The sequence below is a fragment of the Heptranchias perlo genome, chromosome 21 (assembly GCF_035084215.1).
Source record: "Heptranchias perlo isolate sHepPer1 chromosome 21, sHepPer1.hap1, whole genome shotgun sequence".
In the NCBI taxonomy this organism is placed as follows: domain Eukaryota; kingdom Metazoa; phylum Chordata; class Chondrichthyes; order Hexanchiformes; family Hexanchidae; genus Heptranchias; species Heptranchias perlo.
The window spans coordinates 30,314,469-30,744,912 of NC_090345.1; the positions used below are offsets into that span (position 1 = coordinate 30,314,469).

The 430,444-nt window shown below is 41.7% G+C and overlaps 3 protein-coding genes and 1 long non-coding RNA gene across 19 annotated transcripts; 2 read left to right on the forward strand and 2 right to left on the reverse strand.

The window, feature by feature from the left end:
• Nucleotides 1-12,134: 12,134 nt before the first annotated feature.
• bnip3 (BCL2 interacting protein 3) lies at nt 12,135-43,940 on the reverse strand. Its single transcript, XM_068002399.1, has 6 exons — nt 43,675-43,940; nt 28,024-28,204; nt 18,873-18,957; nt 16,184-16,290; nt 15,510-15,659; nt 12,135-14,236 (listed from the first exon to the last, which is right to left on the reverse strand). The coding sequence occupies exons 1-6, from the start codon at nt 43,712-43,714 to the stop codon at nt 14,191-14,193; spliced, it is 609 nt and encodes a 202-aa protein (XP_067858500.1). The 5' UTR covers nt 43,715-43,940; the 3' UTR covers nt 12,135-14,190.
• Nucleotides 43,941-67,299: 23,359 nt separating this feature from the next.
• On the forward strand, nt 67,300-366,253 carry jakmip3 (Janus kinase and microtubule interacting protein 3). 9 transcript variants are annotated; one of them, XM_068002403.1, is made up of 27 exons: nt 67,300-67,568; nt 123,932-124,175; nt 141,697-142,194; nt 204,920-205,147; nt 206,749-206,868; nt 210,887-211,033; nt 226,894-227,025; nt 230,430-230,465; nt 233,183-233,242; nt 236,531-236,659; nt 251,781-251,909; nt 254,490-254,573; nt 256,160-256,222; nt 256,373-256,471; nt 257,122-257,220; nt 257,351-257,410; nt 259,344-259,409; nt 261,352-261,420; nt 261,512-261,589; nt 265,127-265,330; nt 271,525-271,590; nt 272,063-272,107; nt 277,637-279,288; nt 303,588-303,726; nt 304,538-304,563; nt 332,560-332,635; nt 364,219-366,253. In XM_068002403.1, exons 2-23 carry the CDS (start codon nt 124,041-124,043, stop codon nt 277,976-277,978), a joined length of 2,889 nt encoding a protein of 962 aa, XP_067858504.1. In that variant the 5' UTR covers nt 67,300-67,568; nt 123,932-124,040; the 3' UTR covers nt 277,979-279,288; nt 303,588-303,726; nt 304,538-304,563; nt 332,560-332,635; nt 364,219-366,253. The 9 variants fall into 9 exon arrangements, with proteins under 9 accessions (XP_067858504.1, XP_067858503.1, XP_067858502.1 ...); XM_068002402.1 differs by lacking the exon at nt 304,538-304,563 and adding an exon at nt 335,318-335,526 and having other exon boundaries at nt 364,216-366,253; XM_068002401.1 differs by lacking the exon at nt 304,538-304,563 and having other exon boundaries at nt 364,216-366,253.
• LOC137340105 (uncharacterized) lies at nt 206,218-405,540 on the reverse strand. 2 transcript variants are annotated; one of them, XR_010966706.1, is made up of 4 exons: nt 405,467-405,540; nt 394,024-394,250; nt 236,529-236,650; nt 206,218-206,848 (listed from the first exon to the last, which is right to left on the reverse strand). It is a non-coding gene; the product is annotated as an uncharacterized lncRNA (long non-coding RNA). The 2 variants fall into 2 exon arrangements; XR_010966707.1 differs by having other exon boundaries at nt 394,024-394,253; nt 405,467-405,531.
• On the forward strand, nt 375,675-402,676 carry LOC137340104 (dihydropyrimidinase-related protein 2-like). 7 transcript variants are annotated; one of them, XM_068002412.1, is made up of 18 exons: nt 375,675-375,858; nt 377,754-377,818; nt 381,090-381,112; nt 382,791-382,818; nt 384,434-384,448; nt 386,396-386,484; nt 389,432-389,616; nt 390,343-390,513; nt 391,674-391,735; nt 391,843-391,923; nt 392,444-392,512; nt 393,868-393,988; nt 395,454-395,610; nt 396,001-396,142; nt 396,978-397,148; nt 399,708-399,887; nt 400,943-401,108; nt 402,389-402,676. In XM_068002412.1, the coding sequence occupies exons 1-18, from the start codon at nt 375,675-375,677 to the stop codon at nt 402,478-402,480; spliced, it is 2,001 nt and encodes a 666-aa protein (XP_067858513.1). In that variant the 3' UTR covers nt 402,481-402,676. The 7 variants fall into 7 exon arrangements, with proteins under 7 accessions (XP_067858513.1, XP_067858512.1, XP_067858511.1 ...); XM_068002411.1 differs by lacking the exons at nt 377,754-377,818; nt 381,090-381,112; nt 382,791-382,818 and adding an exon at nt 380,909-380,959 and having other exon boundaries at nt 375,675-375,935; XM_068002410.1 differs by lacking the exons at nt 377,754-377,818; nt 381,090-381,112; nt 382,791-382,818; nt 384,434-384,448 and adding an exon at nt 381,002-381,010 and having other exon boundaries at nt 375,675-376,018; nt 386,398-386,484.
• Nucleotides 405,541-430,444: the final 24,904 nt, after the last annotated feature.

Genomic DNA, 430,444 nt, shown 5'->3' on the forward strand with positions numbered 1-430,444 from the left:
TTGAGAGTGAGACATAGGGTCACAGGTTTAAACTAGTAAAAGTCAAATTTAGGAGTGATATATCAGGAAGATTTTCTTGACAAAGAGTGATCAAAGCATAGAATCTATAACTGATTACCATCTGTTGTATAAACCAATACACACCACCAGTGGGTAAATGTGGTGTCTATTAAGCCATACAGGACAGAACAGTCCCAATTTTAATCTCTGGCCAGGGCTGTTGTCAGGCCATTTAGTAGTCTTGGACTAAGGAAGGGAAAAATTATAAAAGTTTCTTTCCGCTCCTGGCATGGTGCCTTGTTAGCATGGTTTGGAGAAAGGGATAAAATGCCATAGGGCAGATTCTGAAATCTCTGGAGCCTTGCAAAATCACCCCATCAATGTCTGGGCTAACTCATGAAGAATAGGGCGAGCTGGGTTAGCTACTGGAGGACTACTGGTACCTGTGAAACTACACCATAGTGTGTCAATGCCATCAGGGAAGGAGAGGATGAACCTGGAAAAATAAAAAAAATAATTGCAGGGAACCATTATTTTGAAAAGATGCACATCAACATTGGATGTTTATAAAAGAACTTCAGAACTTAATGACTAATAACTTGTTTCAAAAATCACTGCTGTACATATTAATTTAAGTCTATTTGTACCCTGGGGTTCATCTCCCCCTCATCTTTTCAGATTAATTGCAGAGGTTGTGTCAGACAGCAAAAAACCCTCCCAATTTAAATCTATTGATTGGGCTCTATCGAATTAATTTTTTTTTATAAAGATGCATTTCACATCCTTAAAAAGAACCTTCCCATCTCATTATGCCCTTTCTCCATTCTTTATAAAGTGTGTGATGAGGAGGATTGGTAGAATCCTTAACAAAAATAAAAAATGTGTTCAGCCAATTCCAACACAATAAACATGAGGTGCCACCTGCTGGACATCTGCAGTATAGCACTCCTTTGAGTTAGGATTTATTCCATACTCAAAAGGTCTGATAAAATACATTTTAAATTTGCCTCTACCACCTTGCTCGCTAGATTATTCCACACATTTATCACTGAGGAAGATTTCCTCTGTGCGCTATATTTGGTAAAATCTTTAACCTTATTCTTTTTAAATAGATTTATCGCTTTGTTCCTACAAACGCACAGGTGAATTCTCTGTCCGCTGCTCCCTCCACTAAAGGTTTTCCTGATAAGTTCTAAATTCACTTTTCACTAACTCCAATTTTCATGGATTACCTTTAAAGTAATAATCTGTGTAAATCTTTTAGTTTGCTAACACATAAAAGTGGCATATCAAGCGACTACCAGCATGTAGAGGAATCTTTGATTACCTCATGATCTTCCTCATTCTTTGAAAGTTCAACCTCCACATACAAATTAAAGTTTGAATGAAACACAGCTTTTAATTAAAACCACTAAAGATGTAAAATCTTCCACTAAATCACATATCTACCATATTAAAGAAATAAACTGTCATTTTGATCTGCAGTACCTAAACAGAATTCTGATGGACTTCCACTGATGTTTCAGTGTGTGTCTCTGAATGATTAAGGCCTTTCACATATTTACAGTTTTCAAAGCAATTTCACAGATGTTCTAGAAGCTTAAAAATGTTGGCAATATACATTGATTTATTTTTACCCCTATTTTAGTTCCCTCTGCACCCATAAAATTGTAAATTCAGACTTGTTTGCAAAGAAAAGAACTGTGTAATGCAGAGGGAATGAGATTTTAGTGTTGGTACACGAAAAGACTGCTTGATTCCAGCAGGGATGCATGAGGTGGAGAGTAGTAGTCAGGTTAGGCTTTGTAAAGATCAGAAGCCAAAGGATAAATGGCAGGTACCAAATGGCTTCAAGTATAACAACTTACTTGTGCTACAAATAGAAGTGAGTTTCAGGCTCGCCATTGTGGCTGATGTATTTTACTTACAGCATCCACTATATTATATGTTTCTTTATAATGCCTTGTAAGAATCTATAGCGCCTTTTTAAAATGTAATTTAATTAAAAAAAACACTTACACCATCTGGTGGCCATTATGTACAATGGATGGATTACTCTTCGTGCATTTTGACATTACGTTTGAAGTAATTTTAAATTTACAGGGTTCAATTTTGATTGATGCATTGATGTATAACTTACTTAAATAATACATAACTCTATCCTTTAACACAGGAGCGTGGAAAGCAAATTTAGAATTGTACAAACTTACTCCAAATGTTACGGCCTCTTCCTGCCCAGCACAGATGTTTAAATTCCTTTTGGAATGCCCAGGAAAAGTTTGCATTTTATTTATACCAAAAAATGGAAAAATGAATGACATTTCGGTTTATCCAGATTGAACAAACCACTCTGACCATCTCTTCCCTAAAAGTCACCTGAAGAGTCAACAGCTGGGAGTGAGAAAGTTGTTTTTTACAAGTCATTGTCCACTTAGACTTTTGATAAGGTACCGTACAAGAGGCTTCTCTACAACATCGAAGCCTCTGGTATTAGTGGTAATATATTGCGCTGGATTGAGAACTGGCTGGAAGGCCTTTTGCAGAAAGTAGTTAGAGATGGATTTAGATCTGTTTGGAGACCGGCCACCAGTGGTGTCCCACAGGAATTGGTGTTGGGACCGTTGTTCTTTACTATTTTTATTAATGATCTAGATGTAGGTGTTGGGGGCATGACCTTCAAATTTGCAAATGATACCAAGATCTGTGCGAGTGTTAGGACTGTAGATGATGCTCGACTGCTTCAGGCGGATCTCGATGTGTTGGGGGATTGGGCTCGTAACTGGCAAATGTTTAATTTGGAAAAGTGCAGTCTTATGCATGTGGGCAGGGTAAATGCTCAACATACATACACCCTTCAGGGAACAGCATTAAAGTAGGTGGAGAAAGAGATCTGGCCATTTAAGTGCATTCTAAAGGTTCATAAGCAATGCCATGAAGCAATAGCTGGAGCGAATAGGGTGTTGGGGTGCATTTATAGGACAATTGACTATAAAATTAAGCGTACTATTTTGTACTTGTACAAAATCTTGGTCAGGCGTCTGTTGGAATACTGTGTCCAGTTTTGGTCATCTCATAAGGTGGGTAATATTGAGGCTTTGGAAAGGGTGCAGAGGTGCTCCACTAGACTAATTCCCAGCTTAAAGCATCTTAGTTATCAAGATAAGCTAAAAGAGCTGGAGCTTTGCACTTTAGAGAAGCGTAGACTTAGGAGTGAGTGGATCAAGGTTTATAAGATGACGAAGGGAATAGATTATGTTTGAGTTGACAGTTTGTTCTAATAAGTTAGGGAGGACCAGGGGTTACAATTTTAAGTTATATAAGGCCAGATCCAGGTTAGATATCAGGAGGTGGTACTTTTCCCAGAGAATAATGGACTGTTGGAACAGGCTGCCAGCTCGTGTTGTGGACGCCAATTCGCTGAATTCCTTCAAATGAGAGCTGGACCTGTTTTTGGCTGGGGCGGAGATCACCTTTTACAAAAGGTAGTTTTTTTTAATCTGGTTTTTTGCCTCTCCCAGGAGATCATATGGCTTTAGGTGGGATGGGGAGTGTATATTTTGTGATACACAAGGTATCACAATTGTGTGGGACAGGCTGGATGGACCAGAGGTTCCTTTCCTGTCGGTCATTGTTCGTATGTTCGTAACAGACAGGCTTTCAAATCTTAAGCATTTTACCCAGGTTTCCTGTTAGATCCCTCAGTTTTTCCCCTCCCTCACTGTTACACTTTCTCCTTTTGACTGGAAGGACAGGAGTACCTGGATTGGGATCTGTTATAGAGCCAACATAGAATCATAGGAATTACAGCATAAGAGGCCATTCGGTCCATCACACTTCCACTGGAGTTATGTAAACTGGTAATCACTTCTTTATCCTTTCACCATATCCTTTGAAGAAAGAGAGAAAGAACTTACATTTATTTCGTGCCTTTCACAATCTCATGCTGTCCCAAAACACTTCACAGTCAATGAAGAACTTTTAAGTGTAATCTGTTTTATTGCTGATGGATGAGAGAGAAATGTTGGACAGGATACCAGGAGAACTTCCCTGCTCTTCTTCGAAAAGTACAATGGAATCTTTTATGTCCACCAGAGGGGGCATTGGACATGTCCAACCAAATTAGTTCAATGTGTAACTTTTTACCTCCAACTGGATCAACTTCATTTACCTTCCAGTTGTTCCTGATATATAGGGCTACATCACTCCTTTTTTGTCCTCCATCCTATTTTTTCTGAATACCCTATACGCTAAATTTATTACCATCCTCTGGAGTTATCCAAGCTTCTAATATTCCTACTGCAGTGTACTCTCCAACTGCTACAACAGCCTTCAGTTTTGGCATCTTTTACAAATTTGGGTCTGCCATTGATACCTTCTCGGACTCAGTGGTGTCAGTCGCTCCTGTAGGAGGTCTGAACATCTTATTTTTATGGGAGTTGACTCACCACCCTATGACTGCTTATTCGATGGTGTAACCCAGGGATGTAACCATAGCATCCCCTTGTGTTTGGACACAAAAGTGTCTTTTTCATGTCTAGTTCTTCAATCTCCCCAAAAGGCAAACACTTGGTAAGATGAGGCTCGATATGATGAATTAAGCTGCTTTATCTGACATCAGGTGAACATACAGAGTAACAGTTCTTAATCAATACAACGGGGGTTAAATTGGATAATCCCAAAAACCAGGTGCGGGTAGCGCGATCCGCTATTAACCCGCGCCCGGTGTTTCCTGCGCAGGCAGGATGAGACTTTGGTCAGGCCTGTGGACTTACCTTCAAGCTGTGTTCAAAATCAGTGTTGACGTGAGGATTCAATGCAATTTGCACTTTCCACCAGCAGGGGGAACCCCAATCTCTTAAAGGCAGGCTGTCTCTTAAAGGTAGCCGGTACCTGTTGTTTGTTGAAAATAATAAGTCTGCTGTCGGCATGGAGTCTGAACAGAGAGCAGACATCGCATACATAAAACACAGTTGCAGGTCCCTTCCCTTTGTTTACAAACTGATGAGTTATGTTAAAACATTGAATGACGGTTGCGCACTACTAAATCTCACATCCTCCAATCTACATGCCAGACCCCTCCAATCTGCCAGGCCTGCGAGAGTGCGTGCACCAAAGTTCTCAGATGATACACTAGAGGCCTTGGTGCAAGAGGTGGAGAGAAGGAGGGACATCCTATATCCACAGTGGGGCAAGAGGCCCTCCAGACATATGTCCAAAAGGCAGTGGGAAGCAGTGGGGGACAAAGTCATTGGCCAGATGCACAGCACCATGAACATGGATGCAGTGCAGGAAGAAGTTCAATGCTTTGACACGAGTGGTCAAGGTGAGTGAGGTCAACTATCAAGTGGCATCTCCTACCAACTGCACCACTAGCCACATCCACTGCTCCACACACTACACCCCATCACCCACATACCAACAATTTTTTTCCGTCAGTACTCAACTCTTCTAATCAGATGCTTCCTTTCACCCGTACACATTACCACTGTTGCAAGTTGCCCACCCACAACTCACAGGCCACACACACTGGCAGCTATTCAACCATGACAGGCACATCACCCAGACGTACGTCCTGCTTGCTTGCAGGAGAAGGTGGCGCATAACAGGAGGCAATATGTGGCAGTGGCATTTAGCCCCTCGTGCCTATTCTGCCATTCATTAAGATCATGGTGGACCTGTGACCTAACTCCTTATGCCCGCCTTAGCCCCATTATCCCTTAATACCCTTGATTCACAGAAATCTATCAATCTGCAATTTGCAGAAGAGCGTTCCAAACTTCTACCACCCTTTGCATGTAGAAGCATTTCCTAACTTCACTCCTGCATGCCCTGGCTCTAAATGTTAGGCTATGTCCCCGCGTCCTAGTATTGAAGTGTAGGAGACCTCCAAAAACAGTTACAAATGTATCGGCAGCCAGAAACAATAATCCAGCAACTAACCTGTAAATCCAGCATGGTCCCTTTAAATAGCGCTGGTGGGGTTCCTCCAGGCACTTTAAGACATGTTCAGATGGTCGTGGTTAAGACTGTACGTTGAGTTGAGTGTTAGACACCATTTTGGAACTTAACACTTTATATCAGCGTTGCACACTAATTGTATCCATTTTCTCCTTACTTTACATGCTTTCAGCATTGGGTATTTGCACGTACGCTAATACCTATACCAAGGTGGCGCCAGGCGCACGTCACGCTGGAAACGTGCGTACGCAGTCAAGACGCCATTTTGGCACATCGGGAGGCTGTGTAGCGTTGAAACAACGGACGCTAGGCAGCCGAATTTCTAGCCCAACTTGTAATGAACACGCTGCACTTCCAAACACTGTTAGGTCATCAGATTTCATTTGAACAGAATACATTTTATGCATTTTGGCCGACAGCTCAAAACAGAACCACCTCTGCCTGCAATCTGCTGCCTTTTTCTGAGCCTGCCTTTTGTGGGGCACCTCTCTCCCATCTGCTTCCCTCATGCAATAGTTTTCCTACCCTCCCTGCCTTTTAATCTCTCTTCACAGAGGTCAAATTGTTTTCCAATACAATGAGTGTGAGGTGTTTGTTTTCAATTGCCCAGACAAGCTAACACATTTCTTTATTTATTCACTGTCGAAAACAACTTCCATTTAGCATTTTAATCACCTTATTGTATTAGCAATTCACCAAATATATTGACTGCTGATATTTGGACATCCAAGAGAGAGACCCATCCTTGGATGAATTGTCATAACTAGAAAATAAGATATAAATCCTGCAGAACCGCATCAAATGGATTATTCAAAATTCCCAGAGTATCAATGCCAAGTTAGTGGTGACAATTTTGCATAACATATAATGGGAAATCAGAGATGCTAAATTACTATCTTTGAGAAAGAAGATATTAGAACCCAGCTTGCTGGCCCACAAAACAGCAGCCATGGTTCTGCAGAAAAGTTAAAAAGGAACTGTGGAAAAATTGTGGACAGAATGTGTGCATCTGAGCTGGATTCCATCAATCGGCCATGAATGATCAGCCATATTCAGATCGCCCATGACTAGTTGAACTGTGCGGAAATAAATGAACTAAATCTTTGAATTGGATTGCACTTGGGTTTATAATATAACAGAAAACTTAGCAAATTGCCAAGCAGAAGCAAAAGAAAATATACAACCAGATTAAAGCAGTTCCAGGTAAGATAACATTTTTAATTGATGAATCTATATCTGTGAAAATATATATCTTTGATGTGACACTGATAAAACTACTAACCCTCACGTCACTGACAATATAAATGACCCTCGTTACATTTTCATGGATCTAATGAAAATCTTAGTTTCTGATTTCTGATCAATCAAAGGAAGGTTGCTTCAGTGTCTTGATGATGGATTCAATAGTATATTTGCAGAACAATTTAATTACATTTTGCCAGTGACTTTGGTAGTACGATGTTAGTCAGAAAAGCAGGAGTTTATTGGCGTCTTTTGAGATAAATATTCAGATATTTTAATGAGCCATTGTCTCAATCAGAGGAATTAGCAATTGAAGATGCTATAGATGAAGTGAATGGTTTTAACCATTTTCATACACTTATGACAATCAACCAAAAGGAATTTTGATAATGTGCTGAACTCTAGACTTACAATGAAATAAAATTGGATGTGTATTAAGAAGCAGGTGAGTCACAAGTGCGTACAAGACAGTGCACTGAAGGAATAACTCGAACATTTCTTATTCTTTTCTTTGCTGCTTCAGAAGACAAAGGTACATACAATGGATTGTTGACAAGACTGCAATCTCCTGAATTCATTGAGGATTTAGGCATCTTGTATAATGTCCTTTATAAATTATCTTTGCATTCAAAATTATTACAGAAGCATGATACCACACGTATGCATGTGCTGCTTGAATGTATAAGACAAAACATGAGAGTAAATGCAGCGATCCCACACTCCCAGCGAGGACGCCGTGCTCAAAGCGGGTGTGGATCAAAGGCAGTTACAACGTTGTAGCCTCTGCACTCCAACCCATGCTTCCTTCAAGCAAGTCATCTGCACCGGAAGCACAGGATTGCTGAATTTGTCCTTTAGAGATTATGATGAAGTAACCAGACTCAAGAACACTAGAAGTGAAAGTTGCAGCCTACAAAGTTGGCTGAAAAGTGTCCAATAGTAAACATGTTGGCTTCAACCACTAGCAGTTTCTATTCAATGTGATAAACCATATGAGAGCTTGATTATTTGCCACTGTTGCAACACATGACAGGAAAACCACAGGGGACAGTAAAGATCAAACAGTACAATTCTCCTATTGCTGAGATAACTGTCATATGTCCAGGTTACTGATCATGGTAAGGAACAAGTAGAATTCCTGTGTAAGAGGTTTAGACTTGCTCACAGGATACGTCATTATTATGGTACAGAAATTCCAGGAAATTATGGCATGAGCGACAATTGCAATTACTTACGGCGTGCCTTAATTTCCTGGGACTTCTGCGCTGCTCCACAGAGATCCTCGCTGAAAAAGTTGAACAGCTAATTATCATAGCTCCGCCCCCCCCTTAAAACCCATAGCGAGATGCAGTTTGTTGAATTAACACCACTGTGATCGCCAGAGACACTTAGACCATTACAGAATGGCACCGAAGGGCTCAGAATCAGTAATGTATTCAATCACTAAGCAGGTTGCCTGAGGTTAACAGTTTTACTGACTTGTTCTAGGAACTTCATTGAAATCTTAAACCTCAATAAAGTTATAAAATAAGTGTTTTGACAGCCAGGTATGTTCTGATTTTCTGACTCATATTATTGTTATATTAATATTTACTGAGCTCATGCGCTAAGCATGAATTGCAATCGGTAATGAAACATGGCGAGGGATTGCATGCAGTTCGGGAGATAACCCTATACAAATGGCCCCTTCTTAAGGTCAATTTATATATTTATGTTTTAGGGGCCTCAACTATTCACTGTATTTACTAATTACTTAGATGACCGGATAGAGAGCCACATATTCAAGTTTGCCGATGACACAAGAATAGGCAGCATTGTAAGCAGTGTGGATGGAAGCATAAAATTACAGAGAGATATTAATAGATTAAGTGAATGGGCAAAACTGTGGCAAATGGATTTCAATGTAGGCAAGTGTGAGGTCATCCACTTTGGACTTAAAAAGGATAGATGAGTACTTTCTAAATGATGAAAAGCTCGAAACAGTGGAGGTCCAAAGATACTTAAGGGTCCATGTACTTGGATCATTAAAATGTCATGGATAGGTGCAGAAAATCGAAACAGCTAATGGAATGCTGGCCTTTATATCTGGAGGACTAGAATACAAGGGGGTAGAAGTTACGCTGCAGCTATACAAAACCCTGGTTAGACCATACCTGGAGTACTGTGTTCAGTTCTGGGCATCGCACCTTAGGAAGGATATATTGGCCTTGGAGGGAGTGCAGCGTAGATTTACTAGAATGATACCTGGACTCCAAGGGTTAAATTATGAGGAGAGATTACACAAACTAGGGTTGTAGTCCCTGGAATTTAGATGGAGTGATTTGATCGAAGTTTTCAATATGTTAAGGGGAACTGATAGGGTAGATAGAGAGAAACTATTTCCACTGGTTGGGGAGTCTAGGACTAGGATATAGCCTAAAAATTAGAGCCAGGACTTTCAGGAGTGAAGTTAGGAAACACTTCTACATGCAAAGGGTAGTAGAAGTTTGGAACTCTCTTCCACAAACAGCAGTTGATGCTAGCTCAATTGTTAATTTTAAACCTGAGACTGATAGATTTTTGTTAACCAAAGGTATTAAGGGATATGGGGCAAAGGTGGGTGTATGGAGTTAGGTCACAGATCAGCCATGATCTCATTGAATGGCAGAACAGGCTCAAGGGGGTAAATGGCCTATTCCTGTTCCTAGGTTCCAAGTACAAACTCATCAATCAAATTAAACCTGACCTGGACATTCTGTCCATCGATACTGTAACCCATCCCCACATTATCAGATTGGAGCCATTGCTCCTAAACAAGTCCCTGTTACATAAGCTGTTGTTCTGTTATGTGTTGGGCCCCCGGTACCTTGGATGTGTATCAGACATACGAACAGAAGAAATAGGAGCAGGAGTAGGCCATACCTTCCCTTAAAATTGCCGGATCCTGGTTTTCCAATGCTAACAGACCATCTCCACTCAATGTTTCAGGGTCCCTCTTCCGAAGTCTTTGTGTCCTGGAGTATCTCCGTCCAAGTCCTCGGTACTCCCACACCTACACCGGACTACACCCACCACTTTCAGGACGTTACTGCCCTGTTTCCATTGGGTAACACGCCTGAAAATTCACCCCTCAGTGTGAGATTCACAAACTTTGATTTACATCAGTTAAGTGGCTCATCAGCTGTTTAAAAGTGTTAAGTCATCACTGTACCAGCTATATTTTTGAGAATTGAAAGCGAAATGGTCGTCTTCAGGTATTTTCAGAGGAAGGTGCAGCTTTATTCCCAGCCAAATGTTATTGTGCTTTATTGTGAAGTAAAATGTTTACAACTGAGTCTGTTACATAAATATTTTGTTACTGATGTGTTAGTGCACTTATGTGCACATATTATAGGTTATAGGATGCACTCTACTTGCCAAAAGATTTTATATGACGCTGACATGGTTCTTTGCAACCTGTTTTAATTTGTAATGAAAGTGCATTGGATCCTGGGTACTCGTGGGTAGTTTAGAGGAATTTGTTTTTGCGAGTAAGTTCATTCTCAAACATCAATTTGAACTTGCTTTAATTTTCCCTTGCTCTTTTTCCAATAGAATCCAAATTGCATTTCTGTACAGTCCAATGATTAGTTGAATATGCTGATATAAAGGCAGAGCCTACAATAGATGACAGTGTGTGGGAGACAGTGCCATATGCAGGAGATGCAGTGTGTTAAGCTTTGCTGTTGCTGTTCTGTACAGACTCTTTGGCGGTGCTTCAGTCTGGGACTGACAACCTGGTTGAATCTAATGTGTTAGAGGGTGGGCTTTGGCATCTCTCCAATTCCGCATAGCTTTGGACTCCAGTGAATCCCAGGAAAAGAGCTCTGCTCTTTCAGTGGCTTTCTTCTATTCTCTGTCATTGGGTGGATATCAGCTTTCGAGAGCATTAAAGCTGCAACAGTCAGAAGTAGTACCTGGGGTCATTCAGAATTCCTATTTTTCCAACCATCTTTGTCCATATATTTGTTGCAGAATAGATCAGGCCCTAAATTTTAACATGGAGCCGGGAAGACGGCAAGGTGGGGGGAATTCATAACGGGAAACCCGGATGTACGGGTTTCCCGGATGTCCGTACGATTTTGACGCAAGGACATCTTTTATTATTTTTGCCAGTTTCCCAGCCGACAGGCCAGCCAGATTGACAGGCTGGCCATCAGTCGGACGGGAGAAGAGGGAGGGAGCGGATGCGAAAAGGTAAGTCTTAGATTGTTGGGGGGGGGGGGTGGGGTCATCAGGGGGTCGGGGTCGGAATCATCGGGGATGGGTCGGAAGTGATGGGGGGAGGTGGTCGAGAGTCATTGTGGGTGTTGGAGATCGTGGGTTGCTGCAGGTAGGCTTGATGGGCCTGAAGGAAGCACTCCTGCTCCTCTAGCCCCACAAGTAGTGCGATAAAGGTACTTACCTGCTGTTTCGGGCCTTCTCGCCTCCTCTCATGTGGCATAATGTAGAAGGTCCGGGAATCCCAGCCCCCAGGGGTTAAAAATAAAAAAGCTGTAAAAATGGAGGTTCGCAGCCTCCTTGAGAGCTTTTAGTGACCGACCTGCCTTCTAAGAGTGGGTTGGTTGCCTGCCCCTCGTCCCGCTTCCATTAAAACCGGAAATAGGCGGGTTGGGGTCAGGTTTTAGATTTTTTAAAACTTATGCTGACCTCCCCCTCACCACCTCCTGCCCCCACCCTACCTGTTCTTCCGGGTTAAAATTTAGGCACAGATGTTGTGACCTACTTATAGAAATGAACATTTACAACAGCAGAGTTTGCAGCCCTAAGGAGGCTCAGTGACAGTGCTTTGATTTTTTTCACTGGATAGATCTCATTGTGTACTAATTCTGACATTTCTGACATATACACTGAATCATGTTAAACTGTTAGAAAGTTATCAAAAGATCATGAACAAAAAACTCCACCTAGTGAAATATAATTAGACAATGCTTTTATTTTTCTATTGCAAACATTTAAAACAAATCATTAAACACTACCTGCATATTGATTATAAGCATGAAACATACAACACAGCATTCTGCAAAATGTGACACATTTACTTAACAGATCAGCTCAATACGACAAATCTGAGTTCAGTGAAAGCTCCATTAATCACACTTCAATTATCTATCTTTCCAATTACAAACCCCACCACTTAAAACATTTATGTTTAAAACATGGCCAAAATGCAATAACCTATACCCATTTCAATTAACATCAATTTTAAAATTGCCAGTTATAGTGTCTTAAGTGCTCCATTTATTACGGGCAAAAACAGCTGTTTGCTAGTTTGCACCCTGTTAAGGTGCACTGAATGTAATAGAAGAGCCTTATTGAGGCAGACATCACTTCCCTTCGGCTTCCATTTCTTCTACAATTTAAAATGCAGGTTTAGTATCCCCGAACACTGCCTCCAGATTTCTCTCATGTTCTCTCCTATTATTTTCAACCTTTGCAGCGTACTGCACTGAGGGCCTTGGTCCTTCACTGAGTTTTCTCAAGTAGGGAAAAACAAGAGATGGTAAAGACTGAGGAAGGCCTACTGTTGAAAAACAGCGTTGATATTTTAACTGTCCTCCCTCTGGCTGTCTTTAAAACTGTAAAATACAAATTCTGCTCAGCAGCCACTCAAGGCCAACTAACTGGAATTGAAATGATTTTTAATTTTATTAACGCTATACCGGCCATCACGTAGAGCAGACAAATCGCGTTTGCACGAACACAACTGCTATAAGCGGTGGGGATTGTATTCTAACTTAACTTTTTACACGACAATGCTTTTTATGAAACATCACCTCGTTGCATAAACTGTTAATGTTTCCTTTGTTATTTACATTGTACGTATCTTCATTCCTGTACCTAAAGGATTACTGCACCAGAAATGTATGTCCAGATTTTGGGGCTTTCAATTATCCACCAGCCAGGTAGGTCACCTCTATTGTGATGATCATGGATGTTCCACTGTAGTTTCATTTCTTAAATACATTCTAAACAAGCCTATAATCTTACCAATATAAAGCACACAAGTATTAAGCTGAAATGTTTTAAAATTCATATGATCCAGCATATTAATATTGATGTCATGTCTTGGATATTATTTTTACTGTACTTCATCACTAAGACAAACCCAAGTGCAGTCAATGAAAAATGTATTAACTACTTTATGCTGAACTTTAACTCAAGTAGAGATACTACACCTGATACGTTTGATATAATGTAATTGGTTTAAACATCTCTTTAAAAAATAAACTTCCTAAACAATAGAATATTTTCAATTGTAATTGATCTTATTCTGTTTAATAATTCCAAATGCAATGCAAGACATCAACTCATTAAACACTCTGGTGTTCAATTACAAGATTGTCACCCACATCACCCTTTGGTTGCATGTATTTCAGTATTTTCATAGCTGTAACTAGATACTGCAAATCTGGCCTTTCACAGTCTCTTCATCGCTAGTAGTAAGTAGGAATCACACACAATCTCTCTTTATTTATCAGTTACAATTGTCGATAATATAGTTAGGAATCCTCCCTGGGGGGTGAAACACTGAAGAGTACAGATAGAAGCATGAACAGCCCTCCCATCCCCCTTAAATGAAGATTAATCTGCAAATTGTCATGTGTTCCATCTTATCTGAGATCAGTTAAAATGTGCTGTTCTGTTTCATCAAACAAAAATGTTATTTTATACATTCTGACTACCAGATAATATTTCACAGCTTTTTCTTTTATGAATTGGTTTCTTCGAAAATTAAATCCCAGTGTGCCTGATGGTTGTCGTTTTGTTTTGAATAGGTAACAATTTAATTGGGAGAGGGAGGGGACTAATAAACAATGAACATAGTCCTTAGTATTGTAATTATCATTTGGATAACAAAACCCAGCAGCTACGGGAAAAGTGATCACACCATAGTCAATGGCTGCTTCTCGGAAAATTCTTCACAGGATCTGCTACATATCACACGCATGCACGTTCAATGGAACATCCTTAAACAGCACTGGATGGGGGGCTTAAGCGTCTGCCTATATAGATTCTAGAAAGAAAAAAGAATTTGGTAAAATAATTGGATTTATCACATGGGTAATTTCAGCATAAGTCTTGATCAGAGATGACTGCAATCTAGTACCCCATGACTATTATAGATTACTGCAATCACCTGTATCTTAAGAATAATTCTAATCTGGTATGTTGTAGTTTGATGTCAATGATTAAATATTAGATGCTCATATTTCCCAGTTACTGAGATGCAATACTTCCTTTAGCAGTAAAAAGGACTTGGGATTCCTCTATGGTTTAGGCCTTTTATGTACAAGGGTAACTTATACACTTGTAGGTCAAACAACTCTGCACCCTGACCCCTCATCCATCATTTGTTGGGGCAAGATTTCCTCTGTTTGTCTCAAGAATGTGAATTTTCGCAGGGTTCTCCAGATCTCCGGTTGTAACTGTAGCAGAAACTAAGTAAATGGCTGTTTTTAGCCATTTTCCTGGGCTTCTGCCAAAGAACCTCTGTGGAAAGTCCAGGTGTATAAGTCTACTGGTAAGTGAATCTAAAGTTTTTAAAAAGAGGTTTAAAAAAAAAATGCTTGACTTTATTTGCCAATTATTTTTTATTCTCAGGTTCTCACATAAGCTTAATTAAATAAAAAAAAGTGGATGTGGACAAATTACCTTCTAGAAGGTTAAGGACAAGTTCAGTTTATTTTTATTTTAGCATTTTATATATCTTTCAACATTACTCTTTGGTGCATAAAGAGATGAAGGGGTAGAATTTCTGCAGTGGTTCTCCAATCTCCCACGTAAGATCCAAGACGGAAACCTTGGAGAGTTGGTTCCCATCAATCTGCCAAAGTTAGGGAGGGAAATGCCAGGTGGAAATGTATAGAGTTCTGAATGCAGGAACAAAGAGCAAGATCCCACAGATTAGCTTGGTGTGATGTTGTATAAGCATCGACAAGTCTGTATTTAGGGATGCACATGGAATACACAAACCACTCCCAAAAGGCCCATAGTTCAAAAGAAAGCAAGAAACTGATCGCAGGATGACACTTCTTAGCTTAGCCGAGAAATCCGTCTTTTTCAATTATTGAGGTAACAAGTTAATGTTTGTGGCTGAGTGCCAAAGCAAATTTTGAATCTGAAGCAGTACGAATGTGTTCATTTAGGTTAATTTACCAAATATCTAAATTTGGCCCAATTGGGCTAGCTAAAAGGAACAACTTCTTTAAACATTTAGTATCAGTGCAGTAAATAGATCCTGATGTAACTCTACACTCTAAGAAGCAATCGATTGGATGACTACTTACCCCAGACCAACAGCCAATATGTGGGAGATGAGCAGTGATGGCAGGAAGACTTTCAGAAATTCAGCTGAGAAAATACCACCTTTTTTCATGACTCCAGTATTCCTCATACTCAGAGTGGCAGACCGTTTTGGGTGTTTGAACTGGAATTCCCTATTTCAGAACACACATTTTAGCTTGTGCTGTGGTGTTGAAGAGATGGCAAAGTGACCAAAATCATAGAATGTTACAAGACAAAAACAAGACATTCAACTCATCTAGTGTGTGCTTGTCTTCATATGAACCACCTAGTCTAATCCACTTTCCTGCTTGCGCCCCTATAATACTCCCATTTTTCAAGCAACTATCTAATGCCACATTAAAATAATTTATGCACTCTGATTCAATATTCCATATTCTGACCACTCTCTGTGTAAAGAAATTTTTCTAACCTTTCCTTCAATTCTTTTTGTGATTATCTTAAATTTGTGCCCCATCATCTTGCTGACCAACAGAAAGAATTACCACTATTTACCCCATCAGAACCCTTCATAATTTTGAACATCTCCATCAGATAAGGTTGCCAACCCTCCAGATTGTCCCCCTTTTGCTTATCCCATAATCTGTAGAAGATGTTGCTGAGATGCAACAATTAGATGAGGAACAGGAGAAGGCTAATAAGCCAAGTTTGTACTTACTTTGGGGGGATATTTTCTGGCCTGCTTGACCAATCCCATATCCAGTCAGCATTTTTCTTCATTATATTTTCTACTTCTCTCCTTCTCTCAAGATAATCTTCTTCAGACTGAACAGAGAGATCATGAAAATATTATCATTACATATGTACAATAGTCTAGAGCCTTGCACATATCCATCACACGTCACATCACAGCTTGTTATAGAAGCAAAACTATAATTTTTTTTAAAAAGACACTCATTTCATGCTGGGTTCTTCGAATGTGGAGCCAAAACTCTACAAGCAGCTTCAATTATCTTCTAATTGACCCAAGAAGTTTACAAGCACCTACAATTGTCTGGATTTGCCTATTTTGACCCCACAGGAAGTACTTCAACTGTAGCTTTAAAGGGATAGGCTAGGTTAAACACACTTAAACATCTTAATAGTTAAACATTATAAGTGTGCTCCACAGACTACTTGTTAGCAGTGCCCTAGATGATATAGTCTAATCAACATTCAGAAATCAATGCAAATTTGGTTTAGTCAGGCTATTATAATCTATATATTAATAATTCAAATAAATGATTATGATCAATCCATGTAGTGTATAGCAAATGTATCTCAGTGTTGGTTTTAGTAAGTCAGACCAAATTTACATACAACCCAATATTTTAAAGTTCTTTGCCAGGAGTCATTTGTTATCGGTTATTATTATCCGCTAATCTCAGCCGAAGCAGACATTGGTGGGGTACAACTGCTCACTGTCCCCAACGCTGGGGATGAGCAGAAAACTAGCCAAGTGAGGATAGTATTAGGCACTGGTGTAGTAATGTTCTCTAAAGTCAAATAGTCTGCTAGGCAGACTTAAATTTGAGCCTGGAGCGGGAAGACGGGGGGAATTCCTGATGGGAAACCCGGAAGTACGGGTTTCCCGGGCGTCCTTACAATTTTGACTTAAGGACATCTTTTATATTTTTTTGTCGGTTTCCTGCCCTTCAGGCCAGCCTGATTGACAGGATTGGGGGGGGGAGGGGGGGGGGCGCTGCAGGTAGGCTTGTTGGGCCTGGGGGAAGCACTCCTGCTCCTCCGGGTGCACAAGCTATGCTATAAAGGCACTTAACTGCAGTTTCGGGCCTTCTCGCTCTTACATGGTGTGAAGCAGAAGGCCCAGGATTCCCGACCCCCTGGGGTTAAAAACAAAAAAGCTGTAAAAATGGAGACCCTTAGCCTCCTTGAAAACTTTTAGTGCCCAACCCGTCTGCCCCTCATCCCGCCTCCGTTAAATCCGGAAATGGGCGGGTTGGAGGCGGGTTTTAGATTTTTATAATTTTTACTGCCCCCACCCGTTTTTCCGAGTTAAAATTTAGGCCATAATGTCAGTCTCTCACACACACAATATCTATCAGAGTGCGATACTGGAGAGCTGTGGAACCATGCCCCACCATCATAGAGGTAAAGGGAAAAAAATACATAAAAATAGTAATGCATTGCATTGCAAGAAGATTAGCATCCAAACATCCAATATGTTTGTATTAAAATCCTTTGTCTGATATTTTAACAGGAATTATCCTAGCAATTTTGATATCTACACCATGTAAATGGAAGGCTCCACTCCGATTTTGAAACCTTATCCAGAAATAGGTACTTCACATGCAAGCACATTCCTTGTACTAATATTCCCTTTCAGATACTTCTCAACAATAATGGGTGATTATTTCAACTTGATTTTACTGTTCTCCTGGGTTCTTGACAAATTTATTTCATGCATCTAATTTAACTCTTACTGATTCTATATTTTTGAAGAGAAAAGAAGTGTGCATCAATTTTCTCAACAGTGTCCTGGGCAAGTGCTGCCATCAAATTTTTGCATGGTTAGGTTGTTAGATCACCATTTTCTAAATAATTTTTAAAAAGTTTTATGAAGAGAGATCCCCTTTAACTTCAACCTTTGTTTTCTGCTGTGGCTACAATTAAGAACGCATCTGGATATTTATTACACATCTGCAATAACTAGCAATATGTTAAATATCTTGCACACCTCCTGTCAACATTTTCCATTAAAAGTTCCTATGCCCACATTTATAATGGAAACTGCCTATGTAAATTTGCCACACTGTAATTACACCCTCCCTTTAACATACTCTTTGCCATCTCCTAGTCTTCATAATGCATCTATGATTTTGCAGATTGAATACCTTCTATTAGTACAGTCAATTTACTTTCATTGTAATTATGGTTGACTAGTTTTGTCATGAAGTTTTGCATTGTGACTGGTAGGTTGGTTTTCTAAGCGTGCAACGTCAGAACTGAGTTATTATTGTGCCAACTGAGGCTGAAAAATTCTTTTAATGGGTTAAAAGATAAGTTTAAAAAAAAATCAAGTATTGTTTAGAACTTTGTCACTGGAAATAACACAAGAAAGGCGATGTTCTTCATCAGTCATTAAAGAAAAAACAGCCAAAGCATATTCAACATAATTGTGTAATGATGAATGTTATCAGTGTCACTGGTGCCATGGTTACGCCTGCTGTCCTTCCAACTTTTACTTTCTGAACTGTGATACCTATTTACATCCATTTATGAGCACTCTGCAAGTACACAAATAGATTGAAAGTAATTTCCATCAGATTTTAATGAAAATGTTAACAATTCAGTTGTGGGAGCATGTGGTCTGTGACTGATGGGATATCTCCCTCAATTTCTCATACCTGTGAGCTGTTTTTCTCTCCACTGCTGTGTGTATCCATCTCTGAACCACAGCGAGGTTGCTGAGGTGTCAAGGAACGTGGAGGGCTACATCAGAGAATCAAGGGAAATAATTAGGAAATTGCAACATTTTAGATGTCAGTTATACAAGAAATGTAAAATACTGGCTTTAGAAAGAAACAACGCTGCTGAAAAATACATTTTTATGTATAGCATCTGAACAAAAAACCTTACTGGCGTTTCCTGTTTTAAAACTTTTCAAGCAGATATTGTATTTATTATACCAATTGCCAGTTTTAAACATTGCGAATGCTGAAACCCCATATAACTGTCTATGTAGCTCAATAATAATAGCTGCTATTCACTGTCACTACCTTGAGTTGGATCACATACCCTTTATAGAACCAACCTGATTTTTGTTCCATTAATTTCAGTGAAATGAATAATTTAAATGGAATGAAAAATGAGGCAAGTTCTATAAAAGGGCATGCATCTCACCTGCCAGATTGCCATCCAGGTGGTGAAGATGAAATCCTACCCTATCCTCTGTTTGATCTAACAGCCATCACAGAGACGTGGCTGCAAGGTGACCAAGGTTGGGAACAAAATATTCCAGGGTACCTGATGTTTTGAAAAGATGGACAAAATGGAAAAGGTGGGGTGGGGTTGCCCTGATAATAAAGGATGACATAAGGACAATAGTGAGGAAGGATCTTGGTTTGGAAGATCAGGAAGTAGAATTAGTATGGGTGGAGATAAGAAATAACAAGGGGCAGAAAACACTAGTGAGAGTAGTCTATAGGCCCCCTAACAGTAGCTATACTGTTGGACAGACTATAGATCAAGAATGGCAAACGTTTAAAGAAATATTTCATAATTCTCAACAAGCATACATTCCATTGAGAAATAAAAACTCCAGGGGAAAAGCGATTCAATGGTGGCTAACTAAATAAGTTATGGATAGTATTAGATTAAAGAGGCTTATAATGTTGCCAAGAAGAGTAGTAAGCCTGAGGACTGGGAGAGTTTTAGAAATCAGCAAAGGATGACCAAAAAATTGATAAAGAGGAAAAAAATAGAATAAGAGAGTAAACTAGCAAGAAATATAAAAACAAACTGTAAGAGCTTCTACAAGTATATAAAAAGGAAGAGATTAGCAAAAGTAAACATGGGTCCCTTAGAGGCTGAGACAGGATAATGGGGAATAAGGAAATGGCAGAGACATTAAACAAGTATTTTGTATCTGTCTTCATAGTAGAAGACACAAAAAGTATACTAGCAATAGTGGGGAAACAAGGGTCTAATGAGAGTGATGAGCTTAAAGTAATTAACATTAGTGAAGAAAAAATATTGGAGAAATTAAGGGGACTAAAAGCCGACAAATCCCCTGGACCTAATGGCCTACATCCTAGGGTTCTATTCCTAGATTCTAGAACAGTCCCAGTGGATTGGGAGGTAGCAAATATAACCCTGCTATTCAAGAAAGGAGGGACAGAGAAAACAGGGAACTACAGGCCAGTTAGCCTGACATCAGTCGTCGGGAAAATGTTGGTACCCATTATTAAGAAAGTGGTAACAGGGCACTTAGAAAATCATAATACGATTAGGCAGAGTCAACATAGTTTTATGAAAGTGAAATTGTGTTTGACAAATTTATTAGAGTTTTTTGAGGATGTAACTAGCAGGGTAGATAAAGGAGAACCAGTGGATGTAGTATATTTGGATTTTCAAAAGGCATTCGATAAGGTGCCACACAAAAGGTTGTTACATAAGGTAAGGGCTCATGGCGTTGAGGTTGATATATTAGCATGGCTAGAGGATTGGTTAACGGGCAGAAAACCGAGAATAAACGGGTCATTTTCAGGTTGGCAGGTTGTTACTAGTGGGGTGCTGCAAGGATCAGTGCTGGGGCCTCAGCTATTTACAATCTATATTAATGACTTAGGTGAAGGGATCGAGTACAATGTATTCAAGTTTGCTGACTATACAAAGCTAGGTGGGAAAGTAAGCTGTGAGGAGGACACGAAGGCGGGAGGTTTAGAGGGGATTTGAGAAAGAACTTTTTCACCTAGAGAGTCTGGAACTCACTGCCTGAAAGGGTTTTGGAGGCAGGAACCCCCACAACATTCAAGAAGCATTTGGATGAGCACTTGAAATGCCATAGCATACAAGGCTACGGACCAAATGCTGGAATATGGGATTGGAGTAGACAGGGCTTGATGGCCGGCGCGGACACGATGGGCCGAAGGGCCTCTATCCGTGCTGTATAACTCTATGAAGAATCTGCAAAGTAATATAGACAGTGGGCAAGAAGGTGGGGGCAGATGGAGTATAATGTGGGGAAATGTGAGGTTATTCACTTTGGAAGAAAGAATAGAAAAACAGAATATTTTTTAAAATGGTGAGAAACTATTAAATGTTGTTGTTCAGAGAGATTTGTGTGTCCATGTCCATGAAACATAGAAAGTTAACATGCAGGTGCAGCAAGCAATTAGGAAGGCAAATGGCATGTTGGCCTTTATTGCAAAGGGGTTGGAGTACAAGAGTAAGGAAGTCTTGCTACAATTGTACAGGGCTTTGGTAAGACCACACCTGGAGTACTGTGTACAGTTTTGGTCTCCTTACCTAAGGAAGGATATACTTGCCTTTGAGGCAGTGCAATGAAGGTTCACTGGATTGATTCCTGGGATGACAGGGTTGATCTATGGGCAGAGATTGAGTGGAATGGGCCTATATTCTCTGGAGTTTAGAAGAATGAGTGGTGATCTCATTGAAACGTATAAAATTCTTAGATGGCTTGACAGGGTAGATGCGGAAAGGCTATTTCCCCTGGCTGGAGAGTCTAGAACTAGAGGGCATAGTCTCAGGATAAGGGGTGGGCCATTTAGGACTGAGATGAGGAGGAATTTCTTTACTCAGAGGGTGGTGAATCTTTGGCATTCTCTCCCCCAGAGGGCTGTGGATGCACAGTCATTGAGTATATTCAAGACTGAGATCGATAGATTTTTGGACTCTAAGGGAATCAAGGGATCAGGCGGTAAATTGGAGTTGAGGTCGAAGATCAGCCATGATCTTATTAAATGGCGGAGCAGGCTTGAGGGGCCTTATGGCCTACTCCTGCTTCTATTTCTTACGGTCGTATGTTCTTAAAGGTGAACTGAAGTGTTCACTGGTACTTTATGTTGCAAAAACCTATACATTGGGAGAATAAATAATGGGGCAAGAGAGGCAGATCTTTGTTTCCTGAATTCAATTCAAAATGACAGTACAGCCTAGGCTCTTTATTCTCTTTCAACACATAGTGAAAATATCTCATCAATCACGCACGCACATTCTGCAGTGATATCAACACAAAATATCTCTCTTGTAATTTAAGCACCACCGTTATTAGCATGGGTTCATTTTACTGAAAATATAACTAAACTAGAGAGAGGACACTGAATACAAGATGTTAACGATGGGAGTATTGATAACAGCCGTAGACCACTCAAGCTTTACTCTATAGATTTATGATGTTATCTGAATCTCTCTCATTATTTGAAAGCCTTATTTACTTTTAAATCAGCCATAATGGTTTAAATCACTCAAAAAATAAAACACTTACCAAAATAATTATTTTATACTGAGCTCTTATTATTTTAAACACTACTTCTCATTGTATATTTTCGAAGCTCTGTGTTTCCTCTTTCACCATACAAATTGGCACAAATGTCATGCTTCCTGATTATTATTGGCCTCCACTTCATGCTGGGTCAAGCCAGCTTCCTGCTGCATGACTAATGCAGATCATATTTTATCAGCACTTGAAGTACAAATGAAACTAACACACTTTAAAAGAACCTCAGTATAAATCCATTAATTCTTGCCACACAGCAAGCTGAAAGAAAATCAGCTGTCCACAAAATGTGAAGTAAAACACTTTCCCACCTCAGTTATTACGTAAGCAGCAAGATCATTTTTGTATTGCCACACAGTAAGATCATTTATGGTATGTACTAAAGCATGCACTTTCATTTCAGCTGGATAGTCTACTTCCTATTGATTTTTAAACTTAAATTTTGAACCACTTTTGTCCCCTTCCTCTTTCCAAAAGGGGAGGCAACAACCAAATCTCAGGGACTGTCTCTGCGCTGCTCAGTAAATGGTGGCAGAGAGGAGCATGAGAGCAGCATGAACTGACTAAGCCCTTGAAATAGTTTTCCTTCAGCCTTTAGGGATAATGCATCCTCTCTGATTTGAAGGTCAGCAGGAGCTCACCACATGGGGACTCATATGGCTAGAACTTGCGTCTTTCAAACTAGAAGCTTAATGTTGGGTATATTTTCCTCTGTTTGCGATTAGGGAAAATATCAGTATGGATGTGAGAGGAATCTCCCTTCTTCATACCTGTGCCAACTTTTTTTTGCTACCATTAGCAAATTGAGTAAATATATCTCTGTGAAGACTCACAGAGTTACACTTCAAGTACTAGCACAGTTTGGTATTGCACATCAATAATATACTGCGCTGCGAAACAATGACATTGTGAGAAAGTAGATATGCACAAAGCAAAGAACAAAATAAGAGCAAGGGGGTGAAACCAGATGGGTACATACAATTTTCCATTTTCACAGATCAGTTAAGCACTTCAATATCAAGTCCAACACGCTTGATGCAAAGCAATTCTGTCCAACAATCTGTCAACTCTAACTTCAGTCCACACTTGTATATCAGTATGACTGACCTACTCCACATATCCTTGTGACTGCTCTGAGGAATACTGCCAGTTTATGAGCAGTTCTGTGATCCGGATTAGGCATTAGGTTGAAAATAAAAGAACGTTACAGTCAGTAAAAAGAGGAGTTTCATCCCATCACAGAATTAAACCCAGCTCTCAAAAGCAAAAGAATACTGTGTTACCCCAATGTACCATCCAGTTCCCAAAGTTTCTCACTTTCAACTCCGAGGTTTGCAGCTTTATGTAAAACACTGCGTAGTCACTCTTTTGCTGCGTTTTCCCATTCTTGCTGTGAGTTTCATTGTAAGGAATACCAGCTTCTACTTGGTTGCAGTTTTCTTATATTGTTGCTTACCGTTAGTGGATGAAAAAAACACACAGAGTTGGACAGTGAGACATGGGGCTCGAATTTAGCAGGCCTGCGGGTTCCCAGCGGGTGGTCCTCCGGGAGCGTGGTCAACACGCTCGGCGAAATTAGTGGGTTGCCCACGCGATCGTAGCAGGCAACCCACTAATAGGAATCAATTACCTGCTCCTCCGGGGTCCACGGCGCTGGCCTGCGCGTCGGTCGGGCTGCGCATGCGCAGTATGATCTGTCAGCTGGAGGCTCTCTAGTTAAAGGGGCAGTCCTCCACTGACAGATGCTGCAACCAATGGGACAAATTGCAGCATGGAGCAGCCCAGGGGGAAGGCTGCTCCCAGTTTAATGATGCCTCACCCCAGGTATCATCAGATGGGGTGAGGAGGAGGGGGAGGACACAGATCTTCCCCCCGGCGGGCGGGAGGAAGCGGCCTGCCTCTGCCACCAAGAAGGCCTGGCTCGAGGTGGCAGAGGGGGTCACCTGCGCCACCAACATATCGCCCACCTGCATACAGTGCAGGAGGCGCTGCAATGACCGCAGTAGGTCAGCCGCAGTGAGAACACAAAGTCTTTCCCCTACACTCCGTCTGCCACAACACTGCCCCCACCCCACATCTCCTTCGGCACCGCCAACACTATTCTGTCACATCACCCTTCATACCCACTCACACCCCATCCTCATCTTACCTCCACCTACTCACCTCGCCAGTACTCACCCTGCCACTAACACGCAACCCACTCCTCATACAATCTCATTGCTGCATCCCATACTCACCCTCTCGTGCATCTCCCTCACGGCCAGCCTCACTCAACCTGCCACCACCTGTGCTGCAGCCACAGGGCATGCATCACATATGTGCAGTAGGCAGCGTAAGGCAAACGTCTCGTCAGCATGAAGGGGGTGCACAAGGGTGTCTGAGGGTTTGTCATGGGTGTTACCCATATTGAATTTCAGAGCAACAAACAGCACACATTATATTGACACCACCACTGCCATGTCTCCGCAAATCCTGTCCGTTGTGTCCAATAATGCCCGCTGCTGGGTATCACTATGAGGACCCACCACTGATGCCACCCATCGTGTTACTGCAGAGTAGGTGCAGGTGTATTTGCAGGGCTCGTCCGCGCAGACGACTGAGAGACATCGGCGGTGTAGCCGGCTGCACCCTGGAAGGATGCGGAGAAGGTGTGGAGGGCAGTGGTGACTTTGCCAGCGACAGGTAAGCAGTTGGTGCTGGGGCCAGCCAGGAGCAGCTCGGCATGAAAGAGGCTGCAGATCTCCACGACTACATGTCGAGCGAATCTGCGCGTCCCTGTGCACTGCTGCTCGGAGAGGTCCGGGGAGCTGCGCCTCGGTCTGTGGACCCTGTGGCGAGGGTAGTGCCCTCTGCGACGCGTCTCTCTCTGCGGTAGCCCTCCCTCCTGCTGTGCAGGTGGGCGTGCAACAACACCGTGTTGGGGGGATCCACGTCTCTGCGGCGGACGGCGTGGACTGCGAGGCTGCTGGTGCTGGTCATGCTCTTCGTCCTCCGAGGGTCTCCACACACCACCCAACTGGCAGGTGTTGGTCTGAGGGGTTGTGCAGGGTAGGTGTGTGGTTCCTCAGACTGGGGCTGCAGTTTCGTGTCGGTCTGTCCTCTGGCTTGGCGGGGGGTGGTGGAGGGCAGGGGTTGCCCTATGTGACGCGGTGGCCTCCTGCGTGGGTGAGGGCTCTCCCCCGTGGAGCGCACCTTGGCACCTGCCACAGGCTGCTGGCTGCAACACGCCTGGTTGGAGGGAGACTGTTTCCCCCAGTGTGGGAAACTCACTGCCTTGAACCGAAAATCCCACACTTCCTCTTTTGACAGCTGCTTCAGCTCATTAACTGACCACAACGAGCAAGGTAAGTACTCTCAAGTGGAACCCCGCTGGCTTTAATTGCCTGCGGGATTCCCACCAGCGGGGCTTGCGCGCGCAGCCCCGCACGTCAGCGCGGTACCCGGAAGTGGCCGGGATTTCGTCGCGATCCGATCACGTGACCGGAGATCGGGATTTTCGGGGCCCCCCCGCTGGGAACCCGCCGGAAACACGATCCTAAAATCGAGCCCATGGTTACAGCCTTTTCCATTGATTGGCAGCACTTGGATCTTCAACATTAGCTATGTTCCATTTTAAACGAATGTTTCCTCACTCATACACTGAACACAAGAACTATCAGAATCAACAGTAAGCAGACAATAAGTGGACTATTACCAAATCTTATGTGTGGAACAATTTTAACACTATATCAAATAGATAAAATATCAGGTTCTTGGGTACAATTTTAGGTTTAAAAATCTCCAAATCCAACAATTTACAAGTACACAATGGTAAATGGGCAGCAGATGGGTATTGGATATAAAAATTAAATAGTGTGCATAAAAGGCAGAAATGTAACAGCAAAGAATCAGGGGGCCCACACTGTGGGCTCCGTGTAGTGGTACTGGCGCTGACACTCTTCAGATTATCAGTTTACCTGTGCATGAAAGAGCTGACTTCGTTTACATAGATTGTGGTTACTGATATCTTTAACAGCAAGGCACATGTACAATATTTATGGGTTCCCACAGTTTGTTGTTCAAAGTGTCACTCACAGACACCATTCAGTGTTGCTAATTAAAAAGAGGATTTGCTAACATACACTGCACAGTGAACATCTCTCTGCTCTGCACACATGGAAACAAAAACAATTATACAGACCTGTAATTATACTGTTTAAAGTACTGTGGTGTGCCTGTATCCTCTGTCATATTGAAAGGGGACATTAAGTACTCTTGATGTGTGAAATACAGAAAATCAAAACACTGTCTATTTATTTGCTAACAGCAAAGACCTCATAAAATATATCAACATTATATTGCCCCACTTTTTAAAGTACTTTGCTCACCCCCTTTTCATTTACTTTGTAATTTCCCTTATCCTAAGCTCTCATTACCCAGCTATAAACTGTCAGCATTTTGCAATCAGTGGAGAATAGAATGAACAATTCAAACTGAAGTTTCTATTCAATCTCTTCTTGCTTTTTATCCCATTCTTTTGAAATCTGGGTATTGTGTGTGCCATCTGTTCATTGATGTCATTTTTTTGCTTTTTAATGTGAGTGCTCTGTCATGCAGGTTTTCCTTAAGGCACTGTTTCCATTTCTCCTTTGGTCTGCCACACAGAGGCCTTCTGTCTGTCTTTTTAAAGCCAAAGCTTCCTTAGCTAAGCTATGTTTAGAAGAAATCGTATTGAATGGCGCAGCAGACTCGAGGGGTCATATGGCCTACTCCTGCTCCTATTTCTTACGTTCTTGTGTATATGTTACTTTTACTGGTATATTTTCAGAGGATAAAGAATTCAAAATAATGGCTCAAACCAATTTCACAAAATTATCTGAGCAACTTGTAGCAGGAAGCGAGCAGTTCATGTGCTACATTTAGTATTCCTACCACTTGACAGATCAAGATTGGTAGCTTTAAAAAAAATCCACTTTGGTACTTACTGATTTAAATCAAACTGCTCTGATTTGTTCACATTTAGTTGATTGGATATTAGATCAGCTGAAATAAGGACATATCTGTTAAGTTACTAATCACTATTTTTTGCCATACAGAGGACATGCACTAGATCCAAGACTTTGGTCCCAGTATCATTGATCATGTGGTCAGCAGAGACCAAACAGATACGACATTCAGAGCACGAAAGCTGTCACTAGGATGTTCCTAAAGGCTGGTCTGGCATTGTGTTCCGCTGCGTCTCCTCGGTGTCCTGCCTTGCTTCTGGACGTTCCCAGCTCCTCTGTGCTCCTTTGATCCCTCAGGCCTGAGCCTGAGTGGCGAGCCTCTGGCTCTCAAAGTACACTTGCAAAATTGTTGACATGTTGTACACAAGAAGACGTTTAAAGTTACATTTTGCGAAAAGACTGATCAGAAGCTGGGAGTTCTGTTTCAGGCAGTGTGCTTTAGCACCAATCGTGCCTCTGTATAGTTTATAACATATTCAATCTGGAATCGGAACTGTTTAATAACACAAATTAAACCTATTTATTGTTTATTTTTATAACAAAACTACATACCTGTCACAGTGAGAACTTCCTCTGGAGCTGGTTCGGCCTGATTCATGTTGAGCGTCTAGAAGTATTTTTTCCATCTCCCCATTGAGGATGGAAGTAGGTACTGAAACCTGCTCCTGTCCTCCACTTTGTGTGCTGCTCCCATTGTTGCCATTGTTACTGTAGTGTAATTCTACCCAAGAACCTAAATGGATTAAAAGTAAAATATTGGCAAATCCTCATAAGTAATCTGGGTTAATCGATATATGCCTGCAGTTGTTGGCAAGTTCCACTTTTACATACATTTTTATTGTACTGTACAGGCATCTGTTTGATGAATGTCTCCATCCCCAGATAATAAGCCACGGCTCTCTCTAAACCCCTGCTTACTTTTACTTGCAAACTGTGATCATTTGCTGTAAACAATGCTGTAAACATCCCTCAGATAATGAAGCAGTCCGAGCCCACATTCGCGCCAGGCAACGACCATCTCCAACAAGAGAGAGTCTAACCACCTCCCCATGACATTCAACAGCATTACCATCGCCGAATCCCCCACCATCAACATCCTGGGGGTCACCATTGACCAGAAACTTAACTGGACCAGCCATAGAAAGAGGCTGGGTATTCTGCAGTGAGTGACTCACCTCCTGACTCCCCAAAGCCTTTCCACCATCTACAAGGCACAAGTCAGGAACGTGATGGAATACTCTCCACTTGCCTGGATGAGTGCAGCTCCAACAACACTCAAGAAGCTCGACACCATCCAGGACAAAGCAGCCCACTTGATTGGCACCCCATCCACCACCCTAAACATTCACTCCCTTCGCTACCGGCGTACAGTGGCTGCAGTGTGTACCATTCACAGGATGCACTGCAGCAACTCGCCAAGGCTTCTTCGACAGCACCTCCCAAACCCACGACCTCTACCACCTAGAAAGACAAGAGCAGCAGGTACATGGGAACAACACCACCTGCACGTTCCCCTCCAAGTCACACACCATCCCGACTTCGAAATATATCGCCGTTCCTTCATCGTCGCTGGGTCAAAATCCTGGAACTTCCTTCCTAACAGCACTGTGGGAGAACCGTCACCACACGGACTGCAGCGGTTCAAGAAGGCGGCTCACCACCACCTTCTCAAGGGCAATTAGGGATGGGCAATAAATGCCGGCCTCGCCAGCGATGCCCACATCCCATGAACAAATAATAAAAAAAATGTACAACCAAGCTGCAGCAGCAGACTGTTATCTATATTGTATTTTCCCAGCTAAAATATACATCATCAGTTTGTTCCTTGGTAACAATTTTGGTTATACAAAGAATACAACAGGCTCAACTTATTAAGTTGTACATTGAAATAAAAGCGTCTGAATCAATAATAAAACCTGTACTCTACTTTCCGTTGTTAAAAGAGCCTTGCACTATATTTATTATGTAACCATCAGGCAAAAATATGCAGTGCATAAACTGGTGAGGAAATCTATATTTAGAAATTCCCTTAAAACAGTGTTATTGCCTGTAGGTGAATCCTTCCTGTTCAGAAAGTGCAACGCAATTTTTTTTTAAATGAGAGCGTGGGGTGGCGGTAAAAAACTTATTAATGTTACAAATGGGCTGGCTGAAGTTTCTCATTTAGAAACTTGGTGATTTCTTTAACACGGAAACAATCTGAAGAGCGTGATATTCTCATCTAGTCAGAAATTATGTTCAATTACTCCGAGATGTGATGCTGTTCAAGGGATCTATTTTCTATGGCGTGCCAAGTAAAAGAAAGAAGCTAAAACTGCCACGGACCCTATAAAGGCGGCAGAAGTACAGTGGGGCAGGACCTCCACTGCTTTGCCCTGCTGGCGGTCCCATCTCAAATTCTGTACACAGGAACGTTTCGATATGTGGGGCGGATCACCCAGGCTTGTCGATGGTGCCAGAAATTTGGAGCGACAAGTTGACATTATGAAAGTATCAGCTCGAGGCCCAAATCAGGCTGAGCAAAAAAACTGATTTTTTTTTTAAATATAAAAAAGTATTCTGCGACTCCTCTTCCAATGGCAATGTCAGGAACACTGACACACGCATGCACACGGAATGTGGGGATCTCTGAACTGATCTTCGCACACACATGGCCCCCGATGTCAGCCATGGCCCTCTGTGCTTAATCTACGGAACTGCAGCTCGAAATGGAGTAGATGAGATGCTAATCTATTTTCTTTGCTGGACAAACATACATGCTCAGCACAGGAAGGAATATATATGTCAAATTTCTGCTGGGAGCTCACATACCATAAATCATCCTGTCAGACAATCAATCATCATTGTTTTCTTCCTTAACATACCACGCAAAAGCACTGAATCGCAAAGTTTTGCATTTTAATAAGCAATGTTATTTAACTGATTGTGCCTCAACTATGCACTTGCTATATATTCATGCATTTTGCTGATCCTTTAATTTGATGGCTATGAGAAGTGCACCAAGACATGTACCAAATGTGGCTTTGTTGTCCAAATGATGAGCAAAGCAGGTATTTGAACTATGAAGGATCAAATCTGTGAATGAAGAACCTACACAATCAAATGAATGAAGCTTTAGTGTGTGAGTATTTGTTTCACACACAAGATCCTTCGGAGTCTTAATCACCCTCTCTCACTTCGGGCAGCATTGTTGTGTTTGGCACATGGATCAGCTTGAGGCACGTTTCATCGTACGGAATAGTATTTACCAATTTCACTGAGGATTGCAAACCAGCACTGCTGTTTGCTGCACATACTCGCTATCAGCAGAGGGTGCATAGGACCAATTGTAGGTTAAGATAGTAGAGCAATTGGTGGAGACTATAGAAAGGGAGCTTTGACAGCACAAAAAGCTCAGCATTGTGCCTATCACCTACACAAGCTCAAGTTGATTCATGCAAGGCACATCTATCCAGAGCTTACTGAAGAGACTCAGGTTCAGCCAAGTTGTCGTCAGAGTTGTGGCACTATATGATCTGCAAGCAAGAACAACGAGGGTGACAGCACTGTCGGTGGTGAGTCACGGTAACCACTGCGTTGGGTTTCTATGCCACTTCAGCCTTCCAGCCACCCAAGAGACTTGATAGGAATCGTGAACGTCTGCATTCGTGATATAACTGACACCTTCTAACAGAAAGTACACCAGTTCATTGAGTTCAGAGTGTATGGTGCACTACGTGACCCCACTGGAGGGGGGTGGGGGGCTATGCAACCCTCAGGGTGGGGGGGAGGGGGGCTACGTGATACTGGTCCTGCTCCAGCTCGGATTAGGTGAGCTCCATTAATGAGACCATTCCGGGTGAAGGTGTTCCCAAACTGGTCACATGTCACCACCAGGTGCGCCACATTCCCTGTCACCAGGACACGATTTCAGCTGTTCATCACCAAAACTTCCAGCAGCCCACTTCTCTCCACCCTGCTGCTAATGCCATCTTTGTCACACTATTACAATATCACGGGGTCATTTTAACCTGACCCGTCCGGCAAGAAATTGGCTGCCTGTTTTACACCCCACCCGATTTTACTCTCCACTGAAGTCGATTTGATCCCGTCAACTTTCCTGCGGATGGGTCAGGTTAAAATTACCCCCATGAGATAGCCCAGGACTTAGAGGGAGAGACTGAGCCCTTTGGGCTAAGATTACTTTTTTTCTCTCTCCGAGTACCAACAAATCTTTCTGCTCAGATCGTGTTTGGGGTGCAGCGAAAAGGAAAGCGACAAGTTAGGCAAAAATTTCCGCCCAGTGCTGCTTTGAGCAACGGAGCGGTTGGACAATGGAGCAGTGGTGCTTGGAGCCAAACTTAAAATTTTAGGAGAAAAACATTTTGGTTAGCATGTGAGCTGGGGTTCTTTCAATAGAGTAAGAGTCTGTGAAAGGGTTGAAAGTTATGTCCCCTAGAAAGTAAAAAAAATCAATCAGAGCTCGCATCGGATCCTCAACTCCATGACAGTGTGTATGTGTGTCAGAGGAGGTGCCTTATAGGGCAATCTCGGCACAGAGTGGGAAGTTAGATTTCCTTATCAAAACGTAAGCGTGTGAACAGCCCGTTTAAAACACTGGCTGTTTGCGCAAAACGCCTTTGGTTGACATCGATGGCTATATAAGCCTCTGGTACTTCTACACTTGAGAGCATTGTATCCAGTTTGGGTCCTGCACATGAAAGTAAGATAAACAGGAACATTGCAGATGGCAGAAATCTGAAAAGCAGAAAATGCAGGAAATGCTTCAGTTCTAATAAATGGTACACCACCAATTCCCCAGAGCTTGCTGAGAGTGTCCCTGGTATCCTGACAAACATTTATTCCTTAGCCACCAGAACAGATTATCTGGTCATTTATCTAATTGCTCTATGTGGGACCTTGCTGTGTGTAAATTGGCTGCCACATTTCCCTACATTACAATGGTGACTACATTTCAAATTGGTTATGAAGCACATTGGAATATCCTAAGGACATGAAAGTTGCTGTATAAATGCAAGATCTTTCTTTCCTGTTAGGAATCGAAGATCAATTTCTTAGTGTTTTTCCTGAACTGTCCACAGGTTTCTTCTCCGACTTTTTAAGTTTCCCAGGAGGCAGCATCGTTAGGGAATAGATAAACAGTGTGCGGAATGGATGGGGCAGGTTTGCTCAGCCTGGTAGTCTTTACTCATCTTTTTGTATGCTCGTATAAGTTCATATTTTGGGTGTAACCCTTATCAGACCAATAGAAACTCTGTGCCTGTGATGCACTTTGGGCTAATTGATCATAAAAACACTTTCCTACTAAAGGAGTGGAAATGTTTTGTTGCCATTATCTTGTTGCAATGTCTATCTATTGATTCAAAATTAAAACCATAACCTTAACAAAACAAATTTTCCACATTAAAATACCTGTTTACAATCACTGAACTAATGGGATAGTAATTGCCATGAGCTCTTTTACGATCTTAATGAAAAAGACATAACTCAGTTATGATATTTTCTTCTGTATAACAAGTGTGCCACCTACTGTTAAAAAGAGGTAGTTACTAAAAAAATGTCAATTGAAAACAGGAAAGAAGCCCTGTGCAAGGTTTTCAGCTCAAGTTTCGCTCACTTTCCAGAACAACTCAAGCAGAATGTGGCGGAAAATTCTTTAGATCCCAACACTTCCAGACATTTTCCATCAGAAGTGACGTAACAGGACCCCAACTGACATAAATTCCTGAGGCACTCGCCTGCTTTAGGCGAGCATATAATCCACCTATGGAATCCTGCAGGTCAATACTGGTGACGGCGGGAAAAGGTCGAGTTCCAAGCAAGTAATTAACTTGCTTACTTTTTTAAACTGCGCACCCACCTTGTTTCCACCGGATAGTTAGGGTTAAAATGATCCCATTGAATTACATAGAAATTGCACCATGGAAACAGGTTTTTCAGTCCAGCCGGAGGTGTTGGTGTTTATCCTCCACACAAGCAGCAGTCATAATCTCATGTACAACAACAGCAACAACTTGCATTTAACGTAGTAAAACGTCCCAAGGCGGTTCGCAGGAGCGTTATCAGACAAAATTTGACACTGAGCCACATAAAGAGATATTAGGACAGGAGATCAAAAACTTGGTCAAAGAGGTAGGTTTTAAGGACTGACTTAAAGGAGGAGAGGTAGAGGTACCTGCCATCTGCCATATCCCTTTGTTCCCTTTTCATTCAACCACCTATCTAATCTATTCTTAAATATTGATATGGTCTCAGCTTCAATCATTAACTTCACAGCCTCACAACCTTCATCTAAAAAGGTTTCTCTTGTTCTCTGTCCTAAATCTCTTACATTTAATCTTATATCAACGTTCTCTCGTTCCACACCGAGGTGCTTTTTGAAAGAAAGAAATGCTGTCACTTTGATCATCTTCCAAGGCCCATGGTCATGCTACACAGTAGCAGCAGATGCCCTAGAACTGCCACAGCTATTCTCCAGACACTCCCAGGTGGGCTCTTGGGCAGATATTACTTAAATAGCATCACGAATATACAGTGTTTTAGGGATTCTGCTGTTCCAACAATCTGCTAAATGGCTTCAAATTAAAGTACTACCAGTAAGAAAACATTCTTGAAAAATTCCTCGCTAATTAGAAATACATGAAAAAATTGCTGAACAAAAAAAACATTGTGCTCAGCATTCCTGATAAATTTATACTATTTTTCAGAAAACTGGTTCTTCCCTTAACTGAATTCAATGGAAAAGCAGCCTTTACCAGCTGACACACAACCACCTCTTGTTTTGTAAGCACTTTGTGCTTCCTGGTACGTACCCTGGTCAAACCCATCTGACAGTCACATGGGAACCAGAGTTCGGTGCTTATTTACTACAAACCTCCCAATCACAGCTTAGCCAGCTGATGTCAGTGTCATTTTTATGATATTTATAAACATCAAAGTGTGGAAATAAAGACTGATGCTACATTTGTTCCTCTTCAGAATGCCATTACATGCCTAATACGCTCACTGGGCAGAAGAGCCTGTGATTGCACTGTGCATCCGAACAACAGCCCAAGGTCAAAACGCACAGTCCTGGCTGCAATAGCAGGCTCCTTCAGAATTGTCTAATGCACATAAACTACTAGCCACTCTCCTCTGACCAGAAATCACAATTTATTCATCTGATATTATTTTATGTCACAATTATTTTTAACTGATGTTACAACTGCAATGTTTTAGTGATAGTGATACCAGGTGAATGTTATGTAAAAATCAAATCATGAGATTTAACGACCACTCTTAATGTAACAACATTGCTTTTTTGATGGCCAATCACTCCTACCCCTCACCCTATCACAGACCTTTCCCTTTTGTTCTTTCAATGTCCCCCTTTTCCCTGTCTCTATTTGCTTAAAAGCTGCTCATTGCCAGCTTCTTCCAGTTCTGATGAAAGGTAATCGACCTGAAATGTTAACCCTATTTCTCTCTCCACACATGTTACCTGACCTGCTGAGTGTTTCTAGCACTTTTTGTTTTTATTTCAGATTTCCAGCATCCACAGTATTTTGCTTTTGTTACTAGTTATAAACACTTGTGAATACGTGGGTAATGTTACCATCCATTTACTGATTAATGTCGTCTGTTATCACTGGTCAACAACAACTTGCATTTGTAGTAAAATGTCCCAAGGCGCTTCGCAGGAGCGTTGTCAAACAAAATTTGATACCGAGCCACAAAAGGAGATAGTGGGAAAGGTGACCAAAAGTTTGGTCAAAGAGGTAGGTTTTAAGGAGTGGCTTAAAGGAGGAGAGAGGACTGGAGAGGTTTTGGGAGAGAATTTCAAAGCTTAGGGCCTCCAATGGTGGAGTGATGAAAATCGGGGATGCGCAAGAGGCTAGAACTGGAGGAGCACAGAGATCTCGGAGGATTGTAGGGCTGGAGGAGGTTATAGAGATAGGGAGGGGCGAGACCATGGAGGGGTTTGAAAACAATGATGAAACCACGTAACATTAGCTTATTAAATCAGTTATTGGAGGACAAGCTTGGAAAAGAGTTTCCTGTTCCTGTGCCTGGGCATATATTGAATCACCTGGGTGTAGTGCATAGAGGAAAATTGGGCTGAAGGATCACACCCCCAATAGGGAGTCTGCCCAATTTTTCAGTCTTAGTTTAAAAGGATAGAAATTTGAGAAGGCTTCCTTTTGCAGATGAGATTCTCCCTGCCTATTTATTCTCTGTGTGCTGCACCCAGGTGATCCAACATGCCCGGCGCAGGAAAAGGAAAATCTGCTCCCTTTATTTAAACAAACCAGAATGGTACCTCCTTGCACAGGCTGAAGCAGTTTGCATCATGTACGCTATCGGGTACAGTTCTAGTTAGATAAATTTAGATTCAATTAGAAGTTTTAAGTGCTTAAACAAACATTTTAGTGGTCAGATTAAATAAAACATACTGTTGACAAAAAAAAAGTTTGCATGCTGGCTAAGATAAATTAGAAATCTAATCAACTAACTGCTGGAGTTGTAAAATGTGTATAAAATATTGAAGAAAACGACACAAAACCCATTCAAACATCCATATTCCCCCCGGAAAACACGAGAATGTTGCATAACACCACCTCCACTATGGCACCTCTGAGATGGAGTTATATGGGGCACCCATGGTGACACTCTGGCACTATTAAGCTACTAAATAACACTTCAGTTCTCTGGTGGTTTTTCTCCTGGGAAGTTGGATAATATATTAGTTCATAACAGCAATATTATGCCGTGTAACACACAATGTATTACAGGTAGTCTGTTTAACCTGCTCTATTCCTTTAAGGCAACAAATTAGAGATCAATTGGTCAATCAGAGGTTAATTTTTGGTGATGGACATTGCAGATAGGCAGAAGCTTGTAAATTTTGGGGCCAGGTCAGAAGAAACCAGCATGAAATAACTGCTTCTCTCTTTTTTATATACATTTTGACACTTTGATATGTGATGACTGAAGTCTGATGGCTGAATGCACAATTTTTATTTATCTGTCACAGTTCAGACATCACGACAGTTTCCCATTAGACTTTATGGCTCCGCTATGTTTTGTTGCTTTAAAGTCTGTTTGTACGTTCCAAATGACTGTCTTTATTACTTTAGACTGTTATTGTAGACTCATGGTTAAGGTGGAGTCAGGGGACAGGTAGCAGACTGGAAAGCAACTTGGCTACAAAACGGAAAACAGAGAGTAGGGGTTAAGAGTAGCTACTCAGAGTGGCAAAAGATGGGAAGTGGTGTTCCACAGAGATCGGTGCTGGGACCATTGTTGTTCACAATTTACATTACCAATTTAGATTCGGGAATCAGAAGTACAATTTCAAAATTTGCAGATGGCACCAAATTTGGGGGTGTAGTTGGTACAAAGGAAGAATGCATCAAAATGCAAGAGGACACTAATAAACTTGCAGAATGGGCATGTACTAGGCAAATGAATTTCAATATAGATAAGTGTGAGGTGGTGCATTTTGATAGGAAGAATAAGGAGGACACATACTGCTAGATAATAAGTCTAAACAGAATAGAGGAGCAAAGGGATCCAGGGGTACAGATACACAAATCACTAAAAGTAGCAACACAGGTTAATAAGACCATGAAAAAGCCAAATCAAGCACTAGAGTTCATTTCTAGAGAGCTAGAAATGAAAAGCAAAGAAGTTATGTCAAACTTGTATAGAACCTTGGTTAGACCACACTTGGAGTGTTGTGCACAGTTCTGGTCTCCATATTATAGAAAGGATATAGAGGCATTGAAGAGGGTGCAAAAAAGATGCACAAGGATGATACCAGAAACAAGAGGATATCCTTATCAGGCTGGGAATCTTTTCTCTAGAAAAGAGAAGGCTGAGGGGTGATGACCTGAGGTCTTTAAGATAATGAAAGGGTTTGATAGGGTAGACGTAGAGAAAATGTTTCCACTTGTGGGGGAAGTTCAAAATAGAGGTCATAAATGTATAATAGTTGCTAATAAATCCAATAGGGAATTCAGGAGAAACTTCTTTACCCAGAGAGTGGTAAGAATGTGGAATGTGCTACCACAAGGAATAGTTGAGGCAAATAACATAGATGCATTTTAGGGGAAGCTAGATAAGCACATGAGGGAGAAAGGAATAGAAGGGTATCCTGATAGGGCTAGATGAAAGAGGGAGGGAGGAGGCTCGTGTGCAGCATAAATGCCGGCACAGACCAGTTGGGCTGAAAGGCCTGTTTCTGTGCTGCAGTTTCGATGTAATTTTAGACTTGAAACAGAAATTTGCATCAGACAGTGTATGATGTCTGAGATGTGATGGATAAGAAGTGCATGCATGGATAAAGTTTTTATGATATTAAATTTAATATAACTTTTATATATAACACATATATTTAGCTGATCTCCTGTGGCATTGCTTAGAGATAGTCAGAGGAGATATGTCTGATGTATGCAGAAGTAAGTGTGACACTTATAGGAAGTATTATACAAAAGACCTTTTATATATAATTCGTCCAAGGCGTTGCTGAGGTGAGCAAAAGGATACAATGATTTGCAACAACGTAATTAGTTAATTAAGTAAATAATATCAAGAGTTAAGCAGGCGGGTCAGTAGATATATCAAAGAATCTGTGATTCGAATAATATTGGAGTCAATGAATAAAATAAATAATATCAAGTCATAAATGAAATAAATAATAGCAGAGGATAAGAATAATATAAATAGTATTGGGGGCAAGGAATTAAATAAAAAAATATCGGAACAAAGGAATTAAATAATATTGGGGCAAGGAATTAAATAAATACTATCGTGACCAGGAATTAAATAAATATTACTGTGGCCAGAAATTAAATAATATCGCAGAGAGAAATTAAATAAAATCAGGGACATGAATTAAATAGATAATATCAAAACTGCAGGATTAAAAATAATATCGGAGCTGGGAATTAAACAAATAATATCAGAGCCACAGAATTAAATAAATAATATGGCGGGCAGACCGGAGCATCACAGCAGTACCTACTGAAGAGGCCTGCAACTAAATACTGTGTGACAGGAGATAGGCTTATCCCATTATAAAAATGTCAACTTTTATAACTAGTGAGGCACATTTCACTGCTTCTTTTGTGCTAAGGAATAGAAAACTAGTAGTCAGATTTTCTGTAAGGTAGCAATTTCATAATAACAGCTGGGTAACTTGATTCAGTGATGGAGCTTTTCATTATAAATGTAGCTTGGTTATCTTTGAAGGATTTCTAAGGTTAACCACTGGAGCTATAAAAGGATTTTGTATTTATTTTCACTTTCATCAAACATATTTGTAATGTAAAACACTCCAATGGTTATGGTGCAAGTTACAAGACAATAAACTGCTAGGTCTCCTCACAGCACTGGGATGCAGTGCAGCTGAAATAAAAGTATTTCTAAATGTAAGAAATAGAAGCAGGAATAGGCCACATGGCCCCTCGAGCCTGCTCCGCCATTCGATAAGATCATGACCAATCTTCGACCTCAACTCCACTTTCCCGCTCGATCCCCATATCCCTTCCTTCCCCTGGAGTCCAAAAATCTATCTATCTCAGTCTTGAATGTACTCAATGACTCAGCATCCACATCCCTCCGGGGTAGAAAATTCCAAGGATTCACAACCCTCTGAGTGAAGAAATTCCTCCTCATTACAATCCTAGATGGTCGACCCCTTACCCCGAGACTATTCCCCCTAGTTCCAGACTCTCCAGCCAGGGGAAGCAACCTCTCAGCATCTACCCTGTCAAGCCCCCTCAGAATCTTATATGTTTCAATGAGATCACTTCTCATTCTTCTAAACTCCAGAGAGTATAGGCCCATTGTACTCAATAATGTTATACAGAACACCTTGCATTTACAGGGCCGGTATCGTAACTTTACCACCCCCAAACTTCTAAAACAAAATCTCTGCTACACAATTAGCTTCAGCATTTTGAATCTGGGTAGGCTGAGCAAACTACATTCTGACCCAGGTCACCAGCCAGTGCCCAGGACAATAACAGATACGGCAGATTCATTATCACCTACATCTTTGCAGCTGTTCTGAAATGAGGAGGTCTAGGGAAATGGGTTAGGTGCACATCAGGGTAAATATATATAAAAAAATATATGTACATATATATACATAGACGTAGGTGATAATGCAGAAGAGGGTGTAATGTCCTTTCTTTTGAGCAATAGAGATGAAAGACACCTGCTCTTTTCTGGACTTTAAAAAAAAACTGCTCTACAAATACAGTGTAATCATTAACTTTATATGTACACAGGCCCCTCATCTAAAATAAAGCAGCCGTCACACTGCTTTGCCTATCTGCACTCCTTGATACAGGAACCATATATTTTCTAGATTATAGTTTGAAATTTTTCCACTTAACGCGCCCAGACATGTTGATGTCAGTAATTTAACAGGCTATATGGGTTGTGTAAGATGTATTCTCTCTAATCAGGCTCTCCCTTCCCCTGCCCTCACCCCAATGCGAACTATAATTATGTTAAGCCTGTCACACACAATTACTAAAGGGCTATTTCAATTCCTTATATGGACCCAGTGCACCTCACTGAATATGTCACTCTAACAGTTGTTTCCTTTTCTTGTGCACTCTATAAAAAAATCCGAAGCAATAAAAGTTCTCCTAGAAACCAAGCTGCCATCAATGAACAGATGTCTTAAAATAATCCATTAAAATAGTTGGTAAAGCCAATGACAATTTTGTTTCACCTTTTAAAAAAAAATCAGGCCGATTTTCCAAAAGTGCGCTCCCGGTGCAGAGCCTCAACTACCAGTAGCACATATGGGAAAGTGTGGCCACACTCCCCTCAATTTTCTGTCTATTAGAAAATTGTGGGAATTCCTCATGTGCGCAACTGGGGGCGAGGTATGGTAGGCCTGCCTCACTTTTATTCTATTTAATGCCCTAATCTAAACTTCAAGGTGAATTGTTTATATTTGTTTCTGATTATACCCATTGTATGGTATAAGCGGCAGGATATATGTATCTTCTACATCATTATCCTTCATCCCAACAACCATCTTTCCCTAGCCGAGACTGTGTGACAGTCCAGCCCAAAGAGCTCATCATTCTGGCGCTGAAAGATCAGTGGGCAAGGCATGGTTGAAGTGAAATCAGATGGACATTATTCACCCCTCCATTTGCAAGCACCCAACTGTTTAAATTAAGGAACTGCTCAGCCTACTAGGCAAGATAACAGAAAGCAGATTCAAGTTAAGAAAAGGAAGGCAGAATGACCACACCAGGACAGACAATCTTGCTTGATTGCAATTCCAATTTTATGGAGGTTTTAGAGGGAAAAGTCAGAATTGTATACAGGAGGACTCAAGTGTACACTCTTCCCTTCTGGCAGTCGCACAAGCAAATACATCCAAACTGTACTGCATACCCACTTATCAACAAATATACATCAATCTACAGCACTGGCCGTTTTGCACATGCAGAAAAACAGAGCACATCCCTTAGAACAATATTATAAATAAAAAGTGAGTTCCATACTACATGCATATCAATGTCAAACAAAACAAATCTTTTTATTTAACTAAACAAAACTATACAAATCAAATATACCCATAGGTGGCTAAACTAGCCAGTGTTTAGCAGATGAAGGAATAAACATGCTGCTTCACGTGTTAATGTTGCAGTGTAAGGCCATAAACATGATCTTAAACTGGGGCAGATAGCAGGGAAAAGTACAAAAGTAAAAGTAAACAGCTTATTTCTGAAACCTCACAAGAAAATGATAGTTTTAGGAATTTAATCCTATTAAAATAATAGATGAGTGCACACGTAGACACACCAGTTTGATCCTCAGGCGATGATCTCAGACTGTAGGTATTGTGTCATTTTCATGTCAATTTGATACAAAGTAGTTTCAAGTGTGTATCAATGCGAAAGTAACAGTTTGACTGAGTGCTTAAAAGCCAAGTGGTATGCAATCTTCCCTAAGAACCTCTCAAATTAGTCTGAGTTTGCACTAGAGGTGATTTTACAAAATTGGGCTCCTGGTGTTGAGCCTCACCCAACGGGACTGCATTTACGCATTAAAATTAATGATGGAAAATCTTGAGAGAGGAGGAAGGACAAAATCCCCAATAAGTGCTCCTGGTAGGTGAGCCTCCATACAGGGTGTGTAATTTTCTAAAATTACTCTTTAGGTGTAATATAACTCCAGCAGTACTACCAGTATTATCGATCATCTGATACAAAATCAGAAATAGATACCAAACATCACTATGCAAGGAATCATATTCTATTTGCTTTGTTTCTATTGTCATCTGCAAGGCTTGCATGCCTGCTTCAAATCACTGCCCACATAAGGTCACACGGCAATCACAAATGCATATATTTAACATATCAAGAATGAATCACGGTGCAAGAAACAAGCACAACTGGGCAGCAAGGTTGGTACACACCAAGGTTGACGTCACCTCCTACCAGGTGGCTGCAGGCTGGATCAAGGTGCAGTGGCCACTGAGTGCAAGCAGCAAAGATACAGCTTGATGTTTGTAGTGATGTTTGGATGATGCTGGGAAGCTGGTGCCTCTTTCCTTACTGTCCAAGAAGCATGGGGTGGAGGAGGGTGCAACGTAAAGCCTGAGGAAATTGCTGAGTAGAGCGAGACCACAAAAGGGAACAAACTCCATGTGTTGCTCATTCAGATTGGCATTTCTTTGGCAGCCACAGTCTATACAAGAACTCACAGAGCGTGATCTTGAACAGGACAAAGACCAGAAATAAATTCTTTTTTAAAAGTTTTTTTTTCAGGCAGCATGAAGGCTGCCTGCATTCTCATGCTGCAGCAGGCTTTAGAAGCCTGTCAGAGCAAGATTTTGTCCCCAGTCTGGAACAACTCGGTCAGAGATTGGGAAGCCTACCTCCAAAGCACTAATAATCGTGAAGCTGGCAGATAATCTGGGATCAGGAGTGCATATCCTTGGTAAGCAGAATTAGGTAGTGCTTTGCCCTAATCATGGGAGAGTAGGGCAGCAAATCTAGGCCACTGTACCTGGAAGAGGCATGGAAAGCAGAGGAATACTTTGATCTTTGCTGTTCTTGTTTTATCCAGCAGTGAGACAGGCAGGCTGTCATATTTAAATGCACTGTAATGCACATCAACTAACAATGGAACAGTCATCCCAATAAAGGGGGAAAATCATAACAGCTGTGCATAAAAATAAATAAGCACCATATCTCGTTGAACAGTTAAAGTCTATTTGTGACAGAAAAGAGATCCACAATAAAGGTTCACAAGGAATATGCATACTTAACCTATTCCATTATCAGGATTCATCACAGCCAGTAATTGGCTAATATGTTTGCAGCACACAGTGTACACGTGAAAAGGGAAAAAAAAGTGTAACTGTAGCTGGGGTCTGCCCTGGTGATGGCTGTTTACATTCAGCAGCACTGTTGTCATCCGTCAAAAACTCACCATGGCAATGATAATATAAAGAGCAGGGGAGAGGTTTACTGATATTAAACCCAGGGATCAACAACCCAGGATTCGATAAACCCGCAGATTAACGACCCCACAAATCAATAGACTCACAGATTATCAAACCGAGGGATCGATAAACCCGCAGAGAAATAAAGACCTGACAGCACCAGGGGCAATCAACAAGGGTCAGCAACGAAAACAATTTCTCGGGCGGAGGGAGAGATCAGCCCGGGTACAGGGGAGAGGGAGAGAACTGATCGACCGCCCAACACCCCTCCATCACCATACCCCCGCCTCCACCATCACCCCCACCCCTCCGTCACCCCACCATCACCCCCGCCTCCACCATCACCCCCACCCCTCCGTCACCCCACCATCACCCCCGCCTCCACCATCACCCCCACCCCTCCGTCACCCCACCATCACCCCCGCCTCCACCATCACCCCCACCCCTCCGTCACCCCACCATCACCCCCGCCTCCACCATCACCCCCACCCCTCCGTCACCCCACCATCACCCCCGCCTCCACCATCACCCCCACCCCTCCGTCACCCCACCATCACCCCCGCCTCCACCATCACCCCCGCCTCCACCATCACCCCCGCCTCCACCATCACCCCCACCCCTCCGTCGTCACCATCACCGTCACCCCCACCGCCTCCATCACCATCACCCCCATCCCCACCCCCGCCCCCGCCGTCACCATTACCATCGCCCCGGCCCACCGTCTCGGTCGCACCTACCCTGCAGGCTCTCGTCCTGATTGCTCTGCCGTTCGCTCATGGTGCCGGCTGCGAATCGCTCGACCCCGCTCTGGTCTGACTCAGGTTCCCGCTCCGGGTCCGGGTCCGGGTCCGACTCCGCTCCGAATCCGGCTCCGGCTCCGACTCTCCGGCCCGCGAGCTTCAACCTGCGGACGTAAACAAAAGTTACATCAGTGCTCCGTGGAGCGGCGGCCAATCGGGAGCAAGTGGAGGCAATCGGCCGAACTGGGCCGAGCGCTCCCGGGGGAGGGGGAGGGCTGCAGATCAAGGGGCGGGGCTACAGATCAGGGGCGGGGCTGCAGATCAGGGGGCGGGGCTACAGATCAGGGGGGCTGCAGATCAGGGGGCGGGGCTACAGATCAGGGGGCTGCAGATCAGGGGGCGGGGCTACAGATCAGGGGCGGGGCTGCAGATCAGGGGGCGGGGCTACAGATCAGGGGGGGCTGCAGATCGGGGGGGGGGCTGCAGATCAGGGGGCGCGGCTACAGATCAGGGGGCTGCAGATCAGGGGGCGGGGCTACAGATCGGGGGCGGGGCTACAGATCAATAACGACTGACACTTTCAAATTTCCAACTGTCTAACCTTTGGCTCTCCATTCACCACAACATTTCTACATCTACCAATCTGCTCAATCACCTCTACCTTTGATGCCCTTGCCTCCATTAAAACCATTATTCTCTCTCTCTCTGGCCATTCCCCCAATAGGGCCCTCATATCCCCTCCCTTAAGTCCAAGAGATGCAGACGAATGGTGGACAACTGGTTTAGCCATTCATCGCCAGATCTGGCTGCACCACACAAAGCACTATCGGGTCCTGCTCTCCTCTGCCAAACCTGCTCACTATTCCAGGATCATCCTGGAACACAAAGATAACTCCCGGCTTCTCTTCACTACAAACCATCTTCTTAAACCCCCTCTCCCCTCACCAACAACAAGTGTGAGGAGCTCATGGACTTCTTTGTCACTAAGATTGAGACCATCCATTCAGCTGCCTTGGCCGCTTGCCTCCCTTCCCCAAGCCGACCAAACTAAACTTATGCTAAGGTTCCTCCTGCCCTAGCCCTGAACTTGCATCTTTCTCTAGATTATCTCCTATCTCCCCTCAAGCCCTCACTGAGCTCATTTTGTTCCTGAGACCCACCTCCTCCTCCCTCGACCCTATTCTCATCAAACTGCTGACCGCCTAACTTCCCTTCCTGGGCCCTATTTTTAGCATATTGTTAACAATTCGCTCTCCTCAGGTACTGTCCCTCTCCCCTTCAAATTAGCCATCATCATCCCCTCAAAAAAAGCATTCTTGACCCCTCTGCCTTGCTAACTACCACCTCATCTCCAACCCCCCTGTCCTCTCCAAAGACCTTGAACGTGCTGTCGCCTCCCAAATCCGTGCCCATCTTCCCTGCAACTCCATGTTTGAATTCCTCCAAACAGGTTTCTGCATCTGCCACAGCATTGAAACAGCCCGTATGAAAGTCACAAATCACATCCTATGTGACTGTGACCATGTAAACTATCCCTCCTCATCCTTCTCGACCTGTCTGTAGCCTTTGACATGGTTGACCACACCATCCTCCTCCAATGCCTCTCCTCCGTCGTCCAGCTGGGTGACACTGTCCTCGCCTGGTTCCATTCCTACCTAGCCAGTTGTAGCTAGAGAATCACTTGCAATGGCTTCTCCTCCCATTCCCGCACTGTTACCTCTGGATTCCCGAAAGGATCTACCCTTGGCCCCCTGATATTTCTCATCTGCATGCTGCTCTCAGGTGACATCATCCGCAAACACACCAGGTTCCACATGTACACTGACGACACCCAACTCTACCTTATCACCACCTCTCTTGGCCCCTCCACTGCCTTTGATTTGTCACGCTGCTTGTCCGACATCCAACTAAATATTGGGAAGTCGGTCCCGGCCCCAAACTCCGTTCCCTAGCCACTGACTCCATCCCTCTCCCTGGCCACTGCCCGAGGCTGAACCAGACCATTCGCAACCTTGGCATTCTATTTAACCCTGAGATGAGCTTCCGACCACATATACTCTCCATCACCAAGACCACCTACTTCTACCTCTGTAACATCGCCCATCTCTGTCCCTGCCTCAGCTCATATGCTGCTGAAATTCTCATCCATGCCTTTGTTACCTCTAGACTTGACTATTCCAATGCTCTCCTGGACGGCCTCCCACCCTCCATAAACTTGAGCTCATCTGCTGCCTGTATCCTAACTTGCACCAAGTCCCGTTCGCCTATCACCCCTGTGCTCCCAGTCTGGCAACAACTCAATTTTAAAATTTTCATCCTTGTTTTCAAATCCCTCCACGGCCTCACCCCTCCCTCTCTCCATAACCTCCTCCAGCCCTACAACCCTCCAAGATCTCTGTGCTCCTCTAATTCTGGCCTTTTGTGCACCTCTGATTTTAATCGCTGTACCATTGGCGGCTGTAACTTCAGCTGCTTAGGCCCTCAGCCCTGGAATTCCACCCTCTAAACCTCTCTACTTCTCTCTCCTCCTTTAAGATGCTCCTTAAAACCTACCTCGCGCCTGTCCTAATATCTCCTTATGTGGCTCGGTGTCAAATTTTGTTTAATAATGGTCCTGTGAAGTGCCTTGGGATGTTTTACAACGGTAAAGGAGCTATCTAAATGCAAGTTGTTGTTGATGCTACAGATCGTGGCAAGAGAGCTACTAATCAGGGCGAGAGGGCTAAGATCAGGAGGAGGGGGCTATAGATCAGGAAAGAAGGGGCTACAAACCAGGAGGTGGGCGGGGGGGGGGGCTGCTGCTACAGAGTTTAGAAGAATGAGGTGGTCTCATTGAAACATATAAAATTCTTAGAGGGCTTGACAGGGTAGATGCTGAGAGGCTGTTTCCCCTGGCTGGAGAGTCTAGAACTAGGGGTCACTGTCTCAAGATAGGGGGTCAGCCATTTAGGACCGAGAGGAGGAAAAATTTCCACTCAAAGGGTTGTGAATCTTTGGAATTCTCCATTCCAGGGGACTGTGGATGCTCAGTCGTTGAGTATATTCAAGATTAAGATTGATAGATTTTTGGATACTAAGGGAATCAAGGGATATGGGGATAGGGCAGGAAAGTGGAGTTAAGGTAGAAGATCAGCCATGATCTTATTGAATGGTGGAGCAGGCTTGAGGGACCGTATGGCCTACTCCTGCTCCTGTTTCTTATGTTCTTATGTAAATAATCAGATTGCGGGATTGGGAAGAAGGGGGCGTACCGATCATCTGATTCCGGGATCGGGAGGGAGGGGGACTACAGATCGGCAGATTGCGGGATTGGAAGGAAGGGCTACAAATCGTCAGGTTGCAGGATTAGGGGGAGCGAGGAGAGCTACAGATCGGTAGATTGCGTGATCTGGAGGAGGGGGGTTACAGATCAGCAGATTGCAGGATTGGGGGAGGGAGGGGGGGCTACAGATTGGCAGATTTCGGGTTATAGGGGAGGCTACAGATCGGCCTCAGTCCATTTATGCTGAAACTCTCATGCTTTAGTCATTTTCCAGCTGGACTATTCCAATGCTATCCTGGCTGGCCTCCACCCTCCATTAACTTCAGCTCATCTAAAACTCTGCTGCCCGTATCCTATGCTGCCCCCAAGTCCCATTCTCCTATTACCCCTATCCTTGCTGACCTACATTGACTCCCAGTTCCAAAACGCCTCCATTTAAAAATCTTTTCATGACATGACCTCATCCTTAAGAAGAAATAATGAACATAAATTCACTGCTCCACATCAAATTAAACAGAATCAGATAAATTTTAGAGACTATGACGAAGAAACAAAAAAAATGCGAAAACTGGAGGAAAAGACAATCTCTGAGCGAATGCAGAACAAAGGTCCAAGGTGCGCGCCTTTAACTGTTTCCAGTGGCTCTGCCCTAGCAAACCTGCTCTCTGCTCCAAGTTTTTATGGCACACCGCGAGAAAGGATCACTGCCAAATTCATATATTTGTGAGCTTACACAACGGAGCAGTGCAAGCCTCTGCTTCCCTCAGCACAGGCCCCGCAGAAATCCCAGAGCTAGTGCAATAATAAAAAGCACAAAACCACTGCTATTGGTTTTCATGCCCTTCTACGCTTGGCCTGCACTTTGCACTGGAGCGTGGCAGCGGATTATTAGCCCATAATGCCAATGTCAAATTACAAGCAGTTTTATGCTGTGGATTCCTGACAAATAGGAATTGGATTAAATTTAGGACTCTTAGAGGTAGATATTCGTCTTCACTACTTGGGCGATAATCTGGCGGAATGGATTGCCTGCTCCATATAGAAGCGGCCTGATTTTCACGCCATTGATTTCAATGGGATAAAAATCAGAAGGGTTTTACAACAGGCGGGTGAACCAATTCGCCAAATTTCCAGCCAATAGGTGAAGATGAAAATCTATCCCTTATGTCAACAGAGGAATCAAGAATAGAGTTCAGTTTCTAGTAGACTTAAATCTAGTTCAAGATTAAAAATAGTGGGTTAAATATTATCTTTGTTGCTCCCATCGCAGCGCTTCACACACTGTCAGGAATTCTGGCACACTCCCAATATGTTCTGGCACACAATGCCCTGCACCAGGAGCGCTAAAGAATTTGGTTTAGTGTTCCACGACATCCAGCTCTTATGGCAGAGATGATAGTTTTAAAAGCTGAGCTGTATACAGCAGTGCTGTCAACAGCAGGTGAACTGTACTCAGTGGTACTCCATCAAAGTAAAAGGGATATCAGAATCTTTCCCGATGTTAAGGCACTGGAAGATGAAGCTTCATCCATTGAAAAGCAAGCCAAGTTGATGTTAAATATCGGAATCCTAATCTGATCCTCATTGCAGAGGAAGTATTATTGAGTCCCTGAGGTTCAGGGATTACCTCAATCTTGGGAACTGAAACACCAAAATACCATAGAGGACAAGAGGAGAGTCAGTTGTTGTTTCTGCTGCCTTACTCAGATAAAGTTTTGTAAGACTTGCAAGTCTTTCTTTTCTGGAGGATGTATTAAAAGTCAATATTTAGTGGAAATAGTGAGGTAATTCTGCCACTTTATAAGTTATTGGTGCGACTGCAATTAGAATACTGTGTACAGTTCTGGTCACCACAGTTCAAAAAGGATATTGCAGCTATTGAAAAGATACCGGAGAGCAACCTGAATGATTGAGGGGATGGGGAGATTGGATTATGAGAAGTGATTAAGTAAATTGAGCACCTTCTCACTGGAAAAGAGAAGCTTGAGAGATGATATGATTTCTGTTTTTAGGATTCTAAAGGGACTAGATAATGTAGCCCATGACAAGCTATTTCATCTTCTCCAGAAAAATAGCAGAGGACATGGCCTGTGCTTGCTGGGGGGGCGGGGTACATTCAAAACTAATCTGCAGAAACAGTGGGGTGAATTTTAACCCGCCAGGATGGACGGAACAATCGTGGGGTGGGGGGGGGATTAAATAGTTAAAAATGGAAAACCTGACTGCAACCCATCACGGATATGCCTACTTCTGGTTTAACTGGGGCAGGTTGGGGGGCGGGCGAGTAACCCGCTCTCGAGAGGAGGGTCGGTAATTATAATATGCTAATGAGGCTGTGCGCCTCAGATTTTGTCAACCATTCGGATTTCCCAGAGTTCGGGAAACCCAGCAGCTAAAGGGAGGCAGAACTGCCGAATCCAGCAGGTAAGTTCTTTTCCAGCACTGCTGGTGGGCCAGGAGGAGCAGGAGTGCTTCCCCCCAGGTCCCCAAGCTAACCTGCCATGATCTGCCTCTCTCCCCACGATCGACCAACCCCCCGCCGCCCATTATCTCTACCGCCAACGCGATCCAATCTCTCTCCACTGCAATCTTCAGACCCCCTCACAATCTCTTCCTCCCCCATCGCAATCTCTCCCTCCCTCCCTCCTTCCTCTCCAGTCCCCGGCTGTGGCCTTGTACAGCAGGCTTTCGCGCCCGGCAGCCGGCCACCTCTCAATCTGGCTGGCTGCCGGGCAGGAAACTGAGTAAAAAAATTCTAGTGAGGTCCTGCCGTTAAATTCAGCAGGACCTCCATCTTTGCTGTATTTCCGGGTTTCCCGGCTGCTGACAGGCGCCCTCGCTCCCTCCCCACCGCTACATAAATATCGGGGCCAGTATTGCAGTGAGTGAGTGGTCAATCTATAGAGGAGACTCCCTAGTGAGAGGGTGGAAGCAGTTAGTATTGATTTATTCAAATGCAAATTAAATTTCTTTCACAAAATAACATTTTGGGATATAGTATATGAGTAATCTGAGACATGACATATAGTAAATGCAGCATACTTGGGAAGAACAGGTAACTTTGAACCTATGGTTCCCAAAGCTCTCCACCACTGGGGTTTCCCTCGCATTATGCATGGGTCTGTTGTAGATTAATTGATATCGATTGATTGCTATGATTAGTCAACAACTCCATTATCATCGTATCATGTGACTACCAGGATGGTAGAAGGCGAACTAGATGTACCTTGGTCTTCCTTCGTCTATCAATTCCTATGTTCCTATGAAAGTTTTGACAAGTGGATTGAGATTTCCTGGTTGGAAGTGGCCTATACCCAGGGGAGTAGACAAATTATACAGAGGTCTTGGTAATCCAGGCAGATGGCTCTTTGAAAAACCTATCTTACCTATAGCTAATTTTTCAACTTTGTGCTGTTGACAATGCAGTTTCCCATATTCATTCTAAGGGGCAAGGGTCCTTGCTGGGAGCATGATGTCAGAAAAATACCCAAGCGTCAAAACATTTAAGGGATAAATTTTATGAGTTAGCAGTCCTGGCACAGAGTTTCATGCAATAGGATCTCGATGGACCAAATGCTCGGCTATAATTTCTATGTTCCTTCACCAGGAATTTAGGTGTGGAGGTCAGCGTATCTGATTTGCAGCCTGCACAATTTTTCATCCACTTTATGATGGGCACTCCTCTGCACCAGGAGCTTTAATCGTAAAATTTACTTAAACTTAATTGGACACTGACACTATCTAGAAGTCGTTATGAGGGTCTCACTAAATACACTTTGAATGACCAAGATATGCCACTAGATGGGGCAGCTGCAATAACTTTTCATATTCTGCCAGCACCAGCCAGAATAGGAGCTACTTAGAGAAATAGTTTAGAAATTGTGCTTACAATCAATTAGTACAGCTCTAATCCTTGGCTGTTAAGTTGTCCCTACAGAAAAATGTTTCAAATACCTAAAAAGAAATCACAGCCAACCATTCTTAAAATTATACTGGAGTGCAGATGTTTAATGGTTAATTATTACTTAGAGACACTAAGGATTTGGCACAACACACTATATACTGCAAACAAGACATTTTATTTAATCACATACACAGTATATTACGGCAGTAATATGAATTATCAACTTAATAATAAGTATAACAATAAAAGATTTACAGGATTATTAGGGAAGCTCCAGGTGCCAGTCGCTTAAAATAAAACGGATTTACAGGATTATACTGGCAAAGCTCTAGATGTCATCATCTTAACACAGTATGGCAGAATTTAACTTCTCCAGTCAAAGCAGTGCGATAGCTTAGCATACAAGAATACAAATCAAAGTGTATAACCACAAAGCATTCAACATTCCTAATCTGATAATAGATTCAACATTGGATAGAGTAATTCAGTAGAATTTTGGATCCGCCTCTGATTTGGTGCTGATCGAAATTTTTTCTTCTGCCTATCTTTGCTACAGTATCAAAAAAAATGAAATGATAGTTTATCTATTCGTTCTAAATTGCAACTTTTCTTACTATGTTTTGAAAAAATCTGTTTTACTTATACCAGGAGAAATTAATTTCTTCCTCTTGTGTCATCTGAAATTTATTCTTAGGAGTGAGAGCAGCTTTAGTGCCAAAACATCCGTAACTCCATCTGTACAGTTTGGGCACTAGGTCTTCTTAATTAATGAAGCATTGTATCAGAGCAATTGCCACTTTGACTATATTTGTCTTTAGTTTTAACATCAACAGCAACAGTTTTCTTGACAGTTAAAACCCTTCATTGTGGATTGTGGCCTTGTGAAGTGCCCTCTTTGTCTCCAATATGCTTCTGGTATGTTTTTAGGATTTCTGATGGTGTGTAAGTACTCACCAGAAGTTAGTTGTTTTTCTTCTGATTACTTGTTTGGTAAGTTATTTTATATTTCCTCTCTGTTTTTCAGGTGTTTATAAGTAGTTTCAGTAGACCTATAATCATTCACAAGTGACAAATATTCCGACCAGCAACCCCAGACCAATTTAGTGAAAAGGCTTAGTTATGCAAATTAGTTACAGATGGGAACAAGGGACTCACCTGCAAAAGTGATATCTGAAACTAATATATCAGAAAAATTGAAATTTAAATTGATCACTATCTATTTCCTATCTGCAGTAATGTTATTACCTATTTTTTGGTTACAACTGTATGGTTATTCACAGCATTACTTACGTAATAATGTTAATACACCAAATTAAGTAATGTTAAATGAACAGAACCTGCCTCAAATAATCCAAATTGCTCCTACCAACACACCCTAGCGGTTTACATTATTCCTAAAAGATAGGGAGGATGGTCCTCCTAGCCATGTGATATAAAGTGATTACCTTTTATTTTATATATATGTAACGCACATTATGTAAATTTTCACCTTCACAGCTTGGGCGGTAAAGTGGTGGTGCAAATGCCAGCCCATTGTAGAACTCTCCTGATTTTAGTTTAATCGATTTCAATGTAAATGAAAATTGGGCAGGTTGTACAATGGGTGGTCAATTGGCTCCAGAACTTTACCATTCAAGCAGTGAAGGTAAAAATTACCCTTGGTGTCTGTGCTAATTCCCAATAATCAGCTGTTGATTTCTACTGAATAAATTTGCAATAGTAATTCTGCGATGTAGACATTGCTTATCCCCAACATGGAATGCACTGGGCATCATTGACTTTGATACCAACTAGTAGGGGAGTGGAAGCAATTGTACCTGAAATAAAGAGAAAGAAATAAAGAATGTGCATTTGTATAGCGCCTTTCACGACCTCGAGGCGTCCCAAAGTGTTTTATGGCAAATGAAATACTTTTGAAGTGTAGTCACTGTTGTAATGTAAGAAATATGGCTGCCAATTTGCACACAGCAATGTCCCACAAACAGCAATGTGATTATGATCAGATAATCTGTTTTTTTCAAAGTAGTACCATGAGATCTTTTACATCCACCTGAGAGGGCAGGTTTAATGTTTCATCCGAAAAATGGAATAAATAAAACAATCAGTCGTGAATTCCTCAATGGCTCAATTGATAAGTATACTGGCTAAAGTGGAACCAAGCCAAACAAATCAAGTCTGCGTTAAGCTGGCTAATCTTAGCTGGAGAGGTGGTCAGAGCACTACAGTTCGTCTCACTACTACTGGGCCAGGAATCGAGGAAAAAAATCAATCAGCGACTGCACTTCTGATCGTTATCCAGTGACTCCTGATAGAAAGTATGGTCATTGGATAAGGACAGGATTGACTGAGCTGTAACGCATACAATGTATTCACCCCTAAGGCGCCAACAACTAGAGGCACTGTGGTCCACTCTTGTAAATCACTTAGTTGCCAATACTAAGAGTGAAATAGCAGTACTGGGCACTGAGAAAGGCTTCAGAGGAGAAAAGTGAGCCAGGGTGAAAATCATTGTTCCATAGAATGTAAAGTCATCTACTGTAGGCTCCATACAGTTCTGCTCAAGAAAGAAGGAAGAGCTAAAAGAAGGGACCAGCAAGGATCAGCTGTTGTTCTGTGAACTTCCATTGCAACTGCTGATTTGCTGCCCCAAAGGGAATTTTTTAAATACATCTGAGCACAGTGTTTACTCGTGCCTACGGCTAGTATTCTCTCTCTCTAATTATTAGCAACAGCTAAATTTATCTGGAACGTCCTTTCTTTCGGGTCTTTTTTTTCTCTACTGTCGAATGTCTCCTCCCTTAATGATTCACTCTACAAATTCTGCAGCTCCAATGGACACTTTCATATTTCATTGCAAACACAGGGAGTGATGCTAAAAATGTCACCACTAGCTGAAATCTCATAACTTTCAAACAATAAATGAAAAATGAGGTTAGAAAATGTTGACCAGGTTGCAATAAAATCTGACAAACCAAGTGGATGCTCTTTTGATCCAAAAAAGGTGTTCATAAAAGGTCACAGGGCATGGATATGCTATTGCCAGCCCACCTCTGACAAAAGTGAGTTATCAGGACTGCAGCACTCTTATTAAGTCATGTTTGATATTTGTACAAGTTTATGACCATGCATATAAAACACTACATGAAATTACTGACCCTGTATGACCCAGTAGCTTAGGTGGTTATGCAATTAACTACAGGCCCAAAGGCTTTTTGTTCAAGTCCTTGCTTGTCTGTGACTCTTATTTCCTGGCCTCAGTTGAGCGATTTTTATTAGTTCTTGGCCTGGCCTCAAGAATAGAATGTCATGCACGGGCAAAGTAAATCTACTACAAACCAGCCTGCCACTCACATTTGTTGATGGGAAAGTAGCATTCACAGCGTCTGCTGAGTTGTCTTGTCTTTCCTGTCATATCCTTCCAGTTAGAGAAGAATGCACATTGATGAGTGGTACTTTTTTTTTATTCGTTCACGGGATGTGGGCGTCGCTGGCAAGGCCGGCATTTATTGCCCATCCCTAATTGCCCTCGAGAAGGTGGTGGTGTGGCTTGCTAGGCCATTTCAGAGGGCAATTAAGAATCAACCACATTGCTGTGGGTCTGGAGTCACATATAGGCCAGACCGGGTAAGGGCGGCAGGCTTCCTTCCCTAAAGGACATGAGTGAACCAGATGGGTTTTTACGACAATCCGGTAGTTTCATGGCCATCATTACTGATACTAGTATTTAATTCCAGATTTTTATTTAATTAATTGAATTTAATTAATTAATTGAATTTAAATTCGCCAGCTGCCGTGGCGGGATTTGAACTCATGACTCTGGATTTTAGTCCAGGCCTCTGGATTACTAGCCCAGTAACATAACCACTATGACTGATAACAGTCATACTGAATAATAAACCAAACACTGGAAATGTACCAATTTGAGATAAGTTGTGTACCTAAATGTTCTTCAATTATTATAATTTCAGATTCCAATTAGCCTGTATTTTCAAAAAGCATGTTACCACTTGTGCAGATAATGGAACAAAACAAGTACAAAATTTATAGTAACAGATTTCAGAAGTGTGCAGGAGCTGTTTTGTATAAACAGGAACCTGCACACATCTAGTTAAAAGGCAGCAAAGATTTAGTTGTTTGCTAGACATTTTATTTCCCTTTAACATGCATGCAAATTATATATAATTTACAAAGTGATCTCTTGCCAAAGCTGCCAGATCTGCTCTGCATGGATGTTCGTAGAAGGATTTTAAGTTATGAGATGAGATCACTTCTACAAACATTCTCGTCTTTGGTTGTTTTGCAGCTTCTTTCCTTTTTATCTGATTTTCTCTCTTTTTAGATCTCTTCAGACGTGCATCATTTCCTGGGTGAAAGGACTTGCTAGAACCCTGCACCGAAGCCTTTGCTGCTACCTCTTATGGGAATGGTGGGAGATGCACTTAACCACTGCAGGGACATTAGGCTGACAGTAAAGGTGAGAGCTCAACCACCAAGATGGTTCGGGACTCTCCCTGCTGCGATCGGGCGGAGGGCATAATCAGAATTGCTGCCCGATTACCACAGCAAACCCAAAACACCCTCAATATTTCAAGATTCTGTTAAGAGTGGATGTGTTCCAGAAGACTGGGGAGTGGCCAATGCAAAGCCCATTTTCAAAAAAGGAGACAGAGCTAACCTCAATAATTAGTTCTATGGTAGGGAAGATTTTGGAATCTTTAATTAAAAATGAAATTATTAAGTATCTAGAGGAAGAGAAAATAATTAGAAGTAGCCAACATGGATTTCAGAAAGAAAGATGGTGCTTGACAAACCTAATAGAGTTCTTTGAGGAGGTGGATGGGGGATGGGGGAATGTTTTTGACAAGGTTCCACACAGTAGACTACTGGAGAAAATCAAGGGGCATGGAAATAGGGGGAGAGTAGAAAATTGGATTAAAAACTGATTAAAAGGGAGGAAACAGGGAGTAGGAGTTAAGGGCAGTTTCTCAGAGTGGATGGAACCAGTTAGTGGTGTCTCACAGAGTACTGTTCTGGGATTGCTTCTGTTCACTGTGTACATCAGTGATTTGGATATAAGCCTAGAGGGAGTGGTGTCCTAATTTGTAGATGATACTAAAATAGGAAGCATAGTAAATAATTTTGAGGACCAAAGGAAACTGTAAGGGGCTATTGATAAGATGGTGGTATTGGCAAAATAGTGGCAGAGGAATTCAATGTCAGTAAATATGAGGTAGTACATTTTTGTAAAAAAATTAAAAATTATAGTTTGAATGGAAGAAAACTGGGTGATGTGGAAGAGCAGAGGGATTTGGGGGTTCAGATTACAGAAAAGATGGTGAAATGGGAAAAAAGGTAGAATCAAATGTCAGTAATTGGGAGGTGATACATTTTGTTAAAAACATGTAATAATTATACTTTCAATTGGGCGTACCTGGGTGATGTGGATGAGCAGAGGGATTTAGGGGTTCAGGATCACAAGACATTAAAAGCAGTACCTCAAGTGGATAAGGCCATAAAAAAAAAGTTAATGAAATACTGGTCTAGAATGAGGGGACATAGATATAAGATTAAATGTAGTTTAGGACAGAGAGTTAGAGAATTTATTTTACACAGGAGGTTGCGAGACTGTGGAATGCACTACTTTCCTACATTACAACAGTGGCTAGCATTTAAAGAGTTGATACATAATTTGCAACAAATATATATTCCTTTAAGGCACAAAAACCCAACAGGAAAAGTGGCTCAACTGTGGCTAACAAGAGAAATTAAAGATAGTATTAATCAAAGGAAGAGGCATATAAAGTTGCCAGAAAAAGTAGTAAGCCTGAGGATTGGGAGCATTATAGAATTCAGCAAAGGAGGACCAAGAAATTGATAAAGAAAGGGAAAAAAGAATATGACAGTAAACTAGCGAGAAACATAAAAACGGACTGTAGAAGCTTCTTTAGGTATGTAAAAAGGAAAAGATTAGCAAAGGCAAATGTGGGTCCCTTACATACAAATTTATAATGGGTAGCACGCCCAGTGAAATCGGGGTGCTCCGCACACGATCGCAGCTTAATTGAAGGTACTTACCTTGGCTTTCGGGTTTCGCGCTGGAAAGCTGTGCAGCCGCATCATTGGCTGTCAGCTGGAGGCGCCCTATTTAAAGGGGCAGTCCTCCACTGACTGATGCTGCAGAAAATATGAAAAATTACAGCATGGAGCAGCCCAGCGGAAAGGCTGCTCCCAGGTTTAATGATGCCTCACTCCAGGTCTTACTGGATGGGGTGAGGAGGAGGGGGAGGACAGAGATCTTCTCCCCGGTGGACGGGAGGAAGTGGCCTGCCTCTGCCACCACGGAGGCCTGGCTCGAGGTGGCAGAGGAGGTCACCTGCACCACCAACATATCGCCCACCTGCATACAGTGCAGGAGGCGCTTCAATGACCTAAGTAGGTCAGCCGAAGTGAGTACACTTACTCATTCCCCTACACTCCGTCTGCCACATCATTGCCCTTACCCCACATCTCCTTCTGCACTGCCAACACTACTCTATCACATCACTCCTCACACCCACTCAAAGCTCATCCTCATCTTACCTGCACTTACTCACCTCGCCAGTACTCATCCCACCACTACCTCTCAACCCAATCCTCATACAATCTCATGGCTCTATCTCATACTCACCCTCTCATGCATCTCTTTCACGGTCAGCCTCACTCAACCTGCCACTACCTGTGCTGCAGCCACAGGGCATGCATCACATATATGCAGTAGGAAGCGTAAGGCAAACGTGTTGTGAGCATGAAGGGGATGCACAAGGGTGTTTGAGGGTTTGTCATGGTTTTTACTTATATTTGATTTCTGATCAACTCACATTACATATTATATTGTCACCACTACTGCCACATCTTTGCAAATCTTGTCTGGTTTGTGCAATAATCCCCTTTCCTATGGATCACCATGAAGACCCACACCTGATGCCATCCATTGTGTCACTGCAGAGTGAGTGTAGATGTATTTGCAGGGCTCTTTTGTGCAGATGACTGAGAGATGTCGGCGATGTCCCCGGTGGCACCCTGGAAGGATCCGGAGGAGAAGTTGTTGAGGGCAGTGGTGACTTTGACAGCGACAGGTAAGAAGATGGTACTCGGGCCAGTCGGGAGCAGCTCGGCATGAAGGAGGCTGCAGATGTCCACGACTACATGTCGAGTGACTCTGAGCCTCCGTGTGCACTGCTGCTCAGAGAGGTCCACGAAGCTGAGCCTCGGTCTGTAGACCCTGTGGCGAGGGTAGTGCCCTCTGCGACGCATCTCTCTCTGCAGTTGTCCTCCCTCCTGCTGTGCAGGTGGATGTGTCACAGCACTGTGTTGTGGGGCTCCACATGTCAGAGGTGGACGGAGTGGCCGGCGAAGCTGGTGATGCTGTTCGTCCTCCGAGGAGGTCATGACTGCAGCTACAGCGGCCCCCATCCGGAAGATGTTATTTTGAGGGGGTCCGCAAGGTAGCTAAATGTGTCTGCACACCGGGGTTGAGGTTGCAAGTTGGTGAATTTTATTGTTAGGAGGAGGGTGGTGGAGGCCAAACTTTGTCCAAAGTGACAGAGTGGCCTCCTGCAATGAGTGAGGGTCTCCCCCCACCCCCCACCTGTCAAATGGACCTTTGTAGCTGCCACAGGCTGTTTCAACTGGGAGTGTTTCCCCCAGTACGGGAGACAGTCTCAGTTGAGTTAAAAATCCCACCCCTCCTAAAATATCATGTCAATCAGGTCTGCTAACGACCTGAAGTATCTACTTAATTAGTTTAAGTGGCATCCCGCTGTCACTGGGGAACCCAGAATTGGGGGGGTTGGAGCCGGGCTCCGGACCCGCCCTGGGAATCCCCGGTTTTCGGAGCCCCCCCCCGCCACGAACCTGCCGGCTCGGAGGTCCGAAAATCGAGCCCTTTGTGTCTTCATGGAAGAAGACACAAAAAATCTCCCAGAAATACTAGAGAACCAAGGGTCTGGCGAGAATGAGGAACTGAAAGAAATTAATATTAGCAAAAAAAATAGTACTCGAGAAATTAATGGGACTGCAAGTCGATAAATCCCAAGGACCTGATGATCTGCATCTCAGGGTTTGAAAGAGGTGGCTATAGAGATAGTGGATGCATTGGGTGTCAGCTTCCAAAATTCTATAAATTCTGGAATGGTTCCTGCAGATTGGAGGGTAGCAAATGTAACCCCACTATTTAAGAAAGGAGGGTGAGAGGAAACAGGGAACTGCAGATCTGACACAGCAGTAGGGAAAATGCTAGAATCTATTATAAAGGGTGTGATAAAGGACACTTAGAAAATAATAATAGGATTTGGCAGAGTCAACATGGATTTATGAAAGGGAAATCATGTTTGACAAACCTATTGGAGTTCTTTGAGGATGTAACTAGTAGAATAGATAAGGGGGAACCAGGAGGTTGGTGAACAAAGTTGGAGCACATGGAATTGGGGGTAATATACTGGCATGGATTGAGAATTGGTTAATAGACAGAAAACAGAGACCCCAGTATTAGTGGGGAGGTGCAATGGCAGCGGGGAGACGATTGGGCGCGTGGAAAACCCGCATGAGCCGTGATCGCACGTTGATTTATAGTGGTTAACATCCTCTCTGGGTTTCGCGCCCGGCAGCTAGCCTGATTGACAGGCTGCCAGCCATCAGGAGCTGCAACCTGAGGGGGGGCAGGAAAGGGAGAGAGCCAGATATCATCCGGCGCTGGACTGGAAGACCGGGGTGGGGGGGAGGGGAAGACCGGGGTGGGGGGGGGTAGAGGGGAAGATCGGGAGGGAGAGGGGAGCATCGGGGGAAGATCGGAAGGGTGAGATCGGGTGGACATTGGGAGGGTGAAGAGAGGGACATCGGAACGGGAGACATCGGACATCGGAGCAGATTTCAAAGGTAGGTGCATTTAGTGTTTTCACTTCATTGCATAGTCTTTTATTTAATTTATTTTGTTTCTTTCTCCCTGATCTAGCCCTTACCAGGCATGAATCAGAAGCGGTGGACAAGCCGCCCAGGTAAGTTAAAAATCTTTCTAATCCCTTCATCTGTCACAGGTGAAGTGCCTTAAGTACCTCAATGAGGTACACTTGGCTCTTTAACTGTCATGGCGGGACTTCTGTTTTCGGGTCGCCCGCGTGCACACAGGTGGGTCCCTGGGAAACTCAGAAGCCAGAGGGTTGGAGCCGGGATTTGCACGATTTTCGGAGCCCCCCCCCCAGCCCCCAACGCACCCGCATTTGCCTCCTAAAATCACCCCCAGAGAGTACGAATAAACGGGTCTTTTTCTGGTTGGCAGACTGTGACTAGTGGGGTACCGCAGGGATCGGTGCTTGGGCCCCAGCTATTCACAATCTATATTAATGATTTGGATGAGGGGACCAAATGTAATATTTCCAAGTTTGCTGATGACACAAAACTAGGTGGGAATGTGAGTTGTGAGGAGGGTGCAAAGAGGCTTCAAGGGGATATAGACAGGCTAAGTGACTGGGCAAGAACATGGCAGATGGAATATAATGTGGAAAAATGTGAAGTTATCCACTTTGGTAGGAAAAACAGAAATGCGGAGTATTTTTTAAATGGTGAGAGATTGGGAAATGTTGATGTTCAAAGGGACCTGGGTGTCCTTGTATATGAGTCACTGAAAGCTAACATGCAGGTGCAGCAAGCAATTAGGAAGGCAAATGGTCTTTATTACAAGAGGATTTGAGTACAGGAGTAAAGATGTCTTACTGCAATTATATAGGGCCTTGGTGAGACCGCACCTGGAGTATTGTGTACAATTTTGGTCTCCTTACCCAAGAAAGGATATACTTGCCATAGAGGGAGTGCAACGAAGGTTCACCAGACTGATTCCTGGCATGGTGGGATTGTCGTATGAGGAGAGATTGAGTAGATTAGGCCTGTATTCTCTAGAGTTTAGAAGAATGAGAGGTGATCTCATTGAAACATACAAAATTCTTACAGGGCTCGACAGGGTTGATGCAAGGAAGATGTTTCCCCTGGCTGGGAAGTCTAGAATCAGGGGTCACAGTTTCAGAATAAGGGGTAGGCCATTTAGGACTGAGATGAGGAAAAATTTCTTCACTCAGAGGGTGGTGAATCTTTGGAATTCTCTACCCCAGAGGGCTGTGGAGGTTTAGTCATTGAGTACATTCAAAATAGAGATCGATAGATTTCTGGATATTAAAGGCATCAAGGAATATGGGGATTGTGCAGGAAAATGGCATTGAGGTAGAAGATCAGTCATGATCTTGTTGAATGGCGGAGCAGGCTCGAGGGGTCAGATGGCCTACTCCTGCTCCTATTTCTTATGTTCTTATGTAAGCGCAGATCCAATAGTTTTAGATGCTTGAAGATTGTAGCAATAAGGAAAGACTGAGCTGAGTAAAACTTTCAGATGGGGGAGAAATTGATAAGCGCCCGACTACGGGCACGAAATGGAGGCGGCACGACTGCAATGCACGCCCAAAAAGGTCAGCCTGAGATCTCCTGAAATTGGTCCTCAGGCCTCATTACCATGAAACCAGCTGTGGGTGTTCAGTCGCAGCTCGCTAATGGGCTCAGAGCAAGATTGGTGGCCCTTCGGTAGGTCTTGGGAGGCGGGGAAGGCGAACAAGATAGGGCGAACATGGTCCGGCAGTACTACTGCTCCTCTTGGCCCTACATTAAGGTAAGTGAAAAAAAGTTTACTTACCTTGTTTTTGGCAGCCTCCAGTGGTCCCATTAACGATCGCTGATTAGGCCGCTATAGGGCCTGATAAACTAGTCGGAGCTTGCGCAGCACAAGCTCTGCCTAGCTTTTGACCAATTTCAGAACGGGTCCTTAAACAGGCATTAGGCCCCTCATTAACATATGCAAGCAGTCTACTGCCTATGTAAGTCAGCCTCCAAGGACGCCTGAATATCGCCCGAGGCAATATGGACATATTTCGGGCATTGTTTGGGCGCTGCCAAATTGGTCATTTTTACCCCCGTTTTACGCTCGATAAACGGATAAAACAGAGTCCAATTTCTCTCCTGCAGTTTTTTTCTTTGCCAACTGTTACAATCAATCTTTTTCCCCTTATCTCATCTCTTGAAGATATTGTCCCTAAAATTCTGGGTTCCTGCTCTGCCAGGAGTGCAGCAGACTGGGACTCCCGCCTGCCTCCAGGCAAAGATGTAAACACCCTCGCAAATTGCAGGGATGAGATGATTTCCATAGTTGGGGCTGCGGCCTGCACCTGTATGAGTGCAACAGACCTGACAGCTGTCCAGAAAATCAGAGCAACGCCCGGCTGCTCTGATGGGGCAGGAAGAGCCCACGACTTGTCGCTGGGATTTAACTCCACGGGCACTGGTTACTCTCCAACACAACACCCAAAGGGATATTACTCATTTGTAAGTTTTAACCATGAATGTTGGCAGGCTATTTTCCTGGGGAATATCACTGCTGAGGCTGATCCTCTCCTCAACCAATATCCACATATGTGCTGCATAAACTCACTGAGGCATGCGACAGGTCTCACTGATTTGAGATCTTTTAAAATAATATGTTAGAGTAGGAAGCAGCGCGATAAATCTTGAATTTAAAACAATGAGGATGTGAAAAGGAGGAAAAGCACGTAAAACAGTGTATTAACATGTTAGGAACAACAATATGATGAGTAAACTGGCAGGAATACAATTTCCTAACTGTTTCTTTCTCTTGCCATAAATTTTCAAGGAAACATTGGCCCGTAAATTGCTCTGAACGGTGCACAAACGGCACTCGCCACTCCACAGATCTATACTCACCCACTAACTTACTGCAGGAACTACCTCCAACAGGAAGCTGAGAAGAGCCCAGTGTTAACTCCAACGAAGCTAGGACCCATGGGAGAAGCGAGGGGCTCGATCTCTCCCTTCGACTAATCAGATTGCTGCAATCCTTGAAAAGCCGTGAAGAGTCAAAACCTTGAAGTACAAACTGCAACGTAAAAACCAGGAAGTGAAAGCTACAGCAATAAAATCGTTTGTAAAAACAGTTATAGACAGCGAAAGAGAGAGGGTAAGAAGTATCGAATTAAATAAAAGATAGAAAGATAAAGAAAAAAATGTTTTAAATTTTAATGACCAAAAACTGTTAAAATAAGGAGTAATATGAGACTCCGCATTTTTAAAGTTAATTTTTAGTTGTACGGCAGTCATTAAGACTTACCGTGCTTTTAAAACTTAGTTTGGACGTGGTATATTTAAACATACCTGTTTTGTGGCGATATTTGTTAGTTTCCAGCTGGCAGAAGAGCAAGTTGGCACTGGTCCATTGATTCTGTTGATTGCAGCCGGAGATATCTCTTTAAGGCAAACCTGTCAGCTTGCCGGCGAAGCAGGAAGAGCAAGTTGTGGATTTCTGCATTTGACGCGCATCAGCGAACGCTGGAACTTGCTCTTTCATTTGGCCACTAACAACGTTGAGCGCTGTTGAGCTCACCGTTCTTTTTAAAGCAATTTCCAGCCCAAGATAAATGTTTATTTGTAATAACCATTGATTTCTTCTAGCAGAAAACAATGAGTACAGGTACATAGGGGTCAATTTTATCTCCCAGGCAGGAACGCGGCCTAGCGAGAGACAGTCCGTTCGGGAGCGGCAGTAGGGAAGCTCGACCAATTTTAATCTAAAGGGCCAGTAAGTTGGCTGCTGGCCATTAAAATTGGCCAGTTTGTAGACCACTGCCAGGAATCCACGGGAACGGTCCATGACACATGGCTGTGAGGGCTCGGGCAGGGGAGGCCTAAGGTTTCCTTGTGGGGCCTAGAGGAGCACTCGTGCTCTTCCTGGCCCACAAAGAACTTTACAAATTTTTTTTAAAACTTGCCTTAGTGAGCCTCTTTTGTTCCTGGCAGGTTTGGTCTTTGCAGGGAAACCACCACTGCACCCCACTCAGGCCTCAGGTAAAAATAGCATTTGGGTCCGGATGATATTATCGGCATATTTAAAAAAGACCCTGCCGGCTTAGGGCAGATGTCCTTGCGACGGTAACTGGGGTTAAAATTCCCCCCATGGTGTTAGTTTTTTTTGTTGAGAGGACTTTCTTGGGACACGATCCAATTTCTCGCATGACTTGGACTAATCAGGACTGGGCTGGAATGTGGAATCACTTGTTTGCATTTCCAGGAATGAGACAATATGTTCTAAAGATACTTTTTTTTTAAAACCATGCACCACAAGGTTATGTACTGATAAGAAACGTGCAGTAGGCTAAGCATACTGGAGTTTAAGCACTCATGCAATGGCTATTAGGTTTTCAGTGATTCTCAAGTGAAAGTGTGCAGCTTAAGGTTGATAGAGCGTGCTAAGTATTGAGGTCTATATCGCTTCATCTTTCATGTGAATGAAGGAGTTTTTCTTTCTTTTCTATAGGTTTCTACCCTACAGCACTGTTTATAAATGCTAATAGGTTATTGCTGGCAGTTCATTGAGGGGTTTAGTGTGTTAATGCTGTCATTGAAAGAAGGAATAGGGTTATATGGACATAAAAGGAACTGAACTAAAATTGTATAGATTTTTCTTCGAGTAAATTGCATCATATTTATAAATTCTGGTTGTCCAATGTCCAGCAATAGTTCTGCCATCTAACATTGGATTTGTTTGAATAAAAAAACATAATTTATTCCACCCTTAAAAAAAATATGCCCACCCACCTCTGGGATTGGTTTCCCTCCTCCCAGGCCTGACCTGCAAGGCCAGCTCAGCGTAGGAAACAGCTGATTTTCCACCCTCCTATAACCATCGGCTACATTCAAATGAAGCCCAAACCTGAAAATGATTTGGGCCTGCTGAAACTGGCTTCGGGCAGGTTGCGTGGCTGCTCTGCCGACTTCATGCCCATTTTGAGCAAAAGTCAAAAATCCCCTCCAAAGCCAATCCAAAAATTCTCAGAAAGCTGGTTGTAGTAAGATTTTGCTGAAGTACATTGAGACTGAAATCATAGTGCAGATTACACAAAAGCTGACATTGATATATCTCATGCTCCATGTTTTATGATGGTGAGAACAGGTTTAACTATGAAACCCATACATGTGTGACTGTTTTTCCAATGGTAGCATTTTTTGCTGTGACACAGCTTTGACAGTAAGGAGAATAAGCATAGAGTTTTGACAGATATTATATGAAGTCAAACTGAAGACAATTACATTGAGAGATTGGAGTTTTCAGTGATAGATGTGCCAAAGTTGGGTCTGAGCTATTATTATGTCAACAAGTGCAACAGTCGTAACCAATTCAAAGGGTCAGCCTACATGAAATAATTTAGCAGGTTTGCTCTATGATACAATTTTCTTAGTAATAGCAAATAAATGGGATGAGCAACTTTAACCATTCAGGGATTATATATTAACCCTAGAATAGCTTGTTAATTCTTTATTTTTCAATACTTATTGTGTTCATAAAGCATTCTGTGCAAATGCCAAGAAATGACCACTAGCCCAAATTTAGTGCTAGATGTTCATAGCAACCCATAGTAACTGGGTCACTGTTTTTGACCGAACTGTTAATTGAAACAGGCAAGAAGGACCTACAAATTACTGTTAAACAGGAGAATAGCAGCGAAGAGCTGATCAACAGTTTCATCACTGTTGTTAAATCTGTGATACAAACCTTGGGCGAGACTGAAGGTTAGACCTTGAATACACTTCAGTAGCCACAGAAGTAGAACGCCCTCTTCGCTGTTTGAGATGAAAGCAAGTTCTGCTTTTATCCATTTGGATTTTATTTGCAAATGCCCGAATTTGGCTCAGTTTGGGCTGCTTTAGATTGAGATGTACTTGTCACTTAATAAAAAAGTGGTAGTATGTTAATAAGGAGGAACAAAAGAATAAGTTCGGAGTTCTAATGATGCTACATAAAGGGATATTTATTATACTTGGAACTATCCTGTATTGGCACCAGTGACTGAAGCTACAGCAATAAAGTTATATATCTGCCAGTCAAATGGGATGGCAATCCAAGTTACTCTAATGTAGGGATGGGGAGACAATCCCTGGAAGTTCTTGAGGAAAAAAAAAATTGTCTATGTTATAGATAGTGCTTCCGCTTAACATGCATGAAGGCATAGCAATTTGGTACATTACCATTAAAGGAGCACTTGCTAACTTTTGCCAGTCCTCCTAAAATTGTTTCTAAAAGCCATGAGGTATAATGCATGTTGACCTGAACCTTCATTAACAAAGTTTTTACTTATTGAGAACAATTAAATTCAATACAGACCAGTGGCCTGGTTGAGTGCAATTGCTGGCAGACGACTCAGTCTAAGTGTGACCCCAGACAATGTAAAAGCAGGTAAGAAAGAATAGGGTCCAATTTCTGAGGGCTGGCAGGAGTATATGTTCAATTCCTTCACCATTGGTGATCTGAATGTAATTATTTTGGCCTGTAACGGCTGTTTAATTATGAGAGTGAGTCCAATCAGTAGCAGCCAAGGTATATATTTGGGTTCAATTCCTGGTTGTCTAAAGGAATGTTTACATTCAATCTTTAGCAACTCGTGTGTGTGTGTGTGTGTGTGTGTATGCGTCTTAATACCTCATGGCTTAGAAGGAGAAATGTTTTGACGTTCTCTGGTAGTCTGCACACTGATCTGAATTATCAGGATCAGTTTTTGGCTTTGGACTTTGGAGTTTTGTAAGTTGAAAACCAAACAATCCTCCTTAGCCCAAACCTCTAACTGCCTAGGTTTTGAATTGTGGTTTTGCAGTTTGACATAAACATGACATCATCGAGGTGCTCTCAGTTAATGTCTGTTGTGCGCAGTCAGACACTTGACTCAGGTGTGGATTCATGCTGTTTAATACCTTACAATCTAAGTGTACAAATATAAACAATTTTTTTTGTAAAATTATATATTCTATATACAAGCAATAGTTTTATTTTGCTATGATAGATTCTTAAGATTTATTTTAGAAATCATTTTAGAGCAACGGTAAGCTTTGGATCAGTGCTTCCCTAATCCCATTACGATTTATATCACTTTGGAAGTAATTTGGATAATTTTTACTTAATTAACTAATTACATAGTGAACACTTGTAATTACACTCTTATCACTGATGACCTGTCAGCACCCCAATTCCACGATTATACGTGGAAGCATCTGGAAGTTATGTTAAACATGATGAATTTGCTGTAGCTTTTCTAAAAGGAAGCCAGTGAATGCAGTCAGTCTCTGCTGCACACTGCAACAGTCTGCTATTGTGCATTTATATAATCCTGTCTCTGAAAAGATAATATTGTATGAATGAAAAGCCGGTTGGAATGCCATGGTAACCCTCTAATCTGTTTCACTGTGTTCTCAAGTAGATAAAATGTCTTAGTATAAAGGATCTCAGGATGATTTTTCGCTGCAAATTGTAACTTTAAAGTCTCTTTTTCAATCTATTACAGGTGTTCTCTTAGATTTTTTTGGCTGATGACAGACTAATAAGATATATGCCATTCAGATCATAAATTAGGGAAGGGATGGTCTGGGTTGGCTTTATAACTGATCTTCTTTGATGACGTGCCTGCACTCAGTATACGATCTGCAGTGACACTGCAATGGCTGAGGAGCGGCTGTTGGCGGCTTGGAATGAGCTCATTCTCCCAGGAGGGAGCAAGGCTCAGAGTGAATCACTGAGAAGCTGCAGCCCGTGTGTGAAATACATCCTCAGTCTCTCTCTGCTGGCCTGATTCTTCACTTGGGGGTGTGCACATGGTAAGCAGATATCTTGTTTGATTCATTTAAAATTATGCACAGAAGGGTTTTTGATGAATCATTAATACTCTCCAGCATTTTTTTTACTGGGAGAGGCTGAGGGCCTGAATTAAATTCCTAGAGCATCAGGACGAATCATTCTGTTTGGATAATGCTGTCTTGTGTGCCTGGCAAAATACCTTTAAATGTGTTTGCAAAAAAACAACCTACAGTTTGCGAGGATAAATAGCAATGCATACAGCAAAGGGCACCTCCTCAAACGTTAGAACACTACCATGTCGGTGCACTGTACTTTGGAACATGCATTTAAGGTTAGTGATTTCATTCTGTAATGAAGATGTTTCACCTTGCATGCCACAGGCTACATTATTTATCTGATGGACTGTGTGGTTTAGTTGTATCAGTTAGAATAAACTGCAGTACCTTGAAGGAAAGCCAAGGAGGAAGTATGCCTTCTTGAAATTAATATTAAAATAGCAAAAAAAAAACTGGAAGAATTATTTTAAAAACATTTGATTTAACAGACATTGTATTTGACAGATGCTCTTAAATCTTATCACTTAAGCTGCCTCAACGTCTGTTAAATTTACATATTTACAATGTACATAGCTGTCTATGGGCTCTTGGTAAAATTTTAAACCTGATTGAAATGGAAGCTTCTCTTTCAATGCAGCTGTAAATTTTATTTAATCTCACTAAACTCACTGAATCCTAATTGATGTAAAGGCCTTATGTCTGGTCACTGTTTAATATGCAGACTGCAGCCTTTAGAGGTGGGACATTAGAAATCTGGTAGATCATTTAAATCTGTCACGGTTCATCAGAATATAGTCATGCATCTATTTTCAATGGGGACATTACTAGTGCTTTATCTGATAATTGTAATTTCATGAAATATTTATTGCTGCTATTTCATTTTACAATTCATTTGGTTCTAGGGCACAGTGCATATGTGACGTGATGCTTCTCACTCTGTTGCTTGTTAATTCTGCTGGGATCAATGTATTTATTTATTTATTGACACTAACAGAAAAGTCATTTTGTTTTATGATTGAGTGGTGCAGATGCATAGAGTCGTGCATAAAAAATGTGATCGGACTTGCTGTGGTGGTGTTTTGCATGTGCTGTTAAATCCAGCTGGATGCTCTTTAAATGTTAACTTTTGTCAAAGAAGATGGTAGCTGCCTGGCTCGGATGAGGGGGTGGGGGAGGAGTTAAAGATTCTATGGATATTCTCACGATCTGGCTGGCATCTGTGCTATATAACAGCATAGAGTCAAGTGATGAAGAATAGGATTACTGTACCACCATTATAATGCTCTTTTGTAACAAGGCCTTCATAGAGGTGTAATTGTGAGCCTTAAGTTCTTCTTAATGTTTATTGAAGAGTGTCAAACAAAACAAATCAAAGCTAACATTTGGTTGGCAGTAGCATAATTTCAGTTGACACATGACTACACAAAATGCTAAATAAGAATTGATATCTCTGGAGACTAGTGTGTTACTAAAAATGCTGAACTCCAGGAAAGCTAAGTAGCAGCACTGTGATTGCCTGCACTGTCAGCACAATATGGCACCTACTCTAGTATAAGGCCTAAGAAGAAACTAACAGGGCATAGAAAATGCTACAGGTTATATTTGTTGCTTCTACATTTTCCACGTTACTTCCTCAGGGCATATTTTAATTGTTTCAGAAGTTTTGTGTAACCGTGGTAACAACATTGGAATTAATTTAACTTGAAATAATAAAAGGCAGCACAAATAATGAGAGGGAAATTGCTGCAAATAAAACAATGCTTGTATAAAACTTGTATTGGTAAATATCATCCTGGGGTTGCACATTGAATTAAATACTGCTACACGAAAAGCCAATCAGTTTCCTTCTAACACTGCAGCCGAAGCATTGCTGGATATCCGTATGCCACGTGAATGATACATTAAGTAATGCACTGGGCTTCCCTCTTGCTGTGCTGGAGTATGGAATTATAAAATGAGATTACACTTAAATCTTCCAAAAAATGGATTTTTGAGGGTTATATCCTTTGTTTCTGATCGGCTACACAATGTTGCATTTGAATGTCTAGTATCAATACAAGTCTTACAATAATAAAAATGATACAAATTATGAATTAATAGCACATCTCTGCTTTAATATAACGTTAAAAAGCATCATTGTGTCAGTTTGCTGTTTCAGACCGAGTTATTAATGTTTGTCCGAAAAAAAAGTGACTTCTGCAATGGTCAGATTGAGACTCTAGCCAAATAAATCTTCAATGTATTTATTTTATGTACTCCATTCATCATTAACACACACACACACAGGCCTGTTAGTAACTCTGACTTTCAGAATGTAAAGTCTACAGAATGGGTAGGGTAGCCTCAAGAAATTTCAAAAGTTATAAAATGTTACTAAAAGTGAATAGCCAACTTACTTGGAGAAGAGGCCCCTGAGGTCTTGACAGCTACAGCATAATGTAACCAAAAACAGCTCATGCTTCTATCACAACTAATGCAGTAAAACGTACCAAGGCACAGTAGGAACTCAGACCCAAACAGGAGGGAAATTAGGAGAGGTGGAAGACACAGTAAAGAGGTCAATTTTAAGGAGTATTTGCAAGGTGGTGAAGAAATGTAAAAAGATGGAGGGGTTTGGAAAGAGAGTGCCCGACTGGGAGACAAGATGGCTGAAGGCTCTACCACCATTGGTAGAGAGAGGGAGGGGTGAATGCACAGTAGACCAGAATTTGAAGAACTGAGTGTGCAAGCAGGGACAGAGTTGGAGGACGTTGCAGAAGCATGGAGGGTTTATACTTGAGGACAATGATGTTCAAGTCAATGTGCTGAGGCATGGGGAACCAAAGAAGGAGAGCAAGATGAGTGGGACTTGTGCAGGACAGGATACAGATGACAGAGTTCTAAATGAGTTGGAGTTTATTTTGGTTGGAGCTCAGAAGACTGTTGAGGAGGGTACTGGAAAAGTTAATATTGGAGGTGAGGGATTTCAAGCTCAGCTCAGGGCCAGACATGCTACCGAGGTTATGCACCATCAGGTTGAGTTTGAGCTGGCATCCAGGAGGGAGATGGGATCAAGGGCAAAGGCATGGCATTTTTTGGCACAGCCAAACAGGATGGTTTTGGTTTTGCCAATGTTGAGCTGCAAAAAGTTCTGGCTCATCCATGACTTGATATTGGTCAGGTAATTGGACAGCAGAGGGACAGTTGTTGGATCAAGATATGGGCGAGGAATAGGAAAGGGCCAAGAACGGAAACATGGAGCATACTGGAGGTGATTGTGCGGGCACAGGAGGAGAAACTACTGTGGAAGAGTTGGCTGTGTTGGGACAGTAAGAATGGAATGAATTGAGCATATTGCCATAGAGTTGGATTATAGAAGAGATGTGGTGGAGGAAGTGGTGTGGTCAATGGTGTCAAAAGCCTAAGCTTGAGGAGGATAAGAACAGATAATGTACTGCAGTCACAGTCATACAGCATGTTTTGGTGACTTTGAGCAGGAAGATGTGCAGTGATTAAGCCAGTTCTGAAAGTGGGAGGGAACCATGCCTGAGGGAATGGAGCAGTTGACAATGTTAGCAAACATTGAGCCAAGGAAGTGTAGTTGTGTGGTCAGGAGTTGAATTGGGAGAGGGTATATCAAGGGAATGGGTGGTGGGTCACATAGAGAAGTTGAATCTGATGAGCACTGGGGTGGAGATAAAGAGAAGCTGTATCGTGTAATGCAGTCGTAACTAGCATAGGGGTGAGCTCGGGATGGTCCAGGAGGTCTGAGGGAGGCTGCGAGAGATGATATGAGGGTGGTGGGGGCAGCGGAGAGAGCTAGGAGGAAGCAGTTATCAGCAACATAGAGGAGTTTGGGATTTCTAGGATTATCCTGGAGTACAAGAGGATATGGCCAGAGAGATGGACTGCCAGCAGTAAATTAATGTAACAACGTTTTCACTGTGGTATTCTCTGTAGTTTAAATGTAGGACATTAGTTACAAGGCAGTAACACATCAAGTGGTTGAGATGCTGTCATAGGAGTGAAGCTCAAATTATTTATCAACATCATCTAAAAACGAGGGGGTAAATTTCATCATCACCGCATGGGCAGTAATCTTGTGCAGTGGATCGCCCACCCTTTATAAAATCCAACCAATTTTCATTCCATTGAAGGTGAAAATTTACCCTGACATATTTTATAGCCTCATGTCACCATCATAAGCATGTTGTTCTTTACAATATATACAAACATAGCATTTATTCACCATGCTCCATTTTCAGTTCACTGTTTCCTTTTTTCCCAATGAGATCTCATGCAAACAGTGAAGGACAGTCTGCTCCTGCTTCTATATCATGTGATGATGCCTGAAGATACATCAGGGCTCAATTTAATGACTGATACAGGGAAATGCCACAGCTTCTATGTATTTTATATATAATATATATATTTTGGACACTAGGAATAGCTAGCTATAAGACAGTAATCTAACAAAGCAGTTCAAATGTCAATAGATTTCAGGAACAAAGAATGTCATGTAAACCATGAGATTAGATTGTAATGTTAAAATCACTCTTTGGTATCTCTTACATACTCTGATATATATCATACACCCAATCTCAAATTTATTGTTCCTTTCTAAAGTTCCAGAATGCATACTGCTTTATGGCTTCATGTCAGCCTCTCCTGTCACCTCTGGTTTCTGCTTCACCCAGAGTATAGAAACTGCTCTCATCAAAGTCAGAAATGATATACTGTGTAACTGTGAACGTGGTTTGTTGTTGCTCCTCATCCTCCTTAGCCTTTCCATTGCCTTCGACACTGTTGGTCACTTTATCCTCCTCCTCCAATACCTCTTCTCAAAAATCCATTTTTGTGCTATTGCTCTGCTGGTTCTCTTCTTGGCTATCTGAATATCATTAGAAATCCCTAAATAGTGGCTCCTCTCTTCGCTGAATGGCCATTGCTGAATGGCCACCGCTGGTTGCGTTTGGGGTCTAGCCTCAACCCCCTTCTCTTCCTCGGCTATTGTTTCCTCTTGATGGCATAATCTGAATAGATGAATTAAGATGGGTGGCATGAATTTTCTGATCTGTTATTATCTTATGACTTTGTGATCAAGTTCCATAGATATGCTGATTACACTCAACTGTGTTTCCAATTCCTCACATGACAATTGTCTGCCTCTTCAACCACCTGTTTGATATTGGGGTCAATTTACATCTTCTGTGTTCATTGGGAGCAATGCCCATCCGATGTCACCAGAGAGAGGCCCACACCATTTTGATGGTCATCCCATATTTGCATTCAACTGGCAAGCTGCCAGCATGTTCCAAGCCTGATGAGCAGCTCAACATTTTGAGGGATATGGGAAATCTGGTGGGCCATCCAGGCCTACAGCAAGGGGCTAAAGGGGAGGGTTGGGCTCATGGCGGGGGTGATGGAAAGCATTATTGAAGGGGGGTGGGTGGAGATTAACAACGAGTTGCAGGGAGAGTAATTATGCTCATCCTGCTACCAAAACGTGCCAAAATATTTTTTTTATTATTCCCAGGGCTGCCTCCAGCAATCCCTTTAAGGGATGCTGGTTCTGGCCATTTCCTGCACTGTGTTTTGGCCGTGCTTGACTGCACAAAAATGGCATCAGGGTCCTAACAACGTAATAGGACCACCATTTTCATTGAACAATGAACTCATGCCTGTTTCTGGCAAGAGTGCTGGCCACCTAAATTAAGGCCTTCTTGAAAATGGTAGCAGACTGATCTCAGATGGGAAGTCAGCAGTAAGTTTATTTTTGCCATTTTGGTCTCACTATTGCCCTGTTCCCGCTGAAAAACTGAGCAGTAGAGAGGCCAAAATCATAGGGACCATTGTGTCTTCAATGAGCCAAAATTTTGTCCAGCTTAATGTTGGTAAAACCAAAAGGTATACTCTCTAGCCCCATAAACCCCTTTATGCCTCTGCCCCTAACTTCACCTCAGCTTAAATCTGGTCCCGAAGCTCAGTATACTGCTTGATCCAGAGCAAAGTTTCTTTTCCCACATCCATTCTATCACCAAGACTGAATTGGTCCATCTTCATAATATTGCCAGTCTTCACCCTGATGTTGAAACATTTGCACATCACCGCTACATAATTATCCAGAGTAATTTACAGTCAAATACAGAGCAGTTCTACGCATAGTATAAGTTACATATAACTAGTAAGTTGACTCCGCTGCCAAGGACTCTGCTGATGGTTCAGTTAGTTAAGGCCTCTGCATTAAGGAGGAGAATTTCACCCAGGGTTCCCGCTCCTGATTGTTATCCAGTGACCCCTGCTGGAAGTGCACCTGTCTGAACATCATTTGAGAACAAGGATTGGACTCAGATGTGATGCCCTCCACAGTCAAATATTCTGCCAACATTCAGCTTAGTTGAAGTTCTGAAGTGAAATCAGTACCATAGCCAAGCAAGTATCAATGCCTTCAGGAGAGGAGGAGGGGGAAAATTGGTGGATTCTACCTACCATCTGGACATCACTTTAATATTAATAATCTGGGCTATTTCCTTTGTGTTTTTCCTTAATTTTAAGCTATAACAGTTGGTTTTCTACTTATTGTTAGGAAGTCTCAACAATGCCATCATTTGGCTTGTTAAACATTTTGTAATGGTTGAGATTTCCCTTTCTGGCAGAGTCACCCCAGAAAGTATGATTGAACCAGCGATGAGCCCAGTGAATTTTCCAGGATCAACTTCATTTAAATATTCTAGGTAGGTTTAGCACACATTACCACCTATGACTGGGAATTCACCCACTTGGTGTGGAAAGTGACATGCTACTGTAGGATTTGAATGCCTCCTACTACTTAAAGTGCCAGGTGTGATGAAAACCAGCTTGGGAGCAGGGTTTGAAGATTTGAAGCAGAAATATATCCTAGTTCTGCAGGAGAGCACAGAGCTCCCAGGTTCACAAAGGCAGCAGTGGAAGTGCTGCCGGACCAAATAAAGCAGAGGAAGGAGGCTCTGTTTGGAACAAACTGACAAAGGCCCCCAAAAGAGGTCTGTTTAGGCCCATTGGAAGAGGTAACCAGGAGAGTAAGTGTCAATTCCATGATTCTATGAATGGAAGCCCAGTGCCACAAGAAGTTTAATGACCTTAGCAGGGCAGGAAAGGTAAGAGGGGCCAGGTGCACATTAAGAATGCACTGCACTAAGCACATTTGCCACTTGCAGCCACCTCCCCCTCACTGTATTAAAGTGCTTGAAGAGCTTACAATCAATGACCAGGAAGTAATCGTGGTTCCTTCACAGCCCACAGTGTTCACCTGCAGGTGTTCCTTCATTCACTTATATGCATGCATCCCATTAAAAGTCTCACATGGTATATAATTGTTTGATTTCTAACATGCCTGTTGTTACCCATGTTATGGTCTGCTGGCTAGCACTTGGGTTTGACTGCATCTTTGGCATCTGAGGTCACTCTCACTTTTTACATTCTTTTTATAGTCGAAGACCATCCATAACAGCAAAGAGTTTTACCCTAGGGGAAAAATGTCAGACTGCAGTAGTACAACAGCTCAGTGACTAGACACTTATATATGTCTGCAAAACAACTCAGCTGTTAAAATGATAATTTTAGATCATAGAATCTTATAGCACAGAAGGAGTCCATTTGGCCTGTCGTGCCTGTGCCGGCTCTTTGAAAGAACTGTCCAATTTAGTCCCACAGCCCAGCTTTTTCCCCATAACCCTGCAAATTAGTCCTCTTCAAGTTCATGTCCAATTGCCTTTTGAAAGTTCCTTTGGAATCTGCTTCGACCACCCTTTCAGGTAGTGCGTTCCAGATCTTAACAACCCTCTGGGTGAAAAGATTTCTCCTCATTTCCCCTCTAGTTCTTTTGCCAATTATTTTAAGTCTATGAACTCTGGTTACTGACCTACTTGCCGGAGGAAACAGTTTCTCCTTACTTGCTCTATCAAAACCCCTCATAATTTTGAATACCTCTATTATGTCTCCCCTTAACCTTCACTTCTCTAAGGAGAACAATCCCAGCTTCTCCAATCTCTCCACATCCCTCATTCCAGTATCATCCTGGTAAACCTCCTCTGTACCCTCTCCAAGGCCTTGACATCCTTCCTAAAGTGTGATGCCCAGAATTGTACACAATACTCCAGCTGAGGCCTAACCAGTGATTTGCAAGCATGACTGCCTTGTTTTTGTATTCAATGCCCTATTTTCAAAGCCAAGTATCCCATACTCTTTCTTAACCACCTTATCAACTTGCCCTGCCACCTTCAAAGATTTGTGGATGTGCACCCCCAGGTCCCTCTGCTCTCCCCCCCCCTCAAAATAGTACCATTTAGATTATACTGGCTCTCCGTGTTGTTCCACCCAAAATTCGTCACTTCACATATATCCGTATTGAATTGCATCTGCCATGTGTCTATCCATTTCACCTTTCTGCCTATGTCTTCCTGAAGTCTGCTGCTATCCTCCTCACTATTACATTGCTAAGTATTGTATCATCCGCAAACTTCAAAATTGTTCTCCCTAAACCCAAGTCCAGATCATATATACATACATCTATATATATATACATACACACATGTACATATACATATATATTACACATACATACAGAACAAGAAAAGCAGTGGTCCCAATAACAACCCTCAGGGGACCCCACTGCATACTTCTCTCCAGTCAGGAAAACATTTGTTCACCACTACTCTCTGCCTCCTATTCCTTAGCCAATTACATACCCGAGTTACCACTATCCCTTTAATCCTATGTGCTTCTATTTTCCGAATAAGTCTGTTATGTAGTACTTCATCAAATGCCTTTTGCAAGTTCATATATACATCTGTTGCACTGCCTTCATCAACCCTCTCTGTTACTTCATCAAAAAACTCAATCAGGTTAGTCAGACATGATTTGCCTTTAACCAATCCATGCTGGCTGTCCCTTATTAGCTAATGCTTCTCCAAGTGAAAATTAATTTTGTCCTTGACAATGGTCTCTAGTAGTTTTCCCATCACTAACGTTAGGCTGACTGGCCTGCAGTTGCTAGATTTATCCTTCTCCTCTTTTTTGAATAGGGGTGTAACATTTGCAATCCTCCATCCTCTAGCACTACTCCCATATCCAAGACAGAATATTAAATATTAAAATATTTAAAAATTGTGGATTTTCAATGAAATATTAATTTCCAATAGATGCACAACAGAATTTATTACAGGAGTCTACAATATTGAGCACTGAGTGGGTTTAACTCTTGGTGGGAGAGATACAAGTCCGCAGCTGGTGAATGGTCGCCAGAAATAGAGCAACATTTAGAGACATTTTTTTAAGCAGCGAGTTATGATGATCTGGAATGCACTGCCAGAAAGCGTGGAGGAAGCAGATTCAATAATAACTTTCAAAAGGGAATTGGATAAATACTTTGAAGGGGAAAACTATGGGGAAAAGGCAGGGGAGTGGGACTAATTGGATAGCTCTTTCAAAGAGCCGCATGACCTCCATCTGTGCTGTATCATTCTATCATGCTATGATTCATGGTCTATCCTCTGGCAGGCAGGAAACATGCGCACATTTCTGGCCGGATTTGCGCGCCCGCCATATTGGGAAAGGAACAAAAATAGACATCCATGGCCTGTGCCTGAAACAGGTGTTATCCCTTTGCATATGCAAATATGAGGCCTAACACCTGACTGAGGCCCCCACTTCAAGACTGGTTTGTCCTGAGGCAATCTGCGCCAATGTTGACTGCACTCAGTAAAACCAGACCTTGGGACCACCTGCAACCAACAAGGTAAGTTTTTCACTTTTACTTACTTGAATGTGGAGTCTGGAGGAGCAGAGGTGCTTCTCCCAGGCTCACATTTAAAGAACGTGGGTCGTCAGTCCACCTCCCCCCGCCCCCGTCCCCCAATTGCACTCTCCCGACCACTTTTAAAGGGGAATTTGCTGGGCTATGCAAGGTTGCCAGTGTAAGTGTGCTCACACTTTTCATAATCTTACAGTGTTGTCTCACAATGCATCTTAATAATATTTCAATGCAAACATGATGCAGTACCTCAGGAGGACAATGCCCAGCTCTCTATCAACAGTTCATCTACTTTCCAAGTCTGTGGGCATACCCATGTTTAGCACAGCACTCTGGAATTGCCTCCATCACAATCCATTTGCTTTATTGCCCATGAAAAGTGACAAACAGAAAAAACCATCCTATCCACATGCTACATATTGACATCGTCGCTGGGTCAAAATCCTGGAACTCCCTATCTAACAGCACTGTGGGAGAACCTTCACCACACGGACTGCAGCGGTTCAAGAAGGCGGCTCACCACACCTTCTCAAGGGCAATTAGGGATGGGCAATAAATGCTGGCCTTGCCAGCGACACCCACATCCCATGAACGAATAAAAAAAATACACGTATACGGTGTTGGGTCACGCATGTCCTCCTTCATATTTCTTATTCCAAAATATGCTCTTATTCTAATTACTTGCACAGTCACTAGTGCCAACAAATACAGGCAGGAGGAGGGTAATCTAAGCTGCCAACACTGATTCTTTAAGAGGAGAGGTCCCTGGAAATTTTGAGGTAATAAGTGGTGCATTATGTTAGTGTATCAAAGCAATGTCCCATGGTGTGGCCACATTTGGATTGTACATAACTGCCTGCGTGATAAGGTCCTGATGTCGAGTGGAGAGGTGGTAAGTGAAACCAACATGCTTGTCCAACTGCTTGTTTGACCAAATCATAAATGAGTCAGAGAATTCTACAGCTTAACATTGGAAAAGGCCAAAGTCATGCTGTTTCGTTTCTGCCACAAACTTCATGCCTTAACCCTGATTCATCTCCCTTTCTGTCGGCTCACTCATGCTTAACTCAAAAGGTGTGTAACCTCAGTGTCCTAATTGAACCTGAACTGAGCTTCACCAAGTCCACCACCAAGACTGCCTATTTCTATCTCTGAAATATTTCCAGTCTCTGTCCCTAACTCACCACCGTCACTGCTGAAACTCTCATCCAAACCTTCATAATCTCGACATATCTCTTCATGGCCCCGCTCAATGCTAATTCTGCAACCTCCTCCAGCCCAGCATCCCTGCTTCACTCTCCTAATTCTGGTCATTTGTTCACGTACCCCTCTCTTTGCTCAACCATTGATGGCACAGCCTTTAGCCATTTTACTCCCACACTCTGGAACTCTTCTCCTAAATCCCTCTACTTGCTACGTCTCATCTCACCTTCCAAGCCTCATTAAAACCTATCGCTTTGACTGTGCCTTTAGCTATCTCCCCAAACCCCTTCTTCGGTCTGACTCCCATTTGTGAAGCATCTTGGGACATTTCACTACATTACAGATGCTACATAAATGCGAGTTGTTGCTTCTCCACAGCAGGATGCTGCTCTACAGCCCATAATCTTGATTTGATTAGTGCATAGCAATTGTGAGGGACCCAGAAGTGAATAAAATATTTAATGTTTGCATTAGAGATGGAAGAGGGAAATATAATTTTTTAAAATTTTACTTTCAAAAGATTCCATAAATTTTTTATTGCGTCATCAGAAATGGGCTTCCTTATTATAGGAAGTGTAATTTAAAATATTTTTTTATCCTTTTTCATTTCTGATTCTCAGGGAACATTGTGTACTCGACCAAAAAAAATCAATGCTTTACAGAACACTTTGTGCTTAGATAGACATTTAATGCTGGTTATCGCAGAAAAGTTTTTTATGTTAAAAGGAATCAGAGTGATTCCGTTCTTCAGTGTGATATATACTTAAGGGTATAAGCCAACTGATATGTTGTCAGGGAAGTATAAATGGTTGTTGGACAAATGTTTATTAATGAGTACAGACAATCAATCTATAATTTTCAAATTGATTGTATGCATAATAAACCAAAACCTTCATGGATTTGGACTGGCAATAAATGTAAACATACATAGGCTAAGTTACTTGGAAGCCTGGGAGAACTCCTGCAGATATTAATGGTGAACAACTTTCGGGATTCAAATGCAATGATTTGGCCCAAAGAAATTCCTTCTTAGAGCTTGCTTTTATATAGTACCTTATCATACCTCAGAAACTTCCCAAAGCACTTCATTTATTTTTGAAGTACAATCACTGTTATGTAGACGCAAGTGATAATTACATAGTGCAATCCCACAAACAATAATGAGATAAATGGTCAGTTAATCTATATTTTTTCATAGTGTTAATTGAGGGAGAAATATTGGCTAGGTCACCAGGAGAGCGCTGTGCTCTTCTTTGAAAAATACCATTGGGGCTTTAATGCTGACCTCAGCAACTGGAGCAGGCACAAAGAACATCTCATCTGAAGGACAGCAACTCTGAAAATGCAGCATTCCCTCAGTATTGCACTAGAGTGTCAGCTTAGATGACAAAAATTGATTTTTTGTGTGTGTGTTGAATTTTTAAATTTAGATACCCTTATTACGGTATCAGCATTTGATGGATTAAATCTCATGCAGGGAATTTCTCAAAGGAAAAGCTATTAGTTCAGAGACCAGACAGGTTAGCTACAATGGGCTTCACAAGGTGCGAGTTGCACAATGTGATGTCTAAGGTGGTAATATTTTAAATGGCCAGAGCAATCACATTCAATTATAAACATCTTGACCACTGTTAAAGGTTGGCCATCTGTTCAATATTGATAAGAGAATGAAGCTTTTTGTGGATTTAATGTATTACAAAATATTCTATTAACTAGTGTCAGCCTTGGCTCAGTGGTAGCATTCTTACTTCTCACTCAGATCATCATAGGTTCAAGTCCCACTCCAGAGACTTGAGCATGTAATCTAGGCACTCGCTTCAGTGCAGTACTGAGGAAATGCTCCACTGTCATAAGTGCTATCTCTTGAATGAGATATTAAAGTGAGACTACATTTGCCCTCTCATGTGGACGTAAAAAATCCAATGCTCTATTTGAAGAAGAACAGGGGAGTTCTCCCAGTGCCTTGGTCAACGTTTATCCCTCAACCAGCATCAATAAAACAGATTTGTCTCATTTTTGTTTGTGGGACTTTCTGCACAAATCACTACTGCATTTCCCTACACTACAACAGTGACTAGAATCCAAAAGTACTTCATTGGCTGTGAAGCACTTTGGAACATCCTGAGGTTGTGAAAGGTACTAGATAAATGTAAGTTCTTCCTTTTGTTTCAGCATAACTTCAAAGGGGTTGGAATTGTTTTCTGTGGAAAGCCTGATTTACCAGAGAAATGAGTTTGATCTTTCTAGGCTATAGCAAATGTTTTGTGTTTTAAGATTGTGCAAGCCAGCAGGAGACCTGGGCTAGTTTTCAAACTACAGCCTGATTCACGGTGCAAGAAGAGAGCTTTAGGCCAATTTTAACTGCCTCTGCCTGCCATAAACAGGTTGGTAGAGGCTTGAGAATGGCATTGGATCACTTACCCTTGTTTACCCTGGCGCTCCGGCCTCTGCCATCTTGGGTAGGGTCCTGAGAAGGGCGGTAGGGCACCTACCTGTTTCAGGCAGGAGGCACTTTTAATATGAAAATTGGAGTTCTATGATGTACATAAGACCCTGATTGCAATTTCTGAGGTATAATTCATAGAATCATAGAATCATAGAAGTTACAACATGGAAACAGGCCCTTCGGCCCAACATGTCCATGTCGCCCAGTTTATACCACTAAGCTAGTCCCAATTGCCTGCACTTGGCCCATATCCCTCGATACCCATCTTACCCATGTAACTGTCCAAATGCTTTTTAAAAGACAAAATTGTACCCGCCTCTACTACTGCCTCTGGCAGCTCATTCCAGAGTGAAAAAATTGCCCCTCTGGACCCTTTTGTATCTCTCCCCTCTCACCTTAAATCTGTGCCCCCTCGTTATAGACTCCCCTACCTTTGGGAAAAGATTTTGACTATCGACCTTATCTATGCCCCTCATTATTTTATAGACTTCTATAAGATCACCCCTTAACCTCCTACTCTCCAGGGAAAAAAGTCCCAGTCTGTCTAACCTCTCCCTGTAAGTCAAACCATCAAGTCCCGGTAGCATCCTAGTAAATCTTTTCTGCACTCTTTCTAGTTTAATAATATCCTTTCTATAATAGGGTGACCAGAACTGTACACAGTACTCCAAGTGTGGCCTCACCAATGCCCTGTACAACTTCAACAAGACATCCCAACTCCTGCATTCAATGTTCTGACCAATGAAACCAAGCATGCTGAATGCCTTCTTCACCACCCTATCCACCTGTGACTCCACTTTCAAGGAGCTATGAATCTGTACTCCCAGATCTCTTTGTTCTATAACTGGGCAGAGAGTGAGCCACAAAAAACAGTCTGAAGAAATTTTTTAACTTTTATGTTTGAGGTCAGGAGGAACAGAAATGCTCTTCAGGGTTGTGCAAAAACACTGTGACTAACTGCCGGCCTGTGCCGCCCCTCACCACCACCCCCTCCCCCCCCATCACCCCCGGAATCGCCTCGCCCTCCATTCCTCCCTCTCCTGGATCCGACTGTCAGCTGGCAAATAGGACCTGGTTGAATTCCTGCCCTCCCAAACTGGTGAGCTGCCTCAGAGCAAGGCGGCTGCAAGCAATGAAGCTTGGCCTCAAAATGGAGCGGGCATCATGGAGGTTACAATGGGCAGGCGGCCGTTATGCTCCACCCAGTGACTGCCTGTTTTCCGCCTAAACTGATAATCGGCCCTTTATGTTAAAAGAGTGAGTCAGTGGTATCTTTATGGTCATATGCGTCGAGAAGAGTCGAGAAGTGTATGATTCACTGTTTTAAAATGTAAACTGTTCCTTTACCTATTTTATGTAAATAGACTACCTGTTTGGTTCACTAAATCAAGCTTTACTCAGTTTTTATTGAGCCAATATGCACAAACTTTGCAGACTCCATGGGCTTGATTTTAAAAGGGCGGCAGGATGGCAGCAGTATGGGGGGGGCGGGGGGTCAATGGGCGCGCGACAAACCCGAATAATAAAAACTTACCATTCCCCACGCGATCGCGCCATAATTGGTGGCCGTTAATCTTGATTCCGGGTTTGCCGTCCGAAAGCTGCGCAGTGGGCGGACTGTGCACCTGCATGACAGGCTGTCAGCTGGAACGTCTGGATTTAAAGGACACTTGCTCCGACGCATTTTGCTGGAGCAAAGAGCAAGAAGACCCAATGGAGCAGCACAAGGGCAAGGCTGCTCCAAGATTCAGCGATGCCTCACTTCAGCTACTGCTGGACAGGGTGAGGAGGAGGAGGGAACTATTTTACGCGGCCGACAGGAGGAAGCGCCCTGCCTCTGCCATCAAGAAGGCCTGGCTCGATGAGGCAGAGGAGGTCACCAGCAGCTGCAACATCGGGTCCAGTGCAGGAAGCGTTTCAATGACCTAACTAGGTCAGCAAAAGTGAGTACACTTACTGATTCTGCTGCATTCTGTGTCGCACATCAACCCCCTCCCCCCCAACTCATTCTGCACTGTCAAGACTACTCCATCTCATCACTCCTCACACCCACTTAAGGCTCATCCTCAACTTAACTGCATTTCCTCATCTCCCCATTTGTGACCCCACCACTACCACTCACCCCAATCCTGAACCAATGTGATGTCTCTGTCTTATACTCACGGTCAGCCTCACCCAAACCAGTGCATTCATCGGTTGGCCACTTCACCATTACTCACTCACACGTCTGTACTTTCTTCTCTTCTAGGAGAAGAGAGCACAAAATGCACGCAAGGGGGCGAGGACTGGAGGGGGGGCCACAACAAATAGTGGTCTTCACAAAGGTGGAGGAGGAGGCCCTGCAGATCAGCTGCACCCTCAAATGCCTGTCCGTCAGGAACGCCGAGACTGGCACCCCACAAATGTCTGGTGACACAACTTTAACATTCATCACACACAACAGGAATTGATGTTAATAATGATTGGCATGTTGACCACCTCAGTATGCTCATCGCAACATGACACATCTGTGATGAAGCTTAATATTGCCTTCTGTTCTTTTACAGGGCCTTCAACGACCGCAGTGACGGCAGAGGGCAATTCCTCAGAGGAGCTCCTGGCCTCTGAGGACGCACCGTCACATCTTAGTGAGCCATCCACCAGTGCAGATACTCACACCTCGGTGGGTCCTAGTCCTCAGTTATTTGGGTTGGCACCTGATGAGTCACCACACACAAGTGAGCACGAGCAGACACTGGTGACTGGGGCAGCTGTGGAGAGTCTGCATCAGTGGGCACACTCCTCTCCAGGCTCTGCTCAGCTGGACGCAGATGCTGAACCCCGTGGGCCATCCTTTAAAAGGAGAATGATCGAGAGACAGCAGCACATTTGCGAGTTACTGGAACAGGTGCCACGCACACTCTCCACAATAGGGCAGAGGATGGAAGAGTCTAACTCCTGCATTAGTGGAGTGGTGGCACAGGTACGGGCGGGAATCTCAGATATTGTCACAGGGACGTGACAGAATTTCTATGATAGTGTCACAGGGATGTGAGCAACTGTCTGAGATAGCGTCTCATGTAAATGCTGAAATTTCTTAGATAGTGTCACAGGTAACTGCGGGAATGTCTGCGATGGAGAGAAGGCTAGCCTCCGTTGAGCTTCAAGCACGACTCACAAATGAGTCCATTCAGGCCCTGACAACGGCTGTTCGGACTCATGGTGAACAACATTCTGCCGCCTTAAACAGGCAGACAGAAACTTTGCAACTGGGATCCAAGGCATCGCACATGTTCTCCAAACTGTTATCCAGGTGAATGGTAGGAGTGATGTGGGCCTGGCCCAGGGGAGGGATGATGGTGAAAGGGGACATGGAAGTGGCGCCACTCAAAGCGCTCCCACATCTCACCCATGGCCCCCCCCTCTCAACCAGTATCCGCAATGCTGCCTCCTCTCCAGGTGGCTGAGTCTGCCCCTGCACGGGTGCAGATGAAGCAGTCTTTGGAGGGGCCTTCACGGGCTCCAAAACCCAGAGGGCATAGGCCGAAAGCATCTAAGCAGTCCGGCCATGGACATGAGCAACCTGCCACTACCTCTGCTGCAACCACAGGGGATGCACCACGTAGAAGCGGTAGGAAGAGAAAGGCTAAGGATTTGTGATCACGAAGGGTATGGACAAGGGTGTCTGACAGATGGTCATGTTTTTCATTTATATTTGCTTTTTGTTAAAGTCACAGTAAATGTTATCATTCTCACCGCTACTGCCATGTCTTGCCCATTCTTGACTGGCTTTTGTGATAGCGCCCTTTCATGTGCTTCATCATGAACGACGACACTTGATGCCACTGAGTGGGTCACTTTACAGTGGGCGTATGTGTAGTTGCAGGACTGTTTTGTGCGGGGGGAGCGGCGGTGGGGGGGCACTGATGTAGGCGTTGGTCTTTCCAGGTGGTGTGAGGACTGGACTCTTTTCACTTTCTGATCTTAGGAGAACCGTTCACTTATGAGTGACTCGCTGGCCTCACGAGCAGCCAGGTGAGCTGCTGCTTTGCCCATGGGTTCCCTCCTCCTCCTTCTCAATGTGGATGGTGGGTGAGGGCATGGGGCCTCCTCAACTGGTACCCCTCTCCGTTGCATCACGTTGTGCAGGACACAACTCACTGCTATAATGCGACCCACTCTAGCTGGTGCATATTGAAGCGCTCCCCCAGAACAATCGAGGCACCGAAATCGCATCTTCAGCAGCCCTATCGCATGTTCAATTAGAGAACCGGTGACGATGTGGCTGTAGTTGTATCAATGCTGTTGCTCGCTGATGGGGTTCCTCAGAGGTGTCATGAGCCATGTGTGTAAGGGGTATCCCTTGTTGCTGAGGAGCCAGCCCCTAGGGGTGTTCGGTGCGTGGAAGAGGGCCGGGACGTTGTATTCCCTCAGAATGAACGAATCATGGCAGCTGCCAGGGAATCTGGCGCACACATGAAGAAATCTTTTGCGGTGGTCACAAACGAGCTGAGGTTGATGGAGTGATACCCCTTTCTGTTGAACAATCCTGGCTCGTGTGGAGGTGCTCATATTGCTATATGCGTGCAATCGATTGCACCCTGTACATGCAGGAAGCCAGCCACAGAGTGGAATCCCACTCCCCTCTCCATTTGGCTGAGGTCATCCATGGGGAAGTTGACATAATGCGAGGTTGTGTGAAACAAGCAGTTGGTGACCTGCCTTACGCACTTATGTGCAGGCAACAGAGACCCCGGCAATGTCACCGGTGGCACCCTAGAATGATCCAGAGGCGAAGAAGTTGAGGGCAGTGGTCACTTTAGCTGCAACAGGTAATGAGATGCCACCAGGCCCAGCCGGAAGCAGCTCAGCATGAAGGAGGCTGCAGATGTCTGCGACCACCTGGTCTCAGCCTCCGTATGCACTGCTCCTCAGAGTAGTCCGGAAGCTGAGCCTCGGTCTGTAGACCCTTTGACGAGGGTAGTGCCTCCTGCGACGTCTCTCCCTCTGTTGTTCCCCTCTGTGCTCTTGTGCAGGTGCCTGTGGCGCAGCACTGTGTTGTGGAGCTGCAAGTGGTGGAAGTACATGCCGTGCCTGGTGAGGATGGTGATGTTCCTTGTCCTCGGATGTACTGGTGAACGCAGCCATCGCGCCCCCCCACCACCCCATCTTGATGGTGTCAGTTTGAGGGGGTCTGGAAAGTTGGTAAATATGTGTAAACAGAACAATTCTGAGTGGAAACCAAGAATTTTCAATCTATACACAAAGATCTCCCAGCCAAAAGTTTGTCTGAGAGAACTGAGTGCCCTGCTGCAATAACTCACCTTTTAATTTAAATGTCCAAATGGTTGCCGGCTGAAACACGACTCCTTCACCATGGCATGTTTCACACAGCAGGGGAAACATGTTGAGGCAGCGTTGAATTCGCTTGCCTTCATTGTAAATTGCATTTATTCATTTTTAAACTACTTCGACTAGGTGATTTACTGCTTTAAATATCGTCCCGCCAGCTTTAATTGCCGGCGTCACTTCCGGGTTCTGGAACAGTGCGCGCACCCAGATGGCTCTGGGTTGTGCATGTTCTTAGGCGTGTTGGAGCCAGGATTTCTGCCCAGTCCTCAAATACCCGATTTTCTTTGCCCCTCCGCCCCTCCGCCCCCGCACTTTTCTTTTTAAATCGTGCCCATAGAAACAATACATTTGTGGTGATGACCATGCTGGAGGAGGCAGAGGTGGAAAATTGGATGTTTGACACAGAACAACAGATAAACAGCCAGATTACTATTTTCTTTTAAAAAGCAGAATCACTGGGTGATTCAATTGGTGAAGACAGTGTGGAACTGAGCCATACAGATCAGAAAGTCTTGGATAGGAACCTGTTCTTGGTTAGCTGATCTAGTGCTGAGTGCTAGTAGGGGTGCTATATTGGCTAATAACCCTGGTCATGCAAGACACCAGTTAAGGCCTACGCCTTAACAGAACCCACACAACTTGGCAGAAAATATAAACAATGTCAAATAGATATAATAAGACCTGAGGTGCAGAACACAGCCATCAAGAAGGATCCTAACAACTAATGACCGGAGACAGAAGCAACAAAAAGGGCAATTTGTGTCTGTGACTTTAATTTGCAAAAGGATTAACTATTAATCAATTAGTCCTTTGTATTGGTTTGGGGTAGACTTGCTATTTGTATCAGCAATGAAAAGCTATAGTTGGGTAAATTTTTTTTTAAAGTGCCAGACGCTGGAAAAATGAAACAAAAACAGAAAATGCTAGAAACATTCAGCAGGTCAGGCAGCATCTTTGGAGAGAACAGAGGAGTTAATGTTTCAAGTGCAGACACTTTCTCAAAGTAAAAATTATTTAAAATATGCAAAGAGGATATTTTCAACCTCTACAGCTCACATGCACAATGTTTTTAAAGCAACAGGCTAATGTAAATATGAAAGTATTTGTGTTGGGTAAAATACAGGTATTTTCAAATCACTCTTACATTTGGGTTCAAAGTTTGGTTCAGTTTTCATTTTCATTTCTATTTAAGTTAAATGTATAAATGGCCTTGATTTTAAGCATGTGGGATTAAACCATTAAACCAGGTTTAGTGGCCTAATCTCACACATTTAATAGCTATTCCATCCAAAGAGGTATGTAGGATTTGTTCGCCATTTCTTAGATTTAATTAAAGTGTATTGTATAATTATTCCCTTTGAATCCCATGCCATTTGAAAATATTTTTTGGAGGATCCTTTATATTTGATTGCTTATTCTCAAGGTTCTTTATAAAATCCATTTAAGAACATAAGAAATAGGAGCAGGAGTAGGCCAATCGGCCCTTTGAGCCTGCTCCGCCATTTAATAAGATCATGGCTGATCTGATCCTAACCTCAAATCTAAATTCATGTCTAATTTCCTGCCCGCTCTCCGTAACCCTTAATTCCCTTTACTTCTAGGAAACTGTCTATTTCTGTTTTAAATTTATTCAATGATGTAGCTTCCACAGCTTCCTGGGGCAGCAAATTCCACAGACCCACCACCCTCTGAGTGAAAAAGTTTCCCCTCATCTCAGTTTTGAAGGAGCAGCCCCCTATTCTAAGATTATGCCCCCTCGTTCTAGTTTCACCCATCCTTGGGAACATCCTCACCGCATCCACCCGATCAAGCCCCTTCACAATCTTATACGTTTCAATAAGATCGCCTCTCATTCTTCTGAACTCCAATGAGTAGAGTCCCAATCTACTCAACCTCTCCTCATATGTCCGCCCCCTCATCCCCAGGATTAACCGAGTGAACCTTCTTTGTACTGCCTCGAGAGCAAGTATGTCTTTTCTTAAGTATGGAGACCAAAACTGTATGCAGTATTCCAGGTGCGGTCTCACCAATACCTTATATATCTGCAGCAATACCTCCCTGTTTTTATATACTATCCCCCTAGCAATAAACGCCAACATTCCGTTGGCCTTCTTGATCACCTGCTGCACCTGCATACTAACTTTTTGATTTTCTTGCACTAGGACCCCCAGATCCCTTTGTACTGCAGTACTTTCCAGTCTCTTGCCATCAAGATAATAACTTGCTCTCTGATTTTTCCTGCCAAAGTGCATAACCTCACATTTTCCAATATTGTATTGCATCTGCCAAATCTCCTTCTTGATGGCTGTGTTCTGCACCTCAGGTCTTATTATATCTATTTGACATTGTTTAGTGATTCAATACTTGCTAATTTGGGTTGGTTCAATTCTGAAGTTCACACAACTGAAAGCATCATAATAGTGGTCATGATGAATTAGCTGCGTTTGATGATAGAGAATTGGAAAATAGAAGCCATCAACTAGGAAGTGCTCTACTTGTAATTTTGAAATGCGAATAATGGTGTTGAAGGAACTGAGCTGTATCAGCCATGTGGGCAATACCTGAATGGCCTACTCTTTATATAATTGCACAAGTTCAGATAGTCAATATTCTGACGTTTTATCTAGGGACTTTAAGGAAATGCAAAAATATACAGTGATATATATTCAGACAGCAGCTGCTGGTAATGTTCTGCTGTTGCCATTTACAGCTCCTCTAGACCCATCTTTTGTTTCTTTACTTGTCTCATTACCACCCTCCTTGCCTCGCACCATCATCCCTTTTGTCATTTAATCATTCCTGCTCTCCACCCTATTTGTTCTTTCTTTTTATTCTTTCCTCCCCTCCCCCCCTCACTTTGCCTGGCTCTGTACTTGCTTAAAAACTATTAAATCTTTCATTTCTTCCAGCTCTGATGTAAGGTCATCGACCTGAAACGTTAAGTCTGTTTCTTTCTCCACAGATGCTGCCTGACTTGATGAGTATTTCCAGCATTTTCTGTTTTTATTTCAGATTCCTAGTACCCGCAGTATTTTGCTTTTGATATATTATACTATATATTTAGAGTGTTATAAGACCATAAGAGATAGGAGCAGAAATAGGTCATTCGGCCCCTCAAGCCTGTTCCGCCATTCAATGAGATCATGGCTGATCTGATTTTTACCTCAACTCCACTTTCCCGCCCTTTCCCCATATCCTTTGACTCCCTTGCTGATCAAAAATTTGTCTAACTCAGCTTTGAATGTATTCAATGACTCAGCCTCCACAGCTTTTTGGGGTAAAGAATTCCAAAGATTCACGACCCTCTGGGAGAAGAAATTCCTCCTCATTTCCGTTTTAAACGGACGACCCCTTATTCTGAGACTATGGCCCCTAGTTTTAGATTCCCCCATGAGGGGTAACATCCTCTCAGCATCTACCCTATCGAGTCCCCTCAGAATCTTGTATGTTTCAATAAGATCTCCTCTCATTCTTCTAAACTCCAATGAGTATAGACCCAACCTGTTCAATCTTTCCTCATAAGACAACCCTTCCATACCCGGAATCAACCTAGTGAACCTTCTCTGAACTGCCCCCAATGCAAGTATGTCTTTCCTTAAATAAGGGCACCAGAACTGTACACAGTACTCCAGGTGTGGTCTCACCAGCACCCTGTACAGTTGTAGCATGACTTCCCTGCTTTTATACTCCATCCCCCTAGAAATAAAGGCCAATATCCCGTTTGCCTTCCAGATTACCTGCTGCACCTTTATGTTGACTTTTTGTGTTTCATGTACGAGGACACCCAGATCCCTCAGCATTGTTAATTTTATTACCCAATTACCGCCAAACAGAAAAGTAGAACTCTAGGTGATCAGGGTACTATCAGCAAGTTACTGACGCTTTGTATGTTCTAATACAGGTTACACTGCAGTGAATATTTACCACTAGTGAACTAAATCAAATTAATAGTACTGGGGATTGGGGTAAGAGCTAATTAAGTTAAGTAACTCAGATCATTTTGTTATTGGAAACCCCTTATACTGCCAATGCAGTAACTCACAGTTCAACTAGATTTTACAACTGCCAACAGATTTAAAGCAATACATTTAATATATATTTTCAGCACATAGCAGAATTTCTGATATGAAATGCGTCTGTAAACCATACTGATGCATAATCAATAAATTTTATAGAGTTTTACACTGATTTTAGGGGACATTGATCATTTATTGGGTTCTTCTTGCTTCATGGGCTCCATAAAATTTATACAGCCTTGCAAAACACACAGTTCTAATCATAAAACAACACAACACAAATCATTTTTGCCAGCACTTCTGATTGGACCACTGTGTGTTACAAACTTATTAGCATTACATTGTACTACTTTGGTGATCAGACTAAACAATTTAGAAAACAATGCAACTGCAATAATTTGTTTTTCAATTGGCATGGGCTTAATCGTCTTCAACGTGAAAATATTAATACAAGCAGGACATTGAAGATAAAAGATGTCTATATGTACTCGAAAATTCCAGAAATTGTAAGAGTACATGAAAAGGGTGAGCAGATATTAAATTCTAGGTTAGTATAGGCTGTATACATGAAATGGGAATGAAAACTGGTTAAGTGGCAAAAAGCCATAGAATGGAAACGTGCTTTAAAAAAATTATTCTTCAAATAATCCTGCAAAATTTCACAGGTAAATTAAGATCTTACATTTCAAAACATATGAGCCTAGAAATTAATGTTTGTGAAATTAACACATCAACCAATTTTAAACAGGTTAACGTCACTAATAGATTTACTGCACAGGTGGTGATGACAAAAACTATCCCAGTGTCTCAGAGTCATATATTCAAAGACAGAAAGAACTGAAGATAAACTAAAAGGCACAGTGCCATAAACACAAAGAATTAGAGGGGAAGAGCAAAAAGACTAAGACGCAAATTTTATTTTTCTATTTCCTATGAGTAACATTACAGGAGATCAACTAATATATACTAATTAACAAAGAAATAAAAGATGAACTAAAAGAATGATGGTTGAAAAATCCACAAAATTTGAACATGTAAAAAAAAATGCATTTTCTACTTACAGAATTTGCATCAAATTGACTGTCAAATTTGGAAGAATCCATTACAATGATTCTCAGCAAGGTTATACTTTGGAATTAATGGTATATTAGTGGCTGCACAACAAATTACTGTCTCCATGGTCACCCCAAATTTTCCTTCAGAAGACTCAAAGAAACTCTGACTGGCAACATCCCATGTTTGCAAGAGGAGAGTTGTTGGTTTCTGACTACTGTAATGAACAGATTAACTACAGAGCTAATGTACCCCATCAACTATGCCTCCCAAATTTCACAACATTAAACAATAATTTTATGTCACTATGCCACTGGGTGATACAAGATGGCAGTGTCATGGGAATTTTGAATGGCCCACTGTCCCTGAGCAGTATTATCCTCTTCCTGCATGGTCAAGGTGATTGAGGCAATGAAGGACCCAGTACCTGCCCACAGTAACTGATGTGTCCCTACGTATTTTTGGTAAACTTTTTAACCTACATATGCTATCTAGTGCAGGCACTGTGAAGAATCATTTCACAAGTGTTAAGTCTGCCCATAGCTACACAGCAGAGTGAAAATCCTATACCTTGGTTTCCTGTCTTCAGGGGCTACAATCTGGTGCCTTCTCCAGATGTCTCATTGTCATCTTCATCATCTTTGTTCTTCACTGATACATTCATAGGTTCTGAGAATTAGATGTGGAAGAATCAGTTGTGGCAACACAAAAGAATATTTTCATTAATTGATATGGACTCTGCATAAATTATATGTTTTTAATAAGAAGGGAAGCAATGATTAATTTACTTTGATCAAAGAAAATGATTATGGAAAAAAGACATACCATATGATACTTATAAGCCTTGAGTATTAATGGCAAGTCTATTATACTTGACATTATGATAATATTATATCAAATTTATGAGTACATTTAAAATTACATGACATAATTTGAATGTACTGGCTCCCTAGTCCAGAAAATGAAACATATTGGGAAACATTTTCCTGTCCATGTAATAGTCCTTCTGGGGCCGTCAAGCAGTGATTGTCCAACACTAATCACTTTGTTCTCTGCTTTCATCAAGATACATGTCTTCAATCACTACTGAATTTTCTGTAGTACTCTACATTTCTAAAAAAAAACTTTGATGTCTCTTTTAAACTATTACCTTTCCACACTCCTTTTGTAGGCACTTCTGTGTGGCCTCCAAGAAATGCATCATTTAATTTTATATAAAACAAATACGCATCATTTTTATGGTCTCCTTTGTGCCATTTTTCAATGTTTATTGCCAGAGTGCTATAAGCCACATTCACTTGCACAGGTCAACTGCCTCATTTCCACTTGTTAGAGCAATAAATTTAAATAATTTCAAATGACACTACCTTAGTTGGTTAGTTTCCTGCCAGCAGTATGTTGAGAGACAGGGATCAGAATATTTGATGCTAGTACCTTGGTGGTAAATGTATAAAGTTATTACAAATTTTGAGTCTGCACAGATATTCTCTTGGGTTCAGCATCACCAATCTTGTAAGTGGATCTCATGTCCCTTACGATTAGGAGTTCACCTCTACTGCCCAATATATAGTCATTTGATAGCATGAATCATGGGTCGGGGAGGGGGGCATAACAATGAAACCCTTGTCATACGAAATGAATACTTTAATGTGCCATCACGTGCACTGTTTCAATCTTCCAAAAGTGGTCTGACAAACACTTCAGTGAAACAAGGTCAATTATAAATCAATAGACTGATTTATTTTAGAAACAATAAGTGAATGAACGGAGTAACATTTATAGTAAATCTCACCTTACTCCAACTTATTTTTACTCCTTGTAATATGGAATGTAAGAAAGTACACCATACTGTCCCTGTTAGCAGGTAAAATGCACGCTCCTGACCAGAAAAATCTCTGACACTAGTTGGCCCGAATCTTAAAGTGAGTACCTTCATTCTCTAAGTCTGGCTTCCCCGCTAGCTCAAACCAGGTTGTCTCAGACCAGATGCTTCTTTTTTCCTTTTGTTGAACAGGAAGACCAAGACGTGACCTCTGACTTGTCCATAGCTCTCTGTGTCTGAGGATTGGCCAGCTGAGCTGTCAATCAAACTGGCTAACAAACTCTTAGGAGTAGGTTACAGCCAGAAAACCCCATGCTAAGTATGTATGAAACATGCCAAGTATGAATAATCACTGGACGTGTTGGGATATGATAACGATACACTTTTTGTCCCAGACTGATAGGGATAACATATTTGACAGCTAACACATTACCTTTCAGGAGAACTCATTAAGACACTTAGCCCTCTATTGTTTCAGCAGCTCTAGCTTTTTTCCTTTAAAGTAAAGGAAAAGGTGATGGATCTTTGGCCACTGAATCTCTCAATCTTGAATCTGATGATGTTATGGTTTAAACCAAAACACCTTTCTAGGCCAAATACTTGAAAATCCTGAAACATGATAGTAGTTAATGCTGCATAACTGCCTAATGGTTCACAGGACTGTTAATATTTGCAGTGGAAGATTTCAATATAAAAATCTCCATTTGTAAAAAATAATAACAAAAGTATGATTAATAGTCAGCAATTTATAATAAGTGCCAGCACTAGTGCCTCTGTCTTTGCTAAATTATTTCCCACTTCAGGACAATAGCCTGGATGAAAGTAAAGTGTAAATGCAAAAAGCCATTTTCATTTTCATGGATTTGAAGGTCAAGAGTGAGCTGGCTTAATTGTAAATGATTGCTGTATGATTAATGCAGAATGTACAATGCAGGGAGAAATGAGAGGCTGCTACCATTAGACACCCAAGCAACCTGCAGACAGTGCCATTCCCACAGGGGAGTAAAAGCTCTTGACTGCATTCTAATCCCTGTCCTGAAAAGACTGTGTTGACATAATCGTAAATCATTTTATGCAAGTCTGTGTGAAAATGATTATCATGCTATGGGATTTAGTTTGTATATAGGCATTTTGAAAAAGATTTGCTACAGGGTATGTTGTTAAATGAAGCCTTTCATGCTATATATTTAAAATGGGAATTTATCTCTTCTTGTGATTATGAAGAAGCTCTAGGAAGGCAACAAGCTTTGCTTGTTTAACCCTCTTTGAATATAAAAGTATTATGATTGATTAGTGGGATGTTCTATTGTATTCGAAATGAATGCACCGAGTGTACCATTGCATTGTAACACAAGACTTGCCAAATAGAACAATCATACTGCACACTCAGAGCACTTATTTTGAACATGAAATGGTTCTTCACTAACCGATTATAATAGGCTATTTCCAAACTGAGAGGAGATGATGCAATTGCTGCATGCCTTCATTTTGTTTTATTTATTCCCAAAATGAGAGCAATCTTTTTAATAACGCGATTTCCAGATTTAATGTCATCAAATGTTACTGTGACTCGACTGTCAGTAATCTGCCAATTAAAACTATGACATTTTTAAAAATTAATTTACTCACTAAGTCAGCAAGAGGGTTACTAAATCAATTTTTCATAACTCTCTACCATTCTGTGCAGTTATCATATTGAATTGATTTTATTCTGTGCAGTTGTCATATTGAATTGATTTTACTCAAGCTTTGTTCAAATTATACCCTTTTGTGTTTTTTTCCCTCGAAAATGTCTCTAAACATTTCAGCTTTCACCTTTGCTTTACTTCTATGATGTATATGTGAGAAGTATTACTTTTAAAATAAATACCAATACTCCAAGGCCCAACTTGAGTAACAGCAGTAAAAATTAACCACTTCAGGTAGAAAAATAAATGGCACACCGGCTGTGATGAAGTAATCATACCAACAAATAAAATATAATAGGAATTTGAGTAATGCTTTAATTTTATGAATAAAATAACTGGTATAAGCATTCTCTCAGAGTCACATTTACACTTCCCAGAGTTCTGTGATAAACTGGCAATAATTTTTGTGTTTATAAGCACAGAACGATCTGCATGCATTTGTTTTATAACAAATGTGGTTCCTTTTCTACAAATGTTCCATGCCAAAACAATGTTCCCGTCTATAATCTACATTTGCGTTTATATAACTATAAATTTTGAAAAGATTTATCCTTTAACTAAACAAAAAAACAAAAGGGTATATTTTATGAATTTGTGCTCACCATTAATGGACAGAGAATCCTGAAGGATCCACTGACCTCTGCACCCAAACTCCCAATAGGTGCTCCTGGTGGCTGAAGCTCCATGCCAGGAGTGTGAATCCCTGCAATATATCCTCATAGGTTCATACTCTGAAAATAGAGTTAAAGTAAGTTGACCTGCAGAAATACCACCAAGTTTTGATTCCTGGTCTGTGTTGCGTTGCTAGTCTCAGCCTGGATAAATCCTGGGGCAATATAATTGACCCTATTGAACCCAGGTAGCCTGGGAAAAAATTTAGCAAAGTTCCTAACCGCTATCCGGTGACTCCTGCTTCAAAGTTTACATGTGGACACAGATCAGGACAGGATTGGGTTTGTTTGCGAAGCCCTGATTGAATAACATGTTGCCATTTCAAAATGTGCACTTGTAATGGGGAGCCTCGTCCACTGGTAGCACATATTGGGAAATCACAGGTATGCTCCCTTTTGTTTTCATTAATAAATAGAAAATCATGGGGAGTGCACTCTCAACATTATGCTCAGCACTCCTGGCAGGCGAGGCTCCTCTCCAGGAGCATGCATTCAGAAAACTCTCTATTGTGTCAGTCATACATAAATAATGGCCACTTGGGTGAATACTGGAGAGCTGCCGGCAACCATAAAGCCGCACTGTTGGAAAAAGAATCATAACTTTAAAGGCAATAGGAGAGGAAACTGGGAAAAAATGCATCAAATGGCCCAAAACAGGAAGATTGAAGGGCCAAGTGAATTATAGGTTAATACTATCCAAGAGACAATTTGTTTAAACCAAAATATAGGTCTTAAGCCTTAATTAGTCTCCAGCTTTTTAAGTTATTACTTGAATACTTTCATTATTTGAAAGAGCTGGCTAACACTATTTATATGATCAAAAGCATCTGGGAATTTGCATGCGTTTGTAGAAAATTTGAGGCAGTATCTCTATAGGCAGCTTACTCGAACTCTATTTTCAGAGAATGAACTTATGTCCTTTTCAATTATTCTCTTTTTCAATACTTTAAGCAGTGATGCATTCATTTGGAATCTTTTCTCAAAGGAAAACAAGTTCAGCACTGTAAGTCTGATCCTAACTCGGAGTCCCTAGTTCCAGAATTATCGTTCCACTCTCTGTTGAACACTTTTCAGTTCATAAATGTCCTTTTTTATAGGAAAGATGCCTGAAACTGCTTGCAATGTTCCAGATGTGGCCTCATTAATGATCTATTTAAGGCGAAAAACTTGTTGCACCTTAGTCAAAAATCGCAGAAATGCATCCTGGTACATGATTAGTTTCATTGGTAACAACTGTGCATTGACCAGATACTTTCAGTGAGTGGATAATAATCATGCCCAAATATTTCTTTTATTTTTCGCTTTTGCCAATAGACATCACTTCATTTTGTACCTGTCCTATTTTCTGCTAATGTTCCTAACCTTGTGTTTACCTACAGTCTGTCATTCCTTAGATTATCCATTTAATTGGTCTATATCCCTTTGAATGTTATCGATCCCTTGTAGTCATCATGTAAGTACATGGGTTGGTGTCATCAGCAAATCGATAATGGCCCAGATATTGCTCGGAGTGGCGAACCAACAGTGCTCACCGCTCCATAGATTTATACTAACCCACTAACTTACCGAGGTCTTTACTGGGGGCATTTCCTCTAATAGGAAGTGGAGAAGAGCCCAGCGTTAGCTCCAGTGAAGCTAGGACCCATAGGAGAAGCAAGAGGATCACTCTCTCCTCTCGACCAATCAAATTGCAGCATTTTTGATAAGCTACGAACAGTTTCTGCAGATTGCAACGTAAAATCCAGGAAGTGAAATGTACAACACGAAAACCATTTGTAGAAACAGTTATAGACAGTGCAAAAAAGAGAGGGTAAGAAATAATTGAATTAAATAAAATAGACAGAAGAGAAAAGTAAAAATCAAGATTTAAATTTTTTTTTTAATGATCAAGAACTATTAAACTAAGGAATGAGACTCCACTTTTTAAAAGTGCATTTTTAGTTGTTTGGCAGTCATTAAGACTTACACTGCTGTTATAACTTAGTTTAGACCTTTTATTTTTAAGCCTACCTGTTTGTGGTGATATTAATTACTTTCCAGCTGGGGCAGAAGAGTACGTTGGCGCTGGTCTGTTGTTTCCACTGATTCTAGCTGCCGATATCCCTTTAATTCGAACCCGTCATATCACTAGCGATCCAGGAGGAGCAAGTTCCGGATTTCCGCGTTTCACTGCGCATGTGCGAACGCCGGAACTTGTTCCTCGATTTCACCACTGACAACAGTGAGCGCTGTCGAGCTCACCGTTCTTTATTAAGCAATTTCTGGGCCATTGTATCTGATGTCTGATTCAACTTTCATGAGCTATTCTTTCCTAATCCAGCAAGAGAAAAGCTAAAGGCCATTTCTCTATGCCATGGGAGACTAACCATCTTTGCTCAAATATGTTGGCCATGGAGGTAAATTTGCATTCTGCTACACTGCAAATTAGTGCAAAGGGAGAAGGCCTCCATTTGTTATCTGTAATAAAATTATAAACACAATATAAAGAACATGCTTTTGGTTTCACTACAAATAGCAAGTAGAGGAAAGCTTCTCCTAGGATATTTTTTGGTACAGTACTTGTGTTCATTTTACTTAATTTTTTAAAAAAAGTTATAGCATCAAGTTAGCCAGACAGTAATCTCTCTTTAAAATACTGTATTTCAAAGAAACTATATAGAAATAAAAAGAACTGCTATTAAAATCAAAAATGCAACACAACAGAAAATGCTGGGAATACACAACAGATCTACCATCACCCGAAAGGCAGGAGACAGGTTAATATTTCAGGTAGAGAACCTTTATCGGAAATGATATCCCAAGTGCGCTGTGGGAAGCCCTACGATGTAATAAACCTCGATTTCTAAAAGGCATTTGACAAAATTCCACAAAAAAGGCTCTTAGTTAAACTCAAAAGTTACAGAGTCTCGGGGTAAATCCTTGGAATGGTTTTAAAACTGTCTGAAGGGTAGAAATCAATGAGTATTCGTTAGAAGAGTTATTTTGAGGTGGGGGTGGGGGGGATGGAGGGGAGTACTGTGTGGAGCACCTTAGGGCTCAGTTGGGACCATTATTGTCTAATTTACATAAATAACCTGGATTCAGAAACTCATGTAAAGTGCTCAAATTTGCAGATGATACCAAACTAGGTGGAGCAGTGGAATCGGAGGAAGTAGGTCAGAAAATATAGCAGGAGATGGACAAAATATGTCTGTGGGCAGAACAATGGCAGATGATATTTAATGCAAACAAGTGCAAAGTACTGCATATAGGAAGGAAAAGTATGCAACACATGTACTCCATGAATGGTGTTAAAGTAGCTAAGGATGAAGCTGAAAGAGACCTAGGAGTCTTAATAGACTCAATGCTATAAATATCCAACTAACGCAGAGCAGCAATCAATAAAGCCAATATACAAAACAATGGAATACAACTCAGAGGAGGTAGAGATCAAACTGTACAGTGTTCTAGTCAGACCACATCTCGAGTACTGTGTCCAGTTCTGGTTACCGAGAAACAAAGGAGACATTCAAGCACTGGAGGCAGTGCAGAGAAGAAACACAAGACCGATCCCTAGTGTCAGGAGTCTGTATTATGAGGAAAGGCTAGAGAAACTTGATTTTGTAGCCTGGAAAGGAGATGACTAAGAGATCTTAAAGATATACATAAGCTAGTTAATGGAATGGAAAAGTTAAGCTCAGAATATTTCTTTAAATTATATGCAAAAGCAGGACAAGGGGACACAAGTTCAAACTGATAAAAGGCAAATTTAAGGCTATCATCAAGAAATTCTTCACAGAGAGTGATCATTGTATGGAATTGACTTCCAGAAAGAGAAACCTAGAAGCATTTATGAAACAATTGGTTGCTGCAATGGGGGTGGGGGAAGACTCTAGGATGTTAAATTTTTTTTAAAAAGTAAAATACTGCAGATGGAGAAGTTGCTTAGGCCCTCCTCTCCCAAACCTGGTACTGCTCTGATTGGCCTCACCTCACTGGGCATGCCAGTCACCACTTTCAGGTCCAAGAATGGGAACTCCCAGCTTAGAGTGTCCCACCCCAGCCCATCATCTATCTTGTAAGGGGTGATGGAAGTTCCACTCCTTACAAACCACCAAAGAAACTCCGGGAAGTGACAGAGACTGGCAGAATCTTTGGGGAATTTCAGGGCTTATATCTTAATTGTTGCATTAAAACTAATTAAAAGAACAGATTTGAAATCCAGTATAGATTATTCTACCTTTTTACTGGACCAGTTGTACACTATTCTTTATAAAGTGACACAAATGCAGACACTCCTCTGGCTCATTCATCTAATGTACATTCTACTCAAAGTCAAATCCCTTGAGAAGTATAATATTGCATTTTTTTATTCTCACTCGATCATGAGGCTGATGAACAGACACAAGAAATAATCTCATTATGCCAGATGTGCTTTTACATTCTATAAAAACATTATTATCTAAAGAAATGTAATGAGTAATTCAAGGATTTCAGTTTACTATATTTATAATCAGTTTGAAATATAGCAGTAATCTCATTTAAAATAAAGTGTAGACGTAGAAATAATCTAAAATGAAATCTACACCATATATCTTTTAAAACTGGCATGTCAAACAAGTAATAATGCTTCTTGCAGTATGTGAGGAAAATATTTCAGACACTATAAATAAAACCAACCAGCCATTGGTCTGGTATCAACTTATCAGATGTCAACCTATACCTCAGACACTAATTGCACGATTGCATGCCTTTTGACCGAAAATTGATTCCAGTTTAGTGTGACCACCTTTCTCTCTGTCATGTGACAGCAGGTAGCATTTTAGTATGTGACCAGTAATCTCACCATACAAAACTAATGCTGCTTAAATATAAAACTTATAAATTTTACCAGTGTATTGCAATATGTTTAACCCATAATAGTCAGATGTTTGAAATTCTCCCTAATTATGATAGTTCTAAACTTTGTTCGTGGTATCACGAAAGGTCGATTATCTAGCTGAGTACACCAAACCAATACAGGAGCACATCTCTTGCTAAATTCTGAGACTTTATAAACGGAAGAACAAATGAAAAAGGTAGTTTGGGACAGGCATTATCACTCACCGTGAAAACACTTACCAATGTTAAGGTACATCTTTAAAAGATCATTATAATTACACTTGAGGACAATTATTTGTACCATGATGAATTATATATTTACACATGGTATAATTAATTCATTACCCATTTATTTGAAGATATCCAGATGCTGTCCTTTGCATGCATTAAAAAAAAGCACAAAGAAATTTTCTATTAATGTGTTAACCGGTGTGTTACCAGAAGAAATTAAACACCCAAGATGTCATATAGCAAGAGCATGAACCTCATAGCTACAGTCACAAAGTTCCCTGAAAGATTTTTCTTTTCTGAAAAGTTATTGTTGGGAATGAGGAAACTGAGACCATACTGGCTGTAAACAGTTTTAAAATGGATGTAAAACACAACCTACCAGAGCTAGCAGAGATTTGATACATACTCAAGAAACCAGAAGAGAGCACAGGTGCATCCTGCACCGCAGACTACCCTCTTCCCCTCATTCCAAAGATCAGACTAACATTCACTAAAAAAGATAATGGGGCTGAAATTGCTGGGTTGGGGGGGTCGGCGGGGCAACTCAGACAACTGCCCGCTGAGTGCTAAGGAATTTAGGGTGGAACACAAATCTGCCGGGTTTCTACCCTGTGTAATTTGTGTCCCAAATTGTGATGAGGGAGGGAAGTCTTCTGCCAGCTTTGGGGAATGCCTGATGGCAATCCTGGGAGTTGGGATTGATTATCTTAGAAGTTTCGAGGAACCATTAAAACATTTTCAGTCACCTCTTCAGCCCATTAAGTCTCCATCTGAGCAGCACTTGGGTTGGGCAGTTCTGCTATGCTATTTAAATAGTTGGGGTGGGCAGTCCTTGTCTGTTTAAGTATAGAAGGGTCAGTTCTAGAGCATAGTGGTGGCCTGAAGTCTCAGCCCGCTGCACTTGTGGCAGATTCAGAATTTCAGACCCAACATTTTTACAAATAAATTAAAAAACTTCACTTTGGCATTGTGTCTCCAGCCACAATGCTGGATCCTTAATGAAAAGGAACTAATGGTAAAATATGAAAAATGATGGCAAACATAAATAAAGGAATATTATATTCACATATGCATCACAATTTTTTCAAAGGACAAGCTTAGCCAACCTTGGGCCTTGAAAGTATGCTGCACGAATATTAACGTACAAACATTCAATGCATTTGTTCAAAATACCTTTGTCTGCTATTTTAACAGATTTTAAGCATTTGTATGCTAGGATTTGCAAAACATATCAAGGGGGTAATTTTAACACCCAAGAACGGGTGGGTTGGGGGTGGGTGGGAGGTTAAAGTAGCAGCTTTTTGGAGCAGGACCACATTCCAGTTCCAATGTGCCCATTTCCGGGTTTAACCCAGGCGTGTTAGGATGTGAGTGCACAACAGAAACTCGGAAGTCCCGTCCCCACTTAAAGCCGGCGGGACGATATTTAAAGGGCCAATTGAGGTATTGAAACACTTTGGGTACTTGACTCTTTGTGGATTCTGCAACAGAAACAGATTTAACTACTCCTGAACGTGTCTCCTGTGGCTTCTGTAACATGCCATTGAAACGGAGGCGAGTTACAGCCGAAGCTCATTTGGCCCTTTAAACCAGTGATTGACACATCTCAATAAAAGGTGAGGTAGTGCAGCTGGGCACTCATTCTCTCAGACAAACGTTTGACTGGGAGTTCTTTGTGTTTAGACTGAGATTTCTTTGTTGAGACCGAGAATTCTTGTGTTCAGACAAATTTACCTACATTTTGGAGCCCCTCAAACTGACAGGATCAGGATAGGAGGCGCAATGGATCTATTCCACAGTACATCTGAGGAGGAGGAAAATGAAGATGGGGAATCCATCACCAGAGCACCCACGCACATTGCTGCCTGTGATGCCGGGATACCCTCATCTCTAACAGGTTCTCATAATGAGATGAGCAAATTGAAGACTTTGAAATACTCAGGCCGCCTGGAACAACCACCACCGCTACCCACCCCCGCTCCCTTTGCTCAAAGCAGTCCTTGAATCACGCATACACCTATTGTACATGTGCCCAATGGGTGGCATCATGTCTTGGCATTCATGATGAAACACATGAAAGGGCGAATTCACAAAAGGGACTCAATAATGGCCAAGACCGTGGCAGTAGTGGTGATAATGATTAAATTTGATGTGCCATAACAAAAAAATATATAAATTAACAACATGACAGCTCGTCAAGCACCCTTGTGCATACTCTTGGTAAATTACAATTGCTTAGCCTTTCTCTTTCTACCACTTCTACGGGGTGCATTCCCTGTGGCTTTAGCAGAGACATTGGCAGGTTGTTTAGATCCCTGTCCTGACTGCTGAGGCGCTCTCGGCCTATGACCTCCGGATTTTGGAGCCTGTGAGGGCCCCGCCAAAGATTGCTCCACTCGCACCTGTGCAGGGGCAGATTCGGCCATCGGGAGGAGGCAGCATTGTGGGTACTGATTGAGGAGAGGGCAACAGGTGAGACGTGGGAGTGCTTTAAGTGGAGTCCTCACTTCCATGTCACCTTTCACCATCATCCCTCTCCCAGCCAGTGCAACACCATTCCCACCACTCCGTTGGCCAGCAGGTTGGTGAGCAGATGTGCCACGTTGTAAGGCCACGGCTAAAGTATCTGTCTGCCTTTAAGGTGGCAGACACGTTGGCATCCAGAGTCTGCAATGCCATTGTTATGGCCTACCTGGACCCATTTGAGAGCCATGCTTGAAGCTCAATGGAGGCTACCATTGTCTCTTTCGCAGACATTCCCGTACTTTCCTGCGCCACCAATCCACTAGCCATCCAGCCTCTCCGCTATTTTGGAGAGTGTGCGTGGCACTTTTTCCATTACCTTGCAAAGTTGCTGCTGAACCTCAATCATTCTCCTTCTCAACGATGGCCTCCAGGGTTCAACATCTACGTCCAGCTGAGCAGAGCTTGGACAGGGGTGTGCTCCCTGATGCGCACTCTTCACAACTGCCCCTGCCACGAGTATCTGCTCATGCTCACTTGTGAGTGGTGAATCATCAAGTGACAACCCAACTAGCTGTCTAACAGGACCCACCGAAGTGCGAGTATCAGCGCTGGTGCCTGACTCTATGTCCTGTGATGGTGCACCCTCAGAAGGAATGAGCTCCTCTGAGGAATCGCTTTCTTCCATTTCTGCTGATTCCTCGTGAAGGCCCTGGAAGACACAGAAAGCCATATTAATGATTCATCACAAAAGTGACATTCTTTCTGATAACTATACTGAGGTCTGGCACAGTTACAACACTAATAAAATCAATTCATCACGTGTGTGAAAGATGTTGAAGTTCTGCCACCAGCCATCTGCGGGTTGCCAGTCTCTCCATCTCCGATGGATAGGCATGCGACGGTCCGACTTATTTCCATGGCCTCCTCCTCCACATCTGTCACCTCCACTATGTGGTGGGCCACCTCCAGTTCTGCTCCTCTCCCTTGCGTTTTGCACTCTCTTCTACAAGGGGAGAAAGAACAGACCTGTGAGTGACTGAAGGTGAGGTATTCACCCTATGAATGTATTGTTTTGGGTGAGGCTGAACATAAAAGAGATGCATTAGAGGGTGACCTTCAGACAGAAACATCACACTGCATCAGGACTGGGGTGAGTGGAAGCGGTGGGTGAATAAATGGGCAGTTAAGGAAGTGCATAGAAAGTGAAGGATAGTTGCTGCTGCTGACACTTAAGTGGGTGCGAGGAGTGATGGGGTAGGCGTGTCAACACAGGATGTGGGTGAATCAGCAACTGTGCTCACTTTTCCTTACCTGGGTAGGTCATTAAAACACTTCCTGCACTGAACCCAACACCTGGGCACCGCGCTCCTGCTGCTCACCTCTTCTACCATCTCCAGTCAAGCATTTTTGGTTACAGAGCCAGGTTCCTTCCTGCCATTCATTGGAAACATTACCTCCCTCCTGGCTCTCACTGCAGCCAGTAGTTTATCCAGGGAGGCATCATTAAATCTGGAGGCAGCCTTTGCTTTCTCGGACTCCATTTCTCTTTTCTCCTTCAAAATCCATTCTTGGACCAGCCCTTTAAATCCCGTCATTCGGGTGCGCAGTAGGCCCCGCTGCGCAGCTTGGAGACACGAAACCTAGAAGCGAAGATAATTGCCTGCAATCAAGTTGCGATTGCAGATTTAAACATGCACACTTGACTTCAGGGTTCTCCACCTGCAAATCCACCCACCCACTGAGTTCCCGGCTCTGGGTTAAAATCCAGGCCCAAGTCCTTGAAGTAGTCCAGGATAGACTAAAATAGAATCTTTGCAAATTGGTTCCTAATGTTCAATTCACATTGCTTTCAGTTTAAGATTTGATTTAGTCAGTGTTCACTTGAACACTGTACAAACACTTCTGATTCCAGTTATTTTTACATTAACCCTTTGTCTACCCACAGGTCTTTTCTCCCTTGAAACAGGTACATCCTTACTTAATTTGACAACTGCAAAATAGATTCTCTGCTCATCTGTAACATTTGTAAACAATTTTACAACACCAAGTTATAGTCCAGCAATTTTATTTTAAATTCACAAGCTTTCGGAGGCTACCTCCTTCCTCAGGTGAACGATGTGGAAATGAAGTCCTCGAAATGAAGTCGCATTTATAATTCACAGAACAATGCTTGGTGATAACAGACAGTTTTTTCAACTGCTCGTTGCCAAGGCAATCAGTGTGCAGACAGACAGGTGTTACCTGCCAGGTCTCAGAATATACAAATCACCAAAAAAAACAACAAACAAAAAAAAACCAAAAAACAGAGATAGAAACATAGAAAAGACAGCAACTGACCCGTTATATTAAAAACAGATAACATTTGTTCGCTGGTGGGGTAACGTGTAGCGTGACATGAACCCAAGATCCCGGTTGAGGCCGTCCTCATGGGTGCGGAACTTGGCTATCAATTTCTGCTCGACTTGATAGCCAAGTTCCGCACCCATGAGGACGGCCTCAACCGGGATCTTGGGTTCATGTCACGCTACACGTTACCCCACCAGCGAACAAATGTTATCTGTTTTTAATATAACGGGTCAGTTGCTGTCTTTTCTATGTTTCTATCTCTGTTTTTTGGTTTTTTGTTTGTTTGTTGTTTTTTTTGGTGATTTGTATATTCTGAGACCTGGCAGGTAACACCTGTCTGTCTGCACACTGATTGCCTTGGCAACGGGCAGTTGAAAAAACTGTCTGTTATCACCAAGCATTGTTCTGTGAATTATAAATGCGACTTCATTTCGAGGACTTCATTTCCACATCGTTCACCTGAGGAAGGAGGTAGCCTCTGAAAGCTTGTGAATTTAAAATAAAATTGCTGGACTATAACTTGGTGTTGTAAAATTGTTTACAATTGTCAACCCCAGTCCATCACCGGCATCTCCACATCATCTGTAACATTGGCTGTGAAGCAGCAAAATGTCTTAACCCATAATATTCTTGGAATAAATTAAACCAAATATTGTTCTATTTTGGCGACATATACTACAGCAATCCTCCAAGGGTGAAGAGAAAAAAAACTATAAGATGCCCTTTCTGCACACCTTTTGCTTTAATACTTCTGTAAGGTTCTCAAGGGCAGCACTGTACAAGGTCTACTGTGTCTGATCGTAAATTTTACAACCAATTATTTGCATAGTAAAATATTACAATATTTGTATTAATAAAAAGCACCATAAATACATTACATTGCAATTGCATTCTGTTTAATATATTTTCATTATAACAGAGAGGAACATTAGATGGAATTTTAAACAGATGATCTAATTGCCTTTCACTCCCACTGAAACAGTAAGGGAGATTTTCCTGGGTCTGTGTCCGAGTGCACTGGATTGCCTGAATGCAGCGAATATCGGACAAGTCTGAGTGCACAGCTATAAAATAATCTGCCTGATTTTCTTTCACTAACGTGCACTCTGACCCTGCCCAGTTTTTTGATATTGTCTGCGCCCAGGCAATTCTCCCCTTGTATGTCATCAAAGCACCCACTTATTTGCATGTTGCTAAAATGCCTTGTTGGCAGAGAACGATTGCCAGACTGTTAAGGCTGATGCAGGATAACTGAACAAGTATTGATTTCTTTAGGTTTGCCCACATAAACTAATCTTGATTCAAGCAATCAAAAATGCACTGAGGTCAGAGGGCAGACTGCAAAGGGCTGTTTTTCTGTTAGTCTTATAATCAGAAGGTGCAAAATGGCAATATCCTATTGGACAGCTATTTAAAGAAACCACTCAGTTAAAGTGACGCTAGGCATCTGGTAACATTTTAATCATGTTTTTAAGAGACATGAAGGATAGAAATGGGAATTCTGTCACAAGGGATACTAAATACCAACAAGACTGATAATTTTTCCATTATTAAATAGTACTATGTGCCAGCAGAAAACAAAAAAATATTTTGTATATTAAACTTTTTGAAGATTAAAAATGTAAACAAAATGTATTTAAAGAACAGTTTTTCATTTGTTTTAAATACTGAAATTTACATTCAGTCATGCTTTTGTTCCCAGTCATCTCCTTATCTAGAGCCATTTTTTCCACAATTGCCAGCAACACTCCTTCTTGATTGTCTGACAGAAGGTGACATTATAATGGGGCAAGTATGTTATTTTCTTCACCCTCTTCTAAGCTGGAGTGTTCCATCACACCAGTGGGGGCTGCACTGAGCCGGTCACCTTAAAACTGATGCTGTTCTAAACAGAGGCAGGCACATTCAAGAAGCTGACAGCCAAGAAATTCAAAGCCAGAACAGACAAGGTTGGGGTACAGGGGGAAGCAGCTGTTTCCTGATACATTGTTGCCATTCAATAAATTGTTCAATATTGAGAAACACGATTCTACTGATATTCTATAACATTGCAGTGGGGAAGGTGAACTACAGTTCCACACATAAAGGAATGTATAAGGGTACAGCCTCTCCAGCACAGATCAATCCATCACTCGTGACACTGATAAAAATACTACTACTATCCATCATATGAATTTTCTCCTTGAGAGTGATGTATAAAATTAAATGTTTAAGAATGAGCTTTATCTTGTTCAGTTATTCTGCCCATGGAGTTGGTGACTTTTTTTATATAATGGCTTTTTTTTAATACATTGTGTAGCTGCATTCCTATCCTGCTGATGCCAGAACTCCCGGCAGGATACAATCATGATTCCAGCAGCTGAAAGTATTCATTATGGCAGAGAAAACACCAGCTTTTGCTTACCCTATGCTGCTGTACACAGTGTACAATAGAGAGTGATTGTCAGTTGGCAGGTTGGTATTACCACCAACCCAGTCTCCTTCACTTAACCCTGTTGATACCACTAGCGCTAAAGAATTAGTGATTATTATTTTCCTGATAGTATTACTGATTTTCTGCAAAGTGTGTTTGCCCAGTCCCGTGCTTTCAGCTAATGGGGTGAATTTTCCCACTTCTATCGGGGCCACCGCCCACCCAGTGGAAGCGGTCCAAGGCCTACCAATTTTTATGGTCGGGCCTTATTACCATTCTTTCAGTGAGCTGTATGCACATTTAGAGCAGCTCACTGATCAGATGGGAAGGGAAATCTGGCAGCTTTACTGCAGAGCCCAGCAGGCAAGTTAAATGGCGGCAGGGGGGCGGAGGCAATCTCGAGAGAGGGCTGTGAAGGGTGGGAAATGTGGGAGTCGATTTCTGTGGGTTCTCCTAACCCCACAAAAATTCATTTACAAACCTCTTTTTTTAAAACTTCAACGGCAACTACCAATGGGTACGGCACACGCTTCACCTGTTGGTACTTCAGAATTGCATCTGGGTGCTATTGACGTCATCGATTTTCATGGGCTAATGATAATTTTTCTGGCAAGCGCCTGGACTGCCTATTTCAAAGACCCACCAAAATAGTGGCAACCTGGACATTGGCAGAAATGGGATGGTAAGTGTCGCATTGCTATTTACTGCCCCTTTCGCGCCAATCAATTGGGTTGAAAATCAGCCCCAATGTTTGATAAGCAAGCATAATTTTTAAGCTAACAAATATTGTAAAACAGTGGCTGAAATTCGGTTCGAAAAAAATCCATGTAAGGCAGACATACTGTTGTGTCAGTGGGATCTTTTTTCGAATTTGCAGTGCAAATCTAAGCCCGCTGAGAGCTTATGTGAAATTCTCACTTGGACGGCAGTGGGTCCCAAAAGATTTTCTGAATTCTGCACGGCCTACTGACCTTTGCACCAGAATTCCCGATATCCTTTTCCAATGGGCATAGTTCTGCTTGTGATTGTAAAATTTATCCTAGAGTGTCTGCAGTCCAGAACAGGCGTTTCCTTCCTTTGTTATCGAGTTCAGATAAAGTCCAGCCAAAGTGCTAATACAAACTAAAGCAAGAAAGGCCGATTTTGTTCACTTAAAGCTTAAGCCGCTGCTGATTTTACGTTAATGTGAATCTGGTCTTCTGAGGCCAGATGACTCCGCACTGATTGCATTGCACATATTGCAGCCTGTAAGCGGCCTGATTTTAAATTGTATTTAATCTGCTTTAAAAGGAAACTCATTTGACCTGTCATGTTTTGACCATTTTTCCACAGAAAGGATTTAGAAGTGAGTTGCCTTTAACTGGTGTGTTTTAAATTAAATTGGGTTTACACAGGTTTAAAATTCTCATTACAGCCATATGCTGCAGCTTTTGAGACAGAGGAGTCTATACATTAAGGAGCCAGGCATTGAAGATGTGTATTATCTTCAGTGCCTTATGCATTAATATATAAACTTCCTCATCTACATGCTGTCCTTTGGTGACCTCATCCAAATAAATTGGGTCAGTTTCCACATGTACACTGATGACACCCAGCTCCACCTCTCCTCCACCTCTGTTGTTAGACTGCTTTTCTGACATCCAGCCCCAGACGAGTTGCAATTTCCTCTGGGTAAACATTGGGAAGTCTGAAGCCATCATTTCGGCTCTCACCACAAACACCGAACCCTTCTCTATCTCCCTCCCCAGCCACTGTCTCAGGTTGAACTAAACTGATCACAAGGTTGTACAATTGTTATGCTCCTGGGTTACTCTGTCGTACGGTTAGATATTGGATAAGTAGCTAGGACTGTGTATGGGAGTGACCAATGCCCCTGAACCCGAGAAGATATCGAAGGCAGACCCGAAATTTGTAACAATGCTTGTATTGCACATAGGGCAGAATTTCATTTTAGACTTTATGTATTCACGTTTAAACAAACTCAGGTGCCTACTGAGCTGTCATACAGTTTCTAATGAAAGGATAGTCACCTGTCACAGATATATTTCAAACTGAAGAGAACACATCAGTTGAAATTGCATCATGCAATATTAGTAATGGACGTTAACTTTAAATTTCATTGTTTGCTATTTAGTGAAGGCGATAATCAAGGATAATGCCTTTTTCAAAATGGCTGACTGAGAAATTTCAAATCTGCTAATGTGAAGGATTTCTTCTAGGCCCTTTAGGTCGGACAATGTTGTGCACTGCTACTGTAGATATTAAAGAACATTAGAGAGCTGATATACAAAATTAAGCTTCTGGTGGAAACCACACCTGGCAGAAGGGCATACCAGGAAATTGTGGGCATGTTCCCATGAGTTTCCATGCATTCTAGATGGAAGATCATGGGGATCAAAATTGTAGTTTGCTGATGTGTCCTCCCAGTGCGCAAGGCTCTCCAGTGGGAGTGCACATTCATAAAATGGTCCCTTGCATCTATATCTTCTATGTGCAAATCTCCCTGGATTAACTAAAATACTAACTGGATGGACTGGAGACAATGAAATAAATTTTCACCTTCACCGCTTGACAGTAATCTGGCGAAGCGGATTGCCTGCCGATTGTAGAACCCTCCCCATTTTTATCCCACTGAAAACAATGGGATGAAAATTGTGAGGGTTCTACAATGGGCAAGCAATCCACTTCACCAGATTGCCACCCAGATGATGAAGGTGAAAATTACCCCCAATAGATCAACAAATAAAATGCAAGTAAGTTTCATCTTGCTTTGACAAAACTCCGATGGAGGTTTGTGTTACAACTGCATTGTTTTGAATTTAAAACACAAACATACATATATTTTTGCGAATCAAGATGAGCAATATCAGTTAGATTTTTAAAAATCCCACCTTCTGCACTCAATCTCTGTATCAAACAGTCCCAGAACAAGAAAAAGCATAGGTTAGATATAGGACAAAGCTTCCTCTACATAGTATGCTTTAACCCCAGCCTCAGGAGAGCAGTCTGTGCAATATCAGTGTGACATTTCCATTTTTCACATCAAACATCTAATGGCCTCTCTGAGTGGGACTGACAATTTAGTGCCATTTAATACTGAATTATGAGCAATTCTGTGCTGTTGATTCATGCCCACTAGGGATAAAGAGAAGACATTACTCCCTTGAGTCTCAGCTCAATTTGAACCCAGGTTTTCAGTGTTCTAACCCACTCTGCCACATTAACCTTACCTTATTGGTTTTACTAGTACTGCACAGTGAAAATGTGCATCCCACTGGAATAGATGCCCAATATAAATCTTTTTCTAATTAAAATTGATAATCCTCAACATATACCTTGGTAAAATAGTTAGTTACCTCCTGCTGCATGAAGCAATAGGAAGCAACCCGACTATAAATCACAGGGTATCATATTCCGTTTGGTGGGAAACTCGTGTTGGAAGTGTAGCAGAGTGTAAGATTTTATACTGCAAGAGAGGACAGGTGATCGGTGGGATATCCAACACCCCAACACCACCAAAACAGATTAACTAATCATTTTGTTAATTGCGGGATCTTGCTGTGCACAGTTAGCTGCTGTGTTTCCCTACATAATAATAGTAACAACTCAAAAATAATTAATTTGCTGTGAAGCACTTTGGAATGCCCTGAGGATATGAAAGATGCTCTATAAATGCAAATGCTTTCTTTTCTTGTTTTTGTATTCAATTCCTCTTTATATAAATCCCTAAATCCCATTTACCGTATTACTTACCCACTCACTGTTAAGGAATGAAGCATCCATACACCAAGATTGCTTTGCTCCTCATAGCGTTGACAAATTTATCATTTACTATTCTTATTCTTGTTACTCAAATCTCTGACCTCGCATTTTTCTGTATTAAATTGCAACTGCTGCTTACTTTTTTCTTTAAATAAAGCTGTGAATCACAAATAGGTTCCTAAGGTGCAGAGACCACCTGACAGATACCAGCCAAACATTGCAGCCCCCATCAGGAAATAGCCAAACTGCGAGAGCCTTGCTCGCAGGAACCCTGATGGAACAGTGGCAAAGGTCGTGGACAGATTGTCCAGTGAAAAATCCTGTTTGGTTCTATCCCCTCGATTGACTTGGTAACTGTTTACTACTAGACATATGCATCTGAGTAATCACCCACATTAACCTGAAAGATTTTGTTTTGTATTCTCGCCTTTCCCATGCATGACACATGGAGTATATTTTCATCTTCACCGCATAGGTAAGAATCTGGCGAAGCAGATCACCAGTCCGTTATAGAACCTGCCCGATTTTCATTCCATTGATTCCAAGGAAAATCGGGTGGGCTCTATAACAGGCTGGCGATCCGCTCTGCCAGATTACTGCCCATGTGAAGACCAATAACAGCAGAAATCCTTCTGCAATGCAGTTGCAGCAGCCATTTTAAAGTGGCTACAATGCAAGCTGAAAATTCCATTAAAATATTAAAACATGAAGGGGCTGATAATACATTATTCAATAACTCTAGCACAGCTGCGTGTTATGTGCAGGTGATTCACATTATCTGGTGGCAGAGCTTTCAAATGTCTCGGTCTAACCCTCTGGAATTCTGCAGGAGGATATAGATGGGTTGGTCAGATGGGCAGAACAGTGGCAAATGGAATTTAACCCGGAAAAGTGTGAGGTGATGCACTTTGGAGGGACTAACAAGGCAAGGGACTACACAATGAATGAGAGGACCCTAGGCAAGACAGAGGGTCAGAGGGATCTTGGTGTGCAAGTTCACAGATCCCTGAAGGCGGCGGAACAGGTAGATAAGGTGGTAAAGAAGGCATATGGGATACTTGCCTTTATTAGCCGAGGCATAGAATATAAGAGCAAGGAGGTTATGATGGAGCTGTATAAAACACTGGTTAGGCCACAGCTGGAGTACTGTGTGCAGTTCTGGTCGCCGCACTACAGGAAGGATGTGATCGCTTTGGAGAGGGTGCAGAGGAGATTCACCAGGATGTTACCAGGGCTGGAGCGCTTCAGCTATGAAGAGAGACTGGGAAGATTGCGTTTGTTTTCCTTGGAGCAGAGGAGGCTGAGGGGGAACATGATTGAGGTGTACAAAATTATGAGGGGCATAGATAGGATGGATACTAAGGAGCTTTTTCCCTTCGTTGAGGGTTCTATAACAAGGGGGCATAGATTCAAGGTAAAAGGCGGGAGGTTTAGAGGGGATTTGAGAAAGAACTTTTTCACCCAGAGGGTGGTTGGAGTCTGGAACTCACTGACTGAGAGGGTTGTGGAGGCAGGAACCCTCACAACATTCAAGAAGCATTTGGATGAGCACTTGAAATGCCATAGCATACAAGGCTACGGACCAAATGCTGGAATATGGGATTAGATTAGACTGGGCTTGATGGCCTGCGCGGACACGATGGGCCGAAGGGCCTCTATCCGTGCTGTATAACTCGATGACTCTAATTCCCTCTTTAAATCTCTTGCCACTTTTCTCCTTGCCTTTCAAAACCTCCTCAAAACCTAGCTTTTCGACTGTGCTTTCTCCTACTTCTGCTTGGTCTGTTCACTCATATGGAACATTTCATTACTTTAAGGGCACGAGACAGATGAAAGCTGTTGTTGTTGTGACTTACACTACAGTTTTGCTCAATGTGCTGTTCATAATATGGACTGTTGTTCTGGGTACAAATATGGCCCACACATGACAGGCCTCACCTGTGTACAAGTTTTTTTGTAAAGTTTTATACTCAAAATAGAAAGAAATCTACAATGGATTCTTGTAATAATCAGCATCATCATGAGAGTCACTTGTCAGCTTTTGGAAAGATACTTATCAAACTACAAATAGTTGGGTTTAAACAGCTGTTCATTCCACCAGATCTCAGTGATTAGAATCACTCTCACCACTGGGCTATTGAGCCAAGATGCACTTTTAACACTTTTACAATACTAAGTGTGTTGTGTGCTTTGCCATCACCATTGACTTTCCACAGGACACAAGAAGGAGGAAACCAAAGACTGGACTTTGGCTTATATTTCAAAAAATCTGGTTTGTGCTATGTGATTAAAAAGCTGTAAACAATTTTACAACACCAAGTTATAGTCCAGCAATTTTATTTTAAATTCACAAGCTTTCGGAGGCTTCCCCCTTCGTCAGGTGAACGATGTGAAATCATTTCACATCGTTCACCTGACGAAGGGGGAAGCCTCCGAAAGCTTGTGAATTTAAAATAAAATTGCTGGACTATAACTTGGTGTTGTAAAATTGTTTACAATTGTCAACCCCAGTCCATCACCGGCATCTCCACATCATTAAAAAGCTGCTGCTTGGTAACTCCATTGTAATGAAGCCCATTATATGAAGGAATGAGATGCAAGAGATAATCTTACCATAATAATAAGGTGCAGTGGCAGCTAATTAGTATTAAATTACTGATAAGATGTGCCATTTACCAGAGATTTCTTGTTTAGTAATGTTATTACTGTGACAGCACCATTGTTTCTAGATTAGGAACATGGAAAGTAGTCCGTGTCAATTAAGCTGCTCATTAAGGTAGCAAATGTAACCCCGCTATTCAAGAAAGAAGGGAGAGAGAAAATGGAACCATAGGCCATTTAACCTGATATCAGTAGTCGGGAAAATGTTAGAATCTATTATTAAGGAAGTAGTAAAAGGGCACTTAGAAAATCATAGTATGATTAGGCAGAGTCGACACAGTTTTATGAAAGGGAAATCATGTTTGACAAATCTATTAGAGTTTTTTGAGGGTGTAACTAGCAGGGTAGATAAGTGAGAACCAGTGGGTGTAGTATATTTGGATTTTCAAATGGCATTCAATAAGGTGCCACACAAGAGGTTGTTACACAAGGTAAGGGCTCATGGGATTGGGATCAATATATTAACATGGATTGAGGATTGGTTAACGGACAGAAAACAGAGAGTAGGAATGAATGGGTCGTTTTTGGGTTGGCAGGTTGTAACTAGTGGGGTGCCGCAAGGATCAGTGCTTGGGCCTCAGCTGTTTACAATATATATCAATGGCTTCGATGAGGGGATCGAGTGTAGTGTATCCAAATTTGCAGACGATACAAAGTTAGGTGGGAAAGTAAGCTGTGAGGAGGACGCAAAGAGGCTGCAAAGGGATATAGACAGGTTAAGTGAGTGGGCGAAGGTGGCAGATGGAGTATAATGTGGGGAAATGTGAGGTTATCCACTTTGGTAGGAAGAATAGAAAAGCAGAATATTTTTTAAAAAGGTCAGAGAGTAAGAAATGTTGGTAGTCAGAGGGATTTGGGTCAGCCATTTAGAGATGAGGAAAAGTTTCTTCACTCAGAGGGTCGTGAATCTTTGGAATTCTCTACCCCAGAGGGCTGTGGATGCTCAGTCGTTGAGTATATTCAAGACTGAGATCGATAGATTTTTGGAATCACAAAAAGTTAACACGCAGGTACAGCAAGAAATTAGGAAGGCAAATGGTATGTTATACTCCAACCCCTTGCAATAAAGGCTAAGAGTAAGGAGGTCTTGCTGCAATTATATAGGGCTCTGGTGAGACCACACCTGGAGTACTGTGTACAGTTTTGGTCTCCTTATCTAAGGAAGGATATACCTGCCTTAGAGGGGGTGTAATGAAGGTCCACCAGATTGATACCTGGGATAAGAAGATTGTCCTATGAGGAGAGATTGTGTAGAATGGGCCAATATTCTCTGGAGTTTAGAAGAATGAGAGGTGATCTCATTGAAACTTATAACATTCTTAGAGGGCTTGGTATTGGGATTAATACATTGGCATGGATTAAGGATTGGTTAACAGACAAAAAAGAGATGGTAGTTGCTGAGAGGTTATTTCCCCTGGCTGGAGAGTCTAGAAATAGGGCTCATAGTCTCAAGATAAGGGGTCGGCCATTTAGGACCGAGAGGAGGAAAAATTTCTTCACTTAGAGGATCGTGAATCTTTGGAATTCTCTACACCAGAGGGCTGTGGATGCTCAGTCATTGAGTATACTGAAGACTGAGATCGATAGATTTTTGGACACTAAGGGAATCAAAGGCTATGGGGATGGTGTGGGAAAGTGGAATTGAGGTCGAAGATCAGCCATGATCTTATTGAATGGCAGAGCAGGTTCGAGGGGCCGTATGGCATACTCCTGCTCCTATTTCTTATGTTCTTATGAGAATGATCCCGTACAAGAGCCATGATGTAAAATGTGTATGATTTACTGTGGTGTACTCTTTCTGGAGCCAGCCAAGGAGAAGTTTCACCTAATGCTTTCAAATACATTTAAGTGTCCAAACGCACAAAATATGTTTTCTTTAGACAGGAATTGCTTCCAGCTATTATTACCCAAAAGAATTGTTATCTGTTCCATTACTTAGAATCTAAGAGTAATGGAAACATCACGACTGTGATATATAGTATATACACACTGTGAATCTAAAAATACTCTATCTAACAAGAAACAAATACTAGGAAATAGAATAGTCTTGGATAACTGTTTGATGTACATTGTAACTTCTGAAATACATATTGCACTTGAATTGCATAGAAGTCGCATCTTTATGTGGGTGTTCATCCGAGGCGGTGCTCCTTTTCGCTGTGGTGGAGGGCGAAAAATTGGTTGGGGAGCTGATCCGCGAGGTCCCTACTGATTCCAGTCAATTGTGGGATTTTCTGCTGGAAGTGACAGCAAGCAATGAATGCATCTGCCCAAGTATGGGTATGGGTGAGTGATAACGCTATTACCACCACAACGCTGAATGTAAGGAATGCCAGCATGTTCCTACATCCAGTACTGTTATGGCGAGTGAGAGGGGATTTAAACTGGAAGACAGCCCCAAAAGAAGTGAAATTAATTGCAGGAAAATTGGCCATAATCCTGCACTCTGCAAATTTTTAAAATGTGTTAAATTTGTCCTCTTCTGCTGCTCCACTGGCAGCCAGGCCCCCTCTGCACATGCAGGTGGTCAAAGGCCTGTAGCAGCCATTTTGTCCCCCCCGCAACAGACAGGTTCCTCAGCACAGGAGGAAGTCTCGCCAGGAGCCAAACAAAGTTATGGTAAATTTGAATAACCTCAGAAAACTCGCTGGAGTCAGTGACAGGAAACCTAGGTGGACACAAAGAAGTCTGACAGCAGAGATGGTTGCAGGGTTGAAACAAGTGGTGGAGAGATATTGCTGGGTGTCATCAGCATACATATGGAAGCCAGACCAGTGCCTGCAGATGATGTCACTGAGGGGCAGCATGTAGATGAGGAAGAGGAGGGGGCTGACGATATATTCTTGGTGGATTCTGAAGATGACTATGTTGCAGTGGGAAGCAAAGCCATTGCTAGAAATGCACTGGCTGTTTTCGGACAGGTATGACTAGTACTATGTGAGGGAAGTTCCATGGAGCTGGACCATGGAGAAGTGGTGATGAAGAAGAATGGTGTTAATTGATGTGTCAAATGCTAGAGAGGTGGAGGAGCACAGAAGGATAATACTGCTCACTCACATTCGCAGAGGATGTCATGCACAATCAGAGTGGTCTTGGTGTTGAAGCCGGACTGAAGGGATTTGACCAGGAGTTTTGGGAGAGATGGGCACAGAGCTGGGAGATGACAACACGTGAGGACCTTAGAGAAGAAAGGGCAGTTGGAGCTGAGGTGGTAGTTGGATAGGACAGATGGGTCAAGGGTGGGCTTTTTGAGGAGGTAGATGATGACAGCTGTTAAAATAATGGTGCTGCATACTGTAGTGCATTGTAGTGTAAAATGTCATTTTTACACTGCTGTAAAAAAAATTGTTGGTATCAAATCATTGTTGATTTAAATAGAAATAATAACATTCTGTTCATCGTGCTTTCCAACAAATAGGGAATACTTCAATTTCAGTCTTGTTGGGGGTTTGTGGGATCATAACACGAATATTGTGGAATCTTTCATATAAATTCTTCAGGTGAAAATGAACTTTGTTATTTCCTTGTTTTCTTTTGTTATAATGTCATAATGATATGATTTTTAATATTTAATGTCTGATTCTAAATTATCTACCATTGCCCATTTGTGCTGCTTTGCTTTTTTTTAAGCCCAAAGCTGATGTACAGAACCCACAGGATTCCCAGGAACAAATCAATACTGAGTGTGTGTTGGAAGACAGAGGCTTAACCTGGTTCATTCTCTGCGTGATCTGAATTTTGTGGCCAAATATATAAAACCATATTTTTAATGTATCCATTTTCTAGCAGAAAAATTGGAAATATGCACACCATAAGACAGATTTAAGAGCACTTTGTTATAATTCTTTCCAGCAAATGGATTTTCTGGAAAGTTTGAGTCCAATTAGAGTAGAACGATAAAATCCCTATAGAATGTTAGGTATTAACAATTGCGGTATATTGATTTTCTGGTTGTGGAGGAAAAGCAGGCCTCCAGCTGATAGCAGCTGATTCTTCTGCATCCCACACTCATTGTATTCAGAGCACTGAATGAATGAAGTATAAACTGCTGTTCTAACAGTTACACTTCAGTCTCAATTTCTGGGGCTAATTTTTGTCTCACTATCACTCTGCTTACGCATAAAAACAGGGCGGTAGCAGACTTAAATCGCAGAAATGAGCCGCCAACTTACTGCTGGAAGTCCGCCCATTCCGATTTTCAGGCAGACCTCGATTTAAGTGGCTAGAGTTCCCACTGGCTAATGCATGCAACTCAGGGCCAAATGATACAATTAAGACCCCACTGCCATTTTCGTCTCTACCAGTATTGTTACTGCCAGTTCCTTAACCTGTCTGCAAACTGTGATCGGTATACCATTTCCAGTAGTATTTAAAGGTATCCTTACTTGCTCTCAGCTAAAATGCAGCAAAGGTTTGGATTTTGCTTGTATTTGCTTGTATTAGTGTTGCTTTGCCACTTTGATGATTTTAAAGGGTTTGTAGTGCCTGTACAATGTCCTGAACTCTTATGAAGCTTCTGGCAATGCACTTTTTCTTCATGGGAGTCCTTGTGGCTATTGCTCTTTGGCGTGAGGATGAGAAGGCACAGCAACAGTAGGAAGGAGCAAACAGAGCTGCCATAAAACCAAATTTCCACATCGTTCACCTGAGGAAGGAGGTAGCCTCCGAAAGCTTGTGAATTTAAAATAAAATTGCTGGACTATAACTTGGTGTTGTAAAATTGTTTACAATAAAACCAAATAGGAGACATGCTGGCAGGAATCCTCACCCTCCCGACAGAGTGTATAGGCCCAGGATAATATACCTGCAGTTCTCTGAAGAGCAGTGCACAAGGAGGCTCTACTACTCTAGAGAGGCTGTCACTGAGTTCCGTTATCTTCTACAACAAGGCCTGCAAATAACTGCCACAGCTAACACAGCATTGCCTGTTGCAGTCACAATTACTGCAGCCCTCAGCTTCCTTACCTCTGGCTCCTTCCAGATTGCTAGAGAGGAATCAGCAAAATATCAGTCTGCAGTTGACTGATGCTATTTTTGCTGGAACAAACAGTTTCATCACATTTCCCATGGAGCAGCAGAATAGAACTCTAGGGTTTGCATAGATTACAGGATTCCCCTATATCTAGGGCTTCACTGACTGCAGCCACATCGCCCTGCAGTTCCTTAACACAACCCCACCGCCTCCATGAATCACAAGGGCTTCCTACATAAGAACATAAGAAATAGGAGCGGGAGTAGGCCAATCGGCCCCTCGAGCCTGCTCCGCCATTCAATAAGATCATGGCTGATCCGATCCTAACCTCAAATCTAAATTCATGTCCAATTTCCTGCCCGCTCCCCGTAACCCCTAATTCCCTTTACTTCTAGGAAACTGTCTATTTCTGTTTTAAATTTATTTAATGATGTAGCTTCCACAGCTTCCTGGGGCAGCAAATTCCACAGACCTACTACCCTCTGAGTGAAGAAGTTTCTCCTCATCTCAGTTTTGAAAGAGCAGCCTCTTATTCTAAGATTATGCCCCCTAGTTCTAGTTTCACCCATCCTTGGGAACATCCTTACCGCATCCACCCGATCAAGCCCCTTCACAATCTTATATGTTTCAATAAGATCGCCTCTCATTCTTCTGAACTCCAATGAGTAGAGTCCCAATCTACTCAACCTCTCCTCATATGTCCACCCCCTCATCCCCGGGATTAACCGAGTGAACCTTCTTTGTACTGCCTCGAGAGCAAGTATGTCTTTTCTTAAGTATGGAGACCAAAACTGTATGCAGTATTCCAGGTGCGGTCTCACCAATACCTTATATAACTGCAGCAATACCTCCCTGTTTTTATATTCTATCCCCCTAGCAATAAAAGCCAACATTCCATTGGCCTTCTTGATCACCTACTGCACCTGCAAACTAACTTTTTGATTTTCTTGCACTTGGACCCCCAGATCCCTTTGTACTGCAGTACTTTCCAGTTTCTCGCCATTAAGATAATAACTTGCTCTCCGATTTTTCCTGCCAAAGTGCATAACCTCACATTTTCCAATATTGTATTGCATCTGCCAAATCTCTGCCCACTCACCCAGCCTGTCTATATCCCCTTGTAGGTTTTTTATGTCCTCCTCACTCTCTACTTTCCCTCCCATCTTTGTATCATCTGCAAACTTTGATATGTTACACTCGGTCCCCTCCTCCAAATCGTTAATATAGATTGTAAAGAGTTGGGGACCCAGCACCGACCCCTGCGGAACACCACTGGCTACAGGTTGCCAGTCCGAGAATGTACCATTTATCCCAACTCTCTGCTTCCTGTTAGATAACCAATCCTCCACCCATGCCAGAATATTACCCCCAATCCAGTGATTCTTTATCTTGAGCAATAATCTTTTATGTGGCACCTTGTCGAATGCCTTCTGGAAGTCCAAATACACTACGTCCACTGGTTCCCCTTTATCCACCCTGTACGTTATATCCTCAAAGAACTCAAGCAAATTTGTCAGACATGACTTCCCCTTCGTAAAGCCATGCTGACTTTGTCCTATTAAATTATGTTTATCCAAATGTTCCGCGACTGTCTCCTTAATAATAGACTCCAAAATTTTACCCACCACAGATGTTAGGCTAACTGGTCTATAATTTCCATTATAGACCAGAAACAAGCCAGCCTAATGCCATTAGAGGTAGTGCAAACTACAGCACCAGTAGCAGCATCTCTCAGGGATGCTCATTAACATGCAACTGATGTGTGATCACCAGCACCGCAGCATACAGGTTTGTGCCTGCTTACCTGGAATCTGCCGTGACGCTCTTGTACTATGCCAATCTTCCATCTCCCCACTCTTTGCCCCTGCACAGCAAGTGTGAGGCTGGCTGCTGGGGACAAAGGCCATCCCCTGCACACCTGACACTATTATGTGGATTCCTCTCAGGAACCCACATAACAGCCAAACTCCAATGCAATCAGATCCATGGCTCCACTGGAGCTCTCATCGTGCAGACCTTTGGAGTCCTTAAGCAATTGAAACATGTATCCATTCGATCTCCCAGCCTGTCCAAGGGGGAAGGAAATGGTCGAGCCCACAGCCTGCATCCCCAGTATGAGCATCCCTGAGAGATGCTGCTACTGGTGCTGTAGTTTGCACTACCTCTAATGGCATTAGGCTGGCTTGTTTCTGTTCACAGTTTGCTGCCGATTCTTTCATTCCATGCTCCTTTTTATTACATGATGATTGAAAAATTGTACACAATGTGCACCCGCAATCTGAAAATTACCCCTGTTTTTTTTAGTGGTGGAAGATTTTGTCAGTCAGTATACTTTGTGGCCTACAGACACATTCAAAAATTTCCCATGCCCTAAAATATTTTGCCACATCCTATGGACAGGGCAAAAACTTGTTACAATGTACTGTGGCCACGTGCCAGAAAAAAGACTCTTAATTATATGGATAGGTTGTGACATCACTGTGGAACTTATAAATTATCACTTGATCCCATGAATAACTATTGCTACTAATGATGTGGAGATGCCGGTGATGGACTGGGGTTAACAATTGTAAACAATTTTACAACACCAAGTTATAGTCCAACGATTTTATTAATAAAATCGTTGGACTATAACTTGGTGTTGTAAAATTGTTTACTATTGCTACTAACTTATCCATGACAGGTTACAGGCGTTACAGGTGAAATCATTGGAACAAAGACACCAGCAGAAGGATTTATTTTTGATCAACGGCAACAAGTTGTTTTTTATGTTAGCTAAATGTACACTAAAAACAGATGTTATTGATCTGTTCAGTGCCATTAAATTTTATACCAAGCCCTGTAACTACACAGTGTTTGTATGGTTGTATCACATGGCTTAATTGCAGGTGCCTGAGTATATTTACTGTCACTGTGGAAAAAAAAAATCAAGAAAACTGTTGCTTTTTCATTTATATTTTTGGACTCTAAGGGAATCAAGGGATTATGGGGATCGGGTGGGAAAGTGAAGTTGAGGTCGAAGATCAGCCATGATCTTATTGATTGGCAGGGCAGGGCCGAGGGGCTTAATGACCTACTCCTGCTCCTATTTATTATGTTCTTATATTTCTTTGACCTTCCTGGCCCTATTACTCCTCCTCTCCTCAATAACTGTTGTCTCATGCAATGCTTCCTCCTCCAGGCAAAGTGTAAGATGACTTAGGCTAGTCATGGACTTCTCTAGCACAGTGACCAAACATTAAGAGAAATGTGTTGTGTACGTGTGTGTGAGGCAGGGGAGATAGATGTGAGCAGAAGAAACTTGTTCTCCCATTTCTTTCTAGGCTTTGAGATGGAGTCCTTTAATAATGCCTAGTACTCTATCTAATAGTGTATAATAGTTATGTATGTCATGCACTGCATTGTAGATATATGGATTACTTCTGTACAATGTATGCTATAAACTGTCAAAGCTAACAGTAAAAAGGTATAAAAAGGCCACTACTCAGCTCACAAAATTCAAATATTAATGATATCAATTATATATTGAGAATTCTATGCAATGTCAGTCTGTCAATCTGTTCAGGATGCTAGCTTCATGTCACTTACAAATGATATGCAAGCAATTGGGTTCTATATTGTCCTCTGCACAACAATGGCAACCCTTGTTCAAATGTCTAATTTTTAATCAGTTAATAAAGTTGCTGAATTTAATGTTCCGACTATAATAATTGAAATCAGATGAGATGAACAGGTTGATTCAAAGTCCTCCTGATTTTCTACTGCAGCCTATAACACAGTGAATGCCAACTGGTTTGAATTTGATACCACCGAATGAATGCGCTGCTTCTGCCTAAACATTGAGGGAGTCAAATTCAATTTGGATCAGTAGAGAAAAGTGTGACTTTAATATTATTTACACTCCCCATTTGAAAAGTTACACCAGAGTCAGTACAAAACCTGTCAACATTTGTTTCAGAAAAAAGAATCTAAATGATAAGCCCATAAGACTGGATCACTGGTATCATTATTTTATTAAAATTACACTTGTGATTGAATTGGAAAGGTCGTCGAATTCAAATGAGTATAACTCTCTTCCGCAGTGTTTCTCCTGCTCATCTGCTGTAACTTTGATGGAAGAGCTGCAGAAACCCTGAAAAAGTGGCGTAAACTCTGTTTTTCTGGCCTTTCTGTGACTCTTCCGCTGATGTTACAATGGATGAGTGGGGTCCGCTGCAGAAATTCACCCCCTGTGAACGTTACCATGTTGACAAGGGTGCATTGTATGTGCATAATACAAAGTTTTTATGTGCTGCCATGTTTTAATGTTACCAAAACAAAGACTAAGGTAACTAGAACTGAATTCTAAATTGAACATACATACATGATTTGAAGCTGTACTTTCTAATTGCTGGGAAGGTACAGGTAATAGATTTGAAGACATTCACTTATGGTGTTCAGAGAATTTTCATTATTAGGAAAGATCTTGTATTTTATCGTGCCTCAGCATGACTGTCTGCAATAATTATGTTGTGCCTACATTTACCAGTATGAACTGCTGATCCATCGAAATTCTCTTTTGAAGCTGAAGTCTCCATTAAATGGAAAAAAAATAATGTACCATTTTTTTTTATATAGGTGGAAATGAAAATGTAGATGAAAGGAGAAGGAAAAGAGAAGTCTCCAGCTTTGGAACGGAGAGTTCTCTCTGTCTGGGTTTTTACCCTTTGGAACACAGCAGCCCACAATGTCAAAGAAGGGTGCTGGCGGTCGAGCTAAGGGAGACAAGCCTGATGCCTTAGCTGCTTTGCAAGCTGCCAATGAAGAGCTCAGGGCAAAACTGACTGACATTCAAATCGAGCTTCAGCAAGAAAAGAGTAAGGTGTGCACTGTCCTTTTCCTAATCATATTTTTTAAGAAAAATGTCGCTAAATAAATCAACAGCATAGAAAATGGTTGTATTTTCTCTGAATGAGAACTTGCTACAAATAGAGTGCGTACATTGGTATGAATAAAAAAAATCTGTAATTTGTGCTGGAAATAATAATGTACAGACTTGAAAATATAGTGGAGATTTGTTCTGAGATGTTCTATATAAATACAATGTGCTTGTTACCCAAAATACCTCTAATATATGGGACGTACTATTGCTCTTAATTCATTACCATCACTGGATTACTGCTTTTTCACAACAGTGCATTAAATAAAAATAGTGTTGAGAGCTGTAGTAGCACTTAGGTAGTAGGTTATAATTCTGGGAAATTTCAGATGCCCAAGGTCTATATATAATTCACATTCAAAAAAATGAGTCTCTCAGGTTTGTAACTCACTCAGTCAAAATAAAGTACAATATTTATTAAATATAGAATTTTTGGAGGGAAATTGTAGCTTTTACTATTTTCCCCAAATTTCCCTCCATATGTCTTGAAGGCACTGACTCCTGCAGGGACAGAGTTCCTTGGGAACCAGCAGCCCTCTAGTAACTCATCCATTCACCATCCTACATGTTCTAGCCTAGGCTGTGAGTGTGAAAAACCTATTTCATCAAGACAGCGTATTCCAGTCAAGTCTGAACCTGCCCTTACCTGACATCTATACATGTGGCCCCCGAAAATCCCTGGCCATTCTATTGTACTCCCACCACAATGGCTTGAAACTTGGCCGAGGTCTAGTTATGCTGGGTCCTGATCTCACGGCAAACTTTCCAGATGGCCTTGTGTGGGGTGGTGGGGGGGGAGGTGGGGGAAGAGCTTTTGCTTGCCCCTTATAAGTTCACTGATATAAGGGGAGGTTGGGGTCTCCCTACGTGTGGAGTTCCCATGGTCAGACTTTCAGAGGGATCAGCAAAGGTGTGCCTGTTCAGACCAGGATTACCTTCTGGACCAGCAGCGAGCGTGCTGACCAGCTGGGGTCCAACCTGGGATTAAGGCCTGGATTCCCAAAGATTTGGCCAAGGAATTTTTCTTTAAAGTGGCCCGCTTTGTAAGTAGGTCACAGAAGCATCCAAACATTTCTTTGTGGGGGGGGGGGGGGGGGGAGGAGGATGAGACCAGGTAGTCCCCCAACCAAGCCTCTTTGGCGGAGGGGGACATGGGCACCAGTGATGCTCCCCTTGGCTGCCAAAAACTATTAAGAGGGATTTGGGTGTCCTTGTACATGAAACACTGAACGTTAACATGCAGGTACAGCAAGTAATTAGGAAGGCAAATGGTATGTTGGCCTTTATTGCAAGGGGGTTGAAGTACAAGAGTAAGGAAGTCTTGCTGCAATTGTACAGGGCTTGGATGAGACCACATCTGGAGTACTGTGTATAGTTTTGGTCTCCTTACCTAAGGAAGGATATACTTGCCTTAGAGGCAGTGCAACGAAGGTTCACTAGATTGATTCTTGGGATGAGAGGGTTGTCCTGTGAGGAGAGATTGAGTAGAATGGGCCTATACTCTCTGGAGTTCAGAAGAATGAGAGGTGATCTCATTGAAACATATAAGATTCTGAGCAGGCTTGACAGGATAGATGCTGAGAGGCTGTTTCTCCTGGCTGGAGAGTCTAGAACTAGGGGACATAGTCTCAGGATAAGGGGTCAGCCATTTAGAACTGAGATGAGGAGAAATTTCTTCACTCAGAGGGTTGTGAATCTTTGGAATTCCCTACCCCAGAGGGCTATGTATGCTCATTTGTTGAGTATATTCAAGACTGAGATCGATAGATTTTTGGACTCTAAGGGAATCAAGGGATATGGGGGATAAGGCGGGAAAGTGGAGTTGAGGTCGAAGGTCAGCCATGATCTTATTGAATGGCGGAACAGGCTCGAGAGGCTGTATGGCCTACTCCTACTCCTGTTTCTTATGTTCTTACAGAATTTAAATCATGACCTGTGGTGGGGTCAGCAACAGAGGTCTGAGACAGGCGCACCTTGCCGAGAAAGCACCATCCCGGGGCGATGCAGTTTCCAAGAGGGGTTACTGGATTCTAGTCAGGAACAGGTGCCTTGGCTCATTTTTTCGCTCTCATTAGTCAGGGAGCATGGAGGTCAACTGTAGTTCTATGATTAGCTAACTCAGCATAAACCAGGAACTGAATCCGAGACTTCCCCAGTTAGTACAGTTCAGTACCACACTACACAGTGCATTTCCCTACCGAGTTATCAGAACGCCGCTAACCTGAAGCCTGTTGGATTTCTGGAACTTTACCAATGAAGCAGATTCATTCGAGAAGTGTCACATTAGCTTCTTATGCTTTTATTAAATTTATGCAGCCAAATTTAAATCTTGTCACAATGTTCATCTGCCATAGCAGAGGTGAAATTAAAAAATGAGAGTCTGCAATGCTATAAATGTTCTAAGCTCGGAGTTAGACTTGTCTTGATTGAATGTGTTTCCAGGGAGTAATAGAGTCCAATAAGTATTAAACACAAAGTGATAGCATAGTGAGATCCTGCTAGCAGGATGATGACAAAATTTTATGTTTCAATTATTAAGAAGATACTTTGTAGAGTGTGATGCCAGCTTTTATCTGAATATTAACTCCTTTTCCCATTATTTTTAATTGGCAGTAATTTTTTTTCTTAAGTGGATCATATGATTCTCATTTTCTTGAACTACATCCGTTAGATTTTCTAACAAACAGCCAGAGGCACCTTGTGCCATAATGTGATAGTGTCTGGGTTCTAACCACATTCTGAGGTTGTGATCTCTATCAGTACCATGAAAGCTGCCAAATTGTTATAAAAACCCAACTGGTTCACTGATATGAATGGAATCTACCACCCCTATCTGGTCTGACCTATACATGACTCCAGTCCTACATGGTTGACTCTTAATGCCCTCGTGGCAACTAGGGATGGGCAATAAATACTGCCTTACCAATGTCACTCACATCCGAAGAACAAATAAAAATCCCAGTGCTTACTCCTTGAACTGTGAGCAGTATCCTCCTTTAATTGACCATTCATTCAACAGAGCAAGAAGTAAACAAGGTTGCAATTAAAACATTAGCTTAATAATGCCTTCTTGGCTCGTGTAACAGTCAGTTTGCTTCTGTGAGTTCCCTGGTGCTGTGTATTCAGTCTGGTGCTGCCTATTGCAGTGAACAAAATATAAAGTGACTGCCCATTTTCCTATCTATAAATATTAAAGTATATAGAATTGTGACTGAAACTCCCTATTCAATTACAGTGCTTTCTTCTGCATCTGTTCTTGCAGGTAGTACACACAGCATCGAGCCTGGCCACCACCTCCTTCCTGACAAGCTACACTACCTTCCTCTGGGCAGGGTCAAAGCAACCCTTCTTACACTCACCTCATACAGCAGTAGCTCCGTTTATCCAAAAATCAAGCAGGGCGTTAAGTGCTGTGCTGCTCCAACACTAGACCACAGACTCTGTTTCCTGCCATTATATTTAGTTTGCCTCCCGCTTTTTTTTAACCCTATACAGCCTTTATAATGTGGAGATGCCGGTGATGGACTGGGGTTGACAATTGTAAACAATTTTACAACACCAAGTTATAGTCCAGCAATTTTATTTTAAATTCACAAGCTTTCGGAGGCTTCCTCCTTCGTCAGGTGAACGATGTGAAACGTCGTTCACCTGACGAAGGAGGAAGCCTCCGAAAGCTTGTGAATTTAAAATAAAATTGCTGGACTCTCACTTGGTGTTGTAAAGCCTTTATAATGGCAGAAAAATAAACAATTTTCATTTATAAAGACTAAAAATCTTTGCCCTTACACGTGGCCTTTAAGAGATCACGGGGAAAAATTCGATAAGGGTCCGTTTTGGGCAAAGCGCTACCACCCCGCGCCCGACGGACCCTGCGCAGGCAGGACTCAAGTTTGGTCCCAAGGGAGCGCTTACCTGCAATCGGTGTTCCTTTCCAGGCCTTGCACATGGAATCAATGCAATTCACACTTTCCACCACCAGAGGGAGCTCAATCTCTTAAAGGGAGGATGTTTCTTAGAAATCTCTTAAAGGTAGCTGGTACCTATTATTTGCTGAAAATAACAGTCTATTCTCTGCAAGGAGTCGGAACAGAGATCAGACATCGCACACGTAAAACACAGATGCAGACCCCATCCCTATGTTTACACATTGATGAGTTATGTTAAAACATTGAATAAAGGTTGCGCACTACTAAATCCCACATCCACCAAACTGCACAACAGACCTCACCAATCTGCCGATCTGAGTTGGTACCAGGACTGCGAGAGGGCGTGCACCAAGGTTCTCTGTGAAAGAGGTGGACAGAAGGAGGGACATCCTATATCCGCAGTGGGGGGAGGGGGCAAGAGGCCCTCCAGTCATATACTCAAAAGGCAGTGGGAGGCAGCGGGGGATGAAGTCAATGCCAGGTGCACAGCATAATGAACATGGATGCAGTGCAGGAAGAAGTTCAGTGCTTTGACATGAGTAGGCAAGGTGAGTGAGGTCAACTGTCAAGTGGCGTCTCCTACCAACCGCACCACGCACTACACCCCCATATACCAATAAACTCTTTCCATCAGTACTCAAATCTTCCAATCAGATGCTTCCTCTCACCCTTACACATTACCACTGTTTCAAGTTGCGCACCCACAACTCACAGGCCACACACACTGGCAGCTATTCAACCATGACAGGCACATCACCCAGGCACATGTCCCGCTTTCTTGCAGGAGAAGGTGGCGCATATCAAGAGGCAGCGAGTGGCCGTGGCATTTAGCCCCTCGAGCCTTTTTCCACCATTCAATGAGATCATGGTGGATCAGTGACCTAACTCCATATACCCGCCTTAGCCCCATTTGCCTTAATACCCTTGGTTCACAGAAATCTATCAATCTCAGGTTTAACATTCACAAGTGAGCCAGCATCAACTGCCGTCTGCAGAAGAGCATTCCAAACGTTTCCCACCCTTTGCGTGTAGAAGCATTTCCTAACTTCACTTCTGCACGTCCTGGCTCTAAATGTAAGGCTATGTCCCTCCATAAACAATTACAAATGTCTCGGCAGCCAGAGGCAATAATCCAGTCACTAACCTGTAAATCCTGCATGGTCCCTTTAAATAGCGCCGGTGGGGGGTCCTCCAGGCACTCTAAGACACGTTCAGATGGTCGGGGTTAAGACTGTGCGTTGAGTTGAGCCAAAATGGTGTCTATCACTTCAAATCAGCGTTGCACACTGATTGAAGCCATTTTCTCCCTACTTTACATGATTCCAGCATTCGTTATCTGCGCCTGCGCAAACTCCTATACCAAGATGGCGTCTGTCACACGTCATGTAGGAAACGTGCATGCGCAATCCAAGACGCCATCTTGGATGTTGGAGAGGCCGTGTAGCGCCGAAACAACGGGCGCTACACAGCCCAATTTAGCGCCCCACATCCTTTTAAATGTTATACCTCAAGGGCCGCTGACACATTAGTTCCCACCTCCTTTGGCACAAGAGCAAGGAGCTTGCTATAAATATTTAAATAGGCCCAATCCTGGTACTTTGGTGGTCAGGTATCCTCCTTTCTGTGGGGATGGAAGGCTAATACCACTCTGCTCCACCCCTGCCTGTTTCACAACCACTGTGGAAAATATACCCCAATATGACAAAGTCAGAGAGCGCAGTCTAGGACTAAATTTGCTTGCGTGAATGGAAATTTATGGAAAATAAAATGCCATGAGCACATCATGTGGAAAATTGATCAGAATTGTATCGTGCAGAATTGTCTGAGCCTGGGATTACACGGCAATGACAAATGTGCAGAGATGGTGAATATGTAAAATGATAACACAGGTAATAGCTAAAACACAAAGGTACCAAAATTCAGATTGTTCCGTTATGTCGGTGGAACTGTGGCAGAGTCCGCCAACTTCTGGGGATGGGTAATTAGTATGGTTGGGATGGGTGCATCATGTCTGTAAGGGCTCATCAGCAGCACCTGCCCAATGTCGGAGTGGTGCCGTGCCACTAAGACACAGCCCAGAAGGCCCAGGAAGGGCCCCTACAGAAATAGAGCAGCAGAAGTCTTTGGCTCTCAGAGGATCTATTGGAGCACTCCTGCAAGATAATTCATAGATTCATAGAGCACATAAGGATGCCATTGAGCCCATCGTACCTGTGCCAGCTCCTTGAAAGAGCTATCGAATTAGTCTCATTCTCCTGCTTTTTCCTCATAGCCCTGTAAATTTTTCCTTTTCAAGTATTTATCCAATTCCCTTTTGAAAGTTACTATTGAATTTACCTCCACCAACCTTTCAGGCAGTGCATTCCAGATCATAACAACTCGTTGCATAAAAAAATTCTCATCTTCTTGCTGGTTCTTTTGGCAATTATCTTAAATCTATGCCCTCTAGTTACAGACCCTCTGGCCAGTGGAAACAGTTTCTCCTTATTTACTCTGTCAAAACCCTTCATAATTTTGGACATCGCTATTAATTCTCTTCTTAACCTTCTCTGCTCTAAGGAGAACAATCCCTGCCTCTCTATTCTCTCCACTTGATCCTCTTTGTGTGTGGTGTGGGTTCCGCTGAGTCTATTAGGGGACATGCTGGGCGGAATTTCCTGGGGAAGCCCAGTTACTCCTCCAAACATGCCATTTGATATGGTTGGGCAGGAACAAGGTCTGCCTTCTTCCCCCCTCCGCCACAGGACAGATTGCCAGCAGAACAGGGTTCCACCTCATTTTGCAACCCCCCTCTGGCAGTTGCGCCAGAGATGCTCAGATCCAGAGTGGAATTTTAGGCCTGTGGCATTTAAGCATAAATGAAAATATTGCTCATACTGTATTTCATAATCTCACTGTACCTAAATGGAATAAGCATATATGTGAAATATATTTCCATACATGTAAAAGTTGATTCCACAAAATACATAACCAAATATTTGAAATATGCATGTTTGTGTATGATTGTTTTTACCTTTTAGTACTGATTTCAAAGTCAGCCTCCCCATCACCATTATTTTCCATTAGTTAATTTTAAAAGGTAATCTGCAATATAATCATCAATATTATCATAGTGGTTCTCCTATAAAATGTCTATAACTTTTATGTAGTATACTATCCCATCGCCAACAGCCTGATGTATGACAAATTTTGTGTCTCTATGAATTATTTTTCTTATTTCTTTACATTAAATTGAAGATGTCACTTTAGGCCATTAGTTTATCTTCTTTATCTAAATTATACTTCAGATAGAAATTGTTTGCTTAATTACTTCATTGTGCTTTTCTCTATATATAAATGTTAATCCATACCCTGTGTTCACAAGTCATCATGTCAAGTCAAGGTTACAATTGTACAAGATTGCTTAAGGAAGAAATGTTTTGAGACAAGATAAGGAATATGTGTTGCTGCAGTGGAACTGAATAATAAATTCCCCTCCAATGACAAAATGTATACCTCTTCTGTAGGAGAAATATATAGTCAGATAAGAAGTTTATTTAGCACCTGAAGCAAAAATGCTACCACAGTTCTCAAAAGTGTAGCACTCAGGGTGGCATCTATGTTTATATGTGTGAAAGACTTTGAGACAGCCAATAACAATGATGCTTATTTAATATGATTTGAATAAAATATTTAGTTGTGATCATTTTTTCTTCTTGTGTCTAAAAAGCACATTGATAGATTTCGAGTTAGATGCAGCCCAATTTTACAGGTGGCAAATTTAATTCTCACCACTTACTGTTCTTATTATATACAGTTACTTGAACTGGTGGGCACCACATAATACACCATGCACTGCCCACCCAACATTCACAATCATCTTCATAGAAGGTTAATTTTTTGAATGCATTCAGAAAATCAGCCCTATAATAGTCTTGTTTTCGTTTTGCCAGTTTACCTTGGTCAAAATGTTATTGTATTGCTTCCTGCTTGGTATGGAGGAGCAGTAAATGTGGACCAGGCTGGCAGACCTTTGTTGCATGCAATCTTGGGCCATCTACATGGTACATGATATGGTTGGGTAATCTTATCGTTCCAAATTCCTGAAGGTGTGTTGCTTTTCATCACATCTGTTCTGCAGGTGCTACACATAGTCTGGCCGGAAATGGTACAATACGTGTTCTGAGGAGGATGCCCTGGAGTGCCAAACAGGGCAATCCTTTTCCCACCTGCCTCCTGCAGCACCACTTGCACTTTGCCAGTGAACCGGTGCTGCCCCAGTCTGTCACTTTGGTGTTAAAAAAAAAGCCATAGTCAGTAACAAGTGTGATATTTCATAGAAATTCACTTTTCATTTCATGACCATGTTTATTTTGCCGCTACTAGGTTTTGAAACCCATGTTTTACTCCTACCTTTGGAAATATAATTTAAAAAAAACATTTACAGCCTTTTTGAAGGCTAAATAAATATTTGACCCTGAAATAAAAACAGAAAATGCTGGAAAAGCTCAGCAAGTGAGGCAGCATCTGTGGAGAAAGAAACAGAGTTAACGTTTCAGGTCGAAGACCTTTCGTCAGAACTGGAAGATGTTAAAGAGTTAAAGTTTTTAAGCAAATACAGAGCCAGGGAAAGGGGGGAGGGAGGAAAGAACAAAAGGGAAGGTCTGTGCTAGGGTAGAGGGCAAGAGTGATTAAATGACAAAAGGGATGATGGTGTAAGGCAAGGATGGTGGTAATAGGACAGGTTAAGAAACAAAAGATCGGTCTAGAGTAGCTGTAAAAAGCAACATCAGAACCATTACCAGCGGAGTGTGTGCACGTGTAATTATATAAAATATTTATAGATAGAGAGAGAGAGAGAAAAATGGGAGTAGTGGTTATGATCTGAAGTTATTGAAATCAATGTTGAGCCCGAAGGTTGTAAAGTGTCTAAACAAAAGATGAGGTGCTGTTCCTCAAGCTTACGTTGAGCTTCATTGGAACAGTGTAAGAGCCCGAGGACAGAGAGGTCAGAGTGGGAGTGGGATGGGGAATTAAAATGGCAAGCGACCAGCAGGTCAGAGTCACGCTTGCGGACAGAGCGGAGGTATGCAGAAAAGCGATCACCCAATCTGCGTTTGGTCTCCCCAATGTAGAGGAGACCGCATTGTGAGCAGCGAATACAGTATACTAAATTGAAAGAAGTAAAAGCAAACTGCTGTTTCACCTGGATTCGCCTTCACATGGTCCATCTCCGACTCTTCCCTTCCCTTCCTCGACTTCTCTATCTCCATTTTTGGGGATAGGCTATCAACCAATATCTATTATAAGTCCACCGACTCCCACAGTTACCTTTATTACACTTCCTCCCACCCTGCGTCCTGTAAGGACTCTATTCCCTTCTCCCAGTTTTTCTGTCTCTGTCGCATCTGTTCTGACGATGCCACCTTCCACACCAATGCTTCCGATATGTCTTCCTTTTTCCTCAACCAAGAATTCCCCTCCACTGTAGTTGACAGGGCCCTCAACCGTGTCCATCCTATTTCCCGCACTTCTGCCCTCACCCCTTCTCTTCTCTCCCAGAACCATGACAGGGTCCCCAGCACGATCCCACTACCAAACACATCTTCCCCACTCCCTCCTTCAGCATTCCAAAGGGACCACTCCCTCTGCGACACCCTGGTCCACTCTTCCATTACCCCCAACACCCGCTCTCCTTCCCACGGTACCTTTCCGTGTGACTGCAGGAGATGCAACACCTGCCCTTTTACCTCCTCCCTTCCTACCATCCAGGGCCCCAAACATTCTTTCCAGGTGAAACAGTGATTTACTTGTACTTCTTTCAATTTAGTATACTGTATTCACTGTTCACAATGTGGTCTCCTCTACACTGGGGAGACCAGATGTAGATTGGGTGATTGCTTTGCTGAACACCTCTGCTCTATCCTGACCTGCCGGTCACTTGCTATTTTAATTCCCCGTCTCACTCCCACTCTGACCTCTCTGTCCTCGGTCTCTTACACTGTTCCAATTAAGCTCAATGGAAGCTCGAGGCACAGCACCTCATCTTTCGATTAGGCACTTTACAACCTTCCGGACTCAACACTAATTTCAATAACTTCAGATTATATATATATATTTGTTAAATTTATCGGACTGCAGCTGCTGGTAATGGTTCTGCTGTTGCTATTTACAGCTACTCTAGAACGATCTTTTGTTTCTTTACTTGTCCCATTACCACCCTCCTTGCCTCGCACCATCATACCTGTTGTCATTTAATTATTCTTGCCCTCTGCTCTATCACAGACCTTCCCTTTTGTTCTTTCCTTCCCTCCCCGCCCTTTCCCTGGTTCTGTACTTGCTTAAAACCTTTAACATTTTCCAGTTCTGATGAAAGGTCTTCGACCTGAAACGTTGGGCAGCATTTTAGCACCCGCTATCGGGTGCGTTCCTGGCAGGGGGGCCCCGAAAATCGTGAAATTCCAGAGCGGGACCGGAGCCCGCCTCGAACCCGCGCACTTCCGGGTTCCCCGCTGACGCGCCGGCGTGCGCGCGCAGCCCCCGCTGGTGGGAATCCCGCAGGCAATTAAAGCCAGCGGGATGCCACTTGAAAGTATTTTATTTAGATATTTCAGGTCATTAACTGACCTGATTAAGGGATTATGTGCGGAGGGGTGGGATTTTAGAGGAACCTGGGACTGTTTCCCACACTGGGGGAAACACTCCCAGTTCAAATGGACCTGTTGCAGCCATCAGCCTGTGGCAGCTGCAAAGGTCCATTTGACAGGTGGGGGGGTGGGGGGAGACCCTCACTCATTGCAGGAGGCCACTCTGTCACTTGGGACAAAGTTTGGCCTCCACCACCCTCCTCCTGACAATCAAAGTCACCAACTTGCACAATTACCCCGGTGTCCAGATACATGTACCTACCTTGCGGACCCCCTCAGATGTACATCTTCCGGATGGGGGCCGCCGTAGCTGCAGTCATGACCTCCTCGGAGGGCGAACAGCATCACCAGCCTCACCATCCACGCCGTCCACCTCTGACACGTGGAGCTCCACAACAGAGTGCTGTGACACATCCACCTGCACAGCAGCAGGGAGGGCTACCGCAGAGAGAGATGTGTCGCAGAGGGCACTACCCTTGCCACAGGGTCCACAGACCGAGGCTCAGCTTCCTGGACCTCTCTGAGCAGCAGTGCACACGGAGGCTCAGAGTCACTCGACATGTAGTCGTGGACATCTGCAGCCTCCTTCATGCCAAGCTGCTCCCGGCTGGCCCGAGCACCATCTTCTTACCTGTCGCTTTCAAAGTCACCACTGCCCTCAACAACTTCTCCTCTGCATCCTTCCAGGGTGCAACCGGGGACATCGCCGACGTCTCTCAGCCGTCTGCACAAAAGAGCCCTGCAGATACACCTACACCCACTCTGCAGTGACACAATGGGTGGCATCAGTTGTGGGTCTTCATGGTGATCCTCAGGAAAGGGCATTATTGCACAGACCAGACAAGATTCGCGAAGACATGGCAGTAGTGTTGCCAATATAATATGTGATGTGAGTTGGTCAGAAATTCAATATAAGTAACAACCATGACAAACCCTCAAACACCCTTGTGCATCCCCTTCATGCTCACGACACGTGTGCCTTACGCTGCCTACTGCACATATGTGATGCATGTCCCCTACACTCCATCTGCCACATCACCGCCCCCAACCCACATCTCCTTCTGCACTGCCAACACTACTCTGTCACATCACCCCTCATACCCACTCAAACCTCATCCTCATCGTACCTGCACCTACTCACCTCGCCAGTACTCATCCCGCCACTACCACTCAACCCAATCCTCATACAATCTCATGGCTCTATCTCGTACTCACCCTCTCATGCATCTCTTTCACGGCCAGCCTCACTCAACCTGCCCGATAGCCCCCCCGCCGAGAACCCGCAGCCCTGCTAACATCGGGCCCGTTATCTCTGTTTCTTTCTCCACTGATGCTGCCTGACTTGCTGAGCTTCTCCAGCATTTTCTGTTTTTATTTCATATTTCCAGCATCCGCAGTATTTTTGCTTTTGAAATATTTGACCCTGTTTGTGATCTGTTCCTTTTAAGTGGCCATTTCCCTATAATTTTCCCAGCAGCTTTTCAGTGGCTACAGTCTTGCATAATAATCTAGGCATTCACTTTGGTGAGCTGCATGCACAAACACAGCTGGGAGCTTGTGGCTTTTAGAAATGCTAATTGTGATGCATGGTAGCTGGTCAATATTCTTACTGCTTCTTTGGATGAACATAAATAATTATGCTTCCAAAGGATTGTTTCATGCTGACTCACTACTCCCAGAATCCTGGGTATGCACTTTTACTTTGTGACATTTAAACTAATGGTGGGAAATATCACCAGCAAAAATAATTCCTATCTATAATGGGGCAAGACCCTGATAATAATGAGGCATAAAATATATTGCATTTCAAATAATAAACAGGAATGCTCTATATTTACCAGGGCCATACAAAAGCTATTCCCACTCTGCACCAGGCTGTAATTGAAGCAGACTTCTTCAATTACAATCACAATGGACTACCACAGCATTAGGAATGAACACTGTTTACAGTACCTAGTTAATGTCGAGGTGAATCTGGCAAATCATGAGTCCACTTCAGAGTGGTACGAAATTCATCTATGTCAGCACAATACGCTCCAACCACACCCTTGACCTACACTGTTTGTCTTCAAGCAACAGGGATGTCAACATGCAAAAGAAAAATTTAAGCACTGAAGTGTCTCCTGCGTACCTGCATGATCAAGTTCTAAGATTAAGTGTATTTAAATGCTACAGACCAGAGGAGCTATATCAGAGCCCTTCTAAGAAACAAGTGTAATTGAAGACTAAAAACAAGAATAACTGACTTATTTTGCTTTTTATTTCTTTTCAAGATTATAAAAGTCGATTTATGTTACTACTAGAGATTCTCTCAGTCTTCCATTTTTCTTACAAATTTTTAAAACCCAACCTCATTATCACCTAATTCTCGATTTATGTTGTCTTTTTTGTTTTGCTTATGAGTCTTGATGTTGCTATCCACAGTGGAACTTGGCCCTTCACCTAGGTTTATCACTAATAAAAAGTGGCTCTGCATTACTACATGATTTCAGATAATTAAAAAATCCATGGTTTACATAAACATGATTTATGAAGATGTAACATGTACTGACTATATAATCATTCGTTCATCCATTCTTTCAAAATAGTCCTCTGAATGCGATACTTTCAAACTCAATAAAGTTCAGTCAGGGCTTCTGGATTACACCTTCATGAGATATTCCAATTTGATGCACAATGTGATGTAACGTGAACAATACAATGTTATGTCAGGTGAGCTAATCAGATCTACGGTGTCTTATCTAAGCCAATGGAATATTCACACTGCTGTCCAGCAACTTTGAAAATTAATCGAAATCCACTTCTTCTCTCAGAGGCAAAGAGTCCAAACTACAACAAGGCAGAAAATTGTAAACCTAAAAGTAGCCTCCTCATGTTTAAATCTATGAAGAATTTAACATAGACATTTGTCACAAGAAGAGGAATAAACATCGATGACATTTCTGGATAGGGTAATAGAGGCAAAAACCCTGGAATCATTCAATTGAATATTGTGTTGACGGAACTGTAGGTTTCCACAGAAGGATGAGTTAGATAGGCCAAATATCCTCCTTCATTTGTATTTATCTTTGTGAAAACATATAAATGCTGGAAATCTGAAATAGAATCAGAAGATGCTGCCAATACACTCCAAGTCTGCCAATATATATGTGAAAAACCAAGTGAACATTTTAGGTGGAGGCTCTGTCAGAATGGTTTTGACTATTCTCAATTCTAATTAAAGGTCTCCATCCAAAATGTTAACCTGTTTTTTTCTCTTTTCAGATGCTGACACCCCTCCTGTGTATAATCAGAATTTTCTCTTCTGATTGAGGATTAAACACATGCAATTATGGAGCAGTGAACTTATTTCTTACCATTTTTGTTCCACTTCTGAAGCACTTTTAATCTGTGATCCTAACACAATTCTAGATAACAGCTTATGTTTTTCCCACAAACAGATGGATTGCTCGTGTGAGGAGCAAAGGGAGGAAATTGACTTTCAGGACAGTAAATTCAATGACCATGAAACCACAATCTCTTCCACACAGCTTTGTAGCTAGCTTTCTAGTGCTGGTTGATTGCCCGAGTGCTTGAATGTCCACTAACTTGTGTTCTTGCTATAAGGAATGGTTGGAAAAACTACATTTGTATCAGCATCTTACACAAATCAAATTTTCACCAGCATAAAAGTTGTTAATGCAGCCACACACAGTAGAAAATTATACCCCAACCATTTCTTTCATCAATGTACATATTTTAAAAATAAATTAATAAGAATTTCTCCAGTTTCTGCGAGAGATAACATGGCTTGCTGTATAAGTATTTGGTTAAACGGCATAATGTGCTATTGGCTTAAAAACGCAAGTGCAATTGTATATCATAAATTATACTGTTTTTCATTCTGCATGCCAATAACTCCAGCATTGACTTAAATGGCCCCCTAATTCTCTGCTGCCTACTGCCACTACTATGGCATTATTCATAAAAATGCAATTAGATATTACAAATACAATTTTCAGACAGACAAGTAAACATTTCATATCTTTTGAGTGCAAAAACCACACAGGAAATAATCAAACCTCAAGAGGAAACACCCCTTTCAATTCATGCAGTGGCAGAAGTTTAGACTTAACAAAATAGTACATATAAATAAATACAGGTGATAAAACTGACCAAATTGTAAGACAAGCAGAACACTTTTGTGGTCAACTCTACGTAGAACAAAATACTGAATATATATTTTGGCTGAAATCTTCGTGCTACTTGATTTTAAAGCCAAGCTCTTGACTCAAATAGCAAAACAAATGAACTAGCCTCCAGCATTGCAGTGAAACTTGATGGCAATCTACATTTTTTTGTAACTTCTAACCTTATAAATGTGAGAAAAATCAAGCGGCAAAAATACAAATCACGATATCACTGTGAGTGATTATTATGGAGGCATTAAATATGTAGATATCATGAATTGGATACTAAATGTGTTTAGACTTGATTGATCCCTGGGAATGGATTTCTAACCGATGAGGACGCACATTTGGATAGTATGACAATCAGTACCTTTGGGGGACCTTTACAGAGTTGTGCTTCTGATCTGGTGGACATTGGACACAAAGAAGGACAATCTTTAAAATGAGAAAGTTTCATAAATTCCAGGTGGCTACAATTGTTTATTGTAAGAAAACCTGAAATCCCAGTAGTTACATGCTCACTCCAAGATGAAAGGTGATAGGCTTGAAACCCCGGGCTGCCATCACTGGATTCTGGCAGCAGTAGTCCTTCATCATGACAAGACTTTATTTAGCACAGCATTCTACCTTTTGGGTTGGGAGAAGGGGCGAAGAACTGACCAAATATCTTGCCCAGTAATAACTAACCTCCTGATGGCGAATCATAGAGGAACATTGGTAATGGTTGTGGAGCAGTTTGCAGCTTGGACCACCCCAATATTCCTGATTGAAGGCATGAAGGCAAACAATATGTGGGAGCAAATGAGGAGAACATGGATTGACTGTATTACAGAGCAAATTATCTATACACTTGATTCTTTGTATAACGTTTTTATATAAAATTATTGGCCATGTTTTCAAGCAGCTGGTTTTCTAGTGCAGAATAGTGCCTGTGCTTTCAGAGATTTAAAGGATTGTATGAGGCATGGGAACATGAATCCCCAAATAGATGAACGTGATCTAGGGCTATAAAACAATGAAGGGCCTGGATAATTTAGATATTAGTAGGTTATACGGTTTAGGGGGTAATTTTAACCTAACCTGCCTGGCGGGAACCTGATGGGATCAGATCAAACATTGGTTTTACTCCCTGTCCAATTTTACTCTCCACTGACTTCGATGGAGGGTAAAAATCAGGTGAGGTATAAAGGCCGGCGTTCCAGCTGATCGCATCAGTTTTCCGTCGGGAGGATTAGGTTAAAATTATCCCCAAATTGTAGAACTAGTGAGCATGAGTATGAAACTTACATGCCTCAAGGAAGACCAGAGATGAAAAGACTCTTTCTCTGACACCACTCCACCCCACAGGGTAGTAGATGTGTGAAATAGACTTCAATCAAACCCAATGCTATTAATCACTTTTTATATAAAAAGACCATTATAAATAGCTGGTTAACAATAGGATTGAAGGCTATAAGGGAAGTCAAATTATGAAGATGATCAAATACTGTGTGGAACATTATAGCTCCAGTAGATTAAAGAAATATTGGGCCAGAATTTGCTGTCAAAATAACAGTGAGGCTATCGGCACTCACCGTTATTTATCCGCAAATGCTACAACAACTTCAGGCGAGGGGCAGATTCGCGGTTAAACGTAGATATCCAAAAGTTGCTATCTGAGTTGCACCACTCCGCCATTAGCTTCGCAAAAATGGCATCTCACTGTCTGCCTCACTATTGAAATGCATTGAATGGCAATGAGGTTGCTGTATTTGCGCAGTAGATACGAACTAAACTCGCCACAGAAAGTTAAGCCTTGTCCATTTCAGTCTTTTAACGACGTGATAAGTGTTAATTACTGCCAATCAACCTCTCTGGCACTGAAAATTAACTATTACAAGTGTGGGGTCTCATTCCTTCAGGTTTTAATTTTTGGAGATTTTAAAAATGTAAAATTTAAAATTATTTTTTTCTTTCTGTCTCTTTTTTCTCTCTCTCTTAATCCAATCTTTCTTTCCCTTTATTTCTCTTTCTGTACCTGATTCCACTCTAATTTACACTTCCTTCTCCTGTCCTGTTTCCCTCGCTGCATCGTTATCAGCTCGCACTTTCAGCAACTTGTTGTGCAATAAATTTAAAAATCTAAAAAGGTGCAAGGGCAAGTCTAACTAACGGCAGATGTGGTTAGGTGCCCGGCCACAGCAAATTATGGCCCAATGTTTCTAGAATGCATCTGATCAGGGTTGAATGATATTATGTTGGTATCTGGGAGTTTTGTAAAGGTGACATTAAGAGAGTTGGGGAGAAATGTAACAATGCTTTATTTTCTTAAAAATTAAATAAATTGGGTAGATTCCATGATTGGAGAAACAGTGGGCCGAATAGTGACATTCCATATCTTATATTCTTACCTGGGACCACTCCAAATTCCAGGAGAATTTCAACATGAATATTATTGTTAAATGGAAAATGTTGAGTTAAATTCTGGCCATATTTTTTTGAAAAAACTAATTGAAGGAAAATTTCTTTTTATGCTATCAGTTGTGAAATTATAAGCATGTTTATGAGGCATTTCCTTTGTTATGTTTAATTTGCCTTATTTTCCTTCTATATGCAATGGATACTGCAAGCAAACAAACACCACAGCTAGATCTTTCTGAGGCAATGAACGTTACTAAAGAATACAGAATCACCTAATTTTGTGTTTAAAACACGATGAATCAATCTAAAAATACATGTGGGTTTGTTGTGTTATATTTCTCAGGTTGGCAAGTTGGAACGAGAAAAAAATCAAGAAGTAAAGCTGATCAGAGAGCAAGAGCAGCACAAGCACATTGTGCTGGTGACCGAACTCAAGGCCAAGCAACACGAAGAAAAAATGAAGGAACTGCAGACTGTGCGAGAGACTCTGTTAAGGCAACATGAAGCTGAGCTTCTCCGAGTCATCAAAATTAAAGACAATGAAAATCAGAGACTTCAGGCACTTGTTAACGCCTTGCGTGATGGAGCGGCCGACAAAGTTAAAACAATGCTTTATAATGAAGCTAAAGAAGAGGCCAAAAAGGTGTTTGAGTTTGAGAAAATCAAACTGCAACAAGAGATCTCTGAACTGAAGGGAGCTAAGAAACAAGTGGAAGAAGCTTTAAGTCAGGCTGTTCATGCTGACAAGATGAAGGCTGCAGAAATAAGAAGTGTGTACCACCTGCACCAAGAGGAGATCTCCAGGATAAAGAGAGACTGTGAAAGAGAGATCCGTAGGCTGGTACGTATTGATTTCTTAACCTAGCGAAATTGCTGGTAAATGCATGTTTGATCAGAAAGTTAGATATAAAAATTGTTTTGGATGATGGGAACATTCAGATTTGTTGCAATAAACCCTCGGAACTAATTTAACTATTTGAGGGTTGCAGTAGCACTTAACTCCACAACAAGATACAACATATGATCACAGCTTTATTATAATCAGTCCCTAACAAAAAATCTTGTGATTTCCTGAAATATGCAACCTTTTAATATCCTTCTGTGAAGTGCATGGTGTCGTAGTCTTTAGAAATAATACCATAAAGTACATTTCTGAGAGTCACATGATCCTACTAACAATGCTATGAGTGCACTATGGCACGTTGCTTCGCAACAGCTGACAGCATAATGAAAAAAAAGACTAACTGTGAAATATAAGCCTAGAAATGACTTGGTGATTTCAGCAAATTAATGCTTACTGCATTCTCATGACGTTCGTCCGTCTAGTATTTTAATGCAGGTGTTAGCCTTTTGATTTTAAAAGGGTTAACGCCTCTACAAAAATAGCAGAGCTGTTAAGTATTTGTATGCTAATACTGCCAACAGTGACTGCCAAGCAATAATCTCGGATAACAGATAACTGGGTGTGAGGTAAAATCTGTAATCCAATAAATCACTTGAACTCTGCTTTCACAGTTCAAGTTTCAACTCTCTCCCAGGTACCTAGCACTGTAAGTTGTGTTTATTCAAATAAATGTTATGTGGTTCAGTACATTTCTTTAATTCTAACTTTCAACTTTCTAAATATATGAATAATTTTCTTTCAGACATTGTATACTAAAAACATGAGAACTGAGTACTCAAATGGATAATAATAATTTAAACTTTAAATAATGTAATTGGTTCTTGCTAGTAACCTTTGATCCATTTAATCATCTCTATTTGACACTACAACTATTTTCTTTTGTAGATCATCACCACAGTTTAAAAACTATAATTTATTTAGTACACCTCTAGTGCAGACCTCGTTGATAGTGTCCTGCAATTGTATTTATCATAAAATAGTTCACATTTTACCCCACCATTCAAACCAATCTGTTGCAAACCAGATCACCCAATGTATTCTATTTATTTTATTCTTTTCTTGGTATCAGGAGATAAGTTATTGGGAAAGATTGAGGAATGCTGAGTTTTTTAGAGCTTTCAAGTTTATGAAGGGATTTTGATAAGTTGATCTGGGAAAATTGGCCACGATGGTAAACGGCCCAAATACGAGGGACACAAGCTGAAACCGAAGAAGTTAGGACTAAGCAGGGAACTCTGGCAGAACTTTTATTTTTACAGATGTGAATATTTACCAGGGAACATTCCAGAGCAAAGCTTCAGCTGGAACATCATCAATAAGTAAAGTGTCACTGTGAATCAGATGGCAGTGAGGTTGAAGGGGAAAGAGGATGGAGAGGAGAGAGCTCCATCAATGGGGAGAGTGTTGTGTGAAGGGAGAGCAAGGACTTGGTTAGTCCATTGAATATGGCTAAACCCAAATGTTGCTTAATGTTCCTTTTTTTAGGCTTAAAACTCTATCGATTGTGGAATAATAAAATGTTTAAAATTAACCAAGATTTTTAAGGTAAAAATTCAAAACTGTTCAGAGACACCCTTAGAAATTCATATACCAGTGGCTACAGGGTGGTGGAGGTAGACTTTTGAAGGGGGAGTACAAATTTGCTGCTACAGGCCTATCAAGAAGGGTTTAGCATACTAGGCCTGATAACCTTTTCCTGTTACTAAAAATTCACATGTTAATAACTGCTTTATATAATTAAATAGAAAATGTAAAGTAACAAGTTGAGAAGGCTGTTAAAAAGGCACACAGAATCCTTGGCTTTATAAATAGAGGCATAGAGTACAAAAGCAAGGAAGTTATGCAAAACCTTCATAAATCTGGAGCATTGTGGCCAATTCTGGGCACCACACTTTAGGAAGGTTAAGGCCTTAGAGAGGGTGCAGAGATGATTTACAAGAATGGTACCAGGAATGAAAGACTTCAGTTACGTGGAGAGACTAGAGAAACTGGGGTTGTTCTCCTTAGAGCAGAGAAGGTTAAGGGGAGATTTGATAGAGGTGCTCAAAATCATGAGGGGTTTTGACAGACTAAATAAGGAGAAACTGTTTCCAGTGGCAGAAGGGTCAGTAACCAGAGGACACAGATTTAAGGTAATTGGCAAAAGAACCAGAGGTGACATGAAGTGAAATTTTGTTATGCAGCAAGTTATGATCTGGAATGCACTGCCTGAAAGGGTGGTGGAAGCAGATTCAAAAATAACTTTCAAAATGGAGTTGGATAAATACTTGAAGGGAGTAATTTTGCAGGGCTATGAAGAATGAGCAGTGGAGTGGGACTAATTGGATAGCTCTTTCAAAGAGCCGGCACAGGCGTGATGGGCCGAATGGCCTCCTTCTGTGCTTTATCATTCTATGAAAAAAAAATCCTGCTCCCTTGACGACTTAAGCAGCAGTTTCTCACTTATAATCAAAAGTGAGCAACTGAGTTAAAAGTAAACTCCCCACCAGGAGTTAAAAAAATTATACATAACTGGTGAGGAAAGTAAGAAAGGTCAAAAGGGCAGGTTAGGGAAGAATGAGTTGTGAAATGGAAATAGCATTACTATAGCTCAAAAATTGACTCATAACATTCATTCAAACATCAAGAAACTATACAAAATCCATAAACGAATGAAGTCGTTTGTGTTTAAATCCTTGAGCTCACAGCTAGCAAAAGGCCTGGATTCTGTATAAACCTACATATGTGCTCAACCCTGCTTGAGGAAGAGGACGTTCAACACACAGATTAATTAAACATTAAAGTTGTAAATTTAGAATGCCGAGTCTCATTTTAAACAACACAAGAAAATTCTTATCCTTGGTACACGTGACTTTTCTCCTGAAATGTTAAGCAGGGAGAATTTGTTGCTTTCCCCCTTTTTCTAATTGATTCACCAACCTTACTTCAAGCTGGTGTAGCTCCATTCTCCTGTGTACTTTTAAAGCTATATGTAATCCAATTAGATGCTGCTGCTGCAGGCATTTACAGGGAGTAATGATTAGATATGTGGATTAGGCAAAGATCAAGAGCGATGCACCATTAAATTGAAGCACTTTTAATAATTAAGGAGAGACTGCAGCTTCGACAAAAACAGCAATGATCACCTTAATGGAACAAATTAGGTTTGATGGTGAAATAGCATATTTGGAGTAAAATGATGTAAACATGTTGAAATACTTTTTCTTTACATGGGCCTTATCCTGAAGTTATTGGTGCTGGAATCAAAGTGTGAAAATGTTCCACTCTGCACTTCAATAATTTGCATAAAAACAAGAGAATAGACATTTTTAAAATGTGTATGCATGTACTTCTGCACTTACAAATATGTGTACTAGCAGGTTTCCAATGACACTATTTTATAATAACAGGGTGTTGATGGCATGTAGGGAAAACATAGTTATGGCAGTACAGCGAGAGTGGTGGGTTTCTATGAGTCCCAGTATGTAGCAGTACAGCATTACAGGATAGGGGTAATGGGGTTTAGTTGCACTGATTGTTAGCATTGGGATTTTAGAATTGGGTGGAGACCTTGTATTTGGCAGGATGGAGTGGGATTCTTTGGTCTGACATCACTGTGGAGGGGCAACTCGGGGTTGGGCAGAATTGGGAGAGTGAAATGTGAGATTTGGCTCACTGATGATTTCCTTATCTGTAGGGAATGAGGACAGTAGGAGGGCGTTGGCCTGATGGTGGGGTGGGGAGGAGAAGGGAAAAGAGGGGAGGGAGGAGAAGGGAAAAGAGGGGGAAGGAGAAGGGAAAAGAGGGGGGAGAAAGAGGAGGGAAGGTGGGGAGAGAAAGAGGGGGCAGGAGAAAGAAAGAGAGGGTGCAAGAGAAAGAAAGGGGGAAAGAGACGGTCACAGGTCTGGTAGCACTGGTATATAATCTTCGGAAGGATCTCTAAGAAAGTTTGGTGCTTTGTAACTGTTTCCTGGAAGTATCTCTCTGTGTTGGTCTCTCTCAGTCTGTTTTCTCTGTCTATTTGTGGATCACAGATGTCTGTAAGTGGAATGTTCACATTTTCTCAGTAATCAGGTGATAATTAGGGGTCTTGTGTTTACTTTCAAAACTCGATTTGTGTGTTTTTTTGAAAAATGGGTTCAAATTGATATAAGAAAGGACACTGTGTATCTCAGCTTATCATGCTTTCTGAAGTTATAAAGTATTTATAATTCAAACACCATCCAAAACCAAAACAGGTGCAATCAATATAAACTTTCATTTTTCCTCTTTCTCACTTACACACACAGAAGACTGAGGAGTGACCTGATAGAGGCCTTTAAGATTATGAAAAGGTTTGATAGGGGAGAAGTATAGAAGATGTTTCCACTTGTGGGGGAGACAAGAACTAGGGGCCATAAATATAAGATAGTCACTAATAAATCCAATAGGGAATTCAGGAGAAATTCCTTTACCCAGAGAGTGGTTAGAATGTGGAACTCGCCACCACAAGGAGTAGTTGAGGCAACTAGCATAGATGCATTTAAGGGGAAGCTAGATAAACACACGAGGGAGAAAGGAATAGAAGGATATGTTGATGGGGTTAGATGAAGAAGGTTGGAAGGAGGCTCGTGTGGAGCATAAACACTGGCATGGATAGGTTGGGCCGAATGGCCTGTTTCTGTGCTGTACATTCTATGTAATTCTATGAAACGTGCTTTGCGAAGTACAGTAGCTAAAATAGGCTAAATACCAAAAGAATTGATAATGATCGCCTTCCCCCTTTCCTCTAACTTAAATCATTAGACTATCAAAGAATTCTGCTACATGCTGCTACTAGATTGCCTAGGACCTCAGACGCATAAATAATTGCAAAGCCTGTACATCAAAGGGATAAAAACACACATATGCCATTACGGGCAACTATTAATTGTTGTCCTGCCTTCCAGTCTGGACCAGCTGCAGATTTCACTCTGCCAAATTCATAGATACAATTTACAAGATACTGCTATTTGCAGGGAAGGCAAACAAATTTGTAAATTGTCCCTCTGTGCATGTGGTGCGGCCTTTTCTTACAATGACAATCAAACTCCTGAATGATCAAAATGTAATGTTCTTTCCCCGGTTCAAATCACTTTCAGTTACCATACACATTTGGTCCTCAACCCTGGTAATTACAATTTGAAATGTCATGCTCTAACATACGAATTAAGAGCACGAGTAGGACATTTGGCCCCTCGAGCCTGCTCTGCCATTTGATAAGATGATGGCTGATCTGATTGTGACCTCAACCCTACTTTCCCGTCTACCTACTATAACCTTTGACTCCCTTGTTAATCAGGAATCTATCTAACTCAGCCTTAAAAATATTCAATGACCCTGCCTCCACCGCTCTCTGGGGAAGGGAGTTCTACAGACTCATGACCTCTCAGAGAAAAAAATTCTCCTCATCTTCATCTTAAATGGGAGACCCCTTATTTTTAAACTGTGGCCCCAAGTTCTAGTCTCTCCCACAAGGGGAAATATCCCCTCAGCATCGACCCCTTCAAATCCCCTCAGGATCTTATATGTTTCAAAAAGATCACCTCTCATTCTTCTAAACTCCAATGTATACAGGCCCAACTTGACCAATCTTTCCTCATAAGATAACCCCCTCATCCCAGGAATCAGTCGAGTGAACCTTCCCTGAACCACCTCTAAAGCAATTATGTCCTTTCTTAAATAAGGAGACCAAAACTACACTCAGTATTCTAGATGTGGTCTCACCAATGCTCTGTACAACTGTAGTAAAACATCTCTACTTTTATATTCCATTCCCCTTGCAATAAATGACAACATTCCATTTGTTTTCCTAATCACTTGCTGTACCTGCATACTAACTTTTTGTGAATCATGTACTAGGACACCCAGATCCCTCTGTACCTCAGAGTTCTGCAATCTCTCTCCATTTAAATAATATACTGCTTTTCTATTCCTCCTGCCAAAGTGGACAAGTTCACATTTTCCCACATTATACTCCATCTGGCAAATTTTTGCCAACTCACTTAACCTATCTATATCCTTTTGCAGACTCCTTATGCCCTCTTCAAAACTTACTTTCCTACCTACCTTTGTGTCATCAGCAAATTTAGCAACCATACATTCAGTCCCTTCATCCAAGTCATTGATATAGATTGTAAATAGTTGAGGCCCAAGCACTGATCCCTGTGGCACTCCACTCGTTACATCATGCCAATCTGAAAATGACCCATTTATGATTACTCTCTATTTCCTTTTAGCTAACCAATCCTTTATCCATGCTAATATGTTACCCCCTACACCTTGAGCTCTTATTTTGTGTAATAACCTTTGATGTGGCACCTTGTCAAATGCCTTCTGGAAATCCAAGTACACCACCTCCACAGGATCCCCTTTATCCACGTTGCTTGTTACTTCCTCAAAGAACTCTAATAAATTAGTCAAACACGATTTCCCTTTCACAAAGCCGTGTTGACTCTGCCTGTTTGCATTGAGATTTTCTAAGTGCCCTGCTATAACCTCCTTAATAATAGATTCTAAAATTTTCCCTATGATAGATGTTAAGCTAACTGGCCTGTAGTTTCCTGCTTTCTGTCTCCCTCCTTTCTTGAATAGAGGAGGTACATTTGCTATTTTCCAATCTGATGGGATTCTTCCGGAATCTAGGGAATTTGGGAAAATTAATACCAATGCATCTACTATATCTGTAGACACTTCTTTTAAGACCCTAGGATGAAGTCCATCAGGATCTGGGGACTTATCAGCTTTTAGTTCTAATAATTTTTTCGGAGCCCTTTCCCTGGTGATTGTAAATGTTTGAAGTTCCTCCCTCCCTTTCACCTCTTGATTCACAATTATTTCTGGCATGTTATTTGTATCCTCTACAGTGAAGACAGATGCAAAATATCTGTCAATTCATCCGCCATTTCCTTGTTCTCCATTATTAATTCCCCAGACTCACTCTCTAGAGGACCAATGCTCACTTCACTTACTCTTCCTTTTTAAATACCTGTAGAAACTCTTACTCTCTGTTTTTATATTTCTAGCTAGCTTTCTCTTGTACTCTAAGTTCTCCCTCCTTATTATTCCTTTAGTTATTCTTTGCTGTTTTTTTTATATTCTGCCAAACCTTCTGACCTGCCACTAATCTTTGCAGAATTGTATGCTTTTTCTTTCAATTTGATACTATCTTTAATTTCCTTAGTTAGCCACGGATGGTATGTCCTTCCCCTAGAGTCTTTCTTTCTCACTGGAATGTATCTTTGCTGAGTGTTATGAAATATCTCATTAAATGTCTGCCACTGCATCACTACTGACCTATCCCTTAACCTAACTTCCCAGTTCACTTTAGCCAGCTCTGTCTTCATGCCCTCATAATTGTCCTTATTTGAGTTTAAAACACTTGTCTTGGACCTACTCTTCTCTCCCTCAAACTGAATGCAAAATTCACTCATTTTGTGATCACTGCTACCTAGAGGCTCTTTTACAATGAGGTCATTAATTAATCCTGTCTCATTACACATTACCAGATCTAGAATAGCCTGCTCTCTGGTTAGCTCTAGAACGTGTTGCTCTAAGAAATTGTCCCGAAAGCACTCTATGAACTCATCTTCCAAGCTACCTTTGCCAATCAGATTCTTCCAATCTATATGTAGATTAAAATCACCCATGATTTTCGCTGTTCCTTTCTCACAAGACCCCATTATTTCTTCCTGTATACCCTGTCCTACAATGTGGTTACTGTTAGGGGCCCAAAAACTACCCCCACAAGTGACTTCTTGCCTTTACTATTTCTTATCCCTACCCAAACTGATTCTACATCTTGGTGTGACATCTTGGTCACACTCTACTCTGATTATATTCTCCAAGCAAAGACCATTTGAGTATTCTACAATGTTTAAATACGAATCAAAAATAATTTTAAAATCAGAATTTCTTAAATATGATCGCCCAGAAATTGCTCAAGAAATAACAGCGAGGCTAACTGGGCTCACTGTTATTTCAGGGCCAATGGAAGAGCAAGTTCTGGTGAGCGCACATGTGCAGTCAAACGCAGAAATCCAGAACTTGCTCTTCCTGATTCCCTGCTGATCTGACAGCTTCACGGTAATGAGATATCACTGGCTGGAATCAATGGACCAGCACGAACTTGCCCTCCTGCCCAGCTGGAAACTAACTAATCTCACCAGAAAAAAGGTACGCTGAGTTATATCAGGTCTAAATAAACTTTTAACAGCGTGGTAAATATTAATGACTGGCAAATAACCTCTCTGCACTGAAAATTAACTTTTAAAATTGTGGAGTCTCACTACGCCCAATTTTAATGGTTTTTGGACATTTAAAAAAAAATTAATTTAGAAATTTAACATTTTTATTTTTTTACTTTTTCTTTCTGTCTCTTTTATCTCAGTCTTTTAAGTTTACCCCATCTTTATTTTGCTTTCTCTATCTGATGTTATAGTACATTTACTAATCTTATCTGGCATTTCCTGGTTCTCAGTCTGCTCAGTTTGTGAATGAGATTCACTTCCCGGTTCTCACAGCGTGGCTTGCTTCAAGTGATTGGTGGAGGGGACAGAGAGATCCTTTCCTCCTCTCACAGCTCAGAGAAGCTAAGAAGCATTTCTTGAAGTTCTCAATTAAAGCAAGTTGGTGCCCAGAAACCTGTGAAAAGTTTGTGGGTGAGTTAGTTACTTACCAGTGGTGGGCGACATGTGTTCTCCGCTCAGTGCAATTTCCGGCCCATTACCTCATTTAGTAATTTAGCTGGAATTCCCAAGCCCAACTTTACACCAATTCTATTATGTGCTACATCATTCTTTTTGGATTGATCACCTCTATAATCATTTTCTTGAGAACTTCATGATCTTGTTTATGTAATAAAAATAGAAAATAATCCTTTTTTTTAAAAAAAAGATCTATTATCTATTTATAATACTAGCCAATATCCCATGGCATTGCATATGGGGAGTCAAGATCAAGTGCAGTCTTCAGGTGAAGCAGGGTTAAAGGACCAGAATAATTGGACCAGTGTATGTAGGCATAATTCAGTCACTATTTTAAACTCTTAAATTGTGTCCTTATTTCCATATGATACTTTGATTCTGTATTGTATATAGTTAAATAAAAAAAACTTGTGGCAATTATAAAGCTGATTTAGAGTTGGTTGAAGCAAAGGAGTTTCTTTGAAGTACAGGCTGAGGAGCTGGGAGACACAAAACAGAGATCTACAATGTCACCTCAGGTGGGAGGGTGTAATTACAGTGTGACAAGTTTACACCAGCAGTTTACATTATAAATGTGGGCACAGGAATTTATAATGGGAAAGGTTGACAGAATGGAGTGACAACAGGAAGTAACATTTCATAGACAGGAAGTTTAATTTTAATAAATTATAGACATGCCTGTGCATTCTTCCCGTCCATCACATTCTGATGTCACATTTGTCATAGGAAAATTATTTCCAGCTACTCAGCTCAAATTTCATATTCCTTAAAGAACAACTAACCAGAATTCCGTAACTATGAGCATCAAAGAAAAACACCAACATAAAAGCAGAAATTGTACTAATTAAAAATACTCAAAACAGCATTCTCTAGGTCCTTTATCCATTTACTCTTAAGTGAATGAAATATCTAAAGTTCAAAAAAAAGTTTGTGGCACAATGAAAACATTTAAGAACTACATATTTTGCAATAACATGATTAAACTTATCAGATTTTAGGATTCCTGTCCTTTTCACCTGGGATGGATTCTTGGTTGAAGCTACAATATGGTTTTGATATGAGGTTATATCCAAGATTCTAAGGTTTAATTTCTAAACCTTTTTTTGCTATATTTATCAGATTGAGACAAATAGATAAATCACCAAAACATTCAGATAATTCCGACATGTGTTCACGGATGGTATGTTGAATTGGCTGCTCTGCATGTGAGCTCAACGGAGGTTGTTTAGCAGAAATCCACTCTTGGGAGGTTACCAGCAGGTTTGATTGACTGCCCTCCGACCCAACTCCCGGTCGGGGAAGAAGTCAGAGGTCATGGTTTAACGTTTCAGAATATATTTGCTTTAGGTTTTCTGAACGGCACTGCTGGTTTTACCAGCGTAGATTGGGCAGCCCAGATTGGAAAATGGGCTGAAGTTCTATTCCACTGGATCTCTGCCTATTTTTGCACTCGCCCAGCTTTACCACCATTGAAGGAAATTCCTGTCCATTTTGGGCCGGTGCATACACAGTGACGTGGCGATGGCATATGTCACATTTCCCATAATTTCTGTCTCATTCACACTATTTCCTGTCCTCACGCTGATGCAGTGGGTTCAGGGTTGCTAGGCACTGTAGAAAAGATGGAAACAAATTTCAAGAGCTGGCAGCTTCATTTGTAGGATTTCCCAAAATCTTAGGGCTGATTTTAACTCCTGGCATGAAGCCGGCAAGAATGGGCGGCAATCCCATGTGGGAGCTTGAGTTGGATTTTAATTACCTGGTCTCATTTGAATCTCGCTGTTCAGCTGCTTGGCTGGCGGGGAGGATGAAAATTGGATGGCCCGTAGGCTTCCCGCTGGCCTCCGAAGAAGGCTGCCAGAAGCGAGGTAAGTCCGAGAGGGGAGATGTTCCATGGGCCTCACTCCTGTTCCTCCGGATCCCAACTAAGGAAAGATTTTTTCAACTTACCTTAGTGGGCCTTACGGGCTTCTCAACAGGTTCACTTGGTGAGTGGCCATCCTGCTCAGGAACAAGTTAAAATACCATCGGGGTCCCATGTACATCATGGAACCCGATTCGCATTTATAAATGAGGTGTCCACCGGACTCGGGCTGGGGCCTCGCTGCCACCAAAAGCAGCGGCATTAAAATTGCGAATCAGCAGGAACAGAGCCGCTACCTTTGAACTGCTCTCCCACTCTGTTCCTGCCGAGCGGGGAAGGTTACATTTGCTTTGCTTATTTGTAATTCAGTACTAGAATTTTTTTTTAATTTTGCTGTTGCCATCAACTTTCCCATCTGCCTTTGTCCAATTTGCTGTGGAGCTACCATTTTTCCCTCTGCCATTCTTTCCTCACCAGATTTCCGTTTGGAAATTTCCCTGTAACTTTGTTTCTGGAGAGAGGAGGAGGAGGAGGAGCAATGGAGGGATGCCAGGCTGATCAGGCAGCAATGGAAGCACATGACATCCACCAACTGGTACCCCTACACCAAAATATACAGACAGAGGCATCTCCTTCTCCAGTTGTCCTAGCAGCAGTGCCTGCACAGGTGTCACCTGACATTAATGAGTTATGTTATATGCTGCAGCCCAATCTCCACCAAAGTCACCAGACTGCCAGTGGCTGTAAAAGTCACAACCTCCCTTTATTTTATGCTAAAGGGTTATTCCAGGCTGTCTGTGGAGATATCACTAACATTAGCTAATCATCTGTGCATAGATGCATCAAGCAAATCAAGCATGCACTGTTTGCTCAAACAAGATATTTTGTCTCCTCCCCCATGGACAATTGGCAGCAGCATAACTGGGCACTGCAATTTTACAGATTGGCAAGATTCCTCAAGATCCAAGGATCCATAGATTGCACCAACGTGCCCCTGTGTGCTCCTTTGCTCAATGCCACCACCAACATGGACAGGAAATTGTTCCACTCTCTCCATGTGCAGCTGGTTTGGGACCAGCAGCACAGCACTATGCAAGTGAATGCTTGCTTCCCTGGCAGCTGCCCTGATGCCTTCATTCATTGTTGTCCAGCAAGCTTGCATTGCTTGACCCAGAAAGGCAAATTTCTGGTTGGTTTCTGGAAAATCAATGCTATCCTCCGTGGCCAAGGATGCTGATACCTGTGCAGTTTCCCAGAAAACAAGCCAAGCACCACTGTAATGAGGTCCATTCATGGAATAAGGAAGATCAAAGAGCCAAGCAGCAGCAGTTTCCCAGCCGATACCTTCAGGCAGCAAAGCAGGTGTTATATCCCAAGCTTGCCAAAGCACCACATCAGGTTATAAAAAGTGTACAGATTTATATACAGTGAAAATGCTTGGCTAAGCCCTTGAGTGACTTTACTATTGCTGGAGAAGATAGCACTAGAAATACTGCTTAATATAGAAACTAATCTGTGCTTTAATTCAAATACTTTCATCACATTTAATTAAAAAAACTGCCTTCATTCTACTATTTGTCAAATAGAAATGATTTGTACGTGTGCTAGGTTGGTTATTATCTTCAAAGGCCCCAGGTGTCCCTGAATTACCTGCAGTCTCTGACTACTGTTCCAGAAATGACCTTTCATAATTCATAGCACAAAATGTAGGAATCAGAGACTTAAAATCTCCTGGAATATTGGGACACTTAAAGTGACGACTGGTGAATATTTATAACATTGTCTAATCAAACTGATGTGTGTACTGAGCAGCCACTGATCTGAACCAATTTAAGGGAGTTATTAACACGTTAGCATAAAGTAACTAGTGGATTTGTAAAACATGAGCTATCTCTAGCCTATGCATATTTCCCACCCTCAGCAGTATCAGATTCCTATTCTGCAGTCATATTTGCCAATACATGTTATGTATTTGGAGCCCAGTGCTCATTTGACCATCAAACAGTTCACATTCCAGGTAGCTCTCCCATCAATCATTGCGCAGTCTTACTGCCAGCAGATTCTCGTGCGTTCTCAAACATGGGAGCACACGATTGGAATGATGCAGAGAGAAACAGAAATTGGTTATTTGGTTCCGTGGCTCAAAGCTTCTGGCTCATATGTTTTATTGTCATTTCTTTTGGTGGAAGGTGCAGACATGTTTGCTACCTAATCTTGCCGTTACCTTTTGTGAGGCTGAGACTAATTTTGTCTTACATCTTTTTGGAGGTTGCTTTTATAGGGCTGATGTGTTGCATTTAGAGCAGGTGGCTGAGGTGGAGGTTTAGCCTGAGGGAATTATTGGGAAATTTATAATATAGCATATAAATAAAGCTAAAACGTGAAGAAATTTCACATGGATCCGTTATGTGGCACAAAGAGGACTGCACTGACCAGCTGTTCAATGAAGCAGAGGAGCCTCTTATACTTAGCTCTCCATATGTTCAGTCTCTTTTTAAATCTTTTATTCAGCTGTTTTGGACTGCCAGAAAAGTTTGAAAAAGCAGCAACTAGAAGAGATCACTCGAGGAAAAAAGGTGCAAAGACCAGGAGCAGTTGAAGAGAGAAACAGGAACTAAGGAGAGAGTAATAGAAACACAGGAAGAGAGAGAAATGTGGAAAACAGAGTGAAGGGAAGAGAGAAACAGGGACTAGCATAAATAAAATATATTGCGGCGTACAGTGGAACAGACAGATTGACCTGTAAATCAGGGAATGGCACAAAAAGACTCAAGGATCCAACACCTTACCTGGCATGGACCTCACCGATGAGGTCCACATGCACTCTTGTGGAGACTGGTAATGATTCCACCCACTCAGCATACAAGCCGCCATTACAACACTGGTGGGTGGAAGTTCTGCCCCTTACAAGTCAATGAGGAAACTCCTGGAAATGGCAGAGATTTGTTATAACCGGGTCTCCATCATTTCCCTAAGGGATCCATTGGTCTCCCAACAGAGCTACAGTCACGGAATTTCAACCCCCTTAAGTTATTACAGTTCAATACCACATCATGTAATTGGACAAAATCATAAATAAACCCATTGTTAGAGATCATTAAGCCAGAAAAGACACATCCACAACACTGTGGATGCCAATTTAATTAGTACAATAGCATAGGTTTACTGTTATTTTGTTTCATTTCAAAGATTTTACTGCATCATGTTTTCGGTCACAATACCAGGAAGAATAAGTCCCTTTTGTTTGTCTTTCGTTGAGCTAGACAATTGCACCAGAAATTGTATCAATCAAATTAATTTTCTAAACTTTAAAATTACTGGCCATGAATAAAGGTCTTTCATTGTCTTTCATTGAACTAGGCAGACACATCCTGGAAAACTCCACTTCATCTACATATTCACTCATACAATTTTAGGTCATCAATCACCCTCTTGCTTTGTTTTTTTAGTTTGTCCATCGCTTTTGATAGTACAACTCAGTGTTATCTGACCTACGGCACTAATAACAGTTTATAGTAATTTGAAATGATTAACCTACAATTCAACCTATAATCTGAGCTTCTCTTAGAATCTTGGAATCATAGAATCATAGAAAGGTTACAGCACGGAAGGAGGCCATTTGGCCCATCGAGTCCGCGCCGGCTCTATGCAAGAGCAATCCAGCTAGTCCGACTCCCGCACCCTATCCCTGTAGCCCTGCAAATTTTTTCCTTTCAAGTACTTATCCAGTTCCCTTTTGAAGGCCGTGATTGAATCTGCCTCTACCACCCCCTTGGGCAGTGCATTCCAGATCCTAACCACTCGCTGTGTAAAAACGTTTTTCCTAATGTCACCTTTGGTTCTTTTGCCAATCACCTTAAATCTATGTCCTCTGGTTCTTGACCCTTCTGCCAATGGGAACAGTTTCTCTCTATCTACTCAGTCTAGACCCTTCATGGATTTGAATACCTCTATCAAATCTCACAACCGTCTCTGTTCCAAGGAGAACAACCCCAGCTTTTCCAGTCTATCCATGTAACTAAAGTCCTTCATCCCTGGAATCATTCTGGTAAATCTCTTCTGCACCCTCTCTAAGGCCTTCACATCTTTCCTAAAGTGCAGTGCCCAGAACTGGACACAATACTCCAGTTGTGGTCAAACCAATGTTTTATAAAGGTTCATCATGACTTCCATACTTTTGTACTCTATGCCTCTATTTATCAAGCCCAGGATCCTGTATGCTTTTTTAACCGCTTTCTCAACCTGCCCTGCCATCTTCAATGATTTGTGTACATTTACCCCCAGATCTCTCTGTTCTTGTACCCCTTTTAGAATTGTGCCCTCTAGTTTATATTGCCTCTCCTTGTTCTTCCTACCAAAATGTATCACTTTGCATTTTTCTGCGTTAAATTTCATCTGCCACGTGTCCGCCCATGCCACCAGCCTGTCTATATCCTCTTGATGTCTATCACTACCCTCCTCACTGTTTACTACCCTTCCAAGTTTTGTGTCATCTGCAAATTTTTAATATATTTAATATATATCAAGAAAAGCAGTGGTCCCAGCACCGGCCCCTGGGGAACACCATTGTACTCCTCCCTCCAGTCCGAAAAACAACAGTTCTCTGTTTCCTGTCCCTTAGCCAATTCTGTATCCGTGTTGCAACTGCCCCCTTTATTCCATGGGCCGCAATCTTGATGATAAGCCTACCATGCGGCACGTTATCAAATGCCTTTTGGAAGTCTATATACACCTCATCAATTGAATTGCCCTCATCTCCCTTTCTGTTACCTCATCAAAAAAACTCTATCAGGTTAGTTAAACACAATTTGCCTTTAACAAATCCGTGCTGGCTTTCCCTAATCAATCCGCACTCGTCCAAGTGACTGTTAACTCTGTCCCGGATTATCGTTTCTAAAAGTTTCCCCACCACTGTGGTTAAACTGACTGGCCTATAGTTGCTGGGTTTATCCTTACACCCTTTTTTGAACAAGGGTGTAACATTTGTAATTCTCCAGTCCTCTGGCACCACCCCTGTATCTACGGATGTTTGGAAGATTATGGCCAGTACCTCCGCAATTTCCACCCTTATTTCCCTCAGCAACCTAGGATGCATCCCATCTGGACTGGGTGACTTACCTACTTTAAGTACAACTAGCCTTTCAAGAACCTAAAAGAACAATGTTTCACATCTATTGACCATTACTTCTATACAAACACTGAAAGCCAAAAGCAGCTGTTCACCAAACGTGGTTCCAATAATGATGTATACATGATTGTTCAACATTAATTTTCAGAATTTCTCTTAGCAGATAACATTCACTGTAAGTATATTTGAAACATAGCAATCAATTTTGGAAAAGTTAGAAGTATACCTTTAAGAAATGTAATTGTTTTATATTAATCTGTTTTATGAAGACAGTAAAATCATCAGCTCTTCCAATCTATCGGCACATTATCGGTGGAATAGTTCCTCTGTGAGCCATGTGTAATGAAACTATAAACCTATTAAACAGGACAGATTTACAGTTTCATTACACATAACACAAGAGGAAACTTTTACCCGATATATTTATATATAAGGATAGTGTACTAGAATAAATCATCCCTGCAGATCAGTTAGTTATTTTATAGCAAAATTATAATTGTGTTCTTTCCATTTGTGTTTCCAATTTCACAACATATAGAGGAAATCTTACCCTGGATCTGGGGGTCATGGTGCAAGAAAATCAAAAAGTTAGTATGCAGGTGCAGCAGGTGACCAAGAAGGCCAACGGAATGTTGGCGTTTATTGCTAGGGGGATAGAGTATAAAAACAGGGAGGTATTGCTGCAGTTATATAAGGTATTGGTGAGACCGCACCTGGAATACTGCATACAGTTTTGGTCTCCATACTTAAGAAAAGACATACTTGCTCTCGAGGCAGTACAAAGAAGGTTCACTCGGTTAATCCCGGGGATGAGGGGGCGGACATATGAGGAGAGGTTGAGTAGATTGGGACTCTACTCATTGGAGTTCAGAAGAATGAGAGGCGATCTTATTGAAACATATAAGATTGTGAAGGGGCTTGATCGGGTGGATGCGGTGAGGATGTTCCCAAGGATGGGTGAAACTAGAACGAGGGGGCATAATCTTAGAATAAGGGGCTGCTCCTTCAAAACGGAGATGAGGGGAAACTTCTTCACTCAGAGGGTGGTGGGTCTGTGGAATTTGCTGCCCCAGGAAGCTGTGGAAGCTACATCATTGAATAAATTTAAAACAGAAATAGACAGTTTCCTAGAAGTAAAGGGAATTAGGGGTTACGGGGAGCAGGCAGGAAATTGGACATGAATTTAGATCTGAGGTTAGGATCAGATCAGCCATGATCTTATTAAATGGCGGAGCAGGCTCCAAGGGCCGATTGGCCTACTCCTGCTCCTATTTCTTATGTTCTTATGGATGTTTAGGCCTAAAATGGTCCAGTAAATGTCAGTGATAGTTGCATTTCAATTTCATGTTAAGAAAGAGTTGACATTTTACATCAATGTTGAATGTGAAATGTCAGTGCAAACATTCAGATATAAAAACATGGGAACCTGACAAATTGTCTGCTTCCCTTGAGCTGTTTGGTAAAACAACATCTACAAAAGCCAGATAAATACCTCAACTCAGACAACCGCTCATATGTACAGAATGAGGCACATTGATGTAGTTGCCTTATTGGCTCCATATTTATGCAGGTTGTGTGTCTGACAGCAGTACTGGATATACATATAATAGAAGCCAATACTTCTATGCTGAATCATTCTTATTGAACAACAAAATATAAGCCAAGTCAACATATAAAAGTTACTAACTGACATAATCTCAAACAACTTTATTTTTTTTTGTGTTTTGTTTTGCCTGTTGCTAAATATACAAATTTGCTAGATACAAAAACTGTGAGGCTAAAGTAAATTTTAAAAATCAGAACGAGGCGAAGTTTAGATTACACTGCAAATACCTGAATTTTAGCTAATTCAAAACATTTCAAGGTTTTTGTTAGCTGTGTCTCTATTTTATAAAAAAACAAGCTTGTGCTCACAACACTACATACTGAGTTCTACTTCTCCTAATGGAGGCTTTTCACTTTCCAACAAGAAAGGAAAATTGAAGAAAACATCACCTGAGGCAATTTGTATAGACTTGTTAATACAATGGGAATGGTGGAGCCTTAGTGCAAGTTACCTGCTTACCCTCTTGGCTTAGGGTGTAGTGTAGAAACAAGTATGCATCCATTTTCCTTATGGGTGCATCTACGTTACAAGGTAGTCTAAAGACACCAGCCAGTCGCTGAGATTAGATTTTTGGTAAACGGTAAATGCTCATATTTTACGACTATTGAAGCTATATGTCAAAAGAAATCCAAATTCTATCCTCAACAATGGCTCCAATGTCAAGTACAATCTTAGTAATATGGGATAAAATAAACATGATGGAAATGGGTACAGTAGTGCAGTGGTTGTGTTACTGGACTAGTAATCCATATACTTGGACTAATAATCCAGAGAATGTGAATTCAAATCCCACCATGGCAGTTTGAGAACTTGAATTCAGTGCCTTTGCTACTCAAGTACTGTGTATGGAGGCAGAAGACGTGGGGGTATGGTTCTTAAACGAATACTTTGCATTTGTCTTCACAAAAGAGAGGGACGATGCAGACATTGTAGTTAAAGAGGAGGAGTGTGAAATATTGGATGGGATAAACATTGTGAAAGAGGAAATATTAAGGGGTTTAGCATCTTTGAAAGTAGATAAATCACCATGCCCGGATAAAATGTATCCCAGGCTGTTAAGAGAAGCAAGGGAGGCTCTAACCATCATTTTCCAATCCTCTCTGGCTACAGGCGTGGTGCCGGAGGACTGGAAAAAAAAATATAGGAACTATTTCACTTGGGGCCCCTACTCCTAGGAGATCGTTATTTACCAGCATCACAGCTGATATAATTTTGGATTAGCAGATATATATATAGGACATTCAACAAAACCAATCGTCAGAATTTCATTTAGATGTAGTTAACTAAGTATTGAAACCATTTGTAATAAATGCTGATTGGAATTTTCATAACAATATGACCACTAGCATGATTATTTAATTAGTTTTTGCATATTTGTATTGTTGCATGATATGCCAAGTCTTAAGAAAATGGATAAGTAGTTTTGTACCCTCAGCACCAGATTGAAACCTACTTTTAGTGATAGCTTAGTAACTATAGTTTTGACAATGTGTTCGGTAAGTTTTGCTCAGGATCAGTGCTCACATATAATTGTTACCTGTTAGGAATGGTTGGATCAAGTGACCATTGCATTATGTGTTTTAAGTTTGCTGCTTATCAAACTAGTGATGACAATGCTGTAGAAAGGCGCCAATTTGAAATAAACGTGTCCCTTTGAAGCAAACTTCATTGGAAAGTGTTTCTGTGATATTCTTTCTGCTAATTGTCAACATGAGATGCTACATGACTTCTTACTGGGTCAGTAATAGTGACCCAGTAACTCTGCTGCTAATTCTGTGAGCATCTATTCAAATTTAACTTCTCCTAGTTAAACAGAGTGCACAGAAATCAAATGCTCCCTCTTAGGGATGGGGAGAAGAATTCATCAGGACCAGCTGTGTCTCAAAAAAAACTGCAGCTATTGTTGGCCGTGGCCATGAAGAAGTTTGGGGCTCAGACCATATCACCCACATGAATGAAAAAAAAAGATAGCCGTAGGAGGTAAACGGCAGCCCATCAGCAAATTGCCCAAAGAGAGATGGTAAAGCAGGAGGCAACAGCAAAAAAACAAAATAAAAGCAAGAAAAATGAAACAATAATACGGTATTAATAGAACCTGTAAATGTAGAATTTGGACCCTTTAAACTCACTTGGACATATATCATATTTCCTTCATTGTCACTGGGTCATAATCCTGGAATTCCCTAATACCATCATCACAAAGACTATAGTGGTTCAAGAAAAGGCCCATCAGCACTTTATCAGGGCAGTAATTGTGGCCTTGCCAGCATCACCTACATCCTGTGAACAAATAATTTTTAAAACTTTGCCTTCAAGTTAGTACCTAGCACCCCTGAGTGTCAGTTTTATACCTGAGTGATTATGAGTCAAGGTAAATGAGCAGATAATGGGATACTTGATGTCGCCATGTAATTACTGCCTCACGGGTGGGCCCCTGCCCTGGACCGCTGGAAATGACAGCGAAAAATAGGGCCAGTGCAAAAGTGAGGAGAGATCCAACATAACTGATTGCCCCCACATTCCACTCTGTCACCCACTTCATTAGCTCAATAAAATCAAGCAGATGGTGCAAACTCCAGGCTTAAGTTTCATAGGAATACCAGTAAAGTTTTCCTGAAGGTGATTCTCAAGTAGGCAAAGAAAATGGTTTCCACAAAGGGCAGGGAACCGTCTGTTTTCAACGACGATGTGAGTGAGGGTGAGAATCTCAGTACAAGATCTATCTATACCAGGCAATGACCATGAAGAGACTTTAGATAAAGTGCAGCATCATCAAATTATTGACATGCTACAATCTATTGGCCATGATGGAAAGATATCCAAAATCTATACTGGGAACAAAAAGCTGGCACACAAACCAATAACTTGACCATGCAATGGATTGGAGTCAAACAAGGAGAGACAAAGATTTGTACTTGCTCTATTTCTGTACAAACCTCTATTTGGAAATGATTATGTTTAAGGTGCTGATAGATACTAAAAAACGACTGGCTAGTGAACAGCAGCTGATATGCTGAACACGTGTTGATTACTGAGACAGCAGAAAGCTTTGAATGGATGGTACAATCAATAAGAAATAAAAGATAGAACTTTCGGCTTTAAATCAACACCAGGAGACACATTAGACACAAAGCACAGATGCTCTCCTGTCCACATTACTGTCCAAGAGCCTGCTGAAAAGGGACCAGCTTTGATATCCAAGTCTGTGCAGAGTTAACATTACAACAGCGATTACACTTCAAAAAGTACTTAATTGGCTCAAAAGTGATTTGGGACATCCTGAGGTTGTGAAAAGCCCTACATAAATGCAAGTCTTTCTTTTTTTCATCTCACATCAGTTAACTCTGGTAAACAATTTTACAACACCAAGTTATAGTCCAGCAATTTTATTTTAAATTCACAAGCTTTCGGAGGCTTCCTCCTTCCTCAGGTAAATGTTCAGGAGCTCCTCGAAGCCTATGCCATTAGAGGCATCAAAGGAGAGAATGCTCTGATCCTCACAACTTCCACATGCAAACACCTTTCAGCAGAGTCATTGACTGGTTGGAACTCTGACTGATTTTTTTCCATCATTAACCCCAGGACACTGAGGTCTATTATAGCGTCCTGTTGTAATCCCATCAATGTAATCCCATAAATGCGTAGGCTTCGAGGAGCTCCTGAACATTTACCTGACGATGGAGGAAGCCTCCGAAAGCTTGTGAATTTAAAATAAAATTGCTGGACTATAACTTGGTGTTGTAAAATTGTTTACCAGAGTTAACTGATGTGAGATGAAAAAAAGAAAGACTTGCATTTATGTAGGGCTTTTCACAACCTCAGGATGTCCCAAATCACTTTTGAGCCAATTAAGTACTTTTTGAAGTGTAATCGCTGTTGTAATGTAGGAAACTACATTGATGGGATTACAACAGGACCCTATAATAGACCTCAGTGTCCTGGGGTTAATGATGGAAAAAAATCAGTCAGAGTTCCAACCAGTCAATGACTCTGCTGAAAGGTGTTTGCATGTGGAAGTTGTGAGGATCAGAGCATTCTCTCCTTTGATGCCTCTAATGGTTGAGACACTCACCGATGTGAAGAATGTGTGAAGAATGGCCAATTTGGTGAGGTACTAGAGGGCTGCCAGTCCCTGTGGAACTGTACCCCGGTGTAAATCAGCTCCTTCGGAAAGGAGGAGTCAGTGGGATAAATTGGAGGGAACACAATACATTCTCCTGAGTAATGTGCCTCACATTCATTTGTCCAGGTGGTGGATTTGAACAGTTTCAACTTCTGTTTGGGTGTCAAAGAGTACATTTAGATTACAGTCACTTCGCACTGCTGCTATAGTTGTAGTGTAAATGCAGTCTGAATCTGGAGTCAGGGCCCAACCAAACAACAGAGGAGTGTCTCTCAATCTGCTTTGCTTTAATACTGGATTTATACTACACAGAAAGAGTAGACAAGGATAATGCAGAAAGATGTAATATATTTGGATTTTCAAAAGGCCTTCGATAAGGTACCGCATTGTAGACTCATGACTAAGGTCAGAGCATGTGGAGTCAGGGTACCCATAGCAGAATGGATAGCAAGTTGGCTACAAATCAGAAAACAGAGAGTAGGGGTTAAGGGTACATACTCAAACTGGCAAAAGGTAGGAAGTGGTGTTCCACAGAGATCGGTGCTGGGACCACTGTTATTCACAATTTACATTAACGTTTTGGATTCGGGAATTGGAAGTACAATTTCAAAATTTGCAGATGACTCCAAATTTGGCGGTGTAGTTAATACAGAGGAAGAATGCATCAAAATGCAAAAGGACATTAATAAACTTGCAGAATGGGCGTGTAATTGGCAAATGAATTTCAATATAGATAAGTGTGAGGTACTGCATTTTGGTAGGAAGAATAAGGAGCCCATATACAACTTGGATAATAAGAGTCTAAATGGGATAGAGGAGCAAAGGGATCTAGGGGTACAGATACACAAATCACTAAAAGTAGTGTCGCAGTTTATTAAGGCTGTAAAAAAGGCAAATCAAGCACTGGGATTCATTTCTAGAGGGATAGAATTGAAAAGCAGAGAAGTTATGTTAAACTGTATAGAACCTTGGTTATACCACACTTGGAGTACTGTGCACAGTTCTGGTCTCAGTATTATAGAAAAGATATAGATGCATTGGAGAGGGTGCAAAAAAGATTCACAGGGTTAATACCAGTACTGAGAGGATATACTTATCAGGAAAGGCTGAACATGCTGGGACTTTTCTCTCTAGAAAAGAGAAGACTAAGGGGCGAAATGATTGAGGTCTTTAAGATAATGAAAGGGTTTGAAAGGGTAGATGCAGAAAAAATGTTTCCACTTGTGGGGGAGTCAAAAACTAGAGGTCATAAATATAAAATAGTCGCTAATAAATCCAATAGTGAATTCAGGAGAAACTTCTTTACCCAAAGACTGGTAAGAATGTGGAACGCGCTACCACAAAGAGTCGTTGAGGCAAATAACATAGATGCATTTAAGGAGAAACTACATAAGCACACGAGGGAAAAAGGAGTTGAAGGATATGCTGATAGGGTTAGATGAAGTAGGAAGGGAGGAAGCTTGTGTGGAGCATAAACGCTAGCATAGAACAGTTGAGTCAAATGGCCTGTTTCTGTGCTGTAGTTTCGAGGTAACTCGATTTATGCAAGTTTAGCGTCGGGGTGAAGCATAATCTGCTTTGCACTAACTCTAATCTTGTGGGCTGGAGGTTTCTGTTTCTGCGTTCATCCACCAGTGATCTTTGCCTATAAAAGTGAATGCGAGAAGCGAAAACCACGGCCGTAGTGTAAATGCTCCATTGCTGTGTACTGGAATTTACAGTGCAACCAAACAAAAGTTAAGTTAAGGCACCTACTCTTACATAACTGTCTAAAGTGTCTTAAAGTTTGCAAGTAGGGAAATCAGCATAGATTACACAAGAAGAGTATTTAAACTAGAAGTTAATAGCTGTAGGAAATGTTATTGTTAATATAATGGCTTCCCAAAGAGTCATCTACAGTTAAGTATAATTTTTATACAATTTCATGATTTAAATAAAACAGCTAGAAGAAATAATCCTTTCGGTTGGAAAGTGCTTCCTCAATAACGTGATGTTAAGTTTCAAGTACAATTAGCTTGCAACCAAATTTGAACTGTGTCTGACCTCAGATCATGGCAATATGCCTGATTTCACCTATTATCCTACATATGTTTACAAAAAGAAAGGACACAGTTAACTAGGGCAAGTCAAGCTTTCAATTTCTTAACAAAAAATAATGTGAAAACTCTGCACAACTACTGGCTTAAACGAAGTGTGGGTTAATGTTAACTCCAAGCATTCCCAGCATTGTTATCGAGGAAAGAGAACAAGTATTGGTCTTCATTTCAATTTGCCCGCTCTCCACATTCCCCAACCACCAGAATTTAATATCATATGTATTTGGCATTTGAAGGATTTTCTTACTGAAATTTGACCTATTAGACAATGCAGATTACAACAAATTTCTATTTAATATAGAAACACAATTTGCCCTGTTTATTTGAATATGACAACGAATAAACACAGGCAGGGTTCCAAAATGGCATAATGGAAAAAACAAACTCAAACATTGAGAATGGGCAATGCAGTGTGTTTGAACACTGTCCCTGTGACTGGACTTTGATCTGAATCCATCTCAGACTAGTGAGGTGTTGGCCTCTTCTCTTTCCTGGTTGTAAGGGTCTTAAGCATAATGAGCATTCGCAATGCTGTTCATAGTGTGTGCGACACCACAGGCTCATAAGTTGGCATTAATTACAGTAAATTGACATGTTTAATTGCAGAGGGCTTAACAGTGGCTGGTGTTCAAAATCAAAAACACAAACCAGGACAGTAAGTAGTGCTCTTCTGAAGTTGGGTTTAATCGATTTTGGGGGAAGCTTTCATCTGTGCACTTTGTATGACAAAATGAAGTTAGATTTTGTTATGTATAGCACACAGAAGAAATTTTCCCTCGTGTTGGGGCAGTTTACTGTACATCTGACCTTTGCTATACATAAAAGGTATTTCCATTCCCAGCATGGATCTTACCGCTTTGATAAGGACAAAAGTTAGAAAGGGGACAATTTTAACCTAACCCGGCAGAAAACTGGCAGGATCAGTTCAGTCATTTTACACTCCGTCTGATTTTACTTTCCATTGAGTTCAGGCGGGTGAGGTGTAAAATAGGCAGCCGTTCAGATCATGCCAGGTGAGTTAGGTTAAAATTATCCCATGTTTTGAAAACAAAGGTAATCTCCATTTTTGAACCTACCCATTGTTTGTCTTTAACAGTGCATTTAGAATCTTTTGGTATGGTCTGTGCATACGTAGGGAATTCCTTATTTCCTGTGATTCTTGGACACTGGACGAATAGTCAAGCAAAGAAAGTCACCCTCACTCATGGTAGTTTCGTTAATCAAAAGTAATTACTTAATGATGTTATCATTCATACGAGCATTCATGAAGCAAAATCAAACCATACATATGACTTTCCTCTATAAAATCCCGTTATACACTTAATAATTCACAACGTTATTATGTAATAACTTGGCAATTCATACACACATCAGGCAAATCATTAATACATATACAACCTTTAAACCAAGGCTTTTGTTCATCGGGCCTGAAGGTTGATCAGCTCTTCAGTACTCGAGGTCCTCTTCTTCTTGCATGATGTTCAACTACAGTGTGCGTTCCTTGTGACTGCTGGGTGGTAAAGAGGCTGTTCGTCTCTCAAAGTCTTTTTATATTGTTTTTTTTACCAACAGGACGTAGGATTGGGGAGGGTCATTCTTTTTGTCCAATCGTTCACTGTTGCTATACCTCAATCATTCACACACTTCAATGATTGTTTAGGCTTTGATCATGTGACTGGAGACCCTTTGATATTACCAGGGAGGCGGGTTGACAGCAGGGGTCGACTGGGAGCGTGGGTAATCCACCCAATAAAATCGGTGGGTTCCCCACGTGATCGCGAGTAAATTGAAGCCACTTACCTTGGCTTCCGGGCCTGCGCAGTGGGTGGACTGCGCACCCACATCACAGGCTGTCAGCTGGAGGAGACCTATTTAAAGGGGTAGTCCTCCAATGCTGCTCCTGCAGCAAACAGCCAAAATTACAGCATGGAGCAGCTCAGGGGAAAGGCTGCTCCCAGATTTAATGATGCCTCACTCCAGGTCTTACTGGATGGGGTGAAGAGGAGGAGAGAGATCTTCTACCCAGCAGACGGGAGCAAGTGGCCTGCCTCTGCCACCAAGAAGGTGTGGCTCGAGGTGGCAGAGGAGGTCAACAGCACCAGCAACATATCCCGCACCTGGATGCAGTGCAGGAAGTGCTTCAATGACCTAACTAGATCAGCCAGAGTGAGTACACTTAATCAGTCTCCTACACTCTGATTTCCACATCACTGCCCCCACCCCACAACTCATTCTGCACTGCCAACGCTACTCTATCACATCACTCCTCACACCCACTCAAACCTCATCCTCAACTTACCTGCACTTACTCACCTCCCCAGTACTCATCCCACCACTACCACTCAAACCAATCCTCATACAATCTCATGGCTCTGTCTCATACTCATGCTCTGATGCATCTCTTTCACGGTCACCCTCACCCAACCTGCCACTACCTGTGCTGCAGCCACAGGGGATGATTCACGTATGAGTAGTAGGAAGCATAAGGCAAAGGTTTCGTGAGCACAAAGCGGATGCACAAGGGTGTTTGACGGTTTGTCATGTTTTTTATTTATATTTGACTTTGGTTCAACTCACATTAAATATTATATTGTCACCACTACTGCCACGTCTTGGCCATTCTTGACTGGCTTGTGCAATAAGTCCCTTTCATGAGGTTCATCATGAACACCCACACTTGATGCCATCCATTGGGTCACCCTACAGTGGGTGTATGTGTAGTTGCATGACTATTTTGTGCAGGTGCCCGTGGCGTAGCACTGTGTTGTGGAGCTCCACGTGGCGGAGGTGGACGGCGTGCCTGGCGAGGCTGGTGATGGTGCTCGTCCTCGGATAAAGTGATGAATGCAGCCATGGCACCCCCCCATCCTGACGGTGTAAGTTTGCGGGGGTCCGCAAAGTAGGTAAATGTGTTTGCACAGCAGAGTTTAGGGTATAAAGTAATAATTTTGAGTGAAAAGACAAAGGTGTTGCAGCCAAAACTTTGTCTGAAGTGACAGAGTGCCCTGCTGCAATAAATGAGGTATTCCCCCCAACTGTCAAAAAATCCTTTGCATCTCCCACTGGCTGCTGACTGAAACACGTCTGCTCCAACAGGGAGTGTTTCCCACAGCACGGGAAACACGCTGAGGATCCTTCAAAATTGCACCCCTGCCAAAATCTCCAGTCAATGAGGTCTGTCAAGTATCTCAAATAGGTAAGTAAGTATTTAAATTGTCATCCTGCCGGCTTTAATTGCCGGTGGGAGTCCCACATGCGGGAGCTGCGTGCGCACCCGAACACGTCACTGGGGAACCCGGAAGTGGGCGGGTTGGAGCCAGGCTCTGGACCCGCTCCGGGATTCCCCCATTTTAGGAGCCCCCCCCCCGCCCCGAACACACCCACTCGGCCATCCTAAAATCGGCCGCCATGTGCTCGAATGATGGGTTGTAAAAGGCCCCTTTATTGTCTCTGTTCATGGCCTTTCATGTAGAGATAGCCCCTTATATTTCTATGACCAGAGATTCTTAATGGTCCTTATGTCTCCAATTTTGATTGCTTCAATGGCTTCAAATCCATTCCTTATATCATTTGACCATATGCTGGGTGCAATACTATTTGATGTTTTACAAATCCCAGTTCTTTTGAACAGATTACCAGATAGGAATGAGAGGCCTATGCTTTTTTCACACCTATCATTGCTTTCCTGATCTGAAGCCTTTGATGTTTATCCTTGTTGTCTTTTCTTACATTACCCCCTGCTGTGTTGAAAAGCTTGTGCTTCCAAAAGCCTATGTGTTTTGAAAGCCTGACAACGCTTTAAGCTCAACATTATCCATCCAGCTTATTTATTTAATAATCTAGATAACTATTCGCAGTACAATGTCTTTGATCCCGAAACTCATACTTCTCCAATGCCATGAGCATCAGTGAGGGAAAAACAGGATTTGTGAGAACACAGCTTACCATATTACTTTGTTTGCAGGTTTGATTACAATTATCAAGATTAAGCTTTAGAGTCTGATGCAGCTTCGGAAATGACCAATTCCTGCAGTTCTGGCCATTGCTCTGGTTGAAGCTATCTTTAGCATTGATGTGCTACATTTCACATATCCCAGTAACGGTCCTACAAGACAAATGGACACATTGATAGCAGAAAATTTATTCTTGAGGGTAAAATAAATCAGTACAAGTTACCAGTTAATTGCAATATTTAAATTATTTGAGAATCAGGGACAGCAGCTCTTACACAATGACAGAGACTGATTACTGCTACAGCCTAGGTAACTGCACCATAATTTTATAATTGTACAAGTAGTTTTAACTTTAATCGGTTGTCAGGAACTGTAACCAGAGTGTACAGTCACTTCCTAACCAATTGCATATGAAAAGTATGATCTCATAACCTTAAGATCTGTCTTTAACTTGCTGTCATGAGGGTCCCAGCTCAAGCTCCTATCACCAGCTTTGTGAGCTGCCTCCTAAGCCACATGCACAGGAACACAGCCTCCTGCCTCATTACCATGGAGAAGCTCCAGGAATGCCATGGGAATGTAAAGGAGTGAACATGTGGCATGACGGGTCTCCATATTGTTTTCCCTGAACTTCTGTGGCCAAGAAATAAATATTCCCTGGAGGCGCCTAGCCTCTCATACTTCAATGAGATGAAGATGGCTCTTATAGTGAGACAAGAAGTGAGTTTGATTGGTGGAGATGTAGCATCCAGTAAGTATTTATTTCTCATGATAACATTGATGAGTTCATTGTCTATTCTAATCAGTGGTGGTGTAGAGGTGAGTATTCATCCAACTTACCTATGCTACAGAAGGGATGAATCCGTTTTCTGTAGTAATTTAAGGATACTTGCACACCAGCTACTACCATTGGGATTGCACCTTTGGCTTCACACATTCCAAAATTTATGGACTTGGAGATTGAAGTAACAGAACAAATATACTTGCTCCAACTGCAAATACTTTACACATGTGCTATTCTCAGTATAGGTTTTCCTGAACTGTTTTCCATCTGAGCACAAAACCTATCAAAATTGCAAAGTTTGCTCTATATTTAACTATTTATTTAAGGAAATACAAATTTTCTCTCAATATGAAGGTTTTTTGATTTATTAGCTCAATGGTTTGGAGAAGGTGTAATGCTCCTGTTTGATGCAAAAGTGAAATGTCTGTACTTTATCAATACATCTAGATAATTTGCACAAGCAGAATTAAAACACCAAGTCATGATTCTGCTTGTGATTGTTATCTGTTTTTAGTTATAAAATTCTACAATTTTAACTTTCTTCAGCCTCTGTGGTTCAGCTTGCCATAGAAGCAATACAAAAGCCATTTTGATGTGAATGATTCCTTGGTTTTGGTCGTATACTTTGTATTATTATAGCTTTGTATGTTCAATTGAGAAAGCAAAATTTCAACTCATCATAACTTCCAACTGAAGCTTTTGGAATAAAGTTGCCACTGTACTCTACTTGACAAGCCCAATTCTTTCCATTGCAGTTTTTGCAATTAATTTATTTAGGCAATATGCCATCATATTATGAAAGGAAGGAGGTTGATGTTTGTGTAATTTCTGTGACAGCAACAATCCCTACAGCCATATTAATATATGAACCATTCAAGCAGAATACAGTAATCTACTTTTAAATCAAGTTATTTGCCAAATACATGTGCTTTACCACTTAAAGGGCAAAATAGATCTTAAAAGGGCAAAAGGTTCTGCCTCTTAAATGGTATAATTTACAAACATCTTCAAATTTAACTTTTCACTGACTTAATTAATTAATGCTTTTTCATTTGAACCATAATAATTCAATTCAGTTCACAAAACATCCCTGATTTGTATTTTTAAAGCATTTAGCTTTTCAAATGTGGGCAACGCGCACCCATAGAGGCCCAACACCGTAGTGGCACCACTGATGAACTAGCAGAAATTGGAATGGTACCCTGGTGCTCCGACAGGGAACTTGAGACCTATAAGTGGCTGAAGAAAGAAGGCCAACAATTTTTTAGGTCAACTGCTTTGGAGCAACAGGACAAGTTGATTCATCTGAGATCAATCTTGGGGCCTTCTTAAAGCACAGTATGGGACCTATGCTTTCAGCCGATGTCATTCCTGCTGGGCGTATTAGGTATTGTACTGGGCAGAATTCCCAGGTTAGCTGGGGAACAAATTACTCAATGCATGTTAAGGGTGAAGCCCTATGAAATACTTGCCTCATTTCCCCCTTCTCCCTCCCGGAAAAATTTAGGATGGAAGTTGCGAGGGTCAGTAACCTGGGAGATCCAGGTTCTGCTCCAAATTACACCCCTTCCATTCCGTCAAGCAATCTGCCATTTTGGGCCTTCACACATCCCAGTAATTTTGGGCCCATAGACTTTACTTCTTAATTTTGAATTGCAGTTACTGTTGTTATTTAGGTGAATGGAAATTGGATTCTGGGCTTTATACATAGGGCCATTAAATACAAGCAACAAAGTGGTGTTGAATTTGTATAAGACATTGGCTAGGCTGTAGTTGGAGTACTGCAAGCAGTTCTGGGCATCTCATTATAGCAAGGATATTCAACCCATAGAATGATACCAGGAATAGTGATAAAAGGCTTGAAAAATTGGGGCGTTTTACACTGGAACAGAGAAGGTTAATGGGAAATCCAACAGAAGTTTTCAAAATCATTAAATATTTTGAGAATAAATGGTGAAAGAATATTTTCACTGGTTGGTAAATCAGTAACAAGGGTACATAGAGCAGAATTACCATTTGAAAAATGAAGGGGGAAGTTAGAAATTCTTTTCCTACAGGAGGTTATTAGAACATAAAATGATTTACCACAAGTTTCTCTTGAGGCAGAGACCATAACACATAATTTAAATGGGAATTGGGTAGGTATTTGGAAAGGAAATCAAATAGATGAGGGAAATGCAGGGAAAAGGGGGTTAGAGTGGACAGCTCCAATTGAAAAGCTAGCACAAACAAGGTGTAATGGACTGAAGAGCCTCCTCCTGTGCTGTACTTTTTGTGATTCCCTAAGTGTCAGGAAGCTAGGTAATCTTGGGGACTATCAAACCTGTCCTTAACCTGTCCTCAATTCTGTCCTTAACTGACATCCACATGCATACACTCTCCAGCAGGGGTTACTGGATAGTGATAAAAAGTGGGAATCTGGGCTGACTTCCCCTCCATTTCCTTATATGGAGACAGTGAGATCAATTGTACCATTCCCACAGGCACTCATTTGAAGACCAGCTAGCTCAACCCAGATCACAGATTCATGTGGGACTTCCCTTATTTGTATGAATCAATACTACGCCATGTTAAGTATTACCACTGAAGGCAAATACCACTTATAATTAGTATATTTGCATGTGGGCTCAGTTGAAGTGAAGCTAAAACTTCACTGGTTTTAACGTTGACACTTCCATTTCAGCTTTTTCAAATAAATTAGAATAAAGCCCATGTAAAAATACCCAACATTAACACATAATCAAAATCAGGAGAAGAATTTCACCTAAACTCCTCGCTGTTCCTTTCATCTACAACTGATATCACACCATTTATATTATGCAGAACTTTATTCATCTCCACGTTTTGAATTTCTTCATAATTAAAATTCACCATAATATATAAAGGTACAGAATTCAATATTTTGGTCCAGTCTCTTTAAACCATCCAAGTTTAGTTAGGGCTGAATATTGAATTGATTTTTTACAATCATCCCATTGCTAAATAGAGTGCCAGAATATAGGCCAGCAATTCACCCACATCTAGTGCTGTATGACTCACAGTTGACTCCTTTACATGAATGCCCAATATAGCAGAGGAGTCCATGTAAGGGTAGCACAAGCTGTGTTGGGGGTGGAGAAGAGTATTCATCCAGCATATCTGGCAGGTATAGCAGCCAGATAAATAGTACACACCTCTCATCTTACAATCAGTTTATACTGATTCCCAGCAATAAATTTGCCGGATTTTCTTTCAGGTGCAATATCAGTAAAAAAACGATTTCCTCCCAAATTTGAGATAATGGGAAATTTCTCATAATTTTCATACCAATTATCAGAAATGGAGATACACATATATTGCATCTTGTATGCTGCATGTGCTGTGCTGATGTCATGAATATGGTGCGTGTACAACTCTGGACCAGATTTTCAGCAGGAAAACAACCAAAGGTTGTGATACTTAGATTATTTTTAAGGGGACTGGGATCATCTTTAGGTATTGCTTTGAGGACTATATTCTTTACACTGCAGCAAACATTAGTCTTTGCTTTCTAGTTAGGTATAAAGCAAGGGCAGCAATCCGCTCACAGAGTTACTACTGGAGGCTGAGGTCATCAAAAACACTTATTATTCAACAACAGAAACAACAACTTCCATTTATATAGCACCTTTAACTTAGTAAACCATCCCAAGGCGCTTCACAGGAGCATTATCAAACAATATTTGACACCGAGCAACATAAGGAGATATTAGGACAGGTGACCAAACAGAGCTTGGTCTTAAGGAGCGTCTTAAAGGAAGAGGGAGAGGTAGAGAGGCGGAGAAATTTAGGGATGGAATTCTAGAGCTTAGGGCCTAGGCAGCTGAAGGGGCAGGGCCGCCAATGATAGAGTGATGAAAATCGGGGATGCGCAAGAGGCCAGAATTGGAGGAGCGCAGAGATCTCGGAGGGTTGTAGGGCTGGAGGAGATTACAGAGGTAGGGAGGGGTTAGGCCATGGAAGGATTTGACAACAAGGATGAGAATTTTAAAACCAAGGCATTGCCGGACTGGGAGCCAATGTAGCTGAGCGAGCACAGAGGTGATAGGTGAATGGGACTTGGTGCAGGTTAAGCAGCTTGAGCCACAACAATAAACATAAGCTTTTCAACTTTACTTTTATTTTTATAATAAACTATGTAGGAATTAAGTGAGGTGCCATTAAATTGCCGTTAAAAACTAACTTTAATGATCCTTATACATGTGTTACATGTGCAATATGAGTAGCAATAACCAATTTTATGTGAACCTATATATGGATATTTAAACTTTAAGCTCCACACCCCAGTAGATATATGTATACAGGACTTTCCATGAACACCATCCATAACAGTAGGGATTTAACACGTTTTGCAGGATGTGGGTTTCTCCAGGACATTTTATGCTGTCTGGGACGAATACCTTAAACATAATGATATCCCTGACATTACATGTAATTTGTATGTAATTTTAACACAGAAACAGCCCATTCGGTCAACCAGTCCGTGTTCGTGTTTATCCTCCACATCAGCAGTAGTCCTAATCCAATCTGTCCACTCAGTTCCCATATCCTTTTATTACCCTTTCCTTCAACCACCTATCTAACCTATTCTTAAATGTAAATGTTGACATATCTTCAATCACTAACTACACTCATGTATTCCACAGCCTCACAAAGTTTTGTGTAAAAAATGTTTCTCCTGCTCTCTGTCCTAAATCTCTTACATTTAATCTTATATCTATGTCCCCTTGTATTAGACCCCTCAACCACTGGAACCAATCTGTTTCCATCTACTCCATCCCATCCCTTCGTAAGTTTAAACACATCAAATCACCCCACAATTTTCTCTGTTGTAATGAAAACAGCCCAATTTTTAAAATCTTTCTTCACATTTGTAATTCCTCATACCAGGCACTATGCTAGTGAATCTGTGCTGTACCCTCTCTATTGCTTCAAAATTCCTCCTATAGTGTGGAGTCTAAAACTGCACACTATACTCCAACTGTGGTCTTATTAAGGTTTCATATGGATTCACCATTACATCTTGACTTTTATATTCTCTACCTCTTGCCATAAATCTCAGTATTTCATTAGTTTCTTTATGTCCTTATCCACTTGAGGCCCTGCTTTTGCTGTTTTGTGAAGCCCCCCCTAATCCCTCTGCTCTTCCACATTACCCAGCTTTGTCCCATTCAAAGTATAAATTATTACTTTATTTACTTTGCAAAAAGGTACCACCTTGTATAAATTGACATTGCATTCCATCTGCTGGCATTTTGTCCATTCCACCATTTTATCAATATTCTCTTGCAGGTCCTTTGGTCCTCAAAATGATTTACTATGTCTCCTGTTGTAGTGTCATCTACAAAATTCCTCTAGCCCTATATCCAAATTATTGATGAACTCAGTGAACAGAAGCGGTCCCAGAACAGAACTGTGTGGGACATTGCTACCCACTTCCATCTGCCCTTAACTTCTGTTCTCCGTTTGCCCTTGTTCTTATTTTCTGAAATTTTGATAATCTTTAACAAAGTGCAAATTAAACAAAAATAATTCCAGTCAAACCATAAACTAAATGATTAGCTGAATGATTACTCCAATGCATGGGAGAAGGTACATGCTGCATCAAGATGTACATTTTTTTTTAGATGGTGTAAGATAAAGATGGGAGAAGTGAACGAAGAGCTTCAACAAGACATTTTATTTATTGGATAAGAAGGAAAGAAAGAAAGAAGGAAAGAAGGAATGAATGAATACATATATTTATATAGTGTCTTTCACTAGCTTAGAACGTCCCAAAGCACTTCACAGCCAATGCAGTACTTTTAAACAGTAGTTACCATTATATAGGCAAACGCAGCAGCCAATTTGCCTGCAGCAAGGTCCCATAAACAACAATGAAATAAATGACCAGATAATCTGTTTTTGGTGGTGTTGGTTAAGGGATAAGTGTTGGCCAGCACACTGGGGGAACTCCCCTGCTTTTCTTCAAAAAATGCCTGTTTTACCTTCACCTGAGAGAGCAGACAACGCCTCAGTACAACATCTCATCTCAAAGGCAGAACCTCCAACAATGCATCACTCAGTGAGTACTGCACTGAAGTGTCAGCCTTCATTCTGTGCTCACTTTTCTGGAGTGGGACTTGATCTCACAACCTTCTGACACAGAGACAAAAGTGCTACCACTGAGACCATAAGAGATATTTTTAATCGTGATTTCATCCATTTAAAAAAGCTATTAAACAATTACTGTTTCTAAATTGCTCACTTATAATGAATAATGCCATTTGTAAAAAAAAGCACGTTCCATTCAGTATCATATTGATTCCATGGGCATGATTTTGATTTGGAGCCGGGAATGGAGTGGGTAGGTAGATTTTTGCATGGGAAACCCGGATATAAAGTGAGTGTGTCGGAATCTCCGATCACAACTCAATTGAAGGCAATTATTGTTGCTTCCGGGTTTCCCACACCTCAGCCAGCCAGATGGACTGCCTGTCAGGAGGGAAAGCAGCCGGGGACCAGATGCCAGGTAAGTCTGAGATCAGGGTGGGGGGTGAGGGTGTCGGAGACATTGCAGGGCATGGGGGAAATCGGCGTCAATGTTGGTTTAAATCCTAACCAACAATTTCTGGGATGGGGGTGGTTGGGGGTGAATGAGAGTTTGTGATCCTATGCCAGAATTTCTGCTCAGTGATGGGGAGGAGAAGGTTTGTTGTCCTGTCCTGGAATTTCTGCTATGTGTTTGTGGTCCTATGCTGTGGGGATGCATTTGGCCTTATGGACATGTTTTGGGGGGTTGTTCTTGGATATATCTTCATTGGCTTGGTTCCCAATCTTTGCTCAGTGGGGCTTTTGATTTTTATTTTTTTGCTCAGTTGAGTGGGGGCAATGTTTGTTATTCTAGCGGGAGATGTAATAAGTGATATAATGGTGGTGTTGCGGGGAAGAGATTTCTTTTCATTGGTTGCAGTTTTTGCTAGTTGATCTCCCATGGCATTGCACATGGGGAGTCAAAACCAATGCAACTTATCACATCAACCAAGGGAGATATTTGAACCAAGACAAGAACAGGAGGGGTAAGAGAAAGGGAGGTTCAGAGCAGTGAAAGTAAACTGAATGAGGGAGAGAGGAAGAGTAGGGAAGGGAGATGCAGTGAGGGGGAGGAATGGGGAGGGGAGAGAGGACAGATAGAGGGTGAAGGCAAGGGAGGGTGGGGTTAGGGTGAGATAAAGGGAGAGGAGGATGGTAAGGGAGAGGAGAGAGGGAAAATGAAAGAGGAGGAGAGGAATATAGATGGAGCAGGAGGAGGGGAGAAGGGGAGAGGGAGGTGAGGTGGAAGAGGAGAGAAGCAGGTGAGGAGAGGAATGGCTGGGGGAAGGGGCAACAAGGCAGGAGCTTGGGATTTATCTGATTTCTGGATGGAGTGTCTTGGTGCTTCCCAAGAACTCAGCAACAAGTCCAATTGGTAGTTTCCTTGGCAAGTTGGAAGTTTGTCGAGCTATTTGCAGGACACGTACAGCCGCCGCCAACCACAAGTGTAATTCAAGTAGATTTGTTAAGAAACTTCCTGGTTTCAGCTGCACTCATGCATCCAAATACACCCACATTAAACCCAGAAGTGGGCGCTTTGGAGCCGGGTTGCGGTCGCGCTGCAAAAACCAGTGATTTTCACCATGTGCCCTCCCCCAACCCACCCATTCTTAGGGGTTAAAATTACCGCCCATATTGCCATTACAGTCCAATATCGAATGGCTTTCTTTAATTTATTTTTAATAGGAAAATATTGATTCACTTGACTTTCAATCCACCTGCAAATGTGACACAGTACTGTTGAAATGCTATTTGTGTAGGTTGCATTGAGTCAAAATAATATGAATTGTCAGCTTAGTACGGTTTAAACACATTCACATAAAACATTTAAACACACTTCATTAAACATGCTTTATGGACATTCTGAGCTCGGACTCAATCATACAGCGGAGAAGTTGTATTGTATTCACTGGCTTATGCAATATTTTACACTGGCAATTCGAAGTCTGATGAGATGCAATTTAATAGAGGAAAATGGACAACAGAATTCCAAATATACCATTAAAACACTACACTGACCAGAACATGTTGATGTGGTTACCCAATATCTCATATAATTTGCCTGGTTGAGGAATGGTTGAAAGTCTGTATTAGGTGGCATTACTGCCTTCAGATATACATGGAAGCAGAGTGTAAATTTAATGTAGAACATTCAACAAGCTATTTAGTGTAGACTCAGACAAGGAGTAAGACAATAACCAGCTCCTTCAAATCCTCTAGCCCTCAATTTGACAGAACAATAATTGATCATTCTTTTTTAAAGTAGTATGGGAAACAAGTGGCAGTAAAACCTCAATTTTGGCAAATGGAACATTCATCCAGACAGATTCTGATGGCGATGATATAGTGATGCCCGACAGACATATTGCCGACCTTTTACTAGAGTAAGATGATTGTAATAGTGACTGAATTGAGAAGGGCCTGTATTTTTCCTGACATACCCCTGTTCACATTACATATTCTGGAGGTGAAATTACTCGGTGCACAGAGAATGCGTTTTAATGAGAGTCAATTTTTTGTCCCTCATTTTTAAAACATGCAAATTTACTTTCAGCGAGATTGAGTGCATCACAAGTAACATTCAATTGTAGAGCCAATCAAAACACACCTGTAATAATCCCACTGAGACATTCAGTAACTAGCTTGACAGCGACTGAACTGGTATAAATGGCACACAGTGCACCAATCCAGCTGTGGAGTATGCTGTTTTGTGCAAAAATAGAAGAATACAGATGAGTAAACTCCTAAAATGAACAGGTTATCCTCCATTAGTTAGAGAAATGCCATATGAACATATTAAGCATTCATATGCTAATATTGCAAAGATTAAGTTTTGGATTCTACACTTGACAGAATCAGTTCCTGGCAAAATGCTCTCTTTGGGTTGGAGGGCAAATCTAAGATACAGACAGCACTGAGGCACAGGAGGCAATTGGGCAGTAAATGTTGTATTAACCATCCTCCACACATGGAAATCTATCAGGAAGATGGTGTCTGACCTGAATAAAGGTGAGGAATGAAGACTAATGCGAATAAATATATAGATAGCAAAGTAGAGTTTTGGTGTCAGATATGTTTGCTTGACCAGCTTTGCAAATAATATGGCTAACTAAAATTTATCCAAGAATCTGCTGAGATTTCAACACTAAAGTAAATAATGCAGATTCTCGAGTCATATTAGAGCAGGCTAAAAAAGGAAACCTAGATAGGTGCAGGTGAAAAAGATTGAGTTGTACATATGCAACTTACAATGCTAATGCTACTAGAAATTCAGCTACCAAGGTCATTTTAGCCATATTAAATCATGTATAAGGCTACACACAATGTGCTGCACCCTGAACTGACTACTACACACTATAATGGTTTACTCAATGAATCTGGTTATTTTCTTTGCAGGAGAAAGCAGCCTTACACAAGAAACAGTGCCTCAGAACCAGTGCTGTCGCACAATAGCAGAAATTAACTGTTTTGTGGCGATGATAATGGAGGTCACAGGCTGGGAGTCTGTAAACGGCCTGCACCATCCACAAGCTGAAGGAGATAAGTGAACTCCTATTGGTTTGTACAATTATACTTGCCTATCTTAATTATCCAATGAATAGGAGTTTCAGGAGGTGCTAAGCAGTGATTACACTGCATCATGGAAACAGCATATACTGTCTCTGCAGCTACAACCTCTAACTGTGCATGTACTCATCATGTGCCACCTCCTCTTTCTACTGAGCCCTAGAACAGCAAGCTGCTCATTTGGGAACTGAAACCTGCTACCTGAGTCACCCACAAAACTTGAAGCAGGCCCCCCTTTAGATATAAACCCTTGAGATGGTTGTGGTGATCTAGAGAAGGATACACAGGTTGAGTCACTTCTCAATGATGTGGAAGTCAGGGGTGGTAACTGGAGAGCAGGCTGCTACTGAGTGGAGGGCTAATATGGCCACGAATCCTGCTGAGTTGCTTGATTATTCTGGCCTTACAGGGTCAGCAATGAAGCAGAAGGTACTACATCGGCACGAGTGGGTAAATTCCTTGCGGATCACGATGCAAAGTGGACTGGATAGTATGGCAAATTTTAATTCCAGGTTTTGCATTATTGTAGAGCAATGGTTGTCTGCTCTATAGGCTCCTGCTGTGCAGCTACTGGTGTCAGTGGCATCTGCAGGAGAGACCTCAGCATACAGATAGCTAGCATAGTTGGAGCATCTCTCAGGAATACTCCAACTGATGACTGAGGTGTTGAGGACAAGATGCAATAAAGAGAGATTGGATATGCTTGGAAACACAATCGGATCAATCATTAGAAAGGATTTAGAGACAGTGAGGAATTGCACAGGTCTCTGCTCACAGAGATAACTGGCCACCTTTAGGAATCAGCCAACATGCATGCAGAAGCTTAGGAACAGGTAGAAAGGTAGGTCGTGCCTGACAAACCTGATTAATTTTTTGAAGAGGTGACTAAAGTAGTGGACAGGGAAATGTCAATGGATGTTATTTATATGGACTTCCAGAAGGCATTTGATAAGGTCCCACATAAGAGACTGTTAGCTAAGATAGAAGCCCATGGAATTGAGGGAAAAGTACGGACTTGGTTAGGAAGTTGGCTGAGCGAAAGGCGACAGGGAGTAGGGATAATGGGTAGGTACTCACATTGGCAGGATGTGACTAGTGAAGTCCCGCAGGGATCTGTCTTAGGGCCTCAATTATTCACAATATATATTAACGACTTAGATGAAGGCATAGAAAGTCTCATATCTAAGTTTGCCAATGACACAAAGATTGGTGGCATTGTAATCAGTGTAGATGAGAACATAAAATTACAAAGCGATATTGATAGATTAGGTGAATGGAATTCAATGTAGACAAATGTGAGGTCATCCACTTTGGATCAAAAAAGGATAGAACAGGGTACTTTCTAAATGATAAAAAGTTAAAAGCAGTGGAAGACCAAAGGGACCTAGGGGTTCAAGTACATAGATCATTGAAGTGTCATGAACAGGTGCAGAAAATAATCAAGAAGGCTAATGGAATGCTGGCCTTTATATCTAGAGGACTGGAGTACAAGGGGGCAGAAGTTATGCTGCAGCTATACAAAACCCTGGTTAGACCACACCTGGAGTACTGTGAGCAGTTCTGGGCACCGCACCTTCGGAAGGACATATTGGCCTTGGAGGGAGTGTAGCGTAGGTTTACTAAAATGATACCCGGACTTCAAGGGTTAAGTTACGAGGAGAGATTACACAAATTGGGGTTCTCTGGAGTTTCGAAGGTTAAGGGGTGATCTGATCGAAGTTTATAAGATATTAAGGGGAATGGATAGGGTGGATAGAGAGAAACTATTTCCGCTGGTTGGGGATTCTAGGAGTAGGGGGCATAGTCTAAAAATTAGAGCCAGACCTTTCAGAAGCGAGATTAGAAAACATTTCTACACACAAAAGGTGGTAGAAGTTTGGAATTCTCTTCCACAAACGGCAATTGATACTAGCTCAATTGCTAAATTTAAATCTGAGATAGATAGCTTTTTGGCAACCAAAGGTATTAAGGGATATGGGCCAAAGGCAGGTATATGGAGTTAGATCACAGATCAGCCATGATCTTATCAAATGGCGGAGCAGGCACGAGGGGCTAAATGGCCTACTCCTGTTCCTATGTTCCTATGTTCCTAGGTAGGTGGCTGTCAAGGAGCCAGCCAGCACATGCCTCAAGGCAAGTGACAAGAGAAGCCCCATAAAGCATGCAGGCTTCCACTGCTGGGATAGGACAAGCCATTCCTGGCACACAAGCAGGGCAGTTAAAGGCGAGCAGCATGCAGAGTTATTTGGCTCCAAGAATCACAAGAAGGTTCTCAGGAAGAATCCACACCTATCTCTTCCAATAGGCCATCACTTAAAAGTAGAAAATAGGAAAGATTATGGTGTGCATTTGCGAGGGGAAAACACAGTGGCACATTATTTTGAACAGGCACTATACAATCACTGTTACTTAAATAAAAACACAACATATAAATTGATGCTTTGCAATCACTTTTATTTGTGAAATTATATTTAGAATATAAACAGTAGCAATGGGAAATAGCTAAAAAACAAATTACTTGAAGAAGAAAGAATGGCAATTCCATACTGCTTCCTATAATAGCTCCTCTGCTTCTTGTGGCACGTCACCATCGCTGTCCTTTTATCCCTATGGCATGGCTTGTGGCTGCTTCTCAATCACAACTTGATGTAACTTCTCTCTATGGCTTTATTCTGCAGTATGCAGCACTCCACTACCATTCTGCCTACTCTCTCTCACCATAACCCAGATGTCCTCTCAGTCACTTCTTATGTGACTTGTTGTATGATCAATGGTGAGGGGTATTGATATCATGCGTTACATTTCCTGTGCGCAGCCCATATATCAAAGGAGCCAGCCATTCGATCTGTTGTCATGCAGAAGCATTGGACAACACGCAATTCCATTAAGGTATTGGAACTCCCTTCAAAACCTGCAGCTGTATGCAAAATTCTTTGCTGGTGGCTGCATGCCATTTGGACTTCCCTTGAGTTTGAGTTCCTTCTGTTTGTTGATGAATGCCAAAAGATGCTGTACCAGTGCTTGCATAGCCACATTAGTGCAATTGAAGTACCCTTGAAATGCTGTAGTTTTTATAGAGACTCCTTCAACCTTCCCAGCAGAGACTCTGCTTCTCCAGCTGTTGCTGATGCATCCCAGCACTAAATGTGATGTAGTCACGAACATGTCAAAACAGGGCATCTGTGACCATTGCAATGTCGAAGTGAGTTACAACCTGGCTAAGTCGGTGACGTTTCCTGCCGTTATCTGAAAAAACTCTGTGGCACAAAAGTTTAGTGCTGTCGTAACTTTTACTAGGTCTGGCAGTGCAATACTGATGTTGCTCCTTGGCTCCAAGTCCACGAGATGGCACAATCTCTTGGTCGAGCATAACCTCTCCACATTGTACTCCTTAGTAAGATTGAGGTAGTTGTGTTTTGTTTGCAGTAGAACTGCTGCCTGGGGTAATAGCGAGTCCCGATAGCCCAGCTCCTATGACTGTGGACGCCCCGTCCCTTTTGTTCTGCTCCTCTTCATCCAGCACATCCAGTATACTAATAATTGCTGCTGCACTAATGCGGAAATAGTTGAGTGGCTCCTTTCAAAGCAGGGCCTCTGTTGGTTTCGTCCGCTGCTTGAATGATAGCTTGTATTTGAGCGTCATTAGGATAAAGTGCAATTAAAGCCAGATCTGAGTAATTTTGTGCAAATTCAGTTAACTGCCACTTGATAAGCCATTACCATACAAAAAAAACCATATCATCACTGGGTTTGCAAGTTACTGTGCGCAGCACTCTCTACTCCCAGGATCAATCTTAGGAACATGGGCTGCTCAGTTAACACTAAAGCAACATATCATTTCTGTCCATTTAAAATAAATGGTTTTATACATAGGAATATCATATGGATGTGCCAACCATTCATCTACTAATATTACCAATAGTAATTTCTAGCCTTATATGTTTTATTGTGATAACATGTTTTTTAGTGTGCCATTGAGCTCAGATTCAAATATTAATTTGTCAGATTTGTCTTCACGCTAGAAATTGTTTCCTTGACATTCTGGAATAAAATTGCCTGAAGACATTGATAAAATATAAATAATATATGTAGACTGGGAGGAAGTGCACATTAGAAATTTGGAACAATTGACTGTTCATAAGCAGAAGGTTCTTCTTCATCCCAGCTCATAATTAACAGTTCTGACAGATGCACTGTACATGAACAAATCCTTGTACTTGGAGTAATCGGTCTTAGTATTCTGATCAATAACACTGATGGCATTGCATTAAAATGAATGGGCTACTATCAGAGTTACAGTCGGAAAACCTCGGTCATAGTCTCTCAGTAGGTGAAACTTGATGCAAAACAAAATAATGAAACATGAGCTATGTGCTTTATCTGAATGTTGTGATTCTTTAAAAAAGGGCAATAGTGAATATTAAAAGAAAGGCTTGCATTTTTATAGCACTTTAATCACACTTCTCAGGACGCTTCACACACAATGACTTATTTTGAAGTGCAGTTAATGTTGTTATGTAGGTAAATGTGGCAGCTATTTTGTACGCAGATAAATCCCACAAACAGCAATGAGATACATGGCCAGTGAATCTATTTTTGGCAGTGTTGATTGAGGGAAGGAAGTTGGCCAGAACACTGAACAAATTCCTTTCTCTTCTTTGAACAATGACATGGGATCTTTAATGCCCACCTGAACGGGCCATCAGTTTAATATCCTATACGAAAGATGTCACTTCCAACAATCCAGCACTCCCTCGGTATTACACTGAAGTGTTACCCCAGATTATATGCTGAAGTCCATATAAACCAGCTGTGAAGTAAATTAGTTCCATTTAAAATGCAGTTAAATGATTTCAAACTACAAATAACTAAAATCCATCCATCCATACATTAATTGAGCCAAGCAGTCAATTAAAAGGTTAGATTAAACCTCCACAGTATACATGTGATCATTATTTGTCAACCAGCTAAAAAAAAGAATATTCAAAACAGTTTGTTTATTTAATCAGCCTTGAAATCAATAGGAGTAAAACAATGATAAATAATTACGGTCACCTCTCACTGATTGTCTGAAATAAGATCAATTTTCACTGTGCAGAAAATCATTTGATGATTGGAATCAGGTTGTATTTATATTTAAAAGCTTGGAGGCTCAATCATATTTGAAGTCTTATCAGTGCTTTTAAAGTTAAATGACCTTCCTGAAAATCTTCTGTGGGAATTGATATCCATGGAAAGTGAGCACATGAGGGTACAGTAGCATAAGAACATAAAAAATAGGAGCAGGAGTAGGCCATACAGCCCCACGAGCCTGCTCCACCATTCAATAAAATCATGGCTGATCTTCGACCTCAACTCCACTTTCCTACCCAATCCCCATATCACTTGATTCCCCTCGAGTCCAAAAATCTATCTATCTCAGCCTTGAATATATTCAACGACTCAGCATCCACAGCCATCTGGAGTAGAGAATTCCAAAGATTCACAATCTTTGTGTGAAGAAATTCCTCCTCATCTCAGTCTTAAATGGCCGACCCCTTATCCTGAGACTATGCTCCCTAGTTCTAGACTCTCTAGCGTGGTGGTTATGTAACTGGACTAGTAGTCTAGAGCTCTTAGTCTAATAAGTGTGGTGAACATGAGTTCAAATCCCATGTTAAGAATTTGCATTCAGTATAATAAAATCTGGAATTTTTACCAGCAAAAGTGACCACAAAGCTGTTGAAATGTTGTAAAAACCCAACTAGTTCACTAATGTCCTTTTGGAAGGAAACCTGCATCTTTACCCAGTCTGGCAAAGATGTGATTCCAGTGCCATCACTGTGGTTGACTCTTAACTGCTACTCTGAAGTGGCCTACCAAGCCACTCAGTTATATCAAATCACAACAAAGAATTCCTAATGGCACTGTAGGAGCACCTTCACACAGATTTTTAAAAAATTCATTCATGGGATGTGAGCATTGCTGGAAAATCCAGCATTTATTGCCCATCCCTAATTGCCCTTGAGAAGGTGGTGGTGAGCCACCTACTTGAACTGAGTGGCTTACGAGGCCATTTCAGAGGCCAGTTAAGAATCAACTGCATTGGTATGGGTCTGGAGTCACATATAGACCAGAACAGCAGGTTTCCTTCCCTAAAGGACATTAGTGAACCAGATGGGTTTTTATACAATCTGGTCATTTCATAGTCACCATTACAGATACTAGCTTTCTTTCCAGATTTTATTTAATTAACTAACGGCAGGATTTGAACTCATGTTTCTAGATTATTAGTCCAGGACTCTGGATTACTAGTCCAATAACATAACCACTATGTAACATACCCATTTGGACTGTAGTGGTTCAAGAAGGAGGCCCACCACCATCTTCTCAAGGGCAAATAGGAACAAGCAATAAATCCCAGCCTTGCCAGTGACACCCACATTCCAAAAATGAACAAAAAAAATGATTGCCTAATTTGCAATTTTGCTATTTTCTGACTAGTACTTTAGGTTTTTAGTGGGTTTAAATAAAAACCAATCACAATAAACTGTAGATAATTCAGGAGGCAAATCTTGGGTTTCATTATAACACATACTTTACTCTTTTCTGACAATTAACTGTGGATGATCACCTGATAAATTTTCAGTGACTGTGTATATCGTTAACACTTCAGATGGGGCACCATCATATATGGGACGCCCTGGCCAGCAACATTCGATAGTATAGCCACTACCATCACAAATTAAAATTACCTGCACACATTCCACAAGATTCTATGTATGTAAAAATTTTGAGAGCATCTGCCACAATTCAATGCATCAAAAGTATGAGAAGGAATGGTTGTCATTTCAAGCTGTTTTTTCTGATCTGTAGCCAGAAATTTACAAGCACCTGCTCATCTGCAATCTTAACATCACACAACAGCAGTTAAAATCTGATTGAACTTAGTTTGTGTTTACTTACAACAATTAGGCTATAGCTTGAAAGGGACAACCAAACTTAAACGAAGCTCCACTTTGGCAGCAGAATAAGTAATAATGGTATAATATTATTGTCATTAGAAAACAAGTGCATCATCCCATGGGAGATCTGACAGTATTATTTAAAAAATCGATAACTATGTGGGAGCAATTTCAAAGCAGTCGTCTCATCTCAGAGTTTTAACCACTCAAATCATAGCTTGTGGTAACAATTGAGATTTCTGCCTTGTAATCACTCCAATGGATCCATGGTTCTCAGGGGTGTGGCAGCCCTTTCAGAGAGCTGGCAAAGGCACAGTGGCCGAATGGCTTCCTTCTGTGGTGTAAAATTCTATGATCCAAACATAAATTGGCATTTGACCTGGACACATGTGCAAAATTCCAAATAATTCTGCCTAACACCCACACACAAAGATTGCACTTTTATCTTATATGTTACATGAAATCTCCACCTAAATGAGAAATAAATAAGGATATGTTGCACGATGGTATATCAGCATAATTTTGTTGGCTACACTTGAGAGGAACTGACTGTGGCTCAGCTTAAAAGAGAATGATTTCGGCTTTCCACACCCGTACGCCCCCAACCCTTGGAGCGCATCTCCGTGATTTGAATCCTCCTCCTGCCCCCATCATCACATATGGGCGGGCACATTTTATGCCACAGGGTCCACCCTCTGGTAAAGGTGGGAGGTAGGAACATGGCAGTGATGACCTGAACACATTTCCAACCTCGTCTGCCCCAAATCTGCCGGAAAACTGACAGGACTGGGCTAGAAAACAAAGGCCAATGCGATTGTTCTACTTGTTGAATAAGTGAGCGCATGACTGCTGACAAAAGCAAGAGATCAATTTAACAACAGACACACGGAAAGTGATGCAGTTGTAGCTTGTTTGATCGCACATATTTAAAACAGAAGTTTTCCTAATTACCTGATTGTGATAGCGTACCTTTTCCTTCTGATTAAGGAATTTTTGATAATGATGTCTATGTAGACAGCAAAGCAAGTGTAAAAAATGTCTTGTGATAACTATGCTGTTTAATGGGAATTTCAGTATAAACAGAAGAGAAATTAGGATAGTCCATGTGAAAAGGATTTTAAAACTTCATTCAGCATAAATACAAGTGGCGGTGAGTTCTTGAACACTGGAAGTAGTCAACAAGAAACCTAGCTTCACAAGTCATGAGCAATTAAAACTACGACCAGTTTATGTGCTCAGGTCACTTATTCATCCTTTAGTGTTCAATGGCCAGCTGCCATATAGCACTCACTTCGAAAGAGATGGAGCTGTGCCTGATACACTCTAATATACTTGGAGTTGCTTGATGGTCTAGAACATTATTGGGATTAAAGTTGTCTCAGGTTTCTCTGAAGTAGTTCTCAGTAGTAAAGTAAGTGTGCAAGTGAGACACACAGACTAGAAGATTCAAGTTGGTTCCTGCCTCTGCTGAGTTAGCTGATCTCAACCAGGCCAACAGTAAGGGCCCTGAAATTGGCCTCCATGATTCTGAGCTAGGGAGGGCATCAAAAATCAGCAAAGGTTCTAGTTTCAGATTCTTATCCAGTGACCCCTGCTGGAAAATGCATGCGTGTGAACGTCAGGTGAGGAAAGGATCGGGAGTGTCTGTGATGCCCTAATGATGAGCAGCCTGCTGAGATTCACTGTCCAGGTTCACACATGACTACTCAACTAAAGAGTGTCTGTTCCCTTGGAATCATACCCTAGAATGAATCAGCATCTACAAGAAAAGAGAAGGGGAGAGAATCGAGAAAAGAAAAATCTAAATACTATTTTTTATTTTAGAAAGCTGCTCCAGACTATACCATCTTCAGCAACTGTTAGGGACACTTTTATGATGTTACTGCTTTCAAAGAAAAGAAAGAAAGACTTGCATTTATATAGCGCCTTTCATGACTTCAGGACATTCCAAAGCGCTGTACAGCCAACGAAATACTTTTGAATTGTAGTCACTGCTGTAATGTAGGAAACGCAGCAGCCAATTTGTGCAAAGCAAGGTCCCACAAATAGCAGTGTGATAATGACCAGATAATCTGTTTTAGAGATGTTGGTTGAGGGATAAATATTGGCCAGGACACCAGGGAGAATTCTCCTGCTCTTCTTCGAAATAGTGCCATGGGATCTTTTACATCCACCTGAGAGGACAGACAGGGGAGCCTCAGTTTAACACCTTATCCAAAGGACGGCACCTCCGACAGTGCAGCACTCCCTCAGTACTACACTGGAGCGTCAGCCTCGATTTTGTGCTCAAGTCTCTGAATTGGGACATGAACCCACAATACTTTAACTCAGAGGCAAGAGTGCTACCAAGGCTGACATTTCAGTAATTGGAGTAGAGTAATGATCAGCTTTAGAAACTGTCTGATGAAAATGCAACATACACACACTTTAACAAAGCCAAATTCTTTGATTCCCATTATTTTCTATAATGAATACGTAGAACATTAGACAGAAATTCTACTATTGAAGATGAACCTCTTTAGTAGTGAATACTGTTTGTAGCCTCAAAAATTATTTCTATTTTCATCAATTTTCCTGTGAATATTTTGTACTCAATATTATGATGTAGTTTACAATGGGAATAGGTTATAGTTCTTTTCTTTCTGAATGGTTATTGGAAGATGTTACTGAATTCTTCAATTTATTTTAATTGAGAAAATTGAGAAAAAGCACTCAGAATCCTGAGCTTTATAAATAGAGGCATTGGGCATAATTTTTACTCGGGAGCCAGGTACCCCATGTGTCCACAAATATCCGTGTGGGGAACCTGGAAGCAAATAGAGTTTGTCGCAATCTGCGATCGCAACTCAATTGAAGGTGAGTATTTGAGCTTCCAGGTTTCTAACGCGCCAGGCAGCCAAATTAACAGGCTGGCTGCCTGCCGGCAGTGAAAGGAACTGCTAATCAGAGCGGAGGATGGGAGGGAGAGAGAGGTCTTTGGGCTTGGAAAAAATCGGAGGTGGGGGGGAGGTGTGGGGACATGGACGACATCGGTGTGGGGGGGGGCAGCCAGCATCGGACATCGGGGGGGTCAGCAAGCGACGACATCGGGGAGTCCAGCCAGCAATAGAGATTGGGGGGGGGGGAGGGTCGAGCATTGGAGTGGTGGGGGGGGGGGGGGGGTCGGCCAATCTAGGAGTTCCTGTCAGTCATGTGAGCTTGTTGGGCCTGGATGAAGCACTCCTGCTCCTCCGGGCCCACAAGCAGTGCAATAAAGGCACTCATCTCATGGATCCGGCCCTTCCCACCTGCTTTCACCTGACATGAATGGGAAGCGATGGGAAACCCGAACAGGTAAGGTTAATTTCATTTTAAGTGTCAAATACACAAAATATTAAGTACCTCAAGTATCTCAATGGGGTACACTGCCCTTTTAAACATTGGCCCGCCGGCTTTAAGTGGGGATGGGATTTCTTGGTGTCTGCTGTGCAGAGACACACAAATCTGCCTGGGTTAAACCGAGTTGGAGCCGGGATGTGGTCCTGCTCCAAAAAGCTGTTATTTCAACCTCCCACCCTTCCCCAAACCACCCATTATCATAGAAGTTACAACATGGAAACAGGCCCTTCGGCCCAACATGTCCATGTCGCCCAGTTTATACCACTAAGCTAGTCCCAATTGCCTGCACTTGGCCCATATATAGAATCATTCTTGGGGGTTAAAATTTACCCCATACAGTACAAAAGCAAATAAGTTATGCTGAACCTTTATAAATTACTTGTTAGGCCCCAGCTGGAGTATTGTGTCCAATTCTGGGCACCACACTATAGGAAGGATGTCAAGGCCTTCGAGAGTGTGCAGAGGAGATTTACTAGAATGGTATCAGGGATGAGGGACTTCAGTTATGTGCAGAGACAAGAGAATCTGGGATTGTTCTCCTTAGAGCAGAGAAGATTACCAGAGGACAGATTTAAAATAATTGGCAAAAGAAGCAGGGAGAGATGAGGAGAAATTTCTTTACACAGCGAGTTGTTATGATCTTGAATGCACTGCAGATTAAATAATAACTTTCAAAAAGGGATTGGATACATCCTTGAAAAGGAAAAACTTGCAGAGCTATGGGGAAAGAGTAGGGGAATTAATTGGATAGCTCTTTCAAAGAGCCAGCACAGACACGATGGGTCAAATGGCCTCCTTCTGTGCTGTAAGATTCTGTGATTCTATGAAATGAAAATGCTTGGCCAAGGCCCAAACGGGAAAATGCTGGCACTGTTGAAAAGAAAATGGAAAAGGCAGTGGTTCATTGGCACCGTGCTCAAGTTTTGAAAGCCTGTTGATTCCATAACAGCAAGAGCATTTTCAAAAGCAAATATGAAAAGAGGCAGAATTCTAAATCTTTAAAAAAAATCTTTGAAACTTGTATAACCATATCCACCGTGTTGCTCAAGACATGACCTTGAAGCTACTGATTGATGAGGATTTTTCAGACAGCTCTGTCAAAACAATGGTATAAATTTTCTATCCTGGGCCAGGCAGTGAAAGATGTCAAATATTTCCTACAGATAATTTGAAAGCTTTTATAAAATGCTTGGCTTTATGCTTGACCTTCAAGAGCGAATGTACTTAAGCATCACAAATATCCTGATCTTTGATTGTAAGGATAGGCACTATTTTGACAATATGTCAACTGAATGCAAAATTATGTAGAGTTCATGCTGAGGTGCACTGTCCATACATATAAATGTAGAGGAGCGTGCTGTTTTCCTGAATAGAAACCAGCAGGTGGGATAACCTTCAAGCAGCATATACTTGTGAGGTGGGAATCTATGCATTAGATCCACAGTTATGATTAAATGGTAGAATAGGCATATTAGGAGTTTTGGAATCATAGAATGGTTACAGCACAGAAGGAGGCCATTCTGCCTGTTGAGCCTGTGCTAGCTCTCTGCAAGAGCAATCCAGCTAGTCCCACTCCCTCGCCCTTTCCCCGTAGCCCTGCAAATTCTTTTCTTTCAAGCACTTATCCAGTTCCCTTTTGAAAGCCATGATTGAATCTGCCTCCACTATCCTTTCAGGCAGTGCATTCCAGATCATAACCACTCACTGCGTAAAAAAGCTTTTCCTCATGTCGCCTTTGGTTCTTTTGCCAATTACCTTAAATCTGTGTCCTCTGGTTCTTGACCCTTCTGTCAATGGGAACAGTTTCTTTCTATCTACTCTGTCTAGATTACTGTTTACATTTTATTTTATTCTATTTGGAAATGCAAGATCTTTGTGATTTGATTGCGCCTTATGATGAGTTGTACATGTAGTTTTTTTTAAAAGGAGGTTAAGGAACTCCCAAGTATTGAACGAAATGTTCCACAAGCTAGAGAGCATAATAGTGTTTATATACTGGTAAACATTAGGTATGAGGCCACAGTTTTAGTAATTTGCTTGCATGTAGAGAAATCAATGGCCTGTACATTGTACTGATCAGCGAATGTACCTCACCCACCACTCATTAATTATAAACTTACCTACTAACTATTCATGGGCTTCTGGGTGCCAACTTGCTTCAATGGTGAGCTGCAAAAAATGCAGTGGTTTTTCCCAGGCTTCTGTGAGCTGTGAGAGCGGGGAAAGGATCTCTCTCTCCCCTCAACCAATCAACTTGAAGCATCCTTGACAAGCCACACAGAGTCAGAAGCAGGAAGTGAAAGCTACAACAGTAAATTCAAATGTAAAATCAGTTAGAGAAAGCGAAATAAAAAGAGGGTCAGATTAAAAGACAGAGATAAAAGAGACAGAAAGAAAAGAGAAAAATATTAAAATTTTAGTATTGGCCGGAATGAGACGCCACATTTTTAAAAGTTAATTTTCAGTGCCAGAGGTTGTTTGGCAGTCATTAATACTTACCACGCCATTAAAAGTTAGTTTAGACCTGATATAACTCAGTGTACCTTTTTTCTGGAGAGATTAATTAGTTCCCAGCTGGACAGGAGAACAAGTTCACGCTGATCCATTTATTCCAGCCAGCTAGATCTCTTTACCAGGAAGTTTTTGGAGAAACAGGGAATCAGGTACAGTAATTTCCAGATTTCCATGTTTGACTGTGCATGCACGCTCTCCGAAACTTGCTCTTCCATTTTCCCTAAAATAATGATTAGCGCTGTTCGACTCTCTGTTATTTTACGAGCAATTTCCGGGCCATTGCATCCTGGGCACAGAAAATTTCACCAGTGACATTTCCAGCTTTTTCAAGTTTGCGTGCTGCTTGGCACACCACCCTGCAAAATACCCCAATACCCCAAGAATTACCAGTTGTTATACAGTTTAACAACCAATGCCAGGGAGGAATTTTAAGGCACTTTGCAACACACTTCAGTGCTATTTGATATAGTATGTACAGTCTTTGATGAACTATAAGCCAAACAGTTTTATATTTATAAAACAGTTAACAATGGATAATTCCAAGCTTTGCATCATTACTACTGTCACCGAAAATGAAATAATTTTCATTTTCACAAGGACTTCCCAAAGTCTCACCTTTGTTATTGTGTGTATGGATGAAATAAGGAGGAAATTTCCACATTTGTCCCAACATCGTCTCAGAATATTGAAGGATAGAATTTCCATGGTGGGTGTGTGGGTGGGTGGGGGTGTGTGTGCATGTGTGTGTGTGTGTGTGGGGGGGGCAGGGTGGTGATTCCCTGATCTCCTTCTATAACTTCAGCAGTGGGTTGCTGGAAATGGCATACACAGCATGATGAGCATACTCCTTAATGTGTTTAATGCAATTCCTTTGTCCACTATTTTAGTGTTAACCCATTTAAAATAACAAAAGAATGAACATACAAATCTTGGACATGGTATCTAAGCAGTATCAAATTTTATCCATAGTAATAAGATACATTTCAAAATTTCATGTAAGGTCTTACCCAACAAAGAGATATATTAGTTCATTCGTGGTTTTGAAGAGTGCTGAATAAAGAAACATTCGCTCAATTGAAGAGAATAGTTAATTCAGTTTTCATTTCTGTACTTTCCAGCTCTTAGATTTAGACCAGTGCAATCTCTCAGGCCCTTCAGTCCCAGCTATTCTTAAGGCAAAGCTATATAACACATTAAAGCCTTCCAACTGGTAGATTAGAACCAGTTCACTTGATTATTGTGGCATTTTAGCTTAAATAGGTCTTTCAAACAGAGAACACACTTCATTCTATGAACTGATCTGGTCTATGATCGTGAAAGTTAAGAAATCTGTTTCAGAGTAAGACGATAGTGAGAATTTCTCTGGCGGAGTATCATTGAAATCAATAAACTAAACTGGTAACACATTGAATATAGCAATCTGCAGTACAGAAGGTCTGAAAGAGATCATGGTGGCAAAGTACTTATCTGTTTAAACTTACATGATGTGTTGATGTGGTTCTTGCTTCAGTGGATCTTTGCTGCTTGTTTGTTTATATATTAGGATTTGATGGCCTTTTTCTGTCAGACAAAATAGTGGTGGCTTAAAGGAGGACCTCGTATGTTCAGTTGATCCACAGGAAAGTATAGTGACTTCAGACTGACATTAATATATCCTGTATATAGAAATTATGTCAGTGAGGTGAGAGAATTTCCTGACTAGAGGAAATATCAGCATATTTTGTCAACTTTTTCCTAGCCATAGAATATGAGTTATATTTTCACATTTATTGAAATTCTCACGTCTCAGATATCCTTCTTTGTCCTTTATCCAGGAGCTATAACATTCAAAAAATAAAACTGAGAGAAATATTCATATTCCACATATCACTTCAGAGTCATTTGTTCACCTTTATAGCTTTATCCATTCTGAACTTTTAAACATGTAATATATTAATTTGCTAAAATAGTGCAATTTCATAGGCTCATTGCTTAAATCTCTTCCTATGCTCTGAAGGGAGTTAACCTCAAATGAGATAAATCAATTTTTAAATGTGTGGCACAAATAGCATAGCGGAGCTTCACATTGAAAGCACCACACTTTATTGTGGCAGACAAAAATTAAGGACTTACCAATAAAATATTTAATTGATTAAATGTGAGCAAGTCAAAAGCAGTTTGACTCATTCAGGAAGTACCAATTAGGAAAGAGGAAACAACAGAAACCAACCAATCAATTATTTCAAAACATCTAGAATTCTTCACATACCTGAAAATTTACCAGTTAATGTAACATTGATAACAAAAGAAACCCATAAAAGTGAAACAATTCAAATAAAATGAAGTGTGAAGTGATGCATTTTCTATACTCATAGAATTGTGTGTAGTGTAGGCCTCTTCCAAGGAAAGATTTCCTTGGAAGAGGCCTACTCCTGTATTGGGAACCTGGAGCTCTATTTGGAATATTTGGCTGCACTTAAATTGTCTTTTTTGGGCTTTGTTGCCCATTTTTTTCTCTGCAAATGCCTGGGTTCTCTCTGATTGGCTGAAATCCGTGTCAATTGTGATGACCCTCTCCCCTTCATTTTAGAACCACTAAGCACTCCTACAGAAGTTCCAATGACCTAACCCATTCTCTGCAATCCCTTCATCGGCCTGACCCAATCCCATCTCAAAGCCATTTGGGCTTGTTTTCAGGCAATATTTGAGTAAAGAAAAATTCTGGAGTGATTTGCCCTAGGGCCACCGATGAGATCGTGATCAGTTTCGACAAGAAGGAAATACTGATCCCAATTTAAATATAAAAATGTTGCCACAAAATACTGTAGTATTGTAACATCTGAAATCAAGGGCGATTTTAACCCTACCTGCCCAGTGGAAACCGGACAGGTGAGCAATTACAATTGCCCATGTTATTTACTTGCTCAGGAGCTGCTGGGAGCTGACAGTTTGGGATTTTATCCTGCTCAACTGAGCAGGTGGCAAGAACACCCACCCAAAGTCGGTGAGGTCCTTCTTTACATATGCATGTAAAGAATCTTGGGATAAATGACTAAAAGAACACTTTGCTCTGATAGTTGTTATAAAGTCACGAGAAAGAGTGGCAATTGAAAATTAGCTTCAACTGAATACCAGACTCAAAATTGCCTTAAATACTTACGTATCACCATCTATGTGAATTTATTTGTGGCCCAGTTAATCAAACTCATATGTCTTGTACAGTGGAAACTGCGTAAAGAAAAAGTGCTGTAACAGTGATGATATTGCTACAGAGAAATTACTGCCCATTCATTGGAAGGTTTTGAGTGTTAATCTCCCATCCACCTCTGTTCAGCTCATCAGGAGAATGGGTTAGGTCATTGGAACTTCTGTCGGAGTGCTAAGTGGTTCTAAAATGAAGGGGAGAGGGTCATCACAATTGACACGGATTTCAGCCAATCAGAGAGAACGCAGGCATTTGCAGAGAAAAAAATGGGCAACTAAGCCCAAAAAAGACAATTTAAGTGCAGCCAAATATTCCAAATAGAGCTCCAGGTTCCCAATACAGGAGTAGGCCTCTTCCAAGGAAATCTTTCCTTGGAAGAGGCCTACACTACACACAATTCTATGACGTCATCGAGACCCAAGTGCAATTTAGGAAAGCGCAGTGAGTTTCCAGCCAGGCCAACCTAGTGGGGAAGAGAATAGGGACCAAAAGAGGCCCCAAAAAGTAAGTTTTTAAAACTTTTTTGTTGTGCAGCCAATCCACAACCCCCTTCCCCAATTGCGAGACCCCCTTGGTACGGCCCTGGCAGCCGGTCCCGCCACTTACCTGGCCTCGGTGGGCAGTCTCCAGGTCGTGCGATTTTCTATCACTTCCTGACAACTTCCTGCGCAGAATAAATGAGAAGTTAGCCAATGGGATTAAATGAGGCTCGGGAGTAAAAATACCTTGTGCCTCATTTCTGGAGCATTGGGTGAGTTTACTGCTACTCACCCGCCAAAAACTGGCGCAGTTAAAATCGGGTATTTATGACTGGAGGCCTCAGTTACACAAACAAGTTGCTTCCACTTCCCCTGATGAGCTGAACAGAGGTGGATGGGAGATTAACACTCAAAACCTTCCAATGAATGGGCAGTAATTTCTCTGTAGCAATATCATCACTGTTACAGCACTTTTTCTTTGCGCAGTTTCCACTGTACAAGACATATGAGTTTGATTAACTGGGCCACAAATAAATTCACATAGATGGTGATACGTAAGTATTTAAGGCAATTTTGAGTCTGGTATTCAGTTGAAGCTAATTTTCAATTGCCACTCTTTCTCGTGACTTTATAACAACTATCAGAGCAAAGTGTTCTTTTAGTCATTTATCCCAAGATTTCAAGCAGGATTTTCTACTAGGGCTCATAGTAATTCAGCATTTGAGAACATTACGACAGTGAAGTGTGAATAACTTCTTGACATTAACAGGACAGCAAATGCTCTAGTTCAGTGTTACATAAATGGCACAACATCCCATTTGAAAATCGCCTGAATTAAAATGACAATTAATAAGCACTTTGCAAGTTCATAATTTTTACTAACTGACTGCTGATGTTGATTTAAGATGACTAATTGATCATGACACTTCTAATAAATAGACTAAAAAAAATAAAATTGGGTCCTAATAATAATATGCATGGCAGGATGCAAGTTGTGAGATTCACTACTGAATGCAAACTTAATCTGAAAAGCCTGTTAGAAAGCACATTAAAACAAATTCTACATGGTTCAATATCCAACTGCTTCGATAAACATAACTCTCAAAAGTAATAGAAAAGAAGATTCACCTATAAAATAATAACTCTGAATAGCACTACAGAATGCATGGTAAACTAAATAAACTGAGTTCCATAATTCATTGGGAGTCCAGAACAAGGGGGCATAACCTTAAAATTAGAGCTAGGCCATTCAGGGGTGATGTCAGGAAGCACTTCTTCACACAAAGGGTAGTGCAAATCTGGAACTATCTGCTCCAAAAAGCTGTTGAGGTTAGGTCAATTGAAAATTTCAAAACTGAGATTGATAGATTTTTGTTAGGCAAGGGTATTAAGGATTACAGAACCAAGGCGAGTAGATGGAGTTAAGATACAGATCAGTCATCATTTAATTGAATGGTGTAACAGGCTCAAGGGGCTGAATTGCCTACTCTTGTTCCTATGTTCCTAATAGAACATTTTCTTTACCTTTTCATCCATCTACTTACATTTTGTCTGTTTATTAATTAATATCAAAAACAAATACAATTCACAATGAATGAAAGGTGCTTAAAAGTGAAGGTAGAAATATATATGTCGCATAGCAAATGATCTGACTGATGTTGATTGGTGCCTTTTTATTAGAATGATCATTGCCATTTTATTCAAGATGTTTCCTTTGTGTGTTTTGTAGAACAGACATTTTGTATGAAGTGCAGGGCTGCTATAGAATCTAGGTCATCTGGCTGTACTTGCCTCATTGGGTAATACATGTATGATAGAAATCTGTGAGCATTGTCAGCTCTTTAAGTGAGTGATTTTACAGTTACTGTCCAGACATGGAAACCATTAAATATTATTTACATGAATATAGCTTTTTAAAAATTGATTGCAGCATAAAAATGTTTAAAATCTAAAAGGTATAATATTAGTATCATATTGATATTATGTAATTTCTAGGTGTTATTCTTATATCTTATCTTGCACCCAACTACAAAGAGAAAGGTTAAAAGAAGGACCTCATGTTCAACTAATCTATATTATATCATTATTATATTAAAGGGACGTGAAGATTGCACAATATTTGGAAGTACTTCAATTTTATTGTAACACGCTATTATTTAGTATAAATGTAACGGTTGCAAATCACATTTAGTTCCTACATAAAGTAAAATATTGTAGCAATAATTGCAGTTGTAAACTCTGTTCTTATTATTCTAAAACATTATCTAATTCCCCTTAAGGAGTATCCAAAATGGCTGTCGTGTGTACAGGAATATATCCAATGAATCATAGTGGGATTCAAATGCTGGTTTTGCACCAGAAATAACAAATGGTTCAGTTTGTAAGGTGCTTTATTCCATTGTAGGTAAAACATACAGAACACTAAGTACGATGAGAGTCACTTGGCACAATCAGTTGAACTCCTATTGATGTACTGTTATAAAAGTAAAGAACTCACAAATGCTGACCCATTTCGGTGGGTCCTTAACACAAAAACATAAACTCTCCTTAACCAGGGCAGAGGTTCTCCTTGTGCATCCTGCTGCTGCCTGACTGATCTGTCGTGTCTGTGTTGCCTCTCTTCAAAGACTAGCAGACGTCAAATTTGTCAACATCAAAGTGCTAAACATCTTCTGAATGACCGGATGTTGCTAACAAATGGGCTGTTGTTTGGGATCTGTGCAAAACAGCAGCCCATCCACATTTAATTCACCTGTCATTTATCTATGGGGCAGCCTGGGGAAATTCCTTTTAAGGCAAGCTTCTATAGAATACATAGTAAAATCAATTTTATCAAAATGTTTTATCATGGAAAAACATCCACAGAATCCCAAACCATTCAGTGGAAAAAGCAGAAGTAGCATGCAGTGCAAGACTTGCCTTGTAGTAGACAGTAGAGGCATGAAACGGCATTTGGAAGCGTTATTTAAAGGGGTACACACCTCAGATCATACGAATCTGTTTCCAATTCACCTGATTGAATTTCCTCATAAGTTTTTGCCTTGGAAATCATTGTATTTCTGCTTTATTCTGCTTCAAAATCTGCAAGCTCAGGGAGGACCTGAGCAGTGTTCAAAATGGGAGTCATCCTGGCCATTCTACACTGGTTGGAGGAAGAGGAGGAAGAAGAGCAGCAGCACCAGGTCGGGAAATCTCAGGGAGCTGCAGTTGGGGTTCTGAGGAGAGCACAAGGGAGGAGCATTACTTACAGGTGTCCATACCCTGCCCATAGAGTCTTTAGGCTCAAAGTCACTTACCTCCAGTTTTACAAGGAGTAATGCATCAGTTGGCTGCACTTCTCCAGAGAGGCTGTCCGAGAACTGTGCCGCCTCACAGAAAAACCTACAACCCATCTTCCCAGCCAGTCATGCATAGCCTGTGGCAGTGAAAGTAACCATGGTCCTTAATTTTTTCACCTCAGGCTCTTTACGGGCTGCAGCAGCTGATCTCAGTCATATTAGTTAGTCTGCAGTCCATACCTGTAGCGAGCAGGTCACTTTGCTGAGGCCAACCAATTTATAACAATCCCCGTGGATGCCTGCAGCCACAGGAAAGTGCAGTAGTGTTTTCTGCCACAGCAGGTTTCCCCCAAGTTCAGACTGTGATTGACTGCACCCATGTAAGCCATCAGAGCACCTCTCTCTCAATGAGCCAGAAGCCTTCAAGAACAAAAAAGGCTTTCACTCCCTTAATGTTCAGCTGATGAGTGTAGCACCAGTAGCATATCATGCAGGTCTGTGCCCAATTTCCTCCCACACAGTCCACCATGCCCCCACTCTTTGACACAGGTCAGCAAGTCAGAGGCTGGCTGCTTCGGGACAAGAGCTATCCTCTTTACACCTGATTCATTCCCCTCTATAAAACCCATGCTCACCAGCTGAGATACAACCTGAGCCATGGGGCCTCTAGACCCTTCATTGATCAGACCATTGGACTGCTCAAACAATGCTTTCGCTGCTTTAACAGGTCTGTAGGCATTCTGCAGCCCAGGCCAAGGAGAGTGTCTCAGATTGTGGTCATCTCCTGCATTCTGCACATCTTTGCTGTGCAACGGGGACAGCAACTGGAGCCTGCACAGCAAGAGGACCTTCCATCATCTGATGAGGAAGACCTTGATGACAGCGAAGATGGAGCAGAAGCGGGAAGATGATAGCAGCAGCCTGCGGCCAGAGCTCCTCAGCAACAGCTGGTTAATCAATGCTTCAGCTGATTTATTCCTTTCGCTCCCACCCCACTCCTGCATTAACTATCCTCAACACCATCTCTACCAGTCTTTTCACTCTGCAATAAAGAACTTCAAACCTCTGACCAACATTGATATACGTGACACCTGACATTGCAGGATCAGTAGCTACTTTAGAAGTACACCGCAAACAAAGACACAAATTCCAAAGCTGTAATTTTTTAATGGCTGACTGAAGTGCCATTAAATAATATTTTCACCCATGTGTGAAATCGTAATGCTTTTCCGTAGTGATTTCTTGCCTATTCTGGTGTTCCTACTAGGAACTCCCCACTAGCTTCAGCATGGGTGGTAGAAAGCTGCTAATGCTCAGATGAAGGCCCTTGAGATGCTCACGGTCGTCAGCCTCTAAGAGCTTAGGCCTGAGAAGGCCCGCCTGCAGACTGCAGCATTTTGGGTGCTGCCAGGACAGTCAGGCCCAGGTGACTTTCTGCACCATGTTCTTGCCTGCAACATGTTGTTCTCCAAAATCCCCACAGTAGTAACACAGATTTACACAGAGTTGAATGACACCTTGCTTTAAGAGTTGCATTCACTCTTTGAATGGGAACCAGACCTGCCGGAAATGCCGCTCTACCATAAGACCATAAGAGACAGGAGCAGGAGTAGGCCATTCGGCCCCTCGAGCCTGCTCCGCCATTTAATGAGATCATGGCTGATCTGATTTTTACCTCAACTTCACTATCCCACTCTTTCCCCATATCCTTTGACTTCCTTGCTGATCAAAAATTTGTCTAACTCAGCTTTGAATGTATTCAATGACTCAGCCTCCACAGCTTTTTGGGATAAAGAATTCCAAAGATTAACGACCCTCTAGGAGAAGAAATTCCTCCTCATTTCCGTTTTAAACGGGCGACCCCTTATTCTGAGACTATGCCCCCTAGTTTTAGATTCCCCCATGAGGGGTAACATCCTCTCAGCATCTACCCTTTTGAGTCCCCTCAGAATCTTGTATGTTTCAATAAGATTTCCTCTCATTCTTCTAAACTCCAATGAGTATAGACCCAACCTGTTCAATCTTTCCTCATGAGACAACCCTTCCATACCTGGAATCAACCTAGTGAACCTTCTCTGAACTGCCTCCAATGAACTGCAGTGAAAACCTACCCCATTTACTCAGTGTTTAAAAGGAAAGTATGACAATCCCTCTATTTCCCATGAGATGCTGAGGAATATTTATATGATAGACCCAAGGACTAGCCTCGCTCCAGAATATGTACCTCCAATTGTTGCAACATTGTTGCTTAAAAAGTGAGACATAATTTTATTAACTAAATTGTTTGATTCTCATAACTGTGTCTTGCACTCCATCTGAACTTGAGAAAAGGATTATGTTGAACAGAAGAGGTGTTTGGAGGATAAACACCAACATGAACTGGTTGGTCTGAACAGCCTGTTTCCCTGTTGTAATCTCTATGTATTCCTAAAGGCAGATGTCCACTCTGTAGCTGATGAGGAAACTCTAAGGGTAAGCATGACAGCTGCTGGAAGTTATTACCTGGAGGTTGAGTAAGAAGCACTAAACATATAACATTCCCACAGACTTCCACTACACTTGGATATGATATGCCTTTATCTGAAATCAACTATAGTGGTTACTGTGTGATAAACAATTGTCAGGATGATCTGAGAATAATGGAACTGAAACATTTCTCCGAACTAAGCCAACGTCGATAATACTGGTGAAAATATACCTCAGCTCCAGGTCTTCCGTTAGGTGTAGGTTCATATTTTTCACAAGTAGAACGACCTCTGTTTTAGTTATAAATACTGACAAATAATTAAAGCATGGGTGTGGTCAATTTATTTGAGTTTAACAATTTGGGCTGATAAAGACACCTTCCCCTAAAATCAGCTGTAGTAAACTAAACTGCTCCAAAAGGGAGTGCAGGAGCTATTTAACTCATGTTCATAGGTATTATACAAAATAATAATTATTGCTCAATCATACACTGATAATTTTCACTTGAAATGTCAAAAAATCACATGACTATACATATGGTTGATGAGAAAGTGTTAAGTTGGTTAAACAAACAGGATTTAAATGGTAAGTGATCCCATGGGAACAACTTCTTGCGACATTGCTGAAGAAATGATTTGGTGGTTTGTTCAATTTTGATTTACTTCAATACCTCACTAGCAGCAATATGCTGTGCTCTCATTATGTAGATTAGTGCTTATTACATTTACATTCAACCTTGCACATCACGTTTAATGCAACTCAGCAAAGAGATAATGAACTCATTGAATTGCTAGCCACCCATATCTTACAGGATAAGAAAAGAACGACTTGCATGTATATAGGGCCTTGTCATTACTTTGAAATGGAGTGATTGTTATTTAGGCAAATATGGCCTATATATTCAGGTTCAGTGGTGAGCTCATCTCTTTCCTAATGCCCTTCATATGAAGATGTAGATTAAGCACTTGATTAGTAACCCTGATACGCAGCTCGGGACTTTGCATTCATACTGGCTGGCATACCTTGAACTGTTCTGCGTAGGACCTCTCGCCGCACTGAAAGCAACAACAACAACAACTCACATTTATATAGCGCCTTTAACGTAGGCCCAAGGCGCTTCACAGGAGCGTTATCAAACAAAAGCAAATATCCATTCTATAGCTAATGAGGAAACGCTAAGGCCTAACGTGACAGCTTCTGGAAGTAAGTACCAGGAGAATGAGTAAGCAACCAATTACTCAATTATTCAGGGTTTTACGCTTACCACGAGACAAGCAGTTGTTCTGAAGCTCCGCATCTGCAATTGGTAGAACGACTGTTCAAAGGGGTATGGTGTGTGTCCATACTGTAATGGGGATGCTGATGGCAATGCACTCACATATTTATGTTGGGCTGCTTACCATGCCACTTGTGAGGAGTTCCTCGTATCTGCAGTATGCCTAGCAAGGGCTAAAATCTGCCCTCATCAGTTGTCTCATGACCAATTAGTGAGGATCTTCCTTGGTCAAGTGATTAGCAGGATCTTCTTGGTATCAATTAGCCTCGCAATGGAAAACTGGAAGCAAATCAATCCTTCACGGCAGACTTGGCGATCTGATACCTGAGCCAGGTAGGTCTAGAGTACTCCAGGGCACTGTTGATGATTGACCTGCCAGCCTACATCGTTAATGGGATCTGGAGCGGTAGACCCCTCAATGAGGCTTGGGATTCTTCCCAGTTGGCTAATGATAACCTGCAACTCGATGACCTAATGGTAGGATGGTACTCATTGAACAATACCATAACGAGTAGGGTGATACTAGCTGGACAAGGAGTGGGAAGCTGCATTGTTTCTATTCATTAGACTCCAGCAATATCCCTGTGCACACTTGGGAATTCCTAAGCCTTGGCTCTTGCCAACCTTACCCAAGCTATCTGGCCTTAGATTAAGTGGAGTGTGACACTGCCAGAGAATATGCATTCTATATCAGGCAAACAGAAATTTTACCTGTGTAGATTTCTCAGTAGCTTGGTTTGGAGATTCTTAATCACAATGATGGCTCTTCACATGAATCTGACACCTGAAGTGGAATGACTGTTGTCATGTAGGCAAATATGACCTGAATGTTCAGCTTTGCTGTGAGCACATCGCTTTGCTAAAGATGCTCACATGAAGACCTGGATTAAGCAGTTGGTGATGAATAATCCTGATTCACAGCACTGGACTTGGATATCAAAATGATTGGCACATCTCAAACTATTCTACAAAGGTCTGTCCACTGTGCTTAAAGGTGATGTTCACTGAGGAAAATTATCATGACAGCGGCTAGAAGGTTTTATCTGGAGGGTGGGTAAAGGACCAACCACTCATATATCCAGGGTTCCATACCGTGACTGACCAAAACAATTGCTGCTTTTGAAAAAAAAATCAAGTGTAATTATTTCATTTTTAAAATAATGCAATATAACGAAACCCTTCAGTTCATAAAATGCATGCATGTGTGATTGTGTTTTGTTCTCATTGTAGATGGATGAGTTAAAATTAAAAGACAGAGCAGTCTACGTGCTGGAAAAAGAGCTGGGGGCTCAGGCTGGGCATGCTCAGAGACTCCAGCTCCAAAAAGAGGCTTTAGATGAACAACTTACCCAGGTCAAAGAGGCTGAAGCATGGGAAAAACGACATCTGAGTAGCCCGAAAAGGGAACTTCCTTGCGCAAGTGGTGCAGGAGACGCCTCAGATCATTCAGGAAGTCCTGTAAGCACTTTCACATACGTGGTCTATAACTGCCCTATTCAACAAATTCTGTAACAAAATCTTGATGAGGGGCATATTAATACCTTCTGCTTAATTTTTAATACTTATGCAATACGATCACATTACATCATTATTCTAATACCTTTTTAAATCTTTACATTGTAGCCAAATATTTGTTATTGTTGAAATACAGTGAATGGTAGATTTAAGTTTACTCTAATACTTTTCATTTTTGCTTTTTTTAAGGACACTGGGATTTCATTGTGTAGCAGCCTGCTTGTTCTTCTGATCATCTAATATTAGCAGTGTTTTGAAATGTTACCGCATAAGTAGTTTTAAAAAAATCAAAACAAGACCAGCAATTATTTTCTGGGATAAATTTGCATTTGGACATTTTCAGAAGGCAGGCGTTGATTGTAATGCACTGAATTTAACACTAGTCAGACATCTTCCAGGTCTGGTCTTGCTTGAAATTCTCTCACTTTCTAATATCTTATAATGATCAAGAGAATCTAATCCTATATAGACCTGCTTCATTTTCTGGGTTCTGTAGTTAGTAATATTATAATGATAAATTAATGGCAGTGCTTTCATAGTGGTTTTCAACTACCATCCAATGTAACTATGCCACTCTTATGCTTCTACCTTAATTTGCTAATGATACAAACTGCTGCTTAATTTTAAGACAAATGTTCATGTCTGTAAATATATTTTAACTTTTTCCCATTGTTGACTCTCATCAAGATTCTTTTTTCACTGGTTCTTGGTTTTCTTAGCACATGGAATGGAAAAGTTTCTAAACACAGTGTATGGTTATATGATGCAAAGCCTCTCCTGCACCTGTTGAATGAGGAATCACTGCACCTGTTAAATAGGATTCTAGGATCACTAGTTCGGAACGTCATCCATCAGCATGCTTTCAATGCCTTTTTCTTTTATAGTGTGCTGCAGTGTATAACCAATAATGATGTGGGAAATAATTGTCAAAAGATGCACCTATTCAAACCGTCACCCATTAGACTGTGAATTTTAATTCTTCTAAACAAACAGAAAAAGCACTAATTGGTGCTTCCAATGTAAATAATTTATTCCAACATTTCCTTAAATGCTCTCATACATGAAGTATTAAAATACTATTTTGCATCATCAATTGTAACATTTTCTCAGTCTTCCTGTTGTTGCCTGCAGCTACCAGCCACCACATTGTTCCTTTTTGTAATAGCACAATTAGATTTTTCAACCATCAAAATACCATGTGTAAAACATCGTGTTTTTGCATTTCACTTAAATAAATGATAGTCTTGAGGTAGGGTTATGCCTTTGGAAATCACTCAAAACATGGTGTGCCAATCTCAAGAGTTTTTCTCACTGTACTTTCTGCATTGTTTTTCTGTATCACATTTTTATTTCCTTCATATAATCTAAGCTGATTTGCTTGATTGATCACCCTAAAGGCATAGTTTACATTTTAATATATAGGCAAAAAAATCCTGCCTCTAATCTAATACTTGTAACAAATTCTTCAGTCTCTTTGGTTATGGTCTACCAGAGATGCATGGTTACATTGATGTCCAGTTATTTGCAGTTGATCTCTGTTTCAGGAACAGCAGCTGGATGAAAAGGATACTCGGCGATTCCAACTTAAAATTGCTGAATTAAGTTCAATCATCAGGAAACTAGAAGACCGGAATGCCCTGCTGTCTGAAGAAAGAAATGAACTTGTAAGTCCTACTGATTATGTTGGCAATTCAACTGTTTGTCCAGGTGTTTGCATTTTCTTTATTGAATTATTGCCATCACTCCACCTAGAAATCACATGATTACATCAGTAACATTTTTTTCTCCCTGTCAGATGAATTTTCTATACATAAATAACATAATCTAAGGCCAAATCAGGTATTGTTTGCAAGGTAAGTATTAGCCAATCAATACGAGATAGATCTTTTCATGAGATTCCACATCAAGCAAGCTAGGAGTGCTGAAATTCTTCACGTTATTAATTTTACCAAAAATGTTGGTGAATACTAAATGGAAAATTTTGTTTTGTACTCACATCAACTTTTTCATTAAAATTAGAAGGAATTTCACTCCTTAGATCAGAACAAGTGAAACCCATTGCATATGTGGATATTTGAATTGAGTGTCTGCCAGCGTTACGCTTTTGAACAATTAACAATGTAAGAAAGCATGGATTAAGAAAGACCATTCAGGCTATCAAGTCCACTAACATGGCCAGATTCAGAGGGATGGAGATACAGTACACAAACTGTCCCTTTACCACTTGACCATTACAGTTTTCAGCCAGAGGGTGTAAATACAGTTTGTAACTTATATCCTCTAGTCTTGGAGTCATAGTTTTGGTTACAAATAAGGAGTATATTTTATTCTCTGTTGTCAAGTTAAAGAGAACCCATGGGTTGAGAACTGTACTGGTAGAGAGAAGCTTGTCCGTTTATCATTCACATTTGCTCCTGTTAACGAAACAATTTTATAATAGTGGAATCAAGAAAAGGCCAATCAATATATTCAGCATCGAATGCTGATTCACAACCCAATCTGACCATTTTTCATTTTTTTCCTACCCAAATATAAATCTTTATGAACTGAGTTAATATTTAATGTAATGGTAACAGTCTATCCATAAATCAATAATTCAATGAATGTAGTTATTCCTTAATTTAAGTTAGCTTGTGGATTCTCCAGCTTTTCCACATAATACCTCTATAAATCCGTATTAACAATTCATAATATTTTTCTTCCAGAGTAGGTTTCCCTCTTTCCTCCCCATTCCTTAGTCTTCTTGGGTCTTGTAGCAATTGCAACTAAGGGAGTGGGCAGGAAGGCAGGCAACCTACTCAGACCTCTAACAATAGGTGCATGACAGTAATTTTAATGGTGATAAGTATACCTTTCATTCCATGGGGAACAATATGGTCTTACTTGACAGCTGCCAAAAAGTAAATGAGGTCTCCCAGTGCAAATCCCCTCCCATCATCGCATGTCACTACATCAAGAGAGGCATGTACTGAGTCTATGGGCATGATTTTATCGGGGGTGTGGTGGGGGGAATTCCTGTCAGAAAACCCAGCAGTGTGGGTTTCCCGGACATCCTTACGATTTTGACGTAAGGACATTTTTTTTAATGGTTTCCTGCCTGACAGGCCAGCCTGATTGAAAGGCTAGTCCCAGTCAGATAGGAGAAGAGGAAGGAAGAGGATGTGAACAGCTAAGTGTTAGATTGGGGGGGGGCCTCAGTATTCGGGGGTCACTGGAAGGGGGGGAGGTCGGGGGTCAGTCATCGGGCGGTGGGTCAGTCACCGGGGGGGTCATCGGGGGCGGTAAGTCATCAGAGGGGGGAGTCAGTCATTGGAGGTTCATTGGGGGGAGTCAGTCACCAAAATGGGGGGGGGGGTCAGCCATCGGTGGGGGTTCAGTCACGGTAGGGGGGGGAGGGTGTCAGTCATCGGGGAGGGGGGTCAGTCAGCGGAGCAGGGGGTCAGTCATCGGGGGGGTTCAGACATCTGTGGGGGTCAGTCATTGGGGATCATCGGGGGGGGGTGTCAGTAATCCGGAGTCGGGTGTCAGAGATCGTGGGGGAGGGCAGTCGGAGATCACGGTGGGGGTGGGGGTCGATCGCGTTTGCAGGGTCACTGCAGGTAGGCTTGTTGGGCCTGGGGGAAGCATTCCTGCTCCTCCGGACCCACAAGCTGCCCCATAAAGGCACTTACCTGCAGTTTTGGGCCTTCTCGCTTCCTCTCACGTGGTGTGAATCAAAAGTCCGGGAATCCCGGCCCCCAGGAGTTAAAAATAAAAAATCTGTCAAAATGGTGGCCTGCAGCCCCTTGTCCCGCCTCCGTCAAAATCAGAAGTGGGTGGGTTAGAGGCGGGTTGGGGGCGGGTATTAGATTTGTAAAATTTTTACTGCCCCCCGCCCCCAACCCGCCCGTTTTTCCAATTTAAAATTATAAACTTACTTGAGGTTCACAAAGTAGTACTATTTGCAAGCTTCGTGCAAAGGTGAGAAATAAATTAAATCCACTCTCATTGTAAGCCTCTACTACAGTGTCATCTAATGGACCTTAGCTGATGACTTTGTTATGTTTAATGCTGTGTTACACTGCACTCGACTTGTTATAGAACTGTAGTATAATGTGGCTGGGGACCACGAACCAAAACAAATGCTCTATAGGGAATCGACAGTGCATTAGGAAGTTAATTCTTACTCACATACAGCTTCACCTATAAGATGTTTTTGTGTTAGATATTCATGGCTTTACACTACAGCAAATCACAGTATCTGTGATACACAATATTTAATCACATTCATTTTCTAATGTTAATCCACAAAGCTTCTGTTTCGCTTTTCATATTTGCATTTGTCCTTTAAACCATTATCATATCTCTAAGTCCATCTTGAAGATCATTTGGATAATCTAATCCTAATAATAAAAAAGAGCAATCAAAATGAAATATAAATTTGTCCAAAGATTTACATCACATTGCTCCAGTAGAACCACTATAACAATGAACTTTGCAACACAGGATAACTAGACTTCGTTACATAAGATCATGGAAATGTATGGCTATTACATGGGTGCTTTTAATTATATTGATTTAATTATTCTTAAAATGACCAGAAACTCAACTAGACTAGCCACATAAATGTGGCCATTAGCGCTAGTTGGAGGGTGGGTATTCTGCAGTGAGTAGTTCACTTCCTGACTCCCCAAAACCTCTTCACTACCTGCAAGCACAATTCAGGAGTGTGATGGAGATGGAATACTGTCCACTTGCCTGGATGGGTGCAGCTGCAACAACACTCAAGAAGCTCGACACCACCTCGGAAAAAGTAGTCCGCTTGATCGGTTTTGGTATGTGGAGTGCTGCAAAGCCAGGGAGGAATTGGGATCTAATTTCTTGAGAGGGAGACACAGGGACCTTTTGGTGTGGGGCTAGAGAAAGCTCTGAGGGATGGATTTGTGTCCAAAGGTGAGACTTGTTTGTCATTTAGAATGTGTGGAGGCTTCAAGAGGCTGCATTTAAAATTGAAGAGAGTGAGAAGTTTCATTTAAACAAAAACTGGTGTCTTTGTTATGGAATGGCTTGGTTACACAAATCCTGATTCTAAAGGTGCAAATACTCTTCCAGTGCTGGGTTTGGAACTAACATTGCATATCAGGCCTTTTTACATTGTAAATTCCAATTGCACCACCACCTACAGGCATAACAGGTACTGCAGGTAAATGTTGACCCGTTTGCAAAATGTGTTTTTCCATTGACTGATATGAGTTTTTAAATGTATTTTGAGGGAATGTAGCAACCTACTCAGTAATTTTAATAAATAATAGATGTGTTGATTTGTAATATTATTTCTTATGCATCATGTGCAAGACTGACGCTATAAATTTTAATACAAATGACTATATTAATGATTTAAATAAATAAAGGTTTAGAACTTGAAGAAAATAATAATTGTAGTGGCAGAAGATACCAGCCATGTGTTCATGTTGTGCTGCAATTTGTAAATAACATTTCTAATTAGAGATTTCAGCTTTTAAATAAAGTTGGGAATCATCAATGGTTCTATTTATTTAGATGTCAGTTGTATGGGAAATGTTAGCCTGGCCTTTAGAAATAAATTTGTTAATGCCAGTATTTCCATTGCAAAAGCTCAAGTTCTCGTCTTGCAATCCTATGACTGTCCGATTCAATCTGTTTCATTGTATATTTTTACTTTAGCTCAAGCGTTTACGTGAAGCTGAAAGTCAGTACAAACCCCTCCTGGACAAAAAGAAACGCCTCAGTAGGAAAAATGAAGAAATGAGCCATGCCCTAAGACGAATGGAAAATAAACTCAAATTTCTCACACAAGAAAACATAAGAATGGTAGGTTGTCCCCTCGTAATCATATGGGAACTGTGCTGTGATTTTTTTGTTGTTGCTTGAAGGAATTATAAACATCTAGAGAATTTCAAATGTTACACCCTTGTTCAAAAAAGGGTGTATGGATAAACCCGGCAACTACAAGCCAGGCAGTTTAACCTTGGTGGTGGGGAAGCTTTTAGAAATGATAATCAGGACAAAATTAATAATCACTTGGACAAGGGTGGATTAATGAAGGAAAGCCAGCACGAATTTGTTAAAGGCAAATAGTGTTTAACTAACTTGAATGAGTTTTTTGATGAGATAGCAGAAAGGGTTGATGAGGGCAATGCAGTAGATGTTGTGTCCATGGACTTTCAAAAGGCGTTTGATAAAGTGTCATATGATAAGCTTGTCAGCAAAATTGAAGCACATAGAATAAAAGGGGCAGTGCCAGCATGGATACAAAAGTGGCTAAGTGACAGGAAACAGAGAGTAGTGGTGAAGGGTTGTTTTTAAGACTGGAGGAAGGTATACAGTGGTGTTCCCCAGGGGTCGGTACTAGGACCACTGCTTTTTTATATATATATTAATTACTTGGACTTGGGTGTACAGGGCACAATTTCAAAATTTGCAGATAAAGCAAAACTTGGAAGTGTAGTAAACAGTGAGGAGGATAGTAATAGACTTCAGGAGGACATAGACAGGCTGGTGGAATGGGTGGACACATGGCAGATGAAATTTAACGCAGAGAAGTGCAAAGTGATACATTTTGGCAGGAAGAACAAGGAGAGGCAATATAAACTAAATGGTACAATTCTAAAGCAGGTATAGGAACAGAGAGACCTGGGGGTAGATGTGTGCAAATCTTTAAAGGTGACAGGGCAGGTTGAGAAAGTGGTTAAAAAACCATATGGGATCCTGGGCTTTACAAATAGAGGCATAGTGTACAAAAGCAAGGAGGTTATGTTGAACCTTTATAAAACACTGGTTTGGCCACAACTAGAGAATTATATCCAATTCTGGACACCGCACTTTAGGAAGGATGTGAAGGCCTTATGGTGCAGAAAAGATTTACTGGAATGGTTCCAGGGATGAGGGATTTCAGTTACGTGGATAGACTGGAGAGGCTGGGGTTGTTCTCCTTAGAGCAGAGAAGGTTGAGAGGAGATTTGATAGAAGTGTTCAAAATCATGAAGGGTTTAGATAAAGTAAATAAAGAGAAACTGTTCCCATTGGCGGCAGGGTCGAGTGTCAGAGGGTACAGATTTGAGATGATTGGCAAAAGAACCAAAGGACATGAGGAAAAACTTTTTTACGCAGCGAGTAGTTATGATCTAGAATGCACTGCCTGAAAGAGTGGTGGAAGCAGATTCAATTGTGGCTTTCAAAAAGGAATTGGATAAATACTTGAAGAGAAAACATTTGCAGGGCTACGGGGAAAGAATGGGGGAATGGGACTAACTGGACTGTTCTTACAAAGAGCCCGCATGGGGTCAATGGGCTGAATGGCCTCCTTCTGTGCTGTAACCTTTCTATGATTCTATGATAAACCTCAATGCCAGGATTCTCCAATGCATGGTACTTTTATCCTGTGTTTAATTTGTTTTACCCCTGTCGATAATGCTAATTTCCAGGTAAAACCATCAATGGTACCCAACACAAACAACAATGGCAGAATCAAGTAATGAGAGGTACGTCAGGAGAATTACTGCACCACACCTCAGTACTCTTTTTCTATTAATAAATAGTGATTAAAGCAAATAGAACCTATTTTATAGAACCTATATTATATAGCCAATGTTGATTTTTGCTTTCAGAGAGTGAATTGACACTAACATTTGTTTTCTTGCCAATTGAGATTTTCATTTTTATAAAAATATTAAAATGCCTCCAACCATCCAGGCTGAATTTTAGCACTGCTCCCGGCCTCCTTTGTCTTCTTTCTGCCAGCAGCATTATTTGCTACGAGTGTTAAAATGATTGCCAGCGCTTTCAGTGAATTTGAAATTCTCTCGACCAGCTGTATTTTTAAGTTTTCAGTTCAGGCACCATGGAATAGATTTTGATTTTTGGGCGACCGGTCGGTGGAGCACGTTGATCGGCCGCCCATTCCGACGACGAAGAGGCACCCGCCATTTTGAGGCTCCGACTTCGTTTAAATTCGGCAGGCGAGCTGCAGAATGCCAAACAGGCGTCCCAAACCAGCTCGCCAGATTGAAGCCTGAAAATCAGGCTATAGCTGCCACCAGCATGGGAGGGAGGGTGGAGGGGGGTGGGCGTGTCGCAATCGTGGATGGTAGGGGTCCTGGGGTGGCAGTGGCCTAAGTTATTTTTCTGGGCCCCGGAGTTGCACTCCTGCTCCTCCGGGGCCCACAAAAGTAATTGAACACTTACCTTTAGAGGGCCTCTTCTCTTCCATTGCACACGGAATTGAGCAGAGTCTGCAGAGCTCAGGCTCCGACCAGCTCCTACCTAGACTGGCAATCGGGGTCCTATTTACACCATAGGACTCCGATTTCCATATTAAAAGGGGCCTATTGCCAGAACCAGGAGGGCGCTTTGGACACCCAGTGGTAGGCCCCTTTTAAAATGGAGTCGGCAGAATAATCGCCGACGTTAAGGGGGCGGTAAAACTAACGACCCCATTTTGAGACTGTTAACGTCAAGCGGGGGCACTCAAAATCCACCCCCATGATGCTGAAACAAATTCTAATACAGTGTAAGCTGCATGTAATTAACTGTTTTGTGCGTTGTTTTTGTCCTTCATAAGCAGTTATCCTTTATATCTCAAGAGCGCTGTGATTAGCTGGTGTATCAGCTGTAGCTGTAGTTGCAGCACGCTGGCAAAAAGTTAGCATTTGCAGCGCTGATTTCCTGAGGTTCCACTGGTGACGCGGAGCCTCACTGATAATGGGCGTAGGTTGGAAAATCAGACCCGCCGACCTGACGCTCGATCCGCAGCACAACTAATTTTCTGATGTGCATATCTGAGAATAATAAAGCGACTGGGCTATAAGCAGGTATGAGTTTTATTTAAAGGGTATTTAAGTGGTACATTTAGGCACATGTGATCCCACACTGAATTTCACAAGTTTGTGTGAGGCCCCGCATCCAGTTTGCTACTTGCCCATATAAAATGGGAAATGGGCCTGTCCCTTAAAGCAAGGTTGATGGTTTTATTAAATTGAGTATTTTGAAGTCTAGGAGCCCAAAGTTCTGCAATTTTTGGTGGGCAACTGTGGTGGACTATGAGGACGGAAATTGGGGTGCAAGCTAAATATGTCAAAGTTACACCTGCTCTAAAATACACACTGACAGAAAATGTGCTCACTCCCCCAAGATGTTCTCTCTTTGGCCTTACCTTAGTTATCTCTTCCTGCCGTATGTCCCTGCATATATCCATGATGAAAAATGACCTGCAACCAAACTTATCCACAGACATGGCACTGCCAATAGCTGTGAACAGGCTTTTAATCTCAATGCTTCTGAATCATTCCAAAGTGACACTGGCGACATCAATGCCATTAGTCAATCTGCAGGAATTAGATGTGTGAAGCAAGTGATAGATACCTTGCTTGCTCAAGGAAGTAATTTAATCTCTTTCCCCATGAACAACCAGCAGCAGCATGAGAGGACTGTGGAATTTTACCGAGTGACAGGATTGCTGAAGATCCAAGGATTATAGATTTCACCTATGTTGCCCTATATTCTGCACTGCACAACACAATGACCTACATGAATTGCAAAGGATTCCACTCTAAACATCTAGCTTGTTTGCAGTCCTTAACTTTATGCTTACTAATTACTGACTCCCTGACCCGTGCAAATGGTTTTTCCTATATGCCTTGCCAAAACTCTTTATAATTTTGAATATCTTGACAGATCTCCTGATAACTTTCTCTGTTCTAACGAAAAGGACCCTAGTTTCTCTAGTCTCTGCTCATAACTAAGGCCTCCTATCCTTGGTATTATCTTAGTGAATTTCTTCTGCAGCCCTTCCATGGCCTTGGTATCATCCCAAAGTAGGGTTCCCAAAACTGGACACAATGTTCTAACTGCACTGTAACCAATTACGTGTATCGGCTTATCATTACCTTTTTGGTTTTGTACTCAATGCCCCTAATGATAAAACCTAGGATCCCATAGGAAAACAGCTTTATCAACTTGTCCTCCTACTTTTAAAGACATGATTCAAAGGCTGCTTCCCCTATCCCTTCCAGTTTGGTTTGGTTCCAAATCATTTTGGGACAGAATTTGGCAAATTTTTAGTTGTGACTTTCGAGTGCCTGAGGCGACTGCCTAAAACAGGTGTTAGGTCCCTTGAATGTGCTAATCAGGACCCTGGTGCCAAATTCGGCTAAAACTGGGTGGAGCATTCACCGCTCAATTTTTACGGTGCTACAGCGACCTAACCAGTAGTCCTTAAAGGGACCACTGATGACCACAATGCCGTGAATGAAATTAATAGCTGGTCCTTGGTTTATTCATTTTCAAAATAGACATTATTGCACCAATGATATTTAGTGGCATTGTAAATGGAATAAAATCTTATCTATGGTAAGTTAAGAGGATAGTTACTAGTCAATTTAATCTACTTGTGAAAATTATATAAAATGGGGATGAATTTCCATAATGGATATCATACTTCTCCACCGTAACTTTGGAAACCCTGGACAATTGGTGTAAATGCCAAAGTTATGGCAGATGAGCAAGAGAACCTCCATAAAAAATGTACCTCCAATATATTAATGTGTTATATAAATGAACATAATGAATATGCCCTTTAAGTTTAGTTAAGAAAGGAATAAAGTTTATTTTTAAGTTATTGATGAAAATTTGCTACCAACCCATAAAACACTAGAAGCCCTTTCTTCCCCTCTCCTGTTCCTACACTTCATCTTATTACACAGGCAAAGCAAAAGTTAGTGAATGGCACATAAATCTTGTGCCTTGGTATCCAAAGGCAAATATTTATAGCCTACCTGTGCTGATGATGAATTTTTCTTTTAAGTAATGACCAGGCTGCAGCTCCAAAATGGGTCGGGAGTCTGCTCGGTGTGGATGATATGTGCTGTAAATAATTTCACAGTGACGGGGAAAATGTTTTTAAACCAACATCATTAAATCAGAAAAAAAAAATTAATCTTCAGCATTACCATAACGATTCAGCTTTGCAGAGTTTTATTTTGTGTGCAGAAAGCAAAGCTTGACAGTAATGGATATGTGAGGGTGTGGTTCACATGTTCTCTTTAGCACAAGAATGAAGTCAAAGTTTCTAATTGGCATCTCAATCACAGGTTAGGTACAGCACTGAAATTACATCTCACATGTTTGTTATTTACTTTGCCCAGAAAAATGTGAACGGTACATTTAAGGAGATATAACTTCATTTAATGGTTGCATGTGTAAAAATATAGCTATATTTTGAACTAAAAGACCATCATGGTACTATGTGTAACATGCATTTAAACAAGCACTCTTCCTGTTGGACAGATTGATGTGCAAAAAAGATATTTAATTGAAAAAAGTTACAGTTTATGAAGAACTAAAAACGTGTTTACATTAATGGAGGCCATAATACCTACATCCCTTTAGTTTTACATTAGTTGATGCATATATGTGTTTTTATATACAGGCTGGTGACAGAGTTCAGAGAGACTTCAGAAACTTGCTCCACAGAGTCATCTTGTGGCCAGAGACTACAAATACATTATGGCAGTTGATATAGCAAAATTGAATGAGAAACATTAACACAGCAATTAACAATGGCAAATGTTGACCATAAATTGTGACAAGAAGTAAAATTTGTGGCAAGAAAGTGCATGACCTATGCAAGATTATTAAAAATCTGTATATATGAACAGAATACACCCTGCTTAAAACTGATACCTTGCGTTCATGATATACATACATCACACATGAATAGCATGTATATCATATGGGAACTGCATGAAATATGTACTATTTAACTATACTGTATGTATTATATAGCTACTGAACCTCTCTCAGATGCTGTAAAAATTAATGATGGTCCCTTCATCAATAACATAGTTTTTTATTATAAATTATGTTTCTTTACAATGGTTGGCAATTTTACAGAAGCTAGTAGTGAGTCACACAGGAGCCTTACAATATCATTTTTACTCGCTGCATGCTGCAGGACTTAACAGATTTTGAGGAGAAATCCATTTTATAATTAATCTAATTTACATCCATAAATTTCTCAACATGTTACCCTCCATGATATAATTATATTCTCCAAACGTGGAAAAAATGAGAATTATAGTTTGAGTTGAATGGGAAGGTTTATTTTGTAATTGAATCTCATTTACATATATACATTAAATCTATTTAACATAATTCATTAAATGTCCCTAAGGCCTAACAATTATATTCTCCAACTTTCATAATGATCAAATTTATCATTTTTGATTTTTTAATGGACATATGCAGAACAGTGTATGTTGTTGCCCCTCTCTTCCTGCTTTCTGTTATACAAGTCAAGTAATAATCTATGGGCCAATTGTTAGTAATGCTATGATGCTCGTACAATTTAGCAATGTGCAAAACATACACTATTTTCAGATCTCCTGAAAAATGGGAATGTAGGATTATAGCAGTGTTCCAGTATCAAGGGAACGAGGACAGTTTGATATGATGCTGCAAATGCAGTGACATTCATTTATTTATTTTGCAGCAGTGCACCAGTCTGGGCTCTGCATCAACAATACCGCTAACTTGGTGCTAATTGACTGGTTTCCATTGCCATTCTCAATAAGAACAACTGAACAAGAGGAAAAGCTAACTGGAAATAGTCCAAACTAAACTATGAATATTCAATCAGCGACCCTCCCATACTCTAAGTATTGCCATATAGTTTTATTTTCATGCAATGTACACAGGAATGCCCTTTGTGCATTCACAACATGGCATGGGAAGGATTTTGCCCAGCAACTGTCAAACCTTTTTCAGTCTCAAGTGGTCACGGGGGAATTTACTAACCCTTAGACTGCTGGCAGGTTCAGGGGAACTCCAGTCTCCCTTAACTTTATTTTAACCTTTCATTTGACTGTTTTCTATCTAATCTACCCCCCTATGTGGCTCTCTCAGTATTAAAAACACAGCATTTTTTTTACTTTCAGCTTGGAAAGTCAGGCTGTGAATTGCAGCTGTTACATTTAAGGTTTTTAAAATATTTATTAGATGGCATAACAACAGGGTTTAGTTGAAGACAACGACAACAAGGACAGACGTCTAATGAATTTGACCATGGTGATTATTGAGGGCACAGAGAATCTTGGTAAAATTGCCTGGGGTATCAATTCGTAACAGGCAAGTCAACAATCTCCCATAGTCTATTGCATGCGCCAGTGACTATTTGACCAAATGATGAATAAGTCTGTATTCGAACTATTGAACACTGTTCTTAATACCGTTAAGGATATATTTACTAACTAGCGCATCTGATACAGAGGTTTATATAATTGGAGTACATCTCAAGAATTCAAATGATTTTCCATCCATTAATTCCAGAGGAAGGATAAGCAGTGTATGAACCTTTGCCCTCTGATATTCTTTGTAATCTTTTCAGATTGATATGGGATGCCTGAGGTGTAGCTGCAGCAGCTCTTGTGTTTCTAGACGTCTGGCTTCAACAGTAGCAAATCTTATGATGCTTCTCTAATTGGTAACCTTGTGAAAGATTGACATCCTTGCCACATCTCTCTGATGTTGTAGAGAGTGCACTCTTACAATGGACAAGGTCATCATCATGAAGCTCACTGGTCTTCATGCCTTTGAATTATACTGAATCTATCAGCAAGAGATTGATTTATTCTGCAGCCTGCTAAACAAAACCACTCTATTCCATAATTACTTAGATATAGAACTTGTAAGACATTAACGTTTCCACCAAGTATAAGCGGGGCTGAGCTTTCTCTGAATTCTGTTCCATGATGATATTGGTGATGTACTATGTCTCAGTCTCCTCAAGAGGTCCAAATTATTCTAATTGTATCATATACTGAGGAATGAGAGCTTTAAAATGAACTCCTAACAAATTTTCCTATTGGCGGCACACTAGTACTCTAAAGCGGCATTAGGGAGGGAATAGTTTTGTGTGATACCGCATAAATGCTAAATTCATTTTAGAATCATAGAATCATAGAATCATAGAAGTTTACAACATGGAAACAGGCCCTTCGGCCCAACATGTCCATGTCGCCCAGTTTATACCACTAAGCTAGTCCCAATTGCCTGCACTTGGCCCATATCCCTCTATACCCATCTTACCCATGTAACTGTCCAAATGCTTTTTAAAAGACAAATTTGTACCCGCCTCTACTACTGCCTCTGGCAGCTCGTTCCAGACACTCACCACCCTTTGAGTGAAAAAATTGCCCCTCTGGACCCTTTTGTATCTCTCCACTCTCACCTTAAATCTATGCCCCCTCGTTATAGACTCCCCTACCTTTGGGAAAAGATTTTGACTATTTACCTTATCTATGCCCCTCATTATTTTATAGACTTCTATAAGATCACCCCTAAACCTCCTACTCTCCAGGGAAAAAAGTCTCAGTCTATCCAACCTCTCCCTATAAGTCAAACCATCAAGTCCCGGTAGCATCCCAGTAAATCTTTTCTGCACTCTTTCTAGTTTAATAATATCCTTTCTATTTATTTTATTTTATTTTTAAAGTAAAGAATTTCCTTTTCTTTTTAACCATTGGTTTCCTTTAGGTAAGCTAATTGTAACTTTTTTTTTCGATATACTTTTTACTTTCTGCACTTCAGTGCTCCAGAGGAGTGAAGCATTGGACAGAGCAGCACAGTCACAGCGGTTACGTTGTCTTATCTATTATATATTAAATCAGTACATGGGTTGTGCGTTCCATTGAAAAATCTTATGTGGACATTCCTATGGAAATTGTCATGTTAAAATTACCACATTAGCGATGATACTCCCTGTGACATTTGCCCATAACACCAGTAGGTGGTGGTCTAATTTGGATTTTCAGTGTTAAATTGATCACTGACTTGCAGCACTGCCTGCACCACAAACTATTAAACACGTTTTCGATCTTCAACAGGCATTTGCAGGCCTCCTACCTCTGGTGGCACTGTGTAGCCCCTGTTTCTATCATCTGCCAGCTCCACCACTAGCAGTGACTTGTAGGGCTCGATGAAAGGCTGCTCAATCTGTCTTCCTTCAGATTCTTGGACACTTTAGACCACTCCTGAGTTATTGGATCTCTCAGAGAACCTCCCTAGCCCTTTCTCCTGCATCCCAGCCTTCCCCTGACTTGTTCTTGATGTTTCCCCCTTGGAAACTCCACCCACCTTGAGCCTGTTGTCACCATCCTGGTCCCAGTAGTGTGACCTCCGCATTTTTCGCCATCTGCTGTACATCTCCAAGGCCTTGGCTCACATCCATCTGACAGCTCCACTTTTGTCGTAGCCTTGTGCCACCATCATCCTCCCAGCCATTTTGGGCCGTTGCCCAGCTCCCAACCATTTTGCCTAGCCCACTCCCAGCCCTTGTGGCCTCCAGGCACCAAGCTCTTTCTTCACCCATATGTGGGCTTTCGGCCACCACCCTGGCCACAACCCATATTGTCACCTTTTGTCCCGCTCCAATGGTTTTTGTCTTGCTTCTGCTCCCAGCACGTGTGGTCTTCCAATTGTTCATCTCAGGCTACAATTTGTTGTTTAATGTGCTTTTAAATACAATAAATCTCAATAAGAGCTTTAAACAACAAAAGGATCACACATGCTGCACAAGGAGCCTGTTAGGAAATGAGGAAGAGGAAAACAGGAGCAAAGAGGATTATCAATAGAGGACAGGAAGAGAGACTGGGACTGAGGGGAGCAGAGGGAAATTATGAAAGTGGGGAAGAGGGATTACGGGAGAGAGAATGGGATAGAGGTGAAGTAGATGGGGAAGGGATGATGTCGCAGAGGAAGGGCAATTCGCAGGAGGATAAGTCTCAGAGGAAACATAGAAACATAGAAAATAGGAGCAGGAGTAGGCCATTCGGCCCTTCGAGCCTGCTCCACCATTCAATATTATCATGGCTGATCCTCTATCTCAATACCATATTCCTGCTTTCTCCCCATACCCCTAGATGCCTTCTGTGTCTAGAAATCTGTCTAGCTCCTTCTTAAATATATTCAGCGACTTGGCCTCCATAGCCTTCTTTAGTCGATAATTCCACAGGTTCACCACACACTGAGTGAAGAAATTTCTCCTCATCTCAGTCCTAAATGTCCTATCCCGTATCCTGAGACTGTGACCCCTAGTTCTGGACCCCCCAACCAGGGGAAACAACCTCCCTGCATCCAGTCTGTCTAGCCCTGTCAGAATTTTATATGTTTCAATGAGATCCCCTCTCATTCTTCTAAACTCGAGTGAATACAGGCCGAGTCGACCCAATCTCTCCTCGTATGACAGTCCTGCCATCCCAGGAATCAGTCTGGTGAACCTTCACTGCATTCCCTCTATGGCAAGTATATCCTTTCTTAGATAAGGAGACCAAAACTGCACACAATACTCCAGGTGTGGTCTCACCAAGGCCCTTTATAACTGCAGTAAGACATCCTTGCTCCTGTACTCAAATCCTTTTGCAATGAAGGCCAACATACCATTCGCCTTCCTAACTGCTTGCTGCACCTGTATGTTTGCTTTCAGTGACTGGTGTACAAGGACACCCAGGTCCCTTTGTACATCAACATTTCCCAATCTATCACCATTTAAATAATACTCTGCCTTTCTGTTTTTCCTTCCAAAGTGGATAACTTCACATTTATCCACATTATACTGCATCTGACATGTATTTGCCCACTCACTCAATTTGCCTAAATCGCCTTGAAGCCTCTTTGCATCCTCCTCACAACTCACGATCCCACCTAGTTTTGTGTCATCAGCAAACTTGGAAATATTTCATTTGGTTCCCTTATCCAAATCATTGATATATATTGTGAATAGTTGGGAACCAAGCACTGATCCCTGCGGTACCCCACTAGTCACCGCCTGCCACCCTGAAAAAGACCCATTTATTCCTATTTTCTGTTTCCTGTCTGTTAACGAATTTTCAATCCATGCCAGTATATTACCCCCAATCCCACGTGCTTTAATTTTGCACGCTAATCTCTTATGTGGGACCTTATCAAAGGCCTTCTGAAAATCCATATAAACCACATCCACTGGTTCTCCCTTATCTATTCTACCAGTTACATCCTCAAAAAACTCCAGTAGGTTTGTCAAACATGACTTCCCTTTCATAAATCCATGTTGACTTTGTCTAATCCCGTTGATATTTTCAAAGTGTCCTGTTATCACATCCTTTATAATAGACTCTAGCATTTTCCCTACTACTGATGTTAGGCTAACCGGTCCATAGTTCCCTGTTTTCTCTCTCCTTCCTTTTTTAAATAGTGGGGTTACATTTGCCACCCTCCAATCTGCAGGAACTGTTCCATAATTTATAGAATTTTGGAAGATGACAATTAATGCATCTACTATTTCCATGGCTACCTCTTTTATTACTCTGGGATGCAGATAATGGCTTTCAGTCCCATTAATTTCTCCAGTACTATTTTTTTACTAATACTAATATCCTTTAATTCCTCCTTCTCACTAGTCCCTTGATTCCCTAGCATTTCTGGGAAGTTATTTGTTTCCTCTTCCGTGAAGACAGAACCAAAATATTTGTTTAATTGCTCTGCCATTTCCTTTTTGCCCATTATAAATTCTCTCGCTTCTGACTGTTAGGGACCCACATTTGTCTTCACTATTCTTTTTCTTTTTACATTGTAGAAGCTTTTACAGTCCACTTTTATGTTCCTTGCAAGTTTACTCTCGTACACTCTTTTTCCCCTCTTAATCAATCTGTTGGTCGTTTTTTGCTGAATTCTAAACTGCTCCCAATCCTCAGGCTTGCTACTTTTTCTGGCAACTTTATATGACTCCTCTTTGGATCTAATATTATTTTTAATTTCTTTTGTTAGCCATGGTTGGCCACTTTTCCTTTTGTGTTTTTGCACCAGAAAGGAATGTATAATTGTTGCAACTCATGCATTCGTTCCTTAAATGTTAGCCATTGCCTATCCACTGTCATGCCTTTTAATGAAGCTTCCCAATCTATCATAGCCAACTCACTCCTCATACCTTCATAGTTTCCTTTGTTTAGACTTAGGACCCTAATTTCAGATTGGACTACTTCACTTTCCATCTTAATGAAGAATTCTATTATGTTACGATCACTCTTCCCTAAAGGACCCCGCACAACCAGATTGTCAATTAACCCCTTCTCATTGCACAGTACCCAATCTCGGATAGCCTGTTCCCTGGTTGGCTCCTCAATGTACTGGTCTAAAAAACTATCTCGTACACACTCCAGGAATGCATCCTCCACAGTATTATTGCTAATTTGGTTTGGCCAGTCTATATGTAGATTAATGTCACCCATGATTACTGTAGTACCCTTGTTACATGCATCTCTAATTTCCTGTTTGATGCCGTCCCCTACATTACCACTACTGTTTGGAGACCTATAGACAACTCCCACCAGTGTTTTCTGTCCCTTGGTGCTTCTTAACTCCACCCAGACTGATTCTACATCTTGATTTTCTGAGCCAAGATCATTTTTCACTATTGCTCTGATTTCATCCTTTACTAACAACGCCACTCCACGTCCTTTTCCTTTTTGCCTATCCTTCCTAAATATCGAATACCCTTGGATATTCAGCTCCCAGCCTTGGTCACCCTGCAGCCATGTCTCCGTAATCGCAATTGTATCATATCCGTTTACATCTATTTGCGCTGTTAATTCGTCTACCTTATTACGAATGCTTCATGCATTCAGATACAGTGCTTTTAGATTTGTCTTTTTAATATTTTTAGACATCTTAACATTTTTTTGTATTATGGCCCTCTTTGTCTTATTATCATTTTTTCTTACCCGGACCCTATTTGTTAGTGCACTCTTTTGTTTGAACGCTCTGTCCCTTCCTGACACAATCTGGTTGTCCTTACCCCAATCACTTTCCTGCACTGCTTCTTTGTCTTTTCTCTTTAGCATTCTAGATTTCTCTCCACCGGTAACCTCCCCCCCCCCACCTTTTTTAGTTTAAAGCCCTATCTACCTCCCTAGTTATTCGATTCGCTAGAACTCTGGTCCCAGCATGGTTCAGGTGTAGTCCGTCCCATCGGAACAACTCTCTCTTTCCCCAGTACTGGTGCCAGTGCCCCATGAATCAAAACCCACTTTTCCCACACCAATCTTTGAGCCACGCATTCATCTCCCTGATCCTATTGACCCTATGCCAATTTGCTCGTGGCTCAGGTAATAATCCAGAGATTATTACCTTTGTGGTTCTGCTTTTTAATTTAGTCCCTAGCTGCTCAAATTTTCTCAGCAGAACCTTTTTCTTAGTCCTACGTATGTTGTTGGTACCTATGTGGACCACGAGAACTAGATCCTCCCCCTCCCACTCCAAGTTCTTCTCCAGCCCGGAGGAGACGTCCTTAACCCTGTCACCAGTAGGCAACAAAGCCTTCGGGACTCATGTTCCTGGCTGCAGAGAACAGTGTCTATCCCCCTAACTATACTGTCGCCTACTACAACCACCTTCCTTTTTACTCCCCCCACGTGAAGACATCAAGCTGCACAAGTGGTGAGAGGATACAGGTGAAAGTGAGGCGATGCAACAATGAAGAGAACCATACAAGCATGAGGCAATGGAGCATAGCAGAAGGGATGGAACGGGCAGTGGGAAGGACAAGGGATAGTGGAGGCAATAGGACTAAGGGACAGTCAAACAGTTGTGACGAGATGGGGTGTACAGTTATGCCAACAAAGATGAAAAAAAAGAGAAACAAAAGACGACACACAGACAACCAGATAAAACAGAAAGACACAGAACCAGAAAAGGAAAGACAAAAATCAACCAACGATATGAAGCCATTGGAGACATGTAAGAGACGTATCATATTCTGCGATTTAACCTGAACAATATTCAAAAAAGTGTTCCCCTACTTCAAAACTATTCTTTCTGTCACAAAACCTCAAATCCTGCCTCTACCAAGCCACCCCTATATACCAAAGTTATACTTAGGTGGATTTGACCGTAGTCAAATTTTACTAGATAATTGCCCATGTTCCATGACTCAGCCCTTATAAATGCTAACTATGCATAATATGCTTGTCATATTTATCCATTAAATCATATTTACAAATTTACATACATTTTGCACAAGAAGAATTTATCCCATTAATTTTGTCAGTAAATGTTACAAAGACATTTTGGATTTATTTCAACCAAAAAATTAATATCCAAATGTGAAACAAATTGGAATAACAGCCAAGTAAAATCCCCGAGGAAATCACATTGAAAATATTCAAGCCATTCTTCAAAAAAGCCTTTATGCAAAATCAAATTCTGACCAAAACCAATAAAAATTTTTGGAAAAGCTCAAAGCAAGAAATAACCTAGCAAAAGAATAACACTTGGCTGTTGCTTTAAGCAATGTAGATCAGGCTGTGAGTACTACACAACTACCAAGTAGCTCTAAAAATTAAAGGGATGATCCCACAATTCTATGCTCCCAATGGGAAAAAAAGCTCACAAACCCCAGTCCCACAGCCCTGGATATTTTTGTCCAGTAAAATTAATGGACAGAAAATCACAGGCTTCGATTCTGTAATTTACCGACATACTCTTCTTAAGAGCACTGATCCCTGCATATAGTGCCGTATCATGAAGTGACTTTCAGTACTCTGAACCCCCTATGAAGTGGCCACAGATCTTCAGTAAAAACGGTCCATGATTCAGCACAGATTGGCACTAGAATCTTAATTTCACTCAAACAGGCCATGAAGATGTAGGAAAAGCAAAGTTACACCAGTACAGTTGGGGGTGAAGCTGGGAGTTGAGATACAATGAAGAAGAATTCCTATGATTGTTGTGTGTAGCAACATTGTAAATGCATTCAGGAAAGTTTATGATTTCACTGCAGATTGCAACCTGAGCGATTATTTACCTATTGTTGAGGCAGAGGAAAGGGAACTGACAAGGGAGTGCTTGATGCTGATATTGTACAGAAGAGTATTCCAGTCCTCAGAGTGACATCCTGCCCCTGTACGTTGATCAACACACAATTCATTCTTTGCCTCCTCCAAGATAAGCTTGCAAAAAGGAATCGTCACCAATCCTGCAATTAATTACTTTCCTAAGAATCCAATAAACTGTCACTTTCTTATCCATTATGAGATGCAATTAAAATCCTTTTGAATTCCATTTGTGATTAGTATTTGGCGTAGAAAGCATTACTTATTGGTATAGTGGTAACAAAAGACAGTACTTATTGTCATTATTAAAATTGTATTCTGTTATTTTCAATGTGAGGTTGTGGCTCTGCTGATGCCATCAACATACACACACATCCACAGCTCATTTAGTGCTGCAGAAAAGAGTCAAAATGAGGAAATCTCAACCTTCTCAGGGAGAGGACCAGTACAAGAAAAAAAACATAAACATGCTCCACTTGTTTCTGAAACTGGGGACTTGTAATAATCTACTTATCCAGACATTTCTGTGCTGTGGAGATTCCAGCTTAGAAAGGTGCTCAGTTTTAAGGGTGACTCCATCCTCTGAGGCACCCTGAGTTGAATGACATAATCGTGGACTGACTGGTGGCATTCTCAGCTTGTTCTGTAACGTTTTCAACAGGATCTTGGCTTCTGAATGATCAAAGTGTTTATTATTATTCTTAAAAAGGCAAATGTCATAACAAAATTTATGCAGAATGGTTTACTGCACAATTTTTTGGACTTTTAAAAATGTGTTTTAATTTTAGTCTACATTTTTCATTCTCTGTGTAGAAGGAAAGAGTGGGGACTATACGTCGACCAAGCTCCTTAAATGACCTAGACCAGAGTCATGAAGAAAAAGAAATTGAATTTCTTCGAATGCAAGTTATTGAACAGCAAAACATCATTGATAATCTCAGCAAGGTAATATATTAATTATTTAAAACACAGAGACCATGCTGTCTGCAGCATTATTCATTGCATTCAAATTGTTTTCTTTGCATAGATTCAGCTTCAAATATTTTTCAAAAATTAGTAAATTGGCAATGATCAGCTTCTAAATTCCCACAGAGAAATCACCCATGATCAAAACATTTCTGGTTAAATAAAACTGTCCCCTTTGATGGCTGGTATGGTACTGAGCCGTACAGGGCAGAAGATCCCAGGTTTGAACCCTGGTCTGTGCCGAGTTTTCTGATCTCAGCCAAGGCAGTATTGGAGGCACTACAATTGTCCGCTGTCTCTGAGCTAGAGAGGGGAAAAATCCTTTGCTATCCAGAAATCTACAGTAGAAGGTTTGCATGTTTGGATGTTAGGACAGGACACAATCGGGCTTAGCTGTGATGCTACTCCCACACTTCCCATCACCAAACAGCAGGTCTTTTTGCTGCTTTACAACTACAATACTCAAATTATTAGGCCTACCAAAGCTGCAATCCCAAAAGACCTGACCCCTTGTCACTAATACACAGTGAGGAACAATACATTATTTCATCTACTCCAGTCAAACGTAAAACCCTTGACAGCCCATTTGTGACTTTGTCACACATGGGTTAAGATAGAGAACGTCCTTATTTTGGGAATACTAGTTATTCCCATTTGTGCACATAAAGCGTGGTTTTTCTCTATGGGTAGCCCAACAGACACACCTCAGGAGGCAGCTGCCCCCGCTTTTTCTTCTTGGCCCATTTGTATGACCCAAGAGTAGTCCAGGCACAAACCTTGTCCCATGACCAAGAAATGTGACAGCAAATCTGAGTGCTGCTGCAAGTCTTCCAGGCATGAAGCAGTGTTATGGGCTGCTGAGATTGTGGCCTTCTTTCTACAGCCTAATGGTCCCAATTGGTGTAAAATTGTCCTGAGGAGTGTTCTTAAAATTAATTCTGCCATTGCCTGCATGTTGTTCTGGCTTCCCCTTCGACCCCACACAGACCATCCAGTCAGCAAGGGTCTTCACGGGTGCCCCTGGGCTGGGGTACCCACCAAACAGAATCGCTGGAAAATGAAATTAGAAACCGGGAACATCCCCTTCTGTCCCTTTAAATTAGCTACATTGGGCCCGTGCCTATTGCACACGTATGCTCAGTTCTGCCTTGTGGAGAAGACGTAGAAAATCGCAGGATAGACATAACATAACAGATCTCAGTTCTCTTTCCGTCCTGGAGAATGCTGAGTTCCCTGGCACAGAGCAGAGGAAAATCCCTCCTAGATGGTGAAACTAGTCAGTACACATATAATAGCTTTAGATAGACAGTCTACCTGTTGCGGTAGGAACAATGAATAATTATGTATATTAATTCATAATCTGCTTTTTCTTGAAATGGAATTACATTTTTGAAAGAATTAAGCGGTGAAGTGAAATTCAGTGGTGCTGTAGATCCAAACATCAACGCTTTGCCTCTAGGATATGGATTTGAATCCAGCCAAGAATTATGGTGAGGCAAATCTGCCATCTCTGCCAGCTGGGTGTCAATCCAGGTCCTGATGGATTGCAACCATTGTATAAAACTGCCCACTGGTCAGCATAATTTGGCTATAAGTTAGCAACCTTACTCATCGATGCATGCAGATGTGGAAAATGAACATGATATACTGATGCAGTAGAAGGTGTTCTTCTGAATTTGAAGTTAAGGACATCCAAACGGTAACCTAATATAATATTTTAGTAATTATGTTTTGTTCAAATATTTAAGGAAAACTCCAGTTTCCTTTGGATAAATATTCACTGATTTTTACTTTATATTATTTCTAAAGGAACACTCCAAGTTTGCACTGATTACTGTGGCATATTATAAAATTTATTTTATTATTTTCTTCCCTTCTTCATTATACCATTATTGTCACTCCATGCCACATACCTTCCACTGCCAAGAAGCTGCAGCACTGCTTCCTCACTTCCAGCAATGTGCCTCTTTAATTGGCTACTAGGAGATATGCATGAGCAGCCTAGGATGAATGGTCCTTCCATTTTCGCCCCTCATGAACTCTGGAACGTTTTGCTTAGTATCTCTCATGATGACAAAATTGAGATCAGAAATTGACCAATTTTTGGTGCAACGTTTTGGAGACTCATCTACACCTTCCTCATCGCTAGGCTCAACTTTTGCAATGCTCCCCTTACTAACCTTCTGAACTCTGTACTACACTAACTCTAACTCATGCAGAACTTTTTTTGCCTATATCCTGTCCCACATTAAGTCCTACACGTCCGTCATCTCTATCTTAGCTGATCTCCACTGGCTCCCTTTCCACCAGAGCATTGATTTCAAAATCCTTGTTCTCATTTACAAACCCCTCCAATGCTTCACCCTACCCCTGCAAACTCCTCCAGCTCTATGTCCCAGCTGGTGCCCTGTGCTCTTCTAACTTTTGTCTACCGTGCATCCTTCCCTCTGTCACCATCGGTGACAAAGCCATCATGCACTCTAGAATTCTCTTCCTAAACCCGTGTGTCTTGCTACATCGTCCCCATCTGCAAACTCTCCTTAAAACCTACCTCTTCTGCCCTAACTCATCTCCTATCTCATGCTCAATGTCCGATGCCTCCTTTGTGAAGTGCCTGGGATGTTTTGTTCCATTAAAGCTGCTATATAACTGCAAGTTGTTGCCATTGTTGTTACACTAATGTGCTAATCCTGTGATTGCTTTTTGTTTAAATGCCAGCAGTATTAGTTTATCTGATTATCAATTTAATATGCCCAACAGTAGTAAAAGCAACACAAAAACAGACAACCAAACAGGGACATAAAATTACAGTGATACGTTATTTACATTTTAAAAATTAACTCGGGAGTGTTAAGAACATTTGTTCTGATACAATAATTTTACAGTGAAACATTACTTTTCTCAGCAAAGTGAAATGGCTCCTCACTCCACAAATGGACATTGATATCATCCAAGGTGAAACATTCCTAACGGCAGATTCTTTATCTGTTTGCTCCAAAAGACTCAATATAATGTAATTTGCTTGCAGCAATTGGCTAAACATAATTGTCTGCCATGGTTCAGGTCAGCACCCCTCCAAAATGGAAGTTTGGTACAAACACGTTCAGCAAAAGAGATGCTGACATGACACAAACACACAAAGCAAGGTGAAATGAAGCTCATAATTTATCAATTCTTGCCACATGGATTAAACCTTTTAAATATTGGCATTTATCATGTGCAGTTTCAGTTGTATAATGAGGAAAAGGTTAAGCATACAAGAAAGAAGTCTGTAAAAGTATGATATTGACCTAAATTTCCAGTTATAGTACATTTAACCAGTCTTTGGCTTAACTGTCACAGCCATCTTGCTGATTCTTACCTGCAATCTTTACTTTCGTCAGGCACTGGAGACAGCTGGCTATGTCAAGAGCATCATAGTAAGTAACACAATCCAACATTTTTAGCTCAAAAAAATTAGAAGTACACATAATCGTATTGATGTTGCAATTTCTGACAATCCTGGCATCTCAGGTATCTGAGAAACATTCTTAAACGAGTAGATAGCACACAAGGTTCTATCTATCCCTGGCTATTTTCTTTCAGCAGGGCCAAGGCGCCAAAGCTGCTGGAGTTTCTTTATATTCCCATAAGTAAAATGTGGAATCATGTACTTCTGAATCTCTACAGATGAAAGATGTGTCACAGGACTTCCAAAAAAGCAGAAATGTTTCATGTAGATGGGGAAGATCAGACAACAAAAAGGGCAGGAAATCCTATCAAAGTACCAGGCCCACTAACCAAATGTATAAGTCTAAGGTCAGCCCAAAACTGCATGATTCTCATACAGGCTCCAAAGACTGATAGAGAATAGTTATATCTATCCAATATTTCACCCAAATCCCCACTGTCCTTACTTTTGAGAAGGACGGCGTCACATGCAAGGTATCTGTGGATAAGACAAATTTGTTCAGTATCGTATTTGTTGAAAATTCATCTGAAATCCTAGGTCAGGTATCAAAGCTCCATCAAATTACAGCAAACTAGAGATTTGAATCACTATCAGGCACAAGAAGATTCAGCATATCCTCCGAAAAATTGATCCCAGAGAAGCTACTGGCCTTAAAGCCCTTACCACGAACCAGCTACCATTTATTTTAACTGCCTTAGGGTGTATTTATACTGCAACTTTAGTTTTGCAAAGATGCTAAAGTGACAGTATAATTCCCAAGTCCTTGGCTTAATAATCATATCTGATCTACAGTACAACAAACAAGTGATGATAATGGCCAAAGAAACTTGGCAATGAAGTGGAAGTCCATAAGAAAGGTCTACCCTACTTGTCACAACAGAGTTTTATAAAGCTGCAAAATGCTAGTTATGGAAATTACAAAGGAATCCAATGAGTTACTATTGGACTCAGTTGACTCTAAAGGTATACATCATAGTGGACTTGATGAGGACAGTTTGCTTCAAACCCAGAATTCATCATCTGAAACAATGGGGAGTAATGGGTTGACAATCTATTCTCTAGAAGGTTATAGCCAAAGCATTAAAGCGTTATAATACTTACTGTGGTTAAGCCAGATTTCCATGTTTAAGTCAAGAACATAACTGCAAACAATATTTTATATCAATCCAAAAAGTCTACACAGAAAAAATAGCAATGAAGCTTCATGCACTATTTCTCCTGCCTATGAAACTCTCTTGCTGATTGTATTATTGCCTTATCTGTAGAAGTTACTTCTCCTTGTTGAACTAAGTTGCACTTGCCTATCAAAAATCTTTGACTTTTCCATTGGTACTCCAATATATCGTCTCAAAGTCCTTTGTGCTTTTAGGAACTACCGTAGCCAAATTAGCAAGACATCTGTGCTCATTACAGCAGCCTTCAGCTGCACTCTGTATTCCCAGTCAGCTTTTAAGAGGTTGTTGAAAGCTAATGATAGACAAGCCATGTCCACAACAGTTTGTCAATTAATGTTTGCTCTCATACAGACTCTGAGGAAAACAATCTCATCAGGTGAAAAATTGGCAGGATTCTAGTCCATCTATAATTGCTCTCAATAAGACATTTTATACCACAGTTCTGGCTTTTGGATCCATTGGGTATAATCTTTCATGACACCGCTTTCATTAAAATATGGAAATTGCTTATGTGAGCTTCACTAAAAATACATGAGATGCTTGCTAGCTATCAATCAGACATGCTCAATACTGGCATACCCACTCTACATCTTCAGAAAATTACATCTACTTTTCTAAAAAGACTCCCACAATATCTCTTTACTGCCTTGAAAAACTTCTTCAGTACTTTCCCCCACAACCCACCCCATCACCACCATAGCCAGAACCATCACTTTTCTATTCAACACCATCTTACTCAATGACCTTCTTTCAGGCCTAGCGTAGCTTCCAGGATCCCAACAGCACAGCCTGCCCAGTATATCCTATAGAGTCTAACTAATGCAAATCCTACACAACCTAACTCCATTATCTAATGACACCAAAACCAATGGTCCCTCAATACATGAATATATTTATCACAGCAATCAGACAATATCAATGGAAGGTTTTCATTAAATATATTTGGATTCAACATCATAACATATTTTGAAACTTTGATATTTATTTGATTGAGTCTAGTTATACAAATATATCCACAAGGTTCCCCACTTTCTATTCTCCATTATTACAATGGATCATCAGTTAAATAACCCAAATACTGGAGATGTGGCGTGATCTATATTTCCTTCTGCTGTCCCAGCTATAGAAATTAGAAAAAACAAGGCATTTAAAATGAGGAAACATTACAGGGAAAATGAGAAGGATGGGGTGAAAATCTAAACAAATTTAAGTGAAGTGATTGTGCAGTAATATTCGTCTGACATTTAATGGAATATAATTTGAAATGTTATCCGACAGAAAATATTGAATGATATTTTTATTGATTTTTTAAAACATTATCAGCATTAATAATATATGAATAAATGAATCACCACGATTGAAATTCAAGGTGCCTGAATAAATCTTTTATAATGTTGTGATTTTAATGTTCTATATTTTATAGTGACTAAAATTTAATGTACTTTACACTACAGAATGCACATTTTGCGATACTTTAATTCTGAATGAACTTCATCTGTTTTTGTAACAGGATCGGGATAAGATTCTGCATTACAGAAAACAAACGAAGAAAGTTACAAAGTCGAGCAAGGTAAAAGCAAGGGCAATGTTTTTGTCTACCCCACCTTGTAAATATTATTTAAATGAGGAAAAGAACCTTGAACAATACAATTATAAATTAACATGGCAAGGGGTGGGATATTTTAAGATTTCTTAGAGAAATGGAGGACGATTTTCCTGCCCTGCACTTGCCTCAGCACAATTTGGGCACTATGCTTTAAGCAGATGCCTGTCTTCATCTTGGCTGAATCTGACTGTGTTCCTGGGTTCAGCTGTTTTAAACATTTTGGGAAAGTGCCAGACAGGTCTAGAGTCTGGGATTCGGCACTTGCTCCAAATTCAGGCAGGAGAGTTGTGTGCTGTTGTCGGCTTTAAAGGCCTGTGTCGGTGAAATGGAGACTTGACGGCTGCTGTTGGAAGCAGAAGCCATATAGCCAGCTCCACAGCACAATCCTCCTATTCTGAAAAATGTACCTCCTTGCCTTTATGGACTTTTCAGGGGATAACTGTCTGTCTCTTTACACATCCTCTGATCTGAAGGGACAGGTCCACAATCTCTAATGTCCACTTTCCTTGGATGGTCTTCTCTTCTGGCAGAATTTCTTGAAAATGGCATCAGGAAGACATCAGTCCCACACCATTTATATAAAATTTTAATACTTCCACCAGTATCAGGCAGGAACTTCCTGCCCATGCCAGGGATGCCCCAGGAAATGCGTGTCAAGTGCAAAGGGGTTGGAGACAAGATGTTCCAGGTCTCCGCCTCTTTCTCCCCATTTTAATGCCCCAGAAACTGATATACACAGAGTGTCAGGATAAGGAAAATCAGCCTCACAATGTCAAAATATACTGATTAGATCAAAATACCGGTAATAAATTGATGGGTTTCCTTTCACAGAATAAATAAGCCTGGATTTTTTTCCCCTAAACATTAGATCAGATTGCAGGTGCTTCAAATATTGTTTTTGAATGGGATATATTTGACCTTAGTCTTTGACCCTGACACTCACAGACAAACAACAGAACTAACTAGAGATAAAAAAAAGAAACTCCAAGAGTGCACAAATTCTGAAAAAAAAATGCATGGTTTGCTGCATAAAATCCACATGAACTGACAGAATGACCTACAGACATTTTCTTAAGTGCCCTTATGAAGTTGAACCCTGGCTCCAGCGTACCAACATCCTCATTTTATTGGATTACTTCTACCAAAAGAGCTTTATATAATCTATATCCTGGAAATTTCATATAGGTTAGAGGCAATTAGGCAGATAAGGAAATGTGCCACTGCCATTGTAAATACAAGCCTTAAGTGCAACAAACCAGTATATTTTTCTATGTCAAATTAAGATCGACCACAAAATATTTTTAAAACTGCAGTGTCCCAGAACTATTCACGTAAAGTTAATTTAAAAGATTCTATTTTGATTGATGTATCACTCATCCTACAGAACTGTTTGACCTCTGTCTCAAAGGGTGTGGTTGAGCAGGTCTCTCTTTCTACCTGGTACATAGAAGATTAGAAAATGTCTCAATAGTCTATAATATCTGTGTTATACACTAAAATGCCAATCACATTTCTACCACCTTGTGTAATATTTTTATAAAAATACATTGGTCATATTTATGATTGGATTGCTCGAAATATGTTTTTTAAAATAACTTTGGAACGGCGAATATTTGAAGATGTAAAAAAATGAAAATGACCAGTTCTCAAAATGTGCAAAGCACAAAATAAATTAGTATTAGATTGTTTTTTCAATGGAAGAAGAAAACTGTATACTCACACTACAGTGAAGAAAATATCGAGCATTGCTTCTTTAAATGTTTCTTTTTCACTGTGACCAAAAAATCTATAATATTCAAATTTTCTACATTAGACCTCATTACTTGTAAAAAATAAAACAAGAATTGGATTGATTAATAAATGATTGCTAATTTAATAGAAAATTAGTCAAACTCCATGGTCATAGATGAACTATTAGGAATGCTCAGTGCTGCCTCCCGATGGAAAAATGGAAAAATGCAAAACATAAACATAATTCTAAAACTGTTACATTCCTAATATTCTTGAATGATGGGTCATGAGAACAACTGGTATCAATTCCTTGCTCCAAGACCCTGTAAGCAGCAGGCATTCAGTAGGGTCCTAAGAGGCAGACAAAAATCCCTCTAAGTCTAAGAAAAATAGCTGAGGGCAAATGTCCATATCAATATTATTTTAAGCAGAGATCAATAGAAATTTCAGGGTCATGAGATGCAGATTGTTCTTGTTTCGTGATACTTGTTGAAAAAGATGCTAATTAAAGTTGTTTCATTTGCTTTTGCAAATCCCTTACAGATGCTCCGCACGTTGGCCCTGATTTTCAAAGGAAATTGCGTTGGGGACGGGTAGGCTGCGAAAATGGGGAAAATCCCAAGCGGGTGAGGAAGCCGGCCCCAACCCGCCGAAATTCGGGTTTCCCACAGATGTGCTGTGTGCGCGTGCTTCACGAATGCAGAAGTCCTGCTGGCAATTAAAGCCGGCCGGATGATAGTTAAAGAACCAAATGTACCTCATTGAGGTACTTAAGGTACTTTATTTCTGACATAGTAGATAGTTAAGACGATTTTAAACTTACGTGGGTGGCTTTCCCACGGCTTCCAGTTCACGCCTAGTGAAACCAGGTGTGAAGGGCCGGATCAGGCAAAAATGAACTAAATAAATTAAATAAAAAACCATTGCACAAAGTTAAAAAAAAATAAACCTACCTTTCCATCGATGTCACCTGCATCCCCTGTTCCGATATCCAATGTCCCCCTCTCTGATGTCCCCCTCTGCCCCTCTGTCTCCCTCTCCGATGGCCCTCTCAGCCTCCGATGTCTCCCTCTCTGAGTTCCCTCTCAGCATCCGATGTCTCCCTCTCCGATCTTCCTCTCCTCCCCCCCCCCCCGATCTTCCTCTCCCCCCACCCCCTGATCTCCCTCTCCCCCACCCACCCCGATCTTCAGTGCCCTCCACCCTCTCTTCCAGCACTGGATGTCGCCTCTCTCTCTCTCTCTCTCTCTCCCTCTTTCTCTCTCTTTCTCTCCACCGCGCCCCCCCCAACCCTCCCAGGCATTGCAGCTCCTGTCGGCAGCCAGCCTGTCAATCAGGCTGGCTGCCGGGCACAAAACCCGGCAACAACTTTAATCACCATCAATTACATTGCGATCGTGTCGGAAGAGGTAAGTTTTTTAAAATTCGGGTTAGCCACGGCCACCTTCACCCCCCCCACCGCTGCCAACCTGCCACCATTTCAAAATTGAGCCCATTATGTCTTAATTTTGTTACTTACAGAAGCCAGTTGTGGAGACCTTTTTTGGATATGATGAGGAAGCCTCGCTTGATTCTGATGGTTCGTCCATTTCATACCAAACTGACAAGACGGATCGAACCCCTTGTACTCCTGAAGATGATCTGGATGAGGTGACAGAAATCAGATTAATCCCTTCTTTGAAAAAAAAAGACTTTTATAGAGATTACAACCGCCCATTTACCTCGGGTAGTTTACTCAAGTGACTCAAATGAACATTCTTATTTTCAATTAATTGTAGTCTATATGTATAATTTATTTTTTTCAAATCAGATTTGTTTGAAAATTGCTAATTCAATCGATTAATAATACAAAACACAGTACACATTATTTTCTCTTGACCAACAGTGATTTATTTCCTGTCATATATTTTTCTTATCATATTCTTTTTGGACCGATTTAAAAAGATCAGCAAAGCCCAGTACGCATGAATATCCAAAACTTTGCAGTTACTAAATTTAAATGTTAAAATTTTTGAAAGAATTTGCCTAGTACAGGATATTTTAAAAGTACTTTCAAACAGTTTACAAATTACCTCCTCCTTCCTGATCACTTCCCCCTCTCCCAGGACCTACCCGAGGGCCTCTGTCAGCGACGCACTGGCCCAAAATTAAAAATCCTCTTCACCTGGGGATGCCCAGTGGGTGTCTGCAACTCGCCAGTCTCATGTAAATGAGGCCTGAGGCCCAATATCAGGTGTGCCTCGGACCTGCACATTCCGGCGCAGGGATCGTTCCTAGTTTGCACTGGCAGATTGGCGCAAACCAATTTCTAGGTCAAGCTCTTTACGTCAATGATCTACATCCCAGGGTTTTGAAAGAGGTGACTATAGAGATAGTGGATGCATTGGTTGTCATCTTCCAAAATTTTATAGATTCTGGAACGGTACCTGCAGATTGGAGAGTAGCAAATGTAACCCCACTATTTAAGAAAGGAGGGAGAGAGAAAACAGGGAACTATAGACCTGTTTGCCTGACATCAGTAGTAGGGAATATGTTAGAATCTATTATAAAGGATGTCATAACAGGACACTTAGAAAATAATAATAGGATTTGGCAGTGTCAACATGGATTTATGAAAGGGAAATCATGTTTGAAACCTATTGGAGTTCTTTGAGGATGTAACCAGTAGAATAGATAAGGGGCAACCAGTGGATGTGGTGTATTTGGATTTTCAGAAGGCTCTCGATAAGGTCCCACACAAGAGGTTGGTGAACAAAGTTAGAGCACAATGGAATTGGGGGTAATATACTGGCATGGACTGAGAATTGGTTAACAGACAGAAAACAGAGAGTAGGAATAAATGGGTCTTTTTCAGGTTGGCAGACTGTGACTAGTGGGGTACCGCAGGGATTGGTGCTTGGGCCCCAGCTATTCACAATCTATATCAATGATTTGGATGAGGGGACCAAATGTAATATTTCCAAGTTTGCTGATGACACAAAACTAGGTGGGAATGTGAGTTGTGAGGAGGATGTAAAGAGGCTTCAAGGGGATATAGACAGGCAAAGTGAGTGGGCAAGAACTAAGCAGATGGAATATAATGTGGAAAAATGTGAAGTTATCCACTTTGGCAGGAAAAACAGAAATGCAGAGTATTTTTTAAATGTGAGAGATTGGGAAATGTTGATGTTCAAAGGGACCTGGGTGTTCTTGTACATGAGTCACTGAAAGCTGACATGCAGGTGCAGCAAGCAATTAGGAAGGCAAATGGTACATAAGAACATAAGAACATAAGAAATTGGAGCAGGAGTAGGCCAATCGGCCCCTCGAGCCTGCTCCGCCATTCAATAAGATCATGGCTGATCTGATCCCAACCACAAATCTAAAGAACACAAGAAGTCGGAGCAGGACCCGGCCACATAGCCCCTGGGCCCTCTCCGCCACCCACAGGGCATTGACCGATCCGAACTCAGCTTCATGTCCAATTTCCTGCCCGCTCCCCATAACCCCTAATTCCCTTTACTTCTAGGAAACTGTCTATTTCTGTTTTAAATTTATCTAATGATGTAGCTTCCACAGCTTCCTGGGGCAGCAAATTCCACAGACCTACCACCCTCTGAGTGAAGAAGTTTCTCCTCATCTCAGTTTTGAAAGAGCAGCCCCTTATTCTAAGATTATGCCCCCTAGTTCTAGTTTCACCCATCTTTGGGAACATCCTTACTGCATCCACCCGATCAAGACCCTTCACAATCTTATATGTTTCAATAAGATCGCCTCTCATTCTTCTGAACTCCAATGAGTAGAGTCCCAATCTACTCAACCTCTCCTCATATGTCCGCCCCCTCATCCCCGGGATTAACCGAGTGAACCTTCTTTGTACTGCCTCGAGAGCAAGTATGTCTTTTCTTAAGTATGGAGACCAAAACTGTATGCAGTATTCCAGGTGCGGTCTCACCAATACCTTATATAACTGCAGCAATACCTCCTTGTTTTTATATTCTATCCCCCTAGCAATAAAAGCCAACATTCCATTGGCCTTCTTGATCACCTGCTGCACCTGCATACCAACTTTTTGATTTTCTTGCACTAGGACCCCCAGATCCCTTTGTACTGCAGTACTTTCCAGTCTCTCGCCATTAAGAAAATAACTTGCTCTCTGATTTTTCCTGCCAAAGTGCATAACCTCACATTTTCCAATATTATATTGCATCTGCCAAATCTCCGCCCACTCACCCAGCCTGTCTATATCCCCTTGCAGGTTTTTTATGTCCTCCTCACTCTCTACTTTCCCTCCCATCTTTGTATCATCTGCAAATTTTGATATGTTGCACTCGGTCCCCTCCTCCAAATCGTTAATATAGATTGTAAAGAGTTGGGGACCCAGCACCGACCCCTGTGGAACACCACTGGTTACTGGTTGCCAGTCCGAAAATGAACCATTTATCCCAACTCTCTGCTTCCTGTTCGATAACCAATCCTCCACCCATGCCAGAATATTACCCCCAATCCCGTGATTTTTTATCTTAAGTAATAATCTTTTATGTGGCACCTTGTCGAATGCCTTCTGGAAGTCTAAATACACTATGTCCACTGGTTCCCCTTTATCCACCCTATACGTTATATCCTCGAAGAACTCAAGCAAATTTGTCAGACATGACTTCCCCTTCATAAAGCCATGCTGACTTTGTCCTATTAAATTATGCTTATCTAAATGTTCCGTTACTGTCTCCTTAATAATAGACTCCAAAATTTTACCCACCACAGATGTTAAGCTAACTGGCCTATAATTTCCAGCCTTCTGCCTACTACCCTTTTTAAATAACGGTGTTACATTAGCAGTTTTCCAATCTGCCGGGACCTCTCCTGAGTCCAGGGAATTTTGGAAAACTATCACCAAAGCATCCACAATCCCTACTGCCACTTCCCTCAAGACCCTAGGATGGAAGCCATCAGGTCCAGGGGATTTATCCGCCTTGAGTCCCATTATTTTACTGAGTACCATCTCCTGAGTGATTTTAATCGTATTTAGCTCCTCCCCCCCGAGAGTCCCCTGTTTGTCCAGTGTTGGGATATTCTTAGTGTCCTCTACTGTAAAGACTGAAACAAAATATTTGTTCAGCATTTTTGCCATCTCCATGTTTCCCACCATTAATTTCCCGGTCTCATCCTCTAAGGGACCTATGTTTGCCTTAGCCACCCTTTTTCTTTTTATATAACTATAGAAACTCTTGCTATCTGTTTTTATATTTTTTGCTAATTTCTTTTCATAATCTAACTTCCCTTTCTTAATCAATCCTTTAGTTACTTTTTGCTGTCTTTTGAAGAATTCCCAATCTTCTATCCTCCCACTAAGTTTGGCTACCTTATATGTCCTTGTTTTTAGTCGGATACTATCCTTGATTTCTTTACTTAGCCACGGATGGCTGTCATTTCTTTTACACCCTTTTTTCCTCAGTGGAATATATTTATTTTGAAAGTTGTAAAATAACTCCCTAAATGAACACCACTGCTCATGTACCGTCTTACCCTTTAATCTATTTTCCCAGTCCACTTTAATCAATTCCGCTCTCATACCATCATAGTCTCCTTTATTCAAGCTCAGTACGCTTGTTTGAGAATCAACCTTCTCACCCTCTAATTGGATATGGAATTCAACCATGTTGTGGTCGCTCGTTCCAAGGGGATCCTTAACTAGGACATTATTAATTAATCCTGACTCATTACACAGGACCAGGTCCAAGGTTGCCTGCCCCCTTGTAGGATCAGTTACATACTGCTCAAGAAATCCATCCCTGATGCACTCAATGAACTCGTCCTCAAGGCTGCTCTGCCCAATTTGATTTGTCCAGTTAATATGATATTTAAAATCCCCCATAATTATGGCTGTTCCCTTATTACATGCCCCGACTATCTCCTGATTAATACTTCTTCCAGCAGAGTTGCAACTATTAGGAGGCCTATATACTACGCCCACTAATGTTTTTTTTCCCTTATTATTCCTTATCTCCACCCAAACTGTTTCATTATCTTGATGCTTTGTCCCAATATCATTTCTCTGTATTACAGTGATTCCTTCCTTTATTAACATAGCCACCCCACCTCCCCTTCCTTCCTGCCTGTCCTTCCTGATTGTTAAATACCCTGGCATATTTAATTCCCAGTCGTTGTCACCCTGCAGCCATGTTTCTGTAATGGCCACAAGATCATACCCATACGTAGTTATTTGTGCCGTTAACTCGTCCATTTTATTACGAATGCTACGTGCATTCAGATAAAGAACTTTCAAATCTGTTTTGTGACGCTTAGTTCCTGCTTTTTCCTTTTTTAACACTTTACCTATTACTCCATACCTTCTGTCCCTTCCTGTTACGCTTTCCTCTCTCTCCCTGCTCAGGTTCCCAACCCCCTGCCACTTTAGTTTAAACCCTCCCCAACAGCACTAGCAAACACTCCTCCTAGGACAGCGGTCCCGGCCCTGCCCAGGTGCAGACCATCCGGTTTGTACTGGTCCCACCTCCCCCAGAACCGTTTCCAGTGTCCCAGGAATTTGAATCCCTCCCCCTTGCACCATTCCTCTAGCCACGTATTCATTTGAAATATCCTCCTATTTCTACTCTGACTAGCACGTGGCACTGGCAGCAATCCTGAGATTACTACCTTTGAGGTCCTATTTTTTAATTTACCTCCTAACTCCCTATATTCTGCTTTTAGGACCTCATCCCCTTTTTTACCTATATCGTTGGTGCCTATGTGCACCACGACAGCTGGCTGTTCGCCCTCCCCCTCCAAAATGTTCTGTAGCCGCTCCGAGACATCCTTGATCCTTGCACCAGGGAGGCAACACACCATCCTGGAGTCTCGGTTGCGGCCGCAGAAACGCCTGTCTATTCCCCTTACAATTGAGTCCCCTATCACTATAGCTCTGCCACTCTTTTTCCTCCCAGCCTGTGCAGCAGAGCTACCCGTGGTGCCAGGAAGTTGGCTGCTGCTGCCTTCCCCTGATAAGTCATCCCCCCCAACAGCATCCAAAGTGGCATATCTGTTTGAGAGGGGGATGGCCACAGGGGACCCCTGCACTACCTGCCTGCATCTCTTACTCTTCCTGGTGGTCACCCATTCACTTCCTGCCTGTATACCCTTTACCTGCGGTGTGACCAACTCGCTAAACGTGCTATCCACGAGTTTCTCTGCATCGCGGATGCTCCACAGTGAATCCACCCGCAGCTCCAGCTCCGAGATACGATCGGTCAGTAGCTACAGGTGGACACACTTCCCGCACACATGGTCGGCAGGGACACTGGTAGTGTCCATTACTTCCCACATCTTGCAGGAGGAGCATATCACGGGTGCGAGGTCTGCTGCCATGACTTGCCTTAGCTTAGTTACCCCTTTTAAATTACGTTGAAATTAGAAAATGTTAACTATACTAGGGACCTAGGTTCACTAAAAAAAAACACTACCTGCTATAAAACCTGCAGATCTTCCCTTTCTTATTACTTTACTTACAGTAAAATGGTAGAAATACTCACCTGAACCTACTCACCAATCAGCTGGTACATTGGCCTTTAATATAAGAGGATTTTAGTATAGGAGTAAAGATGTCTTAACTGCAATTATATAGGGCCTTGGTGAGACCGCACCTGGAGTATTGTGTACAATTTTGGTCTCCTTACCTAAGAAAGGATATACTTGCCAAAGAGGGAGTGCAACGAAGGTTCACCAGACTGATTCCTGGGATGACGGGATTGTCATATGAGGAGAGATTGAGTAGACTAGGCCTGTATTCTCTAGAGTTTAGAAGAATGAGAGGTGATCTCATTGAAACGTATAAAATTCTGACAGGGCTAGACAGACTGGATGCAGGGAGGATGTTTCCCCTGGCTGGGGAATCTGGAACTAGGGGTCACAGACTCAGGATAAAGGGTAGGCCATAAAGGGTGAGGAGAAATTTCTTCACTCAGAGGGTGGTGAATCTTTGGAATTCTCTACCCCAGAGGGCTGTGAAGGCTCAGTCATTGAGTACATTCAAAACAGAGATCGATAGATTTCTAGATATTAAAAGCATCAAGGGATATGGGCATGGTGCAGGAAAATGACGTTGAGGTAGAAGATCAGCCATGATCTTGTTGATTGGCGGAGCAGGCTCGAGGGGTCGGATGGTCTGCTGCTGTTCCGATTTCTTATGTTCTTTTGTTCTTAATTCTAACTGTAAGTACTTATAATTTGCCATAGGGTGGCACTGTAACAGTGCATTTCTGAAAGAATGGCCGATATCTTGGTAAAGGTAAGTTGTACTCACCCTGGGGCTCACAGAAACCCATGTTCTACCCCCCTCCCTCCTATTTTCGCCAAATAGCATGGATTGGGCACCTGAGGCCCACTTGACCTGCCAGCCGCTTTCGTTTAGCAGCAGTATTGCTGCTGCTGTGGCTCTCTTTCCCCCAGTATTTGTTAAATGGTTACCCTAGCTGTTGGCCATTCTGTCTACTACTGCTGACTGCTTAGCTGCCCTCACTCAATCACTGACTGGTCCATTGTTCTTCCTGCCACCCCATCTGCCTGTCCACCTCCAATCCCATTGCTTTCTGACCATCAATCTTGTAGGTCACAATAATTTGTGTTCTCTTTACCCACTGCAGCTGTATACATTAATGCATTTGTAAAGAAAGTTTATTTCTGAGTACAGATAGTGGGGTAGCTATTGACTTTGTGCGATAGCGTCAAACAGGTGATAGTGAGTCGGCAGGTTTGGAAATAAAAAATCGGGAGAGATGTAGTGGCTCGCTATCACCCATTTTACACCATCGCACAAAGTCAAGATTTACCCCAGTGTGTGACATCTGAAGTGTGATGGACAGCAAGTGTGTGCACATGAGATGTTTTTACGGGGGGCTAAACTGGGCCGCGTAGCGCCCGTTGTGTGGGGGCTACACAGACTCCTAAGCCCCGAAAATGGCGACCGAGGTGTGCGCATACACATCCGGCGTGACGTGCGCAGGATGCCATCCTGGTGAAGGCATTTGCACACGTGGACCTAACAAATGTCGCCAACATGTAAAGTATGGAGATTACGACATTACTCAGTGTGCAACACTGATCTGAAGAAGCTGGTGCCATTTTCAAACTCCCTGCTCCAGCCAACACACTGTCCTATCCTCGCACAACTGAACAGGAGTTAAAGGGCATGATGGACCCCCCCACCAGTGCTATTTAAAGGGATCATGCTGGAGTAACAGGTTAGTTGCTGGATTAGTTATTCTGGCTGCTGGTACAATTGTGCGTGTTTGTGGAAGTTTCCTATACTTGGAGAAGGTTGCAATATTGTATGGAGAGTGGGCTGGCTGGTCGGGTAGTACTGTTAGTGACATTTAAAATAGTGTGCTGAACAAGGTTGCTGCCAGACATAGGTGGCTCTGGGAATTGAACATGACTGGGAGCATGCAGAGAGGCCACGCAGAGCAGGACAAGCTGCCAGAAGAGGGGGGAGGAGGAGGAATCGCAGGGCACTCAGCAGGAGGCCATATCCATCGAGGGTCTTCAGGGACCAATTCTCTTACCTCAACCTGAGCGAAGATCAGTGCATCCAATGGCTACGGTTCACGAAAGAGGTCGTGACTGAGATTTGTCAACTGCTGCAGCCACAACTGCAGCCTCAGAGCAGGGCAAGGACAGCATTGCCCGTGGCTGTCAAAGTAACTATGGCACTTAATTTTCATGGCTCTGGCTTCTTTCAGGCTGCCGCTGGAGATATATGCAACATCTCACAGTTTGCAGTGCACTGCTGTATAAGGGAGGTCACTGAGGCTGTGTACAACCAAACATTTAGTTGTGTACACCCATCAGCCTTCGTCTGTAGCCTGGCCCATCGAAGTCATCACCTGACTCCTTGGCAACAGAACCAGTGTGCGACCTCGCCCTCCGGCGAGCTGGCACCTGCGGTGTCTGTTCCCCCCACCCTGGCTCCTTCACACTTGTGCCCGGTGTCTCACCAAGTGCAGACCCCTCATCTAACCTAACCTCTGAAGTACACACAGTGTCCGTCTCTGAGCTTGTGGCTGCGAGTGTTAGATCGTGCCTGCATCATCACTGTCATCGTCCTCTGCCTCTTCTAACTGTGCAGGTTCCAGTTCTTGGGTAGCTGCAATGACAAAGGGACATGGGTTGAGTTTTGGTGAGGGGAGAGGAGAAAGTAAGAAATGCATGCTCACACCATCTGAGTCAGAAAAGAGTGTGGGATGAGGGAGAAGTGGGAAGAGAGAAGGAGGATTAGGTATGCAGAGACTCTCATCATCGATACCTCTAGCACCACCAGTGGTCATGGCCGCAGCGATGGCCCTCCCAATAATGGCCAGTGCTGTCTCCTCCATGGGGGTGAGGGCGTGCCTGTCCTCCCCCAGGTCTTTCCTGCTGCCTGTTGTTATGTGCCACCTTCTCCTGCATGAAAGAGGGAAGTGTGTCAGTGAGTGTCCTGCAAGATGTTTGGGTGACGTGACTGTTATGGTTGAATAGCTGTCAATGTGTGTGACCTGTGAGTTGTGGGCGTGCGGCTTGCAAGAGTGGTAATGTGTGAGGGTGAGGTGCAGCATCTGATTTGAAGAGTTGCGTGCTGATGGAAAGAGTTTGTTGGTAGGTGGGTGAAGGAGGGTGTAGTGTGTGGAGCAGTTGGTAGGTGGGTGAGGCTAGTGGTGCAGTTGGTAGGTGATGCCACTTGACAGTTGAAGTCACTCACCTTGACCACTCGTGTCAAATCATTGAACTTCTTCCTGCACTGCATCCATGTGCATGGTGCGATGCTCATGGCATTTATCTCGTCCACCACCGCCTCCCACTGCCTTTTCAGCACATATCTGGAGGGTCTCCTGCCCCCCTGCAGGTAAAGGATGCCCCTCTGTGTGTCCACTTCTTGCACCAAGACCTCTAGTGCATTGTCAGAGAACCTTGGTGCACGCTCCCTCGCAGGCCCAGCCATTCTTCAGTATATTCCAGGACAGAGTTAGTTGCATTACCAGGTCACCCTGCAGCCATGATGCACCTCCCCTTTAAGAGGTGCAGGCTGCCTTTAAGTAGTACTAGCCACTCCTGATATCAGGGCTCCCTGCTGGTGTGTGCCGCCAAACAGCGCCGGTTGTGCTGGCTGTACACAGCAATCACTGAAATAATCAGGCAGCATGAATGCGATACCAGTGCCTGTTTTCAGGGCCCTGATATTAGCGGGGAGGCGGGTTGGCAGCGGGGGCGGGGGGGGTGCGATTGGGCGCGTGGGTAACCTGCCCAATAGAATTTGTCCATTTCCCACACGATCGCAAGTCAATTGGAGCCACTTAACGTGGCTTCCGGGTTTGCCGTCCGAAAGCTGCGCAGTGGGCGGACTGCGCACCCGCATCACAGGCTGTCAGCTGGAGGAGCTCTATTTAAAGGGGCCGCCCTCCAATGGCTGCTCTTGGAGCAAAAACCCACACACCACAATGGAGCAGCACAGGGTAGAGGCTGCTCCTAGATTCAGCGATGCCTCATTCCAGGTGCTACTGGATGGGGTGAGGAGGAGTAGGGATGTCTTCTGCCTAGCAGACGGGAGGAAGTGGTCTGCCTCTGCCACCAAGAAGGTCTGGCTCGAGGAGGCAGAGGAGGTCAGCAGCAGCAGCAATATATCCCGCACCTGGATCCAGTGCAGGAAGCGCTTCAATGATCTAACTAGGTCAGCCAAAGTGAGTACACTTACTCATTCTCCTACATTCCGTCATCCATATCACCGCCCCCACCCCCCAACTCATTCTGCACTGCCAACACTACTCTATCACATCACTCCTCACACCCTTCACCACATGGACTGCAGCGGTTCAAGAAGGCGGCTCACCACCACCTTCTCAAGGGCAATTAGGGATGGGCAATAAATGCCGGCCTCGCCAGTGACACCCACATCCCATGAACGAATAAAAAAAAACCACTTAAGGCTCATCCTCAACTTACCTGCACTTCCTCACCTCCCCATTAGTCACTCCACCACTACCACTCAACTCATGGTTCTGTCTCATACTCACCCTCTGATGTGTCTCTTTCACGGTCAGCCGCACCCAAACCAATGCATTCATCGTTTGGCCACGGCACTATCACTTATTCACGCATCTGTACTTTCTCCCCTTATAGGAGAGAGCCCAGAATGCACAGGAGAGGGCGAGGACTGGAGGGGGGCCGCAACAGATCATCGTCCTCACAGACACGGAGCAGGAGGTGCTGGAGCTCAGCTGAACCCTCGAGTGCCTGTCCGTCGGGGACGCCAAGACTGGCACCCAAGAAACGGCTGGTGACAGAACTTTAACATGCAGCACACACAATATGAATTGATGTTAACATGCCTTGCCATCTTCAGCACCTCAGTATGCTCATCACGACATGACACATCTGTGATCATGCTTAATATTGCCTTCTGTTCTCTTACAGGGCCCTCAGAAACCGCTGTGACGGCAGAGGGAGATTCCTCAGAGGACCTGCCGGCCTCTGAGGGTGCACCGTCACATGTGAGTGAGCCATCCACCAGCGCAGACTTACAAACCTCGGTGGGTCCTAGTCCGCAGTTAGTTGGGGTCGCACATGGTGAGTTACCACACACATGTGAGCACAAGCAGAGACTGGTGGTAGGGGCAGCTGTGGAGAGTCCGCGTCAGTGGGAGCACTCCTCTCCAGGCTCTGCTCAGCTGGACACAAATGCTGAAACCTGGGGGCCATCCTTTAAAAGGAGAATGATCGAGGGGCAGCAACACATTTGCGAGGTGCTGGAACAGGTGCTACACGCACTCTCCACAATCGCGCAGAGGATGGAGGAGTCCAACTCCTGCATGAGTGGATGGTGGCACAGGTATGGGAGGGAATCTCTGAGATACTGTCACAGGGACGTGAGGGCATCTCTGACATACTGTCGTGGGTAAGTGCGGGAATGTCTGCGATGGAGGGTAGGCTAGCCTCCATTGAGCTTGAAGCACGGCTCACATATGAGTCCATTCAGGCCCTGACAACGGCTGTTCGGACTCAGGGTGAACAACATTTTGCCGCCTTAAACAGGCAGGCAGATGGACTAGCACTGGCCTTAAAAAGCTTCACACATGTCTTCCTTACTGTCGTCCAGCAGAGTGGTAGGAGTGATGTGGGCCTGGCCCAGGGGAGGGATGATGGCGAAAGGAGACATGGAAGTGGGGATGCCACTCAAAGCGCTCCCATGTCTCACCCGTTGTCCCCCTTTCAACAAGTACCCGCAATGCTGCCTCCTCTCCAGGCGGCCGAGTCTGCACCTACACAGGTGCAAATGGAGCAATCTTTGGAGGGGCCCTCATGGGCATGGAAACCCAGAGGGCATCAGCCCAAAGCATCTAATCGGTCAGGGCATGAACAAGAACAACCTGCCCCCATCTCTGCTGCAGCCACAGGGGAAGCACCACGTAGAAGTAGTTGGAAGCGAGAGGCGAAGGTTTTGTAATCACGTAGGGGATGCACAAGTGTGCTTGACGGTTGGCCATGTTTTTTTATTTATATTAGCTTTTTGTTAAACTCACGTTAAATATTATTATTGTCACCACTACTGCCACGTCTTGGCCATTCTTAACTGGCTTCTGTAATAAGGCCCTTTCATGAGTTCACCACGATTGCCGACACTTGATGCCACCCATTGGGTCACTCTACGGTGGGTGTATATGTGTAGTTCCAGGACTGTTTTGTGCAGGGAGCGGGGGTGGGGGGCGGGTGGTGCTGGTGTGGGCGTGCTCTGTCCAGGTGGTGAGGGCTGGACTCTTCACACTGTCTGACGTTAGCAGAACTATTCACTATTCACATATCAGTGACTCCCTGGCCTATTGAGCAGCCAGGTGAGCCGTTGTTCTGCCCATGGCTTCCTCCTCCTCCTCCACCTCCTCCACTTGCCCCTCAATGTGGGTGGCAGATGTGGATGGGGCCTCCTCCAGCGGCACCCCTCTCTGTTGTGGCATGTTGTGCAGGGCACAATACATGACTATAATGCGTCCTACTCTGTCTGGTGCGTATTGAAGTGCTCCCCCAGAATGATCAAGGCACCTGAAGCGTATCTTGAGCAGCCCTATAGCATGCTCAATTGTAGACCTGATAGCAATGTGGCTGTCGTTTTATCGACGCTGTTGCTCGGTGATGGGGTTCCTCAGAGGTGTCATGAGCCACGTGTGCAGGGGGTATCCCTTGTCCCCGTGGAGCCAGCCCTTATGGGTGTTCGGTGCGTGGAAGAGGGGCAGGATGTTGGATTCCTGGAGAATGAAGGAATCGTGGCAGCTGCCAGGGTATCTGGTGCACACGTGAAGGAATCTCTTGCGGTGGTCACAAACGAGCTGAGTGTTGATGGAGTGATACCCCTTCCTGTTGATGAACAGTCCTGGCTCATGTGGAGGTGCTCGTATTGCTATATGGGTGCAATTGATTACACCCTGCACCCGTGGGAAACCAGCCACAGCGTGGAATCCCACTGCCCTCTCCGTCTGGCTGAGGTTATCCACGGGGAAGTTGACGTAGTGCGAGGCCCTGCGAAACAAGCCGTTGGTGACCTGCCTTATGCACTGGTATGCAGACAACTGAGAGACCCCGGCGATATCCCCGGTGGCAGCCTGGAACGATCCAGAGGTGAAGAAGTTGAGGGCAGTGGTGATTTTGACAGCGACAGGTAAGGAGATGCTGCTCGGCCCAGCCGGGAGCAGCTCGGCATGAAGGAGGTTTCAGCTGTCTGCGACTACATGGCGACTGACTCTGAGCCTCCGTATGCATTGCTCCTCAGAGAAGTCCAGGAAGCTGAGCCTCGGTCTGTAGACCCTGTTGCGAGGGTAGTGCCTCCTGCGACGCGCGCTCTCTATTGTTGCCCTCCGTGCTCTTGTGCAGTTGCCTGTGGCGCAGCACTGTGTTGTGGAGCTCCAAGTAGCGGAGATGGACGCCGTGCCTGGCGAGGCTGGTGATGTTGCTCGGCCTCGGATGAAGTGATGAATGCAGCCATGGCGCCCCCGATCCTGACGGTGTGAGTTTGATGGGTTAGCAAAGTAGTTTTGGGTGGAAAGTGAGAATTTTGAGTGAAAACACAAAGGTCTTGCAGCCAAAACTTTGTCTGAAGTGACAGAGTGCCCTGCTGCAATAAATGAGGTTTTCTCCTCACCTGTCAAATAAGCATTTACATCTCGCACTGGCTGCTGGCTGAAACATGTCTGTTGCAACAGGGAGTGTTTCCCACAGCACGGGAAACACACTGAGGATGCTTCAAAATCGCACCCCTGTCAAAATGTCGAGTCAATCAAGTAGTTCAAGTACTTCAACTGACAGACTATGTAAATTATCATCCTGCCGTCTTTAATTGCCAGTGGAACTTCCTCATTCGGGAGGCGCGCGTGCACCCGGATGCGTCACTGGGGAACCTGGAAGTCAGCGGGTTGGAGCCGGGCTCCGAACCCACTCGGGATTTCAGCAATTTTCGGAGCTCCCCCGCCCCCAACGCACCCGCTCCTTCACCTGAAAATCAAGCCCCAGGTGTTAACCAGTTTAACCCCCGTGGTGTTTTAGATTATACATCAATATAGAGATATACTAGATTTTTTCTCCTTCTGTTTTACTTCCTTTCTTCTCGTGTTATTTTGCGAAGAGGTTGGGCAGTCCACCTATAATCAGACCTTTGCTGATGCCCTACTTAAACTGGTGCCTTTGAATTATGTGACAGTGCTGCATCTCTCAATTTTCATTCTCTCTCGGTTGAAAACACCTTAACTCAGTTTAGTAGCTCCCCTAATGGCATAATTAAAATCATAAATTTGGCAGCATTGCTGGTGCAAACCTGCTTCCTGCCCTTGACAGAACAATTAACACTTCACCAGTGCTCTACGCCAACACACTGCCCCTGAAATCAGTCTCATTAACTAAAACAGAAAACTTTTTAAATGAGACTAAAAATTTATACTGGAAAAAAATAAATCAAATTACCAAAGTAGATCACTTTTGGAATGTTAAACGATTTACAGTAAACTGACAATAATGAATTATACAGGGCACTCCTGTTTTAACCCTGTCCTGGATATTATTACTTAAAACACTAGTGTACCATTCACTGATATTTTGGTCAAAAGGTACAAACATGTTTGAGGTGCTACGAGAGCAGGTCAGAGGCTGGGTATTCTGCGGCGAGTGACTCACCTCCTGACTCCAAAAAGCCTTTCCACCATCTACAAGGCACAAGTCAGGAGTGTGATGGAATACTCTCCACTTGCTTGGATGAGTGCAGCTCCAACAACACTCAAGAAGCTCAAAACCATCCAAGATAAAGCAGCCCGCTTGATTGGCACCCCATCCACCACCCTAAACATTCACTCCCTCCACCACCGGCGCACTGTGGCTGCAGTGTGTACCGTCCACAGGATGCACTGCAGCAACTCGCCAAGGCTTCTTCGACAGCACCTCCCAAACCCGCGACCTCTACCATCTAGAAGGACAAGAGCAGCAGGCACATGGGAACAGCACCACCTGCACGTTCCCCTCCAAGTCACACACCATCCCGACTTGGAAATATATCGCCGTTCCTTCATTGTCGCTGGGTCAAAATCCTGGAACTCCCTTCCTAACAGCACTGTGGGAGAACCGTCACCACACGGACTGCAGCGGTTCAAGAAGGCGGCTCACCACCACCTTCTCGAGGGCAGTTAGGGATGGGCAATAAATGCTGGCCTTGCCAGCGACGCCCACATCCCGTGAACGAATAAAAAAAAAAGATAACTGTAAATTCAAAATGTGTTCATTATTTTTTTGTATTTAGGGAGTGGCAAAAGAAGAGACTGAACTTCGCTTTCGTCAGCTGACCATGGAGTATCAGGCTTTACAGAGGGCATACGCTTTGCTACAGGAACAAGTTGGTGGGACCTTGGACGCTGAACGAGAAGTTAAGGTATCAATGGAAATAATTAATATTTCCATTAATATTAGCGGAAACAAGAAATTTTGTTTCACCGCAGGGGGGATATTTTCCTCTGTGTATTAATTATAACAAGAAAGTAGATGTGAGTAAATAGGTGAGCAAGTCTATACATATGTAGGTTTAGTTACAATTAGATTACAGTAAAATGGCAGCACATGAAACAACTGAATGGAAAAATAACTTTTCTGAAGATATAACCTTTTGTATTTGGATTACTGAAAGCACGACACAAGTTAAAGAACATTGCTAATGAAACGGAACTTTTTATAAAAAATCATTCCAAGTTCATAATAAGCAACAAATAAAATCTTTCAATGAAACTGTGTCAAAAAGCGAGAGTTTGCTGAAAAAAGTTTTGAAAGAAGCTCAAAAGCTCCTTTGAGTATTCTTTAATTTTTATGTTGTTTTATACCATAGGCATATTTATCTTTAGACAACATAATATTGGGCTACTTCTCGGTTTGTATTTGGTTGACTTTGGGCTACAAAGGTATTTTAATTTTTGGTGACCCTGGGTGTGAGCAATGTGCGCAAATAATGTCTTTTTCTCATCCCTGATTTTTAAAATGCTTTTCTATCTAAGAGTGCAGACATTTTATACGTTTAATGGATGGGGGGGGAATGTGAGAGAGGTGTGGATGGGGAGGAAGGAGGGATGTGAGGGGGGCGTGTAGATGGGGAGGGGTGGTATATGTGGGGGGTGTAGATGGGGAGGGGGTGGTATATGTGGGGGGTGTAGATGGGGAGGGGAGGGATATGTTGGGGGGGGGTAGATGGGGAGGGTGAGGGATGTGTGGAGGGTGAGGGATGTGTGAGGGGTGTAGATGGGGAGGGGGTGGAATATGTGGGGGGTGTAGATGGGGAGGGGGTGGGATGTGTGCAGGGTGTAGATGGGGAGGGGGAGGGATGTGTGCAGGGTGTAGATGGGGAGGGGGAGGGATGTGTGGCGGGTGTAGACGGGGCGGGGGTGGAATATGTGGGGGGGGTAGATGGGGAGGGGGAAGGATGTGTGGGGGGAGTAGATGGGGAGGGGTTGGAATATGTGGGGGGTGTAGATGGGGCGGGGGAGGGATGTGTGGCGGGTGTAGATGGGGAGGGGGAAGGATGTGTGGGGGCATGAGATGGGGAGGGGGATGGATGTGTGGCGGGTGTAGATGGGGAGGGGGAGGGATGTGTGGGGGCTGTAGATGGGGAGGGGGAGGGATGTGTGGGGGGTGTAGATGGGGAGGGGGAAGGATGTGTGGGGGGAGTAGATGGGGAGGGGTTGGAATATGTGGGGGGTGTAGATGGGGCGGGGGAGGGATGTGTGGCGGGTGTAGATGGGGAGGGGGAGGGATGTGTGGGGGCATGAGATGGGGAGGGGGATGGATGTGTGGCGGGTGTAGATGGGGAGGGGGAGGGATGTGTGGCGGGTGTAGATGGGGAGGGGGAGGGATGTGTGGGGGCTGTAGATGGGGAGGGGGAGGGATGTGTGGGGGGTGTAGATGGGGAGGGGGAGGGATGGGTGGGGGGAGTAGATGGGGAGGGGGAAGGATATGTGGGGGGTGTAGATGGGGAGGGGGAAGGATATGTGGGGGGTGTAGGTGGGGAGGGGGAAGGATATGTGGGGGGTGTAGATGGAGAGGGGGAGGGATGTGTGGGGGTTGTAGATGGGGAGTGGGAGGGATGTGTGTGGGGAGTAGATGGGGAAGGGGGAGGGATAGGTGGGAGGGGGTCCTCGATGTCTTGGTGTTCAGTGCGCCAATTCTTAATGCGGCTATGATGACATCACACCTTTTATTTATATTACCTGTAGCAAACGTGGCTCTTCACCATCGTATGTGTACAGATTTGACACTAGACTATTTAGTATTATCATCTAATGAAACGTAGGGGCCCAAAACATGAACCTTTGCATGGGGCCCCTGCAAGGCAAAAAGCCACCTCTGTTTCCGAGTTACTACAGTGTTTGGTGCAAAATTTATGTACGTGATTTGACAGCAATTTATTTCAAAATAATGAACTGATTTTTTTCATTCGCTGAGATTTCTACATTCAATCTCATCTAAAGATTTTTTTTAAACCAAAAACCAAATCAGGAACAATTTTTAAAAGCAGCTTGGATTTCCTGTAATCTGCATTTCTCAATTTGTAATGCGATATACTTTTTCAAATCTGTAATTCATTTTGTTTCTTACTTACTTTTCCTTTCATTACCCACTGGAGCTGGCTGTACAAACGAGTTATGTGGTCAGCAACACTGCTTAATTTACATCAACCATTAGCCTCTGCTACCATTGATTTTTCTGCTACTTCCAATATTCTTTATTTTAAAACATCAAGGCAAAATAGATGGCTGGTATGAGAAATGGAAGAATTCAGAGGACCATAGTATTGGGTATTTGTGTGCAATTGGCAGTGAGGCACATTGGTGGAGCAATGTGGAGGAGGTTTTACTTTACAATAGATGTATTGAACCTGAGCAGAGAGTGTTTAATATTGACATTCTGTGAAATATGACTGTAGTAAATAATATTTTTCACCTTCTCCCCTCTTTTGTTCTCCTTTTAGACTCGTGAGCAACTACAAGCAGAAAACCAGAGATATCAAACCAAAATTGAAGATTTGGAGAAGGCTCTTGCACAACAGGGGCAGGTAATAATTAACAGTATGACATATAACAGGCTCTTAACCCCTGCTGGGCTATAATGAGTTATCGTGTCTCAGTGCAATAGTGCTGCCTATTGATAAATTGTCCGGTGGCAATGACTTCTTTTTAATGTTGAAATATCAACTCGGTGATTCACTGGATCACATCTGTGGTATGACCAGGCCAACTTTCAGAGTTCTAGGTTTTGTTTGTCTTAAAAACTAGCGTTTGATTATTTGAAAGAAGTAGATCCAGAGGCTAATATTTTGTCCCACCTCCATAATGAATGCTGACAAGCAGGAAGCAGAGGAAAACAGGCAAGTAAAGCATTTAAAGTTTATTTTTAATCAATATCAAGAAATTATAGAACAGATGGATAAGGTTGTTAGATAGAAATAAAGTAAAACTAGTAAAAGAAGAGGATGGGAAAAAGTGCAAATGGAAGTAACTTTTTTGTTGTTATTTAAGTCATATTTAGTCATATATTTCGACTAAGAACATTTCAGTAGCTTAATTACTGTAACATTACGTTCTGTTTCATAGCGTTAGGCTGGAAACTTTTTTTTTAAATGGCTCGCCCAAAGAAATTAGAATTTCCCAAGCCTATTTGCAGTGTTAGAGTTAATTTCTTACAATCCCACTTTACAATGACAAAATAATTTCTTTATTGTGCCCTGTGAGTCAGACAGTATTTATTTTGAATTAATACTGTATAATTTCAAAACAACTTAATTGTTCTTAACATTGTTTCCATGGCATTCAGACTACTTTCTATACAATAAAAAATCATGCATTTAGTGCATCTGTCACATCGGACCTTTCAAAGGTATCACACATCTAAATGTGTAGCCTCAGAGCATTGCACCTTTGAAGCATCACAAATCCGTAGGGCAAAACAATTGTGTTTGGCTAATATAACTACTTATCTGTTAAGTTACGAATTAAATAGCCGATTAACAAAATGTGAACAAATCAAAAACAGCAAAATGAGGACAAGCAGACTGATAACACAGAGGCAGTTTCAGGGCCAAGATTTGGTGGTAGAAAGTTTGAGCTGACTGTCATCGGCATATATGTGAGAGCTGACTTTGTGTCTGCAGATGATGTCATTGTACAAATGTAAGGAATCTTACAACACCAGGTTATAGTCCAACAGTTTTATTTGAAAATCACAAGCTTTCGGAGGCTTTCTCCTTCGTCAGGTGTGTGTGACACCTGACGAAGGAGAAAGCCTCAGAAAGCTTGTGATTTTCAAATAAAACTGTTGGACTATAACCTGGTGTTGTAAGATTCCTTACATTTGTACACCCCAGTCCATCACCGGCATCTCCACATCATGGATGTCATTGTATGTAGATGAGGAGGAGGGGAGGGACATGGATGGATCAAGGAAGGAGAAGCATCAGAAAACCCAAACTAGAATTAGTTGTGAAACAAGCCATTTGTTTTGTATTTTGATATTTAAAAATAGCATACAAACCACATTCATTGTAGACGGGGATGATGGTCAGCATGCATATTAAATGCTATTTTTTTGGAATCAGAATGAGAACTTCAAAATACATGATCATTATTCCTTTATATTTCTAAGGACATGAAGTGGATCGAGGAGAAACAAGCAATTTATCGTTGGAACCAAGAACTGCTAGAAAAGGTATGTTTTCTCAGAATGCAAGTAGAACTAGAAAACATGGCTTCATTATCTAGATTTCCTATTTTTCTTGCCGCATGATTCAGAGTCACAGTATCCATATTACAATAACAGCGAGTAAGAGTTAAAATGAAGGTGTTTTTTTTCCCACAGATTCGGCAAATGGAGAATGAAGAAAATCGCCTTAGACACGATGTACAGGACGTGAAAGACCAAAACGAGCTTTTAGAGTTCCGTATCCTAGAACTTGAAGTAAGACAATCCAGAGGATTTTTCATCTATTTCCTTTACATTGATCAGAATTATCCTCCTGATGTAGAGATATTGGGGACGAATTGCTCGGGTTACGAGATGTAGCGACACTAAATTAATTCATGAAGATTTCCTCTGGTCAGTACCACTAGTAAAATTATAAGCACATTCTTCTTGAACATCTTTATAATTTCACTAGAAATACTGAACAGAGGCAATGTTGACAAACTCATTTACATCACCACACATAGGGAGCTGGAGAATTCTTCTATGTAAATGTGCACATTACTGCATTATGCATCATGACTGGCTGATACATTTCCGTTGCTGCAAATGAAATTACAATGTCACAATTTGGATGCTTAAACATTCTTTATAAACGTCAGGAAACATGCTTTTCTCATCATGTGTTCAAAGGAGCACTGCCGACCCATCCCTTGTTTTACTTGGTGGTTATGTGTCGGGAATGATGACACGGCAATTGGAAAATTATTGCTCAAATCAAACTCATCAACTGTACTTAATCTGGACATATATTTATTGATTTTGCTTATTAAAAACTATTAAACTTCCTTTCACTGACAGGGTTTTTTTTAATGTTTAATAAAAAAAATAGCAATTTTTTTCTCAAAAGAAACGTTTTCTTTCAGGAGCGTGAGCGACGATCACCTGCCATCAACTTCCATCACATTCCATTTCCAGAGGAGATGAGTCCTCTCCAAGTCTACTGTGAGGCAGAAGGAGTAACAGTAGGTGCACCTCTATTATTGTATTTTCCCAATAGACACAGTGTAAAACCCATTTTAATAATAACACAGACTGATGTGCCTATTGCATCCGTTAAACGTTTCTTTTTAAACCTTTTTCCTGTTTTGTCAGGACATTACAATAGCAGACCTCATGAAAAAGCTGGATATTTTAGGAGATAACGCCGTAAGTGTATGTTGCTTTTCTGATCATGCATGTTTATCTTTTGTTTTTACTTATATTTTATAAGCCTATCAGTAGAGGATGCCAGGGTGAATCCTAGAACAGCATCAAACATCTTTGTGCTGTGTATGTTCTGTTGCAGCAAAGTCTTTCAATCTATCTATATAAATAAAAGTCTTCCATCCATCAAATTTGGACATCGAACTCCAGAATGCCAAAAGTTTTTGTTTTTCTGACTTCAATAGCCTGAGCTCTCTCCAAAGGCAAGAGCTGGGTATTTACAGAGAGCTGTCAATCTACGGAAACTTCCTTCAACAATTGGCCTCTAATTCAACTTCACAATACAAATATTTAGACCTGAGCATTGGCCTTAACCGAACAGGCCATGCTAAATATAGCTCCCTCTCAGCACCTAAACATCAGACTCATATTGCAGATCTGTATTTATATGTAAAGGCTGGTATACTCAGTTTGCGCTGCTGGCAGGTGTGTATATTGGGAACTTACGGGTAGTTGTCCACATTTTTATATCCATTTATTTTAATGGATGGAAAATTCTTGGTAGCACTCCAACAGTTTCCAGATATGTGCAGCTGGTGGGCAAGGCTCCTCGCCAGCAATGTGAACTCAGAAAATTACCCCACGATGAGTGGGAGAGGGTAGGGTGGTGGCGGGGTTGAAAATTTTAAAACGTGGAACGCGCCCGTTGCTGTTTTTATGGCTCCGGGTTTCGTGTTGTGTGAGTGTCCTGCCCTCGAGAGGGCCTTGCCAGTTTTCCCCACGCTACCGCGCTCCCCCGCACCCTCCCCACCTCCCTATAAATATCAGGGCTATTATCTCTACTGCTGTGAATCTATAGTGTGCCGTTGCTACTGTTCACTTATCCATTTACTGTTTAATAAATCTGGTTGATAGTTTATGGCCTGAGCCACTGACTAATAGAGTTTTATTCTACTGCCTTCTGAGGTTGAGGAAGATGGAATGAAAGATTCCCTTACCAATCTGACTTCTTCAATATAAGAAGCTCCCTTTTCTGAATTGATTGAAAACTGTCAAAATTTCTATCTTAAACCTCTTTGAGATATAAGGAATTGGTCTCTGTCCGAACTATGACTAAAAACGCCAGTGCAGCACAATTGAGGTGGAGGCCTGGCGTAATGGGCTTCTGCCCATTTTTCCACAGCTTTGCACTCTGAAAGTATGCATACTGAAGGGACTAAGCAGAGGAAAATTGGCCCCTACAAGTAGTCGAATTCTATGATAAGAGAATTAGGGTGCTATCTTGCTGTCAGGAGCGGGATATAGGTGCAAGTGATAGGGATTCCCTGATCACTGCCACTCCTGCCCTCCATCAGCAGATTTCTGGAGATACCAGTACAGCTATACAAAGGGGGCTGTCTCTTAAATTGCCAAGTCCACCTGACTTTAATCACATGCAGACAATAACTTTTTTCCCACTCCAACAAATAAAGCATCAAGAAGAATCAAAACAAAAACTTATCCTCTGACCACAGTTGATTTAAATGTAATTATAAATGGCAACTAGTCATAGAGCCAGAAGTTCAATTTTTGTTCCCAATGCAAGTGGCAAGAATTTTTGCTACATTTGCATCGATTAAAACCAGACATATCAATCATCTGCATTTTACACAGATAGTCAGAACTGTGGCCCCACCTCATCCAATTCTGCAGGGGTTCTCATGCCATCCGCAGTAACTTCAGTGGATGCTGGAATGCAACTGCTGAGTATAATGGTGCTGTGCATGTATTTGTCCCAGATCAAGCTGGGTTTATGGACTATTTGGCTGCATAACTCACTGCCTTTAGTAGATACAGAGATCACTGGCATGGAGTGAGGAAAGAAACATGCACTGTTTAAGATGATGAAATTCAGAATTGTTTTATTTTTAATTTGTTATTTATTTACTTATTTATTAATTAGAATTTAACCAATGAGGAACAAGTGGTTGTGATTCAGGCCCGAACAGTTTTGACCTTGGCAGAAAAGGTAACATTTTTATTTCTTTATTGTACATGTTAATCTGAAACATACTGGTAGCAATCCTTCTGGACATCAAAGGGTAAAAACTTTGACTTGGACAAGGATTCATTAATAATGGACATTTGTAGTGAGCATATACTTCTTAAAAATGTAAAAGAAATCAGGCTAACATTTAGAAATATGCTTTAAAATGAGTTTGAAACATAGATTATTTTGTTGAAAAATGGCATTCAAGCTGGTAAAATGAGTCCCCTCTAGCTAAATTTTGACACGCTGAAAACAATAGCCATAAGGGCAGCTGGACATGGGAGGGTATGTTTTCTGATGGGCTTCTCATGGATGTTAGTTGGAAGGTGTGCAATTAACATTTGCCCAGTCATTATTGTACAGACTGTGCCTGATATTGCAGGATTAGCTTTATTCGCATAGTGTGGGTGAGCTCCCAGCCCACGCTAGGCCCGGTGTTGGGAGTTCAGCGGGTAGGTGAGGGTGAGGCAGGAGCATTTCTGGAAGGAGGCTGAGGAAGGTATCTAGAGGGTGCTGTTGACTGTTTCAGCACTGGCAATGCGGACGGGCCCCATGGTACATGGTAGCTGGTGTTCTTGCAGCAGATGGCACAGCTCTGTAAATGTCTGTCTGCTGATCAAAGAGCCACTGCTATTGATGGGCAGATGGGGCTCTGACTGTAAACGAGGATGGGCGATACAGTAGGTGAATACAGTTTGCCTCGGGTGAAGCCTAAGTTACTTGACATTCACCCCACTGCTCCTCCTCTTTTTCTTCTAGAAAACCTCAAGTAGATTCCCATTGGGAAACGCATTGTTCCAATATTGTGCGCATGCCAACAAAATGGCAGTGCCAGAGCACCTGGCACAAAATTTCCTGACTAGCTAAATGTAAACAGGAAAGAAACATAAAGAATCAAGAAAAAAGTTCAGAAATAGCCCAAAATGCTGTTATAAATCGGAATATAGAATCATACGATCATATAGTACAGAGGAGGCCATTCAGCCCAACGTGCCTGTGCTGGCTCTTTGAAGGAGCTATCCACTTAGTCTCACTCCCCTTGCTCTTTCCCTGTGGCCCTGCAAATTTTTCCATTTCAAGTATATATCCCAGTATAATATGGGGCTCTATAAATGGACTACCATATCAGCACACCCTTTTATATGGGCAAGTAGATAACTGAATGCTGCCTTGATGAAAACATCAGGAAATTGCAAGGCTACCTAAATAACGTCATCAATTTTAATTTGATTAACTGCAAACTGACAGACACTTCTGGTATCAATACAAAACTCGACTGGAAAGTTGATTGGCTGCTAAATGGGCAGAAATTTAATGTAATGGATCTTTGTCTATTTTTCCAGTTGGTTACATTAATTTTAAGCCAGTTCATCTGGCAAAACCAATTGGATAATTTACCTTGGGACATCAGACGTAAGTGAGAAAGATATGGGGAGAATTAGAAACATAGGAGAGGAGGATCAGAGGAAAAAAGTGACCTGAAGAAGAAAATTATATTTTAAAGTAATTTTCTCTATTTTCCCCCAATTAATTCCAAGTTTCAAATGTGCCCTCCTGGTACAGTGCCACCTAAGGGTACATACACCACACTTCTGAAAAGCATAACCACTTGGATTTGAATCTGGCATTTATGCTTACTAGGGGGAAAAATAGTAAACATAATCATAGCAGTCAGATTGAAACATAGGTTGCCATGCTTTGTGTTGAATGTACATTTAGATCAGAGATCAAGCTGGAGACATAGTTTGGAATTCATTAATTAAAATCAAAGACAATAATATTGGCCATCATTAAGGCAGATAAGAACCAAAGTTCTAGCTCAAAGAAGTCCCACATCGATATACTTAAAGATATTTAGAAACAAATCTCACTTCTTGTTAAATTCTGTTTGAGTCTCTTTGATTTTTCATTCAACCTCCAGTGGCTGCAGCAAATTGAGGTGACAGAATCTGCTCTACAGCAAAAGATGAATGACATTGAAAATGAAAAGGTATGCAGTAAGCACAAACAATATCAACAATATTAAAGTCTCCGTGCAAGAGACTTCACAGTTCCTTAATTATTTCTCCTTCTGTTCACAGGAGCTTTTCAGTAAACAGAAGGGCTACTTGGATGAAGAACTGGACTACAGGAAACAGGCCATGGATCAAGCTCATAAGGTAAGAATCCTTGTTTTCTGTAAATGTTCAGTCTTTAAAATAAAATCCAATCCCACTGAAGACTTTGCAAACTGTTAACTAGACAAGAAGTGTGCCTTCAAATAAACAATGAGACTGATTCTACAATGAGGCGCCAATCAGGTGAGTGGGGTGAGCGTATTATGTCCTTTGGCCTGTTTCTCACTCTATGAGTACTGACCACCATTCTACAACCGGGATGTGATTTAAGAGCAGAAGGCAATTGCGCTTTTTGATACAATTCTGTTATTAGGCTTTTAAAAATTATGCAAATAGATTTAAAGTAGCTATCATTGCAATTTCACATCATTCAGCACCCATTTGAAGGTCCTTTCAACTACTGTCCCCATCACTTGAAACATCCACGTTTAAAACAGGCAGTAGCTTATGTTAGCCAAAAAGCGATAACCATTGGCCATTTCCATTAACATCAATTTCAAAGTTGCTGGTTATAGAGTCTTAGGTGCTCCATTTATTTCGGGCAGAAACAGCTGTGCTTCCTCACTAGTTTGCACCTTATTAAGTTGCACTGACTGCAAGAACAAACATAAGTGAATAATACCTTGTTAATGTTCAGTGACCTTTTGTGTACTTAGGCCTTTCTAATCCCCTCTAAATGGTGTGTGGTTACAGTTTGTACTAAACACTAACTGCAGTTTAATAAAACTAGTTGCGTGGATTGCATGCAATCTTGTTTAGTTTATTCAATAGTGATCTACAACATTCTTGTTATATAACCGAGTCCTGTGATAGCTCTACCACGTTATACCAGCCATTGCGTATAGCGGGCAAATCTCATTCGCATGAACATGCCCTCTATAAGTGGTGTGGCCTGTATCTTGGAGATGACACTCTTTAAGGAAGCTGCCATTGTTTTGCTGCAGTACTCACTTTTTTGTTGCATTTGTTGCTGGTTTCAGTTGTGGCCTAGTTTCTTTTTTGCATTTTTTAAATGTTTCAGCAGCTCCCTATTTTCCATCTGTGGTGTTAAGTGCTACAACCACAGTTCTGAGGTGGTGTGTCCTGCTTTCGAGGAGGATTTGAGGGGGGATGAGAGGGAGGTGAGTTTACAACTGAGGCAATCTTGCTACACATTCCCTTTACCAACTACCCTTATCTACAGACCAAAGTACACCAACCTCGACATGACTGCGGTGAACTGCCTTCGCCACTTATACTTCACTAGGAAGTCAGTTATGAAATTTGCTATCTCCTCCAGGTAAATCTTCAGAAAAGTTCCGTGAGAGGGACAGCTATGCTGGTGTCTGTGAAGGTGGCCACAGCCTTGAATTTCTACATTACTGGATCGAGTTCTATGCTACAGCAGTCCAAATCTAATTCCATTGCCCCATTTCACCCCATAGGCCTGTTAAGTCCTCTGCTTCAAATATTTATCCAATTTACCCTTAAAAGATGCAGTGGTCTCTGCCTCAACCACTCCCTATGGCAAAACATTCCATAGTCCAACAATTCTCTGTGTAAAAATTTTTCCTAACCTCTCTCCACACCCTCTTCGTGTCAATTTTGAATTGATGGTCCCTTGTCACTGACTCCTTAACTAGAGGAAATAGTTTTTCCCCAATTGTTATCAAAACCCGTTATCATTTTCAAAACCTCTATCAAATCTTTCCTAGCCTTCTCTGCTCTAGTGAAAATAGTCCTGGTATCTCAAATCTTTCCTCATATTGTTTCCCATCAAGAACCTCAAACAGGAAGGGGGGATTAGAGATGACAATAGTTGAAGAGGACAAGGATCAAGGATGGGACTTTTGAGGAAGGGGCTGATAATGACAGTTTTGAAAGGGAAAGGGATGTTGCCTGAGAAATGGGAGCCAATAATTCATGTTGAGGAGCTCTCTGGTATTTGAATCTTCTTTTCTAGTTTCCCATCTCTCTCAGACTGGAGCTTCTCTTTCTAGCATCTATCCTTTTTCCCAAGCTGGAGCCACTCCTTTTGGATTCTGACTTCTCTCACAGGCTGGAATCTCTCTTTACGGTTTCTCATTTCTCTAACAGAAGAGTATCTTTCCTTCCACCTCCCAGATAAATAAATCAAGAGGGCAGCTATAATAGATTTACGATATTACTACTACCACTACAACAAGAATCATTTGTATAGCACCTTGAAGTGTTACCATTTCTTAGTACTTTATCCAGGTACAATTTCCCAGATATTGCACTGAGCGGTGAACGGTCATCGCCCGCTACTCGTAAGTAACTAACTCACCCACAAACTTTTCACGGGCTTCTGGGCGCCAACTTGCTTCAGTGGAAACCTGCAAGAAGTGCAGCAGTCTTTCCCAGACTTCTCTGAGCTGTGCAGTCAGAACCAGGAAGTGAAAGCCTCCTTCACAAGACTAAGAACCAGGAAGTGTCAGGTAGATTAGTAAATTCTCTATAAAATTTGTTAGAGAAAGCGAAATACAGAGAGGGTAACATTAAAAGCCAGAGGTAAAAAAGACAGGAAGAATAAGTAAAAAAATAACAATTTTAAATTTAATTTTTTTTTAAATGTCCCAATTTAATATTGAGAGGAATGAGACTCCATATTTTTAAAAGTTAATTTTCAGTGCCAGAGAGTTTGTTTGGCAGTCTTTAAGGCTTACATTGCCATTAAAAGTTAGTTTAGAACTAAAAAACACAGCGTACCTTTTTTCCAGAGAGATTAGTTAGTTTCCAGTTGGGCAGTGCCGCAAGTTCACGCTGGTTCACTTGTTCAACTGGCTATATCTTGTTAACGCAAAGCTTTCAAACGAGCAGGGCAAATGGTAGAGCAATTTCTGGGTTTCCATATGTGACTGCAAAGTGCGCTCGCCAGAACTTGCTTTTCCATTTGCCCTGAAATAACGGTGAGCCCTGTTAGCCTCGCTGTTATTTCATGAGCAATTTCCAGGCCATTGTGATATGTTGAGCTCGTGGTAACGGTAATATCTCTAATTTTCATGATAACTATAAACTTGAATCATCTTGACAGTTGTAACAGACAAGTAAAAAGGGGCTATTAAGATAATTAAGCTCTTTTATAGGACAAAATTGCAGGGACAGTGACAAAATGAATCGAATTAACCAATGTCAGATTTATTGTACTTTATAAAACACAATATTACTGAATGATCGAATAATTCTACCATGCCAGACCCATTTTGAAATATCTAGAATACATGAAGCGACGTACTGTATAATCTACAATGTTTTGTTTTGATTAGATTTATTAAACCACTAGAATTTGCTTTTAGCTATACAGATCCAAAGTAATTAATACAGTAAACTATTTAAAGGCGATTAATTGAAACATCCATTCAATACACTACAATTGGAGGCATTGTATTTATACCATACATCAATCTCAAAAACAGATCACCCTTCATGTTCTGGAACTAGGTTTTATAAAAATAATATTTCATTTTGAAGAATGTTAGATATACCAACATCAATATACAATATACCAATATACAAGCTACAGCTTTGTAACTGTGGGCTGTATACTCATGAGCTATTTGCATGTTCATTTTACAACAGCGCATTCTGGAGCTGGAAGCCATGTTATACAATGCTCTGCAGCAAGAAGCTGGTGCAAAGATGACTGAGCTTTTGTCTGAAGAGGAACAGGAGAAGCTGAAAGGGGCAGTGGAACAGTGGAAACGGCAGGTCATGAGTGAGCTCCGAGAACGTGACGCACAAATACTAAGGGAGAGAATGGAACTCGTTCACCACGCGCAACAGGTGAGTCATTACTTAGCTGTTCACCATCAGAAGAAAGCGAACTTGCACAGAAATGACTTGACAAAAATGATTTTTAAAATATCTGTGTGCTGTGACTTTGGAACTATAAAATACTGATCTCATAACCTGAACCAATCCCTGAAAAGAAAAACATGTAAGGTTGTCATCGTGAGCAATTGAGATTGAAATAATAGTTGCCTTCAAACTGTAATCAAGCATAATCATTTTCATGTTGCCTTCAGAGAAAGCCACAGAAATATTCTATGAACTGTGCTGGCAGGAAAAGGCGACAAATTTAATGTATTAGACTTCAGTCTATCATCTGCATTGAATCTTTAGAAGAATTCCTCTCAGATCTATAGAGCTGCATGTATAAGTCTTGGTTTAGGCTTATTGCCTGAAGATATACGAAGAGGCATTTTCATCTATAGTACTAAAATTTGGCCTCCTGCGATCCTCAGCACAGTCCCTAACAGCCATATCAAAGCTTGTTTTTGATAGGAACCAGATTCCAGTCCCAGGTAACAATGGGCTCCATTTCAGCACCCGCTATCGGGTGCGTTCCTGGCGGGGGAGCTCCGAAAATCGGAGAATCCCGGAGCAGGTTGGGAGCCCGGCTCCAACCCGCCCACTTCCGGGTTCCCCACAGATGCGCCGACATGCGCGCACAGCCCCCGCATGTGGGACTCCCGCAGGCAATTAAAGCCGGCGGGGTGCCACTTAACAATATTTAACTAGCTATTTCACGTCGTTAACAGACCTGATTAAGAGAATATTTCACGAGGGGTGGGGTTTTAGAAACAACTGGGACTGTTTCCCATACTGGGGGAAACAGTCCCAGTTGAAATGGACGTGTTCAAGCTGTCAGCCTGTGGCAGCTGCAAAGGTCCATTTGACAGGTGTGGGGGGAGACCCTCACTCATTGCAGGAGGCCACTCTGTCACTTTGGACAAAGTTTGGCCTCCACCACCCTCCTCCTGACAATCAAAGTCACAAACTTGCACACTTACCCCGGGGTCCAGACACATGTACCTACCTTGCGGACCCCCTCAGATGTTCATCTTCCGGATGGGGGCCGCCGTAGCTGCAGTCATGACCTCCTCGGAGGGCGAACAGCATCACCAGCCTCGCCGTCCACCTCTGACATGTGGAGCTCCACAACACAGTGCTGTGACACATCCACCTGCACAGCAGGAGGGAGGGCAACCGCAGAGAGAGATGCGTCGCAGAGGGCACTAACCTCGCCACAGGGTCCACAGACCGAGGCTCAGCTTCGTGGACCTCTCTGAGCAGCAGTGCACACGGAGGCTCAGAGTCACTTGACATGTAGTCGTGGACATCTGCAGCCTCCTTCGTGCCGAGCTGCTCCCGGCTGGCCTGAGCACCATCTTCTTACCTGTCGCTGTCAAAGTCACCACTGCCCTCAACAACTTCTCCTCCGCATCCTTCCAGGGTGCCACCGGGGACATCGCCGACATCTCTCAGTCGTCTGCACAAAAGAGCCCTGCAAATACACCTACACCCACTCTGCAGTGACACAATGTGTGGCATCAGTTGTGGGTCTTCATTGTGATCCTCAGGAAAGGGCATTATTGCACAAACCAGACAAGATTCGCAAAGACGTGGCAGTAGTGGTGCCAATATGATATGTGATGTGAGTTGGTCAGAAATTAAATATAAGTAAAAACCATGACAAACCCTCAAACACCCTTGTGCATCCCCTTCATGCTCATGACACGTTTGCCTTACACTTCCTACTGCACATATATGATGCATGCCCTGTGGCTGCAGCACAGGTAGTGGCAGGTTGAGTGAGGCTGACTGTGAAAGAGATGCATGAGAGGGTGAGTATGAGATAGAGTCATGAGATTGTATGAGGATTGGGTTGAGTGGTAGTGGTGGGATGAGTACTGGTGAGGTGAGTAAGTGCAGGTAAGATGAGGATGAGGTTTGAGTGGGTGTGAGGAGTGATGTGACAGAGTAGCGTTGGCAGTGCAGAAGGAGATGTGGGGTGGGGGCGGTGATGTGGCAGACGGAGTGTAGGGGAATGAATAAGTGTACTCACTTTGGCTGACCTACTCAGGTCAGAGATCTTCCCCCCGTCCGCCGGGGGGAAGATCTCTGTCCTCCCCCTCCTCCTCCTCACCCCATCCAATGATACCTGGAGTGAGGCATCATTAACCTGGGAGCAGCCCTCCCACTGGGCTGCTCCATGCTGTAATTTTTCCTATTTGTTGCAGCATCAGTCAGTGGAGGACTGCCCCTTTAAATAGAGCTCCTCCAGCTGACAGACCTTACTGCGCATGCACAGTCCGCCTGACGCGCAGATCAGCAGTGGGGAACCCGGAAGACCAGGTAAGTTGATCCAATTAGGCTGCGATCGCGCGCGGGGCAGACTGATTTCACCGGGCGCGTTACCCACGCGCCCAATAGCCCCCCCCCCGCCATGAACCCGCAGCCCTGGTAATATCGAGCCCATTAATATTTCTGCCAAAGAATCAATTCAGAAGCATTGGGCCGGAACTTGCTGGAAAAATAACGGCGTGTCAATGAAACACGCTGTTATTAATGCGCAAATTGGCCAGCAAGTTCAGGGGATTAAGGGATACGCTGTGAGTTGCGGATCTCCGGAACTGGCTGGTCGATTTATGCCGCTCTGCCGTTTGCTTCGCACAAACAGCATCTCGCCCTGAGCTTCCCCGTTAATTTTAAGAACTTGCTGGATTTGCCCATTAATTGCCCAATAAACTCACCGCAGAAGGTTTGGAACTTAACAGTGTAAGTACCTTTTTAACAACATGATAATTGTTAATGCAGTGCCTCTCTGGCCCAGAAAGGGAACAATTTAAACTGTTCAATCTCATTCCTGCAAATAGCAAATTCTTGTTGGAGATTTTAAAAATGTCAAATTTTAAATTTAAATTTCTTTTCCTTTCTGTCTCTTTTTTCTCTCTCTCTGAATCCAATCTTTCTTTCCCTCTTTGGGTTCGATTTTGCAATGGTGGGCGGGTTGGCAGCGGGGGGGTGAAGGTGCGCGTGGCAAACTCGCGTGAACAAAACTTACCGTTTCCAACGCGATCGCATGGTGATTGCTGATGATTAACATCCTCTCTGGGCTTCACGCCTGGCAGCCAGCCTGATTGACAGGGGGCGAGAAAGAGAGATAGTGAGACATCATCTGGCGCTGGACTAGAAGACAAGATCCGGGGGGGGGGTGAGAGGGGAAGACCGGTGGGGGGGGAGAGGGGGACACCAGGAGGGTGAAGAGTGGGACGTCGGAGAGGGAGACATCAGAGCAGGGCGCAAAGGTAGGTTCATTTTGTGTTTTCACTTCCGTCTATGGTTTTTTATTTAATTTATTTAGTTTCTTGTCCCCTGATCCGGCCCTTTACGTCTGGTCACCAGGAGTGAATCAGAAGCGGTGGGCAAGCCGCCCAGGTAAGTTAAAAATCAGTCTAATCACTTACTCTGCCACAGGTACAATGAGGTACATTTGGCTCTGGACTTCCGTTTTCAGGTCGCCCGCGCACACACAAGTGGGTCCCTGAGAAACTCAGAAGTCGGCGGGTTGGAGCTGGCTTCCGATCCCGAACAGGATTTCCGCAATTTTCGGAGCCGCCCCCCCACCCCCCCACCTCCATTGCACCTGCAATTGCCTCCCAAAATTGAGCCCTTTATTTCTCTTTCTGTACCTGATTTGACTCTAATTCACCCTCCTTCTCCGCATTCCTCTGTTTCTTTCTCAATCCTTAAATCTCATTGGTTGAGAGATGCATTGTTGGTCCTGGCATTCACTAAAGTCCAGATGCCCTATTGCCTTTGTCACTCCATTATCAGCTCACAGTTATGGTGCAAAAACATTTCAAGCTGAAGGGTGCAAGAAAAAGACTAACTAGTGGGGCAAGCCATCGGATGCCCCACTCCAGCAAGATCGGGCCTTTAGAAATCCATCTCTCAAAAATCCACTGTCAAAGAAGCAATCATGGATCAAACACAACTGCTCTCCCTTTAAGCAGTCACTTCCTATAATTTGCCCTTTAAATCATTTTAATTCAGTTGAGAGATACTGGTTTTATGGTATCTCTCAAATTGTCAAATTTCAAATGTTGGTGTTACAAATGGGCAGGAAATTACAGGGTAAATTCAGTGATCCAATAATCCCAGCAGGGAACTGCACTTGACTGGACTGTGGGTACACTGGGGAGAAATTTAACACTCCTCGCTGGGCGTAAATTGACCAGCCATTTCCAGCTCCGTTCCTGCCAATTTCCGATTTTAACGTGGATGGTTTTGGCAGCTGATGAGGCGCCTGCCGGATTCAGGGTCCTTATGCATAAATGCTGAAGCGGGGTCTTATTATGTCAATAGGACCCTGATGACATTACATCCAGGGCCAGAGCAGGGAAGTCACTGTGGCTTTCCCTCCAGGCTGAGGCAGGTTGGCAGCTGGTGGGAAGGATGAAGGCACCCTCCGAGTAAGTCAAGTATTTCCTTTGTGGGAGTACTCCTCTAGGCTCCGCAAGGAAAGTCATGGCCTTCCCTAACTCAGACTTACCCATTTTCCCTCCTGCGAGACCCTCCCTCCATTTAATTACAAGTTGGTTGGTGGCCAAGGGCCACTCAATTTTTTTTTATTCGTTCATGTGATGTGGGCATTGTTGGCAAGGTCAGCATTTATTGCCCATCCCTAATCTTCCCCTGCTATCAGCTGCTCTGCACTCTCTGGACCGGTGGCATCTAAATGAGATCTGGGAGTTAAAATACCCCATACCTGAAATTTAGTCCAGCAAATGCGTTTTGCAGTTATCCCCATACACCCTGAAATCTGCTCTGGATTAAAATCGACCCCCGTGTTAGCGTTATAGCCCTAGTTTCAACTCATGTTCTCTTCAAGAACAGCTCCCTGTTGGGATCTTGGGATTGCTGAATCTACCCTAAAATTTCCTAGATAAAAAACAATGTGTTTTCATGTTTGTTAGTTCCAATGATAATGTTTTTTTCTGTCTATGAAATGTACGTTTTAAAAAAAATTTTGCAGGGATAGTACTATTTGAATGTACCCTCGGTGTTTGCTAACTCACTTTGACTGTGGTGATTCAAAGTAAACCTGCCTGATCGCAGTTCCAGAAAGAATCTGTAGATTCATCATGTTTGCATGTAGTTAATTAAAAAAATTGTCCATTATTGTAGCCTGTGGTATTAAAGAAAAAGGCAAGTCTATAATTTAGTAGGTTTTAACCCTAATTACCAGCAACACTTATTTGCCTACCAAAGCTGATAAGTAATAAAAGTGGCTGTTGAGCAAAATTTATATAATGAACCCTTTAAATTAATAAAACCTGTAAAGAGGCTAATTGCATTCTATCGCAAGTGTGATAGGTTGCTATGGAAACTGGATTTGCCACAGCTTATGTGGAGTCACCATGTTCTGTTGGAATTTCTAGCCTGTGCGATCGTATCAGAGTTATACATTAGAGCAGCTCACTGTTCTGCAAACAGATTTCTTTAAATTCATAATAGGATTGAATAAACTCTATTAACAAATAAGCATGTTATAACAATCACTGAAAAGGATAGCAACAATTGTATGGGTGCATACAGTTACAAAGAATTCTCATCGCCATCTTAGCTCTGATTTGCATTAGATTCAGTTTTTTTAATTTAAGAAACCTATTAATATAAAGGTTATTTATGGAAATTTATTTCAAAATGAGGGTCTGAGTGGTTAATGAGACAGCAAGTCAGCACTGGGAATTCACTGGGAGGATGTGCTTTCTCACGTGAAACAACGCCACAGGCTAGAAATGACTTAAAGGGATATGAACACTTAATACATTTGTATAATATTCCTGCATCCTCTATTTTAACAGCAGTGTTAACCTTGCATATTTTAAATGGATTAGCTAAAATAGCAGACAGGGGAATGTCATACAAACAAATCCATCACTGATATTGGCAACAGTGAATTCTAACCTTATGTCCATCTTATATCAGCATAGTATGATTGCTGCTGGTACGTTTTGCAATGAGAATACTCCAGTATCTGCGCTCACTAACCCACACAAAAATACTGACTATTCAGAAGAACTTATATCAATTACGGGTTTTATTTTTTATCTACTTCACTATTAAAATAAGACACCTTATGAAAACATAGTTATACAGTATATCAACTTAATCATTTCATTTTACAGAGAATCAAAGAACTAGAAGAAAGAATTGAAGCACAGAAACGACAGATAAAAGAGCTTGAAGAAAAGGTAACACTGAATTATTCAAAATGGAGATAATGCAATAGATTAAATGTTTAATTTTTATTGAGTTAGACAGACTGTCTGCTGGAAAATGTTACATATAAGGCAATATATTTTAATAATACAAGATTTAGAGTAGGAAGTGTTAACATATCAAATAATTTATTTTACGAGAATGTCTGTTTGCCGACCAAAATCCTTTCAGTGTTTCTTTGCCAATGACTGGTGTAAAAATTCCATAATGTGCTTTTCGTAAAATAATTACAGAAATATAAAACCAGACAAAAATGATAAATTAGCCTTCTTCATGTTTTTTGCTGTTTTTTCTCTATGCTTGATATGGCAGGTGGCTTTTGTTTCAGTTATTTTACTTCTATCACACTTCACACCGCTTAAATTCTTGTTTTCTGTCTGTTCTTCCCTATTTCCTTTCCTGTTCATTTTCAGTTTTGGTTTTTGTTTTTATTTTTTTCTTTAGCTTTCATTCTTTGGTCGTAATTCTTCCAGGAAGCCGGCAAGGAAGGTAAGGTGTTTATTTTAGTAGAATATGTTTCCTAAATTGGACATGAAGTGGGAAATGCATGAAAATTTAGAAATTCAAATCAGGTGGACAAAAAAAAACATGAACTGGATGATGCTTTGCTTATTATGTTCTGCTGTGGTATGATCAATTTTGCTGTTACATGTCTAGAGACTTCATTTTGGTATGAGATGCATAAACCAGTAATGATTGCCTGCTAATCCATCAGTACTTTCTTCCTAGAAAACCTCTTGTCATGAAGGCTCAATATCAATGATAATATGGTACATTATTATGAACATAGGAACAGGCCTACTAGTGCTCACCCTATCTGTTAAATAGTACCACCTCATGCACCACCTTCCCCAGTCACTGGTAATGTTGACTTCCAATGAAAACAAAGAGCCAGAATTTTAAATAGTTAATTCCTCCCTGACTCCTTAAGACTTTCTGGCAAGCTCCAATTGACCAGGATTATTCATGTTCAATGATTAAACGTACTTAACTGACCCCCCCTCGAAATGTCCCAATTTCTTTAGGAACATAAGTCTGTACAGGTCTGGAATCATCGAATCACGGAAGGAGGCCATTTGGCCCATCGAGACCATACCGGCTCTATGCAAGAGCAATCCAGCTAGTCCCACTCTCCCATCCTATCCCCATAGCCCTGCAATTTTTTTCCTTTCAAGTACTTATTCAGTTCCCTTTTGAAAGCCATGATTGAATCTGCCTCCACCACCACCCACCCCCCGGCCAATCACCTTAAATCTACGTCCTTCGGTTCTTGACCCTTCCGGCAATGGGAACAGTTTCTCTCTATCTATTCTGTCTAGACCCTTCCTGTTTTTAAATACATCTATCAAATCTCCTCTCAACCTTCTCTGTTCCAAGGAGAACAACCCCAGCTTCTCCAGTCTATCCACGTAATTAAAGTCCCTCATCTCTGGAATAATTCTAGTAAATCTTTTCTGCAATCTCTCTAAGGCCTTCACATCTTTCGTAAAGGTGCGGTGCCCAGAACTGGACACTATACTCCAGTTGTGGTCGAACCAATGTTTTATAAAAGGTTCATCAAAACTTCCTTGCTTTTGTAATCTATGCCTCTATTTACAAAGCCCAAGATCCCTTATGCTTTTTTAACCGCTTTCTCAACCTACCTGCCACTTTCAACTATTTGTGCACAAATGCCCCCAGATCTCTCTGTTCCTGCACCCCTTTTAGAATTGTGCCCTCTAGTTTATATTGCCTCTCCTCCTTCTTCCTACCAAAATGTATCACTTCGCATTTTTCTGCATTAAATTTATCTGCCACGCATCCGTCATTTCCCCAGCCTGACCATTTCTATCCATTGGACTTGTCCTAAAGGTCCGACTTCCTGCCTTACTTTATTTCTCATACCTTCAATAACCTGGTTTGCCAAAGATTTATCCATCCCCCTCTTGAAATTTATAATATCCTTCACTTGCACTCCCTCTGTGGGTAAGCTATTCCACATATTCACCATCCTCTATATGAAGGACTTAAAAGGTATATTCATCAATCTTGTACTGCAACTGGGGAACTATGCTCAAATATACTGTCCATCAGAGATAAGGGGAGTAACTTTAACCCCCAAGGACGGGTGAGTTGGGAGTGGGTAGGAGAGCACAGGATTGATTAATTTATCCATATATCTTACGTGTATTGATCTTGTTTTGTCTAAATTTGAATCCACGTCTCCTTGTCCTACAGCTAGTTTTAATATTGAAAAGCACTGTGAGATCCAGTTTATTTATTCCCTTTAGAATCTTAAATACCTCAATACGATCATTTCTGAGATGCTTTTTTTTCTGAAGGAAACATCCTCATCACATTTGTCTTTCCTCATAGCTCAGATGCCCAATCCCATTAACAACTTACTTGCTCTTCTTTGTACTCCTTGAAAATGAGAATGACCTTCTGTAGTAAGCTACCCAAAATATAGACAGTATTCAAGGTAGGAGCAGACCAGTGCTTGCACAAACTAATCAGTTCCTGGGACTTGTGCTCTATCCCTCGAGTTTACATTCTACACCACTGTCACATTGTGCTAAGGGAATTTCCACTAACTCACTGTCCTGTGTTCTATATTCACTTTGTACTTTCATTGATAGTTTTTATTCCTCAGCTTCATGATTTTATATTTCCCTAATTAAAGGACATGGCCCACGTTTTGACCCAATCTCTTTGCAACTAGTTAGTTTGTTCCCTACTGTTTATGTTCCCACTCAACTTGATATCATAAGCAAACTTGGAGAGCTTTGTTTTCAGTCCATCCCCCAAACCATCAATATACATTGAAAACAAAAATGGGTGCAGCATCGATCCCTGTGATACTCCATTATTCATTTCTTTCCAACTACCTTTTGTATCTCTGACTCAACTAGTTAGTTTGATATTCTGTTTACTATTTGATACTCATAGGGATAGATTTCCATCTTCACCACCTGCGGAGTAATCTGACAGAGTGGATCGGGCAGGTTCTGGCAATGGGTAGGTGATCACTCCGCCACATTACCTCCCAGGCGGTGAAGGTGAAAGTCTACCCCTTAATCTGTATTTGCAGGTTACCCAAGATGTTGACTAGAATTGTTCCAGATAACAAATTTTAGTCTTCCATTAAATCGCCCTGTTTATACATGCTTGTTTGCTTAGTGTTGACTAAATATTTTTTGTGAACAGTTAACTAATTTTAAACTAAAATAATATGCTTGTATACATGAAGCCAAATGAACTTACTCCTAATTCAGCCGTAAACCAGAATTCTAATAGTTGACTCCTAGGGTAAATTACATTCTCAGTTGAGACTGTGACAAAGAATTTATGTGTTCCTTTCATGCATCTTTATTCTTCACAGAATCCAATGTTCTCAATGTGTGTCAAGAATTTTAAAAAGCCCTGTGATTATGTAGAATAAAGATGACCACTGCTTAAATGCACTTATATTGTGTCTAATCATAGAGTTTTGTTTATGAATCAATTTCACCACATTAGAAATTTTCATTTTTGTCTAGTTTAACATCTAGTATTAATTAATATTGTTTAATTTTCAGAGACTATTGTCTTTAAAGTAATAACCCAGCCTATTGCATTCTATATTTTGACATCTTGGCAATAATGCTGAAAAATTAGGTTACAGACCAATATATTCCCATGTATATAAGGCCACTGTTGAATCAAAGCCAATAATTTGTCTTTACAGTCTTTGTTTAAAGAAAGACTTGCATTTACATATCGGCTTTCACGACCTCAGGATGTCCCAAAGCGCTTTACAGTCAGTGAAGTACTTTTTGAAATGTAGCCACTGTTGTAATGTAGGAAATGCAGCAGCCAATTTGTGCACAGCTAGCTTCCACAAACAGCAATGTGATAACGACCAGATAATCTGTTTTAGTGGTGTTGGTTGAGGGGTAAATGGTGGCCAGGACACCGAGGATAACTCCCCTGCTCTTCTTTAAAAAAGTGCCATGGGATCTTTTACGTCCACCTGAGGGGGCAGACTGGGTCTCGGTTCAACATGTCCTCCAAAAGACAGCCCCTCCGACAGGGTCACCCTGAATTTTGTGCTCAAATCTCTGGAGTGAGACTTGAACACATGACCTTCTGACTCAGAAGCAAGAGTGCTGCTCACAGAGCCATGGCTGACACTTTAATGGTCTTTTTTATTCATTAATGGGATGTGGGTGTCGCTGGCAAGGTCAGCATTTATTGCCCATCCCTAATTGTCCTTGAGAAGGTGGTGGTGAGCCACCTTCTTGAACCGCTGCAGCCCGTGTGGTGAAGGTTCTCCCACAGTGCTGTTAGATAAGGGGTTCCAGGATTTTGACCAAACAACAATGAAGGAATGGTGATATATTTCCAAGTTAGGATGGTGTGTGACTTGGAGGGGAACGTGCAGGTGGTGGTGTTCCCATGAGCCTGCTGCCCTTGTCCTTCTAGGTGGTAGAGGTCGCAGGTTTGGGAGGTGCTGTCGAAGAAGCCTTGGCAAGTTGCTACAGTGCATCTTGTAGATGGTACACATTGCAGCCATGGTGCACCGGTGGTGGAGGGAGTGATTGTTTAAGGTGGTGGATGGGGTGCCAATCAAGTGGGCTGCTTTGTCCTGGATGGTGTCGAGCTTCTTGAGTGTTGTTGGAGCTGCGCTCATCCAGGCAAGTGGAGAGTATTCCATCACACTCCTGACTTGTGCCTTGTAGATGGTGGAAAGGCTTTGGGGAGTCAGGAGGTGAGTCACTCACCGCAGAATACCCAGCTTCTGACCTGCTCTTGTAGCCACAGTATTTATATGGCTGGTCCAGTTTAGTTTCTGGTCAATGGTGGCCCCCAGGATGTTGATGGTGGGGGATTTGGCGATGGTAAGGCCATTGACTATCAAGGGGAGGTGGTTAGACTCTCTTTTGTTGGAGGTGGCCATTGCCTGGGAATTTGCTTGCGAATCAATGACCAGTGAAACTTCTCAAATTGTAGCCCCAAACTCAGTTCATTTTCCTAAATCACAAATGTGCTGGAAAGTATAAAAACTCAAACCATACCTGCAGAGATTCAATCCTAATCCTAAATATGTGTAATTATTGCAATAACTGGCAAATAACAAATTAGCATGATTGTAATTCAAAGGAGAAAATAACTGTGCTCTCAATATAGATTACCTTATATTCTCTGATTCTTTATTCAAGTACCTTATCTAGTTTCTGAGAATTCCTTAGTTGAAGGGCTTCACTATTGAAATATTTGTCTCCTAAATTTCCTACATTACAACTGTGACCACACTTCAAAAGTGCTTCATTGCCGGAAATGGCTTTGGGACACCGAGGTCGTGAAAGGCGCTATATAAATGCAAGTTCTTTCTTTCTTAAGTGATATAAAGTGGTAATGTTGCAGGCACATTCCAGTGATATCAACCATGGGTGTCCCTGTGGAACATGTCCACTGGAATATGACAGGCTAATCTGTTTCCAGACTGACCTGGAATTATCTTTTTACCTTTAATTCTGTGCAGCCAAGTTTTTTTTTACAATTTGTAAAGATAGCACCTAATCTATCTCGAATCAGATTTGCTTATATACAAATCAACACAATGGAGTAGATCTCTGTGGGGATTCTCAGCATCATTTCCTTTTCATTGAAGTAGCTGTCACCTGGGGCTGTGTATAGGAGCTCTCTAACTATGGATGCATTTTTTTACAAATAATGAACGTACAATGTTTAAAGTGTAAACATACAAGTTCTTTACATTGAACAAATCTAACCTTACACCTACTTTCTCTTTTAAATTCCAGTCTTGATTGACATTTACCTACCATTCTTCAGCAGCATTTAAGTTATTCTTTCCATCTATATTCAAATCTTCTTGTAACTATTTATTTTGTATAATTGTGACAAAAGGTTTACACAATTATTCCGGCAAGTGTCTGAAGAAATGAGAGTAAGGTAATGCCACAGTAAGATTATATAAAATGTCTTTTTTATTGTTGTTTATTCCAATGTACTTGATCATGAAGTTGTTATTCACAGGCCACAGTGAAGGAAAGAAACCTAGATACTGTAATAAATGATCAAATTACAGTGTTGCCCCAAGAAAGACCAACACTATACCAAGACAATAAGTATTTGAAAGAACACCTCACAATTCTCTTTGAGGAGAATAGAAAATACACAAAGAATATTCAGGGTTCAAAGGCCATTGTGCCGGAAGTAATTCGGAATTCAAAGGAAACCCTGGAGAACCATATCCTTGATTTGAAAGACAAGTTCTGTAAAAATACAACTAAACCATTAAAAGAAATGGAAAATGTAAATGGACCGAAAGAAAACTTTTACAACATTATGCCAACAGTGAAAAGTTATAGATTTTAGAAAATTGATTTCCATCGCAGGAAATGAGCACAGAAGAGTGTACAGGATGGCTGAAAGAACAGTTTTAATATTTAGTGGATGAAGGAATGACCTTAAACTTCCCTGCTGTGCAGGAGACTGAGAAAACTGCTTCTATATAGAAGCATGACTTCCACTCAAGATTAATTTCTACTTCATATGCTCCGTTACATCAGGAACTTATAGCTGCAGAGATTGCAAAACCTCAGCAGCAACACTTCTGCCAAATCAGTGAGGTCAACTTATTATTGAACATGAAGTGTTCTTAAGTCGAACCATACAGATGTCACTTCAGAGACATGGATGGTGTGTGCACGTGTGTTGTACTGTAAACTTTGAAACAAATACTACCCAGGTAGAACAAATGCAACACATCGCTATATTAAAAGTGTGCATCTGAAGCAAGAGGATGGATTCCGAAATGGCACAAAAAAGTGAATATATGTTGGAGCAACTTTAAAATATTTGAGATTAATGTGAACTCATTGGTAATGTTTACAAGAGTAGGCATTTGGAGAAAAAACTTGAAGACTTTGAGGCTTGTATGGAATGATTCACAACAAATAGTAGGATCCAGATTCATCCTGCATTTTCCAAAGAAAGAGAGCTGTGTAATTCCAAGGGTTCCAGATAAGCCAATAATATAGTTAGAATATCAAAATATACTCAAGAGAAATTATGACATTCAGTGGTAGAGGATGTGAAGAAGATATTGCAAAACAAGCACACTGGAAGAAAATCATGGGGAAGACTGGGAAATAGTTTAGGGGTAAAGAAAAATGTGCACCTAAAGACATGCAGTAATTTTCGAATAAACTAGGTTATTGGGGAAAAAAAATTACTGTTGAGAGCACAAGGAGATAAACTGCAAATGTTAATATTTTCAGTGACGGGTAAACAACACAAGAGAACTGAATTGGAAATGTTTTATTTTCTTTTAAAGTTATGTTTACCTAACATGGTTCAAGATGGAATTTTTCTCTAAAAGACAACAATTACAAAGGAGAAATTATATTCAAAAGGGAAAGATTAATATATGATAATCCTGGCAAAGAAACTGGCACAGACATGGAGTTTGACACTTTCAATACTGAACAAAGGGAAGAAAAGAAAACTCCTGATAAGAAATAGTCACAAACAGATGTGAAAATGCGGAGCTGAATGTGAAGCACGTATTCATTTATGGAGCTGCAAGAAATAAGGTGGCAGCAGACTGCAGGATATTCATTACTCTCATACCAAAAAAATCAGCCCTGATGGATCTGGAAAAGGTTCATTCATAAGTGAAACAGGTAAGGAATACATTATTACTTATGTTTGTTAAAGGAGCTGCATTCCTTACTTTAAGAGCAGGAGAGTTCTCCCCGGTGTCCTGGTCAATATTTATCCCTCAACCAACATCTGGTCATTATCACATTGCTGTTTGTGGGACCTTGCTGTCAGCAAATTGGCGGCCGTGTTTATTATATTACAACAGTGATTTTACTTCAAAAAAGTACTTCATTGGCTGTAAAGTGCTTTGAGACGTCCTGAGGTCCCGAAAAGCGTCATATAAATGCAAGTCTTTCTTTTAATGATTGTTGGTGGTAGAATCTTTAATAGTATAATGGAAATTTGCCATCCCATGTGAGCCACCATTCTGAATGGAATGGAAATGGCTGAGGAAATTGCAGCTATGTGTTTGCACCCATTTGTAGCCTAACCCAGTTTGCCAGGCAGGGTGTGATAAATTGACAAATGGAACTGATGTACTTATAATATCTATCATTCTTCCTGAGCTGCAGATGGAGTGCAGAGTGGTGGCACTAACTGTACAGTAAACATAGCATCCAGCCTAAGTAAGTTACCTCAACCAGGAAATACAGGTGGATTCAGGTCATTGTAGATGGAATGCACTTCAAGTGCAATCTGTGTGCCTGGTGCTTTGGTGCAGGAGCTACAGGAAAATTGATCTTGTTGTCTTGCACTGAGTCGCACGAGAGGAGCAAGCCAGGGACTCTACTGCCCCCTCTACCATTACTGTTCCACTGACTGTCTCAATACAGCCATATTGTCCTTAGTGCGAGAGAGATAGATGGCAAATTTTACCCTCCTGAAATATCCCAGCTGGTAATCTAATAAAGGAGTGGTGAAACTCACATTGGGGAGGTGCTATATGTTCCATTGAATTAATGCTTTTGTTTAATTAGTAAGGCCCTACTGCACTTGTTTATAGAATTGTATACCAATCTTTTATACTGTTAAAAAGGTACAGCATCCTCTACTGTCCTTTAGATGTAATTCAATATTGTACGAATTTTGCTTCATTTGTATCCCCCTGTGTTTAACTCATCTGTCCCTCGCCTAAAAAAGAACACACACACAAAATGTCACAAACTGTGAGGCCCACAAAAAAGGCCATTGCTTCATCGGCAGCCAGCAGACCTTCACTGGATGCTGGTGCTCGACATTCTGGCCTCCAACCCACATGGCGCTCCCAGTGCATCATGTGCTATGCACCGGGAGTACCCATAAACTATCTGAATAAGCTGACATCACATGATCATGAGAGATCGGCTCATTGGGGTTCATTAACTTCTTTACCCAGAGAGTGGTTAGTATGTGGAACTCGCTACCACTAGGAGTGGTTGAGTTGACTAACATAGCTGCATTTAAGGGGAAGCTAGATAAACACATGAGGCAGAAAGGAATAGAGGGATATGCTGATAGGGTTAGATGAAGTAAGGAGGGAGGAGGTACATGTGAAGCATAAACACTGGTATGGACCTGTTGGGCCGAATGGCCTGGTTTCTGTGCTGTACATTCGATGTAGTCAATACTTCTCCCACTAATATAAATCAAATTAAAATGTCTCATTGCATTCTGTGTTGGCAAATAAGGGAGATTATTTTGCCAAACAATTTTTTCCACATTTCAGTCCCCTTTAAATGAAATTTCTTCTAAATCAGTGGAATTCTCATCTGAAATTCTCAAAGTAAGGAGTCCAAAATACAAATTATTTTTCCAGTGATTTGTGTGCCATAAATGGCCAACTGTAATATATACTACTGCAAGAAAATAGAGTTTTAATATTTAGAAATTATAGTGTTCCATAGTCATGTGGATACCAGAATGGGGATACAGTTTGTGATAATGCAGATCCTCACTCTCGTGCATGGATCCTCCAAGGCATTATAGTGATAAGGAATGGATCATTGTCACTCATCTAAATAATTTAAAAGTTGTGTCTAACACATGCTCGTAGTCTGTGAAAAATTGTCCTTCACACTTCAAAATGTCGCACTTGCAAACTGTTCGTCAAATGTCCTTGATTTGCTTGCAATGTTATATTCAGATAAACAGCAGCAGATCACTATTAACTATTACTGAACGGATAACAAAACCTACATTCAAGAATGAGCAAACAGCAAAAATAGTTGAAAATGAACAAGGAGAAGGGAAAACAATCAAATAGTTCAAAATGGCTGTTGAAAATGCTTTCAGCTGCCATCTTGCTTTTCAGTACCGCAGGATAAAATGATAAAAATAGCAGTTGATTTTAACTCTGGAAGGGTGGGTGATGAGGTCAGCTAGAAACTCACCACTACACCAGACATGAGGCCTGGACTATTTTAACTCCCAGGTCTTATAATAGTCCCACCGGCCAACTTACTGCCCAGAATAGAAAATTGCATGGACCAGAGGCCGAATGATGACACAAGGTAACTGGCGGGATTGTGCTCCGGGGGTGTCTCGGGCTGCGGGGGGGTCATCTGTTCGGGAACAGAGGGGAGAGTCCAGGGCAGGGGAGGCCTATGCTTTCCTTGTGCGGCCCTGAGGAGCACTCCTGGCGGGAAAGCTACAGCGGCTTCCCTGCTCAGGCCCGAGTTAAAATTGCAGTTGGGCCCTGACGATGTCACTGGGACGTCATATGTAAAAAAGGACCCTGCTGGCTTTGGGTGGGTGCCTTTGCTGCCTGTTCAGGGGAGCAGGTTAAATTCATAGATGGTGGGATCCTGGTGGCTTTCCAGTGGGTAAGTAACCTATCAATTTTAACTGTGTATCTGCCAGAAAAATAGCCCCCAACATAATATAATAAACACAAAGAAAATCCCAACATAACATAATAAACACAAAAAAAACCACAACATTAAATTTTCCCATGGAATTGCTTTTCTATGTTTGGAATCTGTTTTCCTCCAAAAGCCTGCCCTTCTCTTCCCTCTGGGACCTGGAATTTGAATTCTGACATGTTTCCATATCAGGAAATTTTATCTTGTAAATATGAAAACTAAATAACTCATTTCATATTTCAGCAATGTCCACATCTTCACTAACCTTGACCTTGTTTCAGAAGCCAGTGGTCCTACACTCCCATTTTTCCCTTTTCCGTCTGATGTAGTTGAGAAATTTGTTGCCATTTGTCTTAATTTTCCTAGCAATTCTAAATCCAAACAGTTGCTTAGCACTTTTAACAATATTTTTACACAGAGTTTTACTCTCTCTTGTCAATAACTTTTAGTATTGACATGTCTTTGCTTTATCGCCAATAGTTTTAATTACCATCCCTGCCATCCAAACTGGTTTCCTTCATCCACTATCCTTCTACAAGTCATAGGGCTCGATTTTCGCACCCCCGAGCAGGTGCGTTCGTGGCGGGGGGGGCTCCGAAAATCGGGGATTCCCGGGGCGGGTCCGGAGTCCGGCTCCAACCCGCCCACTTCCAGGTTCCCCAGTGACGTGCTTACATGCTCGCGCAGCCACTTAAGGTAATTATTTAGGTACTTCAGTTCGTTTACAGACCTGATTAACATGATATTTTAGGAGGGATGGGATTTTCAAGTCAACTGGGACTGTTGCCCGTACTGGGGGAAACACTCCGAGTTGAAATGGAGGTGTTGCAGCCTTCAGCCTGTGGCAGCTGCAAAGGTCCATTTGACAGGTGGGGGAGGGGGGAGACCCTCACTCATTGCAGGAGGCCACTCTGTCACTTTGGACAAAGTTTGGCCTCCACCACCCTCCTCCTAACAATAAAATTCACAAACTTGCACATTTACCTACCTTGCGGACCCCCTCAAACATACATCTTCTGGATGGGGGCCACCGTAGTTGCAGTCATGACCACCTCGGAGGAGGAACAGCATCACCAGCCTCGCCGGCCACGCCGTCCACCTCTGACATGTGGAGCTCCACAACACAGTGCTGTGACACATCCACCTGCACAGCAGGAGGGAGGGCAACCGCAGAGAGAGATGCGTCGCAGGGGGCACTACCCTCACCACAGGGTCCACAGACCGAGGCTCAGCTTCCTGGACCTCTCTGAGCAGCAGTGCACACGGAGGCTCAGAGTCACTCGACATGTAGTCGTGGACATCTGCAGCCTCCTTCATGTGGTGATGTGACAGACGGAGTGTAGGGGAATGAGTAAGTGTACTCACTTCGGCTGACATACTTAGGTAATTGAAGCGCCTCCTGCACTGTGTGCAGGTGGGCGATATGTTGGTGGTGCTGGTGACCTCCTCTGCCACCTCGAGCCAGCCCTTCTTGGTGGCCACTTCCTGCCGCCCGCCGGGGAGAAGATCTCTGTCCTCTCCCTCCTCCTCACCCCATCCAATAATACCTGGAATGAGGCATCATTAAACCTGTGAGCAGCCTTCCCTCTGCTCCATGCTGTAATTTTGCCTATTTTCTGCAGCATCAGTCAGTGGAGGACTGCCCCTTTAAATAGGGCTCCTCCAGCTGACAGCCTATGCTGCACATGTGCAGCTTTCCAGCGCGAAACCTGAAAGCCAAGGTAAGTACCTTCAATCAAGCCACGATTGATTGAAGGTACTTACCTTGTTACCCACGCGCCCAGTCGACCCCCCGCTGCCAACCTGCCGTCCTCCTAATATCGGGCCCATAGTTGCTATTACCCTCAAATATCTTTTGAAGCCTTTTCTATTTTTTTAGCCCTCCTTCTCTTATCTGGGTTCATACCCTCCTAAAATCTGCCTTCCCAAAGTATTATCCAGTTGCTGGCAAATTATGTTCATCGTGTAAATGTAAAAAATGCCTTTATGTCTATTGAAAACTGGACTAAGGCAATTCAAACTCTTTTCACTTGGGACACTTTATCATTAGGGAGAGAAGTTTTTCTTGTCATCTGTATTGACTGGTTGCAAACTTCAGTGATGAAAGACAGGATTGTAACATATTAGACTGGCTAGTTCCTGATTCCAGGATGTCTGGTACCTTGATCACTGACAGCATTAGTTTGCTGCAGGATAAAACAGACAGTCTTTTATGATAAAGGCTTCTCTCTCCTAAATTCTGACATGATAGGGTGGGTGGCAGATCTGAGTTATTGCTGATACTCAGACCTGAGCCAAATGTGTGAAGCAAGCATATAAACCAGAACTACAAAAGACTACTGGGACTAATGTGGCCCTTGCCAGACTGCACTCTCTTGCCTGCAGATTCATGTCTGTATCTTGAGTTTCCTTTCCCTTCATTTTTGCCTGTCACTTCTTAATAATCTCCACCTTCAACTCAGCAAAAGTTGCTAATTATTGAGATGTCTTTCAAGTCTTTCTAAAAGCTTTCAGAATTTATGTCACCCAATTGTGACATTACACTTTAATCATTCCTGTTATGATTTGGGGGCTTTTTAACTCTAGACTTTACAGTGAGAGTACACGGTCACCTCTGTGGTTTCAAGCTCCACTCCAGAGACATGAGCACTTAATCTAGGCTGACATTTCTGCGTACTGACGTGGTGCTGCACAGAGGTAGGTGAGGCTAACTGGTGGATGAGACATTAAGCGGAGGCCCCGTCCACCCTCTCAGATGGATGTAAAAGATCCCATGCCCAATATTTATCTCTCATCCAACATCATTAAAAACAGACTATCTGGTCATTTATCATATTGCTGCTGTGCATCTGCTTTTGCCTACATTACAATTGTGACTACCCCTCAGAAGTACTTCATTGGCTGTGAAGCACTTTGGGACATCCTGAGGTCATAAAATGCACTATATAAATGCAAGCTCTTTCTTTCGGTATATTTTGACTTCTGTGCTTCAGACTACTCTTGCGTCCTCACTCCCTATTGTCCGCAATTATTTATACTTGCCCTAATATCTAGGAAGGTGGAATAGTGAACCCGGGACAATGAGCAGAAAACGTCTCTTTAGTCTGCTTTAGCTACTCGTTCTGTCCTGTTCCTCCACATGACCCTGCTTGTATCATTGAGAAGCAGAATTGCACAACACCAAATCTTATATCAAGCTTTAACTACCAAATTAAATCATTGAACAGTAAATGAACAAGTGAATAAATAAAAATATATGTTCACAGAAGATGTTGCATTATGCCAACTCTTATAAGGAAACTAAAAAATACTTGACAATCTCTATTAATTTTCTACATGTAGTTCTTTTTATATTCTTATCAACTATGAGAATATGTGGCTAGCTAACACAACGAGTTTTAGACAGGATCATTCCAAAGGTGTCTAAAAGCCATTGGCCTGTATGAAAGCCACAGATTAACTCAAAGACTTTAAAAGCTGATAACAGGCACTGGAGCTAAGCAGTTTAATTCAAAAAGCTGCCATCATATACAAACTGAACAAATCACACAGCAGGCTTGTGTTTGAATCGTGTACCTTGGCTCCTCCCTCAAGGAACCTGCTTGACAGCAATTGATAAGTCCTCACGACAATTTATCGGGTTAGGCTGGAACATGATTTCTGTGAGTGCACCTGGCTCTTAATTTCTTTTGCACCATGACTGAAATAAATGAATCAATACCAATTTAAAACGAGACGAAAGTGCTTTGTTTTTTTCACAGGTCTCATCCCTTTAACTTTCACTTACACACATTTTTCCCCTCACCACTAGTGCACTCGCCTGCACCCACCTAAATCTAGACCTTGAACTATGAATAATTAGGCGAATGGGATGACACATGAAATTTGAGTGCTCTTAGCACATCACTATTCTAATGAGATTAGCATCAGTTTTCACCAGTTATAAAAGATTTACACCAGTAGAGCAACATTGATGCTAAATCTTTCCCCTTCCCCAGACTAGGAGAAATTGTACTCAAAGCAACTGGAAGCAATATGCACCATATTCACTGAATCGTTGCATAACACATAGAACTACAAGCAGGTGCAAAATATATTTCCACAAGTTCATATTGGCCATGTTTTTGAACACACCATTATGAATACACAACAAAGGAAAACTAACTTAAAAAGAACACTAATCGATAATGTGGTGTTTGCTTTGATTTTAAAATACAAGAGTTGAAAGGTGACTTGAAACTAGGCAAAGGCAACGGGAGTGCAGGTTCTTTTAAAATCAGGAAGGAACTGCTGAATAATCAAAGAGACTGATTGAAATTGGTGCTCAGATCCCATTTTGCAGAGTGCAGATAGAGTGACTTCTACAGTTTCTCTCACTGGAGCAGAAATCTGAACATAAATGAGTAAATCTAATTGCAAGACACTCCAACATGGAAAAGATGCAATTAGAACATATCCAATTAAAATAGGCAGTAAATCCATGACAGACAAAGTCATTACATATTCCTTTAGCAATAGATAGATAAATGGATAAGAGATTCTGAAGAGTGAACCCAAAGGAGATTGAGTCAAATTTAAGAAGTCAAAATCTTTGGACCAAAGCTATCAAACAGGAAGACAAATTAGAACCTCTGACAGTCTAAATCTTAGCTACGGAAGAAAAAGAGTCAAAACACAAACCTTATCAAGTCATTAGTCAACACAGATACCTCAGTATAGCACAGAATGGACCAGCATTTGTTTCTAAATGTTAAATTAGGTTTGAAATAAACATTTTTTTCATCCTGAGAGGTACACTTGTGGTGCAAGTAAGCATCCTAACTCTTATTAGCTCAAAGAATCCAAAGCTACACATCTATTCAGACTCCAGTAGTTAATTTTCAGGTGACCAATATGGACTCCTCTAATTGATGGTTTGCATCTGGTAGACCTTAGCATACTTTGTAAATGCAATCTGGCATTGATTAATGGAATATCATTACTGCACCAATTTTTATTTTCAATAAATTGATGAGCTGTCCAAGGACACCTTAGACCCTGGCCCTGAATTTACACAGCCATTCCGGTGGACTTTCACCAGAACAGCTGGAAACTTTGCCGGGACCTGGATCTGCCAGCCACTAACGTGGAGGGCATAGGGCTGAAAGCGGCAATTCCTTATGCTGGGAGCGCCCCAGCCTTAAGTGGGACCCGAAGTATGTTTGGAGGCTGGAATGCCAAGTGAGATGAGGCACATGAAGGGTGAATGTGGGCCCCACCGGGGAGGGGAGGTCCAGTCCATTTTTGAGGCCTGAAACCCCAAGGATCACAGGCAATGTTTTTGTTTTCGATTTCTTAAATGGCCCTTGACACAGGAGCACGCAGATTGCTCTTCCTAGGGAGGGGGGTCCCCTCAAGTACCAACCCCTCCCCCTGTTCAGACATCTTACACTCTCATTTGAGATCTTTGGCGGGGAAGGAGGGATGCCACAGATGTTCCCCCACACCGCCGCAGGCCAGCTCCTGCATGCTCCTCCCCATGATCGCGCATCTGGTATAATTGCTGGTATTGTGCTCCATGGATTTTCAGGGCCACTGTCTTTAATGTCTGATTAGGACGTTACAAATCGATCTAGCAGTTGGACACGAGTCATCCTTATGCCCTCTTTAAATGAGATTGCCAATTTAGTTGCAATTTCTGCCAAATTTGGATAGTTTTGTAGTGTGAATCAGTACCAATTTGAACTCGGTTGAGACTGCCCAGTATCATTTGCAATCGAACCTCACAGCCAATAGAGAGGAAATCCCAGAGGTGAACACAGTGTTTTACTTCACTGTGCTTCCCAGGCTCCCAATGACTTGCATTTTTTAATGTTTTCATATAATTATAAACATGTTTAAAAGAACATTTATTCAAAACAAAATTAATCTCTCAATACAAAACATCTTACTATTGAATTCATGTAATAGTGTGAGACAGGCCCACCAACAAAGGAACAGGAACTAGAGCTGGAAACCCCCATTAATAAAAAGCAATGGATGCTTGCCCATCACACATCAATTTGCAGAACAGTGAGAGAGATGTAACTAAAGCCACTACACACAATGGGGACTACGCCATACGGTCTCAGAGATAGGTAACATGTTGAAGAGGTTGTCAGCACTCATTTTTATCGATTCTGGATATGTATCCAGGTGCAAAAATTGTGGAAAACAATGTGAGGAGCAAAATCAGATTAGAAAGATAAGTACAGGTTTTGACCCATTTAGCTCATCCTTCCATAGAATCCTGCAGTTCCTCCATCACAGTTTTGCCTGCACTACCCCACCTGGACTACATTCCAAATATTGACCACTCTTACAGTCATGGTTTAACTTGAAATAGTGCTTTGGATTAACCATTTCTATTCCATTTGATACCTTGTATACCCATTACAAAGTCATTCATCTCCTTTCAAGATTGAGGATTTGAGTTTCTAATATTTCGTCAAACCTTGCGCCTGTAAAATGGGCGCAGCACTATCCAATTTCTAGGCCTATGAATTCAAGCTCCATTCTAGTACTTGAGTACATTACCTAGGCTGACACTCCAGTGTAACACTGAAGGAGTGCTGCATTGTTGGAAGTGCCATCCTTTCGATGATACATTAAATTGAAGTCCCATCTGTCTGGTTCAAGTGGACGTTAAAAATGCAACGGCACTATTCAAAGAAGAGCAACAAGTTGTCCCAATACCTGAGCCAATATTTTCCCCTCAACTAATAGCATCAAAAATTACACCTCTTTCTACTTCTTCCTTCAAGGAACCTGCCATTCTGAAGAAAACTGTTCTCTTAATTGCTAGATTGCACGTACTCATTGCAGAAGTTAAAAAGGCCACAAGCCGTTTTTAAACACTGCTTTCTGAGTGGCAGGAAAAACTTGGCCTTTTCATCTGGATCGTTTGGATGGGGAAAGGATGAAAGCAAGTTACTGGTTGAAAAATGTGTTGCAAAATCTCCTCAAAATAAATAAAGAATCAAATGTAACATACCCTTTTTTTTAAGTTGCAACCAATGTGAAAATTGCCTGGAAACTGCTGAAAACAAAACTGTAAGAGTCTAGATGCTGAGCAATACTTTAATGGATTCAGTGAACGTTAACTATCGCCCAGCATTTTGCAAGTATCACATTCAAATAATAGATGATTTAGGGCAGTTGATTGCTTACTGCTAATATTGTCACTCTGATTAATTGTACTTGATAATAAAAATAAGTCACTACATGGACACTGCACTTAATCCTGTATCACCACATGGTAAATGTATTTAGCTCAGCAACATGTCTGCTCACTGAACTGCACATTGCCATTTCATTTGTCTCAGCATGGACATTATGGGTATTATTGCTTCTTACAGTCACCCCATGATCCTTTAATTAGTGATTGAAAACTTTGTTTTTCAATAACTTATCCACAGGAGCTCAGAGTTGTCATTTTCTTTTTATGCAAAGATTAATAATTAGCAACATGTGCAAACAGATTTGTTGATACTCTACAACCAAAATTTTAACAAAACCTGTAACAAAATTTTGCTTAATTGGCCATCTAACCGAAAGACAAGTTTCAGTCCATTACTCTTAGTATTTTGTAATATGAATGTTACAGAACATTATCTAAATTGAAAAAAATAGCAGAATGCTGCAATTCCCTTCAAGATAAGCTGTTTCAATAATTGCTTATTATCCAGTATGTTTTGTTTGCTGATTAACTGAGCAATAGTATGCACCTTGCATAAGAGGTCACATGCTGATGTTCATGTCACAGGCATCAGCAGGTCTCTCTTATTCTAATGAAAAAAACTGCAGTGTTCTTGTCTTGAAGAACATACTCCGCCAAATGTTTATGAAAATAAAAAAAAAATAACTTCTGTATATGCCCAGCTCACCTCTTTGGCATAACAGAAGGAATGTGTGTACCCAAATGTAAAAGCACAGAAGTCAGGGGTAAAATTTGTCTTGGGTGGTAGTGCAAAATGGGTGCTAACAAATCGGGCACCGTGTAAAACAGGCTCTGAATTCACTATCGTCTGTTTTGCGCTGTCGGCCGAAACAAATTTCACCCCCAATGTGTGCAATACTGAACAACAAACAATTTGCTTCCTTTTCTCCAGGGCTTGTACAGATGCAATAAAACCTCCAGACAAAAGGAAATCAAATAGGATTTTCGAAAGGTTAGATTTCCAGATGGTTATTTTGTTTTAATAACACATTGCTGAATGACTATTTGTAACTGAACTGGCCCACTGGATAATGTCAACTGCCACAGAGATAATTTATACTCTTTATTACAAACAGGACTAGGCCATGGACTTGAACCTTAATTTTAGTTATTATACTCCCAATATGGCATCAGATCCCTCATTATTTTTTTATCTACCCAGACAGACTCTAGCTGAGCACAGTCATCAATAATAAAACTGCCTTTTCAAGGCTGTAATTGTGTCTTTAATTAGTAAGGCCATTCCTCCTTATTTCTCTATCTCTCCTGAAAAATCGGGATTATTTCGTTCTCAGTCTCACCCCAGCTGAAGCCAATTTCTGTCAATGCTACATCATGATGCCCCTCCATTCTTAAGAGTGCCTCCGATTTCTAGACTTTATTTATAAATCTTTGTACATTTACATTAAAACACCTCGACCCTGACACATCCAGCTTCTCAGGACCCATTTTACTCCTGCCTTCACTGCCTTCCTCCCCAATCTCTCTCCTATCTGCCATAAGGTACAGCTCTCTTTAACCCTCCCCGCCCCCCCCCCCACCTTTGATTTTATTGTTTCGATACTGGGCTCTTCCCCCATATGCTCCATGATTTGTCCCTCCACCTGCCTTATTGGTTTAATCCTTTCTGTATGTATTTATTTTTTGCTTCTGTATTCTGTTTCTTTAGAAGATTGACAAAAGCCTGGGCTTCCTGGATCAGACTAACTTTGCAGCTATCTAAATTTTAGAGCCTCCTTTCTAGTATCATATCACATTGAATTTAGATCAAGATAATCCAACTAGAATGTGCTTTTAAATTGTTTATGGTTCCGATTCCAGTTCATGGTATTAAAATTGAGAGCCCTTCAAGCATCATTAGAACTAAGATAGCTTACAGGTGGAATAATAAATATTTTACTGATACATTACAGGGACAGGAATTTCACTAATGCCCAAAATTAAGGCCACCGCAGCCAAAACCCTGACAAAATCTGTCTTACTGTGGTGGCACTCCTAGCAATACTCCTGCCAGCTGCTATCTTCACTAAATTTCTCTCATCACAGAAAAGTCAGAGCAGCATTTTATTTACCATTTACACCTACCTGCTGAGAATTTCCTGCTACACAGCTGTCTTCCAATTTTGTATCAAGAAGCAGGATATCTAGTTTAAATAGAATCAGTGCAGCAGTTTTGCACTTAAATCTCCATTGGATGGAAACTTGCAGCTGGGGTGTGAATGAGTCTTGTACAAGAGATTCTTTATTTAAATCTAAATTGTGTTAATGAAGATGTGGGGTTTTTTTTTTAAAAAAGCTCTAGAGCAGCACAATAAATTTAAGAGTATAGTCTTAAAATTGCTGTTGCTATTACAATGAACACCAGTGCTATTGATATGTTAGACTGCAGTAATATTGGGAGTGTGGAGTAGCACACAGTTCATGTCTAGTTTTCTGACATGCTGCCAAGTTGCTATTTGGAGGATGTGGTGGCTCGGCACTGTGGGCTCGACAGTGCTGAAAACATGCTAAGGATTTTTTTTTGCTGGCATAAAAGGTATTTATATCTAAAAGTGTCCAATTTTCCAATTTGCCAATGCTCGTCCAAATACATGGGGCTCGATTTTACCGTCGGGTTTCCTGTGGGTTTCCAGCGGGGGGGCCCCGAAAATCCCGATATCCAGTCACGTGACCGGATCGCGCCACGATCCCGACCACTTCCGGGTTCCCCGATGACGTGCGGGGCTGCGTGCCCGGCCCCCGCTGGTGGGAATCCCGCAGGCAATTAAAGCCAGCGGGGTTCCACTTGAGTGTACTTACCTTGCTTGTTGAGGTCATCAAAAGAGCTGAATCAGCTGTCAAAACAGGAAGTGTGGGATTTTACCTTTAACGCAGAGTGTTTCACACACTGGGGGAAACAGTCTCCCTCCAACCAGGCGTGTTGCAGCCAGCAGCCTGTGGCAGCTGCCAAGGTGCACTCCACGGGGGTGGGGGGGGGAGAGCCCTCACCCACGCAGGAGGCCACCGCGTCACATAGGGCAACCCCTGCCCCCCACCACCCCCCGCCAAGCCAGAGGACAGACCGACGCGAAACCGCAGCCCCAGTCCGAGGAACCACCCACCTACCCTGCACAACCCCTCAGACCAACACCTGCCAGATGGGTGGTGCGTGGACACCCTCGGAGGACGAACAGCATGACCAGCCCCAGCAGCCTCGCAGTCCACGCCGTCTGCCGCAGAGACGTGGAGCCCCCCAACACGGTGCTGTTGCACGCCCACCTGCACAGCAGGAGGGAGGGCAGCCGCAGAGAGAGATGCGTCGCAGAGGGCACTACCCTCGCCACAGGGTCCACAGACTGAGGCGCAGCTCCCCGGACCTCTCCGAGCAGCAGTGCACACGGAGGCGCAGATTCACTCGACATGTAGTCGTGGAGATCTGCAGGCTCTTTCATGCCGAGCTGCTCCTGGCTGGCGCCAGCACCATCTGCTTACCTGTCGCTGCCAAAGTCACCACTGCCCTCCACAACTTCTCCTCCGCATCCTTCCAGGGTGCAGCCGGCTACACCGCCAATGTCTCTCAGTCGTCTGCGCGGAAGAGCCCTGCAAATACACCTGCACCTACTCTGCAGTAACACAATGGGTGGCATCAGTGGTGGGTCCTCATAGGGATACCCAGGAGCGGGCATTATTGGACACAACAGACAGGATTCGCGGAGACATGGCAGTGGTGGTGCTAATATAATGTGTGATGTTTGTTGCTCTGAAATTCAATATAGGTAACACCCATGGCAAACCCTCAGACACCCTTGTGCATCCCCTTCATGCTCACGACACGTTTGCCTTATGCTGCCTACTGCACATATGTGATGCATGCCCTGTGGCTGCAGCACAGGTGGTGGCAGGTTGAGTGAGGCTGGCCGTGAGGGAGATGCACGAGAGGGTGAGTATGGGATAGAGCCATGAGATTGTATGAGGATTGGGTTGCGTGTTAGTGGCGGGGTGAGTACTGGCGAGGTGAGTAGGTGCAGGTAAGATGAGGATGGGGTTTGAGTGGGTATGAGGGGTGATGTGACAGAGTAGTGTTGGCGGTGCCGAAGGAGATGTGGGGTGGGGACAGTGTTGTGGCAGACGGAGTGTAGGGGAAAGACTACGTGTTCTGACTGTGGCTGACCTACTGAGGTCATTGGAGCACCTCCTGCAATGTATGCAGGTGGGCGATATGTTGGTGGCGCAGGTGACCCCCTCTGCCACCTCGAGCCAGGCCTTCTTGGTGGCAGAGGCAGGCTGCTTCCTCCCGCCCGCCGGGTGGAAGATCTCTGTCCTCCCCCTCCTCCTCATCCCATCTGATGATACCTGGGGTGAGGCATCATTAAACTGGGAGCAGCCTTCCCCCTGGGCTGCTCCATGCTGTAATTTGTTCCATTGGTTGCAGCATCTGTCAGTGGAGGACTGCCCCTTTAACTAGAGAGCCTCCAGCTGACAGATCGTACTGCGCATGCGCAGCCCGCCCGACGCGCAGACCAGCAGCGCGGACCCCGGAGGAGCAGGTAAGTGGCTCCAATTAGTGGATTGCCTGCTACGTTCGCGCGGGCAACCCACTAATTTCACCGGGCGCGGAGGCCACGCACCTGAAACCCAACCCGCCGGAAACCCGCAGGCCTGCTAAAATCAGGCCCATGCAGTGTGGTGTGTTGCCAACATTATATGAAACCAGAATTGCAACAGAAATTGCAAACCGTTTGCCCGTACTGACATGAATTGCTACATAGCTGAGCTACAATCTGCATTAATTTGTCCAATATGTGATTCAGTGCTCCACCAGAACTGCAATGGGCTGAGGAGGACCAGCGGGAGCATGAGAGAGCTATCCGTGATGATTGGTGTACTGTTCAGATCCCACTGAAACATACGAGATTCTGAGGGGACTCAATAGGGTAGATGCTGAGAGGATGTTACCGCTCATGGTGGAATCTAAAACTAGGGGGCATAGTCTCAGAATAAGGGGTCGCCCGTTTAAGACAGAAATGAGGAGGAATTTCTTCTCCCAGAGGGTCGTGAATCTTTGGAATTCTTTACCCCGAAAAGCTGTGGAGGCTGAGTCATTGAATACATTCAAGGCTGAGTTAGACAAATTTTTGATCAGCAAGGGAGTCAAAGGATATGGGGAAAGGGCAGGAAAGTGGACTTGAGGTAAAAATCAGATTAGCCATGATCTCATTAAATGGCGGAGCAGGCTCGAGGGGCCGGATGGCCTACTCCTGCTCCTGTCTCTGAAATGCAACCTATTGGGTCAATGGACCCAGGCACAAAGAGCTGGGAATGACTGAAAAGCAGTGTGCCTTTGCAACCTGAAGCCAAGCAGGGCGTTTGTGCCAGAGCTGTGACATCTCCTTAATGCAGTACCTCCAGAAACTCAACAATCCATAGGGCATTGCTAATAACCATCAAAGTCACCTCAACACCCATATTGTATGCATCCGGTTCATTCTAGGCTAGCATATGTGTGTCAGCCAGTTTGATGTCCACAGAAGAATTAAGGAGATCTCTCTCACACACACACACACACACACACACACACACACGCATTGTTCAGCACAGCTGACAACTTTTTCACTTCACCATTGACCAGCAGCAGCAGAATGATAAGATAATACAATTCTACTGGCTGGGTTTCCATGATTCCAGGGGATTCTTGGTTGCACATTACTATTTGTGCCCCTGTGCAAACTGCTGTGCCCAATATGAATTATAAGAAATTTTACTCCATCAATGCACACCTGGTAAATAGAGTAAAACAGGTGAATGGCTGCTGCCTGGGCCCTCTCACAATGCATCAATCTTAAGCCCATCTTCTGCACCACCCTTATTTGAAAGGAAAAAATAGTGGAAAGATAGTTCCAGGGAGATGAAAGCTTTCCTCTCCAGCCATGGCTCATCACATCTTTGCGCCAACTACAGACAGACTGGGATGTTAGCGGACGTACCATTGAGATCTTAAACCAGTATTTCCGGTTTCTTAGGCATTGAGGGACATCTCCCAGGATTTAATTATTAATTGTCATCTGCAGCATGCTACATAACTTCGCCCCGCAAAGAGGTTTCACCAAAAACGTTGAAGAATAGGACAGTGAAGTCATTGTAGAGCAGGAGGGTAAAAGTGGCAACAAGGAATTATCTGCCGACTCACCAGTGCTGCAAGGAATACGACTACACCAAGTACTAATTCAAAATCATGTACAATTAGTATCAGATCTATGTAATTTATTAAACCTGCAATTCTTATCTGCCATCTACTCTCATTTGTAGCTGTGCTCTTGCTATATTCGAACCAATGGCACATAAATACTTGGCATAATGTTAAATGTGCAGTGTATTTATTGAATTTATTGGCTTTAGAAATCCGCCACCATTCCACCAATAGCCCCACTGTAACTTCAGTGAGAGTGCACTGAAAATAGGCTGGGATCTTGATATGCTGGATCCCAGCCTTGCAACCAAGTTTCTAGAATGTTGTTATGGGGACCGAGTCTCTACCCATCCCGTACCAGGCCATTGATGTAAGGGGAGGTAAGGGCTGGGAGCAAGGACTCTGAATGTCCTGGGCCACCTTTGAGACCCGGTATACAGTCGCTCAAGTTACGCCTGTTCAAAGCAGGTGTACCAGATGACCAAGGGGTGAATGTAGGACCCACCAGGTCCGGGTTTGGACTCCCAAAGATTTGGCCAGTTTTTCACATGTTTCAGCTAGGGGTGCGGGCTGGAGGCACCTGTCACCTCTCACCCCTCTGGCTCAAGACTTCGGCCACTTTCTTGGGAGAGCTACCCAGAGGCGCTCCTAGCCTACTGGAGGCATGTCAATTCCACAAAATCCCCCTTAACTTGCCAAGTTGCACCATCCTTTGGGCTTTTGAGGCCATTGTGTGGTGTATGATTGCTGTTAGTGTATATTGTGATGGTCCTTCTCCTTTGTGCTGGTATGTGACATGTAGCACCTAAACTAGTACATCTAAGTGATTGTATTATGCAAGGAAATAGTGTGCTGGCTGAATGCAGAGTTTCTGGGATTCTGGTAGCCTTAGCCCTCCTAGTAGTCTGCATTACAGTGGCCCTGCATCCATTACTGCTGTGGTTGCCTGGTCCTGCTCACTTACTGGCATCTCTAATGCCAGTTGTGCAGCACTAATGTGGTGTCGTCTTGAATGCCAGTCATCTCATCTGTTACTACTAACGGCATTCCAGTGCTGCCGAGCACTCTCTCAACATGTCCACTGATATGTTTGAGAGTAGAACTTTGTGCAGAAGTTTGCTGGTATCAGGAGGAAGGTAAAGGTAAATGTACTTCTCACTTTGTTCACATTTCTTTTGGGGGTCCAGCGATCATGGCTCAAAGCTAAATTGGGAACTCCCGCTCCTATTGTGAGATATCGATGAAGCATTGTATACAACCATTGACCTTTTGGCCACACTCTTTCATTATGCCTAAGCTGCATGGCATACTTTTCTTGGAGGTGAAGGTGACAAGTAAGGAACAACAAACCATTGTTGTTGATGCATCCAGGCTGAGGTGACCCTCTGCTGTTTGGGGAAAGTGCTTTGAGTAATGAACGTCTCTTTTTGTTAGAAAACAGAATCCATGAAATGCACAACTAGATGCCATTTAATTCATAGTTTTGAAACTGATCCATTTTATTTATACCTCATTGGAACTGAATTGAAACTGGCATCCTCAAAGGGAGAAATGAGATACTATTATATCAGAACAGACTAATGAACACAACAATAAAAGAGAATTAGCTCCTAAATGTTATTGTTTTGTTGATGGTAATGATCCATTCGATCTGGTGAGTCTGAATGCTCTTTGAGACCATTACTTTACTGTATCTATATCAAGCAAAGCTTCATGAGGCATTTGAAGAATTTGTAGAGGAGCTCAAAAGACATGTGAAAAGATTTGTGCATAGATTTAGATTTAGATTTTAGCATAAATCTTACTAGATAGTCCTCATTCATGGGCAGTGATGGCTGTTGGAGATGTAGCGTTGGTAGAGAGTGTGTCCACATATTTTACACCTTTTCTCAAAATTGAAGCTTTTTGGGTTCTAAGGAGGAATACGGAGATAAATTTGGAGTGCATTTATTGGGGCTGATTTTCCTCTACTTTGCCCCAAAGGACAAGCACAAGTCTTCGTGCCTTTACCTTTATACCAGGATTTCCGGAGCTTCTTCTGGAGGGAGGGGGAAACATTCTTGCACCTACTATTGGTGGGAGAGTAAGGGTAATCATGTGAATGAGGTGGGAGGTGATGTTCCTGACCCTCCTTCCTCATTTTCCTCTTTGCTGAGTAAGCACCCATTTTGAGGAGCACCCAGAAGGATGCCCCAGGCCTTGCGCCCATCTCCTCTCTGATTGGAGGATCGGAGAGGGGGAAGCAACACACTCATAGAGGCAACAAAATGGAAGGTGACTTTTCACAGAGCTGGCATTATAATCATCGGGGCTCAAGTCCTCTAGCTCCTGTTTTTGGACACTAAATGGTAAAACTTTGAAGGCGTTGAGTGGAGAGACTTAGGGGTTCAGATACACAAATCTTTAAAAATGGGAGGACAAGTTGATAAAAATGTTTTTAAAAAATGGCATCCTAGGTTTTATAAATAGAGTACACAAGCAATGGTTTGGCTGCAGTTAGAATGTTGTGTCCAGTTTTGAGTATCTTACTTTTGGAAATATGCCAAGGCTACGAAGAGAGTGCAGAAGAGATTTACTAAGATTATCCTCGGGATGAGAGGCCTTAGTTATGAAGAGAGACGAGAGAAACTGGGGCCCTATTTTTACTAAAACAGTGAAGGTTAGGAGATCTCATTTGGGGATGTTCAAAATTACAAAAGGTTTTAATAAGAGAAAATGGGCAAAAAATTATTTCCATTGGTCAGTGATTTAGCAACTAGAGGGTATTAATATGAGATCATCACCAAATGAACAAATGGAGAGGTTAGGGAGAATATTTTTATGCAGAAGGTTATTGGATTATCAGGATCCACAATTGTTTTTAAAAAGAGCAGGGAAATTGATATTATGTTCATAGCTCTTTCAGAGAGCTGGTGCAGGAACGATTGGCTGAATGGCCTCCTTCTGTGCTATAAAATTCTATTATTCTATGACTCAGATGTTTAGGTAATAAAGGAGCTGCTCATAAATCAGCACTTAGCAAGTATGGATTTTTTTTGTTGCCTGTTGCATTATGCACAATATGGCAGCACTGCTCGGTAGTACTGTCAATCTGTTTGAAGTCATCAATGACTGACAGATGGTGGAGCCAGATGACAAGACATGCAGCAGGAAGATCATTTGGCTATCGGCCATATTTGTAATGACATCATCCGTAATTATTTCCTAAAGGGGGCTGGATAACAGTAACAAAAGCCTGAAATGCAGTGAATTATAACAAATAGGGATGGTGGATACATGAGGATGCCTTAGTTTTTTATACACACCCTCAGGAAACAAGTGCTCATGATCAAATTGAGCATGGCACAAAGAGGGAGTGGAAGATCACAAAGACCAATGTAACTAAAGAACTTATCAACCAAAAAATGTAGAATGGGATGAATTACATTGAATTAATATCAGAAATGCAATAACAAAAAAGTAAAAACCTTTTTACATGTGGTTTTAAAAATGATATGGTTTATTTTACAATAAATATGTCATCGTGCGTGTGTTATCCACGATATCGTCACAGCCTCTTTAGGACCATGCTCTAGTTCTAGCATGATGTGGAGATGCCGGTGATGGACTGGGGTTGACAATTGTAAACAATTTTACAACACCAAGTTATAGTCCAACGATTTTATTCTCGCATACAGACAACGAGTTGAACTATTTTCATATTCGGACATCACGTTAGATGCTTGTGGATAGCCACATTGGCATCTCTTCTGTTTTGGCTGTAGTGGATCAATAGAAGAAAGGACTGAGTTATGTAGTAAGTTTGAACACTTTGCATTCAGCTCTGAGGGCTGATTAAAATCCAGCCTCAAGGGAAATGAGTTTAGACAGTCTCAATTCAGTTCCTAGTGGATGTGAGTCAATAGTGCAAATGTGCCCATAATTCAGCATTAATTAGTACCAAATTGTCAATCATACTCAATGATGCTGCTGGCAGTGGTTGAGATGGTGACGGCAGCGACAATACCTTGCAGTGCAGGTCACCTGGTTCAGAAGCAGTGAAGCGGGGTGGCAATGATGGGATCCTGCTGTTTCTGGATCTGTTAATGTGTCTGCTTCTGCTGTACCCTCAAGTTGTTCAGACATAAACAAAAAGGCTTTAGCAAGAAGACAGCCTACTTCTCCTCAAAGTAAATTGGAAAGAAGATTCTGGTTCCCTTCCCCATCATTTTTTACCTGCCTTCTTTTAAGTTTTCCCAACCTTTTATTACCTTCCTGCTTCAAGACGTTCATTCAGCATAGTCTTCACTCCTTTCCCCTTTCAGAATGGGTATTAACATGATGGGCAATCTCAGCCCAGGTTTCCAAGACATGTTCTTTTTTGGACATTGTGTACCAGCCTCTTATGAGTTCTGCTCAATGAAGCGAACTTTACTTCTGCCTCAGCTTGGTACTGTGGGAACTACTGCTGCCACCTTCTGTTACATTTATTTTACTGCTTTTTAATTTTTAATGTGACTTATACAATTCAGGTCTCAGTGAGGATGAAAGAAATGTTGAATCACTCAAAACATTGCAATAAAACACCAGAAAAATGACTCTTTCCTGCTGCGCCTAAAATTCAGGGTTTAGTTTTACACCTGTTTTGAACCAGCATAATAATATCCTGGGGGCAAAGCCATTATAATGAGCCGAAATATATTCAGGCACGGAGATTGATGCACAGATGTAAAGGTGCGAGGGAATTCGGGCATAGCATAATTACATGCGTAACATACTTGTGCCCGAGTTTCCTCAATTTTTTATGCTGGGTATTTGCTTTATGCCCCAAATACATGTGTCTCTGGGCATAAATACAAAGGAAATTCCACCCCTAATTGTTGTTTTGTCAGAGGACATTACAGCTTGGAATGTTTCTGTCAGTTACAGGTTTCAGCTAAGAAGCACCCAGTATTTTAGGGTTGTTTTGCATCTGTAACAAACTATGATGCATGGCGTATGATGTCTGCATATGCTGGATGCTTTTTAATAATATTACTAGTTGATCTTGAAGTAAAGTAGGAGGATATGGCGTCTTTTAAGGATGTGGATATTTTGCAGCAATGCCCATATTAAGGGAAAGGATGTGTTGTTTCAGAGGGAGAATGTTAGGTTTGCAAGCAATTGAGAAGGGGTGTGGGAGCAGTTAAGGGGACTGAGGAAGTAAGCAGTTATGGACCGGTTAGTAATTTAGGGAGAGATTAGTGAGTAAATGGAGGAGAAAGTAACAAAGATTTGGGTAGCAATGAATACTTGGATACAAGAGTTAGTAATGAAAAGCCAAGTAAGGGCATGAAATAAACCTGAGGAGGAAGTGTGCATTGGGGGCAGTGAGTATTTTGGAGGGAATTGGGGCAGCAAGTACCTCAAGTGGGGTGGTCGAGTTATGAGAATTCAAATTGGTGGCTAGAGCAAGTGAACTTTTCAGGGTAGTGAGTAATTGAGGAGAGAGCAATTAGTATTGGGGAGGATGACAAATATAGGGTTAAGGGAGTAGATACTGGGTATGGGATTCGCAAGCAGTGAGGGGTGAATGAGCAGTTGAGGGATGAGTGAGCAGTCGGGGGGAGGGTGGACAGCGGGCACTTGTGGACAGCGGGCACTTGGGACCAATGGGCAACAGTGGTCACTGGGACGATGTGAATACTGCGCATTGGGCAGGAATCACGCGCTCCCCTACTTCCGCTCAGATTTTTGCACAAGTGGAAATTAGGCCATAACGTGGAATTGTATGAGAAGGTATCCACGGGTGTATTGCTATAGTAACGTTACTGGCTTGATAAAGAAATTATGCTACTGCCGCAGACACTTCCTTTTATTAATGTTAGATAGTCTTATGTTGGTGCTATAAATTCAAAAATCAACTTTTACACACTCCAGACCTTTGCCAATTATTATGCTTGAAATAATTTGGATTCCAGGAGACTGGTGTCCATGAGCCAGTTTCCAACTACATTATGAAATCAACTTCGCTTATCCCAGCAGTAGATTTGTAGACCTACAAAAACTTGTCTACAATTCTCCCCTTCTTGTTGGATTTAACAGTACCAATGACAGAAGTCAACTCATGCCAGTCTCCTAGAATATAAATTAAAACAAGTCCAAAATAAAACCAGCGTTCATTAGCTGCCCTTGAGGTTAACCTTACCATAGTCTTACTTCAATTCATGTTGCAGGCATTTGGTGCCAAAAGTAGTGATGAGATAGGATCAAGAGCAGGGGGCGTGGGATTAAAAACCATGATTCCATTGCTTATAAATTTCACCTTTTGCATGATCCTTACACAGAAAGGCACTCAAAGATACAGAAAGTCTATTTTTAAAGCACTTTCAAATGTGATACCGAAGCAATATTTTATTTGTCTGTAACATGGCTTTATCCAAGGAAAGGAACAATGTCCTTAAACCTCTGAGTCCTTGTGAGGAAGGGCTCTGTTTGTCAGATGAAAAATTATCCCACTTGAGCACATACTTCTGAGTCACAATAGAATTGTAAAGAAGCTGGCCATTCATTATGGAATAGAAAATTCTATTATTTCAAAACAGGGCACACAACAAGGATTTGGCTCTCCAGGAGCTTGTTTATAGCCTATTTATATTATAATGTTGTCTCTGAAGGCAGCCTTGCCAAAGATTTGTACCTACACAATCGTTCAGATACTGATCTTCAATCCATCACTCAATATGAATGGGAGAAATTTAAGTCACAGACAGTTGCATCATATTGTGAAACTACTTCCAAAGGAAGTCATTTTATATATAAATGGAGTTTGAGCATGAATTTGTGTGGCAATTCAGCCATTATGCATGCAGTTCCAGCTAGGTTCCAGAGAAAAATTGGGCCTGAATTTGCTATAAAAATAATGGTGAGGCTAACAGCGGAAATCCAGATGTTGTTGGCCGAGATGCGATGCTCCTCCAAAAGCTACGCGAAAATGGCATCTCGCTGACTGGCTCCTGCTGAACAGTGTGAAGTTCCTGTACTTAACCTGATACATACGGATTAAACTCGCCAAAAAAAGTTAAGTCAAGTCATTTCAAGTCTGAGTACGCTTTTAATGGTGTGGTAAGTCTTAATTACTGCCAAACAACCTCTCTGGCACTGAAAATTAACTTTTACAAGTGTGGAGTCTCATTCCTTCAGATTTTAATTATTGTTGGACATTAAAAAAAAGTAAATAATTTTTTTAACTTTTTCTTTCTCTTTTATTTCTGTCTCTTAATTCAATCTTTCTTATCCTCGCCTTATTTCACTTTCTGTACCTGATTTGACATTGAATTCACTATTCTAACTTAAACTTCCTGGTTCAGATTCTGCGCCGCTCATTAACGATTCTTCAATCTGATTTGTTAAGGAGATACACGGTTGCTTGCCCTGTTCACACAGGTCCAAGATGCCCCAGGTCTGTTCGCCGCACACAGCAAAATCCGGCCCTTTGAAAACTATCATATGCAGATAAAGAAATGCAATGGCATAGTCAGCCCTGGCCATTCTCACAACTACCGGCTCAAAAATGGTATTGCTAGAAGGCTGGGACCATATCACTTGCCTGCTATTCAATCACAGCATGTTGAGTGGAGTGTTGAAACCAAGGGCGAGGAAGAAAATAATGAATACTTTTAAAAAATAAGAACACAGAATAATAAATAACCTTTTATCAGCCCATTGTTAATAAATGAAGGCTCCTGTCGGTGTTCTCTTTTACTTTATACCAGCCATGTCATTAGTTTAAAGTATTTGGGCTATGAAAGATTATAGTAGGATTCAAGCTGATAAAATATATCTTAGCATTCAAATAATATATTAAAGTTCAAGACAACGCCACTTAATTTAAAAGCAGCATTAAAATAGTCCTTCCATTGGCAAATTTAAATTACAGAGTAAACTGAATGCATACGGCTGCTTTGATAAAGTATATTGTTCATAATCTCTTTTTCTAAAAATGTGATTGAAGGGATTTCAGTTATCCAGGAATATGATACACAGGACATGGAACTGAATACATTGATTCAGATTGCCCAAGCCTGCCTTTTGATGCAGCATTTGAATCAAAGGGCCAGAACCGATGCTGTATAAATTAGTGTTTGATTTTCAGTGCATGTATTTTTTTTAACTCAGAAGCCAAGATGAAGAACCAAGGCCCTAGTGCAGAACAACATCAAGGGTGAAAACGCTATAAGAGATGAGATAAATCAGGAAGTAATGATTCTGGATTTTAAAGACCTGAAGTTGTATGAGGGAAGAAAGACTGAAAAAGGTAACTAATTCCACATTTTTGAGGGCCTGTGAAAGAATGGCTTACAACAGTTTGTGTGGTGTATCTTGATTTTGACACAGTGAAGATTAGGGGGGAGGGGAAGAATATGTAGATTGGTATATTTGGAGATTTCTAGGAATGGGAGAGGGAAGTTGAGAGAGGCACTGACCAAAGTAATATCAATAAACTAGAGAGAAACAAGAAACATAGTGATGGATAAAGAGAGATAGGTTGGAGACTAGAGGTAAGAGATGGATTACTTGTCAAACAACAAGCTTTTTCTTGTATCCTGTATGAGAGAAGCTTAAAGAGAATTCCCAGATATGGACGCGCGATGCGGGTTTTGGATGTGCTTGCACTTTATAGAGATTTAAAAGTTTTTGAGGGGAAAAGAAGAAGAAACATACCTTCTTAGATTAGCTTTAGCAACGGAGGAATAAGAGGGTTCCATTTGAGGTCAGGAGACAATCAGGCTAAGAATGTTGATCGATGACAATGAACTAAGTGTGGAGCTATCAAAGCTAAGAGGTGTAGTTACCTTGTCTGCTTGGGGAGAATTGCATGTGAAAAGTCAGATTGCCTAAGCACCAATATACTTTTGTCTCTTGAATCCAAAATATTTGTTGTATGTTTCAGTGTATAATATTTTAATGTGAGAAGACAATGCAGGAAGTTATTTGAATCTAGGCTCCCATTGATTGTACATCATTATGTTTGTTATATTGTGCCTTGCAACAAATTTAAAACTGGCTGTTGAGTGGTGAGCTGCACTAACATCATAGGGCATAAACAGATTATGTTCTTATTTCAGGCACATCTCATAAGGATAACCATCTGGTAAGGTCTGTTTAACAGTACAATATTGCTTCTTGTTGCAATGGTTCCAATAAATTAATTGCTCACCATTATGGTGGGTTATGCAAAATAACATGTAGATTCAGAGCTCCCTTTTATGCATTTGCACATATATGGTGATAGTTTTTTTTTTCTCTTTTCTTTAAGGAATTCAAATGATCAGAAGTGGGTAAAGAAAGAGATTTTTTTAAATCAGAAAAACTGCTCAAAGTGAGGGATGTTGGCGCTGGGGATGGGATATTTCCATTTCAGATGCCCAGTGTCAGCATCAAGCACTGGCAGATCAGGTATAACAACAGCTTACATTTGTCAAGTGTCTTTAGTGTAGCAAATTATCTCATACTACGTCTCATTTATGCATCACCCCTGTCTATGCTGACCTACAATCAACTCTTGGTCCCCCAATGTATCATATTTAAAATCCTTGTCCTCATCTATAAATTTCTCCATGGTCTTGCCCCACCCTATGTCTGCCATCAACTCCAGCCCTATATCACTTCCTGAAAGCTCCACTCTTCTGACACCAGCATTCTGTGCACCCCCTTCCCTTGACCTCTATGTCCCATTGGTGACAGACTGTTCAGCTACCTCAGTGCCCTTTGGAACTCTCTACCTAAACCTTTCCATCTCTCCACCTTTAAAAATCCTCTCAAGACTCATGTCTTTGACCAAGGTTTTGGTCACTCTCCTAATATTTCCCTATTTGTGAAGCACCTTGGGGTATTTCTTACATTAAATATGCTATATAAATGCAAATTGTTCCTGTTGTAATAATGAATATTCAGTTCATTTGCCTCTTTGTTACAGATTCTTCAGAATCAGCTCATCATGTGTGTAAAAATATACATATGCCATAATTTCTTTAAGAGTTGCAGCAGATTGTGTGGCTCACTGATTATTTCGCCTCTGAGACCTGGGTCTGGATTGTCCTCCATTTGGTCACTCATTTTTGGGTGTACCAAGGATAGCCAATGTAGGACAATTGGGCTGAAAGACCAAACACCAAATCCGCCACAAAATCTTACACATTTGGCTTGGGCCCTGCTGGGTATGGACATCTTGGCTGCTGCGTCCAGACCCCATCATGTGTAAATGTCAGTGGGTGGATAGAGTTTGACAGAGTCAGTTAGGATCCAGTGGTCATTGACCGTAGAGAATGCCTCAAAGGAAGATTGGGGCCTGCTTGTAGTGGGCTTCAGATCTAAAGGTCATGTGTGGTACCGGTAAGAACATTTTTAATTAGTATAATTGGAAGTTAATTTTAATCATTTTTGTAGCTTTTTTCCGCCACACTACCTCTATAACTTTAGTCAATCATAAATCCCAGCTTCCACCATGCTTGCTTCCAATTTCGGCATTCTGTATGCCTACAGATCTATTCCCCATCCTCCATTCCACCATCACGGTCCAGCATTCTGGAACTCCCTTTGTAAAGCCCTTCACCTTACCTCACTTTCAAAACCTACCTCTTTAACTACACTTTTGGTCATTTCCCCTAACTCGCCTCCCAAATTCCTCCTCTTTGTAAAGCTAATTGAGACAATTTGCGATACTAAAGGCACTTGACAAATGTAAGTTGTTGGTACACCTTATCTGCAAGTGCTTGATGCTGACACTGGGCAACTGAAATGGAAATGTTCCATTGCCTGAAATGTCCTTCAGGGAATTTCAGGAGTGATTAGCGTGGGGCTGGGAGAAGACAACATGCTCAAGGACCCTATTAAAATATTCTCAGTTACAATCCCAGTTGTCTTACAGTAAAAATGTAATGCAAAACTAATGGGCTTGTTTGGCCTAGTAGCCTTTTCCTATTCCTAAAAATTCTTACATTCTTTAGAACACCTACGTGCAAAGTTGCAATGTCCTTTAAACAAAATAAAATGCCTTATTCTTGATGATGTACAGTACTTGACTGAAATACAGTCATGTCCTAACCAAGAATGGTGATACCTGTCTTATGCACTAAAAACATACAATTACATATTTTCTTTAATATGTATTATCTACCACTTATATTACTCCCAGATTCTCCCCCAAACCTCTCATTGTTTCCTTGTCAAAAGTGCTGACACACAGCTGTTCCCCAGCCTCTGTCATTGGTGTTCTTGAGCCAGCCAAGAGGCACACAGGAATTGATAGAAATGGTGTTGACTAATTCACTAATTTTGCTTTTCCTTCCTCTGGATAGTACGCTGCCCTCTAATTAATACTTCCTCCTGATTAGCATGGCTGAGCTTAGGAACTCACTGTATGGAGATTATTGGGGTAAACAGTCTACCCCATGGATACAGCAAGATGCAACATTAATGTCGTGCATCACCACCATGCCTCATTGTAGCTCTAACCATTTTTCACAAATTTCCAAATAACAATTTTATTAACAAAATATCCTTAAAGTTGTTAAGGCTATTTATCTCTTTCATTGTGTTTAAAATTAACACTGTACAAAATCTTAAGTTTTAATAGCGACTTCTGAAGGTGCTTCAGTACTGCAGTCTTTATAATCACTGCTTTCAGGAGCTGATGATTCTGTCAGACATTTTTTTGGTGGAGTTTTCTGTGAAGAATAGAGTAACTGTGTAATTACAAAGGCCAGCAGCGTTAGAGAGCTGTAATCAGCGTATGAAGGCCTCAGTGAATATGCAGCGCTACCATCTTCATTAACATTGAAAAGGCCTTTCCTCTATTTAGTTAGCATTCCCAGCTGCTGCATTGGAGACTACATAAATTTTATTGATACAAAATTGATTGCTCCCATCTGCCAGCAATTCTCAATATCCTTCATGCTGTGACTTTTAAAAGAGCATTCCCTCCAGCCCTGTTAAAAGTACACACCGATTCAATAAATACTGCATGGAATTTCCAGATAGTGTACGCCACATAAATACTGCATGATATTTGGGAACCAACAGTCTTGTGAAGGACCCAGAAGATCTGCATTTACTTAATTCCCTCCCTCAACCAAAAAAATTTTTTTTAAGATAACATAGCTTTTATTAATAATTCATAAGTCCATCATTCTGTGATTTTGTTGCTTGCCCCAAACAGGATGTGACTTTTGCAGCTGAAACAGCCGGCTCGGTATATATATCATCACTGTCTTGGGACAAGGACCTCACGCAAGCTGTTATCCCCAGGTTACTAAATTCAAAATGGTGAACCCAACCATATGATAGGAGCTCTTAGTGTCTAAACTTTAGGATGAATGCAACAGTCAATGCAATAAGAACAACTATGCTTGAGATTTGCTTCTAAATAACTATAGCAACGCTAGTATCAATGTGAGAGTGTTCTTTATTGTTCAATGTGATATTTTCTATGTGATCTATTTTGGTTGCTATGGAGTGAATTTTCAGGCCTCCAGTCTGGCGGAAACAGGATAGTACTGCTCCCAAAATAGTGGGCAATGACTTACTGCCCTATTGCCGTGGAAATGTTCCCCTGGCCCCACAAAAATAATTTAGAACCTACCTTACCATGACTTCTTTGGTTCTATCAAGTACACGGCGCACATTCCAACCAGTTCGATCTTAAAATGGAAGTCTGGGTCCTATGTACGTCATAGGGCCCCCGAGTTGCATATTTAAAAGGGCCCATCACCTGAAACAGGCTGATGCTCTGGCAGCCCAGCCGTAGGCCCCTCTAAAAGTGGCAGCAGGCCAATCGTCACCGTTAAGGGGGCAGTAAGTCTACCGAGCCCATTTTGAAGCCATGACCATCTCATTAACACTGATTTCAGGAAGTTAAAATCAGCACTAGTATATCAGAAAGTCTTTTGTCTAGTATATTAAAAAGAAACAAGTGCCTCTCCCATGGCACTGTTGATGTAAATCAGAAGGTACAGTGTTTTATAAGGGCTAAGGAGAATTAGACCATGTAACGCACAGTTCATTATCCTGCTCCTAAAGGATAGGTGTGTGATTCTTTAAGACTACAAGATGTAATCACTCAGCAATTTTTAAATGACTGCTTCAGTCATTATAGGTCAGACAGATTCTTTCTTCTAATTGTTATTAAGTAAACAGAGGCTCAAAGCTTACTCAGTTTATCTGTTGTTTGGTCAGGGAACTGTAGAGATTGGATTAGTTTCAGTTTGCAGAAAGAAGACAGCATCTTAAGTGTGGACACTTAATATCATTTTTAATAAAGACAGATTTTTAAAAAATGATACATGTGTTTTATAGAATAAAGTAAAAACGGATTGGCATCCTGTTATAATTTTTATCCAATAAATATACCCAATGCCTTAATACACTTACAATTTAATTTCTCATGTGTTTTTCAAGTTGATGTACTCAATAGATAAATACACATAAGGATTCTGGCATGTATGTGCTATCATTTTACTTTATGTTGTTTTTATTATTTTGATATCAAAGTTTTAGTGTAGCCCTCAAACACGATATAAAATGTGTCTTGGACTACTTTGGTGGCTTTGAGCATTAGTGCACTATTACTCAATGACTGGTGGAGGGACTGTTCTGCTCAGCTGCCAATCTGAGTTGCATTGAGTATGGAGGCACCGACCGAGGCTGCAGTCTCAAGCAAAAAAAAATGCAAAATCAGAGGGGAAAGTCACACGAAGATGGTCCTCGGCATTTTGTTGGTGGTGGCCTGGCAAAAGACCAGGTGCCCATTTCTTCCTGCATGTATAGGACTAAATGGATGAAGAAAGGTAATATAAAAAAGGGGAATTTACTCAAAAACTTCCCATAAAAAAAGAGAAAAATGTTTATCTACCCCCCAGTATGAATTGCAATGACAATTCTCATCTAACATTTGCTGAAAATTGCTTTTACCATCAAAGCCAAATGAGGTGTGCCTCTTCGATTCTTCCTGCTTTACTAGCATCCTGTTCCACTAATGAACTGCAATAATATATTTATTGTTTGAGAGATGAGAGAACGCAATCACGCATCATGAAGTGTTCATCTTCTTCGGCTGAGTGTTTAGTGTATTTTTTCTTAAAACGTTCATTACACTAAGGCCTTGCAAATGGATCAGAACTGGGTACACAAACTGAGGTGGCTGACAGCCCCCTCAGGAGGGGAGGTCAGTGCTGACTTTAAAGCCTGTACATGCCTTTTAAAAAGTGACATTTCCTTTCCTACCCATATGCTGTCTGAATAATCAATCAAATCTAATCTCAGCATTGCTACCATTACATTTGCAGTCACTTAATTGGACTCTTTTTTGGATAAGCATGATAGAATGAGCAATAACATTGGAATAGATTTCTCGCATCAAGTAGCCCATTATTTTGCAGGTTGATTTTGCCCCAGTTAGTCCAGTTAACTGTCTAAGTATTCCATTAGGCATCTTTCATTTAAATCAGAAGGTAGGCTGAGTATAAATTTTCACACCTGATTTATCCCATTTAATAGCACATCTTAAATTCAGCTAATTTTCTTTTCTTGTATTGGTAGGGGAATTATGTCTTTTATTCAGAGGATACAGGAATTAGAAAACAGGAATCCAGTCAAGGAATTCAGAGCATGTCACAATCTGCATGCGTAAAAATTAAGTAGTTTATGATTGAACCTTGAGATTGGTTTTCCTCTCAAATCTTCAAATACTTTACCAGTTATTATTTATAATTCTGAAAACTTGTAAAGTATATATTTTCCAGACATGATAAAGAATTTTTAATATTGAACAAACTTAAGTGATAGAAGGTAATTTGTGCAATGCTATTGTTGTCTGCTCTCTTTGGCTTTGTGACCACCATGTGACTTTGGATCTCAAACAGTATCAATTTTGAGTCATGGGGGTAATTTTAAGCCCCTCACATCGGGCGGGAGAAGTTAAATCGGTAAATATGTGAAACCCGACCGCAACTCGTCACGAACGCGCCTACGTCCGGTTTAACCGCAGCCAGTATGGGGGCATCTGAGTAACCCGCTCTAGACTGGGAGCTCCTCTGAGGAATTGCCCTCTGCCATCACTGCTGTCATTGAATGGCCTCTAAGAGAACAGAAGGCAATATTAAGCATCATCACAGATGTGTGATGTTGCGAGGAGCATACTGAGGTGTTCAACATGCCGTGCATTGTTTACATCAATTCATGTTGTGTGTGATGAATGTTAAAGTTGTGTCACCAGACGTTTGTGGGGTGCCAGTCTCGGCATCCCCAACGGACAGGCACTCGAGGGTGCGGCTGATCTGCAGAGCCTCCTCCTCCGCGTCTGTGAGGACCACTATTTGTGGAGGCCCCCCTCCAGTCTTCACCCTCTCGCGTGCATTCTGAACTCTTTTCTCCTAGAAGGGGAGAAAGTACAGACGTGTGAGTGAGTGATGGTGAAGTGGCCAACCGATGAATGCATTGTTTGGTTGACGCTGACCATGAAAGAGGTGCATCAGAGGATGAGTATGAGACAGAGACATCACATTGGATCAGGATTGGGGTGAGTGATAGTGGCGGGGTCACAAGTGGGGAGGTGAGGAAGTGCTCAGGAAGTGCAGGTAATTTGAGGATGAGCCTTAAGTGGGTGTGAGGAATGATGTGATGGAGTAGTGTTGGCAGTGAAGAATGAGTTGGGGGGGTGGGGGGAGTTTTTATGGAACACGAAATGCAGGAGAATCAGTAAGTGTACTCACTTTTGCTGCCCTAGTTAGGTCATTGAAACGCTTCCTGCACTGGACCCAGGTGCGGGAGATGTTGCTCCTGCTGATGATCTCCTCTGCCACCTTGAGCCAGGCCTTCTTGGTGGCAGAGGCAGACCACTTCCAACTGTCAGCCGGGTAAAAAATCTCCCCCCCTCCTCCTCACCCCAGCCAGTAACACCTGGAGTGAGGCATCATTAAATCTTGGAGCAGCCTTGCCCCTGTGCTGCTCCAAATTGTGTTCTTGGTCTTTGCTCCAGCAAAAGCCACTGGAGCAATGGCCCTTTGAATCTAGACGCTCCAGCTGAACAGCCTATCATGCGGGTGCGCAGTCCACCCACTGCGCAACTTTTGGACGGCAAACCTGGAAGCCACGTTGAGGGCCACCAATTAACTCGCGATTGCGTGGGGAACGGTAAGTTTTTATTATCCAGGTTTGCCGAGCGCCCATTGACTCCCCCGCTGCCATCCCGCCACCCTTTGAAAATTGAGCCCAATGTTTCAGGTCGATGACCGTTCATCAGAATGGGAAGATGTTAGAGATTAACAATTTTTAAGCAAGTACACAGCTAGAGAAAGAGGAGGGGGGGGGGGAAGGAAAGAACAATGGGGGAGGTCTGTGATGGGGTGGAGGGCAGGAGTGATTAAATTACAAAAGGGATGGTGGTAATGTGACAAGTAAAGAAACAAAAGATGGGTCCAGAGAAGCTGTAAATGGTTACAGCAGAATAGCAGGGTGGGTGGGGAGAAAAAAGGAAAATCTTTGGACTCACACTCACTTATCTCTCTCTATCTCATCTCCCTTTCTCTTTCTTTCACACAATTAGGCATGGGATTCAACTGGATGTGATTAAAACAACTACTTTTATTCAGAATAGATGTGGTTTCATCAAGGCCAGGCCATCATTGCCAACCACAAATATCAAATATGATGACTGTTTAGTAAATAGGTATTTTCTGAGCAAACCAAAAATAATTTTACATTTACCTAGCATGTATTACACAAACTAATGCGCATGAACCATGTTATGGCCTCCTTAATTCTCGACACAGCTTTAAATAGAAGGTACTGTAAAGCAATATATTATATTTCTTTCATGTTTAGACATATAAAACACAATAATAGTTCTGAAATTCCAAAAGGATTCTCCCGATTTCCTGCTACAACTCCAATGGCAGACTGAGAGAACCCCCAGGGAAACATCGTAAATGGCTATTAATTGCCACATACTCTGTTGCCCCAAAGGTGCGACGAATCTTCCACTGAAGTTATGTTTCAGGACTAATACTTTGAACAAAAATAATACAAATTATAATACCTTTCAAATCTCAACAAGGATGGAGATTGAATTTAGCTGTAGCATCAGCTTAAGCGGTTGTTTATATAGCAGATGTTAAGAAAAGAGTAAATGAATTTGTATCGTTTCATCTTTAAAAATATCCTTTACAACAATGCTTCGTGTTACTAAAAAGATCCTGCTTACATTCTGTTTACATTCAGGATTTCCATTCACACTTTCCCTCCAAATGGTACAATCCTTTCAGATTTCCATCCTTTACATTAACCCTTGTTCTGCTATTCTTGTTTTGTGTTCTATCTTTGGTACACACACTACAGAAGAGATGCAATTGGCCCCCAGAACACATTACAAAATAAATAAAGGGAAAATTCAAGTGCAAAATTTAACTTGTCATTTTTCAGCCCTCTTAAAAATTTTTAGCAAAATGTAAGCACTATCATTCATAACTAATTTCACAGGTTCGTCAGTACAGGATATTGCCACTGGTCCCATGTCATGATGCTTCACACTCCCAGCTGCTTCCACAGTGCCCCCAAGCCCTTCAGTATTCCTCTATTTCTCCCACAACCTCAACATCCTGAGTTCCCCAATCTCCAGGCCCTCCCTTATGTATTCGCACCCACCCAGAACTACTAGGCATCATCCCCACAGTGCTACCAGGATTCACAGCCAACTCCCATGATTATTCCCATTTTTTGCCCACCACCATCAAATGCTACCAGAGCACAACCGTCCAAGGCCGCAGATCACAATCCGAGTGGGTTTTCCCAGGTCGCAGCTTTCCCACATGGCATCCCCCATAATTACTCTTTGGTCCAGTCTCCCCCTCAACTTCTTCCCAGGCTCCAGCTGTCTCCCATCATTACTCCAATCCATTGCTTCCCTTTGCCCACACTCTCCCCCCAGATCCTGCTGTGTACCCAAGGACAAGTCAGTATCGTTACTTCTGCCACATTCACTGGCTGGCCCATAACGCTGATATTGAAGTGTGCATTTTAATTCAGCTCCAAAAAAACACTAAAACCATGGATTAACGAGTGTACTTAGCCTAACTCAAAAACATGGAACAATGCACTGTTAACCCTTGATTGGCCACAAAAAAACAGAGAAATTGAAGGAGCAGAGAATGAAGGATGAAAGGAGAGATGCAGAAAAAAGCATATCAATGGAATTTATAAACTAGTGAGTTGCTTTTGTTTTCAACTCACCAGAGATGAAAAATAACTCACTTCCTGCTGGGAAAGTGTTCAGCATCTTCCAATATAATTCTGTTACTTCTGTTACTCAATACAATTCCTTGAAAACCCTAAGTTCAAACCCTCACTCATCAGAATCTCATCAGGTTCATCGAGTTACATAGCTTCCATTCATTAAAGTCACCGAGGTTTAGTACCATTACGGTGGGGCATTGGCAACACATATAAAAAGAAATACAGTAGCTGTTAAATTGCTGTGACATGATTCTTATTCATGAGCAAAGGTAAAGGTTATTTTGAATGCAAACAATTACCAAGAAAACTAAATTATTCATACAATGTCAAAAAAGGTTGACATTTAGTTGCATGTGACAGCATTAAATTATAATCTCAATCAAGATGACTGTTTAAAAGAGTTTATCTACCCTTTATAAAAATTATAATTGCAAATACTTATCTGAAATATTTCAAATCTTAGTTGTCAAAAAACTATGGAATAGAAGGGAATGAATCACGATCCACCACTTGGTTTAACAGACTCAGTCAATCACTTCAACTGGAGTTGAACACATAGGGCTCGGTTTTCCCGGAATATTGAGGGTGTGTTGTGGGTGGGGGGGCTCCAAAAATCGGGGCAATCCCATTCGGGTTCGGAGCCCAGCTCCAACCTGCCAACTTCTGAGTTCCCCACAAATGCACCTGTGTACACACGGGCATCCGGAATCCAGAAGTCCCGCCAGATAGTTAAAGAGCTGAATGTACCTCACTGAGGCACTTAAGGCACCTTACTTGTGACAGATTACGTGGTTGGAATGATTTTTAACTTAACTGGGTGGCTTTCCCATGGCTTCTGATTCACGTCTGGTGAAACCAGGGCCGGGTTAGGCAAAAAGAAACAAAATAAATTACATAAAACCATTGCACAAAGTTAAAACACAAAAATCAACCTACCTTTCCACCCTGCTCCGATGTCCAATGTCTCCCGCCCCGATCTCCCCTTCTTCACCCCCCCCCCCGATGTCCCGCCAATCTTCCCCTCTCTCCCCCGATCTGTCCCCTCTCCCCCCCCAGATCCTCCCCTCTTCCCCCCCCCCCCCCCCCGATCTTCCCCTCTCCCCCCCCCCGATCTTCCCCTCTCCCCCCCCACCCCCGATCTTCCGCTCCAGCGCCGGATGACATCTTGCTCTCTCTCTTTCTCTCCCCCTGCCTCTCACGTTGTAGCTCCTGACGGCAGCCAGCCTGTCAATCAGGTTGGCTGCCGGTAGCGAAACCCGGAGAGCACGTTAATCATCAGCAATCACGATGCGATCGCGTCGGAAACGGTAAGGTTTGTTTATTTGGGTTTGCCACGTGCACCTTCACACCCCCCCACGCTGCCAACCCGCCACTATTCCAAAATTGAGCCCATAGTGTTCGTGATCAGTGATTTATTCCTGAGATACCCCTACCTCAATAACACTATGTTCCAATTCTTGTCGATATTTCTTTCTGGTTCAGCTTCATTTTAATCTCTTTAGCAGGAGCTGCAGAAATTACAGACATGTTTCAGTCATTTAATGCACTATGGGGAGTTCCTCCATGCAGATCAACTAGAGTCAGATCCTTGATGTGTGCTGAATAATTGAGGCATCAGCTCTGCTCTGACTAGGTTAATTGTGCAGGTACATGACTCAATCAATGGCCATATGGCTTTCTTCCAGATATGCAAGCTACTTTAGTAAAATTAGATGAGGGGTAAATGGAACATGTTCTATATGTGGATCAAACTCCAGTAGGCTTGTACGTTGGAACTGCCTATAGTGATTTTCAAAGAGTAAATGCATGTGAGTAGCCATTCTCACCTGACCACCATAATTCAAAATTGTGCTGCAGTATTTTGCTTAAAGGGACGCTCTCCTCATGAAAAAGCATTTGGAAAAGCATTTTTTTTTCCATTTGCTTGCAAATTAAATGCCATAAGTCATATTAAAATACTGTACTTCATTATTTTGTTTGCATGTGACATCATCATCATGAATCATATGGCGGAACTTTGATGGAAAGGAAAATCAGGCAAGATGTATAACGGGTGGCCAATCCGATATCTCCAGTTTTGCACCAATGCTGAAGTTGAGAGTTCCACCCACAGAAAGAGGCCATTCTGCCCATCACACCTGTACCAGTTTTCTGAAAGAACTACCTACTCAGTCCCATTCCCCTACCCTTTTCCAATATAATTTTCTTTTTCAAGTATTTATCCATTTCCCTTTTAATAGTTATTATGGGGTCTGCTTCCACCATTGTTTCTGATGGGGCATTTCATATCCTAACAGACTTATGTAGAGAGAAAACAAATTCTCCTAAGCTCGCCCTTCATTATTTTGGTGGCGATTTTAAATTTACACCATCTAGTTACTGGCTCACTCACCAGTGGAAATAATTTTTCCTAATTTACCCCATCAAAACCTCTTGAACACCTCTATGAGATTTCCTCTTAACCTTCGTTGTACTAATGAACAGAGCCCCAGTTTTTCTACTCTCTTTTCATAACTAAAGCTCCTCATCCCTGGTATCTTAATGAATCTCTTTTGCATCTTCTCCATGGCCTTGACATCTTTCTGAAAGTAAGGTACCAAAAAATGGATGTAATATTCTAATCCCGATCAATAATATCTATAGGTTTACCAATACCTCTTTGATTTTGTACCCAGTGCAAATATTTATAAAACCTCGGATCCCATATGATTTTTTTTTAAACAGCTTTATTAACTTATCCTCCCTCTTTTAAACATTTGTGTAACTGAACACTTAAATCCCTCTGCTCCCATTTCTCCAAATTAAATGTTATCTGACATCTATCTGCTAACTTGTCTATATCCTTCTGAAGTCACTTACATTGTTACACTCTTTGCAGTTAACTATGCTCCCTATTTTTGTGTCATTTGAAAATGTTGATACTGTGTCCCCAGATCCATGTCCTTTATATATATTAAGAACAATAGTCCCAACATCGACCACTGGAGGATCCCATTGTTTACATCTGAAAAACATCCATTAACCACTACTTTCTGTTTTCTGTCCGTTAACCAACTCTCTATCCATGCTGCTACATTCCTTTCAAAACCATGTTGAGAAAATTAAGGCACCATATCAAATGCCTTTTGAAAATCCAAATACACATCATTCACAGCATTTCTTTTATCAAAACACTCCATTATTTGCTCAAAAAAATCTATTACTTTTATCAGACATGACTTGCCTTTTACAAATTCCCGTTGACTGTATTTAATGAACTCATATCTTTTTAGGTGAGTATTAATTTACCAACTATCAATGTTATTGTCAATAGTTATTTGGTTTATCCCTTTCTCCCCTTTTGAACAGAGGAGTTAAATTGGCAACCCTCCAGTCCTCTGGCACAACGTCCACATCCAAGGATGTTTGTAAGTTCCTCCCCTTAACTTATTTTTAGGTTCCCTTGTACAGCTGGTATTTTGTCCTCATTCTCCACTGTACAAAGTATTCATTTTAACAGGTCTCCCATTTCCTTATTATCCATTATAGTCTCGCTTACTTCAGTCTTTGATCGGCCCATATTCTCCTCTACCACTCTCTCTCAATATATTTATAAAAACTTTTGCTGTTAGCTTTGCTATCCTGTACAAGATTTTTTTGATAGTCCCTTTTTGTACCTCATTACTTTTTTGTATCCCTTTGTTGCTTTATCAAACTCCCACAGTCCGCTGGATTTCCACTTTTCTTTGAATTTGTGTAAGCCTTTTCTTTTAGCTTGTTACTGTCTCTTACCTCATTTGTTGACCATGGTTGCTTAACTACACAAGTGGAGCCTTTGTCTTTTAGGATATGTTGTCATTGAACTTAGTCCAATCCTCAGTCAACAGTAAAATGTGGGTCTGCCAACTGAACATTGTACTTTACAGATATCAGTCAATAGCTTTACTATGACTACACCATGAGAGATGCTCCTTTTTCTTTAATTTTTGCGTACCCATGCAATCAATTGCCGTAATTCAGCTTCAAACTGACAGAACACAAAATTCAGCAGCCATTTTGTCCCCAGCCTTGTTATTTACTCAACCATAAGTTGGAGGAAAGATTAGTGCAGAAGTCTGAGAATAAAGTCGCAATCTACTTAGAAAGGTATAATTTATAAAGTCACAAACTGCATTGAAGCAGAAAGAGTTATGGAATGCAGCACACGTTAAGCAACACCCACAGTACACAATGCATCAAAAGTACATTAGTATAGAATTTAGGCTTCAGTAAGTAGACTTGTCTCCGCAGAATATAACATTAAATCATTAAAGAGAATGACTACAATAAAGTCAGGAGCTACCGGGAATTAGAGCCAGGCTCATTTATTGGCAGTACCTTTATTGTTTGCCTACATCAGCCTTTCCCTTGATGGTATTAAAAGAATACAGAGCCAGGAGGTGCCATAAAGCCGTGAATATAGGATCATTTTATTGTTGTCCAGTAATAAATTAGAAATCACAGAAGCCCTGAGAAAGTAATTTCACTGACCTCATTTATCTACTAGCACGAAATGCCAAATGTGGATGTCTAATAATCTCAATAAGTTTCATTCACCATACAAACTTTATAACCTTGTTCCTTCCTCGTAGTGTCCATTTAGACTGATATTCATGATGATTCTATTTTGAAAATTATCAGAAATGATTTGTAAAATTTGAAGTGTTCAAGTGTTTGCATCAGACTTAAGAATTAGCTCCTTTAAGTACCAATGTCTATTTTTAAAAGCAAACATTCCTGAATGTAAACTACATCCTGGTTGGAAGTATCAATGATAAAGAGTCAGATGTCACTTTGACATCATAGAATCATAGAATGGTTACAGCACAGAAGGAGGCCATTCGGCCTTGAGCCAGTGCCGGTTCTTTGTAAGAGCAATCCAGTTAGTCCCATTCCCCCGCTCTTTTCCTGTAGCCCTGCAAATTTTTTCCCTTCAAGTATTTATCCAATTCCTTTTGGAAAGCCACGATTGAATCTGCTTCCACCACCCTTTCAGGCAGCGCATTCCAGATCATAACTACTCGCTACATAAAAAAGCTTTTCCTCATGTTGCTTTTGGTTCTTTTGCCAATCATCTTAAATCTGTATCCTCCGGTTCTCGATCCTTTCGCCAATGGGAACAGTTTCTCTTTATTTACTTTATCTAAGTCCTTCATGATTTTGAACACTTCTATTAAATCTCCTCTTAACCTTCTCTGCTCTAAGGAGAACAACCCCAGCTTCTCCAGTCTACCCACGTAACTGAAGTCCCTTATCCCTGGAACCAATCTAATAAATCTTTTCTGCATCCTTTCTAAGGCCTTTATATCCTTCCTACAGTGCAGTGCCCAGAATGGGACATAATACTCCAGCTGTGGCCGAACCAGTGTTTTATAAAGGTTCAACATAACTTCCTTGCTTCCTTACTCGATGCCTCTATTTATGATCCTGTATGCTTTGTCTAACCACTTTCTCAACCTGTCCTGCCACCTTCAAAGATTTGTGCACAACTACCCCCAGGTCTCTTTGTTCCTATACCCCCTTTAGAGTTGTACTATTTAGTTTATATTGCCTCTCCTCATTCTTCCTGCCAAAATGTATCACTTCGCACTGCTCTGCATTAAATTTCATTTGCCACGTGTGCGCCCATTCCATCAGCCTGTCTATGTCCTCTTGAAGTCTATTACTATCCTCCTTACTATTTATGACACTTCCAAGTTTTGAAATTGTGCCCTGTACAAATCATTAATATATATCAAAAAAAGCAGTGGTCCTAGTACCGACCCCTGGGGAACACCACTGTATACCTTCCTCCAGTCCGAAAAACAACCATTCACCACTACTCTCTGGTTCCTGTCACCTTGCCACTTTCGAATCCATACTACCATTGGCCCTTTTATTCCATGGGCTTCGATTTTGCTGACAAGCCTATTATGTGGCATTTTATCAAATGCCTTTTGAAAGTCCACATATGCAATCTCAGCCACATTGCCCTCATCAACCCTCTCTGGTACCACATCAAAAAACTCAATCAACTTAGTTAAACACAATAATAAATCCTTTAACAAATCCATGATGGCTTTCCATTATTAATCCACACTTGTGATGAGGAGGAATTTCTTCACTCAAAGGGTTGTGACTCTTTGGAATTCTCTACCCTAGAGGGCTGTGGATGCTGAATCGTTGAGTATATTCAAGGCTGAGATAGATAGATTTTTGGACTCTAGGGAAATCAAGGAATATGGGGATCAGACTGGAAAGTGGAGTTGAGATCGAAGATCAGTCATGATCTGATTGAATGGCAGAGCAGGCTCGAGGAGCCGTATGGCCTACTCCTGCTCCTAGTTCTTATGTTCTTATGTTCTTGTCCAAGTGACTATTAATTTTGTCCCGGATTATCATTTCTAAAAGTTTCCCCACCACCGAGGTGGCCTGTAGTTGCCAGGTTTATCCTTACACCCTTTTTTGAACAAGACGTAACATTTGCAATTCTCCAGTCCTCTGGCACCACCCCCATATCTAAGGAGGATTGGAAGATTATGGCCAGCACCTCTGCAATTTCCACCCTTACTTCACTCAGCTACCTAGAATGCATCCCAACTGGGCCGGGTGACTTACCTACTTTAAGTACGGCCAGCCTTTCTAGTACCTCTTCTTTATCAATTTTTAGCCCACCCAGTATCTCAACTACCTCCTCTTTTACCGTGACTTTGGCAGCATCTTCTTCCTTGGTAAAGACAGATGTAAATTACTCATTTAGTACCTCAGCCATGCCCTCTGCCTCCATGCATGGATCTCCTTTTTGGTCCCTAATCGACCCCACTCCTCCTCTTACTACCCGTTTACTATTTATATGCCTATAGAAGACTTTTGCATTTGCTTTTATATTGACCGCCAGTCTATTCTCATACTCTCTCTTTGCCCCTCTTGTTTCCTTTTTCACTTCTCGTCTGCACTTTCTATATTCAGCCTGGTTCTCACTTGTACTATCAACCTGACATCTGTCATACGCCCCCTTTTTCTGTTTCATCTTACTCTCTACCTTGTATCCAGGAATACTTAGTACCCAATCCTGCTCTTTTTTGCGCCAGGTCCCCATTATCACCACAGCATCATATTCCCATGTGGCTATTTGTGCCTGTAGCTCACCAACTTTATTACCACACTTGGAGCGTTTAACACATGCACTCTAAACCTATCTTAGACCTTCTCGTATTCTCTCTTAGTCTGATCCCACCTAATACTGTACTATTTCTTATTCTAGTGCTATCTGTCTCTCCCAATCCTTTGTGCACCTTGTTTCTCCTTTCTAATGCTACATCCTGGTGCCCATCCCCCCCCCCAAATTAGTTTATACCCTCCACCACTGCACAATCATGCTGCTTGAACAGTTAAAACATTGTTTCTTTGTTTACATACAGGAATTTTTCTTCTTCCTAAAGAAATTCCTGGCACCAGATGGTGCTGTGGCACAGTATACTGCTGCTGCAACCTGTGATGCCAAGGAACGGTAGGGTAGGACATGGGTCATATACATAGCCTTACACACCAGCTGGATTGCTCGTGTGTGCCTCCTGGTGGTCAGAACAAGAGTGGCTTTGCTAGACGCTTGGGAGCTTATTGCTTACTTGTCTTCTTGATGGGGAATATTGTGTGCTGAGTGGCATCCTAAGGGAAGCAAACAAAATACCTTTAAAAATGGAGAATTCCTGACAATTATGCATTTCCCTAATTTCCTCCCCTCCTCATTTCATACGCTATTACAATCTGCTCAGGTGCCAGCAGCCTTTCAGGGACCTTATTTTTTATTTATGAACATGGAGAGTGTCAGCCTTACTCATCTATTAGGGACATGACAGCTGTACTTTCACCCTTACAACTTTCAGCAGGAGTCGCTACAGAGTAATTAGGAGCAGGGAGTCTGGCTGATTTTTTCCTCGCAGTCCAGAGGTCCTGAGGTTGACATCTGTATATTTATCCAGCTTCACCCTTGGCCAAGGTCTGTGTTTATGTACTTCATATCATATTTTCTTCCTAATTTCTGTTTGTAAAGGCTAAATTCAAAATAACTGATTTCCTGTCAAGGTTAATTGACTGCAGGTGAGAAGGTTCCTTGTAAGGGACAATAATATGTGTACAACGTAGAAGTCAAATCATAATGGATGTATGACATTGGAGAAGGAAAGTTATGGGAAATAGTTTAAATGTTCTGATGCAAGAAGACACAGGTTACAAGGATATAAGGGCTAATTTTATGTGTTCATATTTCCAGCGAGAAGCCCTCCCCACCAGCAGGGAAAATTCAGGCACACGCTGCGCCCGAATTTTCGACAATGGTTGGGCAATGCGGACCTGTAAAAATACCCCTATATTGTTCAGAAATTAAAGAGAAGTAAATCTTATTGCAGGTTAATTAATTTCTGGTGATTGTTGTGCGCAAAAGCTTTTCCATTCATATCACGATTGACAGTATACGAGCTCAATGCAGCTAGTGGCAATTGTAACCCCATGCTTCTTCAGTCATCTCGGCTCAGATAGAAGTCGATTACTGGCTCAAGTGATGGGGCTGCTTTGTAATAAACGTATCCCTTCTGGTTTTCTTGTTTGCATGTATTACTTCCATAATAATTGTTAGGCAAACAAGTGAAATAGAGTTGCCTTGTGCTGTTTTTTCTTCTTTCACTTTTGTTTAGCTGGGCCACTTTATATTTACAAAACTATCACCTTGATTCCAGAGAAGAAGCTAAATAGGAAAACTGTTAGCATCACCAGATTTATGGTCACCAGCTAACACCTTGCCTGGCAAGTAAGATGACAGTTTGTTCAATTATTGGATAAATCTCAATACATAAATCAAGGAGATAAGAGATAAAGTTTAATTGATTACTAGTTTCCCTCCTCCTGTGGGTTTGAAGATCACATACATTATTTTCCCTGGCTCAATCTGTCATTTGTACTTATGAGATAAAATGACCCCACAACCGTATAACTGTATATAATTGCGTCATTGAAATGTGGACATGTTTTGTGTAATAAATCAGTGCATTGTTTGCTGATTAATTTATTTTTGGTAACCAACGAGTGACCCATAGTTAGATAACTAAAGCTTGACACTGTATAAATAATCTGCTCTGAAAAGATCAAAATACAGTGTAGTGTCAGGTTGTTTAGTTAGCGCAGAGTGCTATTTGGTCAGCTATCAAATAAAGTTTGCTTTTCAACAAACTTGACAGAGTCACCCATCTACCAATCTCCAAGATCAAAACAGTTCCTTTCACCCGTCTAATAATAGCCAGAACAATAATACTGAAATACTGGAAAAGCTCAAATCATTAGCAAAGGCTTCTCTCTCTTTTACTATGAAAGAGCACTGGCATATCCCCAAAGGAAGTCAGAATATTTCAAAACCAATGGTTAACCTCTAATTGAGTACTTTTAACAAACAAAACAGGGCACACAAAAGGATGAATTGCTTACCTCCTTTATTCGAGTACAAAAACACACACATCTATTCTTGGTTTTCAGATCTACACCTTATTTGGAAAAGGACTTTCCATGTAAATGTTTGAACTATTTTATCAAGGCTATATTGTATGTTTGGAGACTACTGATCTATAAGTTATTGTATCCTGAGTATGATTGATGGTAACAATGATGTAATTGTACTGTTAGCCACAAGCTTAATTCTATTTCATTAGAAAATAAAATTGTGTTCCACTTAAGAGGAATTTACTCCATGTCCCAACTTCTGGATGATGGATTGAATAATGGGAGGAAGAATAAAATGCTAAAAAATTTAGTTTAAAATGTTATTATTGGATTCTTACAGGGTGAAATTGAGTTATGCAATATCAGCAAACTAACCCATTAATATGGTCAGCATTGAATTCACTACAGTCCTCTACAGCTGTCTATCTCATTTCATTTAAAATTATTTTCATTATGTATAAAGCCACTGTTCATGGAGCAATTAACAAAATGCTATAAGCTGTGTGAAATTTAGTTTAAAATGTTCTATGAAAAGATGAGGTTCACCATCAGGACTCCTTTAAAATTCAACCAGTTAAAAACAATTGAACATCCCTTTGCAATTTTTCTGTTTTTGTTTTGAAGTGTTTATCACAAGTGACGATGAGCGAATTAGAAGGAATGGCATAGAGGAGTTACTGGTCCCAAATTACTGAGGGAGATGATTTAACATACACATGACTGAAGCCAAGGCACTCCGAATTAATTATTTTATCGGCTGATGTTCATAGAACGTTACGGCACAGAAGGAGGCCATTCGGCCCATTGTGTCCGTGCCAGCCAAAAAGGAGCTAACCAGCTTAATCACACTTTCCAGCACTTGGCCTGTAGCCCTGTAGGTTATAGTACTTCAAGTGCACATCCAAGTACTTTTTAAATGAGTTGAGGGTTTCTGCCTCCATCACCCTTTCAGGCAGTGAGTTCCAAACCCCCACCACCCTCTGGGTGAAAACATTTCTCCTCAGCTCCGCTCTAATCCTTCTACCAATTACTTTAAATCTATGCCCCCTGGTCACTGACACCTCTGCTAAGGGAATTAGATCCTTCCTATCCACTCTATCTAGTCCTGTCATAATTTTATATACTTCAATTAAATCTCCCCTCAGCCTCCTTTGTTCCAAAGAAAACAACCCCAGCCTATCCAATCTTTTCTCATAGCTAAAATTCTCCAGTCCTGGCAAGATAAAGCAGCCCGCTTGATTGGCACCCCATCCACCACCCTAAACATTCACTCCCTTCACCACCGGCGCACTGTGGCTGCAGTGTGCACCATCCACAGGATACACTGCAGCAACTCGCCAAGGCTTCTTCGACAGCACCTCCCAAACCCGCGACCTCTACCACCTAGAAGGACAAGAGTAGCAGGCGCATGGGAACAACACCACCTGCACGTTCCCCTCCAAGTCACACACCATCCCGACTTGGAAATATATCGCCGTTCCTTCATCGTTGCTGGGTCAAAATCCTGGAACTCCCTTCCTAACAGCACTGTGGGAGAACGGTCACCACACGGACTGCAGCGGTTCAAGAAGGCGGCTCACCACCACCTTCTCGAGGGCAATTAGGGATGGGCAATAAATGCCGGCCTTGCCAGCGACGCCCACATCCCGTGAATGAATTAAAAAAAAACTTCCTCGTAAATCTCCTCTGTACCCTCTCTAGTGCAATCACAACTTTCCCTGTAACGTGGTGACCAGAACTGTACGCAGTACTCAAGCTGTGGTTTAACCAATGTTTTATACAGTTCCAGCATAACCACCCTGCTCTTATATTCTATGCCTCAGCTACTAAAGGAAAGTATTCCATATGCCTCTTTAACCACCTTATCTACCTGTCCTGCTACCTTCAGGGCTCTGTGGTCCCTTTGTTCCTCTACACCTCTCAGTATGCTACGATTCATTGTGTACTCGCTTGCCTTGTTTGCCCTCCCCAAATGCATTACCTCACACTTCTTTGCATTGAATTCCATTTGCCACTTTTCTGCCCACCTGACCAGTCCATTGATATCTTCCTGCAGTCTGCAGCTTTCCTCCTCACTATCGATGACATGGCCAATTTTTGTATCATCTGCAAACTTCTTGATCAAGCCCCACACATTCCAGTCCAAATCGTTAATGTATACTACAAAAAGCAAGGGACCTTGTACTGAGCCTTGCGGAACCCCTCTGAAAACAGCCTTCAAGTCGCAAAAACACCCGTCAACCGTTACCCTTTGCTTCCTGCCACAGAGCCAATTTTAGATCCAACTAGCCACTTTCCCTTGGGTCCCATGGGCTTTTACTTTTTTGACCAGTCTGCCATGTGGGACCTTGTCAAAAGCCTTGTTAAAATCCATGTAACGCAAGAGGGTTGATGAGGGTAACGCAGGAATATGCGTTACCCTCATCAACCCTCTTTGTTACCTCCTCAAAAAATTCAACCAAGTCAGTCAGTCACGACCTTCCCTTAACAAATCCATGCTGACTGTCCTTAATTAACCTGTGCCATCCTAAATGACGATTTATGCTGTTCCTCAGAATGGATTCCGATAATTTGCCCACCACCGAGGTTAGACTGACTGGCCTATAATAACTCAGTCTATCTCTTCCTCACTTTTTAAACAATGGCACAAAAAGCAGGACTTCAAAGGTAGTGATCTCAGGATTACTACTGGTGCCACGTGCTAGTGAGTATAGGAACAAGAGAATAGACAGGATGAATGCGTGGCTGCAGGGATGGTGTGGGAGGGGGGGATTTAGATTCCTGGGACATTGGGACCGGTTCTGGGGAAGGTGGGACCTGTACAAGCGTGACGGGTTACACCCGAGCAGGACCGGGACCAATGTCCTCGCGGGGGTGTTTGCTAGTGCTGTTGGGGAAGGTTTAAACTAGAGTGGCAGGGGGATGGGAACCTGAGCTGGGAGTCAGAAGGGAATAAAATTGAGAGCAGCAAGAGAGGGGAAGACCCAGGGGAAATCTACAATACAAATAGTACAAACAGTTGTTCAAGAACAAGTGAGAGGGAAAAGCGTAGAGCAGCGGAAAGAAAGTGTACTTTAGGCACGACAGATAAAATAAAAACTAGAAGGCGTAAGGCGATTAACCCAGCATCAAAGCTGTAGGAGGGGGTTGGGAACCTGAGCAGGGAGACAGAGGAAAGCGTGTCAGGAAGGGACAGAAGGTATGGAGTAAAAGGTAAAGTGTTAAAAAAGGAAAAAAGCAGGAACTAAGTGTCACAAAACATATTTGAAAGTTCTTTATCTGAATGCACGTAGCATTCGTAACAAAATGGACGAGTTAACAGCACAAATAACTACGTATGGGTATGATCTTGTGGCCATTACAGAAACATGGCTGCAGAGTGACAACAACTGGGAATTAAATATGCCAGTGTATTTAACAATCAGGAAGGACAGGCAGGAAGGAAGGGGAGGTGGGGTGGCTATGTTAATAAAGGAAGGAATCACTGAAATACAGAGAAATGATATTGGGACAAAGGATCAGGATAATGAAACCGTTTGGGTGGAGATAAGGAATAATAAGGGGAAAAAAACGCTAATGGGCGTAGTATATAGGCCTCCTAATAGTTGCAACTCTGCTGGAAGAAGTATTAATCAGGAAATAGTCGGGGCATGTAATAAGGAAACAGCTATAATTATGGGGGATTTTAACTATCATATTAACTGTACAAATCAAATAGGGCAGGGCAGCCTTGAGGAAGAGTTTATTGAGTGTATTAGGGATGGATTTCTTGAGCAGTATGTAACTGATCCTACAAGGGGGCAAGCAACCTTGGACCTGGTCCTGTGTAATGAGCCAGGATTAATTAATAATGTCCTAGTTAAGGATCCCCTTGGAATGAGTGACCATTACATGGTTACATTCCATATCCAATTAGAGGGTGAGAAGGTTGGTTCTCAAACAAGCGTACTGAGCTTGAATAAAGGAGACTATGATAGTATGAGAGCGGAATTGATTAAAGTGGACTGGGAAAATAGATTAAAGGGTAAGACGGTACATGAGCAGAGGTGTTCATTCAAGGAGTTATTTTACAAATTTCAAAAAATATATATTCCACTGAGGAAAAAAGGGTGTAAAAGAAATAACAGCCATCCGTGGCTAAGTAAAGAAATTAAGGATAGTATCCGACTAAAAAAAAGGACAAAAAAGGTAGCCAAACTTAGTGGGAGGATAGAAGATTGGGAAGTCTTCAAAAGACAGCAAAAAGTAACTAAAGGATTGATTAAGAAAGGGAAGATAGATTATAAAAATAAACTAGCAAAAAATATAAAAACAGATAGCAAGAGTTTCTACAGTTATATAAAAAGAAAAAGGGTGGCTAAGGCAAACATAGGTCCCTTAGAGGATGAGACCGGGAAATTAATGGTGGGAAACATGGAGATGGCAAAAATGCTGAACAAATATTTTGTTTCAGTCTTTACGGTAGAGGACACTAACAATATCCCAACACTGGACAAACAGGGGGCTCTTGGTGGGGAGGAGCTAAATACAATTAAAATCACTAAGGAATTGGTACTCAGTAAATTAATGGGACTCAAGGCGGATAAATCCCCTGGACCTGATGGCTTCCATCCTAGGGTCTTGAGGGAAGTGGCAGTAGGGATTGTGGATGCTTTGGTAATAATTTTCCAAAATTCTCTGGACTCGGCAAACGTCCCGGCAGATTGGAAAACTGCTAATGTAACACTCTTATTTAAAAAGGGTAGTAGGCAGAAAGCTGGAAATTATAGACCAGTTAGCCTAACATCTGTGGTGGGTAAAATTTTGGAGTCTATTATTAAGGAGACAATAGCGGAACATTTGGATAAACATAATTTAATAGGACAAAGTCAACATGGCTTTACGAAGGGGAAGTCATGTCTGACAAATTTGCTTGAGTTCTTTGAGAACATAACGTACAGGGTGGAGAAAGGGGAACCAGTGGACGTAGTGTATTTAGACTTCCAGAAGGCATTCGACAAGGTGCCCCATAAAAGATTATTGCTCAAAATAAAGAATCACTGGATTGGGGGTAATATTCTGGCATGGGTAGAGGATTGGTTATCTAACAGGAAGAGAGTTGGGATAAATGGTTCATTCTCGGACTGGCAACCAGTAGCCAGTGGTGTTCCGCAGGGGTCGGTGCTGGGTCCCCAACTCTTTACAATCTATATTAACGATTTGGAGGAGGGGACCGAGTGTAACATATCAAAGTTTGCAGATGAGACAAAGATGGGAGGGAAAGTGGGGAGTGAGGAGGACATAAAAAACCTACAGGGGGATATAGACAGGCTGGGTGAGTGGGCGGAGATTTGGCAGATGCAATACAATATTGGAAAATGTGAGGTTATGCACTTTGGCAGGAAAAATCAGAGAGCAAGTTATTATCTTAATGGCGAGAAACTGGAAAGTACTGCAGTACAAAGGGATCTGGGGGTCCAAGTGCAAGAAAATCAAAAAGTTAGTATGCAGGTGCAGCAGGTGATCAAGAAGGCCAACGGAATGTTGACTTTTATTGCTAGGGGGATAGATTATAAAAACAGGGAGGTATTGCTGCAGTTATATAAGGTATTGGTGAGACCACACCTGGAATACTGCATACAGTTTTAGTCTCCATACTTAAGAAAAGACATACTTGCTCTCGAGGCAGTACAAAGAAGGTGCACTCAGTTAATCCCGGGGATGAGGGGGTGGACATATGAGGAGAGGTTGAGTAGATTGGGACTCTACTCATTGGAGTTCAGAAGAATGAGAGGCGATCTTATTGAAACATATAAGATTGTGAAGGGGCTTGATCGGGTGGATGCGGTAAGGATGTTCCCAATGATGGGTGAAACTAGAACTAGGGGGCATAATCTTAGAATAAGGGGCTGCTCTTTCAAAACTGAGATGAGGAGAAACTTCTTCACTCAGAGGGTAGTAGGTCTGTGGAATTTGCTGCCCCAGGAAGGCTGTGGAAGCTACATCATTGAATAAATTTAAAACAGAAATAGACAGTTTCCTAGAAGTAAAGGGAATTAGGGGTTACGGGGAGCGGGCAGGAAATTGGACATGAATTTAGATTTGAGGTTAGGATCAGATCAACCATGATCTTATTGAATGGCGGAGCAGGCTCGAGGGGCCGATTGGCCTACTCCTGCTCCTATTTCTTATGTTCTTATGTTCTTATGTTAGCAGTCCTCCAATCCTCTGGCACCACGCTTGTATCCAGTGAGGATTGGAAAATGATGGTGAGAGCCTCCACTATTTCCTCCCTTGCTTCTCTCAATAGCCTGGGATAAATTTCATCCAGGCCTGGCGATTTATCTACTGTCAAAGATGCTAAACCCCTTAATACTTCCTGCTTCATTATGTTTATCCCATCCAATATTTCACACTCCTCCAACTCCTTTACTACAAACTCCGTGCAGCCTCTCAGCAGTGATGGTGGTGGTGGGGGGGGGCCACGGGGGAACATGGATGAATACGGGGGCATGGTTGGGCATGGGTGGGCATGGGTGCACGGATGAGCAAGGGGCACCGGTTGGCATAGGGCCACAGGTGGGCAAAGGTCATTGGTTGGCAAGGGGCATGGGTGGGCAATGGGCTCATGTGGGCTTAGGTGGGCATGAGTGGGCATAGATGAGCACGTGGGTTGTGAATCATGGGGGATGGGATCGGTGGTCAGTGACAGGAGGAGGGGTCATCGTGGGGGCCCACGATTGTTGAGGGGGATGGTTGGGCGTCGGAGGATCGGGATCGGAGTTGAGGGTCAGAGGGGTAGAATCGTGGTCGGGGGTCAGGGTTGGAGGATTGGGATCGGAGTCGGAGGTTGGAGAGGAGAAACGGGGTCGGGGTTGGTGGTCCGTGATCGTGGTGGGGGGTGGGGTTGGTGCAGGTAGGCTTGTTGGGCCTGGGCGAAGCACTCCTGCTCCTCCGGGCCCACAAGCTGTGCCTTTCTAGACAATTAGCTGCAGTCTTGGGCCTTCTCGCCTCCTTTCACGAGGCGTAAAACAAGGCCCGGGAATCCCAGCCCCCCAGGGTTGAAATGAGGAATTAGCTAAAAATGGAGGCCTGAAGCCTCCTTGAAAGCTTTTAAGGCCCAACCCGCCTCCTGGGAGCGGGTTGGCCTCCCGCCCCTCGTCCCGTTCCCGTGAAAACCAGAAATGGGCAGGTTGGGGGCAGGTCTGAAATGGTGGAAAATTTCAATGCCCCCCTGCCCCCAACCCAACCATTTTTTACTTTGAAAATCGAACCAATCTTACAGCATACTTACTGACACACTGTCCTTCTCTACAACTCAACCTGTTTCCCTATGTCATTGTTAATTCAGCTTACCTACATTGTCAAAATCAGTGCACCGTCCAACTCAAAACTGCCAATAATGTTAACAGGACTCAAATAATTCAAATCATAGAATTGGAAAAAAATGGAACCACATAAGTTTACAACACAGAAGGAGGCCATTCAGCCCTTTGTGTTTTTACTGAAACAATCTAAAACTAATCCCACCTCCCTGCTCTCTCCCCATATCTTCTGCTTAAAATATTTATCTAAACTTCCCTTTAAAAATGTAATGATCTCTAACTCAACTACTCCCGATGGCAAAACATTCCATGTTCTAAAAATTCTGCTGAAAGACATTTTTCCTAACCTCCCTCTTCACTCTCAGTGCAAATTGATGAGCCATAATCACTGACTCCCCAACCAGAGGAAATAGTCCTTCCTTATTCACTCCATAAAAACCCTTCATAATTTTAAAGGCCTCCATTAAATCTCCTCTTAGCCCTCTCTGCTCGACTGGAAATGATCCCAGTATCTTAAGTATATATCAAAATAGAAATTCATGTTAATGACAGTTCTCTCTAACAGTGATTTTTGATAGAATATGGTGAAAAACATAGAAATTACAACACAGAAACAGACCATTCAGCCCAAGCAGTCTGTGTCGGCATTTACCCTCCATATGAGCAAATCATTCGAATCACATTTACCCACTCTGTTCCCATATCCTTTTAAAAAATTTTCCCCCATCATACACCTATCCAATCTAATCTTGAATGTTGATATAGTTTCTGTCTCAATTACTGACCCTAGAAGTGAATTGCACATCCTCGCAACTCTGTGAAACTGTCTTTACCTTGATTAAAACATAAGTGGATAAGGAGCTTTATATTAAATATTCTCTGAATTCTGGACAAAAAGAATCACACTTTAAGCATTTACTGACCCCTTAGAGAACCCCAAGGGGAGTGCAACAACAACAACAACAACAACAACAACAACAACAACAGGCATTTGCATAGCACCTTTAACATAGTGAAACATCCCAAGGCACTTACCATCAAATACAATTGTAATCTGTAACTGTAAACAGTCCAGAAGTGTATAATTCTTTATTGTAAATGCTTCCGTGCATTTCAATGGGACTAACTTTGGGTGATATAAAAAGAACTGAAGACAGGCTTGGAACAAATGAGTTTCTACAATCTTAGTTGGGATTTGAGCTCACTGGATTAATTAAAATTCCATAAAACCTTAAGGGCAAGTCATGACAGGATAGTCCTCCTTGGTCTTAAGAGGAACTCACTGTAATTACTTACAAGTAATTAGGTTTAATAAACTAATCAATGGTTTGATAAGCTGACTTTTTCCTCTCGGTTTTTAAAAGGAAAAGTCTGTCAGGATCTGATTATATTAATGCCTTCAGTGAACTAAATAAGCATTCAGATCTGAGAGTGAGTCGCTGCTGATAATTTCTGGATAAAGTCCAAATTATGTTATTTTCTCCACTGCAAGATAACCCAATGTATTAGGTGTAAATGTGGATTAATTAATTACAGGCCATGGAAAGCAGGCCATTTTTACCACATAGGCTCATTGCTGTGTACTGACCATCTGTGTGTGAAAGAGTCAAAGTAGTTAACAGTGTGTGAGAATAACATTATGAGTGATAGCTTAAGCTGATGTATATTTGGCCTGAGCTGTCCTGGCTATGGCCAAACAAGCCTGTCTGTCATAAGAATGTACCTGGCATATGAAGTAAATACTCTGTATAATAATTAATTAGTATTAGGCACGTTAACAGGGTCAAATGTCAGCGCCAAATGCAGCCCAGCTGTTTCAGAGCATTTACAACCTTATTATCATGCTAAGGGTTTGAGGAGCCCTGTCACAGAGGTACTGCAACACAAATATCAGGATACAGTGAAAAACACTGAATTAATTTTGCTTGAGCCATGAAATCTTTTGAAGTAAACAACTGTTCAAAATAATCAACCAATTTGCCCCAAATTCTATACTTCTAAATGCCTGAAGTAACATCCCACCACAATCCGTTAGATATATTCTTTTAATTCTGAGTTACTTTGTCTTTTAGGACGTACAATTCCTTGTGTATTGAAAACCTATTCGAGATAAAACTGTAGAGATGGGGGAAAATTCAGAAATGGAAGGTCAGTGGCTTGAAATATGATAAGTGTCCAACTGTGCTTTATTGGTCTGTTGATTGTTTGGTAATTGTAAATGCCAAATTTTAGCAAAATTTCTAATTTTGTATTGTATCAATGTATTTCTCCTGCTTAAGTTATTTCCAACTGCATCATTAGTTTTTCTGTACTCTACACTGCTTCCTGACTGACAGGGTTTTTGGGGAGGCAATCTGTCACCAAACCTTAGCTAATGCTATTCTTGAATCCAACACAAGGAATGTATCTGCAAAGTGTCCCAGTGCACTTTGCCTAGATAGCCTGACCGAACCTATGAATACAACCTTGTATCTGATATGTCAAAGATTTTACTTATTTATTATATACTATAATTTTATATACTTTTTCCTTTTGAGTCCTTCATACTATATACCATTCCTCATTTACCCACGGGCCTGTTTCTTGAGCTGGCTCCCAGATGTTGAAGAAGGGGCACATGGAGCAACTTGGCTTTAAAGGTTCTTTCAGGTGCCAGCCTTGGCTCAGTGGTAGCATTCTTGCCTCTGAGTCAGAAGGTTGTGGGTTCAAGCCCGCACTCCAGAGACTTGAGCACATAATCTAGGTTGACACTTCAGTGTAGTACTAAGAGAGCAATGCACTGTTGGAGGTGCCGTATTTTGGATGAGTCATTAAACCAAGGCCTCGTCTGCCCTCTCAGGTGGACATAAAAGATCCTGTGACACTTTTGACGAAGGTAGAGGATTTCTCCCAGTGTCCATGAACATTTATCCCTCAACCAACACCACTAAAGACAGATTATCTGGTCATTATCTCAATGCTGCATGTAGGACCTTGCTGTGTGCAAATTGGCTGCTGCGGTGTGCCTACATTACAATAGTGACCACACTTCAAAATTACTTCTTTGACTGAAAAGTGCTTTGGGACGTCCTGAGGATGTGAAAGGTATATGAGCATAGGAACAGAGGAATTGCTAGAAGAAAAAAGACCAAGATCCATCTAGTTTGCCTTGTACCGTCCTGGTAGCCGCTTGATGCAATGATAATGGAGTTGTTGACTAATCATAGCAATCAATCTCTATTAATTAATTTCCAGCAGAGTTATTTTAGTTAGTCTAATTTTACAGCTGGTGCAATTGCTACTCTTTGTACCATCCATCTCTGTATAAATGCAAGTTCTTTCTTTATTCCACTCCCTATGGTGGCAGCAGCTAACCTACTCTCACTATCTCCACATAGCAGAGATCAAAAACCAACACTGCCACTCCATGATACATCACATTGGTGAATTGATGGGCTGCACCACTATTAGTGACATTTATTCCTGTAACTAACTCTTTCAGGATTATAATGCCACATCAGTGCTAAAATTACTTGGATCAATGTGACTGTTAATTTTGTCCCAGATTATTGTTTCTAAAAGTTTCCCCACCACTGAGACTAAACTGACTGCCCTGTAGTTGCTGGGTTTATCCTTACACCCTTTTGCTTGTACTAAAGTATCTTCATGAACTAAAGAAGCATTTCCTACCATAACTGGGGATACTATGCATTAACAAAGTTATCGTTGTGTACGCATCCCTTTGGTGCTGGGGAATTCAGTCAAAAGGGGAAGAGGAAGTCTTCCCCATCAAATGGATTACAGAGCTGACACTCTCAAAACAAAAGTGCAACGGAGGGACAAACTCAGCATAAAAGCTATTTTACACCTGCTGTAGGTGGTTTTGAAATTAATTGTACCCTTGTAAACAGGTATGAATCTTTACAGACTGAAGCCATTTGTCATGCCATAAAAAACATGTTGCATCACAGATCAGTAAATATACTCATTTCTTCTTATAGTGAGTTCTAATCTTGACTGAGCTGAAAATTAGAGGACGAGCCATTCCCAGTTGCATTAATGTCTTGTCTACCATCTGGTGAAGGAGTGCCATTGAGAGAGGCTTGATGATAGATTGCCTGCCGGCCCAGGCAAACCTGGTTAGGTGGCAAAAAGCATGCATCCATATAATTAAAAGTCCTGCAGCCAGGGTGTGTCACACACATCACACTTTAAAACTATGTTGGTCATCACACCTCAAAAGTCATGATTATCTTAAATAACCCCAATGTGATGAGTTAACAATGGCGTTTCATTCAAATATTCCATCATCACTAGACATTTAGGACCGGCTACCACCAATCAGAAACCAGCAACCCCTAAAACAAACCATATAGCTCATTTCTTTTTCAAAGCTACCAATTGGGAACCAGCAATTATCCTAAAACTAACCAATCAAATTGCTCAATTTACTTCCAAGCATTTTAGTGGCCATTTTGATTGTGCACAAATTAAAACAGCTAAAAATTACATTAATAAAAATGTAAACAATTTAACACGTAATTGAAATATCACTAAAATTACCCATGGACTGTTATAAATCTCTTCCACAATTTTCCACTCTAAAGGCTTTACCTTTCTCATGAGCTTGGATTAGTTTTCTTCACGAAGATTGATTTGCTCATCTGAGGCCTCCATCCTCAGTTTTTGTTGGGGCTTCAGGTATACACAATGTATTTACCCTCACTGCCTCTTTTGGGATCTCTGTGCATGCATGGCCCCTCAGTGTTGTTTTGCAAATGTGCAACTCAGGACATGTGCTCAACTCAATGCCCACACTTTCTATCACCTTCCCATTTTGTTTTCCCACAGGACAAGACTGTATTGGGTTCACATTCTGCTGCTGGGTTCTGGACCTGGATTCTGTTGAAACAAATAACTAAGATCTGAGCATTTGCAATATGCACAATTTCACAGGACGCATTAGTAGCATTAATGGCCCATCTCTAGTTACCCTGAGGTGGTAGTTGACCTACTCCTCAAATTGCCACAGTCCTTGTGGTAATGGTGTCTCCACAAAGGTAACTTCATTGCAATTATTTACAACACGATGGCTTGCTAGACCACTTCAGATGGAATTATGAGTCAACCACATAATGTGGGATTGTGGTCACATGCAAGCCAAACCCAGTAGGGGTGACAGGCACCCTTCCCTGAAGGACATGAATGAACCAATTGGGATTTTACTACAATACGCAGGCTTACATGGTTATTTTCTGTTGCTCGCCCACAAGTTACCAGATTTATTGAATACAGAAAGACAGACAGAATATACTTCCAGGAATCAGTCGCAAAACACCAAATAAATTGTTTGCAGAGTTACTAAGCTGTGCTGCCAGAACTGGGACACCCTACCGCCCTACCTCACTAGAGGTGTTAGGCCTGGGCCCTTCCCCTCCCCTCACTGCTGACAGACACCAGGGCCCCGATATTCACGGAAATACGGGAAAGGCGGAGGCCCTGCCGAATTTAACAGCAGGACCTCATTAGAATTTTTTTTACTCGGTTTCCTGCTTGGCAGCCAGCCAGATTGAGAGGCTGGCAGGCTGCTGGGCGGGAAAGCCTGCTGTACAAGGCCGCAGCCGGGAAGCGGAGAGGAGGGAGGGAGAGTCCGAGCGGTGTGGGGGGGGGGGGGGGGGGGATGATGGGGAGAGATCACGGTCGGGGGGCAGAGATTGGATCGCGGGGGGAGAGAGATTGGATCGATGGGGGGGGGGGGGGGGTCAGTAGATTGCGGGAGGGCGAGGATCACGGGGGGGGAGAGATCGCGGCGGGGGGGGGGGGGGGTGGGGAGAGATCGGATCGCGGGTGGAGTCGGCAGATCACAGGGGGGTCAAAGGATTAAGGCAGGCTTGCTTGAGGGACCAGGGGGAAGCACTCCTGCTCCTCCAGGCCTACAAACAATGCTGCAAGAGCATTTACCTGCTGGATCCGGCAGTTCTCACCTCCCTTTAGTGTTTTCCGAGCCCTGGGAAACCCGTGCTGGAGGTGTGAAATCCAAATCTCTGACAAAATCTGAGGCACGGAGCCTCATTAACATATTATAGTCACCCCCCCTCTCCAAAGCGGGTTACTTGGCCACCCACCACCTGCCTTGGTAAAACCGGAAGTAGACATGTTCACAACGGGTTGTGGTCGGGTTTCCCATTTTTAACAATTTAACTGCCCTGCCTGTCCTGGAAGGGTTAAAATCACCCCCCCCCCCCCCAGGAAATCATCTGTGGGCCAAACCCCATTCTACCCCTTCCCCTAGAGCTGCCAAACCTCATGTTCCCCCTCCACGGTCTCTCAAGTTCCTGGTTCCCACTCCAGAGTAATGCTAGACCAAAGGATCCTGTTATATAGTAATAAATACTGAGAATAGTTAAAATCAAGTGCAAGGCATTTACTTCCTCTATTGTGCCGTGTATGAATATTTATAGCATGCGTTGACATAGGGCTGCCCCTTGATGCTTGTTTTTCGTTTCAGATGTGTAACACCCAATCTATCACTCCTAAATGATTCCCTTGTGGGAGGAATAAGTGTGCTGGCTGGCTGTAAGTTTTAACTAACAGCTTGATGAGATTCTGGTTGCTCTAGACCTCATTGGACTGTGAGTCAACCACTTCCATGGCTATGGTGACTGATTGTTGCTATCTGATTTCAGCCACCGACTCCCACATCTGGTGTACCGGATCCTTCTTGCGGGCGGGGGGGGGGGAGACGAATCAGTCCCATAAACTGTGGATCTACTCTCCTTTACTCCTTGCAGTGATGTTTTCAAGCCCTGACCTGTCAACATGGCTTTCCTCAGTGCACGATGCAAAATTAAACAGCACTTTTGCTAAATATATGGTTGCTGTTGACCTTCCCAGTGCTATTTGCACCAGTGAGATGTTAATGAGGGACTTTGATGCCAAACTCAGACATTAAAGCTGGAGTCAGTCAGGTCTGCAGCATGGCAAATGACAACCTGTTCAAGATATTGGCCTTTGGGCGACAGCAGGGGGTGGGGGGAGGGTGATGGTGGAACTTCCCTGGTGTGACACTACTGTTGTATGACTAATGTTGCTGAGTGGCTTTGGTTGCCTGCTATTCATCGAAGTAGCAAGCATTTTGAGCTTGACAAATATTATCACTTGTGACGTTTTTATATATTTGCTATATTTAATGTAAGATGTTCAGGACTGCTACAGCAAAATCTATAAGTACACTGTGAAAGTGAGGGGAGAACAACAGATGTTTTATAATCACGTAAATAACTGAGAACAAGATTTGGGGCAGGGTGAAGAGAAGAATAAAGAAATAAAGTACTTGTATCTTTAACAATAATTCACTGGCAGAAAAAGTTTGGGTGAGGGAAGAAACAAAGTTACTTGTATCTTAAGCAAGTTTTCTAACCTAATTGATGGTTCGTGAGATGCCATAAGCCATGAGAGTAAAGCTCAGGAATTGATTAATTAGCAGATAAATAGTATTGTGAATATTGTATCTTTGAGGCCTTGTATCTTTCAGTTTGAGCAAGGTTTGTAGTATTTTTGCATTGGACTAAATTACAGCAATTCCGATAATACAAGTGACAACACTTCAAAAGTACTTTATTGGCTGTAAAGCACTTGTGATATTGTGAGGTTGTGAAAGGCATTATATAAATACAAGTTTGTTCTTTCTTTCTTCCATGACTGAGTCATTGTCATATTCAGGAAGTAGTAAAACTGTGGTTAGCATCAGAAATTGCATTCTGGCTCCCAGAGTACACTTGAGCATTGCCACGAGAGATCTACTACTTTTCGAAATAAACATAATGGGCCCAAAATTGCTCGGGTCACAATCCCAGCTGATTACGTCCTCCAGCGCTGACTCTGCCAGAGTTTGCGGGGTAATTGGGGCCCACATGTGCCTGTACACCTCCACTCACTCAGCACACTGACCACCACAGGAACACCATGTCCCGAATGAGCCTCAGGAGCGGCGTCTCTGGTACCTGGCCATCATTTTTCTTTGTAAGAGTTGGATGGAGATTCCACCCCTTACAATGATAACCAGGAGACTCCTGGAAACGGCGGAGACCATTTCTCTGGGGGTTCTGCAGTCTCCTGTTGAAGTTACGGCGGGAAACCAGCAGAACCCCGAGGAACTTTGGGGCCAAAGAATTTGTCCAAAAAATACGGAGAACATGAAAATACGCATTTAAATGGCACCAATTTTAAATCTAACACTCTTTTAGGCTGCAGTTAGACTGTCATCTTGAAACTGATGTGAAGCAGTTTCAGGTGCACATCGGTTTGAAAGTAACAATTTAACTCAAATATCAGATCACAATAATTCCAGCCTGGTGCAGCCTTTGTCTGGAACCAATTGCTGCAGTATAACTCCAGCTATGGTGATGTTCTGTCTCATTGTATAGATGTAGAATTAATGATATGGGAGATTGATATTTCTGCTGATTAAATATTTCAAGCAGCAAGGTATGGTCCCAAAATAGTCTGTGTGCACGATTAGATCAGTCACATCATATCCTCTGTCACAGTTGCTAAGACAGTGATAATCTTAATAGGCCGTTATATGTTGCTAGGCAAGCAATATCACAAGGTCAGATTGAGGGCATGCTTGGTTGCTAAGCAAGTTGACCATAAAAAGATCCCTCTGAAATAAGAACTCCAAGTTCCAGAAGTGAATTTCAGTGAGCATGGTGGACACACCATAGTACCTGACCTCTTTCATTACCAAAAGCTTTGAAATTTTCAGTGCTTCATTAAAATGTGTTTTGCAATAAAATTGTTGAATTGTGGATTTTGTACAAATCCGGTCCAGAAAGTAGTTGGTCACCTGGGAGTGAAGCAGACAGTAACCTAATTGATGGTTCGTGTGATGCCATAAACCATGAGAGTAAAGCTCAAGATTTGATTACAGCCCAGAGGTCCTTACTGGCTGCTATTATTTATACCCTGGATCGATTTTATATAAGACTTTTATTAAATTTTTGCCCTAGCATTCACTGTCAGTGCAGACACCAGCTGCGTCCTCAATATATGATGAGGCTCACACAAGAACTGTGACATCATTATTGTACGATTATTGAAAAATAATCTGCTATTATTTACGGTGGGTAATCCACACATTTGGATGTTAGAAAGACATAAAGGTAAATTTTTGCTGTGCTTCACTTCACAGGAGCACAAAATGGAGAATCAGGCCTAAAGGTGAGCACCAATTTGTGGTGCTCCAGATTTTTATTAACCACTGTAAGATTGTTGAGCAAGGCTTTCTAGGCAGATTCGGGCCTTGAGATTATGCTGTGCAAATATTTGTGTTATGAATGCTTAACAAATTTCTATGCAAGTCCTGATTTTAATTGGATTCCATTTTAAACAGGTTAACACCTTGGTTAAAATGGCCGACAAAGAATACCTTGGAATCACATTACTCTTATGAACAGACTAGTTTTAAAGCCTTTTCTTTCAAACAGTTATGCACTTTTCACAAGTTTTTTTTTAAATCCGTATATATTTTTGGGGCCAATCTCACAAGAATTCAAATTGAATATTCAACGAGGACTGACAGCGCTGTCTGAATTTGTATTGTCTGATGACATTGGAATATATGATCAAATAATAAAGGAGGCTGAACACCACTAGAGAAGAGAAAGATCCAAAACAGCAATACAGCATTTTCATAACAAAGCTGTCAGATACAAGTAATAATTATATTTTTATGACACATTTCAGTGTGATTTATATAATTATTTCTTATTCTTGGTAAAACCGTTTCCCAAAACAGTTTTTCACAAATATAGTATCCCTTTAAAATTTCACTTTGATCATTACTAAAATTAGATTTGCCTGAAATTGGCACGGCACATTTATTTTATTTATATGGATCAGACCATTCAGTAAACTCCATCTGTATGGATGAGATACTTGTTATCAGCGTCCAATAGAGACACAGATATACAAATACAGGCAGACAGATGACCAGGTGCTGAAATTATGAGTCTTTCAGGCACTACTAATAAAACATGATTTTTAGTTCAGTCGTAAAATATGGCAACTTGAGACAAGTTGTCTCTCATCCCTTAGAGTTCTGTAATTCTACTTGAAAATTTCCAGTGACGTAAACTAACTAAAAATGTTGCAGATGAGACAAAACATTGAATATGATGTTTTAAAATCTGTCATAAGGCAACCAGAACCTAGAGGGTGTGATCCACTGAGCAATTATTCCAATATTTCTTTGCTCCTAGAAGATTAACAGTATTTGTGTTTCAAGTGAGCACAGTGCTAACATCACAAATTACAGCTAACATCCAGCTAAGGGAAGGAAAAACAGTTCAAAATGTCTTATTTTAATAAACAGCAACATTGTGTTTTAAAAAGAGACCAAACAAACTATTTTATCCGATTGATTGAGATGAGGATGTTAAATGTTGACTTTCCAATATGTGGTCATGTGGAAAATGGTGCAGTGATTGTTTTCAGTTATTCTGAGTGTGAAAACAAAAGCAAAATTACCACATTTCTGAATTCTAACTGAAAGCATTTTACAGTAACAGGAAAGTACAGTAGATCCATTAGGCAACTAACTTGTATAGTTAATATCACTGATTTGTGTAGCTCTGTATATACAAAGTAAAGGTACATTGTATAGTAATATTGTAATTCACCATTGCACTGATTTTGTTTAGATGATTTGCCACTAGATTTTGTGTCGTTTGATATTTACTAACAGACAGCCTGTTACCAAAAGGCACAAATATATTAAAAGATGCAAAAAGCCAGAATATGGCACATTTAAGACAGGAGATGTTTAATCTTATCATATTACATTTTTTCAGAATGGATAAGAAGAAAATTACAAGTATTCAGATTCAAATGACAGTTATGTGGACTTTATTAAAATGAACAAAAGGTCATTTAGGGTCATTTTGGGAGAAATGTAAAATGATCCATTTATGATGGTGGTGTTAGTTTCTCCCAGCCATATGGTAGCAGGGCCTGCTGTAACCCACAAGAGGGTTTGTTGAGTGGACAGATGGACCCTGATAGACAGCCTCTGTAAAGCCATCTGCTGAATCTGGATTGAGATTGCACTGACAATGCCTGATGCATTGGCCATTAACCCCATTCTAGCCTAGCAGCAAAGCAATGAGTAATGTGAAATCTAATCCCTAGGACACTAATCAACTTATCAATCTACTGTTATAGGTCTTCCAGTGGCAGTAGACACATCGCGTGTCGAGTGCACTACACAAAGCCTTAGAGGAAAGAAGAAAGTAATTGATATCCATCCGTCTATACCCATCCGTCTTTCTTATTGTGTACAAAATACCAATCATAAACTCTGATCAGAGAAATAATTAATACGTTCAGATTATCATTTGAAAAATCACAAATTTTTACTGAGCAGTATTTGTAATTGTCAGTTTTTCATGAGGTTATAAAGAGTACCCTATTGATTAACCCCTTTCCATACTACAAAAATCACCAGAAATTGTTTTAAAACTAGTGTACAGGAAGTGTTAAAACAATACACAAGCCAATTGAGATAAGGTCAGAGAATTGTATGTATTTACTCCTAGGTAAGTGTCGGCAAATTATATTTTTTATTAGCCAGTGGTTGTATCAATAATCTAGTTGCAAAGTGAAACCCAAAAAGTAATTCTCTGCTCAGCAGCTGAGTGGAACTTTCCAGCCTCTGTAATTTTGGAATTTGGGGATTTTGATCCCCCAAGTATTCAATAGCCTGCTGACAGTCATTTTCTAGGTTCACACATAAGTATGGTCTCTTGGGCTATGTTCTGGAGAATAGGTGTCAGCCATGGCTCTCGCCCCTAAATCAAAAGGTTGTGGGTTCAAGTCCCACTCCAGATGCTTGAGTACAAAATCTAGGCTGACACTGCAGTGCAGTACTGAGGGAGTGCTGCGCTGTCGGAGGTGCCATCTTTCAGATGAGACATTAAACTGAGGCCCTATCTACGCTCTCAGGTGGATGTAAAAGTTCCCATGTCACTATTTTGAAGAAGAGCAGGGAGTTCTCCCCAATGTCCTAGCCAATATTTATCTATCAACCAACATCACTAAAACAGATTATCTTATTGTTGTTTGTGGGACATTGCTGTGTGCAAATTGACTGCCACATTTCCTATGTTACATCAGTGATTACACTTCAATAGAAGTACTTTATTGGCTGTAAAGTGCATTAGGATGTCCCCAGGTCATGAAAGGCATATAAATGCAAGTTCTCTCTTCTTTCTTTACCCAGTGCCCCTGGAACTGTACCTATGAAAGGAAAAACCATGATCAGGAGAGGGGGAAGGGAGAAAACTGATACAATTGGGGGAAAAGTAGTGCAATTTTAATATTTGGCAATTTTACTTACCCATTGAAATTAAGATTGTAGCTAGGGAACGTTTAGAACTGTCACACTATCTACTTGCAAACTGCATTTTTGAATATGTTACACAATAAACTTTAAAATGTAACTTATGTAATTTGTACAATGTCAGGAAGTTCTAAAGCTGCACACAAAAATAATTGTAGAAAACATTACTGGTAAAAGTATCCAGACTTCCTTATTCACTGCCTAATGGAGTCTAACCAGTACAAATATCACACTTTAAATTTATTTAAGCTCTTCTTAATCGTCCAATTATTATATACTTAAAACAGAATTTTTATAAATTAGTGTTTGAACTCCTCTTAAGTGTGCATCCTGAATAAGTGAACAAAAATGCTGGAGAACCAGTTATACATATATCAGGATTATCGCTAAAAGCGCTATATAAATGCAAGTTTTGTCGTTGTTGTATAGCAAGCATGTAAATGAAGATTTAATTAATCAGTAGTGATTTTCAATTAACCCTTCTCGCGAAATAACTCCAATTTTTTTTTATTCGTTCATGGGATGTGGGCGTCGGTGGCGAGGCCGGCATTTATTTCCCATCCCTAATTGCCCTTGAGAAGGTGGTGGTGAGCTGCCTTCTTGAACCGCTGCAGTCCGTGTGGTGAAGGTTCTCCCACAGTGTTGTTAGGAAGGGAGTTCCAGGATTTTGACCCAGCGACGATGAAGGAACGGCGATATATTTCCAAGTCGGGATGGTGTGTGACTTGGAGGGGAACGTGCAGGTGGTGTTGTTCCCATGTACCTGCTGCTCTTGTCCTTCTAAGTGGTAGAGGTCGCGGGTTTGGGAGGTGCTGTCGAAGCAGCCTTGGCAAGTTGCTGCAGTGCATCCTGTGGATGGTACACACTGCAGCCACTGCACGCCGATGGTGAAGGGAGTGAATGTTTAGGATGGTGGATGGGGTGCCAATCAAGCGGGCTGCTTTGTCATGGATGGTGTCGAGCTTCTTAAGTGTTGTTGGAGCTGCACTCATCCAGGCAAGTGGAGAGTATTCCATCACACTCCTGACTTGTGCCTTGTAGATGGTGGAAAGGCTTTGGGGAGTCAAGAGGTGAGTCACTCGCTGCAGAATACCCAGCCTCTGAACTGCTCTTGTAGCCACAGTATTTATATGGCTGATCCAGTTCAGTTTCTGGTCAGTGGTGACCCCCAGGATGTTGATGGTGGGGGATTCAGTGATGGTAATGCCGTTGAATGTCAAGGGGAGGTGGTTAGACTCTCTCTTGTTGGAGATGGTCATTGCCTGGCACTTGTCTGGCGCAAATGTTACTTGCCACTTATCAGCCCAAGCCTGGATGTTGTCCAGGTCTTGCTGCATGCGGGCTCAGACTGCTTCATTATCTGAGGGGTTGCGAATGGAACTGAACACTGTGCAATCATCAGCGAACATCCCCATTTCTGACCTTATGATGGAGGGAAGGTCATTGATGAAGCAGCTGAAGATGGTTGGGCCTAGGACACTGCCTTGAGGAACTCCTGCAGCAATGTCCTGGGGCTGAGATGATTGGCCTCCAACAGCCACTACCATCTTCCTTTGTGCTAGGTATGACTCCAGCCATTGGAGAGTTTTCCCCCTGATTCCCATTGACTTCAATTTTACTAGGGCTCCTTGGTGCCACACTCGGTCAAATGCTGCCTTGATGTCAAGGGCAGTCACTCTCACCTCACCTCTGGAATTCAGCTCTTTCGTCCATGTTTGCACCAAGGCTGTAATGAGGTTTGGGGCCGAGTGGTCCTGGCGGAACCCAAACTGAGCATCGGTGAGCAGGTTATTGGTGAGTAAGTGCCGCTTGAAAGCACTGTCGACGACACCTTCCATCACTTTGCTGATGATTGAGAGTAGACTGATGGGGCAGTAATTGGCCGGATTGGATTTGTCCTGCTTTTTGTGGACAGGACACACCTGGGCAATTTTCCACATTGTTGGGTAGATGCCAGTGATGTAGCTGTATTGGAACAGCTTGGCTAGAGGCGCAGCTAGTTCTGGAGCTCATAAACCTATTGCTAATATCATACAAACGGAGGTTGTTTGACTCTGCTTGAATTGAAATGAGTTGAAATAAGCATGTACAAAGTCTTGATCTAAATTCATTCTGGAGTTAATATTTTGCCTGCCCCAGTGATGTGCACAAAAGAGACTTCGACAAATGTACATATAATGCACATATGGCATTTTTGTTGATCTTGATCAACAGTTTTGTGGGAAGAGGTCAGTATTCACATCATTTGGATTCAGCAGATTCAAACAACCTCCATTTGTATGATATTAGCAATAGGTTTATGTGGCATGGCTGGAGCAGCTGAAGGAACAAATATAAAACAATGAGCATCTCAATTTAAACACTAAGTGTGACAAACAAGGGATCAATAGAACTGTAACTGATTAGATTTTTCAGGGCTGTGTATCAGCAGTTGGTTTATAGACGTTTGTGTTAAAACCACCAATTAGATGCAAGTGTCCTGGAGTTAAAGTCAGAAGACCTCACTTCTTTCAACATTCGTATGCAAAGTCAGGAGCGTGGATGTGCTTTGAATTCTATTTCTGGAGGTTACTACTTTTGATTTGTCAAGTGAAGCCAAACCAATAAGAATAAATCAGTGTCCTTGGGGTAAATTTTAACCCCCAAGAACGGGTGGGTTAGGGGCGGGCGGGTAGTGAAAATACTAAGTTTTTGGAGCGGGACCGCATCCCGGCTCCAACATACCCACTTCCGGATTTGACCCAGAGGCGTTTGGATGCGTGCGCTTCTGACACCTGGAAGTCCCGCCGGGCCGATATTTAAAGAGTCTATTTAGGCATTTAAACCACTTAAGGCGATTAACTTTTTGTGTATCGAGTTACCCGTGGCCTCTGAAACACGCTATGGAAATGGAGCAGAGTTGCAGCCGACCTTCATTTGGACCTTTAAACCAGTGATTGACTCGTGAATAAAAGGTGAGTTTTTGCAGCAGGGCACTTAGTTCTCTCAGACAAACCTTTGGAGCTCTTTGTGTTTAGACTGAGATTTCTTTGTTCATACTCATCATTCTTGTGTTCAGACATATTTACCTATATTTTGGACCCCGTCAAACTGACACCATCAGGATGGGGGCCCAGTGGATGTACATCTGAGGAGAAGGCACATCACCATCTGCGGCAAGCAAGACATGCAGTTCTGGGAGTTGCAGGTGCACAAGGTAGAGGTGCACCGCAAGGACCTGCAAAAGAGCAGAGAGGGGACCAACAAAGGGGCCCGAGGAGGAGGCACTAACTATGTGAAAGGGTCTACAGGCAGAGGTTGAACGTCCTTGTCCTCTCTGAGGAGCAGTGCCTACGAAGGCTCAGATTGAGTCGCCAGGTGGTCGCAGACATCTGCAGGCTCCTTCATGCAGGGCTGCTCGCGGGTGGGTCTGGTGGCCACGCCTTGCCTGTCGCTCTCAAAGTCATCACTGCCCTCAATTTCCTCACCTCCGAATCCTTCCAGGGCACCACTGGTGACATCTCTAGGGTCTCTCAGTCATCTGTACATACGCGTATACGACATGTCACGGATGGCTTGTTTGCCAGGGCATCTGACAACATCAACTTCCCCCGCGATGTCATCAGCCAGACTGAGAGGGCAGTGGGTTTCCACTCTCTGGCTGACTTTCCACGGGTATAGGGCGCAATTGATTGCACACATGTAGCAATCCGAGGACCTCCACATAAGCCAGGACTGTTCATCAACGTAAAGGGATATCACTCCATCAACTGGTTTGCGACTACCAGAGGAGGTTTCTGCAGGTGTGCGCCAAATTCCCTGGCTGTTGCCATGATTCATTCATTTTGCGCGAGTCTGACATCCCAGCCCTCTTCCTCACACAAGACAGACTTAAGGGATGGCTCCTTGGAGACAAGGAATACATCCTGCAGTCATGGCTTATGACACCACCAAGAAACCCCACCAATGAGGCACAGCAGAGGTACAACAGTTACATCACCACCAGGTCTGTCATTGACCAAGCCATAGGAATGCTCAAGATGCGCTTCAGGTGCCTGGATAGATCTAGGGGAGCCCTTCAGTACTCACCGACGAGGGTATGCAGAATAATTGTGATGTGTTGCATCCTGCACAACATTTTCAGCAGAGAGGATTACGGTTGGAGGAGCTCGAATGCGCTTAAGAAGCATCTGCATCTGCTGGCAACATTGGAGGAGGAAGATGATGGACAACCCATCGCCAGAGCAGTGGCGCACGTGGCTGCTCGTGATGCCAGGGATTCACTCATTTTTTTTAAATTCGTTCATGGGATGTGGGCATCGCTGGCGAGGCCGGCATTTATTGCCCATCCCTAATTGCCCTTGAGAAGGTGGTGGTGAGCCGCCGCCTTGAACCGCTGCAGTCCGTGTATCAACAAGTTCTCATAAGGAGATCTGCAAACTGAAGACAGTGAACTACTCAGACCGCCTGGAACAACCACCATCACCAACACCAGCCTCCCCCTCCACATGCCCAATGGGTGGCATCAAGTCTTGGCATTCACGATGAAGCACATGAAAGGGCACTTTCACAGGCAAGACGTGGCATTGGTGGTGAGAATTATAACATTTAATGTGCATTTAACAAAAAACAAATATAAATGAAAAACAAGACATTCTGTCAGACACCTTTGTGCATACCCATGGTGATCACAAAACCTTAGCCTTTCTCTTCCTAGCACTTCTACATGGTTCATCCCCTGTGGCTTCAGCAGAGGTAGAGGCAGGCTGCTCACGTCCCTGCCCTGACTGTTGAGATGCTCTTCGCCTAAGGCCTCTGGGTTCCACCTACACCTGTGCAAAGGCTGATTCGGCCATTGGGAGAGGAGGCAGCATTGCAGGAACTGGTTGAGGGGGGGGGGTCAACGGGTGAGAGGTGGGAGCGCTTTGAGTGGAGTCCCCGCTTCCATGTGCCCTTTCGCCATCATCCCTCTCCTGGGCCAGGGCCACATCATTCCTGCCACTCTGCTGGATAGCAGATCTGCGACATGTTCTAAGACCACGGCTAAAGTATCCGTCTGCCTTTTTAAGGCGGCAGACATGTTAGCATCCAGAGTCTGTACAGCTGTTGCCATGTTCTGAATGAACCCATTTGAGAGCTGTGCTTGAAGCTCATTGGAGGCTTCATTCTCTCCATCGCACTTACCTGTGCCACCATTCCACTAATGCAGGAAGTGGACTCCTCCATCCTCTCCACTATTGTGGAGAGTGTGCGTGGCACGTCTTCCAGTACCTTGCAAAGGTGCTGCTGTACCTCAATCATTCTCATTCTCAACAATGGCCTCCAGGGTTCAGCATCTGTGTCCAGATGAGCAGAGCCTGGAGTGGAGTGCGCCCCCCGACGCGGACTCTCTACAGCTGCCCCTGCCACCAATGTCTGATCGTGCTCACTTGTGAGTGGTGAATCACCAGGTGATAACCAACTATCTGCCTAATAAGACCCACTGAAGTGCGAACATCTGCGCTGGTGCATGGCTGGATATGATGTGACGGTGCTCCCTCAGAGGTATTGAGCTCCTCTGAGCTATCGTCTTCTTCCATGGCGCGTGCCTTCTCATCAATCCTTGAAGGCTCTGGAAGAGAACATAAAGCAATATTAACAATCATCACAGAAGTTAATTTGCAATGAGCATTCTGAGGTGTGCAACAGGTCAATCATTGATAACATCAATTCATTATGTTTGTGAAGGATGTTAAAGTTCTGTCACCAGCCGTTTGAGGGTTGCCACTCTCGCCATCTCCGATGGCCAGGAATTCAACTGTGCAGCTGAGTACCAAGGCCTCCTCCTCCGCATCTGTCAGGGGCACTATTAGTGGTGGCCCCCGTCCAGTCCTACTCCTCTCCCATGCATTTTGCACTCTCTTCTATAAGGAGAGAAAGAATACATGTGTGAGTGAGGGTGACGTGGTCACCTGGTGGGTGCATTGCTTTGGGTGAGGCTGACAATGAAACAGGTACCTCAGAGGGTGAGTATCAGACAGATTCATCACATTGCATCAGGTTTGGGGTGAGTGGAAGTGGTGGGTTCACAATTGGGGAGGTGAGGAAGTGCACAGAAAGTGAAGGTAAGTTGATAATGAGATTTAAGTGGGTGTGAGGAGTGATGTGATGGAGTAGGCTTGGCAAGACAGAATGAGGTGAATCATTAACTGTACTCTCTTTTCCTGATGTGGTTAGGTCATTAAAGCACTTCCTGAGCTGTACCCATGACCTTGCCACCATGCTTCAACTGCTCAGCTCCTCTGCCACCTCCAGCGAGGCCTTCTTGGTGGCAGAGGCAGGGCACGTCCTCTAGTCAGCCAGGTACGGTATCTCCCTTCTGCTCCTCACACCAGCCAGTAGCAACTCAAGAGATGAGTTGTTAAAGCGGGGTGCTACCTTACTCCTTTGATGCTGTATCTCTGCACATTTCTCCTTTCTCCCTCAAAATCCATGGTTGCAATGGCCCTTTAAATACTCCAGTTTACAGCTCGTCATTCGGGTGTACAGTATGTCTGCTGCACAGCTTGGAGACGCGAAACCCGGAAGTCACATCAAGCGCCTTCAATTTATACACGATCGCTCGACCGACGCGCAGAAAATTTTTCCCGGTTTCCCACGCGACTATTCACCCCCGCACTGAGATCCTGCTGCCATGTTAAAATTATGCCCCTTGTGTGCATTGGAAATTATTGTAAGGAGTCTTACAACACCAGGTTATAGTCCAACAGCTTTATTTGAAATCACAAGCTTATGGAGCTTTCCTCCTTCGTCAGGTGAGGAAGGAGGAAAGCTCCGAAAGCTTGTGATTTCAAATAAAGCTGTTGGACTATAACCTGGTGTTGTAAGACTCCTTACATTTGTCCACCCCAGTCCATCACCGGCATCTCCACATCTTGGAAATTATTAACACTGATTGAAAAGCAACGTTACTCTATGATGGGCTATGGTTGCAGTTATAAACACTTTGGAGTTGCAGCGATCTGAAGCCATCATACTGCTTCATCTTGCCATCGTATGTAGCATAACTTCACTGCGGTGTCAAGCCTGGTTTAAAGTGCTCAAGGGCTTCATTAAACTTAAGCAGAGATTTTAGTTTAATTTTTTGAGGAAGTAGTCACTCCTGCCAGCACTCGCCAAACATTAAAAATTTACTGTTCAGGCTGCGCAAGCACACGGTCTGGAGCTCTCCCATAACAATGTGGGTGTGATCTCCAGCTCACAGTTTAACACGGCGTTGCTTGCTGCAAACCGCTCTTTGCAGCTACTTTCTCAGATCAGTAGCGTGGTATAACCCTAGGCTAAAACAATTGTCAACGTGTGGGATAGGGAGTGGGAAAAAAAATCACTCACATTTTCTGATCCTGTTTACTATTCAGTGACTCCTCCTGGAAAGTGCATGTGAGAAGATGGGGACATGATTAATACCCTCAATGGTTCATTACCCACCTACACGTACTGTGTGAGCTCATATGTGAAGAATGGGCACTTACTTGGATGGTACTGGATGGATGCCTAGTTCCCATCTTCAGGAGAGGAGGGAAAATAAAGTGTGGATTTAGCCAGGATGCTAAATACAACAGACCACCTCTACAACAACATTTTATGTTGGTAAATGGAGTGGAGGTACAGATCAGCCATGATCTAACTGAATGGCAGAACAGGCTTGAGGGGTTGAATGGCCTACTCCTGTTCCAATGCAGAGATGTGTAGTTACGAATGTTAGGTTCCATAAAAGTTGTTTTATTTGAAAAAGCTAGAAGGTACATCAGGGCCCAGAACCAATAAAAAAAAGTGCTCACTCCCCTAATTTGTGGGAACATGTTCATCGTTATATTCAGAACTGTTTTCCACGTCTCCACAATATTTATTTCAACTGTCTCTCTTCTCAATACCCTGAATAAATGATCCACAAAAGGGTTGGCAGACATACTAATCAGGGCAGTCCTGCATTTTACTTAGCTTTCCCAATATCATGATTATTTAATACCTTTAGCACACACACAAGAAACTGTCATTAAGAAGGTTTCTTACTGCAGATTCAATATCATTCAAAAAAACTGAACATTTATTAATGTCCAATTACACCTGTTGTACATTCAATTTAAATTCATTTTTTGTTATGCAATAGTCTCCCACATACAATTTATTCAGTATTAGAACTGGAACTAATGTCCCAATCCGCCCAGTTCTAGCACATGCTCATTAATGCTACAAAAATAGTTTGCATGTGTGTATATATGCCTGTGTGTACACATAGTCAATCGCCCATGGTGTGCACAGGGAGTCAGGACCAAGCAGGGTTAGAGTGCGGGGGATAATCAGATCCAGATGGTGGAAAAGGGAGGGAGAAATGAAGACAGATGGAGGAGGGAAAGGGGAAAGCAGGGGGATGGTAGACAGGACGGAAGAGGAGAGACAAGGAAAAGGTGGAAGAAAGGGTGAAATGGGGAGAGGTGTGGGATGGGGATAGGGGTAGCAAACACAATGATCATACCTCACTGTGGGAAACAGGGAGGGAAGGGCAACAGTAAGTTACCCTCGCTTTATGGTTTTTACCTCAGTGGCAGGGAAGGCGGGGAGTAGTTATGGTTGGTGAGCTCAGTGGCCAGGGGGTGCTGAGTTAACGCTCTCTCCTCTACAAGCCCCAATTTCTACATGAATTGTGGGGGGGGAGGGGGGGGAGGGGTGGCGGTTGGTGGTTAGATGCATTTTCCTGCAGGCACCGAAGAGTGATTGCACCTAGAGGGGAAGTTGTTGTTGCCTGCAGCCAGAGAAGATCGAGTGTGTCGAAACAAATACCACCCAAGTGCCAAAATTTCGCTCAGCAGGATCTGGCATAAATGACATCGATATGTACAAGGAAGGGGGCTCAGGACCAAAGGGCCATTCATCTGAGCTGGGAATGAAGGAAGCAGTGCACTGTACGTTATTTAAGCACAGGAGGGTTGTGGGCTGCTAAATTTTTGGGGATTGCACTGACCTGCAAAGGGAGCTTCTCTTCCCTTGGCCAGGCCCGGATTCTGAACTCCGCAGGTTGTGGGGGGAGGGGGTGCGGGGTGGAGCTTATCTTACCTGTTCCAGTTTTTGATTTTGACCCTAGCAGGTGAGGAGGTGGGGGGGGCAGAGTCTCTGAAGACTGTGGGATTAACAGTATATAACAGTGCTGCATCCAATGAACGAACATGCAGCTGGCACAATCAAGGGAGCTTGCAGGTTCAAACCCATCTGCTTCTTAGTAGTTGTAAGGAGGAGGCCAGGGGCAAGGTCCAGCAGCTGATCTGGAGGGTGGGGGAAGTCAACAGCACCTTCTGCAAATGTTCACGGGGAAGAAGTCCTTACAGGTATCCAACAACATTCATTTCTCGGGGGGAGCTCCCTGAAGTCACTCAGAGGGGTTAAAGACATGTATTTCCTCAACGTTGATGGGTTAGGAACTGACCATTTACTGGCCAATAGTGGAGTTTGATGTGGCAGGCTCTTCATGTGAAAATATAGTGTGTTCCGGCTATTTGATTGTATGGTTAGAAATCTTATTTTTAGTGTTCTGCTAGAGAGAAGAAGAATAATAATCATAGAATCGTTACAGCACAGAAGGAGGCCATTTGGCCCATCGAGCCTGTGCCGGCTCTTTGTAAGAGCAATCCAGTTAGTCCCATTCCCCAACTCTTTCCCTGTAGCCTTGGAGCTTTGTTCCCTTCAAATATATATATCCAATTCCTTTTTGAAAGCCATGATTGAATCTGCATTCACCCCCCTTTCAGACAGTGCATTCTAGATCATAACTACTCGCTGCGTAAAAACATTTTTCCTCACGTTGCCTTTGCCAATCATCTTAAATCTGTGTCCTCTGGTTCTCAACCCTTCCGCCAATGAGAACAGTTTCCCTTTATTTACTCTATCTAAACCCGTCACGATTTTGAACTCTTCTATCAAATCTCCTCTCAACCTTCTCTGCTCTAAGGAAAACAACCCCAGCTTCTCCAATCTATCCATGTAGCTGAAGTCCCTCATCCCTGGAACCATTCCAGTAAATCTTTTCTGCACCCCCTCTAAAGCTTTCACAACCTTCCTAAAGTGCGGTGCCCAGAATTGGACACAATACTCCAGTTGCGGCCGAACCAGTGTTTTATAAAGATTCAACATAACTTCCTTGCTTTCTTACTCTATGCCTCCATTTATAAAGCCTAGGATCCCGTAGACTTTTTTAACCGCTTTCTCAACCTGTCCTGCCACCTTCAAAGATTTGTGCACATCTACCCCCAGGTCTCTCTGTTCCTGCACCTCCTTTAGAATTGTACCATTTAGTATATATTGGCTCTCCTCGTTCTTCCTGCCAAAACATATCACTTCACACTTCTCTGCATTAAATTTCATCTGCCATGTGTCCACCCATTCCACCAGCCTGTCTATGTCCTCCTGAAGTCTGTTACTATCCTCCTCACTGTTTACTACACTTCCAAGTTTTGCGTCATCTGCAAATTGTGCCCTGTACACTCAAGTACAAGTTATTAATATATATCAATAAAAGCAGCAGTCCTAGTACCGACCCCTGGGGAATACCACTGTATACTTCCTCCCGTCCGAAAAACAACTGTTCACCACGACTTTCTGTTTCCTGTCACTTAGCCAATTTCGTATCCATGCTGCCACTGTCCCTTTTATTCCATGGGCTTCAATTTTGCTGACAAGCCTCTGATGTGGCACTTTATCAAAAGCCTTTTGAAAGTCCATATACGCAACATCAACCACGTTGTCCTTATCGACCCCTTCTGTTACCTCATCAAAAAACTCAATCAAGTTAGTGAAACAAGATTTGCCTTTAACAAATCCGTGCTGGCCTTCCTTTATTAATCCACACTTATCCAAGTGACTATTAATTTTGTCCCAGATTATCGTTTCTAAAAGCTTCCCCACCACTGAGGTTAAACTGACTGGCCTGTAGTTTCCGGCTTTATCCTTACACCCTTTTTCGAACAAGGGTGTAACATTTGCAATTCTCCAGTCCTCTGGCACCACCCCTAATATCTAAGGATGATTGGAAGATTATAGCCAGCACCTCTGCAATTTCCACCCTTACTTCCCTCAGCAACCAAGGATGCATCCCATCTGGAGCGGGTGACTTATCTACTTTAAGCATATAGCCAGCCTTTCTAGTACCTCCTCTTTATCAATTCTCACCCCAGCTATCTCAACCATCTCCCCTTTCACTGTGACTTTGGCAGCATTTTCTTCCTTGGTAAAGACAGATACAAAGTACTCATTTAGTACCTCAGCCATGTCCTCTGCCTCCATGCGTAGATCTACTTTATGGCCTCTAATCGGCCCCACCCCTCCTCTTACTTCCTGTTTACTATTTATATCCCTATAGAAGACTTTTGAATTCGCTTTTATGTTGGCCGCCAATCTATTCTCATACTCTCTCTTTGTCCCTCTTATTTTCTTTTTCACTTCCCCTCTTTACTTTCTATATTCAGCCTGGTTCTCACTTGTATTATCAACCTGACATCTGTCATATGCCCACTTTTTCTGCATCATCTGACTATATCTTTCGTCATCCAGGGAGCTCTAGCTTTGGTTGCCCTACCTTTCCCCCTCGTGGGAATGTATCCAGAATGGACCCAAATTATCTCCTCTTTCAAGGCCGCCCATTGTTTGATTACAGTTTTGCCTGCCAATCTTTGATTCCAACTTACCCGAGCCATATCCACTCTTAACCCACTGAAATTGGCCCTCCTCCAATTAAGTATTTTTACTCCAGATTGCTCCTTGTCCTTTTCCATAATCTAAACCTTATGATACTATGATCACTGTTCCCTAAATGTTCCCCCACTGACACTTGCTCCACTTGACCCACCTCATTCCCCAGAACCAGATCCAGCAATGCCTCCTTCCTCATTGGGCCGGAAACATACTGATCAAGAAAGTTCTCCTGAACACACTTCAAAAATTCCTCCCCCTCTTTGCCTTTTATACGATTACTATCCCAGTCTATACTAGGATAGTTGATGACCCCCATTATCAATACTCTATAGTTCTTGCACCTCTGTAATTTCCCTGCAAATTTGCTACTTTATATCCTTCCCATTAGTTGGTGGCCTATAGAATACAACCAGTAGTGTAATGGCACCTCTATAGTTTCTTAACTAGAACCAAATAGATTCTGTCCTTGACCCCTCAAGGATTTCCTCTCTCTCCAGCACTGCAATATGCTCCTTAATCAATACTGCCATCCCTCCCTCATTTTTTTCCTTCCGTATCTTTCCTGAACACCTTGTATCCAGGAATATTTAGTACCCAATCCTGCCCTTTTTTGAGCCAGGTCTCCGTTATCACCAGTACATCATATTCCCATATGTCTATTTGTGCCTGCAGCTCACCAACCTTATTGTTTTTTATTCGTTCATGGGATGTGGGCATCGCTGGCGAGGCCGGCATTTATTTCCCATCCCTAATTGCCCTTGAGAAGGTGGTGGTGAGCCTCCTTCTTGAACCGCTGCAGTCCGTGTGGTGAAGGTTCTCCCACAGTACTGTTAGGAAGGGAGTTCCAGGATTCTGACTCAGCGACGATGAAGGAATGGCGATATATTTCCAAGTCGGGATGGTGTGTGACTTGGAGGGGAACGTGCAGGTGGTGTTGTTCCCATGTACCTGCTGCTCTTGTTCTTCTAGGTAGTAGAGGTCGCGGGTTTGGGAGGTGCTGTCGAAGAAGCCTTGGCGAGTCGCTGCAGTGCATCCTGTGGATGGTACAGACTGCAGCCACTGTGCGCCGGTGGTGAAGGGAGTGAATGTTTAGGGTGGTGGATGGGGTGCCAATCAAGCGGGCTGCTTTGTCCTGGATGGTGTCGAGCTTCTTGAGTGTTGTTGGAGCTGCACTCATCCAGGCAAGTGGAGAGTATTCCATCACACTCCTGACTTGTGCCTTGTAGATGGTGGAAAGGCTTTGGGGAGTCAAGAGGTGAGTCACTTGCCGCAGAATACCCAGCCTCTGGCCTGCTCTTGTAGCCACAGTATTTATATGGCTGGTCCAGTTAAGTTTCTGGTCAATGGTGACCCCCAGGATGTTGATAGTGGGGGATTCGGCGATAGTAATGCCGTTGAATGTCAAGGGGAGGTGGTTAGACTCTCTCTTGTTGGAGATAGTCATTGCCTGGCACTTGTCTGGCGCAAATGTTACTTGCCACTTATGAGCTCAAGCCTAGATGTTGTCCAGGTCTTGCTGCATGCGGACTCGGACTGCTTCATTATCTGAGGGGTTGCGAATGGAACTGAACACTGTGCAATCATCAGCGAACATCCCCATTTCTGACCTTATGATGGAGGGAAGGTCATTGATGAAGCAGCTGAAGATGGTTGGGCCTAGGACACTGCCTTGAGGAACTCCTGCAGCAATGTCCTGGGGCTGAGATGATTGGCCTCCAACAACCACTACCATCTTCCTTTGTGCTAGGTATGACTCTAGCCACTGGAGAGTTTTCCCCCTGATTCCCATTGACTTCAATTTTACTAGGGCTCCTTGGTGCCACACTCGGTCAAATGCTGCCTTGATGTCAAGGGCAGTCACTCTCACCTCACCTCTGGAATTCAGCTCTTTTGTCCATGTTTGGACCAAGGCTGTAATGTGGTCTGGAGCCGAGTGGTCCTGGCGCAACCCAAACTGAGCATCGGTGAGCAGGTTATTGGCGAGTAAGTGCCGCTTGAAAGCACTGTCGACGACACCTTCCATCACTTTGCTGATGATTGAGAGTAGACTGATGGGCTGGTAATTGGCTGGATTGGATTTGTCCTGCTTTTTGTGGACAGGACATACCTGAGCAATTTTCCACATTGTTGGGTTAGATGCCAGTGTTGTAGCTGTACTGGAACAGCTTGGCTAGAGGCGCAGCTAGTTCTGGAGCACAAGTCTTCAGCACTACAGCTGGGATGTTGGCGGGGCCCACAGCCTTTGCTGTATCCAGTGCACTCAGCCGTTTCTTGATATCATGTGGAGTGAATCAAATTGGCTGAAGACTGGCTTCTGTGATGATGGGGATATCAGGAGGTGGCCGAGATGGATCATCCACTCGGCACTTCTGGCTGACGATGGTTGCAAACGCTTCAGCCTTGTCTTTTGCACTCACGTGCTGGACTCCGCCATTGTTGAGGATGGGGATGTTTACATAGCCTCCTCTCCCGTTAGTTGTTTAATTGTCCACCACCATTTACGACTGGATGTGGCAGGACTGCAGAGCTTTGATCTGATCCGTTGGTTGTGGAGTTGCTTAGCTCTGTCTATAGCATGTTGCTTCTGCTGTTTAGCTTGCACGTTGTCCTGAGTTGTAGCTTCACCAAGTTGGCACCTCATTTTTAGGTACGCCTGGTGCTGCTCCTGGCATGCCCTTCTACACTCCTCATTGAACCAGGGTTGATCCCCTGCTTGTTGGTAGAGTGAGGAATATGCCGGGCCATGAGGTTACAGATTGTGCTGGAATACAATTCTGCTGCTGCTGATGGCCCACAGCGCCTCATGGATGCCCAGTTTTGAGCTGCTAGATCTGTTCTGAATCTATCCCATTTCGCACGGTGATAGTGCCACACAACACGTTGGATGGTGTCCTCAGTGCGAAGACGGGACTTCAACTCCACGAGGACTGTGCGGTGGTCACTCCAACCAATACTGTCATGGACAGATGCATCTGCGACAGGTAGATTGGCGAGGAAGAGGTCAAGTAAGTTTTTCCCTCGTGTTGGTTCGCTCACCACCTGCCGCAGGCCCAGTCTGGCAGCTATGTCCTTCAGGACTCGGCCAGCTCGGTCAGTAGTGGTGCTACCGAGCCACTCTTGGTGATGGACATTGAAGTCCCCCACCCAGAGTACATTCTGTGCCCTTGCTACCCTCAGTGCTTCCTCCAAGTGGTGTTCAACATGGAGGAGGACTGATTCATCAGCTGAGGGAGGGCGGTAGGTGGTAATCAGCAGGAGGTTTCCTTGCCCATGTTTGACCTGATGCCATGAGATTCATGGGGTCCAGAATCAATGTTGAGGACTCCCAGGGCCACTCCCTCCTGGCTGTATATCACTGTACCACACTTCATGCATTTACACACATGCACTGTAAACCTATCTTCGACCTTCTCATATTCTCTCTTAGTTTGACCACACCTAATACTGTACTATTTCTTACTCTAGTGCTATCTGTCGCTCCCAATCCTTTGTGTACCTTGTTTCTCCTTTCTAATGCTACATCCTGGTGCCCATCCCCCTTCCAAATTAGTTTAACCCCCCCCCCCCCCCCCACTCCACAGCACTAGTGAACCTCCCCGCAAGGACATTGGTTCCAGCTCTGTTGAGGTGCAACCTGTCCGACTTGAACAGGTCACTTCTGCCTCAGATCTGGTCCCAATTCCCCAAGAAACTGAAGCCCTCCCTCCTGCGCCATGTCTCTAGCCACACATTAACCTGCCTTACCTTCCTATTTTTGTACTCACTAGCACGTGGCACTGGGAGTAATCCAGAGATTACTACCTTTGAAGTCCTGCTTTTTAACTTCCTCCCTCGTTCCTGAAAGTCTAGCTGCAGGATCTCATCCCTTTCCTTTCCTATGTCGTTGGTACCCACATGGACTATCACTTCTGGCTGTTCCCCTTTCCCCCACAGAAATTTCTGCACCCTCTCCACGATGTCCTTGCAACAGGGAGGCAATCCACCATGCGGTCACAGAAACACCTGTCTGTCCCCCTGACTAGCGAATCCCCAATGACTACTGCATTTCTACACTTCATTAATCATAAACATTTACATTTTTATTACATTGCTGCACTTCAGGAAACATTTACCTTTGGCCCAGAGAGTCTGTGATAATGATGGAAAGATTACTGGGCTGCCATCCAATGATTTTGTAATGAGGCTGGAGGGTGACACTCAACTGATGTTATGTGACAGGATTTTTAACAGGAAGGACTTGGGCAACGATCTTAAGGGAACCAGCCAGGTTAGCAGCTAGAGATCACAGCCATGCCCTTGATCCCAGTTGACCCGTTTAACAACACACTAGTATATTTTTAAATGAACAGTGGTTAAATGTAAGGCTGCATATTGGTACTGATGAAATGCGTTTATATTCTGCGAAATTAAAATTCAGAGAAAACAGGAATCTATACCGGCTCTAAGAAGGTTTGTGTTCAGTTGAACAATCTGAACCCGCCAATAGTTTGTCACTACAATTTCCATTTATGGGATTTTCAAGATGATTGGCACAATCTACTGGAGGGAATTGAAAGTCATTTCAAAATATAAGGTATCAAATCTCCATATGTTTATAATAAAACTAAAAACACAAATGACCAGGATTTTCCAATTCTGCACTCCCTGGTCTGCAATTTTCCCCCATTCATTTTAATGCTTGGAAAATTGTGGGCTGGGGAGTGCAGAAGTGGAAAATCAACCCAATTAAATGCAGTAAGAAAATAAAATGTGACTGCATTTGATATTGTACTTGTGGTATAAATGGTATATTCAATAGTTAGCCAATAAACATGGAGTTTATTTCATCTGTGAGAGAAACTGACACAACTCACTCATGCCTACGTCACTTGTGAGTAATTTGGTCTAACATACTCAGGTCAGATCTACGATTAGAGGCCTTCTATCAAGTATCTTCCATTTTCTTTGCCTTTCTTTACTTAGGGGTTGTATATTCAATGAGCTCATTTTAAACATGTTTGTGTTTTTTTACCTGAGAAATGTTTTATTGTTGCAGCTGTGTTGTCTTAAAAAAATCTGGGAAGTGTGTGAATATTCTAATAAGCAGCTGTGTGTGCATTACAGGCTCTATTAGTCGGTTTCAGGTGTGCCCCAGATTTATACATCAGAAATCTGGTCAAAAAATTCAAGCCATAAATTTAAGTACTATATCTAGCATCATGGTATATTAGAGCGCATTATGGTGACAAAGCACTGTAGAATACGTGACTATAGTTGTCAAATACTAGATATTGCCTTCACACAGGGCACCAAGACACAATAGCCTGGATTTTCCTCTTCGACATGGTTGCCATTAAAAGTGTGCAGAGCAACGTTTCCAGGTCAGCCCAATTTGTATATTCTGGGCAAACTCCTGGCGTTTTCAATCCTTCTGATTGGGAGCTCACCCAGAATATTCAATTTGGGAGCTGGAAATGGTATTGCATAAACTTGGCTTGTATTCCCTTGAGTATAGAAGATTGAGGGATGATCTGATGGAGGTGTTTAAAATGTTAAAAGGATTTGATGGGGTAGATACAGGGAAATTATTTCCTCTGGTGAAAGAGTCCAGAACAAGGTGACATAATCTTAAAATTAAAGCTACGCCATTCAGGAGTGAAATCAGGAAGCACTTTTTCATACAAAGGGTACGAGAAATCTGGAACTCTCTCCCCCAAAAGGCTGTGGCTGCTGGGACAATTGGAGCTTTCAAGACTGAGATAGAGAGATATTTGTTAAGTAAGGGTATCAAGAGATATGTGTAAATGAAGTTGAGGAGTAGATCAGCCATGATCTAATTTAATGGTGGAGCAGGCTCAGGAGGCTGAATGGCCTGCTCCTGTTCCTAATGTTTCTACATTTCCTCTCTTTGGGGGCAGAGTTTTCATCTGCCTGGATCCTACTGTCTGGAATTTTCTCACTAAATCTCTCTCCAGGTTGTTGTTGGTGGGGGACCCGGTGATAGTAATGCCATTGAATGTCAAGGGGAGGTGATTATGCTCTCTCTTGTTGGAGATAGTCATTGCCTGGTACTTACTTGTCACTTATCAGCCCTTGACTGGATGTTGTCCAGGTCTTGCTGGATGCAGGCAAGGACTGCTATTTATTCCCAGTGTTTACCCTCAATTCCTACAGTTTTGAATGTAACTACTAGCCTTTCATGTGCAACTTGGTCAAATGGCTTCTACAAGTCGAGGTACACCACATCATTGGGCTTCCCACTATCCATTTGGGCTGTTGCTTCCTCAAAGAAGTGAAAGATTTTGGTCAGACAGGATTTTCCCCTTCTGAATCCAAGTTGCCTGCTTTTTACTAGGTTGTTATTGTACAGTAAACAAGTTTATTCCTGGTAATTGATTCCATTATTTTTCACAGAATGGTTGTGTATTTGCCTGTTTCTATTTTGTCCCCCTTTTTGAATATGGGCACCACATTAGTCGGCTTCCTCAGAACGATTGTCAGTGGCTGACAAATGTCCTCCCTCATCTCTCTTAGCCCTCTGAGATAAATTGCATTTATCTCTGTGGATTTATTTGTTTTAAACTCTGCCTATCTAAGGCTTCCTTTTCATTTAAATAGAAGTCCTTTATTTTACTTGGGTTAGCTTCAATTGGGCAGAGCATGTTGCTCATGGTTTCCCCGTGAGTACTTGGAGGAAGTAATCATTCAGAATATTTACTGTTATGTGTTCATCCTCTGTTTCAAGCCCATGTGAGTTTTCACCTCTTCCCTGACTGCCCACTTATTGTTGTAATCCTGAAAGAATTTTTTACTATTGTTTTTAGCCTCTGCTGCTATGTATTTTTCTAGATCATTAATGAATGATTAATGGTGCCATCTACAAAATGATGCAAGGTCATCTTTGAATGTACACTCGTTTATAAGCTAAACTGCTTAAATTAAATTTGGAAATTTATCATAAGAATGAACACAAAGATGTTAAAATAGATCAAACATACTCTTCATCAAAATTTATCCTCATCTGATTTTCTTGCATGTTAGGAGTATCCTATATTAAAGTTGTAGGCACAAAAAAATTCAAGCTTATCAGAAGTTCTTCCCTGTCTTTAATAAAAATACAGTGATAGCTGCTTATTGAGATTGCTGCAGGGAGCTTCCATTTTGATCATACTGTCTGAAAAATGTCACTAACCAAAGAAGCCATTTTGTGGCACAAACCATTTGATTACTGTTACAATGCTACAATTTAGAGTATTTTAAATATATGATTACTTTTTATCTTTTCACTAGACATAAGTGTCTTGGTAAAAGCAACATTTCCCCGTGGAATATGAGATGCAAATCACAATTTAGTTTTTTGTAGAAAAAAATATACGCAAAGCATAGGTTTTAGATTGTTTGATAACCAAGACAAACCAGATTCATATAAGATATAGTCACATTCATCTTGTTTCATACACTTGAAATGATCACACTGTTACAGTGAGTTCACTACTAATTACATTAACCAGTTTCTATTGCAAATTGTTTAATATATAAATACTTACAAAGGCTTTTAGACCTTGTAAATTTGTACCTAAATTTATTTGTGCACGGTGGTACTGGTGTCTATTTTATCTCCTAAAGAGCTTAAAGCAATTTCAGCTTTTGATTTGTTTTTTTTTAATTCATGGAATGAGTGAATGCCAGACCAGTTAAGAAACTCAGGATGAAATCTAGATATGCATAAGGAGTGGAAGGAGATTTGATCCACAGTTATGAGACTTGCTACTGGTGGCCAGCTTAGGAGAGAGGACAAAGTAAAAAACCTCAATATATAGACCACATCCCTGAGCTATTGTTGGCAGATTATCTCAGCAGTCAGCTCGCTTTATATATTTTCATATTCTGGTGTTTTGTATTTCTGGTAATAGAGTTTCTAATTCAGCTTTAACCAATGTTAGGTAAGTGGCTGGTTTTACAGAATATTTAGTGTCTTGTGTTTGCAGTATCCTGTTTGTCCTACTTAACTCAAAAAAATGAGAAAAATATTGGCCAGGAATCAGAAGAGAACTCCCCTGCTCTTCTTCGAAATAATGCAATGGGATCTTTTACGTCCACCTGAGATAGCAGACGGGGCCTCATTTTAATGTTGCATCCGAAAGACGGCACCATTGATGGTGCAGCACTCCCTCAGTACTGCACTGGAGTGTCAGCCTGGATTATGTACTCAAGTATCTGGAGCGGGACTTGAACCCACAACCTTTTGACTCAGAGACGAGAGTGCGACCACTGAGCAATCTTTGAGTGAAATATGTCCCTACTTTTTGTAATGCGGTATCTTTTATACAACCATGCATTTCTTCTCACCAGGTCAGTGGTGCCTTTTGGTAGCAGTACCATTAGTGTTTGGTGACTCATCTGACTGTTGACCTTCAGATGGTTCATAGGAAATGATGGATGATCATTGTAAGGATTGCTTCAGTCATGCTGTTCAATAGGACACCAGAAAAAATGTGATCAGGGCTACATAATGTTAGAGACAGGAAACTGGCATTAATTTCACATTTCTGTCTCCGCATTGACATAATTTGTCCACTGGCATGAACAATGCGTATGGGTAAGATAAACAAAACTCACATTTGTATGTGACTGTCTTCTTATTCCAAGATGAACTAGCCCTAAATGTGGGCCTTCACGCATAGTAAACCCCACGCAAGACATTAGAGTAATTGATGAAGCAATGCCCAGTGTGGCTCATCGGGTGTCAACAAAGTTTCCACTTCAGCCAACCATTGGTCTAGCACTTGGATGTCTGAGGTGGAGGATATTCAGCTCAGATATGAAAGTTTTGGTGACGGATAGATCTACCCTCTCCAGCTTATCTCGCACCAGTGTGCATGATGGCCACAATACTGCACAAATGGTGCTAGTGTTCTACTATCATCAGTTTGAAGGTAGATGCACTAATCTCTGTAGCAGTTTGAGCCTCAGGTACAGGATGTCTCAATCCTTTATTAGCCTCACCAAATGTCCTTCAGATAGTGGCGGTTGTAGCTTCATGCTTTCCATTAAGATCGCTAATGTAGGAAAAGGAAATCTTAATTAAACATTGGGGAGATGCTCTTCCTAGGTTTAGGAAATATTGTTGGTGCAGGATAGAGGTATCTGGACATTTGATAGCTAATGTGAAAGAGCTTGATATTGATGCTGAGTGCCAAAGTAGAAAAGTATACCCTTACTAAGGTGCCTCACTTAGGATTCACAAGGAAAAGCAGATCTGAAAAATATCAAGTTTAAAAATATCAAAAATTATTTAATGGTAAAATGTTAGAAGAAAAATTAAACTTAATCATAATATTTTGCAATGCAGTGAATCGAGACAGATTTGAATTTATCTGTGCTGATCAAAAGTAACTTAATTGTGGGCTTTATTCATGTTGACTCAGGGCACACTGTTTTAAAATGATAGGAGTGTTATCAACAAAGTATGACAGCGAAAATGTTACAGGAAGTAACTGATAATGACAGGAAGTATGTGCTATGAGCAAGAATTTAAATATATATAGACTTATTTACAATAACCAAATAATGAAATTATTTTCTTTCAGTATTGGTTAAAACTTCCTGTACATATTTTTAAATGGACCACCTTTGAAGCATGCTTTATTTATTTCTTACTCTTTTTCAGCAGCACCTGGAGGTATCTCTGCTCTCAGCCTTATTTCTGAAGACAGCCAAACTCAGTCAAACAGTATGAACCAGCTCTATGACTGCCAGAATCCTGAAATTGCTGAGGTCCAGTTAATTATTTCTCATGTGGTACTAGCCCATTATGTCCTGTGCAATTTTTCCTGTGTTTATTTCGAACTCCTGTTATTTGCCTTAGAGGTGCCTCTACTACTCCAGGGTCTAATACATCAATGAAGAGTTCTGTGAACATCGATCCATGGATTCCTCCATCAGATTTCAGAAATATTCTAGTTTCTATATTTCAGTATAGTAAAGTGAAGGAACTTGAAGACATATGTTGCTGTTAATTGCAAAGGGAATGATCATGATTAGAAAAAGGTTAAAAAAAAGTGTATACATACAAGAACTGTAGGCAAGTAGCATTAAAAGGCACAAATAAAAACATCTAGTAAAGAAAATACTGTGACATCATTAATAAAGAATAAATCAAGCTTAAAATAGGTAACGCCCACATTTATCATAAATTTGGAAACTTGGCACAGTGCTTAATCAAATACTGACAACAATATCCTCATGTGTATTATTTATATATATGAAATCATTTTATCAAGTTTATACTGTCAAAAAATAGATTTCAGATTTTCGTCAGGTCATTTACAGATGTATGGAAATGTATTGATGTAAGCTTGCAAGAAAACAAAGTGTTGAAAGAGAAATGAATCATTATGTGTTTGGCTGTGAGATTTTGAAAGTACTAAGCAAGCATTTTGTTCAGATGCCTTGTCTTAGAATGAGCCCATAGACTGAGTAGATGGAGTCTGACAGGAGAGCAGACTCATACTATTGGAATCATATAGTTCTTTAAAGCTTTCTATGACACCAATAAAATTGGATGATATTTGGATTATATAAACAAACTATTGTGGATAAATTTGTTTGAAGCTGGCTTGCTGAGAAGAATTAGTCAGGCCATGCTTGCGCATGTTGTAAATATGTGAGTAGCAGTTTGTCAAAATAGTGATTTATGCACAAAGAAAATGATAGCTGCTCATGAAAGGAAAGCTTTTGACTACAAATGTACAGGAGAAACCAATGAAGCATGTTCGCAGTGATAGATGGATTAGAATGCTTTTTATTATTCATATGTACAAAGTTGAAATGTACTGTGTACAGAAAAGCTGTAGTGGGATTATTTTGATCACAATTAGTAAAGAATTGTCTGTCGCATTATTCAGTTCAATTTTGGACATTTAAATTGTCTAAACTAAACTCCATTTAAATTTTGGCCCAAGTTTGCTGACATTAACTGATACCCACTAAATGTTTTCCTCTCAAGGTTTATTTATTGTATTGTTTAAGCTGTTGAAGGACAGTAGTTTATTCAGAATAGAGTAATATACCCAGTAATATAAAGCCTTCAGTGAACTCCAGAGTGCCTTACACGGCTTGTTAACAAAAAAACATGAAAAATTAACAACTTTTAAAGAGGTGCATTTTTAATGAAGCTTTCGCTGTAGTGCAGCAAAGCCAGGCAATTGTAACATACATTAGTTTGGATATTTGAAAGCCAATTAACTCCAACACATTATGATGTCAGCATTAAAATATTGTTATATTTAAGCACTAATTTTAGTTGCATGGTGAATGGGTTTAGTTTAGACTCAGGAAATCATGTTGTGAATATGTGTAATGAATCATAAACCTTGATTTCTTGTACATTTTTATAAGTATATTGTAAATTTATGCAGAAAAATAAATTATGAAGATAGTGCCACTTGTGGCCAGTGGGTCATGGGTCTCTGATTTACGTGCTTTGTAAGGTAATCTCTGTATACCCATATCTTAAATATTTATCCCTTTGTTTCAGTACTAAAACAGTAATTTGCTGTCCTAAAAATAAGGACCGTATGTTGATCAGCGACAAATTTTACACATATTTTTGTATTGTGATTCATGTATATTAGCAGATCTTTCTATCCATTTGTAAAATACATATATTATTGTAACTTTTTTAATAAAAATATTACTGTTCTAAACCTTCATGGCTAGAAAGTTAGTTCAGTTCTTGTTTGATTGATCCTCATTATTCTGGGCAATCTTGTTCACAAGTCTTCTGTTTTACTGTTCCACACATTCATTAAAGGTTGTGAGAGTTGCTGATCCTATGCATAGAATTAAGCATAGACATTACAGCAGAAAACAAGGCCATTTGGCCCATCATGTAGGTGTTGGTGCTAGCTCTTCGACTGGAAGTATCTGCTCCAAACTCATTCCCCTTAAAAATAGTGTGCCCAGAGTTGCATGACATACTTCAACTAGCCTATTGAAGATCTATTCAGTTGGCCTAGCCAATATCTTGTACAAATTCAACGTTACTTCCATGCTTTTATATTCAATGCTCCATGTATAAAATCCAGAATCCCATGTGCCTTTTTATGTTATTTTCTACCTGCACCCCTATCTTTCCCATCTATGTATCTGCATGCCAAGATCTCTCTGTTCCTCAACTACATTAAGAATCGTATATTTTAGGGTATACTGCCTTTCACCATTCAACAGCATCTGCCCACTCTGCTAACCAGTCTGTGTCCTCCTGCAATTTCCTGTATTCTTCCACAGAGTTTGCTGTTTCCTCTAATTTAGTATCATCAAATCTTATTATGTCTCTATGCCTATGTCCAAATCAACTTTGTAAATGGAAAACAAGAATGGTTCCAGTACTGATTCCTGGGGCACACCACTACCCACATGCCTCTATCCAAAAAAAAGTCCATTTCCCCCTACTCTTTGCTTTCTAACCCCAAACTAAATCTCAATCCATGTGGCTACATTCTTTTTACTACCACATTCCCAACACAGAGCTTCACCCATTCAGAATGCATATAGTAAAATCACAGGCATTAATTCAGAAAACTGTCTCCCATATGCCCTAATTTTTGTAACTAATCTCTCATGTGGCAACTTATCAAATATCTCTGAAAATCCATATATACAAATTCCATCACTTTTCCTTTATCTATACACTCTGTAATTTCCTCAAATGATTCAATTAAGTTAGAGTAAGATTAATTGACCTAAAATTTCCTAACATCTCTTGCATTTTTGTAACACTTGCCACCCTCCAGTCCTTTGCATAATTCCTGTTTCAAAATACTTTGGGCTGATTATGGCTAGTAGCTCCACTCTCCCCTTCCTTCAGTATTCTGATGCATACCATCTGGGCCTGATGACTTTTCTACTTTTAGTGCCATTAACCATTTTATCTTTTGAATATTTATTTCCAGTAGTGATTCTTCCATATTCTCCTCAGGTACTCCTGCATTCCTATTTCATCTTCCTCTGTGAGAATTGATGCAAAACGCTTATTAAGCATATCAACCAGTCCCTAATACTTAAGTACAAGTTGGTCCCCTTCATTTCTAAGTGATCCTATCACTTCTTTGATATTCTCCACTTCTTATGTGATTATATAAGTGTATTTTCCTTTATGTTGAGTGCCAGTCTTCTCTTATACTCCCTCTTAGTCTTCCTAATCTCTTTCTCTGCTTCTCCTCTGTACTTTGTATGTTTCTTAGTTTCCTCAGTATTATCCCCTTATTTTTGTGAAATGCCTTTTTATCAATCTTAATTTTGCTCTAACCTCTATTAATCCATGGAACTTTGCTTTCGATATACCCCCTTTGCTCCTATTTGGAATGCTTCTAACCTATACTTTATCTATCTTGCATTTAAATATCTGCCATTGCCCATCTGCTATTTTAATCTGCCATTTTTCCATCCACTATTCTGTTTACCCTCTCTGCAAGGGCATTGGTGCTCATACCAATAACATACAACCATGTATAGTATGAAAGTAAAGACCAAGCCTTTCAGTCAAAGAGCCTACCCTTAATTCCCATCAATTCTGTATGTTTAAGTACATTACTGTAATGCAATCATGACTTCAGAACATTGAAGGAAATGATGAAGGAATCAGCCATATGTTTAAAAATAACACTAATCTCAGCTCAGGCTGAAAACAGTAGTGGTAAGTACATTGACGTGGGTATCTACAGTCAATTGTGAATCAATAGTGAGTAGCAACCAAACCAAGGAATTGTCCACAGAATGAGCATATAGCTAGCAATGTTCTAACTGAAACAGTACCTATGGTCAACATTTCTATTCATTTAATTAAGCATCCTGTTTTAAAATTCAAAACCATTATGTAACAATTATTTTTGTTCCAAATGCCTATGGTGAAAATTAGAATCTTGAAAACACAGATCAGTAGAGAGACTACAGCACACTGATAATGAGTATTATCTGTCACTAATACTTGGTGTTCTGTATAATTCACCATATGATCATAGTGTCCTCAGATTTGATATTGTGGCACAGCCTGGATGAAGATTCTGGGCCATAATGAATTTTCAGAAGTATCAGATCACACACTATGACCTTGCATTTATATAGCGTTTTTAACATAGTAAAACATCCCAAGGCTCTTTGCAAGATAGTTATCAAACAAAATTTGACACTGATTCACATAAGGAGCTATTAGGACAGGTGACCAGAAGCTTGGTCAAAGAAATAGGTTTTAAGGAGCTTCTTAAAGGAGGAGAGAGCGGTGGATAGGCAGAGAGGTTGAGGGAGGCATTCCAGAGTTTAGGGCCTAGACGGCTGAAGGCATAGCCACCAATGGTGGAACGATGAAAATCGGGGATGCGCAAGAGGCCGGAATTGGAGGAGTGCAGAGATCTCAGAGGTTTGTAGGGCTGGAGGAGGTTACAGAGATAGGGAGGAGCAAGACCATGGAAGGATTTGAAAGCAAGGATGAGAATTTTAAATACCACCAGTTATTGCTTTTAGTGAACCCACAGATATGGTGTAATCCTACACTCCCCACAATAAACACATGGACAACGTTGCTGTGGAAATTTGCCAATTTGAGGAAGTGATAAATCAGCTGTGCATGGATCTGGAGAAACAGCACGAGCTGTGAGCCCTTTTCTTCTTCTCTGCAGGCACACTTCACTCATTCCCTATTTACAGTCCCCAACTTTCTCCCTCCCAAAAGACACTATGGAATTATTGGGTGACTAGCTACCCACTGTTCACACCAACACCCTGAAGGACTACAAAATGTCCAAATGCCACCCTCATCCTGTATCCAGTGAACTCCCCCTACCCATGTTCTTCACCCAACTCAAGGCCTCCTCTACCAAGGTAAGACCATGACGCAGTTAATAAATGCTGAGTGCAATCAAAATGTACAGAACTCTGCAAGATCTTAACTGAATGCATCTGCAATCTTCAAGGTGCCATAATCTGAGAAAGCATGGAAACTTTAAATCCAATAAAAACATTTTAAAGTGAAAAATAGTACTGAAGGGAAAAGTATTTCCCAAAAATTGAGTGATTTAAGGATATTTTGAAGAAGGTGTAAAAAAGGGAAACAATTAATCTCAAAATATTTTTGAAGATTGTTTTGGCCACTATCTTGTTTTCTCATTAAGCATCGTAATAAAGACAAAAGATAATACAAAATTCACAAAAAAATGATTGAATTTACCTGTACTGTTTTCTCTCAGATATAACCTACTGATTGGAAATCTGATTCAGGAAACGATCAGGCAAGTCCTGTCATACAGTATACTAGCAAGCATTAGTTTAGCTTCCTAACAGGCAGTCATTAATTTACTATCATGGATCCTTGGGTGGAGTTGCTTTGGAGTATTCTGGGCAGTAATTGCAGTGGACATTGTTTAGAACTGCTTGTGTATCGGAATCTTGGAAGAAATCAAATGATCATCATTAGGAAAATGCAATGCTTAAAGATTGACAAAGCAAATCAATCAGATGAATGCAAAAAATAATCCTTTTATACTCCTATGTTTATGAGTCTTTTCTACCCTCCACCTCCAGATTATTCAGCCTCTTTTTTTTCAGATTGCTCTCATAAGTGAGTCCCAACTCTATATGCCTTCAAGATCATCTTTATCAGCCTTGATAATTCTTAGGTTTTCAGTAATGTACCCAAGATAATAAACAGAATAACCTTTCTGTTAATTATTTTAGCTACTGGAATTATCCAGTGCCTCAGTAGGATCTCTCTCTCATCTTCAAAAAGCAGTAGAGCATTACAACATCTGACCTTATTTTAGGTTTAAACTATTAAGTGAATTTATTTGTATGTTGTATTACTGTTTATAGAAAAACGAGCAAATAAATAGTGACATAATACACATTTTTTTTTAAATGGTAGAAATCTCTCCATCTAACTCCTTGAATGTAAACAATAAAAGATTGCAATCTGAATAGCTGCAATCTTCATGGCTTTTCCCCTCCCGGCTCTGTCACCTCCACCAGTCCTAAAACCAACCCCCTGAACTCTCTGCCTCTGACTCTGGTCTTTTGTGCATCTGTCCTTCGTTCACCCCACCTATGGTGGCTGTGCCTTCAGCCATCTGGTCCCACCTTCTGGAATTCCTTTCTAGAACTCGGTGCCTCTCCACCTCCCTCTCCTCCTTTAAGGCCCTGCTTAAAACCCACCTCTTTGATCAAGGTTTTGTGACTCCATCCTAATATCTCTTTTTCTTGGTGTCCATTTTTTGTCTGATTAAGCCTCTGTGAAGCACCTTGGGGCATTTTTCTACATTAAAGTAACTATATAAATGCAAGTTGTTGTTGTCAAATGCTAAGCTTTTCTTTTGTTAATAATATTTATATACACAGCATTTCTTAACACTCTGGGAGATGTTCTAGTCTAAACTGTAGAATCAATTTTCCTGTGCCCCTTTACCAAGGTGCTGGACAGGTGCAGCTCATCCAATGAGCGCTGCAGCTACCCTGGCCTCGAACACGTGAATTTAGTGGGGCAGGTCATTTTCATGGCCTAGCTACATCTCTGGGGCACACCCGTGCACCCTGACAGGACCTTGTGCCTGGAAACAGGGATGGGAACATAGGCAGAGCAGCAGACCTGAGAGTCACAAGGTCTAACGACAGCTTCTTTGGGTGCCCCTGCATCTGGGCACCCTTCCTGGAGAAAACGGAGGAAACTGAGGTGGGAGGGTTAGGAATGCCCCTGTGTCTCATCTCCATGCCTGCATTTGTCCTGTGGTTGTTTTAGATGTAGGCCCAGGAATCCTGGAGCAATGTAAAGGGGTTGAAGATCAGGCATACAGGTTTTCACCCCTACTTTCTGTGGTTTGTTCCTTGGGAATAAGCACTCCCTGAGTGAAAAAAACACAGGGAAATGATTCTGCACATACTGAAAAAGTTACAGCTCCTTAAGTATTCCTGAACTAAAGTTATCAAGAACTCTTGGATTTGAATGACTACTCACCACATTTGAAAGTAAGTGGCTGCCACACACATAACTGAACAAATCACAGTCTGTACTTCTTCAAAAGTAGCTTGGCTCTGTTGCTGAAATGTTGCAAAGCTGATTGAAAAGAGATGGTATTGGAGTTTGGTTTATAACTGAATCTAATCATTGAAGAATGCTTTCAACATGAAGCTGAGAATTATAGACCTGTTGATATGACATCGATAATGGTAAAAATATTGGAGAACACGACAACTTGCATTTATATAGCACCTTTACTGCAGACAAATGTCCCATAGTGCTTCATTGAGGTGAAAAGGAGTAAATGCCAAGCCTTTGTGAGAGGGTTCGGAGTAGCGACCAAAAATATGGTTGATGGGATGTGTTTTGGGAAGGCTTTTAAAGTTAACACAGCAAGGTTGAGAGGCAGCAGAATCTGGGAATGGAGTTCCAAAAAGTAGGACAACCAAAGAAAGAGTGGCTGAGGGCAATTCAAGTACATTTTCTGAGAATAAAGTAATAAATCAAAATGAAAGTAAATTTATAACAGATTAGCTGTGATTAATAAACTTATTGGAAATCTCTAAGAATGCAGTTAATGAATAACAGTAATGATGTGGATAATATATATTTTGATTTTCAGAAAGAACTTGGTTAACCACCTCACAAGAGACCAATAGTTAAACTAAAACCTCAGGAGGATCAATGAATATGTTGTAAATTGACTTGAAAATTTCTACATAATCAGAAACAAAAGTGGAAGATTTCCTCAGTGCATTATATGCAATGAAATCATAAACCATTTCATAAAGATTGTGCTTATCAATTCACTACACACAGTAGAAATCTTTCCCCAAAGAGTAGTTATCTCTAGTAGTGTTCTAATTAGGCAGCTGTGAGCAACAGAGTCCTTAAATGTTTAGGGACTCTTGATGTTTATGTAATGCAGCAATGACCTCAATGAGGACATTGTAAGGAGACTATCCATGTTTGAAAATGGCACCAAGTTAAGGAGAAAAAAAGAATGCACCTGGGAGATGTATATGACATTCACTCTGACCATGGTGCATTATCCCTCTCTGACCTCCTCAAATTCTACACAGCATTTTATATCATTGATTACACTATCCCTCTCCACTATCTCTCCTCCATTCTCCAGCTCCATAAGACTGCCCTTGCATGGTTCTATCCACACCTATCCAAATGTAGCCAGCACAACTCTAGCAATGGGTCCTCTTCACATTCCTACACCATTACGTCCAAGGATCCATCCTTCGCCTCCTCCTCTTCCTTATTGACATGTTGCCCCTTGATCATCTGCAGGTACAGAGTCAGCTTCCATGTGTTTGATGATAACACTTTACCACATCAACCTCTCTCTTGCTCCCATAACTACCTTTGTACTGTAAAACTGCCTATCTGACAACAAGTCTTGAACGATTCACAACTTTGTTCAACTAAACAGCAGAAATACAAAGCCATTATTATGGGCACCCACAATAAATTCCTCTCCCTAGTCACTCATTCAGGTTGAAGCAGACCGTGTAAAACCTTGGCAATTTTTTCAATCTAGAGCAGTGCTTCAAACTCCATATCCTGTCCATCGCTAAGACCACTTGTTTCCACCTCCCCAAATCTCCCACTTCCAGCCTTACCGCAGCCCTATCATTACTGAAACTCTTAGTCACGCCTTTGTCACCTCTAGACTTGATTTCAATGCTTTCCTTGCCGGCCTCCCATGCTCAACCCTCCATAAACTCAAACTTGTCCAAAACTAAGCAACCCATATCCTGTTCCATACTAAGCTTCACTCATCCAATACCCCTATCCTCGCTGAACTGTCTTCCTCTCTGTGCTGCAACGCATTGGGGGTAATTTACCTTTTATTGCAAAGCAAAAAAAACCCCTAAAGATAAGTGAAAAACTTTTTTTCCCAGTAACCCACCAGATCTTTGGTCCAGTTGATACTATGTGATAAATAGAAGGTATGAGTTTCAAGAAATCACCAAGTTGTGGGAGCAGCAATAAGTTTGTTGGAGAGGGAGATAATTCAAAGATATTGAAAAACATTTAGCAACTGGGCAGGTGAATGCCAAATACTTTTGAATAGTGGGAAATGTATGGTAATATCAGTAACTATATACATTATAATTACTCTATGGAATGCATTGTTAAAGATAAATAAAAATAATTATTTGAATGTGCTAGTAAGGAATCTCGAAACGGCCACAATATCGGGAGGAGGCTCTTGTGGAGCATTTAAGATCTGCAGTTACTTCTTGGTCCGAATGGCCTGTTTCTGTGCAGTACATTCTATGTAATTTTATGTAATAATAATAACTGTCAATGTTAAAAAGTATGAGGCCCATAAAATACAAGGCCAAACCAATAATATTCACTCGCTACTAGTGAGATTATTCTTGGGAATGCGGTTCCTCACAATATTTATGGACAGATACAGAGGCACTGGAATGGGTTCAAAGAAGGGCGACAAGATTGATCGGGTAAATGAATGAACTTTTAAGAGCGACTAATAAAAACAGAGGATTTCTTGATGTGGTTTTGGAGGATTCCTTCCAGGGAATCAACAATGAACTCGTGGACAATATTAAAGGATAAAGCAACAGCGAGCAGAGGTGAAGTTAAGTGTACAAGTTTTTTTTTAAATCCTTGAACTGTATTTTGCTTAATTACTGGTTATCTTTAGATTTGCCTTCCCATTTCTAGTCTTGTGTTCTTGTGTACCATATTGACTTTATTTTACTTAGTTTTCAAAGTATTACCATAAAATACAACTGTCCAATCAAATTCAACAGTCAACTTTACAATGATTTGAGTAATGATCTCTTCTGTCGGAAACATTTATATTCTTTAGAATAACTAGATTCACAAAAGAACGATGAACTTTATTAGTTTGCTGTTCGAAATGTGTATATTGAAATGAAAAGAATACCCAATTTATACTAGCACATCGGTTTATAAAGTTATACAATAGACGGTGGAAGCGTTTCATGACATCATTCAAGAGGTAACTGCAGATCTTAAAGGGCTATCTGTAATGTTTCCCACGTAATTGCAAATTCCGAAAGCAAATAAAGTCTTAATGTATAAAAAACTTTCAAAATTGCTGTGATTTTTTTTAAGCAGAACCAGTACCAAATCTTATTCTTGTGCTATCGTGACAGAGGCGTTCAAAAAACCGTAACATATAATACAATTGTCCGAAAATAGCTAAATAGTCGCGAATACATCGTTCACATTCTACACGCGTTCTACCAGAATCGCCTTTTAATGATGTGAGCACTGAAACGGGATTAGCAAGTATGTAAAGTGCGCTCACATAACTTGTGTCATTTGTACAGTGGCCACGAAAAAGATCAAGCACTTTTTTGACCAATTACTTTGAAGTTGATTTTGATTTTTTTTTTACAAACAGGTTAATTTGTTAGTTAATTAATTCATCATCTAAGCCTTGAGCTCAGACTAACATCCGTTGATATTCAAGGTGAAAATGGAAAAAGTGGAATTAGTGTAGCCCCAATATTGGGTGATGAGATCAGTGATAAATAGATACGTTGGATTAAACAATATAGCGTCATAAAATCCAATAAATATGTTGTAGATACTGTCGAACCCCTGCATGACATCATTTATTTTAAGATGACATTTATCAACCTCAAGCTACATTTTCAGTGAAATGTAATTTCTGATGAAAGCACTTCCCTCCAAAAGAACTTTTTATTTAAAAGAAGTTGCTGTTAGTTTGACAGTTAGATGCCCATATATTCATGTGTGAATTGAGCGATTGTGAGCACGTGTTTGGGGATATGTGTACAATTCATGATCAGTTCTGAAAAGAAAGCCGTCATTTCCTGCATGAAATGAACGTCTCCCATCAGCACCACAGCCTCTGAACAGCTCCTCTCGTTCTTTGGGGGTCGAGGCGTTTCCTCCTTAAACGATGAAGTAGTGCACAAGGTGGGGACGAGGCACATGCGACCAGAGCTCGTCGCTTCCGGATCAGCCCTGGTTTGGTGCAGAAGTAACTCCAGAGAGACAGGCAGAGAGTGTCTCCACTCCACAGTTCAGCCCCCATCCACTCAGCCTGTTTGATCCACCCCCTACTCCTCCATCTGCCACAGACCATGGCAGAAAATCAAGCCAAGGCAACCGAGGAGGAGGATCTGCCCGTTTATTTAGCCAAGCTGGGGTCGAGCAGCCCCAAACCGCGCCAGAAGTATGGGGGCATGTTCTGTAACGTGGAGGGAGCCTATGAAAATAAAACCATCGACTTCGATTCGTTGAGCGTTGGCCGGCGAAGCGCCCGGAGTCTGAGTAGAAACGATGGGAGTCAGGTTTCCATCGAGTCTGACGGATTGAGTGAGACCGGGAGTGATATCAGTGAGGTGTCCAGTTTCTGTGAGCCCATGGCCGGGGGTGAGACGGGGTCTGACTCGCTGGATCAGTCACCAAGGGCTCAGGGAGAAAGGTTTCTGCACTCCCCGCACAGTCAGGTAAAGTCACCACTTAATGTATACGGGACAGCGTTTCAAATAGCTGAGAGCTACTTCGTGTTTAACTACTGAACTTGCTTAAACTGGAAAAGACATAATGTTCAATTCTACAAAAACCAATACGGGGATATGTGGCTCCAAGTTAGAAGTGATGGCACTGCGGGCCACGATTGATTTTAGTCTGACCAGGTCCCGTTCTAACTGTGTGTGTGTGTGGATATTTTGCCACAGATGTGAGATCGCTCATCAAAGCGCACGGTCCTGTACATGGGGCTTTTAAAAAATTGATGCGCCGGGAAAGCTATGCTCTTCCACGTGTCGCTGTTGCAGCTTTATTAGTGAATAACGTATCTACGTGCACGTTAAGAGGAGTTAAAGCTTCTATGTTTTGATATTAGTGGGGAGATGACCGTCTGGTTGACTCTGATGGCTTACAGGAGAATGGGGCACAAGGACTGTTTGTGGCCGCTTACACTATTCTGCTGAAGAATGTGAAGCAGGAGCAAAGTACGGTTCCGTTCAACTTTCTCTTAAAGTTTTGCTCTATTCTGAAGTAAACTCAGGAACATTCATAGGCCCCCGAGTCATTGAATCGAATCCATTGCACCATTGCATCACGTTCTGTTTTCCGTGTTAGATTAGTAGGGGGCTGCTATTTTGTGGAAAAAGTAAGACAAAAGGAGAGCATCTATCTCCACGTGTATGTCTGATCAACTATCAAATTATGGAACACGGTGTCAGATACCAAAAAATAGTCCCCGAGAGGGATTTGTACCAAACCCGTGGTGAATCTTTATTGATTATCTGGTTTACTAAAATAAATTTAAAAACCGAGCTGGTCTTATGAGTATATTTTCTATCGATGTGGAGGTACGTTTCCTACAGGATGATATGAGATCAGGAGGGTTGGTTAATAACCCCAAAGGATAGCGAGCAATACAGAAGATATTTCTTGAGTGATTACACTGGGAAACCGTAAATATGGTAAAATATGACAGCCAGAAGAATCTGACCAAGCCTACGTGGACTTAAAAAAGCGTAATTGCTCAATAAATCATCCAATTCCTAATACTATAAAGCTGTGCACTGGAAAAAATATAGAATCCAAATCTTGGAATAACTACAGCCTTTTATTTTTTTTTTTAAATCCCGTATTCTATTGATTTGTGTTTTATATTTGGGCTGTCGGTGTAACATTACTCTGCGTAAATATTTATCAGGGAATCATTTTTCAACAGTGTACAGTATTGAAATGTAATTTTTTTTGGCCGACATAAATGGATACCGCATTTAAAATGAATGTATCGTTGTATATCTAGTATTATAGGAATTATTGGCGACAAAAGGCAACATAACGGGATGTGGTGAATTTAATGCAGAAGAACAAGTGTGTGGGGAATATCTGCAGGCTTTCCCCCAGCCTCTCTCGGGGTGCTGCTATGGTTGTGGCGGTGGCGCTGGTGAATGTGGGGAGGGAGGGAAGGAGGGAGGGAGCTTGGAAATGCTAATCAGGCAGATGGTCTCCGAGCTCGCTGGAGGGGGAGGGGGGGGGGTCGAGGCGGTGCCAGTCTGCGCTGCGAAGCCTCGTCCTCTGCACAAGCACCATTTTCAGCACCACCGGGATAAGACGAGATCAGAAACACTCTTTCCCCCCTCCCCCCCCCAATCTCTCAGATCGTTGATCCGACCAACAGAAGAAGGAAGAGAGAGAGAGAGAGAGAGAAAAAAGCAGCCGAGAAGGTTCCTCTTGTGTTTCGTGGTCTGCATTAGAAACGGTTTGAGGTTAGGAACATGTTGTCCTACCAAGGCAAGAAGAACATCCCGCGGATCACGGTAAGCATTAAAGCATTTCGCACGGTGACAGCCCTGATTTAGAGACCTGGGGCTGCATTGATGTATCTCGGTGTGTCCTTTGTGACCGAGGCGAGCTCTGGACCCGTTGCCCAGGCTCTGCTGGTCACTCAAGGCGGAGGTACGGAATCTTGCAGCAAATCTCCCGGATTTTTTTTTTATCCTTCTCAATCTGAAAATGGCGACGTTGTAATAAACAGTGGGCTGGGGGGTGGAAAATGGGGTTTCAACAAAATGTGTTTCTGTGCATTGGGGGGAGCGACCGTCGCTTATTAATTATTATTATTAGGGAGGAACGTTAAATATGAATTTACTTATTAAAAAGTCAATGCAGAATGCAGCATCTGGCCCCAGTGAAGGGCGATGGCAGCAGCTCTGGGTGAATGAGGCACTAAACAATGGCACCCGGTCTCTGCAATGTAACCTGCCAGAATCTAGGTCAGTTTCCCCCCATGTTCTCAAGCAGTTTCCACTTAAATTTACTGCAGAGATTTCATTAAAAATAATAATCCTCATCACCATCACCCCACCCCCTAATGGATTTCGATGCATCCCTTTATGGTTTTTAATTCTGATGTTTCGGATTTGTCGTATTTATTTTCTGGAAATAAATTCCTAGACGGCGAGAATAAACCTGACTCGCCGAGCAGGGTCTGCGATCTATAATAAAATGTCTTTTATTGCATCTGAATCGTTCACTTTTTCTGGGGAGAGAAAGGAGCTGCGGGCATGCGCACTCACAAGCCACTCATCCTTAGCATTTCGCCCTTTGTGTTTGGTCGGTTTTGCTGCAAAACTGGGCGTAGTTGCTGCTTTAAAGAAAAGACAATCTCATTGACCATGTTTGTCAGTTTCAGAGATGGAGATGACCAGGGATTACCAAATACTTCAACTGATTAAATACAAATCTAAAATCTGCAACTCACAGAACGAGTTATTACACCAATCTTTTCGTCCTGCACCTTCGCCTGGATTTTTGGCAATGTTAAGGAGATGTAATTATATAAGGGGGAAGGGTCAATATAATTATTGATCCCCTCACAATTTTCAGTTTTTGAAATGCCAAGACGGTGGGACCAAACCAGAGGTTGGTCTGAACTGCTCTGGTGGGGGAGTCCAGAACAAGGGGGCATAACCTTAAAATTAGAGCTAGGCCTTTCAGGGGTGGTGTCGGGAAGCACTTCTTCACACAAAGGGTAGTGGAAATCTGGAACTCTCTTCCCCCAAAAAGCTATTGAGGCTAGGTCAATTGAAAATTTCAAAATTGAGCTTGATAGATTTTTGTTAGGCAAGGGAACAGAGGCAGATCGATAGTTAAAATACAGATCAGCCATGAATGGCAGAACAGGATCGAGGGGCTGAATGGCCTACTCCTGCTCCTGTGTTCCATTCTGCTGTTTTCTTTTTAAAAGAGCTATTTTCCTCATGGACATGGCAAGTTAGAGTCTTGTTCCTAGTTGGGGAGGGCTCCTGTCAGTATGTTTAAAAGGCTGTGTGTTCAAAAGCACTTTGCACTTACTCAGTGGTTTTAACATAAGAAACATCAGAAGGCACTTTACATGGGGCGGGGAAGAGAGGAAGTTCATAGCCAGCAGGAGTTAGAACGGGTGACCAAAGGCACAGTCCAGGATTTAGGTTTTGAGCAGGATTTTGAACATGGGGAGAGGTGGAGCAAGATAGAGAAGTTTATGAAAAGAATTCCAAAGTAGAGAGATATGATGACCGAAAGGTTTACCATCAGTGCTGCAACTGTGAGTGGGAAGGGGACACATATTAAGCCAGGGACGGAAGAATAGAGGATGTGAACTGGGTTGTAGGTCTGCAGGAGATTTAAAGGTAGGACATAGGGGAATTGGTAAAAAAAAAAATGGCAATTTTGAATAAATGCATTGTGGAATGGAGAGCCAATGGTAGTTGGCAAGGATATGTAACTGGGACTTACTATGGGATAGGTTACAGTTGGTGGTGTTTGGAAGAGTTGGAGTTTGTGTAAGGTGGAGCTGGGGAGACCGACATGTGGAACATTGGTAAAGTTGAGCTTTTAGATATAGGCATGGATGACTGTTTGTGGCAAATGTGCAGACAGAGATAAGCAATATTTTAGAGGTGAAATTGTTTTTTTTTGTGATGGATGTAAAGTTTGAAGCTCAGCTTAGATCAAACAGAACACTGAGTTTGTGCATCATCAAGTTCAGTCAGAGTGAGCAGCCAGAGAGGATGGCAAGGGGGAGGAGTTTCTGGTGGGAGCAGCACAGGATAGCTTTGGTCTTGCCAGTGTTTAGCTGGAGAAAGTTCTGGCTCATCCATGACTTAATTTCAACCAAGAAGTCAGATAACAAAGTAAGTCATGGGGTCGAGGATGGAGAGGAGAGGTAAAGCTGGGTGTCATAAGAGTATATATGGAAGCTGACCCCATGCTTATGCATAATGTTTCAGAGGAGAACTATGTAGATGAGAAGTAGGAATGAGTTAATGACAAACCCCGGGGCATGTTGGAGGTGACTATTTGGGGGCAGGAGGAGAAGCCATTGTAGGAGATGTGCTAGCTACATTAGAACAGGTAGAAGCAGAACCACGAGACTGTGATATCACAGAAATAGGCAATAGAACAGCATGGAATGGTCAGTTGTATCGAAGGCTACAGAGAAAATCGGGGAGGGCACAAATGGATAATGTACTGCAGTTGTGTGGGGTGTGGGCAGGATGGAAATCTAACTGAAGGAATTCAAACAGTGAGTGGTGGGAGAGGTAAGCACAGAGGAAGGTGAGGATAACTCATTAGAGAATCTTAATGAGAATGGGGAAGTTAGAAATAGGGAAGTAGTTGGAGAGGGTGGAGGGACTTTATAAGTGAAGGCCTTTTAAGGAAGTAGGTTATGAAATGGGAGGGAAATAGTGCTAATGAAGAGAGGACAACTTACAATGTCAACAACTTTGTAGTGGGGAGAGATAGTTGAGTGGTCAGGAACTTGACCAGGATTGGGTCAAGGGAGCACGAGGTGGGTGTTGGGAAGGAGATCAGTCTGACGGGGGTTGGAGGGGTAATGGAGGAGAAGCTACAGAATGTTGTAGAATCGGAAGCAGTGGAGACAGGGATGGGGGAAGAGGAGGAAGAGGTTGAGGCAGCCTCAGTTTTTGAGATAAAGAAATACATGAGCTCTTTGCATTTGGCTTTAAATTTAAGGATGAAGAGAGCAGGGGAGGGACTCAATGGAAATGTTTTGTCTGGAGAAAAGGCGTTTGGGATTGACCTTGCCCTCCATGATGATCCTGGAGTAGTAAGAGGATTTGTCGTGGGGAGGGGAAGTGATATTTCTTGAGGTGGTCAAACCAGCCCACCAGAAAGATATTGGCCCCAAAAGTTCTGGAGCTGGGGGCATGGTTTTCAGGTGCATTGGCCGGCGGGAAGGGGTGGGAGGGGAGGGGGGGAACGGAACTTGGGGAAGACCCCGGATCCACCAGGACTCATCACAAATCTTAGCAATTTCAAGGGAGGGTGCATAATACAGCCACCCACAAATGGTGGGTCCGTTATAATCCAGTGTTGCTAGGACCGGAGGGGGAGTGGGGGGGGGCAGGGACACCATCTTTAGCACATTGAATCTGGAAGAAGGCTGCGTCATAAGATCTTAAAATAGTTTTGATGAGTCTCCCAGAGCCTTTGGGCCCACAAACACTGCAGCAAAGTGCCCGAGCAACATTCCTCCATGGCCCCACTCAGGTAGGTGTCCCCATTGCACTGGAAAAGGCGCAGGCACCCATCCACCCACAAAGTTTCAGTGATCCTGACCCTGATCAACATCGGCAGTGGGTGGAAGTTCCAATCCTCCACAGATCTGCCCCACAAGGCTTCTGCACGAATGTCTCCCCCATTTTGTTTTTATAACCCAGCCCCTGCAGAGCTGCTTGGCTGGTCTTCATGCCCCCTTCTGTTACCACTGACATTGGCCATTTCTGATTTAAACACCACTAGAACACTATGAGGTGTGATTTGAATACTCTAATGTGGCAGATATTGTTCACTGTGAAAACTAGGGCATCCAGTAAGTGTACAGATTTAGCATCAGTGTTAAATAATTACCATGCCTGGAAAGCAAGCAAGCCATTGCATTTCAGATTCCCTATAAACTTACTGAACAGAAATGTAAAGATAATTTCGTCACAATTTTATTGCACGCTACCCAAATATAATATAGCAATTATTATAGTACTTATACATTACTGTAGCAATGGGAAATGCTGTATATAATCCCTTGGTATCTACATATTTTAAGGCAAACTGTATGATTTCAAAATGTATTACTTTTTTTATATTTATGTAATTGGTGCCCCAAAAACCTAATTTAAAGAACTACTGAAAACATGCATTCCCATCGGCACACATTGTATTGTTGATGCAGATTCAAAGGAATCTGAAATTTCTTAATTGCTTTATTCTTGTGGTAAACCTTTTTAGTGTACACTGAAAACCAGAAACAACAGAAGAAGAAAAAAATGTCATTTGGACAAAGCTGGCAAAGTTGTGTTATAAGTTCAGTAGAATTAAATTAGGCATTCTCAATGGCTTGGTAAGTTAATTCACTGCCAGATATAGACTAGGAAGCTGCCAGGTTTGATCCTTCGTCCGTGATGAGTTAACTGACCTTAACCAACAGTTGTCCTGGCCAATATTTGTCCCTCAATCAATATCATTAAAAAAAGCAGATTATCTACTTGTTTATCTGATTGCTGTTTGTGGGACCTTGCTGTGTGCATATTGGCTGCCGCATTTCCCCACATTACAACAGTGAGTACACTTCAAAAAATTACCTTATAGGATGTCCTAAAGCGCTTCACATCCAGAGGTCATATAAAGCACTATATAAATTTAAGTTCTTTTTTCTTTAACCAGGGTAGCAATGGGAACACAGCAATTGTCTTAGGTGTTTTTGGACTGGGGTGGGAGGAGGGGGGGGAAAGAGGAGAGAATACCTGTATGTATGGGGGTCAGTTCTGATGCCCTTTCCTCAGCCTACCAACAATCACTATTTAGGATCATGTATGAAAGTAGATTTTCCAAGTCCTTGCCCATGGCAAAGTAACTCACAGTCTAAAGAGATATCTCACCAAGGACAAGGATTTGCAAATCTATCCTTTGAAGAAAGGCCACTTGAGCAAAGTACTGGAGTGCTGCTGTGCCATGGAGCCATATCCCAATGTGAGTCCTTGCCTTCAGGAAAGGAGAGGTAAAAACTGGGAAAAAGATGTTGTGATACTTTGCAGTTAACTAGCTCAGTAAGTGTCAGCAAGCAGTGTCTCGTTGCTGTTCTAGTTGATGTTATTGTTACATGAGGATCATGAACATCCTAGTAAGCTGTGTGCAGTCAGGAACAGGTATGAAGAGCAGTTTGATACTCTGTGCATAAACTCCCATTTCTCTTTTATTAAGAGCAATGCAACAGGGAGGTCCATAAGTGAGGGCCAACTCCATCAGATTTGAACCCTGTAACACCACCTTTGAGACAAGACTGGAGTCCAGAGCTTAGATTTTACAATTGGGTACACCCATTTATTGTACCTGAAATGGATGTACCCAATTGGAAATCTGGGTAGAGTTCAAATTTGCCTTTGTTGCAATTCTCCGATCATGTTTTGAAGTGGTGGATGAAGTACTCAACAGAGGGATGCCTCGCAGCTCAGGCTGCACCTGGGACAATTGACCCACCCGCCAGTATTCCCACACTAGATTATACAGACAGGTGAGCACATACCTCCACTTGTTTAAGGAGCAGTCCTTACGGAGGCTTCAATTAATCAGGGAAGCCATCAGAGTTATATTGCGAGCAAACCTGCAGCCAAATTTCACTACCGGCATGGCATGCCAGTAGCTGTTAATCATAACCACACTCAACTTTTATCTTTTGGTGATGTGTCACTGGAAAGTCACAAATATCAGCCAATGAGCAGTGCATAGGTGATAGATGTGTGAAGCAAGTCACAGATGCATTGCTTACATGAACATTACAATTCATTCCCTTCCCCATGGACAATGGACAGCAACATGAGAGGGCTCTTAAAGTATAGGGGGCTATCAATGATGATCACATGCTCCAAGACACAATGCCACTATCTACATGAATTGCAAAGGATTCCACTCACTCATTGCAGAGCTCCTCCATAACCATCAGCACCACAAGGGAAGTCCCAGCAGCTGTCACTCTGCCTTCATTTTAAGGCAGTGCACCGTTCCAATTATACTTAACCCTGAAAAGCAAGTCTCTGGGTGTGTGCTGGGGAATCAAAACTATCGTCTGCAACCATGGCTTATGACAACCCTGTGGTTTCCCAATATTCCAGCAGAACGCAAATATAATGAGGCACATGCCTCCATTAGAGTTATTGGTGAGTACACCATTGATATGCTGTAGGAATGCTTCATGTGCCTGGCTGTATCCAGCAGTATCTGCAATATATTCTGACAAGTTTCTATGGTTGTTGCTGTCTGCTGCATGCTTCAAAACTTTGCTCTGCAAAGAGGTATCACCACAGAGGTTGCAGAGGAGGAAGGCCCACAGGTGCAGCAAGGGGACCACCATGAAAAGCTCAGCAACATGAAGAGGGAGCAGAAGAAAACTCTTTGCTGGCAGCATGCAGCTCTCCTACAGGAGACCTTCTCCTAACCTGAAAATATACTCACCACATTAACAGCCCTCTCCAGATGAGCCCATGCCCTCTGCACATATACTTTCAGCTACAGTACCTTCCCTTTTCAACAAAACTCTCAAATCTGCCATTCATGACAACCTGATGAAACTTGCTCCCATATCTTGCCAAGAACACTGTTTGTACAAACAACAATTGTAATAGACCAATATTTTTAATCTCCAAACATTGGTGTATGAGGTGGCTGGCTGCTGTGGGTCAATATGAGCCTCTTTGGATTGAAGTGGTCACTGCTCCACAACAGCTGAGTCCTGAGATGCATTTGCTGTAGCACCTCTGCTATTGCATGGGCAGCCAGGCCCTCTATACTTTCTGAAACCTGTGCAGGCATTGGAGAGGGCTAGTAGGAGAATCTGGATGTGTTCCCAACCTGATTGACAGCATCATCATCTGTGCCTATTCCAGCCATACTTCTGCTACTGCAGGCAAAGCATGGCTGGCTGCCTCCAGGGCACTGGAAGAAATGTAGGACATTTTTTACAATTGTAAAATTGATATACTGGCTGAGTCTAATTGATGGCCCCCACTACCACCAGGCAGTCCTACTGTCCAGCACTGCCATGATGTTAATTATGAGAAATATACCTATATTTGAGTGGATGTATCCCAGTGCCTGCCATGACTCCTGGTGGAAATTCCTGGAGACGGTGGTGGGCCATGAGAAGCCAGCACAACAGCTTCTGACCTCATCTCCCACACTCAACTTCTGTTAAGCAGTAGAACAGAGGAAAAAATTGGTCATTCATACAATCTATGATATGTGTTAAAACAGAACCATGTTGATTGGGTGTTTGGCAGCCTTTGGAGTCCAACAACAGAGATAAGGAAACTTGTCCATTTGTGGAGTCTCACTTTGACCCATTTTCTAATTCTATGGATTCAAGTCTCTAATAATAATCCATCAAAGTTTGCTTCACTTTATGGTATTAGCTTGGCTCAATTGGTAGCACGCTGTCTTCTGAATCAAAAGGTTGTGTGATTTGAGCACATAATCTAGGCTGACACCTCAGTGTTATAACAAAAGGAGTGCTGCATTGTGAGAGCTGCCATGTTACTGATGAAACATTAAACCAAAGCCCCATATGTCTACTCAGGTGGATATTAAAGATTATTGCACAATTCGAAGAGGAGCAGCAAGTTCTCCTGCTGTCCTGGCCACCATTCCTCCCTCAATGAATGCCATCAAAAACAGATTAACTCTTCATTCATTCATTTTCTGTTTGTGGGATCTTGCAGATTGGCTGCCACATTTACCCAGATAACAGTAGTGTCTGCACTTCAAAAGTATGCAGGCCCTTTGGGATGTCCTGAGGACATGATAAGGTACTACAAAGTTTCAAGTTATTTCCTGCAAAAAAACTAATTAACCATAATTTTGTAAAAAAAGGTCCAAAAATGCATTTGGACTTACCAAGGTAATTGTTTTGCTCCATTTTGTGCACTTGGTTTGAATTCAGCACTTCTTTCCATGAGAAGATCAACAGAAAAAGAAAGTTTGAAACATTTAAATATATAACCCTAAAAGTGTTCATCAACGACAGACCTATTACTTTTTTCACTCCCCATTTTAAGAGACAAGTCTTCTCCTTGGATATGATCTTTGTAGCGATATCGCTGTTTAGTTCCAAGACAGAAATAGGAACATTAAAGGAATTCTAGCTAATAATATACTTACTCAAAGAATCTGAATGATGAGAATTATTAGTTTATAGTGTTGACATTTTCAGAAGTCTTTCTTAGTCATTTAGCAATATTATAAACACATTTTAAATATCTAATTGTTTAAATATTTCTTCCAGAGTGATCGCTTACTTATTAAAGGAGGGAAGATAGTCAATGATGACCAGTCCTTTTTTGCCGATATTTACTTGGAAGATGGGATTATAAAGTAAGTATAAGCATATTGCATACACATTGTGTATGGAATAATAGATAAAGTGAATTACAGGTGTGAATGGTGTCCTGAGTTTTAAAAGGACACCTGATAATGTAAAATGAAAAGAACTACTTGAAGTAGAAATATTTTTCCATCATGAGATTTTTGTTTAACACCCAGTGCCAGTTTCAAGCATTCCCAGTTCAGACTAAATTAAAAACAAAGCTCACCTCAGTTTTGTTCCAACAGCATCTTAGGGTCTCATAACAGTGCCCCTTCTAGATCAGTGTGTCTTTTATTTCCCAACCCTACAGCTTCTCTCAGTGGGATTGCCAATTTAGTGATGCTTTGTGCCAAATTATAGGTAGTTTTGTGTTGTGCATCAAAATCCACTGGGAACTGAGTTGATGCGGCCCAGATGTATTTTACATGGGACTCTTACTCTGAGAGTTTCATCCTATTAGTCAATGACTAATTTAAATCAGGCCCCAGCAGTGAAAGGGAAATGTGCTAACTAGTTGTATAACTCAGCTCCTGAACAAAACTACTTACATTTTTGAGCAAGTAGATGAATTGTGACGTTAATAATGAAATATATCTAGAGTGCATCTGTGACAGATTGTCTATATAGATTGCATTTTCTCTCTCAATGGGAAATGGTCATTACTATCACACAAATAAACACAAAATTTCCATCAACCCACCAATAGATTTCACTTTAATATAACCTGTGCATCAGAAAGTGCTGACAATCTCAGATCATTTTTTAAAAGATTAGTTCCCAAGAAATATAACAAACATTTTAATCGATAAGTCCAAACACCCTAGCAACCAATGCAAATGGAGGATGGATCAAATATTTGAAATCATAGAGGCCATCAGCAGCCAAATACCTGTACAGACTTTAAAAGCTTTTGTTGTGTTAGTATTGATCTATAAATCAAAAGAGCACTCAGAGCATTATAGTTAAAAGGGTTATAGTTTTGCACCGTCAGTCTCCCAAACCAGTGAATTCACATCTCAGCTGCACTGCATTAGGGTAGCACTGATGGGAGGCCAGGCTTTTGTCCAGAGCATTCAGTTTTTAATCTGCCATTATTAGGCTATTTGGCTGCTGATGATTGTGAAGGTGGAGTACAATTTATCAAAATATTTCAAGACCTATAAAGACAAGTGACCAGCAACATATGAAATTTGTTTGTTTGAAGTATGAAATATTACCACCCTTGCTCTGATGTGCAATGATCGCTTCTATTGTAAATGTACTTAGTACCTTCTACCCAGTAGGTTCTTTATTTCCGTTCCACAAGACACACAACTTCAACACTGTTTAGAATTAGTTCAATTCAGTTGTGTATTTAATTGATAAGGGGCTACATAATATGTCTAGGTGTTTGTCCACAAAGGCCTTAAGCTTGAATGAGGGTTTGATTAGTCTGATGGTTTTCTTGACTTTAACACTTTAGTCATTCCCTTTGTTGTTCATCTTCTGCAGCCAGTATCTCAGCACCAATACACAATACACAATCTGCATTTCTGTACAAATCTAGATCCACCTTGTATGTTGCAGGAGATTCCTGATTTTCATAAAGAAAAAAATCTAGGGAGGTGGAGTGAGAAGGCCCAGTGCGACATTCCCATCATGGCCAGCACCTCCAGAAATCTTGATATTTTCCCCCATCACCCTAGCATGGAATTTGGTCATCTGCCCCTCGATTGCACCACCACATGTAAACAATGGTGAGGATACGGGGCTTGGGAACCCAGCCAATTTCCCTGTCTCCCATTTCAACTACCACTGAGGGCTGCCAGGAGAAGAGTGGCAATAGGCCCTGGGACAGTGGCAGAATGCCGCCCACTGAAGGGCCCTATCGGAGGGCGAGGGCCTAGCAGTGGACACCTGTGCCTCTCCTCTACACCCATTCACTCACCTTTTAAAAAGACTGCTTAATCAGAGGTCTTCAAGTCCCACTCCATGGACTTGAGCACAAAATCTAGGGGCTGACACTCAAGTACAATACCGAGGGAACGTTGCATTGTTGGACGTGCCGTTTTTCGAATGAGACGATAAACTGAGGCCCCCATCTACCCTCTCAGATGGACATAAAAGATCCCCTGGCACTATTTTGAAGATGATCAGGGGAGTTCTCCCTGGCCAATATTTATTCCTCAACCAACAACCAAAAAGAGATTATCTGATCATTATCACCTTGCTGTGCACAAATTGGCTGCCGCATTTCCTACATTACAACAGTGAATTCACTTCAAAAGTACTTCATTGGCTGTAAAGTGCTTTGGGATGTCCTGAGGTCATGAAAGGCGCTATATAAATACAAGTCCTTCTTTCTTTTAAAATAAAACATTACAGAAGACCTTTGTGGCACTTTTGCCTCCTTCTGGCGCTATATCAATTTTTCCTATCAAGCATGAACAAATCCAAACGGGCTTTTGATTATGGGTTGCCAGATCATATAATGATAAAGGCTCTTTTGTCTGGGAACTGTCGTAGCTGTTTTCTATTTTTAGTTTCGCAATTTAAATCAGTCACAGCTAACCATGCGAGTGACAAAACCATATGGTTATTATGGACAAATCAAAAAATAAAGAGGATTCTATAGTGTTGCATTCGTACATGAATTCAGGCAACTTCACACAACTTTTAACAGTAAGATTTAAAAAGATTAAAAAGCAATCATGACAAAGTTTAGGAGCAAAATTAAACAAAAAGGCAAGAAATGAAGAGAAAACTATAATATACCTTCTAAATCACAGGAGCAGAAATAGCAGAAGTTAATGGAATGGGGAGGGGGGTGGGGAGGAATCAAGGTATGACCTGGTGTTGAAAAGCAATTAGTTTTGAGAATGACGATGTTTACTGCATACAGAAAAGTACTGCCCAGCATCGTACTTCTGGTAGAGCATGGTCAACAGTCTAACATATTGTGTAATGTCTTCTTAGACAACTTGGAGATAACCTTATTGTTCCTGGTGGTGTAAAGATAATTGAGGCCAATGGACAGATGGTCATACCTGGTGGGATAGATGTCCACACCCATCTGCAAATGCCATGCATGGGCATGACCACTGCTGATGACTTCTACCAAGGAACAAAAGCAGCGCTGGCAGGAGGAACCACAATGATAAGTAAGAAAAATGTTTTATTCCTCATTTAAACTGATTTAAAATTTTTCTTAAAAATCCTGAATTAAATTAAATTGAAGAACTTTATTTTAACTTGTGCTGATTTAAGTTAATTATTTAACCGAAGGGTCTTATCAGTAAATTCACTAAGGACAAGTGTTTAGTAGTGATACAAGAAGTGAAAAATAAAAATACATTATGAAGATAATATAAAAATATTAAAAGCAAAGAGAATATAAAAAAGGATAGAACCGTGCAGGGATAGCTGTTCTGTGGCTAAGATGCAACTCTTTGTATGCCTTGCCCACACACTCAGTCGTAATCCCAGGGAGCCGATTTTAACTTGCCAAAATCAGCATTAACGCTGCAGTAATGGCCTCAAAGTGGGTTCGGTAGAATTACCGCCACATTAATGCCTTCTATTTCAGGTGGTAGGTCCCTTTCAATATGCCATTTAGGACAGAACTGGCGGAGTGTGCATGTGTACTCTAGTGGTGAACTTCACAGAGGAGTCTCACCCCCATTTTGACTGACCGTTAACAGAACTCAAATATAAGCTGGTCAGAGTAACATTAACCACTCGTTGTGGGGACGTTCATAGCACAGACAGTCCCAATCTCCATGAAATGACAAGTCTTGCACTGCACTCACAGGAAAAGAAAAGGTAAATGAGTGAATAGAAAAATCTAAATTAACTGCGCACATTTATATTTTTGTTGTACAACACAGTGGATCATGTCCTTCCTGAACCTGAACCTGGATCAAGCCTTCTTTCTGCCTATGAACAGTGGAGAGAATGGGCTGACAGCAAGTCCTGTTGTGACTACTCTTTACATGTAGATATTACTCGTTGGCATGAGGCTCTGCGTGAAGAAATGGAGACTTTGGTCAAGGACAAAGGTAAATCTCACTATTTTTACCACTTCTAGAATGGAGACAAATCTGTTTGTCCCTCAAATGGTATTGTTTTTGAGATTTCACTTCAGTGGAACCCAAACATGCTCAAATGACTAACCTTTCACAAGCTAAACTTCCCCGATAGTCTGTGGAACATAAGCCTGTTTATCACTTCCAAGCAGCCACAACAATGTCATCAAATAAAAGTAAAACTAGAACATTTTCAGTATCTGTAGTGACAGTTGTGTCTATGGTGACCGCATGTCAGTTTCCCTTGACATTCTCTTAATATTAGAGCGAACTCACACTAAATGTGAAGGTACTTGGTGCATCAGAAAAAAAAAACGTACCCAAACTTATCTATCCCATCTTCCAATCAGACCTGCCCAATTTTCCATCCATTTATATTAATGATTGAAAATCAGGCAGGGTCCATTAGGGGCATGTTTTCCTCCCCATCCAATTTCCTGCATTCACTGTGATCTAAGAACTCATGGTGCAGGAACAGGAAAATATGGTCCAAAAAGCTGTTACATTAAAACGATTACATTGAAATTATTGGAAGCAGAATCCTGATATGTTTGAACTGCCATATTGACAAATTTAATAAAAGTCATGGAGCTCGTTTCCTCACATTTTCAGAATCATGCAACAGAGCAACACTGCTTTTGGATATAGCAACATGATGGTGGTGGGGGCAGCTCATTTTGACATCAAACTTGACATGCTGCTAGCACACAGATCAAGTCCATCAATAATATTTTTCCAATGGGAAGGGAAAGATTAACAAAATGTGGATGTATTAACTATTCATGAACTGGGGTGCACTATGCTTAATGTATTACATTTTTTAATAAGAATAAGTGCAGGGTTATTCATAGAACCGGGTTTGTGGACAATATCATGCATCAGGAAGTGATGCTCCTTTAAAAGTTTTGTGGAAGTGGAATTTTGCAGAAACACAACTCTTGGTTCTGTGTTCTGTGTACTGTATACACTTCAGCAAAAAATAAACTGAAATAATTGAAGTATTGTCATAAAAATGTTTTAAGTGATGAATTATTGATATCAAATGCATTAAGCTTTGTAGATGACAGAGAAGCAACTTCTAGCTTCCAGCACGCCGCACAATATACAGTAATTTCACTTTTTTGTTCAACCAGGTGTGAACTCCTTTCTCGTGTTTATGGCCTACAAAGACCAATATCAGTGTAGTGACGCACAGGTAACATTCAGGGAAAAATGAAATTATAAATGCCAACATTTGATTCTGCTCGGCTAAAGGTGCTTCCTGGAGCGCAGGTGGTAATTACATGCTCTTTTCCATGGCAGATATACGAAATCTTCAGCATCATCCGAGATCTGGGTGCTATTGCACAGGTGCATGCTGAAAATGGAGACATCATTCAGGAGGTAAAAATTAGAGTTTGATGATCAATCTGGAGCTGAACTATTAAAAGTTGCTATAAAATAACAAATGCTGTTTTGGAAATTCAGCAAAGAAATATGTTATTTAAAAATGCACTGTTCGTTAACTTTTTTCCCATATGTACATTGTCCACTGATACTGCATAGCAGTGATCAAATTACATTCTCTCAGGATTTGGTTTCAGAACTTCACATTTCTTACTGGAAGAGATTGAAGTGGGTACATTTATATCACTGCATGTTAGCACCATAAGCAAACCACGTGAACCCAGTTCTCAATCCCACTAGAAAAATGAAATCATATTGAAGAACTATTGCAATAGAAAGGTAATTTTTTCCTCTGTTAAGTTGCTTTAGTTTCTATTAAACATTGCCATGATTTATCCAGGGATAATGGAGATCTGCAGCTTTACTGGTAATACACCAAAGTGTGACAAGGTTATAATTTTTCTACAGCAACAAAATCACTCCTTTTTGCATTTGTGATGCTTCCATCTGTCTTTAGGAGCAGAAACGAATGTTGGAGCTTGGAATTACAGGGCCAGAGGGACATGTTCTTAGTCGACCAGAAGAGGTAATACAATTTTCTGCCACATTAGCAAGTGAGTGAATCAGGAGACCCATTTGGCCAATGTTGAAAGAGTGTAAAATATAGTAGGAAAACCAACTGAACCTTGATTTGATTTTTTTTCTCACATTTGCCAAGTTTGGTTTACAAAAAAAAATTAAAAGTATTAAAAGTCATCACCTTTTCGAGGAGTAACAGTTTGCTGTCAGAGGGAGCAGTAGAGTGTGGACCAAGTGCTGGCCTACAGAAAGGGACAGGAAATCAGGGGTTCACACTCTAGGCCACACAAAGAGCAGCATCAGCAATAGATGGGGAGAAAGTTACCTGTTCTTCTGGCTTGGAATGCATGTGGAGAAACTTAGAAGAGGGTTAAACGAAAAAATGCTTACTGAAAATGATTCAAGCCACCTAGATCAGATGCTGATGTCAAAGTAGGTTTTCCAGTAATTTCAGAGGATTAAGAGGTTGCAATAAAGTGTATAGCGCAGTTGTTAAAATATTTAGTTGGCTAGAATTGTAAATTAATAGTAAATACAAAAAATTAAGTAAAAAGTGAAAATGCATTTGGGTGAACATACACATAGACAGGTACACAACATGATGTGGACTGATGTAATATTCTATCAGAGTGCTAACATCACCCAAGTGTTTAAATACATGTATTTTTCATTTAAAGGCCCCAAATTATATTTATTGATTTTGCATTAAAATATCAGTTTGTGTAATTAAGCAATGAGCCCTGATTTTGTTCAATACAAATTCATTTGCTCTTCCTTCTTGCAATCCTCATACTCTTGAATGTGCATTAACTAGTGGGATCCAATTCACCAATATGTTACAAATCACACAGTGACCAAAGAACTTTACATCTGTACCAAACTAATCCTGTGCCAAATTCTGAAGCAAACTACTACTTCTCCAATCATAAGGGAGGCATTGGTATCAGAAAGCAAAGCAAGAGTCAAAAATGAAGGGACATTTTTGTATTTTTTATATCTACATCTTATTATCTACATGTCTAAATTTATTATATACAAATTCAACTGGATTTGGAATCTAACTATTAAAGTTTTCAGTATTCAACTGTTCTAGCTGTGCATTCACCAATCTTGTTAAACTTGAAAGAAATCTTAAAAAATGCAGATATAGTCAAAGTCTTTAAAATTACATCAATGAGAAGGCTGAAAATGCAAATTGTGCTTTTTTCTTTTTAATGAACCAACTGAAACAAGGAAAGAATGTTGAAAGAGAGGGTTGGTGCTACTTTTTTTTAATCTGGCTCTGACGAGGGTGGGAGGAGGCACTATGTGACAGAACGTTTTTCACTAAAGCTTAAAACCTGATCAAAACATTTCTTCAAGGTTGAAGCAGAAGCAGTATATCGTGCAGTCACCATTGCAAGCCAAGCCAACTGCCCCTTGTACATCACCAAAGTAATGAGCAAAAGTGCCGCTGATATAATTGCACAAGCTCGGAAGAAAGGTAAACAACCAATTATGCCCCAAATTATAACTGACCTGAATGTGAAATGTTTTCTTTTTCTGTTTAATTGCACAGGTTCCTTCAGATTATCCGTTTATACACATAGTGGCCCTGATTATCTGTGATGCCGCTCCAACGTAGTTCCAGTCCTGCAATCATGCTCCACCAATGAGAGAAATCCTAATCCCTTGGCGTTTACGGGATCAGACCATTTGCGTAATACAAGTGGGCAACCGTGGCAGTATCGGAACATCTCAGCCACCTGCTAACAGGAGGGGAGCAATATGAGACGCTTGAAAGCAACATGTCAATAAGCTGAGGGGACTGGCTTAAAAGTGCAAATAATTTTGAAATAAGCCCCCTTTATAAGAGTCTTTTGACTTTGTGACCTCCCCTGTGGGCCCAATATACACTAATCCAGTGAACCGATGTCAGCATCCAATTCATTCAGGGTTCAGGAGCAGGAGGAAATTTGGCTGATATCATCCCACCAGCCCTGCCTTCTTTTATAATGTCAAGCTTCCAAGGGTTGAACAGAACTTCTGCCTGTGCCTGCCCCTGCCCCTGCCCCTGCCCTTGGCCCCACGTAAACTCTCCTAGGCGGCCCATGGGACAGAGACAAAGTATTACAAGGTTCCGCCCCATTTTACACTGCCACCAGTCCTCTGCCGCTGGAATTTTGTTTTGGGGACACCAGTGGCCCTGAGGAAATTTGGGGCCAGTTACAATATTCCTCAGTGTTACCATTTTCTGAAATCCTACGTTTTATTGTTCTAATTATAGATTATAAGACTTAATTCTGAATTAGACACTACTGATACCAAACTATACTGGTTAGTATTGATGAATGTTCTGTGATCTGCCTTAGGTTTGGCTTTGCCTCCAAGCCAAATCCAAATTTTAGATTACCTTTAGCTGTTCTGCTATTTAAAGCCAATGTTAAGATAAAAACAATTGTAATTTTGAAAAAAACTGCTTGTAACTTAGTAAACTGGAGACCAAGTAATTCAGCAGAAATGAAAGGATTTGCCTATAAGGAATGCAATATACAGGGGCAATCTATCGAGTTGCCCTCGGCCAGTAGATCTGAGGAAATTGCGGGCACACTGCCCGTGATTTTCTGACTGCTGGCAGGCAGGTTTCCCCATTGGAAACGCTAACTCAGAAGATTACCCCCACAGTGTCTACAACAACCATCTGAACATGTTTTCTACAAGAGTGTACAAAGAAACGGCAAATTGATCAATTTGAGGGATCACTACCAGAACCAGAGTATTAGTCTGTGCTTTGCTGGGAAAATATCTCCTCATAGAAAGTGCTATTTTACAAACTGTTTAATTTAAATCATTGTGTTTGTGCAAGGTGTCTTATTAATAAATTAAATAGAAAACTTAAATCAAAGAAGTACGACCTGATTCCCCAGTTTTGCTAAGAGTACAAGTCAGTTCTTTATGTGGTTTGACAGGTGCCGTTGTATATGGAGAACCTGTCACAGCAAGTCTTGGGACTGATGGATCCCACTACTGGAGTAAGAACTGGGCCAAAGCTGCAGCCTTTGTCACCTCCCCTCCGCTCAGCACTGATACTTCTACTCCCGATTACCTTAATTCTCTCCTCTCCTGGTATGGATTTGTAAATTGACTCACCATTCACAAATAGATTTGTATTTCCTGTTTAGTATTTTAGGAGTTCACTATTTAAACACTGATCATACAATAGAAGAAAATAATGGTCAATTGTAAACTTAAGTAATAAGCAAAAATATACAGCATGGGGCAAAAATCAAACTATACTTATTTATTGGCTAAATAGTCAGAGCAGCAACCTGTTGGGAGGGGGAAGGAGGATTTCCTCTGTTCACTAGCAAAATTGTAAACCTGTTCTTTATAAATTGTTGGAGTCCATTGCAGCTAGCACACAAAGGAAGTCGACCCTTGTAATTGTGGGGGTGAGATGACCATTATTCCACCCTGACATGAGGTAACCTATGTTTGCTTTGTTTTTGAATATAGTGGCGATCTGCAGGTTACTGGCAGTGCTCACTGTGCTTTCACCACTGCACAGAAAGCAGTTGGAAAAGATGACTTCAGACTGATCCCTGAAGGAGTTAATGGTATTGAGGAAAGGCTGACAATTATTTGGGATAAGGCTGTGGTATGTTAACCTTATAAAATAAATACAGTAGATGCATCTGCGAAACCTTTTTAAATCTTGTTAATGCAAATAAATATGCATACTAACTGTAACTGAACAACAGAATGCTACAGACATGAATGGATTCTGAAATGTGGAACAACACTGACACCTTGGCTCAAAATTCCTGGGGCTGGAGAGAGCATAAATTCCATTTACACCCCTGAGATTCCTCGCCATTTGGACCAGTCTGTTAAATACTGTTTGGGGGGCCTATGCGCAGATCATCCATCTGCACCCTATATGTCAAGGGGACATGTCAAGGGGAGTTCCTGGGCTTCAGCAGAAAATTCCTTCCTACTTGCCTTTGAAAGGCTTCAGCAGAACTCATGACAGTTGATTCCTGTGGTAAGTCTTTTTGAGGTCTTTTAAAGCCTCAAACCAGAACTACAGTAAAGTAATTGATCCCAGAGGCATCCATGAGAATCAAAGTGTTTTTAAAAAAAAAGCATTGGTTCATTTGGGTCTCTTGAGGATGCTACTCTGCCTTATAAGAGCAGATTAGCTCAAGCCAGCGAACTGTCCCTACTATGCAAATTGTCCAATCCCCAGAATTTCCATCACATTTACACTGGTGAAGCAGGACCCCAGAAATTTCCAAGCAGAACAACTTGAACATTGAAAGAAAGTTCATTTCTGAACGATCACAAATGGAGACTAGTCTGTACACTCCAGTGATTTGGATTCATTTCCCCAGGAGGGTAAAAACAAAACACAGCATAATAGATAACTGTAGACTGTAACATATTTTCATTTCATAAAACCCCTGTAACCTTTTCTCATTTTTATATTCTAGTCCACAGGAAAGATGAATGAGAATGAATTTGTAGCAGTTACAAGTACAAATGCTGCAAAAATCTTCAATCTCTACCCCAGAAAGGGACGAATCGCTGTTGGTTCTGATGCTGATTTGGTCATCTGGGATCCAGAAGCAGTCAAAATCATTTCAGCAAAGACACACAATCTGGTAATACAAATAGCTTCGTGACTAAGCCTGTAGGCACTTGTTAAGGATACCCAATTATTAGAAGTCAATGTGGTTTGTAATTTGTACTTGATTAGAACTCACTTTACTGGCAAATCCAGTTCCTCGTCGCATCACTTGTTGTTATGGGATATTTATTAACAAAGAATTATGAATATTAAAATAAACTAAATTTGATTAGGACGTAAACAAACTAGTTGAACGTTCATGCTGTTGTCCACACGGTAGCTTTTGAAAGTCCAGATATATTCCCACTTTTGTATTGATGTAAAGTAGTTCCACTTCACAGCAATGATAAAGTGGCAGTATAACTCCAGTGTCTATCTGACACTGCAGTGTATTTTAGTAGGAGAATTAACATCCATGGCAGCTGAAGATGTTGAACCTAAAGTCCAGATTACAGGTTGCAATACAAATTGAGGCTCTCCGAATTCGGTTGCACAAAAGAACATCCGATGAAAGTGTTGCTTCTTGATGAGATGACGTTGTGTCTGCTACTAGCTCCTCCCAGCAAGATAGAGTAGTTAGTTTCCTCTCACACACTAACAGTATGTGTGTTCCCTGGGCTCAGAATCAGATTCACAGCCTCAACAAAACCAAAGCCAACCAGTATATCTCCAATCAATGTGACGATGTACACTTGGAAATGGTCCACTCTCACAGGGTAATATATCTGTCCAGTACACTTGGATGCCTTTACTTTGCATATATTATGCTGAGAAACTCAGAGCGAGAATTTAAGGAGGTGAATGCAATATACATGAGAGCCCGAGTCCCTTACTTAGTATTCGGTTTGCATCTGCTATTCCTTCAAGCATGGTATTTGGAGACAGTGATTTGTTTCCTCCCAGTATGCCACTTAGAATGCTTGAGGAGCAGAATTTGTGGAATGCAATTGGTGGTGGCACACCCAGAATAGCAAAATGCAACTACAGACTTGCCTGGGGAAATAAGCATCTTTCATCTCTGCAGTCAGTAACTGTATTGAGCACAAAAGCAAAATACTGCGGTTGCTGGAAATCTGAAATAAACACAGAAAATTCTGGAAACACTCAGTAGGTCAGGCAACATCTGTAGAGAGAGAAATAGAGTTAACGTTTCAGGCTAATGACCTTTCATCAGAGACCTGTCTAATGAAAGGTCATCGACTTGAAACGTTAACTTTGTTTTTCTTTTCACAGCTGCTGCCTGACCTGCTGAGGGTTTATATCATTTTCTGTTGTCACTGTATCGAGCACTTCCAGTTTGGATATAGCATGGGCTAAGCAGAGAACTACTCTCATGCTGTTCCAACAACGTGTTGCTACCATAAGGGTTGATAGCCACTTAACCTGTAAAATCTGTCCTGTAGTGACAGATGTGATTTGAAATGTCCTGTGTGACTGCTCAGTCTAGCCCTCTTGATCCAGAATTTTAAATATTCATAGCCCATGTACTCCAACCTCTTTACTATTAGGTGACTGTGATCACTCTCTAAGAGAATGTCATGTTATTTACATTCACTTATTTCCTCGGAAAGCTTAGTAACAATTAAAGATACACTAAGAGAACATCACATTTGTAAAAGCACACAAATTGGTGAACAGGTAACTGAATAATTTCTTCAAAAATTTGCATTTGTTGCATTACTTAAATTGTTGACTTTATTCCTTCTTTTGTGTCTATTGTTGTCTTGGTTCTATCTCCAGACTTTTGTTTTTAGTTTTCTCTTATTCCTTGTACTCTAAGAAAACATGAAAGTGGAGGAGGACTAGTTTTTGTCTTTGTCTTCTGATTCTTCGTTTTTCCTCATTCACTTTCTTCTCAGTTCATTCTTCAGAGTTTCGTCCCTATTATATTCCTTTTCTTTTTATCCTTTATCATTTCTCTTCTTAAAAAAAACCTTCACCTACAGTGGGATCAGAGGATGGGACAGATGGGAAAACACAGTTCTATCATCTACCATGCAATAGAGGAAAATTCAAATAAAATGACATTCCTCATTTGCAGTATTTGATTTCCTTATTTTAAATATTCCCCTTCATTAACTGTTTATTTACTCTCTTAAATTAGTATCATTCACTTCAGTCTTACTTTCCATTTTATTTCATCCACTAGTTATTATCTGTCCTGTGAGTCCCTTTCCTACTACTTTTAGCACAATAACATTCCCGAATGGTGTCAGTATCAACTAACAAGGAAATAAAGTATAATGAGTTCAGAGAAAGGGAGAATTGAAGAAGGAAAGAAAGAGTGAGGTACGGCCAGGAGAGGAACAAAAGAAGGGCACAACTGAGGACAGAGGCAACCACACAAGATCAAAAGGAGTTTGGCCACATAGAAATAATTATTCCAACTAAAAGTATTACAAGCTAAAACACTAGCAACGTCTCAATACTAAACTATATGAGCACATCATTCTAACCATTAACCTTTATAAGTCAGCATGGGATCTACTAACAATATAGATATAAATAGTCTAGTTGACAAATTGGTCCCGCCAAGTGCACTCTAAATGGTATAAAATGAAAGGTTATATAACATCTGCATTGTGTCTCCTAGGCAATTGAGTACAACATATTTGAAGGAATGGAATGTCGTGGTGCTCCTTCAGTTGTAGTAAGTCAAGGTAAAATTGTCTTCGAATATGGGACGATTCATGCCACAGAGGGCTGTGGACGCTTCATCCCCAAAAAGACATTCCCGGACTATGTTTACAAAAGAATAAAAGCAAGAAGCAAGGTAAAGTGTTCAACCTTACTGCATCGGTATTACAACTTCAGGACAATTAATTACAAACATAAACTAGAATTGATGTCTTTACAATTAGTAAGAGTAAAAATTCTTTACATTGAATAATGTGAGGTATGGTAGTGTAGTGGTTATGTTACCGGACTAGTAATCCAGAGGCCTTGACTAATAAGCCGGTGTTTTGATGAGTAGAGGTTCATTCTTTCCTTTTTATGATTTGCTCAAAGTCCAAAAATACTCAACAGTATAATTGTTTTATAACACAATTTTTTGTGGAGTTTTGTGTGAAAGGGAGTGAACTCAGTGTACAAAATAAGCACAGTTACTTGGAAACATCATCTATTTTTTTAAGTTCAGGCAAAATGCCTTGTTTCAAGCCTCTGTTAAAATTTCATTCGAAGCAGTCCTTTTTTTGCCAGAAAGTTGGCAGATGTTTAGAGTAATCCTGACTTGGGTTTAAAATCGCCTGGAGCCTGAGCTGATGCTTAAGTGTGGAGGTTCTCAGTCATCCGTCTCAGATTAGATGAAACCAATGTATAAGTCGTATAGAGTCATTTCCTCAAAGCTAAGGAACATGGGTAACAACCACTGATATTTTTGAGATAGATACCAATTAATAGATTCTGTGACCAATGGTGAAGTTGGCCTTTCCAAATGGATCATACTAGTTCTGAACATTAATCTGGATGTCTACTGTTTTGTATGTGTATTTCTAGGAGCTGAAGCCTTCTTCATTATTGCTACATAAATAATGAATAGAGCACTTAGACTCTGATAATACCTACACAGATTTTGAACACAAGTTAGAAATTCTTAGCAAAACATTAATCACATATTGCTAACCATTTCAATATCAAATCACCTTGAAAGGCTAGAAAATGACTACTTATATGCCAGAAAGAAAACCTGAATTGTCATATTGCACTAAAATGTCTCCCATATTTTGCCTATGAAAATTGTCTCATTTTGAGTTGCATTTGTAAAATGCCACATCATTCATACATGGATCAGCAGAGTGGTATCAAAGGTTAGTTGCACTTTTACAGCTGGCTGAAATCCGAGGTGTTCCAAGAGGGATTTATGATGGTCCTGTCCAAGATGTCACTGTGGTTCCCAGAGCTATGACCCCCATTCCATCAGCTAGGATGTCTCCAGCTAAACAACCAATTCAACCACCACGAAACCTTCACCAATCTGGATTCACTCTGGCCGGTAAAAATGAGATTTTTTATTAAGATTTAACTTTAGTCTTGAGTTGGATAGTTCTTGAATATCGTCACTTTGATCTTGATCACGAATAACAAAAATCAATGTTCTCACTGAACTGAAAGAAATTTGTTGAGGCTAGATTATGGGAACCCATACTTTTGGTCCTCTGGTGGTGTAGTGGAAATCACACTCTGCATGTTCTTGCACCCAGTTCATATTGTCAGGTAGTACTGGAGATAGTTAAGAGATAGTGGCTGATTCCCTGAGCGCTCGCAGTGCGTGAAGCACTTACCTAACGGGCTGACCATTTTTCACTGCATTCCCAGTGCGTTTCCAATTCTGCCCTCCCAATTAATGTGCCTCCAAATCCCCTTCCCTCCCAACATTGATTTGTTTCCACTCCCATTCTGATACGTCTTCATGTTCCCCTTTCATCGAATCTGCCTTTAAAGTGTCAACTTGACTCTGTGGAAGTGCTCTTGGCTCTGAGTCAGAATGCCATAGGTTCAAGTCCCACTTCAAGACTTGAGCACATAATCTAGGCTCGTACATCAGTAAAGTATTGGGTGAGTACTGTATTGCTGGAGCTCTTGTCTTTCACATGAAACGTTAAATAAGGTCCCATCTGCCTGTTTGGGTGGATGTAAAAGATCTTATGACACTATTCAAAGAAGAGCAAGGGAGATGTCCTGGTCAACTTTCATCCCTCAATCTGCACCACCAAAACAAATCTGGTCATTTATCTCAATGCTATTTGTAGAACCATATTCTGTGCAAATTGGCTGCTGTGTTTCCCTATATTATACACTTCAAAAGTACCTAATTGGCTGTGAAGCACTTTGGGATGTTCTAAGGACAAGAAACTATATAAATAAATGCAGGTTCCTTAGTTCTTTGTGTTTCCATTTACCCTCAGCTGGAAGATCACCACTAGAACTGAATTTGACTTAGAAGTTAAAAATAAAAGCAGAATGCTCTATCTAAGATCTGTGTTGCCTACAAAGTGTTCCTTCCTGCCACATCATTTAGGTTGAAGAAGGAAAATGACAATATAATGCATCAGTGGAAAGGCTGAACATAATAGCAATTTCATGAGCAAAGATTTTATTTTGATCTTTAATCGGTATTAAATTATAGCCAGCCTCTCCTAAATTATAGCAAATGTTCTGTTCAAAATGATTTTTTTCAGAAGATTAATTTTCAAATAAATGTTATAAAACAATCCTATTAAAATCACTACGATGCCATGTCGCTGTCTGAACTTGCTTTTTATTCTGTTCTAGGATCCCAGGCCGACGATCACATTCCTCGTCGTCCGACTCAGCGCATCAGTGCGCCCCCTGGTGGCCGTTCAAACATAACAACACTGGGCTGAATTTCAACCAGATATATCTGATTAAAATGATAATCTCAGAGCCCTAATATTGCTGCAGGTTTTGTCATCCGAGGCTCAGATATATTCTCACAAGCAGCTGTGTGCAGTACAGTATTTGCTGCAAAAGATGGTCATGAAGTCACTGCCTTTAGCTGATAAATGATGCATTTGGAAACTTTTTGATCTGCCAAATAATTCAAGAGGTACAGTTTTGTATTATAAAAAATAACCATTAATTTATATTAATATTTGATTTAATTGGGAAGTATGTAACAAGCAGAGACAACTGTTGTTTCATCGTTGTGACTATGTAAAGTTGTATTTGTGTTTCATTTGAAAGCATGATAGTGATATTGAAGGTAATGTGTAATTTACTTTGTATTACCACAGGAGTCTGACAGTCTAAAACAATGTAACACATACATTGATTACAAAAACATCGAGGTTTTAAAATATTTTAATAACTTTCTATAGCCACGTGCCAACGGTAATCCAAGTTGCTGTGGTGCAGGCTAGTATTTCTTACATATGCACAGTTTACAGGGTAACCTTTCAAAGTTTTTAACAATTAACAAGACTTACATTTTAGTGAACCAAAAAAGTATAATTTTTCCTCACACTAAATGTGTAGATGCATTTTTATGTTTAACCTTAAATATAGCTGTGGAAATTTGTTAAGTGTTGCTGGTGATGACATAATTAAACTGTAAAGGGTACATTTGAGGAGACATTGGGGGTAATTTCTACCTTAACACTTGAGTGGTAAAATGGCAGAGTGGTTCACCCGCCTGTTATCGAACCCCACCTATTTTTTACTTTCCTTGTAATCAATGGCAATGAAAACCGGGTGGGCTTCTATAACAGGTGGGCAGGGAAGGTGAAAATTACCCCCAGTGTGTCTGAACGGCCTCTTGTACATCATCCCTTTTCCACTGCTTCCATGTATAATGGAAACATTTGTGCTTAAAATGAGGTTATAGTACTGCTTACTTATCTAAATATATTTAAGTTATACGTTTCCCTTTACTGAACTAACCAGGAACACAATGCCATTTAGCACGAGTGCAAGTGAGGTAAAAGTTGCACTAGTTTACTAAATGGAGAAGTCAGGCTCACCATCTTTTGTCAGCCTTAGTAAGTTGGATTTCAAACAGTCAGAAATCTCATGAATTTCAAAATATTGGTCTTTGTGCAAAGCAAATTGTAATATCTTAAAATGGCAGTGGTGTTGTCTTGTATGTTTAACATGTTTTTTGCTTGAATGTCATTAAAGTATCTTGAACTTTTTGAGAAGGCTTGAATAGTTGAAATATGTTGTGCAGGCTTCATTCTTAACTCTTTCTCAATTGACCGTAGCTAATTTCTGCCATTATGACTTTAGCAGCTTGATTGTTTTATAATTTGTAAAGAAGAATGGTTAATCTTAACTGGACCAGACTGTAGTGCCAAAGTAGCCTCTAACAAAAATGGGAAACTTCTATTAGGTGGCTAGAGGGTACAGTATTAACCTTTGAACTCTATTCTGGCTGAATGAATATTATTGGACTAGACCTATTGCATGGAAATAGCAGAATGTTTTACAAAACCTTCTCAAATGCTCATCATATTTAATCTGATTATGGAAAACTTAATCAGTGCTTATCACATATATGGTTAACTACATTCAATTCAAACAAACTTGTGTTTTATTTCAAAGCATTATACTTAAATCTGATAATCCAACTTAAAACAAACAGCTTTGAACCAGATTCTAGTGTTGATGGCCATCTAAAGTTTATCTAGGTTTGATTAGAAGGCCAAAGCGTACAGATTTCAGAAAAAATACCGTCAGAGTTACTAATGAATTTTACAGAACATACAAAGCCTGAAAACTTTGTAAGGTGACATTGTTTCAATCTAATGGTCCATCTTTATCAAATAAAAATGTTATGGAAAATGAACTCTTTAGTGTTCCTCATTTGTACATGCACCAGGGGGCACTGCACCAGAAATCATAGATTCGTGACAGCACTGGCTAAAAACCATGAAGGAGAAAATTCCAGTTTAATTTGTTCTTATATTATGAACTAGTAGTTCTCTATTAGAATGTAAAGGGAATTGAGTCAATGCCCAAGCATTGACCAGGTGTTTGTTAACTGGCTTGTTCTGCCTTTTTTCATATACTTCACGTTACAGCCAATAAAAACAGATCAGCGAACCGGTTATGTGAAAATATATTCTCAAAATATTTTGATGATCTTTCATAAACTGATGTCCTGGAAAACCATTTTATTTAATGACTGATCTTTATGCTGAAACCATAAACACAGAAATCATTCTAGATCAAGAGATATTCTCAGATCTGATCTTCCTCCATGTGCCATTTGCAGCTGCATAACTCAAAACTAAAATTTTTTTGAACCACACACTGCAAATTATTTAACCATTTAGAATTAAAAACAAATTTTTGGCCTCTTTTTAGTGCTGCTTCCTCCAAGAGTGTGGGATTTCCACCCTGCATCGTAAATGGGACATATTCCATAGGCCTGGAAGCCCCAGAGTTATACCTGATCTACATTTCCTTGAAGCATTTCTTGAATATACAGAGAGTATTGCAATACAGCAATTTCCATTCAATCTGTGTTATGTACAATAAGATACAATGATAAACAGAGGCAGCAGGGTTTTACTTAGAAAAAACTGTCATATTAAGTGGAATGAACATTCAGATAAATTGAAACTTTGGATTTAGAAGAATTTACATTTCAGTACTACGAATCTAAATTTAGTACTGAGATACTGAACAGGCTGGAAATCAGAGTTCCCCAGACTATCACAAACTGTAAAGGATCCAAAAAATATTTTTCTTTCCAGTTAACCACAAGGAATCATATTAATAAAAACACAGACACTAAGCTCAGTGATCAATCAGGATAAAAAAAGCTGAAAAGTCCACTAATGCCAATGGAAAACATACCATAACATTAACTTTAAACACACCACTTACCTATCAAGCAAATCACACCCACTTTGTTCATTGTTCAACTTCACAACTCATCACAGGAAGTGAGATCATTGATGTGCATCAGGAATCTTTTCCCTCTGCCTGTGTTTTTTTTACACTCAATTCAATTATGTAAATCACAATTTGATGCATCACCATGTTGAAATAATGTACAGCTATTCTGGCTCTTACCCCTTACCTAACAACAAAAAGTCTGTTCAATGTTTTTTTTTAGAATGATAGTTTCTTTCAAATATGCCTCAATCTGAATTCAGAATTCAGATCCAATGCTCACCTGTTAAGTTAATCATTTAGTGTAATCATCTGGGTCTGCTTCTGTCATTTTATACCTATTAACCTTTTCTAACACAATGAGAATCATTTTAACTACAGAAGTTGTTTTCTTGGATTGAAAGGAAAGCAATTACATCTTCAGCGATATACACATATATATTCTTCTAGAAAGTATTTCTATAAAGTGCTATAGCATTTGTGATGGGTCTGAATTAGCCCTCCACACTTTATTATGTTCTTATACAGGAAGCTAGTGGTGCAGCATGCTGTGGGTACTGACTGGGGTTTGTTTGGAGTTAATATCATTTTCAATCAATGGTCAAAGCTACAGAGACAAAACTCTTCTAGTCTGATGGTTCCTTCACTGACCTGCAGTTGAACTGAACACAGAGTTGCAAAGATACAAAAATCCCCTAATGGTAACCAACAAGGAATACATATGGAAAGAGACAAAATTGAGGAGGAGGCAATAATAGCATTCTTCTTGCCGATCAAGGTGAAGGATGTTAGTGTTACCCAATGGAATGTTTTTCCACTTTCCGATGTCAGCAACAAGCACTCCCAAGTCAGACATCCTGTAGGCAAAATTCGATCTCCCTGTGATCCGTGGACCTGGACAGTATTCAGCCAAAGAAAGTCATACGTACATGGTAGGTTCATTAAAGTGATTATTTAATGATTTAAACAATTCACACAAGCATCAAGCAAATCATACAAGGATTTCAGTATCAAGGCAGAAGAGTGATCAGCTCTCTCGTAGCTCTTGAAGTTTCTTCTTTTGTTGTTGGACGTCCTTCCTCTAGGTGAAGACTCCTCCAACTGCAGTAAAGAATCTGCCATGATGTCCCATTTTTATATGGCTTTTGCTAGTTGGGTTGTGAGTAAAAGTTAAGGGAAGACCCATTTTGGCCACTCACCCACTGTTGCATCAATGATAGACGGTTGGCTGTTAGTTCTCGTGTGTCACTCAACTTCCCGAGATTGTGTGAAACGAGGTGCAGCCTCTCGACCGTGTGAAACCAGGTGCAATAGTTTTAGTTGTTTTTCCCAAGGATTTCTAACTGTCTCAGCACTCTTTACCAAGTAGTTATTGACCCATTTCGATCTTATCAGTTGTTTTTGAAAACCAAAGGTCTGTTCAAAGCTTTTGCACATTGCTGCCTTTGCATTTTAAACTCACAATGTCCAAAGGTTGTTAACCGCTGCCCTTCAGTCCCTCCTCAAGTGACTCTGTCTGATCTTCTGACTGATTCACTTCATACACCTTGAGCAATGTCCTTGGTTTTTATCATTGATTCACGTTTCTGTTAGGACGGGTTTGCCGTGACAAACACATAAATGAATTATCATAACAAGCACCAGTACACATTGCGTACCGATTGAAGCCATACTAATCATTCTGACCCATGGATGTTGCCCAATATTATACACTGCTTCCCACCACTCTTGATCTCCTAGCTTTAATATCTTTTCTTCTTTAAGCACACTAGCTTGTTTCATCTTCACCAGGTGGTGAAGTGAGGCATGTGAATGTGCCAGTATGAACTTAAGACTTAATGACAATGGAGGAATATGGTGATTAAAGGGTACTATGGCTTGTTATGCCTCCTCCTGTAGTGTGAGATTAACGTGAATCTCCATACCATTGTGTCGTCACATTGGCGACGTATGTTCCCCAACCTGAGTAATCTCTGTGTGGGTAAGCAAGAGAGGGGAGTAAACGATAAGACAGCTGATGGTGCCATGCCTGAATGTAATGTCACTGGTGGTCATGTAGTATCGACCTCGGTTTTGATAGGCCACTATTGATAACTCTTACCAGGCACACGGGGTTCTCATCTCTCAGGGTCAACCCGCAGGTCGACATATTTCTCTGGAGTATATCACATCGATAGACCCAGGTTCCTGCACTATATAATTTAGTATGGGCCGGAAGGCATGGCCCTGGTGGTGAAAAGGTTATCTCTGATAGGGATATCAATACCAGTACCAATTCATAACGGATATTATCATGAACTCCTTGCTGGGTCCAGATGTTGACTAATCTATTAGCTGGCCGTGGCTCTGTTTCTGGACATTCCCTTTTAAGACTTTCCTCCTTGGGTTTTCTTTGGTTACCATTCCCAGAGTTCCGTTCTAAAAACTGTTTGATCATTACAGACAGCCTCTGTTGGTAAAAATGTTCAAATGTCTCGTTACACAGACCATTGGATAAATGTATCTTTGAAAGATCAAGAATTACAGGAAAAATTTCATATCTTACATCATTATATAACCATTCATGAGTTTCAAAAGTCACCAGATCACTTCCAAGTCCTGTGTTTAGGGTTGGACAGGGTGACTCCCTAATCTCGGTCCCAATTTCATTGTTAACTCAAAGGAACCCAAACCTGAATTTTGGAAATCCGAATTTCTATGTCCCTCTTTACTTCAATTTCAAACCCTCTGATAGGAACCAGTGTGTTTAACTCTATCCTGATTGTTTCATTAACTAGTCGGTTTCTCTATGGAGTCAGTGCCTTGGTTAAAATGTTTTCTCACTCTCCTGAGCCACATTAACCATTTTATCTCCCCCTGCATGGTTCCAATGTTTTGGATAGTGACCAGGCTTTCAAATGCAGTTTCCTCATTGTTTAGTATAGACAAGGTCACAAACATCTCCAAGAGAAAGCTATCAATTAACCAGTTCATCTCATTCATGAGCCCTGGAGGAACTTTACTGTCCAATACAATATTTACAATTTGGTCCAATATCTTAATACATTTTTTTGTTTATTTTACTTAAACTGTTCTTGGACCACTTTTTATTTCCAAAAATATCCTGCTATATTGTGTTTGAGTCCATTTTATCATTTCAAAATTATCCCAATTCCAGACAGCAGTATTGTTGGACTGACAGGACTTGTCAATGGGCAGGAACCACTTAGACTTAAAATTTGATTATGCCCTTAAACTTCAGGTAAATGTTCCCTTCTCGAGTGCTTGAACAACAACTCATATCAATTTATCTTATAAATTTCAATTTCATAAAAAAATTATGCCCAGGCTTGGTGGTTTTACAGTAGAGACAGAAGTGCTTGTAATTACTTTTGGATGTAATTCCCATATCTCCCCGCATCTCCCCCCACCAGCTCAAGCATACTGTCTCAGAAAATAACAAATAACTCTGAACGAGTTAAAGCCGAGCCTTTGGGAGGTGAAGTCTTAGTCCAAATCGTGACCATAGTGTGACATTTAGGGCTCAATTTTCAAGCCTGATTGATGGGCTGGCTGCTGACAGAAGCTGCAACGCTGGGTGGGGGGGGGGGTGGGGAGAGAGAGAGAGAGAGACGTCATCCGGCACTGGAACAGAGAGTGGGGGGTGGACAAAGATCGGGGGGTGAGGGCACAAAGATCGGAGGGGGGGACAAAGATCTGGAGGGGGGGGATAAAGATCTGGAGGGGGGGGATAAAGATTGGGGGGGGGGACAAAGATCAGGGGGGACATCGGACATTGTCGGGGGTGAGACATCGGAGAAGAGACATCGGGGGGGTGAGACATTGGACATCGGAGCAAGGGGTGCAGGTCAGATCGTTTGAAAGGAAGGTTTATTTATTTTTTTAACTTTGTGGAATATTAAATTATTTAATTTATTTTGTTTATTTTTGCCTGATCTGGCCTTCGCATTTGGTTTCACCGGGCGTGAATCGGAAGCCGTGGGAAAACCGCTCAGGTAAGTTGAAAATCATTGCAACTACCTACGATGTAACAAATAAAGTACCTTAAGTACCTCAATGAGGTACATTTGCTTCTTTAAACATTGTCCTGCTGGCTTTAATTGCCGGTGGGACTTCCGGATTCCAGAATCCTTCACGCACACAGATGCGTCTGTGTGAGACGCAGAAGTCGGCGGGTTGGAGGCGGGTTCTTTATCCACTCGGGATTTTCCAGCCCCCAACACACCCAGACTTCGATTTGAAAATCGAGCCCTTGATATCTGCCGATGTCTGCAGATAAGGTCTTAAGTTCTTAGTATCACTGGATCGCTTCCTGCACCAACACTTTTGCGGTCCCGAAAACTATGGTCCCCTGTTTAAAAAGAAAAGAAAAACAGAAAATCCATTATAGCTCTTCTTGAGAGCCCAAGGGGTTAATTTGTCAATTCACGATTTCCTTCTATCACCGTGGGGAAATAGCTACTTAAATTAAGAAATTTTTTAAAAATGTATACGCTTGACTAAAGCAGTGCGACAAGAGCACTAATTGATCTATTTAAAGAAAATCCCTTTAACCGAAACAAACCTAGAAAAATATGTCCAGAAAATCATGGGAGAGGCTACCTACCCTTCTCTGTCCTATCTCCCATGGTTTATCTCTCTCTCTTTTGGAACTCATTGTCTTTATTAAGAGACAATTGTCTCTTAACAACTGCTATTCCACTCAGAACTGGAAGCTCAAAAGGTAATTAACTTCAGCAATGCAGAAATAAGGGTTAATTACTTCTTGCTTGTCAAAACCTTAGGGGGTGGAGGAGGAGTCAATCACATTAGCAGGTCTCAGATGTTACCAAATTAGGAAAACAGTGCTTTGTAAACATTCGAATTGATTTAAAACAAGACCATGCGTTTTATACTTTAAACTGTATAAAGCAATAGCAATTTTTAGCTGTAATCCAATTAAAAACAAAATGCTTTGAAGATGTTCAAATTGATCTTTTTTTCCCAAAAGTCTCTGTGCTGTTAAAACTGATAATTGGCACATAATTAAATTCTGGATAATAAAATACATTAAAACAAGCAGATATCATGATTAACATCACTATTAATTTTAAACACATTCTTGTCAGGAAGACAGCATTTCAGTTCATTCATCTCATTTTAGAAACAGTAGGTTGTGCCTACTCTTTTTAACTACAAATCTTTCAGATAAAACCCCAATTGTTGTTCCAGCATATAGCATTTATTTAGGTGTCCAAAATGTTATGGACTCTTAGATAGAGTTAGTCCAACTACAAGACATCTCTAGGTTGTTGTCATAGAGATAGCAGATTGAGATCCTTTAATCATTCTTTTTTTCAATCACTTTTATTTCCTGACCACAGTCAATCACAAGATCAAAGGTACTGTCAGTTTGTTAACAGCTATCACATCCCAGTACAACCAAGATGATTAAACAAAGAGAGTCACCTCAAATATCCCAAAATATTAACACATCAATTCACGCTCTCCAATTCTCAACACAGCTCCAAACACATCAATTCACCCGACATTCACTCCTTATCCATTTTAAATCATTAAGCATTTAAGAAATTCAAAATGCCAATTCTCATATGTAATAATCTCATGTCTGGAATTAGAGATTCTCACATAATTTACAATACCCAAAATTTCACCATGGCCATGATAAAAGTCTGGTTTTCACAATTTGATGGTTAGGGTTAACATCAATAACTCCAGTTTAATTCAGCAATATCAAAATTAAATACGAGACAGAATAGATAAAAGCCCAATAAACTACATTACATAAAAGGGAAAAACACAAAACAAGCATTGAAAAGGGACATAACCAGCAACAGTGAAAAGAAAGCACTCACACAGGTTTATAAAGAGACAGTACACTGAAAACAAAAGAACACATTCTGTAGCTTGTAACTCTCTCCCTTTCTCCTATATTCCATCATAGACTAATTTATCCTTTTTCACTCAAACCAATTTTCAATTTTCAATGTTTCTTATCTAATTCAATTTTGTACCAATTTAAAATCTCAGAGCTGCCTTCAAATCCTCCCTTTGTTGCTCTACTTTTCCCAATTTTCTAACGTCTCTTATTGGGCTGCCTGATTTCGGGTCAAATTACTTTCTTTAACCAGGGCTTGACTCTGGAAGTACTCTATGTGGTCTTCCAGGGTCTGGATATGTCTTGCATTATTCTGACCCCCCTGTTTCCAATTATCAAGTGTCTTTCCCAATTGTTCCTTTACCTCTTCCAGTTCTCTCTATAGATTAGATACCTCTGTTTCTAACCCTTGCTTTCCCTTCTCATCACTATCTTTTTGTTTGCTGAGGGCTTGTAGCCATACGGCTTTAGCCCATCCCTTTAGTTTCGGCCACTCTTCAAACATAGGTATCCATCTATCATTGTATGCTTCAAAGGGGTCTGACTGATGGTCCTCTACTAGGAACCATTCTCTCCTTGGTAACTCCTTCTCTATGTATCCTTGAATTGCCACTTCCATTTTTATATTCCACCCTCCTCTGCCCAGAAAACTCTGTTTCTGCTAGGATGTTGGACACAGTATTTTTACCCTTTCTTTGTCTAACTACATCAGGTCCCTGTTCAGGCACCACTTTGTAGGGAAAACCCGATTTTCCAGTGTTTCGTGGACCTGGACAGTATTCAGCCAAAGAAAGTCACACATACGAGGTAGGGTCGTTAATCAAAGTGATTATTTAATGATTTAAACAATTCACACAAACATCAAGCAAATCAAGCAAAACATACCAGGATTTCAGTATCAAGGCAGAAGAGTGATCAGCTCTCTCATAGCTCTTGAAGTTTCTTCTATTGTTGTTGGACGTCCTTCCTCGAGGCAAAATTTCTTAAGACTCCTCCGACTTCAGTAAAGAATCTGCCATGACATCCCATTTTTAGATGGCTTTTGCTAGTTGGGGTGTGAGTAAAAGTTAAGGGAAGTCCCATTTTGGCCACTCACCCACTGTTGCATCAATGATAGACGGTTGGCCGTTAGTTCTCTTGTGTCACTCAAAGTCCCGAGATTGTGTGAAACGAGGTGCAGCCTCTCAACCGTGTGAAACCAGGTGCAATAGTTTTAGTTGTCTTTCCCAAGGTTTTCTAAATGTCTCAGCACTCTTTACCAAGTTGTTATCGATCCATTTCGTTCTTATCAGTTGTTTTTGAAAACAAAAGGCCTGTTCGAAGCTTCTGCACATTGCTGCCTTTGCATTTTAAATTCACATTGTCCAAGGGTTGTTAACCCTTGTCCTTCAAAACCAAGACTAGATACAGAGTAAATCCACTTTCAACTGCCACAATAGCAATGCATTAACCCCCACCTCAGAAGAGAACTTTCCATTGCAGTAGTGTGGAATGTTATACTTCTCCTTGAGTGACACTGGCAATTCAGTGGCAAATTTTATCACAAAGGACACTTCCAGCCAGCAGGAAAGGTGATCTTCTATCAGTTTGGTCTGGATTCAAACCCAGATCCCATTGTTAAAAGGATAATATGCTTACTCACAGTATCATATTGGCCCCAGTTACCTATTGTGGCTTTTAATGGTGGACCGGTTGGGTATTGCGTCCAGTGGTAAGGGCATTGATCAAGGACAGTGATCTGTCCTGGATGGGGTCGAGCTTTTGAGTGTTATTGCAGCTGCACCATCCAGGCAAGCGATGAGTATTCCATTATAATCCTAACCTGAGCCTTGTAGATGGTGGAGAGGCTTTGAGGGATCAGGAGGTTAGGCACTTGTTGCAGAGTACCCAGCCTCCGCCCTGCTTTTTTATCCACGGTGTTTATATGGTTAAGCTTCTGGTCAATAGTGACCCCCAGCATGTTAGTGGGAGACTCAACAATGGGTGGTACTATCAAAGATTAGAGGTTGATGGTTGGGATTTTTCTTGTTGGAGATGGTCATCTTGATAAATTGGGCCAGTGGGCCGATGAATGGCAGATGGAGTTTAATTTAGATAAATGTGAGGTGATGCATTTTGGTAGATCGAATCGGGCCAGGACCTACTCCGTTAATGGTAGGGCGTTGGGGAGAGTTATAGAACAAAGAGATCTAGGAGTACAGGTTCATAGCTCCTTGAAAGTGGAGTCACAGGTGGATAGGGTGGTGAAGAAGGCATTCGGCATGCTTGGTTTCATTGGTCAGAACATTGAATGCAGGAGTTGGGATGTCTTGTTGAAGTTGTACAGGGCATTGGTGAGGCCACACTTGGAGTACTGTGTACAGTTCTGGTCACCCTATTATAGAAAGGATATTATTAAACTAGAAAGAGTGCAGAAAAGATTTACTAGGATGCTACCGGGACTTGATGGTTTGACTTATAGGGAGAGGTTAGACAGACTGGGACTTTTTTCCCTGGAGAGTAGGAGGTTAAGGGGTGATCTTATAGAAGTCTATAAAATAATGAGGGGCATAGATAAGGTAGATAGTCAAAATCTTTTCCCAAAGGTAGGGGAGTCTATAACGAGGGGGCATAGATTTAAGGTGAGAGGGGAGAGATACAAAAGGGTCCAGAGGGGCAAATTTTTCACTCAAAGGGTGGTGAGTGTCTGGAACGAGCTGCCAGAGGCAGTAGTAGAGGCGGGTACAATTTTGTCTTTTAAAAAGCATTTGGACAGTTACATGGGTAAGACGGGTATAGAGGGATATGGGCCAAGTGCAGGCAATTGGGACTAGCTTAGTGGTATAAACTGGGCGACATGGACATGTTCGGCCGAAGGGCCTGTTTCCATGTTGTAACTTCTATGATTCTATGATTCTATGATTAGCTGGCACCTATGAGGTGTGGATGTTACCTGTGACTTGTCATCCCAAGCTTGGATGTTGTCCAGGTCCAGGTAGGCCTGACATAGGCTGCATGATTATAAAAAGCAGTCCACTTGATTGGCATCCCATCCACCACCTTAAACATTCACTCCCTCCATCACCAGCGCAATGTGGCTGCAGTGTGTACCATCTACAAGATGCACTGCAGCAATTCGCCAAGGCTTCTTTGACAGCACCTCCCAAACCCGCAATGTCTACCAACTAAAAGGACATGGGCAGCAGGCGCATGGGAACTCTACCATCTGCACGTTCCCCTCCAAGTCACACACCATCCCGACTTGGAAATATATCGCCGTTCCTTCATCGTCACTGGCTCAAAATCCTGGAACTCTCTACCTAACAGCATTGTGGGATAATCATCACCACACGGACTGCAGCGGTTCAAGAAGGTGGCTCACCACCACCTTCTCAAGGGCAATTAGGGATGGGCAATAAATGCTGGCCTTGCCAGCGACATCCACATCCCATGAATGAATAAACAAAAATAAGAGGAATTATCAATGGAGCTGAACACTCCAGTATTTTCAGCAAACAGGCCCACTCCTGACATTGTGCAGAAGGGGAGGTCATTGATGAAGATGGTTCGGCTGAGGATGTTTCCCTGAGACACTGCTGCAGTAATGTCCTGGCCTGCGATGATTGGCTTCAAACAGCTTTGGCCTTCTTCCTTTGCATCAGGTATGACCAGCCACAGGAGGTTTATTCCCTTGATGCCCATCGGCCTCAGTTTTGCTAGGGATCTTTGGTGACATACTCAGTCAAATGCTGCCTTGATATCAAGGGCAGTTACTCTCACTCCACCTCTGGCATTCAGCTCTTAGGTCCATGCCTAGTTCAAGGCTGTGACGAGGCCTGCAGCTGAGTGGTTCTGGTGGAATCCGAAATGAGCATTAATGAGTAGACTATTGGTGAGTAGGCATTGCTTGAGGGACTCCTTCCATTACATTGTTGATGATTGGGAGGAGGCGGGTAGGGCAGTAATTGGCATTTGGGAGGTTGGATCTAGCAATACCCGAGGATATCTGGGGTCTAGCAGTACTCAGGAGGTTGTGTCTAGCAGTACTCAAGGATATCTGGGGTTTGGCAGTACTCAGGAGGTTGCGTCCAGCAGTACTCGATGGTATTAGGGGTGTGCAGCACTTGGTGAAGCTGTGTTTTGTGCCTATTAACAACTGTGAGGGTGGGGAGGAGGCTCAGGAGTGCAGGACTGGACCTAGGAGCACAGTACAGGCCTGGAACTGGCAATGCCAGGACTGGAGCAGCAGGCAGGAATGGAGGGCAGGTTGGAAGTGTTGGAACACAAGGGTTGCAGTGGAGGAGAGCCCTGAGGGACTGTAGCACAGGGTTTTAAAAGAGGCTCTGGAGCAAACAAGGTATGAAAATATCAAGATGGAAATCACAACAAAGAGGAGCAAAAAAAAGGCTAATTAATTATTATTTAAATTTACTGCCACCAGTATATTTTTAATCTGCATTTAGAAACCTGTAAAAGATACTTATAGTTCCTCAAGATAATTATTAATAATTTGGCTAAAGATTTTAAATACTTTACAACTCTGAGAAGTGATTTATTAATGTTTCGCTTGATGTCACTGTTGGTCACAAAGCTCCTTCATTATATTGTTCAATCTGTTATGTTGAACAAACCTATACTTCTCTACATCATATCTGCATATTGTGAACAATAGAATGACCAAAATACCCAAACTCATCCAAGTCCAAAAACCTGAATTTAATTATAAATCTTTATAATAAATTAACTTAGCAAATTCACAGCTGCTCGGGCTGCACTCGAAATAGTTAATAACTATTGAATGGGCCGTCACAAAATCACCAGTAGATGGTGATAATCCAGCATAGCAATATCAATTGTAAATTTACTTAAAATCATAACAAATGGAGAAACAAAGATTTCTTCATTTGCTAACACTTCTTTAAAAATGCTATCTCTCAAAACACTAATTTGTCTGATTAACTTACGATGCCTTCTACTTTCTTCATCATTCCTTATCTGTGCAAGTCACAACATTCTGTTTGCAATAAAATTGTGTTCAGTGCTGGTTGTAGTAAGCCCATTCCAGGGCCCAAAATTCCTCTTTTAGCAAAATACAACCCAGTATCTATTTCTCTTTGTTAGTTAACAACTTGCCTTTTTGTTATGCCTTTAGCATAAAAAATGTCTCAAGACACTTCACAAATAGGCACAATTAAAACACACGGGTAGGATGAGATTAGGAGGGGTGACTGAAAACTAGGCCGAGGAGATGGGTTTTGAGGAGGTTTTTAATGGTGTCAAGAGAGGTTTAAGGCGGACCCTGGAGATGAAGAAATCCATGAGCTCCACACATTTGCTGTTTGAGCTAAGGGTAGAAGGGGTGGAAGGCAAGGCTTTAAGGAGAAGGTTGGTTGTGGTAAAGAGGAGCCTGGGATTGTCCTAGCCCTCCAGCAGAGTGAAGTACGGTGGTGCCTGATGTGGTCAAGCCAGATTTGCTGGTTCATGACTCTGCCGGTTGGGCACCAAGTATATTCGAGTTTCCACCATTCTGACTTGAGGAAGTGAAGATGGAGGTTATACCTAATGAAATCGTGGCAACGCATGGCTTTGGAAATGCTATCTGATTAGTGGATTGCTAATTATGAACAAAAATAGGAATTATAGGTTTTTTTTTAATTAAAAAAGGAATTTAAGCCACACCTCAACTGCCTTGGTACCAATCTTGCTTTGCAACACAGCACAACAAAATTAAAGCAATTTCTATCACAAGATATTTCTGATAATGTGCCTGGTGTCGAGATTACAGCTACATGCTTTGAAAAGACCAAATCAACTTTATAACCACAAGAGTTAAATTCATACTTTCACTTATCTTTACAACCTTACTCCTTTTTAATGATGCTAACTAAACAAAGTTAGGTGTTGAAAAGGGTGTAAACCTGCAGCAGCCTTACGGTGCGATTACTTAGCTAGGATTTTGGCCTCTTTTGAAAAATAGTTCACATCCACTGACAGTCAATATTGGTTTAAAAGGATTATTTCTAAGACTGCTTGGAAATTTCTAAGTCAACAATAAACAAGATTAAGTTTTAGTTTATTGAGAATTTGAATTGAGAATGATCTGTATGTTTCACTAGAAAATAGTGTACACTAAAATCTTACTGAAAATAATCGTGTTTGGTGCATGGTAGAAAATATATTTATACCAGCCCAAGTACAAACTACTGAATATGCTTTCATTATTCAATACACTTTCGTTTGCATAATTAATTCAACAGTGACATTTGGACTGCTCTCCCACTCCTGTGCCACTCCCAACAATTAATTATCATAACTCTGGAAACACTAAATTTTAGTTATTTCTCCCAGAGCTACATCAAATGTGGTTCTATGACTAACTGGTAATGTTGCATTAATTGACATAGAAAGGGGCTTCATCATTTTGAAAGAAGTTTGACCTCCACATAGAATCAGGTTTTGCCACAAGAGCCTTTAAGAAATTCACAAGCTTGTGCTGCCATTGTTTTCAAGTGATAGGTTTCCTAAGGTTTGTTCCCATAGGTAACAAGCAGTTCTTTGGCTTGGCAAATATTTTTGTTTCTATTTTAAACCGAAGGCAAAAGCACAAATCAACAAATGTGTATTTCAACAAAGGTGTATTTCCTTTAAATGGGAGAAATGGGAGTTGGTTAATAAAATTACACCATTGTGATTATTTGTGAGAAAATTGAAACTCCAACTCAATTTTCACCAAATGTGACACACCTTGCTGATGCCTATCATATCCATACGCAAGGCAAGATATGGCTGATCTACTGTCAAAGTCCACTAACCCTTCATCTTGAAATTAGGACAAATAACAGGTGTAGGTGTAAGAAACTTAAGTTACATGAGCTCATAAGTTCCAAGTTTTGGCATCAGTTTATTCTGAACCAAATTCAAACCCCAGCCAGACTGACACATGACTGACTTGACTTGCTATTCCAAGTAGAATAAGATTGAATATCAAACCAAGTGGATTATAGTTCCACTTATTTTCCCAGCATTATAAGCCATTTTCCAGAAGTGTTTTAACCGTGGAGTTGATAAAATCTTGCTTGATAGGAGTCTCAGGAGTTATGCAGTGATTGGAGGCTCTTGGATCACAATGTCATAGCTGACCCTCAATTTGTGTGAACATTGTAAACAATTTTACAACACCAAGTTATAGTCCAACAAATTTATTTTAAATTCCACAAGCTTTCGGAGGCTTCCTCCTTCCTCAGGTGAATGGTGTGGAAATGAAATTTTCGAATCCTTCACATTTGAAAATCACAGAACAATGCCTGGTGATTACTGCCCGTTGCCAAGGCAATCACAGTGAGCAGACAGAGAGGTGTCACCTAAAAGGCCACCGAATATACAAACCCCCCCAAAAAAAAGAGAGAGAGAGAAGGAAGACAGACAATGACCCGTTATATTAAAAACAGATAACATTTGTTCGCTGGTGGGGTTACATGTAGTGTGACATGAACCCAAGATCCCGGTTGAGGCCGTCCTCATGGGTGCGGAACTTAGCTATCAATTTCTGCTCGACGATTTTGCGTTGTCGTGTGTCTCGAAGGCCGCCTTGGAGTATGCTTACCCGAAGGTCGGTGGCTGAATGTCCATGACTGCTGAAGTGTTCCCCGACAGGGAGAGAACCCTCCTGTTTGGCGATTGTTGCGCGGTGTCCGTTCATCCGTTGTCGCAGCGTCTGCATGGTCTCGCCAATGTACCATGCTCTGGGGCATCCTTTCCTGCAACGTATGAGGTAGACAACGTTGGCCGAGTCACAGGAGTATCGGCCAACGTTGTCTGCTCACTGTGATTGCCTTGGCAACGGGCAGTAATCACCAGGCATTGTTCTGTGATTTTCAAATGCGAAGGATTCGAAAATTTCATTTCCACACCATTCACCTGAGGAAGGAGGAAGCCTCTGAAAGCTTGTGGAATTTAAAATAAATTTGTTGGACTGTAACTTGGTGTTGTAAAATTGTTTACAATTGTCAACCCCAGTCCATCACCGGCATCTCCACATTGTGTGAACATGTTCAGCCTGTGTGGAATTCGATTGGACCAATCAATGTTTAGGTTTACAAGGTCTGAGAGACAGGATTTCACTGACCAGTAGAGAATTACCAGAATCACTGTGAGTGACTTTATGAATGAGAGAACTTTTTTTCGCAGGGAATTGTCAAACCATTGAGAGTTACAGGCCAGCTGTTCTACCTTCTACCACTGGACTTTGACAATCCTATGTTCTGGCACATCATTATAAATTCTTTCTCTGAATCTAACCCTACTTGTATAAGATCATTTGTACAGGCTCATGTTGAATAATCCTTTGTCCCTTCAGAGAGCTTCCATTATAACATTCTGAACCTTTGCTCAGTGAGGTGTTAAGTGAATGATCTGTAAAGTTTTGATGATACTGATGCCCTGAAGTAAGGAAATGGAATTGTGTCCCTTTTTGTTTGCTGTCTGTCCAGAACCTAGCTGATTTACTATGGATAAATGCTTTGAAGAATACAACCGGACTGATTGCAGCTCAATGCTGTTTATGTACAAAGAGCCGCATGGTTGCGTCAAAACTCCCCACTTCATTCCCCTTTAAGTTGGGTGCTGATCCTGTAAGGGAAGCATTGGTTATTAGTACAAGAAACAGAGGCAGCTATTACAGCCACAATCCACAGAACATATTTTATTCTTATGGCAAGGGTTGCTCCCTGGATAATCACAAGATCTTGGGAAAATGAAGAATGTTTCAGTGAGCTTACCTACAAGAGATTCGTGAAGAGCTTTGTGTCAAATAATGCTGCTACCATTTTAAAGATTCACTTGTAATGTTGAGCCAGGATCTGCTTTCTACTCTGAGGGTTAACCATTCATGAAGAATAACTCCTGAAGACCACAAGTAGTGGAGAAATTGTGACTTAAATGGGCTCCTATGATGAACAGGATCCACACTGTCTGAAGCTAGGATTTTATCAAGTTATAATGAAGCCCAGACTCTCCAAAAGACACATTAATTGTAGCACATGCCTATGCTGCATTTGGAAAGAGTTCTGATCTGCCAGCCATGCAGATAAAGGTAAGTTTCTCAGTCTGAGAAAAGCTGCTACTGTAGACATGCATTTGGTGAACATGTTGTTATGTTGTGAGACCAAAGAGGATCTTGTATTGACCATGAAAATCGGGCTTGTCAAACCTCAGGTACCTTCTCTGGGATGCATACTTTCATATAGACACTTGAATCTCTTTATACAAATATAATATCCATGGCCAATCTCCCAGATGGAACAGCTGATAACCTGTGAAAGTAAATCTAGTACAGATCAAAATCCGATAAATATGTTTTGAGATTATAAATTACAAATGACATTTCCTGAGCTGCGTTGGTTCCCTTCATTATTACATATCTGCTATATCCATGTGCTAAAGTCTGACAATTATATTTAGTGCTGGAAAGGTAAATCATTGAGTATTATTTGGGACATTGAAAACACATATATGAAGTCTATCGCACATCTCAAAAATGATATTGTCTACATGTCTATTGCAGACATTGCATAGAATATAATTAGATAAATGGAGAAAACCACAGAATGTTTCTTGAGCTGTATTACCGCCTAAATTGATTAAACTGCTTTTTTCTTACACTACATTTTTGTACAGTACATAAAGCATTAAACTCATTAGCAAGTATATTGTCAACTGAGCAGCTTTTTAAGCACAGACACATCAGTGTCTTCTTAGAAGGATAAGAAGGTTCTATGAATTTAAATCGGGTTCTGTTCGAAATTTCAATCATAGTATAATGTCACTAATCGGAAGCACTGGGATTTACCAAAGCTTTAAGAACAAAATACTTTTCATCTATTTTCTTAGGGTTTACACACAACCTGCCTAACATGTTAACAGGCCCATGGATCATTCTGTCATGCATTTATTGTTGCGATTAACACCCACCATGTAATGTGGCAGCTTATGTTTGCATGGAAGTCACTCATCTAATTAATGTTTCCATATCTATCTTTCACTGTATTAGCAGCTAGATTTAATTCACTCTATCTGTGACCAGCAGAATACAAATGTCACCTCCCAAGACATTACCTGTACACTTATGGTATTAGTTGCCAATTAAAGTAGCAGACACCTGTCCAAATTTTGTACACCTTTACAATTGATAATAAATTCCAGCTCCTAACTATTCAGTGAAATATGCCAGCAGATTAACAGATGTGCGAGGTTCTGCATAATTATTGTTTTAAAGAAGTCTTAATGTGTGACTTCAATAAAAACAGGCTCCCTTTGTTGCCTCGATGCCTCAGTGAGCTCTTCCACTGAGTAACAAATTTGTACAGACCAAGAGGAACCCTGGTTCTATTGCTGGTGTTTAGCTTTTTTCAGTGAGGTTTTTAGGATTTTGAAAGGAATTGGTAGGATAGAGAGAAATTTTTTCCGCTGGTGGGGGAGTCTAGGACAAGGGGACTTAACCTTAAAATCAGAGCCAGGCCATTCAGGAGAGAAGTTAGGAAACACTTCTTCACACAAAATGTGATAGTAGTGTGGAACTCTCTCCCACAAAAAGCAGTAGATGCTAGCTCAATTAATAATTTTAAATCTGGGATAGATTTTTGCTCACCAAGGGTATTAAGGAATATGGAGCCAAGGCGGGTAAATGGAGGTAGGATACAGATCAGCCATGATCTCATTGAATGGTTGAAGAGACTCAAGGGGCTGAATGGCCTACTCCTGTTCCTATGAGAGCAGTTTTAGAGATGCTACAGCTAGCCCCAGTGTTTCTTCGTTAATGAAGGGAAAATCAATCAGGGTTCTTGGTTTCTGATTGCATGTGCCGATGTTGGGTAAGGACAGACGTGCTGCCTCCTGTGAGTGAAAGGCCTGCCAACACTCACCGCAGAAGCTCACAATTAACTGGAAGTAACTACTTGAACAAAGGTAGTAGAGGGTGACTGAAGTCCTTGGAACGATACCCCACCCAGGAGGTGATGCCTTCAGGAGAGGAGAAAGGAAGAAAGAAATTGGCAAGAAAGTTTAAAAAAATCATAACTAAAATAATAAGCAGACTTTTGGATTGTTTGTATATATGTTTGATTTGCACCTCCTTTTCAGTTTAAGACGTATATATCTAAATTTCCTTTGTCTCAAATCAAATTTTGAAGGAAAATTCTGAGCACTGTATCTACAGATTTGGGTGGTTCTAAAATCATAATGTGTTTTACAATACCCTCATCATGAGATACCGGTGACAGGTTTTTCCTTAAATACTAAAGCAACTCCAGAAAGTTACAGATTTTCATTCAAGCTTTTATTTAGGAAAAATTTTGAGGGCTATATGAATTGTAGAATTTGTGGTTAACGAAAAGCAAAGTTGCTATTTTGTGATTTTTTGTGGAATTATGATTGCTGTAGAACCGTTCCCACAGCATCTGTGTTTCACCATCATCTCGATTCCATTACTTTATGGATATGAGGAGATAGAGATATACTCTGTAACACCTTAACTTGGCAGCAAATGTGTCAACCTCCTTTCACAAATCCTTGTGTGTCTCTATAAGGTTGCTATGGGATACAACAAGGCCACTTGAATATGCAAACAGGAAATCAATCATCTGTTCTGATACGTCTAATTCTTTTATATTACTGAATAAGCAGATAAAACTCCATTCTTTCCTGAATTTATACTTAATTATTTGTAGTTTGGAGTTCTTGGTTTTGCTTTGTATTTGTTTTATACATAACATAACAATCACACATTTCAAAACTAAATAATTGCATGAAGCATTTTGAGATATTTTGACATGACCAGGCACTATATGCAAGCATTATTATTATAAAATATTCTGCAGTGTACCTTTAAATTCCAAAATATTGTGGGAAAAACTTCAAATCAGTTCAGAATAATTTGCCGAGTTGAGCAGAGCACTGCAAATTCTGTGAGCACTCATTAGTTGCTGTGGTAGAGATCTGTCCAGTAAATAGCTGAATTATATAGAACAAGCAGGCTCTAGGTTTAATCCCTAGGCTCATACATGAATAGCTACTTCGCCAAGGGATCAGAAAATGAACAGCACCTGCAGAACTGTATCTCAACAAGGAGTTCTTCTCAAGAGGAGAGAAAACTGATATCAGTGATGGTGCATGTAAGAACATAAGAACGTAAGAAATAGGAACAGGAGTAGGCCATACGGCCCCTCGAGCCTGCTCCGCCATTCAATAAGATCATGGCTGATCTTCGACCTCAACTCCACTTTCCCGCCCAATCCCCATATCCCTTGATTCCCTTAGAGTCCAAAACTCTATCGATCTCAGTCTTGAATATACTCAACGACTCAGCATCCACAGCCCTCTGGGGTAGAGAATTCCAAATATTCACAATCCTCTGAGTGAAGAAATTTCTTCTCATCTCAGTCCTAAATGGCCCACCCCTTATCCTGAGACTATGCCCCTAGTTCTAGATTCTCCAGCCATGGGAAACAGCCTTTCAGCATCTACCCTGTCAAGCCCTCTCAGAATCTTATATGTTTAAATGAGATCACCTCTCATTCTTCTAAACTCCAGAGAGTGTAGGCCCATTCTACTCAATCTCTCCTCATAGGACAACCCTCTCATCCTAGGAAACAATCTAGTGAAATTTTGTTGCACCGCCTCTAAGGCAAGTATATCTTCCTTAGGTAAGGAGACCAAAACTGTACACAGTACTCCAGGTGTGATCTCACCAAAGCCCTGTACAATTGTAGCAAGGCTTCCGTACTCTTGTACTCCAACCCCCTTGCAATAAAGGCCAACATACCATTTGCCTTCCTAATTGCCTGCTGTACCTGCACGTTAACTTTCTGTGTTTTGTGTTCAAGGACACCCAAGTCTCTCTGCACATCAACTTTTAATAGTTTCTCACCATTTAAAAAATATTCTGTTTTTCTATTCTTCCTACCAAAATGATTAACCTCACATTTCCCTACATTATACTCCATCTGCCACCTTCTTGCTCACTTAATCTGTCTATCTACTTCCTGAGGTCCATATGCATGCTCTCAACCTCTTTCTCCAGCAGTACCGACTCACTCTATTTCAGAGTTGTCCTGGTCTGTCGTTCCATTTCATCCTTCGCCTCATCCGGCACTTTAACAAAAAACATTTTTTTCTTCCTTTCAGTTGTCAAGGACCGCAAGCTTCAACAACTCTTAGATACCACGCCCCTCCTGATCCTTCCTCCCCTTCACTTTCCTCTGACCCCATCCCTCCCTCCAATCTCATCTTTTGTCATGTTTTCACTATTCCCTCTGACCTTCCCCTCTCTGACCCCGAATGATCAGTCCTCAGCAAAGGCCTTTGCTTCATCCCCTTACACCCCCACCTCAATGAATTTCAAGCTCGACAGGAGCTGAACTCTTCTTCCGTCGCCTTCGCCTTCGTGCCCACTTCTTTGGCCGGGACAGTGAACAGCGAACCCTTTCTCCTGTCTTCAGAATTCTCGTTCCACCTGGACCCCTCCCTCTGGCCTGTTATCCTCTCTTGACCTTTTCATTGTGAACTGCCGGCGTGACATCTGCCATCTCAATTTCTCTACTCCACTCACTCGCTCTAACCTACCTCCCTCTGAATTTGCAGCACTCCGCTCTCTCAGGTCCAACCCTGACATTGTCATCAAACCTGCTGACAAGGGCACCACTGTTATTGTGCGGCCCTAACTGACTCCTTTTCACCATGGACATCCAGTCCCTCTAAACCTCCATCCCCCACCAGGACGGCCTTCAGGCCCTCCACTTCTTTCTTGAATGGAGGCCCAACCAGTTCCCATCTACCACCACCCTCCTCTGCCTGGCTGAACTTGTTCTTACGTTGAACAACTTTTCCTTTGACTTCACTCACTTCCTCCAAATAAAAGGTGTTGCTCTGGGAACCCATATGGGTACTAGCTATGCCTGCCTTTTTGTGAGACATGTGGAACATTCCTTGTTCCAGTCCTACTCAGGTCCCCCCCTTCACCTCTTTTTCCAATACACTGATGACTGCATTGGTGCTGTTTCCTGCTCTCGCCCCGAACTGGAAAATTTCATCAACTTTCCACCCTTCGCCCGCCTTCAAATGGTCCATCTCCGACTCTTCCCTTCCCTTCCTCGACTTCTCTATCTCCATTTCTGGGGATAGGCTGTCAACTAATATCTATTATAAGCCCATAGCTACCTTGATTACACTTCCTCCCACCCCACTTCCTGTAAGGGCTATATTCCCTTCTCCCAGTTTCTCCGTCTCCATCGCATCTGTTCTGACGATGCCACCTTCCACAGGAGTGCTTCCAATATGTCTTCCTTTTTCCTCAACCAAGGATTCCCCTCAACTGTAGTTGACAGGGCTTTCGACCGTGTCAGTCCTATTTCCCACCACCACCCCCCCCCCCCTCCCTCTCAGAACCATGATCGGGTCCCCCTTGTCCTCACCTTCCACCCCACCAGCCTCCACATTCAACGTATCATCCTCTGCCATTTCTGCCACCTCCAGCGTGATCCCACCACCAAACACATCTTCACCTCCTCTCCTCTTTCAGCATTCTGAAGGGACCGCTCCCTCAGTGACACCCTGGTCCACTCTTCCATCACTCCCAACACCAGCTCGCTTCCCCACGGTACCTTCCTGTGCGAGCGCAGGAGGTGCAACACTTGCCCTTTCACCTCCTCCCTTCCCACCGTCCAGGGCCCCAATCGCTCCTTCCAGGTGAAACAGCGATTTACTTGTACTTCTTTCAATTTAGTAGACTGTATTCACTGTTCACAATGCGGAATCCTCTACACTGGGGAGACCAGACGCAGATTGGGTGATTGCTCTGCTGAACACCTCCGCGCTGTCCGCAAACGTGATCCTGACCTGCCGGTTGCTTGCCATTTTAATTCCCCATCCCACTCTCACTCTGACCTCTCTGTCCTCGGTCTCTTACACTGTTCCAATGAAACTCAATGGAAGCTCGAGGAACCGCACCTCATCTTTCAATTAGGCACTTTACAACCTTCCAGACTCAACACTGATTTCGATAACTTTAAATCATAACCACTGCTCCCATTTTTTTTGTGGGACTGCAGCTGCTGGTTATGGTTCTGCTGTTGCCATTTACAGCTACTCTAGACCCATCTTTTGTTTCTTTACTTGTCCCATTACCACCCTCCTTGCCTTGCACCATTATCCCTTTTGTCATTTAATCATTCTTGCCCTCTACTCTATCATAGACCTCCCCTTTTGTTCTTTCCTCCCCTCCTCTCCCTCCCCCCATCCCTGACTCTGGACTTGCTTACAAACTTTAACTCTTAGACCTTCCAGTTCTGACGAAAGGTCTTTGATCTGAAACATTAACTCTGTTTCTTTCTCCACAGATGCTGCCTGACTTGCTGAGCTTTTCCAGCATTTTCTGCTTTTATAATCTGTCTATTTCCCTTTGCAGACTCTTTGTGTCCTCCTCACAGCTTACATTCCCACTTAGCTTTGTATTGTCAGCAAACTTAGATACATTTCACTCAGTCCCTTTATCTAAGTTATTTATAAAGATTATAAATCGCTGAGGCCCAAGCACCAATCTTTGCGGCACCCCACTAGTTACAGCCTGCCAACCTGAAAATGACCTGTTTATTCCTACTCTCTCTTTTCTGTCAGTTAATAAATCCTCTATCCATGCTAATATACTACCCCTAACCTCAGGAGCCCTTATCTTGTGTAACAACCTTTTGTGTGGCACCTTATCGAATGCCTTTTGAAAATCCAAATATAATACATCCACTGGTTCCTCTTTATCTACACTGCTAGTTACATCCTCAAAAAACTCTTAATAGATTTGTCAAACATGATTTCTCTTTCATAAAACCGTGTTGACTTTGCCTAATCATATTATGATTTTCTAAGTTTCGCGTTACCACGTTCTTTATAATAGATTCCAGCATTTTCTCAACTACTGATGTTTTTTTTATCCTTTCATGGGATGTGGGCGTCGCTAGCGAGGCCAGCATTTATTGCCCTTGAGAAGGTGGTGGTGTGCCGCCTTCTTGAACCGCTGCAGTCCGTGTGTTGAAGGTTCTCCCACAGTGCTGTTAGGAAGGGAGTTCCAGGATTTTGACCCAGCGACGATGAAGGAATGGCGATATATTTCCAAGTCGGGATGGTGTGTGACTTGGAGGGGAATGTGCAGGTGGTGTAGTTCCCATGTGCCTGCTGCTCTTGTCCTTCTAGGTGGTAGAGGTCGCGGGTTTGGGAGGTGCTGTCGAAGAAGCTTTGGCGAGTTGCTGCAGTGCATCCTGTGGATGGTACACACTGCAGCCACTGTGCGCCGGTGGTGATGGGATGTTAGGCTAACTGGCCTGTAGTTCCCTGTTTGCTCTCTCCCTCCTTTCTTGAATAGCAGTGTTACATTTGCTACCTTCCAATCCATTGGGACTGTTCCAGGATCTAGGGATCTAATGCATCCACTATCTCTGCAGCCACCTCTTTAGAACCCTAGGATGTAGGCCATCAGGTCCAGGGGATTTGTCGGCCTTTAGTCCCATTAATTTCTCCAGTACTTTTTCTCTACTGATATTAATTACTTTAAGTTCCTCACTCTCATTAGACCCTTGTGTCCCTACTATTTCCGGTATGTTTTTTGTGCCTTCTACTGTGAAGACACATACAAAATATTTGTTTAACGTCTCTGCTATTTCCTTATTCCCTATTATAATTTCTCCTGTCTCAGCATCTAAGGGACCCACGTTTACTTCCGCTACTCTCTTCCTTTTTACATACTTGTAGAAGCCCTTATAATCTGTTTTTATATTTCTTGCTAGTTAACTCTCATATCTATTTTCTCCCTCTTTATCAATTTTTTGGTCAATCTTTGCTGGTTTCTAAAACTCTCCCAACCCTCAGATGTACTACTCTTCTTGGCAATATTATAAGCCTCTTCTTTTAATCTAATACTATCATTAACTTCTTTAGTTAGCCACAGAAGGATCACTTTTCCCATAGAGTTTTTATTCCTCAATGGAATGGAATTATGAAATATTTCTTTATTAATGGCTTAACAGTATGGTATTTACCATCTTTCGGAGTTGACATGAGACTGAGGTAAGCATCCTACCTGGTTTTTGGTGTATTATTCCATAAGAGGGTAATTGTAAGTCCTTTGGCACATTAACCCATTCACAACACACATAGAGTATAGTTTCAGTTCATAGGAAACTGCCCTTTTGCTGTGAACGCAAGCGTAAAAGTGTTCAGAAAAAGCCGAAATCGTATTAAATGCCACTGCTTTTCTTTGCATAGCAGATGCTACTTTTGGAAGTTAGGATTGGGATTGCTGGGAGTTTGTCACTTTTCCAGAAGTCCCTGGGTGTGCGTCAATACTCGTAGGAAGCCCCCTACAGAGAAAAAGGTCATTGAGGTATATAAACTTTTCAAGTAAACTATATTTCTGAATCAGTATCTGTGAGTTATATAAAAAAGTCAGCCTCTGCAGAAATATTTAAAGTGGGTCTGAAGAACAAGAATTTTCACTATTGGTATGGGTAGAACAGGTTGTCTCTGGTGAGAACCTTTAGTTGGGCATGGAAACAAGGAAGCTACTTAAGAAAAATCAAATATTTTTAAATTGTATTTTTGTGCATACAGACACAGCCAAAATGATTATTTGAAAAAGGAACCCATTCATATTCATCCTAAGCTCAGCAATTCCACATAGATAAATCTCACCAGCAGGGGGGCTCCATATTGCATGAGTATCTCGCACCTCTTAAAGGCAATCTGCACCTCTTATGTGCAAGATATAAGATATGGGTCCACATGGAGTCTGAACGGAGGTCAGACATAGCACATGTAAAATACAGGTGCAAATCACGTCCCTCTGTTTACAAACTGATGAGTTATGTTAAAACATTGAATAAAGGTTGCACACTACTAAATCCCACATCCTCCAATCTGTACGTCAGACCTCATCAATCTGCCAATCTGAGTTTGTACCAGGCCTGCGAGAGAGCGTGCACCAAGGTTCTCTGCTGATGCACCAGAGACCTTGGTGCAAGAGGTGGACAGAAGGAGGGGCATCCTATATCCACAGGGGAGCAAGAGGCCCTCCAGACATAAGCTCAAGAGGCAGTGGGAGGCAGCAGGGGACAAAGTCAATGCCAGGCGCATAGTACCACGAACATGGATGCAGTGCAGGAAGAATTTCAATACTTTAACACGATTGGTCAAGTTGAGTGACGTCAACTGTCAAGTGGTGTCTCCTACCACTAGCCGCATCCACTGCTCCACGCACTACACCCCCCTATCACCCACATACCAACAAACTCTTTCCACCAGTACTCAACCCTTCCAATCAGATGCTTCCTCTCAGCTTCACACATTACCGCTGTTGCAAGCCGCACACCCACAACTCACAGGTCATACACACTGGAAGCTATTCAACCATGACAAACATATCACCCAAACATCCTACAGGACACTCACCAACACACGTCCCGCTTTCTTGCAGGAGAAGGTGGTGCATAACAGGAGGCAGCAAGTGGGAGTGGCATTTAGTCCCTCGAGCCTGTTCCACCATTCAATGAGATCATGGTTGATCTGTGACCTAACTCCATATCTCTTAATACCTTTGGTTAACAAAAATCAATCTCAGATTTAAAATTAACAACTGAGCTAGTGTCAACTGCTATTTGCAGATGAGTGTTCCAAACTTCTCCCATCCTTTACGTGTAGAAGCGTTTGTTAACTTCACTCCTGCAAGTCCTGGCTCTAAATTTTAGGCTATGTCCCCTAATATTCAAGTATAGGAGTCCTCCAAAAACAGGTACAAATGCATCAGCAGCCAGAAGTAATAATCCAGCAACAAACCTCTAAATCTTACATGGTCCCTTTAAATAGGGCTGGTGGGGATCCTCCAGGCCGACTACGACATATTCAGCTGTTCGTGGTTAAGACAGTGCATTGGCTGAAGCGTTGAGTACCAAAATGGTATCTTTCCCTTTAAATCAGCGTTGCAGACTGATCTAAAGTGTATTCTCCTTACTTTACATGGTACCGGCATTCGTTATCTGCGCGTTCACAAATGCCTTTATAAAGATGGCGTCCGGCGC

Coding starts and splice junctions, on each gene's coding strand:
- bnip3 (XM_068002399.1), bottom strand. CDS start 43,714: ATGAGCGAACGGCAGAGCAATCAGGACGAGAGCCTGCAGG. Junction 18,958..28,023: donor GGAAGTTCTCACTGTGACAG/GTATGTAGTTTT, acceptor TCTCTGATGTAG/CCCTCCACGTTCCTTGACAC. Junction 15,660..16,183: donor CCAGAAAATATCCCCCCAAA/GTAAGTACAAAC, acceptor GTTCTGAAATAG/GGAATTCCAGTTCAAACACC.
- jakmip3 (XM_068002403.1), top strand. CDS start 124,041: ATGTCAAAGAAGGGTGCTGGCGGTCGAGCTAAGGGAGACAAGCCTGAT. Junction 236,660..251,780: donor CTGAAGATGATCTGGATGAG/GTGACAGAAATC, acceptor TTTTGTATTTAG/GGAGTGGCAAAAGAAGAGAC. Junction 257,221..257,350: donor GTGAGGCAGAAGGAGTAACA/GTAGGTGCACCT, acceptor CTGTTTTGTCAG/GACATTACAATAGCAGACCT.
- LOC137340104 (XM_068002409.1), top strand. CDS start 375,675: ATGGCAGAAAATCAAGCCAAGGCAACCGAGGAGGAGGATCTGCCCGTT. Junction 390,514..391,673: donor GACTTTGGTCAAGGACAAAG/GTAAATCTCACT, acceptor TTGTTCAACCAG/GTGTGAACTCCTTTCTCGTG. Junction 397,149..399,707: donor CAGCAAAGACACACAATCTG/GTAATACAAATA, acceptor TGTGTCTCCTAG/GCAATTGAGTACAACATATT.